The sequence below is a fragment of the Neofelis nebulosa genome, chromosome 15 (assembly GCF_028018385.1).
Source record: "Neofelis nebulosa isolate mNeoNeb1 chromosome 15, mNeoNeb1.pri, whole genome shotgun sequence".
NCBI lineage: Eukaryota > Metazoa > Chordata > Mammalia > Carnivora > Felidae > Neofelis > Neofelis nebulosa.
The window spans coordinates 31,035,572-31,472,572 of NC_080796.1; the positions used below are offsets into that span (position 1 = coordinate 31,035,572).

Genomic DNA, 437,001 nt, shown 5'->3' on the forward strand with positions numbered 1-437,001 from the left:
TTCATGTGTGGGGGCTACTGTCGAGAGGTAAAATCCACTCAAGAGCCCTTCAGAGAGGTGAAAGGCGACAGGTGCCCAAGCCGGAAGCAGATTTGGAGAGACGCTACAACAACAAAGGACCTACTTGGAAGCACACAGAACATAGTTATTTTTTCGCTGTGAATTTTGCTTGCCTTTTGATGATTTTTAAAGTTGTGAGGTTAGAGGTCAACACCCATAACACATAACTCCACTAGAAAAAAGTGGCTGAGGGCTTCTCAAAGCATGTGGTTGCTCTTGTGCCTTGCTCTTTGTGCAATATTTTTAATATGTTCTTGGTTTCCCACGTTTCCACAGATGATGTATTTTAACTAACAAACTTCTAATTCGTTTTGTCATAATTCCATTTAGCAAGAACCAGAACCTCAATCTCTCATTTCATTAGCCAAGCTCACTAGATTATTGGTCATAACTGAACATTATTTGCTTAATTGGATTCGTAAGAATCACTTTGGTCACCTCCACTATAATTGGTCAGTGCCCCATTTTGGAGGTACCCCAAATTGTCAGCTTATCTCAGACCACGATCCTGGCGTGTGTTCATTCTGGGTTCAAAGCCAATTGAGGATTAGAGTTTTTGCAGGAGAAATCCTAGGATGTGGGACATCTCTAAGATAACTCTGGGCTTGAGGAAATCAGAATCAAAAACAAACAAACTAATAAAAAAACAGGCATGCGGATCAGGAAACGAGGCACCACTCACCAGGCATGACCCTAACAAGAGCTGTGTTCTTTGTGCATAGCGCCACCACACATTGGCCAACCTCCAGCAGGATAGGTATGGGCCTGGATACATTCTAACCCGCTGTTGTCTATGCCTGCCTTCCCCCTGTTTACATTTTCCTTGTCTGCTTTCCTTTCCCTAATTATTACCTTCTGTCTTCAGTCCCTGCGGCCACTGCCTTCCTTCCCTGTCCTCTCTCTACTCCTCCTGCCACATTTCCTCATGCCCAGGCAGTCAGAGTCATTTCTACTGATTAAATATGTGGTGCTCAGGCATATCAGTTCAAGTAATGCCCTCCCACAATTCACCACCTACCCCCAAATGTTTAGATCGCCTCTTCCTAAACTGCAGAAATGCCGGGTTTTACTTCCGTAGGTTGCTTTGGACAGCAATTGAGCAAATAACCCACAATCTCACAATTTCAGACCAAGTTTTAAATACACTTTTTCTTTTAGATTTACAAATAACTTCACCTTAGAGACAAAAAAAAAACAAAACAAAAACAAAAACAAAGGAGCACCAAAGTGACTGGGAATGGGAAGATGAGCCCAATGAAGAAATCGAATTGGCCCTGAACATTTTAGAAAGGGGTGCTCTACAACATGGCTTCTTCTATCCATAGTCCTTCCATGGGACTTCCCCCCACCCCATCTGCACCTCGGCCCAGTATCACCGATCGAATATGTGAAAACCCCCAGTTTCAAAACGTTCTGTGCACTACCATGCAGGTGCCTCTTGGACCCGTCTGGGACATCCAGAGGTACAGCATAGCATCTGCCTCAAGGTGGCGCTGCTTCCCCACGGTGATGAGCCAACCACAGGCAACATGGGACGCCGCTTCCACTCACATTTGTTTTATTTCATCATTTATATTACTTGGATGTTTAAATAATAAGCGTAAATTATCTGTGTTTACATCTTCTTAGGAAGCAATTCCCTAAAGGCTGTACATATGAAAGACAAACTGAAGAGTATACGACTCACCTGAATCCCACCGCCCAGCGTTCTAAGACCCACAATTTTCAGCCCAACATTTAGCTCAGGCTCTCGAGGACACACCCACTTGAACTTTCTGCCAGACTGTGCAACCTCTCTGAAGTCATAGCTGAGCCTTAGTCTTCTCAATCCCCCGACATAGTCAATGCTCACCAATTATATCTATTGGTTGTATCATATTGACTGAGTGGAATCGTCTAAGATATCCTGAGGTATATGCACAGGTCCTAGGGTGCCTGAATAGGAGAACATATTAAAAGCACAAACTGAGAACCATGCAAAGAGTTCAGTAATCCTCCTTGGATTCAAGTGGCCTTTGAATTGAATTACAAATTCAATGTGGACATTTAGGCAGAAAATGTATCAGCCTTAAGCAGAAATTAGGCCATGATGCGTAGCTTGTGTGGCCTTGTTTGTGTGCGGTTTGGCAAAAGTCACCAGAGACAGTAGCTGAGGGTCAGAATTCCAGCTCAGCATCTGGCTGGCAGTGGCATCTAGGGAATTCACATGCAACAGCTTTCATTATTCTGTGGTATCACCCCTAAGGTCAGAGCTGCGCCCCAATCCTTTTTCTTTTCTTCCTTCAATGTAAAAATCATTAAATAGTATTCATTAACTTACACCACCTCTCTTGACTCTATTTATACTTAGAATTTTCTAATGTCAAGTCTTAGGGTAACGAATGCCATAAATGGACAATATCACTGAATAAAATCGTGCTTCCTTTTGTTTATCCAAAAATTGAACCAAGATTGCAGAAGTGCCTCTAAGTTAAGATTCTCTTCAATTTTGATGATTGAGTATTCATTGACCTATGATTTTGTAATTTTATTCATTTTCATTTTTATCCATTTATTTTCAAATAAGTAATTTGTTCATATGTTCAATATTCGAAAGGCAAAAAAGATGCACTATGGTTATTTTTCCTCCTACCCCAGGTCCCCTTTCATAAATCAACTAATATTATGAAATTCTTGGACATCCTTCCAGATATAGCGTATGCAGTTACAAGCAAATACCTGCATACTATTTCCCCCTTTGTTCACATAAATACTAGCATAGTATACATAACGTTCTGTGCCTTGCTTTTTCATTACAGTATATTTTGTCAATAATTTCCTATCAGTACATAAAGAACTTCCTCATTTTTTTGTGATTGCATCATAGTCTACTGTATAAATACATGTATCACGAGTTACCTAACCATTTCACTATTGATTTCGGTGGTTTCTGGTCTTTTGCAGTTACAAATGCTACAGTGAATATCATTGTACACACCAAAAGCCATTTCACATACGGTCAGGCCTATTTATAGATAATCTCTAAAAGTGGCATTTGTAGGTCAAAAGATGTGCATTTATAATTTTGATAGATATTGGAGGCTAGACTGCCTTCCTTACAAGTCCTATCCCTTACACTTCCTCTGGCGATGTAGGAGAATGCCTGTTTTTCGACCTCTTTACCTTGCCTATGTGCTTGTTATCAAACATTTTTGTTTTTGCAAATCTGTAGAATAAAAAAAATGGTATCACATATTTGTATTTCTCTTCATGTAAGTGGGGTTGAGCATCTTTTCATATATTTAAGAGCCAATATTGTTTTCTTTCCTTAAGTTTTATATTTCTTTATTTCGTTGCCCATTTGATCATCTTTTTCTAATTGATGTGAAGGAGCTCTTTCTCACAAGGATATCAGCCTTTTATTTGTAATAGGAATGTTTAATATTTTCTCAGTTTGTGTCTTTATGATGCTTTTTGCTGTGAAGAAAAAAGTTATTTCTTTTTATATAATTGAGTTCGTTAATCTTTTCTTTTACAGATTTTAGAGTTCAAGTCATACTTAAAGGTTTCTCAACTCTAAAATCAAAAGACAAAAATGTTCTAAACTTTCCTTTTTTGTTTCTATGATCTTAAATTTTAGATGTTTTTAGTTGCAAAACATTGATTTTTTTTTTTTCATTTTCAACAACTAGTGTTCAAAATCGAAGTATCCTAATGATTAGGATCATTTGTCCTCATGCAGAAATCCCACATAGCTCCTAAGTGACTACTTCAGTTGCCTTTCTCAGGACTTGAACCCTCAAGTCCTTTTTCTTAAGGTATATAGCTAGGGGTGCCTGAGTAGCTCAATGGGTTAAGCATCCTCTGACTTTGACTCCAGTCACGATCTCAGGATCTGTGAGTTCAAGCCCCGTTCCCACATCAGGGTGTCTGCTCTCAGCACAGAGCCTGCTTCGAATTCTCTGTCCCTCTCTCCCCACCCTCTCAAAAATAAATGAACTTAAAAAAAAAAAAAAAAAGATATACAGCTAAAACTACCCAGAGTATTTCACTGTCATTCAGTCAAATATCTACAGGCCAGGGGCTACTGAGAGTATATAAGATACAATCCTTATCTTTCAGAAGATAGATTCTAGGAAACAGACACACTAAAGCAACAACTGCAATTCTATAGGAAACAAGCTAGAATAGAGAAAGGCATGAAGTCAGGCAGAATATCCAATGGGGAGCAATTACCTCTCCAAGACTGAATGTTAGGGAAAAGCTGCAAGAATGTAACCATTTCACACGACTAGCAGGCTATGTAAATGTAAGACTTTGCCAGCTAGACAGGAACAGAAAGGGAACACCAGGCAGAGGGAACAGCATGATGTCAGAAGTCACATGATTAGCATTCTGGAATCTTTTCATACTTGGTATTAAATCAAGTTAATTAACTGATACCATTGTACCACTAAGTGTTTGAGTAATGGTTCCAAATTTTCTTGGTCCTCAGATAAGAAGCAAAAGATTTCCTTAACATCTATGTAATCCCAGTGTTGATTCTAGCCAGAGGGAAAACATCTGCCGCTGAGACAAAGCCACTTATGAATGACATGGTACAGCTGTTGGGCCAGGAGGTATATACACAAGGCACATGCTGCTTGATGGTGACCCTGGAGTGCTGTGCTGAGTAGGACATGTCGGGGCCAGCAGGAAGGCAGACCATGATAATTAGTGATGTCTGCAGGGGGGTTGAGAGGGGTCCAATGACAGCACACATGCTATTCAATTATGTTCAATACCTGCCTTATTTGGCCTTGACCTTTATGTACAGCCTCATCCCCAACTAGAAGTAGGACTGTATTGGGGCACCTGGGTGGCTCAGTCAGTTGAGCACCTGGCTCTTGATTTTGGCTCAGGTCATGATCCCAGGGTGGTGGGATCGAGCCCCACATTGGGCTCCACCATGGGCATGGAACCTGCTTGAGGCTCTCTCTCCCTCTGTGCCTCTCCCCTACTTGCTCTCTCTTTCTCTCTCTCAAATAAATTTAAAAAAAAAAAAAATTAAAAGTAGGACTGTCTCATAGCACAACTCCAGCAATCCCCATTCATGCCACACAGTCATGTTCTAAGGGGTGCTGCTCATAGGAAATCTGTGTAAATGGTGTCCCTCGATGCTGTACAATATAATACTGACTAAAGTTCTGCTTAACTTTACATACCAACCACCTAAACTCATACCTACTTTTCTCTGCAGGTCTGCTCCATTCTTCATTTTATTACCAACCAGATTCCTCTCCTTTACCAGTGACACAATAAAACATGTCCATCAGAAACCCCCTAGGTTTTCCATCTTAAAGTTCAGACATCCAGACAAAAACTGACTTCTCTTTTTCATTTCCCCTTCCAAAGTCCCAGAGAAGGACTCTGATTGGCCCAGCTTGAGTCAAGAACCAATCAACTGTGAGGAGTGGTGTGGATCACACTTTCCTAATATGGAAACTTTTATTGTAACTCCGTGGACGGACATAAAGGAAGACAAGTTCTTAGAAACAGGAGATTCTTATTTCACAAACTAATAAATGTCAATTTCATATGTAGGTTCTTCTAGGGCAAGGTCCATGGATTATTTCTCTTTGGTCAGTTTATAAAACTTGTACGTAATTGGGTCCCTCATATATTTCATTGAAGGACTGGGCACCTTTTGTTGAATGATGAATGAATGAGTGAATGAATGAATGAATGAATGAATATAGGTATTATTGTCTCCACTTGAATGAGGTTAGCTCAGAGAACTGCATTGCCTGGAGAAGTATAAACATTTTAGTGATCAACTAGAATTTAGGTGTCTGGTTATAAACAAGACTTTCTCACTGAATGAACGACTACAAATGGAGTCTTATAAGAAATGTAGGTGATATATCATAATAAAACAAGCTTTTGTTTTGGAACAAACAGACCCAGCAAGCTTTGTCAAGTCGCTTTACCTTTATGAGCCTGTACATTCATCTATAAAGTGAATACAGTGTCATCTACAGCATAAAGTTGTTGTGGGACATAAATCCATAAAGCATGTCCAATGTCTGGCATATTGGATTTTCAAGAAATATTAATTACATTTCCTTTTTGTACTAACTGACTGATTGAGCTGGGTCTTCGTTGGAGCTGTTTCTCGATTTTCCAGCCAACTTATATGTCTGCATGCCACCCTATTTGACCCTGCTATTGCTGATTTTTCAGCAGATAGACTCTGAGAGACCAAGAATTGTGTCTACATAACTTACTCTTTTTGAAGTATCCTAAGAAGGCTGACCGTGCTTGGGAACTGCAAACACGCCAGTTGATGGTAACAGTGCCTAGATTACTCAAGCAGCCCCCAACTGGTGCCACACAGACAACTTCCATTTCATCTCTACACAGCCAGAGTTTTTCAAATCAAAGATTTTACCATCAAAATCCCATTCTATTTCTCTACTTCTTAAAAGGCTTCAAATGTGGGGCGCCTGGGTGGCGCAGTCGGTTAAGCGTCCGACTTCAGCCAGGTCACGATCTCGCGGTCTGTGAGTTCGAGCCCCGCGTCAGGCTCTGGGCTGATGGCTCAGAGCCTGGAGCCTGTTTCCAATTCTGTGTGTCTCCCTCTCTCTCTGCCCCTTCCCCGTTCATGCTGTCTCTCTCTGTCCCAAAAATAAATAAAAACCGTTGAAAAAAAAAAAAAAAAAAAAAAGGCTTCAAATGCTTCCCCTTGCTGTTAGTGTAAAATCCAAACTCCTTAGCATGGCCACAAAACTCTATGTGGATTGGCCTCTGTCTCCTCAGTCTCCGGGCCTTAGCCACGGAGGCCTCCCCTCAGTTCCTCTGCCATGCTCCCTTGGCACAGAGCCTTTGCACACACTGTGTCCTCTGCCTGGATGCCCTTCCCCTCTCCCTCCCATTCACCTAACTCCTCATTCAATTTACTTCCTCAGGAAAATCTTTCTAAATCCTATCTGATCTAAATTAGGTCCACCTCACAGCCGTGAGTAGCTATAGTCTTTTTCCTGTGTAAGAGCACTTGGCACTCTTGTAATTAACATTTATTTGTATGACTATTTGATTATCTGTATCACCACTAAATGACCCACTCCATGAAAACAGGCACCGTGTCGGTTTCTGCTTGCCATATTTCTTTCATAGTTAGCACAGTTACCGGATAACACAGCAGATGTACAGAAACTCTTGGCTGAATCCACAAATGTTGAACAATAAAAATGACCAAAAATGTATTGCTTATTGCTGTATAACAAATTACTCTAAAACATGGTAGCTTCAAACGACAAGAAGCATTTGTTACTCTCATAGTTTCTGTGGGTCAGGAATTTGATGGTGGCTTACTGAGTATCTTTTGCTTTGAGGCTTTCATAAGGTTTGTAGTCAGAGGTCAGCAGGGGCTACCGTCACCTGAAGGCTTGTCAGAGGCCACAGATCTGCTTCCAAAATGGTTCCCCCACAAGGCTGGAAGTTTCTGCTGGCTCTTGGGAAGGAGCCTCAATTCTTCTCCACGTGGGCCTCCCCATAGGGTTTCTTGAGTGTCCTTATGACACGGCAGCTGGCTTCCACCAGAGAAAACTATTCACATCTGCAATTTATGGCCTAATATTGGAAGTCACAAATGCTCACGTGTGCTGTTTTCTGTAGGTCACACAGGTCAGCTCTGATTCGTTGTAGGACCACACGAAGGCACGAACAGCAGGAGGCAGGGCACCTGGGTGGCTCAGTCGGTTAAGCAACTGACTCTTGACGTTAGCTGAGCTCATGATCTCACAGTTTGTGAGTTCAAGCCCCATATCAGGCTCCACACTGAGGGTGTGGGATTCTCTCTCTCTCTCTCCATCTGCCCCTCCCCTGTTCTCTCTCTCTCTCAAAATAAATAAATAAATAAACATAAAACAAATGACTAGCAGGAGGCATGGATGACTACAAGCCCTCTCAGAGGCTGGCTACCACAAACACCTGTTTAACTCCTGCATTTTCAGACCCTTGACATATGAAACATTTATACAAAGAAGGCAGGGCATCATTCCCTGAGGTTTCTCTCCCTCTCCCAGAAATACACTTTGTTTCCAAATTCAGAAATTCAAGTGAAAGTCTCAAAAAGTGACCTTCTCTTCAGACAGACTTGATTAACAAGTTACTGCTCCCCAAAGCCTCTGCCCCCTTCAGGTCACTAGGAGGTTACATTTGTTTTCCTACCTATCATCACTTATCTACTGCTTCATAACAAATTACCATAAACCTTAAAGGCCTAAAACAACACGCATTTGTCACCTCACAGCTGCTACGGGTCAAGAATCGGGCGCAACTCAGCTGCGCCCTCTGGCCCAGGGTCTCTCTCAGGGCTGTGATCAAGGTATGGGGCTTGGAGCCACCCTCCTCTCAAGGTTCAGGTAAGGCTGGATCACTTCTGCACTTCTGCACTGGTTGTTAGACTAAGGACCTCATGGTCTCACTGGCTTTTGCCCAGAGGCTGCCCTCTTGGCCACTTGGGCCTCTCCGTGGTGTATCTCACAACATGACCGCTGACCTCATCGAAGTGAGCAAGGGAGAGAAAGTGAGAAACTGTTAGTAAGACGGAAGTCAGCCTTTTGTTGCCTAATCTTGGAAGTAACATCCCATCACTTTTGAAGTAACATCCCCACTCCCTTTTTCTTTCCTCAAGTGTTTTTAGTTTATTTATTCATTTTATTTTTTAATTTTTTATCTTTTTTCTTTTATTTTAGTTTTCTTCTTATTTTATTTGCTGGATTTTCTTCATTAGAAGTGAAGCAGTAGGTCCAGTCACATTCAAGGAGAAGAGATTACACAAGGGCATGAATACTAGGAAGCTGGGATCACCCAAGGCCATGGCCAGCCTCCTACACCCACTAATCTTCCTGAGGTAGGGAATGTCTCTCTGCTCAGCCAGAAACTTCCACTTTGCATTCTATCCCAGTTTTACTCTTTCCCTCCTCTTTGGGACCAACTCTATGGATAACTTAACCTAGAGTTTCTAGAAGCGTTCATGGGAAAAATTCTCTGTATTCTCACCAGTTTCAAGAATTTGCCCCTCTTTTTTTTTTTTTTTTCCAAAGAATAAACAAAAACTCTATAGTTCTTCTGATTTCAAAAGTAATATGGGGGCACCTGGGTGGCTCAGCCGGTTAAGCATCCCACTTCAGCTCAGGTCATAATCTCACAGTTTATGGGTTCAAGTCCCACGTGGGGAATCTGTGCTGACAGCTCAGAGCCTGGAGCTTTGGATTCTGTGTCTCCTTCTCTCTCTCTCTCTGTTCCTCCTCTGCTCATGTTCTCTCTCTCTTAAAAAATACAATAAACATTAAAAATTTTAAAGAAAAAAGTAATATGTGCTTGGGGTGCCTGGCTGGTTCAGTCTGTAGAGCATGCAACTCTTGATCTTGGGGTTGTGAGTTCAAGCCCCATATGTGGTGTGGAGTCTACTTAGAATTAAAAATTAAAAACAATTTTTTTTAGTAATATAAGCTCATTGTAAGATTCCAACAATATCAAAATACAAAAACTATAAATAAAATTCCCTAGCATTCCTCCCACATCCCAGAGAAAAACTAATGTTAATACTGTGGTATACACTTCTTTCCCTTTTTCCGATACATGTGCTAATATCATATTTTTAAAGAATTTTTAAAGTGCATTTATTTTGAGAGAGAGAGAGCATGTGCATGAGCAGGGGAGGGGCAGAGAGAGAGGGGGAGAAGAAGAGAGAATACCAAGCTGGTTCCATGCTGTCAGCATGAAGCCAGGTGCAGGGCTTGAACTCACAAACCATGAGATCATGACCTGAGCCGAAATCAAGAGCCGGAATGCTCAACCCACTGAGCCACCAACATGCCCTGCTAATATCATATTCTTACTAATTTTCCAAGGAGGTATCAAACTCTTCTTTAGGTTTTTGTTTTGCTTTGTGTTGTTTTACTTAACAGGGTAGCTTGGCCATCTTTTAGTGTCAGCACATATAGATCGACTTCATTCTATTCCTATACACATATAATCTATTTCATCATTTCCTTATTGGCGGTCACTTAGATTTTTTAAAAAATTCTTGGCTGTTATAAACTACTACAGTGTGCATATGTGTGTGTATGGTAAGGAGTGTATTTGCATGTTTGCATATTTCAGCAGAACAGGTCTCTAGAAGCAGAATGCTGAATCAAAGGGTATTACAAGTGTGTTACAAATTGTTCTTCAGAAGGGTTGTGCCAATTCCAACTTTCCCAAAATTGATAGTACTTTTCCGACTAAAGTCCTTGGAAGAAGTGGTCAATGCCTTTTGAGAGGATCCAAGACCCTGTTAATTGTGAGAAGGGCTAAAAAGCAGTAGAGGGAAAAATTCTTCTGTAAAAGGCCGTGGCTGCAATCAAAAGACCTCAGATTCGTCATTCTCAGCTGATTCTGGTTCTGATTCTGCATCATATCTCTGTGCTAGCACTTGACCAAGAAATGAAACTGTGTGGGCCTCACCCACATAGCTGAGCCCACATTACAAGCAAGGTGATCCTGAGATGCTCTCACAAGAGCCAGCTCCTCGTCTGGAGCAGACACTCATGTAACTGATACATCCACCCACACTCCCATCTGAGACTTTGCACAAGAGAACTGGAAATGGAGGGCAGGCCGCTGGGCCTCTGAGTCTGGAAGATTCCTTGACAGAGCCTTTCTGAGCCAGCAATCCGAGCTGGGGTAGAAGGAGCAGAAGAATTCAAAAGCCAGAAACCCCTATACACAGCCAGCACCTAAAGTCAGACCATTTTGTGTGCAAATTCAGGCTCTATTTGTCCTAGTTATGAGGCTGCACTCCCGATCTCCCATAAAAGGAAGCCCCCTACTGGTGATGACATGTGTGTATGACACAGGTAACAATTCACTGAGCTCTATACTTGATATGTGTGCATTTTACTGCATGTAAATTATACTTCAAGAGAGAGAAAGGAGGGAAGGGGACATTATAAAAGAGAAAGAAAAAAAGGGAAGAGAAGGGAGCAACAGGGGACAGGGTCCCACAGTGTGTCCTGTCTGCCCGCCCAAGCACACCTCTCAGGATGCTGAGAGAACAAAGGACTTGTGGACCTCTGCCCCGCGTCCCAGCCTGTACCAAGTAAGCTGCCAGTGTTGGCCTCGAGCCCTTTGCCCAACAATGGTGCATCCATTGTTAATAGTCAATAGTATAAGAGACAGAGTAACAGAGAAAGAGCGTCTGCACAATAACAACATGTGCTGATGTAATATTGTGAAGCATTAATGGATGATTCCTCTCCTCACCCTCCCTTTTATTTGGTGACCTTTCCCTCATTCCTATGGAGAAACGAGAGGCTGCCATCTGTCTCATAGTGGGCTTATCATGGCAGAGCCAGAGAAGAGAGCACAGATTGTTGGCTTTTACATCCAAAAGGAATCACCCTTATGGATCGCTGAAAGGTGGATGGAGGAATGGGGGAATGTTGGCCAAGCCAGTCTCCTGGGCTCTCCACCCACTTGTTCCAACAGCCATCTTCCTTGTTGCCCCCTCCCCGCCCCTGAGAAGATATTCAAGGTACAGCGACAGGCTGGATGGGGACTCATGGCAGAGGCTCTAAAGGCCATGGTCTCTCAGAAGCAGTTAACTTCTGAGAAGTTAGAAGGGAGAAAATAAATAAGTAACAGGCCCCCCAGAAAAGTTTGGGAATTTCAGAGGAGGAGGCTTGAGTGGGTTTAAATCTCAAGTGTCTGAGTATGCCTGGAACTCAGTAAGTCTGTTTTCTGATACCAGAATAAAAAGAGAACTAAAAATAAAGAGTTTGAAAAAAAAATGGAGGCTTTTTTTTGTGTGTGCATCTGTATTAGTGGCAAAATGCACATTTGCCACAAAAGCACAATTGTCTGGAATGGATGTTTTTGCCTATGTTCTGCACCTCTCTTATCACAAAGATGCATTTTCCAAGCCTAGAAATCACATATGTGTCCTAACTAGGACAGTTAAGAAAAGAAAAAAAGAGAGAGAGAGAGAGAGAGAAAGTTATGGGTCAGCTCTTGTCGTCTGGAGATTTTCATCCAGAGTGTCAGCTCAGACAGGGAATGGGAAAATAGAAGGCACTAGATTTCCCCTCTACCCTTGCCAAGAAAGAAAACTGTTTCCCAGACCCATGTGCCCAGACCTGCCCTAATTTGTTTCCCAAATTAGGAAAAGAAAACCACATGATGAGGCTCATTTCACAGCCCCTTGTACTTCCTCACCCCTGAATGTGACTCAGCAGACACCCAGGGACTGGATGAGGGAGAGAAGGTCCAGTTTGTTTAACCAGTATCACCTGATAGCCTGCCATGGACGGGGCAAGAAAGAGATTCTATGAATAAAGGCTTCCTCAAGATAGGACCCACTACCTGGACCCCTGGACCCCATCTTTCCCTCCCCTCCCCACTCCCAGCCTAACTATGGCTTCCCCCAGAAGGGGAAAAAAAGTTCCCCTTGTTCCCCCTGGACATACACGGTTCAGTTCTAACAGCTGAACTCTGGGATCAGTTGGCCAAAGGCAGTAAGTGGGTTGTTTGGTTGTTGTTGTTGTTTTTTTTCAAGTTCACAGACAGCAAATGAATCTAAGATTCTATGGTTTTAGCTTCCCACATGGGTGTTTGGGGAACGGAAGCATGGAGTAATCAGCTAAAGTGCAGAAACCCCAACTTGGGTGCTTAAATGGTTGGGAAATAGTTTCTAAAGCAAGAGCAATGATAACCAATCAAATTCTGGCTCCAGATTTAGCAAAGTGGGCCCAGAAGAGTGGTTTGAGGTCTAGACAGGTGTTGGAATTTCACTCACTACAAGAGGCACTGAAAATCTTATTGAAAACCAGGTGGCTGAAAGACAGCCAAAAAAGAAAAAGGAATCCCTTTGCTTCACTGAAGATGGCAGATCGGAAGAGCCAATCTGCTGGAACACTTTAATTTGGAAAGAAGGTAGAATTAATTTGAATATATGTGTTCAAAGTCCTAAGAATTTATGCAGAAGCCTTTTTCATCTTCTGGAAATGGTGTCTGGTCCACACAATGTAGAGCTTACATTCCTATGGCCCGGGATTGGCCCTGATTGTCTTATCCTCGCTCTTCTTATTATCTCCAACCACATGTAATTTTCTTCACAGCAAAGATCTTGACCTGACCTTTGTTTACGAGGCCACCAGAGTATGCAGACCGGAGCTTTGCAATTATGCGAGGACTTAACTAAGTTTGACACCAACCCTTCCTTTTCTCAGTTAAAACACCAGGCATGAAGACTGATAAGAAAATGATGATAATGTAGTTTAGAACACAAAGAGTTCTAAGATACAGGATTGTGACCTTTTGCCCTAACAAAATGAAAGGGAATTGCTGGACCCTGAATTGCCAGATTGAAAATACGAACATTTCACATATCAAATGACAATAACAAGGAGCCAATTTATTTCAATCATTTTCCTAGAATTGAGCAGAAAGCCTCTGATTTTTAAAGCTACTTCATGGTCAACTAAACACATTTTTTTATTCCTCAGAACTCTGTTTTGGGCGAGGGGGATCCCCTCGACAAAATGACACTTCCTGTTTGTGGACTGTTTGTTGGGTGCTGTGCCTCAGGCCTGAGAAGCAGGGCCCTGCTGAGTTTCTGGATCTTCTGACTGGCACCCAGGTTGCTATAGAGATCTTAGAGCAGAACCCAGAGTGAGCAGGTGTCTGACAAGTCTCTGCTTCACACTGGAAAACAGCTCACTGGAGCATCAGCAGATAACATGGATTTTTCCAGAATTAAAATGAAAGCCCCAGGGAGCAAAAATTCACCTGCTTCTTCCCTGGGCATAGACGCTTCTTTGTTCTCCAAGTGACATTGGCTAATGACTTCAGCTGTCCTGTATTTGCAGTTTTGCAAATCACCTCAGGAAAGCTAGGGCTTGCCAAATCCTGATCCCACCGGCAGGGGCTGTCCGCTTCCCTGCTCACCTTTCTGCCAAGGTGCCCCAGCCTGAGCCAGAGAAGAATTCTGGGACTTCTTGGGGTGGCCCTGTGGCACTGGAGAAGTTACCTGGGCCCAGGGCAATGATGAAGGGGATGAATGGAGCTGCAGCCAACATACGCTCCAGGCTGAGCTCGTGGGGAGACACCAGCTCCACAGCTGACAAAAAAAACAACACAGGACTATGCCAGGGGTTCCAAATTCCAAATACCTCAGACATTTTTTTTAAGTTTATTTATTTATTTTGAGAGAGAGAGAGTGAGCAGGGGAGGCAGAGAGAGAGAGGAAGAGAGAGAATCCCAAGGAGGCTCCATGCTCTCAGCACGGAGACCGACTTGGGGTTCAAACTCATGAACTGTGAGATCAGGACTGGAGCCAAAATCAAGAGTGGACGCTTAACCAACTGAGCCACCCAGGCACCCCTCAGACATTTTTTTTAAGGTTCTGCCTATTTTTACGTTTATTTTCATATTTATTTACTTTTATAGGAACTTGTTTGAGGTCACAGGATGAGGAAACATTTCCAGTTTATTTAAGCTTTTACAAAGTTAGGAGGGCAAGGCTGTGAGGCAGAAGGCCCTGGCCTACCCGTGTGCTGATGAGAGCCCCCACCTCTCCAGCTCAGCCTCCTCTTCCCCCGCTGCTGGGGTCAGGCCTTACTCCCCTCTGCCCTCAGTCCCTTCCGGACGAGCTGTTTCTTACAGAGCTTGCTTCTCCCATAATGATGAGTTTCATACCAGGGAGACTCCATTTTGGATAGCCTAACAGGTGATTTTAAAGCAGGAAGTGACAGCTTTTATACCTATGTCAGTGAAGGGCTTGAGTCTATCAGATCATGGGCCAGGATTTTAGGAGACCTCTAAAGGTCAAATCATTCCCTGTCTCAAAGGAGGATAGCACTGCTCCTAAAATCAAAGGGCCCTGCTTTTGTTTGTTTTCTAAAAAAAAAAAAAAAAAAAAAAAAAGTTTACAGCTGAAATACCTTTGATGCCCTTTGGATTCTGGGAAAGAAAAAAAAAAAATTTGCCAAAGTGTCACCAGAATAGGTGAAATGCTTCCAAGGTGGCAATTTCCCCTTCCCTCTTCTTTATGAAGCATACATCGGCTTTGGAGTCAGCAGACACTGGGTTTAATCCTGATCATCTATGTGCTCTGTAACCTTGAACATGTCATCTAAGCTAAAACCCAGCTTCTTTTACTATCAGTGGGTATTTGTAAGGAGTAAATGAAATGATGTGCACCAAGTGCTTAAAGCTTCCTTGGTGCACAGAAAGAGCTCCGCAGAGAGGAGATGATGTTACAGTTAGCAGCCAGTGCTCCTCCTATTCCCTCAAGGATCCCCAGCCTCTGCAGCTACAGCAGTGAGACACATAATTGTCCTCAGGGTGAAGCTTGCAAAATGCGGACTTGAGCTCATCTTGGGAGAGCCACGGTGGCAAATAGACAGCAACACTGGGAAGGAGAGTTGGTAGGAGAAGGGGCTGGGTGGGTCCTGCTACTTTTTGATGAAGGTCTGAGAACTCAGTACTCCCAGTTGGTCATGGGTTTCAGCCCTCTGTTCCTGGACCTTCTCTAAGATACAGTGGGAACCCAGGTGGATCCCTTGTACTTCTCACTTATGTACACTTACTAGGGGAGGACTTTCACTGGTTTGTTGCAGTCATTACTTCTCTTCCACATCCTTTGGGACCTGTCCACCATCCAAACTTTGTGTTCAGAGGAGAGGAATTGCATGTGGAAAATGTCTGGAAACCATTTGCCTCAGCCCTCAACCCCTGGCAACCTCTAGAGAAGATCTGCTCCCTGACACTGACCCCTTCTCTGGTACCCCAGCCATTTTGTGGCTTATTTGGTGAACATTGTGGAAATGAGTTGGGGTTTAGCCTAATTTAGCTGCCAGTTTTGTTCAGGAAGAGGGCAGCTAGAGCTTACACAGGAAGGAGAAGAAAAAGCATTTCATCAGTGGAAAGGTGTTACTACAGACTGGCCAAGGTTTCGGAAACACTACTGAACCTGCATGGGGTTCCAGACCAGTGCAAGGAAGACACAGAGGGGAAGGGAGGAGGGCTGCAGTCCAGGGACCCTCTCCCCTCTCCCTGTAACACCCCCACCTCTTCAGAACACTATGCCCACTATATGTGGGGCTCCCCTTCTTCCTTTTCTTTTCTTTTCTTTTGTTTTTCAATTTGAGGAAGAGAGAGAACAGGGGCAGAAAGAGAGAAAGAATCCTAAGCAGACTATGCACTCAGCACAGAGCCCCACGTGGAGCTCCATCCCACAAACCATGAGATCATGACCTGAGCTAAAATCAAGAGTCAGATGCTCAACGACTGAGCCACCCAGGCACCCTCCCTTCTTCCTTTTCAAAGTGCCTGCCCTTTACTTCCTCATCTCTCACTGTGTTCTCAGCTCCTCATGACCTGACTTCTGCCTCCCCTGTGTCCTGCCCGGCTCTGCTGATACCCTAAGCTTGGCCTTCAGCCTCCATTGCCCCTCGGCAGCATCCACCCTGCTCACCTCCCCCCTTGAGGAGTTCCAACCCCTGACGTGTGTGTGGCCATCACCCTGCTCTTCTCTCTGAAGACTTTCTTACTGGCCTTCCTCAGTTCCACCTGCCTTAACTAGGAATTCCCTAGAGTTCAGTCCTTGTTTTCTTACAGCCATAAGAGCCCATCTCAGATGTAGGCTCTGGAGAGACAGTATGGTCAGAAGCATGATTTGACTTATTTGTACAAAGCAGTGGGGGTGCGTGAGATTGCCACTCCGTTTCCTCCATTTCCTGTGGCGGCCACGGGCGTTGCAGCCGCCCAGCTTCTCTGGCTGGAGACACCAGGGACCTGTTTATCTGTGATCCCTCCTCAACTTGATCTCCATGTGCACGGCCACATCATCTTTGGCATTTCTTCACACCCTTCCTCTCTTCCTGCAGCTGCCTTAACGTGATTATTTCTGCCTGAAACATGGCAGTAACTTCTTAGTACGTTTCCCTGCGCTGCTAGGAACCACGCCTCCAACCTACAAAACACCTTATTTCCCCATCTTCCTTCCAGAATTCTGTGCCCTAGGATATCCTAGGATCCCCTAGGATAGGGATGGAAGGATAGGGCAAGCCAGTCCAGAAAACCCATGGCTGTAAGGAACAGATGTCTCACCTACAGCTTGTAAACAGACAGTCCAAAGAGGGAGATAAGAAAGTATGAAAAACTCCATTTCGTGGAAAATCACAATAGATTCTAGAGCAGGGAGTTCTTTTACACAAAAGTGTAAAAGGGAACTGCCATAGCAATAACCCTGGACAGAGGGTCATGAATGCTATGGCTTTAATTGCATCTCAGCGTAATAAACCATTCTGCAGAGGTTTTATGCGCTAGCAGTTCTAAGAGGGAGGTGACTACAGAGCCAAGAGCAGGCAGATCAGAAGCTGAGAGAAAATCGCTCAGAGCTTGGGCAGAGGTGGAATTGAGTATCCAAGGGTCCGGCGGAGGAGGTGGTGCCCAGCACGCTATGAGACTTTTGCTCAGATCAGCCTGGAGTAGGAGGGTGGGAATGCCAGAACAGAGAGGAGCAGCACCCCACCAAGCAAACAAAGACTGTTCAGTCTTCTGTCATAAATTTGGAAATCCAAAAGCACCCACTGCATGCTGGCAGCTGCTTGGCACTTTCATAGGGCATTCCATTTCAGTCTTGGGACAAATAAGCAAGTTAGACACTGTTCTTATAACCATTGTGCAGAGGAGGAAGCAGACTCTTGAGAACTGGAGTGATTGGTGAAAGTTTGCTTAGGTGGTACCCGACAGACCCAGGATTTCATTCCAGGACTTCTGACTCCGTAACGTCTTCTTGGTTAAAACATAGGGTGAGAGAGGGCCTCAGGTGGTTAAGTGTTTCCACGGAACTCAGGGGCACTTAAGCCCCTCCAAAGTCACTGAGCCACCTCCAAACCCTGACACTGACCAATCAAGTCTTCTTGGAAAACCGGGGAGAACTTGGAACGAGGCTCCTAAAGTCTCTCCCCCAGAGTGATGCTAGGAATGTCCTCAGTCCAAGGAAGTCCGTGATAGATATAGGACTGTGAGAGATGGGGTCCTCAGAGGGGCCCCAGGCCATAACAGGTGGCCCAGTTAGCCTCCTAGATGGTACCAACGGAGTGGGTCTTCAGGAGCAATAGAAGACAGTCTGTCAGGGTAACGGTAGGAGTGAGCAGACCATGCATGTCTGGCATTATATACAGGACTGGTTGTAGAATTTGCAGAGCCCTGTGCAAAATGAAAATGAGGTCTCTTTTTCAGTATTATTAAGAATTTCAAAATGGTAAGGGCACCTGGGTGGCTCAGTTGGTTGAGCGTCAGACTTTGGCTCAGATCATGATCTCATGGTTTGTAGGTTTGAGCCCCACATCGACCTCTCTGCTGTCAGCGCGGAGCCTGCTTCAGATCCTCTGTCCCCCTCTCTCCCTGCCCCTCCCCAGCTTGTACTCTCTCTCCCAAAAATAAATAAACATTAAAAAAAGAAGAAGAAGAAAAAAGAATTTCAAAATGGTGACAGAGGGGAATGAAAATAAAAAACGCTCCATCCCGCCTATTCCACCACGGCTATCAATTTATCTTATGAATATGTTCACAGAAGTGTGAAAGGACATATATATAAGAACATTCATTGTGACATGGTTATGATAGCATATAATTGCAAACAAGCTTCAACAGAAAATTGGTTATATGGAGAAAAAGTACACAGCCATAAACAAAGAAGGAGGAAGCTCTCCATGCCCTGATAAGGAACTGCTGTTAAGAGAAAGACCAAAGTGCAGGATTGCATATCAAATGGCATATGTGCATAAAAGGGGAGGCGATCTACATCTGCATATGCCTAAAATCTCTTCTGAGTCAAAGAATGCCAGTAAACTAATACAACTGGCTCCCGTTGAATAGGAAGAATTTGGCTGTGATGGGAAGAAAATTCTCCGCATTTATTCATTCAGAACATGCGAATGTCTTATTTATCCTAAAAGTAAAATGAATTAAAATAATACAACAATTACTATGATAGAAATGTCCATCGACACACTGCCTAAAATCATCGTGTGAGCCATCGGTGGTATGTGTCCTTACTTGGCGAAACACTGTTCTGATGGGCTCCACTCTGCACCCGAGTGCTCACAGGCCTGGGTGTGCACTGTCAGACAGGTGAAAGCCCTGGACAAGGTAGGCCAACCCTAGTGCTAAGAAGGAAGTGGAAGAACCTTATCATTAAGAGAGGCTCTTTAGACTTATGATCTGTTAGCGAAGTCCGTGTTGCTACTGCCCTGAAGCCCAGAAGAGATTCTGAGGCCCAGAGAAAAGGGACTGTGTCCCTTTGTGAAGAATGAGCTATGTCTGCTTTGGTAGTTGAGTTGTGACCAGATGAGAAAAGGGACCGAAGTAAGGACCTTTCAGACAATCTTTCATTTCAGCCAAGGGTTCTGGGGAAAGAGATGCGAACACTAGCCAGATCAGGATGGGAGACCCGGATGACAGACAACCGGAACTGTGGACAGAAGAAGATGTACGCAAGTATGTTCTAAGTTGGAAGGTGGGTGCGCGTCTCCTGTGATGGTCAACAGAGAGATTACTCAGTGTGAGTGGTTAAGAGCCATCGGACTGCACTTGTGCATTTGGTTGCACTTCTGTTAATGCAGCCTACAATTGCACGTGATTCTGTTGACTGCTATCAAACTTAAAGTCAACACAAATAGTTAGGCTTCTTCTAAGATATTGGGTTTTTTTTTCTTAATTTTTTAAATGTTTGTTTATTTTTGAAAGAAAGAGAGAAACAGAGCATGAGCAGGGGAGGGGCAAAGAGAGAGGGAGACACAGAACTCGCAGTGGGGTCCGGGCTCCGTGCTGTCAGCACAGAGCCCGATGCGGGGTTCGAACTCACAAACTGTGAGATCAGGACCTGAGCCGAAGTCAGATGCTTAACCAACTGAGCCATCCAGGTGCCCCTCCAAGATATTGTGCTGAAGTGTTGTCTTCTTCCTATCTTAGGATGGTTAAGCTCGTAAAGTCATGAGTAAATCTTTACATTGATCTCTATCAAATTTCAGCTTGGAGTTTTTGTGAACCAGTGTGAGTCAGGCAATATTTTAGTTCTGATTCTGTTATCGTACATGTTGACTCTCTCTCTCCAAGGTTTGAGTCATTTGCAAATCTGATCCAAGTTTATTAAAATCTTAAAGGCAAAAGTTGACACTGATGCTTCAAGAAGGGTCTATGGACATAACATTTAGCCAATTAAATCATGTAAATTGTTTGATCTTGGGAATATCTAGGCCAAATGTGTTTCTGATATTTATATATGGCCCTTTCCCACCAATCAGGAAAGTCTTCTCAAAAAAGGAAGAGTTTGCTTTCACCTGACTTGTTCTTAGTAAACTCAAGCTAGCTCCCAAAGGTCTCAGCTCCCTTTTTGTTTTTTTGTTTTTTTTAAAAAAATTTTTTTTTCAACGTTTTTAATTTATTTTTGGGACAGAGAGAGACAGAGCATGAATGGGGGAGGGGCAGAGAGAGAGGGAGACACAGAATCGGAAACAGGCTCCAGACTCCGAGCCATCAGCCCAGAGCCTGACGCGGGGCTCGAACTCACAGACTGCGAGATCGTGACCTGGCTGAAGTCGGACGCTTAACCGACTGCGCCACCCAGGCGCCCCTCCCTTTTTGTTTTTAAGTGCCTCTGTTTAATAATCTATATTTTAGAATTCTTCCTAGAAATCCACTGATAAATCTCTGACGTTATTTTTAGAATTAACGTCTTTTGGCAATCTAGAATCACACTTACCCATTCATCCTGACTTTGTAGCGTCTATCCCAGTCTTCACCGTGCTTCAGTTAGTGACAAGATTTTAGGGATCATGCTTGCAAAATCTTTCCATTCCTGGGATTCAGTGAATCTGGGCTTGATTACAGGAGTTTCTTTAAATCAGCTTTCTCACTATCCTCTGTCCGGGTCTTCGTTCTCTGTGTAACTCAGGAACGAAGTAGGAGCTGAGGAGTTCTGCTTTTTCTTTGACATCTGCTAACGTGACGCCATCTGCACCAAAAAGTGATCCTGCCTGCTCTTCCTCAGACATGAAGGAGCCGTTTGTGTTGTCCCTAGTATTTTTTTGCAGCCTCAGCTCACCCTGGGTTTCGACTTCCCCTGTACTCTGCCTTTGATTTGTCTGCCCAGCATCAGATTCTTCCTTGGCTGAGAGCCATGTCCTCCATCACCTGTGCATGTCTGGCCTCTGAGAGAGTTCCCAGGGGAGTCCCAGTGCCTCTCCATTTCTCTCCTCCCTGGGATCCCTGATTACTATGTGGTTATGTTTGTTGCTGAGAATCTTCCATCTCTCATTAGCAATTGATTGTTTTAGAGTCTTGGGCCAGTGGCGCACGTCTATTTTTCATTTTTTATTCACCAAATCTCCCCCCGCTGCGGCTTTTTTTCCGGCATACCACAAAACTAGAGCAAACTTAAGCAAACACTGAAGCTTATTATAAGGGTATATAAATGTCTCCTAGAGGCTAAGTGCAGGAATCTGAGTGGAGCTCAGGAAATCCTGGAATCAGGGGCTAGAAAGTCACTGGGCTTCACTATCTCTGCCTTTTGTCTCTGACGCTCACTGGGCATCTGCTTCATTCTGTTTCTGTGTAGACTGGCTTCCTTTGCTTTCCTGGACCTCATGCCAGAACATCATAGAACCACAGCTCCTAAGTTTACAAGTCATGTTTCCAGCTCCCCAAAGAGATGAGCCTGTTGTCTCTTGGTCATGAATACCAATTCAAGGAGACAAAACCTAAGGGGTCTAGCCTGTCAGCTGCCCACCACAATCCAACCAGCCAGTAATCATGCTATTCAGGGGTGCCTGGGTGGCTCAGTTGGTTGAGCATCTGACTCTTGATTTCAGCTCATGTCATGATCTCCGGGTCATGAGATCAAGCCCTGCATTGGACTCCAAGCTGGGGGCTCTGTGCTGGGGCCTCTGCACTGAGTGCTCTGAGCTGGGCTTGGAACCTGCTTGGGATTCTGTCTCTCCTTCCTTCCCTCTGCCCCATCTCCACCCACACTCTCTCAAAAGAAAGGAAGAAAGGAAGGAAGGAAGGAAGGAAGGAAGGAAGGAAGGAAGGAAGGAAGGAAGGAAGGAAGGAAGGAAGGGATCATGCTGTTCAAATGTGGCCACAGGACCTACTCTCTGCTATGGATTAGGTGGACAATTCTTAGAGAAGTAGAGGGAGGAACACACCCTAATAAGTATCTACTCTTTACTCACGCACTCATTCATTCAGCAAACATTTATCCTATGTCTAGATACGGTTTTAGCTGTTAGGGACACTATAGGGAAAGCAAAAGAGAATCTTTAGAAATTCTATCCCACTAAATGTGAGATAATTTCTAACTCTCTGCACACCCCCCTTTTTTGTATTATGAATGGTCCATTTCTACTCCTTCTATATCAGTAACTGTCTTGTTTGGAGCAGCATTTTCCCTTAGGTACCCGCTGACTTAGAATCTGCATACTTGAAGGAAATATGCTAAAGAAACACATGAATGAATTATGCACATACCTGACCCTCCTAAAGAGAAAGACCCATGGAGTATTGAGCCTGTCCAAGGAGGATGCAAACTAGATCCCTGACTTTGTGGTTAGACCACACTTAGTGGATGGGTGCTATAGGGAGAAGACACAGGATCGAAAAGGCCAATTGCATTCAAAAAGAGAAAGTTACAAGATGTACAGAACCAGAATCAAGCGAGATCAGCCATAATTAAAAAAAATATTTAGATCAACACTTACTAAGCTTTTAATGTAAGACATTAGGTTCTAGGTTCTATAGGAAATGTAATGAAATAGAAAGCAAATTTCATGTCTCAAAGAACTTAGAGTTGGTTGAATAGGTAAGGTAGAAAATAGATAATGTAGGGGCACCTGGGTGGCTCAGTCGGTTGAGTGTCTGACTTAGGCTCAGGTCATGATCTCACGATTCGTGAGTTGGAACTCTGTGTCAGGCTCTGTGCTGACAGCTCAGAGCCTGGATCCTGCTTCTGATTCTGTGTCTCCCTCTCGCTCTGCCCCTCCCTTGCTCATGCTCTTTCTCTCTCTCTCAAAAAATAATCATTAGAAACATTTTTTAAAAAAAGAAAATAGATAATGTAATAAGGAATGCTTATGTTTTGGAATTTGATTATATATACTATAGGAATTCAAAAAAAAAAAAATGAAAACTGCCAGGAGTAACTTAGGTCAGGGAAAGCTTCATGTAAGACAAGAATCTAAGCTGGGCCTTTAAGAATGGCAGGATTCATATGTGCAGAAAAAAGTCAAAGAACAATTTTATAGTGAGGATCCAGTGTATTTACTTGTTCAACTCAGGGTTCAGAGCTTCAATTAGTATGTGTTCATTCACTAATTCATTCATCAAACTTTTACTCATTGCCTACTTAAGGAGGTGCTGAATATTATGTGTATAAAGGGTACAAAGATGGAAATCATTCTTATCTCTAGTGTGGTTAATGTGAAGTTTCTTTAAAAGAGTAGGCAGGGGCGCCTGAGCGGCTCAGTTAGTTAAGCGTCTGACTTCAGCTCAGGTCATGATCTCACGGTTTGTGGGTTCAAGCCCCGCATTGGGCTCTATGCTGACAGTTCAGAGACTTGGAGCCTGCTTCAGATTCGTGTCTCCCTCTCTCTCTGACCCTCCCCTGCTCGCACTCTGTCTCTCTCTCTCTCTCTCTCTCTCTCAGAAATAAATAAACATTAAAAATTTTTTTTAAAAAATAAAAGAGTAGGCATTATACATGCCCTTATTTTGATGATAGGCTGGATATATGTAACCAACCAAACTAAATTATTACAGTGACTTTAAAAACACCTTCCACAGCATGGTATTTAGCATATATTTTAAGAATCTCCCATGTGATAGTTACAAAAGATAGAGTGAAAAAATCAGACGTAGGTCCTGTGCTCCTAGAGCTTACAATCTGGTTGGAAGGCAGCCATTTAAACAAGAAATTACAATCATGCATGGTTTAATAAAGACAGAAGAGGTAGAGAATAACTAACCTAGCTGGTGAGTCAGGTAAGAAGACTGGCACTCTAAGATGATCCTCAGTGACCCCTGCCCTTGTGTAACTCCCTCCCCTTGAGTGGGCAGGACCTGTGACTTGCTTCTAACTCAAAGAATATGTCAAAGGTGAAGGGATTTTGAAGAGCTAATTAATACTCCCAAATAGCTGACTTTAAATTGATCAAAAGGGACAGCAAGACAGAAAAAGACCCACGGACTACTGAGCCTGTCCAAGGAAGATGGAAACTGCATCCCTGGCTTTGTGGCTAGATTATACTTAGTGGATAAGTGCTATGGGGAGAAGACACAGGATCGAAAAGGCCAATTACATTCAGTTGGGCCTGTCCTAATCAGACAGGGAGGTCTAGTGGTCAGAGACTCAACGAAGTAGAGATTCTCTTTCCATTTCTACCTTGAAGAAGTGTCATGTGTTCCATAGCTGCAATCCTGCTAATAACATGTGGGAGTTTAGAAGAAGACGCTTCTCCAGTCAAGTCTTCAGATGATAATGCAGCCCAGCCCACACCCCAATCTCAGCTTTGTAAGACCCTAAGCAGAGGACCCAGCTAAGTCATGGTCACATTCCACATCCATGAAAACTCCACACCCATGAAAACACACAGAGTAAATGTGTGTTATTTTAAGCTGCTAAATTTGTGATACTTTATTATGCAACAATAGAAAATTCATATGATGGTAGATTAGATAGGACAACTTATGATGTGTTCCTGGAGAAAGAAAACTTTTCACACTGAGGCTTTCAACTAGCATTTCTAAACAATGGGACCCATGCTGGGTTTTCTGTATGCTCCCTGTGAAATCCAGGCCAAGTTTATATATAATAGATGAGGTCTCCCTGCCCACTACCTGAGGGTTTCCTGTGTGGAACTCAATGTAAATATTCACTTGCTGTTAGAGTTGAGGTCATAGAAAGAATATATTTTTCCCTACTGTTATGATTGTACCTCACTTTATACAAATAAGATGACACTGACAAACTCTATAAAATTATGTTTTTCAAATAGGATTCAATTTTTTTAGTTTTTGATTCATTTGCCCAATTAGCCAAAGTCTATACAGCACCTGCCACTTGCCTAGATCTATACTAAATGTGAACAGAGATGAAGGAAAATCAAGACATGGTTCTACCCTTTGAAGAGCTTGAGAGAGTCTGATTAGTTTTTAAAAAGTTAAAGAACAATTAAACACTAAATGGTAAAAGTGGGAATCAGAAGGTAACTGCTGAGTGACAAGGAATAATGGAAATAATAAGTTCGATTTCCCAGGATTCTCCCTCAGAGAGAAAGGAAAACACTGGGAATGTTCTTACCTTCCAGCTGAATGCAAGCATGCAACATGAGTTTTGTGACCTGTTAGCCACTGAGACGTAAACCCTGCTTATTCAGAATGTTGGAGTAATTTCAAAGGTACTGAGCTCCAACTTTGTTATCCAAACAATGTCTCAGCAAAATTTATTCAAGAAATAATGTTTACTGAATACCTACTATATCGAGTGCTATGCTAGGAATGCGAATACAGTGCTATATCTGTCAGAATGTGTTGTTGTTGTTGTTGTTGTTTTTAAAGTTTTTACTTACTTAAGTAATCTATACACACAACGTAGGGCTTAAACTCACAACCCTGAGATCACAAGCCCCACGCTCCTCTGACTAAGCCAGCCAGGCTCCCCTCTGTCAAAATATTTTAAACTAACAGAAAACCCCATTAAAATGGCTCACACAACAAATATATTTATTATCTCGCCAAACAAGAAGTCCTGAGGTGGGTCAGCTCTAAGATGGATTAATTTAGGAACTCACTAACATCATTAGAAATCCAGTTTTTTATTTTCGTTTTCCATTCTCCTTTCCTTAAGACTTTGGCTTGAACAATCTTAGCTGGCTCTCCTCATGGTGACAAGAAAGCTGCCACTGTTCTAGGGACATCTTCACAACACTGTCTAGGGAAGAAACAGCTACTGTTTCTTCCCATGCGTCTTTCACTAATGGGGAAAAAAAATCTCTCTCCCAGAAATCCTTAGCCGACTTCCCCTGATGTCTTATTAACCAGAATTAAATCTCAGACCTGTGTCTAAACCAGTCAGAACCCACTCCCTGGGGCAGCACCGGGGGTTTATCTTCCCTGGAGCACATGGCCTCAGGAGAGTGGAGACTTGAACAAAAGTGGGGTTCTACCAAATAGAGGAAGGGGAATGAAGAGTGGCTGAGAAGGCCATCTCCTAACAGTATCAATAACTGCTGTAATTAAGGACGGTAGTAATGACAGTCTCTGCAAGGGCCACAGAAACAGTCTCACAGACAATATGCAGTTACAAACTGGGACAAACACTGATGAGGGGCACCTGGCTGGCTCAGTTGGTAAAGCGGGCAACTCTTGATCTCAGGGTCGTGAGTTCAGGCCCCGTGTTGGGTATAGAGCTTCCTTAAGAAACAAATAAACAGGGGCACCTGGGTGGTTCAGTTGGTTAAGCGTCTGACGGCTCAGGTCATGATCTCACGGTTTGCGGGGCTGAGCCTCACATTGGGCTCTGTGCTGACAGCTCAGAGCCTGGAGCCTGCTTCGGATTCTGTGCCTCCCTCTCTCTCTGCCCCTCCCCAGATCATGCTTCCTCTCTCTCTCTCTTCCTCTCTCTCAAAAATAAATACAAATATTTTAAAAATGTAACAAAAAACAAAAACAAAAACAAGAAAAGCACCATGATCAGAGAGAACCGATGGCTGGGAGACACAGTAAGGTGACCACAGAGAGGTCACAGTCAAGAAGGGCCATTCAGAGGACATGAAAGATGAGTAGAAACGAGCAGGTAGAGGGCTGGGGGAAGAACATTGCAGGCAGACGGAACAGGTCTGTCTCTTTCGAGAACACAGGAAGGAGATGGGACTGGGAGAGGGGACTGGCAGGGGAAAATGGCACAGAAAGAGCATGGGGCAGCAGGCAGGGGGTCCTCTCTGCAGCAGGAAGAGTATGGATTGTGTTCTAAGAGCGATGTAAAGGCACTTGAAGGTTTCAACACAGGGGCAGGATGTGATCTGACTTGTCTTTTAAAACACCAATCTGGCTGCAGTGTGGAGAATGGATGGAGGGGATGAGGAGAGGTGAGGAGTGACAGAGGCTCTGCAACAGGAGGGATGGCGAGAATGTGGACAGAGTATGAATAGTATTTCTGGTGCTCTGGATATACAAGGATGGGGCTGTCCCGGGACTGCCCCCTGGATGTGTACGGTCTGTGTGAGGGGCCAAGATGCAGGTGCACACACATAACTCTTCTCTGGGGGGGGAGAGTGATTAAGTGTCACACGGGAGAAGGTGAGATCACAGTTTGCGGGCTTTGGGGGAGCCTGATTATTTCCAGGTGGCTTCTGAAGGCAAGTGATCTTTGAGCAGGCGCTATGCAAGGTGGGTCTGAAGGTGCAGACATGAGATGAAGCGGCTTGGGCCAAAGCAAAGAGGCAGGAAATGAAGACCTAGAGGGACAGAAACAAGTGGGAGAGTTTGTAGGGCTTTGTGAAGGCACAGTCTGGAAAATAAGGCTAGAAAAGTCATGGGGGTCAGCTTAAGGGGAATTCTGTGTGGCAGGTGAGGATAATAAAATAAAAAATAAGGAACAACAAAAAAAGGTTTAAATAAAATCTAGCTTAGCTACAAAACCACTTGGTTTTCAGGGCTCCTGAGTGACTCGGTCGGTTGAGTGTCCAGTTTTGGCTCAAGTCATGATCTCGCACTTCATGAGTTTGAGCCCCAGGTTGGGTTCTGTGCTGACAGCTCAGAGTCTGGAGCCTGCTTCCGATTCTATCTTCCCCTCTCTGCCTCTGCCTCTCCCTCTCTCTCCCTCTCTCTCAACCCCTCTCTCAACCCCTCTCTCAAAAATAAATAAACATTAAAAAAATTTTTTTTAACGACTTGGTTTTCCTAGTAATAATCAACATACATGCTAATCAAGTTTTGATTATTCACTGGTTGGAGTCACAGTATCTCCTTCCAGTATCACTGCCACCTGCCAGTCATTTGCCAATGATTTCTAACTTCCTTTTGAGATATCCCTTCATCATTTAATTGAGCATTGGTTCTGGGGGTCCTAGCATGAGAAGCCATGGCCCAGCTCGCAGGCGTTGAGCAGATGCAGAAATAAATTGCAACAAATACAGCCTAAGTGTTAGGGACGAGGTGGTACAAAGGAGGGGAGGGGCGCCTGGGCGGTTCAGTCAGCAAAGCGTCCAACTTTGGCTCAGGTCATGATCTGCAGCCCCGAGTAGGCTCTGTGCTGACAGTTCGGAGCCTGGAGCCTGCTTTCGATTCTGTGTCTCCCTGTCTCTCTGGCTCTCCCTGCTCACACTCTATCTCTGTCTCTCTTAAAAATAAATAAACATTAAAAGAAATTCAAAGTAAGGGAAAATTCTCTCTATTACCTGAATCGTGCGGCAAGATCTCAGAGAAGTGGGACGTTTAACTGGGCTTTTCCAGGCAAAGGAGTGAGGTGGGAAGGGCTTCCAAACACAGGGGATTCTTCATACAGACACACACACACACCTTCTTGATTCTCAGTCGGTCCTGCAAGCCCTATGGAAGGTACATTTTTAAAGTTTGTTTTCGGGCTGTTTGGGGAAGGTTAGTGATAACCTGTGAGTTCTTTTGGTTACTACAGAACAATAGTTGATCCTCGTAAACATGCATTTGAACCAATGTTAACAAGAAGTCAGGATAGAGCAAGTAAAATTAGTTATACTCTCTGCTCCCAATTACTCTCCAGGGAGGTTTCATTGATCCTTCCTTTTCCAGGACAGCAAGGAAAGGAATCTTAAACCCATTTTTGTGGAGACTAGGAACGCATTAGTTATCAACGAGACTCCTCCTGTCTTCAGTTTTTCACAGAGAGATGAAAGAATTCATAATTCACTGTCATATCTGGCTCCTAATTTTTAATTTTTTTTAATGTTTATTTTTGAGAGAGAGAGAGAGACAGAGAACTGGGGAGGGAGAGAGAGAGAGAGAGAGGGAGAGAGAGAGAGAGAGAGAGACAGAGGATCCTGATCAGGCTCCTCACTTGTCAACACACAGCCCAATGTGGGGCTTGAACTCACAAACTGGGAGATCATGACCTTCATGACCGGAGCTGAAGTCGGACACTTAACTGACTGATCCGGCTCCTTGTTGTTTCTTATTTTTTTATTTTATTATCCTCACCTGCCACACAGAATTCCTCCTTTGTGGGAAATTGATCCCCTCTGAGCTTCCTATGAGTTCATAACAGTTATCTCAGATCCAGGTGGACACCCAAGACCATCCTGTCTCAGTAATTTGTTAATCGCTTGTTTTCGCTCAAGATCAAAAACAAATCTATCCAGACAGTCTATGAGGTTGTGAGAAAGTGAGCAAGGAATTCCTTTAGGACTGAAGAGAACTATCCTATCATCCAACACCCTCAATTTTTTAAGTTTTTAAAAATTTATTGTTTATTTTGAGAGAGAGAGAAAGAGAGAGAGAGAGAACCAGTTGGGGAGGGGCAGAGAGAGGCAGGGACAAAGAATCTGAAGCGGGCTCTGTGCTGACAGCAGAGAGCCCGACGAGGGGCTTGAACCCATGAACTGTGAGATTATGACCTGAGCTGAAATCAAAGACTTAAAAGACTGAGCCATCCAGGCACCCCCAACACCCTCATTTAGTAACAATATGGAAACGGAGGCCCAAGCAGGTGCATCCACCTGTCGAGGTTGCCCTGAGCCTGGGGGGCAGAGACCTGACCAGAATCTGCCCCGAAGCAAGGGGTGGAAGAGAGAAGCCAGCTGGGAGACACAGCAGAAGCATTTTGGGGAAGTGACCCATGGCAGGCAGTATCTGATGTACTTCCTCTCCTCCACACTCCGCCCCTACTTGCCCTCCCTCTCTCTTTCCTTTTCTCTCATGTTAGGATTGTGCGGCAGTTGCCAAAAGGTGGGGACATTTCCTGAACCTTTGCAACACTGAGAGGCTGTCTTCAGGGAGCACATTCTGAGCACCGCAACAGGGAAGCAAGGGTCTGGGAGCGGCCCTGCTGAGGGAAACACCAGCTTGCCCTCTCCCTGTCCCCTGGCAGCCCCCCCAAGCCTCCTGGCCTGCGCCTGACCATGTCCCTGGCTGAGGCCATCAGCCTCTGGAATGAAGGGGTGCTGGCAGCTGACAAGAAGGATTGGAAGGGAGCCCTGGACGCCTTCACTGCAGTGCAGGACCCCCACTCCAGGATTTGCTTCAACATCGGCTGCATGCACACAATCCTGGAAAACATGCCCGAGGCGGAGAAGGTGAGTGGAGGCCCCTCTCCCCTCTCGCCGGGGGCCTCCTCTGTGCCGTGTAATTAGTGGTTCTCAATCCGGGCTGCGCTTTAGAGCTTTAGAAACCTCTCGGGAGCTTTGAAAGAGCAAGAGCTGCACAGGCCCCACCCCCCCGGGGATCTTGATTGAATTGGCCTGGGGAGGGGCCTGCGCAGCGTTAGTTTTTAAAAGCTCCCCAGGTGGTTCTATTGGGCTCTGGGCTGGGAACCACTCACTGTGGGTTTTGCTCTCCTTTCTTGTCCGTCTATTAAATTCAAATCGCTCTGGAGTCATTCTTTAACACGTTTATGAAGACTCTCCTGGTTTTGTTTCCTTCTCTGAACTCCTGCTGGCCACAAGATTTCCACCTCACTGCTTCACACCTGGTTAAAAAGCCCCTTCGTGTGCCTGAGCTTTGCCAGCCTTGCGATCAAGAGGAGGGACTTAAGGAACATAGATTTCCTCTCAAGTGACAATTTTCATTAATCTTCCACTTTTTGGGGAGCTTCTGAGGCTGCCAGAAGGAAATCATACTGTGATTGATGAATGATGTCTGCCGAGGGCATGCTGTGGGTGTCATGGCATCTTTTTCAAATGTTTTTTTTCTCTTTCATATTCCCTAGTGTAGGGTTGAGCATTCTCAGTGATCACTCTTTGGGTTCGTCAGGGTAAGCTGGAGAGGGACTGGAATTTGGAAGCAGAAGATCTAGGTTCGATTGCCAGCTCTGCCTCTCTCTAGACCTTGGTCTCTGGCAAGTCACGTAGACTCCTGACTCTCAGTTTCCTGAGAGGGACAAAGATGAGGATTAGGTGAGGCAGCAACTATTCAATTCTGTGTCGCTTCACGCCACCGTGTAAATGCTATTTTCCCCGTTTATGGCCAGTCTTGGCAAGGGGGTATGGACAGACTCCCCAGCACCCTTAGAGCCAGAGCTCCTCCCACAGCCATCCTGGCCGTGACTGTACCAGCCAGTGGGCAAAGGGAGAGGAGTGAAGACACTTGGAATACCCACACAGCCTGACAAGTTCATGTCAGGCCTAAGAGGGGCAGATGGGAGCAGAGGTGAGGACCTCACATCTGGCCAGGGGAGGATCTCAGTCCCCACCTCCTCTCAGAGGCTGAGTGAACAGCACCCCAGATTCCGGGGGCTGCTGGAGACAAAGAGCACATTGTCGGGGGAGAGGCTGGCTGAGCACAGCAGCCAGTCTGGGCACAGCTATGCCAGCGGGGTCTGTTTGCTCCCGCCTCAGCAGAGGGGCTCCTTGGTGAGGCTGCGCAGGGGTCGCCGGTCACCTCCCTGCTGGCTCACTGCTGGGCCTTCCTCTCGCTGCATAGATGCGTCCTCCAGTTCTTCAGCTTCTGGGCCCCTCATTCTCCGTGCCTTTACTTGGTTTCCTGCTTCCGTCCTTACTACTGGCATTTTACATGCATTCTTGTTATTATTTTGATTTCATAATTTTTATTTACTAAATAAGTATAATACTATATATATATAATACCATTTTAATTGTTTTCATATCTAATTGTCAGTAATCTTGATATTCAGTCAGTAATCTTGAAATTCAGATACTAGCATCTCCTTTTAAAAATTTTTTTGACGTTTTTTAATTTTATTTTTGGGAGAGAGAGATTGACAGAGCATGAGCCGGGGAGGGGCAGAGGGAGAGAGGGAGACACAGAATCCGAAGCAGGCTCCAGGCTCTGAGCTGTCAGCACAGAGCCTGACATGGGGCTCGAATTCACGACCGCAAGATCACGACCTGACCCGAAGTGGGAGGCTTAACCAACTGAGCCACCCAGGTGCCCCTAACATCTCCATTTTACAGAGGTATCTGACCTCTTGTCACCTTCAAGATCCGGACCATTCTCATGACCCTTCTTGCCTCTCCCTTTGGGCTCATCTCACATTCCTCACCGCCTGAGTCCTTGGCCACCTACAGATCCTTTCTCTCTCCACAGGCCTTCACCAGAAGCATTAACCGAGACAAGCACTTGGCAGTGGCCTACTTCCAAAGAGGGATGCTCTATTACCGGATAGAGAAGTAAGTGGTTTGTGTTGCACAAGCTGGGGAAGTTTGCAGAGAAGCCCAGACAGGGTCTTGGTGCCGCTGGGCTTGGTGTTTGTGAAGTATCTTTCCAGTTTCTGTTGGGAAGTGTGACTGGAACTTCTCTGGCTGTTATGCAAAAGTCAGCATGAGGTAGAAGCCCTCCCCAAGGAAAGAGGGAGGGAACACAAGCCTGCCTCCCAGTTATAAATCTGCTGTGTCTTAGCGCACAACGAGCCTACGTAACGTAGGCCTTCCATTCAGCGGGTGTGATGCCCCGCCAGCATCCCTGATGGGTCATAGCTTGGGCAGTGCTGGTGGCAAATATTTTGGCCATCAAGGGAATACCCGTGATGGTCTACTACTAGGAGGAGGTATTGAGTTATCACACAATGAGGATTACCATGAGACCACATCAAGGCCCTCCTGCATTTCCACAGAATGTGTTTACAAAAGCCTGGTTTAATCCATTCAATGAAATACAGTTTGGCCCCCAAAATGACAATGCAAACTATTAACATATGTATAAGGATATACTAATACAGATAAATAAGTAGCTTATATATTAATATGGGGAAAAGTTCACAGTAGACGTTAAATTTTAAAACACAGAGTTCAATATGTATAACACAATTCCATTTCTGTTTCACAGAATGGTCTGGAAGGCCATAGGCCAAAACATTGGCAGGAGTTCTTTCTGGGTTGGTGACATTTTAGGGATTTCTATTGTCTTCTATCAGCCTATCTGTATTTCTCCTATGTTTACAGTCAACACAAAATCATTAGTAAAACACTACATAAATGCAAAATGAAAGCTAATCTCAATTCCCACTCCTCACCTCCCAATACCCCCAAAACAGACATACGAATAGCAAAGGAAAAACATCCTAAGCATCAATTTAAAATGTCTTAGGGGATGGCAAACCTCCCTTTGTAGACATTGTTCTATTAATGGGCACAAGTTCTAGGGAAGGAGAGTTTGGCTCAGCCTAAGGAAGAACTTTCAAACAGTGAAAATGGTGAGGTCATGGTGTGGGTGGTGTGGTGTGGGTGTGTGTGTGTGGGTGTGAGAGAGAGAGAGAGAGAGAATGCTCAGCAGGTGAGGCAGGACAATGGGGAAATAGCAGAGAACATCCAGGTATGGGGAACGGCTGGGCTCTCATCCTGGGCAATCTTGAAAGGCTTGGATCGTAGGATCTATCAGAAACAGAGCCTAGAAAGCTGCTGTGCTCAGCTGTTGCTAGGGGCAACCATTAGAGGCTCAGAGGACTTCCAAGATGTAGATAAAATTACCTGAATGAGGAAGGGCTGGAGTGAAGTCTTCCCGGAAGAAAAACCACAGACACAGAGGCTATCTAGGGAGAGAAAGCCTAGGATTGAAGGAAGACATATACAAGCATTTAGCTTTTGGTGGCGTCCTGCCTCTGTCTCCCTTCTTATTCTCTCTCCTTATTCTCCTTGTCCCCCCACTCCCTCATCCCTATGTTCTCCAGATGGATGGAATGAGCAGGGAGGCTTGAGCACAAATCCTCCAGTTAGTCTGAAATCTCAAAAGACGAACTCTAAGGCCATCCTTTAATTAGCTCTAACAGCCATTAATGAGGGGAGACAACTGGCAATGAGGGAAGGCTCCCAGAAGAAATTTCTACACAAAAATACCCAGAAGTCCCAGAAAGGCTTGGATTTTGAGGGAAGCAGAGATCTTAGAAAGATATAGGAATGAGACCTAGGATTCAATTAGTCTGTGATTGATAATAGTTAAATCTGAGAGAAAAAAAGTCTACCAAACTTTATCTTCAATTCAGCGACTATCTACTGAGGAAATAATATAAATAAGCCACTATTCTGGACTTCTGAGCTGTCTCTTCTGCTCGATCTATAGGCATTAGTGTCCCCACCTCCCAAGGCTCTGCCCTTGACACTTTCCCTTCTTATCACAATAGATAGCACAAGTGCTATCTTTCCAGAAAAGCACACACAAGCACATACATAGTTCTACATACAATCTCAGGGGGTTCTGTGTCCCCTAAAAATCTGTACATGAACCGTTAGGAATCTCACCCTTTCCCACAGCATTGACCTCCACTTGTAGCCAGCCAGCTGCTAAATCTCTACCTGGGATCAACCCAGCATGTCTCTTTTCCCAAACCTTGTCAAGTTGACCTCTCAAATATCTCTTAAACCCACCCATTTTTCTCCATCAGCTTTAGACCCTCATTTTCACCAGAACTGTTGCAATCACTTCCAAACTGGTTTCTCATCCCTTGGTCTTGTCTTACTTATTCCAGAGTGATCTTTAAAAAATAAATGTGATCGGCTTAAGAACTTCCAGCAGGGGGCAACTAGGTGGCTCAGTTAGTTGAGTGTCTATGACTCTTGGTTTGGGCTCACGTCATGATCCCAGGGTCAGGGTCATGAGATCAAGCGCTGCGTCAGGTTCCACGCAGAGCATGGTCTGCTTAAGATTCTCTCTCTCTCCCTCTGCCCCTCGCCTGTGTGCACACGTGCTCGCTCTCTATCAATAATTTAAAAAAACACTTCCAGTGGATTCTAGTACTAAAGGATAAAGTTCCTTGGCCTGCTTCTATGTGGTCCCGCAGCTGCCCACCCACTCACTCACCCTGCAAGCATTCTCCCGAGTCTGCTCGACCACTACGGCAGTAACCACTCTCTTCTGTGCCTTTTCTTTTTTTCTTTCTTTCTTTTCTTTCTTCCTTTTTTTTTTTTTTTTTACCTTTTTTAAAGTTTATTTATTTTTTGAGAGAGAGAGAGAGAGTAGGGTGGGAGAGAGAATCCCAGGCAGGCTCCCCACTGTCAACATAGAGCCTGATGCAGAGCTCAGACCCACAAACTGTAAGATCATGACCTGAGCTGAAACCAAGAGTTGGATGCTTAAACTAGTGAGCCACCCAGGTGCCCCTCTTCTGTGCCTTTTAAAATAACATCTGTGGGGGTACCGACTCTTGGTTTTGGCTCAGGTCACAATCCTGAGGTTTGTGGGTTCGAGCCCCACATTGGCCTCTGTGCTGAGAGTGCAGAGCCTGCTTAGGATTCTCTCTCTCTCCCTCTGTCTGCCCCTCCCCTGCTCACTCTCCCTCTCTCTCTCTGAAAATAAATAAATTTTTAAAAAAAGAAGAAGAAAATAACATCGGTGACAGATATTGGCTTATATATTTATCTCCTTCACTACTCTTTGAGTTTCTCAAGAGAAATCTTTAGTTATTCACTCTTGTATTCCCGTGTCTAATATAGTAGTTAATAAATGTTTATGGAATTAATTAAAAGCAAGCAAAATATACCCTCTGCTTTAAGGAACTTAAAAATTAAAAGGGAGAAAGAGGTCACGAACACTAATACCTATAACACAAGGCAGAAAGGGGAAAGTGCTAGAAGAGATTATGTTGAAATGAGTGCCATGGCACATGAAAAGATGCTCAACATCGCTCCTCATCAGGGAAATGCAAATCAAAACCACACTCAGATATCACCTCATGCCAGTCAGAGTGGCCAAAATGAACAAATCAGGAGACTATAGATGCTGGAGAGGATGTGGAGAAACGGGAACCCTCTTGCACTGTTGGTGGGAATGCAAACTGGTGCAGCCACTCTGGAAAACAGTGTGGAGGTTCCTCAAAAAATTAAAAATAGACCTACCCTATGACCCAGCAGTAGCACTGCTAGGAATTTACCCAAGGGATACAGGAGTACTGATGCATAGGGGCACTTGTACCCCAATGTTTCTAGCAGCACTCTCAACAATAGCCAAATTATGGAAAGAGCCTAAATGTCCATCGACTGATGAATGGATAAAGAAATTGTGGTTTATATACACGATGGAATACTACGTGGCAATGAGAAAGAATGAAATATGGCCTTTTGTAGCAACGTGGATGGAACTGGAGAGTGTGATGCTAAGTGAAATAAGCCATACAGAGAAAGACAGATACCAAAATGTTTGACTCTTATGTGGATCCTGAGAAACTTAACAGAAACCCATGGGGGAGGGGAAGGAAAAAAAAGAAAAAGAGGTTAGAGGGGGAGAGAGCCAAAGCATAAAAGACTCTTAAAAACTGAGAACACACTGAGGGTTGATGGGGGGTGGGAGGGAGGGGAGGGTGGGTGATGGGTATTGAGGAGGGCACCTTTTGGGATGAGCACTGGGTGTTGTATAGAAACCAATTTGACAATGAATTTCATATATTAAAAAAAAAAATGAAATGAGTGCCATGGGGTCCAGGAAAATGACTTCTTAATGAGTAGGTTAGGAATTCTTCCAGATTACAATGGGACTTGTGTAGGGTGACAATGTTATGCGTGCTTCTTTCTCTCCGTTTCCCCCACTTTTACGTGTTGTTGCATGGCTCTCCCATCATTATGAAATTGCAGAGAACGAAGTTTGAGTGCGTGTCCGAGAAGGCAGGCGGTGCCTCAGTGCTGACCAGGACCTTGTCCGACCCAGCCTTCTCCTTTGGAAGGGGAAGGAGCTCTAAGTTGCAGTTCAGGCCCTGAGCCTTATGAATCTTAGGGCTGTGATAGGAACGGCGAACAATTTAGACGGAGCTGGCCCACAGACGCAGCACAACAGAGCCTCCCCCTGCATGGAGGTGTCTCACATTTTGACTTCAGCTTGCTAGAATTCTTCAGCATCCTGGATACAAGTGCAGGAGCTGCAGGATCCTGGGCTGCCTGGGCAGTGGTGGCACAGGAACAATCAGGAATGTCAGTGGTCCCTGAGAAACCTTTACGGGGAGTACTACAAAAATGAGGATTGTAAACCCTCTCGGGCTCAGAGCTGGTGAAAAGCCACGCGAGGTTGCTGCTGTGCTGGTGAGCCCTCCCTGGGTGGGGATGGGGGCTCTGGGTCCAGGGCAGCCCGGGAGAGCATCTCTGGATGGGTGTGGAGAAAGCCCTCCCGCCTGGCCCAGCAGAACCCGCAGGAAGCTGCCAGCACCCTGGCCTCCTAGGGGACGCTGTGGGTGCAGCAGGCAGTTAGGGTGATGCTTTGAAACCAGACATTTTTAGCCCAAAGTGAGCACTTTGAGTAATCTGTCAGCTCTTTCTTTCTCCCTCCCACCGGGACCTGGATCTTTAGAAACTCTCGGACTGGATGGGAGAATTCTGAGGGTCGTGTGGAGCTCGTTCACTACCAGGTAGACACAGGCAGTGTTACGTCACAGCTGAAACCCACCTGCGCGGCCAGCTGGCCAGGGAGGAAGGCACAGGTGCAGGTGAACGCTGGCAGCGCTCCAAGCATGCCTTCTGGGGCCCTTCCGCTACCTCACACACAGGCGCCTGGCAGGGTGCAAAGTGCATGTGCCCAAGGACCAGGACACCTGCGTTTCCGCCTGCCCTTCTTCTGGGCTCCGTGAATCCGAGCCGGTCACCCAGTCTCCCAGCTTAGAAAGAAGAAACAGGGATGCCTGCTCCCTCCCCCTTCTCCGCAACGTCTCCAAGAACATAGAAACGACCTGACGTGCTTCCTGCTTCTGAAGGAGTGGCTGTGCGCTTTTAACGGGTTTTACCATCATCTGTGTGAACACAGCAAGGATGTGAGAGAGAAAGCCATTCTCCTGGCTCAGATGCAGCCTTTCTTCCATTACTCCTATAGACGCCGCCGCTGTGGGAGTTACTTCAAAGCAAGGGTGACAGAATGTCTAGCTTCCGCCCCAACCACCCGGGGCTCACGCAGCTTAGGCCTGTCAGGCCAGCCCGTCCTCCTGGTCAGCCCTGAAGCCCACTGAGGTCACGGTTCCAGCTGCTACAGCCGTGGGGTTTTACCTCCGGATAATACCTCATTCGCCGTACCGTGTTCAGCACATAATAATGGATGGGTGTATGAATTTAATTGCCAGAATTTTAGAGCTAAAATAATTAATAATAATAGCAGTAAACCTGCTGTGTGTGCCAAGCATGATCCTGAGCACATCTCACTTTGTTCCCACAACAACCCTGGGAGGCACATGCTACAATTATTCTCTGTGAAGAGGAGCAAACAGACTCAGACAAATTCAACAACTTTCTCTCCATCACCAGATCATAAGCGGCAGAGCTAGGACTCAGGTCCAAGTGGTTTTGACTCCAGAAATTAGATCTTGGACCACATCCTAGGAACTTCCTCCTATTATATGCTCCTCGAATACAATATGCTCCTATACATAATACACTCATGTTATTTTTAAGTATTTAAAAAAATTTTTTAAGTTCATTCATTTATTTTGAGAGAGAGAGAGAGAGAGAAAGCACAAGAGGGGGAGGGGCAGAGAGAGAGGGGGAGAGAGAAAATGCCAAGCAGGCTCTGAGTATGGAGCCTGATGCGGGGCTCAAACCCATAAACCGTGAGATCTTGACCTGAGCTGAAGTCAGAGGCTTAACAGACTAAGCCACCCAGGTACCCCTATGCTCGTATTATTGGTGCAGAACCTGAGACCAGGGAAGTACTTTGCCAAGGTCTCCCGGTTAATAGCAGAACTGATGGGCCTGGTCCTGCTCTCGTGGCCCCTGTCCTGGGGTGCCTGCCCTACACCACGCGACCAGCCCGTGACCTGATTCCAGGCTTGCCTCCAAGGGCAGCTGCTCACGGCAGCTCCAGGTCAGAGAGTGGCCTCGGCACTGTTGTTTCTGTTGCCCGCAACCAGCCAGGGAAATTTGTTCCTGCCAGGCCAGGGCGCTAGGGAGGTGGAGACGGCTTGATTTTCGTGCCTCCCACCCCCTGCCGCCCAGCAAGGGCTGCCTCTCACTGGGGCCTCTGGGGAGGTCAGGGGCAGGCCAAGGAGACCTGGTCTGGGTCCTGCCCACATTGAGGAAGGCACTGTTGATGTGGTCAGCCCCGTTCTCTGTCGCAAATCCAGCGACAGCAGCCCCGTACACCTTGAGCCAGTGAGCACGGTGCCAATGCAACAAAGCCAAAGGGCAGTGCCAGGAGTAGCATTAGAAAAGCCATCTGGCTTAATTGGTGGTTTCTTTCTTCTGTTTTCCAAAGTGTGTGGGGAGGGCAGCGGCCGGGGGAGACTAAGAAGGCCGCAAAACCAAGAGCTAAGTTGGACTCCAAAGAAGCTGAAGGAGAAAGCTCCGGGAAGGAGGGTGATGTCGTGGGCGGTGGAAGGGGTCCCGGGAGCTGTGCCCGGCCTGACGGTGGGGAGCGGGGAGGGAGCAGTGCTCCAAATCAGCTCCGGAGACTCAGGGGTGGCGAGGGTGAGGGCTCCGCTGTGACAAGCCGCTTGTCAGGAAGGTGGGAGTTGAATGCAGTTAACAGAGAAGAAAATCCCTGTGGCTTCCTGAGACTGTGGATTGGGGGAGGGGACAGGGGTGCTGGCATGCACACGCCACGGGGCGCCACTCACACTGAGCACTAGGAGATACTGGGGCTCGGGCTTGGCAAAGAACTAGAGCAGGCCAAAAGGGACCAGCAAGCCTTTTTGTCCCAGTGAGATGGGTCAGGAAAGGGAGGATGCAGACACCCATCCTGTCCCACATTTGCTCCTCTGTGCCCTGGACTGTGTTTCCTCTCTCTCTGTCCTGCAGATATGATTCAGCTATCAAAGACCTTAAAGAAGCCTTGACTCAGCTTCGAGGGAATCAGCTGATAGACTACAAGATTCTGGGGCTGCAGTTCAAGCTGTTTGCCTGTGAGGTAAGGAGGAAGGGCCCAGCCTGGGCAGGAGTGCACGGTGGCTGAGGGACAGCAGACAGTTCTGATGCACAGCGATCTGCTGAAACCCCTGGGGGCTTGGAAAAGCCTCCTGTGCCTCAGGGACTCCGATTTCCCCTTAAGAAAAGACCCGCATTGGGGCATCTGGGGTGCTCAGTGGGTTAAGTGTCTGACTTCAGCTCAGGTCATGATCTCATGGTTTGCAGGTTTGAGCCCCCGAGCCGGGCTCTGTGCTGACAGCTCAGAGCCCGGAGCCTGCTTCGGATTCTGTGTCTCCCTCTCTCTCTGCCCCTCCCCACTCACACTCTGGTCTCTCTCTCAAAAATAAGATAAACATTAAAAAAAAAAACAAGTAGAAGAAGAAAGAGAGAAAAGCCTCGGATTGATACCGTCAGGCTCATCCTGGAGTCTCCGGTTATTGAAGCATGCATTTTCTTAACGAGGCTCAAAGGACTGTGCAGAAATGAGCCTGCTGGGCTCTCTGAAGGGAGGCTGGACCCGAGTGTGCTGGCCTGTGAAAGTATTCATAATAATTTTCATAATTCAGGTTGACAAGCTATTTGCTTAACATTATACTAACAAATCCAAAATCATGGGTTTGCTATCCACGCAGGACCTGCCGTAACCTTGCTCCGTTCAAGTTACAGACCACACTCTTTGCTATTAATGGTTCAGGCCTCATGTACTTGGTCGATACCCAGAGAAAGAGTGAGGATAATTTGGCACAAATCTGTCCTCCCTAGTTCAAAGAACAGCTCAAAGCACAAATTGAGGGAAGGTTTCCATACAAGGAGAACTTATTTTCTGTGTTACCAGAAGGGAGAAACATCACTGGCTCTGACTCCACAGCCTCGTGTGCTTTCTCCAACCAACCCTCCCCACCCCCCTCCTAGACTCCAAATACACAGCACCAGCTTTAAAACCTAAAATCCCTGCACTTATCAGATCTTTATTTAGAAGAATTGCTGATAAAAAAATCCCCTTGCTTTAGTCTCTTAGGCAGGAGAAGCCAAGCGTTCTCAGGGTTGCTCGGGGCTAATAATAGAGGCCACAGCTGCCCAGGCCCCTGGGGACATGTGCCCCCATCCTGCCCCGCAGCAGGCTAACAGCTTCTCATAGTCTCAGAAAACGAGGCTTTGGAAATTTCAGAGAACTGGTTCGAATTCGGCCAGCTTCTGGAGTCAGGTTTCTGAACCAGGCCACTACTGATGCCTTGGGGCAGGTACTGCTTTGTTGTAGGGGACTGTCCTGGGCACTGGGGTTGGTTTAGCAGTACACTAGCCTCTAGCCATCAGATCCCAGTAGCCCCACCCCTCCCGGCCACAGGACAACCTAAAATATCTCTAGACATTTCTAATCACCACCACCCCCCCCAAACCCCTGCCCAGGGAGAACCACTTGTACAGATTAAACGGTTGGAAGACCAAGTGGCTCTAGAAAAAGGGATCATAAAACATTGGCATCAAAGCAGAATTCTATGGGAGGAATGTTCCCCTGTAATTGGAGCTGAAATGACCAAGGGGCAGGAAATACTGGCTGTGGGGGCCTCTTTGCAGGTGAAGCTGGAGTTTTCAGGGTCTAAGGCCCTTATTTATGCCACAGGGGACCGTCCCGTCATTTTCCTACCTATAAGGCCACCCCTTCTCTTCCCACCAGGGTAGAATCCTGGCTTCTGCAAAATCACACCATTCTTTTTGAAGAGTCTCAGGTTTTTCCAGTCATGGAGTGACAAAAACCTGTTGTGGGAAAAGGTCTTAAGAAGAAGGTCGAAGAAAGCCAAATAGGAATTTTTAAGCAGACTTGAGTTCTCCTTTCTTCCTGCGCACATGGCCAGCACTGGGCTGGGCCAATCGAGCGTGCATGAAGGCAACAGTTCATGGAGGCTGAGAAATGGCCTGGGAAGGGAATCTAAATCTTTGCTTCTGGGCTTATTCCTGGTCCCATCACCCCGCACCAGCCACTAACTCCATGGAAACACAATCCTGCCACCCGTCTGTACTTGCCTTGATAAACTGTTCTTTTTATCTGGATGAGGCCCTGCACCAAATTGGGGATGTGGGTGGCAGACTGTTACAGAGAGGAAGTACATTGGTTATCCATTGATGAATACCAAATTGCTCTGAAATGCAGTGGCTTGAAACAATACCATTTATTATCTCTCAATTTCTGGGGTTAGGAATCCAAGAGTGGTGTAGCTGGATGGTTCTGGCTCAGAGGCTCTCAAGAGGTTGCAGTCAAGATGTTGGCTAACACTACCATCATCTGAAAGCTTGACTGGGTCCCAAGGGTCTACTTTCTAAGCTGATTTATGTGTCTAGCAAGTTAGTGTTACTTGTCGGTAGGAGGCCTCAGGTCTTTGCTCATGAAACTCTCCATCACACTGTCTGAGTCTTGTCAGAACATGGCAGCTGGCTTCCCCCAGAGAAAGAAGTGATCCGAGAGAAATTAATATGGAGGGTCAATGTCTTTTACAACATAGCTTCAAATGCCACACCCCCTCGTTTCCATACTATCCTATTGGCTATACACGTCAGCTACATTGGTTGTGGGAGGAAACAAGAGGGTGAGGGCCAAGAAGTGAGAATCACTGGGGGCCATCTTGGAAGCTGGCTACCATTAAAAGCAAAGACTTTGGAATCAGGTAGATAGGGATCAAATCCCAGCCCAACACTTACTCATTGTACAATTTTAGGTTAAGTTATATGTCATTTCTGAGCCTCAGGCTCCTTATCATCTGTAAAGAAGGACTGAGTACTTACCTCATCCACATTCATTAATAAACCCGTGTATTTTTGTATACATTTCTAGTGCCTGCTAGTGTTGGGCATAGAGGTCCAGTGGTCCACAAGACAAGGTGTTAGCACCCAGGAGCTCATGGTCATGTGTAATCTGAGGTGGTGAGGTCGGGACAAGAGAATTGCAGTGGAAAAACTATGGACGCACAGAAGTGAGGCCACAGCTCATATGGTGGTTTGTGTGGCTTAGAGATAATGTAGACAAAAAGGCCCACAATGGGTGGTCAGTAGGTGGCATCAGTGATGATGATGATGATGGCAAGGAGAATGACAGTGACACTGCCTCCAACAGGCAGCACCGATTTCCAGGAGCACAAAGTCCTTCCTAGTTTTAGCCTCTGATTATAAACACAAAGAATCCCCAGATGGCATCAGTCTGCAAAACTCAGCCCTGTGGTCTTCCCCTAAAGCATGCAGGCATTGTTACTTTCCCTGAGAAGGCAGGCAGGACTTGGGGGGATGAAAGCCCTCCTTTGCTCAGCCTTCCATCAAGCCCCAACATAGCATAGCAAACAGTAGTCATAGTAGGAGTAAATGTTTGTCAAATACCCACCATGCGCCAAGCAATTGCAGCAGCGCTTTCTATGAATTATTCATTTATTTCTTACAACAGTCTGGAAGCAGCCACAGTCACTGTCACCATTTTACAGTGAAGCTGAGGCCACATACCAGAAACAGCCCTGGGGTACCTGTGCCCTTAACCCCTGCACCTCACTGCCTCTACATGTTAGAGAAGGCCAGCCAACGCCTCTCTACTAGGCCTCAGTTGACCAACCGTACCTCTGCTCTGAGGCTCTGGCAAACCACCTCCACCCCACCCGGGGCATCAGGCTGTGACTCTTATAACTGACATCTGAACAAAGCTCCTGGCTGCTCAGCTCATTCTCCACACCTGGTGTCGGGTACCGTAAGACCTTGCTGCACCGTCCTGAAAATGAAGGAAAGTTAACCCGCTTTATTAGTTGCCATCTTGATCTTCTTCCGCTCCCTGTTGCTTTTCCAACTTTGCTTGAGGGTTTTTTCCCTTCATTCGTCAAGTGGTTGTGTTACCTTGCTGATGCATCCAAAAAAGATTCGATCGTGTGCGTAAGTTGAAGGCATAATAATAAAACAAACACTCTTGAACCTACCACCCAACTCAAGACCTGGGAAATCATGATTATTGGTGAATGTGTTGTTCCCGCTTGTCCCCAGTAAAGCGCTGCCTGGGGTTTGTGCTGGGTCTCTTTCCAGCTCTACTGCACTTTTGTCCATGGAGTTTCCTCCTGCCCCGATGACTATACCACAGTCTTGTTCTGTTTCAGGCAGGGTTCTGCTGGTGCCGGTGCAGGATGATGCATCTGGAACCTTCTCTCTCCCCACCCTGCACCTGTTCAGCCTTTTAGCCTAGGCTCAGAGGCAGGAGGAGCTGGACTGGGAGGCCACAGGCATGGATTTTATTCCCCACTCTTCAAAGGGCCTTGAGCACATCACTCTTCTCGCTACTAAAGCAACACCATAGTTTTTGTTCCCTCCTGACCTATTTGATTGTTGAAAGAACAATGCACATGATGTTGGATTTATGCATTAAGTGATGTTTTCTTAATACCGTCCTTGGACCGGGCATGACTTGGTAACAAGATTGATCGTGTTATACTTTAGATATTCCCAGGAAAGCTGAGAAAGGGAGGCATGCCTCCAGGCAACATTCCAGAAGCTACAGGCAAACTCTTCCCTGGTGCCTAGATTTGGAGCAGCCTCAAGTTTTGTGTTATGGTCTGTGCTTTTCTAGGTGTTATATAATGTTGCTTTCATGTATGCCAAGAAGGAGGAGTGGAAAAAGGCTGAGGAACATTTAGCTTTGGCCATGAGCATGAAGTCTGAGCCGAGACATTCTAAAATTGACAAAGCCATGGAATGTGTTTGGGTAAGTATATGGATGATGCGGGATGGCAAGAGGATTTTCACTGGATTTGTATTTGTTTCAGTGGACACGTGGATTGAGGAACCATAGACGTGGTGCTTTTACCTTCTCTGAGCTCGGGGTTACACTGATCTTGGGGTACAATTCCATGTAGGATCTTGAACCTGGCAGCAAGCACTGAGGAGCTGAGGCTTGAAGCTGGGGATGGCAGAGCCCTGCCTCCAGCCACCCTCTGGGGGTGTGGGGCTCTGGGGTGGCACCGGGGGGACTGGGGACTGGAGGCTGGATCCGAGTGCAGGAGGCCAGAGGCTGTGCTCACCTCTGAGTCCTCACAGCCAGGCACACAATGGCCCTCAAAAAAACGCATTGATTCTGTGAACAAATAGTGAAAATGACCCATGGTTTGTCAGAGCACATTGGGATAAAACAAGTTTTAAACCAGATTTTTAAAAAACATCAAGGAGAAGGGGGCTCGAGTCAGTCTTTCTATGCCTGTCCAGGTCAGCAGCCACCAGTCCCAAGGGAGGCCTGTCATGGGCCTTGCTTGAGCCCTGGGCCACCTTGTGGTTGTGGCGTCCCCTGTGCTCAGTGACAGCCCCACCCGAGCCACAGAGAGTGGGAGAGGGGCAGCCCCCTAGGGAAAAAGCGTGCTGAGCAGATAACACAGCCAGATGTCCACACAGCCTCTCAGGGTAAGGCAATATAGAAACCAACTGTTCCTACCTTAGATACTCCGAAATAATAACAAGTTCAGTCTTGACACATTAAAAAAAAAATACTTCTGTGAGGTTATCTCAGTGAATCTTTGCGTCTGTTCAGTGAGGGAGGCAGGACAAGCATCATTATCCCTGTTTCCCAGATAAGGAAATACCGTGCTGTGTGTTCTAGAAACAGAAGCTGTATGAGCCTGTGGTGATCCCTGTGGGCAGGCTGTTTCGACCAAACGAGAGGCAAGTGGCTCAGCTGGCCAAGAAGGATTACCTCGGCAAGGCGACAGTAAGTAGGCTCACTCAGCTTCCCCTGGGTCTTCTATGGGATGGGCCATGCATGGACCAGGGTGGGACAGACTCCTGGGACGAGGGCACCCCCTTGGTGCTCTCCGCGGCCAGCAGGCAGCTAGAGACTGCTTCCGGTGTGGAGGTCTTGCAGAAAGGTGAGCAAACGTTTCTAGCTTCTTGTCCGCAAGCTCCTCTCATCCTGCCCTTCCAGCCTGACCCTGGGTGGGAGCCACAGGCTTAGTCACAGTGTGTGCGGCTTGGGGGCTGAGCCAGTGGAAAGAAAACATAGCTATGAGGCCCTCAGTCAATGTGGAGGGAACATGTTAGTGAAACGGACCAGCATGGCATCCTCTTGGCTTGGTGCTCTTGATATCCCCACTTCTACAGGTCTATGGTTATGCTCCTTTGTAAACTGGGCTCCTTTAAATCCAGGTCTTTAACATTTATTTGTTTTTGGGACAGAGAGAGACAGAGCATGAACGGGGGAGGGGCAGAGAGAGAGGGAGACACAGAATCGGAAGCAGGCTCCAGGCTCTGAGCCATCAGCCCAGAGCCCGACGCGGGGCTCGAACTCACGGACCGCGAGATCGTGACCTGAGCTGAAGTCGGACGCTTAACCGACTGAGCCACCCAGGCGCCCCTAAATCCAGGTCTTAAATCCTCTCAGAAATGAGCCTGAGTGAGCCAGCAGTACCCTTCCAGACCTGTACTTGGCTTTGACTTATCTGTAGGGCTAACGCTGCCCGACTGGGTAGCTGGTTCTGGCAGAGCAGCAGAGCTCAGGAGCTCCTGGGTCAGTGGAACCACCCCTCAGCCCATCAGTGGATGAATGCATAGGCAACATGTGATGTAGATATACAATGGAATAGCCATAGAAAGGAATGAAGTACAGATATAAGTCATAGCATGGGTGAAACTTGAAAACATCACGCTATGTGAAAGAAACCAGACACAAAAGCCACATGTTGCGTAATTACCTTTATATGAACCATCTAGAATGGGTAAACGTACACAAATAGAAAGCAATTTGGTGATTGCCAGGTGCTAGCTAGAGAGGGATGTGCACTAACCACTTTGTGGGTGTGGCATTTTTTGGGGGGTGAGGAAAATGACTGGGAACTAGGTAGAGGTGGTGGCTGTATAGGATTGTGAGTGTCCTAAATGCTACTGCATTGTCCACTTTAAAATGGTTCATTTTAGGGGCACCCGGGTGGCTCAGTTAGTTGAGTGTCCGACTCTGGCTCAGGTCATGATCTCACAGTTCACAAGTTCAAGTCCCGCATTGGGCTCTGTGCTGACAGCTCAGAGCCTGGAGCCTGCTTCAGATTCTGTCTGTCTGTCTGTCTGTCTCTCTGCCCCCTCCCCCGCCTTGTTTGTGCTCTGTCTCTCTCTCTCTCTCTCTCTCTCTCTCTGTCTCTCTGTCAAAAATAAATAAACATTAACAAAATGATAAATAAATAAATAAATAAATAAATAATAAAATAAATGGTCAATTTTATATTATGTGAATTTCACCTCGATTAAAAAAAAGAGAGAGCTAGAGTGAGAGCCTGTTGGGTTAGCAGGGCTGGGAAGGCACTAGTTACTTCAGTTTCTGGAACTTCTCACTCAGAGGGTCAACAATCCAACCCTTAGCCACTATCCACTCTGGGACCAGGCTCCAGTGAGAATGGACCCAGGGTGCGAGAAAGGAGGGATCTCGGGGAAAACCATGCGGCATGGGGAGACAGTGCTGGCAGGGCCCTTACACCTTCCTCCCTCGATTGCAGGTGGTGGCATCTGTGGTGGATCAAGACAGTTTCTCGGGGTTTGCCCCTCTGCAGCCACAGGTGAGGCAGCCCTGTCCTTCTCCCTGGATCCAGGTCTCCAGGACTCTCTGGAAACATCCAGCTGGGGACAGTATTTGTGCTGAACTGCCTCATGTTAAGGGCTCCTTCAACTGACCTTTCATTGCTGCTGACAGTGTCTGCCTGGCCATTCTCGGTCACAGGTTCCATGACTGTGAGGAGAATGAGGCAGTTTTAGGTTTAACCTCAAGTTCCCAGAAACCAAGCCTCCTGCTTCCCCCCAGTGCCAGTCTTCACTTCTCTGTGTTCTAAGAGAGCCTCTGTTGACAGTCTCTCCTGAGGCCTGGACTCTTCTCTCAGGAAATTGAAAGGCAGGCTATAGAAGGCTTTTTGACGATGCCTCTTCTCAGACGCAGGGCCTAGATGGGGACTCGTGGGGCCTGGGGTCTGAGGCTGTGGGCTGGTCCCGCTCCATGCATCTGCCTATGTGCAGGGGATTCCCTCAGGAATGTGATGGGTGCCAGGAGGGAGCCGTTTTTCTGACCAATCTGGGCTCAGAGAGATGGTTCTGAGCAGACTGGATGACGTAAGGAGTCTAGAAATGTGAAGGCATTTCCATCCTTGTGAAGGGAAGAAGGGAAGACAGGCTGAGGAACACCTGAGCTGTTGCACTAGACCCTGCTGGGCAGCACTAGCACAGGGAAGGGTTTCTGAGCGTGACAGCCACACTCCAGGCTTCACACACCTGGTCACTCGGATGGCAGCACCGACAGCCTCCCAGGATCAGAATGACGGCCGCTAGCCCAGGATGTGACCAACGCTGGGGCTCTGGAGGGTGAGATGAGCAAAGGAGGCTAGAGAGATTCAGGATCCTTTGATTTGTTCCTTCACAAAGAAAGCCCCTGTGGAGGCCCCCTGGGCGTCAGAGCAGCAGAGACACCACAAGGAGGAAGAAGCTGGATCAGTGGGCTCCATGGTATTCAGTGTAGAACAGGGAACACGTTGAAAGGAGATTCCTGCCTGGTCAGTGGGTTCTGAGTTGATTTTAAATACCCACAAATGTCATGTGATATAGCAGGCATTAATTATAGAACAGAGCTTTTGGAAACTTTCCTAGGAAAGGGACCGAGCTCAAGGTCAAAAGCACCCCTCGTGACGCCATGTTGCTCTGGGACAGCTAAAATTCTCCAGAAACCAGGACTGGCTCAAGAGAAATTGCTGTGCTCGTGAAACTGTACCCAGGGGCTGGGGGGAGGGGTGATTTTCCAGTGTTTAGTCAAAGTACACTGTGCCCGTTCCCTAGACAGTGTTCTGAGCCAGCTAGAAATGCATTCTTTGATTTTCTGGTGTGGAAGAAGGCTCAAATTACCATTAACGGTCTGTTCTCACCCCCACTCCTTCCCTTACTATCCTTCCCTTCTTCATTTCTCCTGAATGTTCCACAGGCAGCTGAACCTCCACCCAGACCCAAAACCCCAGAGATCTTCAGGTAAGTTAGATTTAGATCAGTGTTCAGACTATCTGAGCTCCAAGCCTGAACTGATGGCAATGAAAAGAGTGAAGAAGATGAAGCCGGGGTCAGGGTCTAAATCCTGCAGAACTTAGCCTAATACGTGGACTCTTTCTGTTTTCCGGGTTAGAACGGAGTGATGTAGGGGGAATGGGAGTCTTGGACTGTGATAGGGTTGACCACAGGGGTCTGGCTATAGCTACATGGTGTCCCTGTGCCCCCAGGTCAACATGCACAGCCACCCACATAGCGAGGGTCATTGCTGAAGGGTGGCAGTCTGTGGAACATGTCCCTCTGGGGCCAGAACACTGACCAAAGGTTGGGGAGCCATTTTGCACCGGCAGCAGCCTCCTCAGAAGAGGCGGAGGCCAGACCTTTTGGGAGTCGGGCGAGCAGAGCAGGAAGCTAGGTGGTGTGTCCTTTCCCGAGTGGGCGTTTTTCACTCCCTATGGGCATGTGGTCTCTGGAGAAGAGGAACAACTCAAGAAAAAGGAGCCATTCTTCTATAAGATGAGAAGCCAAGAATGACACAACTTACAGCTTTCTGAGGAATTTCCTCTAAGTAAGGAAGCAAGCCCGGCTCCCCTCCCCAATAAAGAACGTGTTTTTGTTGTGTTTTTTTTTTAATGAAAAAAAGTACAACAGCAACTATAAAAGTGAGGGGGCTGATGAACTCATTGCTAACTCTGCCTGCTGGAGGAGTCTATCTCCCCTACATAAATAGCCCACTGTTTGGAAGCAGGAAACAGGGCTGAGGGGAAGGGGACAGAGGGGGAGCGAGAGGGAGCCACCAGCCAGAGCAGGTACATCACACAGCTCTGAAGCCAGTCCCGATGTCACACATTCCAAAGTGGCACAGACGGCACTCCCAGGGCCTCCGAGAGCAAAGTAGGTCTTGAGGAGATGGTAAAGGGACAGTGACTTTGCCTAGCACACCACTGGGTGGTCTCGGGACACCTTTACACATTCCGCCCCCCCCCCCCCCCCCCCCCCCCCCCCCCGGAGCTGGTTTCCTGCTCTTCATTTCCTTCCGGCTTCCGGCTGTGTGCCTGGTCCGCTGGCTGTGGCTCCGGGGGACTTGGCCTCCCTCTTCCCCACCCCCCTTTCTCACCCAGCTAGCCGTCACCTGCCCTCTGACTTGTGTGCTCCCCTTGTCACACTAGCCCTGTCTACCCCAGCCCAGACCAGAGGGCTGGCCAAGCACACCCGGGAAGCTTCCTTCTCGGAAGGGAAGGGAGGGCAAGGAGAGCAATGCCTGGCTGTCTTGCGTTGTCTTTTGTCTTTCATTGCTGTCCCACTGCCTCTAGGGTTATGGAGCGGGTTCACATGCAGTTTCCTGCCTGGTCCTGCTCAGGGTCCCAGAGGCAATAGATGTGGAGCTCGAGGGTGCCTGGAGCATGTCTCCTGGCCCCATGTCCATTGTTGCTTGTCCCATAGAGCCGTGGGCGGGATGCAGTCCAGGCTGGATAGAGGACGGCATCTCACGTCTACCCCTGCAGGGCTCTGGAAGGGGAAGCCCACCGTGTGCTGTTTGGGTTTGTGCCTGAGACCGCAGAAGAGCTGCAGGTCATGCCAGGGAACATCGTTTTTGTCTTGAAGAAGGGCAATGATAACTGGGCTACGGTCATGTTCAACGGACAGGTATTCAGAGGACCCAGGGTGGTTCCTTTGGCCATGGGATCCTGGCAGCCGATGGCGGAGCTTTCTGAGGTGTCTGCTACCTCATTTGCCGACCAGCTACCTTCTTTTGCCCATATACCCATCCCTCCCCCGCATCTCTGGGCCCTGTGGTGGTATGGGTGCTATGGGTGCCGATGAGCACACCCTTTTCCCCCTTTCTGATTTTGTGATGTTGCACCACAGAAGGGGCTCGTTCCCTGCAACTACCTTGAACCACTTGAGCTGCGGATCCATGCTCAGCAGCAGCCCCAGGTAACGTAGTGCCAAGGCCAGATCTGTTTTCCACCCCCCACCCCCCCCTCCCGCCCCCGACCTCTGCCCCACGACTCACAGGCCTCTCTGTGGAGGGGGGGAAGGGCGGTGTGACAAAAGCGCTGTCCTTATTCACTCACTAGCACCGAGTCCACCTTGGGTTGGTGCCAGCGGCCCAGAGCTGGACCCTTGGGTGAAGGAAGGAAAACACCCAGATGTGCTAAGTGGAGACATCTGAGGGACCCGTTGTGCCCACCCACCTCTCTCCTCCTGGTCACGGGTGACTTGGGACCCAAAGCCTATAGTATATGAAGGTTAGGTCTTCCCGGAAAAGTTCTCTTCACCTGGAGGAACAGTCAATGCGTTGGCTGGGGAAATCCCATTAAACAAGAGAAATCTGTTTTAGAGCATGACCTACCTCATGGCATCAGAGATTGGGCCTTGCCAGCTTTCCCCTTCACTCCTCAAAGGCCTGCCCTTCTGCCAGGCCTGGTGAGTGGTCTTTGCTGGGCCTACTGTGCAGATGTCTGACAGCGGGGAACCTGTCTCTCTCTAGACTGTGCAACTGATTGTCCTCTGTGGGCGTGGCCCTCCCTGGTCAGAGTTACTATGCCCGGATGGCTTGAAATGTTTTAAATGCCACACAAATGAGAAATGGACCTTCTCCTTTGAAGGAGCAAGATGTGGAGTGCGAGGGGGAGCTAACACAAGACTCGGGGGCCTCCCTCGTCTCCAGTGGATTTCCAATGTAGTTGGGCAGTGAGGGCCTCTTAGGAGGGGGTCAGGGTTCTCCTTTCTACTGTTTCCACCAGGCCAACCCTGCCTCCCCTTTAACCAGCACTTTCCTTAGTCTCCCTGACTGTTACCACCCCTCCAACTTTTAGGAAGCCATTTACATCTGGCTCCTTTCCATTTGGCCTCTCTCTGCCCCACTCCTAACTAAGAACTTTGTCTGAATGAAGGCTCTCACCCTCTCTGTCACCTCCAGGAGGAAGCCTCCCCAGATTCTGATATCCCAGCTCCTCCCAGTTCTGATGCTCCCAGAAGACCCCAGTTGCCACCAGGTTAGTGTTCTTGGAACAACATCCTTGGCCTGGGTGCAGGAATGCTCCAGACTACTTCCTGACAGAGTTGCTCTCCCAGGCTTCTGGGAGATTCTGGTTTCTTCTCCTCCCAGCATGCCACTCAGCTTATGAACACATAGCCCCAGGGGCCCTCTCTCCTGTACCACCCACCCACCCAAAACATAGCAAACAGATGTCCTAGAACACCCATGGGGCTTGGGCAAATGTAGCCCAAATGTAGCTGGTTTCTGGGGGGCAGTGGAGTGTCCAACTCAAATAGTCACCAGACTCCTCAGTCTCTCATGTCCCAAGAGAGAAGGTTGGAGTTATTACACGCATTTCCTTGGAAGGGGATGGAGAGGTTTTTTTCAAATGTCCAAGGAGGTCTATCTGGAAAAGAAACTGCTTTGCAGAGCCCTGAGGCATAGACAAAGAGCTAAGGGCAGATACGAAAGGATGTATAGAGAGTGGTGCCTGGGGAAGGAGCTTTTGGTCACTAATAGAGTTTAAGCATTAAGCATTCAGGAGAAGGGTTTGGTAGAGATGCATTGAATAGATGGTTTGTCCAGATCCTGGATGGATGAGTGTTATGCCTGCCAGATCACCAGGACACTTTCGGGTGCTCCCCACACTTCCAACTTTATTTTGAAAAACGTCAAAGCTACAGATCAAAAGTTGAAAAGTGTAGCACAATAAACACCAGAATACCTTTCACCTAAATTCACCAATTGTTAACGTTTTGTACCGTGTACTTGCTTTGCTCCCCACCCTCCCCTCTGAGACTCTTGAAAGGAAGTTACAGACTCATGGCATTTCACCCTACACTGGAGCATTAGGTCTACTCTTCTGCATAAGCGCAGCACAATCATTATGTCAAGGACATTGAACATTAACATAATATTATAGTGTATATTTTGTATTAAAATTTCTCTAATTACCCCTCAGATCAGCCTCAGTTTTTTTGTTTTTATCTTTTCTGTCTAGGGGCTCAACAAGGATCACATATTAAGTTTTTTTTAATGTTTATTTTTGAGAGAGAGAGAGAGAGCGCGCGCGCGCGCGCGCGAGCGAGCGTGAGTGGGGGAGGGGCAGAGAGTGAGGGAGACCAAGAACCCAAAATAGCTCCAGACTCTGAGCTGTCAGCACGTGGGACTCGAACTCACAAACCATGAAATCATGACCTAAGCCGAAGTTGGACACTTAACCAACTGAGCCACCCAGGCGCCCCAAGGATCACATATTAACCTAGAAAGATTTTATGAATATAGATTCCTAGGCCTTGGATTCTGATTTTTTAGGGCTGGAATTGGACCTGAGAATCTGTATTTCCAGAAAAAAAAAAAAACTTCCAAGGAATTCTAGCAGTTAGCTGGGTTTGAGATCAGTGGTTTTGATCATGTGCTCTTTCTAGTGAGTATCTTCATGCAGATTTCTCTTATATAAATTATGTGCATATTGCTTCATTAATATATTATGCACCTTAGGAAACATACACAAAAATAAAGGACAAGGTAAAAAAAAGTGGTTCTAACGTTCCTTCTCGTGGCCCCTGGCTCATCTTGCACTCCCTGCTTTCATGAGTCCAGAGCCCACTGGTTTAACTGGACTTTGGGTCCCTGCTAACCCCATGCATTGCTGGGGACGTGCTGGTCCTCCAACACTTGCCTGTATGCTTCCTGCGGGCAGGGACTGGGTTCCTTTGTGTGGGTTCACTTCGTTTTGCCCATTTCCCTGCAGTGGGATTCCCCCACTGTTTATTAGGGTGAAGAATCACCCTGGAGTTCAAGGTAAGAAGCTGGTGTCCTGTTCTAAGAGGGTTCCCTTCTATGTAAGTCAGGGGCTGGCCCAGAGTGTTCATTCACCATCTTCTTTTGTTTTACTTACCTTCTCCATTTAGGTCAAAAAGAAAAAGAAGAGTCCAAGGTAACCGTTTCTCCTTGCACTATTTCAAATGCTAGAGAAAGAAAAAGCTTAAGCTATCCACCATAAGCCTGTCTCCCTGGATTATAGAAAGAGTCCCAAAGGAAGGGTGGGTGAGCTAACACCACACGCCATCCTTGGGCTGGGCACCCCTCGACAACCTTCCCCGCCCAGTGCACGCATTTCCTACTGGCCTTCAGCCCATGGCCAGATCTTCTGGCCCGGAGGAATTCCCATCCAGGCCGGAGGGGTCTAGGGACTCTCTGAAAGTCCTCCCGCGGCTGTCGAGCCGGTGAGCTATTGGCCTCTCCCCACCACACCGAGTACTCCCCGTGAGCACACTCAGGACAGGCCTCGGACGCTCAGGAGTTCTCATTGCTTCCTCTCCCCTCAGGAAGTAAAGCTCAGCATTCCCATGCCCTACACGCTCAAGGTGCACTTCAAGTACACGGTGGTCATGGAGACGCAGCCCGGGCTCCCCTACAGCCAGGTCCGGGACATGGTGTCTAAGAAACTGGAGCTCCTGCCGGAGCACACTCGGCTGAGGTGGGTCCACCCGCAGAGAGGGTGCAGCTGGGGGCCTGGCATGGGCTTGGAGGAGAGAAGAGAATTTGCACTGCTGTTCTCCAACGTGGTTCTCACTCCTGTCTCCCCAGCTACCGGCCTCGGGACAGCAATGAGCTGGTGCCCCTCTCGGAAGAGAACATGAAGGCTGCCTGGGCCCAGGCGAAAAACTACAGCCTGACTGTGTGGTGTGAGAACACAGTGGTGAGTGCGGCGAGCCCAAGGGCACCTGAGGTCGTGTCTGTACTGGGCCACTTCCTCAAGGACAGTCCACATTCCGACACTTACCAAGCACTTCGGTGAGCCGGGCACTGTGCCTGGTGTTGAGGATAGGGTGGCTAACACCTCTGCCTCCCTTTCACCTGGGGCTAGGGGCCCCAGATGCAGCCAGGAGAGGGGTCCCTACAGGAGAAGAGCAGGCCCAAGAATGCCCAGGAAGCCTCTCAGTCCTCTCTGCCAGCACCTATAAATGAGCCAATGTTTAGGCCCATCACTCTCAAGCAAGGCGGGAATAAAATCCTAACTGAGGCTGAGCTCCTAGCCATTCTCCACTTCAAGTTTCCACGGGAAGAGCACTTGAGGCTGGAAGGTAATAGAGAGCATTTAGTTCACAAAGAGAGGACTTGGATAAATGTCCTACTAATAGGAAGCTTCTATTAGGAACTAACCACGTGCCATACGGTGTGCTAAGTGCACACTGCGTATCCATTCTTACAGTCCCCGAAACTCTCAGAGGAACCGTCACCCCATCTTATAATGGAGGAGACAAGGCAAAGAGAGGTAACCTTGACCAAGAGTACCGCCCATCAGTAGAGGAGCAAGGGCTCGGTGGGTGGTTTGACTCCGGGGCCTGCCTACATTCTTGGACACCTTTCTAGACCTCAGGGCCTAGAAAAGACTTAGCTGGAGTTAGGAACAAAGTTAGAGGCTAGAAGTAGTGGCTACAAGTTAACACTCTTGACCGCCCCTTTGTCTCCGGGAGGGAAAAGTTGCCATTTCTTCTTGTTGTTGATGTTAATTCCTTCCCACAACCATGGCCCCTGAAAAGCATCCATCAACATACCTGTCAATACACCAACACACTTTTTTTTTGGTCTTTTATGTCATTTCATGTAAGTGGATGGTACATTGCATATATATTCCTATGAATATATATACTGTATGTATAAATTTTTGTTTTATCACCCATTTCAATATATACTCTTCCATTTATATATATACTTTTTTGTTTTAATAGTCCATTTTTTAAATGTTTGTTTTTGACAGAAAGAGTGTGTGTGTGTGTGTGTGAGTGCGTGCGCATGCACACAAGTAGGGTAGAGGCAGAGGAAGATGGGGGAAAGAGGATCCAAAGCAAACCTCAGTGCTGACAGCAGACAACCCGATGCAGGACTCAAACCCACAAACCATGAAATCATGACCCGAGCCGAAATCAGATGCTTAACCCACTGAGCCACCCAGACGCCCCATAATAGTACCTTTCTTTTGATTGCTGATGGTATTGCTAAAAGGTATTCCATAGTATGAATACTACAATTTGTTCATTGATTCACCTCTTCGTGGATATTTGGATTGTTTCCAGCATTTGTCTATTTATTCTTCAACAAACATTTGCTGAACACTTCTGCTCTCCCTAGGCACTGGAGATATAAAAACTATTAAGGCATGGGATGCTTGGGTGGCTCAGCTGGTTAAGCATCTTACTCCTTGATTTCTGCTCAGGTCGTGATTTCACGATTCGTGAGTTACAGCCCTGGGTCGGGCTCTGTGCTGACAGCATGGAGCCTGCTTGGGATTCTCTCTCTCCCTCTCTCTGCCCCTCCCCTGCTTGCTCATGCACGTTCTCTCTCTCTCTCTCTCTCTCTCTCTCAAAATAAATAGACTTAAAAACAAAACTAGTAAGACATAGGCTCTTCTTGGGGGAAAACGCAGGGCATGTGTTAAGTAAACTGATGGAAACGCACGAATGGCATACCGTTTTATAAGCACATGGGAGGCGCTCTCACCCAAACATGTTGAAGGAAGGTGGGACAAGTCAGTAGTCTTCCTAGAGAAAATGATGCTGAAATCATCTTGAGACTTAGCCTTAAAGTGGTAAATAGCAATTAGCAAAGTGGAGGAAGTTAGGGCGCCTTATACAGATGGAAGGGCAGAGGGAAGACCCTAAGAGTCAGCAGTGGGTGAAGGTGGGGTCGGTGTTACTGGACACGACAGGGCGAGTGCCGGGAGACAGGTTGGCAAGGCAACAGAGCCACATGACGGAAAGCCTTGCACGCTGCTGCACTAGGATGAGGTTGTGAGCAGGGGAGAAAGTAGAATGAATGACTGCTTGGGATGGAGGATTCTGGGGCATACGAGTAAAGCAGGGGGCTCTGTGAGGCTGGCCGGCCAGCGGACTTCCTCTGAGTACTCAGCTCCCCATGCATAGCCCTGACACTGGGGAGTCCTAACATAGTCAAGGAGACTCCTGTCTCCACTGACCAAAGCCATGGTCCTTCTGACACCTTCAGTTCTCCCCCTGCCCGCTGCCCCCACTAGCCCCGACTCCCGTTTCCTGCTTTAGCATTTTTTTTTAAATTTATTTACTTTTTTATAGAGACAGAGAGCGCACAAGCGGGGCGGGTCAGAGAGAGAGAGGGAGAGAGAACCCCAAGCAGGCTCCACGCTGCCAGTGCGCAGAGCCCGGAGTGGGGCTTGAACCCACTAAACCGTGAGATCACGACCCGAGCCAAAATCGAGAGTCAGAAGCCTAACTGCCTGAGCCACCCAGGAGCTCCTGCTTTAGCATTTTTAGATGGCAGCATCTGCAGTTACAGCAGTAGGCAGTACAAAATTCAACAGGTCATGTGTGAACCCTTCAGAGAGCTACTGGTTTTCACCTACGATTGGATTTTGAGACTATGGAAATGACCACACTGGCCAAGCTATTCCAGACCACCCAGGCCTTGGGGCCCTGTGAGGGGAGTCCCTCCTCCACACCCTCATCCCCACAGCTGGGCAGGGGTTTCTGCTTAGTCATGGAAGGGTCTCTTTGGTAGGTTCTCACTGAAATCAAAGACACACGTTTGCTGAGAAAGAAAAATGAGTAGGAGAAGAGGAGGCAAAGAAGGTGTGCCTGGAGGAAAGCCCCGTAGCTCTAGCCCCAGGTTGGTGGTATCTAAGAGCTCAGAAAATTGCCTTCAGGAAGTAGGGCCACTGGAGTGGCCTGGCTGGTGCCTCTGGCTGAGAGGCCGGGAGCCGGGACCCTGGGCAGGGGTGGGCGAGTGCTGGTGCAAGGGGTTCCCTTGGAAGTTTGAAAGGTCATCCTAGGTTTTCAATTGTCTGTCTTGGGACTAATCCCTTCCGTATCGTCTTGAAAGGATTCTGCCTAGGAGCTGTGCCCTAAATGTGGCTTACTCCACTTCAAAGGTTTGTTTTTAATTATTGTTGATTTTTGTCCTTTGAAGAGAGCTCCAGTCTCATTAGTGGCTGTCCGGGGCTAACCCTCCCCAAATTCCCAGCACAGAGTCTTGCTGGCCCTCAGTCCAGCTTCAGAGGTCATTGCTGAATGTTCTTCATCACTGCCCCTTACTCTTGTTGGTGGCAAGTCAGGATGTTCTCATTCACTTACTAGAAGAGCAGGAAAAGGAACTATCATTTAAAAATCTACTCTGTGCAGGAACACTTACCATTAACCAAGCTTAAATACTGTGTATACACACACACACACACACACACACACACACACACACACACTAATCCTCTCCCAGAGTGTTTAGTAACTGTCAGCTATTTCTATTCTACATCCTGTTGCTTCAGTCCTCTAGCCTCAATTTCAGGTAAAGAAACTGAAGTTCAGAGAGGTTACACTGCTTGCTCAGGGACACACAGCGGGAAAGCAGTGGAGCCAGGATGCAAACCCAGGCCTTGGGACTCCATAGGGCCATTTCTACCTTACTGTACTGCCTTTCTGTAAAAGGGATCTGCCAAGGCTGGAACAGGCAACATTAGGAAGTGAGATCTTTGAAAGGTCGGCACAGCATTTACCCTAGCAGGGTTTCTAATGTGGATTTGTTTGATTCTGATTCATTTCTTTAGAAACTACACCCCTCTTCTTTTCAACATTTGTGGCTCAAAAATGACCACAATGGTGACTAGGATATGTAGCTACATAGATCAGAAAGCAAAGCCTTTTTCATGGCTTTGGGAAGAAGCTCTGCAGGGATTCTCAAACTTTATCAAGTGTGAGAATTACCTAGAGGACTTGTTTAAATGCAGATTGCTGGGCCCCACAATTCCAGGAGTTTCTGATTTAATGATAGGTTTGGGACAGGACCAGAAATATACATTTCTAACAAAGTCCCTAGTGTTGTGGGTGCTGGGGAGAGGGTATTGGATTCAGAGTCAGACACCCAGGTTTGACTTTTGGTTCTGTCACTTGTGACTCAATCTGTTTTTCCATCTGCAAAGTAGTACCCTACTCTTTTCCAGAATTACTGTAAGGTTTCTGAAGATTTTAAGATTGTATAGGTTCCTCCAGACCTTTTGGGTTCATTTATCTGACCATCCAATGTTCATAAAGTGCATGTTAGGTCTATGCTAGGGACTGATCACAAATTTGCCTCTATAAATTTATATCCCAGGTGCTACACTGACATCTCACCGATTTCTTTAGCGATGGTCAATGTTCACTGGCCTTTTATTATTTCAGGGTGACCAAGGCTTTCCCGACGAACCCAAGGAAAGTGAAAAATCTGAAGCTAATAACCAGACAACAGAACCTCAGCTTAAGGAAGGAGGCCAAGTGGTAGCACTCTTCAGTTATGAGGCTACCCAGCCAGAAGACCTGGAGTTTCAGGAAGGGGACATAATCCAGGTTATATCAATGGGTAAGTAGTACTTCTGGTTGTCAGAAACTAATTTCTGTGTTGGCAGAAATAAATTCAAGGGAAGAGGGAAGTATTAACCATCTACAAACCAAACTTTAGCCAGTGCTTCCAATATCCTTCCTAGTTTTCAGCTGGAGGGAGCAAAATGGAATGTTCCATCTTTCTATCTGTTGCTCCATTGGGCAGGGAAGCAACAAATGGCAGACTTAGCTAACATTCTTCTTATTAAAGATGGCTATGTTTTGGAAGACATGTATTCTCATTCCCAGAGTTAACGAATTGGAAGGTGGCTGGGATCATTTTGCCTTTGCGACAAGCCCTAAGGATACTTTTCTGCAAACCATAGTTCTTTGAATTGATGTATTTTTTGAAGGAGGAGGAGGAAAGAAGGGGGTAAATCTTGCCTCAAAAGAAGCTATTTGGCATTGCTTTGTGTCTGGTGATTTTCCCGATTCTGTTAGCAATCAAACACACTACAAATTGAAACAGTGTAAGTGGAGAGTTCTAACTTAGTGCTTCAAAAACTTCAGTATGCCAAAACACCTTTGAAAGTTTGTTAAATACAATTCCTTGGCCCAGCAACTAGAGATTCTGATTCAGGTCTGGGCTGGGGCCCACAATTTTGAATTTCTAAGAAGTTTCCAGTGTGATGCTGGTCTACTGACCATGAGAAGCCCTTTTCTAACTCATGGTTTGACATAATCTTATTTCTCTACCTTGAAAGGTGTAAGAGTCCCATCAAAAGCTTTGTTCAAAAACCAGAAATCTGCATTAGCAATGCAGAGTAGTGAAACCAAATACTATTACCAATTATAACGGAAAAATCCAAAAGGTTTAAGAAATGAGATTTTAAAGTTAATGGGTAGTGAATATACAATTGTATGGCAATTAGCTCAAAATAGGAGTAATAAAAGAAAGAAACAGGGGGCACTGACAGTGCAGATCTTCCAACAGGGGAGAATAGGGCTTAGTAACTCCCAGCACAATTTTTTAAAAGTTTATTTGAGAAAGCGAGAAAGAACAAGCCAGGGAAGCATAGAGAGAGGGGGGACAGAGGATCCGAAGGTGGCTCTGTGCTGACAGCTGAGAGCCCGAAGCAGGGTTCGAACTCACGAACCATGAGATCATGATCTGACCTGAAGTCTGACGCTTAACTGACTGAGCCACCCAGGCACCCCCCATTCCAGCACCATTTTTTAAATGTCAGTATCAACCAACTAGCTACTTTGTCCAGTTTTTGTTGTTGTTGTTTGGTGGGGGATAGGGTAAGGAGATAAAAACTAGAGAACACACAGAAAAGCCTTCTGGGTAGATAGGCTGAGAAAAAAGAAGGTGGCATATTCCTTATTGTGACATTGTAAATCAAAGCTGGTTTAATTCAGTTACGTACCCACAAAACAGTTTGAAACTTTATCAGACCACTTAAAGAGGAAACAATTCAGCATAAACAGTGGATTTACAGTGGGGTTGAGGGTGAGTTCAATCATATTCAACAGTTATGAAATGGCTTCATTCACAACGTTTCTCAAATTTTAATATGAACCACCTGGGAATCTTGTTAAAATGGATTCGATCAGGTTTTGGGTGGGCCCTGAGATTTTGCCTTTTTTTTTTTTTTTTTACCCTAAGATTTTAAGTAATCTCTACACTCAACGCGGGACTCAAACTCACAAACCCGAGATCAAGAGTCATATGCTCTACTGACTGAGCCACCCAGGCACCCCTGAGATTTCTAGTATCCTCCTAGGATCCAAGACAAGCAAATACTCTAGTCCTTGAGTCACTCACATGCTAAGTGCAAAAGATCAAGGCAGTGGTTTGCAATTAGAATTACCTTGGGGGAACTTTAGAAAAAACTGATGCTCAGCCACACCCCACATTAATTAGAGTTTCTGGGGACAGGATCCACACAGCATCTGATCTAGATGTCTTACATCCAAAGATGAACTTCTGAACTAGTTTCATGTTCTAGTAGATGGGCTTTGGAGTAGGTCAAACCTAAGATGCCTGGTATTTATTGGCAGAATTAACCCCGAACAAGCTATTAATCTCTCCAGGTCTCCTTTCCTGAATACTATCTACAATGGAGTTATTATGAAGTCTGAGTGTGTGTGCGTGTGTATCTAGAACAGTGCCTGTAACTTACTAAAGGCTCAAAACTGGAGCCATTAAGATCCATATGTTTTATAAACATGGACTAAACTCATGACTGGCTCTAACTCAATTCTTTGATCATTCACTAGTGGACTTTCATTATTAATAAACATTTGACCCTTGAACAGCGCAGGGTTAGAGGTGCCAACACGCACCCCCCCCCCCCCACCACCAGGCGCAATCAAAAATCTGAGTAGAACTTTTGACTCTCCAATAGGTTAATTGCCAATAGTCTGCTGTTGACCAGAAGCCTTAACGGTAACATAAACAGTTGGTAAACATACATTTTATATATGTAGTATATACTGTATTCTTACAATAAAGCTAGAAAAAATGTTAAGAAAATCGTAAGGAAAATACATTTACAGCAGTGTACTTATCAAAAAATCTGTATAAGTGGACTCTCATAGTTCAAACTTGTTATTGTTCAAAGGTCAACTGTTTAATTTATGGGACGTCCCTTTCTATGGACAAGGACATAAAGATTCCCAACAGGGATTGGACAAAACTCTTCCCTTGTTTAAAGAAAAATTGCATCTCAAGATTATTGTTCAACTTTTTTCATCTAACTTTTCTGACAACTTTTTGAAAAATCTAATGGATTCTTCTGCATGACTGCTCAATTATCCTATCTAAGGCAGAAACCAATAAGATGGTGAAGTCCTATGTTCACTCCTCCCTTAAATCACTAATACAGACTTCTTGATCTGGGTAGCATATCCAGAGAAGGCAATTTTCCTGTACTGGTTTCAGAAATCGATGCATACAGGGGTGCCTAGGTGGCTCAGTTGGTTGAGGGACAGACTTTGGCTCAGGTCATGATCTTGCGGTCTGTGAGTTCGAGCCCCGCGTCCAGCTCTGTGCTGACAGCTCAGAGCCTGAAGCCTGCTTCGGATTCTGTGTCTCTCTGTTTCTGCCCCTCCCCTGCTCATGCTCTGTCTCTCTCTCTCTCTCTCTCTCAATAATAAATGTTAAAAAAAATTTTTTTTAAAAAAAGAAAGAAACCGATGTATACATTTCCTTTTATCAGTGAATGAAGACTGGCTGGAAGGGGAGTGCAAAGGGAAGATTGGCATTTTCCCCAAAGCTTTTGTTGAAGAACACGCAACTACGGACATGGAAAGCTCTCCTAGAGGAGTCTAGGATGTTCTATAACCTACAAAGTTGGAGAAAAGGAACTACAGTTTGCAAAGTTTAGCATGCCTCTGTAGAACACTGAACTGAGACATTACTGTTTGGAAGTGTTAACTAGTCTACTTTTCCCACTGAAAATTTAACCTATTAGACAATGATGTGAGAACTTATCATGATGATAACCCAGGGGTGGGGGGTGGGCTGGGGTAGAGTGGGTAGAAACGTCTGGAAGGGTATGAGGTGTATGTGTGTGTGTGGGGGGGGGCTTCTAGGGTGTTCGTAATGTTTCTTGCTTGGAGTGCTGACTACCCAGATGTGTTCACTTTGTAAAAGTTCACTGAATTGTACACTTGCTGTTGGTGCACTTCTGTATGTGATACCTCAATAAAAAAACTTGCAAACACAAGACTCAGAGCGCACGCCCAAGGCCTACATACAACTACCCCTATTCCTATACCACTGTAGTCACAGACTCCTAGAGCCCGAGGTAAGTTTACAGGTAATTTAGATGGTACACATTTTTTCTTTTTTTTTTTTTTTACACATTTTCTTTATTACAAGTCTCACTGCTTCCCAAGGAATACAATTTTCAATTCCACAGAGAATTACAATACTAGAGTTATATCCCTTCATGCCTTCTCAGAGAGGGACACTTATTAAGAGTTCACTACTGAATATGTGCCACTAATATTTAAGCGATATAAAGAAGCCAGATTCAGGAAGTCAGCTGGTTAGGACTATCCTGTTAGTTAACATTTTGTATGTACTGTACTAATTTATATGATAAAATTCTATGTATGGTTTTATTTTGGTTATCATTTAACCAAAAGGCTTGATTTTTCAGGGTTAAGTTAGATGAATGATTCCACAAATACATAGAACTCCTCTCTCTCCAGGAGACCTGGAGTTCTCCACAAGAATTCTCCTTCTTTGTACAGCATGTGTGGCTTTGTAAACAGTGTTACTGTGGCTTTATTAACAGTAAAAACAGGGATAAAAAATGGGGGGTTGTTAACTTCTTTGCATAAGCCAATCTTTATCAGAGAAAAGAACTGTGACCATCAGTTTCTTTCTACCCGCCCCTTTTCATAATAATGCACTTTGGTTTGGAATGCTACTAAAAGCAAAAATAACCCTGAAACATATTCAATCTTTGGCCATCTCCGCTCTGCCCTAGGTGACTTGTGCGTAGTTTAAACACTTATTTTTTAAGTAGGATATTTTTAGGTTAGAAAAGAAACCATGTACACACAGATCTGGTTGGAGAGAACATGGTTTAATTAAAGGCAAAGCTGATTTCAGCAGCTGCAGGTCTTGCACAGACAGACCAAAACAAAAAAACAAAAAAACAAAACAAAAAAACAAAAACAGAAGAGAAGGTTTACTACACAAAACCAGTTTCTGATGAAGATTCTCCTCTCCCTCCTCATTACTCCACGTTGAGGATGATTAGGCGAGAAACCCCGCCCCAAGAATCAGAAAACATTCCAAACACCAAATTCTCATGCAGAAACGGGGCTGCAGATGGGACCTGGGCAGGACTGGGAGTGAGAGAGTGAACCTGGCTAGCTCGTCTGGGGTGTGAGACTCAGGGACAGCTCGAACACTGGAATGTTACAGCTGCCTGAATGCAGAGCTCAAACACACAGAGTGGGTCAAGGTAGTGGGCAAGGAGGGACTGGGAGAGAGGTGGACCCAGGGAAGGAGCTGGGGAGAAGCACAAAGGGTTTCATATTGCCATTGGGTGGGGGGCTTCACCCTTTCAGACCTTTCCAAAAACAACAAAAAACAAAAACAAAAATCCCCAAACACCACGTCAAACTTAAGGAGCAATACTGTGAGCCTATGGGGCTCCAACCACTCTCTGAAGAGCAACGAGCATTCACCTCACTCCTTTCATCACTGGGGTTGCCCAGAATCTAGCGACACCCGGGGCTCCTGGATGTGCTTTGCTCTGCAGCTGTTTTCCAGTTCGTGAGTCCCACGCTGACTCCATACACTCACGCACACTCCCCTTCCCCCCAGGAGAGCAGATGGGCAGATGGGTGCGCGCGCACGCGCGCGCACACACACACACACACACACACACAGGAGAGACCTCCCAGAAACAGACCCTACCACTAGCACAGCAATTGGACATTTATATTGTTTCCATAATTTCCCCTTAAAATATTACTCTTCCAGGAACTAACAGAAATGCTGTCCTTCTGTTTCTACACAAGAAAATGTTCAGTCCTCTTTTCTTCTAATAAATACCAAATAAAAGTTTATTTTCCTTTCTTTCGCCTTTTCCAGAATGGACTTTGTTGTGTTTTCTTCTGTGCATGGTGCACATGTGTCCATGTTGCCTTGAATTTCACTCTGACAGTGGAGGTCGGGGGACGCAGCTGGGCCGGGGCCTGGCCTGCGGTGCACGCACGCAGACGCCGCTGCTTCCTTCCTCCTTGGACTGTCTTTTGGGCCCCAACTGCTGGACCCCATGCTGTTGCTTCTCGGCGAGATGTCGTACACATTAGGAACAGAAACAATTACTAGCATACAGCACAGGGCAGAAAAGGGATGGAGGTAGGGACAGGAGGAGGTGGGTGGTAAGCAGGATGGGGTCACAAAAACCAATCGAACAAAAAATAACCACACTGAAAGCTTCTACCTATTAAAATGTGTCAGGCCACGAATGGACCAGCCTGCCTTCCGTGAGACTGCTCGCTATGCTACGGTAAAATGTACAGGAATCAAAAACATTAATTTAAAATCTTCCAGCAGTCATCTGCCAGTCCAGCCCAGCACCACCACCCATACTGCATCCTCGATCGGGGCTCGAGCACCTACAGAGTGAAGGGCATTTCCTGCCGGAGTCTCCAGGCCAGAGGAGGGCCGCTAGAACCTTCTGAGTGAAAGCTGAGGCCTTGGACTCTCCCTCGTGGAGCACTGCCACTGGCCGAAGAGGTCCGTTTCCCTCATCCTGTCACCACCAACCTCTCGCAGGAGCAGCGAGCGGGGCTTTTCCTTGCTACACACTGACTAGAAGAAGCACGTTGTGTATGGAAGAATTCAGTGTGACATTATACTACCGAGAGTAATAACAATAATAAAAGATGTTCAGGAATAATCTCAACTACATTCTCAGTCAGCAAAGCAATCATTAATGGATTCCTATTTTATTCCCCAGAGAGGAAAACAGGACCGAGAAGTTCCCACCGGCTTCTCCCACCTGCCTCCCCTTCTCAGCTTTCACTTCCCTTGTGGCTGGGGGCATGCACGACGGGGAAGGTGAGAGGCGGTGACATCAGGTAACTGAGTGAAGACAAACAGCAGTTCCTCTCTCCCTCCGGAAGGCCCTGGGGGGACAGAGAGTTCCTGATGGTTTTTTCTTTTTGTTGCACTGCGGACATTTCGTGCACACTCAGCGCGCTGGTGGAACGCTTACACCCTCTCGACAGCAAGAGACAGAAGAGAGGGCTGCCACCTGCAGGGGACTGTACGGGCCAGTCCTGCAAACCCAACATGCCATGGTTTATGGAGCCTTCTTTCCCAGGGTTGCCACTCTGGCCTCAGTGTGGAGGGTTCATGGCGCCTTGTCCCCGCTGCTGTTTCTGTTTCTGCTGCATTAACAGCTGCTCCAGAGCGGAAGGTCCAGGATGCATCATGGAACTGGACCAGATAGACTGAAAAACAGCCCAGAGCTTGTCAGCAGAGGTCAAATGCCTGGATATCTGAAAGGGATTTGTTTTTCAATCCTCGCCAAATATAAAGGCATGTAAGTCCCAAGATCCCTGCCCCCTAAAAAGATCCAGCCATTAGAAGAAGTTGTTCTAAGACTGTCTTTAAGATCAGTCAGTTCCTGTTATTTTTATAACCAGATGATTTTAAACCAGAAAAGGTGAAAGTAGTTTTCACTAAAACTCAGTGCCACGTGAGACCACAGAATATTTACTATAAAGATTTTAGGCAAACAAAACATTTCCAAAATTAGACACTCTTCTTTTACTTGTTCACAAAAGGCTTCAATCAAACATTCCAAAATGAATCACAATTTTGACCTTAGAATGCAACTAAAACCTTTGTTTCTGTCCCCGCCCCTGTCCCCAGGATAACTGCTTTATCAGCAGAGAATACACAAATTAAAAACAACTTCCTATTCAAGAATCTTCTAAGGCAGATCATGTTTCTAGGACTTAGCTAGATATGTGCTATAGATCAATCAGTTCTAAGGGCCTTAGGAATGAGCCTAGCTATTTACATGAACAAAAGCAGAAACAGCTCTGGTGGCTCTTGTTTTCCTAAAACTCACTCACCTTTAGGCTTTCCATGAGGACAGCAGAGGAATCCTCCATGGAGGGGCCGTGGCCTGTCCAGGTGCCACTTGGAGTGCTGGCCTGATGCCAACTGCTCTCAGAGGCTGATGTTGCTGAGAGATAATCAATGCCGAACCCACCCATGGCTGAGAGATGCAAAGAGATAAGAATTCAAGATGTTCTATCACTGCCAAACACCAAACACCAGAGAAGGGCAGAGTAAGTGACTTCACTTTCATTAGGCAAGAAGTCTGGACCTCACCTGGCTTATCAGTTTTCCACCGATCTGCAGTTCTCCTATCCCTGTTATCTGGAGTCCCGATAGGTCCAAAGTTGGAGAATGGAACAGAATTATGGTTATGTGTTGGAGGGGAGCTCGGCAGGCTGCTTGGGTTAGAGGAATGGGGAGACTGGCTGGCTGGTGTTGAATGATCTAGTAAATACCAACAATAAAACAACATAAGACATTAAATAGATGTTCCACAAACATACCAAGAACCTGAGTTTTCTGTAGATCTGATCACTTAAATTCTACTAAAAATAACCACAGGGCTTTGGGACAAAGGTAAAAATAAGGGCCCCCAAAGGGACTCTGCCAGATGCACTAATCCGTCTTAAGGCATACTCCTTGCTTTAGAAAAACAAAAAAAGCAAAACCAAGCAGACAATTTTGTGCATGCACTATTTTGGCATGTCTGTTTCAGATAAATTATCTACTGGTCTTCTCTAATTGCCTAACCTTAAGAATTACTATTAAATCAAACTCCAAGTATAAACTTGGGATTAAAAAACCCCTCTATTTTAAAAAGTTCAACTTTTCCTACAAAGAATGAGTATCTACAAACCAAACTAAAAAACAGCTGGAAACCTTAAGCTAAAACCCATATTTTTCTCCCTTACAACTCTGCTCGTTATGGATGTAAGAAAAAGCTTTTTTTAGTGGCATTTATTTCATGAACTGGCTCATCAGGCTTTTTTCCTATTTTCGTTCAGAAATTACTTAAAAAACAGAACAGCTAATATATTTATAATGTAAAATCATACTGATTCACCATCAGTTTGAGGGTATTAGAAATGCAAGGTCTGTAATTTAAAGACTAGCCAATACCTGAACTGGCAGGAAGTGATGGAGACCATGGGGTCCCTTCAAAGAGGGAGTACAGTGATGTCTCCTGGGGGGCCAGCGAAGGATTAAGTTCTGTTTTGGAGCTGGTTGTCAGGTTTTTCCCATATACCTCATTGAACATACTGTTATTTGGGTATCTTTCCTGAAAGACAATGACAACCAAATTATAAACTCACTGCAAGGAAAGAGATTTCAGCAAATGCAATGTTCATGTTCATGAATGACTGATACACTTTAAGCTTTTCTTTTTTTAAAAAGTTTACTTGTTTATTTTGAGAGAGGGAGAAAGTGTGCATGTGCACCTGTGTGCGCGCGTGCATGCACAGACACAGTGGGGGAGGGGCAGAGAGAGAGAGGGAAGGAGAACCCCAAGCAGGCTCCGTGCTGTCGGCCTGCAGCCTGAAGTGGGACTCAAACTCAGGTACCATGAGATCATGACCTGAGCCACAATCGAGTCAGATGCTTAACTGACTGAGCCACCCAGGTGCCCCACTTTAAGCTTTTCTTAGTAAGACAAACTTTTGAAGACTTTTGTTTCTTTTGGTTTCCCTGTTAAATTCATTTTCCCTCACCCTTTATTTTCTCTATGTAAACAACCCAGATTAAAAAGTACAAATAATTCACTTGGCTGAACAACAGAGCCCTAAGGATTTCCATATTAATGAGAAGTTAAAGGGTTCAAATTTATAACAAACAAGTATCTCATATACCCAAATCAGAGAGAGAGACAGAGGATAAAAAATCTGGAAGGCAGCAATATATGGGAGAGAAAGGAAAGAGAAAAATAGGGGTACTGAAATAGAACGGGAAAGGAAGTTCCAGCCTACAATAAAAGCACAATGCAGGATTCTTCACTGTTGACCCACCTGATTGAGAGAGAATCCGGTGAGGGACAAGAAAGAGGATGAGTGTGACATGAGCTCCGAGGGCTTCTCCAACAAGGATTTCTTCACAGTGCCAGAAAGAAAAAAAAGTAGTTATATTATGGCCTCCATTTCCTTAGTATCAATCTTAAGTTCCTACACAACCAGAGTAGAGGACCACCAGTTAAGCATACTTGTACTTACCTGTCATGTACAATGTCGGGCTCAGAAGATGTGAATTACATATTCCTACCATGACACCAGCTACATGTCAGTTGCCACAGGTGAGTCAGAACCCTCCCGGATCAATACCTCTAATCTAGCACAGAGATCCTGGCAGGGACCAGGGACGCTGGAAAATGGCAGTTCTGAGTGTTTACTAGCAGGAACTTTCCCAAATCCCCTTGTTAAGAGGTGCATTTAAAATACTCTCAAAACAAGACGCTGAACTGATCTGGCAGTCTTTTTCCCCCAATTTTTAAAACACTCACATTAATGACTTAAAGGCTTTCAAATCTATTTGACAACTGGTTTTGTCAACATGGTTCCTAAACAGCTATTTGTGGTATATGTTAAAATAGTTGCTGAAGTTGAGCTTACGGGTACTGGCTCTAACAAAACTACCAGGAGAAAAAAAAAAACTGTATCTCTGTCCTTGAACGGTAGGTCAGCAAAGCATTTATTAAATGTCTGCCACATGCAAGGCACTGTCACACACATTGTATCATTAACAACATTAAATATAGAAAGTATTATATATATGTTTTGTAAACATGGGGAAAACAACTCTAAAACACTACCCTCCACGTCCACTTGCACCACCACCAGTTTCGTTGTGAATGGGGGGGGTGGGGGGGAGCATGGCGGGAACCAGGGAGCCGTTAATGAGTTGTCCGAGAGGCACCCGCCCTGGCCTTCAAGCCGCACGAGCAGAGAAGCAGCAAGAAAGGCAAACACACGGAGCCAACAGCTTAGCAGTTAGGTTTCCCACAAACCCCTAGGTGCCATCACTGCGTTCTCCTTCAGTTTCTAGGGGATCTCTTATTTCTCTCACTTGGGGGAAGAGTGGCGCTCTCTTTGTCCACTCACGAAATTCAAGCGCCAGGGATGGCAGCTTCTATCACGAGAGACGTGAAGCTTTTATTTCTCCTAATCCTAAAGTCAATGCATTTTAACCTTATGAACGTTTTCTGGCCTCATGTTTATGGGAAAGAAATAGCAAAAAAGTAGAACTCTGAATTGTTTTTGTGTTTTGCTAAGATGGAGTAGACAAAGGGAAAAACTTTCTAGCATACATCTTCCCAATTTTTTTACATGCTCCCCCACCTTCGCAGAATGCAACGTAAACATCAATGAGCATATACAAGGCCATCCTTTGAAATGCTAGAGGATTGTTTTAAAAAGATACCACTAATCAAAAAAAAAAACAAAAAAGATACCACTAATCAATACATAAGGCTTTATTTTATGTCATCCTAGTTATTTCTCTCTGTATTTACTCATTTATGGCACGCCAACGTTTCTAAATAGAATTGTCTTCATTTTTACTCATTCTGTTTATGAATCTCACTCTGAATTGAAGTCAGGGCTCTTAGTTAACCAAACAGAAAAGAGCTACATACTCTTCAATAATGTCACTAAAAAATCTAGAACATTTATATGAAGAAAAATCTCACTGCTCCTAAGCAAGATTAAACGATCCTTGAAACTGCTGGGTTTAGATGGAAGTACCACCTGCAAAGTAAGTTAATTTGCCAGCATCACATCCTATGACCAGCCCTGAATAACACTTACAACAAAGCTAGGACTCGGGAGATTTAGAACCACGGAGTCAGAAAGGTTTTGCCATATTCTACTACCGTTTGAAGGTTAGCTTTGGCAGTGAGAAAATAAATTGTACAATTCTGTAAAGAAAGAAAGCTCAAAGCTCCAGAAAAAAAGAAACCATCTATTCCAAGGACTACAAAATCTCAGGAAAGAAGCTGGGGTTAGAGCAAGAATTACGTCAAATACATACAAAGAGGCTCCGTCCAGGAAGAGAGGCGAGAGGGCCCAGCAGAGCTGGGTAAAGATCAGGAGGGTTAGAAAAAATCAGCTCTTCCTCTTCCTCCAAGGCAGCCAGACTCTTTAACAGGTCCGGAGGAAGCAGAGGGGAGCCCTTGGGGTCCTAGTGACAGAAAGGATCACAGTGAGATGTAGTAAGGGATGACGAAAGCACAAAGGAGTAGCAGCACAGTTAGGGGGACAGAGGTAAGTACAGTCAAGCAGAAGAATCCCAGGGAGACGGTACTACGCAAAGAAAAAGCTCTGAAACAAGCAAGGTGACACAGGACAGTGGTAGTGAAAGAGCAAGATGGTAGAAAGGAGCAGAAACCACTGACAAACAAGGAGCAGCACATCAAAGGTTAACGCGGCCAGTGAGGAAAACAATGCGTAGCAGGGTGATCAGCGTGATCTTGGGCTAACAGAGAAACAGCTCTTTTTAAAAGTTACACATGCACACCCATTTCTCGTGAATAAAGAGAGAAAGGAAGGAGAGCTCCACTATCGAAAATAACTGGCTGACTTCGTTCCTCTCAGAAAGCAATTTGTTTAAATACGCAGTAAACCTATTTTTAAACTCAGATGATTCAGCCCAACTGAGAGGAGCTTTGTTTCACAATTCCCCAATATGCCGCGTGCAAGATTTCTGCACATGATTTCTCTGCCAGACCACCAGAGTCCGCATCGGTGACAGAGCCCCTCGCTCCTCCGAATCCAACAGACTGTGCCAGTGTGTGGAGGAGACCAGGAGCCACACCAGGTGCCGGGCAGCGTGCTGCAGCGCTAACGAATCGGAGAGTGGCCTTTACAAGCATCTGCTTTAGAAATTCAAAAGATACGCAGCCCCAGACCTATGTCCGCTGTGTCTGGTGATGGGAAAGGACACACACCTCAAATGGCATCCTGGGCACAGGATCCTGCTCTGGACGGAAGACTCCTGGTGACCGTTTGCCTCTGCGGTCCACACTTGCTTGCTGGGCCATGACAGCTCTGTTATCAGCCATGCTGTAGGAAGAATCCCAGTAGAACTCTGGGACCTTGACTTCTGAGGGATTATGGTTATATGGCTCCATGGGAAAAGGCTTCATTTTTTTCTCTAGAGGCTGCTGCTGCATTACAGGAGGTTGCAATGACGGCTCAAACAGTTTTATGGGGTCTTGGGGCTGAAGGTAGTAGGGCTGTTTCACAGGCATGATTTTCCCTAATGGGCCTTGAACCTGAGGGGGATTCCACAGCTGTTTGGAGGCATCTGCCTGTTGATACTAAAAAAGAGATGCTTGTCATCAAGATGAGGATAAAATGCAATGTTACATTCAATACTCAGGAAATCACAAAATGAACTTGAGAAACTTAACTGACAAAACTCAGTTTCCTTTACCCTTTATGTTTTTCAAAACGCAGAGCTTTCTCGGATGATGGGCACTGAACTCACCTTCTCTTTCAATTCAATTATTTATGAGGTTTAATGAACAAATGAAAGCGTGTGTGCTATGTGTGTGTGTTCCCCCTTCCCAGCCCAAGTACTGCGGGGTTGATGATATTTAAGAATGGTGTCATAGCTTTCTTAACACCTCGTCAAGATTATGATTCTATTTCCCTCCTGTAGTTTATTTTCAAATAGGAGAATTATTTATACAAAGTTCTTTTCTACAAAGTTGACAAGCAGCAGCAGCAGCAAAGAACAGTAGTTAAGATCTATTATCCTTTACAAAGGATAAAGGGAAACATCTGAACTTCCCTAAACAGCAGAGAGAGTATATTCTTCTCCATAATCCTTCCGTAGCAGAAGCATCTGGAAAGCTTAAGTAGTAAGCTTTGGTAATTTTAGTACTTCTAATTAACCAAAGTAAGTTTGGTATTTCTAATTAACCAAACACTGGACCATTCCAGTCTCCCCTCCTCCTGATCTTGGCTGGACAGTACACACAACTGTGACTCACCTGCTGGAACCCAGAGTGGTGAGGAGGGCTTTTCCCCAAAGCCGGCACGGCTTTTGTGGGGGATTGCTGCTGAGCTAGAGCTTGAACCTGCAACTGGCTTGTGGACTGTGCTGTCGGCTGAGCTGGTAAAGATGTAAGGGGTTGCTGGGAAGGTGGCTGTGGCTGTTGAGGTCCCTGGTTCATTGGCCCTGGTCCAGAGGGCCGTTGCTGGCTGTAAGGAATGTGGGACTGTTTCCCAGCTTGCACCTGGTTTCCTGCTGGAGAGTGAGCTGTAGGCTGAAGAAAGGTTCCTGGGACAGAAACACCAGCTGGGAAGGTGTAACCTGAGCCCATAGAAAATGCCACAGGAGGGGGAATAACATATGTTGGGGGCGGGAACCCTTCAAAATAGAAGAACATAGCAGCTTTAGTTCTAAAGACACTTAGCAAAAGAAAGGCAAAAATACGTCATTTGGGGGTAAGGTGGGGTAGGGTAGAAGAAGAGGTCTTCTAATAAATTATAAACGGCAGGAATCAGACATCAAGTAAGACTGATCAAGCATCAATCTTTAACCTGATTTCAAGAATTAAATACAGAGTATTGGCTGCTACTTCTATCCACTGAATCAAGTGGAGCATTCTAAAGGTGGTTTCTTAAATGCTATGTTTAGTGATAGGAATTCCTTCATGATAACAAACATGCATTTGTATATACACTACAGAGAAATGGTTCAAAAAGAACTTAGTAAGCATCAGAGAAAAGAGAACTTCTACCTTTTAACATTATGGTTTAGTAATGTAACTCTGACAGAGTATAAATTATTCAATGAGGGAGCAGAAACTCCTATACAGATGAGATTAAGTAGAAAATGTGTATTTACCTGGCCGGCTAGGAAGAGGAGGGAAGGCTCCAGGGTGATGAATGGGGATGAACTGGGAGTTACTTGCTTGACTTGGGGTTTGAGTTACAGGTGTTTTCCTGGCTTCAGACACTGGAGTCTTTCTTAGTTCTGTCTGGGATTTCACCTATGACCAACAAAAGCAAAACCATCTATAACAATCTGAAACTCAAATGTATCACAAAGAAGCACCTCTAGGAAAGAATTTAAAACCCCATTATGTCAAAAAAAAAAAAAAAAAAAAGAAAAAAAAAAGCATATGAAGGTATTTAATACCTAAATAAAAAGTGGGGAAAAAAATCAAAACAAATTATTTGTCAATTAAAGATAGAAGGGTTTCGTTTAATTGGTGTGATGATTTTGCTTACACAAAATCATGAACATACTAAATACAGAAAGGACCTGAGAGCTCATTTGTTTGACAAATGAGACATCTGATACCAACAGGTTAAAAAACTTGCCTATAATCTTAAGCCACCTATTATGGGCTCCAGGGCCCTTTATACTCCAATTCATTAGACAACAAACGGATAATGAATTAATAATGATGAGTAACTCACAGGAGAGACACTTTGGCCCTCAGTTTAATTTCATCTGGGCAGCCTCAAGCATACCAGTCAGGCATCCACCGTCCACCCCCAATGCTACCACCCCTTTAGAATAAGGATACTGTCAGCAGTAAGAACAGGGCCCAACATCCTACACAATGAGCTACAGAGAGTAAGATGTCACATGCATTGCTCAAATTGAGTAAAATGAAGGAAAACAGGTACATTTACAGAGAACTTAGGATGAGGTACAGAGAGGTGATACACTGACTCCTGTCAAGCTTTCTTTCGTCTGGAGGCAGATTTAAGAGGGATGAGAGACCAGAAAGGAGATGCTCAGACTGGCCCTTGCCGGGAGGCAGCTGCAGAGAACGGAGGCAGAGCAGGCACGACATACTAGACTCGCCCCTCAAACACTGGTCCTCCAGCTTTCTACAGTTCATCTGGCTTATTCTCGGTCTTTCCCCAGCACCTCCCTCTCCCCATGCCTTTTCTCAATTTCTGCCCTGTTTTTCTCTGTTTCTCTATTAATCTTAAAATGCAACTATTATGTGCTTATTAACTCTCCTTCTCAAAAAAACTCTGTAGATGAAACAGGCTGAAGGCACTGTTTATATCTGCAAGCAGCCTTCAATAATGTAATGTTCCTCATGCCTACTGCAAACAAATACATTTGCCAAAATATGCTAACAAATCACATGGCTATTTAGGTATTTGTTCAGACGTGAACGGTATCAATGAAACCAGCACAGAACAAAGATCATTTTTGTTTATATGAAATCATCTCTATCTCCTCTTTGGAAAGGTTTAAGAAAAAGTCACAAATAACTGAGTACTGTTTACCTTTTCCCAGCAAGAGACTTAACCTCTTGTTTTACAAACTCCCATGAGCCAGGATAACACTGAAGTGATACAATGCCACTGGCTGGGACAGGTATCAATGTCAAGAAAAAGTTGGGGCGCCTGGGTGGCGCAGTCGGTTAAGCGTCCGACTTCAGCCAGGTCACGATCTCGCGGTCCATGAGTTCGAGCCCCGCGTCAGGCTCTGGGCTGATGGCTCGGAGCCTGGAGCCTGTTTCCGATTCTGTGTCTCCCTCTCTCTCTGCCCCTCCCCCGTTCATGCTCTGTCTCTCTCTGTCCCAAAAATAAATAAAAACCTTGAAAAAAAAAAAAAAAAAAAAAAGAAAAAGTCTCATCTTTTTCCAAGAATATATTTTATCTTTTTTAGTGAATCTGAAAAAAAACCCTATAAGCCTTAATATACTCTTGGTCCTACTTACTGGCTCTGTACAAGACCCTACATTTCCCAATAGAACACTAACAAATGGCAGTTACACCTTCTAAAGCAAACAGAATTCTTTGCGGAATGGACAGCTCTGGTCATTTCAAACTACCTAACTGAAAGGATTGACAGAAATGTCAAGACAGGTTGAGATTTTTTCACTCACATTACAATTTATACAGGTTGATGGAGTAGCCACCTACCACAGCTCTTTACATGACCTTACTGTGCCGCATTCAAGCTTCCAGAAGAGCCAACTCTCAAGCTTTAGGAACAAAATGAAAAATCTTGCCTTTTGTGTGAGCCTTCCTCTACCTGCGTTATAGTTCAAATACAGCTTACCTGCACTGCCACATTCTGCTTTCCTGTTTCCTGTAACTTTTCTAAGGTGCATTTCTTGGTTTCTGTTTTCCTCTTGTTGTTGTCCTTCTTTCCATCATTCTTAGTTACAGTTATTCCTTTGCTATAGTCCCTTCTCACCTCTTTGGGAGGAAAACTTCTTCCTTGGTCTCTGTTCACTTCGCGCGGCTTAATGTTCTCTTTGAAGGTGACCATTGGTTTCTCTCCTGTGTCACAGTTGTTGCTTAGATTACGGCCCGTGGACAGCACTGATTTCAGTCCTGGGTTCCCATCCGCAGCCAGTGACTCTATCATGGATGTTTCTTGCAGAATGAGGTTCTCTTTGGCTTCACTGGGGTCTTCCAGTATTAACTCAGGAATTTCTGTGATAAACAACAATTTCCCTACCTCATTTTCACACTGAATCAGCCTAAAAAAGTAAAAATAAATCCACATATGAAAACCATAAACTTAAAAAACAATAACAATGGGACTGTGCATGGACCCAACAGTCAAGTACATTCCCAGCCCTAAAGACTTAGAGACAGCAAGATATTACAGTGTAATATTTTTATATAGCATAAAAAGCAGTTACAGAAAAACTCAAATCCTCATTATCCCTTAGCATCACCACACATTCCCACGCCCCTTTAATGCTTTCTAGTAATGACAGCTATATTTACTGAGCATGTCTTAAGTACAAGGCCCTAGACCAGACCCTTGAAGTAGTGATCTGTAATTCCTGTTTTATAGGTGTGAAAACTAGAGCTCAGAGGGATTAAATTCATTCAAGCATGCAACCAGTTAAGTGCTTACAGTAGTAGGACAGGAGCCTGCATATAAAAATTAATCTGAAATAGTTACTGACTTTGGAAAGGTTAGAATCACCTGGGGAGATCCTAAAGACACACACCTCGGGGAGTGGCAAAACTAGAAACCTATCTGACTCTAGTCTATCCTGACTGAAATGGACCGCCACGACCCTGTCAACACAAATCACCATCCCTGTGAACATACAATTTTGTTAGATTTACACAGATATTTACAAATGAGAGCAGAAGTTCATGATTAACAAGGGAGACAATGCTTATTTCTCTACACTAGGCAGTGTAATGGGGAGCACAGAGATTAAATAGAATATACTTATGATCACCAGGGTCATAATTTGATGATGTGTTACCAGCATCCTGACTTACGAGTTTATAATCAAGAGCATCATACCAGAGCCTAAAACACATGTGGGGTGTGTAAGTGTATCTGATAAGAAATACCTTGGCTGATTATCAGCAATCCATTTGCCTATAGAGATCAAGCGCTGCTGTCGTATTTGTCGTTGCTGACCTTCTTTGTCTCCTGTAATACCCTGGTGGCCTTTGGAGAAATCCAAGTTCCTAAAATCGAGATAAGCACAAATTACACAAAATTAAACTTCTAAAGGTATTTCCCAGGCAACCACGTTTACCTAATTTAAATGCAATGGTTTCAGATTTTTCCACACAGGCTAGCTACTAAATTCAATCGACTGCATTTTGAATGTATGTTGCTGAAGATTTTAAATACAGTGAAGCAAAACAAAAAAGACAATATGCATTTGCATATTTTTACTCAGATTTTACTTTCTAATTGAGCTAAAATAAGTCACAACTTTTATTTAAAAAGATACTTTTACTGTAAGAACAAAAGTTTTCATCAACACTTACCTTGCATTCTATATAATTTGCTTGAAATGACCACTGTAATGCTAATCTCCGAGTATGCCTCTTCTAATAAACAGTATTAATCTATCTACTTTAGGTGGCCCTAAATCACAAAAATGTATTTATATCAAAAAATATATACAGCAAAAAGCTCATTGACATTAGAAAGGTAAATCAACCTGAAAAAAATAAGGATTTTAAGATTTTTCCTCATTAAACTCAGTATTATTTTTAAGTATCTAAGAATTGCCAGGCTGCAGGATAGATGCTGAAGACACAAAGATAAATGAGATAGAGAAACAGTATCTCCCTAAGGAAGAAATAATTATAAATCAATCTGATAAGTACTGTAAGAAAAACTACGCAAATAAGCATAGTTAACAGGAAGGCTAGTTCCTTCTGCTAAGCTCTGAAAAAGACTTCACAGATTAAGTTATTACCTGAGCTGGACCTTGGCAGGTGTGTTAAGTGTTTACAGGCTAGTAAGAGAAGGGCAGAAGAGGAAATGGGGCTGCTCTAGGCATGGCATGAACAATGTCTCAGAGGAATAAAAACAAAGTTACTCAAGAAAAGGACCTAGCCAACGTATACTATGTTAAGGATTAGGGGGCAGGTGGCAGAAAATACCACTGAGAAACTAAGCACTTGGACACGAAGCCAAAAAAGATATTGGAACAATTGGGGATGAGCGAACTGAAGTCTTTGCGTTATTAATGGGACTTCAACAGGTCTGTATTTTTAAAAATATAATCGTGAAAGCAGGGCAGAAATGAGCTACAGGAGAGGGAATCTAAGTAGGGAGGTTGATTAGGAAGCTTTTTATACTGCAGGTTAATGGTGATAAAAGCCTGAACTATATAGGGAAATAAATGGGAGGAGGTGGGTCTAAAAGGCATTTTAGACACAGAATTACAAAGACTTGGTGAGAAAGATTAATGGAAATAAGGGTATTTTTTTAGAGTTCATGTAGGTGGATAATGGCACACAGATAAATATAGAAGGATTATTTTTTTGCTGACCTAATAGGAAAATACAAGCTCATTTTGGGTCATGTTAAAGTTTGAAATGCACAGGGAGATCAGATTGTTAAACTATGAGTCAGAAAAAAAGTCAGACACTGAAACTTTTGGGCTTAGTTACTATCCAAGAGATGAATGCTTCAGACGAAAGGATGGATTTGATCACCAGGGAGAATATAGAAAATGGGAAGGAAAGGGCAGGGAAGAACCCTGGAGGATAATATTCTGAGTGATGTGGTACAAGGGACTGAGCTAAGAAAAACAGCTAAGAAAAAAGGAGGCTTCATATAGGAGTGGGATTAATAAACTCAATGCTAGAGAAAATTACACAGGATGAAAATTATAAAGAAGTCAATGGAGTTTGGTAACCAGAAACACACTGACAGTTTAAGTTGAATGAGGCTGAGAAATGACTGGGAGTGAAGTGGGGTCAATAAAGTTCTCACACTATGCTTTTAAGAAGTTTGATGATGGGGGTGCCTGAGTGGCTCAGTTGGTTAAGTGACCGAGTCTTGATTTCGGCTCAGGTCATGATCTCATGGTTTGTGGGTTTGAGCCCTGTGTTGGACTGTGCACTGACAGTGCAGGGCCTACTTGGAATTCTCCCTCTCTCCTTATCTTTCTGTCTTGCCCCTGCTCATGCTCTCTCTCAAGAATAAAAAATAAACATTAAAAAAAAAAAGTTTGATGACGAAGAGAAAGAGCAACATCGGAGGAAGAAAGGGTTGTCAATTTTACTTTTTAAAAAGAACAGGGTACACCTGAATGTTAGCAGGCCAAAAGGAAGTAACCAGCTGTTAAATAAATAAAAAGATACTGAACTACAACGCAGAGAGAGGGTAACAGGTGGGGAGGCAGGAAGAGATAGGATCAAGGACACAGACCAAAGAGTTCAACGTGAAAAGGAGTAAGAAGTTCTTCCTCTAAGAAGAGACAAAAATGACTAGAAAAACAAATTGCTTTGTCATTATTAATGATATGAAAAATGTCAAGCAATATCCTTTGGTTTGCATTTGGTTCCCATTTTTGAGATTTCCCCTCTAATTTCAACAAAGTATAAAAAAATCCAGTGAATAAATACCACTTGGGAGAAGCAATTTTCTTCTTTTCCTTTCCTTCCCCCCAAGTCTGTAAAAGCACTCAGTACTGGCATTACAGAGCAATTAAAGGCATGACATACACAAATCTACTTCATATTAAAAACACTTTCGCTTTTAGTTGTTAAGAAAATAAGACAAAGCTGGGATAGATCAAAGGTTCTTCTACACCCAAGCCTGATTCCTAATTTTAATACTATAACCACTGATAATAAAATAAAGCTCCTTCAGCTGCCACCCACCTGAAAGAAGGTCTCAAAGCCAAGAATCCTTGTAACTCAAACTCCTCTGGAAGTGGTGTAGCTACAGAGGGGTAGAAATCAAGATTTGTAAAACATTTTAATTTAAAAACAGGTTACGTCTGCGCACTAGACATTGTCCCCTAATACTTATCTACTACTCAGTGCCGAGGGGGATGGATACAATCGACTATTTTTTCCCTGGCAGCCTTAAAAATTCATAGCCCCACATTGGTAATCCCACTGTTTGGATTATCTCCTTGTTACTCAAAGTATTGAAAAACAAACACCAACATCATCCAGGAGCTTGCAAGAAATGCAGAATCTTAGGCATTGTCCCAAACCTACTGAATTATAACTGCATTTTAACAAGACCCCAGGTGATTCATTTGCAAATTGCCTGAGAAGCACTGATTTGATGGAAGTAAAATCATCCGAAAGGAGTTAACTACAGATTGTTCAGTGCAGAATTATTTACAATGTGGAAAATTGTACAGCAAATGGACAGTGATTAAATACATTATGGCATATCCACAGGATGGAATATTATGCGGCCAGTAAAAAAAAAAATCACACTTCAAATGTTTAAATGGCAAAGGGAAATGCTAACAATATAACATTAACTTTAAAAAGCAGGCACAAAGCTGTATCTGATATCAGTCACAGGCAGGTATGTATATGTACACTTAAGAAAAAGGTCCCAAGAAAATACACTATAATATGAACAATACAACGTATCTTTATAAGAGAGAACCATGAGTGACTTATGTACTTAATGTTTGTATGTCCCAGATGTTCTATAATAAGCAGGTATTACTTTAACAGAGTAACGCTGTTCAAATTAATTCTCTTAAAAAAAAAAAAATAGTAAAAATGAGGAGGGAGGGAAGAAGCCGGAAAGAATTTAAAGGTATTGTTCTCCCTCGACTCCTATTCAAACAGGAGCATATGCTGCTGAAAGAACTGGAAGAACATTACCTCTACTTCTATCCACTTATTCATGATAACTGCAGCATTGAAAGTCCCTTCTGAGTTACTGAACTTAAAGTCAAACGAAAACAAAACCATGTTTTTCTCTCGCCTTAAGCTTACTATCAGTGATGGGGAACGATGTTAACAACATCAAGTTAAGTTAGCCCTTACCATTAGTACTTGAAAGATCCTCTTCATGGGGATGGAAACTATTTAGAAGAGAAATTAGCCAGGGCCAAATGCTGTAAATTAAAAAGACAATTCAGACTTTGTCTAAAATGGAGATACTAGAACACTAACAAGCCAGGACAATGTTATCTATAGGGCCTAAACTTTATGTACTTTCCCCTCTCGCTTCAGCATTTTCAATGCTGTATGATTTCCTAAAACCTATTTTCAAAGATGTCTGTCTAGGTAAAAGATACACCAGAAGGGTCATATTTGCACAATAGACACCTACTACTGCAGGCCATTTCCCAGACTCCTAATTTAACAATTAGTGAAAATCGTTTGTCAGTTTTAAACACTGATAATTGGTACTTACTGGGAACACACTGACCAGAGAAACAACATATTATGTTTTGATAGAGCTGTCACACACATTATAAGTTGTGCAATCCACTGCTAGCTCTTAATCTGTGACAGGATTGGGGTACACCATAGTCAAATCACATCCTTTGTTCAAAGTAATGACTACACCTTTTTCTTTATCATGTGAGAAAGTCCACACATTGTTAAAATACCAAGGTAAACTGAAAGTTTTCATTTGTTACCATAAAATCAAAATCTCCTAAGAACCATCAGAATTCTTCTGAGTAGAGATTAGAGAGAAAACGGTGAGAGCCAAAATAACTCCCAATCCTCTATGCTCAAAACAAGCAAATGTAACTCAAACGCAGTGTTACTGTAAGGCAGTACCAAACAGCTTATGTATAGGAAATAATGGAAAAAGTAAAAAATCACTTCTCTTCAACTTCTCAACAGAAAATTGGAGCATACTGTAATGGGTAAGAAACAAACTGGTTTTTACTTCAATTTCATTTTGAAATGTGAAAGATGCTTTTTCCCCATGATTGCAGCCAGGAAGGGGGTGGGGGGGGGGGGACACACAGGGAGTCAGAAATCCTTAAGATTTTGCCTCACACAAGAAATTCAAACAAATAAATGAAAAACATACATACAAAGAGGTCTTCAGTTCAATTTCCAGAGAGTGGGTGGAAAACACAAAGTCTTCCATTGTTCAGATGTGTTTTAGAGGCGGTTTCTACATATCCATGAATATCAAATAAACAAAGCACACAAACTAACATGAAATTCTAAGACACTTACTACTGTCTTTCATCTACCACTGCCTCCTGAAAGACCCTGGGTCTGAGTCTCAGCCAGTCCATGGAGACCTTGACTGCAGGAAGGGGATAGGCATTGTAGGACTCCTCCTGAGACTTGTTCTGCAGAGGACACTTGCACAGGATGCCAAGAAAAGACACTTGAAGAAAAAAAATGTATTCAGAAAACATAAGATATTTGAAACAATGTACCAGTCCAAATTAAACTAGCATTGTAAGACTTCTGCTGTATCCCCCTTAATGCTTGAATACTTCACAGTTTTGTTTTGTTTTGTTTTTAACATTTATTTTTGAGAGAGAGAGAGACAGAGCAGGAGCAGGGGAGGGGCAGACAGGGAGACACAGAATTGGAAGCAGGCTCCAGGCTCTGAGCCATGAGCACAGAGCCTGACATGGGGCTCGAACCCACAAACCGTGAGATCATGACCTGAGCTGAAGTTGGTGGTTTAACTGACTGAACCACCCAGGGGCCCCATCACAGCTTTTTACTAAAAAGGCTTTTATCCCCCATGTTAAAAACTGTTACAGGGGTGTCTGGCTGGCTCAGTCGGGGGAGTGTACAGCTTTTGATCTCAGGGTTGTGAGTTCGAGCCCCATGTTAGGTGTAGAGATTACTTAAAAATGAAATCTTTAAAAAAATGTTACAGGTATATTTGATGAGGAGAGGGTATCAGAAGATAAAAGGACAGAACTTAGGGTTTAGGCCTATATAGGAGGCATTTTTGTTGTCGCTAACACTCTGACGATGAAAATGCCTACGATTATGCTTTCCAAAGAAGACAGCACAGAAAATTAAATTATTTGAATTAAAATTAAAAATTTAATACTCACTAAAGAGGGCCAGCAACTGTGTCCAACACAGCTGCTCATCTTGGCTATAACTATGCTGCTCTGTTTCATTGCTAAAGTCACGAAGGTGATGAAGTTGAAACAGGTTGATGACAGTGACGTGAACTAACTGCTGAGAGTTGAAAGCTTTTTGGAACAGCAGCCTCTGTAAAGTAAGACAGAAATACCGCAGATTATCGAGAATAGGAGCCACCTTCAACACAAGAACTAAACTGGCAGTCTGCATTTAGAACCAGATGGGTAACAGAGTCACAGATGAGTCAATGACTTCATTCACTCATTCATTCATTCATTTAAATTCAGTTAGTTAACATACAGTGTAGTTACTGGTTTCAGGAGTAGAACCTAGTGATTGATTCATTACTTACATATAACACCCAGTGCTCATATCCCAGCAAATGCCCTCCTTAATGCCCACCACCCATTTAGCCCATCCCCCCACCCACCTCCCCTCCAGCAACCCTCAGTTTGTTCTCTGTATTTGTCTCTTATGGTGTGCCTCCCTGTTTTTATCTTATTTTTCCTTCTATTCCTCTAGGTTCATCTGGTGTGTTTCTTACATTCCACATAGGAGTGAAATCATGTGATATTTGTCTTTCTCTAATTTATTTCGCCTAGCGTAATATACTCTAGTTCCATCCATGTTGTTGCAAACAGCAAGATTTCATTCTTTCTGATCACTGAGTAATATTCCATTGTGTGCGTGTGTACACACACACACACACACACACACACACACACACACACACACATCTTCTTTATCCATTCATCAGTCAATGGACATTTGGGTTCTTTCCATAATTTGGCTATTATTGATAACTCTGCTGTAAATATTGGGTGCATGTGCCCCTTTGAATCAGCTCTTAATTGTAGGATTTTAATCAAGTCCGATGTGGTCTGATCTCTCTCATGCTGACTCTTTACCTTGAAAGGAATTCTTGAAAGGAATGAGCCCCAACACCACAGAGTTCTTTCAGCTGTTTTTCACGATACTTTTTTTTTTTTTTCCCCCGAGAAACCGTGTATTTTTTAATATGATGCAAAAAAAAGTTTTGGGCATCAGTCAGTAAAAGTATACATCTTAGTCCATTAGAAGTGGTTTTATATGAGATGCACATATAGTAAAATATTAAATTAGAATCAATGACTAGAAAGTAGATGTACCCAGTAAAAAAGAAAAATTTCAAACCAGAAGACTAAACAATGTTTTTGAACTTTTGGTACACAAAGTGTGACTTCCAAAATTTGTCATAAAATTTACTCTTTCAAAGGCTTCACACATTTAAAGACACTTATTTATAAATGAGGTACAGAGCAACAATATTGGAACACAGGGTAAATGATATACTAAAACAATTAATAATGTGGTACAGGCCCTTCTACAAATTACAACACTGACATGTTTCCCTATTAGAAAAGTACATGTATGATCTTCATCATCAAATTCCTTTACCTTAGTAACTAGTGTTTATAGCAACCTGCTAAACCAGGTTATTACAAGAAGAATTCACGACATGCTCTCAGCCAGTGGCCTCACCCTTCTACCTTAATATCTGCGGTAATTTTAGATTACTCCCATAGAAAATATTTTTCAAACACAAGTTCCTAACAAAGCTGACAGCTACAAGGGATGATATCTTGGCTTCACCCTACACTTTAGCTACAGCCAACCTCCCTCCCTCTCACTTGTCACTAGCCTTATAGTGGGAAACAGACAATCTTACTTACGATTCTACAAGCAGTGACAAGAGATCCTACCATCTCAGAAATTTAGAACTGCCTTTGTCCAGCAACTTCTGAGTTTTTATTCTATTTACATAAAGAACCTGAAACATCCAGACTAAGTTTTAGGATCCTATTAGCAAGATCTCTCCCATTATCACGGCAGGAAAATACCATTAAATTCCACTTCAGCTACTCTCTCAGCTTCCTTGCCACCTACCATGCCAGTATATACATGGAGAATGCTCATTCCTTTTTCAAAGGCATCAAGCATTTTTCCTTTCTTTAAAATGTCCCCAAATCCTATCTCTTCTTCTGAATTCTCCCATAAAACTTCTCCTTCAGTCTCTATATCTAACCTTTTAGATAAACTGACCATTTATATAAACATATAATATTGGCAAAAGAATGAGAATATTAATTTGTATTTTTCAAAGAGCATTTTTCTTATGAGTAAAACAGAACAACGTATCTATTAATCCACTGGCATTTTATTTTAGGTAGCAATGTCCTATAGAAGACAATCACAGCCCTTTAAAGGATTTTCTAGTGTATGCACAGAAGAATTAATGCATGTGAGTCCATCCTAAGTACCAGCAAATGAGAATGTAAAATTTCACAAAGGCACAGACTGTGTCTTGCTCTCCCCTCCACCTCTAAAAGCCTAGAGAAGTATATAGTTCACAGTAGGTACTCAGTAAGTACGTGGTGAAGGAATAATTCACATCTTTAGAAGTAAAAGTGTAATTATGTAGTTATATTTTCATAAAATTTAGATTGTATTGTAGGAAGCAGAGGGCCTCACCAGGAACAAAATCAGATTGGAACGGACACACTGTTACTCAAAGGCACCTTCAACAGCAGTTGTGGAGTTTACTGAACTCAGTACCATGAAAAAAACAGCATGTATTTAACATATATAAAAAGGCTTACATCTCATTTCCTAAATCACAGGCCTTAAATCTTTTAATACACCTCAATATGGTAAACATTTCTGCTTAGTAGCTAAAGATTACTAGTTAGATATGCTGAAGTTTACATGTAGATGACACTAATTATCTACATATGCTTTAGAAACACTTTTGAGTATTTACTCAACTGTGCTAGAATTTCACTCCAACAATGTTCTTCTGATATTTCAGTAATGAGTAAAGTTAAAAATAGATCTGCCTCATACTATGTTTAACTTTAGAGTGTTGGAATGATACTTCAAAGCATCTTTTAGGAATTGTCCACATAACCCCCCAAACTTTATATATGGAAATATATATTTCAATATTAATGTTTGAACTTGAATCAAATGCAAAACTGACTAGACTCTAGACCAGAGTAACTTCCATATAGAGAGGACCTAATTAAGGTAGGTTCCCCCCAATCCCTATTTCACAGAAACAGAGCCAGGAGCAATCTCAACAGGTCGTTGGATCCAATCCCCTGCTAGTTTACAGAACTGTACCTAAACCATCCAAGGAAGACGACTGTCAACCTGACTTTTAAGCTCTCAAAAGAGAGAATCCTTAGCAACCCCCTATAGATATCTTTTTAGGATTAATGATTTTAGTTCTGACCTCAGAAAAGACAAAGAAAGTTATTTTAAAATAATCCTTCATATATCTGACCACTTATAATGAAACTATTCAGACTTGTTTGTTCTGTACAGGCAGAATAGCTTAGGGCATAAAAATTAGTTGTTCCTTGCTTGTACTTGATTCTGTAAATCATGGGCTAAAAGTTGAAATAGGCCCCTAAAAGAAGCAGAAAGCAGCAGGAGACTCTAAAAGATTATTCAAAAACAAACTATTTCTATTATAGTTATTTAGTACAATCTCTTGTACATAAAAAGTGTTAACTGCAAAATGATTATCTGTAAAACTACTTCACATTGACTACACTTGGCTAATTTATGTCTCTTAACTAAGTTTTACAGTCTCTGGAACATGTTACTTTTATACTACTTACAAAACTGTAAGGCAGTTATAGACAACATCCCAAGTGCTTAGATACCCAGAAGCAACCAAGAAATATAAAATGTTCTTTAAGACGGTCTTGTTCACTGTTGATCCTAGTGACTAAAACAGTGACTGACATTAACAGGCAGTCAAATATTTGTTGAATACATGAATTAAAGACAGAATTAATACTGCTAATTCAATATTCTAATAAAAGATCATTTTCATATATATAAATATAACAAAGGTTAATTTATTTCCTTACACAAATTAATAAAAGAATGAAATTCTCATTCCTTTCCTTCAAACTACCACAAATCCTGATGGATCAAAGCACAATGAGAATAATGAGCCCGGGTTGCAAAATGGAAATATTATAAAGTAGGTACCAGAATTATATCTAAGAATAGAAAAACCATCAAAAGTAGTACTTTCAAAACTGAGAAAGAAAGGTGCTTGATCTGAGAAGAAGGAGGAGTTGGTTTTTTCTCCCCACTTTGGTAACTTTTTGCCAAACAGCAGCTACTTAGTGAAAACACCACTGCTATATTTCTTTATAGATGGTATCTCTGTTTAAATTGAGGGGATGCTGTATGCAAAAACTCCATATGCTTCAAATTTACTTTTAACCAAGAGTTCACAGCTAAGTAATGACATAAAAACTAGGAGTCAACTTCACCAATATCTTATGCTTCCTGATTTAGACAAGACAAAAAAATTCTCTATTTTTGAAATCTAACCTTAAACTGTTCTTCCAATTTCTCTCGAAGTGGGCTCAACTTTTCCAAGCTCTTACTCAGGTACACATGACCGTGGAATTTAATAAAGGCCTTGATGAAGTCAGAAACACTCCATTTGGTTTTCACCTCATCCCGGCTGAAATGGAAGAAAAATTTCCATGAATCTTAAGCAGCAAAATGGCTAACACCTCTTAAAAGAGGTTTCAGTCTGCAAAAACACATTATTTGAGCACCTGATACACAAGGAGAAGATTCTGCATGTAACTTTTTATCTGCAACACACTCAGAGGAGTTGTGAGAATTCAGCAGCCTGTACTCCTCTACTGGGAACAAATCAGAGGCTGACTGCTTGAAATTCAGCAATGACTACATGCAAAACTATTAAAACATATCTACATGTTGAGAAATTAGGCAAATGGAAGAGAAGCACAGGTAACTATCAGTTCTTGTACGCTATCAGGTTGACAGGTGAAGACTACCAGGTTACACAAAGTCCTCTTGGAAAAGTCAGCCCTACCTTTCCAGTGCTTTAGAAAGTGCTTTTTGTAGATTAGTGGAGGCAGCTGGGAACGGGAACTTCACAGCGATGCTTCTGCAGTAGTAGAAAATTGTGGTCAGATGGTCTCCTTTGGAAGAAGCTAAGATAGCCAACTGATTGTAAGGCTGACCTAGAGGAGAAAGTTAAGATGCTAAAGTAACCCAAGATGCACAGTCTTGCTATCAGAATACAGGTGATCAGTTTTCAAACCTTTAAATTAATAATGGGGAGTATTTTATAAAGTAAATCTCATGAGTAACTCATTACAAATGGGCATAATTCAAAACAGCACACTCCCACAACAGAACATAGCATGTACAGGTTAAAAAGCACGTCATTGGGGTAGAGAGCACTAGAAGCATAGGTAAGACTTCACGTGGGCCTAGGAGACTCCATCACAACTACCACGTCTGCCACCGTTGTGGGAAAGCAGCCAGAGACAAAATGAACAGTGTGCCCAACTGCCACCCCTGCTCGAAAGGAGCTCCTTTCAGAATCTAAAAGTATTTCAATTTGGCTTAACAAGAATGATGTATTTCACCAAACAAGAATCACTGCTAATGTTGATTCTGAGGCCATCAAAAGACATAAGCACTATCTCTTAGATAAATAAAAATTTTTCTAGTAAGGAAATGGTGGTATTAAGAGATAATTAAGGAAGCCAGAGTTATTGAAACAATTTTAGATCACATTAGGGGATATTCTTTTTATACTGGTTTACTGACAACAACAGTTTTATTTAAAAAATTCACTTCTGCTTATATAGAATATACAATGAAAAAATATGACCAAAACTCCAAGTCAATCAATACCAAATCTCCAAAACTCCAAAATCTTTTGCTTTCAAAAACTTGAAGATGAGCCTTATTTTCCATACTGCTATAGAGAATCAAGTATCCTAGTCAACCACGACTTGCTGTGAGAGGCCCACTCACCATTAGAGGGGACAAGCTGAGCTGCATGCCTATAGTAGGACTCTGCCTGGCTGGTCTGGTTTCTGTATCGAGCTGAGAAGAAGAAATAGAAACTTTAGTTTAAAAACAAACAATGAATAAAAAAAACTAGTAGGGTACTATTTCCAAAACAACTATAGATTTCAATTCTAAAGATAATAAACACATTAAAATTAATTTAAGATAATTAAAGACAGAAAATACTTTAAAACAAATTAACTATAGGATTATGTGTGAAGTGTCCATCTGGCCTTCCCTATTTGGGACATTCAGCATGGAACCAATTGTAAAGCTTACCTAGCCCCCATTTTCAGGTCCTCCAGTGTCATGCATCACCAGCTCCCCCTATGGACTATGCTGGTGACCTGGAGCCGGCCCACCAAGAAGGGGTGAGTTATATGGCACTTAAAAACAAAACAAAACAAAAAACACTATACAATATGATCTGAAAATTATGTATTTCTTCAATATCTTATAAAGTGACTTTGAAAAATGTCTCATACCTACTGTGATATTAAGTATGTGTGTGCATAGGATACACTGAAAGCAAAAACAACCTAAATGCACTATTCACTGAGGCTCCATGCAGAACTTGGTGCTTACTTTGACATGACCCCACATGGAGTCAATGATTTATATGACATCTAGATATCTAAAATCTTCGAACTCAAAGGAATGTTCTCCATTCCTTGTTATTTGAGGACAGTTGGAACATAATCCTATAGTTAATTTATTTTACAACCCTTTTAGGTCACCTTAAAGGGACGAACAAGAATAAGTTACATAACACTCTCAGACAAACTACATTAAATAGAAAAACAAATTTAACTGCAAAAAGGAAACAATTAAAAATGAGGTTTTAATATACTGACGATAGGAAGGAAAGAAGACAATCTACCTTCAGAAGGAGTAACTTATAAACCCTGCAATTCCAAGAGTACAGACTTTTAATTTAAAAGACATTACGGCACCACTTTAAAAACTTTAGCTTTGATTACATTTTTGCTATTCATTTGCCTACATCTGCATGAAGTCCAAATAAAATTTACATCTTCATATGAAAGTTACTACCTTGAAAATCCTTTGCCAATCCCAAAATACTGAGAAAATGTAAATTCTTTAATATACAATTTATAATTTCCTCTTATGGCAAACGAAATTGTGTGTACATACTCAGTTTGAGGGAAAAGAGCTTCTTTCTATGACTACTCCAAAGAAAAGGATGAATATATTAGCAATTCCTTCACACCAAAGGCTCACCAATGTCTCCAAGGTGGACGAGGCAGTGCTGGCAGATATAGGAACAGGAGCTAGACTGTGGCTTCACTATGGCGCTGGTATGCGTCTGTTTATTGCTGATAATTCCCAATTGGGAAGACTTCACACGGCATGGTAAATCTACATTAAACACTGTACACAGTTCTTGTAATAACTAAAAGGAAAACATGAGCAAGATTTAGTGATAAGTCAGAACTGGTAAGTCAGCAGTGCTCTAACAGTAAAGTTTGTATACTTTAATATGTATACCTAATATCATATACTACTGAGACCGGAGCAAAGACTCTAAGAAAACAGGATAGGATAACAAGTAACATTTATTATAAATCATATCTTTTAAATTCTTAAGTATTAGAGCAATCTAAGATGTGCATCTAAAAGGAACAGAAACATTATTTAAAAGACTTTTTTACCTGAATAAGGTATTCAGTCCCATTCAGCAAGCAACTCCAAGAAATTATCTATCTACTATTTCTCTTAGAAAGACACAAAAACCATTAAAGACTGAGTGGTTACAAATAGGACTTAAATGCAAGCCAACATATTTGTTCGATTTTAGGAGTTCCCTGAGATTTATTTTAAGTCCTATGTCAGTTCTTATCTTTGCATACACAATGGATCTGATACAGACCTGCAAGGGACTTTTGACATTTATGGAGACTACCCACTTCTTCCTCCTTTATCTCCTCTAGTCTTACTATTAGAGGTACCTACCTCCTCCTCGTCAGAACTAACTCCTCTGTCTGAGCATGCTTATTTCATTCTTGTCTGCCTCCTGCCTACCATCCCCTCACTCTCATATCTACTGTCAACTTCTCATGCTTCTTTGCTATGGCCTGCAAATATCAAGTGTCGCCCACAGAAAATATAATAATCCAAAACCAAAACACTCCCCTCCTTGATCCTAGATTCCTCCTCCAGTAACCTTTTAATGTCTCTTCCTCTTCTTAACCAAACTGCTTCAAAGGAATCCACACGTGTCCTATTTGCTTTCTCAATTCCTATTCACTTCTTAATCCATTATGATCTGCCTTCCACACAAACCCCTCTTCCCATCCTATCATCCACTACCACTCTACTGAAACTGTTGTCCATATGAGACCCAGTTATCTAATAAGCAAATACAATGGACACTTTTCAGTCATCATCCTATTGGACCTCTTTGCTGCATTTAAAACAGCTAACCTTAAGGCTGATCACTGAGCTTTGCTTTTTTGTTGTTGTTGTTGTTGTCTTACCAATCATTCCTTTTCAGCCTCCTTTATTCAAAAGCATTTCTCCCCCCACCTTGTTCCCCAAGGGTTTCATTATTGGCCCCACACAGTTTTTTCCGTTCTATTCCATCCATTCAAATATTTACTTAAATATATTCATTCAAATATTTGGTTACTATATCAGACACCATGGTAAGCAACAGGGATAACAGAGATGAATAAGAAAATCTATGTTCTTTTTTTTTTTTTTTAATTTTTTTTTTTTCAACGTTTTTTATTTATTTTTGGGACAGAGAGAGACAGAGCATGAACGGGGGAGGGGCAGAGAGAGAGGGAGACACAGAATCGGAAACAGGCTCCAGGCTCCGAGCCATCAGCCCAGAGCCTGACGCGGGGCTCGAACTCACGGACCGCGAGATCGTGACCTGGCTGAAGTCGGACGCTCAACCGACTGCGCCACCCAGGCGCCCCAGAAAATCTATGTTCTTAAAGAGCTCACAGTCAAATGAGCAAGACAGATAAATAACATGAGGGTGGGGAGGGGAAGGGGAAGGGAGCAAGGAAAACATGATAGCTAGCATAAGCCAAGAGAATAATCTATATCTGTAGCAAACTGCATTCCCTAGCTTACTTGATACATTTGTCTCACTTATCCTGGAGATAAACTAGCAGCAATATAGTATATATAGTGATGAAGCTCTATTTTTTCAGATGAGGATATGAAAGCAACAGAAATATCAAGTGATTTGACTAACGTTACAAAATTAGAAATACATTGATTCTATCACCACACTTTTTAACGTGCAGAATTCACAATATAAAATAAGACACCCTGAGGACCCAACTCATGATTTAAAATGTCCTACTTTTTTCTAAGATAAAAACCACTTCCATAACTGAATACAAATTCTGTGTACCCTTGTGTACCCTTTACTACTAAGCACAGGAATTATCTATTTCAGCTTTACTTATACCTGTACATTTGTAATGGGCAAGAATTTGCTGAGATAAAATTAGGTAAGCAAGTAAATGCTCAGAATGGCTAGAGTCAGCAAATAGAAAAGGCAAGAAATACAGGAAAGGAACAAAAAATGGGGGGAGAGGGAGACACCAAAAACAGACGAATGTAGAAGACAGCAAGAAGAAACATGGTGGATGGTAGAGAACGGAGTTTGGTAGGTACTGAAAGAACAGACTGGAATACAAGGCAAGGCTAAACATCTATCAAGAAGAAAAAAGAATGTTCGCACAAAAAAGTAAATCAAACGTGGCTGGAGCATCATATAGAATGTCTTGTAATAAAATTTTGCCTGAACCCAGGAGTTGTAGGTGAAGATATCAGAAAAGTTCCTGCTGATTCAAAGATTCTGGGTAAGAGAGCTCTGGTTGATTTAGATGCAGAAACAAGGTGGCACTAAAGAAGAAAAACAGATGTTTCATAAGTTGAACAAAACTATATTTGGCAATTATTCTGTGAAAACTCAGTATTACGTTATTCCACTGCTCCTTGGCTCTTCTATGCTAAAAATGGAGAACTATGAAGGTATAGAACATCACCCCTCAAAAAAAACTACAGAAACTTAATAATACTTTTTTTTGGCTCCCAGTTTCTTAGGGTAACAACTACTTGTTCAGTTCTTCGATGTTTTAAAAAAACCTACAGTAGAATGTTGTTACATCTTTACTTTGGGAATTCGGTTCTGGCTTGAATTTGGTACCATGCTTTAAATGGCTCACCAAATGACAGCTAAGAAGTAAAAACATCTTCACAGAAATATAAATGAGGATAATGATGTAATAATCTCTTCTCAATCCACTCCAATCAGATTTCTATTCCCACTTTACCGAAGTCACATTTCATTAAATCCAAGATACCATAAATTGTATGATGAACTATTATTTATTGTAACATTGAGAGAAAAAAATACTGCCAATTAAATAGTGCCTTATCATCTCTTGTGAACTTCTAATCAAGAGACGTTAAAATATGAAAAACATTTTTAAATTATTTTTTAAAGTTTATTTATTTTGAGACAGAGTACGCACATGCACAGGAGGGGCAGACAGAGAAAAAAAATCCCAAGCTGACAGCACAGAGACATGGGGCTTGATTTCATGAATGGTGAGATCATGACCTGAGCTGAAATCAAGAGTTGGAAGATAACTGACTGAGCCACCCCAGGGGCCCCCAAAATATCTTAGAAATGAAGAAATACAGTATTTGTTAATGTCACCAGTGACTTCTATGCTGTCAAATCTAATCGGTCACTTTTCAATCATCTTATTTGACTTCTTAGCACCACTCAACAGGGATGACCACTCCTTCTTCTTACTGAAATGTTTTCTCTTGGCTTCCAAGTCCGCTCTGATTTTCTACTACTGCAATGGTGGCTCCTCTTGTGCTGACCTGTTCTCACCTAGCTCTATGGTTTTAAATACCAAACACTAATGTCTGACTAAGGCAGGGTTCTTCATTGTAATCATAAAATTTACTCTGGCCCTGACCTTTTTACTGGGCTCCAAGCTTATTTATCCAATTACCTATTTGACATTTGCACTCAGATGTCAATTAGGCTATCTAATTTAACACGGACAGAGATGTTTTCTCTTCAGTATTCTCCATCTCGGTAAATGGTACAACTAGTCAACTAGCTGCTCAATCTGATAACTGAAGTCATCTTTGACTCCTCCCCTATCTTGATTCCACATATCCAGTCCAATCCATGATCAAGTCTATTGGTTAATCTTCAAAAATCCATCACTTTTTTTCTATTACCACAGTAGCATCCTAATTAGCTTCCATTCCTAACCCCCATACAACATTCTCCATACAACAGCCAGGATGATCTTTTTTTTTTTTTTTATTACTTTTTTAAATGTTTACTTATTTTTGACAGAAAGAGAGAGAGCAAGAGCGAGAGAGAGTGAGCCTGAGCGGGGAAGGGGTAGACAGAGAGGGAGACACAGAATCTGAAGCAGGCTCCAGGCTCTGAGCTGTCAGCACAGAGCCCGAACAGGGCTCGAACTCACTAGCCGCAAGATCATGACCTAAGCTAGACTCAGACACTCAACCAACTGAGTCACCCAGGAGCCCCCTGCCAGGATAATCTTTTAAAAATGCGAACTTTATCATGTTACGTCCCTGCCTCCTCTCCAACGGCTCGCAACTACACTTAAAGATTAAAATTCAAAACTCATCTTGGCCTAGAAGATTGTACGATGACGTGGATTTGGTCTACACCCTCAGTCTCATAGCTTAATCAGTACTATGTGTAATCAAGAAAGATGTATAAAACATTATTGTTAGCAACACCATTAACTGTTTCAATTATCAAACGAAGACAACATAAAAATGCAAGTAAAATATCCTATTAATGTTAATATATGAAAAAGTTTATTAATGCTCATTCTACAATTGTTTTAATTGTTCAACTACTGCCTAAGGAATGCTGGTGGAGAAAATCAAATGCTTATTATAAAAACTGAAAAAATGTTTTCCAAAATTAGATTAGCCATATATTTTTCATTATAAAATAATTTCAATGATTTACCTGCCTATAAAATTTTGTTTACAATTACCATACTCCCTCAATAAAAATGATTCTTGTTTTCCTTCCTTGCAGATTTATCACGGTGCAATTAAAACTTTGGAAATGTGTTACATATATGCATCATAAAAAAGGTTAAAAATCATGTTTCTAGGTGATTAACCAATCTGTATAATAACTATAATAAAAATGTATTGTAGCATATGGACTCCTTCCCTCTCTTCCACCATGCCCAGCTGCTCGGGGTCCCTACTGCTCCCCCTACTTCAGCTGTGTTCATTCAAAATTCCACTTTCTACTACGTAGGGAGAGAAAGGAATACAGATTTGAATCAGACTAGGGTTTTAAAACTAGATTATATTTCAAAAATCTAAAAGCAACCAGAATGTTATGAAATCTTTCTAAGAAGTTATGGTAGAAATCTGGAATTCAACAAAGCATAGCTGAAAGTAGTGATGGCGGGGTAGGGGATAACACTTTTGTTAATACTCTGAGCTGAGATTCCTCGATTAACATATCCAGTCAAACTGTAATTCAATAACACGATCTTTTCATCATCTTAAAAGATCTTCATAAACATCAACTTATAATAGTTTCATAAATTTGCATTTTACAGATATGTCATAATTTAATCATTATTATAAGATATAGGTGCTAATTTTCAAATATTGAGATTTGAATTATAATATCTATTTGTTCCTTTAAATATAAATATTATTGTCCTTACTAAATATCCACTGATCTGGGTGGCTTAGATGGTTAAGTGTCTGACTCTTGATTTTGGCCAAGGTCATGATCTCACAATTTTGAGTTCAAGCCCTGCGTTGAGCCTGCCTGGGATTTTCTCTCCCCCACCCTCTCAGCCCCTCCCCTGCTCACACTCCCTCCCTGACCTATGGACAAAAACAAAACAAAACAAAACAAAACAAACAAAAAAAGCCATCTTCAAAAAAAAAAAAAAAGAACCTGGTAACATTAGGAAACTCTGAATTAAATGAAAGAACAAAAGAAGAAACTTGAGAAAAAGATATCTGCCAAAAATAATGGAAAAAATTAGTATCTTTCAGTATAAATCAGACAAATCACCATGAAAACAATAGGATCCAAATGATGAGTTGGAAAAGTAAACAATGACTTATACAAAATACAAATACCTAATAAAATAGGAATGCAGTTCAATACTAATAATCCAAACATTAAATTTTAAAAGAAAAATTATTTTCCATCTAGTAAGTGTAAGTTACTCATTTAATCATGCATTCACTTTTACTGAAAACACTTAACACTGGCAAGCATGCATCAAGATAGATACTTTTGCAGGGGCGCCTGTGTGGCTCAGCCAGTTAAGTGTCCGACTTCAGCTCAGGTCATGATCTTGCAGCTTGTGAGTTCAAGCCCTGTGTTGGGCTTTGTGCGGACAGCGTGGAGCCTGGAGCCTGCTTCAGATTCTGTCTCTCCCTTTCTCTCTGCCCCTCCCCCACTTGCGCTCTGTCTCTCTCTCTCAAAAATAAATAAAAATTAAAAAAAAAAAAAAAAAAAAAAAAAAAGATGGACACTTACATACACTGCTGATGGAAATATAAAAACATAAATGATAATCTCCTGGGAAATAACAATGTATGTAATACTTTTATAACTTGATTATCCGATGATTTTATTCATCATCCAGTGAAGAATTGTCATCATCAAATAATCCAATATTAGAGAAAATGCTTATCAAACTGTATGACAATACAAGGGAAAACTTACATGTTTATAAAGTAGATATGATACTGGATATGTACAACTGTGTACAAAATTATTAAAGCATCAGAAGAATATATATTAAAGTAGTAATTTATCCTGAACAGAATTAAATCTTTTTCTGTATAATTTCCAAATTTCTTAAAATTAGTATGCATTAGGGGCGCCTGGGTGGCGCAGTCGGTTAAGCGTCCGACTTCAGCCAGGTCACGATCTCGCGGTCCGTGAGTTTGAGCCCCGCGTCAGGCTCTGGGCTGATGGCTCGGAGCCTGGAGCCTGTTTCCGATTCTGTGTCTCCCTCTCTCTGCACCTCCCCTGTTCATGCTCTGTCTCTCTCTGTCCCAAAAATAAATAAAAAACGTTGAAAAAAAATTAAAAAAAAAAAAAAATTAGTATGCATTATTTTTATAATTAGAAAGCAAAAAGGAATATCTATTAATGTATCCATCTCTTCATTTAGACTAGATATTCTCTTAAAAAAAGGAAAAGACTATCTCTTTTCCCTTCATATCCTCAGTATCTGTAGTGTGCCTTAGAACAGTAAGCTTTTAAAAGCCAACTTGTGGAATGAATTAATCTTTAACATCTGCTTTAAGGACTAGTTAGTGGCACACTGCAATCCCTCTCTCCAGAAGTACCAACTTCTGCTAGAAGTTGGCATCCATTTAAAAATTAATTTTGAAAAGAAGAACCATACTTTAGTTCTTTCAATGATCAACTGTGAAGAATGTTTTCGTCTAAGTAAAACAAATAATCTCTGTAAGATGATGGCACAGCCTTTCCTTTTCCTTCATTCCAAGACATGGTAAAACCAAAATGGAGCCAAAATACAGGTAGCAACGGTCAAGCAGCAAGCAAAGAGAGAATGGCCAAAGATTTCTTTTAGTCTAAGATCTTCAAAACTGTGTCTCGCCATTCTGAGAGTTTATACACATTTTATTAATTATGAATGCTACTACAAATGGATGAGATGAAGTTTTCTAAAATATTCTGTTTAAAGAAAATTCATTGTTTGGAAAGAAGATTTATGTATTGTTTAACCCGCCCGGTTTAGAAGTTTTATCAGCATGTAACCAAGCACAGGATAAGTCTCTGAGGATGATAAATCATTAAAATAATAAAGTAATCATTTTATTATTAAAATGGAGGAAAATTTACTTCATTTCTTAGGTAGCTTAACAGCATTTAAAGCTTCAGATAAATTCTACTAAACACATAATACTATGAAAACTCACTTGATATCACAAATTTTGACTATTTCTTACCTGGCACAACACAGCTGTTACTTTCACAATGAACTATACCCATACCCATAAATTCACATTTGCTCTAATACCACTTACAACAGACTACTTTTGCTGTTTCACTAAGATATGGCTCTCATGACCCTTTTTCTACTCACACAATTATATCTCCAAACTTTAAGCCAAAACATAAACTTTAAAAAAAAATTTTTTTTTAATGTTTATTTATTTTTGAGAGAAAGAGAAACAGAGCATGAACAGACGAGGAGCAGAGAGATAGGGAGACAAAGAATCAGAAGCAGGCTCCAGGCTCCGAGCGGTCAGCGCAGAGCCTGACGCAGCGCTCGAGCTCAGAAACCACAAGATCATGACCTGAGCCAAAGTAGGACACTTAACCGACTGAGCCACCCAGGAGCCCCATAAACCTTTTTTGACTGAATCTTTTTTGTTTTAAAGGTCTTATGGTCAACAATCTGGGATATTTTTATTCACTTGAGGGATTATAGGTGATCAACTCCTGGATGCCCCCATAATCATAACAAAAAGTACTTATTTAAACAAAAGGTGTATAAAGAACATTCATGACTAATTCTAGGAGAACTGGTATACAATGCAGAACTCACCTGAGTATAGAAGCCACTAGCTGCCTCTAGGAACAGAGATAGGTTTGCCTGAACTTCACTCCGATTCGGGTTTGCTCGATTCTTTGCCTGGCCTTGTAGTGTTGTGATCTGATTCTTAAAGGCATGATTCCAGCTGAAAACAAAATGTAATTCTATTTGGTATAGCAGTGACTCACTGGGCAGACACTGGTCCCCCTGAGAACAAGAAAGAACTGTTTGTTATAATTATAACACACTAGACAGTAAACCTGCATTAAAGTTACTCACTTATTTAAATAACTTTATGCTCCTCTTTGAGCAAGACCAGACATGCAATAGAATCCAACTGACCTTAGTAAACACTTACCAAATGTTCGAATAATCAGACTGTGGCTTCAGTCATTAATCTTTTAGAACTACTATAGTTAAAGCCTATTTAGGAATCCCAGTACAAAACAAGAACTACAGTCGCAAGACCAAAGTAAAAGTAAGCTATCAACAAATTGCCATATACACTGTGCCAAGAAATGACTGAGTATATCCTTATTAAGTGACAGGTATAAGGGGAAAATTTCTTTTTCAATATTAAGCCATATCTCTTATTTCCATAAAATCTATTTCCCACAGCACTCTGTTCTAATTCTTTTTAATGCTTTCTTTATTTCTCTTGGGGTTAATGTTTTCTTCACAGCTTGAAATATAAGTTCATTTTTTGATATTTCAATGTTGGCTATTTAAAATAGGAAAAAACACAGTGCTGAAATATGGCATATCAAAATTCTATTATAAAATGTTTTTCTTGAATCAAGCTGTGTAAAGAATCATTTTAGATTTAGTTAGGGTGAAATACAGTCATTCCTTAACTTGGAAACCACAGTGGGGGGTGGGGAAAACAGAACTAGGATGGAGGGAGATTATTACTGGCTTGATTAAAGGAAGCAAACACAGATGAAAGGTCTACAAACCTACCTGGAAAGTACCTAATTCTTTATCAATGTCAACTTTTGAGACACTAGAGCACTTGCGTTTTTAATGCTTCATGAGGACAATCGCTCCCTCAGTATTTTTGATGACATTTTATCCTTGCCTCTAATATCACAGATACGGATTCTGAGTGGCTGTGATTAAGCTTTTTTATTACTAGAACTCCTAAAAATATAAAGTATCTAAAAAAGGTGAACAATATAGGAAAAACTAATCTTCACCACAACTTAGGGTACTAGGCATTACTAAATAGAATATTCTTAACTGATTCTTAATATTTCATCAGGCTAATATCCTTGATCCAATTTATAAGGCAAGGCCCTCCACAAAAGGCATTTATTTACTCACTTGGGAATCTGGTCATCTGTCATTTCACCTCTCATAGAAAGAACAAGTGGAATAGCCTAAATATACAAAATCTTTCTTTAGTTTTATTGGGGGGGGGGGGGGAAGGAAATACCTACTTATTTTATAAAAGGAAGAAGTTCCCTTACAATGCAAACACATTTTCCTTTGGGAGAAATTTATAGAATCACATTCACCAAAGAAGATTTATCTAAAGTTTACTGTTGAATTTCTTTTTTAGTCGTGGTTTAAATGCAGGACTGAACACGTACAGAGAATCCAAACACTGTCTCTTAGTACTTGAAATATACATAAATTTGTTTTTATGATATACCCCAAAGACCTGAATAAGACTCAACTTCAAGCATTCTCCTCTTGCTGCCTACTACTATCTGAAGTAGTAACAATGGTCAAATATTCTGCTCAAAAAAATCACAAGTACTAGAATTTTTTGTTTTCATTGAAAGACCTTACTCTGAGACAGGTTAAGAAGAAACAACCAAATTGTTTTTTATTCTAAAGTCTTGGTGAGACTCTTGATCTTACAGGGACATCCCAAATGATAGTACTTACAGATCCTGTTCTACTTTCTTGTCTAAAGCGTATTCCAAATCAGTAACTAGCATTTTCTGGTACAGGTCCTGCAGAGCCTGCCTGGATGTCCAGACCTCAGCTGGACCCAGCTTAGAATCTGAGTAACAAAACAAACAAACAAACAAACAAACAAACAAAAAAACAGCAGATATATAGAAAAACAGAGTTAAAACCATTATACTACACCAATGACTCCTTCCCTCTCCACTCCCCAAAGCAAAAACCTGCTTCATACCATAGATTGCTGCAGAAGTTTTATACTACTACATTTTAAAACGACTTTCACCTTCAGGCTAATGACTAAATCTGGTTCAAAATGCTTGTGTATTTGTCTTTTAGCTTTGAAATAACACCATGAAAAAGGCTAAAAAAACAAAAAAAAACCCCAAATGGTGCACCCTTTGCTTTAGTTTGGATTTCTATGTATTCATATCACAGGAAGCCATATGCCACAAAAGTCCCCCCATTTGAAATGATGAACTGCCAAGATGGTCTGTTTACTCTCATAAGTGTATCTCTGTCCAGAGCAGCTTTTTTCTTTTTATTCCAAATCATTTTCAACTGTCCTTACAGAATCTTCATGTCTGTTCACAAGCCAGCAGCTGTTTGCGCATTCTGCTGTTATTCCTACTCTATATAATGTCAACCCGATAAAGCCATAACAGTAAGGGTTATTTTAATGATTGATAAATTGCTTGCCAAGAAACTTTTGTGAGCAATCCATACTTGCCATTTAACATAAGTAAGAATTTGCAGCACATGATGATTAAACTGCTCAAGAGGCCAAATGAGAGATTGGGTGAAAGATGAAATCAGGAAGTCAGGCTATGACAAAATGTAATACTCAGTTGGGGCCGTACTGTCTGCCAGAGTCCTGAAAGACACATTAGCCTTTCCGATTACTAGGCTTATGAGTACAATAACTGACAGTGATCTGCCCCAATAGAAGAACTTAATAAAAGACTTTTCAATTAGGCTTCTGATTACATTTGATATTTTACTGAGACACAATGGCATAATCTTTACTCTTCTCTAGGTCTGCAAATAAAATCTCCTGAGTTAATCCTCACAAGAGTTTGTGACTAAAAACAAAACAAAACAAAACAAAACAAGATACAGTATCAGCTTCTTGGTCCCTTATTAGGTTTTAGGGCTAAATAGATTTATAGATTTATTCAGTCTTGTTTCAATTCATCGATGGCAAGGAAAGGATTATAAGGGATCACTAACTCTGTTTTAGCAGACAGACTACCATTTAAATTACTTCATATCTTAATGTTTCTAGGCAGCCAAATGTCCCCTATAAAAGCCAAACCCTAAGCCTACTTCCTGAGGGTATTCAATACTTAAGAAAAAGTAAAAGGTATAGTCAGCCTAACATCACTCCATGCACAATTTTGGTCACATAATGGAGATTATGCCTACCATGACAAAAGCATAATATAGTGCCTCAGAGCTGACACCAATATCCGTAGTAAGGAAGATGACGACAGTTATGTTAATAATGGGCAAGAACTGAGGTGCTATACTAAGTATACCTGTAAAAAGTGTTTTTAGAATTTTTCTTTTTATCTTAAGAAGATGACAATGATATTACCACATTCTTAAAACATTAGCATCAACATTAACACTGGCCTGCAATGTTGAGAAAAAGACATCTAAAGAGTCTTAATTTCCTCTTGATTGTAAATTCTGGCCAGAATGCTGGTTGTTAACAGTTTAACTCTTTGTGGATTTCACTGCAGAACTAAAGTCCTCAAAAATTAGAATGAGATTCATTATCACATTATCTCTTTTTATACTTTAGAACAGCATATGCTGCTATAGAGAGCATACTGATCACTACATAGTGCCATATATTTCCTAATTTTGGAGTTAAAATCATCTGCTCCTTCTAGGGACTTTCAGTTCTTCTTTTAAAAATACCCTGGCTAGGGGCGCCTGGGTGGCTCAGTCGGTTAAGCGTCCGACTTCGGCTCAGGTCACGATCTCGCGGTCCGTGAGTTCGAGCCCCGCGTCAGGCTCTGGGCTGATGGCTCAGAGCCTGGAGCCTGTTTCCGATTCTGTGTCTCCCTCTCTCTCTGACCCTCTCCCGTTCATGCTCTGTCTCTCTCTGTCTCAAAAATAAATAAATGTTAAAAAAAAAAATTAAAAAAAAAAATACCCTGGCTATTCAAAACAAAAAAAGGGAGAAAAGAAAGGTGGCAAGGCAGTTCACTCAATTTCAAGGACTTTTAGTACAGTTTTCCTACAAATATTTTTTCTCAAGGTTTACTTACTATTCAAGTTTGGAGAATTATCAACAGGAAGACATGAACTTAATACCATAAGGTATTTTTATTTATATGGTATATGAATTCTTTCCTCTATGTCTTAAATTGATGACAAATAGTTCATAAAAATTAAATGGTTATATGCATTAAATTAGGTAATATTCAATACAATGTAGCACAGATTATATAAAATTCTTAACCATCTAAGTAAGAATTCAAAGTTCGGGGGCGCCTGGATGGCTCAGTTGGTCAAGTGTCTTGATTTCAGCTCAGGTCATGATCTCATGGTTCATGGGTTCAAGCCCCACACTGGGGGAGCTGTCAGCACAGAGCCTGCTTAAGATTCTCTCTCTTCTTCTCTCACTGCCCCTTTCCTGCTGGCTCACACGTGCGTGTTCTCTCCTTCTCTCAAAATAAATACATAAACATAAAAAAAAAAAAAAAAAAAGAATTCGAAGTTCAAAAACAGTAATTATTTAAAGCAAATTTTAAGTCATCATCCCTTTTGGCAACTAGGACAGTGCAACAAGTAATATAGGAAAGATGAGACCCTTCCCTTAATTCCATTAATGGTATATAAAATAAGCTGTGAAAACCAAATGAGTCAGCCAGTACCTGTCATGTCAGCCTTCAGGACTTCTGCCTGCCTAAAAAAAAGGGAAAAAAGAACATCAGTTAGAAACAAACTAGGCCTACTCAACATAAGTAACACTAAAACCTAAAAGTTAGGTGAAATCATATACTACATCAAGATGTATAGCACCTCTATTTGTGACATTGCAAATAGTGTCCCTGCTTTAATATCCAGGGTAGCACTAGGTTTTGGCAAACTGATGCCATAACTTAAAAGTATACAGGGTCACCATGAATTCTATGAGCTCACATTCTTGTGGTTTTCCAAATGTATTTAAGATAATATTAAATGATACTCATTAAACAAAAAATTTTCCCTCAATGCAGCCAGGAAATCCTATGTTTCTCAATTCACTAACCACTGTAACTATCTCAAAATTCCCACTTTCCTCAGACATGGATTTTGCCTCCTTCCTGAGGCCGACCCCCTTTCAGTAAAGGCCAGCAGCCCCATCTCAGGAAAAACAATGCCCAGTTACTAAACATTACGTTCACACAACCCTCTTCTTTCTCTCTCCTGTTAAAACACAAGAGGCGCTGCATCTCTTATTTAAGACCAGTAATTCCACTTGAGTAGGCTCTTTCTAGACTTTAATAAGAACTTCTGCTCCCTTAATTACCCCCTTCCTCCTTCAATAATTTTGAAACTTCTCTCTATATTGGATCCTTCCTTTTCTTCAGTATTTTAAACACGCCCAAGTCTGTCATAGTTCTAAAATCTTCTGTCCTGCATTCTCCTCCTCTGGCTGTGGCTTCTTTCCTCTCTCAAATTTTTCAAGAGTTGCCTGTAATCAAGAGGTCCAAAACTGAACTCATGACCCATTCCCACCCCCATTCCTGGTTCTCTTGCTAGTGTTTTTTGCCCTACCAAATGTATCACTGCTTTCCAACTGTGAAAGGCAGATACCTCAAAGTCACCTGTGACAACTTTCTCCCAAATCCCTGGTAATCTATCAACTCCAGAGAATTCTACCAACTAAATGTATCTTGAATGTGTGGATTTCTCTTTACTTCCTCTTCATCCACTCACATTCAAGTTATGAGCCATCCCTTGCTGGGACTAATGCAAAGCCACCAAACTGTTTTCTCCATTTCACTCTTGCCCTATTTCATTCTGTTCTCCCACTGCTGTCTGGTGGATCTTGTCAAAATGCAAATTCTGACCATACCAACAGTCCCATTCAAAAGCTTTAATGATTTCCCCACTGCTCTTAGAGTAAAAACTAAAATCTTTACTAAAGTGTCCCACAAAGTTCTCTGTACTCCAAAAATTAGAGGCTGCACACTGCTTCTACCATTATTCCCTCTTTTCCTTGATCTCTGTGCTCTAGTTACCAGATTTCTGGTTTCTCCAATGTGCTCTGCTCCCTTCATACACGGCACCTTTGTAAAGAAGAGCCCCTTTGCTAGGAATACCTCTTCCCCTTTTGTCTGGTTAATTATTACTCATACTTTGTCTCAGAAACATAACTTTCTCAAGAAATCTTACTTAGATGAAGGATATTCCTATTTTATACTCTCAAAGCACTTATTTTTTTCTACATAGTAGATATCACAGATTTTAAGAATGCTCACCGTCACAACCCCTATGCCTATTAGCACAGCACCTAGCAATCAGTAGGCATTCAATAAAGATCTTTTAAGTGAAAAAAGGAAAAAGGATAAATCATGTTCATATATTCTAAAAAGTTATGTATATAAACTAATGAGATTTCCATTTCTAAAAACAAACTTGAACATAAAAGCTAAGGAATACACAGAGGTTCTAAAATTTTTACTGTAAATATTAGGTATTTAATACCAGTTGTGAGTTTTAGTTTCATCAAAACATAATGTGAACCTTTTCGTTTTCTTAGCTTTTAAAAAATATTTTTCTAAATCAAGTTTTCAGACAGAATCATAACTGGGTGTTATACAGGTAACCACAAGCCATATAGGAACTATCAGTATAAATGAATAATAAAAATAAATAGCTAAACTTCATCCTCAACTGTAACATCACATCAAATCCCGTTATTCATATTACCTAGCTCCACTGTTTACTTTGGGTGTTAAACTTTTGCAACTAAAAAAACAAACTACGTTCACAAGGCTTGTTGGCTTATACCATTAAAACCTAAGATTATAAAATGTAATAAAAAATACCAAATATCCTGCAAACAATGTTATATACAAACCTAATGTCAACCACAAATCAAAAACCAGTAATAGATATGCAAGTAACAAAGAGAAAGGAATCTGAGTATATCACTAAAGAAAGCCAGTAAATCACGAAAGAGAACAATAGAAGAAACAATCAGAGAACAACTACAAAACCACCGCAAAACAACCAACAAAATGGCAATAAATACTTACATAACAATAATTACTTTGAATGTAAACAAACTAAATGCTCCCATCAAAAGTCACAGGGTAACAGGGTGGATAAAAAAAAAAGCAAGGCCCATCTATATGCTGCCTTTAAGAGACTAATTTCAGACCGAAAGACACCTGCAGATTGAAAGCACAGGGATGGAGAAACGTCATGCAAATGGCTGTCAAAAGAATGCCAGAGTAGCAATACTTAAAGCAGACAAAACAGACTTTAAAACAAAGACTGTAACAGGGAATGACACTATATAATAATAAAGGAGACAATCTAACAAGGTAACACAATTATAAATATTTATGCACCCAACATGTAAGCACTCAAATACATAAAACAGTTAATACAATAATAGTAGGGGGCTTTAACACTTAACATCAGTGGACAGATCATCCAACCAAAAAATCAGCAAGGAAATAGTGGCTTTGAATGATACAGTGGACCAGATGGATTTAACAGATATATTCAGAATATTCCAGCCTAATATAGCAGAATACACATTTTTTTCACGGGCACATGGAACATTCTCCAGAGTAGATCACGTATTAGGCCACATAACAAATCTTAACAAATTCAAAAAGATCAAAGTCATACCATGCATCTTTTCTGATCCTAACACTATGAAACTAGAAATCAACCACAAGAAAAAATCTGGAAAGAGCACAAATACATGGAAATTAAAAAACATGCTACTAAACAATAAATGGGTCAACCAAGAAAACAAAGAAATTAAAAATTTTCATGGAAACAAATGAAAATGAAAATACAATGACCCAAAATCTTTGGGATGCAGCAAAAGCAGTCCTAAGAGGGAAATTTATAGCAATACAGGCCTACCTCAAGAAACAAGAAAAGTCTCAAATAAGCAATCTAACTGTAAACCGAAAGGAACCAGAAAAAGTACAACAAAACCCAAAAGCATGAGAAGGAAGGAAATACTAAAGAGTAGATCAGAAATGATATGTAGAAACTAAAATAAACAACCTAGCCTTAAAGCTAAAGGAAGTAGAAAAAGAACAAAACCAGGAGAAGGAAAGAAATAATAAAGAGTAGAACAGAAATGATATAAACTAAAAAACAGAACAGATCAATGAAACCAGGAGATGGTTCTTTGAAAAGATCAACAAAATTGATAAACCTCTAGCTAGACTCATTAAGAAAAGAAAGAAAGAAAGAAAGAAAGAAAGAAAGAAAGAAAGAAAGAAAGAAAGAAAGAAAGAAAGAAAGAAAAAAAAGAAAGAAAGAAAGAAAGAAAGAAAGAAAGAACGAACCCAAATAAGCAAAATCACTAGTGAAAGAAGAGAATTAACCAATACCACAGAAATACAATTATATGCCAACAATATTGGACAACTGAGAAGAAACAGATATAATTCCCGGAAACATATAACCTACCAAAACTGAAGCAGGAAGAAATAGAAAATTTGAACAGACTGAGATTACCAGCAAAGAAACTGAATCAGTAATCAAAAAACTCCCAAAAAACAAAAGTCCAGGACCATAAGACTTCACAGGGGAATTCTACCAAACATTTAAAGAAGATCTAACACCTATTCTTCTCAAACCATTCCAAAAAGTACAAGAAGGAAAACTTCCAAAATCCACTCATTCTCTTCATTCCTGATACCAAAACCAGATAGACACCATAAAAAAAAAAAAAAAAAAAAAAAAGAGAGAGAGAGAGAGAGAGAGAGAGAGAGAGAGAAAGAGAACTACAGGCCAGTATCTATGATGAATATGATGCAAGAATCCTCAACAAAATACTAGCAAACCAACAACACATTAAAAAAATACATACAACAACACATTAAAAAAATCATTCATCATGATCAAGTAGGATTTATTCCCAGGATGCAAGCGTGGTTTGATATTTGCAAATCAATCTGATACATCACATCAATAAGAGAAAGGATACATACCATATGATCATTTCAACAGATAAAGAAAATGCATCTGACAAAGTACAATATCCATTCATGATAAAAACCCTCAACAAAAAAACAGGTTTTGAGGGAACATACCTCAACAAAGGCCGTAATAAAGGCTGAACATCATACTTAATGGGGAAAAAAACGAGAGCGTTTCCCCTAAGGTCAGGAACAAGACAAGGATGTCCACTCTCACCACTTCTATTCAACATAGTACTGGAAGACCTAGCCACAGCAATCAGACAATAAAAAGAAATAAAAGGCATCCAAATCGGTAAGGAAGAAGTAAAACTTGCACTATTACAGATGACATGATACTGTGTATAGAAACCTTAAAGGCTCCGCCAAAAACTACTAGAACTGATAAATTAATTCAGTAAAGTCACAGGATACAAAGTCACTAATACAGAAATCTGTTTTATTTCTGTACACTAATAATGAAGCAGCAGAAAGAGAAATTAAGAAAACAATCCATTTACAACTGCACCGAAAGCAACAAAATACCTACAAATAAACTTAACCACAGAGGTAAAAAACCTATACTCTGAAAACTATAAAACATTAATGAAAGAAATTGAAGATGACACAAAGAAATGGAAAGACACATGCTCATGGGTTGGAAGAACAAATATGTTAAAACATCTAAACTACCCAAAGCAATCTACAGATTTAATGCGGTCCCCACCAAAATACCAACAGTATTTTTCACAGAACTAGAACAATCCTAAAATGTATATGGAGCCACAAAAGACCCCAAGTAGCCAAAGCAATCTTGAAAAAGAAAAGTAAAATTCCAGATTTCAAGATATACTACAGAAAGTTGCAGTAATCAAAAAAGTATGGCACTGACACATAAACAGACACAGATCAATGGAGTAGAATAGAAAACCCAGAAATAAACCCACAATTATATGGTCAATTAATCTTCAACAAAGGAGGAAAAACTATACAATGGGGGGAAAAAATGGTGTTGGGAAACACCAGCTCCAAAAAAATGGAGCTGGATCACTTTCTTACACCATACACAAAATAAGGTCAAAATTAGACTAAAGACCTAAATGTAAGACCTGAAACCATAAAAATCCTAGAAGACAGCACAAGTAGTCATTTCTCCAACATCGCCCATAGCAACATTTTCTAGATATAGCTCCTAAGGAAAGGGAAATAAAAGCAAAAATAAACTATTGGGACACATCAAAACAAAAAGATTCTGCACAGCGGAGGAAACAATACAAAAAAAAAAAACAAAAACCCTAAACTAAAAGACAAACTACCGATTGGGAGGAGATATTTCCAAATGTCATGTCTGATAAAGGGTTAGTATCCAAAATATAAAAAGAACATAAACAACTCAACACCAGAAACACAAATCATCCAATTTAAAAATGGACAGAAGGCATGAACAGACATTTCTCCAAAGAAGACATAGAGATGGACAAAAGACATGAAAAGATGTCAACACTGGTGCATCTAGGTGGCTCAGTTGGTTAAGCGTCCGACTCTTGATTTTGGCTCAGGTCATGATCTCATGGTTCATGATTTCAAGTTCTGCACTGGGCTCTGTGCTGACAGTGCACAGCCTGCTTGGGATTCTCTCTTTCCCTTTCTCTGTTCCTCCCCAACTTGTATGCTCTCTCTCTCTTTCTCTGTCTCTCCCAAAATAAATAAACTCAAAAACAAAACAAAAAAAGATGTTCAACATTGATGCAAACCAAAACTACAATGAGGTTATTACCTCACACCTTTCAGAATGGCTAAGAGGGCACTTGTTGGGATGAGCACTGGGTGTTGTATGGAAGCCAATTTGACAAGAAATTACATTAAATAAATAAATAAATTTCTTAAAAAAAAAAAAAAAAAGAATGGCTAAAATGAAAAACACAAACTGGTGCACCTGGGTGGCTCAGTCAGTTAAGCATCCGACTCTTGGTTTCAGCTCAGGTCAAGAACTTGAAGTTTCGGGAGTTTGGGCCCTGTGTTGGGGTCTGTGCTGGCAGCATGGAGCTTGCTTGGGATTCTCTCTCTCCCCCTCCCTCACTCGTGTCTGTTTCTCTCAAAATAAATAAACTTTAAAAAAAAAACCACAAGAGGGGTGCCTGGGTGGCTCAGTCGGTTGAGCATCTGACTTTGGCTCAGGTCATGATCTCATGGTTCGTGAGTTTGAGCCCCGTGTTGGGCTCTGTGCTGACAGCTCAGAGCCTGGAGCCTGCTTCAGATTCTGCATACCTCCCCCACTCTCTGCCCTACCCACTTGTGCTCTCTGTCTTTCAAAAATGAATAAACATAAAAAAAAAAAAATTAAAAAAAACCCACAAGAAATAACAAGTGTTGGTGAGGATGTGGAGAAAAAGGAATCCTCTTGCACTGTTGGTGGGAATACAAACTGGTGCAGCCCCTGTGGAAAAGTTTGTTGGTTCCTCCAAAAGTTAAAAAAAGAACTACCCTATGATCCAGTAATCACATTATTGGGTATTTACCCCCAAAATACAAAAACACAAATTCAAAGGGATACAATGCACCCCTCTGTTTACTGCAGCATTATTTACAATAGCCAAATTATGGAAGAAGTCCAAATGTCCACTGATAGATGAATGGAGAAAGAAAATGTGGTATAATATAATGTATAATGGAATAGTATTCAGCCATAAAAAGAATGAAATCATGCCATTTGCAAAAACATGGATGGAGCTAGAGAGTATAATGCTAAGAAAAGTAAGAAAGACACATACCATATGAGTTCACTTATATGTAGAATTTAAAAAACAAAAACAAATGAGCAAAGAAAAAAGAGACAGACAAACCAAGAAACAGACTGGTAACTATAGAAAACAAACAGATAGTTACCAGAGGGAAGGTGGGTGGGGGTAAGGGTAAAATAGGTGATTAAGAGAACACTTATCATGATGAGCACTGAGTAACGTATAGAATTATTGAATCACTATATGGTACACCTGAAACTAATATAACAATCTATAGATTGTTAACTATAGAATTAAAAACTTAAAAAAGAAGAATGCCATATATCCTATTCTACCCATGTCAAAAGAACACACTCTTCCAAAACAAACAAACAAACACACACACACACACACACACACAAAATACAACATCCTACCGGAGCACTAATTTATGAAACTTATACCGAGAAAGCCAGTGCTAATTATATGCATCTTTACTAGACTTACTAGTGTTTTCATTCTGTCCCTGCAAAGTTACAAATACATTTTACTATGCTTCCAGACATTAGCTAAAAAGTTTACACTCAAGTATACACAAGATATCTTATACTTAGAATCATGTGTCTAAAGGTTATTTTCTCATTCCAAGCAAGATCTGCTTGTAAGTATCATTTCAGTATGCTACCATCTGCCTAATGAGGACACCAACTTTCTTTCAAAGATTTTATTGAGCATATTACAGGAACTATTTACAAACAGCCTGTTTCTCTTAGAGGCTGTAAAATAAGATAATTAAGTCTAATAATGTCTAACGTAAAATCTAGCCATTCTGGTAGCAGGCTTCCACTGATAAACAAAGATCAAAATTTTACTTTATATTTTTATATACTACAATCTGTCCAAGAGAAACTGTAAAACTAAAAATTCAAGCACTAACAAAAGTGCAAAAACGTGATAAAAATGGTCTGACAAAAATGTTAAAGCATCTTGAAATCCCAGGAGTTTTGGTTCCTCAGTATGACAAGAGTAAAGAGGTGCTCATTCTGTGCACAGTTCTCTATTAGTTCTGAAAGAGATACATTAATGACTAAAATAATCTTGCTAAATTGAATGGATGAAAAGATAGCTAAATGGAAAATCTAATAACCTGAAGATGTCGAGTATTACTCCTCTTCTATAAACAAGGAAACTGAAGTTCTGAGATGTGAAACAATTTGCCCATAGTCACAAAGCAATTAGGTAGAATTAAGTACAAACTTAGTTCTGACTCTGAAGTCCAGTAATTTCTACTTCTTTCAAGAGAATTTAAAAATTCTGTGACATAAAAAGCTAACATAGACTCTGTCAACTAAACACTAACATGTAAGTCACCTAGCCTAAATTAAAAGATTTGTTAAAATAGAAAATAAAATTCTACCTGAGATTTTTAATAAAAAAGACCGCAAGAAGTAAAATTTATATTCCAGTACAGCAGTCAGACTATGGGTGAAATTCCTTCCTTTACTCTGAATCTCTTTTTGTAAATAAACTTTACTGGGACACAGTCATGCCCATTCATTTATGTACTGTCTATGGCTGCTTTCTGCTACAAGGGCAGAGCTGTGTAGTTGAGACAATGACCACATGGCCCACCAAGTCTCAAATATTTATTTCCTGGCCCCTTTACAGTAAACTTTGCATCTCCTGCTCTGGGGAGTACCTGATCAAAAAATAAGAAGTAAAATATCTATTAAGTTCCCAAGCCAAATAGTTTTTCCCTATGAGGAATCATCAATAGTTTCCTTAAAGATCTATTTTTATTAATGTTGTAATCTTGCCACAAAGAGAACTACATTAAAAAATACAGTCTCATGTAACAAACAGTAAAGTTACTATGTGGAGGCCATGCTATATTTTTGATGGTCTTAATCTGCAAACTGTTTAAAACCCTGTTAGGTTTATATACTATTATCTACTAACTCTTCTTTTTTCCTGTGTACCAAAAGTACCCAATTAGACAGGAGAGAGGGTTAAACTGAGAATTATTATCTCACAAGAGGAATCCCTATCCTCTCCTTACACAATTTTATTTTTTTCATATAGTATATAAGAAACCAAATCAATAGATGTGATCTTATACCAACTGCTTTCATAAAGACTGGTAACATAATTGGTCATTTGATTATTTTACTTCACTAGGGAAAGCTACTACACCTCAACTGACCTACTGGTTTTGCTAAAGACTAACAATGTTAAACATTAATATAGTTTATGGCCAATGCTTATACAAAGTGAGAGAGTGTTTAAATGTTTTCTCTTAGTAGAAGGCTCTGGCAACATGAGTTGCTTTTTATTCTTACTTTAAGCAGAAAGAATGAAAACAATGAATGAACCAAAAATTCAAACATTAAAAATCATCATTCCTTCAATAATAAAATAACACCACTAAACACTTACAAAATACAAAGCTTTCAAAATACTGAATACATTGTGTCCGTTCTACTAAGAGAAAGTAAGCACTTCTACCAAGCAATAAGAAAAAGTCATTAAAAGGCTGAATAAAATCTGAAACATTCAGTGATAAACAAATGCACTAAAAGCTAACAACCTGAAACAATATTCCTGGAGACTACATGATCATCAAGATCTATAAATACATTCAATGTATTCCAATGCACTAGGTACTGAAATAGCCAACGCTATATATAGCACTTATTATTGTCAGACAATGTTCTAAGGGCTTTATATAAATTATTTAATCCGTATTATGTACTATTACTGCCCCCACTTTATAGATGAAGAAGCCCACAGAAATAGAGGTTAAGTAACACGTCCAAGGTTAAGTCAGCATTTGAACTCAATCAGTTTGGTTCCACAGGATAACTCCTAACCATTACATCATAGTTCCTCCTATACAAGATTTCACGGGAAAAAAAAAAAAAAGTAATATTTAATAGAAATAGCCCACAAAACTGGGGCTTTCAATACTTAAACATCTTACAATGTTTTTTATAATGTTGTTAGAGAAGAAAACTCTAAAAGTAATGGTCATCTTCTTTAACAAACACTTTGATTATACATAGTACTTACAATAACAATGCAAGGTAACATATATAATAAGATAATCTTTCTTAAGAACTGATATTAAAATTTGTGATTGAAAATATAAGGTATCTCCAAATCAGGGGCAGACACAATGGAAGAGTCCTTCGACCTGAACTTCCAACCCCGTTTCTCTTATGAGCAGAACACAGGAAAATAAGCCAACGTCTTCTAAAACTCATCTTCAAATAAGCCAACATCTTCAAACTCAGTTGCTAAGGAAAAGTGAGTCAGCTTCTTTTGTTTTGGGAGGGAAGGCTAAAATATTTTTTTTTTGAAATTTAAACAAAAGCCATGGTAGGTTTTATTTCAAGTTAATATATTTGCTTACCTTCATAGAGTACTAAGGAGTATTTGGAATAATAACAGTATTCATCAATTATAACCATCTACATAATTACATATATCATAATTATTTGTACAAAATAGGCCAGATACTGTAAGGTGAGTGTGAGCCTACACATGCAAGCACACAAATACACAATCTACAGATCTCTAAGACATCACCAAGTCTCATAGGATTAATAAAAAGTAAATCATATTGCTCTACTTTTGAATTTCACATAGAAAAGGGTATCTAGGGAAGATGCTGCTCCTAGAGGGGCTTGTCTCAGTAAGGAACAAAAACACTAATTTGCTTTCTCTCTGTGGCACTTTACAGTTTGTCATGAATTTTCAAGCCTCCTGACATTATTCCAATGCTCTACATTACAACATTTATCCTAAAATTCTATTATTTGAAACTGTGTATCTAGTTTGATTAAAGGCCAGTCCTCTCTGGAAATATCAAAGGATAAGAAGTTCTTCCAGGCAGAGAAAATTACACAGTAAAGACAGCTAAGTCAGTGAAGGTGGGAGACTGGAACATGGAACATAAAATACACAGTAAGAAAATACAGGAGATGACTGGTGAACCAAAGCAGACAGCAGACTGTGAGACTTTACATGACACGTTAAGGAGCTCAGACCTCTGTCTTTTAAACAATAGGACACCAGTGCCAAGTTTTAAGCAGGAGCACACCACTGTCAGAACTTCATTTTTAAAAGATTACACAACATTCATGAAGATGGATTTTAAAAGGGCAAGTCTGGAAGGGAGGAAGTGACCATACAGATGGAACAGAAAAACCTAGACTCAAGAAATACCTGTTAATAAAGTCAGTAGAAGGAAAGACAAAGCTGAGAAAACAGTCCAAATCATTCCCAGATTGTTAGCTTGGACAGCTGGATATATGAGAAAGTAAGGGGTATAAGCAGGAACTTAGAGATTAAGTGTCAAGCACAGAGGAGCCATTAAGACTAGGGATATACTGCGGGAGTGACCAGCACACTGATGATAGTTAAACCTATAAGAAAAATGTAATTGCCCAGAATGGCAGAAGGGAGAATCTAGCTCTCAATCTTCATTTTTTAATTTGAGTATAGTTGACACACAAGGTTACATTAGTTTCAGGTTGTACAACGCAGTGATTCAACAACTCTATTTGTTACACTATACTCAGCACAACTGTAGCTACCATCTATCACTATACAATGCTATTACAAAACCACTGACCGTATTCCCTATGCTGTACCTTTTATTCCTGTGACTTACTCTTTCCCTAACTGGAAGCCTATATCTCCTTCTCCCCTTCACCCATTTATTTTGCCTGGCCCCCCATCCCCTTTTTTTCTGGCAACCAGTTTTTTTTCTGTATTGATAGGTCTGATTCTGCTTTTCGTTCATTTATGTGCTTGTTTTGTTTTTGTGGATTCCACATGTAAGTGAAATCATATGGATCCTCAAAAAATTAAAAATAGAAATACCACATAATCCAATAATGCCTACTGGGTATTTACACAAAGAAAATTAAAACACTAAACTGAAGGGGCGGGCGCCTGGGTGGCTCAGTCACCAGTTAAGCGGCCAGCTTCGGCTCAGGTCATGATCTCACGGTCCGTGAGTTCGAGCCCTGCGTCGGGCTCTGTGCTGACAGCTGAGAGCCTGGAGCCTGCTTCAGATTCTGTGTCTCCATCTCTCTCTGACCCTCCCCTGTTCATGCTATCTCTCCCTGTCTCAAAAATAAATAAATGTTAAAAAAAAAATTTTTTTTAATAAAATAAAAAAATAAAACACTAAACTGAAAAGATGTATGTATCCTTATGTTTACTGAATCATTATTTACAATAGCCAAGATAAAGGAAGCAACCCAAGTGTCTATCAATGGATGAATGGATAAAGTAGATGTAGCATGTATACACAATGGAGTATCATACAGCCACAAAAAAAGGATGAGATCTTGCCATCTGAGACAACATGGATAGACCTAGAGGTTATTATGCTAAGTGAAGTCAGAGAGAGAATGAGCTACACTCATTTTCAAGGGGCAGATTTACTGTAAGGACTAGAGAGTGGGTTGGATTTGGTGAAATAAAGGTCAATAATAGCCCTGTCAGAGAAGAGACTATGTCAAATTGCAGGGGGCTGAGGAAAAAATAAGAAGTAGTAGTTTAAGTCAGTTCTTAAAATGCTAAGCTGTGAAGAAAAAGGGAAGAGAGCCATGGTAAAGACAAGTTTCTTTTTTATAATAGTAGGGCCTTAAACATGTTTAAAATGAAAAAATGAAGCTAGGAGAATGGAATAGGTTGAAGACTTAAGAAAATGAGAACAAAACTGATAGAGGATAATTCTGGAAGAGATGGAAGGAAATGGTAATGTGAATAGTAAGACAGGAGGCCAGACTGGCTTTGAAAAGGAGGCAGGATGAAACTAGAGGAAGGTAAGGTTAGATAGAAATGTGCCAGAAGAATAAGGGAGTAGTGTGGGATGAGGCGATGTCAAGAGAATTCACAGCTACACACACTGCATCACTTTCAGAGATAAAGTAGGAGATGAGATCAGTGTCTGAACGTAAGTGGGAGATAAACTAAGGAGAATGGTGAATCTTTAGATAATTACAAAATGAATAGGAAAGGGAGGCTTACCAAAGGCAAAGAAAAGAGTTGAGAAAAAGTGATGAGAGATATATGGATTAGACACAATGAAAAAAATTAATATGAAAACATATACAACTAGTAAACGCAAATTAAAACAGGTAAATATTTTTACTCTAAATAGTCAAAATGACAATAGCCTTAATGATAGCAGGTACTACTTCTAAGCAACTCAGTATAAAGTGGAAGATATGAGGACATATACAGATGATTTCAATACACTATGGTTGAGTACAGGGATAAAGATATATGCCTACAGTTCAACTACAGAAAGAGCCAGTGGGAGTGAGGAAGAAGATAAGTGTTCAGGGCTGTATCTCTAACACCTAAAATAATGCCTGTTATACAGTAGCTGTTCACTAAAATTTTGTTAAATTAATGAATGGTAAAATGTGCGTCATACAGGAAACAATTTTATGCAATGGAAAATGATACAGAATAAAAAGGACTTAGGTCTGGAGCTTCTTTCCAAGAAACTTCAATTTCATCATCTGTAAAACAGGGAAACAAACTCCCTTTCAGAAATGAGAAGTAAATAAGACAACCAGTAAGTTACATAAAAGAACCTAAGTGAAAACTCTAAAGGGAGGACTGCACTCTGATTATAACACCAATACTTCGGGGCGCCTGGGTGGCTCAGTCGGTTAAGCGTCCAACTTCGGCTCAGGTCACGATCTCGCGGTCCGTGAGTTCGAGCCCCGCGTCGGGCTCTGTGCTGACCGCTCAGAGCCTGGAGCCTGTTTCAGATTCTGTGTCTCCCTCTCTCTCTGACCCTCCCCCGTTCATGCTCTGTCTCTCTCTGTCTCAAAAATAAATAAACGTTAAAAAAAAAAATTAAAAAAAAAATAACACCAATACTTCAATGACCAAGTTAGTTTTGCTAATCTGGTTTCTGACATAGGATCCTTTCTGAAGCAGCCACAGGGTTGAAGAAGACAACATTCCAAGATGGGCGTCAAAAATCCTATGTTATCTACTACCATACAATGCTAAATGACAAAAGAAAGAGAAACTTTACATGTCATGAGGACCATATTCTTAGTATGTACAGAAAATGAAACCAGAGGTAGATACATCAAAGCTGCAAAATAATTTGTTATTTTCTTTTTTGCTTCTCTCCAAACATTAGTTTTGATCATATAACTTAAACAAATACATTTTAAATACTGGACCTAATAACACATCAAGCAACCTACAAAATACAGTAATATCATGGTAATTGATTATAGATTCTAAACTCATCTGTTAAGAATTAACAGCCTAATCATAGTACTTTGATCATTTAATATTTGCTAGGTCCTGTTTACATGCTTTCATATATTATTAAATCTTTAATTCACAAAACAAATCTATCAGGTTAAGTAGTAAGATTATCCTCATTTTGCTAATGAGGAAACAAGGACACAGAGTGGTTAAATAACTTGCTGAAAGTGACATAAACAGGAAGTGGCAGAGCTTAGCTTCCACCGCTAGTCTGGTTCCAGCAGGTCTTCTGGAATGGATTGGCTATAGGTGTCACCGTCAGGGTATCAACTTTTAGAGGCAACTATCACTTCTCGTTTAAAAGTCCCATCTCTGAGATCAGATACCTTCACACATTCTGTCACTATAACTGTCATTACAAGCTGCAGTGACAGTTTCTAATTCACCATGTGGTTAGAGAGGTCTTCCCTAGCATGCAATCATTTACCTATTTCTATACACATTGGGAGGCTGGACTGCAGACACAGAGAACTAAAAAGAGCTGATGATCCCCGCACTCAAATGAACTGCTATACATGTAACTCAAAACACAGGAAGTTTCATACTAAAGGAGAATCTACAAAACGGATCACATGTACCTACACTTATCATAAATATTCAAAGACCTCATACATAAACATAAAGATGTCTTATATTTACGTTAGTAAATGTTTTAAAAGTTTCCTTCAACTACAATATATAAGTGCTCATGACAAAGTAAACATATGCCAAAGTTCTCGTGAAGCCACATAAGTTAAAAAAAAAAAATTAGCACTCCCCACTCCCATCCTGGCCAATATCAAATGCTTCACAAAGTCTCTAACTCTTCTATTAGTGCTCACAGAATATGCATACTTTAACATACATCTCTAAAAGGAATACAAACATGAAGAAATCCCTTGTAATTTTTATCCTACCTAATATTACTTGATTTCAGATGCTCCTCTGATTTCAAGTTTCCGGTCCTCATCTGGGACTTAAATGAAACGTTTTCTCCCACAATGACTATCTGCAAGAACATCCAATTTCTTAAGGTAGAATGGTTTAAGACATTCTAGACAGAGGAGAGGAGGAAAATATGAGTTAACCCACAATAACAGAGAACTCCTTTGAAAAAAAATTATTTTCTCTTCATTTGAAATGATTTAATGTAAAGGCAAATGAAAAATACCAAAGCTTTTATCTTTCTATATTAAGTTTCTTAGAATACACATTTTAAAATTGTTTTGTATATTTCTAACATTTTAGTTTTAGATCTAAATGTTATTTAATTTCCCTCTCTCTCTGAAACCTGAGTGATCTCTATTAGGACAAACAAATACCAGTTACCCAGCAGGGTTTTTGTAGTTCCAAGGTGAGAGTGCCCTGTAGAACACAAGAGCAGATGGTTGGTCCAAACCAGACTGCTTACCAAAGGAAAAACATGTAAAGCAATTAAACCACAATTACAGGTGGTATGAACGTTTAGATTCTAAGATCAGCTAAAAATGGCAGGTTTTTAGATCTTTATTAACTCACTGAACAAAGATTTAGTCATGCTCGTGTACTAGATATAGTGTGAATAACTGGGTATACAATGATGAACAAAACAGATATGGTCCCTGCCATGGATTTAAAATTTAACGTGGAGACAGACCCACAAGGAAGGAGGAGGCAATAAAGGGTAGTGGTTAATAGCATGGGTGTGTAACATTGTCTGCATTTAACTGCAGGCTGGGAGTAAGTCAACCCACAGGAAAAACAGCAAAATTCCTTAAGGACATCAATTTAACTCAAAGATCTGAACAAAGCAATTTAAGTAAATATTACTGGCTACTGATAATTGCTTACATTTACAATTATTGTGTGGCAGATTCTGTGCTCAATGTTCCATAGGCATGATCTCAAAGAATGGGAGTATAATGGAATAGTCAGGTGTCTTGTATTCACAACTGTGTTCAAAGCAAGCTCTGCCACCAACTAGCTGTGTAACCTTAGGAAATTGACTTCTCTATGCCCCAGTTTTGTTAGAAGTAAGGAGATAATAAATGTACCTACCTTACTGAGATGTTTTGAGGATTAAATGAGATAACAGAAATAAAGCAGTCAGGCCTGCTATTTCGTAAGCCCTCAAAAAATATTAGCTATTATGGTCATTATTATTATCATTATAGTTATTATTAGCCCTCCCAACAATCCTAAGATAGAAGTGCCGTTATTCTCATTCTATAAATTAGGAATTTGAAGCTAAGAACTCACAAACTAATCAATTCTAGAATAGAAGACAAAGTTACTAATAATATTTTAACAATAAAACACCAGTCTTAAGAGAAATTTCAAACATGCAGGAAGTCTATGTGGACCTTGTCTCCTTACTTCCAAAGCATGTATTTAATTTCTGATGACTTTAGTGGTACTTTAGTGGAAAACCCTGAGAAAATACCCCATGCTAAAACCCAAGCTCCTTAGCATATCACGTGAGGTCCCAGAGCTCTCCATTTTATACTTTATGACCTAATAAAACTAAAATTACTTTTAGTTCATAGCTATTGTGCTCCTCAGTATCTTTATTCATGCTCTTTCACTCAACCTGGAATGCCCTCCTTCTTCCCTCCTTGTCTGGTTAACCCCTTATTTTTTTTTTTAATTTTTTAAAATGTTTTTATTTATTTTTCAGAGAGAGAGAGAGAGAGAGAGAACGAGAGAGAGCGAGCAGGGGAGGGACACACACACACACACACACACACACACACTCCAAAGCAGGCTCTAGGGTCTGAGTTGTCAGCACAGCCCCACACAGGCTTGAACTCGTGAACCACAATACCATGACCTGAGCCAAAGTCGGATGCTTAACCGACTAAGCCACCCAGTTGTCCCCACTCCTCTCATTTAAGACTCAGCAACTTCTATAGGAGGGCTTTGGCTTGGCCATGCACCCCCAGTACATCTTAATGCCCACTTCTATCTCAGCATTCGTAGCACTGTGACGAAGTATTTCTTCAACTACAGACTGTTCTGTGCAACTCTGTATATCCGGTGCCTAACAATGCCTGCCAAACTAAAGTGTATCAAATAAATTTATGTTAATTTGGGCTAAAATAGTCTCTCGAAAAGGCCAAAACTCTAAAAATTCAAAGTTTCTCAAAACTAACAGTAGTCTCAAAAGTCTCCCAGGAAAAGAGTTTGAAAGATTTTTTTTATCTGATAACCAGGAATAACATACTTCCAAGTTCAGAAAAATCTACCATTTTATATAGTCAATTAGAGAAGTTCATGGTCATTTACCTGGCTGTCTGAAATTCAGATTGTTTTCCACACACTGGGATCTATAAAGTACATACAATACACTAATATTTCTACAGAAATACAAAATCTGAAACCTCAATAGAACATGGATAAATCCAACAACCCAAATGAGTTAAATTTAGATTAAGCCGTTAACAACTGGAAGACTATTTCCCCTCATCTCAACTTTTACATTAGATGAAGTATGCCAAAACAATGGTTTTCAACTCTACTGGACAATGCGTTTGGAGGGATAAAAAAAAAAATGCATTCTATATAACAACTCTGTACCTTCTGGAAATAAAATATAAGATAATATTAAACTATTTATATAATACATTAGAATGAAAACTAAATGCCTTTTAAGTAAAAAAAAAAAAAAAGGAAAAAACAATTTTTAATAAAATTAGCACCTGAATATGTAAATGAGCAGGTAAGACTATCTTTGAAGTTATTACGAAGTAAATGCTTGCACATACTTTTGATGGTAAGAGAAGGTTAAGAGAATTCCAAACAAAGGCAGAACAATGAAAGCCAAAATATGATTAGACACTAGAATTAAAACAAGTATCAATGTAATAATAGAGTAGATGTACTGGAAATGGCAATAAGAGAAAAAAATGACATGGGGCAACATAACAAGACAAAATACAAAGAAGTGATTTGAAGAAAACAAGTATGTAACTATACCCTTTGACAGGTGACATGGAACAAAAACTAGATTTGAAAAAAAGAGCAAACAGCCTTTATATAATGTAAAACACCATATAAATTAAGGTTAAACAAAAATAAAGTACTACTTCCCAATGTGGAGTAGGGAAATAATATGTGAAATGGACAAGTTAACTCAAATAGCTAGCAAAAAGATACGGTCTGATTTAATTAAATAAAAGAATCTATAAATTATTTTTTTTCACTTTTTATGTTTTTTATTTTTATTTATTTTTCAATATATGAAATTTATTGTCAAATTGGTTTCCATAAAACAGCCAGTGCTCATCCCAAAAGGTGCCCTCCTCACTACCCATCACCCACCCTCCCCTCCCTCCCACCCCCCATCAGCCCTGTTTGTTCTCAGTTTTTAAGAGTCTCTTATGCTTTGGCTCTCTCACACTCTAACCTATTTTTTTATTTTATTTTATTTTATTTTTTTCAACGTTTTTAATTTATTTTTGGGACAGAGAGAGACAGAGCATGAACGGGGGAGGGGCAGAGAGAGAGAGAAACACAGAATCGGAAACAGGCTCCAGGCTCCGAGCCATCAGCCCAGAGCCTGACGCGGGGCTCGAACTCACGGACCGCGAGATCGTGACCTGGCTGAAGTCGGACGCTTAACCGACTGCGCCACCCAGGCGCCCCTATTTTTTTTTTTAAAGAATCTATAAATGATTATAGTACATATAGTATTCTCTACTTCTTGGTGGTCTCTGAAATTAAAAATATAAGATATACAAAAATCAAATCTGATTTTTCTACCAAAAAGCCATTATTTACTTCATATCTCCAGACATCAGTTTCACCTAGTCAGGTTCCTTCTTTATTATTTTCCTATCTGACTGAAGAAAGGGGTGGTATATTAAAATCAAATAATTTAACAAATAATAATTTAATAAATTAACAGGCCACAGAGCGCCTATGGATGATTGTTATGTTAATATTAATTAATGGCTCCCAATGAATCACACACCACTTGGCAACTGCACCTTATTAATTCCCTTCACACACTGATCCTGGACTGGCCATGTGACTTACTTTGGCCCATTGTATTTTACCAAATATGATACAAACAGGCTTGATAAACACCGGTGTGTTTGAGCCTGCCCTTTTGCTAACACCACCACTATGTTATGAAGTTAAGGATGACAGACCACTTGGAAAAAAGAAACCCAGTTTTCCTACCTATCACAGCCATCTCAGTTGAGGGTCCAGACATATGAGTGAGGTTGTCTTGGACCATTCAGGTCAGGCTGAGCCACAGGTGACTGAGTCATCCAACTTCATCTAGATGGTCTGAGACATGGGAAACCTTTAGAGACTTTGAGCAAAGAGGTGAAATGATCTAATCTAGATTTTAACAGGTTCCACCTGGCTGCTATATTGAGAATTAACTGATTTGAAGTAGTTGGCAGTAGTGAAGATGGTTGTGATCAGACTCTGACCAGCAACAGCATTTGCTGAATGAAAAACACAAGAGAAAGAATTAAAAGAAATAATTCATGGTTTTCAGCCTAAGTAGCCTGAATTATGGATCTGCCATTTGCTAACAAGAGGAAGATGATACAAGTAGGTATAGGAGGAAAGAAGAGTCCATTTTGGGACAACAGTGCCTCCCACATGGTATTATATAGATAAGCTCTTGCTATTGTTTTTGATAACAATGGTAACTCTGAGATGATTATTATACATCCAAGACAATGAACTGGTAGGTAGGTAGAGTCTGGGGTTTAAAGAAAAGGTTTGGACTACAGATATTCATTTGGGAGTCACCAGCATATAGGCATACTTCCATTTTATTGTGTTTTGCTTTACTGTACTTCACAGGTACTGTGTTTTTTACAAATAGAAGGTTTGTGACAACCCAGCATCAACCAAGTCTACTGACACCATTTTTCCAACAGCATTTGCTCCCTTTGTGTCTCTGTGTCACATTTTGGTAATTCTCACAATATTTCAAAACTTTTTCAATATTATTATACTTGTTATGATGATCTGTGATTAGTGATCTTAGATGTTATTATTGTAATTGTTTTGGGGCACCACAAACCATACCCATATAAGACAATGAACTTAATAAATGTTGTGTTCTGATGGCTTCATCAACTGGCCATTCCCCCATTTCTCTCTCTCTCTCTCTTTTGGCTTTCCTATTCTCTGAGACACAATACTGAAACTAGGCCAATTAATAACCCTACAATGTCATCTAAGTGTTCAAATGAAAAGGAAGAGTTGCACATCTCTCACTTTAAATCAAAAGCTAAAAATGTTTAAGCTGAGTGAGGATGGCATGCTGAAAGCCAAGACAGGCCAAAAGCTTGTACACACACACACACACACACACACACACACACACACAGTTCTTGAAGGAAATTACAAGTGCTACTCCATTTGTAACACACAAATGATAAAGCAGAAGAGCCTTATTGTTGACGTGAGAAAGTCTGAGTGGTCTAAATATATCAAACCAGCCACAACCTTCCCTTAGGCCAAAGCCTAATCCAGAGCGAGGCCCTAACTCTCTTCAATTCTGTGCAGGCTGAGAGGTGAGGAAGCTGCAGAAGCAAAGTTGAAAACTTAGCAGAGTTTGGTTCATGAGGTTTAAGGAAAGAAGCCATCTCCAGAACATAAAAGTGCAAGGTGAAGCAGCAGGTGCTGATACAGAAGCTGCAGCAAGTTATCCAGAAGATCTAGCTAAGATAATTCATGAAGATGACTACACTAAGGAAGACTTTCTATGTAGACAAAAGAGCCTTATATTGGAAAAAGATGCCATCTAGGACTTTCATAGCTAGAGAGGAGAAGTCAATGCCAGGTTTCAAAACTTCAGAAGACAGGCTGACTCTCTTGTTAGGGGCTAATGCAGCTGGTGCCTTGAAGTTGAAACCAATGCTCATTGACCATTCCAAAAATCCTAGGGCCCTTAAGAACTATGCCAAATCTACTCTGCCTGTGTGCTCTATAAATGGAACAACAAAGCCTGGATGACAGCATATCTGTTTATAACATGATTTACTGAATATTGAATTAAGTTTATTCATTTTTTTTTGAGAGAATGAATGAATGAATGAATGAATATTTCAAGCGGGCTCCACAATGTCAGCACAGTGCCCAACATGGGTCTTGGTCTCACGAACCATGAGATCATGACGTAAGCCAAAAGTAAGGGTCAGACATTTAACCGACTGAGCCACCCCGGCATCCCTACTGAATATTTTAAACCCACTGTTGAGACCTATTGCTCAGAAAGAAAGAAGCCACTCAGAAAGAAAGATTCCTTTCAAAATATTACTGCTCACTGGCAACACACCTGGTCACTGAAGAACTCTGGTGGAGATGGACAACAAGATTAATGTTACTTTCATGCCTACTAACACAACATCTGTTCTGTAGCCCATGGATCAAAAAGTAATTTGGATTTAAGTCTTTTTACTTGAAAAATGTATTTCATAAAACTATAGCTACCATTGATGGACTCCTCTGACGATCTGGGCAAAGTCAACTGAAAACCTTTTGGAAAAGATTCCCCATCCTAGATGCCATTAAGAGCATTCAAGAGTCACATGAGGAGGTCAAAATATCGACGTTAATAGGAGTCTGGAAGAAGCTGATTACAACCCTCATAGATGACTTTGAGGGGTTCAAGACTTTAGTTGAATAAATAACTGCAGATGTGGTGGAAAGAGCTAGAACACGAGATTTAAAAGTGGAGCCTGAAAATGGGACTGAATTGCTGCAAATCTCATGACAAAACTTGAATGGATGAGGAGCTGATTCTTATGGATGAGTGAAGAAAGTGATTTCTTGAGATGGAATCTACTCCTGGTGAAGATGCTGGGGAAACTGTTGAAATGACAACAAGGGATTTAGAATATTATACAAACATAGTTGCTAAAGCAGCAGCAAGGTTTGAAAGGACAGACTCCAATTTTGAAAGAAGTTCTACTGTGGGTAAAATGCCATCAAACAGCATCACATGATACAGAGAAATCATTTGTGAAAGGAAGGCTTAATCAACGTGGCAAATTTCATTGTCTTATTTTAAAAAACTGCCAACCCCAACCTTCAGCAACCACCACCGTGTCAGCCAGCAGCCGCCAATATCAAGGCAAGATACTCTACAAGATATTCTACCAGCAAAAAAATTACAACTCACTTGAAGTTCAGATGATGGTTAGCATTTTTTAGCAATATTTTTCAACTAAAGTGTGTACATTGGTTTTTTAGACAAAATGCTATTGTACACTTAATAAACTATAGTATAGTGTATATATAACTTTTATATGCCTGGGAAACCAAAAAAATTCATTTGACTTACTTTACTGCAATATTCAATCTACTGTGGTGGTCTGGAACTGAACCTACAATATCTCCAAGGTATGATATTGTATGAGAAGGGAACAGAACAGTAAATAGACTGAGAACTAATAGCCAGAGAGTTAGGAGGAAAATTTGTTTAAGATTTTATTTCTAAGTAATCTCTATACCCCATGTGGAGCTCAAACTTACAACCCTAACATCAAGAGGTGCATGCTCTACTGAGTCAGCCAGGTGCCCCAGGAGGAAAATTTGTTGAACATGGTGTCCTAGAAGCCAAATGAAGAAAGAGCTTCAAGAAGGGGCACAGAATCAATAAGTGTTGTTGGTGCATCAAGTACAACGAGGCCTGAGAGCTGACTATTGGACTTAGCAATGTGGAAGCCACTGAGGGTCTTGTTAAGAATGATTTTGGTGGAGAAGTAGAGGCATAAGCCTATGGTTTGACTTCAATAGAAAATAGGAAAGGAACTGAGACTAAAACTGAGTTTAGACATCTTTATAAAGGGAAGACAGGCAGAACTGGAGGGAGACATGAGGGTCAAAAGAGTTCTGAAGATGGGATACATAACCGGTTTTTAATGGGACAGAATGGGATAAACAACATGGGAAGGACTCAAGGGAGAAAATAAAAGGATGAAAACAGTTTCATAAATGTCATAGGGGTCTGTTTAAATACTGCACATGTTTAAAAGGGAAAAAAAAAGTCCTTGAATAAAAAAAAGAATAAAACATAAAGTGAATATATAAAGAAGGAAAGTCAACTAATAATTATTGAGGACCTACAAAATGGCAAGTAAATCACATAAACCATTCCCACTTTTTCATAGCAACCTAAAATAACTACTATTTTTCCAATGTATAAATAAGGCTCAGAGTTAGGAAACTTGCCCAAGATCACAAAAATAAGTATGTGCTATGACTAGGATTCAAATCCAGGTATATCAGAATTCCAGAGCCTAAACTTCTTCTATTCGTTATTCCATGATTCATGACAGATTTCAATTTTCAACAATTCACAAATTCAAAGCTAAATTGTGAATATTTTATTGTTTATGATTTATTCTGAGTTTCCCTTTTTAACAACATAATTCCCATCCATATTTTTTTTCCCTTAAACCTAAAAGACTTATCCAGGAAATGTTCCCGGTTTTATCCTCTAGTATAGTTTCTATTCCAGGAGGTCTCTCTAGATGTTGTGTCCACTCTCTCTTTTTCATCATAGAAAAATAAAAACCTCAATTTTTAGAGAATTCTGATCAGTAAGACAACTTCCAGATAACACAGGTTTACTATATTTTCTTGCATGAATTATACACGAGAAATGAATGCACACAGACTTCAGTGGCAACCGGAGAATGTTCCTGGGAGTGAGCCTAAGTCATCACTGCTAACAATATTCCTTATGCTTAGGGCCAAAGTTACTCATAGAACAAGTTTCTGAATATATGATTGAAAAAGAAGGGGAGGGGACAACTTCATGGACAAATCTTCGGTCCATACAATTTAGATAATATCAAACATAAAGTAAGATCAAACAAATTTTATTATACTCTCTTATCCTGCTCTTCTAAAATATAAAAATCAAGGATATGTCCTGGCCTCTCTATTATTCCTACATTACTCAAAATCTAGTTCTTAAGTTCTTTGCTAAACAAGTCGCTAAATGTACAGTAACATTTACAACTTGATAATATATATATATATATTTTTTTTTTTTTAACGTTTATTTATTTTTGAGACAGAGAGAGACAGAGCATGAACGGGGGAGGGTCAGAGAGAGAGAGAGGGAGACACAGAATCTGAAACAGCCTCCGGGCTCTGAGCTGTCAGCACAGAGCCTGATGCAGGGCTTCAACTCACAGACCGTGAGATCATGACCTGAGCCGAAGTCGGCCGCCCAACCGACTGAGCCACCCAGGCGCCCCTACAACTTGATAATAAATTAACAAAATCAGTTCACTGGACAACAGACCCCAAGAAATTAAGAGTTTATATCAAATCTGGCTCATATAAATTATATAAAAAATATTTGAAGAAATGACAGAATATTTTTCAAATTTGATTGAAGTTATAAACCCACAGATCTAAGAAGCTCAACAAACCTTAAGCATTTAAACACAAAAGAAGACCATACAAAAGCACTGTAATCAAATGGCTGAAATTCAATGATAAAGAGAAAATTTTCAGAGCAGGCAGAGAAAAAAATACATCATTTAAGGAGGAATAAGGATAAGAATAATGCCCAAATTCTTATCAGAAAAAAATGTAAGCCAGAAGATAATAGAATAACATCTTCAAAATATTGGGGAGGGGGGGTGGAGAAGGCCTGTCAAACCTGTAACTATCTATCTAGCACAAATATCCTTTGAAACTAAAGGTGAAATGATGTCATTTTCACAAACACAAAAGCTGAGGAAACTTGATGTCAGCAAATCAATTCTGTAAGGAATATTAAAAAGGAAGTTCTTGAAGCTGGAAAAAAAAGACAAAGGTAATACACAGAAAACTGGAACTACACAAAGAGATGAGGAATGCCAGAAAAGAAAAAAATTTAAGTAAATACAAAATAAATTTTTTCTCCTTGTTTTTCAATTTCCTTAAAGGTTGACTAACCTTTAAACAAAAATAACATGTGGTCTAGGGTTTAAAACAAATAAAGGGGAAAAAAAGGAGGGGGATGGCACTTAGCTGGTTCAGAACATGCAACTCTTGATCTTGGGGTCATGAGTTTGAGTCCCACATCGGGTGTAGAGATTACTAAAAAAGTAAACTTCACAACAAAATAAAACACAGAAAGTGTTTGACATTAACAGTACAAACAAAAGGAAAGGAAAATGAAATTATACTGCTGAAATTTTTACATTAAATATAAAGTAGTACAATACAAAAAAGCATAACGTAAATCCCAATGCAACACAAAAGGGGGAAGATACCTAATAAACCAACAAAAGAGATAAAATAGAAACAGAAATAAAGAAAAATAGATAAATCTACAATTATTTGGAGCTTTCAAAACTTCTCTCAGTAACTGATAGAACAAATAGGCAGAAAACTAGTAAAATGAAACCAATACTATCAACTAAACAGATCTAATTGGCATTTATGAAACATTCTACCCAACAGAAGAATACATGTTCTTTCAAGTGCACATGGAACATTCACCAAGATGGACCATATGCGAACCCCAAAATAAGTCTTCAAAAATTAGAATCACATAACTGTAAGTCAATATAGAAAGAGAGCTGGAAAAATCCTCAAGTTTAGAAATTAAATAATACATTTAAAAAAATTTTTTTAATGTTTATTTACTTTTGAGAGACACAGAGACAGAGTACGAGTCGGGGGAGAGCAGAGAGACACACACAGAATTAGAAGCAGGCTCCAGACTCCGAGCTGTTAGCACAGAGTCCTATGCGGGGCTCGAACTCATGAACCGTGAGATCATGACCTGAGCCGAAGTTGGACACTCAACCGACTGAGCCACCCAGGCACCCCAATATTACGTTTCTTAATAATCATGGGGCAAAGAAGAAATCACAAAGGAAATTGGAAAATATTTAAAACTGAACGAAAATGGAAACACATGATGTATAGGATGGAATGAAGGCAGTGCTCAGAAAGCTTTTTATGGCTTTAGATGCTTACATTAAAATTAAAAAAAGGTCTAAAAGCATTAATCTAAGGTCTATCTTAAACTGTAAAAGAGTATATTCAACCAAAATTAAGTAGAAGAAAATAATGAAAAGTAAAAACAAAAACAGAAAACAAGTAAAAGCTAACTTTAAAAAGATCAATATAATTCTCCCCAAACTTATCTACAGTTACAAACAATTCCAGTCAAAACCCTAGCAGGCCGTTTTGGTAGAAACTGACAGACTGGCTTTAAAATTTATCTGGAAATGAAGAATCTAGAATAACCCAAACAATGTATTCAAAAAGAATAAAGTTGGGAGAACTTATACCACCCAATTTCAAAATTTACTTTAGAGCTGTGATAATATAAACAGTATAGTAATGGTATAAGAAGAGATACATAAATCAATGGAACAGAGTACAGAAACAAACTCATGTACTCATGTATGTAGGTACATGCATATGAATGTATCTGTGTGGATAGCCAAACGATTTTTAACAAAAGTGTCAAGGCAATGAAATGGGGGGAAAATGATGTTTTCAATGATAGTGCTGGAATAACTGGGTAAAAATTTAAAAACTGGAAAAAATTAACCTTAAAAAATACATCACAAGATACACAAAAATAACTCAAAATCATAGACCTAAGTCTATAAATTTCTAGGAGAAAATCTTCACTGCCCCAGAGCAAAAAAAGAGTTCAATAAAGGCAAGATTCAATAAACAAAAAGTAAACTGATAAATTAAATTCATTAAAATTTAAAATTTCTGTTCCTCAAAATCATTAAGTGAAAAGGCAAGCCAGACTCGGGTGTGAGAGAGAGTGTGTATGTGTGTGTGTGTGTGTGTCTGTATGTGTGTACAAAGGATTTACATTCAAGAAATATAAAGAGAACTCAATAATAAAGCAATCCAATTTTTAAAATGGGCTAATGATCTAGACGCTATACAAGGAGATACATAAATGGCCCGTAAGCACAGGAAAAGCAGCTCAACATCTTCAGTCATCTGGGAAATGTGTATCTACAATAAAGTACCAATTCGTACTCAGTGGAATGATAAAAACCAAAGGACTACCAAAACCAAGTGTTGTAGTTGAGGATGTGGAAGAACTCGAACTCGTCTACAGTGCTAGTGGACGTATAAAACGTTAACTGCATTGGGAAAAAGTTTGGTAATTTCTTGGAAAGTTACATGTGTCCTCACTATATGACACAATGATTCCACTCCTAGGTATTTACCAAAAGAAATGAAAAATGTCCACAAAAAGACTTTCACAAAATGTTTCTAGAAGCTTTAGTCACAGTAGCAAAAAAACCAAAAAACCCAAAGGTTCATCAAAAGGTGAAGGGATAAAAAACTGTAGTATAACCACACAATGGAATATTACTCAGCAGCAACCAGAACACAACTAGTGATGCATGCAACAAAGTGGACTCATTTAAAAAATATTATGTCAAGCAAAAGATTTCAGACACAAATAGTACATACTGTATTATTCCACTTATGAAGTCCTAGAACAAGCAAAATTAATTTATAGTGATACAAATCAGAACAAGGATTGCCTGAGGCACAGAAAGACAAAAAGGGTAAGGACAGACTGCAAAGGAGTCTGAGAGAATTTTGGGGGGGATTTGGAAATGTTCTATATCTTGATTAGAGCAGTGGTTAGAGGATATATGCTCATAAAACTTCATTAACTGTACACTTAAAATGAGTGCATTTTATTTCGATTACCTCCAGTAATGTGATTTAAAACAGCATACACCTTATGATCATAATCTGATTAAAATACATTACCTACACATTACATAAAATGCACACTCTATATTCATAAAAATGACTAAATAGCGTGAACAGTATTGGTGGCAATTTAATATTACAAACTTTCTCACAAGTTAACAGTAAGCGCCCCAATTAAGAGCTTTTTCTAAGTCCTCATACTTCCTTGAATAGTACTCAATACTATAGTGCATCTGCATTTTTTCAAACTTCAGCCTACATCAGAATCTCTGAATGCTTTTGAAAATAATACCTAAACTTAAGCCCCAGTTTCTGATTCAGCAGGTCTGAGATGGGACACAGAATTTGTATTTCTAACAAGTTCCCTGGTGATGCTGATGCTGTTGGTCTGAGGATGACACTTTGAGAACTACTGCATTAGAACAACCCCTTGTCATTTCTTGCTTCTTTTTTCTGCTTCCACCTATATAGAGTGGCAAAGTCATTAAGAATGAAACACCTAATCATCAGGGAAATGCAAACCAAAAGCATGAGATATCACCTCACACTGTCAGAATGGCTAAAATCAAAAACACAAGAAACAGTAAGTATTGATGAGTATGTGGAGAAAAAGGAACTCTCATGCACTGTTGGTGGGAATGTAAACTGGTGCAGCTGCTAGAAGACAGTATGGATGTTCCTCAAAAAATTAAAAATAGAATTACCATAAAATATTTACCCAAAAAATATTTAAACACTAAATCAAAAAGATATATACACCCCTATGTTTACTGAAGCTTTATTTACAATAGGCAAATTATGGAAACAGCCCAAGTAGCCATGATAGATGAATGGAGAAGGAAGATGTAACATATATATTACATATACATACAAACTATATGATGGAATACTCAGCCATAAAAAAGAATGAAACATGGATGGATCTAGAGAATATACTGCTAAATGAAATACGTCAGTCAGAGAAAAACAAGTATCAAGTGATTCCATTCTTATGTGGAATTTAAGAAAAACAAAAGGTGGTGTGATCTTACAGTTCATGGGTTGAAGTCCAGCATCAGGCTCTGCACTGATAGTGCAGAACCTGCTTGGGATTCTCTTTCCATCTCTCTCTGCCCCTACGCTGTTTGCAGGCGCTTGCTCTCTCTCTCTCAAAATAAATAACAAGGAGGAGGAGGAGGAGGAGGAGGAGAAACAAAACAAATGAAAAAATGAGACAAACCAAAGGAAAAAAAAGGGAGGCGCCTGGGTGGCTCAGTTGATTAACAGTCCAACTCTTGATCTCAACTCAGGTCTTTTTTTTTTCTAAGGTTTATTTATTTATTTTGAGAAAGAGAGGGAGGGGGAGGGAGAGAAAGAGGTGGGGGAGGGAGAGAAAGAGGTGGGGGAGGGAGAGAAAGAGGTGGGGGAGGGACAGAAAAAGGGAGAGAGAATCCCAAGCAAGCTCCAAGCCATTGGCACAGAGCCCAACGCAGGGCTCAAACCCACAAACCATGATGAGATCATGACCAGAGCTGAGATCAAGAGCCAGATGCTTAACCAACTGAGACACCCAGGCGCCCCTCACAGGTCAGGTCTTCATCTCATGGTCATTCAAGACCTGCGTTGGGCTCTGCCCTGGGTGTGAACCCTACTTAAAAGAGAGAGAGAGAAGGAGAGAGACCAAAAAACAGACTCTTATCTATAGAGAACAAATTGATGGTTACCAGAGGGGAGGTGGGTGGAAGGATGGGGAAGAAAAAAAAAAAAAAAATGGAACTTGACCCTGTTACCATCTGGGACCTCTTCCCTAAGGATCTCACCCTGATACCCATACAGCTCTATCATTCCTTCCCAGCTTGTGGATTCAAGTGTCACCTTATTGAAGACAACTACAAAATCAATTATTTCCAACTCAGCTCATGGTATGTCTACATTCCAATTGCCTATTTGGCATCTCTGTATGGATATTCATTAAATACTCCCTCCCTTCAACACCCATACTTCTATTACCTATTTCCATGAAAAGTGCTACCATTTCGCCACAACCAACTTCAATATCATCAATGACCTTCCCTCTCCCCCTTCATATGAAATCAGTTACTAATGCCCCATTGGTTACAACCATGTATTCTCTCCTAAGTATTTCTCAGTATCCTGATTCAAACTTTCATTATCTCCTACATGAATTTTGGCAGTTTCCTCAAATGGTTTCCATGACTTTACTTGCATAGAGTTCCCAAATATATGATACTAAACAATTTCAAACACATCAATTTCCAGACTGAAAACACTAAATCAATTTCCATTTAACCACAAAGCTCAAACTAAGTATACCGCCAGTCAGTATGCCCCTATTTAGATTCTGACCTTGTCTCTTACCCCTTCATGAACTATGCTCCCGATGCTTCTGACTCTTCTTGTGTTTGTTTGTTTATTTATTTTAGTAATAAACACTGTATTTTCTCTACCTAGAATATCCTTCTTCAGTTCCTAACAAAAGTCTTCCTATTTTCGGGAGATGATATACCCTTCATAAAACGTTCTAAGACATTTTTGTGAAGTCAACCCTCTGATTTGTACCTCTTAATCATGCATACTACATCCTAACTTGTTATTTCTTCAATTAATCTCTGAAAGTGTTACTCATACTATAACCCCAAAACTGCCTGGAAGAGTGCTTTATTATCTAGTCTTCCCTGAATAAATATGTTGAATGAATGTAGTTAACTAAGATATTATTTGTGTACTTTTATTTTTTTTAATTAATATTATTTTTGAGAGAGCTCAAGTGGGGCAGAGTGCTTAAGTTGCATTGAGAGGGGGACAGAGGATCGGGAGCAGGCTTCACGCTGACGGCAGAGAGCTCAGTGCAGGGCTTGAACTCACGAACCACAAGATCATGGCCTGAGCAGAGGTTGGATGTTCAACCGAATGAGCCACCCAGGTGCCCCATTTGTGTATTTTTAAAGTACATATTAAGTAAAAACCTCAAGGTTACAAACATGATTTCACACATGAAATTTTTTAACAGTAAAAATCCTTTGATGGAAGCTCCTTATGGTCTATACTACTACTGGCCAATAGAAGGAAATATAATGTGAGTCACATATTTACCATATGTAACCTATTTCTTTTTACTTAAAAAAATAAGTAAAAAGAAAAAGAAGAAAATAATGTATTTTGTTTAACCTAACATACCCAAAACATTAGCATTTCAACATGTAGTCAATATAAAAATTATTAAAGATTTCAAATTCTTTTCATGCTAAGTTGTCAAAATGTTGTCGATATTTTACAATTAAAGCATCTGTCAACTAAGTAGCTAATTCTTTATCAGAAATATTTGATCAGTATTTAAATTCATAAAATTTATTGTTGAAAGGTAGATTTACATACTCAAATTGTTCTGACAACTCAATCAAGTATAAATTCTTAAAACTTAAATTAATTAAATAAACTTAATTACAATATAGTTCCTCAGTCACACCAGCCACATTTCAAATGCTCAATAACCATAGGTGGCCAGTAGTTACTATACTGGGCCATGCAGGTACAAACCACTCATGAAAGGATCAATTATTTTAGCAATATGAAAGAGAAATTACAAAAGACTTTTAACTCCTGAAACTATTAAGATTTTAGCTAGGAAAAAAATCCTCCAGATGGACCACTTTGCTTACTCATAGAAGCAGCTGTAGAACAGAATTCGTACTATTAATTTCTTAATATTTCAGACCTACTTAGACACTGTTCTAGGACCTGGAATATAGCAATGAAGTACATAAGGTTCCTGCTATCAAGGAATTTATGGATTAGGGATTGTGGGAGGAGACAAAAAGCAAACCCGTGTATAATCTAGCGGCATTACATCCTGAAACTGACTGGGGATCAGTCTCAGGAAGACTCCCTGGGAAAAGCTAGATCCATTCCTAGGAGTGTGAGGCCCCTTTTCCACATTGTTCCATTTGCCCTCCCTTGCCCAGCCCAAGTTGAGAAATTCAACAAGAACCAGAGAATAAGGCCCAGACCAGGGCAGAACAGCTAGCCTTTTTAGTATCCTACTCAGCACCTGAGGCACTTTAAATTGCATTGAGTAGAATTAAGTAATACAAGCCCCTTCTAATTCTGCTGCTTGACCTTTTGGTCTCTCTGGGCTTCAATTTCCTATATGAAACTATAGAGTTTCTAACTATAGTTAGAGTTAATTATGCGTATTTTGCAAAGTTTGCTTTATCAGTGAACATATAATACATGTGAATGAAGGGATGCTATGAACTCAGATAAAGCATTATATGAAAAGGAAAACCATATCAGGGGTATTTTAAAAAAGAGCTTATTAAACATTTCATTTTTCCTGACTGACTCTCAAAACAATAAACATGCAACACCACCGGGATAGACGTGGGCTGTCTAATTCAGTAGCCACTAACTACATGAACATTTGACATGTGGTTACTATGACTCATTTAAATAAAATTAATTTAAACAGCTACATTTTCCTAGTAGCTACCATTCTGGACAGCACAGGCATTTATCAATACATTATTGATTAACCTACTGGAGTGAAAGAGGAAAACCTCAAAACCTGCCTACCTTCCTCCATGTCACCATTCAAAAGGCAAAGGTATATCTGACAGCAATTTCTGATAAGCAGGTGAGAGAATGAAATGGAAATGAAAATCCCAGTATGAGTGGTCCAGCATGTCAGGCATGGGTCAGGGATAGAAGTTATGGAGACAAAGTCCTGCACAGGAGTGTCTTCACAGGCTGAATTTAAGGTTGTATACTCCAGGCTATACAACAATTGTGGCCTCTCCAAAATGCCCATATCCTAATCCCCACAACCTGTGAATATGTTCCCTTACATTATTGTACAAGGGATTTATGTAAGTCAGAGGTGATTAAGGGTTTTGAGAAGAGATTATTCTGGATTAACTGGTTATGTCCAGTATAATCACAAGGATTCTTACAAGTAAAAGAAGCAGCAGGAGGGTCAGAAGTGATGCGATAAAGGAAGCAAAGGGTACAGTGATAGGATTACTGGTTTTGAAGATGGAAGGGGGCCATGAGCCAAAGAATGTGAGCAGCCTCAAAACCTAGAAAAGGCAAGGAAATGGATTTTCCTCTATAACCTCCAGAAGGAAAGACACCTAGATTTTAGCCTAGTGGAGCCCATTTCAAACTTCTGATCTCTAGAACTGTAAGATAATAATTTGTGTTGTTTTAAATCACCAAGTTCGTGGTAACGTGTCACAGCAGCTGTTGAACCTACGTCTCTAACTCTTTCATGCTTAAATGAGCCAGGTTGTTTCTCTTGCTCACATAACTGATATATTCCCCTAAGTCTCCCATCTTTAAACCTATATAATCTATTAGCATTTCTTAAAAAGACAATGACAAAGTTTTTGCTTCTTTTCATTGTCTAAGTATGCTTAGTTTTGTTTATATCACAATGGAGAATGACACTAATGATTCAGACTTGAGCATCTCTTGAAAACAAGTATCAGCCATTCTGAGAAATTAATACATTTCAAAATGTTTGCAGTATGAGCTCACACACTACTGGTCAACATTTACTGATTGTCAGTATTGCTCTAAGTTGTACCAAGATAATCGAGAAAGGCCTCCCTTCCAAGGCTAACATGGAACAAAACAGTGAACAGACACAAAGTGATGTAACCAATGAAAGAGTACCGAGAATAAAGAGAAACATCTGCTCATTCACCTGACAAAATCTAAGATGATTCAAAGAAAGACTTTCTGGAAGAAGGAACTTTTCAAGGACAATGTGAAGTCACATGAAAAAAGTTAAGCCTGTGAGATAAGTAGAGGAAGGTTGTCCCTTTTCTAGAGTTAAAAACACAGTCTTACTCTTTCAGTCTCAGCTGACTACGTGTTTAAGCAGGAAAATGGTAAATTCAAAGATGTCAGGCCACATATGTAAGCTTTAGTAATTTGTTACTTTTAAAAAGTCACACTGAGGGGCGCCTGGGTGGCGCAGTCGGTTAAGCGTCCGACTTCAGCCAGGTCACGATCTCGCGGTCCGTGAGTTCGAGCCCCGCGTCGGGCTCTGGGCTGATGGCTCGGAGCCTGGAGCCTGTTTCCGATTCTGTGTCTCCCTCTCTCTCTGCCCCTCCCCCGTTCATGCTCTGTCTCTCTCTGTCCCAAAAATAAATAAAAAACGTTGAAAAAAAAAAATAAAAAAATAAAAAGTCACACTGAATTTTCCTTTTGAAGCAACTTATTATTTAAGATTTGAATTTCATACATGTAAAATCATGTTCCTTAGTGTCAGAAGCTGACACCTGAACACTTCTGTGTAATAAATCAACCAAGACAATAAGGAAAAGGAAATCCCAATCTTCTGTACTTACGTTACAACACTGGCAAGTCACTGGGGTGCCTGGGTGGCTCAGCTGGTTGAGCGTCCGACTTTGGCTCAGGTCATGATCTCACGGTTCGTGAGTTTGAGCCCCATGTTGGGCTCTGTGCTGACAGCTTCGAGCTTGGAGCCTGCTTTGGATTCTGTGCCTCCTTCTCTCTGCCCCCACCCTGCTCACACTCTGTCTCTCTCAAAAAAGTGAATAAACGTTAAAAAACAAAAACAAAAACACTGGAAAGTCATTCTGCACTTGTCCTATTAGCCCAGGTGGGTCAGGAGTGTTTTTACCCACAGTCTCTGGTTCTCAATATTCCCAAAGGTCCTGGGAAATACACTGCATTTAAGTAAACACTGAAGGCAGAGACTGTAAGAAGAACAGCTATGAGAAAACAGCAGGCCAACTAGTCAGTAAGAGTTCAAAGCAGTCTAAATTCATCTATTACAAATATAAAAGGTCTCCCCGTTCTGCTTCCCTTCTGGCAGAACTACCCTGCCCTCTCCCTTATTACTCTACAAAAAATAAATGCACTAGGAAGGTTGAGATTGAGAAGTCTGTTCATATTGTATATACTATATATACAATATACTTGTGCATATTAAATGTTTTATACAAATGCAGTAAAACCTTGGATTACGAGTAGCGTGTTCTGTGTTTTGCAAGACGAGCAACCATTTCTAATAAATTTTAACTTGATAAACGATAAACGAGCTATGTCTTGCAATACAAGTAGTACGTGATGCCAAATGTCACATGATCACAATGAGCCAATGGTTCCTCTCTCTCTCTCTCTCTCTCTCTCTTGTTCGCTCACTGTGGGATTGTGGGTGATCGTCTCTCATGTTCAGATGCTTAGTCTCAGGCTGTGGTGTTTGGCAGAAATCAGTGATTTTTCAGAACGTTGGAAGATGCCCACCACTGGCACGAGCGTATTTTTTGTCACTTTGAAGCGCCTCTGGACAGTCCTTTGCTTTTCCAGACAAGAATAAGCTTAGGAATGCTTTGCTTCTTCCCAGGTCAGGCTGCCTGCAGATAGAGACCCTTTCCTCTGCTGCCTTATTGCCAGTTACATTCAATACAGTAAATGACAAGAGTTTATTAATACTGCACTGTAGTCAACATCCATGAGCGTATACAATGGCCCCCCCCGCAGAAAAAGGGGGGTAATCCCCCCGTTGAAAAGGGGGTAAGAAGATATTACGAGGGAAGGAGCAAATCATCAAGGAGTATGAATGAGGTATACGAGTGGCCAAAATTACAAGATTTTATAAGAAGTCTACGTCTGCATCTCGTCTGCAGAAGAGAAGAAGCAAAAGGCAGAGGAATCCCTCACTTCAAATGAGATTGGGGAGATGTGTAAAATATGGGAAACAGTGCAAAATTTTGTAGAAAAGCACCACCTGAATAAGGCTGTAGCAGTGTGAGTGATGAATCTGTTTAACAACAATGCAATGTCACATTTCTGCAAAATCCTCAAAAGGAGGCAAAAGTGTCACTGGATAGGTTCCTTGTTAAAATTGCATGAAAAGAAAAAGATTACACTGAGCCAACAAATAGTAGCAATTCCGTTAGTGATAGTGAAAGTCATTACACAATGACCCTCCTCTCTCTTGTCTCCCTCACACCAGCCATGAAGGTTTTCAAAGGTTAAGTCCAGGTTAATTTATTTTTCTTTATATTTTGTATTTTCTTTATTATCTTGTATTATATTACAGTATTGTAATGATTTTTTATATGAATATTTTTGGGCTGTGGAACAAATCATCTCAGTTTCCATTATTTCTTATGAGGAAATTAGCTTTGATATAAAAGTGCTTTGGATTACAAGCATGTTTCCAGAATAAATTATGCTTGCAAACCAAGGTTTTACCGTATATTACCTAATAATAAATATATAAATAAAACAAAAATAAAATAAAAACAAAATCCTACAATCCTAAGCAAGTAACAACATAAAACTATAGAGGTATAGTCCATACGATGCATGGTTAAAGCACTGATTCCGGAGCCTGACTCCTGGCTCAGCTACTTTATACATGACCTTGGGCTAACTATTCTGCTTCTCTGCTCTCCTATAAAATGAAGTCAGTAGTATACCTCTCACAGGGTACTGTGAGGGTCCAGTTAATACACAATGTTTAGAATAGTGTCTGGCACAAAATAAAATTGTTGGCTTAGTCTTATTAATCATGTCAAATGCACAAACCAGCGGCCTTTCTCCGTAAGTTACCACACCTCATGGCTACTCTACGCAAGCTTCCATGTCAGAACTGAAAAAAGCGAAAAAGTTATGTTAGCACTGCCAAGCTACAGGTGACTGAAAGCTCATCGAGGACCCATGTGGCAGAGGGTCGAGAGCATAAATATTAAGAAGCCATTCAAACAATAAACAGATCAAATGATTCCTAAAAACATTCTTAACAAAATAATAACATACCAAAACAATTTAAAATAAAGGATATTAACTCAAGACTCCCTATCAAAGTTTCACAAAGATTTATATTAAAGGGTATACTTGTATGGCCACAAAAATCAGAACATCTCCCAAATACAACACAAAACCAAGTAAATCCTCACACAAAAGAAAGCAATTCCCTGTTAGCATTAAAAATGAGAGAAAATTACTCGTGGTTTTGAGTGCTGTCATCACTTGTAGCTTCATACCAGTTGCCACAAATAGTGGAAAGACTATCATTTCACATGTGAAGAAACAGTGGAGGTAACGACTAGAAGAGCAGAAAACTTGAAAGGTATTTTATTAGTTTGGTATCACACCGTCTCCCTTTCAAGCACACTTTACAGGGCTCGGCTCGGCTGCAATTCCTAGCTTCTAAACTGTTCTCTCATTTTCATCTTACCTCACTTGGGAAAGTGGGGATGTAAACTAATTAACATAAAAGAAAGAAATTACGTCCACATCTGGGTCTAAACCCAAAGAAAAGTAACTCCCCTCTTATCAAAAAAAGCACCTATTTTTTTTTTAAGTTTTTATTTATTTTTGACAGAGAGACTGAGCATGAGTGGGGAAGGGGCAGAGAGAGGAAGACACAGAATCTGAAGCAGGCTCCAGGATCTGAGCTGTCAGCAGAGCCCGATGCAGGGCTCGAACTCACAGACCGCAAGATCATGACCTAAGCCGAAATCGGACACTTAACCAACAGAGCCACCCTGGCGCCCCTCACAGTGCTACTTTTAAAAGGAAAGTAACGCATCAATAAAGTAAATCCCATGAGATAACCATTTTCCATATAAAGAACCCAGTGTAACCCAATATTTCTAAATTTATTTTGCCTTGGAAATATTGAGAATCCTAATACCTATGAAGTTCCCAGAGAATTCATGTTCAGTGGAATACACTCTGGAAACAATAGAGGATTGGACAGATTTGCCCTTGTGTAATACAAATAAATACATCAAAGAGTCTGTTTAAAAAAAAAAAAAAGTGATGCATGAGACCTTCAGTACTGGTGAGGATGTACTATGTATTACGAGTTCCCTTTTGTTGCTGTAACAGATTACCACAAATGTGGTGGATTTAAAATGACACAAAACATCTTACAGGTCTGAAAGTCAGAAGCCTAAGTGGGTCCAAGTAAGCTAAAAACCAAGGTGTCAATCAAGCACAGCTGTGTTGCTTTCTGGAGGCTCTATGATTCTGCCTTTACCTGGTTCTCAAGCTGCCTGTATTCCTTGGCTTGTGACCCCTTCCATTCCAGCAGAATGCTATCTCTATTTTCTATCTCCTTCTTCCATACTTAAAAGATCCTTGTGATTACATTGGTCCTACCAAATAAACCATGATAATCTCTTCATTTTAAACTTAGCTGATTAGCAACTTAATTCCCCCTTGCCAAGTAACAGAATATATTTACAGGTTCCGGGGATAAGGATGTAGACATACTGTAGGGAGTTAGGGGTGCTATTCTGCCCACTATACCTAACAAAGTATTTTTAAATGGGCACACCCTGTCACTCAGGATGGCATAAGTGTACACAAGGATATGGGTGTACAAGGATGTTCACTGTAGCACTTTTTAAAATAATAAAATATTGGAAATAACACAAATCTTCAGTTAGGAAATCAGTTTAGAAAACTATGGTATTTCCATACAAAACAGTATGCTGATGTTTCCAATGATGCTGTAAATATATAATTATAAACATGTCTTTAATAAAATGTTAAGTGAAAAAAAGCCAGATTACAAACCCAGATGATATAGCCCAATCTCAGTTATTAAAGAATATGCATGTGTACAAATATACAAGTATGTGAATATGTTACTATCCACATAAAAAAATAACTGGAAAGTGACACAACCCTGGATGGTAGAGAAACCATAAATTTCTGTGTGCCTGGAACAGTCCAGATTTATGCCTATTGTCCCAGATTTGATTTGCACTCTCTTGCATGATCATTATGATCACTCTTACAATTTTCTGGGGTTTGTTATGTTCTATTTCAAACAAGTATGTATTGCTTTTCTGGATGCCAAAAGTGGCAAAAATCACATCTATATTAGCACTTGAAATTTTAAAAAATTAAAGTAACCTAAGAAATATGCTTTTTAATATATGAATTTGCAACTCAATAGTTGTGAGCCATCTAAATTACATACAACATTTGACAGCATTAATGGCAAACACAGATACCAAAAGGGAAACTTTTCATTTTTAAGAGCACTGCCCAAGTATGTGCAGTGGACAAAGAGGAAGCAGACTAGGCCAACTGCAACTCTGCCACTAATTAGGTAACATAAGTCCTGTTTTCCTTCTCTACAATATGCCAATTGAATTATACAAAGTTACTGTACACAAAGGCTTAAGAAGATAATTATATAAAAGTATTTTGAGAAGTATAAAGCACTAATAAAATGTAAGACAGTACCCTTGAGGAATAAAGTAGCCCACGTCAGAGTAAAAGATCACTCAACCCACTCTATAGCCATTTAAGGCACAAAGAGCCTAAATGGCTCTTTACTATGTTGTTTTATACACACATCTTCTCATGTAATTCTCCCAAGAATTCTATCATTGTCATTTTATAGAAAGGAAAATACAAAATGGAAAACTAAAACTAGAGAGGTTCAAGGTTACATTGCCATGCACAGCAGAGCTGGCATCTGAACTCAGGACAATCTAAACACAAATTGGGCCAGTCTTAATCCAAAGGCCTTGCTCATTCAACTTCCTACACCACCCCACTTTCTTAGGAAACCAAAAGACCCTTGAGTAGGAGTTACAAACAACCTAAGCAATAAATTTTTTTAATTAATCTATTCACATTTTATTTTCCTTTCCTATTATAAACCAGAATTTATGACCAGTATGCCTTAACATTTGAGTTATGCTTCCTTCTTAAAATGTTCTGACCCTTTTCCATTAAAAAACAAATCAAAGCAGAGGTGCCTGGGTGGCTCAGTCACTTGAGCGTCTGACTCTTGGTATTGGCTAAGGTCATGAGATTGAGCCCCCGCATCTCTCTCCCTCGCTCTCAAAATAAATAATTAATATTAAACAAAAAAACAAAAGTATTTCAGGCAAATAGTATTATTTTAATTATTTAAAATAAGCAGAGTTTGAGAAAAACGTATTTTACAGAAGTTAGATATTAAAATACAAAAATTTTGCTTTAAAATATCTCACACAAACTAGGGGTGCCTGGGTGGCACAGGTGATTAAGCGTCCACTCTTGATCTCGCCTCAGGTCATGATCTCACAGTTTCCTGAGTTTGAGCCCTACATCAGGCTCTGTGCTGAGAGCACAGAACCTGCTTGGGATTCTCTCTCTCCTCTCTCTCTCTCTCTCTCTGTCCCTCTCCCACTTGTGCTTTCTCGTGCTCTCAAAATAAATAAACATTAAAAAATAAAATAAATAGGGCGCCCGGGTGGCGCAGTCGGCTAAGCGTCCGACTTCAGCCAGGTCATGATCTCGCGGTCCGTGAGTTCGGGCCCCGCGTCAGGCTCTGGGCTGATGGCTCGGAGCCTGGAGCCTGTTTCCGATTCTGTGTCTCCCTCTCTCTCTGCCCCTCCCCCGTTCATGCTCTGTCTCTCTCTGTCCCAAAAATAAATAAAAAACGTTGAAAAAAAAATTTAAAAAAAAAAAAAAAAATAAATAAATAGATAAAATATCTTACACAAACTATAAGTATGCACATGCACAAAATTTTGTAGATGCCCTTTTTATATTCAAATTCATCCTATAGTGGTTCTCTGAGCACGATGCTTTTTATTTTTTCCCACCAGCAATAAAAAAATTGTCAAGTAAGGGGTACCTGGGTGTCTGAGTCTCAGTTGAGTGTCCGACTTCGGCTCAAGTCACAATCTCATGATTCATGAATTTAAGCCCCATGATGGGCTTGCTGCTGTCAGCACAGTCTGCTTCAGATCTTCTGTCTCCCTCTCTCTCTCTTCCCCTCTCCCCTCTCAAAAATAAACATTAAAAATATTTTTTTCAAGGAAGCAAACCTTTTTTTTTTTTTTTTTTTTTTTAATTAAATATTTTTGAGAGAGTGAGTGAGTGTGAGCAGGGAAGGGGCAAAGAGAGAGGGAGACCCAGAACCCAAAGTAGGCTCCAGGCTCCAAGCTATCAGCACAGAGCCCGATGCAGAGCCCCACGCAGAGCCCCACGTGAGGCTCAAACTCACTAACTGGGAGATCATGACCTGAGAGCCAAAGCCGGATGCTTAACTGACTTGACCCACCCAGTTGCCCCAAGTAAGCAAACACTTTAACTCATTTCTTCTTTGAATATCATCTTCCAATTGCATTTTACTTTGATTATCTTTCTACCTATATCTCATCAATGCACAGTATCTCACCTAATAAAAAACTAGGCAATAATTCATGACCTTTCTAAGAGACAGTACTAATAAAACACATTCTAATTCGCTCTATCCCAACTAACAGCACTGAAATACTAGGCTTCTGGGAAAAGAAGGGAATGAAAAAGCATTCAACTTATGTGTTCAGTAAACCCATGGAGTTTTAGGAAATAAACTGAGGATATTAACACATTAAATATAGCAGCTTTTTACATATAATAGATTTTAGAATCCTGCTTCTCACTTAAGACACTACAGAAAGAAAAATGCCAGCCTAAACCGTGAGAATAAAATGTTAATCATCAAAAAATGGTCTCTAATGTTTTGTTTCCCCCCCAACAGTCTTTCTTCCCTCACCTCCACCTCTATTCCATGTCTAGATTCAAGACGTGAAGATTCTAGAAAGCAAGTCCTAGCAACCCAGTTATTTTCAGAATTACATATATTCACTAAAACTCTCATCTCCTACAAAACTCCAAAAAACTAATTTTTGCGAATAACTCCAAATAACTAATTTTTAACTAATTATTCCCATAAGATTAATGACCAAATTTGTTGAAAAAAGAACCTTAGACTCCCAAACAAAAAGCTGAATGAGACAGGGTTAATAAAAATCTCTTTAACTTCTACACCATACCCTGAGTGGCAGTCTAATCTGATCACGATGTGTACATCAACCAAACTCTCAAACATTCCTAATACCAAACTTTTTAGAGTTCCTCAAACATACTGCTCCCAGGCATTTATTTACTCATTTTGTTCCTCTGCCCGCTATATCCTTCCCTTCTCTCTTCACCTCATTAATCCTACTCATCCTTTAAGACTGAGCTCAGAGATTCAACTCTGGAAGCTTTCTCTTAACTCCCCAGGCAATAAAAGTTCCTCAGTGTACTCTAGCACCCTTGAAAACATCTAACATAGAATTTACCACACTATATTGAAGTATCTGTGTAACACCCATCTCCTCCAGGAAACAATTATCCTAAGGAACAAAAACCAGTTCATTCGTTCTTCATTCTCAGAGCCTAGCACTGGCATTTGTAAGTATTCCATAAATGTTTGGCAAAAACAAGAAAGCATGAAAACCTTATTGAACACCCATTATGGTACACTGTGTACTTAAAAATGTTGAGACATGGGGCTCCTGGGTGGCTCAGTCAGTTAAGCATCCGACTTCAGCTCAGGTCATGATCTCACATGTCGTGGGTTTGAGCCCCATGTCAGGCTCTGTGCTGACAACTCAGAGCCTGAAGCCTGCTTCAGATTCTGTGTCTTCCTCTCTTTCTGCCTCTTTCCCATTCACACTCTCTTTCTCTCAAAAATAAATATTGAAAAAAAAAATTTTTTTAATGCTGAGACATGGTCTCTGTCATAGTCTAGCTGCAAAGATAATTCATTTCTATTAAAAAAGAGATAATTAGAAATTTAAGAAATTATACAACCAAATGACTAAGAGACAGGAAATACTACAAAGTTCAAGAATGCAGAAATCACCAGAACACAGAAGTCTTCAGAGAAGATGAAGCTTAAGTTAAGATAGTATAGGACGGTACTTTCTACCGGGAAAATGGCCTAGGAAAAGAGATTAAAGCAGGAATAGATAAACCATCTTTAGAAGCCAATGAGTAGATTACTCTGGCTAGCATAGTTGGTTCTTAGGAAAACATAACAAGATATCATTTGGCAGAGGTAGATGAGGGCCATTTTATGGAAGACCCAGAATGCCAGACTAAGGAGCTTAAGTAAGGAAAAGCAACATACAAATGCTTTGCAGGAATACTAATATAACAGCATGCAATAGATTAGGGGGGACAGGTGAGGAATGTGAAAGAGAACCAGAATCTGCCAAACATGTATAAACTTTCATTATTTTAACACTGACAGCAATTTTATGAGATCAGTATTCCATTTTAATGAGAAAGAAATCAAGACTCAGAGATGTTAGTGGACAATGTTTAAAAACCCAAAGTCAGTGCTTTCTTTTTGCTACCTGTGAGAATTGCAGGCAAGGTATCAGTTGGAAGACTATTTCAACAGTACGTGCATAAAGTCGACAGTGCCAGACATAAAAAGAAGAGACAGCAGGAAGACAACATTTCCCAGAGCAGTTTATGTGTGGAACACTGGAGAACTGAAACATGACTGCAAGATTTTAAACCTGATGGGAGGATGCAAAGTGGCAGCACTAATGCCGAAAATGAGGAAACACGCAGGACATGGTGAGAAGAGAAGGGTTAAGGGTTACGAGTTTACCTTTAAGAGAGTGGAGTTCGCTATGACAGAAAGACTTCTAAAATGAGGAATGTCCAGAAGGCAGAGATGCAAAATTATCAGATTAAGTTTTCAGGCATTGTTATCCACAGCTAAAGCTTACATAGTGTTTCCTATGCGCCTGAACCATACCAAGTACTTTGCCAGTTAACTCACTTGATCTTTATAACTTTATGAGATAAATACTATTACTATCACCATTTTTCAGATCTGGAACCCGAGGCACAGAAAGCTTAAGGATCTTGTCCAAGGTAATGCAGTCTGTAAGTGGTAGAGCTGCTGATCTGAATCCAAACAGTTCTGCTCCACAGACCATGCTCCAAACTACTATACTCAACTGTACTTTGTTATTATTGTATTATTGTATTATTTTATGCTTATGCTTATTTCATTAAATAGCTTATAAACTCTCTGAATGGTAGACATGATATCTTATACCAGTGTGCCTCCCTAGGATCTAACACAATTATTTATACTAAACAGATTTTAAATAATGATGATGTGGTGACAGGAGTGGATGTGGTATCTGCAGAAAAGAAACGTTGAAAGAAGAGAAAAAAAGAGGAATAGGGCTATGCCATTTCTTTTTGCCACTGATTGGGCAAGGCTGACCAGGAAAACAAAATAAAATAAAAGGCAAGATATTCAGAATCATAGAATCCCAGTGCTAACAACAGACTTCCAAGAACTTTCCATAGGGCCCCTGTGTATATATCATAGCATCTATGAACTATATGATAGTTGTGGGCCTGGTAAAATTACTTGACAACAGATTCTCTTTTTATCTCCCAGGACCTGGGGTATCTACCTTGGCCAAAAACTGGATGTTTACTTGTGGGAGGGATGGATGGATGTGTACGAGAGGGACACAGAGAGACAGAGAAAAACGGCAACAAAATTGTCAGTATTAAGTGAGAAAGAAAGGGAGCCTGGGTGGCTCAGTCGGTTAAGCGTCTGACTCCTGATTTTGGCTCAGGTCATGAACTCAAGGCTCTTGAGATCAAGCCCTGCATCAGGCTCAAACCTGCTTGGAATTCTCCCTCTGCCCCTCCCCTGCTTGTGCATGTGTGTTCTCTCTCAAAATAAATAAATACACTTTAAAAATAATTTGGGGGGGGCACCTGGGTGGCTCAGTCGGTTAAGCATCTGACTTTGGCTCAGGTCACGATCTCATGATTCATGAGATCAAGCCTCATGCCAGGCTCTGCATTGACCCTGCAGAGCCTGCTTGAGATTTTCTATCCATCTCTCTCTGCCCCTCCTTTACTCATGCTCACCCTCTCTCTCAAAATAAATAAATAAATAAACTATTAAAAATTATTTGGAGTAAAGAAACTATGAGATGTTCCTCCTGCCTGAAATGTCAATTTTCCTAATATCAACTTTTAAAAGTCTCATCCATCTTTCAAAACCTAGATCAAATCTCATCTCCAAGATAGCTTCCTGACCCCATCTCCACCTCTGCTGGAATAAAGATCTCCCCTATACTTAATTGCACAGTACCTCTTTCTCCATCCTAGCACTTTGCAGTTTATCTGCTATTATAGTTACTTAAATGCCTTTTTCCAGTATCTTTGAGTTCCCACAGGCAAAGCTCCTATAATTGTGCTCTGCCAATAAAATAAAAGACTTTAAAAATACATTTAAAGTAAGTACAAGTGTTTTTATTTTGAGAGAGAGAAAGAATGAGTCGGAGAGGGGCAGAGAGAGGGAGGGAGGAGAGGGGCAGAGAGAAACCCAAGCAGGCTCTGCACTGTCAGCATGAGCCCAATGCAGGGCCAGAACCCACAAACCATGAGATCAAGACGTGAGCAAAGTCGGATGCTTAACCAACTGAGCCACCCAGGCACCCAATATGTACAAGTTTTTAAAAGTATGGTTTAAACATGGTAACTGGCCTATTACACCTAAAAGAAAAAAGTTCAGGGAAGATTACTAAGAAGTAATCTATGGCTTGAAGAAGGAGAAAACAAGAAAATGAATTGATGCTGTGCATATTTGATATATCCCTCCTATGTGTATTTTCTAAATCAGTGGTTCTCAGCTGGGAGAGAATATGCACTCAGAGGGAACATCTGACAACGTGTGGGAACATTTCCGGTTGTCACAAATGGGGGCGAATGATACTGGGATCCAGTGGGTAAATGCCAAGTATGCTACGAAAACATCCTATGATGCAGAGGACTAATCCCCACAACAAAGAATTGTCTGACCCAAAATGTCTGTGAAGTGCCATGGTTAGGAAACCTGTTCCAAATGAAGCAAAGAAGAAAACTAAAACAAAATTGTTACTAGTCTACTAGTAGTCTAGTCTACTTGAGACTCCTAAAATTTTCTTAAACAATTTCTTAAACATCTACCCTTCCCACTGACTACAAAATGGGTCTAAGGGACAGTGAAAACAACCCTCCTAAGGAGCTCCACTTACATGTTAACAAGAAAGGAGTTGGTTACAAGTTCTCACTTACCATGGGACATGTTTGCCAAAGCTCCATCCCTGCATATCCCTATAACTGCTGATTAGCCCCCCTTAGTTACAATCTCCTAGACCATCGATAAATCTATCCACAACAATTCAACAACTAAAATGCAGCTTGATTACAAAACTTAAATGACAACGTATGACCATCTGCCAAAATACCCACATACAGATATATGACTAATCGACTATCCAAAACACATATGCTTAATAATCTATTCTCTGAACAAGATCAATCAGGAAAACAAACCCACCTGAATTTTCAGGTGCTCATTCACATCACTCATCTCTAATCCATGCTAGCCAGGGTTAGACACGTAGTTGGAGGCTGCAAACATATTTCTCCACTGTAAAACAAACTAGCCCTTTTAAAGTCTGAACCACCCTCCACCCCAAAACTGCCTCAAGAGAAACTTGCTACACTAGTGAACAGCATCTTAAAAGACAAACAAAACAAAAACTCAGCAATTGCTTCCTCTTCCATGAAGGTAGAACATAGCAGCTGTTAGAAAGCAATGAAACATAGTCTAGGACAGGAAGTATACATTTTGAATCCAACTGAAACCGCAAGGGAAGCAGAAATTAACTGTCAAAACAATTTAGCCACTCAACATTCAAGCAGGTAAAATGCCATTAACACCATTGTAATAAAAAAGACAGTTATAACCCTCAAGAGAGAGCAATTTTTTTCCAACAATTTTACCATGTTTGGTAAATCAGCCATGTTTTTGGCTGGTAAATTTGGCTGATTTTCTGGGACCAGAGCTATTTTATTTTAAGTCACATGCAAGGAAAACATGAATGGGTCTGGGGCAGGGGAAGACTTGTTGACCATGTGAATTAGGATCAGCATGTGCTATAGGATTTCTTGAAGCTTCCAGAGACAGTGAATACCCAGCCCAGAATTACCAGAATCTTCCAGAACCTACTTTGTACACATATTCCTCCCAAATTGCTCCCACTAACTTCCCTGCTCTTCTCCCCAGGCTAGGATAAGGCTCTGCTTGCTCCTGTATCTCCACCTTTTTTATTCCCTATGTCCCAAGATTTACCGTGATACATTTTATCTTAACATATTGGATTATTTTAATTAGTACTTAAAATTTTTTAACTTATTTTATTTATTCATTTTGAGAGAGAGGCGGAGAGAAAATCCCAAGCAGGCTCCACACTGTCAGCCCAGAGCCCAATGTGGGGCTTGAACTCCCAAAACATGAGATCATGACCTGAGCTGAAATCAGGGGTCGAAGGTCAATCAACTGAGCCACGCAGGTGCCCCTGAATTTTAATGAGTACTTAAATGACAACCCTTTTTCTGTTATCTCAGAAAACCACCTTGTGTCTGTTACATTATTTCTACCTCTGGCAACAAAGTTTCTGGCAAAGTGTGCCAGGGGAATGCAGCCTCTTTGCTAATAGAAGGACCATGCAAAAAAAAAAAAAAAAAAAAAATTCTAACAAAGTAGACAATTTGTAGATGTTTCTTGTAAAGTGGTCTAATACCAGGGATCAACTTTAAGTGGATCTCCCTGGCAAACCTACAGCATAGAAAGAAAAAAAAAAAAAAAAAAAAAAGACAAAAATAGGCAAGGAAGAGAAGGAAGGAAAGGAAGAGGCGGAGGGAGTACAATGACAGAAGCAGATGTTGTTCAGTATCACCTATGCCACCTTTTATAATAGGATTTGACCTGTTTGGCTGGTATTCCCTCTGGCTATGATTATTCTACTTTCTCGACTTCCCAAACAACTTTGATGATGTCTTCCCTGTCTGGTACTTCAATACTTTCCCTATCTCTGCATTTCCAATTTTGATATGTTAATTTCCGTATTTCTATCCTTTAAAATACTATTCTTTTAAAGCATGATCTACATCACCTACTATCTCATCCATGGATTATCTTTACCCTTCTTCCACCCTTATTAGATGGACAATATTCAAAATTCCATTTTCTTTCACTCAACAGAGGTGTCAAAGTCTTTAAGATCTTTCTATTTTGCCATAAATCAAGAGAAAAGACTGAATTTTTCTTCGAGAAATAAATTTCCAATCATATTCTTTGTAGAACCTTATTTTAAGACCAGTTCTTATTTTTATAAAATGCAGAAAAGTACTCTTAATTTATTCACTTAGGAATCTTGTCAATCTGCTATTTAAAAAAAAAAAAAAAAAGACACTGCTTTAAAAAAAAAAATTTCTCTTCCAACAACAAAAAAAATTTCCTCACAACATCACCTTCTTTCCCAAACAGAAGATAGGTTTTCTTTCCTATCATCTCTGCTCTATTTCTGCAACTCAAGACTAATTCAGTCCCCTTGATTTTGAACTCTCTATCTTCGTCTTACTGATGCTTCTTAACCTCATATCCTCCTATCTCACTCTTCTGAAACTGCTATCTTACTCCCTGGTTTACCACCAACAATGCACCATTTCAATGCCAGACACCCCAGCTCATTTACTCCAACAAATGAATCTAGCTGATACAAAGCTAATTTTCATCTCCATGAGGAAAGATCTATAGCTATGAAGTTTAAAAATTGCCCAGTCATGGTCTTATACCACTGAGAAAGGTAGGCAACAAAATTCTCCCTAAAGTCAAGGGTCACAAAGAATAACTGTCATACCCCCAACCACACTTGTTCAGCAGTATCTAACATCCTCCCCAAGTTGTCTAAAAACCAAAAGGTTTGGTTTCCAGCAAAGAAAAGAAAGTGAACATGATGTTTCCCTGAAGACAGTCTCTAACCGCCTCACAGCAGACTTTAAATGGAATGATTATCCGAAGAAGAAGAAAAGAGAGGGAAATTTGGGCTGGTGCAAGTCTTTATTACCCTATCCCCTCTAAGTCCCAGACAACTGTTAGCCCTAAGATTTGCTTTATTTACTTAGAACAGACGTGCAAGACTGAGAAAACACTGGTGCCTGTTCAGTTTTGCTTATTCAACTTTAGCGGTAAAATATAAGTTATTCAAACAGTGTTCCTTCTTATTCTTTTCTCCCTTCTTCAAGGAACTAAACTCATCTCAAGTTGTCTACCACTGATTTCACAACCTAAAGATAAGTCTTCCCTACCATGATAATTTACAAAATATAAAACACATTAACAGAGAAGCCTCTCAACACCATCTGATCTTCCCATTAAAATTATCACCTCTCTCCCAGTCTGCTTTTACCTTTCTACTCTACGGCCTTATTTCTGGTCCTAACTGCCCATTATTACACTACACAGATTCATCTTCCTAATCCTATCTATGAGCATGTGAATGCTCTTCTAAACAAATCATCTCAGATTCTCCATGATCCATCCATTTTAACTATTAACTACAGATCACAATTCAAGACCCTCTCAAATATAGGCACCTTATTAAATAGGCTCTCCTTGATCACCCTGTCTGTATAAAAGAAGATATCCGTATCTTGCTTTTTCCTTCTAGTTCTTGTCACCACCTGACATAGTTATCTGTTCATGTTTACTGATTGCCTAATTCTACCAGAATATACCTTCCTATGTTTGCTCTTTCATTCACCGTTGTATCCTCAGTGCCTAGAGGAGTGACTGGCATACAGTAAGCTCTCAATACATATTTGTGGTAAGAATGGATAAACCCAGACATGTCACACAGTATGGCTGATACAGAGTCAGAAGACCTACATGTGAGTTACAGAGCCTCCACGTTCCAGCTATATGGTCCTCAACAATTTTGACTTCATTATGCTATCTATACTTTCTTCATTTGTGAAAGGAAGGGATCAAACTTAATCTATAAAAAAGTCTATTAAAAGTTTTTCCAGCTACATCACCCTATATTCTTATTTAACTAGTCTGAATACCTTCCCCAGCTCCCAACCTCCCTTATCTGAGTATTCTGCTCAGTTTCCTTCCGTTTGGATTCTGTTCTCAGTCCACACCTGTCAGAATACTGCTTATACTTAAGGTCCATTTCCATTTTCTCCTTGAAACCTAACAAACTGTAAACTCTGTAAGAAGAGGGTGGAGTTCTTTTCTCAGCAGTTGGTACAATACCTCCCATATAGGTGATCAACAAAATGACTGATGAATCATGAGTGTATGAATGAGCAAATGAACAAAGGAAGCTTTTCCTGGTTCCCCCCAATTGCTTAAATAATCTCGTGCCTTTGAACTCTTAATGACACTGGCATCTTTTATGATACTTGCCTTATTTTACTCCATGCTATTATTAATAATAACTGCAAATTCCTTAAAATTAAGTACTGTCCTGATGGTTTCCACATCCGTCTACAACATCTACCATAGATCTTTCTCACAGTTATATTTATTAACTTTATCTGACATGTTAATACAAGGATAATAGTGGAGAAAAAGGACTGTAATATTACAGATATCGTTCCAACTACCCAAAGTCAGTCATTGGGCACACTTGTGCACACCCTGTCTCTGTTAAACTCACGCATTCAACCACAATTCAAAGATCTCATCATTCTCTCCTTTCCACACTCTGCTTAAAGAAACTATTACCACTTTCATAAGTACAACAGCCACCTTCCTGTATCACTACCTACCTTCTCTTGTAATATGTTTTAGGAAGCCAATCACACAATATTTTCACTAAACAGCTAAAGCGACTTTTCTGCTCATTTCAGACTTCTACCCCAACCAAGTCCCTCTTCTACAAGGTATGAAACCATTTTTTTAAACATCTTCCCATTAGCCTGCCTTTCTTAGTTCTGCTCCCAAAGGACAAAAAGGATCCGTTTTAAGGTCTTCCTTCCCCTTTTCTAAGAAGTAGCAACTCTCCAATTAATTTCAGACTCTAACCACCTTGTTTTTCTCTGTCATCAAAATTTTGATCCTCTTTTACGTCTATGTCCAAGCTCCTATTCTGCTTCCAAGGAACCTTCCTAGCTGCTGGTGTCTTTCCATTCAATATGCTCTCACTAGCGTGCACTTGGTTGCAATGTATCTATCTTCCCCTTCCTATAATGTTTATCAGTCGCTCCCTTCACACCACCCCAGACACCCATCACATACTCTCACACACTCTGTACCCATGCGTCAGTCTACCTCCGACATACAAGTTCCTTACAACACTCTTAATGAACGTACACAACTCTCAGTATGGTATCATCTGACTACACTAATTCTAACTCAGTTTCTTCTGGGGAACCCAACCCCGTCCATAGTACCTCCCTCTTTCCTCACTTCCTCATCCATTCCCCCTCTTTATGCTCCCACCCCCACCCCGCCAACTAACTACAGATGACATTATTCTTCAGTACTTCCAACCCGAGTATAAAGAACAAACTCGGGTTTCCAGAGGTCTCTCTCCCTCTCCGCACTCCCTCCACCACCACCCCAGGTGTGCGGACTTCCACCTCGTCCTCTCCCCAAGCAACGCTCCAGCCAATCCCACACCACACAACGTTACCCCCGCCACCAGGATCAGACTCCACACCCACCTCCACTCGGGGTCGCCGCTGCCCCCCCCCCCCCCCGCCTCGCCTGCGAGCCCGCGACCCCGAGGGCGCGCGCGCGTACACACATTCTCACGCTTTCCTAACCTCCTTCCCGGCACCGGGACGAGCTGGGTACGCTGGAACTCAGCCCGGCCCGCGGGGGCTAGGCACTCGTGAGTGTGCCCGCCCCGCCCCCTCCCGCGGATCCCCGAGGATCCCCTCGCAACCCCCGCCTCCCCGCCGGGGAAGGAGAGGACACAGCAACTCCCCCGCCGCGCCGACACACCACCTCTGTGTCTGTTGCTCCCTGCCCGAACCTTCAACCCGCTCCCCCCACGTACGGGGCCGACCTCTGCACTCACCGGAGATACTGCGCGCTCTGCAGGCTCATCCTCCGCCGCCGCGTCTTCCCGCGAAGCCTCTGTGGGTCTCTCAGGCTCCTCGAAGCGGCCCCGCGGCACCGCGGGTGCTGGCGGCCGCCGCCATCTTCCTCTCCTCCGGCTCCTCCTCGCTCCGCGGGCGGGGGGGGGGGGGGGAGTTGAGTGAGGCGAGGGGGAGGGAGCGGGGAAAGCTGCTCTCGCTGCTGCTCCGGCCCGTGGGGCGCAGGGACACTCCGACCCGGGAGGGGGGAAGGGGAGGGAGAAGGGAAGGGGGCGGGGAAAGAGGAAGAAGCAGAGGAAGGAAGTGGGGGGTGTCCTTCTCGCGAGATTTCAGTGGCGCCCGTCCCTCCGGGTGACTTCTCCCTCCCTGTAGCGCTCCTTCTCGGGATCCGCTAGCGGTGAGGTCCCTGTGCGGCTGCTGAGCGGCCGGCTGGAGGCGCTTGGCGGCTTCCGGCCAACCCACTCCTCTCCCGCGCGAAGGGGCAACCCCGGCCTCACCAGGAACATCGAGCCCAAATCAACCAGGAGTTACACTCAAAGTCTTCCCCCGTCTTTCCACTCCACCCGATTTCTCTTTTCCTTTTTCCACTCCTCCACTCTTTCCTACCGGAAACGCTACCCTTTCCTCCTACAGTTCCGCCTGCCAGTCCCTCAACTCTAGTCTTCCCTCGCGCCCCGGAGTGTGACGCTAAGAACCCCCTCCCCCTGTCTGCGGCCCCTCCCCCCGCACCCCAGGAGGCTGTTGGAGGGGATGGGGTGGAGCCCAGGGAGGAAGAGAAAGGAAACCAATCGGATTGGATAAGCAGCTGCCATGGCAACTGGAGGCTGTGGTTGTATTGTCATAGTAACCAATGTGTGCGGACTGGGTGACCCTCCCTTGGCGAATGGATTCCCGGGAAAGTGCCCAGGGTTCCCCCTTGGCTTCCCTTCCGTCTAAAGGCCTCCCCCAGGTTGGGAATCCGGGTGATCTACTGGGCGGTGAGGTTCATTTCCTCTTCCCTTTCCCCTTCCCGCTACCATGAGGGGGGCCCCAAGGCATTCACCGTGGGCTTTTCCACCCGCCTGCGGGCTGGAACCACCTCCAGTTTCCTCTCAGTGCCGGGCGTGGAGAGGGCCGGGGCTGCGAGGAAGACGCCGGGCCTGAAGGCTAGCGAGCTGCGGACTGGAACGAGGAGGGCGAGGCGGCGGCGCAAAGCTTCGGGCGGGCGAGGGGTTTCCCCAGGACTGCCTCCGGCTCAGAGAGGCGGGATCCCGCCAGGACGGGGTCCCTAAGGGAGGAGAACGGCACACGACGACCCAGATTCCTCTCCTGCCGGGCAGGGACCTCCTTAGACTTTTTCTGGTGGGTCGACCCCTTACGGAAATCCCCCAAAGCTCACCCGATACACCCTCGGCAACCGAGCCACCTCCTGCCGCGGGGAAGCCAGAGTAAAAGTAGGAACATCCTAGAAGACTAATAAATGGTTTTCTAGCGTTTAGAGCCAGGGACGTGGTGAGACGCCCTCCCTCTCGGAGGCATCCCCCCAGTGGGGGTCCCACTTGATTAGCGAAGACCTTCCTGTGAGGTCCTCCCTCTGCAGACTTCTCTGATGGGTCCGCTCTGTTTTAAGAACTTGTCACTGTATCTTTTGGGTCGGAGAGGGAAACGTTGGGTAAAAATATCGAGAACTTAGATACTGGCGCGGTGAAATAGTACAATGAAGAACCTAGATACTGGCGCGAAGTTCCGAGGAAAGGCATTGAGGAAGAGGATTTTCATTCTTAAAACAAATTTTTCTGAAAGTCTATTATTCTATTATGTGTATTTTATGTTAGGTTTGGGGTTAAAAACCTGAAATAAGGAAATGGGGTCAATAATAACATGGAGTGTGAGAAGCAACTGGAGAAATGGTAATTCTAATGGCTTGAAGGACTTATTTGACATTTTACAAATCATTTCGATTCGTATTGTGGAGTCTTCTACGGAGCTGTTTCAAAGTACTTTGGACAGTGCAACTGTATAACCTCCCCCCCCACCCAACCAGGACTGTAGCCCTTACTAGCGAGTTTAAATCAGGATTTTAATGGGCTGTTTTAGTTTAGCTCGGTTTGAGTAACTGATTCCTGCTGTCTTCCATGCTAGGTGAGGAGGAACTTTCAAGATCCTTCCCTGAGACCACACCCTATTAAATACTAGACCAATGTTTTTTTGGAACATCATGTATGCGTTTAGAGAAAATGAAAGTACAAGCCACGCTGAAACAAATCGGAAGAATAGATTATCTTTAACGAAATAGAAACTAACCTATGCCCCTCCTGCCGTCAGCGCCTACTGTGCTGCCGTGTGAGGCATGGTGATTGCAGCTGTACAATGCCCCCTGTGATGCCTCACTGCACCAACGCGCCACCCACTCATGGAAAAGAGAGCCACCTAGTGAAATACTGTTCTCATCTCTGGTGTAGGTACTACCTTTCCGTCAACTCTAGAGCCCAAGGATGGAGATTACTACCACATATTACCTAAAATACCCTACATGTCTTTCCTGAAATGCGCTGCTAATCATCACAGTTAACACCTTTTAAGTCTGTGGCTCATAATATCCAGTAAACAGTGTTCGAGCATGTGTCATGACACTTCTGATAAGCAATCTAGGAGATTATTACTATCTTCTCATTTTGGAAATAAGAAAACTGGGATCAGTAAGATGAATCCTTTTGTTGTGTTTTCTACAAACATTTACTGAGCATCTATTACTTTTCAGGTTCTGTCCAGGTTACTGTGGATATCGTGGTAAAAGAGGCATTGTCCCTATCTTGGAGAAACCCACCTTCTGGTAGAGATACCAGAGAATGGAGAAGTGATAAGAATGCAAGATGATGGGTGCAGTAATTAAGGTCAGAACAAAGTACCCCAGGTACACAGATGAGGGTCAGAAATACAATCTTTGTATTTTATATCAGCTTTCCTAAGAATTTTGTAAGATTCTTCAGTAGCTTTACAATGCCCCTACAAACTAGGTAGAATTGTAGCGTTTACGTCTTGTAGGTTGTAAGACACCAATGCCCATCTTGAAAATAACTTTTGAAAATCCATAAAACTCAGAAAAATTATGGCCCAGATATTATACATTGCTTAATGTACATTTTCCAATCTCGTCTCTTTCTACTGCTCTCCATCAAAAGATATGTAGAATATAAGCTTCTGTAATAATAGCTTTTATTCATTTCTTTCCCCTGCAGATATAGATTACATCTAAACCAAAAGAAATTAAAGAGAAACTCTTAATCCTACCTGATCTAAGTTTTTCGTTTGTACCCAAGTGATTTTTTCGGAAAGATCAAAAGCTAGCAGACCTGAGTGTGCATTTCAGCTCTTCCCTCTCAGTCTCTAACCTTTGGTTTCTTCCTTGACCAAAATGGAAATAGGCTTCCTGTGAACTTTAATGATGATATATGTGACTGAGTATAACTGACATATAACATGGGCACTTGATAAATGTTAATTTTCTTTTTGCTCTCATATTCCTTTATATCAAGCTAAAAGGAATAATTTAGAACTACTGCAGCATAAAGTCATTTTTTTAAATGGTAGCTTCTCTAGTCTTTGTGATACTCATAGGTCTGACCACACACCCAAGTCTTTTCTCATTCAGTGCCAAAAGATAGATTTCTTTACCCATGATTCTGATCACTAAGAGAATACAGTATCAGGACATTGTGAGTCAGATTCTAGAGGGTTGAAACTTTTAAATAGCCTTTTGTTGCTAAAAATAGCTTGATATGACTGCATTTTGGCCCAAGTAAACAGTGTCCAGTTTTCAACCACACAGCAAGTACTTCCTGAGAAGCTACTCTTCACATTCCTGCCACATTTACCCAGAGCTTCAGTAACCTGATAATTAATACACAGCAAGCCTCCTCCCTTTTTTATAATAGACAATCTCACCTGATCCATGAAACCATAACAAGCACTAATTTATTTTCATCTTTAGCCTACATATTCTGCATGTTTCCAAATCATGTGCATAATTAGGTACTTAATAAATGTGTTTCTATTTTGATGAGTAGAATGACTTAACTACAGCAGTCAAGTACACAATGTATGTAAAGCAGGTCCATGCTGTCTTCAGTACCACACCTCAGACCATGGAACTAAGTGATTCAATCAAAAGAGTGATTCATTCTCTTCCAATAGTGAGTCAGACACAAAATGACATTTCAACTCAGGTCTCCTGTTGCTCAAGATTTCATAGACCAAAGGTTAGCAGCCTTTCTCAAACAGTTTGCCAAGTATTTATTTATTCATTCACTCCTTCCAGGGAGTCACGGAGCCTGAAAAACAATCAGGAAGACTTGCAGTCCAAGACCCTAGAGAAAAAACTTGTGGTTTTGGAGGCACTGAGGTACCAGAGAATGGTAGTCAGAGTGCATTCTCCTTCTCCATTCTCCTAATATTGACTTAGGGGAAACTTATTAATCTTCAAGAATTTCTCCCAATTCCCAATTAGAAAATATCTCTGGGAAAGAACCACACCTTAAAATCTTATCTGCTAATTTAATGGACACCAACCATCTGGAGAAGACAAGAAGAAATTCTCCTAGGGAAAATTGAAGAGTATTAAAAAAGAAAACTGGGGGCGCCTGGGTGGCGCAGTTGGTTAAGCGTCCGACTTCAGCCAGGTCACGATCTCGCGGTCCGTGAGTTCGAGCCCCGCGTCAGGCTCAGGGCTGATGGCTCGGAGCCTGGAGCCTGTTTCCGATTCTCTGTCTCCCTCTCTCTCTGCCCCTCCCCCGTTCCTGCTCTGTCTCTCTCTGTCCCAAAAATAAATAAAAAACGTTGAAAAAAAAAATTAAAAAAAAAGAAAACTGAAGTTAGCCTCTTTAGTCTCTTATACTCTATATTGTCCAAAAGCTATAGTGTTCATGGATGTCTTTACTACTACAAGCACAGTACTTCAGAAGCCATCCTGGTATCCCTAGTTTGACATCAATGTGTTTCATGTCAAAATCTGTTATGTTACCCGGAAGCTGCCATTTTTTTCCTAAAACACTCAACTAAAAGAAAAAAAAAATCTCTTACTATTTTAGAGTCTGTACCTCCTTAATTTCTGTAGGGCAGACTACTGTTTTTGAGAACAGAGAATGTGATATAGATACTCTTTGCCATAAATCTGCTCTTCTTCAAAACCATGGGAAACCACATGTGGCCACACATGTGCATGTACACATGCACACCTTCTTTTCCCTGTCTTTATTATTTTACAACCTCTATTTGCAATCCGAGTTAAGATATGATATAGATGGAAAGTAAAGAAACTCAGGATGTCATTTCAAGTCATGCTAAGGATACATGCCCAAGGATTGTTCTGCTTTGCTTAATTACTCTAGGGTCTTTGCCATCTCAGAAAAATTCTACATGTCAGAATCTAGATAGTTTGCCCCATATTAATAAAAATTCCTACTCTCATTGGATTGCTAGATGTAAGAGCACATTCCAGAACAAATTGAATAGTAAATTAATATATTTTTATATTCTACACATTTGCCATATTAAGCCTTAAAATTTTTTTTTATCTTCTGGCTTAAGTTCTCCATTCGTTTTCCATTACCCTTACAATAAAGTCCTCCATCATTAGGATGACCTACGTGGTCTGGCCCTTGCCTGCCTCTTCTCTGACACTTCCTGGTGTCACCACTCTAGCCACACTGACCTTCTCTCAGGTCTCTCAGTGGGCAGCAGTCTTTTCTACTCAGAGACTTTACACAAGCTGTTCCCTTCTTTTCTCTTGGACCACTCTTCTTCCTTCTCATGCTTTAAGCCTAAACCTGAACGTCTTTGGAAAAACCATCTCTACCCACCCAATCACAATGGATTAGCTACATCTCTTACATTGTCCCTCAGTACCCTTCCCTTCCTTCATGGCATTTTTCAGGATCGTAATTCTTTTTGTTCAATGTCTGTTCCCTCCAGTTGACTCTGTAAGTTCTGTGAGGGCAGACACCATGACTGTTTTGCTCACTCCCCTAACAGGATGCCTGATACAAAGGTGCTCAATAAATTGTTGTTAAATCAATTAATCTTGGGGGAAAAAATAGAAATTTAGACCATGACTTTCATATAAATGCTTAAAATTCCTGACCACCTAACTACAGAACATAGAAGCAATCCCTAAGCAATAAAAAAAAGAACTTCCCTGGGCCTTCAACCAACCTGGGGCACTGAAATCTGCTATATTTAACAAAATGAAAGAGTTTTAATTAAATGAAATTTACTTAGGCAATGAATAAAGAACACATTTACAATTATCTTGCAGCTCATCAATTATCTTGATGTAACTCATCAATTATCTTGCAGCAAAGTCTCATACTTCAGTGTAGAGAAAGAAGTCTTCAATATCCAAATCATTTTTATTTAACTTTTATGCTCTCAGATTTGGGAATAGGGAAAGCAGTCAACCCTTTTATTGTGTGACAAAATAAAAACACTCCTAGGGGAGGCTGGCAAGACAAAAAAAAGGATATCAGCTAATTGGTAAATAGGATAGAAAAATTAGATTTAAAAATTCAGAAAGAAAAGTGATTCAGAGAATAGAATGGAAAACTCAGTGATCTTTGTATCTCTCACCAGACAGAGAGAGACAGAGCATGAGCAGGGAAGGGGCAGAGAGCGAGGGAGACACAGAATCTGAAGCAGGCTCCAGACTGGGAGCTATCAGCGCAGAGCCCGTTGTGGGCCTTGAACTCACTGACCACGAGATCATGACCTGAGCTGAGGTCGGACGCTCAACTGACTGAGCCACCCAGGTGCCCCATTATTGTTTTGTTTTGTTTTGTTTTCTTGTGTGTTGGGATAAGGCTAAATAAATTGAATAAGTTTGCTAAGGAAGGGGCCACGTGCAGTTTCACTGTAAGTGATATATTGAAATTGTTTCTGGTGGCAGACTGTCCAAGTTCAGTTAGATATTGTCTGTACCATACCTAGCAGTACAAGGCGCTTCGTAGGCACTCAACAGGCGGTGCTGCTGTTATTACGCATATGGGGTGAATCAGAGCTTCACTCACTCAACTTCACACTCTAATTAATGTAGGTTAAACTTATTTTTAAAAAACAAACACGAAATGTAGATTTGCTTTTGTAGAGAGAGAGGTACTAGCAAAATCATATGACCAGCTGGCAAAATCATATGACCAGCTGTATTATATGACCAAGTATAAATTGCCAAGAGGGAAAACAGCTTTCATCTCCTTACAGAGGATGTCTCAGTTCATTAGCAGTTTTTTGTTGGAATGAGATGAGATCCAAGGTCCCTCAAAGCTGAAGAGGGTAAGGAGGCTCCTAGGGAGCAAAACCAGCTGCTTTTGCTTTCCCTGCCCTCTTAGAAACTAACATCCCTGAAAAAAAAAAAAAAAAAAAAAAAAAAAAAAAAAAAAAAAAAAACTAACATCCCTGAAATGGCTCTCAGGCTCACTCTCTCAACCAATGGCTGTAAGCTTTCTGTTATACTGCTCCCACCAAGTGATCCAGTCCTTTGTCCAAAAGGACATGCATGGTTTTAGCTCTTTAACAATGTCCCTGTGGTGGAACCAAGCCTATAGTACATGCCAAATGTTGGAATGCCAGTATTTCCAAAATGTAGGCAGCAGTGGCCTAGATGTTACAGGAGGTTATTAGCTGTAGAAAGAAGTTGAAATTAATTTTCTATAAGTATTCGTGGGACAGCCTGATTTTAGCATTAAAGCACAGTAGGAGTCTTAGGTTGAGTTATAAGTTTAGGGTCTATAAGGAACATTCAACCGATGATCAATTCTTAATCTTTCACTGTTATTTCAAGATAAATCTGAACTAGGGGCCCTTGAGTGGTTCAGTTGGTTGAGCGTCCGACTCTTGATTTTGGCTTAGGTCATAATCTCATGGTTCATGAGTTCGAGTCCCATGTCAGACCCTGCGCTGACAGCATGGGGCCTGCTTCTGATTCTCTCTCTACCCCTCCCCCACTCACATTTGGTCTCTCTCAAATAAACTTAAAAAAATATTAAAAAAAAAAGACAAATCTGAACTAAATTTACTTCTGAGAACCTTAATCTGGATATATCCTGATACTAAGGAGAAAACTTGTGGAGTTGTGGATCCTCTAGAATTTTAGTATTTAGTTATTTATTCATTTAATCTTCAAAAATATATAGAGAATTTTCTATGTTGGGTCATGGGCTCATCACTGGGGTAGAGATGGTGAACAGTACAGTCTTGCTCTCAGATTTTAAAGTTTAGAGCACAACTAAGTAAAGGGGTAGTTATATTACAGAGTAATAATCTGTGGTAGAGGTCTTTGGAATCATTCTGCCTTGAGATCAGGTGCAGGCATGAAATCAGATAACCCACTTACATGTCCCAGTCCACTACAAAGTCCTTGAGAATGAGATTTTGCAGAGTTAACTTTTTCAAATTCTATTACTTAGCAGGAAAAGGAATATATACAGTTCAACTATCCAGAAAAGTGATGGAAAACTATAGCCAAAAGTATTTTAGACTACAATATACCTGAGAGATACAAAAACACATATATGAAGTATGACTACAAAACAGAATTTGCATAGAAAATAGTCAGAAATACAATAAAATATTAATAGCAGTTATTTCTGTGAGGCAAACTATTTATGGGTGGCTTTTATTTCTCACATGTGCCAGTATCTGCCATCAACCAAAGAGTAATAAAGTAGATTAGATGGTTGTTGTTGCTATTATTGTCAGGAGTTTCATTTTTTGTCATTGTTTTTTAAAGAATGCCTGAGCTATCCACAACATTATAGGAGTTTAAAAGGAACATTAGAAATTGAAAAAAAGACAGATGAAAGATAAATGTAGTAGGTTCTCACATCCTGGTGATTGAAACAAAGATCTTATTATAAGCAATTCCTAAGGCATTTCCTAAGGCTTACCCCAATGCACTATCAGGTACTGATACTTTCATACAAACAAAAACTGATGGGGGTGGTCATGTTTGAAATGCATCATGACTGACCCTCTTTGGTAATTTTGAGTCCAGTGGGAACCATAACAGCCTGAGAAAGATGGAATTCCCTAGATGGGATTTACAAAAAAAACATTTTAAGTAAAAAATATCCAAAATTAAACTTTGGCTTAACCTTTCTGCCTTTTTACCTTTATATTACTCTTCTCTTCCATCAACTTTAGGTCACACCTCTGACCCCTTTAGTTATGTATAACCTGCATTTCCACATTTCTCTGGAATGTGACCAGTCAGGAACCTCAGCACTGTGCTTTTTTTTTTTTTTTCTTTTCTATTTATGGGTGAGAAAGCAAAAGAGGCAAAAGAAGATCATCAAGTCTGGAGGAAGAGGAAGAATTGATGGATGAGCAAAGAAGTACACCCCCTGGTGGTAGTAATAGTTCTTAGATACCTACCTATTAGAATCTACTTTCCATGAGAGACATTAAGAAGAGATTAGATCCCCAATCTGATTAAAAACAAGAAAGGTGACCTCTAAAATATACTTCCAGGGGTACCTGGGTGGCACATTTGGTAAAACGTCCAACTCTTGATTTCAGCTCAGGTCATGATTTCATGGTTTGTGAAATTGAGCCCTATCTTGAGCTCCGTGCTGACAGGGCAGAGTCTGCTTGAGATTCATTCATTTTCTCTCTCTCAAAATAAATAAATAAAATATATATAGACTTCCAAACTCAATAATCTCTGTCTTCTGCATGGGACATCTCTGGTCTTGCTGCCTATAATCTGTGACAGTTAGAGATGATTCCATATAATGATACAGATGAAGGAGGCTGGTATATACCAAAAGAAATTGTGTATTGCCATTTTAAATTGATATTCTCTGAAACAAAAGGTATCATCTGAATTTAGTCTGTCACTACAACGTGGAAATGTCACCCTACAACAAACAAACAGGGACACCTGGATGGCTCAGTCGGTTAAGCATCCTATCTTGGCCCAGGTCATGATCTCATGGTTAGTGGGTTTGAGCCCCATGTCGGGCTCAGTGCTGACAGCTCAGAGCCTGGAGGCTGCTTCAGATTCTGTGTCTCCCTTTCTCTCTGCCCCTACCCTGCTGGCTCACTGGCTCGCTTGCTCGCTTGCTCTCTCTCCCTCTCTCCCTCCCTCTCTCTTTCAAAAATAAACATTAATCAAATTTAATACTTTTTTTAAATTTTAAAACAAAAAATACAAAACATTACAATCCAGGCAGTTGCTAAACTGCTATCTACTCCACAGAAAGTCCTTTTTCACCTCTCAGGTAACTGAAATCACAAAGAACCAAATCTAAAAATCTCTTGTTTTTATTTTTTTCAAACTTTATGTTCCACTGGGCAATATGAATCCTATTTTCTTTACTGCAACTATTTTTACCTTGAATCTAGTGACATTTCAATTTAAAAAAAAATTTACCACCTAATCCCATCTTTAATTCATTTTATCGCTATGGCTCTAGTGATACCTAATAAATAACTGTAAAAATTCCTTAAATTAAAATAGAATGACAAGACTCAGCCACTTATTGGATGTGAGGGAAGGAGAGGAAGAAATCAAGGAGACTCCCAGGTTTCTGCTTGGGAAACTAAATGAAAATAGAAAACATAAGAAATCAGTTGGAGAGATGTATGGCTATGAAGATAAAATTTTGTTTTAGACATATTGAACTGCAGTTGTCTGGGGTTGAGAAAGTCTTGTGGATCTGGAGCATCTGAGAGAAATCTGAGCCAAAGTTGTAGATTTTGAGTCATTAGCATGAAGATGGTAAGAAAAGATACTTGAGGGATTTCAGAAAGCTTGCCTATGAAATGAGAGAGCTAGGAGAGGCTTTGTCTTATAAAGAGGGGAGAGACTTCAGCAAGAAAGGATCCAGAACAGAAAATAATAGATAAGAGATGCTAAGTAGACAGGAGCATGGCTTCTGAGGAAACAGAAGATAGATTCAGCACACAAGGGCAGAAAGGCGAAATCTCTTTTCTAGTAAAATAATAACGAGATTGTAATTGTGGGGTTTTCCTCTCCATACTCTCACTCCTATTTCTTTTATCTCATGTCCTTATGGATTTTAAAACTTAAGGTTACAAGATCTCATAGACTAAAGAATCCAGGACAAAGACTGATGATATAAGGCTAAAGCTTTCAGCACTGGAATATATAAACAATTCCTCTAATTGCATGCAGAAAATCAGAGATGAGAGCAAAACACAAGGAGACATTGTATTCTGCCTCCCACCTGAAACCAGAAGCCCTGAGGAGATTTATAGATATTCTAAATAGGTTTCTGGCATTTGAGAATAGAACAAAAACCTCAATCCCCATTACTACGCAAAGCCAAAGAAGGTAGCAAGACCACAGAGTTCCTCGCATCCACACTGGCACAGGAAAATAGTTAAAACGGTATTGTGAGCTCATGCTTTGAATTTCTACATCTTCAAGAACTGCAATCATAAAAACATTTTTTTAAATTAAAAGACATCTCTGGGTTCATTAGCAAGATTATTATCTCTGGACATCAGGATTGAATGAGCAACACAACTGAGTTAATGAGGATAGAGCTGTGGCCCTGATATTCCAGGTCTGAAAGCAGGTAGATGTAGGCTAGGAGTCTGAATCCTCAGAGTAATGGAGAGCAATGGCACCCCATACAGAATATGGCCCCTTTAGTCACACTCACTGTGAAACTGGGATTTGGGAAAAGCTATGACTTGTACCCTGAGCTGGAGTTTAAAAAACAAAATGAACAAATGAACGAACCAAACATTACTTGTGTCTGGTAGTGGAAGGAAGGAGAGAAATTTCAAGATTTGTGCCAGACTGCTTTCCAGTCCTCTTTGCCAATATCCCTGATGAGGAACAGGAGCCCTGAGACACGTACTTCTGGACTGGGGGCTGGGACAGGGTCTTAGGATCTACAAGGGGGTTACATGGTGTAGGTAGAAAGATAAAGCTACCACTTAAGATGAGCTGCAAATTACAATTTGCACACAAGGCAAATTAACACTAAAAACATAGCCAACCCCTTAACTTAATTTTTGCTTTAATTCATCTGTTAGTTTCTAGTAAAGATACATTAAAAATTCCCAATACACTTGTTGATCTACTTATTTTTTTCCTGCAATTTTCTTACTTTTTAAAAATTTCATAGTTATAGGGTTAACTGGATGGAACTTCTTGGTGATTTTTTTCATTTTTTAATATAATGTAATTTTTATCAGTATGTAATGTCTCTATTAATAACCTACTTGCTTTAAACTATTTTGTCTGATACTGATATTCTATTCCAACTTTCTTTTGGTTAGCATTTGCTTATTATAACTTTTCCTTTTCTTTATATTCAAACTTGCTGTTATTTTATTATTGGCAGATCTTTTATAAACAGCATACACCCAGGTTTTTGTTTTTTAATCTTGACTGTCTCCTTATTAATTGGGAAGTTCAATTAATGTAAGTATGATCTAGTTGAAATTCTCTGGGTCATTGCTGGCATGTACTTTTGATTTTCTGTTTATAGTGCTTTCTCCTGTTTTGTTTGTTTTTGGGGGTTTTTTTTTGTTTGTTTGTTTGTGTTTTTTGTTTTTGTTTTTTTTTTGGTTGGTTGGTTTGTTTGCCTTTCCTGCCTTTCTTAGATTGAAAACCTCTTTTTATTCCTTTTCTTTTACTTCCACTGATTTGGAAACTACAGATTATATTTTGTCTGTGCTACAAGCAGCTACTTTTAAATTTATAAATGAATACCTAACCATTAATTTTCCTATTTATAATTTTTAATTTTTTAAGTTATTTATTTTGAGAGAGAGACAGAGACAGAGAGACCACAGGTGGAGGAGGGGCAGAGAGATGGAGAGACAGAATCCCAAGCAGGCTCTGTGAGATCATGACCTGAGCTGAGATCAAGAGTCAGATGGATGCTTAATCAGCTGAGTTACCCAGGCACCCCAATTTCTAATTTTTTAAATACAACTGTCCTGGGGCGCCTGGGTGGCGCAGTCGGTTAAGCGTCCGACTTCAACCAGGTCACGATCTCGCGGTCCGTGAGTTCGAGCCCCGCGTCAGGCTCTGGGTTGATGGCTCGGAGCCTGGAGCCTGTTTCCGATTCTGTGTCTCCCTCTCTCTCTGCCCCTTCCCCGTTCATGCTCTGTCTCTCTCTGTCCCAAAAATAAATAAAAAACGTTGAAAAAAAAAAATTTAAATACAACTGTCCTATTGTTCCAGTAAGACTGTGTTTTAGCTATCAAACATATTGGGCAGTTTTTGGTATCTAAAATTTTAGTTCCATATTTATAACAACATAACATAAAACAGGTACTATACAATCAATGTATAATTAATCAGTCTAATTTCTCAGTTTTTGCATTTAACATATTTTTTAACACCACACTTTCATTGTTAATTCACTTTTCTTTTTGCTGAAATACATGCTTTATTAATTCATTCCATAAAAATTTGTGGTTGATAAACCCAACTTTAAAAGAAAAATTCTCTATTTCATCATTCTTAAATTATAGCTTAGCTAGGTATAGAAATCTGTGTTGCCAGTTATTTCCCCCTTAATGCTTTGGAGATATTAAACATTGGCCTCTGGTATTTGTTGTTATTGATAAGAATTCTGGCACCTAATTGTCATCCTTTTATGAGTAATCTATGTTTTCTTGATGGTGGTTTTTGAAATTTTCTCTTTGTTGTCAGTGTTAGGCATCTTCACTACAGCACATCTATGTATGAATTTATTTTTATTGTTCTGTACCTAATATACGCTTTCATTTCAAGAACTTCAGAAAATTCTCGGTATTTCTCGGCTCTCCAAATATTACTTCCACCATGTCTTTTATTCTCAGACACTGCTAATTAGTTGCATCCTTCATGTGTTCTAGGTATTGCTGTGTAACAAATCATCCCAAAACATAGTAGCATGAAACATGAACCATTTTATTATACTTACAGATTCCTTATGATAGGATTTCAGGGATAGCTTGACTCAGCTTCATGATGTTCAGAGTGTCAGATGAAAAGACTTGAACAGCTGGTAGTCACTTGAATGACTGGTTCTTTTTCACTCCTATGTCTAGGCTAGAGTGACAAAGGCTGGCCTCTACTGGAACTGGAGATTGGAGTACTTACACATGACTTCTCTATGTGGCTTGGGTTTTCTCACATCATAGTAGCCATCTTTCATCAGTATGAAAAATGAAAATATGTATATGTTTGTAAACACATAGAATATCATAGAAGGATATTTCAGAAATTAGTAATAAGAGAGGTGCCTGAGTGGCTCAGTCGGTTGGGTGTCCAACTTCAGCTGATCCTGCAGTCTGTGAGTTCAAGCCTCACGTTGGGTCCTGTGCTGACAGCACAGAGCCTGGAGCCTGCTTCGGATTCTGTGTCTCCATCTCTCTCTCTTCCTCCCCCACTCACACTTTGTCTCTGTTTAAGATAAAAATAAACGTTAAGAAAATATTTTTAATTAAAAAAAATAAATTAGTGGGGCGCCTGGGTGGCTCAGTTGGTTGAGCGTCCGACTTCGGCTCAGGTCATGATCTCACGGTCTGTGATTTCAAGTCCCGCGTCAGGCTCTGTGCTGACCGCTCAGAGCCTGGAGTCTGCTTTGGATTCTGTGTCTCCTTCTCTCTCTCTCTGCCCCTCCCCTGCTCATGCTCTGTCTCTCTCTGTCTCAAAAATAAATAAAAACATTATAAAAATTTTTTATAAAAAAAATAAAAGAAAGAAATTAGTAATAATTGCCTTGGGGAAGAAAATGGAATCACAGAGGGAAAGAAAAAGGACAGAAATACATTTTAATGATATATTCTTTTGTGCCCTTTGCATGTTATGTGAGCGCATTATCTAATAAAAAATAAAAATTAAAAACAAAAAAATCCCCAGCCGTGCAGATAGCCATTTATTTATTCTTTAAACGTAAATAGACACTGCCCTACACTTGATGTTACATTTGAAACACTGCACCAGCAATTCGAGGACTACTGAAAAGAAATATACCACACAGTCAAGCATGGCTCCCTCAAATAGAACATCGTACTACAGATTGAGTCCCCTTCATGTAAAGACACTAAGTGACTCTCAAGTGGTACAATCTACAGATCATTAAAGATCCATCTTACCCAAAACATTTCCTCTTGTTAACCTGCTTCAGTTCTGAAAACCCCAATCTTGAACTTTCTTTGTTAGGGTAAAGGCATATTTTCAGCAAACCCCTATTATGCTGCAAATACATAACCTGGCTAACCTGGTAGCAAGATGGGGTTATTCATAGGTTCTCTCTAGTAGAAAGTTAACTGAGAAATGAGGTTGGTTTTGGTGGGAGGGAGTTAAAAGCCTCTGACGCATGCAACCCTGCAAAGGATTACACCCTCGAGATTTGCCAAATGAGAATTCCTGCATAGTTAAGAGGTTAATGAAGGTACTGAGTATTTAGGAGAAATGGAGAGAAGTATGCATCTTACAAACCTCACCTAGTTTTTATGAAGCAGTGTCTGAGTGTATAGTAGAGTGAAGCCCTACATTGAAATTACAGGAAAGTCAAAAGTCACAATAATTGGCTATAGGTTGACAATAGACTTATGTCCCTCAGTAGTTTTTTTAAGTCATTAGAGTAACATAACCTGTTATAGGGGCTCCTGGGTGGTTCAGTCAGTTGAGCATCTGGCTTTTGGTTTTTGCTCCGGTCACAATCTCACAGTTTGTGGGTTTGAGCCCTGCTTCAGGCTCTGTGATGACAGCATGGAGCCTGCTTGGGATTTTCTCTCTCCCTCTCTCTCTCTGCCCGCCCCTGCTCATTCCCTCTCTCAAAATAAATAAATAAAACTTTTTTAAAAATTCTTAATTAAAAAAATAAATAAATAAAAAAGAGTAATATAACCTATTATAAAATGGTTTCATACACATCATCTATCCTAATATTAATCAATGTATATTCTGGATAATACTAGCCTCTTTGGATGTTAATAGATATTGCTAACATAATGTATTTCATGATCAAATACATTTGAGCAACAGTAGTTTAAGAAGGATTTTTTTTTCTTGGCGAGACTTCTTAGAGCTTATAACATGCAAGTGTATATTTCCCCAAACCAAAAAAAAAAAATGCAATGTGCACAAAATTATCTTCCCTCAGAACCCTTTTTTAAATCATAGCGCTTCTTATGGACTAATGTTATATAGGACACTTGGGAATAACTGATCCTTTCTACTCTTCTCCTGAGTAGAAATTTCTACTGATGGTCACCTTTGTCTTGTCTTATCTTACCCTCCCCTGAATCATTCCATATCCTCCATTATGATGTTCATACTTGGAAAATGTTGATGACATCAAAAGTAATGATGAACTTCATGCAAGGTCTTCCATACCGCTTGTTACCATATGCCTAGGCATGAGTACCAGCAGGAGGCTCTGCATTTTCTGAAGTAACTACAATCTGCAGCAAGACTCAGAGAGATCAGTGGCAGATAGGAGCAGACCTGAATGTAGTATCTCCTTGTCAGTGAGGCCTGTCCTTCAGGTGTCATGATGCTCTCTGTAATCTGGTCTTGCCTTCTTTTAGGCCTCAAAAACTGGGTCTAGGGCTTGGCCTTAGCCCTCCTTGAAGCAATAATAGTGACTTTTCTACCCATACAACTAAATTCCAAATCCTTTAAAGCTAAAATTAAGTTTCCTTTGAGCTAGAAAGTCCAGGCCATAGAATGCCGCCCATCTCTGGCCAATGTATTCTCCAAAGGCAGGAGATAGCCATAGATGGTTGCACCACTGATTATGTTCCTCAAGAGAGTCTAGTAAAATATAGATGTATTAGTAAAACCGAACTAAGGCTTACTCCAGCCTTAATGTCCATCTGAATACTTCATTTCTTCCAAAAGAATCACAAATCCATCTTTAGAGAGCTTTGCAAGATAATTTATCTTCACTGAAGTCTTGAAGATGTAGCAAAGCAGTGAATCACACCATATACCTAGAATTTAGTTAACATCCTCCTTATTTATTTCCCCAAAGCCCCACGCCACAGAGCAGCTGCTGTCTAAATACCCCTTCTTTGCTTTTCAGTCACTCCCTCATCCCTCACTACCCTACTTTCTCTGTCCCTTTCCACTTACAGCTTCTCCACTGTGGGTAATCTCTTATCTTTTTAAAAATTAATGTAAATCACTTTAGCTTCTCCAGTTCTCTTATCACCCTTTCTTCCCATTACCTTCCCCAACTTACCTCATCAACTCAACAAGGAAGCTGGGGGAGAACAGAAATGGAGAAAATATAGTCTGTTGTTATATGTTACACTTTTCCTTTGTTTTCTATATATGTAATATGTAACATATATGTATATCGTGTATATAATATGTTATGTAATATGTCCAGTAAATCTTCAATATAACAATCCTTGCCTGTTAGTCTGTCCTGTAAAATTGCTAGATTAATGAGCCAATCAGGTATTTGTTTCTGAAATCCAATAACTAGTTTAACTAGTTCTCTTTTTTTTTATGTTTATTTATTTTTGAGAGAGAGAGACAGAGAGACAGAGCATGATCAGGGGAGGGGCAGAGAGAGAGGGAGACACAGAATCTGAAGCAGGCTCCAGGCTCTAAGCTGTCAGCACAGAGCCCGACATGGGGCTCAAACTCATGAAGCACGAGATCATGACCTGAGCTGAGGTTGGACGTTTAACCAACTGAGCCACCCAGGCCCCCACCCCCCCAATAACTAGTTCTCTTAAAAGTTCATACCCTTTAGTCAGTTCTACACATAGCCAATGGTGATCTAAGTTCTCCAAAGGTTGTATAACTGGGCTGTGTGAGATGAAAACAAATGGGCAAAATATCCAGGTACTGGTCATTCGCATGAATAAAGCTGCCTATCTATCACCCTCTGATCAGACAGTCTGAGCTCACATGGGAAGACCCTTTTATGTCTACTTGTGCTAAGCGAGATAAGGAAACCATTGAGTAGGAACTAGGTCAGCTGCCTCCCACTGCTTATCACCAGTCATCAAAACAAATTTCTTAGCTTAGAAGTTTCATGTCTTTTAAATGGATTCCCTGTTCTCGTTTCTTCTCTACAAACCAGGACTTTGCTAAGCACCCCGCCTTCAGACAAGTTTATACATCATTGGGTGTATAGGCTTGTCTGATATTTCTCAACTTATTATTTTTTGGCTTGCATGTGTAATCATTTACTGGACAAATGCTTCATACATAAACTGCAAAGACACACATTCAGGATGAATTTAAGATTTTAGAATCAGAAGTAAGAACTTCAGAGAAACTAGACTTGAAAAAGAATAGAAAATGTCAGCGTATACTCCCCAGTCTCCCTGCTGCTTGATGTTGGTCAGAGTGAAATCAGGATTCAGTGGTGAAGACCACATCCTGTTACCATGGAAATTATTGTACTGTCACAAATTTAGTACTATGACTTCATGGTGAAGAGGAACAGATGGTCTGGAAAAGAATGGAGGCCTAGGGTTAACAAAATTGTTTGGTGAATAAGCCATCGTACATCCTTTCTGGAAGTGGGTAAGAACATAAATAATAAGCAAAAACGACTTTATCGGAGCCTTACAAAAGCCACTGAGGAAGGAGTTTAGCCAGGGTAAAACTACAAAGCTCTTTTCCAATGAGAGAAAAACAAGCATTTTACTGTAGGGTGAAGCACAGGGGGGAATACAATACAGCTTACAATAAGTCCATGTTCCACAGCTGCCCCTTCACTCCTTACCAGCCTCTCACTTAACCACCATTGAAGTAATATCTAGAGCCCTTAGGGCCAGCAATCAGGCCTGCACTTGCCACGCTTTCACACTGTCCCATTTTTAGGTATTTCTGACTTCTAAGGTTTGATTCCTGCATCCTGGGTCACATGCTTCCAAACAGCCTGAAGAACGCAGGCCAGTAGGGGTGGGCAGTAGGGTTACAGCCTGGCGTGGGGGTGGAGGTAGCTAGCTCATCTTGTCTGAGTGGTCGCAGTCCAGACTGAGTTCTTGTCCAGCCAAGCTGGCACTCTGGAAACCAGTCCCACAGATTGGGCAATAAAACCAAGGTATTGCCAGCAACTCAAAAATTGACCCAAAGCACTGATGTTTAGAACTGTCTGCCTAGCAACTTTCCATTGTGATAACTGTTCATTTAAAGGGCAGTGAAGTTTCCCAAGCTTATAAATGCCACTAAAATCAGTCATCCTTAGAAACACACTTTATTTGGAGTAGAGGCAATGAGAAATCCCAGCATCATCATCCTCCGGGGATGATTATCAAGTAAATTAACTAAAAGAAGCTAACATTAGCTAACAACTAATGTGTGCTAACCTAAATGCTTAAAGACATTTTTTTGTTTGTTTTTTAAATAACTTTAGATTTTATTCACAGGAGAGTTGCAAATACAGTACAGAGAGCTCATGGGTATCCTTCATCCAGCTTCCCCTATGTTAACACGTTATGTAACCACAGTACAAGATTGACACTGTGAAGTTAATGTTGGTACAATACTGTCAACTAAACTACAGACTTCATTCTGGTTTCACCAGTTTTTCCATTAATGACCTTTTTTTGGTTCTGAGATCCAGTCCATGTTAACATTTAGTCATTGTATCTAAGTCCCCTTCAATCTGTGATAGTTTCCTGGGCTTTTTTTCATGGTCTTGACAATGTTGAAGACTATTGGTCAGGTATTTTGTAGAGCCTCCCCAAATTGAGGTTTCCCCGATGTTTTCTCATTACTAGACTGAACTTATGGATTTTTGGAAATAACATCACAGAGGAGAAGTGTCCTTTTCATCACATCATGTCAGGGGTACATGATATCAATATGACTTATTACTGATGATGTTAACTTTGGCCATTTGGTTAACATGGTGTATGCCAGGTTTCTAGTAGAGAAATTACTTTTTCCCTTTCCATACTCTGTTTGTTAGAACAAATCAATATGTCCAATACATATTCAAGAAGGCAAGGAGGCTCTACCTCCTAGAAAGGTGATTATCAAAGAATTTGTGGTCATATAAACATTTCATCCATCCCAACAACTAATAAATATTTTTGGTGTAATAGTTTGAGGCTATGTAAATATTCTGTTTCTAATTTTAGGGGATCTTGACTGCAGCAATTATTACCATGGTACGTCAATGGTTATTTTAAATGTCCCTGAGGGTGCCTGGGTGGCTCAGTTGGTTAAGCCTCTGACTCTTGGTTTCAGCTCAGGTCATGATCTCACAGTCTCATGAGTTTGAGCCCCATATCAGGGTCTGTGCTGACAGTGTGGAGCCTGCTTGGGATTCTCTCTCTCTCCCTTTCTCTGCCCTTCCTCCACTCATGCTGTCTCTGTCTCTCTCAAAATAAATAAATAAACTTAAAAAAAGTTTTTTTTTAAATCCCTGATTCCTACTATATGTATTATTTGAAGTCCTTCTGTAAGAAAGATTTGCTTCCCTCACACACACCCTGCCACTACTAATGTATTTGTTTTCTTATTTATATCAGTATAGACTCATAGATACTTATTTTATTCTTTGAATTATAATCCAAAACTGTGACTCTTTATGTTGTTTTTTGGATTGTTCCAATTTTGGCTTTGGGGGAAGTTTTGGGTTGGCTCCCCTGTCTTCTTGATATGCCTTATACAGGAAAGAGCTAACATAGGTCAGAGGCTGCTATGTTCACTGCCTGCAAGGTTGTCCTTGGCTGGCATCTGGAAACCTGGCTTGTGAAAAAGTTCCCTGTACTGGTATGAAAAGCTCTATACCCTGCTGAACTTGTTCTACCCATTTAAGCCACTGAATACCTGCCTCCTTCTGAGAGACTGGGGTTGTCATAGTTGCCAGGCAGAGAATGCCAACACTACCAGCCCCCAAGTAAAACCCTCAACTCTGACTCTCCAATGGGCTTCCCTAGGAGAAACATTTAAGTACATGCCACTGCATTTTCACTGCCAGAAAAGGGAGCACACCTAGTTTGCCCCCTCCTGGACTGGGAGGGAAAGCCTGTGGATAGATATCTCCAGATTCTGCTTAATGCATCTTTCCCCCCTTAATGATCTGCTGTGTAAGCTTACTGTGTCATTGGAATGGATTTTAGCCATTAGTGCAACTGAATCCTGTGAGTCCTGCTAGCAGAGCACTGCATTTGAGTGGCCTTGGATACCTCTAAACATGTCTTATCCCCCTTCCCTCCTTCCTTCCTCCTTCCTTCCTCCCTCCCTCTCTCCCTTCCTCCCTCCCCCTCTCATTTTCTCTATTTATTTATCAGCACTTCCTTACTTTGTAGCACTACAAGAAGCTCCAGACTTGTATTTTCCTTGTCCTAGTCCTAGAAGCAGTCATTTCTTCAAGGAGCCTTTTTTTTTTTTTTCTTTTTAGGAGAATGATATTTAGAAAGCAAGGTTTGTGGATCATTGCTAATATGCTATCATTGCTTCTAAGCCCTTTGGGCAGATAGACAAGGATGTGTATATGTGTGTTTACTAACTCATACACACACACGCACACACACACACACACACACACAATTTTTTTGAGGGGGAGGAGGGGCAGAGAGAAAGCGAGAGAGAGAATTGTAAGCAGGATTCATGCTCAGTGAGGAGCCTGATTCAGGGCTCGATCTCACGACCATGAGATCATGACCTGAGTGGAAATCAAGAGTCGGAAGCTTAACTGACTGAGCCACCCAGCTCCCCCAACCAAATGCATTTAAGATACATCTATGTTGTGTGAATCCATAGTTTGCATTTTTTTTTAATTGCTGAGTAGTATTTTACTGTATGGATGTATTACAGTTTGTTAATCTGTTCACCTCTTGAGGACATCTCAGCTGCTTCCAGTTTCGGGTGATTATGAATATAGCTTCTATAAATAGTCATTTACAGGTTTCTGTATATACAAGTTTTCAATTCACTTTTGTAATTACCTAGGATTCAGATTGCTGGGCCATATGATAAATGTATGTTCAGCTTTGGTGAGAACTGCCAAACTAGCTGCACCATTTTGCATTTCCACAACCAGTGACTCAGAGTGGTTGTTGTACCACATCTTGACCAGCACTGGGGGTTATCAATTTAAAAAAAAATGTACTTTTCTTTTTGCCATTGTAATGGAGATATCTATTGTGGTTTTCATTTACATTTCCCTAATGACTAATGACAGAACATATTTTTATATGCTTATTCTCCATTTGTATATTTTCTTAGAAAAGTATCTTTTGTCTTTTTTTTTTTAAATTGGGTTATTTGTGTTCTTGTTGAGAAATGTAACAATTCTTTATATTCTGGCTATAAGTCCTGTATTGTACATGTGATTTACAAATGTTTTTTCCAACTCTAGTTTGTCATTCTAACCATTTTTTTTTTTTCAAAATCAAAGTTTTTACTTTCTGTAAGTCCAATTTATCAATGTTTTCCTTTTATGGGTTGTGCTTTTGGTGTCATATCTAGAAACTAGTTACCAAACCCAAGATGATACAAATTTCAATATTTTCTTCTAAAAGCTTGATAGTTCCTACATTTTACATCCAGGTATATGATCCACTTTGAGTTGATTTTTGGATAAGGTGTGAAATATGTGTTAAGGTTATTTTTTTCCTTTCTGCATATGTACATTGAAATGTTTTAGCACCATTTGTTGGAAAGATTATACTTTCTCTATTGAATTGACTTTGCACCTTGTCAAAATCAGGAGACTATATTTTGATGAATCTTTTTCAGGGTTTTTCTGCTTCATTGATCTATGTGTCTCTCCTACTGTCCATACTATAGCTTTATAGTAAATCTTAAAATTGCATTGTATGACTCTCCTCTCTGTGTCTCTATATACTTATATATAAACATTTATATATTCATACATATATCTATTTTTATATTTATATATAATTATATAAACTATATTTGCTTCATATGTAAAGTGCATTTATATGTAGCATGCAAATATGAAATATAAATATATATATTTATATATAAAATATATAAGTAAATATATTTTTATATATTATGTATCATGTATATTATTCCCTGGTCTAGCTCTAACATCTATATCCTGAGTTTACTTATGATGATTGCTTTGTCTATTCATGCTGCCAGCTTAGATGTTTTAAATGAGTTATCTCAAAGTTTTCAAATGCATCTATGACTTCAAAGAGGATTTTTTAAATGTTGCATCTACATTTTATGATCATCTAATATGAGATTATTCTGGATCTTGTCATACAGTCTTAGTCTTCATGTTTGTTTCTAGCTGAGTTTGTACCAATGAATATCTAAAGTAACAGCATATAGTATTTAATTAGTGGAAAAGCATGTCAGACTGTTATTAATTTGCATGTCTTAAAGCCAAAATGACAATAATTTTCCTGCATATAGTGCTGTACTCACGTTAAGTTTACCTGTTATGTAGACAAAACTAAGCTTTTGCATTGATAATAATAATTGGAAAGATATTTTCATAGAAAAATGCTTTGGCTTAAGTTATTTAATAACTTGAAATTTTGGCTGATGAAAATGATATAGTGCCAGCTAATTAGTAGTGGCTGAGCTAGTATGTAAATTTCTTATTTGCATCAAGTGAAAGCTAAATTATGTCATGCTAGCTCTCTTTTCACACAAAAGAAGTCTCTAGTAGTTAAAATAAAGGAGTAGAATTAAATAATCTGCACCATAAGAGTTTCATACTGCAAGTGGATGTATTGCTTCAGTGTTGTCTCTGTCAGCCCAGTTTTAACAGAGTATTAGCATAACTGTTGGTAGTATAAACTTAAAAAAGAATTTTGTATTAACTAGTATTTTTCCCAGAATTACATTTTGGGGTACACTGTTGAATCATGGACAATTTAATATTGGATTTGGAGTTAAAAACAAATTCATTGTTTAAAATGAAAAGTAGGGTATCTAGGTGGCTCAGTCAGTTAACCCTATGACTCTTGATTCTGGCTCAGGTCATGGTCTCACAGTTTCGTGAATTTGAGACCCCAAGACAGGCTCCGTGCTCATGGTGTGGAGCCTGCTTAGGATTCTCTCTCTCTCTCTTTCTCTCCCCCTCCCCTACTTGCATTCTCTCTCAAAATAAATAAATAAACTTAAAAAATATATATGTGATTAAAATAAACAAAAATAAATAAATAAAATGAAAAGCAGTAACAATAACAACAGCCCGAATTTTAGCCAATTAAAAATCAAATTAAGTCCACAAGTGACAGAAAGCCCTCTCCCCCTTATTTGGACCTGGCAACTTCAACCTGAGTCCTTTGAAGAGAGGCAGCCCTCCCATGTATCTCATAAGGAGGTGACTTGGTGATCAACAATGGGACCAGGGCACGTGGCAAAGGAAGCGGGACCTGAAATCTATCTAGAGAAAGAAACAACTTTTCTAACTTACACGAAGGTGTCAAATGGGGGTAATGGTGCCCTAGTTGAAGAATCCTTTACCAAGTTTGTTGTATTAGTCAGGATACATACAGCTGCAAGTCACAGAGCATGTGACAAAGACTGCCTCAAGTAATGAACACATTTATCTGGAGATAGACGGTTCCAGGGTTGGGAAGTGGCTTGATGATGCATTAAAGATTTTTCCTTTTTTTTTAATCTTTCCACACTGACATTCTTGAGTGCTGAAGGTTGATCCTTGCATAGTCATCTCCTGGTAACAGAATTGCTGCTACAGCTCCAAGATCACATCTTCATGGAATAGTACTGGACCCCCATCTCTGTTTTCATCAGAAATAGAAATTACTTGCAGAAGTGGGGCTCCTAGGTGGCTCAGTTGGTTGAGTGTCTGACTCCAGCTCAGGTCATGATCTCACTGTTCATGAGTTCGAGCCCCGCGCTGGGCTCTGTGCTGACAGCTCAGAGCCTGGAGCCTGCTTCGGATTCTGTGTCTCCCTCTCTCTCTGCCCCTCTCCCACTCCTTCTCTGTCTCTGTTTCTGTCTCTCTTGAAAATAAAAACAAATAAACATTTAAAAAATTGTTTAAAAAGAAAAGAAATTAAAAAAAAAAAGATTCACAGAAATAAATCCATCCTTCCACCCCAGCCAACTTCCCCTCATGTATCATTGGCCAGAACTGGGTCACGGAGCTACACTGGCTTCAAAGAGAGGTGGGAATGACTGCCTAAAAAGGAAGAAAATTGGCAACCAACAGTGTCTACCACACCCATAAAAGAAAAGGCTCTTTTTTTACTGTTTCAAAGGCAACCTCCAAACCTAGGGAGCAAAAAGCATCTCCACCACCCTTTTCTTGGACTCTGGAATTTTTCTTGAATCACTTTGTAATGTTTATACTATCACATTCATTCATGCATTCATTCAGACTAATTGGAAAGAAGATAAATCTGAGTTAGTTTGAAATGAAAAAAATAATAGAACAATCTTAGGAACTTGTATGTCTATCACTTTTTTTTTTTTAACGTTTATTTATTTTTGAGACAGAGAGAGACAGAGCATGAATGGGGGAGGGTCACAGAGAGAGGGAGACACAGAATCTGAAACAGGCTCCAGGCTCTGAGCTGTCAGCACAGAGCCCGACGCGGGGCTCGAACTCACAGACCGCGAGATCATGACCTGAGCCGAAGTCGGACGCTTAACCAACCGAGCCACCCAGGCGCCCCTGTCTATCACTTTAAACTGCACATTATCAGTAAAAATTGGGCTAGCCAGAGAAATCCAAGAACAAATCCTTCGGAAGAAGCTTTAAGTAATGAACACGCATCACCCGGGATAAATATGTTCTTTGTACGCAAACGGACCAAGCTTCTTAAACATGTTTTTTTCTGCATTACCCCTTGCAACACTGTTTGGTGTGTGTATTTTTTTGTATGCAGGGTGGAGGAGTGGTTAATTAAGGGAGCAACCAGGGGCACCTGAGTGGCTCAGTGGGTTAAGTGTCAGACTTCGGCTCAGGTTGTGATCTTCCAGTGGCAAGTGCACTGGAGCCCTGCCCTGGGCTTCCCTGGCAGCTCAGAACCTGCTTCAGGTTCTGTCTCCCTCTCACTCTGCCCCTTCCCCGCTTGCTCACACACACACACACTCTCTCTCTCAAAAATAAATAAAACATTTAAAACAGGAGAGCAACTAAAGGAAACTTAAGTACATTAACATGGTACCAACTTTTCAAATTGGTTTAGTTTTAGTTTAGTTTAGTTTAGTTTTCAGTTTGGTTTCCTAACAATTCAATTATCAGGAATCTTGGTATTTAGGGAAATCCTATTTGTTACTCTTTCCCTAAAACAAGAACACATCAATAATCAAATAACTACTCCCTAATTATCTCTTGTGTAAATATGGATTTACATATCTGAAGTTTGGCTAATATATCGCATACTTTTCTGCCTTGGTTCCCCTTAGTTGTATTATTTTTAAAAGTATTCACATCTCTCATAACAAAAATTTCCAGGTAAACTCTTGTTTTTATGCTCCCTGAGCAAGACGCTTCCCTCTCCCCACCCCCCACACACCTCAAACGAATATACCAAACCTCACTTTATGTTTTATCCAAACTTGCCTTTTTTTTTTCTTACAGAGCTTTTAGGAAAAGGTGTGAGCAGGATTCATTCTTCCCTCTCTGAATTCCATTCCCAAGGTTGATAAATTAAAGCTGAACCAGGTCATTCTTATGTGAAAAGTACTTTCCTTTCTTTCGGTGTCCTGGATTTGCTGAAGATCACGATGGCGACAGAAGGGAGAACATGTCACAATCGGCCACCAAGGCAGTTTCTTATCCATTGATTTGTGAAAGCTACTCCTTTCCAGTAGCATACTTCATTTTTTTTTTAGTGTTTGTTTATTTTTGAGAGAGAGAGAGAGAGGATGTGGGGGAGGGACTGACAGAGAAGGAGACAAAATCTGAAGCAGGCTCCGAGCTGTCAGCACAAAGCCCAAAGTGGGGCTTGAACCCACGAATCGTGAGATCATGACCTGAGCCAAAATCAAGAGTCTGAAGCTGAAATGACTGAGCCACCCAGGCGTCCCAACATACTTCACTTGCATCCATATTATGGCCTGCATTTTTCCAGAGGCTGAGTAAGCAAAAGACCCATCATTTCTAATTATACAGTTTGATTACTTCAAAGAACATTTTGGGTGCCATTTAGATGATGAGGAAATGATCCCTTTACTATTTGTTAACATTTCCTCTACTGTGATGAAATTGTTGAGATCATGTTGGAGACCACCTCAATGCATGGAGAGTCTTGAGTTGGGGACCTAAAATGGCCCATGCTTTCCTTTGGTCAGGAAGTCTTCCTCGAAAAAGATGTCCCCGGGATTAAGAGATCCTAGAAGTAGGAGAAACTTGAAAGATCAGCTGAGCCAGAACACTTTCAAAGCCTTGCAACGGAAGAGGAAAAGGAGGCTCCAAGCAGAGGCGGGCTGGTGTGGGAGGAAGCAGGGCGCAGGTGCTGGTGATCAGAGGCACTGAGTGCTGCCTTACCTACCCCATTATCACCAGGATTCCAACTGGTGGGGCTCTGGCTGGCAGTCACTTCTGGATAGGTTGTTGTGTTCAGCCTCTAGCTGGAAATGTCACTGGGCTTCAAAGTGGGCTGGCATAGCCTTCTGTCTTTGTCTAGGCTAGTTATCGTGTTTGAGAGTCAAAACACCCACACCTACTTGATTGTCCTGCAATTGAGAAAGGAAGGTGTGTACCCCCATCCACAGTCTCCTTTCAAAAAGGCAGCTTGGGGCCTTGCAGTAGGAGTGGACCCTGGACTCCGACAGCCCTGGTTCCAATCCTGGCTCTGCCACGTGTAGTGGCTGAATGAATGATCTAGGGCAAATTATTTGACTCCTCTGACCCTTTTCTCATTTGGAAAATTGTAATAACAATCCTTGCCAACACGCAGGCTTTTAATAAAAAGTCAGAACACATGACTTTTAAGCTCACCTGACAATTTCCTTTCCTCCCTTCACTTAAAAATACAATTCTTTCAATAGTATGGAGAGTGAGAAGGGCTCCCATTCAGAGGGACGGCAGGAGAAAAATTTGTAGCCTATGCAGGCCAATGGTTGTGTGCACAAGGGCAGTTCAAGAAGACAACATTAATCACAAGCAACTATAAATGTGAGTCATATAATGCACCCTCCCCACCTTTACAAAATGAAATCTCAGACCTTCCAGAGCTTGGGACCTCTCAGTGCATCTTTCCGGCTTCACTTCAAATATCTACATGGCCATCTGTCAGCATTAAAACTGAGAGTGAATTGGAGGGGAGGAGCCAAGATGGCGGAACAGCATGGACGCCTTTAGTGTGCCTCGCGACCATGAAATACAGCCAGACTAACACTAAACCATCCTGCACACCTAGAAAACTGAGGATTAACACAACAACCTGCACAACCTGAACCACAGAATTCAGCAGGTACGCGGCGCAGAGCAGTGAACTGGGGGAGGGAAAAGCCGAGGAGGGCAGGGAGCCGCTTTTGTGTGTGGAGAGGACGGAGACGGGCGGGGGCGGGGAATACGGGAAAAGCACCCCCGCCAAAAGCAGCTGGAGAGAAAGTGGCAAAGGGGAAACAGCCGCAGGGAGTGAACTAAAAAGGGAGAAAAGAGAAAGGAGAGGGTTTACATTCCATTAAGACAGTAAACGGGGAGCGCAGAGTCTGAAACTCTGCAGCTCCATACCTGGCGGTGCTCTGGTGAGAAGAACGAATCCCCAGCAGCAGAGTGGAGTCCGGGGTTCTTCCGGCCACAAGGGGAGAGGCGGTTCCCCTGCTGGCAGGACACCTGGCTGTGTGGGTCCCCCAAAGGCAAGGCCCCAGTGGACCTGGGAGAACAACCACATTCGCTGGTGCTGGAACAACATCGTTAAGGGTGAAGCCTGGTGCCAGATGTGTGTTGTGATTTGCCATAATCCCTGAAACGCTGCTGCTATACTATCTCACAAACTTTTTCTGGGGCGGGCTGGCACCCGGTCACAGTCTCTGGCCATTGACAGCAGCATGGTCCCACAAACATTCCTGGGTGCGGCTGGCACCCAGCCATTGCTTGGTGAGAACCTCCTGCGGAAGGGCAGAACGGGTCAAAGCTGCAGTCCCTCAGAAGTAAGGGGACGGGAAAAACAGCCGCATCTGAGACAAGACTGGGGAGGGTGGTGCTGCCTGGCACTTGATCACGGACTGTGTAGGAGCTGGGGGTGGATGGAAGCTGAAGACAAAGACGGGTGAGCGAATGCTGATCAGGGAGAACAGAATTCTCATACTAGAGACTGGCTAGCGGGGCGACGCCATTTTCATCACTACTGCGCATGCGGATATGCACCTACAAGCGCCATCTAGTGGAAAACGGAGTCATTACACTGAGCCCCACCCAACTGGGCCAACCTCACTCATCAAGAACACAAGTCTCACCACCTGCTTAGTTTATGGGCTCTAAAGCTCTTCATAGTTTGACTTCTAGGGGAAAATGAAGTAATTTCAATCGTATTTCAGTCTGTTCAATGGTCCATCTATTCAATTTTCTTTCTTTCTTTCTTTCTCTTTTTCTTTTTTTCTCTTTTTTGTTTCCTTTTCTTGAATACAGAAAGAGAAAAATTCATTTTTATTTTCCATTTTTATTGAAAATATTTTTATTTTTTCTACTATATTTTTTACTTTTGTGTAAATTTTTTCAAATTCTATTTTACTTCCATCATTTCATTTTAGTCTACTTCAGTGTATTCATTTTTTCAAATTTTCAATTTCCTTTTTTTTTCCTTTGTCCTTTTCTCTCTAATCTGTCAAGCCCCTTTCAACACCCAGACCAAAACACACCTAGGATCTAGCATCATTTATTTAATTTTGTGTGTGTGTGTTTTTTTTCAAAATTTTTTTACCTCATTAACTCCGTTTCTCCCTTCAAAATGACAAAACAAAGGAATTCACCCCAAAAGAAAGAGCAGGAAGAACCGACAGCCAGGGACTTAACCAACACAGATACAAGCAAGATGTCTGAACCAGAATTTAGAATCATGATAATAAGAATACTAGCTGGAGTCGAAAATAGATTAGAATCCCTTTCTGCGAAGATAAAAGAAGTAAAAGCTAGTCAATATGAAATAAAAATTGCTATAACTGAGCTGCAATCTTGAATGGAGGCTACGGTGGCATGGATGGATGATGCAGAACAGAGAATCAGTGATACAGATGACAAACTTATGGACAGTAATGAAACAGAAAAAAAGAAGGAAATTAAGGCAAAAGAACACGATTTAAGAATTACAGAAATCAGTGACTTATTAAAAAGGAACAACATCAGAATCATAGGGGTCCCAGATGAGGAAGGGAGAGAAATAGAGGTAGAAGGGTTATTTGAGCAAATCATAGCAGAAAACTTTCCTAACCTGGGGAAAGACACAGACATCAAAATTCAGGAAGCACAGAGGACTCCCATTAGATTCAACAAAAATTGACCATCAACAAGGCATATCATACTCAAATTCACAAAATACTCAGGCAAGGAGAGAATCATAAAAGCAGCAAGGGAAAAAAAGTCCTTAACCTACAAGGGAAGACAGATCATGTTTGTAGCAGACCTATCTACAGAAACTTGGCAGGCCAGAAAGGAGTGGCAGGATATGTTCAATGTGCTGAATCAGAAATATATGCAGCCAAGAATTCTTTATCCAGCCAGGCTGTCATTCAAGATAAAAGGAGAGATAAAAAGTTTCCCAAACAAAAATTAAAGGAGTTTGTGACCACTAAACCAGCCCTGCAAGAAATTAAAAAAAAAAAAAAGTTTTTTTAAATGTTTATTTATTATTGAGAGACAGAGAGAGAGCATGAGCAGGGGAGGGGCAGAGAGAGAGGGAGACACAGAATCCAAAGCAGGTTCCAGGCTCCGAGCTGTCAGCACAGAGCCAGACGTGGGGCTCAAACTCACAAACCACAAGATCATGACCTGAGCCAAAGTTGGACGCTTAAGCAGCCCTGTAAGAAATTTTAAGGGGGCTCTCTGAGGGGAGAAAAGAAGAAAACAAATAAATAAAGACCAAAAGCAACAAAGACGAGAAAGGACAAGAGAACACCACCAGAAACCCCAACTCTACAAACAACATAATGGCAATAAATTATATCTTTCAGTACTCACTCTAAACGTCAATGGACTAACTGCTCCAATCAAAAGACATAGGGTAACAGAATGGATAAGAAAACAAGATCCATCTATATGCTGTTTACAAGAGACCCACTTTAGACCTAAAGACACCTTCAGGGGATGGAGAACCATCTATGATCTTAATGGTCAACAAAAGAAAGCCAGAGTAGCCATACTTATATAAGACAATCTAGACTTTATTTTTTTTTTTTTAATTTTTTTTTTCAACGTTTTTTATTTATTTTTGGGACAGAGAGAGACAGAGCATGAACGGGGGAGGGGCAGAGAGAGGGAGACACAGAATTGGAAACAGGCTCCAGGCTCCGAGCTGTCAGCACAGAGCCCGACGCGGGGCTCGAACTCACGGACCGCGAGATCGTGACCTGGCTGAAGTCGGCCGCTTAACCGACTGCGCCACCCAGGCGCCCCAAGACAATCTAGACTTTAAATAAAGACTGTATCAAGAGATGAAGAAAGGCATTATATCATAATCAAGGGGTCTATCCACCAAGAAGACCTAACAATTGTAAACATTTATGAGCCAAATGTGAAGGCACCCAAATATATAAATCAATTAGTCACAAACATAAAGAAACTCATTGATAGTAATACCATAATAGTAGGGAACTTCAATGGACAGATCATCTAATCAAAAAATCCACAAGGAAACAATGGCTTTGAATGACACACTGGACCAGATGGACTTAACAAATATATTCAGAACATTTCATCCTAATACACATTCTTCTCCAGTGCACATGAAACGCTCTCTAGAATAGACCACATACTGGGACACAAATCAGCCCTCAACAAATACGAAAAGATCAAGATCATACCGTGCATATTTTCAGACCACAATGCTATGAAACTCGAAATCAACCCCAAGAAAAAATGTGGAAAGGTAACAAATACTTGGAGATTAAGAACATCCTAGTTAAGAATGAATGGGAAAAAAAAAAAAAAAAAAAGAATGGGCTAACCAAGAAGTTAAAGAGGAAATTAAAAAGTGCATGGAAGCCAATGAAAATGATAACACCACAACCCAAAACCTCTCGGATGCAGGAAAGGTGGTCATAAGAGGAAAGATATAGCAATCCAGGCCTTCCTAAAGAAGGAAGAAAGAGCTCAGATGCACAACCTAAAAATCCTCAAGGAGAGAGCAGACAAAAACCTCTTTGATCTTGGCCACAGCAACTTCTTATTCAACCCGTCTCCAGAGGCAAGGGAAACAAAAGCACAAATGAACTATTGGGACCTCATCAAAATAACATCTTCTGCACAGCAAAGGAAACAATCAGCCAAACTAAAAGGCAACCGATGGAATGGAAGAAGATATTTGCAAATACATATCAGATAAAGGGTTAGTATCCAAAATCTATAAAGAACTTATTAAACTCAACACCCAAAACACAAACAATCCAGTGAAGAAATGGGCAAAAGCCATGAATAGACACTTCTCCAAAGAAGACATCCAGATGGCCAACTGACACATAACAAAATGTTCAACATCACTCTTCATCAGGGAAATACAAACCAAAACCACAATGAGATACCACCTCACACCTGTCAGAAGGCTAACATGAACAACTCAGGCAATGACAGATGTTGGCCAGGATGTGGAGAGAGAGGATCTCTTTTGCATTGTTGGTGGGAATGCAAGCTGGTGCAGCCACTCTGGAAAACAGTATGGAGGTACCTCAAAAAATTAAAAATAGAACTACCCTACGACCCAGCAATTGCACTACTAGGTATTTATCCAAGGGATACAGGTGTGCTGTTTCGAAGGGACACATGCACTCCAATGTTTATAGCAGCACAATAGCCAAAGTATGGAAAGAGTCCAAATGTCCATCGATGGATGAATGGATAAAGAAGATGTGGTGTATATATATATATATATATATATATATATATATATATGTATACACACACAATAGAGTATTACTTGGCAATCAGAAAGAATGAAATCTTGGCATTTGCAACTACGTGGATGAAACTAGAGGGTATTATGCTAACCAAAATTAGTCAGAAAAAGACAAATATCATATGACTTTACTCATGAGGACTTTAAGACACAGAACAAATGAATGTAAGGGAAGGGAAGCAAAAATAGTATAAAAACAGGGAGAGGACAAAACAAAAGAGACTTTTAAATATCAAAAAGAAACAGAGTTACTGGAGGGGTTGTGGGAGGGGGGCTGGGCTAAATGGGTAAAGGGCATTAAGGAATCTATTCCTGAAATCATTGTTGCACTATATGCTAACTAATTTGGATGCAAATTTAAAAAAAAATTAAAAAAAAAAAACTGAGGGTGAGTTGGATGTGTTCATTAACTTGGTTGTGGTAATCATTTTGCAATGTATACAAATATCAAATCATGCTGTACACCTCAAATATACAGTTTTATTTGTTAATTATATCTCAATAAAGCTGAGGGGGGGAGACAGAGTGTATTTTTTATGGACTTCCAATGTTCTTTTTTTTTAATGTTTTTATTTTTGAGAGAGAGAGAGAGAGAGACAGAGTGGGGGAGGGGCAGAAAGAGAGGGAGACACAGAATCTGAAGCTGGCTCCAGGTTCTGAGCTGTCAGCAAGATCTCGATGTGGGGCTTGAACTCACAGACTGTGAGATCATGACCTGAGCCGAAGTCGGTCATCCAACCGACTGAGCTACCCAGGTGTCCCCAGACTTGCAATGTTCTATAGTGTCCTCTGTGCTTTTCTCTCTAGAGTGCATCTACTGAAATTTAAGAAATTTCCACACACACATATCGGTGTAGAGTAGCTCTCACTTACCATACTCTCCTCTCCTTCCCTGAGTCCCCTTTATTTTTCAATGTATATTTATTTTTGAGAAAGAGAAAGACTGCATGGAGGAGGAAGAGGGGCAGAGAGAGAGGGAGAGAATCCCAAGCAGGCTCTGCACTATCAGACCAAAGCCCGACATAGGGCTCCATCCCACGAACAGTGAGATCATAACCTGGGCTGAGATCAAGAGTCAGATGCTTGACAGACTGAGCCACCTAAGTACCCCTCTTTGAGTCCCCTTTAGATCCTCCTCTCTGACAGACAATTGCAAGTGAGGTGAGATCCTCCCTTCCTTTCATTTTCTCTTTTCCCAGGGCAGCTGGAGGCCCTGCTAACCCTAAAGAGACTATTGCTTGCATTTACTGAGACAGGGGCTAGTCTAGGGCAAATGCCACTAGACCTGGCCAAAGTGGGGGAAGCTCTATAGTCCCCCTAAGACAGTGTTTCCTCTTCCCCACAATTCCAAAGTCAGAGCCAGACACATCCATGTTTATCAGGTGCTAGTCATCCCAGGGACAGAAAACTATCTTCCTTTCACCAGATAATAAAGTGTCCTCCAGGCAGAAGAAATAAATCACGGAGCCAGCTCCTTTTGGTTCCTCTGGATGACAGCTTATTCATCCTTCCCTCTCCCCTGCCATTTCTGAACAGCTGTTTGAGAATCACACTGCCCCGGTGGAGATAGCTCTCTCTATCTCCCAAGCAAGACCCCTTGCTTATCTGCACCTTAAAGTAGGATTGACCCATGTGATAGTAAGTGTTACAGCAGAGGTGGACACAAACGTCAGGGGCCCTCTGTGTCCCAGTCACCATAAGTCACGACAGGAGCACTCAAAGGGTGTTCTGTCTTAAATGTTACCTTTAGAACCAAAACTTAGTCTCTCACTTCACCCCAGTGCCTTTTTCCATGATGAGTCATAACAACTCAGCCAGACTTTTAAGTGCAAGAATAACTTTACTACAATATGGGAGCATCAAGCCAAGACTATCCACAGAATGCCAGATTTACCCAGTATAGAGACTGAATCCACTCTGCTCCTCAGTCCCACTGCCAGGCTGCACACACTACACCGCTCAGAAGACTATGGCTGAGAAAGAAGAAAGAGGCACCCTCTAATCTCGAAAAAGGCAAGAATTTTTATGACTAGGCTCTATAGCCTTTGTGTTCAGATTTAAAAATAGCGTGTCTATTCTCCTCGATGGTCTGAAATCCTCAAATCCCCCTCATTCTTTTTTTAAAGTTTTTTTAATTAAAACAATTTTTTTAATGTTTATTTATTTTTGAGAGGGAGAGAGACAGAGTGTGAGTGGGGGAGGGGGAGAGAGAGAGGGAGCAGACTCCAGGCTCTGAGCTGTCAGCATGGAGCTCGATGCGGGGCTCAAACTCTCAGACTGTGAGGTCATGACCTGAGCCGAAGTCAGACACCCAACTGACTGAGCCACCAGGTGCCCCCTAAGTTTATTTATTTATTTTGAGAGAGAGAGAGTGTGTGAGTGAGTTGGGGAGGGGCAGAGAGAGAGAGAAAGAGAGAGAGAGAGAGAGAGAGAGAGAGCAAGAGAATTCCAAGCAGGCTCTGCGTTGTTTGCATAGAGCCTGACACAGGGCTTAAACCCATAAACCATGAGATCATGACCTGAGCCCAAATCAGATGTTTAAGCGACTGAGCCACCCAGGTGCCCCAAATCTCCCTCATTCTTAAGCTAAACTAATTTCTGTAGCCAGCAACCTGGAGGTTCTGATCTGGACACTTACTGGTTATGAACTTGAGGAAGGCACTTAAACTTCCGGAACCTTGTTTTCTTTCCTCATATGAAAAATTCAGAAAAGGGCCTGCAAATGCTTAGCTCACAGAATCATTCCAGGATCCAATAGAATAACATATGTGTGTACGCTAAATGGTTCCACACATGTAAGTAATTTTTGGGTCAAGTTCTTAATAATAAAAAATGTATTAATCACAACTGTACTCATTCCCTTGTAGAACCCTGGGGTCCCCTGTGCATCTTTCTCTTTTCCCAGTCATTACCCATCATTCTGCTTGATGCATCCTTCCCACATTCTCCCTTCCCCTGCTCATGAAACACGCATGCACAAAACCTATAATTCTTTCACCCATTATTCTAACTCCTGTCAATCAGTTTCTTTTTCATTGCGTATTTACATTTCCCAAATAACTGCATTTACATATAATTTTCTCTTGCCCGCACAAAAAGAGGGTACAGCTAGATACAGCATTTAAGGGGGTGTGTCAGATTTCAACTCAGGAAACAGAAACAATTGTAGGTATTTTAAGCAGAAAGGGATTAAAAACAAGGATTTAAGGGCTTATGAAATTCACTGGAAGAGCTAAACAAAAGGAAGTTAGGGGCCCCCACTGGGGTCTAGAATGTAAGGGCACATCACAACAGCTGTAGTCCAGAGGTCAGCTGCCAAACCACCTCTCCACGCCCACGACTTCAGTGACTAAGATCTGGGGACTACTGGAATATGGGTTCCGGCTTCGGATGTCAACAATGTTGCTTAGCAGCAAGAGCAGTAGCAAGATGGCCTTAGTCTCACTTCTGCCTTCCAAACCTCAGACAAGGGCATTGCCCTGGTAGATTTAATTAGTATCCAGAAATCTAGTTGCAAAGGAGCCTGAGAAATGTCATTTCTGACTTTCTAGGGCCAAAAAGTTCAGGAGTGTACATACAGGGCTTTGGGCATGGATGCCTACTTCCATCTGATGATAATCTGCTCAAAGGAGTGACTTTACACTTTATGGAGTACACAACACTGTGATGACCTAAAAGAGAGCCTGTGGAAAGAGGGAAAGCAAAAGTGCACAGATCGTGTAGTTGCAGGCATTACCATCACCTGTTGGGATTTATTTGGGCCAGTCTATTTCTTAAAAACATGTAACTCAGAATAGGAATAAAAAAATCTCAGCCTACCCCCTACAAGAAATTGGAGTTCTAAATATTAACAAGATGTTCCTGGCTTCAATCAGATTGTTGAACTTGATATCTATAATATATATTTTCTTCTTATAGCAATGTTGGGGGCATAATTTTGCCAAGTTTGTCTACTGTGCTCTATAACAATCCTGCCCAGCCAAGTAGTGTGGATAGAGTTGGCCTCCTTCCTGTTTTCCTTCCCTTTCCAAGCCCAGTATGGGTAAATGACCCACGTTTGGCCAATTAGAATACTTCTCTTTTTAATCACAGTAATTGATCAGGGATGGGCACAAGACGAATGCAGGATAATGAGAGTCTTCCTTAAGAGTTTACTGGCATTCCTGGGAAGGATGTGCCCTCTTTCAAGGTGATTATGATCTGTAAGACAATGTCTTGATGGGGTGCCTGGGTGGCTCAATTGGTTAAATGTCCAACTCTTGGTTTGGGCTCAGGTCATGATCTCACAGTTTCGTGAGTTTGAGCCCCACAAATTCTCTCTCTCCCGCACTCTCTACCCCTCACTCAGTCTGTCTCTGTCTCTCTAAACATAATTAAATAAACTTAAAAAAAAACACAATGTAATTTGAGGCTGCCAGCAGCTACCTTGCTTTGATGGGGAGAGCGCCCATCTGAAAATAAAGCAATCACAAAAGAAAGTAGATTGAGAGATGGTAAGAGACAGAAATGGGGTCTTGATGATATTATTTGAACTATTGAATACAGCTTTGCCTAAAGCTAGATCTACCCTTTAGATTTTTGTTATATCTATGATATATTGTGATGTTTTGGTATCTTTAAACAACAACAAAAACAACAACAACTCTTCTCTTTCTGGGGAGAGGCTGTCTGTCCCAGAGGTAGTCAATTCTTAGAGATAGGAAAGGGCCCAACAAAGAGTATATGCAAACTACTTTGCAAACTTTGATATGCAAACTACTCCAGAACCAGACCTTCTCTACCTGACTCATGAACTCCAGGAGGCAAGATTCTCTGCCTTTATCATCCTAGGGCCAGGCACCAGGCAACTAGGTACCACCCTTGCAGCCCAAAGCCCTCCCAAATTATTCAAATTAGCCTATCCCGAACTGCTTACTCTGCTCTGCTTTGCCTTTTCTATGGAAGTAAATATCCATGGCCTAAGCTTTCACCTCATTCCTCTCTTCCACCTCCTGACTATCCTGGTGTTTTTCCCTGTGGCCCTTGCATGACAAGTCTCTGTCTCTTGTCTCTAGAACCTGTGAGAATATTAAACTTTGTTTTCCTGGGCCTCTCCTGTGTCTCCTCTTATTTATTTATTAACACTTTTTTTTTTAACATTTGTTTATTTTTGAGAGAGAGACAGAGACAGAGTGCAAGCAGGGAAAGGGGCAGAGAGAGAGGGAGACACATAATCTGAAGCAGGCTCCAGGCTCTGACCTGTCAGCACAGAGCCCAGCGCGGGGCTCGAACTTGCGGACCACAAGATCATGACCTGAGTCAAAGTCGGATGCTCAACAGACTAAGCCACCCAGGCAGCCCCTGTGTCTCCTCTAATACCCTACTTGGCTGACCATCTCATAAACAACTGTAAAGTAATTTCCTACTCACATAGATCAATAAAATCTCTTTGTCTTAAGCTAGTTTAAATAGGGTTTCTGTTATGGATTTCTGAAATAGTCCTGAGAAAAGCAAGCAATTTATAAAACCTAAAAACGTACCAGACCAACCTTGAGCCTCCTCAACCTCACCAACAAAAGGAATACAGGTGGTGAAGATTCAAACTAACAGGTCCAAGTGGTACAAATTTTTCTTATGTCTCTATTCTTCTGAAATCAGTTTAATTAGTGCTGGCAAGTTGTGAGAATAGCTCAGCTGTGCCACTGTTGTTTTCTAGATATCATAGGTTTGGGGGATCATGGGATTGAAATTCTAGGTTAGATCTGACTTAACCAAATTTTGAGGTAGTGACATCATGGGAAAGCATATTTTGTAGTTTAAGTTGCCTATCTTTTATTTAGCACTCCCTTGAGCCAAATGTTTTCCATCTGGGCGGCATAAAGGAGAGGCAGAGATATTCTCAGATGTCATTTCAGGGAATACTAGACTTTGTAATTATACTTCTAAGTCTGCTACAACTGATTTTTTCTATCTCCCACTTCTGCTCTTGGGAAAACTTTAAAAGTTGTGAGATCCTCAGTCTCAGGATGAAAATAGTGATTTATACTCTCCTCTCCCCGCCATCTGAAAGAAGCCATGGTGAATAAATTAGCAAATATCTGAGCTAGCTGAGGAAATTTATCTTTAATGGTATACAATGCTTATTGGTTATAAAAACCTGTGTACTTTTTCCCTTTTGCCTGTGGCACCAGCAGAATGGCCATGTTTGTGATTGACAACCAGACTTTAAATTTGGGAAAATTTGGGGCACCTGGGTGGCTCAGTAGGTTAAGCATCCGACTTCGGCTCTGATCTCACGCTCTGTGAGTTCGAGCCCCACATCAGGCTCTGTACTGACAGCTTGGAGCCTGGAACCTGCTTCAGATTCTGTGTCTCCTCTCTCTGCCCCTCCCCTGTTTGCACTCTGTCTCTGTCTCTCTCTCAAAAATGAATAAACGTTAAATTTTTTTTTTAATTTTGGAAACATTTTTCATTTGTGAAATATGATTTGAATGATTAGAGAAATTATAAGTCTGAGTGAGGTTTTGGGGATTTAGAGCTAGAGGAAGGAGAATTTTGATCTAGGGGCATTTTTCACCTCACAGATGTAAAAATGTTTGTGGAGAAGATGGGGAGGGTAATGACAGCCATTTTAGCTGTATCCCTGAAGACATTTATCTTGAAGAAAAGTGGAGAAAACAAAGGAGAGAGAATTATACAAACGCAGAGGAATGTAGAGCATCCCAAAGAGTCATGGTTCTCTCAGAACAATACTTTTACAGGGAAAATATAAGATATTCACTCTCTGACTTTATGTCAAGAACTAAAGAATTCACATCTAGGAGTGCCTGGGTGGCTCAGTAGGTTGAGTGTCTGACTCTTGATTTTGGCTCAGGTCATGATCTCACAGTTTCATGGGTTCAAGCCCCACATCGGGCTTTATGCTGGCAGCACGGAGCCTGCTTGGGATTCTCCCTCTCTCCCTGACCTTCCCTTGCTCACACTCTCTCTTTCTCAAAAATAAATAATAAATTAAAAACTTTAAAAAAAAAAGCAGAAGTCACATCTATGTGTGTGCCTTTTTGCTCTTCCTATAAAGGATGACCCCTAATACTACCTTGGAACCATTCATAAACATGGAATGTGATGTAAATGGATGATTAGTCTGGACTAGGTGAATAGGGAGAGAAGGGAGCATGCGTACCCACTTTGCTAAACTTTACATGTGTACATTTCAAATCAGACCCAATACACACTTATGCCTACCCATCAGAACAGATATTTTCAGCAAGGAGAGTTCTGGATTGGAATGTCTATCTTGACCTATTTGGAAACTGAACTGGCTAGAGCAGATTGCAAGATTTAGGTTGTAGGAGAGTGACTCTGGTTCCTTTTCAGCCTAAAACAATTACCCAGCTGTTGGAAAGTTGAAATATTGGACCAAATTATATTACCTAAGTTAAAATAAGCACTCCTGAGAATAGATCACTATATATATTAAGGTACATGTATTATGCAAGAGTTGACATTCCCATTTCTATATCTTATAAACCAGCCTTGGAATCTTCCCTGAAAATAAATTCATTGTTAGTATGTTTCTGGCTATTTGTTTTTATTGGTTAATATATACACTATTGGCACATTTCCAAAGCTATTACCCTCTGTGATCAGAACTTTCAGAAACCTCCTTGACAAAGCCATCCATAGAAACAACTAAACACTGAAAAACGATAGGTATTTTGTATGGAACAACTATAGAGTATGACCTAAAGATGACAGTATGCTTTTTAAAAAGTCAGTAAGTCACACATGGTGTTATTTGATCCATATTGCACCCCTGTAAAGTACACATGGCATGTTTTATAGTATTTCCAGTTGACAAAATAAAGTCAGCAATAAATGACTCGCCCAAAGCCAAACAATTAACAAATGGCAGAACCAGGATTTGCTCTGCATGTTTTAATTTATTTTTTATTTTTAAATTTTTACTTATTTATTTATTTTTAAGTAGACTCCATGCCCAACCTGGGGCTCGAACTCACTACCCTGAGATCAAGGGTCTCATGCTGTACTGATGGAGCCACCCAGGTACCCCTACCCATGTTTTTGTATTCCAATTCCAGAGCCTTCTTTGGGGATGCAGAAGTTAGATATAAGCATAAGGAAAATGACAAGAGACAATTAGACTCACAACCAATTAGGGGCACCTGGGTGGCTCAGTTGGTTAAGCGACCAACTTCAGCTCAGGTCATGATCTTGCAGTTTGTGAATTTAAGCCTAGCATCAGGCTCTGTGCTGACAGCTCAGAGCCTGGAGCCTACTTCAGATTCAGTGTCTCCCCCTCTCTGTACCCCTCCCCTGCTCATGCTCTGTGTCTCTCTCTCAATAATAAATGTTAAAAAAAAATCATAACCAATTAATCTAATCGATAGCATTTAAGCTATTACTTAAGACATAACCTACAAAATTGAAAACATTTATTGCATTGTATTGACACACTCCTGTTTCATTGTTACTCTCCAGGCACTGGGCCGGTGAAAAGATTTTTTTATCTTAATTCATCAGTAAATATTTACTGACCACTATTATGTGTGGAGATTCTGAGTTGGATATGTTTTCTTTCTTTTTACTAAAATTAAACTGTAGGGGCACCTGGGTGGCTCGGTTGATTAAGCATCTGACTCTTGGTTTGGGTTCAGGTTATGATCTTACAGTTCATGAGTTCAAGGCCCACATTGGGCTCCATGCTGACACTGCAGAGCCTGCCTGGGATTCTCTCTCCCTCTCTCTGTGCCCCTCCCCTGCTCATGCTCTCTCTCTCTTCCAAAAATAAATAAATGAACTTTAAAAAAAAAGCATGAAATTAAAAAAAATAAAATTAATAAAATCAACTTGTAGCATTGAGTGTCTAGTCATTCCAGCAGGCTAACACAGAATTTTGTTGTCTACTTTTTCTTTTCTCCTGGATAAAGAAGGGAAAACCTAAAGACGTGGTAGAGCACTTCTCAATCTGTTCTTCAAATCTCTGCTAAGAAGTCCCACTCTCTCATTTATCAAATAGGTATCACTTATTGATCATCTACTATATGCTACATAGTCTACATCCATTACCAGGAATCCTCAAATCTCGGTGGCTTGGTATCGTTATTCTCATTTTTAGGAATGTGGTTAGTATAGGGTAGCAGTGAAACACGATGAGATAGTAGCATTGGATCAAGAGCAGGGCCTTCAATCAAAAACTACTAGAGTTGGAATCTGGCTGCATACATACTCGTTGTCTGAACTTGGAAGAGTTGTTTCATTTCTATGTTCTCCCTTATGCTCATCTTTAAAATGGGGTAAATTACATGAACTTATTAGACTTATATGAACTCACAATCAGAGTTACTTTGAGTGTCAAATGAATTAACATCTGCAACCAGCTTATGGTGCCTGGGCTTCTTAGCGATACTCAAGGGACATTAGCTACTATTAATTTGGTGTGCCCCAGGGCTGAAGCTGATGGACTCCTTTCTCATTTAGATATCTGTTACTCCCTAGATGACCTCATTTAATCCTATGGTTTTAAATATTAAGCTATACCGATGACTCCAGAATTTGTATCTCCTGCCAAGCTGATACTTTTCCAGTGTAAGTTAGCTCATGTCACTTCCCCACTCAAAATCCTCCAGTAACTTCCTATCTCTGAAAAAATCAAAGCCCTAACCATAGCTATGAGGCCCTATCTATATGTCTGTTCTATTTTTCTGATCTGTCTCCTACCACTTTTCACTTTCTTTCTTTTCTTAAGCAATACAGGCATGCTTGCTGAACAATCCCAACCATTCCTGCTCCTTCAGGGTCTTTGTATTTGCTATTCTGCCGGGTATATTCTTCCCCAAATGACATATTCCTTCACTTGCTTCACATCCCTGCTCAAATACCATCTTAACAGAGATGCCATCCCTGACCACCTCATAGAAAGGAGGATTTTCCTTTCCTTTTCTACTTACCCTGCTTTATTCTTCATTGTATCTATTGCCATTATATTTATTCATTTTTTTTTATGGTGTGTTTTCCCCTCTAGAATGTGAGCTCTATTAAAGTAGGGACTTTGTTTTGTTCACAGTCCCTAAAACAAGTGCCTGGCACAGGGCAGACACTCCATAAATATTTATAGCTTAACTATAATTATGCTAATTGCCCAGCTAGTGTCAGAGTTTCATACCCAAGTCAGCTTCCCTTCAATATCTCTTGTTCTTTCTACTCCACTAATCTGCATCCCATGCCAGGAAAGATACTAACCCCATTATAAATGTACATCAACTTGTAGGACTTTTGTATCTGAACTAGAAATTTTGTGCACATTAGAGTTGATTTGCAATTCAGCATAATTTAGCAAATATTTACTGCACAAATATTTATGTGATCTTGGATAAGAAACAACGATCAACCAGTAATATAGGGTAGCAATTTATTCAAGAAATCTAGAAGCCTAGGAAAGGTAAATATTTGTACTTGTAGAACTCTAAATTCAGAATTATTATGGACACCTAAAATTAATACAATGTAGTATGTCAATTATACCTCAACTTTTTAAAAGGCCATTAAAAAATAAGAATTATTAGGTCTATCTATTGTATCACAATGGAACACTTAGTTATCCCCCAAAGTTTCTTTCCCCACTTTCTCAGTCTCAGCCCACTCCTTTGCTTACCCCAAACTTCTAGACATTTTCTTAGATTTCTCTTTTCCTCATCCCACACATCCAATCCATATGCAAGGACCATAAACTATCAACAAAACTTGTTGTTGTGAGACCATCTGCTTCTCACCAACTTCACCTTTATAAATCCTAGTCCAAGGACAACTCTACTTAGCCGAGGCCACCAGCAGAATTTCCTAAATGCTGGCCTTGCCATCCTACTTTTCAACTGCCAGCCAGAGTGATCGTATAAAAATGTAAATTACTCATCACTCCTCTGCTTAAAGTTTCAGTGGTTTCCTTTTCTCATTCCTAAGTTATTCCACTTAGAAAAGCATCCCAACCCTATCCTAGCCCCGAAGTCCCATTCGATTCTGTCCTGATCAACAGTCCAATCTTGTCTCCTAGCATTTTCCCCTTATTCATGAACTCTAGTCACACTGGCCTTCTTTCACATCTATGAGCACAAAAAGACCCTTCTTTGTCCCAAAATATATGTACTAACAGGTACTTGTCCTTTAGGCTGCAGTTTAAATTTCACCTGCCCAGGGAGGCCTTTCCTGACTCCTGGATTTGAAGTGGTCCCCACTCTTCCATTCACCCTTTGTTTTGTCAGAGTGAATGGCATTCACTTATTGTGCATTGCACAATTGGCATTTAATATTTTCCTCCTGGGGTGCCTGGGTGGCTCAGGCAGTTAAGCACACGACTTCGGTTCAGGTCATGATGTTGTTGTTCAGAGTTCGAGCCCTGTGTCAGGCTCTGTGCTGACAGCTCAGAACCTGGAGCCTGTTTCAGATTCTCTCTCTCTCTCTCTCTCTCTCTCTCTCTCTCTCCCTCTCTCCCCCTCCCCCACTCATGCTGTCTCTCTCTCAAAAACAAATAAACATGAAAAAAAAATTTTCCTCTTCTGTGTGTTGTCTATCTCCCTCCAGTAGGGTTACAGCGCCCCAAACATAGTGAGCACTCAAGAAACACTTGTTGGATGGGTAAATCTTTGTCTCAACTTTGGTGACTTATGTAAGATCACAGTAGTTTTCTAATACAACTTTAGTCACTCTGCCCCATCCATGTTTTCAGCATTGCTTCAACACGCCCCCCCCCCCAAAAAAGTCCATCATTCTAGGGGAAGGATTCAGGATTTCAGATTGAGTTCAACAGTTCAAAATCATCAGATAAAGGGAAAAAGAAAGACAGAAATCAGTATTCCTGACATGAACGATTGTCATTTCTCACTTAAAAATTTGAGGAAGAAAAAAAATCCCCAATTCTTAAGATCAAACACTTTTGGAGTTGGAAATGTTAGAGAAAGTAGATGTGGACAGAAAAAAATGTTAGCGTGTGGGAGGAAAAGTCGGAAGGAGGTAAGGAAAGAATACTCACCATGCTGTGAGTATTCATGGTTCTGGGCGTGGGTACCACGTCTTACCTGCAGAAACACTAGGGAAGAGCGTGATGGAGGGAGGTGGGTGGGGGCGAGGAAAGGGAGGGGCGGGAGACCAGGACCAGAGACCTGGAAAAGGACAACACAAAAAGAAAAGAGAAGGACGGAGAAGAGCAATACAAAAGCAGCTTCGGATCTGGCCGGAGCTGCAAGCGTTAAGGGGAGGCGGGGAGTGACGCGGTTTGCGTCTGGAGCGGCTCCTTGGAGTCCACAGCATCCACCGCCGGAGCCTCGCCTTCCTTTCTCCCTCTGCAGACATATCGAGACACAAAAAAAGAGGCGACCCCTGGACCAGCGCGAGGGACCCACCCGCAAGATGACGGAGACCACCAAGACCCACGTTATCTTGCTTGCCTGCGGCAGCTTCAATCCCATCACCAAAGGGCACATTCAGATGTTCGGTGAGTCCTCCCGCCCACCCCCGGAGGCTGCTTCCGCCTCTCTCCTTCCCCGGCACCTGTATTTTCCAGGGCGACCCAACAGTAAGGCGTGTGCCCCTCAGCGGGATGCGCCGGCTGATCCCTCTGGTGGGAGGTCAGCCCCTCTATTTCGGGCTCCTGGGAAGGGACGTAGACTGCGCTTCCCAGGCGTCACTTGCTCGGGCCAGACCCGGCACGCTGGGGGCCAAAGGGGTGGGGGAGGGGAGGGGCCCGAGGTGACTGGGTTTAGACCCGGTGGGAGATCGAGGTTCCAGAACTGGGGTGCGGTGGTGTGGTAGTTTGGTCACTTGGCGGGTGAGGATCGGGGTGGGGGCAGAGATTGGGACGCGGAGAAGGAAGGAGGGGGTTGGAGATAACGTGCTGTTTGTTTAGGATGGATGGAAAGCTCGCAGGAGTTAAATGATGTACATGCCTTGGAGACACAAACACACTGACACACAACACACCATTAGCAGGGCTGGGGCTTCAGGGAGATTAATTTAGGGTTTGGCTAATGGTTCAGGGCGGCCCAGGGGCGAATGTTTGAGGGTTGTGGACGTATATTGCCCGCGCGAGGTGGATGGCTGAGTGAAAGGGGTGGGGGCTCGTCAGCCAGGGCTTGGCTGCCGGGACCCACTGCCTAGGAAGGGGAGGGGGCGGGGCGGCCGCTGCGGGCAGCCCTTTTCGAGGCAGCGGGTGTTGATGGATCCGGGCCCAAGTTGGCTGAGGCTCTGCCCAGGGCGGCGATGGCACCCGGAAGGCTTGCGGCGTGCGAGTGTGTGTATGAGTGTGAGTGTGTGTGCGCGCGCAAGTTGGGGCGGGGGGAGCGCGCATCGTTGCGCGTTTGTTTCTTGGAGGTTTTGGGGCGTGGAGAGAAAGGGAGCGAGCAGGGGCTCCTGGCTGCTGCTTTGGGATTCAGCAGGGGCAAGGGAAATGTGGTCAGTGCCTGTTGGAGATCTCGGGCTACTGGTGGACGCGGCTTCGCTGCTGCTCCGGTAGGACCCAACGGCGCGGGGGCGTGCGCATTTAGACCCTGAGGGAGGGACGCGGAGGTCACTTTAAAAGCAGGCATAGAGTAGAGGTTAGAAGTTGGAGGTGCTTTTTCTCTGGCACTGAAGTAAACGAGAAGAGGAGAGAGAGTGGGCTGGAGATGGATGAGAGACGTGGGGGGGAGGCCCGAGCCAGCCTGCCAGCAAGGCGCTATCCAGAGGCGGCAGTGCTGAAGCGCAGGGCGAGCGGGAGCTGGCTTCGGGCACACGTGTTTACGCGAGTCGGATGATTGCGCGAGCCCTCGTCGGGCTGTTTAATGAAAGTCACATCATATTGGTAAAGAATGGGCGAGGTGGCTTTGGTTAAAAATACTCTGCTCTTAAACCTAAAAGGTGCGTTGAACTGGGCCCAATTATTTAAAACCTCATGAAAAGAATATAGAAAGACTATGAGCTGAGGGGAGACCAGGTATGCACATTGATGGGATCCAAGGAGGGAGACTGGGAGATAGCCATCCCTTCCTCACCATCCCTTCAGCTTTTAAAAGTGTTTTATTAGGAGCTAATGCTAACTTACTTGTTAAGTAAAGACTTTTGTTTAAGCATCAGAATAGACCAGAGCATCTCCTCATTCTTCTAAGGGAATACCGGTGCCCTGGGAACACTGTAGTTTCGCTGGTGCTTTTATCCCTGTCCTGCCTTTCTTCTCTGTCCATATTTCCTCTAGCCATTTTATGCCACTGTACTTTGTTCCTCTCTGTTGCCCAGGCGGGTTTGGTTGTGCTTTCCTCTAGAATTCCTTGGCTCTAGAAAACTTTAGTGAGCCAGCCAGTACTCTGCCTTTTTTCCTGGGGTTAAAGTAGTTAATTCCACTTGTTTTGGGTTGTAGGATGGGCAGATTTAACTTGAGAACCTAGTATTCCGTCTTACAGCTGAAAAGAGTTTGGTAACAGTGATAAAGGCTTTTGTTAAGTCCATGCTGACCTGCCAATTCTCCATGAGTTTAGAGGATAGAATATGTGGAAATAGGCATGGATTACAGCAAAGAGGTTTAGATATAGAATAGGTGAAAGGAGACTTTCTGACAGGGGTAACTATTTGCTTGATATTGGAACTGAGGGATAAGAGAGAGAATATCTGTCAACAAAGCCTTATGAGTGTCCATTAGTTATGCATAATCTGAAGAGCAACATGGAAAGAGGATATGGTATGCTCACTGTGGCTATAAGGAGCTTATAACCTAATGGAGGATTTAGCACATATACATATGAAAGGAAACAAGAACAAGAACACAAAATACATATTAAACTATTCTTTGTGGACTCTCTCATGGGAATCTTTGAGCTCATGAAAAATTTTGTGATTTCTTTCTGTATATATGTGATATCACTTATTCCTAATAACAAAGTTACCAGAAAGGCATCCTGATCTCCATTTTATGAATAAGAAACTGATGTTCAGAGGGGAAGTGACTTTCTTAACTGGCTTAAGTGATATGGAGAGCGGGTGGCAGAGTTGAGACTTGAACCCCACATTCTTAATTCCTCTTGCAGAGACCTTTGCACTGTACCAAATGCAGGAACAAGTGCTCACTGATCTGACTGCATAATTCCATGAAGTCTATTTCCTTCAAACATATACTAACAGAGATTAGAATTAAATTGGACATCAACTAAATGAGATTCCTAAATATGCATTTTGAGAGCTTCCCACCATCTCTAAAGAAACCAGTTATCCATGAACTATTTTCTCCTTTCAAATAGCTTTTAAAATCTTCTCCACACATTACAGAAATAATTAATGCAATAAAATTGTCAAACTTTCTTTAAGGTGTCTGAAATCTGTAATAGAATTTTTTTTTTAAGATTTGAACAGGACTTTAAAATTAGACATCTTTATTAGAGCTCCCATGTTTTGAAATCTAATTGTTTACCAAAGAAAAAAGAGAAAGATTATAAACAAAAAGAGATGTGATGTTCAGAACTGAAAGCTCACTCTTAATCTCTGTAAAGTAGTACTTTTACAGTTCTCAATATTTGTAAAATATTTTAGAATGAGCTTTTCCTTTTATTTTGATGAATGGGAAGTTGTATTCCTAATTGTGGCTACAGAAACATATAGAAAAATTTAATATTTGTGATAGAAATAGTTGACACCTATATACTTAATTGTAAGTAAAATGTTTCCAGGGATAAGTAAATTTTTGGAAAAATCAATTCATAAACTAACAATGTTTTACTTCATGAGTCTGCCTTATTACATAAGAAACTAACATGACACTGGAAGGTTTTTTTTGTGTTTTTTAACTTTTAAAAAATGTTTATTTATTTATTTTGAGAGAGAGAGAGAGAGAGAGCATGAGACAGGGAATGGCCGAGAGAGAGAGGGAGAGAGAGAATCCCAATTAGGATCCATGCTGTCAAGCACAGAGCCTGATGTATGGTTTGAACTCAGGAATCATGAGATCATGACCTGAGCCAAAAATCAATAGTCAGATGCTTAACCTACTGAGCCACCCAGGTGCCTCTTAACTTTTTTTTTTTTTAATGTTGATTTATTTATTTTGAGAGAGAGGGAGCTCAAACAGGGGAGGGACAGAGAAACAGAGGGGGAGAGAGAGAATCCTAAGCAGGCTCCATGCTCTCAGTGCAGAGCCTAATGTGGGGCTTGATCTCACAAAGCATGAGATCATGACCTGAGCTGAAATCAAGTCAGACACTCAACGTGGAACCCCTAGAAGGTGTTTTTTTTTTTAAAAACACCTAAGATCTTAATTATTAATTATGTAGTGATTATATTTCAGTATAATTTCTTTGCATTTATATTGCTGTGTTTGTCAATATATTCATGCCTGGGAAATCAGATAATAAGTTTAAATAGAAAAATAAGAAAGGACTGATCAGAAAAGTTTTGCCATAAAAAATAAAGGAATTGAAACAATTAGAACAGAAGTGAATTCTGGTTTTTGATGATTGAAAAATAACTAGATTTTCCAGTTTTTCTACTTCAAAATATTTTTACTTTGAACAAGTGGGTCTTTTGAAAAGAGACATGATCCAATTCTGTTCCTTTTCAAGGGTAGTGAAGAGGGCTTTTTAATTATTGTAGAATTGGAAAAGCAGCCCCTATTGCTATAACTAGAAATCATAAGAAAAATGAATTTGAGTTGCTACTGATATAGATAACTGTCAGAAATCAAGAAACTGTTTAATATGCTCAAAATGGCTATAAAAAAAAAAGACCATTAAGCACAAAGTGGTGCTTTTTACTTTTGGCACCATTATCTTATTTGATTCTACTCTGCAAGTTAAACTGGATAATATTATCATCTCCCTTTTACAAATGAAAAAGCAGAGGTACAGGTGTAAGTCATTTGGTCGAGGTTATAAGCAAAAATCAAGATAAAACTAGTTTTCTGATATCTAGATTCTCTCTCTCATTCAAGATGCCTCTTTATTCCTTTAGTTGCAACAGCACCTATGAAAAGAAAGTCACCTAAATTTAGTTATTAACAAAGGGTTATGGGAACTTTGTGAATATTTTCCTTGGTAGTACAGGCAGCCAACAGAATATATTCAACAAAGATATCTGTTCCCAATATCTTATACTATAACAAGGAAAGGCTATTTCTTTTCTTAGTACCCTGTATTTTCCATGTAACTCTATCACTGGAACATTTTTTCCACCACTTTCTTACCTCCTTCCTCCCCACTCTCCTGTTACCACAACTAACACCTACTTATTCTTCAGATTTTACCTTCAGTGGTACCTCCTCAGGGAACCTCCACTGGCTTCTAAATTAAGTATGGTTACCCTGACGTTTGATCCCACATCACTTTATACTTTCCATGACATAACTCCCATCTCATTATGTTTAATGACTATTTTCCATCCAAGACCTTAAGCAATATTAGAACACAAACCATGCATGGTTTCATTATGGATTGATTTCCTTGTGCCTAGCATGGAGTAGGCTCTCCTAATAGTATAATTAATAAGAGTTACAAATAGCAAGTCTTTGCTCCATCATAGTTGTTGAGTAAATACAAAATAAATGAGTGTATAAAATCTTGTTCAGATAGAGGAATCAACCATGCACAAAGGCTGGGGTGGTAAGACAGAAAGCCATGACGTATTAGAACAAAGGAAAGTTTAGGATGGCTCAAGGAGAAGGGGAGTAAGAGGTAATACTGGAAAGACAGATGGAAGTCTAATTGATTATGAAAGCTTATTAAGTCATGTTAAGGAATTACAATTTTATCCCAGGGAATGAAAGAATATCACATGGTTTTTAAAGTAAAGGAATGTCATAATTGTATCTTTGAGGTTATGATTTAATTGAATTTTGAATAGATTAGTGTAAGGGTAAGAATGGAAATGTAGTGACCAGCTAGGCACCTATTTCAACAATACAGAGTTCAAGTAAGAGATGGTCACTTCACTCTGGTTAGTGGTACCTGGGATGGAAAGTAAGTGTATTTGAAAACATTTGATGGGTAAAAGGGATACTTATTTGGTGACTTGATGGGTGGTGGTGGCAAAGTAGACCAGGGTAACTCTCAGGTTTCTGTCCAAAGTACATGAATAAAGAACACTGGAAGAGGAGTTCATTTAGGGTTTATGGGGAAAGCGAAGATTCATACTGACTCTAAAATTTTGGAAATGTGCATTCTAATCCAGCACTGATGCAAAAGAAGGAAATACTGAAATTCAAAATGTCTTTTAGCTGGGACATCTGGATCTTCAAATAAAAGCTCCCAGTGGGTTCTAGTTGGGTTATTCAAAGTTCCTCATGTGAGAAAGATATTGAAATTCGTTAACATTATGGAAATAAAAAGATAAAAAAGGGTGTGTTGACTTTTTTAAAAGTATGAAATTGGAGAAAATCAAGGTCCTAAAGTTGATTCTTTTTTAATTTTGAGGTTGTAAAATTGGGAATAGTCAATGCAGTTCAAAAGACCATTCTAGAACTTGCCCACCACTGTGATGAAGGCTGTGATAGTATATTCAAATAGATTTGGGCATTCTAACTCATTGATGAGATAAAAGTCCACAATGGAAACTCATGGATCAATCATGGTTGTTTCACTGGCAGGAGCTGTGTCTGTTCATGACATGAGAATAAGGACTGAAAAAGAAAATTTAGACATTTTTGTTCACAAGAAGAGGTGGTTTGATTTACTTTATCCAGCTGAATTCATTAACTGAGCCTCATGTGGACACAAGCTAACTATGAAAGGCAAATATCCCATCTAGAATTCACCCCAAACCAAGGAATAAGATAAAACCAAGATGGTTGATGTTCTAACAATTTTGAAATGAAGTAATATTCATTTTCAGTTTTTCTTCCCTTTTTGTTTTACTTAGTTTTATTCTATATGTCTAAGCCTTTTATTCTAAGATATGCTTAGAACTATGAGAATTGCAGGTTCTATGCCTTTTAGGAAAAAGTACGAATTATTACTTGATACGAACATCCTTTAAAATGTTACGAATGTCAAGAGAAACATTTCTATACACATTTCTAATGTTAGACCAAGCCAAATGAACAACCTAAAAATGTGGAGGCAAACTAAGAAACATACCTGCTAAGCTTTAAGTTTGGACTCCTCTATTTCAGAGATATTCTCAGACATGAGAGGAAAATGCAAAACTAGATGGGTTATCTGCATTTTTGTTATTTTTCTACTGATAGGCAATAGTTGTGAGAGTAGTATATGGATGACTGGGAAAGAGAATGAAAACCCAGTTTTAAGTGTTTCCTTAAGGAGTACCTGGCTGACTCAATCAGTGGAGCATGTAGATCTTGATCTCAGGGTTGTAAATTTGAGCTCCACATTGGGTGTAGAGATTACTCAAAAATAAAATCAGTCTGTTAAGCGTCCGACTTAAGCTCAGGTCATGATCTTGCAGTCTGTGGGTTTGAGCCCTGCATAGGGTTCTGTGCTGACAGCTCAGAGCCTAGACCCTGCTTCAGATTCTGTGTCTTCCTCTCTCTCTGCCCCTCCCCTGCTTGTGCTCTGTCTCTATCTCTCAAGAATAAATAAACATTAAAAATTTTAAAAAAAACTTTTTAAAAAGAGTTTCTTTAAAAAATATTCAAGTGCAAATTTTATAATATCATTGTCCTTTCAGCCACAGATACAGTGTTCTGAATACAGTGATTGTTTAATCAATATTTAATGATACTATAAAATATACACTTTCTGGTAGAGTTCTTGTTCATTTTCTACAAGTTTTCAAATCATCTTGAATTGCTCAAAAAGATCCTAAGGAAGGGGTGCCTGGGTGGCTCACTTCAGCTCAGGTCATAATCTCACAGTTCTTAAGTTTGAGCCCCGTGTTGCTGATAGCTCGGAGCCTAGAGCCTGCTTCAGATTTTGTGTCTCCCTCTCTCTCTCTCTGCCCCTCCCCAGCTCATACTCTGTCTCTGTCTCTCTCTCAAAAATAAATAAACATTAAAAAAAAAAAGATCCTAAGGACCCAAAGGAATACATTAAATTTTTCAACACCACCTTTTTAAAACAATATTCAACTCACAAAATTTTGGTTAAGCAAGGCATTTAAAATAATCCTAACAACTTGATATAATAGCCTAAGAATTGGGATATAGGAATTTATTTTATAGAGAATTATATAACTTTATTTATGAATATGTTCCATATAAACGCAGCATTAGTTTATAAGGAAGAAAGTTTTCCATTGCCAGAGGTTTTCAAATCATAAGCATTCAATTGCATGAAACAAATTTACTGTTTTTGGATACAGTTTGGCAGATAGCCTCAGAATTATCTTAGCCCAAAAGATGTTATATGATATGACCAAGGCCATCCTCCTAACATTGGCATCCTCTCTCCATCTCTTGTACTGTACAATATATGACTATGAACTTTGAAACAAAGTCAAGTGTTTTAACCATTACTAGCATCATCATCTTCCACATTATCATTTTAATAATGGAGCTACCTTCTTTGAGCTTCTTTCAATTCTACTACCATTAGGGGCGCCTGGGTGACTCTGTTGGTTGAGCAGCCGACTTCGGCTCAGGTCATGATCTCGCGGTCTGTGAGTTCAAGCCCCACGTCGGGCTCTGTGCTGACAGCTCAGAGCCTGGAACCTGTTTCAGATTCTGTGTCTGCCTCTCTCTGATCCTCCCCCGTTCATGCTCTCTCTCTGTCTCAAAAACAAATAAACATTTAAAAAAAAAATAAATTCTACTACCATTAAACTGTTTTCCATTAAAGTTATTGCACAGTTCTCTTTAGTTCAGAACAAATGAGACATTCATGAACATTCTTGTAATTCTGGAGATAAAGGGGTAAGAGGAAGAAGTAGAAAAGAGCAAGACAAAGAGGCTAACCCATGGAAGTGGTGGCAGCTTAAATAGCACTCTTTTTTTCTACTTTCTTCTGCATCAGGTTACCTCCACAGTGGTAGCCATGCTGCTACATGTTGACCTCATTTCATATTTACCAAACAGTAGGAGGGTGAGTGAAGCATAACCCCCAGATAAGACTAAATGCATATGGTTTTGCTCTTGTTCCAGTTGGTTAGGTCAAAAACCTTGGACTTTCTTGATCTATCTCTCTGCACACCACATCCATGTCTACAAATGATTTTGGATCTCTCTGTCTTCAAAATACAAGTAGGGCCAACCACTTTTCCACATCCACAACCCTGGTATAAGCCACTGGTCTCCTTTACCTGCATTATTTCAATAGCTTTTTAACTGATCTCCCTGCTTTCACCCTTGGCCCCAATACTCAATCCTCAACAAAAATAGCCAAAGCAATCCTTTCAAAATGTAAACCAGATCTAAGTCAGATCATGTTGCTCCTTTGCTCAAAATTCTCCCATGGCTCTCTTTCTCATTCAAGGTTAATGTCATTAAAATGATCTACAAGGTCTCCATAATTTGCCACCTTTCCTCCTCACTGCCCCCTCTGCCATAACACAGCTCTTTACACCTAGTTCTTATCCAACCATAATGACCTCCTTGCTTCGACCTTATAGTCTTTGTACTGAGTGTACTCTCTGCCTGTAATATGCTTCCCCCACATATCCCTATGTCTAATTCACTCTCCTTCTCAAAGTTTTTTTTTAAATTTTTTTTTAATGTTTATTTATTTTTGAGGGAGATAGAGACAGAATGCAAGTCGGTTAGGGGCAGAGAGAGAGGGAGACAGAATCCGAAGCAGGCTTCAGGCTCTGAGCCATCAGCACAGAGCCCCATGTGGGGCTCGAACCCACAGAGCTGCGAGATCATGACCTGAGCTGAAGTCAGGCACTCAACCAACTGAGTCACCCAGGTGCCCCTCAAAGTTTTTGCCCAAATGTAACTTTCTCATTGTCTGCTTGGCAGATCCTATTCCTCTGATCATATAATTTAAAATTATATTTTAAATTATAAAAAAGTATAAATTATAAAAATTTAAATTATAAATGTAATAATATTTACATTTAAATTATAAAAATTTAAATTATAATTTAAAATAATTGCAGCTCACACCCTCCCAGTCCCCCTTATTCTCTCTTTTTCCCTTACCTCTTATCACCATTTAACAAATCATGTTATTTCCTTTCTTGTCACATTTATTATTTAATGTCCCCAGCTAGAATGTGAGCTTTTCGTGGGCAGGGATCTTGGTTTACTCTGCTTACTAATGTGTCTCAGGCTCCTAGAAGAGTTCCTGACACATTGTAGATGCTCAATAAAAGTCTGTCAAAGGGGTGAATGAATGAAGTGTTATAATTACCTACCACCCTCACCTCAAGCCTATATTCTTTTTGTGGCAGGAAGGGCAAAGAGCCTTGAGAGGAGTCAGTGGCGGTTGATTCAACAAAGGTTTATTGAGTTATGAAGGTGCCTCAGGCACCATGCTAGGCCTCAAGGACGTGACAGTTAAAGGCACTCTTCCCCATGCCCCTGGGAGGAGACAAGCTAAACATAGCACTTCAAGTCATAAGTGCCACAAAAGAGGTAGAGTGGGAACATAGAGGGAGAAGACATGGTGTGAAGGCCATCAGAGCAGGTATTAGTGAGAGTGAACTTGAAAGTAGGAGCTGCCCAGTGGACAGAATGTAGGATGGCATTCTGGGCTGAGACCGGGGTATGTGTAAAAGGCCTGTAACAGCATGACACATTGAGGGATCTCCAAGGAGCTTGCTAGATAACTGGGTGTCGGTGGGGACAAGGAAGGGCAGAAGATGAGATAGCCAGAAAACAGGGTTGAGTGAAGAGGGGAGGGAGCAGTTTCAAAGAATTCAGGCTTTACCCACCACTGTCAGTGAGCCCCTGAAGGTTGATGGGCAAGGGCATACATTTCAGATGTGAGGCCTTGCATCCCAAATGTCAGTGTCCCTGTCACTGTGATTTTATCTAAATATCTTTAAGTTATTTCTGTATTACTCTTTGAAAGAAGGAAGTCTTTTCCTTTAAAAAAAAAAAAGATTTTATTTGTTTATTATTTTCCTAAATGGAACCATTGTCTATCACACAAGCCATATCTACTAAAAGAATACATTAAGTGAAAAATAATACTACGGTACAGCCCACCTAAACAACCAACCTCTTCCCTGATTGGAAGTTGTCCTCACCTATGTTCTAAACGTATGCCTTCTGTACATCAATAGGATGGCCCCTCATTGTTCAAATACTCTCAGATTTGGTGAACTTGATTCACCCTAGTTTGATTGTCCATAATTTGGTAGAATTTTAGATCACATGTTTTCTCTCTTTTCCATAGGCTTAATTGTCAGGAGAGTAAAGACCATAGAGATCCTTTTGACGCTTGTTTTTAGCTCTCATCCTTTTAGGAGGTCTTGAAGAAGTATATTTATGCTCTTGCTATAAAACTATGAGTTTCCATGACTTTGAAATTTAGTGTTCTATCATTTTAAATCCTCAAGTAAGTGACATTCCAGTGGGGGGCTGGGCTCGGAATGCTTTATTCTTCAACATTTCCCAACCCTTCATCTTGGTACCAACAGAGAGGCAGAATACTCATTCCATGCAGCAGTGAGATTAAAATACATCAATAACTATTCATATTTCTTTTGAAATATTTATGTGCTGATAAATATTTAGCAGAGTGTGGTTTGTCACATGAACTACGAGATCTGTAGGCAAATGTTTTTTGTTGTTGTTAAGTTAGAGACTGCTACCCATTATAAATTAAGGAAGACAACAAAATATTATACATATAAATTTAAGCCATAATTGCTTCACTTACCAGGAACCAATCTGGCTAAGCACAGTTTAAATTTACTTGTGATGCCCTGGGAATCAAAGTTTATAGATAATATGTGATTTTTCCATGCTGTGAATAGTGTTGATAAAGAAGGGATAAATGTCTTAGTTTTTCCTATTGCTTCATTATTTCTCTATATATGGATATTAATAAACTGAATTGGTATTGGGGCGCCTGGGTGGCTCAGTCGGTTAAGCGTCCGACTTCGGCTCAGGTCACGATCTCATGGTCCGTGAGTTCGAGCCCCGCGTCGGGCTCTGGGCTGATGGCTCGGAGCCTGGAGCCTGCTTCCGATTCTGTGTCTCCCTCTCTCTCTGCCCCTTCCCCGTTCATGCTCTGTCTCTCTCTGTCTCAAAAATAAAATAAACGTTAAAAAAAGAAAAATTAAAAAAAAAAAAAAAACTGAATTGGTATTGATTAGGGAATATACTTAGTCTCCTTTAGCCTTTGTTTTCTCATGTGTAAATAGAGTGATTGATATAACCCAGGGTCAGCAAACTATAGCTTGCTGGCCACATGTGGCTTCCAAGCCAAGAATGGTTTTTATATTTTTAACTGGTTGGGGAAAAAAAAGGAAAAAGAGAATATTTTGTGACACATGAGAATTTTATGAAATACAAATTTTAGTATTTATAAATAAAATGTTATTGGCATACAGCCATACTCAGCAGCGGATGTGAGCAATTGTGGTAGAAACCTTATGAACTATAATGCCTAACCTGTTTACTATCTGGCCATTTACAGACGTTTGCCTATCCCTGATATAACCTACCTCTGGGGGTTGGAATGGGGAGTGAATCTAAAGGTTTCCAAAAATATAAAGTGTGTTGAAGTCCATTACCCAGAGGAACTCTTTAATGAACAATTTTCAGTCTAAACTAAATCACCAAAAAGACTTGTTTAAGCAGTAAATGCAGTTTCAATTTCATAATTGTAATTTTTCCAGCTGACTGAGTAAATGATCGTGTTCACAATGGGGATGATTTTCTGGTTTTCGGTTTACATTGGACATTGATTAGCCCCTCTGGCTGCTGTTGGGCATTTATCTGCCATTGAACATTAGATGTATTTTCCCAGAACATCCTTTTCCTGATTCACAGCTACCTCCTTCTTTAAATCTAATATCTTACATACTTTGTATTTGGGGATTTTAAAAGATTAGCACAACAGTTGCATCAGGCTTTTGCAGCCTGCTCTTGGAGTTACATCTCGTTTTTCTGCAGCATCTCACCTCTCTGTGAACTCTGATAGCACTTGGTTTGTACCTCTCTTATAGCACTTAGCACCTTGTGTTGTGGGGTGTAGCTATTTCTGTCCATGTTACATATTCTCTGTCTGATTTAGGCCCTTGCCAGGGTCATATGGCGTTCTGTATCTCCTGAGGTGCCTAGCACAGTGCTCTGGGCACATGGAAGTTTCTGTAAATATTTACCAAATAATTGAATGATTGAACTTTTAGGAGTATTTAGAATCCTAAACTGTTAGGAATATTTAGAATTCTCAAAGGTAAACTAGGTGATCAGAAATCAGACAAGAATTGGGGAATCGGCAAATACAGGAAAATAGAAATCAAGTATGACAGAGTCAGGCAATAGGACAAATCACAGAACACTCTTCAGAGACTTCAAAACTGAGATGACTGCTGTCCCAAGATGAGAAGTCTCATGTGTCCCAGAGTGGAATCCTATCCCAGAGTATAGCCTTTCCAGATATCCACAGAGGGAACCTACAAGTCATTTTGGGGAGCAATTAAGTAAATAACTTAGCAGGAGTGAAAACGTGGGGTCAAGGATGAAGGTGAATCCTACCACTGTCCCCTGGATTGCTTCAGTTAGATGCCTGGTACATCTAGGGATGGCTTCTCAGGGAGGTGGAGTAGGTTGGATGATGGCTGAGGAGTTGTTTTTTTTTTTTTTTTTTTTTTTTTTTCAACATTTTTTATTTATTTTTGGGACAGAGAGAGACAGAGCATGTACAGGGGAGGGGCAGAGAGAGGGAGACACAGAATCGGAAACAGGCTCCAGGCTCCGAGCCATCAGCCCAGAGCCTGACGCGGGGCTCGAACCCACGGACCGCGAGATCGTGACCTGGCTGAAGTCGGACGCTTAACCGACTGCGCCACCCAGGCGCCCCAGGAGTTGTTTTGTTTTTGTTTATTGACAGTTTGAAAAAGGTTTTATGCACAAGTCACCTGGCAAAGGAAACTCTGTACATTGTTTACTTCCAATAGGCAAAAGGAACAGAAAACCTGGTTTGTTGATTGCAAGTCTCCATCTTCGGAAATTGCAGAATCCCCATTTGAAGGAGATTTCAAAATCGTGCAAGATATTCTGTACTGAAATCCCCTTTAAAACATTTCCGCCAGTGTCTGTCCAAACTCCGTGTCAGATCTTCCTGGCCAGAGAAGGCAGTGTTGTCCAAAGCAGTCAAATGGCACTTGGCATGGTTTTACTTTCTTTCAAGATTGCTCCTTCCATTAGGCTGACATTGGCCTTCCTGAGACTTTCCTGTGTTGGAAGTTCTTTTCCTCGTTTTTTTCCCTTGAGATCCACAGAAGAGGTTTAATCTGTCTTCTTCTACTTGTGAGACATTGGAATGGCTGAAGACAGCTACTCTCCTCCCCAGGCCTCTCTTTAGGCCTAAAAAAAAACTCAAGTTCTTTCAGCAAGGCATCCATTACTGTTTCTAGTCTTTATAACACTCTGGCTCATCTTTCCGTTGTCTATATTCCTCGTTAAATGTTATGTCCCGTTCATGATGCTGCATTCTTTTTTTTTTTTAATGTTTTTATTTATTTTTGAGATAGAGAGAGACAGAGCATGAGCAGGGGAGGGGCAGAGAGGGGGGAGACACAGAATCTGAAGCAGGCTCCAGGCTCTGAGCTGTCAGCACAGAGCCCAACGCGGGGCTTGAACTCACGGACTGTGAGAACATGACCTGAGCTGAAGTCGGACACTTAACCGACTGAGCCTCCCAGGCACCCCTCATGATGCTGCATTCTAATGTGGCCTGGTGTGTGTGTGATGTCTTATCTATTATTGGACTTAACTTACTGGATGTTCCCTTTATTTATGGGGTTCTGTGGATCTCTTTCTAATTAAATCAGGTAAGACAAGCTATTGCTACCCGCATGCTATAATGTCCTGATAGTCTGAGTGATCAATCAATTTGGTGGACTAAGCTGTTGAACTAGTCCAATTTATTTAAAGATCTAGCTGGTTAAAACAAGAAAAAACCTGACTGGTATATTGTCAAGATGTGGTATCCTCTGGAACCTTGCAGGTCTGTGCACATGCCTAGCTATGTGAGATGTCAGCCATACACTGGGAATGACATGCTGCCTTTAGAATAAGAAACTTTAGGGGCGCCTGGGTGGCTCAGTCGGTTAAGCATACAACTTCAGCTCAGGTCAGGATCTCACAGTTGGTGGGTTCAAACCCTGAAGTGGGCTCTGTACTGGGAGCTCAGAGCTTGGAGCCTACTTTGGATTCTGCATCTCTCTCTCTCTCTCTCTGTCCCTCCTCCGCTCAAGCTCTCTGTCTCTCTCTCAAAATAAATAAATAATCATTTAAAAAAAAAAAAGAAACTTTTCAGGTTTCCAGACAGGGATGAGACTAGAAATCTCTGAATTCTTGAATTATCAAGTCTCTTGATATTTCATTGCAGGGTATGTTATTTTTTTAATGGGTTCTGTTGAGAGCTCCAAATAAGCTCTCATCCATGTTTAAGTCTTGCTTTGGGGACTGAACTCGGAACTTTCTTCCTATCTTGTCTAACTCTTCCTGTCATGGTTATGCTATTGGCGCTACCCTATTCCCAAGGTTCCCATAAGAGTGGCAGAAATGCTCTTGTTCCCAGCAATGGTGACTTTGTCCCAATAGAGGTGGGCAGTATCACATTTAAATTGGGCAGGTGGTGGGGCGCCTGGGTAGCCCAGTCGGTTAAGCGGCTGACTTCGGCTCAGGTCATGATCTCGCGTTCCTTGAGTTTGAGCCCCGCGTCAGGCTCTGTGCTGACAGCTCAGAGCCTGGAGCCTGTTTCAGATTCTGTGTCTCCCTCTCTCTGACCCTCGCCTGTTCATGCTCTGTCTCTCTCTGTCTCAAAAATAAACGTTAAAAAAAATTTTTTTTTAAATAAATTGGGCGGGTGGAATTTAAAAACAAATAACAAAAAAAAGTCATTTTTCTTATGGAAATTTCCAAACATGCAAAAGTAAACAATGAAGCAATGATACGCGGAACCCCAAAGTACCTGTCACCCAACTTCAATAATGATCAATTCTTTGCCCATCTTGAGTCATTGATACTCAGACACAATTCCCCACGTTTGCCCTATATTTTTTGAAGTAAATCCCGGACATCCTATTGTTTCAAGGTGAGAGCCTTTCACCTAGTACATAATTGCTTCTCTGTCTATGTGAGACCTCCGTTAACAGACCGGATCTTTCTCCTCCTTGCTTCATGTTTGTTTGCTTGACAGCTCGAGTTGCAGTTGGGAAAGTGGGGGGACAATGTTTAATTTCCATCTTTGAGCAGACATAATAATGCCTTCACCCCAATCAACAGTAAGTGACACTTTATCATTGGAATTGCCTTCACAGCAATCTTTCTCATGTGGGGCCTGGAAGGCTCCCCTCCAGAGTTGAACTCCCACCGGACACAATGGGCCATTCTTTCTTGACCTACAACATTCAGCTCCTTATCCCTTGTCATTCAAAGCCATGAATGTCTGTGTTAGAAGATGTTCTACATCAGCGAGCCCCAAACTGGGGCTCTGAAAACCAGAGCTTCTCATAAATCAGAAGAGGGATCTAGGAACTGTTTCCAGAAAATGTATACATTCACCCTCCATATGGCACAGGATATATAATATATATATATACATATATATATATATATATATATATATATATATATATATATATATATATATGGCACAGGCTAAGCATCAAGAGTTTCTGGGCTTTTACTTCTATTGTTATCAGTTCGGTGAGGTAAGCTCATGCTGATCAGGAGTCCTGCTTAGTGGTTATAGATGTCATTGGTGAACAACAACCAAAGAAAAGTGGGAATTTTTTTCTTCCATTTCTTCAGAGGAGGAGGAAAACAATAAAGTAAATTGTTTGGTGACAGTTTTGCTCCTGGTATAACATTTGAATTCTGAGCTTCCGTTTGGCCTAACTTTTACCCCTTGTAGGAAATTAAAATAAAATCCTTCTTATTGGTGCCTTAATCCTTCCCTTGTGCTGTTTTAAATCAACTTTTCAAAGTGTATTGTCATGCAGTTTTGTCACTATTTGCATTTAAATGTAGTGAATAAAGAACTCCCTGCAGAATCCTTGGGGAATGTTGTAGCCCAACATCCCAGTTTGCCCGGTAAATCTAGCAGCTGTGAATATTCATAAAAGAGGTTTGAAAGACTTCTCCATTGCGGGCTGCTCTGGTTTTGTTAAGATTGGTTCTTCATGGTTTCATGAGTGGCCTTGGAGCTCTGGCCATGGACAGGGAAGCTGGTAAGGACGTTTTCCGGAGTGGGGGCTCTCATCACCGTGGCCAGTTGGGTACTTTAACGATGTTTTTCTGGTTTTGCCTGCCTGCATGTGCTCCCATCCCCCACTGCAAGCAACCCACAGCCATTTACACACTTGCATTTCTTTTAGATGCAAATTGGTTTATTTCAGTCTATTGTGACCAAAAAAATTTTTTGGTTTGTTTGTTTAAAGAACTGTAGAAACACTTTGTGTTTGAAAAGGCTGGGAAGGTGAAAAGGAGTAAGAAATGAATGGCTTAGGAGAAATTGTTTTATCATCTGACAATGGCTTTGGGGTAAAGTCCGAGCTTTGGAAATTAAAAGGATGAAGAAGAGGAAAGAAAACCCAACTTGTCAATTAGGTGATCTCAGCCTCCTTTCCCCTTCCTTCTCCTTGAAGGAAACATACCCAGATGGTTCATGCCCAAAGGCCTTTGTGGGAAATGGAACCACAGATATTCTTCCTGCCCCGAGGAAGCAGGGAACGACTGTAGCCTGACCTCCTTAATACCATGGAATTTTTCTGGCCTATGTTGTGACCAACCCTGCTCATCCTCTCTGTTAGGGTCAGGCGTAAGGCAGGGTAAAGACAGGAGTCAGAGGCTAAAAAATTTTAGCAGTCAAAGGCTTTATTTGGGAGCTAAGGTCTCGGGCGAGGTTCCAGTCAAAGGCTTTATTTGGGAGCTAAGGTCTCGGGTGAGGTTCTGTGACTCAGGGAGACAGAGAGAGAGGAGTCAGGGAAGTCGCGCCCAGGTGTGGTGGGGTGGGGTTTTTAAGCTGCAGCAGTTCTGGGTTTAGGTCAGGGTGGGCCTTTTTCGCGTCAGGTTGTGCTGTCACTCGGTGATTGGTTGACCTCCAATTCGTTCTGGCAGCTACTACGGGCTTTTCGTTGGGTTGCGCTGGCAAGATGGCCGTCCCCTCTCCTGTGGTTCCAAGGACATCCTAACACTCTCCAATAAATAATCACCATAAATGAACATAAGCTAATGTTTATTGAGTACTTACTTTGTGCCAAGCACTTTTTTTTTAAAGGTTTGTGAATGTTTCTTCTTCTTTTTTTAATGTTTATTTTTGAGAGAGAGAATGCAAGCAGAGGAGGGACAGAGAGAGAGGGAGACAATCTGAGGCAGGCCCTTCACTGTCAGTGAAAAGCCCCACGTGGGGCTCGAACCCACTAACTGTGAGATCATGACCTGAGCCCAAGTTGGACGTTTAACCGACTGGCCCACCCAGGCTCCCCATGCCCCAGGAACTGTTTTCATGCTCTTCTGGTCTTACTTCATTTAGTCCTTACAACAATCCTATTAGCATTCCCATTTAGCTAGTGATCTAGCTAACTTGTGTTAGATAACTTGTGTCAAGTCACACAGCAAATGTGTAGAGGGCAGAAATGTAGACCCAGATGCTGTGATTCTGGTTATTTTAGCTCCTGCAAAATGCTGCCTTGATCATTTGCTGAGTGAGAAGGGATGCTGAGCACTGGATTCGGGGCTGTGACAATGCAGAAACAGGCTGGGCCTCCTCTGACACTTGTATCTACCAAGTGGGCCACTGCTAGGGATCCTGCCCAAAGCAGCCAAGTGTGGAAGGGCCAGAGGACTCTGTGGAGCTCCAAGGAGACCTGTGGACAAGTCCAGAGGGACAGAGAAGAGAGCTACAAGAAGGGCTCAGCCCAGAAGCAGGGGAAGATCGGGAGCAAATCAAGAAGGGCCCTGGGTGACAACCGTACACGGAGTGAAATAGCCATAGTCACCTTTCTGCTAACCTTTTTAAAAATGTTTATTTGTTTTTGAGAGAGATAGAGTGAGCAGAGGATGGGCAGAGAGAGGGAGACAAAGGATCTGAAGCAGGCTCCACGCTGTCAGTGCAGAGCCCAATTTGGGGCTCAAACTCATGAACCATGAGATCATGACCTGAGCCAAAACCAAGAGTCGGATGCTTAAGTGACTGAGCCCCCCCAGAAGCCCCCCCACCCCCTTTCTGCTAACTTTAAGGCACAGGGTCAAAGTGGACAGATGGAACTATAATATTCTCTCCTTTCACATTGTAGCTGGCAAGGGTGTCTACAACAAATTATTCAGTAACCTCCCTCCCCCGACACAGTAAAATGAGTGTATAATAGTCCCTACCCTACTGGGCTATTGTGGGCATTAAATAAAATAAAAGTGGATATATTGTCTTGTGTGACTGCCTGGCTTTCACTGTGGGCCCCAGTGCATTGTTTCACCCCTTGCAAAATCACAGATCTGGTCCCTAAGGACTGAGTGATGGAGACTTGACTCAATATTTTACAAAGAGATAGAAGGGGTTACAGTATAAATCACCAGTTTCTAAAATGTCGCACTCACGTCTACAGAAAGTTGGGTTCTTCCCCTGTGACAGCAGATCTGCCTCTCTTCCTCAAGCGGCTGCCCCCCACCAGCCCAAGTCCTTCCCACAAAATGCCCTCCTTTCCCCCTCACCTACCCCATGCTTAGCTTTCCTGGCTCAGCTCCCTCTCTGTCACACTCCCCACCTCTCTCAACCCCTCTGCCAGCCTGCCTACCCCACTTAGTAAGCAACAGCCCCTATATAGACTCTGCCCAGCTGTAGTTCTCCAAGCATGCCCCAGCCCCGTATGCAAAGACTATAGCCCATCCCGTCACATACAGAGTTTTTAGCAAAGGGGCCGGCCCACAGTAAGTGATGGACGAATGTGGGGAATACTTGCAATCGTTTCAGTGTCTGTCCCCTGACATCTTGCCTGGGCCAGCAGCATGCAGCCACCCCGGAGGTCTGCCTGCCAGTATAGTGGGGGATTTGGGAAATGACAGAAAGGCAAAGAGTGTGGGTGATTGACGTCAGTGGATGCTGTGAGCGGGCTGAGACCTCAAGAGAGGCCTGCAGAAGTATGGGCATTGCCGGTGAACATCCAGAAGTCACTGGGGAGGCAGCCTCCTGTCCAGCACAATTTGCTCTTCTCCTGTTTGTAATCACTGGTGGCTTACCTGTCAGCGAGAATAGAGTGAGTGCCGAAGGCATCCTGCCTGTTCCTGCTGGGCCGAGCGCCTCGTTTAGATGAGAGCCCTTGGTAGATCCTGCAGGGTAAGGATCTGTGCCCCTTGTCTCCTGCAGAACAGTCTGCTTTTGCTGCTGCTGGAAAGATCTAGGGCCAACAGTCAAGTGACTGCTCATCCTCTGTGAGGGCTGGCAAGAGAACCAGGATCTAGGTCCAGATTTTTGCACCTGTCCTCACCCCATCATCCACAGGAACTAATGATGACTTAAGGTAGACAGAGTCTCCATAGAATGGACCATAATCAGATTTGTAGTTGGAAGAGACTTCAGAGATCATGCAGTCGCTTATTGGATACTTTTCATGACAGAGAGCTCATTTCCAGTCTGTTTCATTGCTGGCAGCTTTATTTACTAGAAAGCTCTTCTGTCATGAGCAAAATCTGGGTTCTTATAACTTGGGGCTGTTTGTCCTAGTGTTGTCCTCTGAAACTGTCACCCAGGCTCTGTTTAGCTTTAAGACCACCCCAATTACCTAGCATCTAGAGTGGGACTCTTGCACATCTTTGTTATTCAAATGTATAATTTTACAGGGTCTCCATTCAACAGTTTGAAGCACTGTCCACCCTGCTGCCAGAGGAAGGATTTGTGGGTAACATGTTAATGAGTTATTGCTGGACATCCCTAACGTTAGCTCATCTGCTCTACTCTGCATTGACCTTTATCCCTTTCCCTTCATAGAGCTATCACCCCTGACGTATTTTAGGGGTCTTTAATTGTTTACTTGCTTATTGACATCTCTTCTCTAGGAATAGACACCCCATGAGAACATAACCTTCTCCTGGTCTGTACTTAGCCTGTACCATATGCCCAGTGTTTAGAATAGTGCTGGAACAGAGGAAGAACACAATATTTGTGGAATAAAATCAAGAGTAGATTAGGAGAGTGAAAGTCCCAGATCCTGTCAGTACTCATTTGAGCATTCCAGGCGGAGAGAACAGCAAGTGAAAAAGCCCTAATGTGAGTGCTTCTCTCAAATGCCCAAGAGAAAAATAAGGAAACCAATGTGCCTGGAGTGGGGAGAGACAGAGTGGTAGATGAGGCTAGAGAGATAATGGATGGCCTGATTGTATAGGACAGGTTGTTTCTTTATTTTTTTTTAAGCTTAATTATTTATTTTGAGAGAGCGAGAGAAGCAGAAAGGGACGGAGAGAGAGCGAGAAAGAGAGACTCCCAGGCAGGCTCTGTGCTGTCAGCGCGAGAGCCTGATGTGGGGCTCAAACTCACAACCTGTGAGATCACGACCTGAGTCAAAAGCAAGAGTTGGCTGCTTAACAGACTGAGCCACCCAGGCGCCCCCAACTTGTTTCTTTAAACACTGACTGGTAGTGGCAAGAGCCCTAATCCTGGACTCAGGGGACTTGCACTCATCGGCTGGGTGACCCTGAAGCTGATATTTAACTGCTCTGGGGCTTATCCTTCTCATGTGTAAAGTGGGATTGACACTCTCTGCCTTGTTCAATTTCAGAGTTGTCCTGAGGATGAAATACAATTATATGGGGCCAAGAATTCTGTAAACTGGAAAGCACTATATAAATAGGAGTTATTACTTTTATGATATTATGATTAAAGATGTGTAATCTTGATATAGCAAAAGTATATTTAGTTCGAGAATGAACTTATCTCCCCCTTGAGTTGAATTAATTTCTGGAGCAGTGAAGGATCATACAATTTCCAGAGATTGCTCTTTATGATTTTGAGCAACATCCTCATGACCAATACTTATTTAAACGCTCAGTATGTGTAAGCACTTGTCCAATTGCTGGAGATACATCAGAGAACAGAACAGATACAAATCCCAGTTTTAATGGCATTTGCAGTCTAGAAGAGGTAGAAAGACAATAAACAAAATAAATAATTATGTAGTGTGTTAGGTTTATAAGTGCCGCAGAGTGCAACGGAGGAAAAAAAGAGCATGATAGAGAAATAAAGAGGACCTGGGATGGGGGTTGCAATTTTATTTTATTTTTATTTATTATTAAGAATTTTTTTAAATGTTTATTCATTTTTGAGAAAGAGAGACACACACAGAGCATGAGCAGGGGAGGGGCAGAGAGAGACACAGGAGACACAGAAACCGAAACAGGCTCTAGGCTCTGAGCTGTTAGCACAGAGCCCGATTTAGGGCTCAAAGTCACAAACTATGAGATCATGACCTGAGCCAAAGTTGGACACTTAACTAACTGAGCCATCCAGGTGCCCCATGGGGGTTGCAATTTTAGAGGGTGGTCAGACTTGAAGGAGGTGAGGGATTCAGCCATATGGGTATTGGGGTGAGAGCATTCCAGGCAGAGGGAACAGCAAGTGAAAAATCCTTAATGTGAGTGCTGCTCTCAAATGCCCAAGAGAAAAATAAGGAAACCAATGTGCCTGGAGTGGGGAGAAAGAGTGGTGGATGAGGCTAGAGAGATAATGGATGGCCTGATTATGTAGGGCCATGAAGGACTTTGTCAGAACTTTGGATTTTACTTCAAAGGAGAAGGGTAGCCATTTGAAGGTCTTGATGATGTTATATCATCTGACTTCCATTGACTTACTCTGACTGCAATGATAAGAATAAACCATCAGGGATGAGAATAGAAACAGGAAAACCAGTGATATAGCTACTACATGTAATCTAGAAAAGAAATGATGGTAGTTTGGATCAGGGAGGTAAAGGTGGGAAGAAGAGATAGGATTCTAGATGTAATTTGTAGGAAGCTCCAATAGGATTTACTATTAGCTCTGTTTTGGTGAGAAAAAAAGGAATCAAGGATGAGCAGAGGCATTTGGCATGAGCCACTGGAAGAATGGAATCACCATTTTTTGATGTGGGGTGACTGTGGGAAGAGCAGGCTTGGGAGGGAATATCAGGGGCTCAACCTTGGATATGTTACTTCTGAGAAGATGATTAGATATTCAAATGAAGATGTTGAGTAAGCATATACCAGCAGGAACCCAAAATACAAATAAATAAATAACTCAAAAGTCATCAGCCCATAGCTTATATTCGAAGCCACTAGACTGGCTGAGAATACTGAGGGAGTGAGTGTCCACAAGGCAGAGGTCAAGGACCAAGTGTTGTGGCACTGCAGTGTTTAGGGACTAGGGGCTGGGTGGGAGGGGTAGAGGGAAAGGAGCGACATTGACTTTGAAAGACAGCCAATGACGCTGTCTCGAGCATGCTATGAAGGCACACACACGAGTTGTGTCTTTCCACAATGTCAGCTTTATTCGATCATAAAGCAAGGTTAAAGCAGGTTCAGGATTCCAAACTCAATGACATTTCTACGTATTTAACTTTGCTTCATTCAAGTCACACAAAGCAAAGCACAATACAAAGTCACACAACCAACAAGATACAACAAGGGGCAGGAAGTTAACGAACCAAATGTGAGGTCAGTCCATGAGTGCACAGTTGAGATGAGGCCTTGGTCCAGGTCAGCTCTTGACATGTACAGCTTATTTTGTTCAAGCAGTGGAGAATCCCTTGTTATGTTCAGAGATCAATCAGGCAGAGCCTTCATTGGCAGTTGCCTTTTTTGATGCAATCAGACATGAAAGGGTCAGCGTCTGGAGAGTCTACCATTTGCTGCAAAAGTCCTCCTTTTTAAAGGAGTTTAATCAGCTGTGGGCTTCTGTAGGCTTCCTTTGTTTCTGCTGGTTATCAGTCCTGGGTGCCATCGGCCTGTGCTGGTCTCAGTGATCTCTGTTCTTAGCTACTATGCCCTTGGCTGCTTACATCGCTGCTTGACACAAGGGAATCCATCTTGCTCTCTACAGAGGCATAGGGAAATCAGGACACCGTGAGGTCCTGGAAGCCAAGTGAAGCTGATGCTTCAAGGTGGGGACAAGATCAACCACATTGAACATTGTTGAGAGGTCAACTAAGATGAGCTCTAGGAACTGACTGCTGGTGTCTCAAAGCAGAGGCCATCGAAGGCTTTGACAAGAGCAGATTTGCTGGAGTGGTGGGGGCAGAAGCTGGATGGAGTGAACATAAGAAAGAAAGAGGAGAGTAATTGGAGAGAGCAAATTTAGATGCTCTTTTGAGGAGTGTCACTCTAAAAGGAAGCAGAGAAAGAGCGAATGGCTGGAGGCAGCCATGCATCAAAAGAATTTTGTATTATTTTCATATTATTGTTTTTTGAGATGGGAGAAATAACATCATATCTGTATGCTGATGTGAGTCATCCAACGGATGTGGAAAAATGGATAACATGGGAAGAGAGGAGAGAATCTTGGAAGAAGGTTATTGATTAAGTAAGAGGGTTGGGTCAAGGCAAAATTGCCTGGTGGCACTGGTAGTTCACTCATAGGAGAAGAGAAATCAGAGAATATGGAGTCACACGCAGAAAGGAGGATAGATATGGTGGTGGAAGTGTGTGGAGGTTCTCTTCCGTGAGTTCCTCCTTTCTCGGTGAAATAGGGGGAAAGGTCATCAGGTGAGAGTGAGAATGAGGGGGTAGGTACTGGGGTTTGAAAAGAAGAAAAGAATGCAACAGGAGCAGGGACAGAGCATCACTGACGTGGTGCAGGTGTTTCTTTAAGGGCTTTGGTGCCGCACTCATGTGAGAGAGCCTCAGTGCTGCTGTGCCACAGAATACTAGTCATCCCTATCCCTCCTCTAAGATTTCTTGGTCAGGTTTTTATTAATTTTTAAGCATAACTTTTGAAATTAGGACTCACTTGTGGGGACCCTTGGGTGGCTCAGTCGATTAAGTGTCCGACTCTTGGTTTCAGCTCAGGTCATGATCTCACGGTTTGTCGGTATGAGCCCCATATCTGGCAGCACAGAGTCTGCTTGGGATTCTCTCTCTCTCTTTACTCCTTACCCCCCCAACCCCCCATTCCCCAACCCCTGCCAAATGAGTAAATATTTTTAAAAAACAAAACAAAACACCTCACTTGTGCATCACTCAAATGACTCTAGGTTGTGGGGACTTTCAGAACTGTCATGGTCTTTTCAAAAATTGACTTCATAAAAAAAAAGGGGGGGGTTGGGGAATGCTATGCTCTGGCCTAAGCTGACCTTCAAAATGTGCCAAATTTATGCAGTGTTCGTGGCTTACCTTCTTCCTCACATCATTAGTTAGGGAGTCAATCCAGGCCTGGGAGAGGAATTTTTTATTTCTGTTGTTTCAGATAAATGTGCTAACCTTTACGTTTCTCCCTGCCAAAGTGACTTTGGTTTATCTGGTCAGACATTCCTAGCCTGACTTATTTTATCTTTTTAAAAATTCCAAATGTTCCCTTGAATCACACTAGCTTTTAGACAACCAAGAGTCTTCAATTTTGGTTTTAAGTATAATTTGTCTGACTACCATTAGAATCAAGCATCTAACAAGTATTTGTAAGGCAATTAGGATGGGCCAGCCAGGAAATCATAATGTGCAGTGATAGCTCTTCCATACTTGGCATTAACAACGCGGCGGCGAAGGCAGGATGGGGTGTCTTCTTTGGCTCAGCCACCTCATAATAAGGAACCTGAGGGCCGAGGGAGTGCTCACAGGATCAGGGTGGGAAGATGACCTTGGCATGTGACATTTCCTCACCATAAACCCTAAAGCATGTTCATTGTGGTCTTTAAGATCTGCATGTCTCCCTTTCAGGGCTGGCTAGTATCAGGGGCGTGTTTGAGTAGCTGTTTTCATAATGATGTACATGCTCACCCTATTCAGTCACCTCTGGTTTAGAAGCAGCACACACAGAGAAAGCAGTGATGTTCCACCGCCTTCTCTCACCACCGCTGCCCACAGGAACTGCCCTGTGTTATTAGATGCCCTCTGTCCCTGGGACAATGGAAGCAATGTTCTAAATAGTGATGAGTTTCATTTTTTAAAAATTTTTTATGATGCCTATTTATTTTTGCACGCGCGCGTGAGAGAGATTGAGAACATGCATGAGTGGAGGAAAGGCAGAGACAGAGGGATTCAGAGGATCTGAAGCAGGCTTTGCACTGACTCCACAGAGCCCAATGCAGGGTTCAAACTCACAAACCAGGAGATCATGACCTGAGCTGAAGTCGGACACTTAAATGACTGAGCCACCCAGGCACCCCACAGTGATGAGTTTCTATGCATGATTCTGTAAAACCTCAGCTCTGCTTGGTTCATGAGTCTTTTTGGATAGTTGAGAATTTACTTCAAGGACAAAAAGAGGAGTAACATTTTCCTTTAATACCTAACTCTGCATCAGGTGCTTTTGCCTATTTTGTCCCATTTAATTCTTACAATAGCCCCTGTAGAGTCGGTCTTATCCCCATGTTTACAAGATGTGGTGACCAAGATGGTGAAGAGGTTATGTGATCTGACCGAGGCCACGCAGCTATAAAATCAAAAACCTTGGATTCCAGTTCAGGTCTTTGTGTGTGACCGAAAAAAATAAAGATATCTGTGAAAAAGAAAAATGATTTATAATTCCCATATTTCCATCTAAGGAGCATGGATTCCAAGGGGCATGTCTTTCTACCTAGGGACCACAGATGTGAGGAGGTGCACGTGAGGAGGTGCACAGGAGACCCAACATTGCTCAGGCCCAAGGGGAGCACAGAGATCCGGGAGGAAGGACAGCTGGAGACCTACAGTGCTGGGGGGGAGGGCACGTGGAACGGTAGAGGGATGGCCAGCTGGCAGGCCAGGAGCTTGCTGAGCACAGAGATGCCCAGTGGAAATTGAGGAAGAAACGGAAATGCTGTGCTCTGTGCGAGGTTCCTTCCCTCCTCCATCTCCCAACCCGCCTCTGGCAAAACCCTTTCTTTCCCTTGTGCTTCATGACCTGTGTTTGCTTTGAGGGTAAGGGAATAGCATTGAAGCACTAACTCAGGGCTGGCGGGCACCAACAAAGGCCACCCACAAGGGTCTGGTGAGCATTTTCAAAGTCTATTCTTTTTCAAATATTCGCTTCATGAATATTTACTGAGTTCTTTCTCTGTGTCAGGCTTTGTTTTAGGGTGTCAATAACACAATGATAAACAAGAAGGAAGTCTCTGCCCTTATGTAGCTTGTATACTAGTTGGGGGAGACCAACAATGAAAAACGAACAAGGAAAGCTGTAAGGAAAAAACACAACAGAGAATTCTATTTAAAGGGTCAAATAGAAATATTCCTGAAACATTTTTAACACGTGACTGCTTTCTTAAGACAGAGCTGAGAATTGAGAACTAATGGCTTATGACATTTGTTTAACAAAGTTTTATTGATTCATTACCATGTGCAGAGTCCAATTCTAGATTCTGTAGTGAGTTGTACATGGATCTTCAAGGAGCATCTGGTTAATAGCAGAGATGTGCTGGGTTTGTTAGTGATGACTAAGCTGCTACAAACTTTCCAATGCAGCTGGTAAGAGTGCATTTAAAAAATATATATTTATTTTTGAGGGGGGGAGGGGCAGAGATAGAGGGGGACAGAGGATCCGAAGCTGGTTCCACACTGACAGCAGAGAACTCATGAACCATGAGATCATGACCCGAGTAGAAGTCAGAGGCTTAACTGACTGAGCCATCCAGGCACCCCAGGAGTGCATTTCTTTACGATCCTGAAATTGGTCTAGGGTGGGAGGAAGCCTCATAGACTCTCCACTCTGTGGCCTCACTTTGTTATATCCCTGCTTTCTTAATGTCTGACCTTTGCTTCACTCAAATAAACACGTGTGCTTCCGCGTCGCCCAGTTTACCAGCCTGTCTTCCTGCCCACGGCTGGTCTCCATTTTCTGGTACTCCTAACTGAGGTAGAAAAGCATAATGATCGAGTACATGGTTTCTTAGCTCTGTCACTTACAGCCAAGCCACCTGAAACCAGGCTGTCATCTCCTTATCTGTAAACTGTGGATAATATTGTATCTGCTTCATGGAGTTCTCAGGAAGATCAAGTTAATTAATTTTTTTTTTAATTTTTTTTTAACGTTTATTTATTTTTGAGACAGAGAGAGACAGAGCATGAACGGGGGAGGGTCAGAGAGAGAGGGAGACACAGAATCTGAAACAGGCTACAGGCCCTGAGCAGTCAGCACAGAGCCCGACGCGGGGCTTGAACTCACGGACCGCGAGATCGTGACCTGAGCCGAAGTTGGACGCTTAACTGACTGAGCCACCCAGGCTCCCCTCAAGTTAATTTATTTATGTATAGTAATTAGAGGAATGCCTGGCACATAGCAGATTTTGAGTTAGAGTTAGCTATTATTATTCTGGTGTTGTCTCAGGCCCATTATTGGTATTTGAACTGACCTCACTCACCCTCAAGACCACCCTGCACCTCCCAAGCAGAGAGGCCACCAGTGCTAAGCACTTGGCACTTTGGAGTTTCAGAAAAGAGGTCTACTTTTTGTTTCCTTTTTAATGTATATTTATTTGTTTTGAGAGAGAGAGAGAGAGAGAGAGGCAGAGAGAGAAGGAAACAGAGGATCCAAAGCAGGCTTTGCACTGACAGCAGAGCCCAATATGGGGCTGAACCCACAAACCATGAGATCATGACCTGAGCTAAAGTTGGACGCTTAACTGCCTGAGCCACCCAGGCACTCCAAAAAGAGGTGTACTTTTACTTGAGGTATATGAATCACCAGTGCAGTGGTATTTGAGATGGACCTTGGAGATGGACCTTGGAGATATTTGGGAATGGCAGATAAGGGGAAGGGACGCCATTCTAGTCAGTGAGAGTTCCATAAGCAAAAGAACAGAGGCCTGGCATTTGGGATGGCACTGATGCACGATGTGATTTGCCTGAAGACTGAAGGTCAAGGCCAAAAGGTAAGTGTGGAGACATTAGCTGACAAATTGTGGAGGCATATGAATGTTAAGATTATTGGTGGTAGACTTTACCCTACAGGCAAACGGGGAACTATTGTGGATTTTTAGGAAGCTGGATTTATTCTCAGCTATAATGTAGGTGTGTTTACCCCAACATTAAATACCCAAAGCAACTGTAATAATTTGAGGTATTCATTTTTTCCCCACTAGTTTTTTCTAGCTATTAGATGCTCCCCAGGGATTGGTCGAGAAAACCTAAATGAATTCATTATCTACAGTGTATATTCCAAATCAAGAATATTCCATATTTTCTCAGTAAGAAGATGTAAAAAATAGATAGGGGTTTTCCATCATAGATACACAAACTTTTAGGGCTACAGATGACATTTAAGATAACATTTAAGGGGCTCCTGGGTGGCTCAGTCAAACATCTGACTTTGGCTCAGGTTGTGATCTCGCTGTCTGCACAGAGCCCGCTTCCAATCTTCTGTCTCCCTCTCTCTCTGCCCTTCCCCTGCTTGTGCTTTCTCTTTCTCTCTCTCTCAAAAATAAACATTTAAAAAATAAAATAAAATAACATTTAATTCATGTACCTATTTACTCTCACATATTTAACATTACATACCATAAGAAATAGTATATTCATTTATAAATATTGCCTTTCTTCATGCATATTTCATCAGCTTTGTTCAAACTCATCATAGGCATTTTCAGCATCCCTGTCTTTGTCACTGCTAAGTGAATTTTAGAATTGTCTACTAGTTTTCCAGGACACAATACCTTCACATTTGTCTAAGTGGTTTGATATAAAGCCCTTTTTGCATCTGTGTATAATAAAATTTTATCCTAGACTACACGTATTTGCAGAACATAAGGGTGGTTTTGATTTTTCATTTTTCCTATAGCTAGCTATTCGTAATTTCCACAAAAGAACTAATACTATGTTGCTTTTTTTAATTAGTGAAGGATTTTTAATTTTGTGCAAAAATTTTGACACAAGGTCAAATGAAAAAGGCAGGTTACATAATTATATAAATATTTATACGACCTTAGCTATGAAAAAATATCCAAAACAATTATATTTCTTTTAAAAGGTAATTTTTAAAAAGGTTACATACAACATCCAATCCCGGTTATCATAAAGTTATATCCCAGGACTAATTATTAAATGTGTGTTGAGTTTCTTTGCCTTGCTTTTTACTAATTTCATCAACTGTTTTCTATAAGCACCAAAACTTAGCATAGACTGTGGTTGTTTTTCAATTACCTAGTACAGTCCTCGCAATGGGCATTAGGTATGTGTCTTCTTTCCCTTTGCTTCCCTGACATAATGGCTTGGTGTCCTCCTTCTGTAACCTAGGCACCGGGGACTTACCTCCTCGGGCCCCCATCAACTGGCTTCATTTGCACCCATTTACTTGTCTGGGTCTCTAACTAGATACCAGGTGTGTTGAGGGCAGAGACTGTGTCTTGTTCATGACCTTAGTCCTTGGCACAATGCCTGAATGAATAAATGAACAAATAATTGTCACACATCCTCCTGTGATAAAGGACCATTCCAATATCTTAGAAAGCTGGTTCAAATTTCAAATGATGCCATATGCAGACTTTCATGTTTGTTGATTCCAACTATTTACACACTTTAAGACAGTTTCCATCTGTCGTCTAAATGTATGGGTGGCCAAATCTCATACATGAGGTGATGAATGGAGGACAGGCAGTGCCTGGAACTTAAATATAAAGCCTTCTCTGGAAAAAAGAAAAAAAGCCAGGCTCAGCCTGTTTGTTTCCATTGCATGACTTTGGACTCTGTCTTCACAGAATATGTGCAAGTTCAGCAGGTCTATAAACCAGTAATCTGCTTTGAGTTTGTTTTATCTCAACTAGAACTTCTCCTGCCTCCTTCCAAAGTTGCCTTTCATAGGTGTATTTTTAGATGGTTAGATAGTTGGTGGATGGTTTTCCAGGAATTTCTGCCATCTGTGGGTGGTAGGCCATTGCTTCAGCCAACCTCCACCATCCATTGCTCATAGTTTCCACATAGACAAGCACACGTAGGCACGTACCCACCCAGAGATTGGGATTTTCACAATATTTTTCTTGCACCTATTTCACGTTGCTGTGGTCTTGATCACAGTTTTTATACACTGTCTTGCCACAGAACTCCACTCTGTCATACCTTATGACTGACAGGGTACCAAAAATATCCCATAGCCTTTCATCTTCAATGCCTTTCTTGACATTTCTGTGATTCTCTCAGCCGGGAATATCGGCACTTTCTGCCTCAAGGCAGTGACAGGCACTCACTCTCTGTGTGAGGGTATGATTTGGGAAATTATTACAGGGCCCAGAGCATCAACATTAGGACATGATGGGATTCTGGAATCAGATGCCTGGTTTGAACGTTGATTCTGCTATTGACCAGCTATGTGATATGGAGCAAGACTCTTGTTATTCTCTCTGTGCCTCAATCCTCTCATCTGTTGACTGGGTATATAATAGTTCCTACTCCTGCTCTGGGAGCAGTAATTAGCTAAAATATGTGATGGGCTTAAAACAATACCTCATACAGAATAACTGTTAGTTTTAAGTGTGACTTATTATCATTTTTTATGGAGGTAAAATAGTAGCTGTTATTATTATATATGATATTGGCTCTGGTCAACTGAAAAGGAAATGACTTCCACAACTAGCCTAAATTGGGCTATCCTCTCCCAGCTCCCTCCCCTGCAAAGTAGAACTTAGTTTTTGGTAGGACTCTTGGACTTGCTCTGCTTGCAGAGGTTGGGAGACCTGCCACTTTTCCATCCAGAACAGGAATCATGTGAATGCCTGTCCTTCTGGTCATTTATATAGTCAATTTCTTTCTCAGTTACCTTTACAACTAATCCTTTTATCCATCCAAGAGATTTCCTTACACTGGGCATCCCATTTAATCTCCCTCTCATCTCCTAATGGCTGGCCCAGGTTCTCCTTATCTCTCTCCTGGACCATTAAAGAAGCTTCCCACAGTCTTCTCTACCTCTCATCCTAACATCCCCATCCAGTCCTCACAGTTTCCACAGTGGTCTTTCTAAAACAAACCTCATTATGTTTCTTCTCTGCTGAAAGCCTTCAGTGGCTCCCTATTACCTGCACAATGATGTAAGAAGACACCATTTGGCTTTCAGAGCCTCCTGCAACATGGTTAGAAGCTTACTTCCCCATGCTCTTCCTGCTCACCTACTATTCCAGCCAGACAGAACCAGTACTTGTATTTCTGCTTCCTTCTTTTATTCAAGATATTTCCTTTTCCAAATTACCTTTCCTGCTACTTCTATCTGTTGATTTCATCTTTAAAATCTAAGGTGAGATATTAGTTTTTATTTTTTAATTTAAAAAATTTTTTTAATGTTTATTTAGTTTTGAGAGAGTAAGAGAGAGAGAGATAGAGCATGAGCTGGGGAGGGGCAGAGAGAAAGGGAGACACAGAATCCAAAGCAGGCTCCAGGCTCCAGGCTCCAAGCAGTCAGCGCAGAGCCTGATACAGGGCTCAAACTCACAAACTGTGAGATCATGACCTGAGCTGAAGTCTGATGCTTAACCAACCGAGACATCCAGGCACCCTTGAGATATTAGTTTTTATTTATTTATTTATTTATTTATTTATTTAATTTTTTTAATGTTTATTTATTTTTGAGACAGAGAGAGACAGAGCATGAACAGGGGAGGGGCAGAGAGAGAGGGAGACACAGAATCTGAAACGGGCTCCAGGCTCTGAGCTGTCAGCACAGAGTCCGACGCGGGGCTCGAACTCACAGATCATGAGATCATGACCTGAGCCGAAGTCGGACACTTAACCGACTGAGCCACCCAGGCACCCCGAGATATTAGTTTTTAAAATGAGACTTTTCCCCCAAGATTTACCATCCCCCAACCCATTACCCCTTCGGTCAGAATTTTTTTTTTTTTTTTTTTGAGAGAGAGAGAGAGAGAGAGAGAGAGAGAGCCCAAGTGAGTAAGGGGCAAAGAGAGACAGAGTTTGAAGCAGGCCTCGAACTCACAAACTGTGAGATCATGACCTGAGCTGAAGTCAGACTCTTAACCAACTGAGCCACCCAGGCACCCTCCAGTCAGAATATTTTAGCCTTTCTCATACTACCATAGTAATTTGTGTATATCTCTATGATAATGCTTAGCACAGACTGCCTTGTGACACTTATTTTTAACTTTACTTATTTCAAAACTGTTTTCAGATGGCTAACAAAACAGCATGGTAATATTTGTCAAAATTCATTGACTAGTACACTTAAGATGGGTTTATTTTATTGCATGCAAATTATACCTCAAAAAAATTGATTTTAAAAGAAAAATACAGTAAAAGCAAAGCTGAATAAAAATAAACAAATGGGAAAATTAGGATGAAGGGAAAATAAAGATGGAAAAATAAAATAGATTTAGGGGTAAAATTAGTATAAACATGCATGCCATAAATTTCCATGAGCTAAAAATTTGCCTCTGATTAAATTTCCCAGCATCCAAAGGAAATAAGGAATTACGACCAGAGAAATAGAGATTTTCCTAGTTCTGAAACTTGAGCAAAATTTTCTTATGGCTTGCTTGCTTCCCTTCCTTCCTTCCTTCTTTCTTTTTCTTTCTCTTTCTTTCTTTCTTTCTTTCTTTCTTTCTTTCTTTCTTTCTTTCTTTCTTTCTTTCTTTCTTTCTTTCTCTTTATGTTTATTTATTTATTTTGAGAGAGAGAGAGCAGGACAGTGGCAGATAGAGAGGGAGAGAGAGAATCCCAAGCAGGTTCTATGCTGTCAGTGCAGAGTTCCATGCAGGGGTCAAACCCATGAACTGCAAGATCGTGACCTGAGCCGAAGTTGGACACTTAACCGACTAGGCCACCCAGGCGTCCCTGTCATGGTGTCTTATGAAGAGAACACCGTGACATCTAAAGGACAGCTTTCTCAATAATAACCCTATGTTAAACCTAATAAGGAGTTATATAGGACTGTTTCTTATAATATCTCTTAGTTTATGTTGCTGGAAGAACATCAAAGTGCAATTAAGAAAACAGCCCCAGGGGCGCCTGGGTGGCGCAGTCGGTTAAGCGTCCGACTTCAGCCAGGTCACGATCTCGCGGTCCGTGAGTTCGAGCCCCGCGTCAGGCTCTGGGCTGATGGCTCAGAGCCTGGAGCCTGTTTCCGCTTCTGTGTCTCCCTCTCTCTCTGCCCCTCCCCCGTTCATGCTCTGTCTCTCTCTATCCCAAAAATAAATTAAAAACGTCGAAAAAAAAAAAAAAAAAAAAAAAAAGAAAACAGCCCCATAAGGGACTAAACTAGTGCAACTCAAGTGCATGGCTTTCAGCTTTTGGCTAGATTAGGAAATAAAACTTAAAATAACTGTATAAATGGATGGATTGTTTATCCTTCAAGAAATCCTTTAAATTAGGAGTGCCTGGGTGACTCAGTTAAGCGTCTGACTTCAGCTAAGGTCATGATCTCCTGGTCCATGAGTTCAAGTCCCACATTGGGCCCTGTGCTGACAGATCAGAGCCTGAAGCCTGCTTCAGATTCTGTGTCTCCCTCTCTCTCTGAACCTCCCTCTCTCCCTCTCTCTCTCTCTCTCTCTCTCTCTCTCAAAAATAAATAAACATTAAGAAAAATTTTAAAAAGAAAGAAATCCTTTAAATTAATATGAATCCATCATGAATATATCTTTTGTTAATATTTGAGAGAGTTTAAAACTACAGAGTCTGTGGCCAGATCCTAGAATACAGGTGGCTTCTGTTATCAGTCAAGGACAGACCTTTGTTTTGAAACTGTTGTTAGCTGCATACACATTTATGATTGTTATGTCTTTTTGTTGAATTCCCCCTTCTATCATTATGTCATGTCTCTCTTTGTCTCTGATAACATTCCTCAGTCTGAAGTCTACTTTGTGTGAAATTGATATGGCTACCTAGCTTTCTTTTAGTTAGTGTTTGAAGTCTTTCTTTGCCTTTTACTTTTATTTTTTTTATTTTTTGTAATGTTTATTCACTTTTGAGAGACAGAGAGACACAGAGTGTGAGCAGGGGAGGGGCAGAGAGAGAGGGAGACACAGAATCTAAAGCAGGCTCCAGGCTCTGAGCTGTCAGCACAGAGCCCAATGCAGGGCTCAAATCCATGAACCATGAGATCATGACCTGAGCTGAAGTTGGACACTTAACTGACTGAGCCACCCAGGTGCCCCTAACATTTCTTGTAGAGTAGGCCTGCTAGGAGTGAATTCCCAAAGTTTTTATTTGTCTGAGGAAGTCTTTATTTCTCCCTTTTTTTTTTTTTTTTTTTTTTTTAGAGAAAGAGAGAGAGTGTATGTGAGCAGAGGAGAGGGGCAGAGGAAGAGAAAGAATCCCAAGCAGGCTTCATGCTCAGCATGGACCCTGACATGGGGCTTGATCCTACAACCCTGGGATCATGACCTGAGATGAAGTCAAGAGTTGGACGCTCAACCAGCTGAGCCACCCAGGCACCCCTCTCCCTTACTTTTGAGAGCTATTTCTGCTGGGTATAGAACGAAGAGTTGGTTTTTGGTGTTTTGTTTTGTTTTATTTTGTTTTGTTGTTTTGCTTTTCAAAATAGTACTCCATTGTCTTCTTGCTTAAATGGTTTGACAGTAAGTGTGCTGTAACTCTTAGCATTGTTGCTATGTAGCTAATGAGATAAAGTGCCTTTTCCTCTGGTTGCCTTCAAAATTTTCTCTTTGAGCTTTCGGATCTGTTATGATTTGGTGTGTCTCACTAATTTTGGAAAATTCTTGGCCATTATTTCTTCAAATATGTCTTTTGTCCACTCTCTCTCTTTTTCTCTTTTTTGGATTTCAAATACATATATATTTAACACTGTATTTAATATTGTCTCACATCTCCCAGATTCTCTAGTCTGTTTTGTGTGTGTGTGTGTGTGTGTGTGTGTGTGAGTGTTCTTCCTCTTTTTCTTTCAGTTTTGGTAATTTCTGTTGACCTATTTTCAGGTTCAGTAATTTACTGATTCTCCCGTCAGCCATGTCAAATCTACTGATGAGCCCACTGATAACATTCTTTATCTCTGTTCCTGTGTTTTTTATTTCTAGTATTTTCATTGGATTCTTTCTTAGAGTTTTCAACTCTAATGAAGTTATCTGATTTTCTATGTTGCTTGCTTTTTCCATGAGAGCCTTTAACACATGAATCACAGTTAGTTATTTTAAATTCCTAATGTAATAGCTCCAACATCTGTATTATTTATGAATCTGGTTCTAATCATTGCTTTTCCTCTTCAGGCTTTTTTTTTTTCTTCCTTTTTGTATACTTTGTAATTTTTTGTGGAAAGTCAAATATATTGTATAATACAGTAGCTAATGAGGTGAGTTCATATTTTTTTATGCTTGAAGATGAACATACCTTTCCTTTTGGTAGACCTTTAGTGTAGGGAGTTTATGTTAACCTAGTCAGAAGTTAGGCTGGGTTTGTTGTTGCTGGAGTTATACTTAGTGCACCAAAGCCTTCAAATTCCTCTAATGATAACTTCTGTTTATGGTATGGATTAATTTACAAGAGTTTTTTGTCAATGTTTATTCTCAGCTTGACTTTTAATCTTCGTGCTTGAATTTCTCTTTTTGCACTGCACTGCTACCCAGTGAGAATCTGCCTTTTGTAGCTCTCCCGGCTATATTCCAGTGTTATTTTTACCTGATGCTTATTAGTGCAGAGAAGATGGGTATGTGGAAGGGCTGTTCTCTGATGTTCTGATTAAGCCTCAGCTGTAGGCAGGCACTATCCATCTGGAACTCAAGGCAGTAGCTTTCCCAAGTGTTCTTGCTCTTCCAGATGTAATGCTGCAGACAGCATGCATTTTCGCCCCCCTGCCACAGGCAGAGTTTTCCCTTTCTTTCCTATTCCCTTGTTCCAACTTAAGTGAGTTTCCACCAATGCCCTGAGACTACTGTTTTGCTGCCCTTCCTGCTCAATATTTTCTTCCTTAGAAAAGACAAGGGAGGTAGAATTTCAGCAATGGTTGTTGTTCCCTGTCAGCCAGCACCACGAGAGGAGCTTTCTCCCTAACCTTCCTTGGAAGACTTTGCTGGGATTCCTGGAGAAAATAATTTATAAGGGAAGCCTTACTTTTTGACAATCAGCTGAACAGAATTGGACTCCTCTTTATGAAAGTTAAAGATCCCAAACAGTTCTGGGGCACCTGGGTGGCTTAGTTGGTTAAGTGTTCGACTTCGGTTCAGGTCACAATCTCATGCTTCATGAGTTCGAGCCCCGCACCGGGCTCTGTGCTGACAGCTCGGAGCCTGGAGCCTGCTTCGGATTCTGTGTCTCCCTCTCTCTATGCCCCTCTCCCGCTCACTATCTGTCTCTCTCTCTCAAAAATAAACATTAAAAAAAAATCCCAAACAGTTCTTAAGCCCAAAGAGACTGCCACTCTACCTTAACATGGAAGGGGCTACTCAGGTTCGTGTAGACGGGGCCATGGTATTTATTGGACAAAACCTTCCAAGACTTATCTTTACTCTACCCATGGCATTACCCACCACACAGTCAAATGCATCTTCAAGGTTATAAAAGATTTCATGGGACAGTAAAATTAAAACAACAAATCATCAGGAAATCAACACCAGGAAAATCAACATCAGGTTCTCAGCTTTTCATTTTTCAGACCAAAATGCACTCATTCTGCCATCACACCATTTCAGTATTAAAGGACATTTAAGATTCCCCCCACCCCACCCCCACAAACTACAAACAATGTAGTCTTGGAATAGTGACCAATCCTTTACTTGGAATGGATTTAGCCCTTTGAAAAACTCAATACGGTGAACTTAAGTTTTCACCTTTAGCATCACAGATCAATGGGTGCTTAGTTATGGATCAGTACAGGCCCTTAGCCTGGTGCTCATGGGTTTGCTGCAGAGCTTGGCTATCTTTTCATGTAGTTCCGTTTTTTTGTATTTTTGTCGTGACCTTCTGGAAAGCAGGATCTTGTCACAATCACCCTTGTTTTTCTAACTTGGCCCTCAAATGTAGCCTACTTAACAGGTGTTCAGCTAATGATGATTAATAGCAATTACTAATACCATGATATATGTATATATACATATATGGTGCTGTATGTGTGTGTGTATACATATGCATATGTATAATAATGTATAATAAACATTAGCCGAGCTGAACTGACATCCTGTCACAATCTCTCCAGCATCCTTAGATTCTCTCCCAGTGCCTCCCTAAACCTCCCTGGAAGGATGCAACACTTACTTTTATTTCTTTTCATCTTAATGGCATTTAGTGAATGCCCACTTTGAGCAAGGAGGGTTTTTTATTAAGTTTATTTATTTATTTTGAGAGAGAGAGAGAGAGGCAGGGAGAGAGGGAGAGACAGAATCTCAAGCAAGCTGATGGTGTGGGGATCGGATCATGACCTGAGCTGAAACCAAGAGTTGAATGCTCGACTGACTGAGCCACTCAGGTGCTCCAAGGAGGTTTTTTTTTTTTTTAGATGCTTTAGGGGATAAAAGGATAAATAAGACAAGAGTTTTGTCCTTAAATGGTTTATAATTATTATGTACACAGGTATTTATAATACTAAGCAGAGTGTGATCAATGACCTAATTAAGGGTACAGAATGCCATGGGAACAGAGAAAATGTTCATGTGCCCATGTTCTCATAAATACCCTGAGTGACTACTTTGTTTTGGACTTAAGGTGGCGGGAAGAGAATAAGCATGGGTTTTGCTTTGATGGATGATTGCAAAGAAATAATACTACCAAGGGGTAAAGAAATAACAGATGTGGAAAGTGCATATGGAAAGGAGCTCAGAGAGGGGACAGCCACTCCCTTCTGGGGATGGGGGAATGGCAGGTGGTCAGTCAGACAAGTGATTAATGCTGACTTGGGGAAATCTGGAAAGGTTTCATAGTGAAAGTGGCTCTCGAGTTGTCCTTGAGCCTGGACAGAACTTGGATGTCTGGATACGGAGGAGGGGAGTTGGTTACACAAGAACAGCCTGGGCAGAATCACAGGGGAGGACAAGTCAGGATCAGGAAATATAAAGTCATAATGTAGAGAGCAAGGTGTATGGAGTGGAGGGAGTGGGGACTACAAGATATGACTGGAGAGACTGGCCAGAATCCAAGTGTGGCTGGCACAGAGCAGGTGCTTAATGTATACTTGTCAAATGATTGGATGAGAGAATGACAGCATCAGACACGGGTTGTTGTTATTTTGTTTGCTTATTTATCGCAGTAGCTAAGGGTGAAGACTTTTAAATAGGGAAGTGGTATGATCACATTACAATGGCAGCTCTGTGGAGGAAACATGAGAGACAAGGCCAGCCATGGGCGGGACCCGAATGAGGAAACTGTGGTGATTGTCCTAAATGGCCTCCCTGCCCCCAGTCCTGGAAGGCCTGCTTCTCTGCCTCTGTGAAAAGCCAGGATTGGAATGCTTCCCTCTTTTGAAACATTTATGGGTCAATGAACCTAGGGCTCAAGTTAAATGCAGGGTGTGCTTAAACATACACTGGGAACATCAACATACATCCTATTCCCAGGGAGGGCACTAAGAATCTCCTGGTTGCATATGTGTTAGGGTTCGCCTGGCTCCCAGGCGATGCTGGGAGGTGACATGTGGCTTGACTGTCAGTCAGCTCTGAAGATTGCACAAGCCTCTAAATGTCCTAGGCTTGATGACTCTCATTCCTGTCTCCTAGAGGGAAGATGGAAAGCCATCTGATCTTCCTTTCTTAACGCTCCTCATCTATTTGGTATTGACACCAATAAACGATGAAATCACAGGATTCAGATTCAGTAAATCTATTTTCCTTGCATGTGGTACAACACAGTTTGAAAATAAAAAAAAAATTCAAATGCTCTGATGAAAGCAAAACTAATGCAAATTAAGGTCTGGAGAAATCCATCAGCATCTGAGCATTTATTGTGCTTTCTTCTCCCCTTTCAATTAGACTAACACTATTTTCCAAAGCTCAGATGTGAATCACAGCCCCTTCTGGAATGAATGATTATGACTCTAGCCTAATTCAAACAGATGATCCCCACAAGTGTGGGGAAAGAGACCCTTCTCCATAGGGTAGGAGGGGCTCAGGCCTTGGCCTCGTGCAGGCAAACTGCCAGGTGAGGCCAAATTGCCCAGGTGAGATTGTCTGAAGCCATGGGAGTGAAAACAGACACATGGAGAGTGTAGTTTTCTTTTTGATGAACCCATCGCTTGTGCTTTTTAAATTTTGTTAATGCTTCTCATTAAACATTTTCAGTGGTACTATAGCATAGCACCCATCCCTAGATGTGTGACCTTGGGAAGGGTTAAATTCTCTGAACTGCAGTGTCCATCCCTCTAATTTGGGGACCCAGCACCTGGAAGACTGTATGGGGTTATATGAAATTATACATGAAATGTGCTTAGCAAAGTGGCACATGGTGAGCTCTTAACAAAAGGCAGTTCTTCCTCCTTATTAATAAAGAGTAAAGTTCAAGTATCTTAAAGGAGAAGGCAGAAGTCTTAGAATAATCATGGATCCTTACTCTGGACATTTGTGCTTTCCCTGGTGATTCTGAAGTTTCACGGCTATTCTGAAGCATTTTGCCCAGTAGTTATTGCAGAAGAGACCAATGGGGGCTGGTCAGCTATGGGACTGTCCTGAGACAGTGAGAACCTGTTACATCTCCATTAGGCTCTCCATTAGGTCCCTGGAGGGAGGAGAGGGGAGAAGAAGCCGGTGGTGCATTAAGCCCGTGTAGAGTGTCCCTTTGCAGTCAGACCCCACACACTGGGCTCTGGGTGTCTGCCTCACATAGAGAGTACTGGCTTTTTGAAAACAGAGAGCCAGTACTTTATTGGGCAATGCTGTCTGAGCTTTTCCTGTCAAGGATTACCAGGAAGTGATCATTTGAAGTGTGCAGTGGCGTGAGCAGAGAAGCTATTCTGAGCTGGAGGGAATAGCCCGGACCCTTCTCATCCAACCCAGGGTCAGGTGCCTCAACAACCGTCCCAGGTGCTGGGGGTGGGGGGTGGTGCCCAGGGGCTCTGCTTAGAATCTGTCACTTCCAGGGATGCGACACTTGGACCTGGACTCTGTGGCCTCCGCAGAGGAGATGTTCCTTCCATATACATCCCAGAAGATGAAAGACATTTGTGCCCTCTGGTTCACAGGAAGAATCCATGGGGGTCTCTCCACCCGGACTACCCTGGGGAATTGACCTTCAATCCTTGTTTTTGCCCCAACTCCCAGGCTGAGCTGTTCAGACAGCAGCAGGGCTGGATTCCTTCCTGATCCCCAGAGTATGTTATCCCCATAACAACATCCCTTTAGACCCAGTTGTTCAGCTTGGTCATTTCCCAGAATCACACTTTTGAATTTTGATTTCCAACATCTCCTTGGAAATCATCTGGGCCATTAAATGAAAGGGAGGGGGCATGTTTGTGGTTGTGTTTGCAGAGTCCAAGTATTCCAAGGAAAGGACAAGGACCCAAGCAATTTTGCAGTAGGTTCTGAACTTTAGTATCATGAAAAAGTCTGTTTCATTTTGAGGAACAGGAAGGATCTGGCGTTCTACCTGCTGTTCCGCACAGGTGGGCCCACACAGATGATATTTCATTTTCTGTATCTGAAGGCAGAGGCTGGTTCTCTGCCTCACCTTCCAGCTTTGTTTTGAACCCTGGCTTTTCAGTCCCTCAATCAATGTCTACCCCCTGGCCTTGCTCTTCCCTTCTTTCCTTGACTTTCTTCCCTGGCTTTCTGTAATGTGGAGTTTATTTCTCAACCATCACTGTTTCTGCTTCTGCCTCATCTCTCTCTTTCTGGCTTGCTAAGCATCTCTCTCTTAATTTTAATTTTTTTCACCAACCAACGCCCAGCAGCCTGTTTCCCTGAGAAGCATGCCTCGGATACCTGTTCCAAATGTCCTTCGGAACTGCCCCTGATTTCTCAGCAGAAGCAGGCAGAGCATTCATAGCTCACCTTTTGTTTCTCTAATCTTGAAGTTCCTTGCAAAAGAGAAAAGAAATTAGGGAAGCCCACCTCCCCCTTTCCTTCCTCTCCAGCCACCATCGGACTCAGTAGAGCTCAGTAGAGTTTCAGGTCTTTTCAGCTCTTTGGATTTACAGTCTCAGGAAGTTTGCCTCGTGCTCCAGGTGGCTAAAAGCATCAGTCAAAATCTTTCTCTCTGCCCCCTCCCACCCCCGCCCCACACTCTGCTTTTTTCCTCCCCCTGTGGAAGGCATGGGGGAATCCATCCTATAATATTTTTCCAGGCAGTTTGCTCTTCCTAAGTAAAAACACATGCTAGGCACTGCAGTCAATTGCCACGCACTTGCTCACCGGCTGATCCAGGGGATATTGACCGAGCACCCCTTGCGTGCTACACCCCATGAGGCTCTGGGTCAATGGAGAGCTGCGCCGTGCTCTGCAGGAGCTGTCCATCCTGCCTGCTGGCCAACGGATGGAAGTTCAGGCAGGGACTGGGCCATTCACGGCCTCAGTATTACTGTGAGCCCCCCGGGGGCACCCCATCGTCCTACTTTTCCTGCCAATACTTGAGGGGCAGGAAGCGGCATATATTTTTCTGGGGATGTGATTTCATTCCCCCAGTATTAACAAGTCTTAACCACTCGTCCTCAACCGTACCTCCTCCCCTTCCTCATTCTTCTCTCTCCTGAGCAGCCGGGCTGGCTGGGCTCCAGCGTGTTCATGGAGGGTTTTCAGTTTTCTCTCTGCAGAAGGTGAAGGGGAAAAGGAAGGAACGGGAGCTCTGCTTCTCCTCCGGGTCAGGAACTATGCCTGCCTGATGACTTACTGCACCGGGAACCCAGGTCTGTCTGAATCCCAAAGTCAGAATCTTGCCACTACAGACTGCGTGTGGGTGCGCATGCGCGCAGGTGGTGGGCGGTGCTAGGAGAGGATAAAGTGAGCTGTATGAATCACCCCAGTTTCTTTTGCTCCCACCTTGAGTCCTGGACCTGAAGAGGTTTGCCATTCTTTTGCTTCTGCTCGGGGTGCAGCCGTGTGTCTCGGACAGATGGGGCATTAAGGACACAGGTCTCTGGTTGTTTCCCCAGAGGGACTCCTATTCTCTTTCCCACGGTTTAGTGGGCTCTAGGGCCACCTTCTAATCCCAGCTCTTCTGTTTGCTAGCTGTGTTATCTTGGGCAAAGTACTTAAACTCTCTGTGCTTCAGTTTCCTTTTCGGAAAAGAAGGTAATAATAATACCATGCTCATTTCTAGTCAAATTCAGAGACAGAAAGTAGGATGGTGGTTGCCTGGGGGTGGTGTGGGGTGGGGAAGGATGGAATAGGGAGTTAGTGTTCAATGGGTACAGACTTTCCATTTGGGAAGGTGAGAAAGTTCGAAAGTGGATGGTGGTGATAGGTGCACAACAATGTGAGTGTCCTTAATGCTGCAGACTATACATTTAAAAATGGTTACAACAGTAAGTTTTTTTAATTAAAAAAAAAAAAAAAAAAAGAGGAGGTGCCTGGCTGGCTCAGTTGGTAGAGCATGCAACTCTTGATCTCACGGTCGTGGGTTCAAGCCCCATGTTGGCCACAGAGCTTACATTGAAAAAATAAAACATTTAAAAAATGTAAAAAAGGAAAAAAAGAAAAAAGAGTATTTTCTGCAAAGGATTTGAGGGAACCTTGAATGAGATAATGCACATTAAACGCTTAGAACAGAGAGCATAACAAATACTGTAGAAAGGAGAGCACATTTGTGCTCCAGGCTCGCCTTTTCCAGGGAGATCCTTGAAGCCAGGGGCAGAGCTTTGTGGCACACACCTGTCTTTTGGCTCAGGGCTGCGTGAGAAGGCGGTGTCACAGCCAGCGTCTGGAGCGGTTCCCTGTGCGTGATCCAGCAGCTGTCAGGATGGGCTGGTGACTGTGCATTTTAATGGAAGAGCTCTCACTGCCCATGTCAAGCAGCAAGGTTATAAATGGAACACTGCTTGCTTAAATTACCCCATTTTGCACAGACTCACTCCATGAGTTGCCGGGCTCTGACGTGAGGCTGAATTTGGTGGTTAAGCTAGAACAAAAGAATTATGAACCCACTGAGGACAACATCCAATTAAATGGCATCAACACAGTATGTCTGAGAAGAGAATGGTGTTTCAGTGTTTTCACTGGCCTTGCCCACAAATATTTATGGAGTGTCAGCAGGGGAGGGAGGAAGGCAAAGTGCTTAGACTTCAGGAAACAGATAGCCAGGTGTCAGGGAACCCAGGAGGGAAAGCAGACACGCACAGTAGAATGTCCCTGTATTGTGCTGGATCTGGGGATGGGAGCTCCTTCACACTTCCTGCATGCAATTCTCCCCAGACACTCCAACTCAGTCCAAAGCAGTAACATTTATTGTCTGGTATACACAGCTCGGTGAATTGAAGACAACCTGGACCAGGGCAGGGAGGGGGCAGTCAGGAGAAAAGACTCCCCTGGCCTTGTGTTCTTGTTTGAGCCCCCGAGGACCCTTCCTTGTTCACTTCAGCCATGATACTCACCCAATTCTGAACCCAGAGGACTCTGCCACCTGCCCAGACAGTTCTCCAATGCCCTTCCAGCTCAGGGCTCTAAGAGTTACTGTCTCTTGACTCTTTTCCACATCTCTCATCTTAGCATAAGCCCTGGATATTCATCTGTTATTTATTTATTACTTTTTATTTTTGAGAGGAGATAGAGCATGCACACGAGCAGGGGAGGGGCAGAGAGAGAATCCCAGGCAGGCTCCATGCTGCCAGTGCAGAGCCCAATGCGGGGCTGGATCCCACGACCCTGGGATCATGACCCGAGCCAAAATCAAGAGTCAGACACTCAACCAACTGAGCCACCCAGACACCCCTCATCTGTCTTTTAAATGTCCCCCTGTCAGCTCACACTCAGCGTATCAATGGCATCAGCCTCTATCCCTGTACTCTCATCACACGCTTCCTCTCTCTCACTTCCGGCATCTCTTTTGTTAATATCTGTTCAATTCTACCCCCTTCCCATGTCTCACATGCATCAATATTAATGATGATAATACTTTTTATATGGCTACTATTTTCGACCACTGTGTGCTCCTATCAATCTAGGCACCTCCAAGCCAGCAGAGTACTGAGCCTGCTGCATAGGACTAAGATTAACAAGTGATGATAATGAAGATATCTAATTCTAATATAGTGCTTAATATGTGCCAGGCACTGTTCTAAGCACTTCACATGTAGTAATTCATTCATTCTGACAATTATCCTAAGACGTAGATTATTCTTTTTCTGTCATTCTATTATTCTTTTTACAGATGAAAAACCGAGGCACAGAGAGGTTCAGCGACTTGCCCAGGTTCCACAGCTTATAGAGGCTCAATGTTGAATGAATGAGTGAGAACACGAATGGGAGAACCAATGTAGGAGGCCAGAAAGAGGGGCTGAGCTGCATAATGATAATCTGTGTCATGTGTATAGTTAGTAGATTGGAAGCCATTCCTCGGGTTTCTTTCTGAGGAGGTGCTAAATGTTTGTTTTGGCGGTTGTATTTTGACCCAGGGCCTGGTAGTGCATCAGAGAAAATAAGAGTTTTATATACGTGATCAAGATAAATAAGGGGATGAAACATTCTTGATGGAGAGGGAAAGGAAATTGGCTGGTCCAAGGTATGATTTTAGCTGGAGATGTGAGTCGGGGGTGGTTTATCTGCAGTCTGTGCCTGCAGAGTGATATTGGCATCCTGCCTCATCCATCCCTTGCTACACAAACATCGTGACCAGCATCCCCCAGGGAGCCGTATACCTGGGATTTATATAGCACAACGTCCTGGGCATCTACTGGGGCTGCTGGCCACCTGTCATTGTCGTTTATTTAAAAAACCCATTCCTGATACACACAACTCCTCTATCACACTAAAGCCTGGTTACCACAAACTATTAACTGAACATTTCATAATCTAGAAAAATCGTGCTGCCTGGGCCTGTTTGCCATCTTCTCCAATTCTTAACCCTCCCTGAGCTTCCTTTCTGTTTCCATAGGGCTCCATGCTGTACGTCTGTGGTTCTGCCCTAACCACTGAGAAAGAAAAACAATGGAAAGGGTCCTCCTCCCTCTTTCACTGTCCTCTACAACCAAATAAACATCAAGACACCTCCATTTTTTCCTGCTATTCCTGTTTTCCTCCTTTCTCTCAGCTAAAAATAAACACGAGAATAAACTGCCCACTCTGACAGCCTGTTGGAACTATAAGAAATCTTCAAGACCTGCTGGTTCAACCTCTTCATTTTAAATATGAGCAAACAAATCTAGAGAAGGTTGAGGATCCTGTCATGGGGCACGATTTAGACAAAAACCCTTTTCGGGGAACATGAAGGATAGAAAGCATTCTCTCCTTGCCTAAATTCCTCCCTCCAGCTTCGACTTATGGGACACGACTATACTGTAAATTGATTCTAATACTTTCCTGTGATTTTTCCTTTTATTTCTATTCAGAAAAATGACTTTAAATACTTATCATATTTCAGGATGTCTAGGTGGCTCAGTCGGTTAAGCGTTCGACTCTTGATTTCGGCTCAGGTCATGATCTCACAGTTTGTGAGGTCAAGCCCCAGCTCCAGGCTCCACGCTGACTGTGCACTATCAGTGCGGAGCCTTCTTGGGATTCTCTCTCTCCCCCTCTCTCTCTCCCCTTCCTCTGCTCTCTCTCTCTCTCTCAAAATACATAAATAAACTTAATATTTCATTTCTTCTCTGCTGGTTCTCTTCTCCAGAGTATGCCTTGACAAAGAAAAATGAAAGCATGTGTAGGTTTTTCTCTCTTCCCTTCTAGTGGTTGTATGCAAATGGAGGAATTGCCATAAGATACCTGAGGAAAGGGGAAACCTCAGTGTCTGCTATTTTTGCAACTCCTATCCTGTGTACTCCCATGATGAAAATCACTTTAGGGCAATCATTGAAATACAATGTTATTGGGGCGCCTGGGTGCCTCAGTCGGTTAAGCGGCCGACTTCGGCTCAGGTCACGATCTCACGGTCCGTGAGTTCGAGCCCCGCATCGGGCTCTGTGCTGACGGTCAGAGCCTGGAGCCTGTTTCAGATTCTGTGTCTCCCTCTCTCTGACCCTCCCCCGTTCATGCTCTGTCTCTCTCTGTCTCAAAAATAAATAAACGTTAAAAAAAATTAAAAAAAAAAAGAGAAATACAATGTTATTGGTAAACATCTGTTTATATACCCAATTTACCCAACACATGATGAGCTCTTTGAAGGTGCAAAACTATGTCGTAGTCCTTTTTGTGTTCCCACTATATTGCACGATGTCTTGCACATAGTACATGCTCAGTAAATGATTGCAGGATTATGGCTGAATGCAGTTATCAGTCTGGCCACTCATTCAGGACTTATACTCCCTTAATAGAGAATATTACTTAGAGGAAATGACCTTCAAGCTGAGCTTTAATGCAAAGACAGCACATGATGACAGGAGGAAGAAGGCTGTTTTTACGCACATGGAACAGCCAGGCAAAGGCTTGGAACAGGAGACTAAAATTACTAGGTTGTCCATCAGGAAATTAAACAGCCTATCCATTCATTAGAGGAAGAACAAATGACAGGCCTTGTGCATTACCAGACTGTTAATAAGCAAGAACCAGACTTGCTTTTATGGAAAGCCAGACTCTGAATGTCATGTTACCCAGCTCTCAAGCTACCCATTCTTAAAGTCTTGCTATTCAAAATTGTGAAGATTGTATAGAGTACTGGTGCTAGGATAAGGGGTTACAATCCCTCTTTTATAACTGTCTCTGCCCTCCTTTTTTTTTTAAGGCCGCTGAGATAGTTTATATTTGCTCAGATGATCTCATGCAGAGATCAGCAGGGCCATGTCACCCATCACCCAAAAGGGGAGGCATTGTTGTATGTGTGTGGAGGGGACCTCATAATAAACTCACTGGCCTCTTCACATTGGAGGCCTTGCCTTTTGGACTTCAATCCATTCCACTTGCCACGTTGAAATTGGTCCACCTGGGTTAAATACATCTTCCTAAGGGAAAGCATGTCTACAGTGAGGGTGGGGTGATGAGGGAGTCTAATACATTTTTGAGTGTCTTTTGGGCACCCCAATCTATGCTTGATGCTTTTACATCTCATTTGTTCTTTATAATAGCCGTGGGAGAGAGGTTTGACCTCTTTTTTATGGATAATAAAGCTAAGGTTCAGAGAAATAAAATAGTCTTGCTTGAGGTCACGTAGCCTAGTGGTGTAGCTAGAATCAAATACAGGTCAAATACAGGCAAACCTGTGATCCTTCCAACATGCTGTTCATTCAACAGCTGTTATAAAAACATCTGAGGCCAACAAATCACCCAATTTTAAAAACGGGCAAAGCGTTTGAAGAGATATTTCTCCGAAGAAGGTATGCAAATGTCCAATAAGCACATGAAAAGAAGCTCAACATTATTAGTCATTAGGGAAATGGAAATCAGAAGCACAATAAAATACCATTTCACACTCACTAGAATAGCTATCATAAAAAAGACCAATAATAACAAGTACTGGTGAAGATATGGAGAAATTGAAACTCTTGTACATTGCCGGTGGGACAGTAAAATGGTACCACCACTTTGGAAAACAGTCTGTCAGTTCTTCCAAAAGTTAAACACAGAGTTACCATATGATACCAACAATACCACTCCTAGGTATATACCCAGAGAATTGAAAACCCAAGTCCTCACCACAACTTGTACATGCATATTTATAGCAGCATTATTTACAACAGACAAAAGGTGGGAATGACCCCAAATGTCCATCAAATGATATATCCATGAATAAATCGTGGTATATCTACATAGTGGAATATTATTCAGTCACAAAAGAAATGAAGTACTAATACATGCTGTACTATGAATCAACCTTGAAAACATTATTAGAGTGAAAGAAGCCAGTCACAAAAGGCCACCCACTGCAGGATTCCATTCAGACAAACTGTCCAGAACAGGCAAATCCACAAAGATTGGAAGTAGTGGTTGCCAGGGGCCGGTGGGGAGGGGGGATTGGCAAGTGACTGCTAAGAAGTGTGGGATTTCTTTACCAGGTGATAAAAGTGTTCTGGAATTAGACAGTGATGATGAGGGCACCACTCTGTGAATATACCAAAAAGCGCTTCATTATACACTTTAAAAATAATGGTAAATTATCATAAGTATATTAAATCTCAGTAAAGCCATTACAAAATACATATCTGAGGCTAGAGAGTTGGTTTAAGCTAATGTCAGGTAAGGGGTATGTGAGTGGCTCAGTCGGTTAAGCGACTCTTGGTTTCAGCTCAGGTCATGATCTCAAGGTTTGTGGCTTCGAGCCCCACCTCTGGGTCTGTGCTGGCATTGCTGAACCTGCTTGGGGTTCTCTCTCTATCCTTCTCTCTCTGCCCTTCCCCCAGTCTTTCTCTGTCTCTCTCTCTCTCTCTCTCTCAAAATAAATAAATAAACTTGAAAAAAAAAAAAAACCCACCCTAACTCATTGGGCACATGCTACCAAGATATAGGATTTAACAATAAAATGACCAATAGAATGCTTGCAGGGAGTGTCTGTATATGATAGGCTTGAAAATGAAGTTCTTGATAACCATCCAAAAAGGTGAAAGAATGTCCGTTTTGGTTGTGGTGTGAGACACATCACTCATTACAAATAATATTAATCTATCTCACAGAGATTAAGGTGCTGGGAGTATATGGTCAATAGGAGACATAAACCATCTTTTATAATCCAATAGTAAAATAAAGGGAAGCACAGTGCTGGGACCACTATTACTACTTCCATTTATTCATTTGTTAAAAAATACTTATCCAGCATCTAGAATGTAGCAGGTACTTTGCCATTTGTGTTAGAATTTATCAGGTCTATTCTTCACAAACACCTCATAAAGTATTAGTCTCCCATTTTACATATGAGAAACTGAGGCTCCGCGAGGTTTAGAACCCTGCACAAAGTTACATAGTTAGTGAGTAGTAGGAAGAGTATTTGTGCCAAGATTTGTCTGACTCCAAAGCGAAGGGCCAGCAGATTGGATTGGAGAGTAGAGAACAAGCAGTGGCTGGCCATGTGTGGACAACATCAAGGTGGGAAGGATAAGCATGCTGGTAGGGTGAGTTATGTCTGGCCCAGACCCTGGACCCAAATGCTTGGGTTTGAATCTTGCCTCTGCCATCTCATGGGGATGGTGTGCAGATGTAGTAAGTTATGAATATAAAAGTGCTTACAACAGTGTTTGGCGTGTAGCGAACATTCAATGTGCAGAGCAATTATTATTATTATTATTATTATTATTATTATTATTACTACTACCTCATCTGCACACATGCATGGTCATGGCTCTGAGGTTAGGGACTGTTGCCTAAAGGGTAGAAAAGCCTCTCACAGATTTACAGTCAAAACAATGGTTATTTCTGCAGAGTGGGGTTAGGAGAGGGGGAGTGTAAAGAAAGAGGAAGTGGGGGCACCTGGGTGGCTCAGTCGGTTAAGCATCCAACTCTTGATATCAGCTCAGGTCATGATTTCACAGTTCCTGAGTTCAGTCAAGCCTCACATCAGACTCTATGCTGACAGCATGGAGCCTGCTTGGGATTCTCTCTCTCTCTCCTTGTCTGCTTCTCCCCTTCTCTCTCTCTCTCTCTCTCAAAAATAAATAAAAAAATAAACACTTAAAAAACAGAAAGAGGAAGGATATTCTCACCCTCCCTTATTTTTATATTTGAACTTTTTACAATCATGCATTACTTTTTAAAATAAAACACAGCTGATAATAATTCTTTCTCCAATAAAAGCACATTTGTACTTGGGGGAAAAAAACCAAAACAAACCTGGGGATATCTGTATTTATTTTAATTCCTGGGAAACCCAGAAATTCAGCCTTCTATATGAAACCCACAGACCAGAGTCTTTGCAGTGAGGGGCATAGTGCCAATTTTGCACATTCATTACCTTGCTCTCTCAGCCTCTTTTCCATTATGGGCAAATTTGCTGTAATTTGATCTTGATAGATGACCTGGCAGGCATTTCTAGGCCTCAGCTCTGCAGGGGACACTTCTCAGATTCCTCTCTGCCAGGTACTCCCTGGATGGGTGATATTTACAGGAGTCTACCAGCAGGATCTTCCTCCAGGAGATTGGAAGGTGACAGGGAGACTTGTTTGTGGAGGTGGAGCCTAGGAATGTCAGTCATGGGTGGGATCTGGGGCTCGGGAGAAGGAGGAAGAGGAAGAGGCGGGCAGTCACATCCTCCCAGATGTGAAAAGACAAGCTGTGTCCATCATCTCACCCTAGGGAGCAAAGGTTGGCCCTACATCTCTCATCTTACCCAGCCTCAAATTTTCCAGGTTGACCCTACCAGGCTGTTCTTCCTTGGTTGACATGCAGCTTTCTCATTTATGAAATGGGCTTCATATTTCCTTTTTTCCAAGGGTTTTAGGAAATCAAGTTAGCTTTGGCCTGAAATGTATCCTATAGGCTTCTGGAAGCAAAGCAGAAATGATACAGAAATATGGACAGGAGACAGTGGAGTGACTCATCACTGGTTTGTCTCTCGACAGGAAAAATAACTAGAGGATTTAAACAGCCCACCAGAAAAGAGCCTTAAACCAGCAAAACTCTAGTGTTTTACACTTAACTTTATATAAGGAAGGGTATGCTTGGGACAGACAATAAGGACACAGGAAGAAAGCTGCTAGAATGTTGGAAGCAAAAACGCTGTCATTATCTTGCAGGTCTCTCTGTAGGAAGAATAACTAGAAAAATTTTAGATCCAGGCTAAAGTTCCCAGAACAAATGCCTTCCAGTGCTTCCTGCCTTTAAACCACACTTGTATCCTACCTCTACTGGATTCTGTCTCACACATTTCGTCTTTGTCCCTCTCCCACTGCTGAGCCAGATCTTGGCAAGGGGACAGGAAGGAGACAGCCCCAAGGGACATGTTCCCACCAGCCTTGAACTGACTCCATCTCCATCCCTTACAAATGACTCAGATGCCCTCTGTCCCATTCTCCCATACTTGGAAAAAGATATACCCAAGACAAGTACAGCCTCACCCAGAGGAAGGACAGAGTTCAGAGCTCACATGGCTCAAAATATAAAGTGATCCAGGAAATTAAGAAACAAAGACAACTGACATCTGCTTTCCAGGGCTGTTCTTCTGTTCTCATCCCAGAGCGACCAGACAGTATAAGATGGGATGAGTTGTCATTCCAGCTGACAAACAAATCTGGTGGTTCACAGCCCGCTATGTTTTCTTCTCTAGCCTATCTGTTGGGTTGGAAATGGGAAAATGAGGGGATTTCCATTTCCAGAGACTCCTTTGTCTCCTTATGAGAAGGTTCCTAATGGCAGCACTATATGTGTGTTATAAAGAGGTTCTTGGGGCACCTGGGTAGCTCAGTTGGTTAAGCATCCAACTTTCAGCTCAGCTCAGCTCAGATTCATGATCTTACAGTTCGTGAGTTTAAGCCCTGCCTCGGGCTCTGTGCTGACAGCTCAGAGCCTGGAACCTACTTCAGATTCTGTCTCCTTTCTCTCTGCCCCTCCCCCATTCATGTGCATGCGCTCGCGCGCTCTCTCTCTCTCTCTCTCTCTCTCTCTCTCAAAAATAAATAAACATTGGGGCGCCTGGGTGGCTCAGCCAGTTGAGCATCTGACTTCAGCTCCCGTCATGATCTCGTGGTCTGTGGGTTCAAGCCCCACGTCGGGCTCTGTGCTGACAGCTCAGAGCCTGGAGCCTGTTTCAGATTCTGTGTCTCCCTCTGTCTCTGCCCCTCCCCTGTTCATGCTCTGTCTCTCTTTGCCTCAAAAATAAATAAAAACAGTAAAAAAAATTTTTTTTTAAATAAACATTAAAAATTTTTAAAAAGAAAAAGTTCTTATTAACCAACATAAACTTTTGGTAGCATGGCATTAAGGAGGCCTGAAGGGACCGGGAGATGCCCTATACCCCGCTTCCAAAAGGAAAGGACATTTTTGGAAATGTAATAGAATTATCAAAACTAAAATAATAAAAGGAACTATATGATGAAATAAGTTTTATATGTTCTATAATTGGTATTAAACGTCACACCTTTTAAAAAGAAAAATCAAGATAGGACATTTTATAAGTATATTTAAACAACTCAACAAATAATGACACTTTAATTGTACCATCTCTGCACAGCTGTTTGCTGCCAGCCTGCTTGCACAAACTTTGTTCTCATGAACACCTGCATGGTTCTGTATTGTGAGGCACACACATTCCTGCTTCCCTTCAGTCAGGGACTGACTTGCTACTATTATATTCAAGTAATTCAAGCTCTTCCCCTCTATTCCCAATCCTTAAGCATTTTGTTTATGCTATCCCAATAAATCTTGTTTTGATTATGTGATGCTTCCTTTCAGAAAGAAGGGATTGGTCCCTTTAAAAGAGAAGGCAAGTGATAAAATGGAAGGAGTCAGAAAATTTTATAACAGAAAGTCTTCTGAGACCACTTTATCGAATCCTCTTGTTTTATAATTGAGGGAATTGGGAACCAACAGGTTAAGACATTTGCCCAAGGTTCCACAGAGCAAGTGGCAGAGACACCAGAGGCCACATATCTTGAATCCCCTTTCCTTACATCATCAGGATGTTTCTACTTTTGGATCATTCATGCAGTGTAGCCTGAAGGGATTAGGAGAGGCTTGACAGGGGGCATGTACCAGCTTTAGTGTGTGCCCCAGACCTTTCAATGTGCTGCCATCCAGAAAAGAGGAGCAGAATGTGAGAGGGCAGAAAGAGTCCAGCTGCACACTTTTGGCATGCTGGAAGATTATAGAAATCTTTTAGACTCAGCATGTTTAGGAAACTGAAATTGTCAGGCCAAGGAATAAGGGAGAAAAAGTGATGAGGCAGGTATACCTCACAGTCCTGGTAGCTCCACTCCCCCTTTTGCTCTGCCTTCGTTCCAGGTCTCTGGTCTTAGTCTGGTCACTCAGCTCAAGATGTTGCAAATGTGTTTGCAATGTTTTCACCTTTGCGCCTTTGCTTGAGCTCTCCCTCTATCCTCCCCACCTTTATGACCCAACTCAGGAAATCATGTTCTTTATGAGGGCAGCCCTGAAATACTCTACTGAATTTGATGTCTCTTTTCCCTGAGCCACCCAAACACTTGGCTGTGGCACCTAGGTTCTGCCATAGATTATTTTACTGCACTTTTTCTGCTTCTCACCAACATCCTCCACACTCTGCATGCAGCGCCCCCCCCCACCCCGCCCAACCATTCCATGTAATCAATTATAAGCTTTTTGAGAACAAATGTGTCTTGTTAATTTTTATATTATCTATAGCACATGGCACAGCCCCAGACCACTGTGGGTACTGAAATTGAACAGAATATTGGCTATGAATTGTAACAGTAGACTTGATTCTGTTAGTAAGAAGTTGTTTGGGTTTTAGAGGCTCATTTTCTGACAAATACAGTTTAATCTAGAAGAAAACCATCTCCTGGCAGCCCAAAGGAATTTTAGCACCTTTCAAAGGTGAACATTTCTCACTTTCTTGCTAGTTAACTCTGCTTGTTTGTATACTGTGAACACAGAGAGTCACAACCACTTGCCTCAAGCCCACAGTTTCTCCAGTTGGTCTTGTCTCTGGCCTGGTGTTAGTGGGGTCCACAATCTAATGGGAGTCAGGTCTGAGCACAAGTTTGAACAAAAGATCTGAGATCCAGGATAAATGCACATGGTAATGATGCTGCATTTTTGCACTCTGTAATTTAGCAGGTACGTGCTAAACCACACACTTGGCTGGTGGTGTGCTAGCACCCTAGGGCACTTCCTGGCATTGCTGAGTGGAAAGCCTTTGGTGCCAACAAGCTGCTCAGATGCACCCAATAGGCTGGCTGTTTGCCCCGGAAGTGGTTCTAAGAGTCTGTGGCTCTCTCTAACGGGGAATAGCATAGTATAATGCTTAAGAACAAGAAGTGTTTGGACAAGACTAGATTAAGTCCTGGTTCCACCGCTACTAAAGGAGTGATGTAAGACAAGATACTTAATCTCTTTAAGGCTTATTTAAAAAATATATGTGAAGTGGAGTAAGAGCCCACTTCACGACATTGTTCTGAGGATGATGTGGAATTGCACATTTCTCTGTGGTGTCAGATACATAGTCAATGCTCAGTACCTGACAGCTATTGTGAGTTGACTACTCTCATGTGCTTAGTCCTCTCTGGAGTCAGTTCTTCATTAATTCTGGCTTTTAAGCAGCAAGTGCTGCTCTCAAAAGACTAAGTTGAACGCATGCTACCCTCAGTGTAGCTCTGAGATTTCCAGAAGAAGGATTTAAAGGGTAGAGAAAATAATGGTATGACTCTAGTTGTCAAAAACCTTTCCTCAATTGTGTAGGACTGGAAGAATGGCAGCAGATCTGCTGTCTCTACATCAGGGGCTCCATGGGTTAGAACAACAGCATAACACATATGGCCTAGAAACATGCTGTGAACAGAGTCTGAGCTGGGTGGGACCTGGCTACAGGGTTAGCCATTAAAGTCTGTGGAACAGAGCAAGCTTCAGGAGCCTACACTGGGACTACATTTCTGATCTTGGCCACAATAGTATCTATCTTTCCCAGTGAACCCTTGTAATGCATATTTATTAATTCGTTCACTCAACAAAATCTTATTAAGTGCCTGCTCTCTGCCAACCACTGACCTCATGGAGTTTTCATTCAAATTGGGGAGACAGGTGTCAATCAATTTGCCACAGGAATAACAATATATTACTAGTTCTGAAACCTTAGTGTGCATCAGAATCTCCCGAAAGATTTGTTAAAACACTTAGTTTCTGATTCAAGAGGTCTCAGGTGGGGCCCAACATTTGCCTTCTTAATGAGTTTCCAGGTGATGCTGGTTTAGGAACCATAGTTGGAGAACCACTAACATATAATAAGGAACTGAGATAGGCTCTGAGGTGAAAAATAGGGTTCTGGTAGAGTGTATCAGAGGGTCATAACTCAGATCAGAAGAGTCTTAGAACTCCTTTCTGAAGAAATGGCATTTAAACTGAGATCTGAACAGGTGGGAAAGAGTGGGGGAAATAACATGGGCGCTCTGAGGAGGAAGGGAGTATGGTGAGTTGGAGAAAGAGGCCAGTGTGGTGGGCCCATGGTGGGTGGGGGAAGAGCCATTCAGACAAAGTCAAAGGGGCAAGAATCAGGACCTTGTGGATGGGCAGAAGGTTTATGTGCTAAGCACAGTGGGAAGCCATTGTTGACCAAAAAGTGACAGGCTTTATAGTTTTAAAATTTAACTGATTGCCACTATGTGAAATATGGATTAGATAAAAGCAAAAAATGGTAGTGGGAGAATGGTTAGGAAGCTATTATAGAAGTCCAGCTCCCCCACCCCAAAATGGTGGCTTGGATATTGATGGTGCCTGTAGTAGGAATGAGGGAAGTAGGTAAATCTTGGATATTGTTTGGATGTAATATGGCTAAAATTTGGTAATGGGTTGGATGTGGAAGAGAGGAAAAGAAAACAGTTAAGGATGGTTACAGGTAAGTAGGATGAAATTGTAGCTGTGGGACAGATCTGATGACCTTCCTGAGAAAGTGATGGAAATTTTGTGTCCACATCCACTGACAGTCTTCATTTGACCTTACCTTTCGTCCTTCTTTTCCCTTTCCCCTCTCATCTCTTTGTCATCAAGCCAATCTGTATTCATCTACCATTTCTCTGGGCTAGTTAAGCTATTTGCTGTGGCAGTAGGCTATCTGAAAATGAGGGCAAGGCTCTGGTAAGTTTGACCAAAACCTGTGGGCATTGGTTCCCAATCTGACAAACATAGTGGGGAGGAAGGATTGTCCATATCTACAAATGTTGTATCCCTTTCAAGCTCTTTCTATTAAACTCTTAAAACATCAATAAATCTTAATATTGTCATCCTTATTTCACTGGGGCAACACTGAACCATGGAGCATAATGCTGTGTTCCCTGCCAGAGAGGGAAGGAAGCCAATTCCAGAGCAGGGGTGTGGGGCTTCCTGGCTCCCAGGTAGCTCACCAAGGCCTCTTGCTCAAGTAAGTAGAAGTAGGTCGCGAGCTCCAATTAGGGACATGGACAGGATGTTTCCAGCTGGAGGTGTGAATACCAGTGAGTCAAAGTGGAGGTTCCCATGGCAACGGTAATGCCATCTCTTTTTTGAGACCAGCAACCTAACAATATGGGGGTGAGTCAACTGCTGCTTTGAAAACCTGTTGTATTTCTCCACAATCATATCTCAGATTGGGAATATCTGTGATGGCTTGGTTTGCAGGGATTTGATAGCATTTCAGATGGTTTTCCACATGGTGATGTAGTCTTAGGATAGAAGCCTAGAAGCACCATCTCGTTCTGTGTCTTTCCCCTTGTCCACTGAACCATCCCCTGGGAATGATAGACTTTAGGGCCCCAATGGTGTGAGATTTTTTACTAGCTTAAAAGTCTTCCTCAGGGCATTACAACAATTTCCAACTTTTCTGATTCTGAGAAATATCAAGACGGAAAGGATGAATGGAAAAGATCCTTCTGTTTCTAAAAGATCTCTGAGAACCTTTGCTCTGGCTCCTCTGTCTCTTTAGGAGGTTGGCTTCAGCAAAGATAGCCAGGGGCTCCTCTCCAAGTACCCTCTTCATGCTGCCTTACTCATCTGGTCAGATCGCATGCCAAGGCCATGCGGATACCCTTAGGCTCTATCTCAGGATGAGTCAGAGAACTCTTGAATCACAGAATATCAGAGCTGGAAAGGGCTTCAGTCAGAAAGGGGTGAGCATGGAACTACCTTAGAATTTCAGACCTCATTCAGGTGAGGTTTCTCATAATGTAGGACCTTGGTGTGGTCACTTTGTTCCTCCTGCAACCAGCCATTTGTTTAATAAGTCTAGGCTTCATAGACTGACATAATAGCCAGGTTTGCAATAAACTGGCATGTAAACTCAAATGTCTTCATTTGCATTTTATAATGGGAGAGATTCCATTTCAGAGGCCGGATTTCTCAGGTCTCTTATCCAGTGTCAGAGTATTTGAAAGATAGAATTGATAACCAGGAGCTTACTTAATGATTAAAGCTTTAGAGCAAAGGGAAATAGACGACCTTGAATGATCTTTTATCTGTGACAGAAACTCCTGCTGAAGTATACCTGTCCAGCAACACACATTTTTGGGTTACAGCAGAATGTTCACATGCCCCTGAGCTAGCTGTTCCCTTCCTAAGACAGTCTTGGGAAAGTAAATACTGATAAGTTCTGTTCCTTTCAGCTTATGTGGAGCCACTCAGACCATATCCCTGTCAGTAACATATTACATTTCACTGGGTTTCAACGGTCTCAATGTGAAAATCATTTGCAATCATGTCCATTCAAATCACATCCTGATCACCCTGTCTCCTGATTTATTGATGTTCTCTTAGTATAGGTTGACTGTCAATAGTGTCCCTTTCCGAGGGTACCCAATTTGTATATTTTTACAGGGAGCCCACTAGAGCCTCCTCCAGGACTGTAGAAGGACCAACAGTTCTCCCAATCCAACACTTTAAACACAAATTCCTGGGGCACCTGGGGGGGGGGTTCAATCAGTTAAGTATCCCACTCTAGGTTTCGGCTCAGGTCATGATCTCACAGTTTGTGAGTTCGAGCTCTGTGCAGACAGTGTGGAGCCGCTTGGGATTCTCTCTCTTTCCCCCTCTCTCTGCCCCTCCCGTGTTTTCTGCCTCTCCCCCTCTCTCAAAATCAATAAATTAGCTTTTTTAACAAGTTTTAAAAAAAAATTCCCAATGCCATATCCCAGCCCACCTTTACTTGAATACTGTCAACAGTGCGGAGCTCTCCACCCTCTGGGGCTTTGTTTTTTCAGCAAAGACCCTAGGCTGAAAAGGATGAGCCAATGAGATAATATTGTCAATGCCCTTGTGTGTCTAGCACCTGCCTTGTGGATGAGGTTTTTTCTTGAGGTGCCACCGGAGAAGAGTAAATGACATCAGGAATGGGTAGCTGGCCTGTTGCATAATTTCCACAGAGAAGGAGGGTCCAGACCTTCAAAGACTCAGCATTTTGTGTCCTCCACATCCCTGGTGCTGGTTCAATCACTTAGAACAACTGCTGTCTATCCAGGGCTCTAGGAGTTTGCTATTTTGATGGAAAAAGCTGAATCCTGGGGCTCCTGAAGGGGAATATCCTGCTACTAGGTCCCCCTGAGGCTTACCAGAGTGTCTGAAAATCCCTCCATGGTTTCAGACCCTCGTTTAGTTTATAGCACTGTCTCCTGAAGGTTCCTTTTATAATGCAAATCATTTTACATGAAATCAGTAACAGATGACAACATAAGTGGCTGAGCAATGAACAAGACCTCCCAAGAAGGGGACCCAGGTGCTGGAGCACTGATTTGGAGGATGGGGCCCTCTTCGAAAGAGGAAAATGGACTTTTTGAAGGATAATTGTTTGGCTGCTAACAGCGATGGGACATGGCTCCCAAGGACCCCCATCCCCACCCCAACCCTCAAAAACAAGATTCCATGGTGAGATTTCATTGCTATTTTTGCTGACCCAATTCTGGAACTGGGGAATTTTTCCTCCAAATTTATCTTGAACTCAGTAAACTAGCTTATTGTTCAAATCCCAGCTGTACCACTTAATAGCTTCGTGATCTCATGTATGGTACTTAATTTCTCTGAGCCTTAGTTCACTCAGCTGTAAAAAAGAAGAAATCGTACCTACCCAGAAGGACTGCTTGTGAAGAGTAAATGAAATTACATGTGATGTGTGGCATGCGGTAGACATGCAGTAAATGGATATAATCATTTCTCCCCTTATTTCTTATAGCAGCTTTCTTTAGTGTGTCCATAAAGAATTCCTTCTACTCTATTTCCAATAGTCTCACCCAGATGTACATTCACTCCAGGAGTTGAATTGCAATCAAGCCTAATAACAAAAGTGAGTTGTGACAAATTAGCATTGGCCTCTGAAAGTCAGACATGTATATGCCTTACTAAAGATAACTTCCAGACTCTGAGCTATGAAATCGTGGTAATAAAAGGAGGGTCCCATTCTTTCCTTTGGTGCTCCTTTCCCCTTTATGCCTGTTTCCTTTATCATCTAGACCTTCAAACTGCAGGATATCTTTGAACAGATTTATCTCAGTTTTCGCTCCCAACTGACCAAGGCTGACTGGGACACTTCCGTGATCTCAGTGGTGAGCAGAAAAGGGGACTCCCTGGTCCTCCAGGATACTCTAGGTCATGGCTTTTGCTTGGCGTGTAAAGAAGGGGGAAAGAAGGAGGACCGTGACTATCATGTTATTCAATTTATGTATTCATAGCACTTACCATCCTCTACAGCTCTGTCCGTTTGAACCGGAGCTCCACACGGGACTGTGTGTATCTCATATACTTTTATGCGCTCAGGGTTTACACAATGCCTGTTGCAGAGCAGGGATTCAATAAATATAGAGTGAATGAATGCATGGATATGTGTGATTGTAGCCTGGGAGGGCAGGGCCACAGGCAAGTCTGGGAAATTGCTGAGCTTAGGAGCCCCAGACTACACTCTGCCAATCCCTGAGACATACATCTTCTAGCAAGGGCCATGTTGGGATGGTTTCTGTGCCTTCCACCCGGGGAAGGGTAAACCTCTCAGTTCTCCCCACCCCCACACCCCCAGGCTCCCAGTCTGTGAGGTCAAAATACATTTCCAGCGGGAAATCAGTATTTGATGTTCCCTTCCTTCCCCAGCATTTACGTTTGCAACTTTGGGAATCTCATGTCCTCTTCACACCACCCAGAGAGGAGATTTCTCCCTCGGCTTTTACATTCTGGGCCCAGGCCACCCGCTGGTGCAGGGGATTCTAGGCATATTATTTTCTTCCCTGAGAGCCAACAGCACACTCAGTACTAGACACAAACATGCAATGACACAGCTCTCTCCTGCCCCAGAGGCTGGCTGGGTAAGTTAAACAGATAATAAAATGCAGACTTCAAAAATGTCAGAGGAGAAGGCATTTAAAATTCTCAGCGGGGGCTGGAAAGAGAATGCTTTTAAAGTCTTTTCATTTCTTTCTCTTTCCTTGCCTTCTCATCTGAGCTGCCTGAGAGCTGTCCTGCCCCTTCTCCATCTGTATGACCATTTAAGGATGACTGGTCCTTTTGTGAGCGGGCAGGGAGTTTGAGCTGCTGGCGCTGCATGTGGACAGCTGCTCCCAGGCTCCTCCCATGCTGCCTGAAGGAGCAGAGGCACCTACACTTGGCAGCAAACATTTCCACACCCGCTTTCAATTCTGCCGTGCAGAATGGTGGTGTAAGCTGATGATTCAGGACTGCAACCCAGCAGAGCTCTGTCCTTTGGGGGAAGTGAAATCCACATGACAGGTTTCACTTGAGCTATTTCTGAATACCAGGAACCAGTGTGCAGGACAGTGTAGATCAGGAAGCAGGTGAGCCGGGGCCCGTGGGTCAGGATCCACCTGGCAGGAGTTTCATGGGTGATGCTCTCACTGCTTGCCTTGGTCTTTGCAACAGATCTCCCTGGGGCAGCATGGGTCCACCCTGTGTTCACACTGGTGTCCCTTTCTCCTGGCAAGGACCTAACCTGCGTCATCGGCTCTCCTAAGCAGACACGAGGAGAGTCTACAACGACTTCCAAGGATTCACGCCCTCGTCTTCTGCAGAGGCTGTCTTTTCGAGGAAAAGTGATGCTCATTGGCTGATGAAGGGATCAGGACTCAAATAGTGAATTCAATAGGTTGGGCATCAAGATCTCACCAAAACCCAAGGCCTCAGAGGGTGTATTATCTTCCCTGAATCTGGAATGTGTGGCAGGAACAAATGAAGGAGAACAGTTTGGGGGTTCATTTTGTGAAAGAAAAAGACCCTGCTGAGATGTTACTGATCATGCAGGTACTTGGAAAGACCCTCTGTTCCAGCAGATTTCCAAACACCATGTGGGCTTCAAGGATGGTCTGGTGCATTAGGCAAAACATATACATTTTCTCTATCATTCTCCCTCCATTTCCCTCTTTTATGTTGTGTCCCATACATTCCTATCAGTACACAGGAACTTGTGTTCTTAGCAGCAAAGAACACAAATATCTTTGTAACTAACATTTTTTGCATTTGGTTCTACTCCTCGTTCACAGGAAGCACCCTGAATAGACATTTATGGTGAGGGGGACAGAAGTGATCTAACAGCACTCACTCAGCGTTGCCAGAATAAATTACTTCCATTCCTCCTGCTGCCTATGCATGCAATTACACACTCATGCATGCATGCACTTGTGCGCGTGCACACACACACACACACACACACACACACACACACAGAGATTAGGACCAAACAAATCGTGTTGCTTATTATTTCAAGGGACTAAAAAACCTCTAAAAGATGTCTTTGCTGGGTTGCCATTGTTTTAACTAAACCTCAGGCTAGATTGCAAAGGAGAGAATGTATCACCCATGTTGGGAAAATAAAGGAGCAGGGCATTTTATATACAGATCCTGTCTTTTCAAGAGAGGCGGGAGAGGACACATTTATCTTTTCTTTTCTTTTTTTCTTTTTTTTTTTGTAATATTTATTTATTTTTGGGAGAGCGCAAGTTGGGGAGGGACAGAGAGAGGGAGACAGAGGATCCTAAGTGGGCTCTGTGCTCATAGGCTGACAGGCTGACAGCAGTGAGCCTGATGTGGGGTTTGAACTCATGAACCACGAGATCATGACCTGAGCTGAAGTCAGACACTCAAATGAATGAGCCACCCAGGTGCCCTGAGGGCACATTTTTCAATATGGGTTGTGGGGGGTGAAAGGAGGTGGAGCAGGAATTCTCTTGGGAATGATTTTCAATGTTCTCATTCACTCCTCCTACCCTGAGTTATGGCTGAATGTAGCCACATTTCTGAGAGTGTGTGCCAGCTCACAGAGTATTGCTATAAAAATAAAAAGGTTGAGGTCAGCTGATGTGAAAGAACAGGATGGTTTGGGGCCCACCTAACAGGTGGAGTATAGTGGCATTGGAGAACAAATAGTTCCCATTCAAAGGTCTGCAATGGAATAGGAACCCCTCCTATATGCTGCAGTTACAATGATTTTCAAAGAACTATGCTGTTGCATTCATGCATTTGTTCAAAAATATTTTTGAAAATTCCTACATCCATAGCATAGTGCTAAGTGCTTCAAAGAACAAAGCTATAATTAATAGCAACATTTTTAGAATGCTTACTATGTATTAGGAAATTTCCCATATAATAACGTATTTAATTTAATCCTCTCCACAGCCCATGAGAGAGGTGTTATTCCCATCTTATAAGTTATGAACCAGGAATTTATGCACTACAGCAAGGAGGAGTGAACGAGAACACTCACAGGAGAAACTGATAAAATGCCAGAGAAGAAACTACAAAGGATATGCTAAGGTAGTTTGTAAGAAGGAAAGGTCTGTTCCAACCAGGAAGATCAAGGAGGGCTTCATGGAGGAGCTAGCCTCTGAGTGGACTAAAGGAATTCCATCTTTAGCTGTGCTGGAGTTCTTCAGTGATAGGAGGGCCAGACCAAAGTGTGGTTTAGTTTTATTAATGGTAGGTAGTGATCAAATTGTATGGAAAATTAGATCTATTTCATTTCTATTAGGATTGGTACAGAGGTCAGGAGAGAACTACTTCTTAACTCTTGAGATCTATTTTGATGTCAGGATCATAATTAGAAGTTGGCCCTCACGAGACCATGAGTTGCTCAATTTGGGCTGCAGAGGCAAGTGAGATAATGAGGATTAGGTTCTCAGCTGACGTTCATTTACTATCTACCCTAATACGGTGGTTCTTAGTTTGGGGCAATTTGTTCTACCAGGAGACCTAGCCTTTTTTGGTTGTCACACCTGGGGTAGGAGGGCTCTACTGACATCTAGTGAGGAGAGGCCAGGGATGTTACTAAACATCTGTTAAAAACCAAAATTCAACTGACTAATTATAAAGCTCCAATTGGCTTTATTTAACAATCCGTGAATTGGGCAGCATCCCATTTAATGGACAGAAGGAAGCTCTGAGGAGTTGTACAAAATGGAAGGACAGAACAAGGCAGAAATAAGGCAGGACGTGGAGGTTATTAGCCAAAGAAAAGAAAGGATTATAAGCAAGGTCAAGGCGAGGAGCAGGGGTCTTATCATGCAGATGGCCTCACTAGTGCTGATCAGGAAATTCTAGACTGATTGGTTTAAAATTCCACTCCTGGGAGAGGCTGGAAGTGCACTGGAGTTAGGGATTAAGTCTTTTAAAAAATTTTTTTTTTAACGTTTTATTTATTTTTGAGACAGAGAGAGACAGAGCATGAATGGGGAGCAGAGAGAGAGGGAGACACAGAATCGGAAGCAGGCTCCAGGCTCTGAGCCATCAGCCCAGAGCCCGATGCGGGGCTCGAACTCACGGACCGGGAGATCGTGACCTGAGCTGAAGTCGGACGCTTAACCGACTGAGCCACCCAGGCGCCCCAGGGATTAAGTCTTATTGAGGTTTAGCAAAATACTCCATTTTGGCCCTGTTGTTTCTTTTTAACATATCTTACAACGCACAGGACAGTCCCCACAATGAAGAATTATCTAGTCCAAAGTATTAACAATGCTGAGGCTGAGAAAGCTTACATAAATGCACTTACTTATTATTCATAAAGCACCTACTAAATGCCAGCTCTCAGCACAGTGTTGAGGATATAAAGATGAAAGTCAAATTTGTGTTCTCAAATTGCTGACAGTATTATGAGGAGACAGACATGCTCAATGATATGGAAATAGGATGTGTCTTATCATGGGGGTATATGCAAAGACCAGTGGGAACAATGGAAAAGAACCCAGCATGGTGGTTGAGAATCAATCTCTTTGGAGTTTGTCAGCCTTGGATTTGAGTCCTACTTCTAATCCTTACCTGGGCAAGTTACTGCACCCCAATGAACCTCAATTTCCTCACCTATAATACAGATAATTATGCTGACCTTATTGTGCTATGTGAGGATTAAATGAATTTAGCACAGTGCCAATATATAATAATTGGTCAATAAATGGTAACTAATGATAATGATGAAGACGTTGCTGTTGCTGCTGCTGCTGCTGCTGCTGCTGATGATGATGTTTACCGGCCTAAAGATTTGGGAAAGATTCACAGAGTAGCACTTAATCTGAGGCTTGAAGGATGAGTAGAAGTTTTCTAGGTAAGCAACAAGAGGCATTTTAGACACAGAGGACATCATGGGCAAAGACTCCGAGAGAGGTTAATCAAGACTTGTTTAAAGGCCAATAGATCAGTACTGCTAACGTTTACAGAAAGTAGGGGTATTTCTACTCAGTCCCAGCTGAGGTTAGGGGCTAGCAGGAGAAGAGGCTGGAGAGGTAGGTGAGGCCCCATCTTTTATTTAATGCCAAAGAGCTCAGATTTTGCACAATAAATGGTGAGGAACCACTGGAATATTTAAAATGGGAGAGTGATGAGATCAGGCTTAGGAGTTGCGAAAAATAAATCATTCTTTCTGAAGTCTGTAGGGGAGATTGGAGGGAACCAGTAGACATATAAGGAGACTTTTGCAAAAATTCAGGAGGAGCTAGAATAGGAGTTAATGCCTTATCTCTAAGCATAGTCTCCATTCACTCAAGTAATTTTTATTGAGCATTTACCATGTTCTTGGTGATTGGAATACCATGATAAAAAAGATAAAATCTCTGATATCATAGAGATTGCCTTCTAGTGAAATAAACATAGAATAAATGAAAAAATGAAGAAGTTAAATGTTGTGTAAAAATTAAATTAGGCAGTATGATGAAAAGACTGACTTAGAGAAGCAACTTTAGACAGGATGGTCAAGAAACGTCACTCTGAGCAGATGACAGCCAAACTAAGACCAGCAGATGAAAACATTGTGGTTGTTCAGTAGATATGTGTTGAATGAATGAATGACCAAATGAAAGAACAAATGAATGAGCATATAAACATGAGTACTAGCAGTGGGGAAAAAGAAGAGGGAACATCAATTGGAGAGATTTAGAAAGAAGAATTGGGGCACCTGCGTGGCTCAGTCAGTTAAGCGTTCAATTTTGGTGCAGGTCATGATCTCGAGGTTCATGAGTTCAAGCCCCACGTCGGGGCTTGGATGTGGGGATTAAGAGAGGAAGGAGTCCAGGACGGCTAGCCTCAACGATGGCCTCAATGGCCCAATGGTGATATCCACTGAAATAGGAATGAGAATGAAGAGTGGATATGAAGACAACAGATCCTGAGTTACACTTTGGTTAAAATGAACTTGAGATGACTTTAGAATAGTCAAAAGATTAAGTCAAGGGACCATTTTAATTATAGGCCTGAATACCAAGAGAGAATTATCTGGGGTTGTGGATTTGGATTACCAACGTACGGGTGGCTGTTGAAATCATGGTCCGAAAAACAAGAGTGTATAAAGTACTGGGTGGAGGACCAAACCCTGAAAAACCTGACAGACAAGAAGAGGGGCATCTAGCTCCTTCTTAGAAATATCGTAAAGATCTGCACCTCAGAGAGTTAACAAATAACAGTGTGCATTATGTGTCATGGTGGTTTCAATCTTCCTCCAGCCTGTTCCAGAAAGGACTTTGTGAAGCTCTCTTCAAGGGCTAGAAGTACAAGCCTAAGAAGGGTGGGGCCACTCCCGGTGAGATTTTTCTGGCAGTGTGGGAGGTTTCTCAATCAGAGACACTTTTTTGCAGGTTTGGGTCACAGATGGGGCAGCAGGCAGGGGCCCTAGATTACAGAAGGGGCAGCAGAGAGGAGAGTGGTCTGTAAGGACCACCCCCCCCCCCCAACCAAATTCAGAGATGGGATTCTATCCCCATGTAAATGTCTTTGGGGCAAGCCATCCAAAAGGAATGGAGCTTGGTTTCCATCAATTAATTTGATAATTGTGTGTCCAGACAAAAAACACTTTAACGAAATCAAGGGAATATAAGTATATTGATATATTTTCCAGTGGGCTTCTGAGATGCTTTCCTCTGAGTGCTCTTGATGGAAATCAATCTTAAATACATGAGTCTGGAAAGTAACCTTAATCAAAGGAAACAGTTTATCATATCTGACAACAATTAACATTTATTGGGTGCCTACTATGTATGGCCATTTGTCCCAAAGCACTTCACTTATCCTATTTGAAAATATTATGGTTGCCATTTCAGAAGCAGGACAACTGACTGGTAGGTACATAATAGAGATCCTGAATTCCTGGAATCTCGAAGTGAACCACAGTGAAATGCCTTCTTCTGACTTACAGCATTCAATCCTACCAACTTGAGCCGTCCAGTGTGCCATAGAGGAAAGGGCCAAGGACACAGAGTTAACAGAGTTGGGATCAAGTTCTAGCTCAGTTGTCCATTAAATGCACAACCTCAGGGAAATCACTTAGCTTGACAGAACCTCAGTTTCCTCACCAGTAAAATGAGGACAAGTCTTGCCTTAGCTCACAGCTTGTCATCAGCATCTAATGAAACAGTACATATGGAACCTTTGTGAACTACAGCCTACCCCAGGTAAAAGATATTATTCTAATAATCACTACCTGCTTTCAGCAAAAATCCAGGTTGTTAGGTGGGGCTTCTGGGTCACAATCATTTTGCTGCCCTGCCAGCACAGCATTTGCTGGATGCTGTAATTAAACCAGCAACATGGCAGATCATCTTTGGGTTATGCTTCCTCAGTCCAGCGTGGCAGGCCTGGAAGGATAAATATCTCCTAGCATCAGGGCAGATGTCTTCACGCCTAAGTCAAGGAGGTATTTGGAAAAATTTCCCAGTCCTGCTGTCCATGAGAAGCAGCTAAACAGAAGAAACAGTGGTAGGATCCAAATGGCATCAGTACCAGCCACTTCACCTCCCGGGTACCATCCAGCTAGCTGTATTTGAGGATGTGCCTTCTGTGGAAGCAGGGTGAGAGGCTGGGTTTGCTAGCACAGTTGTTTGCCCTTTAGCACTTTGGCCCCCTGCAGGGAGGCAGCTCCCAGGAAGGGAGAAGCCAGGCAGTTTGATTCTCTGGCCTGAGGCCCCTTGCAAGGCTGGTTAGCAGTGGACCTTAAGGAAGACGATGGGACCAGTATCTCTGCAGATTGTAATCATTCTAATCAGTCCACTGGCTCTTTTGATGGTCAAAGGGGCCACCCCTCTTTCACATGTTTGGGTTTCCAGGATGCTGATTCTTAACAGTAGTAATGGCTCCACCTGTGTGTCCCAGACGAACGCTTCCAACCTTCCTTTCCTCCCCCTACTCCCAGCAGACATGTTCTTGTCAGAGACCCACTGGACCATCCAGAAGGCAGAGATAAAGGTGCTCTTTCATAGGCAATGTCACTTTACTGGTGTACATGGTACCTCTCAGGTACCATGATAATTGCCAGAGCAGTTATCAAAATTGCACTGTGTGACAACTGAGATAATCCACGTCAAGTGCTTAGAACAGTGCCCAGCACAGTGTTTAATTAATATTAATCAGCATTATTACCTTTCTTACAATACGTTATGAAGAAGTATTGTTATTATCTCAAAATTAAGTAGGAAGAAATTGGAGCTCGGAGAAAATGGATCTTTTCCCAGGAAGCTTCAGCTTGTGAATGATGGCCTTGGGACTTGAACTCAGGATTCCTCAGAGCTGCACTTGCACCCAAAGCAGTGTCCAAGCACTTACTCTGGGCATCAATCCCCGAGGACTTAGAACTGTGATCTCAGGAACAGGAGCTGCTGTACCTGTCATAATGGGATGCCTGTCCCCAGAGGAGCCCTTGTGGAGGGACTGGGGAAAGAGGGGCCATTGGCAGGACACTGTGCACTCAGCCAACAGTGAAATAGAGGCACTTGGTTCTGATGCCCTGAGACATTTCCATCTCTCTTCCAAGCCCTGCCCTCTCCGCTGTACCCCACTGCCATTGTTAGCCTGAGACTGGCAAGGAAGCATCCAAAAAAAGGTTGCCTGGCCAAATTCCTCAATGTGGGGGTGTTTCTAGTTGCTTCTTGCCCTAACCCAAGGCCGCATTGTCCATAGCACTATCGTGGGCAGCTGCCCTCCTCTTCCACAGCCACCTGAAGCCAGGTGCTACTTCCTGAGTCACTAATGAATAAGTGGTCTAGAGGCCATTTTTCAGACTGATGGAGTGCACTCTGGAAATCTGACTTCTAGATTTAGCTTTTCCATTTACCAACTTGTACAATAGTAATTGCAAACACTAATACAGCATTGACAAAACAGCCTTTTAAGCCCTGTTTCATTTAATTCTAAGACCATGTGGGTGGTCAGGAAAGATTCTTTTATTCCCATTTTACAGAAGAGAATCCGAGGAGCGGTTAAGAGCCTGATGGAGACCGTACCTCTAATACGTGAAAACCAGGACACGAGCCCGAGATCCTAGTAGCATTTCCGCAATGTCATTTCTCTCCCTTCTCCCCTGACCCCATACAAACACACAATGAACCTCAGGTTTTCATGTGTGAAGTGAAAGTTTGCAATGAATGAGCTCTGAGGCCCCTTCTAGCTCAAATAGAATTGAGTGTCTTTCAGGTTTCTGATGCACCCCTATTCATCTGAAGAACTCCGAGTTTATGATACCTTTACCAGGGTTATGATTTTTCAGACTTATGTGCACTCTTCTAGCTGTATCCTGTAACATTGCCATTCTTATAGCACATGCAATAACTTTCTTTGGGGACGGGATCTATTTGATACCAATAATAAGAGAAATTACCAGGTTATTCCTTAGATTGCACTAGCAAATAAAGTATTCTACAAGGGTGTGTACATTTAAGCAGTTCCTTACTTGGGGATTAAACCTCTGAGTACAGCTCAACCTCTCTCCGTAAAGAAGCCTGGTTTGCAACATCTTCTAGCATCATCTACGAGGCATTTAGACCTTTGGAAGATGGCAGTAATAGTGCAAATGGATCGAGAGTATTGATGGCTCAAGGTATCTAAGTGATTAAGAATTTAAAAATGGAGCAGGAAATGATTGTTGCCAACAGAGAGAAGCTTCTTCTGAATCCTTGGTCCATTACTCTTGTAGGAATAATTATAATAGCCCACAAACTGATAGTGATTCTCCATTATAGAGGCTTCTCAAACATATGGCATTTTTTGCTGCAGAGAGGAGGTGGTTAAGTTTATTGGTAGTAAGGAAACCTAAATTCAGGGCCTTACTTTTTAATAAATTACTTAACTTCTTTATGTCTCCGGGTTTTATTTATAAAATCTTTGTTATGATAATAACATAAATAATATATCAAATAGTGATGTGATGATTTTAAAGTAAAAATATAATTTGTATCTTTTTTCCTTTTTTCCTTCCCTCCATTATCTCATTCTCTCTCATTGTAGAAATGCTTCCCCACCCCCCATTCTTTTCATTCTTGAAAACTGAGGTAAAATCTATACAGAGTGACAAGCTCAGATCTTAAATGTACAGTCCAGCGAATTTTGACAAATAAATACACCCATGTAACCAACTCCTTAGCCAAGATATAGACCATGTCCACCACCCCAGAAAGGGTCCTCATGCCTGTGTCCATACAGCCCTTATCCCTTACAGGAAGCTATTTTTCTGATTTTTGTCATTGTAGATTAGTTTTGCATGCTTGAACTTCACATAAATGGAATTACACCTTATATATTATTTTGCATTTGGCTTTCTTTGCTCAACACAATACTACTGAGATCTATTTGTGCTCTAAAGAGTAGCAGAGTTTATCCTTTCTAAACTGCTGAGTAGTCTTCCATTATATGTCTTCCACAATTTGTTTATCCAATCTGTTGATGAACGTTTGGGCTGTCTCTGGTTTGGGGCTATTATGAACACAGCTGCTATAACCATTCTTGTAGAAGTATTTTTGTGAACATATGTTGGCATTTCTCCTTGGTAAGTATTTAGAAATAGAATTGCTGAGTCATATGGTAACTGTTTAACTTTGTAAAGAACTACCCGATCGTTTTTCAAAATGGCTGCCATTTTACAACCGCACCAGGACCAGTTCTTCCACATCACCACCAACTTTTGGCTTTGTCAGTCTATTTAACTGTAGGTCTTCAAACTGGTATAAAGCGAGGTAAAATGTAACCAGTGGGAGAAACTGGGTGAAAGAGTACATGGGACCCCTTTGTACTCTGCAACTTCCTGTAAATCTATAATTACTTTCAAAATAAAAAGGTTTAAAAGTACGTTGTTTTTTCAAAAGAACAGGTGTGCAGTGGTATCTCACTGTACTTTTATTTTGCTTTTCTCTGATTCCTAATGATGTCGAATACTTCTTCATGTGGCTCTCGGTCGCTCATCTATCTTCTTTTGTGAAATGTGCGTTCAAGTTCTCATGCATTTTCCTTTAATTTGGCTGTTTCTCTTCTTATTATTGAGCGATAGTTGTTTATATATCCTAAATAGAAGTCCTCAGTTACATATGTCGCAAATATTTTCTATAGTTTGTTTTGCTCACCTATTCATTTTCTTTAAAGTATCATTTGATAAGCACAACTTTTAAATTCTGTTGGAAGTTTAATTTATCACTTTGTCTTTTATAGTTAATACTTTTTCTGTCCTAGGAAAGCTTTGCCTATTCCAAGGTCACACATTTATTTGTATTTCTCATAGAAGCTTTACGGTTTTAGCTTTTATATTTAGATAAATGTGCTGTGCTCCATCTCATACTAATTTTGTGAATGTTGTGGATAGGAGTGGAAGTTCTGGGTTTTTTTCCCATATATGTATCTAGTGTTAGTGCAGATTATCGACAAGACTTTTCTTTCCCCATTATCTGCTTTTGTTGCAAATCAATTGACCATGAGCATGTGGGTCTCTGGAAAACCTTTTAGATTGGATCTTCTGAATTCATCTTCTACCTTCTTTTTCTCTTCTATTGTTCTTTGTCTTCATGGTTTACTTTATGTGATTTCTTCAACCTGATCTTCCCACTTTTCTTAGAATTTTAATTTTTGGCCATGATATTTTTAATTGGCAAGAGTCTTTTCGTGTTCCCATGTTTGCTATCTAACCTCCCTTGTTCCTATGTTCAAATGTTACATTCTCAGTGAGATTGACTCTATGTTTAAGTTTATATAATCCCTCCTTACTAGATCTGCCTAACTCCCTTCCCTATTTTTTTCTCTCCATAGCATTTGCCAGCAGCTGGCATACTATATATTACTTATTTCTGTGTTTGTTATCTATCTCTCTCCATGGAAATGAAAGCTCTGTGAGGGCAGGGTTGTTAAATGTGTTCTATACTAAGGCTATTGCTGCTTTCAGCACCTGGGATAATGCTGTGCACAAATAGGCCCAGTAAATATCTACCAAATGAACTAATAAATACTTGTTCCTTTGTTATAGTGTTTCCATCTTCATGGATGCAAAATCTTTTCTCTCTCTGATATTATACTACCTTTGACATTTTTTTCTATTCTCTGCATTTCTTCTGTTTCTCTGAGTTTCCTCCCCAACTCCATTGTTTATTTTGATTTTCCTCCTTTATGTTGACTGTGATCCTTGACTGTTCATTCATAAGCTGGGCCTCATTGATTCAGAGATGGAATCTTTTGACTAGTAGGTTTTATGGACACATAAGGGTGGCTCCACCAACACCCATCCATGTTTTCTTCTTGAGCCACTCAGTTTCCCCAGAGAGGAGTCCTCAGTCTTCTGCTTGAAGAACATAAACCAGTCTGCCAGTGTTTTCGGAACCTCATGAGAAAGGAAGCTGTTTAGCATGGAAACCTTCACTATTTACCATGGAAACTTTCCTTTAATCCCCTTGTATTCCAGAAAGCACTTCCCCTCTGCCCTTCACTTTGGCTTGTTTCTCAAAGTCTAGAACCTCTTAGGGTTATTTGCTCCAGAGGCAGATATTCCAGTTTCCTTCGCGGATCAGAGAGAGGCAATAAACACACTACATGGAGGAGGTCAAGGAGTGTGGGGGTCTAATCACCCTTTTTGCCTATTCTGTGTTCAGCTCCATGCTTTCTAAGGTAATGGTGCTTCAAACCCTGACTCTTAGATTCAATCATGTGAATGAGCTTTAGGCCCTTAAGTTTGACTTTCTCCACTCTGCTATGTCAATTACCACTCACGCTTCTATTTTTCACCTTCCAAAAACTTGTGGGTATCTTTTGTCTGGTGTTACCCCCCCTCCCGCTTTTTTTGTCCTTAATATTTTTACTTTTTTATTCCTTTGCTTTCATTTTAGTGGGTTGTTTTTTTTTTTAACGTTTATTTATTTTTGAGACAGAGAGAGACAGAGCATGAACGGGGGAGGGGCAGAGAGAGAGGGAGACACAGAATCAGAAGCAGGCTCCAGGCTCTGAGCCATCAGCCCAGAGCCCGACGCGGGACTCGAACTCACGGACCGCGAGATCGTGACCTGAGCTCAAGTCGGACGCTTAACCGACTGAGCCACCCAGGCGCCCCTTTAGTGGGGTTTTAAGAGAGTGGAAATAAATGTACATATTCAGTCTGCCATGTGTAACAGAAACCTGCTATAAGGAGTAAATGAAAAGTGAAGGGGACAGTGAGTGACTCATAGCGTTAATTGTTACCATGTTCATTCAAGTCCCCCAGCTTGATTCTGAATTGAGTCCGGTAGGTTTAGATTTGATCGTGGTACTGCTCTAGTAACACCACAGTGCTCATGCTGCTTAAAAACCAACAAAGAGAAAGTTCACTGTCCTGATTTAGGGAGGCTTTAAAGTCTGTTGCCAGGGAATAAAATTGGTATTAGAGGAAATCACATAAATTCAGGGAGTAATTCTGAATTCTGACTAGGCTTTAGTTCTTCCCAGAAGCAAGTTTCATAGAGTTCAGGTGCTTTGCTGTGGAAGGCTCTGGGTCCTATGTCCCTATAAACCTCTTCATCTCTTAAGAACGTCCGATGCACAGAGGACAGGCCAGCTTCTCATATTCACAGATTATTTATCCAGCAGGCACTAATAAGTATCTATAATATGCCAGGCACTGGCTAGGCTGGGGATTAAAAAATAAGCTAAACCTTGTCCTAACTTCCGAGATCATACAATATAGTTGTAAAAACATAAAAATAATAAAATGGAATAAATAACCTTACTTAGGGTTAACTACAAAAAGAGGTATGCTTGAGATAGTGTAGAGGCACAGAGAAAGGTATGGTCAAGTTCATCCTGGAATACAAGGGGAGGATTCCAGAGGAATGTTATGTGTGGTCCCTTCTGGGAAGTTATACTTTTTTCCCCAAGCTTCAGGAAAGCATTATACAGATGGGAGAAATGTCCATCCCAAGGAGACATAGCTATGCTGTAACCGAAGGTGACCTGATCAGAAACATTTTCAAGCAAAAGCACCTTTGGATCAGAACAAGAGCCCTTTGACCCTGAACCACCGCAACACAGAAGGGGACATGGAGGTGATGACCACAGTGGTGGTTCATTCATATTTTGCATTAATGAGTGAAGGACTGTCTCCTTCCCACCTGCATCTGTAGCCAGAGATGTAGATTTTCCAGGACATAAGGGTGAATTAAGTGGAGAGATGTAGAGTAGGACAAGGCCATGTGACTTCTATCAGACATTTCTATTTGGACATCTGAGTGGATGGTACTGCTGTTAATAGAAATGGGATCTAATAAGGAGGAGGGAACCTGTTCTGTTGGGAGTTGTAATTTTGGCTGTGTTTTGGTGACCTTTCACAGAAGCCCAGTAAAATGAGAATAATGGGATAGTAGAGTGAATTAAATGAGGGAGCATCTGTAAAGTGGTTGGCAGGTTATATTTGATAATTATTATTAATCAGCATGATAAGGAGGTGGGAGACACAGCTGAATCACACTTTTGTGACAACCTAATCCCACACTGTGCTCCAGTTCCTTAATTCTCTTCACTGAGGACAATATCATGTGACCTCTTCCTGACCCACTGACCAGAGAAAACAGGAAGTGGGCCCAGAGTCTCCTCACTGGAGCCTCCCAACACCCATGCTCCGCCTTTCATAGGTATTTGATTTGGAACCCAAGGTGCTAGGGTTCTTGTACTCACCTCAGTTGCCCACCCCAGGGCCTATGGCAAGAGCAGGCAAAGGTAGACTTTGATGTATTTGTATGAATTTAGTAAATATGGCTTTCAGCCTCAGTCAGCTTTCATGGAAAGCACAGACTGTGTTGAAATGCAACAGGAAGCATCTCTATCATGGGGCATTAAGGCCTGGGGGCTGCGGTGGCAAAGTTGGAACAGAAGAGAGTGCTTATTCCAACTGGGGCTCAGTGAATCTCGATACGGGCTTGTGTCTGTACAGTGGGGAATAGGGACAAACACCTTCCCCTTGAGGAGGCAGTGCAGAAGGCCACAGAAGGTCTCCATTGACATTTCTTAACCAGACTGCCTAGGTGACCATGAGGGATGGAGTAGGCCCAGACTCATGACCTGCTTGTCCTTCCAACACACCCTGGGCCCTGAGTGTCTCCAGGACAGTATTGTGGGAAGGCAAACCACAGTGTGTGTGGCATGGTCACGTAATACGGTGCTCCGAGTGTGGTGGGAAGGAAGCTTTGAGAAGCTCATCTGCTGGAGGGGATCCTTTCCAGTGTCCTCTTCATTCAGTGAGGAGGAGCCATCATGCACATTTCTCAAAGCCTCTGGACTCGTATTTATCATTTTCTCCTTCCAGCGTTCATACCTCTGGGAACAGTTAGACTGCACTGGTGGATCCCTGAGATAGCTGGAGAGAATGAATTCACAGCCAGAAATGACAGAATTAATGACAGCATTATTAATTAGGCAGGAGGGAAGCACAAGCCGTAGATTCTCTGTGAAGAGAGCTAAGAGGAGCGCCATGTTTCAGGCTTACCCAGAAATGGGTTGTGTCATGGGGAAGTCAAATACCTTAGTCAGTGTATTTGTTTTCTATTACTGCTGTAATAAATTGCCACATGTTGATGGTTTTAAACAACATACATGTATTTCCTTACATTTCTGGAGTTCAGAAGTCTAAAATCTGTCAGGCGGGCTGCTTTCCCTTCTGGAGGCTCTAGGGAAGAATCTGTTTCCTTGCCCATTTCATCTTCTAGAAACTTCCACATCCCTTGGCTTATGGCCTCCAAACTCTAACCTTCTTGCCTCCCTCTTATAAGGGTGCTTATGTTACCTTAGGTCTACCCAAATAATCCAGAATAATCTCTCCATCTCAAGATCCTTAACTTAATGACATCTGAAACATCCTTTTGGCCATGCAAGGTGACATATTTACATGTTCCAGAAATTAGGATGTAGACATATTTAGGGGACCATTATTCTGCCTACCATGGTAGAGATGACTTTCTCAACACACTCCCAATCTGAACTTTCTTATGACGCAAGAGTCTATATTTGGGTCTATCTGAAGATGTTCAGTAACACCTCTGAGTGCTGGGATATCCAGGATTCACTTAACGAGCTCCAAGCATTCTCTGGAGGGTTCTCTGGGCAACAGCCTCCTCTTGAGTTTTGTTCTTTTCCCTGAAAGAATTTTGTGTAACTGGGTAGAGTCTTTTTCCATGGGGTTTTTAGTGGGAACTGGACGCATCTCAGCTCTGTGCCAGCGTCACCCGGTGACATGGACATCACAGCCTTGCCCAGCCACAAGACCGAGGGCAACCTCCCTCCATTATTATCTCATTTTCTATTAACCTGTGGTTCCTGATAGGCCGATGGCTGTTGCTGTTGCAAACAAAATGAGGGCAAATGTGCAGAGGTTTCAAAGGCCCCAAAGCCAGCAGGAAGTGTAGAAGGGCAGGGTGCCCGGACCTGTGTCAGGCTGGGAAAATTCCATCGTGAGTTTGGATCCCCAGAGAAATGGTCACATTCAAGGAAGTCATGGAATTTCCTTCTGGTCCAGCATAGCTTAAAAGTCACTCTGGGGTGGCCCTCCTGGGCTTAGATAGCATGCTGTCATTCAGACAGACTCAAAGGCAGGCAAGTGTCTTTTTGACTTTTTGAATTTCTTTCCCCGTTTGGTGCAGGGCTGGCTGATGACAGTAGCTGATTGCATTTCACTTCCATCCCACGTGCTCCCGCAGCTCCCAAAGCTCATTTTAAGTCTCTTCTCCATTGTAGCTGCCCTCAGTTTCCCCTCCCTTTGGTTCCAGTCTACATGACTAGAACCTTAATTTATTCAGCACTCGGTGCCTTTTACACTGAGTATTCTCAGTGATTAATATCATATCCTGCCTCTTATCATTTAACTCTGTCACACCTCCTGGGTTAATGGCATCCCCAAAAGACAGATACGATAAAGTTGTCTTGGAAAAAAAATTCCATGTTGGTGAGATCAGATAATACAGAAAGTATTCTCTTTAGGCTTAACTTTGTGAATCTGGGCCCTGCATTTGAATTCTAGAACAGGCCCACTGGCCCTTTGTTTGCAGTAACATAAAGTTCTCTAGCAGAGAGCCAAACTGCTGGCTGCGAGGCACCTGCGATGTTTTGGCAGAGCTCTTATCAGGGGACACAGGTTCAACCTAGAGAGTTGCAAAGGGGTGCAAGATGGGGCATGTTGCTGGCAAGACGGTTGCCTGGGTGAGTGGGGGACAGATTGCTCCTCTGGGATTTGTCAGCATTGTGTCTGGCCATCTGAAAAGGCTGCTGCATGAGAACCCAAAGAGAGTGAGCAGGGACTGCCCCAGAAAGAAAGGAGGGGGGGGGGTCAAAAAGGAAGCTTGGTAGCTTCTCATTATGAGGAAAGATGTATAGATTCCAAGCTCCCTGATTCCCTGGGCCCGCCCCTGCACCAAACCTGCCTCCGCTTCCCTCTGCCTCTCAAGGGACGGTATCTGCTTTCCTTTCATCTTGTCTATGCAGCAGGGTCCCCTGCCAGCAACTCGCCCTCCAGCTCCCTTCCCTACACCTTCTGGCTTCCCTGTCACCCTCCTCCTTCCCATCCTCTCCTCATCCCCAGCTGCGAGCTGCAAACGGGACCTGGCAACCCTCCACCAGGCCCTCTCCCTGGTTGCTGTGCATGTTTTATGACAGCAGCTGTGACGGACATCTGCCTCTTTCCAGCGCGAGTGCTCAGTGCACCACTGCCCCCCACCACGCCCCAGTTCTTTCAGTGGAATCGCCCTGAGGGGTTCAGGTGGGGGGGGACCCCAGGTCAGTCTCTTTGCCTGAAAATCCAGCACGGACCTTGAACAAACCTAGGGAAATGAGGGGGATTGGGGGGGGGTGGGGGAAGAGAAGCGGGGAGCGTCCTAGCAAAGGAAGGAAACAGAGGATGTTCTTTCCATATTTCTGAGAGGCTGAATAAAGATCTGAGTGAGATGTTGGGATCATTAGATGGAGACTAGGAGCTCTGAGCCCTGAAGGGGTGAAAACCTTTTTCCACATATTTTACTCTAGACCCCTGAGAGGACATTAAAGGGAGGGGAACTGCCTGTTGGAATTGATTTCAGCTCACTGTCCCTGTTTGAATTAATCCTTAAAGATGCAGGTTGGAAAACAACAACAAAAAACAACCCCCAAACCTCAGATGCTTGGGGGTTAGTAAGAAATGTCTCCTTGGCTTAGGAGTTCCTTTTGTGACCCAGCTCTCCCCTTCCAGGCCCACCCAGACTTCAGGAAGCACTCACACCTCCTCCAGCAGGAGCCTCTGAAGCCCTCTCCTCCCACCAGGCCCTGCTTGTTGAGAGTGGGCGGAACTGGCCAGTCAGCATGTGGCCCCACTGCCATCCACAAGGTTCTCGAGGGCACCGCTAACGAATGCACACTTAGAATATGGAGCTTCCCTGAGGAGGGCTGGTGGTGGGCAAGGTGATGGGCTACATGTTGATGTAGCACAAGCTGCAAGCCAGCATCGTTCCTACCCCCCTTTCTGTGGGTCTCCGCCTGGCTGCTTTTATAACACAGCCCTGATGTTGAGAGACTGTCCACCTGATGCCCCAGGATGGCTCTGCCCCCAGACTCCTCATGAGATCTTGGATCTCCAGAGGCTGCTTGATTTTACTTAACAAACAGAGAGAGAGCACTGTATGTGCCAAGCACTGTTCAACAGGCTTTACTCACATTAATTATAATGCTGTAACAACCCTCTGCAATGCTCTTTTCATCTCCCATTTTACAGATAAGACAGCTGAGGCACAAAGTTGTTAACATCGCTGGCCAGACCCAATGCCACTGGGGAGTGGTGGAGGTGGGATTTGAACCTGGGCACCCTGGAAGCGGATCCACTCTCTTAATCACCCATTATGCTGGTGCCATGCTGGCTCCCTTTGTCTCCCTTCTGGGTTCCTGTCTCCCTACTTTGGGTGGTAAGAGGTGTCTTGGAGAGCAAGTAGAGCCCAGCCCGGAGGTGGATAAACCTGGCTCTAGTATCTGCCCAGGTGTCCCTGTGCACCTCATTTGAGCTCTCTGTGTCCCAGTTCTACATCTTTAGCTCAATGGCTTCTATACCACTCTAACACTGAATGCTTGCAAGCCCTCCATAGAACACTCGTCTCTCCTTGGGCCGAGCCATCCCTGCAGCTGCCTGGACCTCACCTTGGGGGATCCCTAGAGGAAGAGGAGGGAGGGAGGGAAATGAACACACTTGGCAGAAAGGCAATGGGTGGGCAGCCTCATTTGGAAAGATGGACAGCTTAATGAGGCTTTGTCCTGCATGAGGGGGACAGTATGGGTTTGGACAACAATCTTAACAGAGAGAGCCTGTTATGATTATGATCCCCATGGTGGTAGTTATGGTTATGGTCCTCATGGCAGGATTAGTAGGAATAACCAAAGGCTAACGCAAGTAGATCTCTCACACAGGTAGTAATAGATAGATTTCGGCTACTCCTTAATGACTCGGAGACATATACACTTTAATTGCATTTAAATGAACCATTTTACCTAATTAAGAGTCAGGATCAAAGAGTTAAAAATTGAAGTGTCCTATTTCCTCAATGCTAAGACACATGCTTTTCATGTTTAACATTTCTTTAAAAAAATTTTTTTTAATGTTTATTCATTTTTGAGAGAGACAGAGACAGAGTGCGAGCAGAGGAGGGGCAGAGAGAGAGGGAGACACAGAATCTGAAGCAGGCTCCAGGCTCTGAGCTGTCAGCACAGAACCCAACATGGGGCTCAAACCCATGAATGGTGAGATCATGACCTCAGCCGAAGTCAGATGCTTAACCGACTGAGGCAACCAGGCACCCCATCATGTTTAACATTTCTAAAATTGGAACAAGTCATACAAACTTATTTTTAATGTAGTGTTTCTCCCCCAACACATACACACATATACATACACACACACAAATTATTGAATGTTCATGGTGCATGTTAAAATTAAAGAAATATAATAGGGTTATTGGTGCTTTCATCTATGTTGGTGGTAGGGACAGAAATCACTTCAGCAAGAAGAGGGACTTTTTATAATAATCATGACCCCTGTGGGCAAGGATGGGCTTCAAAGAGGCTAGAAACTCAAATTTGGAATGCTGTGGGGATTCCTTGAAGTATATTCATCTCTCATCATTGCCTCTTCTGTGTACCTGATTCATCATTCACTCATTCTGCTGACTTGTGACCTCTAAATCTCAAGATTCACAGCGTAAGGCGGCCAACCATGGCCTCACAGAAGGGCCAAATCTTTCTGTCTCCATGTTTTTCTGTCTGTCTGTCTCTCTCTCCTCTAGTCCTAATATCAAGGGGGAAATTCCTCTCCATTTTTCTAGTCCAATCAACTGTGAATGGAGTAGAGAACAGGGACACATTTTTCAAGATGGCTGCCAGCTTCTTGTCTCTGTGAGTTCTCAGGTCAGTGTAGGGAGACATTGTAAATCAGCCAAACATTCCTTAAGATCTCCCCACAGGAGGCAGAAGTTTACTACTGGGGAGCAGCATTCCAGTGGCACTATGTGTTGGAGCTGGGAAGAACTGTAGGCAGGGCACCAGGAGACAACTCCCTCAGACTAGAGCAGGATGACTTCGGGCTCTGATGGCAAACCTGGTAGGCAGGTCAGCAATGGCAGTGCTGGCTCATTCGGGGCTGCCTGGGGCTTAGTACAGATCTCCACCTCTAGCAGGAAGGACTAGAAGACAGAGGGACCGTTGCACAAGAACATCTGGGGAATGGCAGGGAGGCAGAGATGGTGAATCACAGAAGGGGACTCTTCTAGAAAGGCTTGTTGTCGTGTTAGTACCACAAAGGCACTTTCCAAAATGCTCCATGAGGGTCCAGATTTGCTGATCTCAGTCTCAGACTATATCCAAAGAAAGCTTAGCCCCTTCACAGTCTTTGTAGGTAAGAGGGGTGGAGAGGAAGCCAGGGTCCTGCGCGGTGGTGTCTGGACCCTCACCTTTTTCAAGGACCTGCCAATTCAGCGTGCTTGAGTGGCTGGGGTCCAGCTGCAGTGCTGTGCGGTCTTCAGTTCCAGGACCAAGTGATAAATCCCTCACATGACACCTTCCTCTCTCCTCTCTGGCCCTGAATTCTGGCTGCAGCAACCTCCCTGTCATGGAAGCTACGTGGGCAGCTGACATTGATGAGCCACCGACCTAGAGATTTGGCAAGAGAGCGGATTTGCTAATTTGGAGAGGATGTTAAGTGAGAAAAGGTAGTGTTCAGTGCTAGCTCCTCTGAAACCCAGGGGAGCCAGGGAGCAGACAGGGGCAGGGAGGAGCTGGGAGGAAAAGCAATAGCCTCCCAGGGCAAAAGAAGAAAACCAGCAGCCAAAAGGACTATTTTCATTTCCAATTCTCCAGGCACCAATGCCAAGAGATCTGCCCTAATGACTCATGAATGCCCTTGTGCACAGAGAAATCACTTGGTATGTGGGCACAGAGAGCTCTGTGCTGCCAAATAAATATCCCTTCTCTTCTTCAGTCACTCAGCCCTACCACCCATTCCATGGTAAACCATTCTAGGAAACTCCAGTCTCTGTGCAGCGTGCAGATTTCTGAACCAGTAAGGTTGTTAGAGGAACAGAGACAGTAAGAGGCAATGGTACATGTGAACTGTCAAGGTGACAAGGGGGGTTGCATGCAAATATAGTCTATTTGGCTTGCTGGATTATTGATTCTTAGGCCAACACATGTCCATAGTTTGCTGTGTGGATGGAGATCATGTATCTCACCAATTTCTGTTTCTATTTTCCTATTAAAGAAAGAAAAAAAAGAACATGAGCACTGCTGGAAAGTGGCAATGGCAGCAAGCCATCCAGGACCCTTTTACTCCTGTGTGGTGTGACTGGAGACTGATTCCACTCATCTCCTTATCTTGGTTCTTCCCCAGTCTCTTTCCATCCACCTGGTTATCCAAGCCCTTCCCTACCCCCCAGAACCAGATCCTCAGGTAACCTCATAATTCTTCCTCCAGTGTGTATCTTGAGTCCGTCCTCCTCTTTCCATCGACCCGCCAACTCTTACCTCGTCCATGGCAATATCCCTCCTCTAGCTTCTCAATCCATTCTCTTCACAGCCCAGAGTGCTTTCCTAAAATACAAGTGCGACCATGTCACTTTCTTAAATCCCCTCAATGACGTCACCTTTCCCTTAGAGGAAACGTCCAACATGGTCTGTTGACTGCAGAACCACTCAGTGATGTTAGACTTTCCATGTTCTGGAGCACACTGAACTTTCTCCTGTCTTCGACTCTTTGCTCCTTCTGTTGTGTCCACTTGGAATGCTGGGCCTCTAAATCTCTGTCCCTGGATCCTCCACCTCCTCCATACTTCAAATGAAAAGTATTGTTTCCAACCTAGCTTCCCTGACAACCGTATCTAGGTAGTTCCCTTCCCCTGTTGCATGTATTCCTAATTGCCTCATTCTGCCCATTACCTGATTATTGCATCCTGTTCATGTTTCTCAATTTGAATTTATGTGGGTGTTTATGTATACACTTCAAAATAAATACTGGTCTTCTCTGTCTTCCTGCTCCAAGTTATAAGCTCCACGAGGGCAGGGACATGTTCCTTTGGCCCACCTGTGACCATTAGCACTCAGGCAGGGTACCCAGGATATAGCAGGTGCTCAATAAATATTTATATACTTCTTTCTTGAGCACCTATAATGTGTGAAGAATTGTATTATGTGATGGGCAAAGAGTGAAGAAGTAAAACAGACTGCCCACATAGGGCTAATGGTCATAACATATAATTTAACTACTACTTGATTGTGAGGGGAAAAGGTGATGCCTCTTTTAATATCCAAACCACACTGAAATTGCATTAAAAAGAAAACAAAATAATAACAATCGACTGATCAGGCTTGCTCCATTGGGGAAATAATACAAGGTCCAGGTGTAATACTTTGGGTCTCTTTAGACGTATTCTTCAGAGGTTTCTGCTGCACTTTCCCCAAACCATCAAGCATTAAATTAGCTTAAAGAAAACAGTGAAGATTGCCCTGAGTCCCTTAAAGAACATGACACTTTTCATTTTTCCATTTTTTTTTCATGCAGATAAATGTATGTATCTCTCCAGAGTATTTATGGATTTTAATCCTTTTACAAGGTGGCTGTGTTTGCATTCAGTTGAAAGAAAGGGAATAAAATCCTTTTACCTACACTGAGGAAGAAATAGAATACAGAATGGAACTTCTTGAGGTAGGGAAAGAGCTCTGGCTAGGGGTTGGGAAGCTCAGATGTGGGGGTCAGTCCTAGCGGGAAGTAACGGGCAAGTCAGATCATCTCATGGGGCCTGGGGTTTCTCACTTGGAGAGTCAAGGGGCTGGACTTAGTTAGGTCTCCTGATCTGCTGGGGGCAAGAGACCAGGAAGGACCATGGTGAAATGGGATATCCTGAGCCAGTGGCCCCTAATGATATACTCTATACCCAGAAAGAGAATTTGGTGTGACTGCTGGTTCCTGGGTAACCCTGAGGATTTCTTGTTTGGACCACAGTCATTGAACCCACATTTACTCTGTGGCAGACACTACTGGGTGGGTTCTGGGGATCCAATGATTCATTCACTCAACAAATATTTATCAACAACCTACTCATAGTAACAGGAACTAGGTACATAATGGTGATGGATGAAAAGTCTATGTTCTTGCCTTCAGGGAATTTAAATCTGGGGGAGACAGGTAGCAAGCCAAAGAGAAAGAAAAAAAGCACAATGCTAAGTGTTGAGAAGATGGAAATGAGGGGCAGAGTCACAAGAGCCTACTTAGAAAGGGGTCCGAGAAGACTTTCCAGAGAAGGTGGCATCCACCTGAAGGATCAAAAAGGAGGGAGGGAGGGCACATTCCAAGGCAGAAAAAGGCTTAGTGTATTGAAGGAATCCAAGGAAAGCCAGAGAATCTGGCATTCAGTGTGGTCCAGGAAGAGAGGTATGGTGAAGAAGATAGAAGCCAGACTATGGAGGGGCTTGGGAGTCAAAGTGAGGGATTTGGGTTTGGATTTTAAGTAAGGGAAATAATTGGGTTGACTTGTCACCAGTGTGAGATTATCCACTTTGAACAGTACAGCGTGCAGACACTTAACTTTGTTTATTTCCCTATGATGAAACTTAGCTAATGAGAGTCCATTTCCTCTCATCAGTGCAGATGACATAGAAAGTTCTGGCGCTCTCTTTTAATACCCTGTGAACAATGCCAGAATTCCTCCTTTCCTTTTCCTTCTCCCTTTCTCCCTGGATTTGCTTAAAATTCCAAGGGGCATGTGTATCTTTCTGATGCTGAAGGAAGGGCACCTGACCCCTGCTTGTTCTCTGCTGGCATCTGCTGTTTTAATGTAGCTTGGCTTTTGTTCTCTTGCGCTGGACAGCATGAAGTCATTTCTCTAGGGGAGCTGAAGGGTCACCCCTTCCGAGTTCTGCTCTTACCGCTGTGCCCCCTCTCAGGTCCCCAGTTAGGTCATCTATCCTGAAGCTTCTGATTTGGGGTCCCTTTGCACATTTTATGAAGACCCCTCCATCGGGCCCCCAAGCTAACCTTTGTCCCATTTTGGCACATAGGCATTGGTCAGATCTCCCCATTTTATACGAAGCAAAGATAATGGGGCGGGGCAGGGGGAAGATGGCAGGGAAGGTAGTATCCCAGTCCCTTTCTCTGCCTAAATCTGCTCATTTACATTAACAGAGCATTCCTTGATGGCACTGAAATGTTTTTCCAGGTTTGCAGAGGGCAGTGGGGTCAAGTTTGGCCTCAAACTTGGCCGATTTTAACTCCACGCCATGGTAATGAGGGGTGGGGGCAGCAGTGAGCCGGCTTCCAGCCTCGGTTTAAACGTGCTGCCTTTCCAATCCCCGGCTCCTCTCAGCTCCACCCCCCTGGTCATCCAGACAAGAGATGAGTGTCACGTGGAGTATGGTGGTGGTGGTGGTGAGGATGGAAAGGAGCCAGTGGGGTTTAGAGGCAATTGATGGGTCAGATGGGTCTGGGGGTGGGGGTTATGGGAGAGGGAGAAACCAAGGATACCTCCCCAGAGGTGTCATTGTTGCAGGGAGGGAGCAGATGGTGAGTGGTGGTACAGATTTGGGGATGGATATCAAGAGTCTAGTTTTGTATGTATCAGGTTTGAGATATTTGTGAGAGACATCTGAGCGAGAGACGTCAGGCAGATAATTTGATTTCTGAGATTAAAACTCAGGAAGAGGTCTGCAAGGTGTCGATATTTTGGAGTTGTCAGCAGACAGATGTCATTTTTAAAAAAAGTTTTAAGCGTTTATTTATTTATTTTTGAGAGACAGAGCACCAGCAGGGGAGGGGCAGAGAGAGAAGGGAGACAAAGAATCTGAAGTGAGCTGTAGGCTCTGAGCTGTCAGCACAGAGCCTGACATGGGGCTTGAACCCATGAACGGTGAGAGCACGACCTAAGCTGAAGTCGGATGCTCAATTGCCTGAGCCACCCAGGCTTCCCTGCAGACAGATGGCATTGAAAACCAGGGGAATGGACCTTAAATAGTCTCAAGTGTTCAGGGGGGTGCTTAGGCTTCGCTGTGTAGTCCTGAAAGTTTCACCTTGTGGTTTGGCTGAGAAGAGCTTAGGCTCCAGATGGCTGTTCCAGGGGCCCTGGGGACCCAGGTGGTGGATCAGTGGTCCCCTGACAGCTGCTGAGGCTGCTACTCACTCTGCAGACTGTTAGTCTGGTGATATGTAGGAGGTCCCAGCTGGGGACAGTGACTGGGACAGGCCCAGCTTGGGAGGAGTCAAGGTAGGAGGAGGGAGCGGTCTGGCCATCTGGATGGGGTGGGTGGAGCACGATATTTCTAGGCGAGAAGGAGCTATCTCGCCCTAAGTGGTTGTAATTATTCCTTGAGCATCAAGTCTGCAGGTGCAGCACCGGTTAGTGAAGAAGGAGAATTCGGAGCCCAAGGAGAGCCTGGGGCCAGACGCCTGAACATGTTCTCTCCCTCAAGGGTCCCACAGTCAGATGACACCACAATCCCTCATATTTGTACCCCTTCTTAACCCATAAGCCACATAGTACAGTCTCAGGGGGTGTCATATTCAGGAACGGCCATTTAACATTCACTGGTAATTTAAAAGTTATTCCATCTTTACTGTCAAGGATGTTAAAGGCACTCAAATGTGTAGTCCTGGTAATGTGAATTAAAATCCTATTTTTTGTTCTATTCATATAATTTACACACCACAGCTGCTCCGGCCGGCCACTCTCAATCCTGTCCCTCCTTCCCCCATAAATAAACCCTCTCCTACGCCAGCCTCTCAGGATGCCTCCCTCCCTGGCCTGCTCTCGCACTAAGCCCTTTATTACGTATGTGTCTGGCCTTTCTCCTAGGAGGAAAGCATGCATCCTTTTTGAAAGTGGGGAAGGAGGCTTAGGGAAGTAGGTTGGAATAACTCTCTCTAGTGGGGAGGAGGAATGGACCTTTTTGTGTCATTGCACACTTACAGGTTGACTGACACTTCCATGCCCTCCTTCCAACTTCTCAACAACCTTGCAGGGTAGTTGTTATTAATCTGACTCTATAGAGGAGGAAACCGAGGCTCAGATATGAGGTAACTTGCTCAAAGCCCATGTCGCTTTAAAAAGGCAGGGAGAGAGGGGTGCCTGCGTGGCTCAGTCGGTTGAAGTTGAGCGTCTGACCTCAGTTCAGGTCATGATCTCACGGTTCGGTTCATGGGTTTGAGCCCTGCTTTGGGCTCTGTGCTGACAGCTCACCAATCTCCCCTCATTCCCTTTCAGCTGCAAGGATGCAGCAATTCTGCTCCTTGGTCAAGAAATTAGGTGAGAAACAAGGACCTGGGGCCTGTCTGGCTTCAGTCTGTTTCTTTTTCTGTAACAAAATGAAGAGGTTAGAACAGGTGACTTTGGATGAAGTTCTGTGAGTGTTGGTGTAACCCACCCAAAGCATAGCTGCCTGGTGATCCAGTCCCGAGATGGTGATATACTCAGAGAAACAATCTTTGGATAGCCAAAAAGTCATTCACGAAGAAATTCAAGTCGCTGCTAAAACTGCTCAAAGAACACCAAAAGGGTGTTCTGCTCAAAATAGAGCAACACTTAAAAAAAATCTCTCTCACCATGTACATTTTGAATACAGCTACCTATCAAGTATTGTCACCTCCCTCCACACTCCCCAAAACTGTCCCCAAGCCCAGAAGGTTCAGATCCTTCTCATCTCACTGAGGATCTATTTATTTCTCTTCCACCAATGACCCAGAGTTACTTTCCAGAGGAAATCAGTCCACCCAGTGTGGCCCCTCTTTACCCCAATTCGGCACAGAAGACCGTGCTACTCCAGAGCTCCCCTCCACAGGCAGAGTAAGGAAGAGGCTGTTATAGAGATGTATAAATCAGTTTTCTGCATATTGGGATGGGTCCCGGAAAACAGGAATGAGGGGATAGGGACTCTCCACAACACAGGTGCAGGGCAAGTCCTGGAAAACTGCCCCCCAAGGTCTTCTTAGGTTGTGCCCCACCCTCAACCCCACAGCTGGGGAGATGCCCTGTTAACTCCAGTATGATCCGGAAGGGGTATGCTGCTGGTCGCCCCATTGATGACTCCCTTGGGACACTCATAGAATAGTGGCAGACAGAGCCAGAGAGGGAAGGCGGGTGGGGAGGGAGAGGGTAGGAAAGAAGGAAAGGAAAGGAAGAATGGCACTGTCACTGGACCAGGTGGAAGCAAGAGGCACCCCCTGGCCTGCTGTGTGGAGAGGCACTGATGAGAGCAGAGGGATTGCCCTGAGCTGCTCTGGAAGAGTTTCCCATCCTGCTCTTGGTTCTCCTTTGGCTTCTAAGGCAGCTGGCTCAATCTCAGGAAAATCAGGGCAATCCTTGGATTCACTCAGCATCTGCACATGTCATCTCATGAAACTCTACAACCACTTGGGCACGTAGGCATTGCACTGAAATCATCTGTTTAAAAGTCTTTCTCCCTCCACTAGTATACCAACTACTCAAGGGCAGGACCGTGATTTTATAAATCCTTGTATTTCCTGCCACTCATCACAGTCATTGGCACATAGGAGATACTTAGTATTGGTAGAACGGAAGGCTGCAGGGCAGATTTTGTTTTCAGGAGAGTCCACTAAAGCCCAAAGCCACCAACCGGTTTCCAGTGGAGTCAAGACCAGAGCAAATCAATCTTGACTTCTACTTCAGTGAAGTTTCCATTGTGACAGTCCTGGGGGGTATTATGCGGGAATATACACACACGTGTGTCCCCAGGGCATGGGCTTCTGAGTCCAGACCTGATGGGATCCTGACTCTGCCATTTTTTAAGCAAATCCTTCACTTCTCCTCTGTAGACTGTGCTTAAAGATACCACTCCCCTCCCCTTCCCGGGGTGCCTGGGTGACTCAGTCAGTTAAGCCTCTGGCTCTTGGTTTCTGCTCAGGTTATGATCTCACGGTTCATGAGTTCAAGTCCAGCATTGGGCTCTGCACTGATAGTGCGGAGCCTGCTGGGAAGTCTTTCTCTGCCCCTCCCCTGCTCTGTCTCTCTTTCTCTCTTTCAAAAATAAACAAATAAAAACAAACAAACAAAAAAGATACCACCCCTAATAGAGGCTGGTGTAGTGATTAAATAAATAGTAACAACCAAAAGGCAATTTAAGAAATCCTTAGTGGATTTGCACTCCTTAGCCCTTCCCTCTTTCCTCAGGCACCCAGACCCCAGACCACACAGCTCTATGTCTGGGACACGAATGTCCTCTGCTCCTGCGGCTGATTGTGGAAGTCTAGCAAGGTGGAGGCAGAGATCAGCAGCTTGGTGGTAGTGTCTGTTCACAGACCTCAGCAGATGGAGCCCAGGGCCTCTGGCTCACCCAGGCAGGAAGGACTTAGGGCTTTCCCAGGACTGTGCAAGGTTCTGCTGCCCTCTCCTCCTGACCCCTCCCCACCCCGTTCTGGACCTGCCAGCCCCAGAAATTCCTCCCCTGCCACCCTCTCTGTGGGAGATTTCTTTTCTCAGGGAGGACAAGATGACTTCGCTCTGGTTTCGGAATTCCAGAACTGAACAGGAATGAATCTTCTAGAGCTGACCTAGCTTCCAAACCCAGAACTCGGCTCACTTCCTCCTTTCCTGTGGGCATCGCCTCTGTATCACCCTCCTCCTCTCACATCAGGAGCCAGCTCCAAAGGCAGGCCCCGTTTCTTCATCTAGCCTGGGCTTTTCTCAGACAGGCTAGGCCAGGGTCTGCAAACGGGTGGGAGAGCTTCAGGGTGGAGGCCCGGGAAAGCCAAACTGAGAGGAGCGAGGGGCTCAGGGTCTGCCGCTGGGGCCCCAGGCCTGCTGGGGAAGCGAGGCATCAAGCAGCTGGACCAGGGTCGGAAGTGCACTTTCCCACCTCCATCGGTGGAGCTCAGAGCCTCCATAGCGCGGCGAGCTTCCCTCTGTCATTAAAATAATTAGGAACTGTAAAGCCTGTACACAGTGTCCAGCACATAAAAAACACTCAGAAGATTTGACTATTATTACAACTCTGAATGCTATTGTATTTGTCTATTTATGTGTCTCTGCCTCACACTGGGGGAGTTATCTGTATCTAGTGCTTAGTACAATATCCAGTTCACAGCTGATGCTAACAGTTGGTTACTATATATATAGATATAGATATAGATATAATTTTTTTTTTTTTTTACTTTGGACCCTAGGCAAAACTTTTTGAATAGCTCCTGTCATTATCATAGGTAGGTGCCTGTCTCTTGACCAGTGTCGAAAGCCCTGGAGTTAACAGCCTTCGGGTGGGGGTTCAAGAATCCTTTTCTAGCTCTAGAGGTTAGCTTCTGCACTCTCTGGGCCTTTACCTGTCTGTTAATAAAGTGAGGGGGAAGCTGAATCAACTCTAAAGGGCTTTTCTGTTTGCAGAGACTGGAGAGGTGACTAGAGTGCAGGTGGGGAGGCGTGGGGATCAGAGAATGCAGAGGGGACCAGAGCTCAGGCCCAGGGTGGGGCTGGGGTGTGGGGCTGAGATCCGGCAGGGTAACACTGGGCCTCCCCTCTGTGATAGAAGGGTGGACTGGCCTGGTCACATTGCCCTGTGGCTGCCACTTTTGAGATATGACCCAAGGGCTCCGACCTAGAGGGACCTCCCCCACCTCGACACGGACTGCTAAGATGATCACTTTAGAGTTGCTCCTTTGGGGAGGCAGGCTGAGGGCTCTTGTTCAAATGTATGTGTTAGAGTCAGATCAGTTAACATTTAGAAAATACACACTCGTCTAGTGCTTAGGTCAGGGCACTAAGTAACATCTGGCTGAGGGCAGGAGGGAGGCACTGAGGTCTGGAACGTGGGATGCTGAATGAGAGTTCCAAAATGCAGAGCCGGGGCCTGGCGGGAGGCCTCAACGCTGCTAGCAAAGCCCTAGGTTTCCACTAGTGGGGAGACGGGGAATCAGAAGGGGCTGTTCCCAATGTATGTTGCCTACTATGCAATATTCCTATGAATATTGGTCTGCTTTTATTCACTCACTCACTCAATGTTCATGGAGTATCAGCAGTACTTAAGATGCTCTGCCAAGGGCTGGGGGTGGGGCGGGTAAGGCAGCAAGCCGCATGAGATACAGTCCTGCCCTCCAGAATACCAAGTGTCCACGTGCCTGGATAGTCCACCAGGAACACATGCCCTGCCAGCTTGGGGTCTGGGGACCCCCGTGGGCTGGTGGGCCCTGGCACTCCTGTAGCCTAGGGGAAAGTCTGGGATCGCTGTTTGGCTCGGCACAGGATCTTCTCAGACACAAAGAGAAAAGGTCAGAAAGAATGAATCCTCTTCCTTTTCAAGCTAGAGAGCCTACAGGGGAGACAGGAATGGGCCCCTCCCCCATCACTTCCCATCCCACAGAGTGGCCCTTGGTGGCACGGAGGAGTCAGGGAGATAGACACGCCCCCCCCCCCCCCCCAGGTGGCACAGACCCTGGGCCCTGCCACCTGCTCCCTCCTCATTGGCTCTCTGACCTGTGTCAAAGTAAATTCCAGATCCTAGGAGAGAAGGTCCCTGGGAAAGCAAGCACATGGAGTGGGGTGGGGTGGGGAGGACTCCATGATGTCCCCGCCATTTCTAAAGAAAGCTGCCTCACCGCCTCAAGCACTCCAGTCTGTAGATGCTGTCCGGACTGGCACAGAGTGAGCCCAAGGAGAACAATACAGGCTGACCACTCCCACAGAATGGTAGCTTTTTTGATAGTCACTAAGGAGAAAAAGACATCTACAAACCAGAAATGAAAGACCGGTTACTCTGAATTTGGTGGTTTGCTCAGTCCTGGGGTACTCTTATATTTCAAAAGCAGTTTGGACATGATGTCTTTAATTTGGGTTGAATTAAACATATACCTACACACATACAGCACACATCCTGTGTAGACTGTGCCCACGAAAGGAATGCTGGACTAGTTACTACAAATGTCACCAAACATGCTTGATGTGTGTGTTCACCAAGGTGAAAATGCTGTGCCATTGGGAAACTTGGTACTTATTCTTTATTTTGTTAAAACAGTGGAGATATAAATGAACTCTTTTGGGTTTTTTTTAGTGTTTTTATTTTTTGAGAGAGAGACACACACAGAGTGGACGAGGGGAAGACCCAGAATCTGAAGCAGACTCCAGGTGCTGAGCTGTCCACACAGAGCCCAACGTGGGGCGCGAACTCACGAATGGTAAGATCATGACCTGAGCCGAAGTCAGACACTTAACCAACTGAGCCACCCAGGCGCCCCTAAATGAACTCTTTTGAAGGCAAGTAGAGAAGTACTTTACCTCTGGGGCTCCTGGGTGGCTCAGTTGGTTAAGTGTCCGACTTTGGCTCAGGTCATGATTTCATGGTTCTTGAGTTCAAGTCCTGCATTGGGATCTGCACTGATAGTGAGGAGCCTCCTCAGGACTCTCTCTCTCTCACTGTGCCCCTCTCCCACTCTCTCTCTCTCTCTCTCTCTCTCTCAAAAATAAATAAATACATAAATAGAAGTATTTTATTTCTATCTGTGTGTCTGCCTCACATGATCTCAGAGTCAACTACAGAGAGCTGTCACAGTAGGATGGATAGTCCATTCAATATACTCCATTTTTTAATTTTTATAATCATCCCTGTCTTTGTGTTGTGGTAAACCAATGTTCTAGATAACAAGAGAAAAAATAATTGATTGGAATATGTACATAAAGTGTTAATTTAAAATTGTTTTGGACCTAATTATTATTTTATCTCTTGAAATCTCTATGAGGTAATGTTAGGAATTTGAATTCACAAAGGTTTTTTTTTTCTAACAAGTTACTATATTTTCATGCGAAAAATTCACCTTCAGACTGGCAATTCTAGCTCTCAAGGTGGGCTGCACTTTTGCACCTACGTGCGCTGTAATTCAGTGCAACGCTGTATACATCTCGAGCGCTGGTTGAGTATTGCCTGATGTCTAAGTGATCAGGAGGGGCCGGGTCCTGGAGATGCCAAAGAAGGGTCAACCACAATCCTTTGGCAGGTGTTACCGAGCTGGGGAAGGGCATTTGAGGTGGAAAGAACCCAAGGGTGAAGGCACCAGTGGGGCGTGTTCACGAATCCCTGTTGCTGGGGGAAAAGGGCATGCTTGAAGCAGGAGCAGAGGTACAGGAGAGAGCCTTAAGGTTCAGATTTAAAGGGGTCTGCTTGGGAGTTTGGGCCTTATCCTCAAGGAGCTGTGCAAGGCTTGCAGGCATGTAAGAGGCTGCTTGGATGCCTCTGGAGACAAGCAGAAGGTTCCATGTGGGGCACATTGAAGGCTGCTCAACTTTCAGCTGCAACCACTGTTGGCAGAGGCATCCTCATAAACATGAGGCCCCAGGCTGTGCCTCAGCCAAAGCCACCCTATTCCCAGTAGCCACACACCTGGCAGGTCCCTGGAAAGAAAACTCAAACCACAGCTTTCTGCTTCAAGGCATTTCTTCCAGCCTTTGCCTTTGGAGCTGCCCATTGATAGTAGCTAGTGATAATTGATCTGACCTGTTGTCACTGGATTTTTAAAGGTCTGTGTCTCAAAAACAAATGCTTGGAAGTGGAAATATCTAAACATCTTGTGAAAGGGCCGGGGACATAGTAAGCGTACTTTAAATATTAGTTTTCTTTTTTCTCTTCCTAACGAAATACCCAATGATCCATGTCTAGGGAAGGAAAGTACAACTGGTTGACCCAAATACCCCGAAGCCAGGGGTCTCCCTGTGTTCAGGGGTAAATAGCTCAAATCACCACCACCCCATTGCTTGTGAAGAGATGTGATCTCATGCACACTAGGTTCTTTGTGGTTGTCCTACATTTCTTAATTTTTTTTACTTTTCAATTTTTTAATTTACATTCAAAGTTAGTTAGTATATAGTGCGATGATGATGTCAGGAATAGATTCCAGTGATTCATCCCCTATGCATAACACCCAGTGCTCATCCCAACAAGTGCCCTCCTTAATGCCCCTTACCCATTTAGCCCATCCCCCCACCCACAGCCCCTCCAGCACCCCTCAGTTTGTTCTCTATTTAAGAGTCTCTTATGTTTTGTTCCCCTCCTTGTTTTTATATTATTTTTGCTTCCCTTCCCTTATCCTCATCTGTTTTGTATCTTAAATTCCTCATATGAGTGAAATCATATTTGTCTTTCTCTGACTAATTTTGCTTAGCGTAATACCCTCTAGTTCCATCCACATAGTTGCAAATGGCAAGATTTCATTCTTTTTGATCATAATATTCCATTGTATATATGTAAGTGGTTGTCCTACTTTAAAGCACAGATATTTTAATAACCTTACAAGAAATGAAGTTTTGTTCTATTCTGTTCTGTAGTATGCTTATAAATTTCTAAATGTGTCATGGTTAAATTGAACAGAAGACTGATGTGGGTGTGTGGGGAGGGGAACTATCAGGGAGAGAAAGAAATTAGGGAGATTACATGTTTGATGTCAGCTCCTCCAATGAAAACAGGGGGACTAGACTTCATAGCAAAGGGTACTGGCTACAGAAATACTGGAGAATAATAATCCTAAATAATTACAGGGAAGTAAGAAGTGGAAAGAAAAGGAGACAGTAGCTACCATGAAGACTATTGTTATTGTGTATTGTTTCACACATTAAACCTGTCTGTGTATAGTCTTACTTGGTGACTTAGTTCATTTGGTCCTCCCAGCGACCTATGAAAGAGATACCAGCATTTTCCCCATTGTACAGATGAAGAAACCTAAGTAGGTATCCAAAGTCACACTGCCGGAAAGCAGTGAGGCCAGGATTTGAACCCAGATATAACAGGAGATCCTTGGAAAATCCTATTCTGCTTGCCAGACTTTTAAGCCATTTGCCAGTTGTTCAGCTGTCCTTCAGTTGGAAAAGGACGAGCTTAATAAACTGTCACTAATATGCCCTTTTTGTTAGGACATACACACGGGAGTATTCAGGAGCAAAGAGGCAGCTTACTACCAAATAGTTTAAAAAGTAATAATAATCGAGTAGGCACAAAGCAAAAATGATAAAGCAAGGGTAAGATATTAACAAGTGGGGAATCTGAGTGAATGGTATGGTGTATGGGAGTTCTGCAACTTGTCTTTAAGTCTGAAATTATTTAAAAATAAAAATATTTTGGGGCACCTGGGTGGCTCAGTCAGTTGGGCATCCGACTTCGGGTCAGGTCATAACCTTGTGGCTTGTGCGTTTGGGCCCCACGTCGGGCTCTGTGCTGACAGCTCAGAGCCTGGAACCTGCTTCGGATTCTGTGTCTCTTCCTCTCTGTGCCCCTCCCATGCTCATGCTCTGTCTCTCTCAATAATAAATAAATGTTAAAAAAATTAAAAATAAAATACAAATAAAAATATTTTAAAAGACAACACAAACCTGTGACAACGTGCTTAGAAAAAGTGATTCTCCGTCTTTCCCTATTTCATAGTATGCTCCCAAATTTCTAAATCTGTTTGGTTAAATTGGGTAGAACACCAGGAGAGATGTGTGTGCGTGTGTGTGTAGGGGGCCAGAAGTGTGAGCGTATTGCACAACTATCTTGCCCACTTCTCAGGTTCTGAATGAGAAAAGTAGTAACTGCATTTTGTGGCTCTTACTCATCAGGTTACAAAGCAGACCCTCCTGTCCCCTGACCTGAGAAGCGGGAGGCAGGTCCTTCCAAGGGAGCTTGGCTAGAGAAAGCCTCTCTGTCCACTGCCTGCCAAGACAGTGCAAACAGGTCCCTGCCATTTGAACTTCCAGAAAGAAAAAAAAAAATCTTTAGCAGCAGAGTGCCAAGAAAACAGTGCAATTTGTTTTACCTGATTATTATATAATATTACTTTGAGCCTAGAAAATAGATGGCTGAAAAATCCTTTTGCTGTTGCTTGTCTGAATTATTCCCCTCACGGTTTTTCATAAGGAACCATGAATTAATTAGGGCCTGCAAGGAGAAAGGGTCTCCCTTGATCTCTAGCCAAGGATTCCCTAAATCGCTCAGTCTGCTTGGTCCAAACTCCTGTGCTTTTTAAGTACTGTGCACAGAAACCATTTGTTCTGTCAGCTCAGGGGGATTTCTGGAGCTTAGATGCATGATTCCCTAAGCTGAGGTTCCGTTTGTAAAAGCGAAGGGATGGGAGCAGCTAGAGGGGGAGAAGGCAGCTGAACAGAAGCACCATCCTTCACTCAGAGGCGAGTCTGGATATTCAGCCTCTTAGGGTGACACGAACCTCCGGACTAATCTCTTACAACCCTCCTGGATCACTTGGAAATCCTTTTGTCACACGGGGCATTTTGTCCTAATGATATTTGACTTGGTCACTTTTCCCAGTAACAGTCCCTTGAGCTAGAAGGGGTGGAAAGGTGGACACTGAAATCTCAATACCCTTGTTTTTCTTCTCTTGGGGCTATAATTCTTCCACCTGTGTTAGCATCATTAGTTCCCACTTTACCTTTCAGACAGAGGCCTTGTTTTATGTATCTGGAACATGATCTCTCAATCTTGGTACTGTTGACATAGTGGACCAGGTAATTCTTTGTTGGGGAGGCTGTGCTGAGCACTGCAGGATGTTTAGCAGTATCCTGGCCTTTACCAGCTAAAAGCTAGTCGTATCCCCCTTCCAACTGCAACAACCCAAATTGTCTCCAGACGTTGCCAAATGTCCCCTGGAGAGCAAAATCAACCTGGTTGCAAACTGATCTAGCACTGCCTTAGGAATAGTGGTCTTCCTGGTCTTCTTGAGAAACCACTGGGGACAGGAGAGGGACCAGAACAGGTTAAAGGCATTTGATTCAGCTTGGGCTGATGGAGCAAAGATCAATAGTTGTGATTTGACGTGTGAGGCGTTCTGGAAGACAGGGCTTGCGGTATCACCCTGGGTGCTAGATCGAAAGTCTTAGGACTCCGTCATGTTCTGTGCTGGCTGTTCACACAGGAGTTTCTGAGAGCCATCTCAGGATCAGGGCAGTGTGGGAAGCTGACCTAGAGGTAGTAAGATCCAGATTTCCTCTCCAAGGTCTTTCAATAATTAGAAACACGGCATCTTAAGAATGTTTGGGAGCGTCCGTCTGGGCCCCGCCCAGACTGGCTGCACATTTACCTGATCCTGGCAGTCTTTCTCTTTGCTCTGTAATTAGAACTGCCCTCCCGGCAGAAGGTCACAAAGCTCATCTTCTACATTCCAAAGAGCCGAGCTGTGGACCGCCCAGGGTGAATTTCCATGAGTCTTCAGGTGTCCACCCTAATTTTTCAGGAAACTGCTCAGAGGGTTCATCCAAGAGAAAATACTTGTTGTGCCTAAAATTAGGATGAGAATATCAAGTCTGGTCTTCTAGGGGGCACTGTAACTTCAGCTAAAAAAAGGAACAAAACCCAGAGAGAGAAGTATGCTTAAGCACATGCATAATATGCTTAAGAGCATGAGAATATGGGATTTACTGCTTACTTAGGAATTTTGCACAGGTTTTCATAGTTCTTGGGGTCTGCTTTCAACTCTTGGGTTTGGGGGAGCCATACTGCTACCCATTTCATAAACTAACAATGTAATATCAGATTGTTGAATAAAAAGCCATGTTCTAGAGAAAGGATCTGACCAGATCAAATATGGTCCTGACAAAATAACCTTCATAATTAATCAGCTATTGCAAAATTTAATCCCACTGTAATATTACTCTCTACTTCATGCAGGCCTTTATACTTTTTAAAATAATGTCTTGGTTATCAACCACCTTATAAGATGCCATTTACCGTGGCTCCTTCAGATGGGAGGCCTGGCCATTTGCAGTTTCATGCCTGTCATTTCTCTCCTGGACTCATAATCGTCACCTAATCGGTCTCACTACCTCCACCCTTGCTCCCCCCACAATTTTTCTACCCAATAGCCAGATGAGCTTTCAGGTTTTTGAAAATTGCAAAATTGTCAACATTTCAAATTTTAAAATTTCAAAAAATATCATTCTCCTGCTTACAACCATCCAAGCACTTAAAATAAAATCCCAAATTTCTTCCCTGTTCCCAAGGCCCTTCCGGGTTGGTCTCCCTCCAACCTCCCTGACATCAGCACCAGCCTGGACTTTGTACCCGCTGTACCCCATGATCTTCCACACTTTCCCTCCTGGTCTTCGTGTGGCTGGTGCCCTGTCATTCACTTCCCTGCCTCCTTGTCACTTCTGCAGAGAAGTCCACTCACAACACCCAATCTCTACCTCCCCTCCCTGTTTTATTTTCTTCATTGCTCTCATAATCACTGCCTGAAATTATTGTACATGCATATAGTTTTATTCAAATGCCACCATACTATAGGTATTGTTCTGTGACTTGAATTTTTTTCAAAATTCATTGTTGAATTTATTTTTAACAATGTGTCTTGTCTTAGAGCCCTTCCCTTGTCAGACTGAATAGGTCTACCCCATTGTTTTTAATGGCTACATAATATTCCTTTGGCTGTATGTGTTGTAATTTGTCTGATAGCTTCCACATTTATTTCTGATTTTTTATTATTACAAATAATGCTGAAGTGAAACATCCTTTTGAACACACGTCTGTGCGCATGTGCAGGTTTTTTCTGTAGTAATGATTCCTGGAAGTGAAATTGCCAGGTCAGAGGTTATGCCCATTTGTCATTTTGATAAATGCTGACTGCCATATTGCTTTCCTAAAAGGCAATCAATTTATACTCCCACCGACTGTGTGTTAGAGTGCACACTTCCCCTCATTCTCACTGACACTAATTGGATCATTTATTAAAAAAAAAAAAAAATGTTGCCTTAAGGAATATACAACAAAGGTATCTGATTTCACATCATGATCCTGAAGGCCATTGTAGGATCATTTCCTGCTGATGTCCCTTGGAGTCATGCCTCCAGGTCAGCTTGGGGAGAGGCAGCAAAACCCTCTGTGAGCTCTGAGAGTTGCCGAAGACAAATGAAACCTTTGAAAGCAGTCTCATCCATCGCAGCAGAAAGCCCCTCTGTCCAGCCACCAGCAGAGCGTGATCAATAACCTCAAGAGCAGTGGGCCAGCCTGACATTTCCTGCATGTGCCATTCTCCTCCATCCATCATCCAAACACATCCCGGCCACTCAGCTTACACTGAAGAGAGTTGAAATCTGCCCAAGCACAGCAAGCCCCCACACCCAGTCTTGGCTTGTCTGGCATTACTCGGAAACTTCTGTTGGGTTGCACTTAAGGACGAGGGGAGTTCAGGGGCTGGGGATAGTCAGACACTCGTTCTCCAGAAATGGCTTCTCAAGCCCAGAGAGGCACATCTGCTGTCTCTAATCGAGGATAGGACAAGCTACAGCAAGCACCAAGAAAAATCTCTCACTGCAGGGGCACCAAGAGCGTTAGGACGAAAGTAAGATTTACACTTAATAGCCCTACAATGACAAGCTGCATATTTTTTTTAAAGAGTTTTTGATTTTTCCTTGTCCCACCTTCACTTTTGTAATAAGGAAAAAACTCGGTTTTCCACCTTCTATGTAGGGAAAAACTCAGTTCTTCCACACTAGGACTCTCTTCCCTGGATGTCTCCTTTATTGCTCAAGCTTCTGACATTTCTGGTCACCAGTTGTGTGGAGGTTTTTCCCCAAGACAAGCCCTTCTCTGTGACACAAGCTGGATGTCCTACAACTTAACTCAATTCTGCCACTACCTACCTGGAGATAGCACCAGATCCCACAGGTAAGGTCTCAGTCCCGCCAGCGTGGCCCCCTCCCCCTGCTCACACACATCTCAGGAGCCAGTAACAAGCCCAGGTTTGTCACCTGTGCTTTTGCCCAACCACCGGCTGTAGATCGGAGGTTCTAAAGACCCTTCCTTGGGTTTGATTAATGTGCTAGAGTGGCTCACAGAACTCAGGGAAATACCTATATTTACACTTACCTGTATTTACCAGCTTACTTTTTTTTTAATGTTTATTTTATTTTTGAGAGAGAGGGGGTGTGCAGAGACAGAGAGAGACAGCAGGTCTGAAGCGGGCTCCACGCTGACAGCAGAGAGCCCGATGTGGGGCTTGAATTCATGAACCGCGAGATTGGGAATGACCTGAGCCAAAGTCTGGGACTTAACTGACTGAGTCACCCAGGCGCCCCCACTTACTAGCTTATTAAAGGATATGGTAAAGGATATAGAGGAACAGCCAGATGAAGAGATACATAGGGTGAGGTCTGAGAGGGTCCCAAGCTTAGGAGCTTCTGTCCCCATGGAGTTCAGATGTGCCACCTTCCCCATGTTGTGTTCAGCACCCTGGAACCTCTCTGAACCCCCTACTACTGGAATATTATGATGGCTTCTTCACATAGGCTGACCAAATATTAACTCCTTTTCCAGCTCCCTCTTCTCTCTCTAGAGGATCGAGGGTGGGAGTAGGTAGGGGCTGAAAATTCCAAGCTTCTAATCATGGCTTGATCTCTGCTGAGCAGTTCCCATCCAGGAGCACCAAGAGTCATCTCATTTAGAGCAAAAGACACTGCTATCACCCAGGAGATTCCAAAGGATGTGGGAACTGTGTGTCAGGAATCAGGGTCATAAACCAAATATCAGAACAATAGATGTTCCCAGTGCTCTTGTCACTTAGGAATTTACAAGGGTTTTAGGAATTCTGTGCCAGGAACCAGGGTCAGAGACCAATATGTGTGCATATATATATATATTTTTTTCTATTATCTCATAACTTTCCTGCCCAAGGGAATTGTTAGACTTCCCCAAGAAAGAAAAGTATGGCCGATGTTTCCTGGGTTCTAGTGTTATTTTACATCTATTATCTGACAACCCTGTGAGCTGAATAATATTATGTCCAGTTTAGAGATGTGTTGGTGGCCAGAGCAGTTGAGTAACCAACCCAAAGTCACCCAACTAGTAATGCTTGGGACAGGATTTGAACCTAGAGTCTATAAACTTATGCTCTATTGCCTCTTAGGCAAGCTCCATGTCTTAATTTAAGGAATTCCAAAGGCTTAATTTTGGTTGTTCATAGGTTATTATACATTTCTTTACTTATAGGTTCCTTCAAAGAGGAAACTCTACAATATCAATGAAATTGCTTCAAAACCGTGTCCTTTCTGCGACCTTGAAAGAGTCCAACACATGGTACATTTCTGTGAGCCAATTTCCTTTCTCCACTTCTGCAGGAGTTGATACTTGTCCCTTGGTTCCATTCATGTAGAACAAGACGGAGTGGTTCATTGGTTCACTGGGCACACTGATTCAAGGAACAGGAAGGGTGACCAATTGTATCAGCTTCTTATTGCTGCTGCAATCAATTACCACAAACTTATCAGTTCAAAACAATGCAAAGTTATTATCTTATAGTTCAGAAAGTCCTAAAACTATTGTTTTATAGTTCTTCCTGGAAGCTCTGGGGGAGATCTCCTTCCTTCCCCCTTCCAGCTTCCAGAAAACCGCTACCTTCCTGTCTCACAGTCCCTTCCTGCATCTTCAAACCTCTCACTGTCCTCTGCTTCCATTGTCACATCATCCCTGTATCTGGCCCTCCGGCATTCTCTCAGTGAGTACATCGGCCCCACCTGGAGAATCCAGGATCACCTCCCCATCTCACCCCATCGCAAGGTCCTTCATTTATGCCACACCTGCAAAGTCCCTCTGGCCATGTTCAGGTGACCTATTTACAGGTTCTGGGGATTAGGTCGCAGACTTCTTTGGAGGCCTGGCTGTCATTCAGCACACCACACCAACCATCTCACTTTGCTGGGGACTGCGAGCCCTTCCAGGTCATGGAAACTTCAGTGTTGAAAGTAGGAAAGTTCCAGGCAAGCCTGGAGAGTTAGTTGCCCATAGCTGGGGGGGGCCCTGGATTCAGGAAGATATTTTTACTGATTCATGGGAAAATAGAGAGGGAAGATGAACACAAGTAAGAAAGCTGTACGAGACAGTGTTTTTCCAGTAACATTCTTAGGGGGAAAGTAACCTTTAACTTTTAAGCAGGCCCGTTCAGTGTGGCCCGGCCCTAGAGCCTCAGCAGGACCACATCTCTACAAAAGGGACCCTTCTCTGCCTGATGCGCTCTACTTGTTTTACTTGGTAAAAGCAAAGCTATTCCCTCGATAAACTCTACTTCAGAGCCTGAATTATCCCTAAATAAGAAACCTGTGTGGTGAACTTGTGTTCAAAAAGGTTAATGGTTAATAAAGTGTGAAATAACAGACATGTAGTTAAAAATAGAGCCTGATTCCATGCAAATGACAGAAACCTGTCAAAAAACCACGGTGGGATTTTCACATCATGTGTGCTCTTCTGTCTTTATTCCTTCCCCCGCCTTTCCCCTCTCTCCCCCACCCCCACCCAGCCACCCACCCAGTTATATTTAGTATTACAGTCTGTGGGTTTTTAAAATAATTCTCCCATGTGTTTATGAGTCTCACTGAAGGGAAAACCAGTTCACGCCATATTTTTACGTATATATTTAGCTTTCTATTTCTGAAGAAATAAATAGAAAAAAAAATCATTCCCAATAATGGGCGAATTCCAAGAAGTGTGGTTTGGAAAGAGTGGAGGCAGGGATCTGGGGAGCTTTTCCAGTGGATAAGATTCAAATGGAGAGGCCAGACTTCGGGGTGGGCACCTAGCAGCCGGGACACATGAGATGTTCACCCCGGCTTGGTGTGTCAGAAGTGGCAGTCGTGGAAGTGAGGGTCATAAATCATTTCCTAGCTGTGAAGATGAAGGGACATGAATTCTCCCAAGCCAGAGGTAGTGGAGCAAGTAAGATGAGCAGTCATGAGAAGGGAACTATGCCGCTCTGTGCTACTCCCCGACAGCTGGTTCATCCTTGCACATAGAAGGGGCTGCAAAAGCCAGACCCGTGGATGAAAATCCAGGCGTGCAAGGACTTCCGGGAAGCATTACCCTCCCTGGTCAATTAAGGCAGCCTGAGGTGCATGCACTGGGGATGGGGGCAGATGGTGGGAGCAGACAGACAGTTAAGAGAACTGGATTCTGTGTCCAGGGTCGCTGGTCAGGGGGTGCAGGGCTGCCCTGAACATGGGTCCGTTCAAGGGCCTCAGATGGACCCCCACAGGCATCCATGCCCAGCCCACCTCTTCTTCTGGTCAGCCATTGGCCACAGAGACTGGGCGGAAGAACACCCCAAACCTGGCGACCCCGTCATCATCGCCTTGGGAAATGTAGCCTTCCTGAGTCAGAGAGATAGGAGTAAGCAGGTGAAGAAAAAACTGTGCTCTCATAACTTCAAGAGACTTTCTATTTCACTGCTTCTCTTACAGTTAAGAGTACCCGGTGAGGAGAGGAGGGGCCATTGTTCTGGTGAATGTACATCTTCTCCGCCAGTTCCACTGAGATGTGATGGGAGAGTTGGTACATGGCTGGCTGGGGAGCAGGGCTGGCCAGCTCCAGGAAGGGCTAAGCCAATTGCTCCCCATGGAGACTGGGTCCATAACTAGCCTGCACTTATTACAGGGGCCTGCAGCCCACTCAGCTAGCAGTGACCAAGGAATGGCCCAGTAGGCTTCCATGGTCACACTCATGGGTCAATGTCAGATATAATGCTCCCTTTCGTACTTCTTTCAGATTCAAGTGGTTCGCTCACTTGAATACTGTCTTACAGCTTAGGTTAGACATCTCAGAGAGATACGACCTCGTATGATCCATTGGTTCGCCCACCCAGGGGAACGTTGATCACCCAGCTCTCTGCTTCCCAAACACATTGGGACTGGAGGGGCTGGGAGTAGAGGGAGATCCAGGAGGGTGCTCCAGGTCACGTTGGGGAGGGCAAGACCCCCTTAGTGATGAGGCATGAAAACAGTATCATTGCTTTTCAGGCAAAGAAAGCCAAGCTCTAGAGCCTTCTGTAGGACCTGGAGACTCCATTCCTGATTCAGTCCATTTGCTCATGCCACCTTTTCCCCCTGGAATAAGTTTCTTTGTTCTGCTTTAAAAATCTAGGTTTTACTGTTGTTTGGGTGTGGCAAAGCCAACAGATCAGGAGACCATCGCCACTGAAAAGATAGTGACACTCACAGATCCCGAGAGTAGATGACATGTCTTGCTGCAGAAGGGCCACACAGGGGAGGCACCAGTCAGGAGATTGAGGGAGTCAGGGAAACACAGGCCAGAGCCTTTATTGTGGTTTCCGCAGGAAGGTAGTGGGGAGGCAGGGTAATCAGGTTTACAGTTAGCCAGTATGAATACTTCCAGTGGTTCTGTGATGTAGAAGCTGTCTCTATTGGTTTGGTACCTGGTCCCAGGGTGATTAGGGCAGGTGGATGGGGCGGGGGAGGGGTGGCCTGCAAGAGAGCCACACAGAGGGTGTGTTTGTGGGTATGGGCTCTGAATTGGTTAGTTTGCATTTGAAAGGTGTGCTCTCGGGTGCATCGTTTACTGTCTTTAGGATTTAGCTAACCTTGGGAGTGGTGTCCCCTTGAGGGCCAGCAAGGCTCCAGGTGTCCAAGCATCAGAAAACAGAAAAATAAAAAGACACAGTTAGTACGCCTTCCTCTTCTCTACTGTCAGGACCCAGCCCAAGTCTCATCTGTTCCAGAAAAGTTTCCCAGGCCACCTGATCCCATTGGGATCACTTCCTCCCATGAAATCCTATAGCATTTTAATGTTGCTGTTGTTCAGGTTTATATCCATTATCTAAGCAGAGCATATTGTACCCCTGCATCAAAAACCAAAGATCCTTGGAAGTAGGGACTATGTCTTTTACCTCTCTATGTCTCCCACAGCACCACCTGGCACAGAGCCTTGAACATGAGAAATGCTCACTAAATTTTTAAGGAATGTCCAAGGTTCAGTTTGCTAGGCCACAGGGATGTTTCCTTCAAAAGAAAAACAATTTCCAACCCCTGAGCAGGAAGAACCCTACTTTGTTTCTTCCCTTATGATCCAATAAACATTCTAATATTTAAATAAAAAAAAAAAACTCTAAATTTTAGAATGTGTACAAATCCAGATCACGATTGTGAAACTCACAAATAAGAAAAATTCAGGCAGTTCCAGCTGTGAATACAACTCAGAAAGGGTCATTTCTAATTGCAGCTGAAAAGGAAAAATGGAGTTAGTATCGATGCCCTGACCACAGTGTTTCCTCCACTAACTCTCTGGAAGAGGAGAATAGATTACACCCATCAGCTGGTTTCACTGTGTAGCCAGGAGGCAGACGAGACATGTCTGTCTCATGAATTATTATTAATGGACAAATCATCTGTGTTGTGTCTGTCCGTGGCTGGTAGGTACAGCACAGGCTGTCAGGAGGGGAGATTTACCTGGTTTAAAGTGGCCTGGAATGAGTTGTGAGACAATAGTGGATCCTCATGGTGCTGAGGGCAGGAAAAAACAAGGCCACCCCATGGCATGGGTGCCTCCTCTGTGAATACAGGAGAAAGGAGGGTAGGCCAAATGGAGGATGGGTTGGACCTGAGTGTAAAATGTTAGAGGGATTTGGCTCTGCCTCTGGGCCAGAGCTGAGGGACAAAAATAGACCACATCTCGGGAAGCTTGGCATGAAATTAAATTCCAGGCCCTAGCTACAGCTTTGCCAGGAAACTACCTGCCAATGTCCAGAAATGCCCTTATCACCAAAGTGGAGGTGGTGGTGGAGTTGGGGCGGGAGGAGAACATCTTTTGCGGGGACCCTAATGTTGCAGGGGCTGCCGCACCTGTCTGTAGTCCCTCTCTATCCAAAATATAGTCTATAGACCAGCAGCAGTGGTCCCTTCAGGAGTTTGCTGGAAATGCTGACTCTGGGGCAGGGCTGGGAGTAGTGTGAAGCCAAAGGGGAGAGCTCCCTCCAGTGCAAAAATTAAGGGGGGAATTCAAAAACTCAGTAATGGGGATAAATAACATTTAAAAAAATCAGAATTATTGCAAAATATCTATGATGAACAAAATAAAGTAATTTTAAATGAAGACAGGATCTGACCCTGCACTTGAATGATCCTGCCCTTTCCCCTTCACCCTAATCCTGGTCCTGATCTCAGGCCCCACCCAGACCATTGGAATCAGAATCGACATTCTAACAAGATCCCTCAAGAGGATTCCCATGCACATCAAAGTTTGAGAAACACTGTTTTGGACAATACCTCCGAAGCCATAACAACCCCAAATCTTGGAATCCAGACAGCAACAAAAATGGAAAAGGCTGAAGAGAGAAAAGTTTTAGAAGCACCCAGCCCCACGAGTTTGCTTGTCATTTGCCTAGATTTTCACACTACCACCTTACAATTGTGCCATGTTCCATAGTTTACTGTAAACTTAACAAAAAAATTTTATTTTGAAATACAGTTTCATAGGAAGTTGCAAAGATAGATACAGAGAGTTCCCCCATGCTCTGGACCTCTATTGGTTACATTTTATGTATCTATAGTACAATATGGAGGTGAGGAAATTGACATTGGTATAAAGTGTATCTATAGTTATATGTCATCTTATCACATGTGTACATTCATGTAACCAACACAATTAAGATATAGAACTAGTCCCTTACCACGAAGATCTCCCTGGAGCTACAGCTTTCTAGTCACACCACCTCCATTCTCTGCCCCCACCCCTGTCCCTAACACTCGGCCATCACTAATCTGTATAATTTCTGAGATGGTTATGTAAGTGGAATCATGTAGTATTCAACCTTTTGAGATTGGCTTTTTTCCCCACACAGCATGATGACCTAGAGATCCATCCTAATTGTTGCTAGTCTTTTCCTTTTTATTGCCAAGTAATATTCCACGCCATGCATATACCACTGTTTATCTAACAATTTACCCATTGCAGGACATTTTATTTATTTACTGTATTTGGTTATTATAGATAAGGCCAGTATGAATAACCATGTGCAGGTTTTTACATAGACATGTTTTTATTTCTCTTGGAAAAACATCCAAGAGTATAATTCCTGGGTTATATGATTGAGCATATTTAGTTTTTTTTTTTTTTTTTTTTTTTTTTAAGAAATTGCCAAACTGTTTCTCAGAGTAGCTTTTTGCCATTTTCCATTTCCACTGCAATGTAGGAGAAATCCAGTTTCTCCATGCCCTTGTCAGCAGTTGGTATTGTCATTACTTTCTCTTTTTAGCCATTCTGATTGGTGAATTGGCAATATCTCCCCGTGGTCTTAATTTACATTTCTCTGATGCTTAGTGCTATCGAGCATCATTTCATAGACTTATTTCTCATCCACATATCTGATCTGGTGAAATGTCTCTTCACATTTTTGCCCATTTTCTAGTTGGATTGTTAGTTTTTTGTTGTTTTTTTTTTTTTTTAACTATTGCGCTCTAAGAGTCCTTTTTATATCCTAGACATGAATCCTCAAATATGTGGATTCTCCCAGTCTGTAACTTGGTTTTCCTTCTCTTAACAGGGTCTTTGACAGAGCAAAAGTTTTTAATTTTGTGAAAGTCCAATTTATTGGGTTATTTCTTTTATGCGTCGTGTTTTCAGCGTCATGTCTGTCTTCACCAAGCCCCATGCCCAAAGATTTTTCTCCCACATTTTCATTTAAGTTTCTATTGTACGTAATTTAAATCTATGATCCATTTTGAGTTAATTTTTCTATAGGGTAAGAGATTTAGGTTGACTTAGGTTTTTGTTGTTGTTGTTGTTGTTGTTGTTGTTGTTGTTGTTTATTTTTGTCTTTGGCTGTCCAGTTGTTTCTGCATCATTTATTGAAAAGACTATCCTTCCTTTATTGAATTATTTTTACACCTTTGTCAAAATGCAGTTGGCCATACGTATGTGGAGCTATTTCTAGACTGTATTCTGTTTCATTGATTTATGTGTCAGCCTCTCTGCCAATACCTCACAGTCTTGATTACTATAGTTATATAAAAAGTCTTAAAATTTGGATAGATTGATTTCCCTACTTTCTCATTTTGTTTTAAGTTTTAACTATTCTAGTTCTTTTCCCTTTCCATGTACATTTTAGAATTATTTTGCCTGTATTTGCACAAAAGAATCTTGCTGGAATGTTGATAGGAAGTGCATTTCATTTACATATTGGTTTGGAGATAATTAATATCTTGCTATGTTATGTCTTCTAATCCATAAACATGGTGTGTTTCTACATTTATTTAGATCTTCCTTGATTTTTTTTTAATCAGCAGGTTGTAGTTTTTAGCATGTAAGTTCTGTATATGTTTTATTATATTTATATTTAAGTATTTCTTTTTTTTTTAGTGGTCTATTTAGTGGTCTTTTATAAGTGGTCTTGTGTTCTTAATTTCAGTTTCCACATGTTTGTTGCTAGCATACAAAAATACAATTAACTTTCTTTTGTTGATCTTGTGTCTTATGATCTTACTGAACTCATTTATTAACTCTAAGAATTCCCTTGTAGATTTCTTGGGATTTCTAAGTAGACTTTTATGCCATATGTGAATAGAGATAGTTGTTTTTTTTTTTCTTTTTGATCTCGATGACTTTTCTTTTTCTTGCCTTCAAGTACTATATTGAACAGCAGTGGTGACAGCAGATGTCCCTGCCTTGTTCCTGATTTTAGGGAGAAAGCATTCTATCTTTTGCCTTTAAGTATGACATTTGCTATAGGTTTTTAAGGATGTTTCTTATGTTGAGGAAGTTCCTTTCTATTCCTCATATTCTGAGTTTTTATCATGAATGAATTTTGAATTTTGTCAGCTGCTTTTTCTGCATCAATGGATGCAATCATGTGAATTTTCTTCTTCATATTGTTAATTTGGGGAATCACATTAAATGATTTTTTGAAACATCATGCCTGAAATACATGCCAATTGGCTATCGTGTATTATTCTTTCTATGTATAGCTGGATTCTATTTGTTAATATTTTGCTAATGATTTTTGCATATTTTGTACTCTCTTTGCCTGGCATTGGTATCAGGGTAATCCTGGCTTCATGAAATAAATTGGAAAGTGTTCCTCTTTTGTCTATTTTCTGCAAGAGACTCTAGACTTGTTTCATTTTTAAAATTTCAGCTTTACTGAGGTATAATTGGCATATAAAATTTAAGATACTTAAAGCATACATTGTGGTGGTTTGATAGACACAGACATTGTGAAAGGACTCTACACATCTAGTTTATTAACACATCCATCACGTCACATACTTTTTTTGTGTGTGAGAATATTTTAGTTCTACTCTCTTAGCAAATTTCAGTTATACAATACAATGTCATTGTGGTGTTGTGAATTATAAAAAGCACCTATCTGGTTGTCATCCACAGTTCCTGGCCCACAGCTCTCAAAGCCTTTGAAATGAGAGCAAGAAGAGCATATTTTGTTATAATATTTGGTCTTTTTTTCTCAGTTCCTGAAAATGCTTCAGAACCATAAACGTGAAATGGGTGTCTTGTTATTCATAGCAAACCCCTCTCCGCCACAACTAGGTTTATGTTAATGAAGCAACTTTTGGAAACACCTAAGGATGGAGGCTCCTGGCCAGGGAAACCAGCTATAAATAGAGGGTTGGGACTTTCAGTCTCACCCCCTGATTTCTGGGGAAGTGACTTGGCTTGAGGCTGACTCAATCATCAATGGCTACTGAGTTAATCAATTATGCCCATATAATGAAGCCTCCATAAAATCCCCAAAAGGAGGGCATTAGGAGAACTTCTAGTTTGGGGAACCAGAATGCTTCCATTTACCTTTATGCTGGATCCTAAACACCATGAGACCCCAAATTCCACAAAGGCAGAGGCTCCTTTGTTTGGGACCCTGCCCGGTGTATCTCTTCATCTGGCTGTTGATTTGTATTCTTTAATATCCTTTGTAATAAATTGAGTGAGTAAATGAGCTTCCTGAGTTCTGTGAGCTGCTGTAGCAAATTAATCAAACCCAAGGAGGTGACGGTGGGAACCCCTGATTTATAGCCAGGTGGTCAGAAGTATAGGTGACAATCTGGCCTTGCAATTTGGCATCTGAAGGGGAGGAGGCAGTCAGTCTTGTAGGGCTGAACCCTTAACCTATGGGGACAGATACTATCTCTAAGTAGATAGTGTCAGAATTGAGTTGGACTGTAGGATACCTGCTAGTGTCTGAGAACTGCTTCGTGGTGTGGCTAACACACAAACATATACACGTTAAAATTGGGAGTTAAAAGCATTTTAGTTTTCAACTACAGTTAGCATGTTTTATATTAGATCCATCTGTAGCTTTGTTTTAAACTCTTCTTTAAATGTTTAATAGAATTCTCCAGTGAAACTATGTGGGTGTTATGCACCTTTATATTGAGAATTTGATTTGATTTTTGTAGCAACCTTGCAAAGAAGGCATTTTACAGATATGGAAGCTTAAGGCTCGGAGAAATGAAGTGACTTACCCAAGATCTAGACATCTTCTGATTCCAAGTTCAGTACTGTTTCCACAAAACACACTTCCTGAGTTAGATGTCACTAGGCAGACTCTTCAGGCATTTGGAATCTCTTTGAGAAACAAGGAAAGAGAATAATCATATCTGTTCCTGGCCACTTGTGTTTAGCTGGGTGCCAGCTCTTTCTTGCTTGACATTACATTCAAGTTAGGGGATAATCAGGCAACTAATGAATTGCTGGGTATAAAACCTAGTACTATTAGCACAATCATAAAGGTGCAGGCTACGAGATTGATGACACATACATTGACACATCCCTCTGCAAAGTCTCAGAAGCAAAGCAAACAAAAATGTCTGAAGAGAGAAGGAAATCCTACTTTTGTGGTCCCTGGACATTCCCTGGGAAGTTTCAATGGGTCATCTCCCTCCTCCATCCCTCATGACCTGACCCCATATTTCCCACTAGGAATGACTATCTTGTTTAAGATAGAATTTTTCACCACCTTCACTCTCCCTTCTGCGAGTGAATTTTCTTCCAGCCCAGAGCATGTCACTTCCCTGTTTAATAGCCTTCCACGATTCTCTGTTGTCTATACTTCTCAACTTTATGGTTGTTGTCTATGTATGCCTATGGTTCTCAAATTTCAGAGAACAGAAGAATCACCCAGGGACACTAATGGGAAATGTAGACTCTTAAGTCCTAACCCCAGAGATTTTGATTCAGTAACTCTGGACTAAGACCCAGGAGTCTATATTTTAATAACCTCCTCCTAATGATTCCAGTGTAAGTGGTCCAAGGAATATTGTTGACCAGATAGCAATCAATGGCATAAAAGTTGTAGTCCTTGGCCTGGCTTTCGGGGCCCCCTGAAGTTTGATTCCAACTTGCTTGGTCAATAGTACTCCTCCCTCACCCTCACCCTTACCCCTACTAGGCCTCCTATAGACCAAAATAATGGGTAAGACTGAACCATTTGGCTAGAGTGCTTTGGAAAGGCAAACTTAATCTTTTCCTGTCCCTTTTCCCCCTGCCCTTAACATCTCAACATCAGTACAGAGTTGTTCAAACTACAGGTTGCCACACAATAATAGGTTTTGATCAGCTTTTTATTTAAATTTATGATTGCTGGAATAGAATACATGGAAAATGTCAGTGTGCATTGCTGTAGTTAAGGGTATTGTAATATATTTGTTTCAGTTAATTATACATATACATGGGTATGTACTATGTCAGGATATGAAATGTATTTCTTACTGTGGGAGTACTACAGCAATAACATTGAAAGCCACAGCTATAGAACTCACCCAGTTTGCCTCTCATTGGATCCATCAGGATAGCCTTCTGTTTCTCCATTATTGTGAACCTTTGGAGAATAATAAATACTCTTACCATAAGATCCAGCCATTGCACTCCTAGATACTTACCCAATCGAGTTGAAAACCATGTCCGTGCAAAAACCTGCACATGAATGTTACATCTGTTTTTTTCATAATCAGTGAAAACTGGAAACAACCAAGATGGCCTTCACTTGGTGAATGGATCAACACATGGTACAAATGGATAAACAAATTGTAATACATCCAGACAATGGAATATCATTCAGCAATGAAGAAAAAATGAGATATCAAGCCACAAAACTACATGGAGGAAACTTAAAAGCATACTGTCAAGTGAAAGAAACCAGTCTGAAGAGGCTACATTCTGTGTGATCTGTTTGGTGTTTTGGAAAAGGCAGAACTAGAGAAGTGATAAAAAGATCAGTGGTTACCAGTGGCTGTGTGTGTGTGGGGGGGGGGGGGGGTGAGAGGTATGAATAGGTGTGGAGCACTGTGGACTTTGAACGTAGGGAAGCTATTCTTTATGCAACTGCAATGGTGAATACATGTCATTATGCATTTGTCAAAACCCAAAGACTCTACAACACAGAGTGTCTCTTCATGGGAACTATGGCCTATAGTTAATTAATCATAATGCATCAGTATGGACTCATCAAGAGTAACAAATGTCCACACTCATGCAAGATATTAATAATAGGGGAAAACCGTGTCGGGGCAAGATAAGAAAGAAGGTGCGGGCTGAGTATATAGAACTCTGCATACTGTCTACTCAATTATTCTTTAAATTCAAAGCTTTGCTCAAGAATAAAGTCCATTAATTTTTTTTTTTTTTACAAAACTAAGAGATTTCACATTGAAAGAAAAAAAGGCAAATGTGATGAGAATTATTTTTGAGTTGTAAGAGAGCCAACAAGGAAATCCTGGAAACTTGCTTGTGAACTACACAGCCAGCCTCGCCACTCAAGACCCCCCTTCATCCCTCGCCTGTCAAATAAGTCCAGGCCACATTTCCTCAGCAGTACAAGCTCGGGCCCTGTTGGGTTTGCACGCTGAACCCCTTTGGAAGTCAGAACCAAAATTTTCATGCCCTTCCTCGTTTTCTAGATTTTCTCATGGAAATGAGATTGGGCTTGTCTGGTAAATTTGAAAAAGCAGCATCAAGAACTCCTTGCAAAGGAAAAAAAGCTTTTCTGTGTCTGAAGTTTTCTCAATCAACTATAATGATGGTTTTCCTGTTAATTCTCCCTAATTATGTAGGAGGCCTTTTAAGTTTGTTTTGGTGGTTTTTCTCTTCTGAGAGAAGGCAATCAGCCCACCTTTCATATTATAAGAAGGTGGTGGCGGTTACTGCTTCTGCTTCTCCTTCCTCCTTTTAAGTCACTCGTCCATTTTAGAATTTCTGTGAGTGATCACAGGTGTAAATTCCCATTTGTCCCTGGAGTGGCTCTCAGTGAGGTGATTGTTCTAAATCCCTCTAAGCTACCCACTCGTCAAGCAGAGGACCTTTACAATTGGACGAATCCCCTATTGTAAAGCTTTTTTGCTTTGGGGGCCAGAATCTCGCTCCATAACCTTTTTGAATCACCAACATAACTTCAAAAATTGTCACTTTCCATTTAAATGGCAAGAAAGCTGTCAGGACATAAACCCTACAGAGAGGGAATGTATTGATTTCAATGATCACCTTTAATCCACACCTTTCCTCTTCATAATGTGTGGTTTTCTTCTCTTAATTAGAAAGAGCCAGGGATTATCTGCACAAAACTGGAAGGTTTATTGTGATTGGTGGGATCGTCTCTCCTGTCCACGACTCCTATGGAAAACAGGTGGGTTCCTCCTTCACCCTCTCTAACCTGATGGCTCCTCTGGCTGCCCCTGCTGCCATCTCCACTTCACTCCCCAGAAACACAAGATGCCCGAGAGCTGGCGTCCTGCTCCCATCTCTGAACACAGTCAGACCTGGGCGGGTGGGGGCCGGGCGGCAGCTGGCAGGAACAGCTGCCCGTGACCGTGGCTGCGTGCAGCTCCAGGCCCCGTCGGCACTCATTAGCAGCAGAGCGGGCACACCAGCTGGGGGCCAAGAGTGATTTGGCATGGAAGCCACCCTGGCATCTGGTGATGGGCTGGGCAAGTCTTTCCCGGATTTTAGGAGGAAAAGACCTATCTCTGCCTCTTACGCTCTGATTTAAAATTCCTTTCCTTGCCGCTCCCTCCTTGCCTCATGTCCGGGAAAATCTAGGGGTCCTCCCGGCATTTCCATCCCCCTCCTTCCCCAGATACACCTCACACCTCTGGGGAGGTCGCCCAACCAGCCAGCTTGAGCCCAGAGACAAGGCAACTTTTGCCTGGTTAAGTCTCGTCCCTGTGCCAGGCACAAGTTGGCCACTTCATCGGAGAGGTCCACCTACTGACCCTGTCGGGAGTGATGTACTCCCAGGCCCTCCATTCCTTTTCTTTTCCCTCCGCCCCTCCCTGTGTGTCTCTGTGGCAGATGGACTTGCAGGGCGGCCACACCCTCCTTCCCTGTCACCACTGACAAATGGCTGCCCTTGAATAACCGGGCGGCTAGGGATGGCGTCTCAAGGGCGGCTGTGGGGAGTGGAGCCAGCCTCCTGGTGATTGCTCTGTTGCTCCCCAGGGCCTTGTGTCAAGCCGACACCGTCTCATCATGTGTCAGCTGGCCGTCCAGAATTCCGACTGGATCAGGTAGGGCTGGCCTGGTGTGTGTGGATCAGGTGGGTGGCCCTGGGCCTCACTGGGGGTGAGTGCAGGAGGAGGAGGCGTCCTGTCAGCCATTTGGATCCCACAGGGGTGGGGAGGCCAGCCCAGACGTTAGCCACTGTGGAGGAAATAATTATACTGACCTTCAGAGGTGGCCCAACTGAGAGCTCTATCTTTTAACCAAGCCATAGTGCCCACCAAACTGAAGAGGGAAGCTTCAGTGTTGATTCTGCCCTGGGACTTTTGGACAGTATTCCTGAAGCATCATTGGATTTGGGGTGAGGCCTGGCCAGGAAATCCAAAAGGCCTCTCCACTTTCCTCCCCAGTTGCTTCCTGCGAACTCTACCTTTTAAGGGAGTATTCCCTGGCCCTGGCTATTTCCCCTTCCAGGACTCTGGCTCCCTAGGGCTCCAGGCTGACCGTGGCACAGAGGCACTGCGAGCGAGCACTCAAGGCCTTTCCCTCATACTCTGGGCACAGTCCTCACTAAGATAGCAGACACCATTATCTGTACGGCTTGCCTTGTAATTAAAGCGAGGCTCCTCCACTAGTTATGCTAATTACGCTCCCCAAAGTTCCTACGGTTATCATTTGCATGAGAAAATGGCGTTTAAAAAAAATAATGGCGCACCATTTGTACCGTAATATCTCCCCCTGGAAAAAATAAGCAGCACCTAGAGGTTTCCGTGAAAGGAGGGAAACGAAGAAAAGCTGACCTCAGAATGAGACGGAAGAGACGGGCTGGGCAGGAAGGAGAGCAGCGAAGTGAAAATTAAATAGTGATCCTCCCCATTTGTGTGCAGTGATTTGTGTAAGAAATGCTTGCCCTTTACAGACTATCTCATCCCCTGAAGATGTAGGTTGGGTCGAGAGACAGCTGCCTTCTCTCTGATGAGAGACATGCCCGGAGAAGTTGAGGGGTTTGAGCATGTACAACACGTCTGTGGTCAAGTCAGGGATAGAAGCGAGGCCTTTACACATTCTGGCTCCCGATCTTCTGGGGAAAGCGGGGTCCAGGGGGTAGATACAGGGCAGGGGGTCGATCCTGATTGGATGTGATTAGAAGATCCTGAAATAATTGCTTCATTCATTCATCGAATGTTCATCCAGCACTTCCCACCTGCACTGCTCTAGGCAATTGGGAGAAGGCAGAATGCTAAGAACTGAGATCACTAGCAAGGCTCAGGTAGCTCTAGAGATAAGGGCTGAGCCCCAGGACTTGGCCAGTATGGTGTCTGCCTGTCTCAGGGGAGGCAGTGGTTAGGGGTATGGGGAGACTGACACACAGGCTGACTCTCAGGGGTTTTTGGTTAGGGAGATCTTACCCCTGGGAAACTTAGGTGCATGTGCATGGTGGGAAGTGGGCAGGGAATGCTCAACTGCTTAGGAAATGTTTGAGAAATATCCCAATTTAGCAGTTCATTAAGTTGGCAATTAAGCCTGAGTGCTGCATCAGTCTGGGGCTGGATCCCTGCTCACTTCACATCTGTGTGTACAGGAGGGGTGGACCAGCACGCGGGTCTGCGCCTCTCAGTCTGACTGGTACACCACCGCCCCCCCCATGCCCACAAGGCCCCCCACCTGCACAGGGAGGCAGACAGGGGCCGATTCCCCAGGTCAGGTATCTGCAGCCACCACTCAACGAGGGCCTGGCTTTTAATCCCGATCACAATCCTAGAAGGCCCAGAGGAGAATTTCCATCTCGTGGGCAAGCACAAGAGACTCTATATATAAAACTCATTGGGCCCTTCCAATAACCCCACAAGAGAGTTACCATAGTTATTTTACAGGTGGGGAAAGTGAGAGCCAAAAGACAACGTAACTTTCCCAAAGCCCCATACTCCTCTGGTTTTACAGAGGGGGCAGCTGGGGGGTAGAAAGGTGTTTCAAGCTCACGTTTGTTCTGATTTGGGACCTAAGTACACGGTGTGAGCAGGTTTGCTAAGCGCCCCGAGCTATACAGTCTCTGGAAGGAACTACTAAAGAAAAAGTGTTGAGAATGGAAACCCAGGGAAACCTGTTTCTGGTCATGTCAGGGTGGACCCGTGGGAGTGCTATCAGGACACCTGGCAGACAACCTGCAGTGTGCTGGAACATCATCGGGACCTCATGAAGGTGAGCTGGGCTGCGGCTGAGGGGCGGGTGGCCCCCAGGAGCCGGGCAGGCCGGTAAGGGTGCTGCTGCTGGCCTACTGACCTGGTTCAGTTTCCTGCTTCCCAGACAGCTGTGTGGGAAACCAAGCCCCGGGCAGCAGGAAGGAGGGCAGTGAACTCGAACCCGAGCAGCTCCAGAGCCTGTTCCCGTCTTGCTTCCTCTGCTCAGTATGACTCAGGGCGGTGTTCACCTTCCAACAGCAAATCCAAGGTGGGATTAAGGAGACCCCCGTGGGAGGATTTCAAGGCAGACAGTGTCCTGATCCGTGTTATATTAGTGGATAAAAAGGAAGCACAGAGAGGTGAGCCAACCTATCTGAGGACACACAGCCACTGCTCAGTGGCTTGTGCCCAGGTTGTAGTGACTGAAGAGCTGCTTGCCAGGTTAGAACGAGTCCCACACCAGCCAGCAGCACTGGCCAGAATATGCAGAAAGCACCCTTCCCAGATCAATACCAGCCCATCGATTTCCACAGTAACGGATGTAGAGCTGTGCCATCCATAGGAGGAGGCCCGACTGACCGAGACAAGATGCAGTGGACCCCACTCACCTCCACTGGCACGGCCACCATGCCTTCCCCAGCCCCAAATGGCAGTCCAGATAGCATTGTTCTGACTCAGGGAGCACCTCTACCCACCTGTGTTTTCTGTCAGTGGGGCCAGAACCTTCTCCTTGGGGAGCCATCAGCAAGCCCCCATCTCCTCACACTCCACCAACCATGCAGCTGTGCTTCATGTTAATAGTGCTGGAGTTTAGGGCTCCCAACAAGCCAGGGAGTCAGGAGTAAGAGGAGGAGGGAAAGGGTCTAGCTGACTGTTGCTTCATCTATTAGATTTGTCCCTCTTGGAATTGAAGAAAACCCATTTTCCCTTCCTTCTGTTTTCAGAACCCTTCACACACATCCTGAGTCTTTTCTGGTCCCCTTGAAAAGATTCTGAGACAGGATGGCCCTGACTTGACCCTCTGTGCTGGTCTCAACAACGGCAGGAAGAAAAGACATCCTGTCTTACTACATAAGGGTGTATCAGTCAGGATAGGCTAAGATATGCTGTAGTAACAAACATTCTTAAACACTTAGCAACTTCACATAAGTTTATTTCTCACACTACATGGCAGTGGGGGAGGGGGACAGCTGGGGGCCTGGGCTCCTTCTAGTCACATAGCAGCCTCAGGCTCCATGATGGAAAGGAGGAATCAGGGACCCTGCAGACGTGCCTGAGACGGCTCTACCAGCCATGAAGCCTGGCTGCTATTTTGCTGTCTAAATGCCTGGGCCTCCCAAAGCTTCCCTTTGTTACTCATGCCCAGAGGCAGGAGTCTGGGCCAGAGGAGCTCAGCCAGGAGTCCCAGCTGTTGCAGGGACGGGCACAGGCTGGCAGAGAATGTAAGTCCCTGTCTTGGAGCAGGAGCTGATAGCTCCCCATCTCTTCATTTCTGGCATCAGGCCATGTTCCTGTTGGAGAGACTACCACAGGGCACACTTCACAGGTGACTCAAGGCCGTGCTTGGAAAGGCCCCTGAGGATCTGAGAGCCCACGGAGGGCCAATGAGGGCAACACAGGGCACGTGGCTAGTCCTTTTCTTTTCTACCCAGAACAAGTCCATTGGGATTAATGGTGTAGTGCAGCGGGAGGAAGAAATTCTTCAGCTACCAGACCTGTTATTAAATGAGAATGTGGCCTTTTCTTTTCTGGAGCTGAAATAATACTAAAAAGGAAGCAGGCTGCCCCTTCCACTCCAGCAACCACCACTGGGTAGAGAATCCCGCAAAACAGGCTGAGAAGACCGTGCTGTCCCGGCCTCAGCTGGCTCCCAGATGTGACTGGATGCTGCTGTGACCTCCTCCTGTCCAAAACACGACAGAAGTGACAGGTCACCCCACAAAACAAATGTCAGCCCTTCTGGGGCTTGGAAGGATGCCGTGCTGCCCTGCTTGTGTGGAAGGGGTCCCTTCCGAGGGTTGCCACAACCCTGCGGCTTGGGGCTCTCTGGCCTCAGGACTCCATAATCCAGAACGAGTCATGGGCCGCGGGGTGGGATGCTGGCTTTCAGGGAAGGGACCTTGAATCAGCAATGGCCCTTGTGAAGCTAAATAGATTGAAAATCCATCCTTTGTTTCTCAGTTGCCCAGTGGCAGGCCCTCCCACCCACCGTGGGGAGAGGGGGTTGCTTCTGGGTCAGCTGTGAAAAATGCTGCCTTATCAGCTCTCTGCTTTCTGCGGCACCAGAGGGAAGCAGCGGGCCAGATAACACAGGACAATGGATAATACACATAGAATTTCCGTTTGGCTCTGGAATGTGTATTCACACTGGCAGGCAAGCGCGAGAGTGCCCAGAACCCCACCCCCTCTTCCTGCAACACAAACACATCCTGCTCGGCCTGGCACCACTCTCTGGCTCTGCCCGTCATTGGCATCTCTGGCCTGGAGAAGCGGCAGGTGGTGATAGTGCCTGGTGTTTGTATGACCTTTCCCAAGCTCACACAGCCCTTTCGCAGACATGACCTCATTTGAGCCCCGTGAAGCAGGCAGGGAGGGCAGGTATGCACGTTACGCAGAAGGTTACAACATCGGCCGTCATGTGGCAAATACTCTACCTCTACGGGCAAATGCTTTGCAAATGCTCATGTGTTAATCCTCCCACAACCCGGAAAGGCAGCTATGTGGCCTGTCCATGTTCAACGCCTGAGCTGAGGTTCAAGAGAAGTTAACTATCCAAGGTCACGTAGTGACAGAGGGGGCTCAACCTGAACCAGTGTCTGTGCAACAGTACATCGCATGCTTTTGCAGCACTGAACTGTCCGGCCTCCTGCCAGCCTAGTGCAACCACGCAGTGGGGCCGTGTCTAGAACCCGCTCTTGCCACCACTGCGCTCTCCCTCAGCTCCGAGTGGCCTCCCCATGATAGATGAGCAGATGAGCATTGGGAGATAATTGGGAAATGCTTCTCATAAGTAACTTGGCTAATGACACTGACCTTGCACCTCTCCCTTTCCCCAGCGGGTGACTGGCTGCATCCTCTCCAATGTCAACACACCCTCCATGACGCCTGTGATCGGACAGCCCCAAAATGAGACCCCTCAGCCCATTTACCAGAACAGCAATGTGTCCACCAAGCCCACTGCAGGTAGGGCAACATGGATGTGGGGCCATGGTTCTCAAACTTCAGAATCACCCGGAGGGCTTGTTGAAGTCCAGGTTGCTAGGCCCTTCCCCAGAATTTTTTTTTTTTTTAATTTTTTTTTCAACTTTTTTTAAATTTATTTTTGGGACAGAGAGAGACAGAGCATGAACGGGGGAGGGGCAGAGAGAGAGGGAGACACAGAATCGGAAACAGGCTCCAGGCTCCGAGCCATCAGCCCAGAGCCTGACGCGGGGCTCGAACTCACGGACCGCGAGATCGTGACCTGGCTGAAGTCGGACGCTTAACCGACTGCGCCACCCAGGCGCCCCAACCCTTCCCCAGAATTTGATTTAGTAGGTCTGGGAGGAAGAGGATAATTTGCATTTTTAACAAGGTGATACAGATGCCCTGGTCCTTAAAATAGAGCATCAGAGAGAAATAGTCACAATGAGAGACAGACTGAGAGAGACAGGGTTGGTGGTGTGCATTTTTTCCCCTGCATTTAAATATAAATATAATTCCTTTAACTGGGAATTAAAGATACAATAAGGCAGCATTTTTCTCTGCCTCTTCCAAGGGGGTTGAGGATCTTGCCCAAGGTCACACAGTGAGGAGGTAGTGGGACTAGGAGTCAAACCTAGGCATCTGCATTCAGCATCCCACACTCTTAACCACCTTTTCAGCGACAGAAAGGGCTTCAACATTTACTCAACACCTGTTACTGTAGGCCTGTACGATGTTCAGTGCTTTCCACAGATTCTCATTTAGTGCAGTAATTCTGCGATTATAGATATTATGTTCCCATTTATCAAGAGAAAACTGAGATTCAGAGAGGGTAAGGGGTTTGCTGAAGATCACACAGCCCAAAAAGTAAAAGAGCCAGAATTCATATTCAGTACTATCTGATTCCAAGGTCCCTGTTTTTTCTTTTAAAAAAAAAAATTTTTTTTTTAATGTCTTTATTTATTTCTGAGACAGAGAGAGACAGAGCATGAGCAGGAGAGAGAGAGGGAGACACAGAATCCGAAGCAGGCTCCAGGCTCTGAGCTGTCAGCACAGAGCCCGACGTGGAGCTTGAACTCACGAACCGTGAGATCATGACCTGAGCTGAAGTCAGTTGCTTAACCGACTGAGCCACCCAGGCGCCCCGGTCCCTGTTTTTTCTAATATATACAAATATATATATATTTTACCAGACCAATTGTAAGAGACAGATCCTGGTATTACTTTTCAAGCCTAGAAGCCATAAGCTGTTATGTTATTAGTCTGTTATAAACAGGGTAGTCCACAAAGAGCCAGAATTACTTAGCTCTCATGTGGGGGCTCAGAAAATTTTTTTGGACTACAGCCCAGAGAGATCATCCAAAACCAGATACCCCTCAGCCAAAGTGGGATGTCTGATTATTACAAAGTCTATCTTCATGGGAAGGCATGAAGGCCAAGGCTCATATTAAAAAATGAAAAAAGCCAATAGCCTCTACGCCTTTTAAATGCAGACTACGATCCAATTTATGCAAACATAGCTGCAGAATATATATATATATATATTTTTTTTTTAATGGAGGAAAGGAAATACTATACCAACATGTCAGTGGTGCTATTTCCAGGGGTGGGGTTATGGGTGTTTTTTATCTTCCTCTTCTTATATTTTCCTCTTCTATATTTTCCAACTTTCAACATGAAATAATAAACATGAGCAGAAAAGAGATTCCAGTCTGTGGTTCAAAATGCCTGTGCCTTGGACTGCGAATGAGAAGGAATGTTTGCTGTCATATTTCTGTTCTTTGTCTCTACCCTCCTGCCTCCCACTGCTTAACCCCTGCCCCCTCCAGTGCAACCCCGGTGTTTAAGTGGCCCAAATGCTGGGCATAAGTTGTGAGTGGTTCTCTCCCTCTGTCCCTGTCTGTCTTGCTCTCTCCTATAGCCAAGATCTTGGGGAAGGTGGGAGAAAGTCTAAGCCGGATCTGCTGTGTCCGCCCACCAGTGGAGCGCTTCACCTTTGTGGGTAAGGGAGCAAAGACCTTTCCTGGTCCCGTCTCTTCTTGGTCCCCTCCCTTCATTCATTCAGCAAACATCCCCCTGCCATGGGGTGACCATTTATAAAGCAGTGATGGAGAGAAAACAGTGGTAAACAGGAATGTCCCCAGGCCTGCAGTGCCAAGCAGTTAGGGGAACCCCAAGGGCGTGACCCACCTGCCCTCGGGCTGCCGGGAGACCTCAGCGGTGATGTGTTCATTTCCCATCTCCCACACAGAATGAGGCTACATGCCAAAGAGTTTTCAGGGGCCCAGAGTCCTCCCTCAGGTCCTCCCAGCTCTGGCAGTGTCAGTGTTCCTGCTGATAGGCTACGAACACACACACTCTTTCCTTAATTTTCTGCTTCTGGCTGTTCCCTCAAGGGCTCAGCAGGGATGAGAATATCTGAAGTCTGTGGGGCTCTTTCAGGGTCCCCCAGTTCAACTCTGCAGAGAGCTGAAGGTCCATACCTCATTCCTTTGACTCTTTGGGGCTGATTTCTGCCATTTCTGAGATGTCCATTTTCTGGCATCTTGAAAAGGAACTAAGAGAGATGGAAGAGGAGGAAAGGAGACAGGGGACCAAGATGGCACCTCTGTTGTTCAGTGCACACCCAGTGAACCCCCATGCAGGCATTGCACACTTAAGAGCACAGGTCAAAGTGTCTGTCTTTCTTGTCTTCCACGGGTGTTTGCTGTATCTGTCATGTGACAAATCTCAACATGCTCAGTTTTGCTTGTTCTTTGAACCAGGTAACCACTAAGGAGAGAGGGTCACCTCCTTGTGAGTCTAAAAGCGGTCTCCCTAGGCTTAGAGGACATTGCTTTTGTGGACTACCTCCCTAAAATACAGAAAGAAACAGAAGGCTCTCAGCATGAGTGTGTGTGTGTTCGTCATTGGCTTCCCAGAGAAGCTGTCTAATTCTTAAAGTCCCAGAGATGTGAACTCCTGCCCTGGACCATGAGGAGATGCTCCCTCTCCATATTAGCCTGGACATCTCTCCATTCACAGATGCCCCCTCCCCTGCCACCCCTGTGCAGGGAGGCGATGACCCCCTACTCCCACCTACTCCATCCCATCCCACATACTCCTGAGTAGGCCCCCAGGCGGACCGTGTGTTGGGTAGCATTAAGTCAGTTCCCTAATGCTTCTCTGTTCCCTCTTTCCTCCCTAGACGAGAATGCCAATCTGGGCACGGTGATGCGGTACGAGGAGATTGGTAAGTGTGGCTGGCAAAGCGGAAACACTTGGAGCTTCCTGCCTCAATTAGGGGCAGAGTGGGGAGGAGAGAGGCTTGAATCCCTGGGGTTCTGTTTGCAATCGGGTCTACTCTCCGAATGATTGTTCCAAGCTTGATCATTCTCTTCGTTATCTCCTATCTGGCCAGTTCCCAGGAGGGAGGACTGAATGGGCTGGTGATTTTCCCTTCAGAGCCTCCTCTCCCTCATCCAAAACATGTGGACCTTACTCTTCAGTGCCAGCCAGAGAGATCATTCTTTTGCCCATGACATTGCATGAGACAGAAGAGCTCCCCTGCCCTTCCTTATCTTCTTCCTTATTTTGTGAGCTTGGAGGACAAGGAGGAGAAGGAGCGGAGAGCCAGGCAGGTGGACAGTGGCTACACTGAGCTGTTGGATGGGAAGGAGCTGACCCATTGGTGGGAATGAGCCAAGTCCTGTGTAACCCTGGGGAGCAAACCAGAAAACTGAATTCTTTCCAAGGTTCCAGAGTGGGTGAGAGACCCAAGTGTGTGAAGCTGAGGAAAGAACAGACAGATGCCAGGATGGAGCTGGTTTTGTCACAGTACCAGGTGACAGGGAGGGGCCCGTGACAACTGGAATGCTTGGGGCTCTAGCATGATGGGCAGCCTGGTGTCCAGCAGACACACTCGATCTTAAATTCCAGCTGCGAAGATACTCCAGGCCATCCCTTCCTGGTATTCCTGTGTCTAGGGCTGGAGGTCAGGTGTTCCTGCCATGGCCCTGGGAGCCTAAGACTGTGCCTAGAGCATCAGGTTCTCTTCCCGGAGGCCCAGCAGATGTGACATCATTTCTAGGGGCTCCTCGGGGTCACGTCCTCTGATCTGCAGAGCAGTGGCGTACCTGAGTTAACTCCTACTGTTTTGTTAGAACCATTTCTAAGAGTTTCAGGACTTTGGCAAACTCGTTAAATGCAGCCAATACTAAAGATTATATTAGGTAATGATTAAATAAACTGTATTAACAACAAAGATGGTGGCTACTCAAACCTCCTCACTTCTGAATTATTTTCTGCATTTTAATGTCCTTTATTTACTGGCACTTCACTGTCTTAAGGTCACACAAATCCCAAACACCCCCTCCAGCAAGGATGAGAGCAAAGTCTTGCCCTCCTACTTCCTGCATTTCCACACCTGGCAGGGAACTACCTTCCCGGGGAAGTCTTCCTGAGCGGCCAAGCTCAGAGCAGTCTTTAGACTTTCAACTGTGTTCAATGTATGTTTCTCTAGTTCCTTGTTCCAGAAAGAACTGATGGCGGCAAGCTCCAGTCGTGACCTTGTTCGCTTTCCCAGCACCCAGGGCCAGTGTGTTAGGCCACACCTCTTGGGAGCTCCCCCTGCGGCAGAGGCCACACTGATGGGTGTTTGCACAGTGTGTTGGTGTTGCCAGCACCCTCAAGTTCCTTACCTCACTGTAGCCTTGTCGGGGGCAGGGCTAGCCTCACCCCATCTTACTCTTCTTTCCAAGAAAGAAAAGCTGGGTGGCCACAGCTGTCAGGATAGATTCACGGCCTGGTGTGATACAGGCGGCCATTGCCTCAGCGTGCAGGGAGCTGGAAAGGGCCCCAGGGCCTGGGCTTCACATAGCCAGGATTCCTGGGAAGGGAGGGTGGCGGGACAGTGCTGATTCTGCCTCCTGGCTCTGGATCCCTGGATGAGGATGAGCTGGGGGGCTGAAGGAAGGTGGAGAGGAGAGGAGGTGGAAGGGGAAGGAGGCTGCCTTACCTCCAGACTGCTGTAACCAGGAGGCCCTGTGGCTCACGAGCCCCTTTTTGAAATCCCCTTGCACCTCACAAGAAACAAAAAGCCACTTTCTCTTAGCTCAGGTAGCATATAGGGCTCCATTTCCATGTTCTGCTCCTGGGGGTGCCCCAGACCAAAGGCTTTGTGGGCTGGAAACGCTTACATTCATCTCACGCAATAAACCAGGAGAAATCGCTGCTGCCCCCCAGTGGCCATACGTGGGATCCCAAGCTCTGCTAGGGCCTCTGGTCTGTGACAAATGCGTCTGTTCCGGCCCTGCAAGAACAGGTGGAGGCCCCACTTTTTAACTGTCTGCACATTGGCTTAAAACAAACAAACAAACAAACAAACAAACAAACAAACAAACAAACAAACATTATACTCGGGTGGAAAAGTGAGTTCCTGGCTTTGGAATAGAAAAGAGATTCATTTTCGTGGCTGTAGAGCAGGCCTTCTCAACTGAGGACCATTGACATTTGGAAACAAACAATTCTGTGTGGTGGGGGCTGCCATGTGCATTGTAGGGTGTTTGATGGCATTCCTGCCCTCTGAGCACCAGATCCCAGTAGCACAGCCCTCTCCCCGGTCTTGACATCCAAAAATGTCTCCAGGCATTGCCAAGTTCAGGAGAAAAAACTGCCCCCCACTGAGAACCACAGACATGAAGAAAGCCAAGGGCCAGCACTTCCTCTAGATAATGCCACCTAACTGAAATTTTAGGCAATCAGAGTTATAGAGTCTCAGCTTCTTTCTCTTCTAACAGAGGACTGACCTGGAACTTGGTGGTTCCAGGTGGGAGATGGGGAACAATAGGATCCCAGGAATGAGCCTAGTCTTGCTCCTCTCAGCCATACGAAGGCTGGTTCATCTCCACAGATAGGGAGTTGGGTCAGAAATCCCATGGCATAACATGGAAGGAAGGAGACACCAGCGGCTGGGACAACACTTTCCCTAGGACACCCATGCTGCAAAAACAAAGGCCATAATTGTCAGCACAGCCATCAGTCTGCCCAGAGGCTCCTAGCAGCTTGCCTGCATGGCCTCTGTGGTCAGCCTGTCTATTGTTCACTTACTCAGTACATCCTGAGCACCTACCATGTGCAAGTCATTCTGGCAGGCCCTGGGGACATAAGATAAATTAAGGTCCCTGCACATAAGCAGATGATTGGGCTACAGGTTGACTTGGAGAAGAGAAGAGGAGAGGCTGCAGGAATATTTAGGACTTAAGACCCCAGTGCTCCCGAGGGCTTCCTGAGGACGAGCTGCATGGTGGGTCAATGAGATACAGGCATTGTCATCAGCTCAGCAGCCTTCCTTTTTTGTACCATCTGGAGACTCCTGCAGTAGGGACAAGTTCACCTTCTGAAAGTCCTTGTCAGGTCCCCGAGCAGACTGTGGGGTCTAAGGCAGGCAGACCTACCAGCCATCTCTCAGCGTCAAGGTCCAGGGAGGCAGTGGTCTGTGGAAGGCTCCGAGCAGGGCTGTCTCACTGTTTCGGACAAGGTGCCCACAGCCGTGGTCTCTTGTTGGAGGGCCCAGGATGCCTAGGAACTAAACATTCCACACCGAGGCACTCCCTGGCAGAGGTCTCTCCCTCCCTCAGTGGTTCTGAGAATCTCAGGATACTTTGCTCCCCATTGCTCAGTGTCAGTAAGTCAGTCAGTTTGCTGCCTGTGTGGATGAGCCTTGCTGGGATAATTCAGAGTGGGCTTTAGCAGGGGAGGCGAACAACAGAGAAGCAGGAAGTGCACCTGGGCCGGGGCAGGGCAGGGCACTCAAGCCCTTTACTGAGGACGGTGGCCCTGTAAAGAGAGGACATCTGTAATTCAGCCACTGCATGGGTACACTCAGTGTTCCCTCAGACCCCCCATCATGTCGGCATTTGTGATGAAAGACAAACCCTGCATAATGCACAGCAGCAGAGAAGCCAGACTCAATGTTGACACTTGAGTTCGATATGGAGTCCAAAGGGCCCTTCGACCTTAGATAAGGCATATAGCTGGTTCCGTCTCTGTTAGGATGACCAGTCGTCCTGGTTTAGCACAAAAAGACCTGTGTCTCCAGAAACCCTTCAGTACCAGGCAAACCAAGACCCTCCTTGAATGGGTAGTTCCTCCCACAGGGGACAAGAGTGGTCTGTAAATGAGCCCTGGGGGAGTGGCAGGCCAAGGTTTCTGCCTGGAAGAGGCAGGTGTTGGAGCCCCAGGAATTGGTGGCTTCTGTATTTCTCAGGGGAAAGGCTGAGAGTCTCCACTTACCCTTTGCAAACTTTGTTCCCCCTCCTCAGAGCTGAGGATCTTGCTGCTGTGTGGCAGTGACCTGCTGGAGTCCTTCTGCATCCCGGGGCTCTGGAATGAGGCAGATGTGAGTAGCATTGCTACGGCAGCACCACACACAGCTGCCATGGGAAAGGTGGGGAGGGTGCACTGGGTTTCAGCCTCCGGTCTCCCCTCCTCCCTACCGCTTCTCCCCCACCCCCAAACCTGACTGTCCTATCTCCTCTGAGCTCCCAGCAGGACCATCCATTCACATCACTATGGGAGAAAATTCTCACCTACCCCAAGCTTTATCTCTGACTGTATTGTTACAGTCACTCTTCCCGGTGCTTGCTCCTATAAAGCCCCTGGGAAGAAAGCAATCATCGAATACCTTCTCCACGTAGTGCTTGCAGCGTAGGTGTGTGGCTGAGGCAGTAGGTGGGGGAGGAAGGGATAAAAAAAGCCTTTACCCCTTTGAGGTTATCGTCTGTTTTGTTTTCCTTTGATTCCTTTTGAAGGGGTAGTAAATACCACGCTAGCATTCCCTCAACAAGAAAAAAGGGAGCAGAAGGGGAGGCGTGAATGGCAAAAGGTCAGTAGGATCCTCCTGGAAATTGACCAGGGGTAGAGGGAAACAGGAAGTTAAACTTGTACCACTTAGAAGCTGAATCAGCATCTTTTGTTGCCAGATCTGATGGTGATGGCCATAAACCAGCTAATTCATAAGTTACTCACCCTTCATACATACATTCATTCTTGCTCTTCCATTAATTCATTCATCGGATAACCTGATCTATTGCTACCTCTCAATTCCAGAGCCCTGTGCAAGCTGGATTCTCAAGGCAGTAATTCCAGACCCAGTGCTTTCTTTATTAACTTGTTGCGTGACCCCATGCCAAGCACTCAACTCTCCGAGCATCAGTGTTTTCCAGTTTTATTGAGATAGAATTGATATGTAACATGGTATTAGTTTAAGATGTATAATGCAATGATTTGAGATATGTGTATATTGCAAAATATTATCACAGCAAGTTTAGTTACAACTCGGTTGTGTTTTTTAAATCTGTAAATCTATAGAATGCTATCTATCACATTCTAACATTTCAAAAAATATGCAGTACAGTCCCTACCCACAAGTGTCAGGTGGCAAGACATATACCTATGAAATTTTTTTTTCAGGATATATATACAGATATATATATCTCTGGAGAAAGAGAGAGGGAACATTCAAGACCAGACTCAAGATTCCAGTTCTATTCCAACACAACTCATGACAAAATCCATTTTGAGCCCCAGTTTTTCCCATTTCTAAAATGGTGTAATAATAATGCCTACCTCACAGCATTTGGGGAAAATTAAATGACAGTGTGTACCTCAAGTGCCTAGCCTAGTGCCTGAAACACAGCTACATGCAACGAACATTCATAAGTGAATTCACCTAAATAGCCTCATAGATATACACATAGATATTCCAGGTGAAGTGCTGTGGGAGGAACGGGAGGGCAGGGAGAGTTTCCCGGAGGTGAATTACACTGTGTGGGCCTTTCATCTCCACCCCTGGACCATTTCTCGGAGGTGAAATTCTAAACCTTCATTCAGTTCTGGATTAAGTGGCTTAATGAACTTTTACTTTCCTCTCTACTTCACAAGGTGCTGTGAAAGTAGACAGTCATGTGGCCCAAGTTATGTACAAGATCTCAGCAGAGCTCTTTCAAGAATCTAGGCACATCCAGGCAGCTGCAGGGGAGTGCATCCCTTGGGGAGGCCTGGGCAGTCCTGGAGGGTGCACTTGGCAACTGGGGGCAGCCTGCAGGGCCACTTACATGAGCAGAGAACCTCTAGGGCCCCCTCTCTGGGGCAGACCCAGGCTTTGTGGAGCCTGAAACTTGGGACCTTGAAATTTGGGACCCTGGAGGCACAGCCAGTCCCTCTCTGCTCCTCCCAGTTAGATCGCTGATTTCTGGTCCTCTGACTTCTCTCCAAAATGGCTGCTCTTGCGGTTGTCAGATCCGACGTTTGAAGACCGAGAGAAGGAGCCCCAGGGCTCTCCTCTTCCCACTGGGCCCTGGTGCTGAAATGACATGGTGGTTAAGAAAAAAATTGGAGAAACCAACAGCTGTTGATTTACTGGGAATGTGACAGGGAAGGTGGAGCAAGACCCTCATTATTCAGCTGTGCTCCCCCTTGGTTGGTTACTCTGAAGACCCAGAACTCTCAGCCTGGCTACTCCCAGAGGGCACAACAAGGGGCTCAGCAGGAGCCCATATCTATACTGTCCAGGTGGTAAGAATTCCAGTCCACGGCACAGAAAACAGGGATTTGGGTGCTCAAAGCTCACTCCAGAAGACTTTCTGGAACCTAGGGCTCTACCTCCCCATCCCCACTCAGGCAAGTCCTCTGTCCCCTAATTTAATCCACAGCCAATCTGTGGGGTCCTTAGAATTATGGCACCTGAGGTAGAGGCCAAAAAAAAAAAAAAAATCAAGGAGCTGTTTTCTTACATAACAAGTGTGAATCTCAACCCACAAAAGAGGTGTGCTAGAAATATCACCTTTGATTTATTTAAATCAAATTAAAATTCAAGTCCAAATCTATCCCACAGTGTTGATGGGAAGTTAGTCTCAGTTATTATGTTAATGATTAGTAGAACCTGAAAGGCTTCAGTGGACCCTGAACACGAACATTAGTTCATCAGGTTCCCCGCAGACATCGTCCCTGTCTGGACCTTTGTGGTCACTTGAAGGTGGTAGCATTCTGCAGGGCTCATGGCTGAGTCTGGAAGTCCAGCGCTGGGTCTCACCTGCCAATGATAACCAGGCCCCATTTTCTTCTGAGGTTTTGCCCCTAGGAGGAGGCAGGGAGGAGGGAGTAGCTCCCACAGACCTCTAGCTTCTTTCTAGAAGTGCGGGTATGGTGGGCAGGGAACAGCAGAACCTCTTCTTTCTATTCTACAGGTATCTTTCCTATTTTCTCTCTTCCTCGGGATACCTGGCAAAATCTCTTCAGTGAGTTTAAAGCCACTGACTGCAAAACGTTGTTTTCTGCTCTGCAAATTAGAGAACCAGGTCCAGTAAAGGGTCTGGTCCTCTGCTAGAAGTAGGGTTGTGCTGGGCAGAGGGGGATGTAGGGAGGACACAACTAGTTAATAGCTCAGTGGATTACTCCACTGGCCTTGTTTGAGGATGGTTGGATCTCAGGGTCTAGAAAAGGAAGGTCTTACTTTCAAGACAGGGTACAGGGTGAGTCCCGCTTACTCTACTAGAAAGTTCTGTCATCTGGAGTTCGCCTGGAAGGACTCTATTTTAGGGTTTTCAGTTCCTAACCATGAGAATACCAGGTATGAGGTTTGTGAGACCTGCTTCTATCCCAGATTTCATTCCTTCATTCATTCCTTCATTCATTCAAGCCTTATCAGAACACATTGTTCTTCATTGTCTGGTATCCCAAGTGATACTTGTTGACCACAGACCTCCGTTTAGTGATCATGAGCCCAAACCCTTGAATCTGCCCATGACTGGGAACAGAAGGTGGGGAGGAGAGCCAAGCTCCTTGGGAAGGTTATAGGCCCCGGCTCCACACCCAAGCCTCCCCTATCCTTCAGACGCCTCAGGATTCTGAAGGCAGGAGAGAAGCCACTAGTTCAGACAGGTCTGGGGAGAAAGGAGACTCTCCACCCTGCAGTAAAGAAAGCTCAAAGGGGTCTGTGGAGCAGCTTTGCCCCCAGCCAGGCTGGGAAGAGGCTGATTTGATCTGTCCTGCAGCAGGACTACCAAGGTGTCCTCCAGCTGGGTCACAATTTCTATTCTCTTCTCCGCTGAATCCATCTAGTTCTTTCAATCGGGATTCCGGAACCAGTGCTCTCCACCCAGAAATCTAATCACACAGCTAAAGGAACAACCCCACCTCCTAACACATCCCTTGGGCATTTCCTATTAGGCACAAAGATCCATTAGCCCACAGTGAATTCTGACCTCTGACCAATGACACACCCTTCCCCTTACATTCCAGGGGGAGAAGATTCCATACATATTCATCAAGTTTCTCTCCATGGAATACAAAAGAACTGCTTGTGCAGCCTGGCAGTTGGCTTTTTCATTCTTGGTTCCTGAGAGAATTCAAGATCCAGGCTCCTGGGCCAGCCTTGGGGATCAGCACTCATGTTCCATAGCCCCATAGCCCCTGAGCCCATCCCATCCCTGAGTTTTTATTACAGAGCTCGTCTCCCCTTAGGGGACCTGATCTTTGCTGTGCCACACCCAGGCACCAGCACCAAAGCAGGTATCCAAGCATGGACCAGGATCTGTGGGAAGTCAAGGCCAAAGGATAGACGGTGACCAGGAAATTTCTGACCAGGAAATTATACTCACTCCCTTCCCCCAAATAAAACCCATTGTCTAGGGCTCTTATGCTGTCAGCTTCTTTGTCCATCATATTATGATGGAAGGCAGTCTGGCAAATTAATTCCAATTTAAGCATTCTTTCCTTCAATCAATCTTGCAGTGAATACTTACTGAGTGCCCAGTACTAATATAAGCATGCTATTTGTCCTTAAGGCACTTGCAGTCTAAAAATACCTTTTTCATTATATCAGTTTTTTATATTACATAAAATAAAATTGTAAAAAGTTTAGAAGAGTTCCTGAACCTCGTAAGCACTCAATAAATGTTGGTTGTTATTCATCTATTGGTTTTAAAATATTCACTGGGTACCTACCAAGTGCCAGACATTGTTCTCGGGCTGAATGAGCAGAGAAAACAAAATAGACAAAGTTCCCCACCGTGTGCACTTTACTTTCTAGTGAGGGAGCTACACATAAACACTTCGACTGTTTTTCATGGATTAGTGCAATCAACCCCTAACACACTCCTGTGAAGGGGAATCTCCATTCACATGTACAGGTGTGAATGCCAGGGCTCACATGGATTGTGACTTGTCGAAGACCACATAGCTGTTAAACAGCAGAGCCCAACTTCACACAAGTCATCAGATCCCTAATCCATAAAAGACAGACAATGAGAAGAATTTATATATATATATATATAATTCATGGCAGGCTGTAAGAGGGGAGCACCTGGGCTGGGCTTTGAATGAGGGGCAGGATTGTGTTATGTGGGTGGAAAGAGAAAGGGCTTTTCGGTTTGAGAGTAGGCTGTAAAAGATCTAATGGTGGGAACAAGAGCTTCTGGGGAGATGGTTCTGGCTGGTTGAAATAGAAGGTTTATCTTGGTCTTTATTTGAGAAAGCTTTTTGACTTTTCAGCAAATAGGCAAAATCATTAAGTTCAATGATTAAATGTATTAGTTGCTTTTGAATGTTATTTGCATTTTAAATGAGCAACATTTGGGGCGCCTGGGTGGTTCAGTCTGTTAAGCGTTCGACTTCGGCTCAGGTCATGATCTCACAGTTCATGAGTTCGAGCCCTGTGTCGGGCTCTGTGCTGACAGCTCGGAGCCTGGTGCCTGCTTCAGATTCTGTGTCTCCCTCTCTCTCTGCCCCTCCCCTGCTCATGCTCTTTCTGTCTCAAAAATAAATAAAAACATTAAAAAAATTTTTTTTTAATGAGCAACAGTTACTAATTGACCTGAAGGAATGAAAATCTAAAGGTGGAACAGTAGGCACCAGAAGTAGGTTGGGGGCGCCTGAGTGGCTCAGTCGGTTAAGCGGCCGACTTCAGCTCAGGTCATGATCTTGCGGTCTGTGAGTTCGAGCCCCGCGTCAGGCTCTGTGCTGACAGCTCAGAGCCTGGAGCCTGTTTCAGATTCTGTGTCTCCCTCTCTCTCTGAGCCTCCCCCGTTCATGCTCTGTCTCTCTCTGTCTCAAAAATAAATAAATGTTTAAAAAAAAAAAAAAAAGAAGTAGGTTGATAGGAAATTGTTTTTTCTTTTTCTTTCTTTTTGTACTTCTTGAAACCCAGCATTCTAGCCTCTGATTGGCTATACCCTACATTTTTCCAGCCAACGAGTCATGGGCCAACTGCTTCCTACATCCACCAGCTATGGGAATACAACCAAGGAAAATAAACAGAGGAAGAGCCTGGGGCACTAGCCACTCCAGAAGAAATCCCAGGGCTCCAGGACTAATAGAGCAAAGACAAACATTTGGTCTTTCAGGCTCAGATGGTTTTTATCAGACCGTCCAGCTCCAGCCAGGAAGCCCGATGGACACTTCCACCCCGGGGAATTAGGCCCCCACACTGATAAAAACCAATGCCGAATTTACAGGCTAGGGGTAGGAGGCTTAGCTCCTACCATGGGTGATTCTGGTTCTCATGTGAAAGATAATGTTGGTTTGGAGTTCAAGCTTTTGACTCGAGTCTGGAATCTCTTGCCTTCCCACACCCCCAGTCAAATTGGAAATGGGGATGGGGATAATTTCCTCTGGGAAACCCCTCTGAAGGATCATTCATTTGCCCTTAAGAGAACCATTGTGGAAATGCCTTCCCACTTTCTCAACTCAGAGCATACTAACCTCTGCCCTGATTTCCCTCCAGAGAGGAAGAGAGGCCAGAACAAGGGTGGAGGATTCTTATTTATTTACTTACTTATTTATTTATTTATTTATTTATTTATTTATTTATTTATTTATTTTAATTTACATACAAATTAGTTAGCATGTACTGCAACAATGATTTCAGGAGTAGATTCCTTACTGTCCCTTACCCATTTAGCCCATCGCCCCTCCCACCACCCCTCCAGTAACCCTCACTTTGTTCTCCATATTTATGAGTCTCTTCTGTTTTGTCCCCCTCCTTGTTTTTATATTATTTTTGTTTCTCTTCCCTTATGTTCATCTGTTTTGTCTCTTAAAGTCCTCATCTGAGTGAAGTCATATGATTTTTGTCTTTCTCTGACTAATTTCACTTAGCATAATACCTTCCGGTTCCATCCACGTAGTTTCAAATGGCAAGATTTCATTCTTTTTGATTGCCGAGTAATACTCCATTGTATATATATACACACCACATCTTCTTTATCCATTTATCCATCAGTGGACATTTGGGCTCTTTCCATACTTTGGCTATTGTTGATAGTGCTGCTATAAACATGGGGGTGCATGTGTCCCTTCGAAACAGCACACCTGTATTCCTTGGATAAATGCCTAGTAGTGCAATTGCTGGATTGTAGGGTAGTTCTATTTTTAGATTTTTGAGGAACCTCCATCCTGTTTTCCAGAGTGGCTGCACCAACTTGCATTCCCAAAGGGTGGAGGATTCTTTACTGAAATGGGTGGGGCATATTGCAGAAGCTCCTAACCCACCATGTGGCTTCTGCTGGACATCTTTCCTTGCATCTTTTGCAACCCAGTTGGAAGTATACAAAATTCTATACTCCAGAGGGCATTGTAGAGTAATGAATTGAGAATGGCCCATGATAAACTTGGAGGAAAAATAAGAGAATATATTTTCAAACCAAAAAAGTTTCAAGTTGCTAAAATGCGAGTCTTAGAAAATGGATCTAGAAGAGGTTTAATGTGGCAGAAAGAGCCTTTAAAGCAGACCAGAGTGGGTTCAAATCCATGAGTGTCCCATGTTCATCCCTGAACATCCTCATCTGAAGAAGAAACACAAGTGGGCCCAAGTCACCTATGTGCTGTACCTACAGAAGAGAGCACTGTTTGGGGGAGATGCTCAGGATTCTGAACCCTGATTTCAGAATGATACTATAGAGGATCTAACCAGGTAGGCTTGCCTGGGTAAATCAATGTACATTGGATCCTATTTTCAATGGAAGTTAAGCCTTCTGTTTAAAACACTCCAATGGCCTCTGTTTGCAATTGGAATGAAATCCCATCTTTGATCTCTGGTCCTTGTCTGCTTTTCCTACTTCTCTGTGCCTCAGTCGTACCTGTTTGTTTTATTTTTGAATAGTTTCTCCCAGCTCAGGGCTGCAGGCTGTGTGCTAACTGGGAGTGCTCCTGCCCCAGGTGTCTCTAAGTCTGGCCCCTTCTTGTCATTTTGGTTTCAGCTTGAAGATCATTTTTGTTTTACATTCAATATTGTACTTAATTCCACCTCATGTTTTATTATTTACATTTTTGTTTATGGTCTCTCTCTACTGGAAGGTAAGGTGTGTGAGTACACTATACGTGCCTGTCTTATTTGGCAACACCAGGATAGTGCCCCATTCACCATATACACAGTTTGTTGAATGAAAGAATGAAAGGGCACCTGAATACAGGTTGATTGGAGGAGGTTAGCCCATAAGATAGTTTAAGTTCACCATGAGATACGGCCCAAACTTTTACCAGTTACCCATTAGACATTAACCACTAGAAGATATTAGCCACTCAATAGTAACCTGCCCTTGTCCTTCATAGCAAGGGATACGGTTGAAATAATTAATCCTTTGTTTAATGCCTCCTGCTAGATAGTGATTGATCCAGGAGATGAAGCCATATCTGTCTTGTTCAACACTCTGTCCTTGGTGCCCAGGAAAGTACTTGGCTAAGAACACAGGGCACCCCCAACTCAAAGCATTCCCCAAATCCAACAGTACAGATCGTGAAATTCAGTCTCCTGGAGAAGTTCACATCCCTTCTAGGAGATCTGCCGCCTGGGTCCTCATGAGTGTTCTCTTTCCCAAGGCCAAGTTGCTTCCTGCCTCAACATGTCTCATATCCTTCCTTCAGATTCCCCACATTTGGGGAAGCAGAGTCTGCCTCCTCCCACTTCCTCTCTCCATCCCCACCCCTGCTTCTCCTGGGGAACCTTTGACCAGAGGATGAAAAGATATAATCAAAAAGCTGTGTCCAAGAGCAGGAAGTTGAAACAGGATGAATGTCACAGACCCCCACCTCAGACATGACAGACCAGAGCTACACTGAGAGGGCCACTCCATGCCGGGGGTAGGGGGAGATTGTACCCTGATCCTGCTAACTGTGCTGTGGCAGTATGGGATCACATTGGTCACCATCGGGAAAGGGACTTGCCAACCAAGACAGCTCTGCCACCCTGGCTACTCACCCACATCCCCACCCCCAAGGCAAGACCTGCAGAGAATTCTTCATGAACACACAGGAGACATTGGTCACATCCTGCTGGAATAACAGCTCCATTCCAGGGGCCTGAGCACACTCCTGCAGGCTTCTTGGGCAGGGAGAGCCTGAGCAAACTTGTTTCCTGGGGTCAGATGTCAGCCCCAACCACCCCCACTCCCTAGGGCACAGGGTGACCTCCTCATTTTTGCTGGAATCCTCAGAGGTGCTTGTCTCACGAATATTTCATTTTGGTCTCCTCCCAAACCAGGCCAGAGAACTAGCAGTTTAGGCAACTGCTCATGTGATTTACAGCAACAATTTCCCAAAGGTTGGTGCACATCAGAAGGATTAGGGAGCTTTGTGAAGAGAGGGGCTACAGCCCATCCTAGACATGTTATATCAAAATCCCTGGGGTAAGAGCTGGGGGATCTGCTTTTGTTGTGAGTTTTAAAGCTCCCCCAGGTGATTCTACTGACCAATCAGATCAAGTCTAGGAGTCTGCAAAAGTAAGCTCACCCTTACTTATCATAGGATGTGAGAGTCTATCTTTCACATAACTTCTTTGGGGCTCCAGAACTCCCATTAAGTAACATGGGCTCCTTGCCGGATCCCGAGACAGGGAGACCTTATCGGTTAATGCCTCAGAGATGGCTGCCAGACAAGACTCTGCAGGAATCTACTTATTCAACAGCATTTATTAAGCATGTTTGAGGTGCCAGGTTCTTTTCCCTTGGGACAGTGATGACTAAAACACACAAAATTCCCTGCCCTCACGGAGGCTACCTTTATAGGAGAGAAAGAGACAAAAATAAGGTTAAACAACAACAACTGTGTGTGTGTATCTGTGTGTGTGTGTGTGTGTGTGTGTGTGTATGATGTTAGATGGACACAAAGGCTAAGGAGGGGTGTGAAACCTAGGAAGGCGTAGGGACTGTGAAGGTGTGGGTTGCATGTGGGTCTGTGTACATAGCGTGGTCTTGAAATGGTGTGGCCTCATTGAGAAGGTGATATTTAAGTGAAGAGTTTTGAGTCAAGGAGCAGCATGATCTATTTTAATATTTTTAGTCTGGCTGTTGGGAATAGACTGAAAAAGGGAAGAGAAAAACAAGGAGACCTGAGCAATCCAGGTGAGAGGCTATGGGGATGAATTAGTTTTCTGTTGCTGCAGGTTGGTGGCTTAAAACCACACACGTTGATGTTCTTACCCTTCTGGAAGCCAGAGGTTCGAATAGGTTTCACTGAGCCAAACCCAAGTTGTTGGTAAGGTCACATTCCCTCCAGAAGCTCCAGGGGAGAATCTGTCCTTGCCTTCTCCAGCTTCTTGAGCTGCATTGGTTGTCTTCCTTGGCTCATGACCCCTTCTTTCCATCCTCAAGACCAACAGTGGAAAATCTTCAAATCTTCTCTCTCTTTGCATCATCTCTCTTCTGTGTTAAATTTCCCTCTGCCTCCCTCTTGTAAGGACACTTGTTATTGCCATTAGACAGCTCACCTAGGTTATGTACGATAATTTCAAGATCCTTAGCTTAATCACATTTGCATATATGTTGCTTTATAAGATAAAATTCTCAGCTTCCAGAGATTAGGACCTGGTTATCTTTGGGGGCCATTATTTAACCTACCAAAGGAGGCTTGGACCAGGATATACTTGATGGAAATGGTGAAAAATAAGAAGATTCTTGGATTTGTTTTGAAGATGGAATTGATTTGGTTACCTTTTTAAAAAAAAGGTTTTTTAACATTTATTTATTTTTGAGAGACAGAGAGAGACAGAGCATGAGCAAGGAGGGGGCAGAGAGAAAGGGAGACACAGAATAGGAGGCTCCAGGCTCTGAGCTGTCAGCACAGAGCCCAATGCAGGGCTTGAACTCATGGACCACGAGATCATGACCTGAGCCAAAGTCGGACGCTCAACTGACTGAGCCACCCAGGTGCCCCTGATTTGATTACATTTTAGATGGAATGTGGGATGTGAGAGAAAGACAGCCATCAAGGAAAATGCCAAGGCTTTGGCTTGAGCAATTGTGAGAAGAGAGTTTCTATTTCCTGAAATGAAAAAAATATAGGAAATGCATTTTGGGGGGGTATGAAGATTGACATTGATGTCAGAGGGTTCAGGGGCCTGTGGATATTTTAGATTTGAGATGCCCCATCTAAATAGGCATATTGAAAGGGCTGTTGGATATATGAGTTTGAAGGTCAGGAGAGAAGTCTGTGCTGGAGGTATTAATTTGGGAGCCTTCAGTCTTTAAAGCTGTGAAACTGAGTGAAATCATTAAGAGTGTAAGTATAGATAGGAAAAAAGAGAGAGAGAAAGGTCCAAGGATTGAGGCCTGGGAGGACTCCAATGGGTCAAGGTACGTGATATGAGAAAGAACCAGCACAGGGAGACCCAAAATTGCAGCTGCTGAGGTAGGAGGCAACTGGCAGAGGGTGGTCTCCTTGTCTCCTGGTCTCCTGGAGAGAGAGAGGCCAGGTGAAGACAGGAGGCAGGGATTGGGGGTGGCATGGGAAGGACAGCTAAGTCCCTGCACAAGATGGATACCTATGGGACTGAGGGTACACTTCACCAACTCTAGCGTGTGACACCTCTCCCACCCCCAAATACACACCCACACAAACACGCTCTAGACCCAGTGCCCTAGGGTCTGGCCAAAGTTGCAGAAAAGCTCTGCAGTCTCTGACCCAAATCTCTGCAGATATGCGGCTTGGATGTGGTTAAGCTGTGTCTTGTCCTGTGACCCTGTCTCCCTTGCCCCGTCTGGGATCCCCAGGGGGCAGGCCTGCCACCTGTTTCTGGAAAAAGAATATATCTCAAGCAGCAAGGTCTCCATCTGCTTGCCACCCACTGAGCCACCTGGCACTGTTACTGATTGAGTGCTCAGATCATTAGTTCCTGAGTGGGAAGCAGCAGCTGCACTAATGTCACCCATAGGGTGATCCCCCGTGAGGCCCGACTCCACTCTGAACCACTCCAAACGAAAGTTTTCATGCTTTTAATGAGAATGCTCACTTAAAACAGCCCCATTATTTCATGCATCATATATGGAACACCTACCAAGTTCTCAGAATCAAATTGAAGGTATTACACCATGTACACCAGGTATCTTGAAGCAACTACATAGCCAGGCAGTTGAGGAAGGTCCATGTACACCAACTTGGATGGAGTCCCCTCTTCCCCTCCCCCACCTCCCTTCCCCTCTCTCTTTCCCCTCCTGTCCTCTCCTCTCCTCTTCTCCCTTCTTTTTTCTCTCTCTCTACACTACCACTTCCCCGGAGTTTTTTGTTTTTTTAATTTTTTTTAACGTTTATTTATTTTTGAGACAGAGAGAGACAGAGCATGAACGGGGGAGGGGCAGAGAGAGAGGGAGACACAGAATCGGAAGCAGGCTCCAGGCTCTGAGCCATCAGCCCAGAGCCCGACGCGGGGCTCGAACCCACGGACCGCGAGATCGTGACCTGAGCCGAAGTCGGACACTTAACCGACTGAGCCACCCAGGCGCCCCTCCCTGGAGTTTTAAGCGGAACTTAGACCACCAGTCCTCAGGCTGGTTGCATATTGGAATCACCTGAGAAGTTAAAAAAAAACCTGTTGATGCCTGGGTCCCATTCCCAGAGATCCTGACTTAACTGATCTTGGGTGTGAGCTGGGCTTCAACAATGTTAAAAGCTCTTCAGGTGATTCAAATTTGCAGCCACATTTGAGAGCCAGTGCCTTGGGTTACCTACCGAGTAGTTGGGTCTACCTCCAACTCCTTGCCCGGCCTCTCCCTAATGTTCTGGTTTATAGGACAAACGCGTGGTGCCAGTTTGCCCAATCTGAACACTACCAGGAGATGCAGCATGCTGTGTAAGGCTGTGTTATCTTCCAATTGGCCCGACCCAATGGGGGCTCTGATGCTGTATAGGTAGCTTCCAAGTTGTCTCCACAGCCTCCCTCCCAGGGTACTTTCCACCAGCTTTTTGTCTCAGCAACATCAGAGTTCCAGCCGTGACTATAGCTCCAGGTGTAAGCAATGGAGAAGTAGGGTAAAGGTGGATGGAAATACCCAAGGACACGTGTGCACATGCACGGGCGTGCACGTGCATACTCAACCATAATCAATAAATTAGACTTAGAAATGGAATTCTGCTTATACAGAAATTGTCTGATAGAGAAGTGGCCACAGTGCTCCATTATGTCTGTTTTTGTGGCACTTAATAGGAGGAAGACCTGGGTCCCTTGCCACCAGAGCAGGTCTTACTCAATGAGCTGCACTGCTTAAAAGCAACCTGTCTCCCCCTCCCTTCTTTCCCCATCTGGGATCCTTAACTGGCAAGATCTAAACAGTAATATGCCTGGGCTAGACCCAAGTCTATTGAATGCCGTAACTTTCAGGCTTTTTGAAAATAAAAATTTGCATGAGTTTCCAGAAAGCAACTTGGTAATATGTCTCAAGAGCTTGAAATATGTTTGTGAGATATGTTCATCTATATCATGCATCATAAATATGTTCATATATATCAGTTTTTATGCTTTAATCTAATTATTTTACTTCTTATCCTAAGACAATTAAGAAGGGTAGAAAGATTTATATATAAAGATCTTCAACAAAGTGTTATGTATACTTATAAAAAATCAGACATAACTGTACACATTTTATAATACCAGATTGGTTTAATGTCATGTATAGCATAGTACAGATAATGAAGTATACAGACTGTTAAAACTTACTGTTTTCAAATAATTTTTAACAATGTGAAAAATGCTCACAATATAATGCTAAATGAAAAGTATAGGAAAATGATTAATTTTTTCAATTTAATCCAGTTGTAGATATATACACTTATTTGTAAAGAAGGAAACACTGGACAGAAATACACTATGTTAAGAGTAGTTATCTGGATTGTGTGATTGTGGCTGATTTTTACACCCTGAATTTCCCAAGCTTATACTGTGTCTGTAACCAGAAAAAAACATTTTTTTTTTAATGAAAAGGTTTCATTTCTCATTATGGCAGCAAGCATTTATCAGAGGCTGATCTCAGAAGTGACCCCATAATAATCTTCCTATCACTGCCTGTGGGCACACAGGCATTCCAAGCCCTTCCGTGCTCTTCACCACCCTTAAGCCCCCAGCAGCTTTGACATGGGTGAGCGAGGGAGCATTCCATCCTTCTGAGTAGTCTGGCTGGGAGCTGGGGTGCACTTGCTGGGCAGCGGGACCTGTGGCCTGTGAGGGTGTCTACCACGTACGGACTATGTGTCCTTCCTATTACTCTTCAGTATAATGAACTCAGCAGGAGCCTCAGGAATTGGAGAGGTCTTGCCCAGACATGCAGGAGTACATTTATTCATTCAGTCTAGAGGTATTTATTTAGCATCTTCTGTGTGCCAGGTGAAGTTCCCACTCGTCCCACGAACACTGTTACAGGTTGTTACTTGAAGCAGCTGACTCGTAGAGTTGAGAAGGCAAGCTGAAGACTAAAGCTTGCGGTTCCACATGAAAGATCATTCCACCTGCTAAGGAGTTCCTTAGTAGGCGCTGGAGTCATGGTCTCATCAAAGGATGCTTTCTCTGTTTTTTCAGATGGAGGTGATTGTGGGGGACTTTGGGATTGTGGTGGTGCCCCGGGACGCAGCTGACACAGATCGGATCATGAATCACTCCTCAATACTCCGCAAATACAAAGTGAGTCCTTCATCTCCTGGCTGCTGTAGCTCTGTGGCGTGTTCCTTCTCTGAGAGGCCTGGGGTCTGGAGGAATGAGGGCACCCACGGAGTGTAGTGTGAGGGACTGGCAACCTGCTTTCTCTGCTCTATCCCCAGAACAACATCATGGTGGTGAAGGATGACATCAACCATCCTATGTCTGTTGTCAGCTCAACCAAGAGCAGGTACGCTTGGCAAACAGCCAGAGGGAACTTGGTCAAATGGGCTCACAAGTTTTATACAACTTTCCTCAGTTCAAGCTGACCCTTACATTTGCTGACACCCTGCTGCCTGGTATTCAGCCTTCTTTGGGGACTTCATGTATTTGTCCCCAGTCATTTACTTAAAAAAATTTTTTTTAACATTTATTCGTTTTTGAGAGACACAGAGAGAGACAGAGTGCAAGATGGAGAAGGGCAGAGAGAGAGAGAGAGAGAGAGGGAGACACAAAATCCGAAGCAGGCTCCAGGCTCTGAGCTGTCAGCAAAGAGAGGGAACCAGGGCTCAAACTCATGAACCTTGAGATCATGACCTGAGCTGAAGTCGGATGCTTAATGGACTGAGCCACCCAGGTGCCCCTCCCTCCAGTCATTTACTTTTTTAACGTTTTTTTAAATTTATTTTTGAGACAGAGAGAGACAGAGCATGAACAGGGGAGGGGCAGAGAGAGAGGGAGACACAGAATCCGAAACAGGCTCCAGGCTCTGAGCTGTCAGCCCAGAGCCCGACGCGGGGCTCAAACTCATGGACCGCGAGATCGTGACCTGAGCTGAAGTCGGACGCCCAACCGACTGAGCCACCCAGGCGCCCCTCCAGTCATTTACTTTTAAAGGGGAGCAGGTCCTTGACTAGTTTTAGCTGGTTTGTGGGAAGAAGGGGATGTTTTTAATTTGAGACTCTTTAGTGTGAGGTAGTTATGAAGTACTGTATTAATAAGAGTATAGGCTAAGTGCGATAACAAAAAGAGCCAAAATAGTCACAGTTTAAGAAAATGTTTATTTCCCTCTCACTGAAGTCAAAAGAAACTGACCTCTGACCTCTTCGATGTGAAGCCCCTATCTGTGGGTCCACAGCTGCTGCCATGACTGCTGGAAAGGGCAGGAACTTGGTCTTTAAAAAGGTGACTCAGAGTTGTGCAGATCACTTTCCCCTGCATCCCACTGGCTCAGCCTCAGTCACACGGCTATACCTCCCTTCAAGGGAACCAGGGAAAGAGACAGTATGTGCTCATGTGTAAATACTTAAAGAGTAGCATCAAATTGAGAGGTGAGAGCTGAAACCCAATGGCAATGGCCAATGAGGGGAGAGGAGAAGGATTTGGCTCCAAACATGGCTGCACAATAAAATTACCCCTCAAACTTACACTAGCACACAAATTCCTGTGTCCCATTCAATTCCACTGAATCGGAATTTATGGTGGATGGGCCTAGGAATTTGCTTCCTGGGTGATTCTGATCAAGTTGGGGTTAGCATTTGGAAACCACAGATACAGACCACTTTTTCAAGAAGTTCCCTGTGAACTGTTCAGGGAGCCACTCAGGGACCTAGCTTGCTTGCAAGATCAGGACAGTATATGCATTGAAAAGGCAACGAGCCAGCCTCTGAAGAGGTCTCACAGGGCAGGGCTCAGATGCCTTTTAGAATCTCGATATCTGGAGGAGTATGTGCATTTTTTCCAAATAGCTCCTTGGGGCCTGAGATTCCCAAGACCATCATATGAGTAGAGAATGGAAGCAGCCAGACCAAGTCTGGAGCACAGCTGTGAAGAAACCAAAGTGTATCACCAGAACGCTTTCGTACCTGGTACTGCCTTCCTCCACAGCCTCCAGGGCTTGTGAGAAGGGGCTCAGAAGAGGTCATCTTCTTCTCTGTCAGGGCTCCAGTAGGAAGGAAAGGAGTGGTCAATCAGGAGATTCATTTTCATGAATGCAGAGAAACACAAAGGAGTGAAATAAGAATAGCTAACACACTGAAATACCTACTGTGTGTTTGGACTATTCTAAAGGCTTTGCATAACGATGCATTCAATCCTTTTATTTTTTTCAAAACCTTTTGATAACTGAAGGAGATAGGCCCAAACATTACCCTCATTTTACAGGGGAGAAAACTGAAGGACAGGCTTAATTAACTTGCTTCAGGCCCCTCAGTTAGGAAATGGCAGAGCCAGGGTGAAATGGAGTCACCGGGGTGTGGGAGGGATCCTGGGACAAGCAAGCTCTCCCCCGCATAGGGAAGCCATTTATGGAGCCCAGCAGAGGCAGACACCGGGATGTGGGGTAAACCCTTCCTCTGATAGAGAAGGGGCAGGCCAGTCCTCCTGCCTTGCAGGGAGGGTGTCCTCTGACGACCGTCTCTTCTCATCCAGGCTGGCCCTGCAGCACGGGGACGGCCATGTCGTGGATTACCTGTCCCAGCCGGTCATCGACTACATTCTCAAGAGCCAGCTGTACATCAATGCCTCGGGCTAGCAGCCACACGGCGCTGGGCTCCACTCTCCCCTCGTCCTCCGCCAACACACTGGCCCCTCCAGTCTCTGTCAGCCCCCCGTTTTCCTCTCTGTTGCTCCGTCTCCTCATCCTGACTGTTCTCCCCACTTGCTGACTCAACCCTCCACGGTGTGGGGGCCTGCAGAGAACCACGGCACACCCTATTCAGCAGTCATCTTTGGACAGACTTTCCTCTAGTCTCCGGGTCGGGGGTGGGTGAGGGAATAGGGTGGGAGTTGGGGGGAGTGCAGTCCTTAGAGATGTGCTGGTATCTGTCTCCCAGCATGCTCTAGAGAGCGGCTCCAGGGCCCGTCCTCCCAGCATGCTCTGGGGAGGCGGCTCTGGCTCTCGCCTTCCCAGCATGCCCTTTACCATGAAGGGCTATTTTTCTTTCTTTTCTTTTTTTCTTTCTGCTCTTGTTTTTTTGGTGTGGTTTTTTGTTTGTTTGTTTGTTTGTTTGTTTGTTTTGGTTTGGTTTTTGGTTTTTGGGGGTTTTTTTTGGTTTTGTTTTGTTGTTCACTCCTCATAGAATTTGGATGAAATCCGTTTGCGTGGTTCTTTATGTTTGTAGTCTCAATGCATTCCTGTGGGGTTAACCTCCCTTTTGATCGGACACTGTAACCAGCCTCAGCGCTCAGTATGTGGGTGAGGGCCACACCCGGTAAAGGAGGCCAGGCCGCCTCCACTTTCCCAACACTCCCTCCCCCACTCACCCACTCACACCCTCCACACCCATACACCCACACACAGCAACAGTCTAGGGTCGGGACTGAGGCTTCCAGGTTCTGAAACCTGGGAGGCATATCTGGGAATAGTAGGGTTTCTCAGAAGAGTTTGAGTCTGTTTCCTTTGTTTTAGAAGATCGTTTTCCTGATGCTCTGGGCCTGTGATCACACGGAGCCAGTCTATCGTCATATCCTGGTGGCATTTGTACAGTTTCTCATTTGGACTGTGACTGATGGCACAGTGGGTTCCCTGCCAGCCCAGCATTTCCAAGGAAGCTTCAGGTCACCACCTAAGCCCTTGGAGGTCATAGCTAGCTACATCCCTGCCTCCAAAAAGAATCACATATTCAAAGCCAAATCCTACCAATGCAGTCATTTCTGAAATAAAACATGCTAGGAATTCACTCAACCCTAGAGATCTTTGCTAATTGGAATTATTTTTTGCCTGTTTGGCTGGGAGATGTTTTTGTCGTGCTAGAAGTCCAGGATGGCCAAGGAGAGAGCAACTTGTTGCCCTGATGGAATTGATGGCTCTCACCTACTCTCGCTGTGCTGACATAGCTGGTGCCTGAGGTCAGTTTCTTCTGGAGACACACTACTTCGGCCTTGTTTCTTGAGCTACTCATATCTCCTGCAGAGCCCAGAAAGCACACTCATCGCCTGAGGAAACGTGTCTGGCAGGGGAATGGGTTCACAGAACAGAGGTCATGGCAGGGAGGGCATCAAGAGCCACTAAATTGTTTCATTCTTTTTCTAACTTCTTACCTTGTCTGCTGCTCCTGGAAACAGTTCTGACAGACTGTTCTAGTTGTTCAGGTCTCATTCAGGCCCTGTTTCGAGAGCCAAAAGAAAATTATTCTCTTATGCTCTGTGTCTCTCATCTAGTCTCTGGCTCTGGGGTTTCTGGTTGTCTTCATGGAATGGGTCTCCAAGGAGCTGGATAATTTTATCAAAATCTAGTGCCAGTTATGGTCCGGGAGGGGTGAGCTGACATCAGGGACACCATTCTTCAGCACACATTTCACATCTGTGACATTCTTCAATGGCCTCCAGGAAAAGGAACAGGATTCAACAGAAGAGCATGTTACAGCATCATCTAGGAGGGTGTTATTCCTCTTGGATTATGAAAATAATCTCCAGAGGAGGGAATGAAGATTCTAATCCTGGGTTTCGGTGTTTGGTTAAGGCTCATGAAATCATAAATGGAAAAAAACCCCCACAACTTCAGAGATTAGTTAATTCAACATTCTCCTTTAAAAGATGAGGGAGCAGAGATCCACTGGATTAAATGGCTGGCCCAAGGTTACACAGCAAGTGTAGAGCCTGGCAAAAGGATATTGTTTCCCTGACCCTTAGGTCATCCCACCCCATTCTCTCTGTCCCTCTAGTTCCCCCATGATATTGACCAGGTAGCATGTGGTTTCTACACTTTTCAGCCTTTATCTGGCATCTTTCTTTTAAATTATGTCTCACCCAGGTGCTCCTATATAGGGCATTGTATATGGCAGTCCTGAGGGAGGGAGGAAGGCCATAGCTAGGTTTCCCTTAGAAATCAAGAGATCTCAACAACTTAGAGGAAATCCCAAAAAGTGACCCACTGAATCCAAGAAAGGATTGCTTTATGGAAGGCTAAGAAAGACCTGGAATGTTCAAGATGATACTAGAGAGAGAGACACAGAAGAGGCTTTTTCTGGGCAAAACGGTCCTAATCCAGGAAAAGAAAACAGGGAACTGAATTCCCTAGGGCAACATGGCATTTTTAAGGATGTGGAGTTTCTCTATGGTTAGAGTTTATTATGAGGATCTACATAAGCACATCTGAGAAAACCCAGACGTCATTTGTCTCTTTGGTGCACCCTGTTACTCTGCTGGGCTCTGTGATCAAGTCCCATTTGGTCTACAGCCCATGATAGGGAACTGGGCTGGCTGTGTATACTCTATGTGGGGATAGGCAGGGAAACAACAGGGGCAATAAAGATGTCTGGAATGAAATGGGGCAGATCTTATCTTGGTGGATCACAGGGATTGTATTAAAATAGCTTTTCTTTAATATAAGGAAATGTGAATTTCCTTTTGGGTAGAATTGTCCATTCTCCAACCTGCCCCATTCTTCATTTGCTAGGGGGAGGTCAGAGCCCCTATCTCAGTCCAGGGCAGGACATTGTGCCTGTGATGCTGCAAAGGCTGCCACTAGAATGACTCAGAGTTTGAAGTAGTGCCCCGGGTGCCACAAGGATGACCTCTAGGCCCTGACTTCCCCCTCTGGGGTCCCACTTCTTCCTACAAAGGCCAACTCAAGGCTGGCATGGCTCAGAGATTTTGAGAAACGCATGGGGTACAATGATCATGTTAACAGAGAGGTCAGGAGCCTCATTTCCTGCCTATCGATGAAAAACATCCCTCTTGCTCTTCTGAAAGTGGCTGAACAGGCAGGAGGGAAACCCTTTGTGCCAGTGACTCTCACCTCAAGGAGTGGCCCTCTGGGGGGTTCTGTGCTGCTACCTGGTACCTCATTTGCCACCCCCAACCCCAGGCAGTCTCTGGGGCCTTCTTGCTTTCATTTTCCTTGAATGTACATAAGAACAGGGGAGGAAAGTCTCTTACTGAAGTGCCTGAAACCCAGAGCTAGAGCTTCTAGAGACGCTATCTATTCTTCCATCTCCACTTGACCAACTTTCCCCAGCGTTCTCTGGTCTCATGCTTCAGCTTCTCAGAAAGAAGAACTTGCTGTTCTAATTAAGTAGAAAGTGAGACTTAATAATCAAACTGCAGCAAAAGGCAGAGGATTACGAGGAGACATGACTTGTATTTTAACAGCCCACATCTACTCTCCCCGACTGATAGAAACACACACTTTAGGGGACTAAGAGAGAGAAGCATGTTATTATATTCCATTCATCAAAAGAGTAATGCAAAAATAAATCCGTAGAATATGAAAAGCTCAGGATCTCTCCCAAGGCTACTGCAGGAAGGCCGACAGGTGAGATGGGGAGGATGGAAACAGGGACTGATTTTGTAGCTCTTCCACTTAGGATACCCGAGGAATAGCACTGTGGTCCGATTCATCCAGTCTGCACCTTCCTATAGCTGCCCAGTGAACTGAATTCTTCACGTGGTTTCTTTGTCGTGTAAGTTTGGGGTGTCCTATTAGCTTGTTCCAGTTACTTAGGAATGAGTTACACTCTTTCCCTTCAGTCTAGCCCAGGGCCAGAACTCAGTTTGATCCAAACGGTCTCAAGGATTGGCGTGGGGAGGGGGAAGCTTTTTTTCTGAATCACTTTTGGTCGCTGAGTCTGCCGTTTTGAGAGTAAGATTTGCTTTATGAAAATCAATTCATTAATAAAAACTACATTAAAGTTGCGACACCATTTCACAGTGAAATATTTTGAGTAAAATTTTGTTGCTAGAATAGTCACGGACAAAAGTTTTATCAGCGAAATGTTTCAATTACGTTAATAAATAAGACAACGATACTCGTATTGTGTCTTTGTCCAGAATCTTCTCTGTAAGCTGCAGAATTAATCACTTTTTTGTCATAGTCTTACTTGACAGGAGCCAACAGTTGCAAAAATGTTCTTAGAGCAGAGATTTTCTGCCCGGTTTAGCTGATGTCACATGTGTAATATGAAAGAATATACAGCCATACCCAAGGATCATAAGCAGGGAAGGATAATTAGCAAAGTTGTGAATTATGCCTAAGAGTTTTCAATTAAAAAAAAAAATCAGATCTTAGAACCTACCTAATCTGCATTGTCTCATCTTGGTTAGCTTTGGCTCCCTAATGAAATTAGCTCTTTTAAAACAAAAATGTATTTGTAAAAACTCAGCTCAAATAACTCACTTTTGGTATAAGAGATCTTAAGACAAATCATTAAACTCTCGATTTGGGCAATGTAAACAAGCAAAAAAATGAATAATTTGTTAATTGTTCAGTTCTGCTCTATTAGTCCTTATTTCATGTGTAGTTGTAACACATATTGTGTGTTGATATAGATCTAAATGGTGATTGTCATTAGCTAGTATCAGTCGTGATTCAGAAGGTAAGATAGCAATTCCCCTTTAGGACCCTTATTTAGGGCTTAGCCACTTGTTTCTCAGATTAGTTGTGATTTTTTAAAAAAATCATTTTGGTTTTTACTATGTGTTTTGTTGTTACTGTTTACGATTGGGAATAGTTAGCTTTTGTGTGTATCCATCTGGGTTTGGTGGCACATCATAATGATGCTTGATATGCCTTGTAAATTGATTACTTGTGTTTACATTTGTTATTTTGGCCACAAACCGAAACCATTTTTTTCTGTGTCCTGAGAGTATGTAATGTTGAAAGCTTGGTTTAAAATTGGGCATAAACATTGGTTTAATTTGCTAACTTACATGAACTTATAAAAAAATATGCACTCACTATGAACTAACATACATGTACCTACACATTTCTTCTCTTATGACCCATAAGTAAGCTTCAGAGCTTAGAATTTCTTAGGAAGTTCCATGTAGTCCATAGTGTAGTCCAAGCAAAAAAAAAAAAAAAAAATTTAATGTCTACTTTCCAGGTGGGAAAATTGGACCATAGTGAGAATCCACGACATTTCCATGACCATGTAAAAACATTAAAAGAAGACCTAATAAACATATTCCTGGTCCTTGAGCCTCACTCCAAACAATGGACATTACTGAGTATCTTCTTACCCCTTTTTTCTGGCCTCCCAAGAGTACTGACAAGAAACCACATCCTGGGATAAGATCAGAAATACATCCTCTAAGAAGCTATAGTCTATGGGCAGCTCCATTCCTACCCACATCTCCAAACAGAAATCCCTGTGAGTCAAAGTAGATGATGATGTGTGTAATAGTCTACCAGCAGCGCAGTTAATCAGAAAACTCTCAGGGAAGAAGTACAAGAGAGTTTTCAGTACCAATTAGAAATACTGATCAGAACCAGGAAACACAGCTCCCTTAATCTGGCAGAGTCAGGACAAGACTCTTAACAGAGGCTAAGTCCTGAGTAGGCTATCTCTCAGCCACACACCCCTTCTCTCTTCTTAGGAACAGTTTGTCAGGTCCACAGAAATGATGGAATCATGTCTACATCAAGGGAGTCATATGAGTCACTTTTCCACTTCCCATCTCTACTCAGGAATCCTCTCCCATTCTATGACCTTCTTAATGATTCATCCCATTGAGGAATAGTTTTATAATTGTATGTATTTTTCTTGATGTTTATTTATTCTTGAGAGAGAGAGAGACAGTGGGAGCAGGCAGAGAGAGAGGGGGGGAGACATAGAATCTGAAGCAGGCTTCAGGCTCTGAGCTCTCAGCACAAAAGCCCGATGTGGGGCTCAAACCCACAAACCGTGAGATCGTGACCTGAGCTGAAGTCGGACACTTAACTGACTGAGCCACCCAGGTGCCCCTATAATTGCATGTATTAACTAATGGAATCCCGCAGCAAGTTCCCTGGAACATGTACTGCCAAATCTCATACTTGGCAGAGACAGACGCCAATCACTTAGCAAAGCATTCTTCCCTCTCATAGTGTAGGATTGTCACTGAGACATGGCCTCCTACCAAGGGACTCTATTTCTCAGACCCTTGCAATTCAGATATGGTTCTAAAACTGGGTTCTGGACCATGGAATGTGAGAGAAAGTGACTTGCAACCCCTCCAGGCCTGACACACAGAACCTTTCAGGTGTCTCCCACTTCCATGTCTTTTTCCTTTTCTACTCACTGGAATGGAAATGAGTCCCAAGGCGACCTTGCAAGTCACATGTTACAAATGGCAGGGTCCCTGGAATGACTATGTAGAGGGTCACCCTGTCCACTTGCTACCTATCCGTTATTAGAGCAAGAAAAAAAGTCTATTGTGTTTGAGCTACATACATTTTTAGGTCGATGTGATATAGTAGTTAATCTAAGTAATACATACACATTTCCTGGGTACTAGTTGTTAGTTACAGTGAGAGATTTATAAGACATGTGATTGACTATGCCAAGACAGGATAATAAATTCACTTCTACAGAAGGTAAAGCTAAGTGAGTAGACCTGTCAGAATTTGAGGGATTAATGTGGACTGGAGCAGAATCTTTTTCCCTGGCCATTTGGGTAGATGACCAATTCAGGATCTTAATTTATTAGATTTTAATTTATTAAAAAGCATGACAATATACCACAAACTATTGATTTTACCTTAATTTCATAGCCAAAGGAAGAAAGGCAAAAATATTAATTATAACCCCACTCTGCTCAGGTTGTTCCAGAAAGAAGTCCTTCTTTATGCTTAGGAGACAGCACCAATTAAATCTCATAAAGTACTCTCATGGTTGGAAATGGCAAAACAAGATGTTCAGAAAAATACAAACTCTAGGACCCATGGCTCTGTGACATTTTGGTTTCTATTGTTTTGGTTCCTCCATCTTAGGCTTAGAGTTTGACAAATTAGAAACTGACTACAGGCATCTAAGAATTGTTCTTTATTTAAAAACACATCCATGAAAAGCCAAGGAGCTATAGAGGCAAGGCTGCACCAATGTCTTCCAAGCCGAGGTGGAAGTGTCTCTGGATTTTCCAGCAATTCCCAGGGGTGTCATAATGACTCAACAGTCTGTTGCAATCAGATGTGGAAAGGGGAGGAGTGATGGCTGGAATGCAAAGCAGTGTGCACAACCCAGACCCATCCCAGCTTTGCCAAACCCAAGTGCCCCCATGGGAGTGTCTTGCAACATGTTCTGTTGAGAAATGAGGTTGCCAACCAGGGGGTTATTGCAATAAAAACTACTTGTGATGAACAATAGTTGTAATTTTAAATATATTTTTTTTAATGTTTGTCTTCCTTACTAGACAATCAACTCTGTGAGGGCAGAGACTACGTCACCACTGTACCCCAGCCCCTGACACACAGTAGGTACTCAATAAATATATGTTGTAAGGATGGATGGATGGAGGGATGGATGGATGGAAGGATGAAGGATGGAGCCTACCCAGCTCAAGTGTGAGTAGAAACATTCTCTGCTACAGGGAGAGGGAATGAGAAAATAAAACACGTAGACACACATAATTTTTAGTGTTTGAAAAGCGGGATTGAATTAGGACTAACAAATCTTCTAGATAATTGTAGTTCTTTCAATGCTCAAGCTACATTTTTCTATCACTTTGAAACCCAAAAGTAAATACTTTCCCAGTGTTTGCTGGTCAGAAGTGCTTGAATAAAAAAGTAGTCTCTAAGTTGCCATGGTGTCACTGGAGAAAGGATGGCACTTCTAGGCCCCAGAAGAAACTGAAGGTGGCAGGACCCAAACAGGCACCGTTGCTCCAAATGGACCAGCCTTACAGCCTCTCAGTCCACCACTGCTCATTTCTCCCAGCTTGAAAGTAGACGACATGTTGACAAACTGGGTGGTAAGTGGGAGGAACTCTGGTCAATGAGAAGCTTGTAGTTGGACACTACAAGGTAATAGTATTTCACTGGCCACAGTGTGACTGGACTTCACTCTCTGTTCAGACATTAGGAAGAACTGTATGGGTGGGCAAAGTAAAAATATTTCTCCTTTGGTCATATTACTCACAGAATAAGCTGACTATAGCCCAGCAGCATACTCCATACTCCATACACTGTCCATACTCCAGGACTCAGTGTGTGACTATCCCAAGGCAAACACCTGCCCATGCAGCTTGCCCTTCCATCCAGTCTACCCTTTGGGGTCCGGGCCCTTGACCAGTCTCACACCCAGTGCTACTTGCCTCACTGCCCAGCATCAGGAAGCAAGTAGTGTCACACTGGTGCGATAAGACATTTATCTGGCCAAGGTCTCAGGGATGGGATCAGGTTCAGTTGACCTGAGCATGCCCATTCAACATGCTCAAGTGTCTCCATCCCACCCCAACCACACGAGATGGCTCCTGAAGTCTGTATCCCAAGAACCTCAGCTGAGAAATCTCTATGGCAGATTCACTGTTGCTCAAGAGCCTGTGTATTATAGCAGCCTGGCGGCAGGTTGTCCCTGATGTTCTCCAGGTTCTTCACATCAGCCAGAATCCCGTCGATGCTCGTCTCCAGCAAACGAAGGTGGCGCTGCTGCCGACGTGCTCGATCTTCCAGCTCTGACACCAAGGGCCGCAGCTGGCTGTTGATCTGAGTCTTGGCTCGGAAGAGTTTCTGCTCCAGTAAGATCAGTCCCTCTTCATCCACACTGCCAGGCTGGTCTATTTTAGGGAATGAGAAAGGAATTAATATAGGAGCTGTGATTAGATCTCCTTGAACACACAAGGGCCTTCTACACCCTTAACTAAAACCTGTTTCCACCTGCCCAGAGAAAATGGTATGCCATGCCTTTAAAAGGCTTATTTTACATTGGGAATAATATAGAAAATATTCTGAGAGCTCTAGCCTAGTTACTAGTTATGAACTGCCCAGTTCAAGCCTCTGAACTCTATAGTGAAGCAATATGAAGCTTGGATTTCTTTCACTTTAGGGCCAAGTTCACACTCTGAAAAGACGAAGGCTGAAGGTCATAGGAGACTGAGTACTGTCCAAGGTGTCTGCCCAACACAGCTCACCCTAGGATCAGAATCAACTCCAAATTATGTTTACTGAACTATCCCTTGGGAAATATCTTGCTGTTTTCCATTAGAAGACCTTTAGAAACTGGCTGGGTTTGGGGTTTAAAGAGGCCAAGGTACACTTTGACATTTTGGGGATAGATTCCAGCTGGTAGGAGGTGATGTAAGCTATCATTCTGGCCTGAAACAGTGGGAATCTGGCTAGTTATTAGTTTATTTCCAATATTAAATGTAGTCATATTTGTTGAGGTATGTTTCACCCATAAATAATCTAAAACTAATGTCAGCAGGAAGGGCACCTGGTCAAACCTATTTAATGTGGAAAGGGTTTGAGTGGCCTTTGGTCAATTCAAACTCAAGGTCGGGTTGCCTCACATATCTGAGCCATGGTGTGAGCATTTGACTGCCTGAGTTTATTACACCTAGAGATTAAGCTGTTACTGTTCCCGGACTCCAGAGAGCAAACAGGAGAAACAACACCCTAACAAAAATGTACATCTGGTAGATCAGACCTTCACCTCGGAGCAGGGGAGAATTCCAGAATTCCGGGTTCTATGACATGCTGGGAAAGTTAAGTAAGCTTGGGAACAAAATAACCATGTCCTCGGAGAGGCAGGACGATCTGCTCAAAAAGGGCAGGAGCCTTGGAATCAAAGAGTCCTCAGTTCAAATCCCACCTCCACAGTTTACTATGTGATCCGTGGGACTTATCAACCTCTCTGAGCCTCAGTTTACTCCTCTGTGAAATAAAATAATAAAAATAATAAAACCTGCCTCACAGGACCTCAAAAAGGCTTAAATGACCAGAGAACACCTGGCATAGTGCCTGGCACCTGGTAAAACGCTCTCATTTTCTCTTGAAGGGCCCTGTGTGTTGCATTACCTTTTTCAGAACACTAAACAAAGCTGCTTATATCTCCACTGGGGAACTGGGTTTTGTGTTTTTTTCACCCTCAGAGGGTATTTACTCTTTGGAGCTAATGGGACTACAAAGCAGACTCATTAGTATAACAACACAGGCAATACTGATCTGCCAGGGTGAGGATGCTACTCCACAGAAAAATCAGATTTTCGAGTTGTCCTACCGAATTGAAAAGGTAAAACCAAACCTTTCCCTGAATGTGGCTGGAATCCATGATCAAATCCCTCGTTCCCTATCTGCTGCAGCCCCCGACAAATCAGGCCAAATGAGGGTTCGATATCAGGGGGAGGAATACTGTGGGCAAACCTGAATTGTTGCCAAACTGTGCCACTAAATCTATTTTATCCGAAAATTTTGCAGTATCTCTTGTCCCTACTATCTTCACATTTCTTCCAGACTATCAATCAGGCAGGTCAAGTTCCTGCTTATATCAAGGTATAACTGTGGGTTGGGAGGGACAAACAGCAGAATCAGCAAGTGACTCTTGACTTCACAGTCTGGGAGAATCTCCCCCGCTCACTACTACTACCACTATTGTATCAGAGTTCAGGCTTGGCCACCTCCTCCTCAACTCCTTCCACCATTTCCAAAATGGTCTCACTCTGCCTTTTGTCTAACCCACCTCCAAGCTCTCCTCCACTCACTCCTGCACTCCACTTAGTGATCTTTCTGAAATATACAGTGATGATGTTATTACTCTGCTTTAAAGTGTCCACTAGCTGCTCAGGATCAAGGCCAGAACCCTTAGCAGGACTGTCAAACTGTCCAGTCTTCTCTTTAGCTGTGAAGGTTGAATATACTGCCTCCACAATTTACTATGTGATCTGAGGGACATGATTAACCTCTCTGAGCCTCAATACACCTTCTCTAAAGACACCCAGATCTTTGACCTACAGACTTTCACCTCCAAGGGCAATAGGTACTCAATGACCCATCTTATAGACATTAAAATAGAATCCAGAAGATGTAAAGTCATGTGCCCAAAGTCTCTGGGTGTGGAAACAAAGCAAATACCCTTTAAGGGTATCAGACTTCCATTCATCAGGGCTAGGTCTAGCTAATTTTCTGGGCGAAGCCCTGAAGCATGGGGCTGGAAGATTGTGGATACTCCACATACCCATTAGATCTAAGATGCTATCCAACGTGTTGAGGGTGTCTTGGATCGTAGCTCCAGCATTCTTGGCTCTGTTATCAACTCTTTGGGCTTCTGTAATTACCTGGAGAAAAAGAAATACAAACCAGTCTTGAAAGGCTGTCTCTCACATTAGCAAGTTTAAAGGGATCTCCCATGGAAAACGATGGAAACTGACCATCTGTACTGTGTCCATATCCAGGTCAAATTCTTGCTCCTTCCTTGCCAGCTCTCCTTCCACTTCCCTCATCTCGCTCTTCAGAGTGGCCAGTCCCTTCTCCATGGCCAAGGCTCCATCTGCTGTCACGTTGGCTTCCAAGTTCAGACTCCCTATCTCCTGGGAGAAGAAAGGGAGCCAGGGACGGGAGGAGATACAGGGGTGAGGCACAAAAACATCCCAGAAACAAATACGGAAAAAACACAGCTGCAGCCAGGCCCTGATGGAGTGAGTTGGATGAACAATGGAACAGTCAGACTTGCAGACACACCCTTCCCCAAGCTCTGCTTGAAACAAGTTACTTTGAGGGTCTGGCTGTAGGTCCTAGGAGGGTCAGGAGTGAAACACTGATTCCCTGTCAAGTCAATGTTCACCAAAAAGTGAACACAATAAAAAACTATTTGGGAAAACTCAGAGGGTGAGAAATTCACATCATTTCCTGTCATAGTTCTTTGCTGCCACAGACTTTTCAGTGATTTTACTAGGATCCCTGAGACAGTTGAGTTTGAGGTGCAGAGAATGAATGGGCTACAGCTGTGCTTTTGTTTCTATTAGGACAAAGTTTATCAGTACCTTTATCAATAAGCTGTTGTTAAGCATCAAATTGCAGTTATCTGCGTGCTAGAAGCTATATAAAGAGAGGCACATGAAACTGGTCTCTCCCCTCAAGGGACTTACAATTAGAAATTATTCTTACAAATTACCAAGTGGTCAAATAGTCCAGATACTAAAAGTTCCCTTTGGGCTTTCTAGAGCTGCAGAAGCTTTTTAGAAGTCATGCTTAAATGAGACATAAGAAGCTCTCATCCAGCCGAGAAAGCACAGCTCCTACGATAGCATTTAACATGTGGGTTGTGGTGTAACTAGTCTGTCTCTCCCCATTGCACCAAGTGCTCCTTGAAGAGAAGGACTAGCTCTTTCTCATCTCCATATCCCCAGCACCAAGCACAGTGCTGGTACATTGTGGGAGTGGGGGAGAAAGGATATGTGGTGCTTAGACATAGAAAATAGAGATAAGGGATGCAGAACTCCAGAATTTCATAATCTTGGATCAAACATCGATGATAGTTGTTAATGGGGTTGAACTGTGTCCTCCAAGAAGATATGTTGGTGTCCTGACCCCCAGTATCTCAGAATGTGACCGGATTTGGAAATAGGGTTGTTGCAGATTCAATGATTTCAGATTGATTTCTGACTTCTAGCCTCCAGAATGGCGAGAGAATAAATTTCGGTTATTTTAAGCCACTTAGTCTGTGGTACTTCATATAGCAGCTCTGGGAAGCTAATACAATAGTTGATAAAAGTATATATACATATATCTTGGATGGCTCTGCTCATGGTATGGTCCAAAATGGCAGCTGCAAATGAAGCTTGCAGCTTTCAGAGACAGCCTTGTGACTCAATCAACAAAAAGGGGCACCTGTGGGGAGACAGGTTCTACTTACATAAACGGGTTAGAAGAAAGCTTAGGGCGGAAAGCCACCGCCACGTGGCGAAAACGCCCGAGGTTAGCCAGCGAGGTATTGTAATGGGATCACGAGTACCTTGTTATATCACCTGCAGGAAATTACCTTCCAACTGATGCCAATATACTGATGTATCTCAATCACAAACACCACTTACCCCCCCCCCCCCCCCACCCCAGACCCTTTGCTTCCTACACCCACAAGTTAATGATTACTGTTTGATTGTTTTTTCCTCATTCACACGTGTAAGGTGTTGTTTTCTTCACGTTCACCACGTGGGTAGTATCTCTGGAGCTCCATAAATATGGAGACAGACGCCCCATTCGGGCCTCTTGTCTCCTCCCAGGCGTTACGTTTCTCTCATGTTCAATTCTGCCTTTGTCCTCTTGCAGATAGGGAGCACTCCAGATTCTTAGTCTGTGATAGGTACCTGTGTGGATCTGGGGCTGCTATGGGCCCCAACGGGACTTTAAGTTGTAGGGATCAAAAGTGAGCCTGCTGCGCGCTCTCGCTCTCTCTCTCTGGCTTCCTACGCCACTCTTGCGTTTGGGGCTTCTAATGCCAGCCTACACTTCGACTTCTGTTTACCTGTTCTATCTTGTCTGCGATCTCCAGGGCCTCCCCGGCTGCAGTCTTTGCCCTCTGGGCATCGGCAGCAGCACCGCCCAGGGCTGCTTCTGCCTGTTTAGTCTTGTCACTAGCGCTTGCAACTTTCTGGCTGATATACGAGAGTCTCTTCATGGCCTCTTCGGCTTCTGCTTTTCTGTCTTCAACCTGCAAGTCAAACTCTGAAAGGCAAGAAAATATTGCCGTGAAGATGAAAAGTGACTTCTAGGGGCACTTGGGTGGCTCAGTGGGTTGAGCGTCCGACCTCGGCTCAGGTCAGGGTCTCACAGTTCACGAGTTTTAGCCCCGAGGCAGGCTCTGGGCTGACAGCTCAGAGCCTGGAGCCCGCTTCAGATTCTGTGTCTACCTCTCTCTCTATCCCTCCCCTGCTTGCACTCTAAGAACTCAAAACCTCAAAAATGTTTTTAATGGCTTATAAAGCTTACAAATGAAGGTGAATGGGACTAAAGTTTTCATGAAAAATTCCAGGAAGAGTGTTCTTACTGCCTGGGGGCAAAAGTAGGGGAAGTTGTGGCTCCTTATCTAGCAGAAAGTATCTTAAAGGACCCATTGAAAGAGCCATAATCAAGTTCTTAGAAAAGCTGACAATCAGCCTGTACTTGGTCCCCACCACTGCAAGAGTATTAAAACCCTAAAGTAGGTCAAAAACAGGTAGAATCTTTAACGTTATTTTTGAGAGCGAGCACTCAAGCACGAGTGGAGGAGGGGCAGAAAGGGAGACAAGGATCCAAAGCGGGCTCTGAGCTCAAGCAGAGAGCCTGACGTGGGGCTCGAACCCACAAACTGAGATCATGACCTGAGCTCAAGTCAGATGTTTGAGCCACACAGGCACCCAGAAAGCAGGTGGAATCTTTGAAGCCCAAAGTTTCAAGCCAGAGCCTTAAACCTAAGCTACCAATGATAGTTGGAGGCTGGATAGAGGGAGTAGAGGCTCTTTCTGTGAGGAAAATCCCAAGACTTTAGGCATGTTTTCTCTTTTTGTAAGTTAGTAAAGAAACCTGAAATCCTAAAACCTCTACAAGGCACAAACACAAATTTCCTGGGATCTAGATATAGTGACAAAGCTTGCTCTATCACCACAAAACAACCACGTTGATTCTACACTTAAAAAAAAAAATCTTTTAATGTTTGTTTTTGAGAGAGCACCAGCTAGGGAGGGACAGAGTAGGAGGGAGACCGAATCCAAAGCAGGCTCCGGGCTCTGAGCTGTCAGCACAGAGCCCAAGGCGGGTCTCAAACCCACAGTGAGATCATGACCCTAGCTGAAGTCGGACCCTTAAGCCACCCAGGTGCCCCTAATGCTGAGCCATCCAGGTGCCGTTAATACTACATTGGAACCAGCCAGGTTACGAAAGAAAAGGAAAAATATCTGTGGTAGTAGGATGCTGGATCTGTGAAAGGACCTTAGAGATCACTTAATTCAACCTTCTCTCTTTAAAAGAGAAGACCTTAGGGTCTGCAAAGGCTGTGACTTTGCCTAGTCAGCACCGAGCAGTCAGCCCAGCAAAATTCAGAACTCAAGCCTTTGGCCATCAAGCCAAATTTTCTGCTACATCCAATATTAATACTTTCTTAGAAGTTTATTAAATGTCAATATCCCAATGTATCATTTAGAGAGCTACATATGGATTCAAGATAAATTCATGGTTCTACCTTTAACCTAGTCAAGTGACCTGACCCATGAAATACTTACCTCTGAGATTCTTCAAGATGTTCTCAACTTCATAAAAAGTGGAATTGCCCATACTTAGTGCTTCTTGGGCTCTGCTTTTAGCGAGGTTGGCACGGGAAAGCAGCTGATCTGATTTCTGTAAAGAGGCATAGAATAAGATTAGAGTAAATGTAACCTACACTGAGGAAGAGTATTCCTGGCAGAACAGCAGAATCACCCTGGCACGCTTCATGACGACAGAGTGCTGCGATTCACCAGGAAGTCTAGGGGTGTTGCAAAGCCCTCCACAATCTGGGACAGAGTGAACTCTATAACCTAACAACAAATCCCATATAGAGAACAGTCACAAACTTGTCTACCATCAAGGACAAGTACAGTTTTGCAAGTCCTAATCTTATACTCTAGATACTTCCTAAAGCCAAGCTAGTAGAACAAGCTGGACCAAAATTGAACTCAGGCCTGAGTCCAATTCCTAGGTTTGAGGGCTGAGCCAGTGGGTGGAAATGAATTCTATCAAGTTGTCTGTTACTCCATCTATAAGATACCATGACCTTCAGAGAGTTTTCTGTGGTTCCTCTTGCCATACTTATTCACTCAGTAGGCATCCATTACCTGGCTGTTGAGTGAATTAACAAAAGGATACCTGTCTCCCATTCTTTCCGTTCTGTAAGAGCTGCTGGGTTTCTTCTTCCCAGTTTCCCAGATTGCTTTGCATGTGCGTGAACTCCTCCATACGTCTAGTCACCTGGCTTGAGAGAGAATCTGCTTTTTGTCTGATCCTTTTTGCTTCTACCTGTAAGCCCAAAGAAATGAAGGAGTCTGACTTTCGGCCTATCAGTCACCACACCAGCCTTCTTAGGAGCTGGCATCATTGTTTGAGAATAACTGCAAAATCTAACAGAAATGAAGCAATATAGCTAACGATAGCAGCATCAGACAAGTTTTGTCTCTTAAAATTCACATGTTTACATATGCATGAAAATGTTGTAGGAATCATGGTGAGTGCTTTTTGCATAGGTAGAAAGCTGAATCTTAATCTATGTGACAGTTAAAGGAATTGATGACAGAAACAACGTAAAACTTCTGAGAAGAACAAAAGGCTTCTGAATGGCAGTACATAGAGATGTACTATGGTTTGGACCCAAATGTAAATACCAAGCTTTATCCATGGTAACTTCCCACAGGTTTCAGTAGTCCCCAAAACAAAGGAAGAGACCTAAAATTCTTATCAGCCAGCAGCTTCAGAATGTGGGCTAAGGCTTTTTCAGAGGCAGACTAGGGTTTAAGAACAAGGAAATAGTTAACAAGAAAATACACTCCCTAATACAATGCAAGAAAGGTCCATATGGAGGGAAAGCTGAATGATTTGAGATTATGGAACCCCAGAAGAAGCAAGCACTATGGCCCTTTTGTCCACCAAGCACATCAGTACATGCCCTCACCTGAAAAGACTGATCACTGACTCCCTGAAGCTGAGACACGGAATTAAGAAGGCGAAGGCTATGCTGATAAGACCTGTCTGCTTCAATGTCAGCTTGAGTGGCCTCCCCGGACAGCTGCTGGGCCAGGGACTTGGTTTTCTCCAACCTGCAGGGTGGGGAGAAAGAACTTTGAGGAACCCACTATTAAAAGCAAACATTCATCCTGTCGTGTAAAAAGTATGGACGTTGGAGTTACCAGAAGAACCAAATGAGGTTATGTGCCAGATGTGTCCCTCTCCATGATCTAAACATAAACCTTGAAGTTTATACAGATTAAATCAGAATTCAGCCCGAGTTTCCCACTCCTTGATAACGTTTCTACATTCCATGCCATCAGATGGGTTTACTCACATCCTTCAACCACAACTTCCCGCAAGTACTGCAGTCTCTCAAAACACAAATTTTAATCACCCTTTTCTTCCAGCCGTAAAGGCATGTCCTTTCCCCCAAATCAACACACTCCTCTTGTCCTTTAGCATTATTTGCTAACCAAACATGGTGTGCCCCTCGCATGTGGTTTGCACCACACCACAGAAGGATGCAGATTATCTTGACCCGTGTTGAGGACCCGTTGAAACCTACTTTCCCATAAGGCCTTGCACCGCAGAGCCCTCCAGGCTGCCCCTTCCACCTCCTTCCCGCTGAGCCTTGCGTGCCAGCGACAGCGCTTGTTTGGAATAGTCCTCGGTTTCTCTTACCAGCCGCTCCATGTTACCTGCTGACCCAACATGGCTGAAAGGATTGAAAACAAAGAATCTGAGTTTTCATAGCACAGGGCCTCCTTCAGGTGTTCTATTTGAATGAAGGGAGAGGAGTAAAGGAGCTAGTTTGGCTAGAAACGCCAGACGTAATCGATCCAGGTTAGTCGGAATGAGGGGATCTGAAGGTGTTCTGGAGATGGAGCCCACATCTTAGACCGTGGCTGCTGATCTTTTCCGTTCATGGTGGAACCAGGGGGAGCGGGGCGTGGAGACAGGTGCGAGCAGTCCGGGGTGGTGGGGGAAACGGGCGGATAAAATACTACGTTTATAAGCTTTTCTGTGCCGCAAGAAACGCCTAGGTCTGATTTCATCCAGAACCCACACCCCCGTACTCTTGCTGCCACTCGACATTGGACCCTCCTCCAGAAGGGGGCAGAGCCTGTCCGTAGAAGTCCCCCACAAGCTTAGAAAGTGATTTTAAAGGAGAAACAAACTCGAGGGAGCTCATGCTACAAAAACACAAACCGGCCCCCTTCACTGGCTGAATTCCATCTGGATTAACTGAGCCTTGCCACCCTGCTGAGCACTCTTGCTAAGAGCAAACCACTTCACCAGGGTGGTAGGATTTAGTCAGGCTAGGACTAGGGAGCCGCCTGGTACCACTGGGGCCCTGCAGAGCCGGTTTTCGGGAGGAGGCTCCCCGTCTACAGCCCTGGCCCCCACAGGCTAGTGAACAACTCGTTGCTACTTGTTCCCAGGCTCGACGTGGGAGCCTGGGAGTCCCTCAAAGCTGCAGAGCGTTCTCTTCCAAAGGCTGACTTCATTTCACGGGCCAAAAAAAATCACCTCTGACACACCAAAGCCATACTGTGAGTCAGAAAAATCTGTGGTAAAAAACACCTCCACCCGCAACACTTGCCAAATGACCGTGGCCCAGTGGCCACACCTACATACACTAAAAGCCAAGAGGTTTAAAAAAATGGCCCCAAGGCAAGGAAATGGCTGCAAAGGAGGCTGGAGGCATTGAATATGTCGCCTAGGTCCTGAGGATTCTAGTCTTTATAAGGCTTTTTATTTTTTAATGTTTATTTCTGAGAGAGTGATAGAAGAGGAGCAGAGAGGAGACAGAATCCAAAGCAGGGTCTAGGCTTTGAGCAATCAGCACAGAGCCCGGCACGGGCTGAAACTCCCAAACCATGAGATCGTGACCCGAGTGGAAGATGCTTAACCGACTGAGCCACCAGGTGCCCCCTGAGGATTCTACGGTCTTGCTCGAGTCTGGCCTTGCAGAGGTAGCCTGAAGCAGGGGGTCTGCTCACCTGTCTGCCAATCTTGTGGCCTCCTGAGCCAGGCTTTGAAAACCATTTGGCCCCACGTAGTGCTCTGAGGGAGGAATGTTCTGAAAAAAAGAGACTTGGTTAAGACTTTGCACTCGGTCCTGAAATCTAAGCGGGTTTCTGCATCTGTCCTGTTAGAACTTGTTATTAGCCACACAACATTCTACACCCTGATGTCAGGAGTCCCTAGTCACCATAATTATTAATTAAAAAAAATATAAGAATAAAGTAGAAATCCAAGACCAAAAAACCCTGTATACAAATACTGATGCATGTAAAAATATATTCATGTTAATATGTATTTTCATATGTATTTAAGGTCGATAGACTATATACCAAGTTTCAGTGGCTATTAATGGCATCAGGATTTTTATTTTCTATTTTCTACAAAATAGAATATTTTTGTAATGAAAAAAATCAACATGGATTTTTTAAATCATTTCCTCAGCATGATTGTCTTCCAATTTCTGTATTCATCTTTCACCCACTTATTGTCACCATTGTCTTCTGCATTGAGAGGAGAGGGCTCATTCAAATCTCTCCCTCCTACCACCCTAAAAACTACAGCATTAAGAAAATCATACTGGCAACACTCCCCCTGCCCCCTGCCCCCCCTTTTCAGAATCCTGTCCTCAGAGATTCCTTCCTTCCTTCCCACCTTTCCTCTTTATTCATTCATGCAGCAAACATTTATCACAGCCCCACACTATGCTGTGGGCTGGTAATGCAAATATGAACAAAACTAAATCCTGCCCGCTGGCAGCTTAGGGAGGTGTGAAGGGAGAAGAGAGCCAATAAGAGGGGTACGGTTAGTGAGAAATGAGCTAGGAAGAACACAAATGCAGTAAAACCAGGAATTATAAGAAGCCAAATAACACGAATAGTTGTGCCTGTTTCCAGAAAAAGTCCAGCTACCTGCCAGGCGGACCTAAAAATGGGAGAGACGGAAAGTCTGCAGGGGGGTCTCCCGATAGAGCGGGGATCTTCAGTACCCTATCGCAGCAACACCTACAGTGTTTCTCAGGGAGGCCTCGCTTTCCTCCAGGCTCAGGCGCATCTGCGTGACCAGCCTGTGAGTATCTTGAACTCGGTTCTGATACTGACTGCCCAGGGCCCGAATTCTTTCCACGGCCCTCTTGAGGTCATCCAGGCGGCTCAGGTAGCTTTTCTCTTCACTCCTTGCCTTGGCCAGCTGGAGATTGAGAGATCTAATAGCACCTGGTACAGTAAGGAAAAGGATGAGAACTTTCATAATCAGCACAGGGTAATCCAACGTGGAGGGTTGAAAAAGTTACTTTGACTGGCTTATGGCAAAATGGTAAAAACCCAGTAAATGAACGAATGCACGGAACTGCTTTCGTTGCCATCATTCAGGTCTCGGGAGAGTCCAGGATAGTCCTCTCTGCAAGTGCTGGGCAGAGACACCTGCTCAACTGATAACCCACAGGAAATTATGGAAATCGGCCTTCATCACCTTCTGAAATCTGGGCTTCTCTCAGAATGTCCTGAAGGGTCTGCTCAGCTTGCCGCATCCTGCCTTCCAGCTCCGTGCTGGGCACTGCTCCACCACCACTCTGAGCCCTTGAAACTAGGGCCTCCAGGCTCTGGAGCTGCTGCCTAAACTGGTCCATCTGAAACCACACAGGAAAGAAGATCAGAACAGAGGGTGGAGATCACAGTCCAATACCAGGTACTCGGGCGGGGGCGGGGGGGATAACAGTTAAAAGCCCAGAAATGCTTGGCAGGTCATGGTAGTAGACTAGAGCCTAGACTCTAAGTTTGAATCCTGGCCCCCCTATTCATTAGCTGTGTGACCTCGGGCAAGTCACTTTTATCCATTAAGTGAGGATAATAAAATATCTCCTAGTTATTTGGGCTAAGTTAGTACCTGTATAGGGCTTAGAACAGTGTCTGGAACAAAAAGTGCTTATAGAGGGCAGGTAAAACTGATAAATTTAAAAAAAAGTTGAATTTGTTCTAATCTTCGGGGTTTGGGCCTTCTCTGCCTCCGCCCTTCACCCTAGGAAATAGTAACTAATAATTAACAACATCCATGTCCTTCTCTGGAATGTGAAAGAAATCTCTGGAGGCCATTCTTTGAACAGTCTTGACAACCTTCTAGACTCCATGGATCTTCTATATATTTTTGTTTTGCAAAGGACCTCTCTTACAAATCCAACTAGAAAGTGGTATAAGTGGAAAGAGTACTGAATTCACAGGGAATTCAGGGTGGGATTCTTGGCTCCACCTGGCCATGTGACTGAAAGGTCGCAGATGTCCTGAGACTTAGTGAAAACGGACGTCAGAATACGTTCTCTTGCAAATTCACAAAGTTATCAAGTGTACCAAATGAGACAGTATCTGCAAAAGGGTACTTTTGAAAAGTCTAAGAGCATCTGAAAACTATTACTACGTCTTAACATAGCAATTTTTAAAGCAACAAATAGTAATCTCCACCCTCATCCCCAGGAGGCTGGAGGGTCCTAGATTTGTGACAGACCCACCCAGTAGACACTTAGACTGTCCTTATGGGGGTGAGAGTTGGGTAACATGCACACCTGAATCTTCACTTGATTATAGCAAGCTGGGCAGCTGGTTAATGCTGCATGCTCACAGGTGAGGCCGCCAAACCCTGGCTTGCAAACACAGCTGCCATCACTTCGGCACTCCCCAGGCTCTGAGCCCATTGGGTTGCAGTTGCAAGCTAGAGAGAAAAGACAAAGCATTCATATCAAGCTAATTCTAGAAACTGGAGTTATAGCAAAGGTAAAAGGATCAAGTCACCAATGGCAAAGAATCCTTCTTTGCCCTTGTCAGTTCACACTGTGCTAGATTCCTCTCTTGCCTGGGACTCCAACTACATTTCCAATATAGATAGAGCTTGGGAATCATCTAGTAAGTTTGGTGAACGTGTGGATAAAGAGGGACTACAACAGTGCATCCTATCTGGTGGTGCTTTTTTCCTCCCATTAAGTTGTAAAGCTGTCGGATATTCTGGAGGTGCTCTAGCTCACTCTATCTTATAGATGAAGAATAGGAGCTCAGAGAGGTTGAGTCATCTGTAGGTCACACAGCAAGTAAATGGCAAGCCAGAATGAGAACTTGGAAAAGAGGCAATGCTCTTTTCCTTTTGCTCTGCTGCCTTTGATGTAGGAAATGCAGTTTAAAAAAAAAAAAGTACCTTCATTCATACTGATTGAGCACCTATGTGCCACACTGTTCTAGGAGCAGAGGATAGAACAGTGGGTGAGGTAGTGCACTAAGGGAGTTAAAGTGATTCTCTTGGTTGCTCTATGACGCTCCTGAAATACTTGGCACATAATATCACATATGTGTCTTGTTACTTACATATTTTTGTCTTATTAGTATATGATCTCTTCGGGGGCTGGAACTGACCTATTCATTGCTATGCCCTAGCATCTAGTTCCATATTTGGATACTTGGCAGGGATTTGACAAAAGATAGTTGAGTGAAGAAATGTATAGTTTAAAGCCAGTAAAGTCTCTTAACTCCTTATTGCTAGTTATTTTGTTTACAGTGTACTTTCTCATACGCTCTTCTATTTACAACCACTTTGAGCTAAATATTCATCCATGTGAAGAAGCTGAGGCTCAGATTAACTGCCATAACCAGTATAATACAATAGGTAAAAAAAAAAACTAGACTTGAACTCAATACTGCAAAAATGGCATGTGGGCTCTTCCTATCATGGGGTACTTCCAAGCACACTGGAGCTAACCCCACAGGGTTGGGGTTAGGGCAGGTGGGATCTCTGCCCCTGTGTGGAAGCCTCAGGTTGCACAGAGATCCTTAGGCATTTTCAGGGGTGGAGGTTCTGTGGGCTGGGCTCCCTGCAGACCTTACAAGGAACTGGGAGTCCTCCAATCTGGGTCCCCAGAGGCCCTCGTGGCTCTGTTATGATAAACAAGCCCCTGCGTTCTGGGCATCAGGGCTGGTCTGGGACCTTTGCAACTGAGTGTAGGTCTGTGGGGGCAGGCCAGCTCCCTAGAACTGAACTTCTTGAATATAGGACATGTGCAGAGGCTGGAAAGAAGGGCCAAGCGAGAGGACCCATGTGCACATGGGCGCTTTGATCTGAAGCAGCCCTAAGGAGTGCTCCCAGATAGCTGCTGCTTTGAAGCCAGGTCTCCTTAGTAGAACTTGAAACTGTTACCTTTGTCTACATCAATTACCCTGACTTCCTGAGAGGGTCTCTTAAACTGCTTCACAGCACCCCCCTCGCCACCTCTGTGTGTTCAGGCTTAGTCTCAGGTCCTTTCTTGCTGTCCTGTGAGAGGCTTGCCAACACTTCTCTGCCAGCCTTGGAACCAGGCATATGACCTGGCTGCTTCGCACCTCCTCTTCCACTCAGGAATGTAAGCCTGGCCTTCTCAACTTCTCCCACACAGCTTTAACCCACTTGACACCCTCCAGCTCTGTCTTCCAGAACCCTGCTTGAGGGGTCTTAAGGCCTTTGACAGGTGAAAAGTCCAAACTGTTCGTGGGCCAGAGAAACCACAGTAGCATCCTATTACCTGCTGCTGGCCCAGCTGATTTGTATGTTCTTACATGTGTGCACATGCCATCTGTCGAGGGATGCCGTCTTACCTCGACACTTGTCCTCTGGGTTGGTAGCCAAAGGGTCCCCAAAGTAGCCTGCTTTGCACCGGTCACAGTGGGCACCAGCTGTGTTGTGGATGCACTTCAGACACCTGCCTGTCAGGCGGTCGCAGTTCCCGGAAGCACCGGGATCCACATTGTTGTTGCACTGACAGGGCTGACAAGGCCTCACTGGGCCATGTTCCCCAAATGGGTCCCCAAAGTAGCCATCCGCACAGAGCTCACAGCGGGCACCTGGAAGAAACAAATGCCTGAGCCTGAGTGGTCATCTGTCGATGGCAAGAACAGGTGCAGGGGCCTGGGTCCCAGTCACACTCTGGAAGAGTCTCCCACCCTGGACCCCAGAACGATGGCAGGAGGTCAGCTCTTCCATTCCATGGTGGTCCCAGATGTTAGAACACAGCAGCCCTACTAGGAGGCTTCCTGCTGATTAACTAGATGGTTGAGGAAGTCAGATTTATAGTACCATCACTGAGGCTGTTGCTGAAGAATGAACTTTCAGACCGACCAGCAGAGAAATGTGACATTTTTTTTATTTCTTTTTTAATGTTTATTTTTGAGAGACAGAGTGTGAGCGGGTGAGGAACCAGAGAGAAAGACACAGAATCCGAAGAGGCTCCAGGCTCTGAGCTGACAGCGCAGAGCCGGACGTGGGGCTCGAACTCACAAGCTGTGAGATCATGACCTGAGCCGAAGTCAGACGCTTAACCGACTGAGCCACCCAGGCGCCCCTGTGACCTTTTTTTTTTTTTTTTTTAAAGTCTACACGCAACATGGGGCTCAAACCGACAACTCCAAGATCAAGAGTTGCATGCTCTACTGACTGAGCCAGCCAGGTGCCCCAAGAGAGGTGGCATTTAAAAGGCCACTAAGTTTCCCTTCTGTACTGCGGTTCATTTTGTAAAACTGAAGCCACATATTTCATCTGCAGCCTTTGCCTCCTAATTACAAACCTCCTAAAACAGCATTGGCCACACATACATAACATACAAAACCATGCGCTGCCCTTCCTCACCTCTCGGGCATATTCTTCTCTTTAGAATGAGCCCGTTTACATGAACGCTAAGGAATTATAATTCCCCAGAATTTTTTTTTGGAAGAGCAGCTGTTGATGTGGATTTGTGGCATCAGGACAGGGAAGCAGGCCATGGGCCTTACCGGTGACCCCGTGGGGGCAGTTATTGCACACCACCTCCTCTGTCTCGGGCATCACGGAGCAGCTGAACCCGTTGCGGCAGGGGCACGGCTTGCAGCTGCGGGGGTCATGTGGATCGTTGTAGAAACCAATAGGGCAGTCGGCACATTCGATGTCAAGATTTTCATCCCCCGAATAACAATCTCCTGGGAGAGAGCAAGAAAGGAGGGGCAGAGAAATGAGCCGGGTAAAACAATACACTTCCTTTAATATGGATGAGGCGTGGGAGGCAGAGCGGGGTGACCAAAACCTTCCTTTTTGAAGCTTTCTCCAAAGTGAGCACTGGCATTCACCTTTGCCTTAGTACCAACTCCAGACCTGGCCATGACCCTGAATCTCACCCTGGCTCTCCTACACTGAGACCTACCTTCCTTTACCATCCATACCTCAATGCTGCTCCCCCAGTCTCCACGGCCTGAGGCCATTTGTCCACACATTCATTCAGACCCTGACATTGCCTTTGATGTCTCCATACAATTCTTGAAACTCAACACCAACTACACCAACCCCCCCCCCCCACACCCCACTGAACCCTGACAGCCATTTCCTGTAACCTGGTACCTTTCCCACAACCTTGTGGCATTTCCATAATGAAAAGGATTGAGTGTAATAAAGCTCCATGTCCATCCTGTCAGACTCCAGCCCCTACCTTCCTAACCCTTTCCCATCTCCAAAATGAGTTGAGGCAGGGTCTTTCTTACATAGCTCCGTTTCTTCCTCAGGAGTCCCGTCCCACCCCCCCCCCCCAGCAGTACCCCAGCCACCTGGACCAGGTGTCTTTTCACTCACCTGTGTCTGGATCGCAGGCTCCTCCCCCTTGGCAGTTACATGGAATACAGGTGCCAAAAGGTCCCAGTCTGGCAGAATCTCTTTTGTAGCCAGAAGCACAATCCTGGCAGAACTGCCCTTTGTACCCAACGGGACATACGCATTGTTCAACCCAGGGTGCTGGGGCTCCCGAGACAGGGCGAGCTGAAATCAGGGTCACGTTGTCAAGGTACCCAGTACCTGCAATATGGAGAACAGGTTTAGAAGCCAGCAGGTGGTGAGGTCTGAAGATCTAAAGTCAGGCATCTCTCTAGATTTTAGATTTAACACCCTAACAAAGATGAGTGGCATTCACTCACTATGCCACAGGTACAGCAGTCCGTCATGACTGACACACATCAGAAAAGCCAGGGTTTAAATTCTGGTTCCACCCTCACCAACTGTGTGAAGTGGGCAAGTCGCATAACTTTATAACTGTTTCCTCAACTGTAGAAGTAAGAATGGTCTCTGCCTCCCATGTTGGTCGTGACATTAAATGGGACAACTGCATATGTTACGTGCTTGGTTCAAGGTAAAGATTCAATAAACTGTTAATAAACACCGTTTCCTCTTAATGCAAATAAAGCAGGGATGATATAGAAGTTATGCATGCCCACTATGCTTCCTGTTTAAGTGTGGAGAAAGCTCAAACTCCCATATAAATCCAATTGGGATGAGGAATACCCCACATGTGAAGGTCAATAAACGGAGTTAACAGGGGTGCCTGGGTGGCTCAGTCGGTTGGGTATCCGACTTCTGCTCAGGTCATGACTTCACGTTTCCTGGGTTTGAGCCCCGTGCTAGGCTCTGTGCCAACAGCTCAAAGCCTGGAGCCTGCCTCGGATTCTGTGTCTCCCTCTCTCTCTGCCCCTCTTCTGCTAGTGCTGTCTCTCTCAAGAATAAAAATTAACAAACTTAAATATAAAAGTAACAGAATAAACGTGATGTCTGAACATGGTAGCCCTGAGTATAATCCCAAAGGAATTCCAGGAATAGAGGGCTCGTTGTGGATGCCATTGTCTAGCCTAAGGGAACATGCCCAATTGTTGCAGATCCTCTTCAAGTCCACTTTCACCTAAATTTGGAGGCTCTTTTAAGCAAAGTAGCATCATTTCATTCTTCATTGGTGTTAACCTTCTTTTAGAGAAACATTACTTCTAACTTCTAGAATGTGAAAATTCAGACCCAGAGACTCGATCATAAACCATCCTGAAACAAAACCTAAAGAATTAATTTCCCTTCATCGCTTACTGTATTCTCCATAGGTAGCTCGGATCCGCAGGGCCGTGAGGTTACGCAGTAACCTCCGATACTCAAAGTAACTCAGCTGGGGGCTCCAGTTACTGCTTGGGCGTTCATTTAACCTGCAGGATTTAAAGCCAAAAGCTTAATCCAACTCTTATCAAAATACACCCCAGAATGTGGGAACAGCTAAGCCCCTTCACAGTCCTGCCTAACCAGGAGGACGAAGGATGGGTAGCTGCATCTTTATAGGCATGAACTTGGAGTTTCCTTCCTCCACGGGGTGGGGGGGGGGGAAGGCAGTGATGGAGGGCACCCCAATGTTGGAAGCCCAGCTCCAGGGCTCACGGCAGCCGGTGATGGTCCAAGTCTTCAGAGCCCACTTCCTATTCTTGGCCACACAAAACTTAGTATCAGGAACATCTTCAAGTTCAAGAAGCCCTGACCCTCAAGGGAGCTGCCATTAGCTTTTGGTTTTAAATGACTTAGCACGTTTCACTTACTCTCTCCAAGAGTCCGCTTTCACGTTCTACACTGCCCACGTCTTGATTTATCATTATAGTATCTGGCTGCATCAGATCACCAGCCCCTGCGCTCATCTTTCAGATTTTGGTTTGTGTTCCAGAAACAACCCTACCCCTTCTGTTTCATTCCCTGACCTCCCTTCTCACCGTATTCCTGTCCCCAACTCCACATTTCACTCATGTGTCACTGCTTAGAATTTCCTACTGCATAAAACCTCCTCGAGCATGACTTAACTGCCTCTGCCTGGCTAACCTTCCCCCAACCCCTCCTTCTTTCCTTAGAAAACTGTTCATGTGTCATGTGTTCTTGGGAAGCTGTCCGTGACCACTACAGTGTGGGTTATATGTGTCTCCTCTGTTCAAAATATCTGTGCCCACCTTGTCCATCTGGTCACTTTCAAGCCACACTGTAATACCGTTTATTTTTTTCTCCCGTTAGCTTGTCAGGGGCTTCAGGGCAGGAAGCACGTCCTGTTTCTGTATACAATACCATGTCTGGTACTTAAATGAACAAAGGAACTGGACTTCAATCAGTTTTGGTGTTTGACCTGTGTGTAGTCACTCTTCTTACCTGAATGTGTAAGTCTTGGTGATCCCACATGGCAGTGTCTTGCCACGTGGCATCAAGGGAGCTGTGACCCGCAGACCAGCACCTTCCAGGATCACATCGTGAGCAGATGGGTGTCTGCCTCCCCTGTCCACACGGTAGTCAAAGGACAGGGTTTGCCCATAGCTCACCTGTTGATTCCCAAGAAATTTGGCTATGAAACAGAATTTGAAAAGATTGAGATCAGTGTGAAGCTGGAGAAGCAAACGAGCAAGCAAGTTTGGCATGAATGTTGGTGATTTCTGTGGGAGTCCTGTGTTGCCAGTGTATCGCCCTGCCCCAGACCACCCTTCCAGAAGAGCCAGCTCATGGACATGGCCATACTGCTATTGGTTACAAAGGAGGGTTTGTTACTAAAATGCTAAAAGGGCCTCCTTATAAGACCATTCCACTTATTAGATGATGTATAAAGATCCGAGGTATGTTGGCAATAGTACCCTCTGTTACATACACTTCATAGTTCACAGACATCGTTACATTTGGTGTTAATTCTTGGAGGTGGTATTCCCATTTGACAGCTGAGAGTTGAAATTTAGAAACGTTAAGAGGACAACTTGCCTAGATACCGCATATTAACTGACGTGAGTTAACGTTTTTAATTTATAAAGGGTTAAAACTTTGAGCAATGCCTTATTGTCACTTTTCCACCTGCTTCTCAGTAGGTCCACAGATTTGACCACTATTTTGTCTTGGTGGGAAGCCTAGAAACTTCCCACTTGATTAAAGTAGGAACTGCAGCCAGACTCTGGCTGCCTGATACAGTCCTGTTCTTTTTTTTTTTAATCAAAACATTTTTTCAGGAATAGAATTTAGTGATTCATCACTTATGTATAACAGCTAGTGTTCATCCCAACCAGTGTCCTCCTTAATTCCCCTCACCACTTTAGCCCTTCCCACCCACCCCCCCCAACATGCCACCAGCAATCCTGTTTTTCTGTATTTAAGAGTCCCTTATGGTTTGTCTCCCTCTGTTTTTATATTTTTACTTCCCTTCCCTTATGTTCACCTGTTTTGTATCTTAAATTTCACATGAGTGAAATCATGTGACTACCCTTGACTTTTCTGACTTAGCATAATACATTCTAGTTCCATCCACGTTGTTGCAAATGGCAAGATTTCATTTTTTATCACTAATATTCCATTGAATATATACACCACATCTTCATGCATCGGTCCAATGGACATCTGGGCTCTTTCCATACCTTGGCACTTATTGGTCGTGCTATTATTGGCTATGATTATAGTGCTGCTATAAACAGTGCGGTGCATGTGCCCCTTTGAAACATCACTTCTGTATCCTCTGGATGAATACCTAGTGCAATTGCCGGGTCATAGGGTAGTTCTATTTTTAACTTTTTGAGGAACCCTCATACTGTTTTCCAGAGTGGCTGTACCAGTTTGCATTCCCACAGTCCTGTTCTGTTGTGCCATGACTTTGTCAATAGGGCTGAAGCTCCAACTGTCATCTGGAGATAGTGTTCAAAACAGCAATGAGTGACCCGGTTTTCACATTCTCTACCTCCATTTTTCTATCATGACTTCGAGTCTTAAAAGTTGGATTCTAGGGGCGCCTGGGTGGCTTAGTCGGTTAAGCGTCCGACTTTGGCTCAGGTCATGATCTCGCGGTCTGTGAGTTCGAGCCCCGCATTGGGCTCTGTGCTGACCGTGCAGAGCCTTGAACCTGTTTCAGATTCTGAGTCTCCCTCTCTCTGACCCTCCCCCGTTCATGCTCGGTCTCTCTCTGTCTCAAAAATAAATGTTAAAAGAAAAAATTGGATTCTTTTTTTATATTAATAAGAAAAATTTATATTAATAAGAAAAATACCATACGTACCAGGAGCTACAAAGTAGACAGGGTCTGATCGTCGTGCAGAGCTAAACACATCTCGATGGCGTTGTGACCACTGCAGCTTTGCAGGAGCCCCATATCTTTGGACAGCCTTCCAGCCGTCAACATCTGAAACACAAAATCACTCTGCATTCAGACAAATCTCTTCATCTATTGAGTTGAACAAGACAAGACTTGATTGCCAAAAAGTCCTAGAGGTGAATAACTAGTGGGGTTTTCTTAATAGTTCCACACTTCCCTGTGCCCTTCTCTACTTGGGCTTCAACGTCACCTCCCACCCCGCAGCTGCTTTGACTTGAGTCTGATTCTTGTAATTCATACTTTTATTTACATAAGTTCTGGCCTAGGTTGCTCTTTGAACATATTAGACCCTCTTAACTAAGCTGAAATCCTATCCATCTCCTATGTTTTTATGGTGTTTTGTAGCTTGGTAACTAATTTCACATATATTGTGTGTAATGTATGTGAAAGCAGTGTTAGTGTTATTAGTATTAGTTATCCCATAACCACCCCCCCTGCCCCCATCCAAATGAAAGACTCTTGTGGTTTTTTTTTTTAAATTTTTTTTTTCAACGTTTTTTAATTTATTTTTGGGACAGAGAGAGACAGAGCATGAATGGGGGAGGGGCAGAGAGAGAGGAAGACACAGAATCGGAAACAGGCTCCAGGCTCCAAGCCATCAGCCCAGAGCCTGACGCGGGGCTCGAACTCACGGACCGCGAGATCGTGACCTGGCTGAAGTCGGACGCTTAACCGACTGCGCCACCCAGGCGCCCCAAGACTCTTGTAGTTTTAAAATACATGGAGATGGGAAATGCCAGGGACATGAAAATTTGGTCTCTTTAGTTATTTTATGTTTTTCATGTGCTAATATAAGGAAACTGTTCAGGTAGGACTTTTTCAAGTCATTAGGATCTGTCTTCTTGCCCTGACCAAATAATGTATGTTAAAATCTAGAAGAGAAATGCTAAAGATCAGTCAAGAGTCCCTTGCTGTGATGAGGGAGGTTGTCTGTAAACACAAAGCCCTATACAATGTTAAAAACAGAATTCTAGAAACAGGACACTTTACCTTGATGGAAAGTAGAGATGATTTTATGGACACTGTAGTCTCCAGAGCTGTGGCAGTTGGCTGAATGCCCATAGCAAAAACACTGGGTGCAGCCCTCGGGGTTTCCCCCATCCAGGTGATAGTAACCTGGTCGACACCTGTAGCAGCATTTTAGAAATCGAGACAATGTTATGGGTTACTTCTTAGTTCATATAGAGAACATGACGACTGATCTTTTCTTTCTCTCCCACCTGGCCCTGTTAATTCCCAGAGCTAGGAAATCCTAAATTACACATACCACCCTCACTCCCAAACCTGATGGACAATCACAGCTGCCCACTGAGACAGCATGAACATTTCACTTTCCCTCTGGTAGAGCAGAATCACATTTGACTTGGTGGTCTGGGAACTTAGTGATTTTTCCATTCATGCTGAGGAACTGAGTGGAGGCCACATGAGCGGGACAAAAAGAGTCAGGGCAAGAGTATGTAGAGCTGGCCCTGTCCTAGAGAAAGTGTTTGATGAAGGCAAAAAAGTGGGAGGTTGGAGGCCAGGCAAGGAAAGGCAAACACCCGGGTCCCAGCACCCTCTCAGCTGTACTGACCCGCATGAAATACCAGGTGCTGCCCACCATCCCTGCCCCTTAACCTGGGCTCTGGCCCACAGGGGAAGGGGCAGGTGAAGGTATGACAAAGAAGGATGGCTCTCCACAAAAGCAAGATGTGGGCTGGCATCCCACCTGCCAGTGGCTTCTCTGAGGACCACAGCTACCAGGCAAGTTGCAGATGTTGGGGTCACAGAAGGAAAAACTGGGGAGGACTTGTTTTTCCATTTGAGCTAATTGCATCCTTCTACATGGAATAAGTTTCAACTATCATTTAGCACTTATTTCCAATGTTCTTAGATGAAGACACCCAGGTCAGGGAGGTTAAGAAACTTGTTCGAGGTCCTACAGCTGGTAGGTGACTGAGGCAAGATTCAAACCAGGTACATCTGCCTCTAAGTCATGTGGTCTAATCCATGGGACTCTGTGTTGGGAGTCTGTTCGTTGTGCAAAATCACAGAAAAGCAGGTTGGCTGTGAACAGTAAATGCTTCAGAGAACAGCTGTAAGTAAGCATTCTTTTTTTTCTCTAGAGAGCAAAGGCTTTAAAAAAAAAAAACAAAAAACTATGGTTTCTGTGGAGGAAACCTGTAGGTTTAAAAGGGATTGGAAGGAAGGAAGGGAGGGGCACAGAAAGTGAGGGGAAGGAACTGAGGGAAATCAGGCAAGACTAAACCGTGTTTAGGGATGTACTTGGGTAATAACTTATGAAGAAAAGGAAGGAAGCAATTACACAGGTCGGAATAGTGGTCACTTCTAGAAAGCAGGGAGGGTATCATCAGTTGAGATGGCAAATTTTTAGTGAAGGTCTATTTCTTAGAATCAATTGGTGATGCTGACATTTATGGTATGTGCTTTTCTATTTCTGTCCTACACTTCGAACTTAAAAACCTTTCGACAAGTGACTCCTCTTTTCACGCTTTTCTATACCCCCACCTCAGCCCCAAGGAACTCCCTGAAAACACAAGTGGGAATGTATCTGGAATTTTCTCTGCCCAGGTATAAGTGATTGTCAGAATGGCAAAGAACTGCTTTCTTTAAGGAAATGAGAAGAAAGCCTTTACAGCCTTTACCTCTTGGGCCAGCCTCACAGCACTCAGCTCACAACAATCTTAGAGAAGAGTTTTAGAAGTCTGGGCAGTCTGTCCTTAAGGAATATCTTGCAAGCAGCGACTGAGGGTGGATCGCTGTTTACTGTGCCACCTGCCCCAACATGGCTTGGGGCCCAACGGGCTCGTACGTCTCCCGGCTCATGTGTGTGCATGTAACCACTGTTCTGCCCCTGGGCGGCTCCTTTTCTGCACACGATGGTTCTATATGGCCATACACGGAGATCTTTCCTCTTACAAGCATTTTCCCAACGTGCTTGATTAGGCCAGGTCTTTTCTGGGGCCCAGCTGAGTCATGTGACCTCACTGCATACCACCTTATATGGGAGCACCTAGGATTCGGAGTCAGCTGGCAAGGGGACTCACTGGGGCCCTGTGCCTCTGCGGCCCTTGTAAACAGACAGAAGGGGCCCACGGCAAGAGCATAGAGTCCAGTGAGACTCGGGGGCTCCGTGGTATTTTTTTTTTTTTTTAAAGGCAAGTTTTTGAGGACAGGCAGGACAGAGGTCCTCAGCATTTGTGTCCCTTTTCCACAACCACACTCGGAGGATAAAGCCTCATGCTAGTTGCCGGGGGACTCTCCCTCCCTGCTGTGTCTGAAGGGCCACGGCTACACACACCTATCACAGCGCTCTCCGGTGACAGCTGGCTTGCAGATGCAGCGGCCTTCGTCACAGGGCCCCGAGATGCCAGCTGGCTCGCAGTCACACTTGGAGTCTCTGGGAAAGAAGAAAAAGAAAATGAGGGGTGTGTTTCCAAGGGCTTCTCAACCACACACCTAAAGATCAGGGGCTCACAAGCAAATGTCAGCAACTTAAGTTTTTCATCTTCCCTGATGCCTCCCTCAGCCATCCTTATCAGTGCTAATCTCTCGCAGACCCCGTAAGGGCTCATTTGTCTGTGTTCCTGCTCCTCTGAAGGCGACAGCCAGTCCGTGAGCTGTCTGCTACCCAGCCCTAAGGAGAGAAGGGGATTGTGCCAGAATGTGAACCAAATTCATCACTAAACTGGGTAGTTTGGCTTGGTTTGGTTGACTGTTTGGTTCAGTCGCTTTCTCGTCCTTTGCTTCTCTATTGCTTGATTCAGTGATGACTGCTTTCATCAGGACTGATCCCATCTACTTGGTATTGTATTTAATAGCTCTTTCTCTTGCTAATACTCCTATCAAGACACAATTCTCATTCTGTGCAATTTAAGATGTACAACTGAAGGGGCACCTGGGCAGCTCAGTCGGTTGAGCATCTAACTTTGGCTCAGATCATGATCTCACAGCTAGTGGGTTCGAGCCCCACTCCGGGCTCTGTGCTAACAGCTCGGAGCCTGCTTTTAGATTCTGTCTGTCTCTCTGTGTCTCTCTCTCTCTCTCTCTCTCTCTCTCTCTCTCTCTCTGCCCCTTCCTTGTGTGCTCTCTCAAAAATAAACATTAAAAAAATTTTAATGTACAATTTGATGGCTTTTAGTAGGTTCTCAGAATTATACACCCATCTCCATTTTAGAACATTCCCATCACTCCCAAAAAAAAAACAAAAACAAAAACAAACAAACAAACAAACAAAAAAGAAAAACCTGTGCCCTTAGCAATCACCCTCCACTTCCATCCCCCCCAGCCCAGGCAACCACAAATCCACCTGCTGTCTCTATAGATCTGCCTAAACATTATCTGTAAATGGAATCCACAATCTTTGGCCTTTTTGTGTTTGGCTTCTTTCCCTTAGTATGTTTTCAAGGTTCATCCAGGTATCAATTTTTTATGGCTGAATACAGTTCGTCATATGGATAGACTACATTTTGTTTATCCATTCAACAGCTGATGGACATTTGGGTTTAGCTATCATGAATAATGCTACAAACATTTGTGTACAAGTTTCTATGCAGAGATGGATGTTTTCATATTTCTTGTGTATTTCTAGGAGTGGAATTGCCGAGTTTGGTGGTGTTTTTTTTTTTCCTTTTTTGCAAGACATTCTCAATGGAGTCAATGTTTCCATTTAATTTTGATGGAATCTGTCTCGTGCAGACCAGTGCTTTGGCTAGTAACTAGTGTCACTCAGATGGGCACATGGTCACATGTGCCTATATTGTGGGTCTAAAGCCAAATATGCTGTCTTTTCCCTACTGTTCTGTTCCTCTTCTGACTTCCCTTTGATCCCATCCAAATCCTACCCAAGCCTGGATTGGACTCCCCTCACCCCTTCACATTTCTCGTCCAATCAGATTCCAGGTCCTGTCAGGCTCCCTGAAGATCCCTTTCCCAGTCTGGATCTTTCACTTGCAAGGGTCCCCTCCTGTCCTTAGCCCCACCACATGACTAACTGGACCCTCTGACAAACATTATACAACATCTAGTGGTTGCTAAGCACCAGAGACACTAAGAAATGGGGTCCTGGTCTCTAGGAGTCTCAAGGCAGGGCAGAGCTTGAACAACGATGGCAGTGGAGCATAAGGCCAGCTGGAGCCAAGCAGGAGCACAGCCTGTGTGCCTTCCCCCACTCTGGGCACTGGGAACGCAATAGTGAACAAGACAAAGCCGACATGGAGCTTCCAGTCTAGTGGGAGAGACAGACAAATACGTAAAGAAAATGAGGGATGTGAAGTAACACAGAAGGTGGAAAGGCCTCTGTGGGGAGTGGATGAGGTGAGGATAGAGCCCGTGAAACTCCCTGTGGCCCTGTAGGAAGCGGGAGTGCTCTAGGCCAGGTCCAAGATCGCTTGGCTCCTCTGAAGAAGGGAAGGCTGGCTGGTGGGGCTGGAGTGCAGGGGGCCAGGGGGAGAGGGGTGAGAAGGCCAGGGAGAGCTCACTGCTGAGGGCACAGAGGATGTTGTAGGGCCCTGCTGGGCCTGCATAAGAAGTTTGTCTCATTCGGAGTGGGAAAGGGAGCTACTACTGGAGGGTTGCAAGCAAAATGATATGATCGACTTCATATTTTATAAAGCATTTCCAAAGGGATGACACTGGACTGAGGGAAGGGTCTCTGAAGACCATGTAAAAGGGGCAGGGAAGGCTGGAAGAGAACAGTCTGTGCAGAGGCCCAACGGGTGAGAGAACTTGGGACAGTGGTCACCAGGCCGGTGCAAGCATGGCTGGAGGGCGTTCTCCCACGGGCAAGGTGCTGGAAAAGGGGGCAAACGGGAAACGATCCTCTGTGGGCACCCCCTAGCTAATGGCTTCCCTGCCAAACTCCCCTTCCCCTAGTGTCTGTCTGCTGGCTCCGCAGCTCTGTGGACTGCTTAGGTGACTGATAACGTGTGCTCCCTCCTCTTCCAGAAAAGCCTCTGAAGAGGGACGGAGGACGCTTCAAACTATAGGAATAAAATAGTGCAGAAAAATTTCTCTAGCCCAGTTCATGTTGGGTTGAAATGGGTCCCAGGTAAGAATCTGAAGGACTCTTTACCTCCATCCTGGTTCATCTAAACTGCGGGCAATCCTCAGGGTGGAGAACATGGGTTCCAGAGCCAAAACTCTGGGCCTAAATATTAGTCCACCCTCCCCAGTAATATTGGGCAAGCTTAACCTCCTGGGGGGCAAATTTCTGTCTTTAACATGAGCTAATCCCAGCCTCCATGGGTTATTGTGAGGATCACATGCCATAACCCACATGAAGTCCTCAAGCAGCGTTTGGCACACAGTACTCAGTAAAGTGGCCACTGATGTCACGGTCATTGTCATCACTCATGGCAGAAGGCTGCAGTGGTGGGTGCAGGTGCTTACAGTGGCCTCTGGTCCTGGGTGCACCCAGCATCGGTGAGTGTGTGGAAGCCTGGCAGACACCGGTCACACCTGTCTCCTGTCACACCTGGTTTACAGCTGCACCGTCCAGAGTTGTCACATCGAGCGCTGAGAGCACCTGTAACCCGACGGGGTCGGGGGGGGGGGGGGAAGGGAAGAAGAAAAGGAAATACTTAATCTATTTGGCATTAGGAAACAACTGTGGCCCCGTGGGAGCACAAGGAATACCAAGGAATATTCACCACCTGCTGCCGCTAATAATTCCACGTTGTCTGAGTACATGTCCACCCACCAGGGCAAGGTTTCACAGCCAAGGATGGCTTCTTCAGGCAAAGAAGCAGAAATTACTCCTGAAGGCACACATTTTTACTTAGTATCTGTTCTGATTTGAACATTAGTGTGTAGGCCACTGCCTTATAAGTTGAATCCTGGAGATCTCAAGAAGAGGGAAAATTTGAGCACATCAGCTTCCTCAAAGAGAGTCGGTAGGAGAAAGTGAGCAAGTCTTCCCTTATTCCTGGCAGGCAAAAGCTGTATTTTAAGTGTCCATGCTTGAACAGTGTGATTCTTGGGTGTGAAAAGGCTTCTTAATTTAAAATCTGTACCTACCCAGAGCGGAAGACATTCTCGTCCTTGGTGCTATCTCCCCTTCCCTGTGCATCATACCCGCTTAGTACATATGGTATTTGTCCTGTGATCAGTTTTGTACAGACATGCTCGTACTGGTCAGCGGGCCCTCTCAGACTGAGAGTTGCTGAGAGACCGGTGCTGAGGACAGCAACTGTGCCACTATGGAAGCTGGACTCTTCTCCATTCTCACTGCCTTCCCTTCCCCCGCCACAGTTCAAGCCTCTGTCTTTTCTCCCAGGACCCGGCCTCCCACTCTCTCTTCCCGGCCTCCATCCTTGTCTCCTTTCTCTCCTCTCATCCTCCTTTAAAAATGGAATTCATCTTGGGGTGCCTGGGTGGCTCAGTCAGTTAAGCATCCAACTTTGGCTCCGGTCATGATCTCACAGTTCCATGGGCTCGAGCCTTGCATCAAGCTCTGTGCTGACAGCTCGGAGCCTGGAGCCTGCTTCGGATTCTGTCTCTGCACACCCCCTCCTCCCCTGCTCATGCTCTCTCAAAAATAAAACATTAAAAAAATGGAACTTATTTTTAAATGGGTGGTTCAGTTGGTTAAGTGTCCGACTCTTGATTTTTGGCTCCGGTCATGATCTCACAGTTCATGGGTTTGAGCCCCATGTCAGGCTCTGGGCTGACTGCACACAGCCTGCTTGGGATTCCCTCATCCCCCTCATCCCCCTCATCCCCCTCATCCCCCTCATCCCCCTCATCCCCCTCATCCCCCTCATCCCCCTCATCCCCCTCATCCCCCTCATCCCCCTCATCCCCCTCATCCCCCTCATCCCCCTCATCCCCCTCATCCCCCTCATCCCCCTCATCCCCCTCATCCCCCTCATCCCCCTCATCCCCCTCATCCCCCTCATCCCTCGCCCCTCCCTTCCACTTGCGTGTTCTCCCTCTCTCAATAAACATTAAACATTTAAAAATGGAATTCCGATCACATTACTCATCTGTTTAGTCCTCTGGTGGTTCCCCACTGTAAGCAGCATAAAATGCAAACTATATCATGGCCCACAAGACTCAACCTCTTTTCTTCCCTCCTTCCTTCCCTCTGCTCCCAGCCCCCCAGCCTTGCTGGTAGAACGTGCCAGACTGCTTCTCTCCTTAGGCACCTGCACTTGCTGCTCCCCTGGCCTGGAACCCTCCTTCCCCAGAGCGTCCCCTGATTGGCCCATCCTCGGCTCTCCGGTCCTGAGTTACTACTACTTCTCTAGTGAAATCTTGGATCCCCAAATCTAAAATCTCCATCCCACCACTACCATAGTCCTGCTTCCTCAGGATTCCCTCAGTCTGTGCTCCCTGCTGTCCCCAGTGCCCAGGACAGAGCCCGACGTAGAGAAGATGCCCAGAAATCTGTCGGATGAAACCATGTATGCCATGAAAGAGGTCAGGGCTGTTGGGAGAGGGTCGAGGGTAGCAAAAGCTGAGCAGGAAGGTGGTGAGAAGTGTACCTCCCCTACTTGACGATTTCCCTGTGCTGGCAGAATGATCAAATAATCCATCTGTCTCAACGAACTGTGGTAGCTGGTACCAAGCCGACAGGACACTAACCAGTTGCTCCTTTCTTTCTAATCGGTTATTTGAATTTTTAATTCACTGGTAGATACAATTCAAATCGATAAAGGTATTGGCTCTGCACCTACATAAAGGCTTTTATGCCACCTGTGGAACATGAACAACATCAGTCACACTCAAAGCTGGTGGGAGACTCCATGTCAACTCTGTAAAGCTTGAAGGGGCCCTTCTACTCTACAAGCTGTCAGCCAACACAGCTAAGAAGGAAAGCTGCTTTTTGAATTATGCTCTGATAAGTAACATTCAACAGGAGACATCCCTCTTTATTTAAAAAAAACTTTTAACATTTATTTTTGAGAGACAGAATGCGAGCAGGGGAGGGGCAGAGAGACAGAAAGGGAGAGACAGAATCCAAAGCAGGCTCCAGGCTCCAGGCTCCAAACTGTCAGGACAGAGCCTGACGCAGGGCTCAAACCCACAAATGGTGAGATCATGACCTGAGCCGAAGTCCTGAGCCACTCGGGAGCCCCAAGACATCTCTCTTTAATACAATTAGTTTTCTTTGTTTAACACAAATGGGTGTTGATGGGTTCAGAAACACATTTTTTTTTTTTCTCCATTCCAACTTATGGAAATCACGCTTTTGACTTAAGACCATTCTCCCTGCAGGGGTGCCTGGGTGGCTCCATCGGTTGGGCGTCCACTTCGGCTCTGTTCATGATCTTGCAGTTTGTGGGTTCGAGCCCCATGTCGGGCTCTGTGCTGACAGCTCATAGCCTGGAGCCTGCTTCAGATTCTGTGTCTCAGTCTCTCTCTGCCCCTCCCCCACTTGTGCTCTGTCTTTGTCTCTCAAAAATAAATGGGAAAAATTTTTTTTAAATTCTCCCTGCAGTAATTTTTCAGAAATGAGTTATTCTTAGAAGATGGAAAAGACTGTACTTTGCTTTGGACTCTGGCCTACATAGACCGAAATGGTTATTCTACAAAACACCGTTCTGAGGGAAATTAATGCTCTCATGAAAATAGGCATTCTGTGTTCAAAAGAGTTCGGGAAATGGTACACTCTAGGCCTTTCAGAGACTTATAACTTCATTCAGTAGGCATGACGCTTGTTTAACTCTTAAGGCCAGTGTTTCCAACCATTATTTGACATTCTTACAGGCCACGTCTATTATCTTGAACACTGTGCTCTACAGGACATTATCTAGAGAATTCTGCTCTAGAAACTGGGGGTCAAAGTGCCCAGACTTTGAAATCCAACAACTCTCCCTTCAAAACCAGCTCTGCCACTTAGCTCTGTGTCCTTGGGTAAACTGCTTACTCATCGCTTATTTTAAGTGAGGGTAACAGCCTATGCCTCATGGAGCTGTTGCAAGACTTTGAACTAAAATATATAAAGGCCTAATTTAGCGTCTCGCACGTAATGGGCACTGGAAGAATGTAGTTTACGCTGCTATCTCAAGGCCTCCTGCAAACCTTGACACAGACATGTGCACGGGTCCTTACTGTGAAAGTGACTACTTTATTTCACATTCTAAAACTGCTGAAATAATAGCACTGGGTTTTCAAAGTATCTCATTAAAATAAAAACCCTTGTCCCAATTCCTACATTGCGAGTTGCTTTTAGGGATTGTGAATAACTGGGTTGAAAGAACAAAATAGCTTCCTTTTTTGTGTCCCAATAAGCTCTTTTAGGGCTTATGTATAGTTTCTGTGCATCTGAGGGTTCAAGCAGTTATTCTAAAATGATTACTATTTAAAAAATAGCAAATTAAGGGGCACCTGGGTGGCTCAGTCAGTTGAGCGTCCGACTTCAGCTCAGGTCATGATCTCACGGTTCATGGGTTTGAGCCCTGCATCAGGCTCTGTGCTGACAGTTTGGAGCCTGGAGCCTGCTTTGGATTCTGTGTGTGTGTGTGTGTGTGTGTGTGTGCGCGTGCCCCTCCCCTGCTTGTGCTCTGTCTCAAAAATGTTAAATTTTTTTGATAAATAGTAAACAAGAGGGTATGTTCATTTGAGAACCCTTTACGCGCGTGTGTGCACACACACACTTGTATTTTAAAGTAACAAGAATTTAAGAATTATAAGTTATTATTTAAGACCTGTTTTGGGACACCTGGGTGGCTCAGTTAAGCGTCCGACTTTGGCTTAGGTCATGATCTTACGGTTCATGAGTTCAAGTCCCACTTCGGATTCTGTGTCTGTCTCTCTCTGTCTCTCAAAAATATTAAGAAAAATTAAGGCATGTTTTCAATAATCAAAATGTATTATGAGTAATCCATTGTCAGGATCATAAATATGTAAATAATAGAACAAGTCCAATATCCTTGATGTCCATACAGGTCTCAAGAATTTAGGTGTCATGGAAAGAAAAAAACTACATGTATGTACAGTGAATTTCAAAATATTTGCAAAAGGTTTTCAGGGCTTTTACACATGTGGTTATAAGAGTTGAGGAGAACTCAGCCCTGTTGCTGAACCCACAAAGTCATCACCTAAAAATAAGCCTGGCTGCTATATTTATGAGAAACTGATGTGACATCCAAAATCTGTGACCACTTTGGGGATTACTGATGCTGTTGGCTTCATTCACCACACATGGAATGATTGCATTTTTTGGTAAGGTGTGTTCTTCATTTTGAGATTGAATATATGATAAATTCCCTTGTAGGTGATGCATATCTTCTGGCTGATTGGGAGACTGAGAAATCCCATAGGGAATTAAATTTGTGCCACTGGGCTAGGAATCTGGGCAGCCACGGTGTCGTGGGAGACGGCACAGGGTGGGGACCATCTCTGTCACTAATGTGCCACTCAGGCTGGCAGGTCAGACTCTGGAACGTCACCTTCTTCATGTCTGTAACGGTGGGTGGAGTGTGCTAACACCTGCAGGTTGTCCAGTTATGAACACTGAAGAAGATACAGCCTATAAAAATATTCTGGAAAAATATAAAGCACTACCCAGATCTTAGGAAATAAGACCCATGAAGCTTTTCCTGGACATCTAATTGTCTGATGTTGGGGATAAAAGAACAGCATTCTGATACTTTATTCGTTCATGTGGAAGGAATAAGAGAATAGTTCTCCATCAGAACTCTGGATTATAACTTTAACTTTTGCAATTGCTTGTTAGAGGACTGGAGGCCATCAGCTCCTCTAGGCCTCCCTTTCCCCACTCTTTAAAAGACATTTGAAAAATTCACTGCCAATTTCAGGATATTAATAAGAAAATAAAATGCTAATAGTTTCAGGCCAAACATATGGCCTTGACAGCATTCCTTCTTAAAGTAGAATGTAACTTAAAAAAGCCGGTGTCCCAGGAAACTGCCACACTGATCTGTCCTAATTAAAAAAAAAAAAAAACTATATCAACTACAATTTACTAAGTTGTCTACCACGTGCTTAACACAATTCTCACACAATCCTGTGGTGGGAAAACCATGATGTCCCCCTTCTACAGATGGGGACACAGGGGCAGCAAGCGGTGAAGGGACATGCCAGAATGACACAGCAGAAGCGGAAGTACCAAGATTTGAACCCAGGCTGTCTGGCTGCAAAACCCACCACTAGTCTTTACATTACCATCTTTGATATCCGTGCACCTGGGGCTGGCCACCTAGCTACACAACCTTCAACAAGTTTCTTCACCCCCCTCCCTAAGCCCCTGCCACCTCATCTGTAAAATGGACATAATAGCACCTTCTTCATATGGTTATTTGTGAAGATTAAATTAATTGCTGGATGAAAGCATCTAGCAAAGTGCCTGGCACAGGGTAATGCAAGTTAGCGATCATATAAGCTGTAAATCATTGTTGGGCTCCTCCTCTGTCTACCAGGATGTTCACACTGAGCCTGGGATGTATACTCCCCAAAGGCAAAGAAAAAGCCAGGCTCATGGATGCTGGGCAAGCAATGGACTCGAGTGAAAAAGAGATGGCGTGGCAAATCCTTCATTACCATCTCTCAGCCACGCAGCAGCCTCCTTGTCTACTGTACGGACTAATAACCTTGTCTTCAGGCCAGGCTCTCCAGCTAAGTTAATTAAGTTTCTAATTACATTCTCGCTGATCGTCTTGCTGGGATGACACAACTCCAGTGATTCACAATGAAGCTGCATATCCTAAAGGGATCAGGGCTTTTCAGAAGGGTTGAATGCCCACTAACATGGAATAACTTTTATTTATTTTATTTATTTTTTTTTTAGCACAAAGGTTTTTTGTTTTTTTTTTTTGTTTGTTTGTTTTTGGGACAGAGAGAGACAGAGCATGAACGGGGGAGGGGCAGAGAGAGGGAGACACAGAATCGGAAACAGGCTCCAGGCTCCGAGCCATCAGCCCAGAGCCTGACGCGGGGCTCGAACTCACAGACCGCGAGATCGTGACCTGGCTGAAGTCGGACGCTTAACCGACTGCGCCACCCAGGCGCCCCTAACTTTTAATTTTTCTTTATGAAGTTCTTTAGTTCACAAGAATTGCTAAATCCAAAAGATTCTGGATGCTGACCCTATGCCACAAAGCTGAGCAAATTGGACTCAAACACACCATAACCGCAAGTTTGGTGAACTGGGAAGTGTTTGCTGGAATTTGGGTCTGCATCAGCCTGGGGTCATCCCCAGTGTTCTGAAATGCTCTCCAACACACTCTACCGGCATCTCCTGGCTAGACCAAAACCTGCCCATTTTTACGTTCATTAAGCTGTTACTCTTAACTGGTTTCAGAGAGCTACACTGAGTCATTGCCACACACTGTCTATACCCATTAAGTGCACTAACACTTACTATGCTGTTAAACACTTTCTAACAAAGAAGAGAAACAGATATCTTTTTTGGCAATAATAGACCAGGTATTCTAAAAAACCTCAACTTCTTTAACAGAACTACTGGTCTCTCCCTCTCTATATGTGCTAACTTGTCTTTACTGTCCATGATGAATATAGCACAACACGTACATCTGTGTAGGCAAGAACTACACACAGCTGTGCGAATACAGCACTGGGCGACATGTTTTAAAAAACAAAGGATTCCTGCTATGAACCAGCCATCTTGTAGGTATTTCCTATTTATTGATTCTATTTTCTTTTGTGAACAAACCCATCAAAGACTCTAATCTGCCTTTTTTTTTTTTTTTTTTTTTGAGAGAGAGCGAGAGAGAAAGAGTGGGGGAGGGGCAGAGAGGGAGACTCTTAAGCAGGCTCCATGCTCAGTGGGATCTCACAATCCTGAGGTCATGACCCTGAGATCCTGACCTGAGCAGAAATCGAGAGGAGGATGCTTAACCAACTGAGCCACCCAGGCGCCCCTCTAATCTGCCTATTAATCAGGGTGTCTCTTGGACTAATACAACTCTATATTGCTAGCACCTACCATAGCACCAGAAACAGATCTTCCTATCGCTTTATTTTTCGAGAGGTTGGTCAAAGGTATTGCTATGGATTCACTGGAAGCCTACAAAGCTTCCTTTGTCCCTGGGCCAAACTGTCATCTGCCAGGGAAAGTAATCATGGGCCTCTTGCTACTAGAATTCAAGCCAACTGTGTCCTAAAGACTCCAGCTGATTCCTACAACCCAGACTTAAGACAGAAAAATGTGTTGCCTTTCAGATAGAAATGCTAAGACCCTACACTACCAGTGTCTAGTAGATTCCCAATTGTTCTAGATGTTGAGCACCACTCTCTTGCCCTCCTGGCTTCTCTCTTCCTTCCCCCTCCCCCTCTCTATTTGCCTTTCCCCCAACTTTTTTTTTTTAAGCATAGTCAACACACAAGGTCACATTAGTTTCAGGTGTACAACACCGTGATTCAACATCTCTGTAGGTCATGCTGTGTTCCCCACAAGTGTAGCTACCACCTGTCACCATAGGACACTATCACATTATCACTGACTGTATTCCCTCTCCCCTGCACCTATTTTGCCCATCCCCCCCCCTCCTCCCTTCTGGCAACCATTGGTTGGTTCTCTGTATAGGTCTGATTCTGCCCCCCCTTTTTTTTTAATTTAATGTCTACACCCAACATGGGGCTCAAACTCGCCACCCCAAGATCAAAAGTCGCCCACTCTTCTGACTGAGCCAGCCAGGCTCCCCTGATTCTGCTTTTTTGTTTACTCATTTGTGGGTTTTCTTTAATTCCGCTTAGGAGTGGAATCATATGGTGTTTGTCTTTCTCAGTCTGACTCCTCTCACTCAGCATACTACCCTCCAGGTCTGTTCTTGCTGTCGCACCTTACCTCTGGGGTTACAGTTGCAGGGTAAGCAGCGATCCCTCTCTCTCTGTCGGTAGAACCCCTCCTTGCACCTCTCGCAGTGAACGCCGTCGGTGTTGTCAATGCAGTTGAGGCAGCGGAACCCGTTGCCTGTCTGTCTGTGAAGCTCCTGATCAAAGATGCATTGGCTGGACTTCCCACTGCAATCACAGACTAGGGATTGGGGGGGGGAAAAGACCTTGCTAGTAAAAAGCTCAGAGACAATGTTATTAATGTAAATTAGGTGCGGGGTACTAAATATTCACACCAGCTACTTGGAGTAAGGTAAGGATGACATGGGCTGAAGGAAGGTTGGGAGAGTCTCTGCCCCACCCAAAGGGAGCAGCAGCATGCTGGGGCAGGGGGGTTGCTGTCAGGGAGAACGTGAGCTCAGGGTTGCCCGACTGTCCCATTCCTCAAGAGACACCAAAAATCTTATGTATTTTTTTTAATGTTTATTTTTGAGAGAGACCCAGAGCATGAGCAGGGGAGGGGCAGAGAGGGAGGGAGACGCAGAATCTGAAGCAGGCTCCGAGCTGTCAGTGCAGAGCCCAATGTGAGGCTCAAACCCTTGAACCGTGAGATCATGACCCGAGCCAAAGTTGAACACTTAACTGAGTCACCCAGGCACACTTCATTATGTATTTTTATGTAAAAATTCCTGGCTTAAATTTGCAAAGAATTCATTTTTACAGCCCTGTGCAACCCCATAGAACAAGTCTACTGGCTGGAGAAAACCTGAGGACTGCCAGCGGGTGCGCTCTGGCACAGCTGTCCCAACAGCTGACGGCGTCCTCTGTTCAAGATACACAATATCTGTCCCTCCTGTGATGGTCAAGGCTGAGGAGCTAATGTGACTGTCTGGACAGGAATCTCCCTCTGCCCTTCACTGTGCCTTGAGTGTCCCTCCCAAAGCCAGGTGTCAATGGGGAACCAGAGTCCCATGAAGAATCAACTTTCCCAAATATCTAGGAAAGTTTACCCCATTGAGTGACATCTCCATGGGGGACCTAAAAGTCAATGAGGAAACGTGGAAATACCCCACATAATTCCTGGCACACAGCAGACTCTAAAAAATGTTTGTCACAACTGAGAAGACAAAGATGATAAGCCTTGAGGTTAAAAGAATTGGACCAAATCAGTACTAGTTCTATTTTCGGAGGCAAATCTCTTCAACTCTGAATCTTATTTCTTATAAATGTAAAAGGAATTACCTGCCTCCCTGGACTGTTGAGAGGATCCCAATGAGAAAAGAATACCAAGCCCTTCACACCTGCTAATTCACTCACACAAGACAGGCATTGCCTCAGAGGAGTAAAATGCATTTCAGAAAGGTTAAGTAATTTGACCCAGTGGAGAGCTAGGGTTGGAACCTGTGTCTGATGCCAGACCTCATTTTCTTTCCACCAGGCACACTGTCCATTGGCCACGTGGCCTCAATAAGAAAGAGTCCATTTCTAGAACTGCCTAGGGCCACAACTTACCCAGAACACTGATTAAAAAAAAAAAAAAAAAAAAATGCCAGCGCACGTGCTGAACAGCTGCCCTGTGCAGGCCATGTCAGGGCTCTGAAGGCACAAAGGGGACTAAATAAACATGATGAGCTTCTGAAGCGACTTCTTACCACACACATCTCTCCAGAGCCCATGCTGTCTCTAGCACCTCACATGTATCAGCTCAGTTACTTCTCACAAGAACACATCAGCACGAGTGGTCTTGTCCCCATTGACTGGATGAAGAACCTAATGCTGGATATCTTGCTTAAAGTCACACAGCTAAATGGCAACCATATAATTTGCTCCTAAGTGTGTCCAACCACAAAGCCTTCACCACCACCACCCCCCACCCCCCACCCCCGCCCCCTGCTTCTCGAGAACCTGGTTACCACTGCAGGTAGGCATTTCTCCTAGAAATCCCTCACAAAGGCTCATTCAGCCCCTACATAAATCCTGTCCCGCCACAGACAGCACTGGTTGTTCCAGATTACTTTTTCGGGAGTTTTAACTCTGCCTCCCTCCGTGTAATTTTTACTACGTGTTCTTGCTCTTCCTTGGAAAACACACGCACACCTACTGTGGTCTTCATTTACTTATCACTTTGTTTCAAACATGGCTTTACAAGCACTGTGACAGCCGGGGCTTTGACTGTCTGTAGACAGCTATCCTATCTCCCTCTCTAGCCTCTCTCTCTCTCTAGCCTCTCTCTCCTTCTGGAGGCCTGTCACCTCCATGTCTTTCAACTGTTTCCCATGGGATGATTTCTAGATTCTTGACTGTCCTCCAAGGAACATACTGATTTCCCAATGTCTTTCTTAAAAGGGTCTGAATTTATCACAGTCCTCCAAGTGTGGTTTGACTAGCTCAGCATGCAACACAACTGGGTGTTAGAACTCCACGGACGCAGTTTTGCATTTCGTTAAACTCAGTGTTAAGCTTGCACTCAATTCAGACTCCCAGCTCTCTCTGCAGAACGGGTGCCAACTCCAATCTTCCCCAGTGAATGCTTGTGTAACTGATTTTTTGGATCCTGAACAGATGTGCCACACAGCTGTCATGTGCTGTGAAATTGCTGAGACCATCCTTAGGCATGTATAAGCACTAAATTCAGCAGCCAACGACCCTTGTGTGAGGTCAGTCGCCTGGATCACGCAGTGTGCCAATGCCCTTTCTGCCCTGGGTGCCTTTTGAGGGCAGTCTCAAAACAATTACAAAATTTTCACTGTGCCTTTCTGACCCAGAACAAACTTTCTGCTGGTAATCGTTAACTTTATAAGGATGGCTCATGATATATTTAGAACACTTTCAAAAATAGACAACCTTGTTATAATCTGGTGTTTAATGCCTCCCTCCCCTTCTGTCCTCTCTCCTGTCAGGCTCTACTCTGAAAAACTGTGTTCTCCCTTTAAATCCCCCAGCCTTCTGCAGAGATACATTACAGTTTGAGCAAGGGGGATCTTCAGCCAGCAACTCTGCTCTGGAACTTGCTCACTGCCAAATCCCCCTCCTCTCTCACTGGGGTTTCCATGAAAGCCCAAGGTTGTGCTGACTGGGTAGGGCCAAGTAGGCCTTGTGTCGGGGAGTGTATAGGCCTCCTATGTCTGCATCGTGTGAGAACCTCATGAAGATGTTCTCCAGCCCTGCCTGCAGGACTTTGAGGTTTCCAAGCTGCACTGAGCTCAACACTTAGCTGCACTGCACTTTAGCTTAATATTGAGTCTTCTGAACCTTCACCCCCAGAGAAGGAGGGTAGAGACTTTGCTCCTCTTGCATGCGATGACCCCTTTTGTCGCTGATGCTTTTGAAACATGGTCTCAAATCATCTCCCGAATTTAGACTAACCTCCCTAAAACTAACTATTACTCATTCTCGCTACTGGGGGGAAAGAAATCTTTTTATTTCAAATTCCAGAATATTCTTGCAATTGGCTTAATGGGCCTCATACACTCATACAGCTTGAGCCTGGTCCTTTTTTTTTTTTTTTTTTTTTTTTAGACAGTGTGTGTATGAATGCAAGTGGGGGAGGGGAAGGGGCAGAAAGAGAGCGAGGGGAGGGAGAGAGAGAGAATCCAAGCAGGCTTCATGCTGTGGGGCTTCCTCTCACAAACCAAACCGGAAAGATCACGACCTAAGCCAAAAAGAGTCTCAAACACTTAACTGCCTGAACCATCCAGGCGCCCTGAGGCTTGTCCTTTTTATTCTGTGACCGATTTCTGCCTAACCACTACCATGGGCACGATGGTTGCTGAAGGGCACTGCCTGGCTAGGAATGAGGTGACTGGGAGCAGTGGGGACTCTGCCAACAGGGCTAAGAGGAAAAGCAGCCAAGTGTAGCCACATGGGGATCCTGCCTACTGTGGTCAGCATTTCCACTCAGGTTTCTAAAGAAAACAGAAATCTGGCCCTGTAGGAGATCTGATCTTTTTTATTTAAAAAATTTTTTAACGTTTATTCATTTTTGAGAGATGGAGAGAGACCATATGAGTAGAGGGGGAGGGGCAGGGGGAGACACAGAATCCGAAGCAGGCTCTGAGCTGTCGGCACAGAGCCCGATGTGGGGCTTGAACCCACGACCACGAGATCATGACCTGAGCCAAAGTCAGATGCTTAACCGACTGAGCCACCCAGGCACCACTGAAATCTGATTTTTAAATGTTGGCCAAAAAATATTTTTTTTATATCTCTGTTTGAAATAAATCTAACAGGCAGAAAACACATGTCCTGCTTTAGAAAAAGGAGGAATGAAGCCCTAGTATATGGCACAGTGGCCTGGTCGTAGTGGGTGTTTGATGTGTGTTTAAAGAACGAATGAGTGAAAATTCTCTTGAACTTTAGGAACCCCTGAGATGTGTTTCTACCATTGAAAGGACTCCATGTGTCCCCATGTGTCTTCACATGCCTTAAAAATATAAATACTAATATCTAGCAGTCACTCTCTTCCCTGTTCCATGAAAGGATGCTTTTCTCTACAGAAGACCAGTCCAGAAAACAGCCTTCCTTGGTAACTTCTACTGCAATGACTTATTTAGGTTAATAGACCCAAATATAAGCCTTGGCTACATTTTAAAACAAATTCTAAAAATTTATTATACTTTCCTTCTTTTATATTTGGCCTTGTTCAAGTTTGTCTAGAGCTCTTATTTCATTTTATTTTGTAATTTTGCTATGCTTCCAAATTTCATAAATCATTTATCTAGTTTCAGGGCATCTTTTTTTTTTTTTTTTTTTAATATATGAAATTGTCAAATTGGTTTCCATACAACACCCAGTGCTCATCCCAAAAGATGCACTCTTCAATACCCATCACCTACCCTCCCTTCCCTCCCACCCCCATCAACCCTCAGTTCTCAGTTTTTAAGAGTCTCATGCTTTGGCTCCCTCCCTCTTTTTTTTTCCTTCCCCTCCCCCATGGGTTTCTGTTAAGTTTCTCAGGATCCACATAAGAGTGAAAACATATGGTATCTGTCTTTCTCTGTATGACTTGTTTCACTTAGCATCACACTCTCCAGTTCCATCCATGTTGCTACAAAGGGCCATATTTCATTCTTATTGCCACGTAGTACTCCATTGTGTATATAAACCACAATTTCTTTATCCATTTATCGGTTGATGGACATTTAGGCTCTTTCCACAATTTGGCTATTGTTGAAAGTGCTGCTATAAACATTGGGGTACAAGTGCCCCTATGCATCAGCACTCCTGTATCCCTTGGGTAAATTCCTAGCAGTGCTACTGCTGGGTCATAGGGTAGGTCTATTTTTAATTTTTTCAGGAACCTCCACACTGTTTTCCAGAGCGGCTGCACCAGTTTGCATTCCCACCAACAGTGCAAGAGGGTTCCCGTTTCTCCACATCCTCGCCAGCATCTATAGTCTCCTGATTTGTTCATTTTGGCCACTCTGATTGGTGTGAGGTGATATCTGAGTGTGGTTTTGATTTGTATTTCCCTGATGAGGAGCGACACTGAGCCTCTTTCATGTGCCTGTTGGCCATCTGGATGTCTTCTTTCGAGAAGTGTCTATTCATGTTTTCTGCCCATTTCTTCACTGGGTTATTTGTTTTTCGGGTGTGGAGTTTGGTGAGCTCTTTATAGATTTTGGATACTAGCCCTTTGTCTGATATGTCATTTGCAAATATCTTTTCCCATTCCGTTGGTTGCCTTTTAGTTTTGTTGGTTGTTTCCTTTGCTGTGCAGAAGCTTTTTTATCTTCATAAGGTCCCAGTAGTTCATTTTTGCTTTTAATTCCCTTGCCTTTGGGGTTGTGTCAAGAAATTGCTATGGCTGAGGTCAGAGAGGTCTTTTCCTGCTTTCTCCTCTAGGGTTTTGATGGTTTCCTGTCTCACATTCAGGTCCTTTATCCATTTTGAGTTTATTTTTGTGAATGGTGTAAGAAAGTGGTCTAGTTTCAATCTTCTGCATGTTGCTGTCCAGTTCTCCCAGCACCGTTAAAGAGACTGTCTTTTTCCCATTGGATATTCTTTCCTGCTTTGTCAAAGATACTAGTTGGCCATACTTTTGTGGGTCTAGTTCTGGGGTTCCTATTCTATTCCATTGGTCTATGGGTCTGTTTTTGTGCCAATACCATGCTGTCTTGATGATTACAGCTTTGTAGTAGAGGCTAAAGTCTGGTCCATCAGGGCATCTTGACAGAAAAGCAAGCAATGAAGGGTGCCCGGGGGCTCAGCTGGTCAAGCATCTGACTTTGGCTCAGGTCATGATCTCACAGTGTGTGAGTTTGAGCCCCACGTCGGGTTCTGTGCTGACAGCTCAGAGCCTGGAACTTGCTTCAGATTCTGTGTCTCCCCCTCTGTCTCTGCCCCTCCCCTGCTCATGCACATGCTGCATGTGCATGCTCTCTCAAAAAATTATAATCGTTAAAAAACAAGCAATGAAAGTATAAAGATGAGGGTTTTGGACATTTCCTAAGTTGCCTGGGAAGCATTTATCGAGGGTCCATTCGCTCAACAAATACATACGGAGTATCTAGTATGGATACAGTGGTAAACAAAACCAATAGATGTCCCAGCCCTCATGAAGTTCTCATGTGAGGAGGGGGGAAAAATAAGTAATACAGAGAATATTTGGATAGTGATATTTGTCAAGGAGAAATACATAAAGCAGTGAAAGGAAACAGGAAGTTGTGGGGTGGGAGGGGGGAGGTGAGAAAGTGAAAGTGACATAAGCTGACTTACTTTTTTTTTTTTAAGATTTTTTTTTTTTAATCTCTACACCCAATGTGTGGGGCTTGAACCCACAACCTTGAGGTTGAGTCACACGCTCCACCAACTGAGCCAGCCAGGTACCCCTGGTTTACTTCTCTATTTTGAGACTGGTCTGTTCATGAGCTTTGTCGGCTTATCTACCAGGCATGGTGTTTTTCTTACCAATTATGAATTACCCACCAAATGTATCAAATTATTCACCTCTCATTTTGTTATGTATTTTCTTTTCCTCTCCTGATAAATCTTTTCCAAGTACCTCATTGGTAGATTTTTGTCTTACTGGTTCTTCTTTTCCCCCCTCCTCCTTCTGTCCTTAGTCACTGAGATGTACATCCATTTCACTTGTTGAACAAAGATCACTTCATGGGGCACCTGGGTGGCTCAAGTTGTGATCTCATGTTTCGTGAGTTCAAGCCCCACATTGGGCTCTCTGCTGTCATCATGGAGCTGGCTTTGGATCCTCTGTCCCTCCCCCCTCTCTGCACCTTCCCTGCTTGCACACACATGCGCTCTCTCAAAAATAAACAAACGTTTAAAAAAATGAAAATCATTGGGGCGCCTGGGTGGCGCAGTCGGTTAAGCATCCGACTTCAGCCAGGTCACGATCTCGCGGTCTGTGAGTTCGAGCCCCGCGTCAGGCTCTGGGCTGATGGCTCGGAGCCTGGAGCCTGTTTCTGATTCTGTGTCTCCCTCTCTCTCTGCCCCTCCCCCGTTCATGCTCTGTCTCTCTCTGTCCCAAAAATAAATAAAAAATGTTGAAAAAAAAAAAAAAATCATTCCTGACAGGGAGGCCACATTGGATGTCTGCATCCTGGGACATCATAAGCCAGCATGATTTCAAAAAGGGGAGCTGCCAATGTTTTATTTTGTCACATAAGCTATGATATATGTAGATATTTAATATATATGTTGGGTTTTGTCAAATACTTCTCACATTATCCATGTTTTTCTCATTTCACTATGGACAGGCATGGCTCTGGGACCTGGTGCTAATTTATCACTGCAGCAGAAAAAATAAACAAGTTCCTCTCAGACCCTGAACAGACCCAAAGCCTTACAGGGTCTAGGAATCAAGACAGGCAGTTTTTTTTCTCCCTTTTTCACTGAACTCCGTATCCTAGGTGCCAGGTTCCATCGTTACTCTTGTTTAACTCATTTGTCCCGTACTCTTTCCAAGCTAGAGACATCTCTGCAAGGTTCTGTCCTTTTCGCTCTCTGTCCTGCACTCCAGCTCCCGGAAATCCTGGTCTCTGTCAGCCAGGCATCTCTCCACAGCTACAGCAATAAAATTCGTCAAGTTGACCTCAAGCCCTGTGTAAACACACGTGAAACCAAGTCATTTTACTCAGATTTTCACATATTTCTTTCAGTCTAGTAAAGTGTGGGTGGTTTTTGTGTCTGCCTCTCTGTTGCTGCTTCTTTGGCACTTAAGTATTTATTATAATAATCACTGTAATAGCATACCGTTGCTGACCCTCAAGGTGCTTCTTAGAGGAGCCCTCCAGGCTGCCAGAAACAGGCTGATCTGCCCACAGCCACCCACACTCCCCCAGACTCTGCGAACAATGGAGCAAGTGTGCAGAGCCCCTCAGGCTCACTTCACAAGGCTCCCACCCTCGTTCAAACACACAGCTCCGACAGGTCCGGACAGGAAGCACGGGGCAAAGGCTGTTTCCAAGCTGCATCCTTAGGAGAATGAAAGGAAACTGAAAATACAGGTACTTCCTAGGTTTGCACTGTGGCAAAGCCTTGGAATAATCAGCATCAGCGGCTGCTGTTCATCAAGACCTCATTTTAAGTTCCCCGTAGGACACACTGCGAGCAATTACGAGAAAGTTTAACAACTTGGCGCCAATCTGATCATTTGTGTATAAGCAGGTCTTTTCTATTGTTCTAAGCTGAAAAACATGCTCAGCTTTTCACTGAGGTGATCTAATTTCCATCCTCTGTACAGCGTATGGGATCATCGTGCTTTTTAGTGCTCTCACAAGTAACAACAAATTAAAAAATCCAAGCTCCTTTCCAAACCCTGAAGATTTGGCCCCGCCGATGTCTCCAACTTTACCGCATTCCTCTTTCTCTCTCTTGTTCACTGGGCTCCAACACACAGACCTTTGCATGAACTCTGGGAAGCACCACCTCCTTCCCACCTCAGGCCTCCAGGCTTGCCGCTTCCTTTGCCAGGAGCGCTACCTGCCTCCACCTCCCTACATCCACACAGCCACAGGCTGATCTTTTAAAGAGCATAAATGATATCGTGCAGGGCCCCCGATGGCCCTTCTACAGCTTCTCCCTCCTCTGAATGCCCACAGGACTTCATCCTCGCCTCCATCCTGGTACTTCTCACCTTCTGTCCTGTCTTCACTATTTGTGTATGACTTACTTCCTCCATAACGTTTTCTATGTTTGTATCCACATGGGACCTAACACAGGGCGCAGGACTGTGATGGGTGGGTGGATGGATGGATGAGAGGGAGGCAGGCAGTCTGACTCAAAAAAAAGTAAAAAAAAAAAAAAAAAAAAAAAAAAAAAAAAACCAACAAACCCGAATGTACAGAAATCTCCCAGGAGTCCAGAGACCCGGTATGAAATTTTCTCAACACACCAGATTTGCGTTGTCTACATGTGGCATTCAGTGTAAGTATAAAAAGCTAATGTTTCAATCAAAAAAATGCAGGGTGAGATGGGAACAGAGAGAAAGGAAAGGTGATCCGTTCACTTAGAAGGAGTGGCTGAGACTTTCTGGTTGCTCTCACACCAGAGGAACTATTACTGCCTCCAGGCCACCTCCGCACTGGTGGTCCCAGACCCCTGGGCTGCAATGACACCCAGCCTGCCCTCTCCAAGGGCAGCAAGGCCAGAGCCAGGTGGGTGGAAGGGCCTGAGGTATGGCCTGCCTGAGACCAGGAGATCAGTTTGCAGTGGTGGGGCAGCCTTGACAGGCAGGGTGCACTTGGCGGGCGCAAGGGAAGATCTCAGGGGCTAGGAATCTGAGCGTCGTGTTTGAACCTGGCAGCGTGTGCTGGCCGCCCTCACCCACAGCTCTGCCGCCCTCGCTTCCACTTCAGGGGCTCCGGGCGCTAATGCTGACTCAGTTACAGGGCAGTAGATTTGGAAAGTGTTACCCGTGATCTGTGGATGAGTCCATACAGAGATGGCACCCGTGCTCTTCCTTATTTAGCCCTGTCTCCCCAGCATTTTGTGCCCCTCATTCCTTTTCCAAGATACCACATCTTTTTCTCTCCTTCCCTTTTGAAACTGTCTTCCCTTGGACACTAGAAGACCATACTGTCAGATTTCCTCTTGGCTTCTGACCTTGTCCCCCCACCCCTCCCCAAGTCTTGTGGCTTCTCTCCTTACACTAACTCTAAATGTTGGGGTTGTTCCAGGCTCAGCCCTGAGCCTCCACGAGGCCTCCCTCTGGGACTTGCCCATCCAAGCCAAGGGCTTAGGTAACCATGATAGCTGTTGACCGGTATGCCAAGGTACTTCCCAGCCCAAACTTCATTGTCAACTCTAGACCAGCCATCTGCTTTACATGTCCAGCTGGTTGCCTCACAAGCTTTTCACACAAAATGTGTTTAAAGCCAAATTCCTAGTTGTCATCCCTTTGAGTCAGAAGGCTGGAAGCTATTCTTATAGGTTCTCTGTCATTCTTCCTTGCCTGTATCCTATTCAACACCAAATTTTATTGACATAACCCACTAAATAGCTCATTCACCCAAGTCAATGTCCACAGTAGCCCTTCTAGACAAAACTCCTATCACCTCTTGCCTACAATACTTCTTGACTGAATTCCCAGCAACTTCTCTTGCCTCCATCCAGCAGTCGGAAAACCTTACCAAAATATATTCTACCAATACCTCTCTGCTTACAACTCTGATAATTCTCCTTGACTTTTAGGATAAAGACCGAATTCCTTGACATTGCTACAAATATTTCCATGGTCTAACCCTACCTACTTTTCCAGCCTAATTTCATATAACACTCCTCACTGGGACATCTTCACCTCTCCCCCATTCATTTCATTTATACCTCACTTTGTCTTTGTTTCCTCAGCTTTTTAAAGTTCTTTTGTGAAGGAAAAGCATCATGGTGGGGAGAGGTGAGTTGGGGCTAACATTGGCAACCACCATGTTCTCTCTTGTTTGTCCAAAGCAGTTACGCAAAAAATTAAGCCTCCATTGTCCAATTGAATATTATTTCCTTCCTCCGAGTCAAAAAACTGGCCTCCTGTAAACTGACACGTTTATGCTCAAAGATAGCTGCCGTCACCTCTGAGAAGTCACTTGTAATGAGGCTCTTTAATAGGAAATCCAAATGTAAAGAGCTAGACTGAAAACAGTGAACAAAATGAATCTTGAGAATGGTATACTCAGATTAAAAAAAGAAAACAACCCAGCAAATGCTTATCTTCAGAACAAAAGCAATTATTGAAAGTGTCCTTTATTAATTGAGAATGGGCAAAGGAGAGGGACAGAGGGGGTGGGGGAGAGAAAGAGAGAATCTCAAGCAACCTCTATGTTCAGCATGGAGCCCAACGTGGGGCTCAATCCCATTACCCTGAGATCAAGACCTGAGCCAAAATCAAGAGTTGGACACCTAACCAACTGAGCCATCCAGGCACTTTGAAAGTGTCCTTTAAATAGCAATCTATTCTAATGTATTCTTTGTTATTTTTACACATATTCAAATTGAACATTACATATGAAGTCCAAAGCAAGATCAATCTGACATCTATCAGTGAGGTAGATACCAAAGGCACTGGTAGCTATCATCCTATTTGCAAAAATCAAAGTCTCCAAACCTGAAATGCTCAACATGACACGGTATTTTTACCATATTGTACTTACATGTGATGATGAAAATGCTCTTAAGTATTTTCTAGTTTTAAAGCCGCCTACATGAGATTTTTCTTTCCAAGATTTAATATGTTTCTCAGGTTGGGTGAATACTTTAAAACAAAGTCTGAACATTTCTTCGTTTAATCTTGAAATGTTGTGGATTAATGTGTGAATGTCTGCTTCCAGTTTTATCTTTTTAAGGCATGTCACAATATGTTTTCTAATTAAAATAAAAAGCCAAAATGGCACTTCCCTCACGAAGAGTCTTTTAATTGAACTCAGTTTTTTCCTCTCATATTTTTCACAGCTGCCTTTTAAGCCAACAGAGCCAGAACCACTGATGTGTATCCTGCCTGACTGTTTGCTTCTCAGGGTATGTAAATGCCCAGGCAGGTGTAAGTCTGCACCAAGAAGTGCCCTAAGGAGAGGAACACTTCAGGTGTTCTAATCACATGGGCAATTTGGGATGTTAGAATTATGGACCAATTTTTTGAACTCTTAATAGCCAAAGTCATCAAGAGTCAAACTCAGGTCACCACATTTTCCCTTGGAATGATTATGACCTAAAAGGAGTCACCTAGTTTCACTGAGTTCATAGCATATTCTACTACAACCTAGATGTGGAAACGGCACACATGGACCGCAGATACTCCACCTGGTAAGGCATACACCAGGAGACCACACCTGGAGATGTCTTCCCCTAATCCCCCACTAGGGTCCAGGCAGACAGCAGGGAGAGGGAAAGAACATCCCAGCCAACAGGGAGGTTGGGGGCACCAATTTTCATCTAACTAGCAAAGGAGTTCAGGGTACAGGAGGAGGCTCAGTCTGAGTTCAAAGGTGAAAGAGAAGAGGAGATTAGGACATGAGATACAGAGGAGTCTCCCCTTTCCTTGCACCTGCCACCTATAAGGGCTCTACTCCGAGACCACAAGTGTCAGCCTCAGTATGGAGGCTCAGTGAGTGTGTGTGGTAAGGATTCCATATGCAAATATCCAATACTGCTATGTAAACCCACACTCTTCTGCCCCCATATATAGCAATTTTCTGTATTTCTAAGAAATCATCTATAAAGAAAAACATCAATATGGAAAGCATATTTGACTACAGAGTACAGTATTCATTGAGCATTTCCATATGACTCAACAAAAGGTATCCTCTGCCCTCTTAAGAATCAACTGAAATAAACAACAGTAGAGTGCTCAGGACAGCTAGAGGTGACATCTGAAGCAATGAGGACCAAAAGAAAAAAAAATGTGTATAAGGAGTCTGGGTAAAGAAAAGCTAAAAAGGAAATTCTGATTTGTACTGAAAATGCTTTTCAGAGTATACATATTAAATATGGTTTTTCAATCATTTCAGTTTGCTGGCTCCTTTAAAAAGTTACCAAATAATTCCTTTCTAAACCTTGCATTGCTTTCGTGAACAATATACTTCTGTACAAGGAAATTAGCCATAGATTCTTCTGTCTCTACATCCCTTCACAACGCTGAACCCGGTTAGGTATGCATATGCTTACTGTGCACCACAGCAGTTCTCAGTTTGGACAAAAGAACAAAATGGTAATTCATGTGCATTTACAGTGTTGGGAAAATATGTATGAAGTGCATTTATAGAAGCTTCCTTAGAGATTCTTTTCTGAAAAAAATCCATCTGAAAACAGTAAATTAAAACCGTACTGCTTAACGTCAGAAGAATGAATTAAGTTAACGTCTCTTAGGGGACCAACCACTTTTTATACCTCCATCAAAAGAAGTAACGAAGATCACAGACTGGACCATGAAGCCTCCACCAGGGAGCAGGTGCAATGTGTCTTGTATCTCAGCTGAACAAATGTGCTGCTACTGCACTGTCACTTCCCATGGCAGGTCAGCTGTGGCTTCAGCATGTGAACGTCCCCTCCCCCTGTGTACAACAGCCCCCCACCCCCGGCCCCGCGAGGCAAGAGCAGAAGCTTTGGGTTACTGTTGGACCTGGTGCTATTGCAAAGTAGACCGGTCTATCTGCTATGAGAAATGACCTTTCAACATTCAGAATCCCCATTTACCAAAAGCAAAATGGGTGATGATTTGAAATAGTACATGCAAAGCTTACAATGTTCTGGCCATGAAACTGTCCTGATCCTGAAAGACTCTAAAACTTATACCAACGGACTCCAACAGGGGGAGAAAAATAGCCTCGGGACATAAATATGCATGTATAGAATCATAATGTCACAGTCATTGAACAATGGTAAAAAAAAAAAAACTTATCCCTACCCCTCAACTGTCCTATTTTTTTTTTTAACTGAGCCACCTAGTCAATTCCAACCTGCATGACAATCTGACAACAGAGTTGAACAAAAAAGAATAAAAGAGAAAGAGAAAACTTAGTCATTTAAAATCTGTTCTTTTGTCAGTGCCCCACCAACCAGAGTTTGTGCTTGGTCTTAACCTGTGGTTCCCTGACATTTTTAAAAGAAAGGCCACCATAGGGAGTCACATATACAAATAAAGACTTGAAAATAGCCAGGACACAGATGCCCCTACTAGAGACATAGGGATATTCTTATAATCAAGATTCCACCAAGTGTGAAAATTAATTGAAATGAAAATTTTTGATAAGAATTAGAAATATTAAACTAGCAACTGAAATCTGGTCCTTTTACTAAGTGCATGGCTCTGGTCAAGGAAATAACTTTTCTGTACCTCAATTTTCCTATCTATGAAGGAGGATTACATATGTGCTAACCCAGCTCTGATGTAACTGAGAATTCACACAGTTCCTTTGCCGGCCGGGTATCATTTTTCTCACCTACAAAAGGAGAGGCTTTTGTAGAGAACCTCTAAGGACCATTCTCATTTAAATACCATGATGCTGGGGTGCCTGGGTGGCTCAGTTTGTGATCTTGTGGTTCTTGAATTCGAGCCCCTCACTGCGCTCTGTGCTGACAGCTCAGAGCCTGGAGACTGCTTTGGATTCTGTGTTTCCCTGTCTCTGCTTCTCCCCCGCTCATTCTCTCTTTCTCACAAAAAATAAACATTAAAAAAAAATTAGTAAAAATTAAGTAAATACCATGATGCTGTAATAAGAGAAAAAAGTATGGAAACATGCAGAACTTTTTATAAGAAATGCCCCAAATGAGTGCAGCTAAAGATGTGAATAACTTTTCCAATGTTTAAATCAGTGTGGGAAATGATTTGGCTGCGATTTAATTTTTTCTAGACTGTGAATATTCACAAAATGAATAAAAATAAAATCTGGAAAAGAAACAGCTGGCATTTTGTAAATGGTTGCCAAGCCTGAAGAAGTCTAGGATACATAGACCTTTACCCAACTGATCTCCACCTCTCCTCTGATACAGCAGAAGGGAAAGGCTAGAGCCCTTACATTGACCAGTGATGGAAGAAGAACCATTCTTTTCTTTCCTAATCGTGACATAAGGAAGCACATGACTGTTGGGCAGGCACCTATACAGACATAGTCACCCACAGACACAGAAAAGACTTAGCTTTTGGCTTTGAATATAATTCAAATATTACATCATGTACCTGGGGGTTATATTAGAGCACAGCCCAGTAATGATTCAGTAATCTGCTAGGCCTAATTTGTGACTAAATTAGAGTTCCAGAATCTATGGCACTCCTATTTCTACACTGGTCTGTAATGATCCAAGTCTTGTCCTTGGAAATTTCTCTAGGGTGTGTGTGTAAAAAAAAAAAAAAAAAAAAAAAAAAAAAAAAAAAAAAAGTCAATATACTTGAGCCCACTAAGAGCTTAAATGGGAAAAGTATTCCCAAGATTGCCTCAACAACTTAATTTCATGCTCCTGACTTTCCCATACACATTGATCACAAACCAACATTCTTCCTCAGCTCCTTTACCAGTGGAGCTAAACCAATGGCTGCCCCAGCTCAGCACCCCAGAATTTAAGTCTTCATAGGTGTTTCCAGCTTACACCCCCAATTCAAATCCATACTCCTATTTATTGCACACACTTGAACATAATAAGGTGGGAGGTTTTATTTTTCTGTGGGGGGGGGCAGGTCACATTTAAGTCTTTTCAAAATCTTTTTCAATTACTTTTAATTTTAAAATATTTGGGAAGACATGTCAATTTGAAATGATGTCCGTCAATGCATTGGATACTTATCAGTAAGAAAAAGCCTAGGCTATTGAACCAACCCTCATAATTGTTCATTATCTCACAATTTTGAGTGTCGAAAATCATAAGCCTTTCAAGATGATTATGCTGTGAAGATTACAATGTGCGTTGACAGATAATCTTTAAATCTTTTAGACGTTTTGAAAATGGTGTACTTTCCAATGACAGTGTGAAAAGCAGACACAAATGGAGCTATATCTCAAGCCACCTAAACCGAAGCAAAGAAGAAACTGTATTAAAGGTGGAGTTTGAATGTAATTACTTCATAAAATGTGAATTTATGAATTAATACTTGTAAGTTATTTTATAAATTATGTGACTTTAGGTTTGTGAATTAATGTGCTACATTACACATAAAAAGCCATGTGCCCACTGCATCCACACTGCTAAATGGTTTCATAATCAAGTTGGCCAAACCCTTTTTTTGGTGGGGGATGGGGAAAGTCTCCAATTAAGAAGTGAGAGAGCAGCTTATGGAGTGCTCATCATATATTTGAGCATGTTCTAGAGAGCAGTAGACCTGCTGAATCTGTATGTGATAAGATCTGGTGTTTGCCAAAAAGCAAGGATAAGAAATGATACGACATCTGATCTTGAAATTCCGTCTGCTCTGAGTCCCTTGTCAGGAATTCCACTTATTTCATTGGGTAAAACTTGGGGTTCATTTCAGCCTGAGCAGAAGGACTCCTCATCACCTTTCTTGAGCTAATGAAAGAAACCTCTTTAAAAAAAGTTCACCATTTAAAACTCAGAAGACAGTATGTCAACATTCAGCATTGGCAGGAGAGTTCTATGACAATAATATTGAACACATAGTGCTTACTAGGCACTGTGCAAAGTGCTTTAGTATGTAATGATTACAACAACTTATTTTCCTCATCTTAGAGACCGGGAAACTGAGTACCAGGGGAAGTAGCTTGCCTAAACCCCACAAATAGGAAGTGGAGCTACCATTTGAACCCAGGCCTGCACCTGTATGCATGACGCTGTACCATTTCCACAGTTTAAGTAACAGAATCCAGGAGAGAGTATAAACCTTTCCAGGGCTCTCTTCCACGATCCACAGCATCTCTCTCTTCCAGTATCCGACCATGAGATAAACCAGATTAGTGTTCTATAATCATCTTGGATGTTGAGCTCATCATTCTAGAATAATTGCTTCAAAACATAACTGATGGCTGAATCCAACAGTATCACGTTGATCCTCATTCTTTGTATATTTATAGTTTTATGTCTGAATACCATTTATTATACCTACATTGTTGTAGATCTTCCTTTGGCTAGCAAAACATTCCTCTTTGATAACGTTCTCCTCTATTCTCAAGGCCCATTCCTCCTTATTCTCCATTGTTCTTCTATCTCCTTGGTAAGTGTTGAGGTTTCTCTTACCTCTGTGTCCCAGGTAATATCATCTATTGTCAGGGCTTTGCTTTCTCCCTTTGGGCTCACCATTTTATATTTCAAACTGTTCTTCTAAACTTTAAGATCACAGTTCCAGCTGTTCACCAGGACTGTTGGCCATCTCCACTGGCATCCCTGATTTAACATATCCCTATAGGAACTCATTCCTTCCTCTTCATCCTCTATCCAACCTTGCTCCTAATTCGGATCCTTGAGTTCTCATTTCCTTTAATGGCATCACTATCTAACCAATCACACTCACCTGAAGCCTCAGACCCATCTTGGACTCTTGCTTATTTCTCATGACGTCCCCTTCTATCCCTGACACACACTCATTGGATCACCAAATTCTTCCAACTTTACCTTCTAAATGTCTCTGTAATCTGTTTCCACTTTGCTATTTCTGCCACCACAATGAAAGCCTTCATCATCTCTCATTTGGATTCTTGCAATGGCCATTTATTGCCCTCTCCTAGCTCAACTCCGTCTAAGGCGTTCAGTGAGCGACCTTGCTAAAACATGAATCTGGCCATGCCCACCCCTGCTTCTATATAAGCCATCTGCAACTTTTCTTTATCTATGAGGCACTATCCTAGCTGTGCAGCCTGGCACATAAGGCTCTTCACAGCCAGGTTCTTGGCTACATTTCTGGTCTCACTCTTCTCTACTTCTTGCTCCTTCTCCAGTCATGATCTGTGTGAACTGTGATCCAGACCAATGGAGCTATATGCCACATTCTCTCACACACCAGCTATGAGCTCCTGAAGGGAAGTCCTCATCTTGCTTAGCAATCTCTGTGCATCCAAGTTCACTATTTTTATCTCGACTGTTGGCTTCAGAGTTTTTAAAGAAACATGGTTCTAAGCATTTTAAAGCACTTTACAATAATTTGTCATCCTTCCAACAGCTCTGCAAGGTTGCAGAGTACTACTGTTCCCATTTAACAGGTGAAGAAGAAGATTCCAAGAAGTTGAGGAGCCTGAATAGTTACTAATAAGAAAATAGTGAGTAGCCAAAATTTGAAGCCAGATCAGGCAGACCCTAAAACCTGTGCTTTAGCTGAGACCAACCATGAAAGTCTCACTGATGACATCTAACGTAATTTCACCTTCAAGGGAACAGCCGGGAAGCAATGCCATGGCTTTAGGCTCCCATAGGTGCAGCCCACAGGGCGCACAGATGCAGGTCACTTTGGAAAGTGGCCAGTCCCATATTTTAGTCCAACTTCCACCACATCCCAGCAGCCCATGAATAGAAAAGCATGGGTGCTCTACCCTAACGCCAAACTTTTCACAATCTCATTGAACCCCAAAATGAAGGCCTTTTTGAGGAGGGAGTCTAATATCTTAAGCAACCTATCTCCAAGGAAGGGGAGAGTCTAGAAATGAAACTGAACATGGCTTCTGACTTACTGGTCTAAATAGAATACTCAGTTTGTCTATCCTTGAGTCTGTCCTCTTGAGTCTGGTTTTATTTACCAACTGATAAAATCCTACATATTTATTTCTATTATCTAATGCTAACACATTAGATGTGGCCAATGGGAAAATTGCTTCAAAAATTACCCATTATATAAAACATATGTACTTGCTCCCTTATTACTTTACAATGTGGTCCCAAAAGCTCCAGCCTAAGAACTCCTGGATTGAGTGCCAGATGTGTCCCTGCCAATAGCTGGTGTATAACTTTGTGCAAATCCAGTTCCATGTTTTCATATTTTAAGCCAAGGGCTATAGTAGTAGATCCATAAGCAGTTCCTTTGAATTCTAATATTTGGAGACTCTCCTTACTTCTAGGATGTTTCTCACTAGGTTAACCATAAGGGAACCTAACCCTACATCATTATTTTCATAAATGGCTTTTAAAATGGTAATCAGGGATGACAGGTTGGAAGTTAATTCCAAGATTATTTTAGGAAATAAAAAACTATCAATTCATTCAAAAACATGCCAAAATATCCATGCCGTTCAAATAGAATTCAAGCCAGCTATTTATGGAAAGCATAAGATAATGTGGTGCGTGCGTGAACATTGTCTCACGTTCACATATGTGAAAATGACTCTTGGACCTAGTGAAATAATTACTGAAATGCCATCAGGTGCAGGGAGTAACCTAAACATGAAAATTCAAGGTAATTAAACAAGCGAATATTATCGGTAAAACCAAGTGACAGGGAAAACACCCGTTATGTGTTGTCATAACTGACCCGTGCCTATAGCAAACAGTTGCTAGGTTCTCAGCAAGTTTTGTTTATGTGAGCAACCTGAACTTCTCACAATATGACAGCCCTTGGACACCCTAGATAAGATTAAATGATCTATGGGGCGCCTGGGTGGCTCAGGTGGTTGAGCATCCAACTTCAGGTCATGATGTCACAGTTCGTGGGTTCAAGCCCCGCGTCGGGCTCTGTGCTGACAGCTCAGAGCCTGGAGCCTGCTTTGGATTCTGCCTCTCCCTCCCTCTCTCTCTCTCTCAGCCCCTCCCCTGCTCATGCTCTGTCACTCTCTGCCTCTTTCTCTGAAATAAACATTGTTTGATTTTTTAAAAAATATTTTTTAATCTATGACATAGGCACCCAGTAAATGCCTGTTGAATTAATGTGAGAATACTATTAGAAGTAACATTATGCAAAAATCGCTGCTTAAGACGCCTAGGGCTCAGTTTCCATCCCGAAGATAAATGAGGATTCCAGAAGGATTATTAGAGAGGCTCATTTTCAATCTTTATGGTGTTCACACTCACAGAAAACATTCCCACCACAATTCCATCAACGAAAACACGTGATGGGAAAAGAATTCGTACGCCGGGATATTCCTGATCAAACAGGGCCCCACTGATCCAAAAAACAACCAAGACGGCACATTTTTAAAGTAAGGAAAATCTTGATTTGGCACAACCTACTGGCTCCCATTTTAACACCAGACAGCCGTATAGAACATTAGATTTTGGTTACACCGCGTCTCTGGAGAAGCCCCAGCCGCGGGAGGAGGGGGGAGCTTTACAGAAGTTCTCGACTCAGCGGGAATCGTCGGAGGTGCGCTCGGCCGTCGCCGTGTGCAGGGCCAGGGCAGCGACGTTTCCTCCGGGAGGCCGACTCACCTTCCCTCCTGGAGGTGGCCCGGGCGTTGGGCAGGAGCAGCGCGACGCAGAGGCAGCCGCACAGCCAGAGCGCGCGCATGGCCGGGCCGCGCGTCCGTCCGCCGCACAGGGGTCGCCTCCCGCGCCTCGCGGCTGCTGGTTTGCGCTCCGCGCTCCGCTCTGCCTTCCTTTTCCTTGATCAGGTGGTTTTATCGACTCCTCTACCTGACTCAGTCCTGACAGGAAGAGAGCCTGTGTTTCAGGGTGTGACTCACCTGTGAATAAGGAGGACCCAGCCCTTAGCAGCCAGACAAACACACACCGCGCACACCGAGCCGCGAGAGCGCTCACCCCCGCCGCCGGGCTCCCCCCGCCCTCGCCGCGAGAGGGGTGCACACCTGGCCCGGGCCGAGGGCGTGGTGCCGAGGCTGCGGCCCAGGGATCCCGCTGGAGGAATGCGCCCGCTGCCCCGCAGCCCTGCTTCTCTCCCGGGGTGGTCCGCCGCAGAATTCGCACAGGTGGACGGCGAGCAGCCTGCCCCCTCTCCAAGGCGCCGACTCACAGCCGGCAACCCCGATCGGCTCCCGTCTAAAAGACGTCAAGGAGAACAGGCATCATGAGAAGGTGCTCTCCACCCTCTGGCCTCCCCTCAACTGCTCTGAAGTACGGCAGGCCTCCCCCAGCCCACCCACTCTGCTAGCACTTAGTTCCTTCCCTCCCCATCACCGGGCTCCTCTCCTGGGCCCCCTAACTTCCTGATCACCTGGGCTGGCGACTGTCAAGTCACCTGCTGACTTGACCGGTGGTCCTCCCTATGAAGGCGGGGTATCGCTCGAGATCCCTAACAGCTCGCGCATTTGCTGGCGCACTGTCAGCTCGGTAAATGTTCTGCGGAACTGAAGAAAACGGAGAACCTGGATTTCATATTCCTTTTACCTCTTAGAGCATTTTTCTCATACCGTTCTCCGTGGCCGCACAGGAAATGTTTGCGGAGACTCACGATGAAAGGCATCCAAGTCTCTTGTGTTAGGTGAGGGGATTGATGTCCAGGAAACTGCAAATCCTGGTATATCCTACATCGCCCCGATCCCTAAGGAGGCTGGTGGCAAATAATTCAGAGACCTCCGTCAAAGAGAAAGCTTTGGTTCCTACTAGAGATTTAAACATTACCAGAGGTTTGTAGGTGCTCAGTATATATGCACAATCTGTCCCAAACAGTCACCCCTACTTTTCATGATCAAGGCCTACAAAGGCCCCCTGGTGAATATTGTTCACTGGCTAAAGGAATGCATGTTCTCTAGATAGTCCTATATATAACATAAGGCAACAAACAATACAACATGGTTACTGTGTGTCAAAAGGTGTAAGAATTTCAGTTTATGCGTATAAGTGAGACCAGTTTGGGCTGGGAGAGCTTGGGAGGATTATGCACAAAACATGAACCATGAACTAGGTAGGTGTTGGGGAATAATCAGGATCTGAATACAGCACCAAAGAACCACAGAGGGAGACCATTCACTGAACACTGGCTACCATCTATTCTAAAATCTCCAACAAAAAAAATGAGGAATAGAAAGGAATCTCCAATGTTCTCATCCCAAGCTTCTACTCTCCTCTTCCACTCTGTTCGGGATTCACGCAAATAGCGTAAAGATTCTTCTCTCTCAAAGTTCACAGTCTCCAGTTACTGCTAGTTTCAGGTCCTGGAGACCAGTAACTGTCTAGTTTTTCCTGTCTAGTAACTAGTATGTTGTAGAGGCTGAAATCATGCCCCCAAGTCCCTGATCCATGCGCTTCTACCCATCAGTGTTGTGCAATCCACAATCCTGAAAGAACAGGGACAGAGCCCTGCAAATAAAGGCTTAAAGGCAAATTTCATTTTAGTACAGGTTATTAGAGTTTATTCTGTCTCAAAAGTTGGAACAGATATTTTCATCTATCACTTTTGGATAGTGATAGAAATAATAGCTAACATATATACAGTACCTACCATTTGTAATTGCTGATGTGAATCCTTTATACAGAACAACACTTTAATCTTGGAAACAATGCTATGGGACAGGTGTACTATTAACTTCCCATTTGATAAATGGGAAAACAGAGGCATAGAAAGGCCAGGTAGCATGCTCAAAGTCACACTGGTTCCAGAGTTTAGGGGTCAGATTAAAGAGTCCCATAAAAAAGACAAATTCACAATACTGTATGAATTCAAAATGCAGCCAATGTTTATTCGTCAACATCCATTACAACCCAACCAGATTGGCCCACATCGATAATCAAGTCCCAATGACTCTGAACAAGTATTTCTGATTTTGCCTAACGTGTTAGCTCTGAAAGGACCCCCAGAGGCCGCCTGAACCTGGAATAGAAAACGGGCAGCAGAGCCCTGGGCACCAGGCCAAACAGCAGCCTCTTTTATGTGAACAGTACACTTTGGTGTTTCTCCATTCCTACCCCTTTTCATTGCCTTATTCTGGATCTTTTCACACATCTCGACAACCTGCCTGGCTCAAGCTTGAGACCTCTGTTCTGGCCGAATCTCCTACCATGCTCGGAGACCATATCAACTGCTCTTTGCCAATTTGAGGATTTTTCTGTAGTGCTCTACTAGTCAAAAGTTGAGGTTCTGTAGCAGATCCCCAGGGCCAAATTCTGGCTTCACGTCTCATCAAGGTAGTTTATTTAGTTTTCTCTAAGCTTCAGTTTCCTCATCTGTAAAATGGGGATAATAATAGAACTGTTACCTGGTAGGGATACTGGGAAAATTAAATGGCCTATCTAGTGCTTAGAGAAGTATCAGACATATATGCACTATGCAAGTAAGCTATAATAATTGTTGCTATTGTTACCACTAAGCACCATCAGTTTTCCTTTATTGTAATTAATAAATATCCTATAAGAAGGGATTTTTGCTTCAACTCTCCTAAAAATTTTTGATGTTTATATATTTGTGAGAGCAAGAGAGACAGAGTGTGAATGGGGGAGGGGCAGAGAGAGAGGGAGAGACAGAATCTGCAGAAGGTTCCATGCTCTGAGCTGTCAGCACAGAGCCTGACGTGGGGCCCGAACTCACAAACCAAGCTGAAGTCAGAAGCTTAACCGACTGAGTTACCCAGATGCTCCTATTGAATAGTAATTTGAAACTTCTATGGAACTCTTGGTCTACTCCAGGTTCCTATCCAGATTGCCAACATTTACTTGGAAGTTGTTAATATTTATTTTTGCTGTGTATCTCAAAATTTCCTTCACATTCAGATCTTCCTGTCCGATGTTTTAAGATTTAGAATTTCATTTTTAAAAAGTTAATTTTTGGGGCGCCTGGGTGGCGCAGTCGGTTAAGTTAGCGTCCGACTTCAGCCAGGTCACGATCTCGCGGTCCGTGAGTTTGAGCCCCGCGTCAGGCTCTGGGCTGATGGCTCGGAGCCTGGAGCCTGTTTCCGATTCTGTGTCTCCCTCTCTCTCTGCCCCTCCCCCATTCATGCTCTGTCTCTCTCTGTCCCAAAAATAAATAAAAAACGTTGAAAAAAAAATTTTTTTTTTAATTTTTTTTTTTTTTTTTTTTTTTTTTTAAAGAGTGAGGGTGTGAGTGGCGGGGAGAGGCAGAGAGAGAGAGAGAATCTTAAGCAGGCTCCATGCTCAGCATAGAGCCCTATGCAGGGCTCCGTCCCATGACCCTGGGATCATGATCTGAGCCAAAATCAAGAGTCAGATTCTCAACTGAGCCACCCAGGTACCACTAGAACTTCATTTTAAATAAGGGGTAGGAAGATCTTACTTTTAATTTTCCCTGAAATATAAGATGGATTTAAAGAATTCTTACAATTAACCTCAGGCAACACATGTTTTTCAAAAAGGCAGTGAAAGTCTGTTTGCTTTTCCATGTGACCCAAATAAATCTTTCTTCTCCAAATCCAGACAAAAATCATTAGATACTACTCAGCAATAAAAAGGAATGAACCACTGACACATACAGAATGTGGATGAATCTCAAGGCATTGTGGTAGGTGAGAGAAGCCAGACAACAAAAGACCAAATTGTATATAATTCCATTGATATGAAATCCAAAAAAGGTGAAACTACAAGGAAAGAACGTATCAGCGGTTGGCAGGGGTAGGAGATTGACTGCAAGGGGCATGAGGCTCATTTTGGGGGATAAAAGAAATATTTTTAAATACAATAGCCAAAAGTAGTCAGATTATACACAATCAAATTACCTATTTTAGGTGTACAAACTATACCTCAATAAAAATGGTATTGGTACAAAAAGTAAGATAATCTCAACAAATCTACATGATAAATAAGATGATATTCAGCTCAAATGTGCAAACTCAGTCCCAGGACTAGAAACACACCGCTGTCTGCATGAGCTGTGACAAAGCCACAGCAGAATCCAGTCCTAACACTCTGCTGGTTCTCATAAGCTCTAAAGGGCTTCAGGCAGAACTACTACCCAAGAATTGCAGGGGGACCCATCTTCTGGAAACATGTCTCTTTGGGCAGTTTATGGGAGGTCAGAGATGATGAGGTGAAATGTTTGCTTTGGGGGCACAGATTTCAAACCCCCGTTGGACTTTTGTCCTAGGAAATGAGCACTTGGATTTTCATCATATCGTCCCCCAAATCGCCACGATCATCTAGAGTATGCCCCCCGATATCAGTGGGGATGAGGTTCCATGCAGTTCGGGAGACGGAAAGGTACTGGGGCATTTCCTCAGGGTGTGGCCGAGAAGGCTGAGCCCTGGAAGTCCCCTAGGTCCATTGTTTTATTTGCAGCTCAGTCATAAGTCACCCAAGGGACTTTTCCTTTTACAGTGCGGTGTAAATCACTCCACACAACTGTCATCTCTCCACCCGCAACCTCCCAAACAGAATTGCAAGTGACATGTTGATTTTTGCCTTGAGTTCCATCGTTACCTTAGCTAGCTTTCAGAAGGAATGTCTGGCATGTCACCCACTTTCAAGCTCACTTATGATAGAAACTGAAGCACTGGCTGTTAACATGCCAGCAATAGACAGGACTGTTGGACTCCATTCCCTGCCCTTAATCTCCCCCAGATAGTTCTAATTATGTCAGCATTTGCAGAAAAATTTTACATATAAAATGCAAAAATTGGAGGCGGGGCAGAAACCCAACTCCCCTTTGTTCTTAATTGATAAAGGAAAATGTCCTTAAATGGAAATGGTTCAGCGTTTCCTGGATCATCTGGGTAAATTTTCTAAGGTTGGCCGGACTCCAGAAAACAATGTTCTCTGAAGCAAGCACTCTGGCTGAAGGGGCAGGTTTCCATGTTATGCAGAAACATATATAGTGTTCCCACGGCTACTTTTCAGGGGGCAGTAGAGGCCAGGCCAGAGCTCAATAATGACTTTCATTTTTTACTTTTTTTTTTTTTTTAATGTTTATTTTTTAGAGAGGGAGAGAGACCCCGAATGTGAGTGGAGGAGGGACAGAGAGAGGGAAACAGAATCTGAAGCAGGCTCCAGGCTCTGAGCTGTCAGCACAGAGCCCGAAGCAGGGCTCTGAACTCTCAAACTGCGAGATCATGACCTGAACCCAAGTCGGATATCTAACCAATTGAGCCACCCAAGCCACCCCTATGCCTTTTACTTTTTAAGGGGAGTTGATCCTTTTTCCTGTGGTTGACTGGTGGCACACATGGGCAGGCAATGTGGTGGGAAAGGAACAGCTACACACAAAGGATTTCACTGCGTCTTTTTTGGTGTAGTTATTACAAGTATTCAAATCCTACGTTTGTTTGCCAAAACGACAAGCAGGGAGGAGCAGAGAGAAGAGGGACACACGTGCAGAACCAGATGAGATAGACATGGAAGAAATAACAGGGTGAGAGATGCTGGGAACTTTAGCAGATTTAGGGGTTTGCCAGATGTTACTTTCTCTTGGACTGAAATGTGGTCACCCGCTCACCTGTGAAATGTCCACTCGTAGATTAAACGCGCTGCCTGCAGTTCCTCGGCCACTTGAATACTTGATTTGTAGATATTCAGAGTTGATTGAGAGGTGAAGGAGCCCACACAGTGAACATTCTCCCCTGGATTGCACTGGTAGGGGTCAAGGGCTGCAGGCATGACAAGATAGGCTGGAAGTAAGAGGTGGCCACCCTTAGATCCGAGATCCCCACCCATGCCTTCCCAAAGGAAGAAATGAGTCCAGGAAACAGTGTTTTTAAAGGTGCTTAATTTCAATCTGGAACTTTCCTACCTTTACTATAAAGTCTGAAAAACTCCATAGCATTGAGAGTCTAATTCTCTGTCTTTAGACAGGAAACTTAGGACACATTTTAAACATCTAATCATTTTGCCAACCACGATACTGAATATTCTGCATGTGTCCAGCTCAGTGCCAGAAGTCTTGCAGGGACTTAAGAATTCATTCGTCACCACTGCCCTATGCAGCAGGTGCTATTATTATCCACATTTTGAGGTTACTCAGGCTCCCTCACAAATCCCTGCCAATGCCACTCTCCAGAGTAATTATTCAACTACAATATAAAAACAAATTAAGCCTCTCACTGAATAAACACACACTTCCCCATTTAAAAAAAAAAAAAAAAAGAGTTGAACCTTTAAATAAATTAAAACTCCTAGTCCTTATAACATCTACAGGACTCCTGCAGATCAGCAATAAAAGTTTGGCTATTAGGGGCGCATTTTCCTTTTCACATTACCTTTTGTAATTCGTCAGTGTACAATGACTTCAGATTCTTACGCAACATCCTTTTACATCATCCATCCAGGTCTTGATGCTTTTCTCTTGGTCTGATACCTTAATCCAGGTATAAAAGCTCCTTTATTAAGTAACCTAGTAACTCCTTAGAATAGTTGGAAATTATTTTCAGCATAGTGTAAAGAGTCTGAGCAGTCTTAAAGAGTTCCAGAATTTAGTAGCTATCTCCAGGTTACACAGAAATCCCCAAACATTCCTGGGTGGGTCTTTTGCAGGAAGCCTGTGGATTGGATTAGACTTTGGTTACAAGGTGCAACTGTCAGATCATTGCAATTATGGAGACAGCTACCAATAATCACTGAAAAATCCAGAGACACTCCTCACTAGCCTAAAAATTTCCCACAGCCTCAATATGTCTACTTAGATTAAGTAGGAGAATTAATGCACTGTTTCAGACCATTTAAACCAAAATGACACATTTCCCTCCGTTATCTATCCATTTTAGGCGAATACATTGTAGATCTGAGTTATTCAGACAATAGTTTCAATTTTCTGCTTTTTATTGTATGAATACACAGCAAAGCAATTGCTTTATTAAGGTTGCTAATGCCTTTGCTACTTTCTTATCTCAGAGTCCTCTGTTCACATAACCTTTGGAAGTAATTTAGAACATCTCAGCCAAAGCAAGAATATGGCTACTTGGTTTGGCAGAATTGTTTATGAAGAAACAAATACATTTAATGCGTCTTAGGTAAACATAACATGGATTATTACATCTATGCTAAAAATTCTACACGCATGCGCACACACATGAATCTATATTGAACTCTAGGTAGAAAACTCTGTGGAATAGAATTGTTGAATTACTACATTGTCTACCGAAATTAATATAACACTGTGTGTTAACTTTACTGGAATTGAATCTTAATAAAATATCTTCTGATATTTTAATTATTTAATAAAAAAATCTTTTGAGTAAAATTTTGGGGCTTTTAGTCGGTTTGTGTTTTGGGTTTCAATCTTCAATACTTTCTAAGGAAAGGGCCACTCTAAATCTTCTGACCCTTCAGGGCCTGATTACAAAACCCATCTTGGCAGTAACTGTCTCAATGTTATCTGCACTCTAATCTTTCCTGTTGAAATTTGCTGAAGAATTCTTATTAACTTTATACATTTATACTAATAAAAATTAATTTAATGAGCTTCCTTTCAGAATCCGATCTTGTCTGACCAGTCAACCATAATGCTGGTTTTCCCACTGGAACACAGAACCCAAAGAGTAATAACCTGTACCGTTTACAGTACCCTGCTGATTCCGATCAGTGTCCCCTTACACAGACCTAGGCTGCACCTCATAGGAGCACCATTGGATATTTTGAAAGTGGGTTGCTTCCAATGACACTAACTTAAATGTTTAGGAAAACGATCCAAAATATCCTCATATTTTCTTAACATATTATAGAATTATTCTCCATGAAATTAACCAACTCTTTTAAACAGCTGTATTTTCTAGAAGTTTTTGATCTGCTATATAAAATTGACTTTATTTCATTAAAAGAACCTCTTCGTTGTCCTCGGTTCTAATACTTTAGGCTTTGTTAGACAAAAGTATATTTCAACCATTCCCCAATCCCTTATGAGTTTGTAAGCTTGATCTATAGGTCCACTTCCCTTTTTAGCTGAAAGATCTATTTTTAGACTCCTCTAGTATCCTGTCCTCGTGATGATTTTGGTGGCTCTCCTTAGAATGTCGCCAAGCGTTCCTGTGTGTGTGTTCACAGAGACCAAGTTGTGACACTTCTTACGTTTGGAAACCCCGCAGCCTGCACACTGGTGGTGTAGAGTTTGGGTGGACGGCCCGGCCAGGGCACCTTGTGGGGTTATGCGTCGCCCAGGACATCTAGTGGAGGAGGTGTGTGGGCTTCAGGGGGAGTAAAGCACTGACATCCACACACGCCCCTTTGGCCAAGCTGTGCACGCCAGCTTGTGTGCATCCGGAGGAAGGAAACCTTTCTCCTGCTTGGTCTGTGGGGAGGGGCTCCATCAGCAGGAAGTGGGAAGCAAAGGATCAGTCTACATGAATTCTTGATTTTGTCCTTGATGTGAAGCTGGCAATTCAGATATCCTCATTTAGTTCTAATTTGGATTGTTTTCCTTTAAATATAATAATGAGCACCAGTTTTCACTGAAGTTCACATTTTACCTTTCCACTTATTCCAGGTCTTGTGAACTTTTCCAGAAAGTTTCTTTTCTCTGCACTGATTCAGTGTGTAGCACCAACCTCAGCAAAATACCTTCTGGGAGATTAAACCATGTATTATGTCTTCTAGGCAATTTACAATCATTTTAGAAAACCTTGCTTACCACACCAATCTTTGGAGGATATTACTTCTAGCAGTTTCCTCCATCCCCCAAACAAGCTTCCTACGTATAACAAAATATTACCTCTGCTTCTAAGGTGACAGGAGTTTAAAATGTCTGGTGTGTAAGTTTTGTAACTTTCTTGAACATCCACACAAACTATTGATGTTTCTTTTTTTTTTTTTTAAGTGGAGAGGACACAAGTGATCAAGGGGCAGAGAGAGAATCGAACGAGGGGTATAGAGGGAGAGAGGGAGGGAGGGAGGGAGGGGGAGAGAGATGGAGAGTGAGAGAAGCAGGGTTCACCAGGGGCTCATGTTTTTGCCCAAAGTGGGGTTCATGCTCATCCAAAGTGGGGCTTCTGCTCAGCCAATGTGGGATTTGAACTCACCAACTGTGAGATCATGACCTGAGCTGAAGTCAGATGTTTGACAAATGAGCCACCCAGGTGCCCCTCTATCTTGTCTTTAAATTCATTTGTGCTCCCGAAGAGCCATCCTAGTGTCATCAGGTGTCCTTTTCCCAGAATCCATTATTCCTTGTCCAAAATAGGTTCCTTGCCCACCTTCATTAAAGATTCTTTGTTTTTTATGTTTACTTATTTTTTTTTAATTTTTTTAACGTTTATTTTTGAGACAGAGACAGAGCATGAACAGGGGAGGGGCAGAGAGAGAGGGAGACACAGAATCTGAAACAGGCTCCAGGCTCTGAGCTGTCAGCACAGAGCCCAATGTAGGGCTCGAACTCACAGACCGCAAGATCATGACCTGAGCCGAAGTCGGCCACTTAACCGACTGAGCCACCCAGGCGCCCCTATGTTTACTTATTTTTGAGAGAGAGAGCGAAGGAGGGGTAGAGAGAGGAGGACAGAGAATCAGAAGCGGACTCTATGCTGATAGCAGAGAGCCCGACGCAGAGCTTGAACTCATGAACTGGGAGATCATGACCTCAGTTGAAGTCAGATGCTTAACCAACTGAACCACCCAGGCGCCCCTAAAGATTCTATCAGCTTGACTGCCCGTCTGTACTTCTTAAGGCAGTGCTGCCCAGTGGAAATTTCTGCAGTGATGGAAACGTTCTGTTTTTGTGCTTCCTAGGGGGATAGCCACTAACCACATGTCTATTGAGCATTTGAAATGTTGTTTGTGCAAATGTGGAGCTTAAATTTTTTATGTAATTTTATTTAGATGTAAATAACCACATGTGGCTAGAGGCACTGGTCTAAGGCCTTCTCTGCCCCTCCTTTAAAAAAGACTTTTTTTAACGTTTATTTTTTGAGAGCGAGAGCACACGCACAAGTGGAGTAGGGGCAGAGGGAGAAGGAGACACAGAATCTGAAACAGGCTCCAGGCTCTAAGCTGTCAGCACAGAACCGCACGTGGGGCTCAAACTCACCGTGAGATCATGACCTGAGCCGAAGTTGGAGGCTTAACCGACTGAGCCACCCAGGCGCCCCTGCCCCTCCTTTTTCAATGGACATCTCACCAAGTACCTTCTTCACAGTGGTCACTTGTAACTAAGTGAGTAGATAAAATGACTTCTGATGGGAAAAAATTTTTTTGAAAGTAAATAATAACTTATTGCTTAACTATTAAAGTTTTAGCCAGCAGAAATTTTCTTCTGTGTTATCTAAAATTTTCTGACCCTGGAACACCTGAGTGGCTCAGTCGGTTGAGCGTCCGACTTAGGCTCAGGTCATGATCTCACGGTTTGTGGGTTTGAGCCCTGTGTCAGGCTCCGTGCTGACAGCTTGGGAGCCTGGAGGCTGCTTCAGATTCAGTGTCTCCCTCTGTCTGCCCCTCCACTGTTTACACTCTGTCTCTCACATTGTCTCAAAAGTAAATAAACATTAAAAATTTAAAATTTTCTGACCCTGCATTTCTATTGACAAATATCATTTTTACATTATAAATTCTTGTAAACCAGATGCCTGGAAATGGGATACAAGTTCCTTGCTCTGACTTTTAGTTTCACCTTCTTGTGCCTAAAATTTGGAAGTTGCACATTTTTTTTTTCCATTTCCTCATTTATTGCAAAGTATTCACATTGTTTTGTTTGAAGGGTATTTTATGAGAAGCAAAATACTTAGAATACATTTTTTCTGACATTTTACAAATACTAAATTGCTTTCCCAGAACACGCTTGAAAACTTAGGTGTTGTAATCACCTACAAATGGAATTTATCTTCAGGAACTGTCATCACAAGGCAGATTTTTATTTTATGATTTGATCTTTTTAAAGAAAATAATATGACATGAGAAAGAGGAAAGAAGTGCTTGTAATCTGTCTTTTCAGTGACCCTAGGCTAAATTCTTAATATTAAAGTCTGACAGCTTTATTTCATTGAGATAATTTAAAAAAAAATTTGTTAACGTTTAATTTTGAGACAGAGATACAGCACAAGTGGGGAGGGGCAGAGAGAGAGGGAGACACAGAATCCGAAGCAGGCTCCAGGCTCTGAGCTGTCAGCACAGAGCCTGATGCAGGGCTCAAACTCACAGACAGTGAGATCATGACCTGAGCCGAAGTCAGATGCTCAACTGACTGAGCTACCCAGGTGCCCCTATTGGGATAATTTTTATAGAGAATCTTTTTTCACAGTATTTTGTTGTGCTCATTCTTTTGCTTAGTTGTTCGATGCGTTTCTTGGAGCAGCTACTCTGAGCCAGACGTGATGGTGGGCACTTGATCAATCCTATAACTCCGCTCTACATAACCTATGGGAAAGGGTAAGACAGGTGCTACAGAAACTATTAAAGTTTCTGGGCACGAAGGGAACCAAAGGAGCAATATGATCATGAAGTACAGTTTCAAAGCCTTGTCCTGGTAGAACGAATTGCACTGGGAAAGAACAATGAACTAATCCCTTCACTCTATGTAATGAATGGCTACTCAACTACTTATTAAGGCTATAAATCAGCTTAATGAATAACAAGAATTCATCAGTTCTGCTGTCTTGATATTGCTGGGAATATTTAGGTTTGTCAGAGAATCTGTAGGCTAGTGACCCTCTCAACAATTCCCGTCTTTCTCAGGATAAAAGTCAGCGTTGTTGTGGGGCCTGTAAGGTCATACACGACACGCCCCACCCGTCTCTCTGATTCATTCTGCTCCAACCCCACTGGCCCTCTGCTGTTGCTCAAACAAGGAAGTGTGCTCTGCCTCAGAGCCCGTCCCACCTGAGGTTGAAAATGACCATGATCAGATACCATCACCCAACTCTGCCCAATCAGCATCGACTCCTTACTTTGCTTTCTGTGTTGCCTTACCATCTCTTACCACCTCCCATCAGACATACGAATTTGTTCTCTGTATTTCCCTCCAGAACATAAGCTCCAGGACAGTCGCAACTTTATGTCATAAAAAGGCCTAAAATACTCACTGTCTGGCTCTTTGCAAGCCTTCAGTAACATCTTTTTTTAATGAATGAGTAATGCATGTTTAGTATTGATCTTTGCAAGACCGAATTGACTTGCCTTTCTATATCACAGCTCAAATATTAATATGATGAGGGACATTATCTAATCTAAATTACCCCTTAGCAATGTTAGGAAGATGACTAAGTTAATACTATACAGGTTGGACCTGCTTGGAAGAAAAGCAATTCTAAAACTCAAGTTCCCTTATTTTATTAAAGTAATTGTGCAGGCCACCAAAGCTATAAATTCGTACAACTAAGACTAAAATGAATATAAAACAGTGGCCTATAAACTATAATAAGAATGGCATAAAGAACATTAAACTTCTAAATGAGATGCTTCTTCTAAAAAGTAATTTTTTTTTTTTTTTACATTTTACAAGTGGTTATTTGTTATTGTTTTTGATAAACTCTTTTCATTAAGGCCTAAGGCCTTAGATCATTTTCATTATTCTCACCAATCTAGGTAATTAAAAAGAGCCATTTAATTTCCTATTTTTCGCATTTATTTTTAATGAGAGGAAATTTTACAGAAGCAGCTTCTGTAACTCTTGTCAGCATTTGCACCTTTGAAAGTCATAAACTTATTTTAAAATGTTCCATCTGATAGGATGCATTTAGCTGCAAGTAACAGAAATCCCAACTCAAAGTGGCTTTGACAGTAAACAAATTTATAGGCTCACATAACTGAAAATCCAGAGGTTGGGTGGGTAATAGGGTTAAATTATCCTGTGGTCTAGTGATGCCATCAAGGATCCAAGTTCTGTCTTTCTCTTCCGTTATCCAGAGTCTACTTCATCTGAAGGTTGATCTCCCCCACAGTTGTAGACTGGTTGCTGGTAGCACTATTCCATACTTCTTTACTCATGTGGGAGGCCGGAGATCAAAACCCTCTCCCCCAGACTTCAGACAAAAATCTTTCCCTTTCCTGACTGGGCCAATTTAGGTAACATGCCTATCTCTCAGTGACTATCACCAGGAAAGGACTTTATGCAGGTTGTTTTAAGCCTGGTTACCCTAATCACTGATGGGATGGATGGGATATCTATGATTGGCTTAGGCCCAAAGTCAGCAAACTATGGCTGTGGGCCAAATTCTACCCACCGGCTGTTTCTGGAAAGTTTCATCAGAACACAAACTCTTTCCCCACATTTTATGCATTGCTACTTGTACACCACAACAGCAGAGTTCAGTAGGTGCTAACATAGACCACAGGGTCTGAAAATGGTCAAATATGTACAGTCTGGTCTTTTACAGAAAGTTTGCCAACCCCTGGCTTGGGTCAACATGAACCCACTTTGGAGCTGACTCCAACCCCCTAAATCATGATGCTACAGGAGAGAAAGTCAGACTCAGTTGGACCAATATAAGTCCCTCACATGTCAACCTAAGTTGATTCCCCCCCACCCCTGCTTTCCTGAGCAGAGCTGAAAAAGAAATGAACACACCAGCTTCAGAACAAAAGCCTTAGTTTTGGAAGTTCACGAACTTACCCTCATTCTTTTCTTCCAGATTGATGGGTATCCGTTCCTTACATTGATCTGTGTTCCAACCTTGGTGGCATGTTTTGTTTTGTTTTTCTGAATTGTCTGCAAGTTATTTGTTGGTTCTGTGAAACCAGACGACTCAGGCCCTCTGCCGAATCTCCAACCCAACAGCGGTGGTAACATGGAGTCCCCCAGAGTCCTGCTGCAGTCCTAGAAGAAATCTTCCTCAAACCAGGGCCCTGCTCTGCAATGCCTGGTCAGTCACAGGAAGAACCATTCCTAAGCATGCTCATATCATGATTTTCCAGGTAAGCAATTTCCTGGCAAAACAACAATCTGAACTTTCTTACACACACACACACACACACACACACACACACACACACACACACACACACAGTATATGTGTAGCTTTTCTTGTTTATTTCTATTAGGATAGGAGCAACACATGTACTGTTTTTTTTTTTTTTTTATCAGAAAACAGATAACCCAAGGGGAAAAAGAGAAGCCTTTTTGCCACCCCATGCCCCAGGGAGCTCATAAAACAAACGGCGTGCTCCACTGGAGCCGTCTCCCCTCCAAGTGATCTAAACCAGCTTTGACTTTTCTAGCAGGAAGTCGTGATGGAATATTTTACTTTTAGCCCCCTATATTTATGAAGTTACTGAATGGGTCTATTCTTTGACTAGCCTTTTCAAGGGTCTTTATTAAGTTGTGAACTTTACGACCATTTAAGGAAATTTATGGAAAAGGGCAGAGTTTGAGGAGCTGCTGTTTCAAATTACTTTCTCAAAGTCTTATGTACATCTTTTGCAAACATGAAAGGGAATCTACTTCTCTTCATTTGGGCTGGCACATGCAATTTTATCTTATTTTGTAAATAAAAGGGAGTCAACCTTCCTGAAATATAGGGTTGGGAAAATATGTTCAGCTTTACAAATCCTCATTTAGGCACACCTGTGGGTTTCCTAGTGCTCATTATAGAAACCACTTGAAAATGCCCGAAGGCTGGATTGTTTCCAAGACATCAGATGGGTACAACCCTTAGGTTTAAGGTTAGAACAGACTATAGGATGGGATTCAGTATCACTGCAAGTCCCTGTGGGGATCTGAGCGTGGGAGCAGGGCCAATGTTGTAATTGGAAACCAGGCGTTACTTCAGAGAGTGGGGCTTTCCCATCCTGCTCACAGCACTGCCCCCACCTCAATTATTTCTCTGTTGAGTCTACATAGTACAGCTGACACCATGGGTCATCATAAATTTGGCCCTTTATAAACTAAGAATAATTCCTGTTGAAGAGAGTAGGAGCCCCTGAGTGCCTGGAAAAGGAGAAGTCAAGTGGGGGGTGATGATAGAGGTTACAAGAACCCTGACTCCGGGCCCAGACAGTCTGGATTTTTATCCCAGCTCTACCCTTACAGGCAGGGTGAGCTTGGGTCTTTTAATTCTCTAGGTGTCCTTTTCTGCATGGATGAAAGAATGATAGCACCCACCTACTTCCTAGTGTTGGCTGCTGTGAAGGTAAAAGGCAATTAATGAGCTAGAAACTTAGCACAATGCTATGTTAGTATTAGCTTTTATCTTTGAGGGGAAAGGGTCCAAAATGGGGAAGCTGGGATCTTGGGAACATACTTCTCTTCACAGCATTGCCGGAATGGTGGAGTCCATATTTATAGGGCTCTGACGGCCCAGGACTGCCCAATTTGTGATTAGACTTTCTGCATCAGATTGTGTGAGAGCAGGGTGTTTACCTTTCATTCAAGTAGATTTTTAAAACGGATTTTATTTTTTAGAAAAGCTAAAGATTTATAGAAAAATTGAATATATAGTATAGAGAATACCCATATACCCCATGTTCAGTTTCCCTGATTATATCTTACGTTAGGATGCTCTATTTGTAATACAGCAATGTTGATATGTTACTATTAACTAAAGACTGTATCTTACAGATTTCCTTAGTTTTTTTTGTTGTTGTTGTTTTTAACATAATATCCTTTTTCTATTCCAGGATCACATCCAGGACACCACATTACACTTAGTTGTCACGTCTCCTTTGGCTCTTCTTGCCTTCGACAACTTTTCAGACATTCCATGTTTTTGATGACCTTGTTAGTTTTGAGTACAGGTCATGTGATTTGTAGGCTGTCCCTCAATTGGGATTTGTCTGATATTTTTCTCATGATTAGACTGGGGATGTGGGTTTGGGGGAGGAAGACCACTAAGGAAAGTGCCATTTTCATTTCATTGTGCCAAGGGTACATGCTATCAGCATGACATCCCTGTTGATATTGACCTCACTTGGCTGAGGCAGTTTTGCCAAATTTCTCCACCATAAAGTCACTCTTTACCCCCTTGCCATACTGTGCTCTTTGGAAGGAAATTACCACATGCTGCCCACAGTTAAGGAGTGAGAGTTAACTTCACCTCCTTGCGGCAGGATACCTACATAAATTATTTGAATTCTTCTATGTGGGAGATTTGGTTTTTTTTCCCCTCAAGTAACTCTTCTAGCGTAATCTTTGCTTGAATGAATGGTTTCGTTTTTACCAAGAACCACTGAAACCTAGTGTAAAGCCAATTGCCCCCCAACTGATTTCTTTAAAACTTACCACTTTCTGTAATTAAATTATTAATATTTGAAGTGTTCTCAAGCTGGACATGGGGCAAACAGGAGAAAACAAGATTTCTAAAACCTGATTTAATCTTCTAGTTCAGCGTCACAAATGCCAGCTCTGGAATTAGTTTCTTGCTAACCCTATACGGAAAGGCCTGAAAATGAATGAGGAATTAAAAATAAAACAAGTGGGAAGGTCAAAACCAATATGAATGAATAGCTGTGAGCCAAGTGGAAAAGCATCCTTTGGCAAGTTTAAACTGGTTACCTCAGCATGTCCTGAGAATGTGCTTTTAGTGTTCCAGGTCATTAGTGTTCCTTTTGTAGGCATGAATCTGTCCCTCCTTAAGAAGGAAGCTAGTGCTAGGCCTCTCCTAAAACATACATCTTCAGATTGAACTGGCAGTAACATGCTCTTAAAAATCCCTTTCCGCTCTGCTCCCCTCCCCCTTCTCTCTCTCACTCACACAGTCTCACTCACACACACACCACCACCACCACCACCAATTTGAGAATAAATTCCATGTCCTAGAATTAAAATAATTAGAACAATTGGCTGGGTAGCTGAAAATCCACTTGAAGTTTTCCTTAGACTTGTAAAACAAAGTTGCTGTTGGGAGTCATTCATTTGAAAGAAAATGTGGGAAGATTATCGTTGGGTCAGCCTATAATGGCCCTACATTTCTTTGGCCAGATCAAACTTTAGCCACCAATTTTTTTTTTTTTTTTAAGAGAATTTTTTTTAAGCAATTCAGAATTTGCTTCCAAAGCATAGGCTTACAGAAATAGGCAAGTGTTTGTTCACTTCTTCAAAGTTTACCTCAAAACAGACCTCTAATGCACTCGGAGGGTTCCTCAACCCCACTGAGGTCGGGCACAGCCCGAGTCACAGCGTCCACCGTCCTGACAAATCCCTTTGCAAACCCACCATGGCGTCCAGAGGCATTCATCTCCTAGTGGGGGAGGCCCTGGTTCCTACCTTATCCTCTTCTGCTGTGCTTTCACTGGCACCAGAGGACAGCCCTTCATGTTGGTCTATTATCTCAGGCCATTAAAATGAGCAAAAGGAAAACGTCCTTGAACAGCTCCTGTATATCATCATGAAGATTTTTTAAATGAATTATTCTCGCCAGTTAGGAGCCTTCTTAATTTCCCACTTCTTATAAAAGCAGCAAATGTAGAATCGTCAATTAAATAGAAAGTTCAGGAAAGAAGATGTTGGGGTTGGATATGGTTTCTGGCTAACTAAACCCCTGCTAACAGATTTTCCTGAAGTATGGCATTTCATTTTCCAGACTAAGGCATTCATGCCTTCATTTAACAAGTTAGATGCTCTCTCTGGCACACAAGCTGTCTAAAGCATGATTATTACAATCCTTCTTAAAGAAGAATCCTGTTCTTTCTTAACCATTATTTTTACTCTACACTATAGTTAACACAGACAATGCAAGCCAAATTTTTACTCACCCTTTGACCTCACTTGGAAATTTTGGATAGTTCTTTGTCTTTTAAATTTTTGTTTCAGTGAGATAATTGATATGAGCTTATATTCTTGTGGAATTGTTTTTTGTTTTTTTTTCAGTTAACCCAATTGTTGAAAAAAAATCATTGAAATTAAGGGTTCCGATTTGGGTTTTCTGGGTACATGGTTTTCAATTTCTTTGCTTCATGAGGTGTACTTAAAAGAAGGCCCATTTGTAGAATCCACAGGACAACCACAAAGGGAAATACAGTAATCTGCATAGAATAAATAAAATATCCCTTCTTAAAACACTGGCTTTACAGAAATTACTCAAGTACACTTCATCAACCCCAAGTATGTATGTTCATGTTCATTTGGGATTCAAACCCCTCCTTTCCTATCAGGGAGTCTCATCAAATGTCCTAGTCATGTGTCTGTGTGCAGGATGCAGAGGGCCAGGGCATCTATGAGTCACAATGGGTCATCCATGGCCTCGGGGCTGCCAGTGAACAAAGACTTCATTCAGTTTCATTTGAGAATAAAATAAAATTTTGGACAATTTACTGAGGTGGCTTCAACTGGGACAGGATTGAAAACGTGAGAAAAGTGTGACTACTGAACCAAAAACAGTCTTTGATAAAACACACCCTACTCAGCTACTCACTCCTGCGGCCACATCTAGATCTTGCCATTCCAGGTAACTGTGCCTCTCCCAGAACTTCAGTTTCAAGCATCCCCCCAGTTTCGAATCACCACCTCCAATCCGGGAAGCTCAGTGTGTCCAGTGCCCTGACTGTAATCACACCCCAGCCCCTGCAGTCTGTCGAGCCTATCATCTCTGCACTTCTTCTCCCTCTTGCCATCCTGGCACTTCTCACCCATTTAAAATGCTGTGGCCGATGGCCAACAGGCACATGAAAAGATGCTCAACGTCGCTCCTCATCAGGGAAATACAAATCAAAACCACACTCAGATATCACCTCACACCAATCAGAGTGGCCAAAATGAACAAATCAGGAGACTATAGATGCTGGAGAGGATGTGGAGAAACGGGAACCCTCTTGCACTGTTGGTGGGAATGCAAAGTGGTGCAGCCACTCTGGAAAACAGTGTGGAGGTTCCTCAAAAAATTAAAAATAGACCTACCCTATGACCCAGCAATAACACTGCTAGGAATTTACCCAAGGGATACAGGAGTGCTGATGCATAGGGGCACTTGTACCCCAATGTTTATAGCAGCACTCTCAACAAAAGCCAAATTATGGAAAGAGCCTAAATGTCCATCAACCGATGAATGGATAAAGAAGTTGTGGTTTATATACACAATGGAGTACTACATGGCAATGAGAAAGAATGAAATATGGCCTTTTGTAGCAGTGTGGATGAAACTGGAGAGTGTGATGCTAAGTGAAATAAGTCATACAGAGAAAGACAGATGCCATATGTTTTCACTCTTATGTGGATCCTGAGAAACTTAAGACCATGGGGGAGGGGAAGGAAAAAGAAAAAGAGGTTAGAGTGGGAGAGAGCCAAAGCATAAGAGACTCTTAAAAACTGAGAACAAACTGAGGGCTGATGGGGGGTAGGAGGGAGGGGAAGGTGGGTGATGGGTATTGAGGAGGGCACCTTTCGGGATGAGCACTGGGTGTTGTATGGAAACCAATTTGACAATAAATTTCATATATTGAGAAAAAAATTTTAAAAAATGCTGTGGCCAAATTAAAAAATAACAAACTAAAATGCCATGGCCAGTCATTAGAATCCCTTCCTCAGAGTCCCATTAGAATCCCAGGCCTAACTTGCTGACATAGATCAAATTCATGCTCTTTAACCTCAAAGGGGTTCTGAACAATCAGACTTCCATTTCCCTAGTCCATTTGTTGTCCTAATTCTCCTTGAAGTCTATTTCATTCTTTCCCCTTTCTTCAATCTTCTCTCACCTCCCTCATGTCACTCTCTGCCAATGATCTATTTCCTAAGACTCTGAGAAAGTAGAAGCACCTGGAAGAGAACCTCTACCTTTACTGCCCTCCTTTCCACCTCCCCTGCTGTTACATACCCCACAGCAGGAGGGCTCAGCCCTCGAGGCCCCACTCAGGGACAGCACTCTACCCTCTGGAGAAGGATTCTTCACTCTCCTGCATCACTGTTTCTTCTGCCTTTTCTGGATTTTTCTCCTCTTAAAACACAACCCCCCCCCTTGAACCCACGTTACACTTTAGCTTCTCCCCCATTTTTCTGCTCCCTTTTAGAGTTGTCTCCCTCGTGGACGAGAGTTGACTTGCCCTCCCCAGTTTCTCACCTCCTGGTCCCTCTTGAAACTGCTGCAGTTAGATCTCACAACACCTCTCCCACCACTGCAATCAGGCCTTTGCCTCCACCACAGTACTGAAATTGTGTCTGGAAGCCTTTCAAGGACCTCGGTGTTGTAAAACGAAATGGCCAATTCTCTGCCTTCATCCTCTAGGATCTATCAGCATCATTGGTCAGAATTGATCATGCCTCTCTCCTTAAAAAAAATACTTTTCTTGGTTTCCAGAATATTGTGTGCGTCTCTCTTACCTTGGAACACAGAAGTGCCCTCTTAATGGGGTGGGGGGGGGGTTGGTGGTAAGCCACCCAAGTCTCAGGCCTTGGAACTCATCTCTTTTCTGTCTATAGTCACTCCACTGGTTTTCTCAGCTAGCCTCGTGGCTTCAAGCATCATCTGCCGATGATTTCAAATTTCTATTTTTAGCTTGCTTGCACAGCTCCTCTGAAATCTTTAACATCATGTTCAGTTGCCCAATTGAAATCTCCATTTGGATGGGTAATTAACATCCCAGATGTAACACAAAGCCGAACTCCTCATATTCTGCCCCCCGTACCTCTTCTGTCTCAGTCCTCCCCATAGAGAAAGGTCTGAAAATGAGTAAGAAATAAAAAATAAAACGGGTGGGATGTTCGGTCCAAGCACCTTAAAGTCATTCCCAACTCTTTTTCTCACAGCATATCTTGCTGTTCACTGTATCTTCAGATCATAATAGGCATTGGACCACTTCTCATCACCTCCACTGCAACCACCTTAATCCAAAGCCACTCGTCATTTGCATAGATTACTGATACCCTACCTCCTCTCCCTCCTCTTGCCTTTGCCCGCCTTTAGTTTAAACACAACTGCCAGACTACACCTATTACAGTACGATTCAGATCTCACCATGCCTTATTACTAAAGCTCCCAGGCACTCCACCTCCTTCTGAGTCAAAGCCAAAGTCCTCGTAATGGCGTCAAGGTCCCGCATCTGTGTCCCGCTCTACCTCCAACCCCTGTTACCTGACTGTCCTCCTCCTCGCTCACCCTCAGCCACATGGCTGCTTCCACTCGGGGCTTTTGCAGCCTCTGGTATCTGTATCTGGGATGTGCTTTCTTCAGATACCCGCGTGGTTAGGGCTTTACTAGGATGCTATCTTTGTGGAGCTTTCTCGACCATCTTGTATAAAATTGCAAGCTCCACCCGACTCCTCAAGCCCTTTCTTTCCCCCTTCCCTGGTTTGTTTTTCTCCATAGAACTTTCTGCCCTACTAGACATTGGTAAAACTTAGAGGCAATATAATGTGGTGGTTGAGATGCAGGTAGGACTTAGTTCAAGACCTGGCTTCAGTTGCTTGTGACTTTAGCAGGTCGCCAAGATAGAATCTCTCTATTCTTTAGTTTTCTCATCTGTAAAATGAGAATAATAATAGCACCCACCTCATCAGGTAGGCATAATATTTATCAAGTTCTTAGAACCACATCTGAAGTATATTAAGTGCTACCCGATTAAATAATGTTTACAATTTCATTCATCTTTTGTTTATTTGGTCTCCTGAACTAGAGCATAGGTCCCACACGAGCAGGGGTTTTTGTCTGTTTTGTATACTGCTCTGTCCCCACCACCTTGGGCAGGGCCTCACATGGAGCTGGTTTTCTGTATACAGTCATAGAATGACAGGTCACTAAAGTTTCTTAGACACTCAAGAGTCAGTAACCAAAACTTGTTTAAAATGTGTTTAATATGATCATGCCCATATGAATAAAAACCAGCGTTCCTCTATCACAGACGTTGATGTGGGCCTAGATAATCTGTGTGAATCAGTCACAGGTGGTGAGCCTCTCTCCTAGATTGCCCAAGAAAGTCACAGAACAGACCCTCGGTGTGCTGGGTGGGCATTTTAGTGCTAAATCAACAATGATCAGAAATCACTTTCTTTGATAAAAGTAACTAATTGAGGTGTTACAGCCCTAAACTGAAGCATCACTCCGTGTTTTCGGATCAGACCAGTCTTCAATGTGCCACTTAAGAGAGCACAAATCCATGGGTTGCTCTGGAGTCCCCGGTGAAATGGACCCCTTAAATAAAGGACACTAATTATTATTCTGCACCATCTCACAGGCCCCAGAAGTATAGGCTCAGAAGGGTAAACTTAAGAGTTCAGATCTTTGGGGCACCTGGCTAGCTGATTTCACTGTTCGATGTTTGTCCAGGGAATGCGTGCCTTGGGGCACTCTCTCTTCCTCTGGCAAGAGTCTGATTCTGCAGCCTCTGGGCACGTTCTGTAGAGCCTGGCACTCCCCTCAGAGCCGCACCCGCTGCCGTCATGCAGTGAGCACACCAAACGGGTTCTCCTGGCCAGACAGCGGCTGAGGTGTCTGCAGGGGAAGGGAAATCCAGTCATGCACACACCCAGTGACACAGTGACATAAAGGAAGCAACTGCTTAGCCTTCTCCTGGCCTAAAATATAGTCCCAACTCAGAGGTGGCTTTGCCATGCGGAAGTAATGGCGCTCACGGGTCCCTTTCCAGCCCCATGCTTACTTTACATCTGTGATCTTGTTTTTTTTAATTTTTTTTAATGTTTATTTTTGAAAGAGACAGAGCTTGAGCCGGGGGAGGGGCAGAGAGAGAGGGAGACACAGAATCTGAAGCAGGCTCCAGGCTCTGAGCTGTCAGCACAGAGCCCGACGCCGGGCTCGAACCCACAGACCATGAGATGATGACCTGAGCCAAAGTTGGATGTCCAACTGACTGAGCCACCCGGCGCCCCTATCTTATATGTTTTTTTAAAAGAAGCCCCCAAACTGTACAAGCTTCCAGCCCTACAAAAACTTAGTTTACCTGATTATGCTAAATTCTGTATTTTTTTACATATGGATCCACTGACTTGAGCACTTCTGTAAGGTTTTGACAACCTCATTTATGGGAAAAATAGGCAAAGTTGAGAGACTTAGCTAAGGGCACACAGCTAACTTGCCCATGAATTGTGGCCGCTCAGTAGGGCCTGAGACTTAACTTGAGCTTCTGATGTTTGACACATATTTGTTGCTTATCCTAATTTCAAATGCGTCTCCCATATTAAATGAACTTGACTCTCTTTTATTTCCTACTTGTGGAGCCATTCAGAACAAGCTTGCCAAATTCATAGCATTAGATGATGATTATGAATCACTAAAAATCTAGTATATCCCATGATATTTTGGCCTGTTTACACCTAGTGGATTAAAATATATTTTTTTTATTTTATTTTATTTTTATGTTTTAATTTATTTTTTTTAATTTACATCTAAGTTAGCATATAGTGCAACAATGATTTCAGGAGTATGGATAAAAATATTTAGAACATCTTGTGAAAAGTGGATAAATCATTTTGGAAATGAAAATACTTAAAAAAATTGTAAATAGGGGCGCCTAAGTGACTCAGTCAGTTAAGCGTCTGGTGACCCAGGTCATGATCTCACAGTTCATGGGTTTGAGCCCTGTGTCAGGCACTGTGCTGACAGCTCAGAGCCTGGAGCCTGCTTCGGATTCCGGGTCCCCCTCTCTCTCTGCCCCTCTCCTGCTCATGCTCTGTCTCTCAAAAATAAACATTAAAAAATTTAAAAATAATAAAAAATTTTAAATAGATTTAAATTAAAAAAAATTTTTTTTAAGTTTACTTATTTATTTTGAGAGAGAGAGAGAGAGGGAGAGAGAGAGTCCCAAGCAGGCTCCACACTGTCAGTGGAGAGCCTGATGCAGAGCTCGAATTCACGCCCTGTGAGATAATGACCTGAACTGAAGTTGGACGCTTAACCGACTGAACCACCCAGGGGCCCACTCACCTACTTTTTAGGAAGGCTTTTGTATTCCATAAGAGGAATGTTTTGATTAATTAACCAATTTGACATTTACATAATAGAGTTTCTTAGTATAAGTTTTAAGCACGGAAAAGAGTCAATATTGATTGTCTCTAACACTGTAATTAGCACAGACACATTCTGAACTTCTTTCTTCCCAATTCAAAGAGCCAACCTAGCAAGCATAGCTGAAAGTAAAAATGATGCCTGGTTGAGTCCAACACCCAGACTTAAAAGATATAATCATTGAAAACCAATACACAGCACTCTGTGACTCCCTAGCCAGCATCAGAATCCCTCGGAAGGAGCTTGTTAAAGCCCAGATTACCCTCTCACACTTCTGCCCCTGAAATTGTGGATTCAGTAAGTCTGGGTGGGGTCTGAGAATGTGCATTTCTAAGAAGTTACCAGGTGAGGCAGCCATTGCTGACCCCAGAACCTCACTTTGAGAATCATTCTAGGAGCTCTAGGAGCCGTTCTGAGTCCACAAACCTAGGTGAATATGAACTTCATCTTATATATTCAACCCTCATAAAACTCAGCACAAAAGCACAATAAAGCCTATGGTGGTTTTTTCCAGCTCTTCCTCAGAGTCTAATACACCAATAGACTACCAGTACTTTGGTAGTTACCTCTTTTGGTCTCAACATGGCACGATCTTTCTAGTTTGGGCTCTGATTAATGGCTAAGAACTTTTATACAGCCTCAATAAACTGAGTTTGAAATAATGAAATAATTTGCCATGTTACTGGTCCTTTGACAGCCAATAATAATCAACCAAAAACTGAAACATGGAAACTGAGCATATAGAGCATAGGAGTCTTCCCTGTGATTAAAGAATACAGTGCTGGGGTTCTGGAATGTCTTCACACAGGGAGCAATGGATGGGAGAGAAACTCAACCACTCAATTGCACATCATTGAATTCTCTGTCCATGCATTTTTATATCTGGGTCAGTGTCCCCAAGCCTATTTCCCATACCATATTCTCCTCAACATAGCTAAAAGTTATACCTTTTCATACAAATATAATTTGTCCTTCCCAGACTTACCAAAAAGAACAGTCCTTGAGCATTCAATTATTTTAATGAAAAAAATCAATATTATTAATATATAATGTTCCTATGTATCTGTTGACCAACATGCTTACATATTCCTATTTATAGAGATATGTCTTCCTTTATTTTTGTACTATTTTGTTTTTTGCTGCCTCCCCTACTTAAATTTCTCAAAGTAGGAATAATTGCCTTTGTCACAGTGTAAAACTCATGGGTACCAGTACCAGGGCGGCTGCAAGAGCAATGAGTACTCCAAAAATATTTGTCGATGATGCATAACACAGGCCCTCATCTGTGTGGAGAGAACAGGCCATGTGCCCTAAAGCCAAGTAGCCTAAAAAACAATTTGCTTGAAATTCAATGACATTTTTGAGAGTGTTTGCATCAATACGACCCATTTTTGTTTTTGTGCTTATTGTTGTCTTTGGCTATTGGCATGTGGAGAATTAATGAAACCTAACTTTGCTCCTTAGAGAAGTGGCTGGCTCCAGGATTATGGCAGAGAAAGTACGGGATGAGCCTGAAATGTCTTCATGTGCCAAAAATAAGACAATGCTCAAAGAATGAGGGAAATTATCAAAGGGTCACAGGGGGTCAGCTTTAAGGTACTCCCGTTGGCCAAATAAAGGACATTTAAGGATCAAAATAAATACCAAGAACAGCATATTGAACTCATTAAGTAAAAGGGGAATCCATGACTCTAACATGAATGATATAAATACATATAAAAAGTGGAGGAGGAGAAAAATCTCTACCTCTTAGTATAACGAAAGTCTCCATTTGGCAGCCATCATCAATGGATACTAAAACTAGTTTGTAAAAGTGTTACGGAGTAATAGGGTATTTATATAGTCACGAAGTATGTCCTCATAATATACTTATTAATGACAAGGGGTAACAGAATAACTTTACAGTGTAGAGATCTGGGAGGAATCACCCCAATCTACTGTCAAAGTTAACATTGCCAATAATGACTTTGATAATGTATTGAAGAGAATTCAACATCATTTCTATGATCTCCCTGTCAAAGTGCATAACCTGAATCCAATCAAGAGAAAACATCAAACAAACCAAATTGAAGAGCATGCTACAAAAGAACTATCTGGATTTTTTTTTTTTTTTTTTTTTTTTTTTTTTTTTTAGTGTCAACATCAGAAAATACAAAGGAAATTCAGGAACTGCTCCAAAGTAAAGGAAATAGAAGAGACATGACAAGTGAACACATGCTTTCAGATTTTTTTTCTTTAAAAATATTTTTTAAAAGTTTATTTTTGAGACAGAGGCAGAGCATGAGTGGGGAAGGGCCAAAGAGAGGGAGACACAGAATCCAAAGCAGGCTCCAGGCTCTGAGCTGTCTCAAACCCACAAACTGCAAGATCATGACCTGAGAGCCAAAGTCAGACACTTAACTGGCTGAGCCACCAAGGAGCCCCAGATTTTCTTTTTTCATAAAACCGTGTTCTTGGGACAAATGGTGTATTAGTTTCCTATGGCTGCACAACAAATTATCTCAGATTTAGTGGCTGAAAACAACACAACTTTATCACCTTCTATTTCTGTAGGTTAGAAGTCTGACAGGGATCTTCCTGGGTTAAACTCAAAGTGTCGGCAGGGCTGTGCTCCCTTCTGGAGGCCCTAGGGGAGAGTCTATTCCTTGCCTTTTCCAGTGTTTAGAGGCTGCCCACATTCCTTAGCTCCTGCCCCTGCCTCCATCTTAAGCCTGAAATGATAGGTTGAGTCCTTATCCCTTTGCATCATTCTGACCTCCTTTTCTGCCTCCCTCCTCCAATTATAAGAATCCTTATGATTATATTGCCCTGCCCAGATAACCCAGGATAATCTATTCCAAGATTGGCTGATTCATGACCTTAATGACATCAGAAACCTTAATTCCCTCTGTGGTGCAACCTTACACATTCACAGGCTCTAGGGATTAGGATGTGGACATCTTTGGGGGCCATTTATCTGCCCGCTGCAAATGGTGCAATCTGAATAATGGCTGTAAATAAGATAATAATGTTGTGTCGATGGTAATTTCCTGAATTTGACAATTGTGCTGTAGTTATGTAAGAAATTTCCCTTTAGGGAATATACATTGAAGTATTTACGGGTAAAAAGGCATCATGTCTGCAACTTAAAATAGTTGTCTCTTTCTACACAGAGAGCAAGAGTGAGAGCAGAGAAAAAGCAAATGTAGTAAAATATTAACATTTGAGAAATCTGAGTAAAGACTATTGAAGAACTTTTTGGCTATTCTTGCCATTTTTCTGTAAGTCTGAAATGGCATAACAAAAAATTTTAAATGTGATCTTTATAAATCTTCTATTTCTAATATACTTTGTGGCATTGTTATGAAAGAATGTTCATTCTGAAGGATCTTTAAAAATCTCTTTTGAAGCTTTCAGGACATTTTAACAAGTTGTTTAATGACATTGCTTGCAGTTAATTATGATTAACGTTATACACTGGGCAGTCTTGATTGTATTATGAAAATAAAATCAACTATCCACACACCTATTGCCCCATAGCTTGGGTATCAAAGCTGAGTATTCTCATTTTGTTTTAAAATTCAGAATTAAAAAAAAATTTTTAATGTTTATTTTTGAGAGAGAGCAAGAGTGAGAGTGAGTGAGGGAGACAGAATCTGAAGCAGGCTCCAGGCTCTGGACTGTCAGCACAGACCCCGACGTGGGGCTCAAACTCAGGAACCATGAGATCATGACCTGAGCTGAGGTCAGATGCTTAACTGAATAAGCCACCCAGGAGCCCCCAGTATTTCTTTAAAAATGGGGTCTTGAAGAAGAAGGTGTTTAAAGGCAGGCAAAAGACTATAGTTAAGTCTTCCACCAATATTAATTTCTTAGTTTTGAGAAATGTACCATGGCTTTATCAGATGTTAACATTAGAGGAAGCTAGGTGAAGGTAATGTTGGTGAGCCAGCTTTATGTTCCTATCCC

At 42.9% G+C, this 437,001-nt stretch overlaps 4 protein-coding genes, 1 long non-coding RNA gene and 1 other non-coding gene across 19 annotated transcripts; 3 read left to right on the top strand and 3 right to left on the bottom strand.

The window, feature by feature from the left end:
* Positions 1-30,013: 30,013 nt before the first annotated feature.
* On the top strand, positions 30,014-63,136 carry NCF2 (neutrophil cytosolic factor 2). The gene is made up of 15 exons (XM_058700959.1): positions 30,014-30,398; positions 32,368-32,450; positions 39,975-40,083; positions 44,668-44,802; positions 45,688-45,795; positions 47,567-47,626; positions 49,030-49,073; positions 50,594-50,735; positions 50,958-51,026; positions 52,015-52,090; positions 53,988-54,013; positions 54,405-54,556; positions 54,667-54,778; positions 59,265-59,442; positions 62,627-63,136. The coding sequence occupies exons 1-15, from the start codon at positions 30,225-30,227 to the stop codon at positions 62,737-62,739; spliced, it is 1,581 nt and encodes a 526-aa protein (XP_058556942.1). The 5' UTR covers positions 30,014-30,224; the 3' UTR covers positions 62,740-63,136.
* An 849-nt stretch (positions 63,137-63,985) lies between these two features.
* SMG7 (SMG7 nonsense mediated mRNA decay factor) lies at positions 63,986-155,607 on the bottom strand. 9 transcript variants are annotated; one of them, XM_058700954.1, is made up of 24 exons: positions 155,291-155,607; positions 118,808-118,944; positions 103,606-103,637; positions 100,697-100,814; positions 98,816-98,948; positions 90,426-90,597; positions 89,148-89,219; positions 88,192-88,342; positions 87,675-87,810; positions 83,246-83,408; positions 82,398-82,554; positions 81,240-81,310; positions 80,100-80,160; positions 77,316-77,435; positions 76,048-76,474; positions 73,858-74,002; positions 72,998-73,377; positions 71,948-72,319; positions 71,032-71,181; positions 69,018-69,098; positions 68,134-68,293; positions 67,288-67,458; positions 67,026-67,171; positions 63,986-66,395 (listed from the first exon to the last, which is right to left on the bottom strand). In XM_058700954.1, the coding sequence occupies exons 2-24, from the start codon at positions 118,909-118,911 to the stop codon at positions 66,282-66,284; spliced, it is 3,636 nt and encodes a 1,211-aa protein (XP_058556937.1). In that variant the 5' UTR covers positions 118,912-118,944; positions 155,291-155,607; the 3' UTR covers positions 63,986-66,281. The 9 variants fall into 9 exon arrangements, with proteins under 9 accessions (XP_058556937.1, XP_058556938.1, XP_058556939.1 ...); XM_058700955.1 differs by having other exon boundaries at positions 76,186-76,474; positions 155,291-155,604; XM_058700956.1 differs by lacking the exon at positions 118,808-118,944 and having other exon boundaries at positions 103,606-103,633.
* A 29-nt stretch (positions 155,608-155,636) lies between these two features.
* LOC131495806 (uncharacterized) lies at positions 155,637-182,079 on the top strand. 3 transcript variants are annotated; one of them, XR_009254130.1, is made up of 3 exons: positions 155,637-157,746; positions 158,050-158,182; positions 181,787-182,079. It is a non-coding gene; the product is annotated as an uncharacterized LOC131495806 (long non-coding RNA). The 3 variants fall into 3 exon arrangements; XR_009254129.1 differs by lacking the exon at positions 181,787-182,079 and adding an exon at positions 159,607-159,905; XR_009254131.1 differs by lacking the exon at positions 181,787-182,079 and adding an exon at positions 159,607-159,905 and having other exon boundaries at positions 155,637-156,650.
* Positions 182,080-183,468: 1,389 nt separating this feature from the next.
* NMNAT2 (nicotinamide nucleotide adenylyltransferase 2) lies at positions 183,469-348,289 on the top strand. 3 transcript variants are annotated; one of them, XM_058702139.1, is made up of 12 exons: positions 183,469-183,623; positions 200,600-200,745; positions 313,403-313,491; positions 314,304-314,371; positions 316,424-316,502; positions 319,540-319,666; positions 321,588-321,668; positions 322,854-322,898; positions 326,968-327,044; positions 341,484-341,585; positions 341,723-341,790; positions 343,971-348,289. In XM_058702139.1, the coding sequence occupies exons 2-12, from the start codon at positions 200,661-200,663 to the stop codon at positions 344,071-344,073; spliced, it is 924 nt and encodes a 307-aa protein (XP_058558122.1). In that variant the 5' UTR covers positions 183,469-183,623; positions 200,600-200,660; the 3' UTR covers positions 344,074-348,289. The 3 variants fall into 3 exon arrangements, with proteins under 3 accessions (XP_058558122.1, XP_058558121.1, XP_058558123.1); XM_058702138.1 differs by lacking the exon at positions 183,469-183,623 and having other exon boundaries at positions 200,518-200,745; XM_058702140.1 differs by lacking the exons at positions 183,469-183,623; positions 200,600-200,745 and adding an exon at positions 200,836-200,878.
* A 2,982-nt stretch (positions 348,290-351,271) lies between these two features.
* On the bottom strand, positions 351,272-409,495 carry LAMC2 (laminin subunit gamma 2). Of its 2 annotated transcripts, none has more exons than XM_058702136.1 (24): positions 409,225-409,495; positions 408,848-409,062; positions 388,626-388,814; positions 380,243-380,378; positions 377,154-377,252; positions 374,843-374,979; positions 373,757-373,879; positions 371,887-372,076; positions 370,801-370,913; positions 369,532-369,750; positions 368,706-368,888; positions 367,536-367,781; positions 365,486-365,631; positions 364,402-364,558; positions 363,940-364,145; positions 362,910-362,989; positions 361,472-361,621; positions 360,851-360,995; positions 360,052-360,201; positions 359,430-359,544; positions 357,698-357,897; positions 355,605-355,763; positions 355,412-355,511; positions 351,272-353,015 (listed from the first exon to the last, which is right to left on the bottom strand). In XM_058702136.1, the coding sequence occupies exons 2-24, from the start codon at positions 408,924-408,926 to the stop codon at positions 352,762-352,764; spliced, it is 3,576 nt and encodes a 1,191-aa protein (XP_058558119.1). In that variant the 5' UTR covers positions 408,927-409,062; positions 409,225-409,495; the 3' UTR covers positions 351,272-352,761. The 2 variants fall into 2 exon arrangements, with proteins under 2 accessions (XP_058558119.1, XP_058558120.1); XM_058702137.1 differs by having other exon boundaries at positions 408,848-409,101.
* TRNAQ-UUG (transfer RNA glutamine (anticodon UUG)) lies at positions 392,683-392,766 on the bottom strand. Its single transcript has one exon. It is a non-coding gene; the product is annotated as a tRNA-Gln (tRNA).
* Positions 409,496-437,001: the final 27,506 nt, after the last annotated feature.

Coding starts and splice junctions, on each gene's coding strand:
- NCF2 (XM_058700959.1), top strand. CDS start 30,225: ATGTCCCTGGCTGAGGCCATCAGCCTCTGGAATGAAGGGGTGCTGGCA. Junction 30,399..32,367: donor ACATGCCCGAGGCGGAGAAG/GTGAGTGGAGGC, acceptor CTCTCTCCACAG/GCCTTCACCAGAAGCATTAA. Junction 52,091..53,987: donor AAGACCCCAGTTGCCACCAG/GTTAGTGTTCTT, acceptor TTCTCCATTTAG/GTCAAAAAGAAAAAGAAGAG.
- LAMC2 (XM_058702136.1), bottom strand. CDS start 408,926: ATGCGCGCGCTCTGGCTGTGCGGCTGCCTCTGCGTCGCGCTGCTCCTG. Junction 362,990..363,939: donor AGGCCTCCCTGAGAAACACT/GTAGGTGTTGCT, acceptor TCTTTTTTTCAG/AACATTCCTCCCTCAGAGCA. Junction 357,898..359,429: donor CATCTTGAAGAATCTCAGAG/GTAAGTATTTCA, acceptor CTTGCCTTTCAG/AGTTTGACTTGCAGGTTGAA.
- SMG7 (XM_058700954.1), bottom strand. CDS start 118,911: ATGTTCTTGCAGATAGTCATTGTGGGAGAAAACGTTTCATTTAAGTCC. Junction 89,220..90,425: donor CGTCCACCTTGGAGACATTG/GTGAGCCTTTGG, acceptor TCTTCTTCTCAG/CTCGATACAGAAACCAGACC. Junction 67,459..68,133: donor ATCACTTCCTGCCAGTTCAG/GTATTGGCTAGT, acceptor GGTATTTACTAG/ATCATTCAACACCAGCCAGC.
- NMNAT2 (XM_058702139.1), top strand. CDS start 200,661: ATGACGGAGACCACCAAGACCCACGTTATCTTGCTTGCCTGCGGCAGC. Junction 200,746..313,402: donor AGGGCACATTCAGATGTTCG/GTGAGTCCTCCC, acceptor TCTCTTAATTAG/AAAGAGCCAGGGATTATCTG. Junction 319,667..321,587: donor GTCCACCAAGCCCACTGCAG/GTAGGGCAACAT, acceptor TCTCTCCTATAG/CCAAGATCTTGGGGAAGGTG.